This window comes from Lates calcarifer, linkage group LG20 (assembly GCF_001640805.2).
Source record: "Lates calcarifer isolate ASB-BC8 linkage group LG20, TLL_Latcal_v3, whole genome shotgun sequence".
Taxonomy (NCBI): Eukaryota; Metazoa; Chordata; class Actinopteri; family Centropomidae; genus Lates; species Lates calcarifer.
In genome coordinates this window covers 19,075,324-19,552,158 of record NC_066852.1, presented here as the reverse complement: position 1 = coordinate 19,552,158, position 476,835 = coordinate 19,075,324, and the positions used below count along the sequence as shown (strand labels likewise).

The 476,835-nt window shown below is 40.4% G+C and overlaps 26 protein-coding genes, 2 long non-coding RNA genes and 2 other non-coding genes across 101 annotated transcripts; 17 read left to right on the top strand and 13 right to left on the bottom strand.

The window, feature by feature from the left end:
- The first annotated feature begins 8,451 nt into the window (after window positions 1-8,451).
- On the top strand, window positions 8,452-47,452 carry LOC108894027 (actin-binding LIM protein 3). 4 transcript variants are annotated; one of them, XM_051078761.1, is made up of 22 exons: window positions 8,452-9,044; window positions 12,166-12,330; window positions 22,550-22,733; window positions 25,181-25,293; window positions 26,402-26,528; window positions 26,944-27,037; window positions 27,517-27,604; window positions 31,890-31,948; window positions 32,696-32,776; window positions 33,338-33,499; window positions 33,659-33,688; window positions 34,612-34,723; window positions 35,025-35,129; window positions 36,771-36,821; window positions 39,277-39,393; window positions 39,655-39,719; window positions 40,103-40,244; window positions 43,202-43,231; window positions 45,476-45,534; window positions 45,934-46,000; window positions 46,190-46,905; window positions 47,333-47,452. In XM_051078761.1, exons 1-21 carry the CDS (start codon window positions 9,026-9,028, stop codon window positions 46,222-46,224), a joined length of 1,905 nt encoding a protein of 634 aa, XP_050934718.1. In that variant the 5' UTR covers window positions 8,452-9,025; the 3' UTR covers window positions 46,225-46,905; window positions 47,333-47,452. The 4 variants fall into 4 exon arrangements, with proteins under 4 accessions (XP_050934718.1, XP_050934717.1, XP_050934720.1 ...); XM_051078760.1 differs by having other exon boundaries at window positions 39,256-39,393; XM_051078763.1 differs by lacking the exon at window positions 35,025-35,129.
- Window positions 47,453-49,612: 2,160 nt separating this feature from the next.
- Window positions 49,613-64,869, top strand: afap1l1b (actin filament associated protein 1-like 1b). Of its 4 annotated transcripts, none has more exons than XM_018692138.2 (19): window positions 49,613-49,795; window positions 55,821-55,949; window positions 57,157-57,237; window positions 57,657-57,742; window positions 57,835-57,952; window positions 58,046-58,135; window positions 58,297-58,508; window positions 58,910-59,089; window positions 59,226-59,318; window positions 59,889-59,991; window positions 61,461-61,616; window positions 61,914-62,128; window positions 62,327-62,472; window positions 62,580-62,661; window positions 62,914-63,022; window positions 63,182-63,349; window positions 63,439-63,605; window positions 63,792-63,917; window positions 64,003-64,869. In XM_018692138.2, exons 1-19 carry the CDS (start codon window positions 49,774-49,776, stop codon window positions 64,027-64,029), a joined length of 2,310 nt encoding a protein of 769 aa, XP_018547654.1. In that variant the 5' UTR covers window positions 49,613-49,773; the 3' UTR covers window positions 64,030-64,869. The 4 variants fall into 4 exon arrangements, with proteins under 4 accessions (XP_018547654.1, XP_050934358.1, XP_050934359.1 ...); XM_051078401.1 differs by having other exon boundaries at window positions 49,617-49,795; window positions 55,804-55,949; XM_051078402.1 differs by lacking the exon at window positions 49,613-49,795 and adding an exon at window positions 49,839-50,356.
- A 1,159-nt stretch (window positions 64,870-66,028) lies between these two features.
- fgf13b (fibroblast growth factor 13b) lies at window positions 66,029-85,246 on the bottom strand. 3 transcript variants are annotated; one of them, XM_018692142.2, is made up of 5 exons: window positions 85,013-85,246; window positions 74,140-74,250; window positions 71,323-71,426; window positions 69,795-69,993; window positions 66,029-67,346 (listed from the first exon to the last, which is right to left on the bottom strand). In XM_018692142.2, the coding sequence occupies exons 1-5, from the start codon at window positions 85,059-85,061 to the stop codon at window positions 67,207-67,209; spliced, it is 603 nt and encodes a 200-aa protein (XP_018547658.1). In that variant the 5' UTR covers window positions 85,062-85,246; the 3' UTR covers window positions 66,029-67,206. The 3 variants fall into 3 exon arrangements, with proteins under 3 accessions (XP_018547658.1, XP_018547659.1, XP_018547657.1); XM_018692143.2 differs by lacking the exon at window positions 85,013-85,246 and adding an exon at window positions 79,014-79,116; XM_018692141.2 differs by lacking the exon at window positions 85,013-85,246 and adding an exon at window positions 74,812-75,735.
- Window positions 85,247-90,756: 5,510 nt separating this feature from the next.
- Window positions 90,757-95,701, top strand: f9b (coagulation factor IXb). The gene is made up of 8 exons (XM_018692146.2): window positions 90,757-91,075; window positions 91,630-91,802; window positions 91,904-91,928; window positions 92,027-92,140; window positions 92,300-92,431; window positions 93,340-93,743; window positions 94,214-94,358; window positions 94,996-95,701. Exons 1-8 carry the CDS (start codon window positions 90,988-90,990, stop codon window positions 95,550-95,552), a joined length of 1,638 nt encoding a protein of 545 aa, XP_018547662.1. The 5' UTR covers window positions 90,757-90,987; the 3' UTR covers window positions 95,553-95,701.
- Window positions 95,702-95,845: 144 nt separating this feature from the next.
- On the bottom strand, window positions 95,846-113,107 carry LOC108893790 (proto-oncogene DBL). The gene is made up of 26 exons (XM_018692144.2): window positions 112,748-113,107; window positions 110,399-110,533; window positions 109,995-110,111; window positions 109,638-109,787; window positions 109,420-109,544; window positions 109,120-109,234; window positions 108,930-109,049; window positions 108,649-108,840; window positions 108,240-108,431; window positions 107,979-108,159; window positions 107,580-107,668; window positions 106,850-106,950; window positions 106,669-106,735; window positions 105,986-106,101; window positions 105,789-105,858; window positions 105,586-105,678; window positions 105,335-105,427; window positions 104,779-104,904; window positions 103,805-104,020; window positions 103,455-103,547; window positions 103,211-103,289; window positions 102,970-103,015; window positions 100,689-100,861; window positions 100,188-100,300; window positions 99,243-99,355; window positions 95,846-99,129 (listed from the first exon to the last, which is right to left on the bottom strand). Exons 1-26 carry the CDS (start codon window positions 112,796-112,798, stop codon window positions 99,048-99,050), a joined length of 3,048 nt encoding a protein of 1,015 aa, XP_018547660.1. The 5' UTR covers window positions 112,799-113,107; the 3' UTR covers window positions 95,846-99,047.
- Window positions 113,108-116,762: 3,655 nt separating this feature from the next.
- On the top strand, window positions 116,763-123,597 carry arr3a (arrestin 3a, retinal (X-arrestin)). Its single transcript, XM_018692647.2, has 18 exons — window positions 116,763-116,839; window positions 118,614-118,645; window positions 119,543-119,573; window positions 119,713-119,773; window positions 119,874-119,918; window positions 120,044-120,234; window positions 120,684-120,743; window positions 120,859-120,935; window positions 121,090-121,225; window positions 121,348-121,432; window positions 121,530-121,602; window positions 121,705-121,842; window positions 122,105-122,188; window positions 122,295-122,318; window positions 122,427-122,476; window positions 122,622-122,641; window positions 122,783-122,813; window positions 123,087-123,597. Exons 2-16 carry the CDS (start codon window positions 118,638-118,640, stop codon window positions 122,624-122,626), a joined length of 1,068 nt encoding a protein of 355 aa, XP_018548163.1. The 5' UTR covers window positions 116,763-116,839; window positions 118,614-118,637; the 3' UTR covers window positions 122,627-122,641; window positions 122,783-122,813; window positions 123,087-123,597.
- A 491-nt stretch (window positions 123,598-124,088) lies between these two features.
- Window positions 124,089-126,522, top strand: znrd2 (zinc ribbon domain containing 2). The gene is made up of 4 exons (XM_018692530.2): window positions 124,089-124,162; window positions 124,604-124,755; window positions 124,852-124,936; window positions 125,098-126,522. Exons 1-4 carry the CDS (start codon window positions 124,147-124,149, stop codon window positions 125,529-125,531), a joined length of 687 nt encoding a protein of 228 aa, XP_018548046.1. The 5' UTR covers window positions 124,089-124,146; the 3' UTR covers window positions 125,532-126,522.
- A 240-nt stretch (window positions 126,523-126,762) lies between these two features.
- Window positions 126,763-130,103, top strand: fam89b (family with sequence similarity 89 member B). Its single transcript, XM_018692531.2, has 2 exons — window positions 126,763-127,509; window positions 128,341-130,103. The coding sequence occupies exons 1-2, from the start codon at window positions 127,225-127,227 to the stop codon at window positions 128,623-128,625; spliced, it is 570 nt and encodes a 189-aa protein (XP_018548047.1). The 5' UTR covers window positions 126,763-127,224; the 3' UTR covers window positions 128,626-130,103.
- Window positions 130,104-131,323: 1,220 nt separating this feature from the next.
- ehbp1l1b (EH domain binding protein 1-like 1b) lies at window positions 131,324-158,687 on the top strand. 50 transcript variants are annotated; one of them, XM_051078593.1, is made up of 35 exons: window positions 131,324-132,334; window positions 135,242-135,299; window positions 135,387-135,482; window positions 136,516-136,569; window positions 136,679-136,857; window positions 137,209-137,327; window positions 137,462-137,551; window positions 138,475-139,200; window positions 140,380-140,445; window positions 140,561-140,698; window positions 140,933-141,169; window positions 141,375-141,531; window positions 142,489-142,833; window positions 142,985-144,238; window positions 144,988-145,251; window positions 145,405-145,929; window positions 146,229-146,336; window positions 147,510-148,290; window positions 148,510-148,532; window positions 148,611-148,665; window positions 148,885-148,907; window positions 149,535-150,758; window positions 152,022-152,882; window positions 153,411-153,645; window positions 153,742-153,890; window positions 154,042-154,090; window positions 154,471-154,795; window positions 155,594-155,664; window positions 155,771-155,819; window positions 155,922-155,974; window positions 156,401-156,521; window positions 156,706-156,805; window positions 156,910-156,983; window positions 157,206-157,320; window positions 157,517-158,687. In XM_051078593.1, exons 1-35 carry the CDS (start codon window positions 132,231-132,233, stop codon window positions 157,602-157,604), a joined length of 8,916 nt encoding a protein of 2,971 aa, XP_050934550.1. In that variant the 5' UTR covers window positions 131,324-132,230; the 3' UTR covers window positions 157,605-158,687. The 50 variants fall into 50 exon arrangements, with proteins under 50 accessions (XP_050934550.1, XP_050934554.1, XP_050934544.1 ...); XM_051078605.1 differs by lacking the exons at window positions 148,510-148,532; window positions 148,611-148,665 and adding an exon at window positions 149,316-149,370 and having other exon boundaries at window positions 131,325-132,334; window positions 149,590-149,612; window positions 149,913-150,758; XM_051078601.1 differs by lacking the exons at window positions 148,510-148,532; window positions 148,611-148,665 and adding an exon at window positions 149,316-149,370 and having other exon boundaries at window positions 131,325-132,334; window positions 149,590-149,612; window positions 149,826-150,758.
- A 390-nt stretch (window positions 158,688-159,077) lies between these two features.
- Window positions 159,078-159,149, top strand: trnae-cuc (transfer RNA glutamic acid (anticodon CUC)). The gene has a single exon. It is a non-coding gene; the product is annotated as a tRNA-Glu (tRNA).
- A 1,896-nt stretch (window positions 159,150-161,045) lies between these two features.
- Window positions 161,046-163,451, top strand: LOC108893236 (CAAX prenyl protease 2). 2 transcript variants are annotated; one of them, XM_018691120.2, is made up of 7 exons: window positions 161,046-161,160; window positions 161,514-161,597; window positions 162,232-162,310; window positions 162,430-162,597; window positions 162,778-162,849; window positions 162,983-163,045; window positions 163,128-163,451. In XM_018691120.2, the coding sequence occupies exons 2-7, from the start codon at window positions 161,538-161,540 to the stop codon at window positions 163,346-163,348; spliced, it is 663 nt and encodes a 220-aa protein (XP_018546636.1). In that variant the 5' UTR covers window positions 161,046-161,160; window positions 161,514-161,537; the 3' UTR covers window positions 163,349-163,451. The 2 variants fall into 2 exon arrangements, with proteins under 2 accessions (XP_018546636.1, XP_018546635.1); XM_018691119.2 differs by having other exon boundaries at window positions 161,046-161,187.
- An 8,496-nt stretch (window positions 163,452-171,947) lies between these two features.
- Window positions 171,948-176,563, top strand: LOC108893202 (endosialin). Its single transcript, XM_018691063.2, has 2 exons — window positions 171,948-173,086; window positions 174,610-176,563. Exons 1-2 carry the CDS (start codon window positions 172,651-172,653, stop codon window positions 176,337-176,339), a joined length of 2,166 nt encoding a protein of 721 aa, XP_018546579.1. The 5' UTR covers window positions 171,948-172,650; the 3' UTR covers window positions 176,340-176,563.
- A 1,105-nt stretch (window positions 176,564-177,668) lies between these two features.
- On the top strand, window positions 177,669-188,804 carry dpp3 (dipeptidyl-peptidase 3). Of its 3 annotated transcripts, none has more exons than XM_018691060.2 (19): window positions 177,669-177,930; window positions 179,642-179,800; window positions 179,924-180,068; window positions 180,205-180,294; window positions 180,593-180,730; window positions 181,111-181,185; window positions 181,455-181,545; window positions 181,806-181,936; window positions 182,280-182,410; window positions 183,076-183,134; window positions 184,187-184,381; window positions 184,477-184,589; window positions 184,689-184,781; window positions 185,187-185,249; window positions 185,354-185,478; window positions 186,272-186,392; window positions 187,072-187,251; window positions 187,534-187,696; window positions 187,864-188,804. In XM_018691060.2, the coding sequence occupies exons 1-19, from the start codon at window positions 177,743-177,745 to the stop codon at window positions 188,004-188,006; spliced, it is 2,403 nt and encodes an 800-aa protein (XP_018546576.1). In that variant the 5' UTR covers window positions 177,669-177,742; the 3' UTR covers window positions 188,007-188,804. The 3 variants fall into 3 exon arrangements, with proteins under 3 accessions (XP_018546576.1, XP_018546577.1, XP_018546578.1); XM_018691061.2 differs by lacking the exon at window positions 177,669-177,930 and adding an exon at window positions 178,122-178,225; XM_018691062.2 differs by lacking the exon at window positions 177,669-177,930 and adding an exon at window positions 178,159-178,214.
- On the bottom strand, window positions 177,822-177,903 carry trnas-gcu (transfer RNA serine (anticodon GCU)). Its single transcript has one exon. It is a non-coding gene; the product is annotated as a tRNA-Ser (tRNA).
- A 143-nt stretch (window positions 188,805-188,947) lies between the features above and the next one.
- Window positions 188,948-192,929, bottom strand: LOC108893205 (ras and Rab interactor 2). 2 transcript variants are annotated; one of them, XM_018691067.2, is made up of 6 exons: window positions 192,749-192,929; window positions 191,997-192,200; window positions 191,752-191,872; window positions 191,377-191,449; window positions 191,082-191,173; window positions 188,948-190,849 (listed from the first exon to the last, which is right to left on the bottom strand). In XM_018691067.2, exons 2-6 carry the CDS (start codon window positions 192,198-192,200, stop codon window positions 189,474-189,476), a joined length of 1,866 nt encoding a protein of 621 aa, XP_018546583.1. In that variant the 5' UTR covers window positions 192,749-192,929; the 3' UTR covers window positions 188,948-189,473. The 2 variants fall into 2 exon arrangements, with proteins under 2 accessions (XP_018546583.1, XP_018546584.1); XM_018691068.2 differs by having other exon boundaries at window positions 191,758-191,872.
- Window positions 192,930-193,233: 304 nt separating this feature from the next.
- Window positions 193,234-206,623, top strand: LOC108893208 (RNA-binding protein 4). 6 transcript variants are annotated; one of them, XR_007815314.1, is made up of 11 exons: window positions 193,234-193,342; window positions 193,979-194,158; window positions 194,465-194,649; window positions 194,833-195,015; window positions 195,110-195,219; window positions 195,349-195,630; window positions 195,717-195,922; window positions 196,182-199,892; window positions 201,146-201,286; window positions 205,363-205,419; window positions 206,536-206,623. XR_007815314.1 is itself a non-coding variant. In XM_018691074.2 (9 exons), exons 2-9 carry the CDS (start codon window positions 193,998-194,000, stop codon window positions 199,764-199,766), a joined length of 1,518 nt encoding a protein of 505 aa, XP_018546590.1. In that variant the 5' UTR covers window positions 193,234-193,342; window positions 193,979-193,997; the 3' UTR covers window positions 199,767-200,611. The 6 variants fall into 6 exon arrangements, 3 of the variants coding, with proteins under 3 accessions (XP_018546590.1, XP_018546589.1, XP_018546587.1); XR_001962617.2 differs by lacking the exon at window positions 206,536-206,623 and having other exon boundaries at window positions 205,363-205,509; XR_001962618.2 differs by lacking the exons at window positions 201,146-201,286; window positions 206,536-206,623 and having other exon boundaries at window positions 205,363-205,485.
- LOC108893207 (phosphatidylinositol-binding clathrin assembly protein) lies at window positions 202,026-228,283 on the bottom strand. Of its 2 annotated transcripts, XM_018691069.2 has the most exons (19): window positions 226,872-228,283; window positions 218,580-218,722; window positions 216,653-216,728; window positions 216,109-216,211; window positions 215,575-215,668; window positions 215,364-215,475; window positions 214,763-214,869; window positions 213,344-213,385; window positions 211,399-211,484; window positions 210,130-210,232; window positions 209,427-209,560; window positions 209,072-209,169; window positions 208,764-208,877; window positions 208,609-208,639; window positions 208,337-208,478; window positions 207,195-207,218; window positions 206,757-206,813; window positions 206,511-206,630; window positions 202,026-205,405 (listed from the first exon to the last, which is right to left on the bottom strand). In XM_018691069.2, exons 1-19 carry the CDS (start codon window positions 226,999-227,001, stop codon window positions 205,391-205,393), a joined length of 1,731 nt encoding a protein of 576 aa, XP_018546585.1. In that variant the 5' UTR covers window positions 227,002-228,283; the 3' UTR covers window positions 202,026-205,390. The 2 variants fall into 2 exon arrangements, with proteins under 2 accessions (XP_018546585.1, XP_018546586.1); XM_018691070.2 differs by lacking the exon at window positions 213,344-213,385 and having other exon boundaries at window positions 226,872-228,280.
- A 2,951-nt stretch (window positions 228,284-231,234) lies between these two features.
- rab38c (RAB38c, member of RAS oncogene family) lies at window positions 231,235-235,558 on the bottom strand. The gene is made up of 4 exons (XM_018691081.2): window positions 235,366-235,558; window positions 234,529-234,659; window positions 233,395-233,532; window positions 231,235-232,012 (listed from the first exon to the last, which is right to left on the bottom strand). Exons 1-4 carry the CDS (start codon window positions 235,556-235,558, stop codon window positions 231,851-231,853), a joined length of 624 nt encoding a protein of 207 aa, XP_018546597.1. The 3' UTR covers window positions 231,235-231,850.
- LOC108893211 (ras-related protein Rab-39B) lies at window positions 235,480-240,830 on the top strand. Of its 2 annotated transcripts, none has more exons than XM_018691079.2 (5): window positions 235,480-235,619; window positions 236,869-237,253; window positions 238,298-238,531; window positions 239,052-239,322; window positions 239,733-240,830. In XM_018691079.2, exons 3-5 carry the CDS (start codon window positions 238,317-238,319, stop codon window positions 239,886-239,888), a joined length of 642 nt encoding a protein of 213 aa, XP_018546595.1. In that variant the 5' UTR covers window positions 235,480-235,619; window positions 236,869-237,253; window positions 238,298-238,316; the 3' UTR covers window positions 239,889-240,830. The 2 variants fall into 2 exon arrangements, with proteins under 2 accessions (XP_018546595.1, XP_018546594.1); XM_018691078.2 differs by lacking the exon at window positions 235,480-235,619 and adding an exon at window positions 236,270-236,387.
- A 19,866-nt stretch (window positions 240,831-260,696) lies between these two features.
- Window positions 260,697-264,726, bottom strand: LOC127143714 (uncharacterized). The gene is made up of 4 exons (XR_007815315.1): window positions 264,435-264,726; window positions 262,396-262,840; window positions 261,572-262,023; window positions 260,697-261,137 (listed from the first exon to the last, which is right to left on the bottom strand). It is a non-coding gene; the product is annotated as an uncharacterized LOC127143714 (long non-coding RNA).
- Window positions 264,727-266,487: 1,761 nt separating this feature from the next.
- On the bottom strand, window positions 266,488-282,735 carry slc7a3a (solute carrier family 7 member 3a). 2 transcript variants are annotated; one of them, XM_018691065.2, is made up of 12 exons: window positions 282,584-282,735; window positions 273,695-274,320; window positions 273,428-273,589; window positions 272,671-272,854; window positions 272,458-272,573; window positions 271,554-271,776; window positions 271,306-271,445; window positions 270,855-270,957; window positions 270,249-270,478; window positions 269,965-270,131; window positions 269,589-269,697; window positions 266,488-269,491 (listed from the first exon to the last, which is right to left on the bottom strand). In XM_018691065.2, the coding sequence occupies exons 2-12, from the start codon at window positions 274,059-274,061 to the stop codon at window positions 269,337-269,339; spliced, it is 1,956 nt and encodes a 651-aa protein (XP_018546581.1). In that variant the 5' UTR covers window positions 274,062-274,320; window positions 282,584-282,735; the 3' UTR covers window positions 266,488-269,336. The 2 variants fall into 2 exon arrangements, with proteins under 2 accessions (XP_018546581.1, XP_018546582.1); XM_018691066.2 differs by lacking the exon at window positions 282,584-282,735 and adding an exon at window positions 281,577-281,718.
- A 5,117-nt stretch (window positions 282,736-287,852) lies between these two features.
- Window positions 287,853-294,461, bottom strand: snx12 (sorting nexin 12). Its single transcript, XM_051078833.1, has 5 exons — window positions 294,077-294,461; window positions 292,081-292,176; window positions 291,693-291,817; window positions 290,579-291,308; window positions 287,853-288,740 (listed from the first exon to the last, which is right to left on the bottom strand). The coding sequence occupies exons 1-4, from the start codon at window positions 294,239-294,241 to the stop codon at window positions 291,206-291,208; spliced, it is 489 nt and encodes a 162-aa protein (XP_050934790.1). The 5' UTR covers window positions 294,242-294,461; the 3' UTR covers window positions 287,853-288,740; window positions 290,579-291,205.
- Window positions 294,462-294,562: 101 nt separating this feature from the next.
- LOC108893209 (cytokine receptor common subunit gamma) lies at window positions 294,563-301,085 on the bottom strand. The gene is made up of 8 exons (XM_018691075.2): window positions 300,935-301,085; window positions 300,255-300,345; window positions 299,333-299,502; window positions 298,994-299,127; window positions 298,729-298,894; window positions 298,043-298,148; window positions 297,573-297,633; window positions 294,563-296,849 (listed from the first exon to the last, which is right to left on the bottom strand). The coding sequence occupies exons 1-8, from the start codon at window positions 300,996-300,998 to the stop codon at window positions 296,586-296,588; spliced, it is 1,056 nt and encodes a 351-aa protein (XP_018546591.1). The 5' UTR covers window positions 300,999-301,085; the 3' UTR covers window positions 294,563-296,585.
- Window positions 301,086-303,417: 2,332 nt separating this feature from the next.
- On the bottom strand, window positions 303,418-305,739 carry LOC108893180 (cytokine receptor common subunit gamma). The gene is given in 6 exon segments (XM_051078834.1): window positions 303,418-304,083; window positions 304,199-304,332; window positions 304,538-304,550; window positions 304,552-304,693; window positions 305,002-305,092; window positions 305,492-305,739. Coding segments are annotated over 6 exon segments (624 nt in total). The 5' UTR covers window positions 305,556-305,739; the 3' UTR covers window positions 303,418-303,903.
- Window positions 305,740-306,174: 435 nt separating this feature from the next.
- Window positions 306,175-318,398, top strand: LOC108893203 (sodium/hydrogen exchanger 6). The gene is made up of 16 exons (XM_018691064.2): window positions 306,175-306,635; window positions 307,209-307,408; window positions 307,520-307,597; window positions 307,863-307,939; window positions 308,049-308,161; window positions 308,295-308,400; window positions 310,023-310,164; window positions 310,438-310,543; window positions 311,117-311,205; window positions 312,686-312,799; window positions 313,193-313,304; window positions 313,925-314,078; window positions 314,186-314,216; window positions 314,363-314,451; window positions 314,791-314,896; window positions 315,074-318,398. Exons 1-16 carry the CDS (start codon window positions 306,359-306,361, stop codon window positions 315,386-315,388), a joined length of 2,109 nt encoding a protein of 702 aa, XP_018546580.1. The 5' UTR covers window positions 306,175-306,358; the 3' UTR covers window positions 315,389-318,398.
- A 438-nt stretch (window positions 318,399-318,836) lies between these two features.
- LOC108893210 (four and a half LIM domains protein 1) lies at window positions 318,837-332,981 on the top strand. Its single transcript, XM_018691076.2, has 6 exons — window positions 318,837-318,977; window positions 330,347-330,526; window positions 330,615-330,789; window positions 331,076-331,245; window positions 331,440-331,626; window positions 332,038-332,981. Exons 2-6 carry the CDS (start codon window positions 330,371-330,373, stop codon window positions 332,187-332,189), a joined length of 840 nt encoding a protein of 279 aa, XP_018546592.1. The 5' UTR covers window positions 318,837-318,977; window positions 330,347-330,370; the 3' UTR covers window positions 332,190-332,981.
- LOC108893214 (uncharacterized) lies at window positions 318,986-330,335 on the bottom strand. The gene is made up of 3 exons (XR_007815316.1): window positions 323,189-330,335; window positions 320,041-320,088; window positions 318,986-319,515 (listed from the first exon to the last, which is right to left on the bottom strand). It is a non-coding gene; the product is annotated as an uncharacterized LOC108893214 (long non-coding RNA).
- Window positions 332,982-351,528: 18,547 nt separating the features above from the next.
- On the bottom strand, window positions 351,529-361,954 carry adad2 (adenosine deaminase domain containing 2). Its single transcript, XM_018690994.2, has 11 exons — window positions 361,812-361,954; window positions 360,803-360,971; window positions 359,731-359,857; window positions 359,057-359,177; window positions 358,522-358,650; window positions 357,404-357,554; window positions 355,637-355,807; window positions 354,882-355,096; window positions 354,022-354,256; window positions 352,251-352,383; window positions 351,529-352,086 (listed from the first exon to the last, which is right to left on the bottom strand). Exons 2-11 carry the CDS (start codon window positions 360,955-360,957, stop codon window positions 351,976-351,978), a joined length of 1,548 nt encoding a protein of 515 aa, XP_018546510.1. The 5' UTR covers window positions 360,958-360,971; window positions 361,812-361,954; the 3' UTR covers window positions 351,529-351,975.
- A 41,013-nt stretch (window positions 361,955-402,967) lies between these two features.
- On the top strand, window positions 402,968-434,831 carry cpeb4b (cytoplasmic polyadenylation element binding protein 4b). Of its 3 annotated transcripts, XM_018691844.2 has the most exons (11): window positions 402,968-403,490; window positions 404,325-405,562; window positions 416,206-416,296; window positions 420,481-420,531; window positions 424,725-424,748; window positions 425,985-426,155; window positions 426,326-426,415; window positions 426,805-426,923; window positions 427,079-427,193; window positions 428,770-428,951; window positions 430,122-434,831. In XM_018691844.2, the coding sequence occupies exons 2-11, from the start codon at window positions 404,372-404,374 to the stop codon at window positions 430,347-430,349; spliced, it is 2,262 nt and encodes a 753-aa protein (XP_018547360.1). In that variant the 5' UTR covers window positions 402,968-403,490; window positions 404,325-404,371; the 3' UTR covers window positions 430,350-434,831. The 3 variants fall into 3 exon arrangements, with proteins under 3 accessions (XP_018547360.1, XP_018547362.1, XP_018547361.1); XM_018691845.2 differs by lacking the exon at window positions 424,725-424,748 and having other exon boundaries at window positions 402,970-403,490; XM_018691846.2 differs by lacking the exons at window positions 420,481-420,531; window positions 424,725-424,748 and having other exon boundaries at window positions 402,969-403,490.
- A 3,117-nt stretch (window positions 434,832-437,948) lies between these two features.
- On the top strand, window positions 437,949-476,279 carry nsg2 (neuronal vesicle trafficking associated 2). Its single transcript, XM_018692505.2, has 5 exons — window positions 437,949-438,296; window positions 438,679-438,856; window positions 450,381-450,491; window positions 471,657-471,767; window positions 474,747-476,279. Exons 2-5 carry the CDS (start codon window positions 438,728-438,730, stop codon window positions 474,942-474,944), a joined length of 549 nt encoding a protein of 182 aa, XP_018548021.1. The 5' UTR covers window positions 437,949-438,296; window positions 438,679-438,727; the 3' UTR covers window positions 474,945-476,279.
- Window positions 476,280-476,835: the final 556 nt, after the last annotated feature.

Below are 476,835 nucleotides of genomic sequence, written 5' to 3'. Positions count from 1 at the left end.
TTACAGCATAGATTTTTTTTTTTAATCACTCTGATTTGTGTCTGAGATGTTTTCATCACCAAAACATGTAACGGGTGAGAACAAACTTTCCGCAGAATCACATCTCATGCATACTGCTCAGGCATCTGTAGCAGAATGATACTATAGTGATTATTCATCTCATTTGCAGTGAGGAACTATTCACAAGGAAAAAACACATTACCCCCCCGAGCTGGGTTTTTGGCGTAGCTTTTTTGTCCCTCTAAGAGAGGCCCACTCTGGTCACTGTATCCTGTATATAATGTGCATCTGAACCACTGTGACCATCCTGTGCTTCTCTTTGCTGCTACAACTCATCTCACACACCTCATCCTTCCTGTACCAAGATGTGACAATGGCTATGGAATCCACAAAAAGGCATTTTCTGGTGACCTTAACCCACATAAAATCATATTCACTTAGGAGTAGTAAAGTTATGATATGTGCAGCATTCTCAAATTAACTGCAAGATTAACCAGTACTTTGAACATTAGCCTTAGTTATTAACCTTAGTATATGATTATATAACTATTTTCTGTATGATGGCTACTTTTACTTTTTCAAAGCAGGACTTTTACTTGTAATGGAGTATTTTTACAGTGTGGTATTCACACTTTCACTGAAGTAAACAACGTGAATGCATCCCTCACTGCTGTGTAGAGAAGCTGTCTTTTGTTATTATTCGGACAATGCTTTGTGGCACATGAAATGGAAAATAGGTGCAAAAGTTCTACAAGTAATCCATCAAAATACTGTCATGTCCCTCACGCAATCATTTTTTCACTATCCTCTATGCCACTTTCCTCCCTCTCTTTTCATTCTTTCTCTCTCTTGTTTATGTATTTTTACAGCCCTGGTGTCAACTCTGCCTGGCAGAGACAGCTGTTTTGACAGATGTGATGAACAGAGAGGTCAAACAATGTGGCAAGAAAAATTTAGGGTCACGAAGGCAGAACACATTTGATGGAGAAAATGGACCTTATTTTGATCACTTTCAGCTGTTGTACAAAACATATGTTTTGTATGCCACCTCTGCGTGAGTTCACTTATGTGTGTGTGTGTGTGTGTGTGTGTGTGTGTGTGTGTGTGGGTGTTGACAGGTAAGGAGAGGGAAAAATGAAAGGTCTGCCTCTTACAGATCGGAGGCGAGGAATAGGAGCAGAAAGATAAACACTCTTTCTGCTAGTCAGCACCTTCTCTCTCTCTCATCATTGCTGCTGTCACTCTTCCTCTTCCCATCACTCACTCTCTCTCATTTTCTCTCCTCTTCCTGACACTCTCCCTGCTTTCCCTCATCACTCCCTCCCCTTTCATCCCCTCTGCCTTCTTGTTCGCACCTCCCCCTCTGCCTCCTCTCTCATCACTCTCTCGCTCTCTGTTTCCTTTCTTTCATTCTCTCCCCTCATGTAACTCTTGTACTCTGCTGCTCATCTTTCATCTGTCCTCATTTCCCTCTCTCGCCGTACGCTTTTACCTAAGTCCTTTTTTCCCACTTGAGTCATTTGTCACCCCTTTTGAAGTACCATTTACAAACAATCCTCGGCAGCTTTTACCTCTTCTGGATCGCCCTGTGCATCAAGTGTTGTTGAATTACACCATTCAGCATTTCAAGAGCTTTAGAAGAGGCTGTTTTACCCCAAGATTAATTCACTCTGTGAATTTTTTTTTCCACAATTGCCTTCTGTCTTTTAGATTTTTTTAAAATAAGCAGCATTAACTTAGAGCTGATATAGCTATATTTATTAGGATTTCAGGTGAGGAAACTCACACATTCATTCAATGTACGTCACATACACTCATCACTCACCATGTTCATTTCCTGTGGAAAGAAGCCCATTGAAATTCAGAACAGTATGCTACTTTGCCATAAAAGGAGATTGAGTATAACACTTGAATAAAGTTGCAGAAGACAGATTAGAATGAAACAGCAGAGGCCAAGATGCCCCCTGATGACAGCACGGCTAAGGTTTCAAATGCCTGTGGTCATGCGTTAAGAAACTATGTTGACTGTGGGATCGCCCATGTTGAAGTCTGACATTTCACCTGATTTCCTCCATTGTTCCCATCATAATCACTATGACCATTAGATGGCTTGGTCACTTGAAAATAAATACGTTGTTGTCGAGCATTTGCTCAAAAACGACTGATGTTGCAATTTTTTCTTGGTGGGAAAGTCTCATCTGTTTTCAAAGGTTATATGCTCAGCGAGTCTCATCATGAATGGGGAAATCATCACGGAAGGTAAAATTAGTGCAGTACCCCCTTAACTGACATGCCAATCTTACAAACACACACCAACTGCCATTTTGCAAACTTCCTCAATTTTCTATTCTCTTACTTTAAACATTTATTTACATATTTCCCCACCGTAGTTTACGCTAAAGTGTTAGCATTCAACACTGAGGACACTTGGATTAATTTGGTGTCCATGTATGTTGTTTTCAGTTCCACTCATCCTCTTCTTTTCTCAGTCAATGAATGGTTGGTCTATCAAAAATATCAAGGGCATGAATTGCCATCTTCAAATATCTTGTTTTGTCAGACCAAAAGCCGAGAAAAGTAAATCCTCACATTGCAGAAGGTGGAACTGGTGATTATGTGGAGTTTTTTCCTGCTGAAAGACCCACACTATTTTGATACATAATGAATTATCGAAATTCATATAGAATCTGTAACCCTTTAACAGGTTTAAATATGTCCCTTTATGGTGTTAAGTCAAGTTAAAACCTGGATCAGGTGGTGTTTAACTTTACTGTATCTTTAAACTCAACTGATAGAATCTGAATGTTCCACGTAAACAAACACATTTTCAAGTGTTATTTGACCCAAGTCATTTTCCGTGTTTGTCTCGCCTTCTCTGCGGTGGACAGTGGAGAGAGAAGAGACGTCATTTACAGTACTGTTCCGCTATTTTACTGCACCCAGAGGCTCAGAGAATTCCTGTCTGTCCAAACACAGCTGCTCCAGCTACTTTGGATAAGAACCAAAGCTGTGAAAAACTGGCTCCACACCCAGGTATGAATGATGTGAGAGAGGGAAGCGGCAGTTAGCCAACTTAAGCCAAGAGGGATGTCGAAGCTTACGTGTCTAAGCTGCTGCAAAAGCAATGCTGATATACTTTAACAAGGTATTTTGAGGTGTAAGAAATACAGCTCTCAGCTATCATGAGTTGAATCATTTGTGTCCTGTGCCTTGAATATTCCTCACATTGTTATCAAAGTCAAAAATGGCTGACTGACATTATTTGATCTTCCAAGTGAAAAATGACACCATCAGTAGAGTGGAATAACACAGAACAACATGTATCTTGGCTGAGAGATGGTTGTGATAATACCTATCTGACATGATGAGAAACACACACTAAGCAGAAGCCCAGAGGTCATTTTACCATGACACGTCATGGGAGAGATGTTACAAACTACACTCCTGGAAGAATGTCTCCTCATTGTTTGTCTGAAGATTTGTAGACACAAGGTGTGGTTTATTTTCTATATAAAGAAAGAAAATTAGTATGTTTTGATTTATCTGTCGTACTTTGATTTCCCGCGGCTATAAATCTACAGTTTTTTTTGTGTGTGTGTGTGTGTGTGTGTGTGGGCGGGGGGGGGTCGTGTGACCTTTGACCTATAGAGTCGCAATTATCAACAATAAATCTGACTGTAAAGAACAGGACCCTGACAGAGAACCCACTCATGACCCTTGAATCGTAGGAAATGGAGGCAGATCAGTAATTATACTCACACACACACACACGAGTGACTTCACCTTCACCTTGTCTCATTTCCTGACCGACAAACACACACAACTTGTACCAAGACCTCTGATATTTTGCTTGGACTGAATTTTTGTATCCAAATGGGAGGAGAGTCTCCACAGTCTGACTGTATGTACAGACTTGTGTCTCCATAACGTGATGAATAGACACACACACACACACTGGCAGTAACCACTCTTATTGCGAAGACAAACTCAAAGAAGCCTCTGTAGCATCATTTGTGGAGAACAATGCGTTCATGTCAGTGATAGGACTTTAATGGACCTTAAAATGGACCTTAATTGTTTGGATATGTTTTTTTTCTTCTCTGAATTAGCCTCAAATGCTGATTGCTGACATTTGTTTTAGCCTGAGAAGTTTGGTAGAAAAATTTCTCAAACTATCAATGTATAAATTAATAAATCCTAATGAGTCCTTTTCACTATATGTACATTTCTACAGAGTTAAAGGTGCTCCATGGTTATGAAAACATTGCTCTAATCAATATTCTCATACAAGCTAAGGATCAAATGACTGTGTTCAGAGTGACATGTTGAGAATTATGTTTGTTAACAACTTCACTGTGTCACTTTTATCAGCAGATAAATGTCAGTGTTTGTTTCTGCTGCCCCCAAGTGGCAATAATTTCACTTGATACTGATTTAACCATTATTCATATTATCTATCATTAAATATATTGTTTTTACACCGTGTTATACAATATGCAAATAAAGCCATGGTCAAGGTGACTGGCAGAGTCACTGCAGTGGTATTTATAGGCTTGTGTTGTGCCAGATTTCCTATAACGCCTGCACTTCCTGTCCAAGAGGATGTAGCCACTTGTTCCCCTCTCAGGCACCACACCGTGTGTGTTTGTTTTATCAGTTGGGATTTTTTTCTACTTGCCACCCCACCACTTCCACCCTCACCCCCACCCACCTACCATAAGCTCTTTTACTGTTACAAACCAAACAGTTTAAGTGTTTGCACTGGAACAGCAGTGTCCTCTTCATGATGGTGTCCCACTCTATTTGTGCCAAAAACAGCCCAACTTATTTATTTTCAACATCTTACCTGGCAGTGCACGATATACGACATGGCACAAAGACAGGTGGAGGCTCCCCACCTGATAATACAACGTATGAACATCTCAAACTTAATGTACAAGTACTTTACAGACATGACAAAAATTCTCCACAGTATTTCTCTTTCTGTCTTCACCCAGTCACCATCAGAGGAGGAGGTGTATTATGTGGTTGCTGACACCTTTTCTTCCTCATTTTCGAGACACCATGTTGTGTTCACATGCATGCACATAAACCAAATTTGGTCAGCAGTTTGCTTGTTTTCATACTATCTTTAGTAATATCTGACTATTTCAACTTCCCCATCAGCTGCATCTGGTCTGACCAGCACTAATGTCACTTCATCTTTCACAGGCAACAGACATCCTCTGTGTTTCCTCTTTTAGAATAATACAACAATGCTTTAATACAAAGGCCTTTATACTGTAGAAAATCAGTGACCTATTAAACTTAATGATAGAGAAAATTGCTCCAGTTTGTGCCCCATTCTTCTGCACTGCAAACTTCAGGCCCTAATTCAAAACCCCCATTTAAAATGCGGCTTAAAATAACGTTGTAAATGTTCAGAGAAATGCAACACAACACAAACACGGTTCAGTAAAACACGCAGTGCAGTTGCCAGACAATGTTCTTTTGAAGGAACTCTACATTGTGTCCCAAATGCTGTTAAATAGGCAGTCTGACTTGACAATGGGTCATTAATCACACCTGAAAGTCCCCACAGACACACAAACTGGATGTTATACTCCGGGTGACGTATTGTTTTTCTGACCTCAGTCGATTTCCAATTCAAGCCATGAGCCTGAGCTTTGACTCTGTCATTTTGATGAGACAGAATGGCAACAGAAAAACTGCTGTGATCAGAGGTAGAGATTTCAAGTGGAACTTTACAATAAAAAGAGATCAAACCCATCACACACTGCACAGGCCAGACTTTGGCAAATTCTGTTCTGGAAAGTTTTGCAGCTTTATTTTTCTCTAATGAAGTGTTTTCTTTCCATTTTGGAGCAAAGTTCTTTTTAAATGTTTCTTTTCTTGTGCAGAAACATCAGCTGGTTACAAAGTATTAGGAAGCCTCAGTAGTTGGTTTGCCAGTTATTGCAGGAAGTATCCTGCACATTGTTTTCAGTTACAGGGAAGTGAGCCAGGACAGACTGAAATGTAACTGTATAAACATGTTTGTGGTGCAGGGCTGTTATATGCAAGCAAGAACAACTCCTACTAAACCAAACAAAAATAAGTATAATGAGAAAACTAAAATCTGTGTGCCTTTAATTCTGGTGGTTCATTCATTTCTTATGCTAGTGATGCCACTACATCAGCCACAGTACATTTCATAGAGTCCAGACAGACAGTAATCAGGTATTACTTTCAGTCAGAGTCTCCTTATCTAGTTACCATTTTGACATTTAACTAACTTGACATAGTATTTTACTTCCACACACTCAGAGTCTGTCTACTAACGTCACACTGCTTCCACAGATATTGTCTACACATACACTGCCACCTTTTGGTGTGTCTTTGTAGTTGCAGCTACAACTGACACTGCTTCATTTTATTATTATCTGTTCAGTCATTTTATACTTATTTATCCATCGACCTACAACTTATGTACTCCAGAGTGTGTGATGTAAATGTAAAACCTAGTGAATCTGAAGAGATTAAAATATACAGTTTTAAAGCAGCACACACTGTGTCAGTTAAAAGAACCACACTTCACGACATTTTTGCTGCAAATTAAAAGCAAAACACAGTAAGTTTTCAGTGACTAACAACATGACAGTGTGCTGGCTCTGCTTTGACTCTTTCCACAGAAGACATTTTGAAATGTCATGGTAGGTGTAACATTGGTAGGTGTCAAACACAGGTGTAAATAATACAATTAACGAATTTCAGCCACTTGAGTTTCAAGGTGCTGCTGTTATTCATGTTGGTTCACTGTCACAATGTAGAGGTTTACTGAGACACCTGAACACAACAGAGCCGTCGTTAGTGTTACCAATAACACCTGTGCCTTCTCTGCTGTAACAAATGAAAATCTCTGCAGTTTCACCTGCAGTCCTTCATACTGCACATGAATAGTGCAACAGTTTAAGTTCCCATCATCAAGCACTGTAGTTGCATATTATGTCATAGCTGATGTGCTGTGACTGATTATATGAAACAGCATGATGCACTGTTTAGCAGCCAACACCTGCCTCTTCAGTTTTATGTTCTTTCAGATTTAAGTTCTCCATTCAGTAGTTTTGATCGTTTAATTTTAATTGAGCGCTCTAAATGACTCTATTGGAGTCATGTTTTCAATTTGCTTTATTCAGACACATGTTTTGAGCGGTGATTGTTGTAACTGCTCGATGACACAATCCTATTATTAGACCACAGAGGAAACTGTATATCTTTTAATAGAATATGCGTCACCATGACTCATGTAATTGTTTTAATATGAAAGTGATGTCATTACAGTTAAAGCCAAAATTGACTGTCACAATAATATCAATATTTAGACCTCTTTATCCTGTTAAACTACCTGCAGGATTGTCATGGTAATATTACACATATAGTCTACATAAAGCCATGTAGATAAAAACCCTCATGAATAACAGATTAGATGTATAAGGAACATCAATCCATCCAAACACTTGTCTGTAAATCAAACAGTGTCTAAGATCCAGATTTGGGCTTCACTGACAGTAACGAAGCTGATTTATCAGCAGGGCAGCGCTGGCAATTACCTCAGGGCTTTGGACCCCAGGGGCCCCCAGAGAGCTCTGGTTCACTGCTTGTCAATCAGTGCATGGTAATTTAACTGCACATTTGTAGAGGAATCTGCACCACTCAAGTACAACACCTTCATTATTGTAGCTGTATTGTGTTCATATGGTGCATATCCCTTAAAACAAATACCACAGACTAACTGATTCACAGAAAAACTGGTCGCAGGTGCAGCACAGGAGCACTGTTGGGCTTTTGTGAAAGAAACCTGCAGGAAAAAAAGGGTACAAATCATAAAGAATAGATGGGAGGTCAATAAGGGCCAGACAACTGGGTAATACAATGGGTAACACAACTGCTAAATGACTCACTGATACTCCTCTGTGTGGTGATGTCTTCTAAATCGTCATCTTATGCAGCTGCAAGTCTTTTGCTTAAATTAAACTTGTGCAAAACAAAAAAATCTGTATGAAACCAGACATGATCAGTGGAAGTGATGATAGCTGTTTGTGTTGAAATGGCACAATCACATTTAATTCTAGGGCTGATCTTTCCTCTGTAACCCCCCTGTAGGATTATTATATGATTATTACAGTGACGCACTGTGAGATTAAAAAAAAAGAAACAGGTGGGATTAAAGTGGCCCACAATAAAGCCACAATTAACCGACTACTGAGAGCCATTGACACACTTTTCCTGATATTACGGGAATATTACTTTCTTACCACAGAGTACCAGATTATAAACACAGCAGATCTCATATAAAATCCCAATAGAACAGCAATTAAAACCCTGTATGGAGTCATAATACAGCTGTACATAGAGGGCTGCTTTTTTTTTTTTTCTTTTTTTTTTTAGTTCAGACGCTGTTCGGCGCTCTCGCACCGTGAAGGCAGTACCGTCCTGCCCGGCGAGAGAAAGCTCTGACAGCTTACGAGTCAGTGAAAAGCCTCCAGAAACTCAGCATCCTGCATTTCAGTCCTCACACCCGGAGCGCACGGGCATGCAGGGAGCGCACTGACTCGTTCAGGGGGAGGGGGGTGGAGGTGTGGAAGGGAATGGACTCCCACACTGCACCGAACCAGAGGACTGCCGCTGGGAGGATGAGGAGGATGAGGAAGACTGCGCCGTCAGTTTCGTTTTAATTCCTGCAACCGGCTGCCTTTACGCAGGGTGGAGAGGTTCAGTCATCCGCCGCCCCTGGCAGTGTAATCCGCTTGTCGGGAGGAGCAGGGAAAGCCCCTGTCCAGACTGAGACAGAGGCGAGGGGGAGAGAGAGAGAGAGAGAGAGAGAGAGAGAGAGAGAGTTTTAAGTCGGACCGGGATAGAGAGAGTTGACAGGAGCGTTTGGTCATAAGTCAAGCTTCTGTCCTGCTGCTGCTGCTGCTGGGAAAAATAAATTAAGTGACTGACAGAGACTCTGAGGAGGATCACTCAAACTGCTCCACTTCACACCATGAGTGGACCGACAAATGGTAAGCAGTGTGTGTGTGTGTGTGTGTCACAACTAAGGTGTACACGTGTAGGCATTGTGATTGTGTGTGTGTGTGTGTGTGTGTGTTGAGGATGGTGGGAATGTGTGGGTGTTCATATGAGTGTGTGTGTAATCGACAAGGCAGTGTCCTGGGAGGGTTTAACCTGAAGTAGACATAAACAGGCCTTCACTGAGGTTATTGATCACCAGCTCGCTAATTGACACTGTATTTCATCATGTCATTAGACAGCTCCCTGTCAATGTAGGTTAGAAACAGAGGTTGGTGGGAGTGTGTCGATAGCTGTCGATCAGTATATGCATGATTATCTCTTTGTGTCACCTGCTCTGATAACTGTGAGCAGTGTGTATGGATTGATGGAGATTTCTCTGATAGCAACCAGGAATTCCTCCACTGAAGAGATTCTCAGTCACGTGACAGTCAATTTCATTTTAAGTAACAAATATGTTATATTGCACCTCCAGTATTTTGTTGGGGCTTTTGTGTCAGAAATCAGCACCTATTACGATCAATACCAGTCAAGTAAAACAGTCAGAAAAGCTTGTGACAGCTACTCAGATATTTTGGAGAGAAGAGAGGAAGCTTACTGTTCTTTGATAGCTGGAGGACAAAAGAGCACATCCTTGGTTGACACCGTGCAGGGCACATATTAAAATACCCCAACGTCTAAACACAGAGCCGCATAAAGCAGGATTTTATTAATGTGAAGCCACTAAATCCCAAAATTTATTTTCTAAAAAGTGCATCGGCAGACTGTGCCTTCCAGTCTAAGCCATCGTGCAGCTCCTCCCAGCAGCAGTTCAGTTATATTCCTCCCAACAAAGTGAGATATCTGATGGGGGCTACGCTGCTGCACAATTACGACCATGTCGGTGTAGTAGAGGGGCCCTCTCTGAGCGGCCGTCACCTCAGAAATCTCCCAAAGAAAAGAAAGGGATTATCTTTTGGCTGACTGGCTCGATCGACACCAAAGGAGAGCTTATTGGTTTGTTTACCCGCAAGGTCAAAGGTCAGAATAAATATGTGATGCTGTCAAACAGTGCAGAATAGATGGCTCATTTGACTTTGAGGCTGTTTAATGGAGAATTGTCAGGAGGTGAGATCGAGTTAATTTTTTTGTGAAAATCATGCATGGCAAAAAAAAAAAAAAAAAAGCATCCAAGATGATGACTGATGCAAAGATGGAGTCAAATTGATTGTTTCTGTTCTTATCAGCAGATGTTTTGATGTTGTGGATTAGTGGTTCCCAACCTGGGGGTCCAGGACCTGAAGGGTCCCCAGACAGTTCATTTTCTTTGCATTTTTCATGTGGGCTGCTGGTAAAGTTTACCTCACTACAACGTTTCCAAATGAAAAGGGGTCATAACCTAGAGTGGTGACTCCAGGGGAGGGTCAGCAAGGAGAGGGGTCACTGGGGTCAGAACCACTCATTGGATCAAGAGTAACTGGATGTTGAAAGCAGAAGAAATATAGAGCCACTAGAATTTCAAAAGACAGCGGTTAAAGGTTGTGTGTGCACATGACATTACCTGGCTTCTGGGCAGTTACACACACAACACACACGCAGCACACAACATATATAAACACACACACACACACACACACACATACTGTACATGTATGCTCACACATTGCATGTTTTCACCTTCATCAGTTGCACAAACTGACTATAAATAACAAACAAACACAAAAATATTACAATCAGACTCCATCTCTCTCTCTCTCACACACACACACACACAGGTGGCTCAGATCTTTCTCTGTCTGTGGTTCCAGTCCTTGTGCCGCCATCTGGCCACAGAACCAATGCCAGCTTCTGTGGCGCGCACACACTCACACACACAGACACACACACACATGATACAATTTGTTAGGAAACATTTCTGTCCTAGTTTTACCTTTTTTTATTCTGAAAACATTTATAGATCCACAACTCTCTCTGTCTCTGTCTCTCTCCTGCTGTCATCAGCTTAACCTGCCAGCATGCTTTGTTTGCTGCGATTGCATAATACTCTGGGATACTGCAGCATTAAGCGTAATGTCATTTAATTGAGTAGAATACAGTAGAGTGTTTGCTCAGTTTGTTTTTGCACAGTGTGGAGTGCAGCCAACTGTTGCAGCAAATCAAAATCAATAACATCAGTCAATGAAATCTATTCCCTCCCATTTCTCCTTTGTCTTGTTGTACCACCATGACTGTATGTGTGTGTGAGTGTGTGTGTCAGACAGCGTAAAGAAAGGGCTTGTTTCACTAAGAGGGATTTGACCAGTTTCATAAGTGAGGATGAAAGAGTTGTAATCCCTGAACGGCCTCACTGCACCCTTTTCTGTCCTGGCAGAGTGTGTCTTTGTCGTCTGTCATGTTCTGCATTTATGTATCAAGATTCAAAACTTTATTGACATATGTCAGAACAAGAGAGAAGTAATGTGTAAGCTGTACCGTTGCAACAATACACTGAGTACATTTAGATGTGTAATATCGTACATAAGTAATTGTATATTTCCTGAATTTTGGAAGATACTCCCTGAGCAGTTTGAAATGTCAGTCAGTATACATGCCTGTCTCTCTCTACTCCTGCCTGTCTTCCTCTCAAGCCACTCTCTTGTAATGAATGGTTGTAAGTCCCGCTGATCTCCCTGGCAGAGTGACAGACTTTCCAGGAGCCACTACTCGATACAAAGTCAACCACTAAGCCGTCTTCACCTCCTCTAAACCTTCAGAGTGTGAATGCGATTATATTTGTGTGCACGTGTGTGTCGGCCTTCTTTTCTGTCATTGGTTGCTTACTTTTCGAGGGGGACAAGAAAAACCACTTTACTGACACATGAAAAATAAGTCAATTTGTGGATATGATTTGTTTCGACTTAATATATAAAACAAACCTGAGCACTTTTCATTTCAATATTCATTATGCACTGAAGCTTGTGTTTGGCTGTCACGTTTCTTCACCAAAACACTCATCTTATCTCTTATCTTTTTGAGGCAGTTGTTCCACTTTTTAAATTTAAAAAAAAAAAAACTTTGATCAGATGTTAAGGAAAGGCCTCAAAATGACGATAAGTGACATGTTTTTGATCCTCTCCTCTTCTCTCCTCCCAACAGTTCAGTACCAGTCAGGTCTTTATGGAGGAAACAACAACAGCAGCTCTCCTGTCTCCAGCCGAGGAAACTCTCCCATCGTGTGTGAGCGCTGTGGGGAGGTTTGTCGCGGGGAGGTGGTGCGTGTCAAGAAAACACACTTCCATGTTCACTGCTTCACCTGCCAAGGTAAAAAAAAAACAAACAAAAAACTTCAACACACCTACTCACACACAAATACGCTTCCATACACTCGCATCCGCTTCCACTCCCACACTCACACTCACTCACAATGTTTCATATTCATCTCTTTTTCAGTCTTGGACTGATGCACTGGGTTTCCGTGTGTGGATTCCACCCACTTCAATTTACATAATTAAATATTAAATAATTAGCAGTACTCAGACAACAAGGAGCCAGCACAATTGTATCAGTGATAGCTTCTGTCTTCACTAAAATAGAAACTGACTTTGCCAGGATCAAAGCCAATCACAAGGTGTATTACAAAAAAAGGCATTCAGTGACACAGAAGCATCGGTAATTGGCCACCGCTTGTCACCAGAAACAAAAGCGACATGGTATATCTCAGAGTGGGGAGAGCTTTGATCCTTTAAACATTAGAGACACTGGAGTTTTGTCTAGATATCCCAGCACAAGACGTTTTGACTGGCAGCTAGATTTTGTCCTTGTCCTGTACTGTGCTTATCTTCTGATGACCAGGTGTGTGCTGGTATAATTTGGGGGCACCTGAGTGACAGGCCAGACTTACCTTAGTAGTTATCTATCAGCTAGTATGGATAATTCCAATGTCTCCATGTAAAAACCCAGATGGCAAGTACGGCTGGGGGATAAACAACAAAAAAATTAACCTTTTGATTTACATCCCAATATACAGTATATCGATATCAACTGAAAAACATTATTGTGATAAGATTTCTTTCCATATTGCCCACCCCTACTGGCAGGTAAGGTTTCAGTCTCTTAGTGCCCAGGCTTTAGTGGTATAGACCTTTTTACAGCAGACATTTTAACTTGCATAAGGAAGCACAGGTGTCAGTGACTGTGAACTAGCATGCATACTCCCAATATCCTGAAACAAAAGCGTTAAAATGGAATTCAGCCTTCCTTCACTTTATTATTTACACTTGTGTTTTTCCTACTGAGACGTCTTCTCTGAAAAAAAGGCCTACTTAGGAATGTGGGAATACAAAGCAAACACAGAAACAAGAACATACACTCGGCTGGAGAGGTGAGCGAGCCTCGTGTAGCTCTACAGCGCCTCATACACATCAGCAGTGAGTGCAGTAGTAAAGTTTTGTCCCATCGTGTCTAATGTGGCAAAAAATAAAAATCAACAACAACAACAAAGAAAAAAGCAGAAATAAAATACCAGCTAGCTAGCAGTGTTCAGATATGCAGCTTTCTTGGTAAGCAACACAGTTACCATGTAACCCCTCCCTCACAGTTATTCATTTTTCATATTCATGTCTGTGTGGTTATGTGTAGTGTTTGCGACAGTGGGTCTTTGCATGTTCGAGCTCCACCGACCAGTGAGCAGGTGAGCGCAGAGCACACAAACAGAGGTCTGGAGTCAGCAGCTAGCTTAGCAGAGCAGTCAGCAGCTTTTCAGCCCGTCGTCAGACTCCAACCAGCTAACCTCCTTTCACAGGCCGAGGCCCGCGCGGTCCCAAAGCGTGCTGCGAGACAACACAGTTTTCTCCGTTTGATCTGCCAGTAACATTGCCTGAATGCACTCAGCCACAAAGCACCAAAGAGGAGGGTTTTCTTTTTCTTTCTTTTTTGTCCCCCATGAAACAGCTTGTTTTATCTGATGCCGCATTGCTCATTGCAGATCTTAAAAATAGCCTGAGCTCAAATAACTGCTTTGATTGTTTGTTTGGTTGAATAATTGATTGTCTAATTGACTGATTGTTTGCTCAATGGAAGCACTCATTCCCCTCCTGACGGGGACCCGAGCCAGATTTATTGACGGAAGTGTTCTCTCTTTGATATTAAAGTATTTATTATTATGGACAATTGATCTTGCAGAGTAAGCTTAATGACTTTCAGCTAATGGACCATGGGCTGAGTAGACATCAGCTGATGAAGTGGACAAGAATCAAATCATCAGCTTTTAGTACACAGGCACTTCTTTTTTTCACTCTCTCTCTCTCTTTTCTGCTCATTATCTTTTCCTCTCCGTCAGTCTCGCTCTCTGTCGCTCTCTTGTCTCACATTCTTTGTTTGTAGCTGTGAATGTCAGAGACGTACAATGTGTCTTTGTTTGGTAAACAGCATAATCTCCTGTTAGTGTGTCTATTTGGGATTGAAGAGGGTTTTATTGGAACAAGGAGAGAGAGAGAGAAAGGAGAGAAGAGGAGTGAGAAATAGAACGAGATAAACAGATGAGTGAGATAGATGAGTGTGTGTGTGTGGCTCATTTAGGCAGTATGATGTGATATTTTTGGATAGAGCCATACTTGATACATAAACTTTTATCTCATGATTTAAAATACCTTTTAAAAGTATAGACCTTGGAGCTTAAACTATTCAATGACAGTTAATCATATGGTTATTTTTAACCATGCTCGGTTGGTCAATCACCTTGGTCCAGACCATATCATGTCATTTGCACAGACATTCATGGTCCCCAGAGGATGAGTCCATATTGACTTTGTAGTTCCACTGACTTGAGGCTGACAGCTGTGGTTTGGAGGGAAATGTCACGACGTCTTTGTTTTCTCTCAGAGCGATAAGAACAAAGTGCAGACGTTTTCAACAAGGCTGATCGCTCAGAAGACAGAGGGAAGATGCAACTGTGCAAATTATATCTCTCTGCTTTTATAAAAATCTCTCATAAAATATGGAACACGTTCATAAATTTGCTCTTGTTTTTTGGATTATTATCTCCATGTCCTGCCGGGTTTGCAGATATGTAGTCATAACTCTTCAGTTTGATGGGACAAATGCTAATACTTAACTATTAAAAATCCCATTTACTATCAGTGTTAACAATGTAGCCCGAATCCACAGTATGTCACAAAATTGTATCAGTGTAATCCCTCAGTAAGACTCGAGACTGGTTCACCCCCCCCTTGAGCCGTCCATCCGTCCCAATCACACTCATGCAAATGCAGTAGAAGCTACACAGCGAGGAAATCCATCTCATGTTGATGATGCGAATAAATGAGGGGAGACAGTGACAGGACAGCAGACGTGTGCTGGATGGACGGATCGATCGCCTCATTGATACCTCCCCTGGGTCCCCCCTCACCCCACCGTCTCTCCCTCCACATCCTCATCCCTTCACTTTGCTGTCTGCTCCCCTTTTCTCTTCAAATGTGATGCTTTCTCTCTGTTCGGCTCCCTCTAATCTCTCCCTGGACTCCCATCTTGGCTTTCTTCTCTTTTCTCCATGTCTCCTCTCAGCCTTGTGTCTAAAATAATCCTCCCTCCCCCCAGCCCACCCCCCACCTCTTTTTTTTGCCAGAAAACTGAGTCATGTACATCATCTGTGACCTTAACGGCATCTCTTTCGCTAAGAACCATTTCAAAAAATAAGATAAATACCAAATCATTTGATTCTCACTATGCATCAAAACATTTCATGTGCCATTTTGACAGAAAAGGAACTCTGTCTATTATACTATTCAAATCCCCTTTTTGAAAACTTTATGGGATCATTCTCAGCTAAAAAGTATCTCCTCAAATGTAGTAGCAGACTAATTTATTCGGGTGGATCACACAACTGCAGGTGCTTCACCTTCTCAACAGAATTTAAAGTAGTATTGTGTGATTCTTCCCACATAGGAAAGCTCACTGCAAAGCCTGACCCATTTGAAACAAGTTAGTGATTCAGAAGAGAAAATGTAGCTGGAGAACTAGTATATTCTATCAGTATTAGTGTACGCTCAGCCATTCAGACAGTCACGGATGGCCTGGCTCTTTCTTCAGAAGAGGCTTCAAGGACAAACTGTGAAGCACTAACCGCTGTATCAGCTCAGCTGTGCTGCACTCTTTTCTTTTGTGTGTGTCTTTGCACAGTGGGCCAGTGTTCCGGTGCTCTTTTGCGTTTCTGTGCACGCGCATATGTTTTCTGGAATGCATCTAAGATGAGACAGTCAACATGTTGTATCACGCCTCCAGGAGTTGTTGTTTCATGAATCTATCTTCATCTGTATCACTTTTTCTTAAATCCGTCTTTCCTCTACCTCTTGTCTTTCGTTCCCTCGACCCTTCGCCTCAGCTGCCGGCAGTGAACAAAGAAATCATTATCTGCTGTCTTTCTGCCAATTGTGTGTGTTTATGCGTGTGCATGTGTCCGGACCCCAAGCACTTCAATCTAATAGGCTACAAATCACAGTTAACAGATGCAGGAGAAGAGTATTTAAATACTTCGCTGCTTCTGATGAACTGCAGCTGAACCTGCCCCCCCGATGTGCAGAAGGGAGGGAAAAGTAGCAAAATGGTGAAGAATAAAATTGATGGAGCAGAGAGAGAAGAAGGGAGTAGAGACTGGGATAAAAGAGAGAAGAAAGACCGTGATTTTATTTATTGATTTGTATTTATTTTATTTATTTGTGCCCTGAAATGTATTTTCTGTTTCCTTTCTCTGCAAGCCTCCTCTTACTCTTCCCTGCTTCTCAGCCTACAGTAGAAAGTTAGATCAAGTAAAATATTGCCCAGACTGCCATGGTGTAGTATGTTGTGAGTAAGATTCTTCATGTCTTGGATTTGACATGTGTTTTTATTCCCTGTCAAAAGTCTGTCCCTCCCATACACCTCGGTCTTGACAGCCTCTCTGGCATCGCAGCGCTCTTATTTCTTTATCGTCCATCAGATTCATAGATCTCTTTACAGACATTGTGACTGCAGGAGAAGCACAGATGGGACCAATAACATTAACGGCGCCAGAAACTATAGCAATGCAAAGCAGCATTTAATGTTATTAGTTACATCCGCCAAGGAGGTTGCATTTTCATCCATGTCCGTTTGTTTATTTGTCAGCAGAATTACACAAAAAGTACTGAACCGATTTGCACCAAACCTGGCTGAGGGATGGAGCATGGGCCAAGGAAGGATCCATTAAATTTTAGTGAAGATCAGTCAAAAGAGTGGATAAAGGAATTTTTAAAATCACTTTCCTTAATGTTGTGTGAGGCAGTTTTCGACATTTTCATCAATTTTTCAGGAAATATGGATTTTGCAGGGTTTTGTGTTACAAGAGCCAGACAGATGTGTAGGATTGTTTGGCCTTTGTGGAGGTATATGCTGTATTCACTGCTGTCCTAGTTGCACCTGTGTTTGAGAAGCCAGAAAGCTCTATTCAGCTTAAGTTTTATTTTACATTTTCTCCCTTGCAGCAGCTCTGCACCCACACTTTGCAAACTTCTAACCCAAAACAAAAAATCTAACTAAAGAGGCATCATCCTCCTGTGACTCTGATATGATCATTTGTTTGGGGGTCCTCCTTGTTTACACTAATATTCACTTCATAATAAGCTGCTATTAAAACATTGAAATTAGAAATTTCTCTGTCCTTAAATTTTGTCATATCATGTGAACATGATGATTATTTTCTGTGAATTTTATTATGGTTTGTCCTTTCCGTCTGAAGAGAATAAGTCATATAAGTCAGAGGTCCCTGCACTTGCTTCAAGGATTCCTGGGGTCATTGTAGCTGTCATAAAAGACCACTGTCTCACTGGAGTCTGGCTGTACTACACAGTGAGACAGAGTGGAGCCTGGATGACTCTCCAGATGGTTGTAGATGGTCATAAAAATGCTGTTATTTTCTCTACTACTGGATCAACTGTGCACCAGAAACGATCATCTGTCAGGAGGTTGAATTCACTTAAATACAAGAAAATTAAACACCCTGGTGATCTCTGATGATCTTGTGACCAGACTTGTAGTCGATCAATTACTACTACTTACAAAGACTAAATCATTGTGTGTCATTTGCTGTATCTGAACTGCTCGGTTTCATTTAGTGGCCGAGACTCTGCTGGCTGCACGGGAATTTTCCAGTTTCTGACGATTCAGCACACAGACTTAATTTAGAAAACCTTCAGAGTTTGGGACAACAGGTGGGGTCAGGGACGGTCAGGGTGAGGTCATGCAGGGTCACAAGGTCTTGCTTGACAGGGTACGACATGGAAGCAACTGACAGGTCTTTGACCTATTTTAACATTGTGCTTCAAACAGCAAGTTCAAGTGACTGCGGGAAGATTCGTCCCGACTGACCATGAAAGACTAAAATGTCATGTGACAGAGAGGGAATAATGGATGGTAGCAGGATGACACATGCTCATTTATTGTCTGGGAGTTCTCTGCTGTGGCATTTTCTGCTTCTATTGTAATGACACTGTAAATCTGTAACATTAAATATTCAGTGTAATGAAATTCTTTTGGGTTAGAGACAGTCTTGTACTCTTTGCATTCAGTGTCATTCTTGACAGGTCAAATGGTTTTTGGAGGAATTTTGAGCTGATCTTAAGACTTCATGTTCATACATATATTATGGGTCTGTCTGCATATACTGCATAATCCACTAGACAATTTGGGCCTGTGAACAAACAGGCCTTTCTGTGGCTGTGCATGTAGGAATAACCCCAGACATTTTGAGACAAATCGCCCTCCATTTACTCTCTGGTCCACAGAAACAAGCCTCTCCACAGTTCTTGCTGAGCTTTGCTCACTGTTTGTCTTTATCAGGAGCAAAGTTTCAGTTCTGAGACCTTAAATAGGTTATTGTCAGTGTAATACAGCCACGAAGCTTGACTTCAACACATCAGCATGCTAACAGGGCTCATTTTTACCATATTAACAATCAATAATTTAGTGTATTAGCATGCTAACACTTGCTAATTAGCACTGATGGGAATGTAAATACTTTTTCAGGTATTTAGTCATAAACCAAAGCATTGGTCTGGTGAATGAGATGAATGTCTGAAATCTTATTGAGATATTTTAATCTGGATGAAGGTGGTGGACTAACAGACCAACCATTGTCATCCCTGGAGCCAAGCAGCTAGTTTGGCTAATAAGATCAGACCAATAAAAACACCAGTAAAAAGTATGAAAGCTCACTTGGGAGAAGCAAAATATAACAAAACTGTATTCAAATATTACTTCATGGTCTTGCTTATTAAAATAACAATATACATAAAATAAATATGTCCTAGCTACAAATTAAAGCAGTATCAACTAGTGCAGCCTCATGCATGGATCATGGTCTGTGAGGACAGTTTTAATAATTTGGCCTGTGATCTGAAATCCAAATACCCCAGAGGGAGGGAGGGAGGCCAAGTCTGAACAGCTCCCTCTCTTTGCTGTTTTCCTCCACATCTTAATAGTTTTCCACTCAGACAGTGATGAATGTGCGAATGCTATTAGCAGGGTGAGAAAGGACGAGGAAGACCCGGCCACCATCCTTAAGTGTGAGTGTGACTGTTTGAGATGGAGGGAGACAGAGACAGTAAAGAAGAGTAAATCTTTATATAATAGGTGGGTTTGCATAGATCATCATGTCATAGCTGACTGAAAACCTAATTATCGTGAATCCTCACTCTTCACTTTTGAATCCCGCTGGATAATTAAAAAGTGAATGGTTGACTTGTTAGGCAGAGGAATTGTTTACCCAAATACAATGTGTGTGTTTGTGTGTGTGTGTGTGTGCACTGATATACTGTATGTGAGTACGGCACATACACAAGAGAGCCTGTGTGTTACTGTAGCTGTTTCTCCTCCACTGTGAACAGCTTAAGTCTCAGGCAGACTGATAAAGGTCAGGCTGGCATTTTAAAGTTGTGCAGCAGCAGCTTTGCCAGGACAAGAATACCATATCAAAGACAGAGGAGACAGAAAAACAAAAATACAACACAGTGTTTCTCATGTTTGAGATGATGTCCTAGTTTTCTTTCCTACATGAAAAAACGGACTTAAAAGGTGCTGTTTGTAAGTTTTTGCTATCGCTATGTAGCCAACATTTGTATTAGCAGCGGTTTACTTATCAAGAGATTCAACCATTGTTGCCTCTACAAGACAAGAGGTTGAATATGTTTTCTGGGCAGTGACACAATATCGCTAAATGGTATTTACTAAACAGGCTGAGGCTAGCTGTCTTGTAGTACCACTGGGGCTAGCTGCTAACCAGCCTGGGGCTAGCAGGTTAGCATGAAAACTTCAGTAGAAGAGAAGAAGCAGATAAAGAAGCAAAACCAAGCGTTGCTTTCCACCACTGGAGACAGCTCTTGGTGAGTAAAGGAATGAAGTTTGATGCTGAATTCACAGCATTTCTTTTAGACTGGTATTTACTCAGTTGTTAATGCTAAAATAAACAAAAACTTAGCACCTTCAAGTATCTTCAAACCCAATGAAAACATTTTCCATGTGTAATTAGCAAAAACAGAGAGAAAGAAAGGAGAGAAAAACACAAGTCTGGTTTGAATTTTTAATAGCTGTGTTAGAACAATTACAAAATCATTCTATCACCATGAGATATATCAAGAATTAAAGGACGTGTCTCAGCAACACATAGAAAACCTTTCTGTGTTTGCCACTGCCTCTTATTAAATTAGATGTAGGACTGCTTATTTATATCTTGCACTTTACTGTAGCCGCATTTTAATTTTTATACTTCTGTTTTATATCTAATTTTATTTTAGTTCATTTTAACTACAGTTTATTTTGCTCTTTCATTTTTATATGTGTTGTTTTCATATGGTCTTTGCCTTTTATGTATTATGTAAAACACATTGAATTGCCATGCTGTTGAAAGGTAATATACAAATGTTGCCTCAATATAACAAAGTGCCTGGACTGTTTATAATTATGCGGCATTACACTCAGCATTTCAGTGATAAAACATGCAGTGAACAGTGATACCACGTGAAAATCTATGTAACATTACAGTGATATACTTTTTAGAGGGAACTGAAAGTTATCATGACGCAATTCAAAGATTTTCTAAATGAAAATCAAATGATTATTGTGTTTGGCTTCAGGTTTATCACGGAAGCTTTGAAAAGGAATACAGCTCATTAAAATTTTGCTCAGTAATGTCTTTATGGCTTCAGGTTGGCTCCAACAGACAAATAAATTAGGCAGCTTGACTGCTTGTCTTGCTCTACTGTATCCCTCTTTCTCCTTCTCTCTCTCTGTCTGAGCGACTTAACACACCGGCTTGGATCAGATCAGATCCATTCACTCCACTGGGTTTAAAGCCATTAGCTTAATTAGAGACCAGACATTCAGTTCACTGTCAGATATCTTGATCCATTTGGCTGCCTACAGTACATACAGGTTGCCACTCTGCATACTGCAGTTTGTACCTCCACTGACTGAGCCTAGACACTACAGGTTATATCATAGTAACAGATATGTGTTGACTTCTGTGGAGCTGAGTGGGTAAAACATGGTACTGACAGTGACAGAATCAGTGATTTGATTGATTTTAGTGACTTGTATAATAAAAATCTTTACAGTGGTGGCATTATACAAGGATTCTCCTTGGTTGTGGTCACGAAATGGCACATGCTGCTATAAACATTGTAAAGCCCAACAGATGGGAGACAAGAGTACGCTCCTGCTTCCCTGATAACTGAAGCACATCATCGTTCAGCCCCTTTTAAAGTGTGTAACCAACCAGTTCAGCAGAGGCCTCCTCACCCTGAGCACAGCTGGACCAGAAGCAATCATTTGGCTGAAAGACTTTGCATTTGCTAAATAAAAACCATACATCATGCTGTCAGCATACATAGTTAACACAGTGTGTATATTTGTGTGTGCTCATGAGTCTCTTTGCCAGGACATGCATCTATTAAACAGCACTGCCTGCATAGATACACATGGGAGTGTTTATTGCGTGTAAACATATTCACAAAAGATAATGGAAAGATAATTGCTGGCTGACAAATTTACAAAATCAAGTTTACATGCAGACACACATAATCTATATATTTATATGTTTTAGTAGCCACAGTCAACCATAACATAATGTATAAATTAACAGATTAGATGGTTACTGGTTTAATCCCCAAAACCAGATTATAGTATTAACCCTTTAGAGGTCAGACAGGACAACAGCTTGCACCCTCACGCACACCATATTTTCTATTAGCTACCCTCAATCCAGAAGGCGAATCCTCAGGATTAGTGGAATAATATGGGTGTTTGTGTCAAGATAGCAGGCTCACACACAGCACCAGCAACTGGGCAAATATCATACATAGTGATCATATATATTGGTTTAGTTATATGGATGAAATGGCTCAGACAAAAACATTACTCTTTACCACAGACTGTTTGTGGTAAAGAACTTGACTTATATTCAGTATAATTTTCTCTGTCTGTATTTCTAAAGAATGAATAAGTCAACTTGTTTATTTTCTCTCCATCTGTTTAGTTTGTGGCTGTGACTTGGTGCACTCGGGTTTCTTCCACCACTCTGGAGAGTACATCTGCACCGAGGACTACCAGCGGCTCTACGGGACCCAGTGTGACAGCTGTGACCAGTACATCACTGGAGAGGTGGTATCTGCCTTGGGGAGGACGTACCACCCACACTGCTTCGTCTGCAGCATCTGCAGGTAAGTGGAAAAAGCTGCAGCTGAACCTAATTTCATCCTGTGAATCTGTAATTTATAGAGATATATATGATAATAATATCAAAATACAATGTGCAAAAACTGTATGTAATAGTAGGTGTGAGGGGATGAGGACACAAAACTCCTGTGTCATGTGTTTTCTTTCATTGATCTTTACAGACCAAAACAGACTATCAGCATATTGAAGACCGGTGTCACGGCTGCAGAGTCTTGACAGTGTTAAGTAACACTGTAGGTGGTGTTTTTATTGAAATATTGACAGTCAAACTTGGTACAGCTAATTAAAAATGAGAAATCGCAGTTTACTGAAGTCATGTCTTTACCAGGTTTATTGCAAAAGCCTTTACTAAAAATAAAAAAACAAAGAATTTGTAAAATAAGAAACAAATCAAATCAGCAAAATACAGTATTTGTTCATGCACAGACACATTCTGTGATCAGCCAGGTTTTGAAGATAACAGCAAATGCAGCGCCTTAGTTTGGAGACGTAATTTAAATGAATTTAAATGAATTGGTGTCATTATCTCAGCAGTTAAAAGGGAACTCCACTGATTCAGTATTCCACTTGAAAATCTGGGGAGCTTGTGAGACAAATTTAAAAGAAGGAATGATCAAAGCCGAAGCAGCTGTCCTAAGTTTTGTTGCCCCTGGATTCCACTTCCCACGATGCAACTTGTGTGTTTCAAACTTCACAACCCCCAGGCCACCAATGTTACCTGTAATAGTAGTATAATGGTTTTGTTGCTCATTTAGTCACTCATACAGGAAGGTGAATCAGATGGAGCAGGAAGTTGATGAGATGATAGATATTTTTAAACACTTCATATGGAAGATATGCTTCATTTCTTTTAATCACTTTAATCATTATATATCATTATATATATGTTCGCTTAAGGCTGACTACAGTCAATATGTGAAAGGCTAATGGTCAGTTTTAGATGAAGAGATGGATCATTAGGTTTTAGTTTGCTTATGGTGAGTGTTTTTGGAAAGTGTGTGTGTGTGTATGTGTGTGTGCACCTACTCTACTAATAGGAACACACTGTACTGAGATTGCGAATGAAGCTTATTCGTCTTTAAAATGACTGAGTCAGCATGTTGCAATAAAACTGTGTCTAACAAATGACTTTTTTTGTCAAAATATTGACCCAACTCCCACAACAACCTTGGCTGAGTCCAAAACTCAGCCAACAGAAATATACTGCACACAGCATAACAGAGAGCAGTATACTGATACAATTCATCTCTCATTGTAACCATAGTGGGAGATTTTAATATTGATTATTTCAACCCTGTCTCCCAGAAATTAGGTTTATATACTACTAATATGTTTGGACCAATATGTTTTGGGGGAAACATAACTGCTGCCTGAATTATACTGAGTGCAAACAAAGTTTTTTTTCAGGGAACAAAGTGCTACTTTCTTGTACTACATGGTGGATGGAATACATACAAAGTGCAGGACTTTTAAGTTAATCGTTTTTCTTTTGCTGTGAGCAGGTTATGTAGGAAATATAGTTTACAGATACATTTAGTATTTGTATCTTGTGCCACAACATGCTCATTTAAAAACTTCATTGATGTGTTGATAAAAAAACCTAATTTGGACGTATTTGGTGTTCAAAATCAGACAGAGACAGGGTTAATAATTTGGAGCAGAAGTTTTGTTTTTTAAGTAACACTATAAAACAAAGACCAAGTTAGATACCAGCTTGTTTGAGTTTTTGTCACCATGACACCCAGTGTGAGGAGCATCAGACTATTTGACATGTAACTTGATTTTCTTGCATCTAAACAAATTTGAGAAGAAGATCTTAATGTGACGATATAGCCTGCAATATTTGTAACAAGACATCACAATATCAGGTTTTGGGGAAATTGTTGCACAGTGGTGGAACTGAGGGATCAGGGTGACGCTTCCTCTACTGTTACATTGTTTGGGACTATGATCCCATATCTCACTGGATACTGAAACACCAATTTAAACTATAATGCATTTTTCAGAGGGAAATTTGAGAAAGAAAATAATAATTTGTGAGATTTGCTGTGGGAGTAAGGCGCACACCTTGTTCGCTTTGAATGCACAAAGGAGAACAAAATTAATTTTCCCCATTTTAAACGTATTGCTATTGGTTTGTAAAATATTAGATTTCACTGCTGTGAGAAGCACAAATGCCATCCATTCAGATCCATAATGTTAGTGTAGCTATAAGAATATAAGATGTAAAAATATCTGCAAACTGTCTGCACAGATAGATGCTGTATCACGGGGGAGTGAATGGTGAAATACATGTTTTTGTGTTTTGGGTGAGGTGACCCTTGAACTGCATTATGCAAAAAGTTGAATCTCTGCTCTGACTTTACTGAAATGTTCTCTCTGTGTGTGTGTGTGTGTGTGTGTGTGTGTGTGTGTGTGTGTGTGCTCTCAGGAGTCCGTTCCCAATTGGCGACAGGGTGACCTTCTGTGGGAAGAAGTGTGTGTGTCAGCAGTGCTCACACTCTCTGAGCAGCGACAAGCCCGTCAAGGTTCATGGACCAAGCTGTAAGAAAACAAACACACACACACACACACACACACACACACACACACACACACACACATCCACCCTTTACTGTGCACCACACAAAGATATGCACACACATGCAAACCATACCATAGTTACACCGGACAAACTGTTTTGTGTCACGGTTAATCCATGATGAGCTGTGTAGTTATTCATACTCACTTGCGCTCTATAGCTTAAAGAGGCATTTCCAGGAAATAGACGTAGCCATAGACATAGACACAAACAGGAACAGCATAATCCCATTTCAAAGGTGAGAATCCATCTGCATCTGATGGTTTTCATCAGTAAATAGAAATCAGCATTAAAAGATAAGTCTGGTGTTACTCTGTGCTTTTCAGGAGTGGGACAGTGTGTTCCGGATTGAGTCAAAATAAAATGCAGCGCACATCTTCATGTTAATGAAGTAACGTCACTCAGTGTAGGGTGGTGGCTCTGATGAATTAGATATATCAGAGTTGGCTGCACAGATAAAACTTGTTAGGTAGGATAAATTCATTCAGTTTCTGTTCACAATAAGAAAAATGTGAAATGTTAGTTTTTCTGCTACATCAGAGCTCTGCAGTTACCTAAAAATAATTCACACTCTCTGGCCAATCAGAACCAGGAAATGTCCGTGGCCATGGGTTTGATGTAGCTGACTGATATTTGATTATAATTACCCACTTCTTTGTGATTCATCTAGCATGTAAGTTGGTGTTGTTCCCCTACAGGTGAAAAAACAACACCAAAAGAGTTGCTACTGTCCACCTGCTGAACACTGCAAAACATAGCCACCTTCCCTGCAGCTATACAACCCCACACACATAAAACACACACATACACACAGAAGGTGGCCTGCTGCTCCAGGTAGTCTTGTGGCCTGGTTCTGGTAGCTCCATCTGGTGAAGAAGTGTGACAGGAGAGAGGGATGAGGAGGAGAGGCGAAGGAGAGGAGAAGTGATGAGAGGTTGGCAGAGCAGAGAGGCGAGGACAGAGAGGAAGGATGATGAGTGAAAAAAATGTCGAAGCTGCTCTTGTCTTTGTCTTGCAGTGCTTTCTCCTCACTGCATTTCCTGTTTCTCCTCTCCTCCCCTCTTCTCCCAGACTGTGCAGGCTGTGGTGAGGAGATCAAACAGGGTCAGTCTCTGCTGGCTCTGGAGAGACAGTGGCACGTCAGTTGTTTTAAATGCCGAACGTGTGGCTGTGCTCTCACCGGAGAGTACATCAGCAAGTAGGTGGCTTGATCTCCCCCATCTGTGCAGTTTCTATGTATTTTTGAGTGAATATCAAAGATTTCCTCAACATATCCACATCCTGTGTTTTGAAAAGCTACTTCACTAGCTTGTGTGTTGGCTGTTAAATCTGAAGCTACATTAATAAAGACAAATAAAGTTGCTTAAAATGTGGAAAAGTAGGATTTCTCTGTACATCAGCAAAGTTCTACTTGAAAGACAATAACCAACACGTCAGCCTATCAATCAACTAAAGGACATCCACAGTATTTGTTGAGCTGGAGTCTAGTGTTTTTGCTCCAGTTAATCCATAGATTCAGACACTAAAAAACAACATGTTGACAAATGATGGTGGAACAGTTGCAAGAAGCCAGGAGGTAAAACTGAGACCTGTTTTCTTTCTGTCCCCGGCAGGGATGGGATACCTTACTGTGAGGCTGACTACCACACTCAGTTTGGGATCAGGTGCGAGAGCTGTAACAGGTACATCAGCGGCAGAGTACTTGAGGTGAGTGCATTTGTCATATAGCTTCATATGTGTGTGTGTGCGCGAGTGTGTCTATGGTTAGCACAGATGGGAACAGGAGGGAGGGTATGTGTGATTGTTATCTGTCTGAAAGAAAGTGTGGGTTTATGGACATGTCTGAAAGAATGTGTGTCTGTCTATAAAAAGCTGCAAAAGCAGCTGTCCCTCCTCAAATGACTGAAGTGTTGACTGGTGACGAAGCAGCTTTTGGAAAACCAACAAAGCGACACTCTCCCATCTCCTCTACTCTATTCATTCGTTTTCTGCCCATTTCTTATCACGCCTCTCCCCATTCTTCACTCCTCATTGTTTTTCTCTACGTCTTATCACCACTCTGTTCTCGTTTCCTCATTTGTGTCATCTGCTTTTGCTTCTCTCTGCCTTATTTATTCCTTTCCTCTCCTCTTTCCTTTCCCCTTTCCTCTCCTTTCTCCTCTCTCCTGTCCTTTCCTCTCCTCCAGGCTGGAGGGAAGCACTACCACCCCAGCTGTGCCAGGTGTGCCCGCTGTCACATGATGTTCCTGGAAGGAGAGGAAATGTACCTTACAGGTGAGAGAAAAGAAAGAGAGCCAGACGAATGATACACTATATATAAAACCAATAGAATAGATTTTCAGTTTTGTGAATAGATGTCTGTGTCCGTACAAAGGTGCTCCTTCATTTGTACAGCTAACAGGCATAAAAATAGACTTGTGGCATCTATTGAATTAGCTGTTCCCTGCAAGTATCCAGATGGCCTAAGTGTTTCTTCTGCATCTGTGGAAGTGTGTGTGTAAGTGTGTATTTGAGTGTGTGTATGTGACCAAAAGAGAAGGCAGAAAGAGTCAGAGAGAAGTAGGATAGAGCCACCTGATAAATGGCTGCTTTTAACAAAGTACCGTTATATAGGTTATCGATCTCACATACAACACTCGTTACTACACTCAAACACACACGTACACACACACACACCTTCCCCCCATCTGATGTTGTCTTGATACACACAAAGGTTGGAGTCAATTACCTCTCAACCTTCGCCTCTGCTGCTGTGTCCATTATTCTGCACTGCCACTGACAGAATTAATCTGAATGAAACCAGCCAACCACCAGAGGTTTAAATTGTTTTCTGTTTTACTAATTAGACTATAGTAATTAAAGTTAATAAGTTCAAACGTGGATTCAAATAGAGGCTGATGTGAGGACACCAGTAAACCTGCTTGACTGTGTGGGACAAACTTAAATTACCCAACAAATGTCCCACAAATTAGATTCATAATCATCTATTTTGCATTAGCAGTTACATTTGGGAGAACGTTTACTGTGGTATCAGCCATAATGTTTACATAGAACTGCATGTAATATGCAAAACTATTTTTAAATGGAAATATTGTGAGCCAGCACAATGAAATAGCATGTGTGAAAACAGTACATGAAGATTTGGGTGGTAGATGGTGCATAGACATTTGCCTTTAACCTCTTTACATCCTGTCTCATGTCAGTATTAGTTAGCACTAAAATTACATTATTTAACCAAAACCACTGTCCCTCCTTGACCTTAATCTTATCCACAGTTTAGTTTAAAGACATATACTGCGGCCTATATTGTACAAATAACCAGTTGAAACCCTGGTGTGAGGAAAAATGAGCACCACTTCCTGATAACATGATGTTAATGCAAAGTAGAACATATTAAGTATAAACACATGCTGTGGGAGATATGGCCACACCTGATAATAATTCTAAACTGTATGTATGTTCTTTTAAAATGAAAGAAATTCAAATAGCACCACCCAGTAAAGCACAGTACCATGAACTTTAGTTGTAAAAAGACATTTTGTTTACCACTGATAACTTGGTCCGACTGGGCTGAATCCAGATTAAATGTGGAGCTACTGTACCGTCACATGTGGCTGACACACACAGTGTCCCAGAGTCGCCACACAGGTTGACACCTCCTGTTTCACCTCATTGACATTCTGCTGCTCTCCCGCTCACAGCCACCAGTAAAACTAAGCATTTGCATATTGTACTTGAAGTCTCTGTGTGCACATGTGAGCATGTTTTAATCTATGCCTGTAAATACATGAAAGCGTCATTCTCTGAGTATATGCTTGCATGCATGTTTGCATATTTGTGTTTCTGCATGCGAATGCAGGTGTGTGTGCAGGTGTTTGTGTGTATATGTGTGTGTGCTGAGCTCCAGTGAGCTGCCCCAAGGTTACATTCCCTCCTTTTGATGACTTCAGACATGTAGGAGGGCTGAGCAATCACCCTCATGAGACACACTCAATTATGGCGCGCACGCACGCACGTACACGCACATGCACGCACATATACAGACAACACATGCACACACACCCTTGCAATCAATCTCATGATGCATGTCTGGAATAAGAAGTGGTTTGTGTGTGTCTGTGTGTTTGTGTGTTCGTGTTGGAGTTGGGGGTCGAAAACTATTTTATGAACTATCCATGGATGCTTCATCTCAATATCAGCTCTTGAAATGAATAGATCAATGATATGATTATTGTCTCCTCAATTGTTCAAAAGTCTGACAGCTTTTTTCCTGTGGGTAATTTATCCTCAAGTTCACTGACTTCAAATAATGGTATCTCTTCTACTATATTCTCAATCATTTTGACATGAGTCGGTCATAGTAGGTGTTGTCTTATAAAAACATTAAAATTCTAATTTTAGGCAGTAACCAGCAAGCAAGCAAACATATCTTTTTTTCTTAGGACATAATTTAGGTGACAAGTAGTTTTCTGAACTGTTGCTAAATTTTCTGTCATTTGACTTACAGTTTGATTTACTGATTTCAGGCATATTCAGATGTACATGTCGGCAAACCTCTTGAGAAAAAGCTCCAAACTCTGTGGGTTGAAACTTTCAGACATGTTGAATTCATGACCACAGCTGACTGATAAGTTGTGCCAATAGAAGACTTTTTTTGGCACAAACTTAATTGCAATTATTACTCTTCAATGACTTCCTCCCCCTTACCTCTTCTCTTATTCTCTCAATAAATACTCAATTTAAAATTTTAAAAAAGGAAGGTCAGCAGACACACAGAACATATCTGAAATGTAACACTAGCCTGGTGTTTCTGCTGTTTCCCATGGCAGCATGATTCAGCAAAAAGCAAAAATGCCTGAGGCCATTTAAATAACTACAGCTTTAAAGCATTAGAATTTCAAATAGCATAAGCACAAATGTCAATATTGTCTCCCTAAATTTACACCGGCTGCTTTCATCCCTTGTTTTGAATATCAGTGGTCAAGATAAGAGAGGCCAGTTTGGTTAATTGATTAACCTCATTTTGCATAAAGTTAAGATGAAGAGATAAATGGAGCTGAGAAGGACTCAGGACTTACATTTAAAGTATTAGTTTGTGACAAATTTCTCTCAGCTAATTTTCTGAGAAGTGATTAGAGCTCTGTGTTCTGGATTGAATCTCTTTCTTCTGCACCATTTAGATTCTCCTCATCCAGGAGATAAATGATCCAGAATCCAAGGCCATACATCTGTTCAGCACCAGAGTTGAGGAGTGTGGGTGGGATGGGGGTGCACTGAATCACCACGCATGGTTTCTGTCTACAGTATTGATTTTGTGCGTGGGTGTGTGTGAGAGTGTGTGTGGTTGTTGCGTGTGCGTATCCTACATCTTTTCGCCTCTGTGTATCTGTGCCTGAATGTGTGTGTGCTTGCATATTTTATGTGGGAATGCAGGTCAGATTTATGGTGTTGATAACGGTTGTATATTAGAGCCATGATCAGCCTGCAACACCCCGAGGCCCCAGAAAATGATAGAGTCTGTGTGTGTGTGTGCGTATGTGTGTGTATGTTCAGGGCGGATATATTAGCTTCATTATCACTATCAGATTCATGTAACATCCTGACATTAGTGGTTTATTGTTATGAATAAGATCAGCTGTAATAGCCTTCATTCATTCTGTCCCCTTCTGCTCTGTGGTAGTTTCCTCCTCCTCTCGTCCTTTCATTTCCTTTAATTCATTCTTTTTATCTCTTCCTTCTTTTCTTTCTCTTCTCTCTAACACATCCTTTACTCCTCTTTTGACCTCTCTTGTTCATTTCACTTCAGTTTTGCAGTTTGTCCGTGACTGCTGAAGCACAATGTTGCTTAAGCAGTGGTTCTGTTTTTCATGTTTGTGCACAGACTATGCTACAAATGTGCATTACTAAATTACAAGATAAAAGATGATATAGTAAGTGAAGGAAACTAATATTGTGCTTGTACAGTATGTATACTCTATTCAAGTACTGTCTTTCCTTTCTCTGTCTTGCTCTCTGTCTCTCTCTTCCACGATGACCCATGATTTAAAGCTAGATTTTTCATTTGATTCATTCACATCATTCAGCATAAAGAAAAGAAGCTCTTGCTCTCTCTCTTGGCAACAGATGAAAGGATCATCAAAGTCAGGATACATTCTCTGGTGACCGCAAATGTCTGTACAAAATTTTGTGGCAATCCAGCCAATAGTTGTTGAGATATTTCGGTCTGGACTAACTGACATCGCCATCCCTAGAGCCACGCTGCTAGCATGGCTAAATATTCTCTTTCTTTCTGTCTTCCTCTTTGTTTATATGTGTGGGGAGAGCAGAAGACTTTTATCCTCTGTCCTCAGACCAGACAAACTGCCTCCACAGGGCCTCAGACCTGCCTCCTGTGTGTATGTGTGTTGTTGATTGATGTTGATGCACTTGAGAAAGGCTGATCTACTCTTCATAGGATCCCATAAAACTGTATGGCTGCTGCCTACACACAATAAACAAAATCAGCTGTGCTAAAATTGTGTGTGTGTGTGTGTGTGTGTGTGTGTGTGTGTGTATACAGGTTCAGAGGTTTGGCACCCCATGTGTAAAGAAGCAGCTCGGCTGGAGAGAAAACTGAGGGTGAGCGATACTCAAAATACCTACAACCCCCTGCCCCCGATCTCTGCTTCTGTTTCTGTCCTCTGTGTTTCTCTTCATCTCTCAGATGTCTGATATTTCTCATTCTGGGTTTACAAGCTACAAACACTAAAACACATACTCAAAATATATGTAGGACTGTTTAAAAAATGCCTGTCAAATCCTTTTTTTAATCTACATCCAGCTGCAAAATCTTCCTGAGCTTACTCCACTTTAGGCCCAGCCAGTTGTGCCAACTCATTTCAAGAAGTTTAATACTGTTGTCTATCAAACTTAATTATTGCTCTTAATGCTTATACTTAATGTTTAGATACTTGTTCAATAAGCTGATATATCTTGTGCAGATAACCTGGACATTTTGTTAAATTTAGTTAAGCAAACATGTAGTTTTATTGTCAAGAGTTGACTCTTTTTCCAGTTTATAGTTTCCAATTTAAATTTTAGTTGCACATTAATTCAACACATGTATTATATATTGTAAAATCTCTGAAGTGATTCCACAACTTAAATTCACAAGTTAACAGAACTTTCTCACTTTGTAATGAATCAAAGCTAAAGATAAGTTATCAGGACTCATTCACAAATTGAAGTACAAATAAATGTAACACTGTGGATAATATTTTTATTATCTTTATAATTTCTTAAGTAAGTAGTAAAACTAGCTGTTGTATCTCAGCTGACTTTACTTTGACCTCAGGCTCACTCTGACTCTGACATTTGTCCCACCAGCTGAGACGGACCTCTGAGACGGCATCCATTTCTCCTCCGGGCTCCTCTCCTCTCTTCGGCTCCCCTCACCGGATTATCTGTGTGAGTAACTGTGGTCACCGTGGTAACGACAACACTGCTATAGTTACGCCCTCAGCTGTCATTGTCACAGCCGTCAATCAGATGTAAGCAACACAGACAGAGGCAGCTCAGAGTCCCTGAAAGATCATTCTGTCTGCGCTATCTGTGTCTGAGCAGACTTTCTCATCTGTTTGTCTGTTAGTCTGTTTGTCTCACCACCCATCTGTCTCCCTACTTCACTGTTAACACCGGAGTGTCTACAGTGCTTTAAAGCCTAATATGAGTCAGTTGTAATAATAATACATTTTAAGTCCTTGCAAATTGCAAATTGCAACCTCACCTCACTGCATCCTGCATGAAGTTACAAGATTTTTAGATGAAAAAAAGAAGGGACACAATAAAGTCAGTCATGAGTTTGTACCTGTATTTTTTTGTTTGTCACCCTTGGCCTGTGTATGTGCGTTTTTGCAGTCTTCTATCATCATTCTGTCTTGCTATTTATGCTCACTTTTCTATTTATGACTCAATTTCCATCCATTTGCTCTCTCTCTCTCTCCGTTTGCCCATATCCCTCTCTCACAGTCTAAGGCTGACGGTGATGTTTTGGACTATAAGCAGCTGGCGGCTCTGCCCAGGGTCAAAGCCATATACGACATCCAGCGGCCTGACATCATCCCTTATCAGGCCGACCACACGCACACACATCTCTCAGAAGACGGTCTGGAGCGATACAGCTGTGGACAGGTACACACACATATACACAGATGCACAATCAATACGAAAGTAACAGCAGTAGGTGATTCTGGGCCTTATTTAAAAAAACAGATAAATATAAAGCTGACTATAATTAGCACCCATAATAATCAATAATTACAAATATTGTTTATTCTCCCTCTTATCCAGTCATTGGGGTCCTTATCACCATACTCTCATGTAAGTAATTTTACCTCTCTATCTAATGACTCAGGAGGTATTTTACTCTACTTGGAAAAGATAATGAATGCTGCTGTATTAAAGGTAACAAGTAATATGTTATGCAAAGAGCAAGGAAGGGTGAAGATGTGAACTGGGAAGATGGGACTTACAAGTCAGTAATGTAAAACATACTCCTGTATTTAACCAATCAATCATTAGCAGTTAACATTTTACATAATTCTTCATGAACAGTGAAGCTGACTGTGATGGATCAGCTGTCTTTTGCAGGGATCAGCACTGACACCAAGCTAAGCAGATAGGATATGGGCCAGACATGACAGATCCATATTAAAAATACTTTTTTCATCGCTGTCCTTAGAAATTTCAGTGTTTCAGCACTATTATTTGCAGGCATTCACTCATACCGAGCCACCAACTCACTTTCTAGCGCCACATTAATCCCTGGCCTCATGTTACCTTGTAGTGCATAAAAATGATTTAAGTGAGCTCTGCGCAGTGAGCACTGGTGTTGCATCAGCACTCGGTATCGGCAGATAAACTGAGTTGAGGTATTGGGATATTCGTGGGGTCACTATACTTCGTAGGTCCAAATTGGTAGACCCCACAAGTTGGAATGGTTGGTTTAGGCTGTAAGACTTTAGGCATTCAGTTGTGCAGGTTAAGGGTAAGGCAAGGGGGTTGGGAATGCATTACATTAATGGTCCCCACAAAGATAGGTGTACAAGACTGTGGGTTTGTGTATGAATGTAGGTGTATGTGCTCTGAGAGGACTGCCACCTCAAGCACAATATAGAATATTAAACTGTTCTCAAAGAGATTAAAATTGTGTTTTTGAAGGAGCCTTGTGAAGTGATCTAATGCACTAAGTAAATGAAAAAACATCACTCTGAGACAGGCTCTCGTTCTCTCTCCTTCCCCAGGATGTTTTGGATGCCGTGGAGTTGAGAACAAGGCGTTCCTCCAGCTCTGCCTTCACTGACTCTCCTGCACACAGTCGTCACGGAGGTTCCCCACTGCATTATTATCTCCCCGGTAATGCGCCCACTCAACCAAAGACACTCACTCACACACACAGTTCATACATAGAAAATATGAGGTCCCTAACTGGCAATATGCCCTAGCTCTGTGAGTGGGTGCAGAACAGTGTCATATCCCAGAATTTCCAGCAGCACCCCAGAAAGACACCCAAACACACACAGCCACATACATGTAATTCATCAGTGCACAAGGTTTGTCTGTCATCAGCCCGTCTGTCTTTCTCTTTGGGGTATGTGGGCCATTTTGTGCCTCATGCTTTGGTTTCTCTCACTGTGATTGGCTGCGCTGGCTGCAGGCAGTGAGAGTGGCAGGAGTTCACCCTATTACAGTCAGCCAGAGCCCAGGTGTGCCACACCCACCACCGCCACCTTGCAAGCCCCCAAGCATTTCCATGTGCCAGGTAGGCCGTCATCCGTAAAGCTGGTTCTAACTGGTACTAACGTCTGATCAAAGCCAACCCATCCTCCAAATTTTTACTTATACTGCACCTTGTAGGTTGCCATCTTAGAAACACCTAAGAATCTAGACTCCTAACCAAGACCATAACCCACATCCTGACCCCAGATCCACACTAGCTGCTTATACCACTCCTGAACTACAGTGAACATTCAGCCTGATTGTGGTAATTTAAAATATTTATTATCATAATTTTATAGGCTGAGACAGTCAGTTAGTTGTAAGAAAATTAATCAGCAACAATCTTGATAATTAATTCACTGTCATTTTTCAGATGCCAAAACTTTTGCTCGTTCCCAGTTATTAAATGTGAGAATTTGCTGCTTTTCTTCATTTTATATCATTGTAAATGAAATATCCTTGCCTTTTAAATTGAATATATGTATATTTATATTATATATATTTATAGCCTTATAGTCTATGAATATAATAACTGAGAGATTCATTGATTATGAAAATGTCTTTTGACTTATTTTAATGAGGTCTTAACATTCATAAAAATGTACAATAGTTATCCTCTCATCAGTGTTCTCTAGTGGGGAATCTGTCTGATTTATCTTACTGATCTGGAGCTTTCGCATAACATATGAGCACTTTAATCTCACAGCTAATACTAGTTCATTTTATTTAAGCATTCCATCCACCCTCCACTTTATCAAGTTAATGCTTCTCTCCTCCCTGAATGTTTCACTCTGTCTTTGTTCCCTTTGCTTTAAAAGACCCTTACTTACTTACTTTTCACTGCAAACTGTGCATTTGGTTCCGCTCCATCATTCCCTCCTCCTGCCTTCAGTCCATTTCTCACTGCTCGTTCCCTCTCTCCGTTTTTTCTGAGGCTGTTATTCCTTGCCAGCCCTGCAACAGCACTCCCCTCATGCTTTTCAATGCTGAGCGAAGTGTATTTGGTGGAAGCTTTTATCCAGAGTGCCTTACAGTATCATGAGTGTGTACAGATTTAGCGTGGTTGGCCCACTGGGAGTCAAACCTTCAACTTCATAGGATTGGTGGCACGCTCTGTGCAGTATTAGGAAATATTTTATACTGTTTTTTGGTTTTGTTTTGTTTTATTTGTTGTTGTTTTATTGGAGATTATAACTTACATCTTTTTTAATTTTCTGAAATATGTTGTTGTGGTGCTTTTACGGCACTCATAGCTAAATGATTGTACAGAATACTCCACCAAATGAGAGCTACAAGGCGCCACATGCTCCTGTCATTTCTAAGTTTCCCCCTTTATCTTATCCTTTGCCTCTCCACCCTTCAACTGCTCTCCTCCCTCCTCTTTATTTCTGTGCCATCTGCTGCTCTTTCCTGTAATAAGCCTGTGAATCAGTATTAATCAGCCTCTCTGCACGTCAGTCAGGTTGTCTGGATGCACGGCACTGCCTCCACTATAGCAGTTTATCACCTGTGCTGCCGGCTTTATGGTAAAGAAAACTATAAATGTATACAACTACAGTAATTTGGTGGGATGGGATGAATAAGGAAATCCAGTTTTCTCCCATCTCCTCTCCTCTTCTCTCAGTCTCCTTCCCTGTTTCTTTCATCTTCCTGCCACTAACTCTCTTTTTGTTTCTGCTCTCAGCTTCTGAAGAAACCAACATCTACAGGAAACCTCCCATCTATAAGAGACAAGGTTAGTCAACCCTGCACAATGTTGTGCTTTAGCTTTTGACAGGCTGTCTACCTGTCAGCCAGTTGGTTGCTGCATACGTTGTCTGTGCATCCTTAGTATGAAACATGCTCCTGCTTGTCTGACTTAATCAATCAGTCACAGACAAGCTCTGAGCTAAAGCTGAATTATGGTCTCTTTTTGTCAAACATCTGGTGCTTATGATGACTCTCAGCCCTTCTCTCCAACTTCCGTGAAAAAGGAGGGAGAGAAGAAGGGGAAAGCATTTTTCACCACAGGCCTGGATAGGTTTGATTGCGGGCTCTGCCTACTCTTGCAGAGTTTATGGAGAGCCACTGCTCTCCTCTAATGGAGGATAAGATTGGTCATCAAAATAAAATTAATCGTCCAGGAAGTTTGATTCTCTGAAATCTCTGTGGTTTTTTGTGTGTTGTTAATATGTCACAGTGGGAAAATGTAATGAGCATTGTTACCCTTTCTGATTTTTTGAAGATGAAATGATTAATGGATTATTTGAAAACCTCTAAACTCTACAGTCAACTTGACCCTTTAACTGATAAGGGTGGCACTAATATTAAATGCTGGGTCAGCATCAATGCTGTCCTTATTCAACAGATGGATTATCACTTCCATATTAACACAGTTTCTTTGTGTCTTTTGTGTCATTATAAAGCTCACTGTTTCTCCTGCATTATCAGTTATGTTCTTTCAGTCACAGTGGGCCACCTTCTCAGTTTTTATTGCCACAATAATCCCTGGCTTGGTATTACACTATAAAAAAAATCATTTGAATGAGTCCCACACAGAGGCATTTTAAATGTGGAAAAACAACAAACAACTCTGACTGTGACATTTACAACACATTACGTCCCTCGTGATCTGTTGGGTGCTAAATGCATGAATAATGAGTTACTGTAAGCAGACTTGGCTTAAACTAAACTAAACTAAACTAAACTAAAGATGTATGGACTACAGATGTGCAGGTTGATAGTTTTGGCCACATCAGTTGCAAGATTACAGATTCAGTCAGTGATTCAAGAGGTGAAGTAAAACTGAGAGAAGCAGTGGCAAAAACACTCTAAGCATGTAGGCAGTACATCAGTGTTTGGATGACAGGTCCCACAGAGTTACAGTTCCTCAGAAACACCTCTGGATGATTTACGCTGCATTACAAAGTGCTGACAAACCTCTCCCCATTCAGTCTGAGGAGGCAATCCGTGATCTGAGTTGTGTGGACGAATTTAACTTTACAGCATGAATCACTTATAGAGCAGTTTTCATATTAAGGCAAAGAACTATAATAAGGTAAATATACTGTATATCTGCTATCATAGTCAGTTTTATATAGTTATCATAGTTTTCCAAGCTCCTCCAGGAGGTGTTTGGTTACATTACCATAAGAGGCAACTGAGAACAATAGTGGGAGTTGTTGCAGACCAAGAATTTCAGATGAATGGTTTTGCCATATTTTAACAGCTGCACTTGCATGAATTATCTGATGCTTATGCTGATTGTCTGATTCCAGAGAAATCCATATTTAGTATTTAGTGTTAGTGTTTTTCTTGTGGTGCATTTTATCGGGGTGTTTGAGGTTATCTCGGCCAGACACGTGTTTATGCAGTGCACCTTATCTGCATGTTGCACATGAAACAATGATGAATGTATTTCTCTGTGTTAAACACAGGCTTGACTTTTTAAAAGTGATCTCATAATCTTGTCTCAAAAAAAATATATATATATTTTGTGTCCAGTGTAAGTTGATTGTCCAAAGTCACATTGATGCATCCACAGTCACATTATGACCTTTTCTATATGTCACCAACTCTCCTTCTCTCATCTTTCCTGTCACTCTTTTCACACTGTCTAATGAAAGCCAAAATGCCCTCCAAGAATTTTTTATAGCATATTCAGTTTTTATTCTTTGTATTCACTTTTTTAAACATATTTCACACTACTAACTACCTTCCTAGCAGTTCGCTCGATAACCTCACTTCCTTACTGGAAGTTGTGTATCATATCCCATTACATTTTCTCTGACCTCCTTTCCGTTCTCTGTTTCCTTGTTTTTGATGCGTCTCCTCTCCTCCTCCCTTCCTCCCCCCGCTGTGCCCTCCTCTCTCTGTAAGTAAATTCATTACTTTGTCCGTCTTGTTTCGCCTGCGCACAGAAAGACACAAAATCTCTCACACTCAATGTTGGCCAAATAGGGAAACATTTAAGAGACTCAACAAGAAACAAATCACACCATTTTTTTTATCCAAGGAGAACATGTTTTAGCATCCTCCCATCCCTCCCTCAATGTAGACTTCTCAGAGCCTTGTTGTTATTTCAAGCATGAAACTCAGCTCTAAAAATCATTGGATAAGGTTCTGTCATCACAAATGAAATGCTGGAAATGTGTCTTCAATAAAAATGCATTATACAATTTCTCTTTCAGACATCTCTGCCTCTCCAACAGCCAATAAGAGTAAGACCAATGAGAATCTCGTCAATTCCAGTCGCCTCTCCTCCTCCAACTGTAACAACATTTATCACCCAGACTCCAACTACTACCCATATACTGGCTCTCCAAAAGGTACTGTTCCCTCTCTTTCTCAAAGACACATAGCTGCACATACAAGTGCTTGTATTAACACCATACTATGCAAACACCTATATGTATATACTATATATGTTTTACCCTAAAGAATAAAAGAAGCCATATAGAATTTCAATCCATCATTTTAAAAGTGCAAACATTGCTTTGATGTTGACTTTTCCCTTCTTCTCACCTGCTCTACTTTACATCCTACTCCTCTTTGCCTTTTTCTCCCTCCATCTCTCTCTCTCTCTCTAGTCTCCAGAGTGAGGAGGTTTTCATCTGGAGGAGAGGAGGATGGATGGAATCACAATATAAACAAGGTAAGAAAGGAAGACATCCTCCTGCTTCTGCTTTTTATATTTTAAGTGTGTGTGTATGCGCGTTAATATTTAATGTGCTAGTTAATTAAATGTTTTTTTCCCCAACCTCACCCACTGGACATAACACAAGTGAAGCTGCTATGCTCTTCTGTCCTTCTTCTTCTTTCACTACATATTCATTCCTCCATCTGTTGAAACAACAACCATCGCCTTTCCATGTCCCCTCCTGCATTATTCTGGCACCATATATCAACCTATGCATCTATTCCATTCAGCCAACTCTTATTGCTCCATCTATCTGTCCCTTTGACCCTCTCCTTTAACCCAACCTTCTACTCCTACCCACTGCTTTTCTTTCCTTCTCCCTCCTTCCCTCTCTGCAGGGAATTGGCAGGTTGATCCTGAAGGAGGAGATGAAGGCCCGGTCAGGTTGTCACGACAATGACCAGTGGGGGAGCAGACGCAGTTCCCGTTGTAGCAGCAAGGAGGCGCTGAATAATCTAGGATATGGTTCCCTCAATGGCTGTAAGTCTGTCTGTGTGTGTATTATGTCAGTAAGGGTTTATTTGTGTTGATTTACTCCATTTACAACACTAACCCTACTGTGTGGGACAGGGTCTTCTCTTGTTGTCTGTATTAGAGCTACACTGATAAAACCCTTATCAAGAGTGGTTGTTTATGTTTTTTTGCCAGCTAATATATTGTCATTATACTTTTTAAAATCAAATTTCTCTTCAGTGTTGGCCTCAAAAATCCAGTATTCATATACATCAGACTTTTTCTTGTTAAATAACAGATGGCTGTTGAAGCCCAGAGATCTCTAGGGATGACAACGCTGGTCTGTAAGTCAGTCAAAATGATAATTTAATAGCTTCATTTGTGATACAGAGCTGACTCTCAAGTTATAGATATCAGAGTTTCCCATTTGCGCATGATAGCACAGACTTAAGTCTGTACATTCAGATACAAATTATGATAAAATATTTTCCCAAAAGATAAAACAACTGTGACTGATCTCTGCAAACTGGTTTTCAATCTTTACTGAAGTGAACTGAAAACAATGTCCTTGGAAAGTAGGCATCTGTTTACAGAAGTAGATTCTGCTTTAAAAAATGACTGGCAGTAATGTCAAGTTTATATGAAACACTGACACAGTCCTGGTTGTATTAGCGTTGTGACCATGCTTTAGATTCAAGGCTGGACCAAGGATTAGGTTTCATTTGGGTTAATGATGGTGATTGGTCCATGGGGGTGAAGGTTAGAGGTTGTGATATCATTATAGCCATAGGAGGACTGCGTGTATCTAGTTGTGATGCTGAGCAAGCCGTAGCAGGGGGAGTTTCCCTTCTGTATTAACTCTCCCATTGATCCCACTCCTCATTGCATTCAGCCAGACAAAGATGGAGAGACTCGAAGAGAGAGAGGGAGTGATAGTGTGTTTAGGTGGAGGTCAAAAGAGAGGGTTTTATAACAGGAGAGATGGAGGGAGAGAGAACAAGATAGAGAGTGAATTAGAAATAAAAGAGAGAGAGGGAGTGAGAAGCTAAAGCAATTTGGAGCTGTTCAGAGAAGATGTATGACATGAAGCCAAGAGGTAAATCAGGGTCAGAGAGCGGTGGAGAAAGAGGGAAATGAGCTGTGTGCACAGGGAGCTCAGACACAGAGAGGTGTGGATATTGTGGGTGTTCAGTGCTGCATAATCACTGTGGGTTTATAGTGTCTGCTGTTATTATACTGATTAGAAAAATCTTGAGACGTGTGCTCATCTTTTCTTCAGGGGAGGCTAATTCCAAAATGGGATGTCCTCAATTTGATTGAAGCGAAATGAACTCCAACAAAATAACCAATGCTCGGTGACCCCATTCACCTTAAGCAGCATGTGTCTAGGGATGGCAGTGTCAGTCTTTCAGTCAGTACACCACTTTGAACTCATCTAGCTAAACAACTACTGGGTGAATAACTGAAATTTGTTAAGGGCATTTGTGGTTTCCAGAGGATGAATCCTACAGACGCTTCTGTGATCCTCTGACTTTTCCTACTATGAGGTTTACATTTGTGGTTTTAACTGTAATATCTCAACAACTGTTAGGTAGATTGCTATAAAATTTGGTACACACATTAATTTGCCCTGCAGGATGGATTGTAAGAAATTTAGGGACCCTCTGACTTTTCGCCTGGCACCATCATCAGGCCAAAATTTCAGGTTGTAACTAATGCAAAACGAATGACATTCCCATCAGCCTCAGTTGTTCTTTGTGTTTTATGCTAATTAGCAAATGTTAGCGTAAGTGTTAATTTAAGATGGTTACAACATTATACAAATTATACTTGCTTAACATCTGTATGTTAGAGCATTGTAGCTTGCTGAGGTTAAAATTCATCTAAAGTACAGCCTCACAGAGCTGCTAGTGTAGCTGCAGACATGTTGTTACTTCATCTATGATGACTAAATAAACTGCAGTGGCACTGAGTAGAGCATATAACTCCATCAAGGCCAAACAATCCTTCACATCTGTCTAGCTTATATAGGAAAAATGAAAGGAAAAAGGAAGCAGTCTGATAACTTAATCATGTATTGGTCATATCCACCACTTCAAGCGGATTTGCACCAGAATTTAACAGGTTCCTCCCTGAACCATGCCCCATCCCTCCAACATGTTTGGTGCAAAGTTTAGTAGTTTTTGCATAACAACAACAACAAACCAACAAACAGACACAGGTGAAAACATAACATCCTTAGCAGAGGTAAAAATGCAAAATCCGTATCTTATTCCTGGATCCCAGCACCTACAAAGTTAGTGATTATATTTAATCAAATTGAGAAACTGAGAAAAATAACCAAGTAGATTTCAAGCTGCTTCACAGTCTATTAAAATGACAAAGTATAGTGGGTGGGTGCCATAAACATATACATTTTTAACATGAGTGGCCCTAGTATAAACCCTGATTCTGCATGGCTGTACCCATGCTGCTTCATATTTTATATGATGTGTAGGTCCTGATAGTGATTATGTCTGCATGTTGATGCTGTTATGGGGCATATCCTCACACAGCTGATGTTTTATAGATGTCCCACAACAGCTGGCCTTCTTTATTTCCCTTCCACTGAAAACTAACTCTACTCTCTCATTTCAGTTTACTGTTTGCTCTCATATTTTTACCATGTAAATTAAACAGCCCCATATTTCCCTCAGAGGTTGGTAGAGACCAAAAATGGAGCTAAAAGAGAATAAAATTGGACTTAGATCCATGAGGTGGCCAGACACATGACTTGATGTTAATGATAATGTTGCAGAATATGTGTGCTGGATGTAAACTATGAATGAGCAACCATTCTTTAATATGTTTTTTATAAGGCAGTCCTTGATATAAATGATTAGGAGAGAGTTTTTTGACTTAAAATATATTGTCCTGTGTGTTGTTTCTTTTTTCTGTTTCCCTCCATCTCACCCCATGCCACCTTTCTGTCTCTCTGTCCTCAGCTCCCAGGTCCGTCTACAGCACAGACAGCGGTGAGTAGTTTATCAGTGTGTTTTGATCTCTGAGGTCATCTCGACACAGCAGGCCGCCTTCCCTCTAATCCCCTTCATCCTGTAGGTTCTGCTGCGACAGCGGCAGAGCTTTAAGTGGGAGATTGTTATCAACACACACCTCTTTTCTTTTGGGTTACATGAGGGAAGATGAATGGTGTTGTAGCTTCAGCCCATATTTATCAGCTTTTCTATGGCAGCAGCACTGATCTAGGATCACTGACCTGAACCCCTCAGCCATCTGTTTCACACCCTACAGTTACACTTTATGTGATTTTTTTATTGTAAAAACAGATTTATTTTTTGCAATCACATTATCCTCCTTTTGCTTTAAAAATTTTGTAATGCCTCTCCTGTGGATTTTAGCCCATTAACATCCCAACTTGGCCTCCATTTTAATTTTGAGTATCATGAAGTTATATTCTTGCAGAAATAAAATAAAACTGATGATGACAAATTGTCCAAATTGCTCTTACACCTTAATTCAAATGGCAGCAGTGAACATTCAGCAGCACTTGTACTACAAAGACATTAATAAATGAGATGCTTATGCTAGTAGTTTTCACACTATTTGGCACCACTTTGATGAAACAACTATATTTCTGATACACACACCATGACTAATCTATGAGACTGTATCTCATTTCTTGTCGGAAGAGAAAGAGCAGTAGACGACAAACTCATTATTGTTCAGCAGCTCATACACGCCGCACAGTAGCTCTACACACTGGCCAATATTCTGCAGCATCATGGTATTTCGTCCCGGTTCCTTGACATTGCTGTGTAATTTAATTCCTTTCAACAGCACAGTGAATAAGGGAGAGAGACTGAATGAGAAGATAGACAGAGCAAGAAAGCAGAAAAGAGAGGGGGGAGAAAAAAGAAGAGGGAGGTGCAAACGTGAATGAATGATGAAGCCAAGGAACAAGAAGCAAGAAATGCAGGTAGTGAAGAAGAGGCAAGTCAAAGTAGAGGGACAGCAGAATGACATGTGAACGTTGGTGTGACTCCACTGCCCTCTGCTGCTTCAGTTGTAGCAGTGCACACCACAAATAAACATGCCCTCAAGAGGATGCTGGCGGTTACCAGTGGTTACGAGAGAGATGCAAACGTGTGGTGTTTGCATGTGTAGCATGTTTCTGTGAGTAGTTACACTGTAGTGTGTGTTTCATTAAGGGTGAAAAATGAATAGCCTGAGGTTGAAATAGCACATCCAAACAACTGAATGTGAAGTAGGTTAAAAGTCATCCCAGACTACAGGTGTGGTGTTTGTGTAGACACTGATTACATGTTTCTAAAGTGAGCCTAAATTTGCTGATATCACAGGGTGATCAGAGGCACATTTCTTCCTCAGGAGTCTGTCAGGTGGGTGTTTGGAAAGCAGTGAAAGCCTGTGGGTTTAAAATGCAGTTACAGTATGTGGCAGGTGAACTGCTGTCCTGTATTTTTTCACCAAATAGGAGAAACTCAAAGCGACCTTCTCAGAAACTGGATGAAAGAGATAGGATTAGATGTTTGATGCATTGCATGGGTGCTGGTGGCACTGAGAAGTGTTGCGTTTAACTGCAGCAATTCGTTTGAGTGTGTGAGGTCAAGCAAAGTTTCCCTGACAGAATAAAGATTAAATTATTTTATTTTATTTATTTATTTATTTGTTTGTTTATTTATTTATTTATTTTGTGTATGGTTTCTGTTCAGGGAGATGCACAGACATGGAAACTGTCAATATGCCACTGTTCCATATAATAAAATATAGGTAAATAAAAAATAATAATAATAACACCATTAACATTATACAGATACAAATATGGACATATATGCATACATATGTATTTACTCATTTCCAATCATTTGTACATGTTCTTGAACAAAAGTTGCCTTTAAAGTAGAAATTATTTCTTCCTTTTCCCCTCATAACCCTGCCCTCATTCCTTCTGTGCACAGAGAGGAGTCTGATAGAGGTAGATAAGACTAGATAGAATTGAATTCAGTGTGTGGAAATTTGCTTAGAGATTCTGCTACTTGTAATATGTAAAAATATTAAAAATATTTCCAAGGTCGTGAATCACAGCCTTTTCTCAGACAAATGTAAAATTACAAATCCCCTAAAAAAAAACTAGACTATACAGAGGCACTGGGCTCCGACACACAAACTGAGTGTGTTTGTGTAAGTTTGCACAATTCCTGCACTTATTTATGGTAATGTGTTTGTATTTGTTCTTGCAGACTTGTACATTGCCAAATCTGCCTCATTGCCAGGCTATGGCAGAAATGGACTAAACAGGGTAAGCAATCATGATAACAGTTGTGTGTGTTAGTGTGTGAGTGTGAGAGTGTGTGTGTGGGTGGGTGGTGGGTGGAGGGGGAGTAGGCAAGAGAACAAGACAAGCATGGCCATTCACCAAACTATAAGCAATGGCAAAGGCCTTCATTTGCCACTGAACCTTTGAAACTCATTTTTATCAGTTGACTTCCTGAGGCCAGCTGAGATGGTAACTGACAACTGACATGATATGATATTAGTCAGTGTGATTGATTATTTGACAGAATATGTCATTGATCTAACCTTTTATGGATAAAGTATTTAAAGATTTCTGTCTACTGTGACTGTGTTCTACTTTTCCTGATGAAATACACCTTCTTGATCCATGTTTACCAAACTGCTCTTGTTGTTGTTGTGGCAGCCTGGGAGTGCGGGTGCAGATTATTACCAGTATGACAGCAGTAATGCAGTTAATTGGCAGATCAGAGGTAAGCCTATTGTTCAGCTTAAATCTGCTTATCCCCATTTCTTCTAGTTTTCTCCTGATTTTCTTCCCCTCCTCACATGTTATTCAGTGTTATTCAGAGTGTGTATGATGGTATGATGGAATAGCAGTAGTAAGTGAATCTACCAGTTGAAATAGCTCATTCCTGTATTTCTCCTCTCTTTTCTTTCAGAATACAAGGTAAGATGCTTTTCCCAAAGCTGGTGAGCCATAACTGAGCCAAGAGGAGAAGGTCCGGATCAGTGGATAATAGATAAGAATGAAGTGTTTCCTGTTTAAAGTTCACACTGAACAGTGAATCCATCTCACTCAGTAACACCCACTTGACTCTGTGAAATTTTGTGAAGTTGACTGAGTCACTTTATCGACATTGGAAAAGACAAAGGTTAATTGTACACACAGGGTTTGTGTGATTGGTGAGGGGTATTCAATAGGCTTTTATCTTTGAGCGTTCTGTCTCATCATGAATGTTCAAAAAGTGTTGGGAGCAGTTTTCAACCCCACTCTTCATCACTTAAGCTAGAAACTCTTTTTCTCTTTATTAAGAAGAAAGAGGAAAACGAGAGCAATAAGAAAAACACTTCTCTTCCTGTATGGAGGCTTTATTTTATATTTGCAGTAACAATGAAAGAGAAAGACTTAATCTGTCTTTTTCAGTGTGTGTGTGTGTGTGTGTATACACAGCATCAGTAAAAGGCCCCTGAGGGAGCATCTGATCACAGTTTGATTTATAGCCTCTGTACTGTGGCAATCCAGTTATAAAAATTTATACTGATACATTAGTACTACTCTTTCTGTCTTTGTTAGATCTACCCATATGAAGCCCTAATGGTGTCAGTCAGAGGCCAGCAGCGTCTCCCGAGTGACGTAGACCGAGCCAGGCTGGAGGTAAACTGCTACACAACTTACATCTACTACAAACTCTACTTCAATCACCGCTCTTCCTGAGCACATCAAGATACTGGAATATAATGAAAACACAGATAGAAAACAACAACACTAAAAGCCTAATGTGGCACCTGCGGGTTGTAATGTTCAGTGCAGTCCACAGGACAAAGATGCGGGACACAGTCAACACAATGCAAACTTTTTGACCATTCAAAGAGTCTTATCAGAGGAATTTAAAGATGTGAAGAAAAGAAGAAAGGTGACCAAAGTCTGTAGGAATCATCCTGAGCACCAGAATATTCACATCACATTTCATACTCAGTGACTTGAATGTTTCCTGCTAATGTGAACCTTTCCTTTAAGCTGTGTGAATTATACAAAAGTAACAGTTTTCTGACTTTCTGACCAGCTTTGTGTCTCCTCACAGCGTCACCTCTCACCAGAGGAGTTCTACAGAGTCTTTGGCATGTCCATGTCCGCCTTTGACCGTCTCGCTCAGTGGAAAAAGAACGAACTTAAGAAACAGGTCCGACTCTTTTGAGAAAATGAAGTCACCACGACCGTCTGACCCAATGTAGGTCCACTGCCAACAGTGTGCTTTAAATAGCAGCCTCCATGAAGGCCTGCTGACCCTAGACTGACTTTGTGTCTCAGTGGATGAAAAAAAAGTCTCTCTTCTCTTGAAGTGGCGAGAGCAGGCCTCCTGCTCTTTTAAATTGTGTGTACTTAGACCTCTTAAGCAATATGTATGAAGTCAGCCAACTGGCCAAAATGGATAAATTAGCGGAAGGAGAACTGGATGGAGAGAATGAAGACTTCCAGAGACAGCAGATAAGCCACACTGGGGCTGAAGCAGACTGATAAGCTCGTGAGCAGGATGAGGATTTGGTTGCTTCTCCGTCTCCTACCAGCAGATGGCAGTGTGTTAACATGAGCACTGGGGTGGCAGTCTGACTTCACCAGGTAGACTGTAAGCAGAGGCACTGAGGGCTCCCACTCTGTGACGGAGTCAGTGTGGAACATAGGCTGCTTTGAAGATAGACATGTTGTTAAAGGCTAAAATGATCCAGTTTAAGTCACAAACACAGACACTATCCACAGTGGTTACAGAGCATGATGTACACATGGTGTTTTATATTGTGCTAACACTGAAAACCAAAGGTTTTCGTCTTCTTTTTTTTTACCACTGGCATGTGTTTAATATGGGTACTATCAGTGTTTAGAGTTCATTTCTATGACAGGAGGAAGTGGTTTTTGAAACATGATGTGATTGTAAGATTTAATGCCAATGAACTGTATCAATGCGCAGAGCTTAGAGATGTTAGTTCAGTTTAGAAATCAGGTTTTAGTACTTTACATCCTTTAAAATAAGCTATTTGTCTTTTACTTATTTTATTTAAAGATGTTACTTTTTGTCAGTTCAAGGTTTCAGCTGATGGATTACAATTAAATCAGACTTAATCATGTTTGTGGAGTTTGTGTGTAATTACAGCAAATGACTCACAGAGGATTTCCATGGATAATGAGAAGCCCTCTGAGTAAAGAGGGGATAAACAATTGTGACGTAGGTGGGAGGAAACAGGCGAGAGGTGAGGGAAGAAAGGAAGGAAGGATGGAGAAAAAGAGGAAGTAACAAGGGAGGGAATGTGTGAGGGTATAAATGAGGAAAGATGTTAAGTGTTCACAAAGAAAACTGAAAAAGTTTGACAGGTCTCACAACAGGAAGGTGTAAAGAAAAGATTTGTGCTTGTGATTTAACAGGTGTGAGAGATACCACCTCAGCTGAAAAGGATTTAATAGAAACAGAAAGTGCTGGATGGGTTTGGTCTGGTGGGCTGCAGGAGTGCATAGTTGCCTACAGTGTGTGTGTGTGTGTGTATGTGTGTCACACATTTACCACTTTTGGTCAGTCTCAAGTCTACAACTTATTTTTGATTTACTGGACTAACATTTATAATTTACAGCCCTGTGCCTGTCATTACAACTTCTAAATAAATGATTTAAACATCACTATTTTATTGTTTATTGTTCTCGTTATTATCTTTTCAATGATTGTGCATGTAGATGGTTGGGACTGTGAACAGACTGATTTGTTTCTGGGTTTAGGGGTCATTGGCTCAGCAGGTTTTTAAAAAGATTCAAGTAGTTTTTCCAAGAAATGTTGAACTTAATTCAATACAATACAAATTTTACTTTTAACAGTCCTACCTATGTTCAGCACAGATTTGTTTTTGTCATGGAAAATCTGGGAAACAGATAAATTATTTTGGAAAGTCAGAAAAGTGAAAAAGTGTCAAAAAGTGATATTTTCAAGTCCTCAGGAGGCAAAATCATCCTGTAAATCACCAGAAAAAAATGTAACGATTAAAGTCAAGTCTGAAAAAAGAAACATGATTCTGTGTGGCAGAAATATGTTTTTTTTTCTCTCTCTCTCTTCTGTTAATCATCTTGAGACCACAGTTTCACCACAAGTTTATTCCACCACTAGCTGTAACATAATGAAAACACAAATGAACAACATAGTGCGGTTGCCAGGGGTTACGTGTCCTCAAATGGGACTCGTATGGCCTCAACATGTGTCTTTTTAGAAGTCCCAGGATGAAAATGTGTGGTAAACCAAATATCTGATAGCCCTGTCGGGCACTAGGACCCAGTGGAAACCTGGATGATGATCCAGCGGCGGCTGCCGAGTCAAACTATAAACTGTAGCGGCCACTCTGACTCAGTTACCCGCACTCAGAGTGACAGAGCCTCGCTGTGTCTGCGGCGAACACGCCTCACGTGTTAACAAACGTTAACTTTTGAATGAAACTACCAAAGGATTATTGCTGAAAATAGGCAGGGTGAGCCACTGTAGCGATATCAGACATGGACTCCAAACGTCAAAGTGGTGAGTCTCTTTATCTCAAATGTTCATATTTATCCTCGACAGAAAAGTACAGTAACCGTTATAACTTTGAGAAGAAGCCGTTATGTATAGATATGCTCACAAATGCGCTACACGAGCTAACAAGATAGAATACGCTAATTTTATCCATCACTGTATTTGTATAAAACACGACAGAGAAAAGGACAGTGATATTTAAAGTAAAAAAAAAACACAGTGGTTTTATTTTATTTGAGTTGTCGTTAATTAAATGTGAAGGAAACGGCAGTTCAGTTGGTTTAAACATGACTAGACCTCTAAACAAGGTAGTCTCCCGGTGGACTCCTGGAGTAACGGTGGAGTGATGTCATACACGTACACGCCGGTTGGTGCGCTGTGATTGGATGGAGGAGGAGGTATCCTCACACACTCAGGTAGAGTGATGCAATCTGATACCAACAGAGAAGTGCCCTGTTGGAAGCAGCGCTGCTGGAAGTGAAGCAGCAGCAGCAGCTGAATGGACTCTCTGTCTCATCGCCTTCAGGCAACTTATTGGAAACAGGAAGCGGCATTATGTGACACCAGGTGATGAAGCAGTGGCTTTAACTGCGAATCTGGCAAACGAGAGGATCACAAGTGATTATGTTAAAGGAAACAGTAAGAGGAAATTAGAGGAGAAGCATTCATTCATGCTTCATTAAAACAGCCCATCACGTTGCCTACAGGTAATTGGTCTAATAAGCCCATTACCTCGGCATGGTATGAATTTCCATCAAAAATGATGCCAATTCCCGTAAATAGAAGGATAAATTAAGGTAACAGAAATAGCTCATCCTAATATTAGAAACAAAGTCCAGTCAGAACAACTGAGACAGATCAAAGCCTAAGCATTAATGCAGCACCTATTTGGTGGTGTCATCTCCTATACAGCTATGTAATAATAATCATTTTTTGAGTTTTTATATGACTGCCCTGTGGATGTATTGTTAGAGCATCTGCTCAATACCAGTGTGACATTAGTACATCAGATCATATCATGTTTGGCAATGGGCGTTTTTCAGAGCAGATATTTTGACTTTTCATAGTAGGAAAAACACAGGTGTTAGCAATAACATTAAGGATGGCTGTTTAATTCAAGTGTCCCAGCACCAGACATGTCAAAATGGTTTAAGTTAAAATAAAAAAAAAAAAAGCCCATGAAAAACACACAGCTTATAGTATAACCCAAGTGTTTGTGGCCAAACACTTGTGCAGCTGTGCAGTCTAGAGGAAAGTATGTCCTGTGAAAAAGGGTAATTGATAATGGAGTTCTGGGCCAATATCACAACTGCTGCAACAAATGGGAGAAATTAAAGTTGTTCAATATGGCAGAGATAGGACAAGAAAAAAGTTTTCATATGATCTCCAGTGGAATATTTTTATTTATTTATTTTTTTTTTATTTCATCTCTTTCACTATGCCTGGATGCTTGCAGTTGATATTACCAAAGGTTGTAATAATGTACCTTTTTACTCTCACATACAGGCATATCATCTCTGTCTGTTAAACAACTGTCACAAGCCTTGACCTTGACCATGGTTCGCCTCATTTCCTCTTCCCTTTTCCTTCACCTCCACCAGTGACTCCCACCTACCCCCTCTTTCCATCCTCTGTCAGAGTCAGAAAGTCCAGAACACTTTCTCGATTAAATCTTTAGTTATATTTCACACATAGCAGGTTTCCACTGTTTTGGTCTCTGTCATACAGCTTTAAGTAGACTTTCTGTGACAGATTTCTAGAGCAGCAGGTCTATACATGTCACGCCTGTTGACATGTCGTAGGTGGAAACTAAGCTGATGTGGTGATAACACCCTCCTACCAAACAGGAAAATCACTGTATCATGTTTTATCCAGCTGAAGGTTATGTTATCATCATCACCACCATATCACTCCCAGGAAGCTACTATCATAAAAAGCAGCATCTGTGTAATTGTATTTGTGTGCAGGGGTATGCTTGAGAGAAGGGGATGATGATGACAGTGCAGTAACAAAGTGTTTGTCTGGTGATTTCAGTTTTTGTTTTGATGATTGTTTCATTAGTCAGTAAGTCAATCAAAGTTGGAAGGCATTTTTTTTTTTTTACAAAGCTGGACAGAGTCAGGCTAGCTGTTCACCTATCTCCAGTCCTTATGCTAGGCTATGCTAACTATCACTTGGCTCCAACTTTATTTTTACAGTACAGACATGAGAGGAGGATCATCCCTCTCACTTAACTCTCAGCAAGAAAGTAGATAACCACATTTTCCCAAAAGTCAAACTGATCTTTGTCAGACCTGAGAGTGATACCAATCTTATCATCTGACTCTTGCCAAGAGAACAAACAAGTCTCACTTTTCCTTTAACTGGAAGGAGAGGGATTCTTTTTTAATACCAGCGTGCATCACGATTTTCTTTGTTGAGCTAATTACACCAAGATCACTATAGTGGCTGAATGGCTCCATACCTGTGGCTGCGTACCTGGTGAAACCACAGCACCCCAGCAGTAGGGGTTTGAAATTGAACTGTGCAACATGCTGTGCCACAGTGTCTGAGCCAATGTCATGCCTCTTTGTTTCTTGTGTCTCCTCACCATTTACTATCTGAGGAAAGTGATAAGATACTGAAAGAATGTGAAAAAGAGAAAATTCCACGACTTCTTTCCCCCAGCTGTTTCTTTTTAAAGCTCTTGCCAGCTTGCTTGGTTCGAAGGGGACTTTTTAAAGCGCCTTGCCTGAATGCTAACCCCGGGTGAGCGGTGACACCATCTACTGTTGTCACGAAAATATGAATTAGGGGATGCTGAATTTCTGAAGCAGACTTTTGTCTTGGAGGGAGCTGCCGGGGGGCCGCCAAGGCTTGAACCCTGACCTCTGTCTGAAGAGGACGGGTGTCTGGAGAAGGGATGGAGGGAGGCAAGTCGAGGGAAAGGAGTTAAAAGGAAAAGATCAGAGAGGGAGGAGGGTGGGAGGGAAAGAAAGAAAGGAGTGGAGGGGGAGAATGCGAGATCTGGAGGGACCTCAGCCTCTGGGAGTGTGGGGGAGGCAGGAAGAGGATGCCTGCTTTACTGAAAAATAGCAGTTTCATACACTTTTGAGGCTTGAAATTCTCTTAACATGAAAAAGGCATGAAAAGCTCATGTTTGTGTCGTGTCGAGTACATCTTGAATGTTCCTGTTCTGGATAATCATGTGTCTCGGAGATCATAATTCATGGAAATAACAAGCAATTCAATTTAATGCACTCATATATTTCCTCTCAGTCCTGAAATCTTGGGAAAGTGCAAAACAAGGAGGGATAGTTTGGATGGGAGAGGCAAGTCAAGGAGGAGGTTATGGATGTAATGGATGGGAGTGAAAGCCTCAGATTAGGAGGAGTGAAGTATCTTTTCTCTGTCACCCTGCTGCCCGTATAAGCATTATGTGGTGAGATAAACAGCAGCGGCACTGAGTAGTAGTTGTTTTGTTCTGAGCTTCAACCAAACACACTAAATCAGTTCAAATGAGAGTCGCATGGCTTAGGTCTCATGACTGACCTTCTTCAGGAAGCCTGTCTGCGGAAACACACAAAAATGTATGTCAAAGCGCACACAGAGACACATACACACTCACAACGCATTTTCCAAAGTATGCTTGTGACTATATGTTTGCAATGTACTGGATGGGTGAGTACAAATTAATAGTTTCTGTGTAAGGAAATGTCCAGCTGTGAAAAAAAAGGAGTCGAAGAGGGAATGTGTGCCGCGTGTGTGTGTCTGTGTGTGTCTGTGTTTGTGTGTGTGTGTGTGGGGTGAGGGGGGGTTACAAAGATCCCTCTGTGGGTGAGACCGACCACAAGCCTCCAGAACAGCTGATTCTCAGCCTCTGAACCCTCTGGTCCCCCCAGAGAATGAGAGAGAGAGACATGGCGAATGTATCCATGCCCTTGACTGTGTAAAGTTAGACTTCAAGAAACAGAAAATAGACCAAAGGGAAAAACTCCTCCAGCTCACTACTGGCTTTGTTAACACTGATCGATTGAATCCTGGTTGTTTTTGGCCTGAATTGCTGAGTGAAGTAAACAGATCTGTGAATGAACATTTAAATAGTAGTGACAAAAAATAGGGAGGCAAAAGTGTGAACAAGGGGCGTTTAGGATGACAGAGGATGTTGGGACAAAGGGAGAAACAGCATGATGGAGAGAAGTGGAAAAAGGGAGAGGGGAAAGTGGGAGGAAGAGCGAGAGCAAGAGGTGGATGGAGGCGAGAGCTGAGATCAGGAAGGAGTGGGGAGAAGCTTCTGTCGACAGCTAAGACAGGAAACCACAGCTGCTGGCTGAGAAATGGTGCGCTCACACACACATACACACACGTGCACACACACATACACACAGCTGCTGGAGACATATCCTTTAACCCTGAATGCCCATGGATCGAGACGATGCAGCTGTGTTTGCGCCACGCCCCTTGCAGACTCTGTGTGTGTGTGCGTGTGTTAGTTCCTGTTTTGTTTTTTTGTTGGATTTTTTGACATTGTATTGTTTGCTCTGGTCTTGCGGACCATTGTGGTCGTCTAATTTTGGCCCCTGTGGAGACAATAGAGTATTGTCAGACTGCAAGGGCGGTGGAAGAGGCTTATGGGAGAGTGAGGGCTTTCTTTCACTGTCTCTGTCTTTACTCTGTGTGAGAGAGAGAGGGGGACTACTTTCATGTTTTTTCATTAATGTAACCCTTGCACCAGTTCTTTCTCACAATTTGCAGGTTATTTATTTCATAATTCAGCAGGTTAAACGAGTTCATTCAGTCATAATTTTGCAAACATGCCACTAGAAACATTAATTTTAACACCTCACCAGTTGCCACAGAGGGTTTAGTCAATTTTAGCTGTGGCATATTAGAATAATTCTTCCAACTAAAAATAAAAATGAAGAAGGGCAAGTGAAGTGAGGTCAGAAGCTACTTTTTTTAAATTTTCCAATTATTCTTGGAGAGGATTTATAGAGGAAGTGTATAACTTTTGTCAGTGGACAGCACAGTATGTTTTACAAATTCAACCCATTTGTAAGTTTCAGCCGTGTCCTTGGAACTTCCTGTGAACTTTGTCTTTTGTATTTTGAGCGAAACGACATTCTAAAATTTGACTATTTCATTGCCAATAATGATGAGGGATGGAAAAAGCTACTCAAAGAACGTGTAGGCTGTCATGGGACAGTAAAACTTTCCATTGAAACCCATGCTGAAATTAAATTATTTTAGAATTAGCAGCTATTAAACTGATCCCTTCCACCTGTTCAATAATACTTTATTATATCAGTAGGGGCCAATATTCAGTATTACACCCAGTGTAAAAGCAAAATTTTAACCATATCCTTATATCTCTATTGGAATGACAGATTTCCTTCTTTACTTTGGCTCCATTTCCTTCAGGGAAGGAAACACGCTGCCCCCTCCTCTTCACCTTCTTTTCTCTCTGACTCTCTTCCCCTCCCCTTCTCCTCTTCTCGTTGTCGGCTCTGAGCAGGCAGGATGTGTGAGAGTGTGTCAGGGCCTTTGGAACAATGTCAAGGTCAACAAAATGCACACACACACAGACTCACAGGATGTGAGTTGAATAAGAAAACAATTATTTTTAAAAGAAAGCTTGAAATGTCCAAACTGAACGTAGGATTTGATCTGTGGTGGCGGTGCAGCGACAAGAACAGAAAAGTCACAACTTACAAAAAGGCTGACTCTGAAGCGGACATAATGAATAGGCTGATATGTTAGGCTGGATGCTCTCTTCCCTCTCAGCTGTTGCAACAGGCGGTGAGTTCCAAACTGACTTCATGCCCCTCTTTAACTGCCAATTTTGCTCACACTTGTCTGAATGGCCTTACATGCATGTGTGTGTTAAATTGGTACTTGATGCACTCGGTGTAATAGCAGAAGCATTTTAACCATGTAAGAGTCTTCACTATGGGTGTACCCATAATGACCTGATGGTGCTCAGCGCTGGAGAGTATTTTAGTGTAGTTCTGCAAACCCAAATAATAAGTTGTCAGTTTTTTGTGGTTTCCAGTGGTGATGGAGCGACTTGTGAATGAGTTGGGTTCTCTGCTGAAGATGCTGGACCATGAGATGGTCAGTCCTGCCACTGCTGACAAGATGGCCTCCATACGTAACATCCTGGACTCACTGCAGCTGTCAGGTACAACACTATTATTTCATTTCTTTGTATAATAAACTGAGTTTTGTGCCTGTTGTGCCCCTGAAGATGTGCTTTTGCAGATGGTCTAGCTTCACAAAAGAATAGCACTCACATATTTGTTTATGTTGCCAACTACACTGGACCCAAAGCATGAAATTACTTTTGTCAAACAAATTTTTGTTGTCATTTCACTGAGTCTGAGTTGGGGTCTCTTCACATCAGTAAGTTACAGGCAGCTTTTAATTTCAAGCTTCTGTAGGTTGGTCACAGCAAAGGTACACTATCTACAAACAAACAGTATCTATAAACAAACAAAAGTTAAAAATCTTCTTTGACTTTTGTTTATCCAAAGGAATTTGACTGACCGGGCTTGAAGTTTTTCAGCTGCATCCTGCCTCACATTAATTCAGTGTGACACTTGTAGCAGTTCAGCCAAAGCATTTCAGAGTTGTGTAATTGAGTTGCATGTTTATAGATTATGTAAGGATAAATAGAGTATTTATTTTTCACTTCGTCCGTGTCTTTTTGCAGTGGGGCAACCTTCCTATTATTGCCTAACCAGACTGCAACTGCACACAACACTGCATAAGACGCCGTGCAGTAATTGTAGTTGTAGTTAGACTCATGAAACAAAATGCAGTCTCCATGCCACCAAATCTTACCGAGGTGTTTACAGAAGATCCTGGTTTATCTGGGAGAATACAGGATGTCAGAGAGGATAAAAGGATTTATGTAAGAGGATAATTAAATGTAAAGTTTAAAGAGGATAAGGAGAGGAGGTCAGACATAGGAGAGACGCAAAACATCCTGATGGTTCACAACAAATGGCTGCCCTGCCCATTCTCACTCTTCAGGGTTTTTAAAAAATACATTAGTAAAACTCACATCAGTTCAGTTTTTACAGCCAAAAACTTCAGGGATTTATTTCTCTCAACACTTTCAGAAAGTCCAGGAGGTTTGGCAAACTTTCTCACGCATTTTATGACTTCCTTTATCTTTTTTTTCTGCTGCAAAGATTTACAATCTGCACTCTCTTGCTGTCTGTCTGATGCAGATAGTTCAGTGCTGATACTCAGTGAGCACTTAGTGTCTGTTTGCCGCGTCTCTGTGCACTGTGGTAATCCTGACTCTCCTGACCTTAGCATAGACCACAATCTTAGCTCTAACTCTGATCCTATTTCTAACCCCTAATTTATCTTTTCCACAGTCAATGGATCAGACGTCTACATGAACAGCTGTCTCTATGGCAACGGCACGAGCTTTGTAGAGTCTCTGTTTGAGGATTTTGGTGAGTAGACCCTCAAGACTGACACATAAGACTCAAGTCTTAAATGAGAAAAGGCCGATATTGTGTATTTACAATTATCATAATACACAATCTAGATAATGAGCTCATAAACATCTGTTTATTTATTATTTAATATTTATTTATTTGATATGATACATAACTGTCAGCCATGTTAGAGGCATGGCTCGAGCGAACATAGGCAATTTCAGATCATTTGGAGTACACCTTCCAGTCACATCTGCAAGGAAATTACCATGGCATAGAAATATATAGCTACGGGTGGAATAAAAATCTCTACATTAAGGCACAATACACATATTTGAACACATTTCTCAGGAAATAGGCCCACTTATTCTGTCAGATTTTATATAAAGCACATTTACGCTTTGAATAACATTAATCCTTTGTTGCTCCACTAGACTGTGATTTGCACATGCTCAGTGCATCTCCAGTGGAGCAGAAAGAGCACAAAGAGGAGGAGGAGAAGACTCAACCTAATAAATCTGTGAGTCACCCACAGTATCTATCTAAATGTCCACCTTCCTTTATTATCCTTATGACTAAAATTCCCATTTACCCTTCACCTTGGTTCTTCAGACACCTACTGACACACCCCCTCCTCTGCCAACCACCCCTCTTCCTGATGACTACTATGAAGAGGCTGTTCCTCTGGATCCTGGATCCACCCCTCAGTACTTTACCACCAATATGAACAGTTAGTACTGAAAACGCACTCATGAGTAATTGGAAACTACTGAGTTATCAGAAGTTTGTCTTTGTGATGTATCTTGACTCTTCTCTCCTGTAGCTTCCAGGAACTCAGTGGAGGATGCTTACTATGAAGATGCAGACAATAACTACCCCACGACAAGGATTAATGGTCCTCCCAAAAACTCCTGTGAGTCTACCCTCTCTTGCCTATACCAGCAATTCAAGTTTACGGCTAAAAACACAGGCGTGTTCTGATCATGATGTTTGTGGAATACATGATTGAACAGAATCAGAAACTGCCTGTGGATGTTTAGTGAATTAATCACACATTTTGTTTGTGGTGTTCAGACAATGACTCAGATGCTCTCAGCAGTTCCTATGAGTCTTACGAAGAAGAGGATGAAGAGGCAAAAGGGCGGGACCAGCCTCAGAGATGGACGGCTGAGGAGAGCCCGGATGGACCTGTTAGAGACTGCCGCATCTGTGCCTTCTTGCTGCGAAAGAAACGGTTTGGCCAGTGGGCTAAACAGCTAGTCGTCGTGCGAGACAATAAACTGCAGGTAAATAGACAAGAACTGTTTATTGGTGTTAAATTCTAATGTATATGTTGATTATGTAGAGTTAAACATTGGAGATCCACCTGCTAATTAAATGAGGGCCCATGATACCTCCAAGGGATTCAACAGTTTGGTCAATCAGACCACTGAACACATATTATTACATGCAATAACTTTCTATCTCATCACCAATCTCAACAAGAGTAAGCTAATCATTAACTCTTAGTGAGCTACAGTATAGACAGCTACACTGTCAAAGGGAATTGGCCCTCTTTATGCTAGTGAGTATAATGGCGCAGCTTTCATTTAGTTTCAGGTTTCAGTTTTTCACCTGGTATGGCAGCCTTAACATACTTTATTTCTCTGTCTTTTTGTACCTCAATCTCTCTGTCTCTCTTTTACAGTGTTATAAGAGCATCAAAGAGAGCACCCCCCACACAGAGCTCCCGCTGAATCTGTGCAACGTCATCTACGTTCCGAAGGAGGGCAAGAAGAAGAGACATGAGCTGCGTTTCTCGTTGCCCGGAGGCGAAGCTCTGGTCCTGGCTGTTCAGAGTAAAGAGCAGGCCCAGCGATGGCTCAAGGTACCTTTATTTATTATACATGAGAGGGCTGGTGCTGAGACAGACAAGAGTGGAGGGAAGGACACAGGGGAATATGGCTGAGGGAAGAACACAAGGTTGTGTCTGAAAGTCAAGGTTTTTCCTTTTCTGGGTCCAGGTGGTGCAAGATGTTGGCAGCCAGTGTAGCAACACTGAAGGACCGGATGGATCTACTTCTCCCATTATACAGAGGAAGCTGGAGCTTGACAAGGTGTGTGTTTCTGCATAGTGTCAGTTTAATCTACCTTTTATGTATCCTTTTTTGGTCTGTTTATGTCATAAAATCTGCCCATAAAACAGTCACAAATTTCTTTAACTTTCTGTCTAAATGAAGGCTCTCTGTGCTAGTTTAACTATTGCCTCTCACTTTGTCTGAGTTTTCCTTTACTGTAACATCCATTTCTGAATCTACATTATATCCTAGTTTTTATTTAATTTTACCGTTGCTGACATCATTTCTTTCAGCCCACGCATGACACAACTGTTCCTTTGGCTTCTAGTTTACCAGCAGTGAGTGAGGTGACATTATTGCGGTTGCTGAGCTGGCTAGTTTTCAAAGAGCTCCATACCCTCAACAAAGTTTTGGCACACAGCTGCAGAGCCAACGAGCTGAATGCATGGTGACATGGCAGTTACACCCCATGTTGGCAGAAAAGTTTTAGAAATACATAATCATGTATCAATGTGTCTTTATTTTTTGTTTCTGGAGTTCCTCTCCTCTTCTTTCCTCATATTTTATGAGAAGGAGGAGTAAGTAAGCTTTCTACTTTTTCTTTGCCAGGTGCTGCAGTCTGAACGACAGGCATCAGACTCAGACAGCGGGCCAACAGCAGACAGTCAGTCCACCACACATGTGCCAGGACGGGACACCACTGACTCACTCAGTAGGTTTAACTTTGTAAAGTTTTTGTTTACTCTTTCATCTTGGCTGTTTTATTGAAGCGATACAGCTCTTACAGTATCCGTGATTATCGCATAAGACAGACAACATTATATAGCTGATTAAATCAGTGCTCATAATTATGTTATGTTATGATATTTGGGTCTTGATGTTGAACCTTGGTGTAAGGTGGATTTTATGATTATAAATTAAACAGTATTTACTTTAATTTTGATATTAAAATATTCAAAGATTTTACCAGGATACCTCTAGAGTAAGCACAGAGACACGCTACATTACTCAGACTTATCAGCCTCCTTAAAACTGTTTTAAAATCACAGCTGGAGCATCTCTGTGTTCTCTAAACTTAACCTTAACCTGCACATAAAACCATAAAACAAACCCTCAAACGGTCCTTAGAGGAAGAAAAGACTAAAATGTCCTCACTTTTCAAAAAGTTCCTCACTCTCAGGGTCAAAGCCTTTCTGTTATTGGGAGGACGCTCGTTGACATAATACATTCTCTAACCCCAACCTTAACCATCACAACTAAATCCCTAACCCCTAACGCTAACTGCTACCTAAACTAAATTATACCCTCAACCCTAAAACCAAGTCTTAACCTTTAAACAGCCCCTTGAAAGCCAAAATGTCCTAACTGTGATGCTTCTGAACTAAACTTAGTCCACAGAAACATAGAAAGACATGTATACACACACACACGTATGCACATACACACCCTTTCAAGCATGTGATCAAAAGCACAGATGCTATTTTTGTTTATCTACCCACAAAATCAGGAAGGATAAACCAAGGGATCCATGATGTTGGGTCAGAATATAGGTCAAACACAGTCATATTGTTTCAGTAATGCTACAACCTGTTTACTGACCAAGGGACTCTGAACCTAAAGAGACATGAGAGAGAGGGAGAGACAGGAAGTGAGGCGCAGTGCAGATATGACATCCTTCCTGTCCGCTTCCTGTGATTGTCTCCCACTGACATCATAGGAAGCGAGCTTGGGCAGAGCGCTGCAGCACCTGGTACATTCAACACGACCACACAAACACACTCCAGGGTTTTGCAGAATAAATAAAAGACATCTCTGAAATAAAATTCAATATTGTTATTGGATTCTGAGTCCTGACTTTGTGGAGTTTCTTTCACAAAAATGTGTTGTTTTATTTTTTTTTTACATGAATGCTCCTCGACTAAGACCTTTTATTCTCCTCCAGTTTTCATTATGTTTTTGCTTTAGTGTAGTTAAAGGAGAAAGTATTATTGACACTGCTGACGTAGCACAAATATGACTATACACTTTAGTGATGAAGCAACATTATCTCTTTTTATTGGTAGTGCAGCATGTGAGGTTCTGCTCTCGGCTGCTGTATATTAAGCACTCCTCAATGACCACACTGTCTGCTCCAGCACTGTCTGCTCCAGCACAGTCTGACCGAGGTGCGTTTGATTTCAGACCGGGGGAAGCGCGGAGCGTTCTCAGAGCTGACGGGGTCGATGAGCCGAGCAGCCGGGAGGAAAATCAATCGGATCATCACTTTCTCCAAGAGGAAACCTCCTTTGCCAGGAGAGCCTCCATCATCTTCTGGTCACCATGACAACCCACGCTGTGGTGAGGACACACCCTGATCAAGGAACTATTTGATTGATTGGCTGGTTGGTTAGTTGGTGGATTTTGCACTTAAGTGACAGGGTAGACCATTTGCAATGGTTACTAATGCCTGTTACACAGCTTAGGTGTATCCATACCCTTATAACTTTATTTTAAGTTCTAGTGGAGATCCCTGTTGGACAGTGTGGAAAGTATTTCTATGTAATATTTCAGCGTCATAGGGGGAAATTTACAGTGAAAATAAAAACTAAGTCAACTTAGCTGCCATTTTTGACTAAGTCACTTGAATATGAACAGGCTACCTCAGTGTGTGTCTGAGCGGCTCCTGGAAAGAGCGTTGGTGTGTGGTGCGAGGAGGAAGCCTATACCTGCAGAAGGACCCTGGAGACCAGCGGCCTCCAGTCATTGTGGTGCCACTGAAAGGGGCAGAGGTGGTGCCGGGAGGCCTCGGCCCCAAACATCCCTTCTCCTTCCACATCCTGCAGGGAGGCAACGAGCTGGCAGCTTTAGAGGTACTGTATTCTGCTATCACAAGATCCTGGACAGCTTAAACTGTTTGAGGAAATTTAATGCAGGCAGATTTTGTTTTTCACAAAGACAGAATACTAACATGTGTACAGGGATAATACACCTGCATTTTTGGAAGCCAAGTAGCTAAAATGTAGGAGGGCTTATGTGTGTGTGTGTGTTTGTGTATGTGTATCCATCAGGCCAGCTGCTCTGAGGATCTTGGCCGCTGGCTCGGTGTGTTGTTTGCAGAAACCGGGAGCGCCACTCTCCCTGAAGAGCTGCATTACGACTACATCGACGTGGACACGCTCACAGACATTCGGCATGCTGCCAGACACTCCTTCCTGTGAGTCACTTCCTACAGTATATGTCTGTGTGTTTCTGCAAGTATTTATCTAGAGTTTTCTGTCTCTTATTATAGCTTTTATCCTGAAATGTCTCTGCCTCTTTCAGGTGGGCCACCACAACTGCTGCCTCCTCCAGCAGTGCCTCGACAGACTCCAGAACTTATGATGAGGTCTATGAAAGTGTTGCGGTGAGGAAACATCATCTGAATCAGTGATAACTTAAGATTTAGATTTAGTAGCATGCTGTGTTGAGATTCACTTGTACCCCAGTGTTCAGGATAGTAGATCAGTTAAATCTTTACCATTAAACATATCAATTTCACTGAATGACATCAATGACACACACACACACACACACACACACATATATATATATATATAAGAGCAAAATGTAGATTCTGTAAATGTTACAAAAGTGTTTGATTTTCCTGTATCATTAGGATGGGGATGTTGACAGCAGAGTGGGCCAGGTGAGACGCCATGCCTCCTTCTCCAGCAGGGACTCTGAAAAAACTGAACAGCAGGCCACCATTAAGAGACATGCCTCCAGTGAGTCTTATTTTATAATTCATTAGACTGGCTACATGAAAATTACATGGTGGAGACTCTAGCTGAATGACTGGCGTTCTTGCTCATCATTAAGCTGCAGCAGCATTGATCTGTCTGTATTTGTGTTCTGGTTTGTTTTTGGGGGGGGTTTTGTGTCAGATGTAAATCAATATGGGCGATATGGGAAGACACGAGCAGAAGAGGATGCCCGGCGGTACCTGACTCAGAAAGAGGAGCTGGAGAAGCAAAAGGAAGAGCTCAGAAATGCACTGATTTCCCTCCGCAGGGAAAAGAAGGAGGTGAAGGAGAAGATGAAGAGTGGCACAGGTCAGGGACAAATCGCACGACACACGCACAGCACTGTTTAGACTTCAGCTTTGTAGCAGTACTAACTATGAGTGTGTGTGTGTGTGCAGGTCATGATATGGAACAGCGGTTAGCCGAGCTGGAGACACTATGTAAACAGAAGGAGGAGGACCGGGTGGAGCTGGAGCTCCGACTGACAGAGGTCAAAGAAAACCTGAAGAAGTCATTGGCTAGAGGAGCACTGGGTCCCCCCACTGACACCAAGATCAGTCTCAAGGTAGGAAACTAAACCAAAGAGACTGATGCATCTTAAGGCAGAGATGTGTCCCATCACTGTATTTCTATTTCAAATTTCAGTATATTGCTCAATTTCAGATGTTCACTAATTTGCCTAAGTAAAATCTATCTGACTTTTGTGTTTGTGTGTGTGTGTTTGTCCATGTGTATGTCTTTGTGTATGTAGGCACAGGGCAGTAAAGTTGAAAAGGTTTACAATGAGACTGTGCCAGTGAACTCAGCATCTGAACTTCGCAAACGCCCTCCATCTCTTTACGCCTCCTCCAAGGGGAACGTCATGCAGAAGGCAAAGGTAAAATGTGTGTGTGTGTGTATGTGTGTGAGATGAGCACAGAGAGAAATGTTTTCCTCACTTAATGCTGTCTCATGGTTTCCAGGAGTGGGAGTCAAAGAAGGGGACCTAGACTGAACAGGAGTGGCACAACAGATGGATTGATGGGGAGAAAAAACTGAGCTGTGATGGGAGGATGTGTGAAGTAAGAAAGAAAGATAAAGAGCAATAAAATGTGGCACTGAGAGGAGGAGGAAGAAGAGGTGGAGGGGGAGGACAGACTCTGACACATTCTTCCCCCCTCTTATCAAAAGAAGAGGAATCTTTGCAAGTACAGGCAGTGTAGTGCTGTCTCTACCACTGTAAATATGACAGACTTGACTGATGTACCAGTACAGTATTAATGTGGATTACTATGAACATAAAATGTATATGTTTGTGTGAGTTTGCATGTGTGTTTACATTTGCACAGGGCTGCAGAAAGTGCATAGCAAAGGGAGAGTGTGGTTCATCAATACTGTGAGTTCAGTTAGAGACAAGACTTCCTATCGACATCCACTGATTTTTATTCCCTTTACATGATATATGATGTCACTAAAATGAAAAGTAAAGACATTATTGTTACCTTAAATTATCATTATTTGTGAGAGAAGCATCTCACATCTTGTGATGTGTATTTAAACCATTAGGAAGATATATTAAGTATGACACTGTTCCTGAAACCAGTGGGTAAATGTTTATTATTGCAATGTGAAACTTGGTTTTTAACCATTATATATGTATTTTTTCATATTTGTATTTTGCACTTTATCTTGTTGTGTTTTGTAAGTACAAAAATGTCTTGTAAATTAGCCTTTGCACCCCTCTTAGCAGAATCATTTGAGGATAAATGCCCAGGTCTGCTCTCCCTGCTCATCACCAAGATATGAACAATCACATACATGTTGGAGTAAATGATTACTTTATCAAGAAACTTTGTCTTCTGTACAGTTTAATTGCATGTTTTGTTTAAATACTTCTTAAATTCACTACAGTGGAGCATCAAACTGCTACTAGGATAGATTTACTGTGAGAAACCAACAGTGGCATCACAATTCTGACCCATCATCCCCATCTAGTGGCAAAATTAAGTAGCACTTGGTGAAACTTGGTGTTGCTGTGTCCAAATCCTGTTCTATTGTAGGTCATGTGTAAGCAATCATCATACTTAAGCAGTTTGTACACAGAAGAAATTATTATATAATGGTTCCAAAAATTCTAACACTTAATTTTTGTCCTCTGGGGTTTTCCTGCAACACCATTACCACCCACAATTAGTTTCAATTTCTTCCAGCTGCGAACAGCTCCCCCATTTCCTTTGTGTAGTGCAGTATGAGAGCATATTGGGTATCAACAGCCCATTCAAAAATCAAGTGCTTATTAAAATTGTGCTCAGTGCACTTTCCAGTGTAAACACATACTAAGCTGAAATTATAGAAAGCACACACGTTCTCCTACATTGCTCTGTATAGATTGAAAAAAAAAAGTATTTCATCCACCAAAACTAAATGGGAAGATCTCTGTCTGTCTGTATTTCGATTTTCTCAACGACCGCTGATACGAACGACTTCAAACTTTGTGGGCGTATCGCTGAGGACCCAAAGAAGTGCACTGTCGACTGTGAAATATTTTGGTTCAGCAGTTCTCGAGAAAGCTTCAAACGTAGCTTTTCTATGTGTTAGCCTGCTTGGCGTAAATAGAATTGCGGAACTAGCTAATTATGAAGGCGGTGCAGCACCCGGACGATTTACAACATGCACGTGTCAGTGCGCGGAAGAAAGCCGGAAATTAGCTGCGACTGTACTTTGAAGGCATGTTTCTACGCCTTTACTCTGGATTAAAACACGCCAAGCGCTAACCCCCCTGCCGACAGGCACAATTTGGAGGAGCACTGCACTAGTAACTCAACAGAAACAGTGTCTGCGTAACACTAGAGGTGAGTTTGAAAATATGTTTTTTACTATGTGAGTAAAATCTGGACAGTTTTCTACCTTTTGATGTTGGTTTAATCTCCAATATTGTAGACTCAAAGCATTTTGACATAAAAATAATTTTAAAAAATATTACATAAACAGAACAAAACAGGACAGCTGTTTGACTTCTTTAGAAAGAGTTTATTTAGTGCATTTCTAGTTTGTCCACAGCAGGAACCAAAATATTAAGTTAATCTGTGCTCCCATTGGTTCACCAAAGTTCTGGTCCAACACCATTGGTCCACTCATGTTCTGGTGCAATACTATTGGTCCAGTAGTGTTCTAACACCCTCACATTGGTTCACTAGTGTTGTGGTATGACACTATTGGCTCACTAGTGTTCTCTTTTGGTCAGGAACACATACAGACCAGAAAAAGGACCTTCAGCATGCTGCTACTGAGCAGAGGTCCACAAGCTTCCATGCAACAACAAACAAACAAACAAACAGCAAGGGACAACAACAACAAACGGAAAGATAAACAACAGCATTGCTTGTAAGAAGTAAGCATGGAAGCATATACAGTAAACCTTATTTTAACCTGCTAAAGCCCTCAGGAGGTTTGTCTGATATACAACAGATCTTAAAAAGTTAAAATCCCCCCCCTCCCCAGACACATGCGTGCGCACACACTCACTCTCACTTGCCCACACACACAACACTCCTACTGCAAGCACAGCATGTACTTGACCACTCACACACACACGCACACACAGGCGCACCTGCATGCAAACAAATGATCAGTCCTCATAAGTGTACAAGGAATACGTTCGTCATTTTTAAAAATATGACTTAACCCCATGAGCTCTGTGTAAACATAGCATACGGTAGAATAGATAAAGACTTTCTTTCCTCCTTTGTCGCTCTGTAACTTTCTTGCCACTCCCCTTTTCATAGCAATAACTTAGCTAGTTAATACTTGGACTCTTTGGTTGTCTGTAACAGTCTGTTGATAGGACTGTGTGACTGACTGACGCTCACTATCCCTCCTTTCTTTCTCTCCCTCCCTTGTTCTATCTGGGTATGATATAGTAGGAAGAGTAGTCAAGGGAAGAGATTCACAGGTCCAGGATTGATTGTCCTTGATTTATTTACATCACAGTCAGTCACAGTGGGCTCCGTAAAGTGGAAGAACACATTCCTGTCCTCCTTCATTTTCGCATCGTCTCTTCCTACCCCCTCGTCATCTTGATGTCTGGGCATGTCGGCCTGAGATCTGCGTGTGTGTGCATGTATGTGTGTGTGCTTGTGTGTTTGTGTGTGTGTGTGTGTGTGTGTGTGTGTGTGTGGGGCGGGGGGCTAGGATAAGTCATTGTTGCTGGGTGTCTTCCCTCCGCCGTTAAGTAGGGCCGAAGCGCTGCGACTCTTGGTCGGCGTGCCGCTGCCTGACCGTGAGAGTTCAGTCAGGTCATGGAGAGAGGGCTCCCTGTACATGGCCACTGCACAAACACACACACACACAAGACAAGAATCATTAATTCAGGTATTGGTACTGGGCTTAATGAATCACTCAGGTTTGGTATGCACAGCTTTGTTCAGTGAGTTCGGTACATTTAGTTCTCCTGCATGTAAATAACTGAAGGTTTGCTTTATGTAATTTATTCTGGTTTGACTATCAGAGGGGAATTCCTACAAAGCTAAGTTTGCAGTTATGTTATAATGCTCCATAACAGATCAGTGATGATTCCTAGCCATTAATGAGCATATAATTAATGAACAATGATAAACAAGTCATCATTTCAACAAAGTATCAGTTTGTTTTTCTCTTTAACCTGCAATAGCTGATTTGAATGGCCACTCGGAGGCAGCGAAAACAAGCTTGATGCACTCAGTAAATACAACATTAGCATTCATTTGGAGTTGTTTGTTTCTAATATCCACTCTCTGTTTAGCTCCATTTTACTCTCCACTAATTCCTGGGGAAATATCTGGCTCTTAAGCTGCTAAATGCTTCACTATGTTCACCAGCTGGTTGCTAGACTGCCATTTGGTGCTTGGCAGGTGACATACAGTGAGTTTTTAGAGGCTTTTCACTGAAAACAGCTGGAACAACATTGGCTGGAAGTGGTGAGAGTAAACTATGAATCAGTAAAACCAAAACAATGAGCGAAAAGGCGCTCAAATGCTCTGTGAAAGCTGAGAGGAACTGCACAGTCAGGTGGTAATTCTCTGTGGGCTCATCAATATGAGCGACCCCTTTCACATACAAGTGGTCATGTCATCTGTTGTCAACATAGAAATATTGATTATAGTGTAGATTTACATTGTGCATTTACATTTAATGAGTGCTTTCTTGCATGTACAGCATGTCTTTAGAATGTGCTTTCATCTCTTGTCTGTAACTCTGTACTGGTGCCGTCTGAACCAGGTCTCCTGTGGATAAAACCACTTAAAATCTGTTTATATTAATCTGTAAATGATGAGCTCAGGAAGCAGAAAGTCAGTGGGTAATGGGCTGCAAGTTAGTGCACCAAGCTGGGTGTTTTCCTAAATTTCCTAAGATTCTTTTCTGCTGGTAATCTGAATTTTGAGCAATAACCAATAAAACATCTGCATCTAATTCAAACATATGATATGGTTGTGTATATAGCATGTTGAATATAAGAACAGCAAAGACATTGTCTCATAATCCCACAGTATACAGTAGAATGATTTCATTTGGGCAAAAAAAGCTAGTATAGGCTCTGTTAGTCTCTTACAACAAAGTCCTACATTAACACATATAGTAACATGTCATTTGGTTATTTCACTAGAGAGAACTCAGTGTTTGTTTTTGTCTGATTTTTCTGTCAGAGATCAGAGTCGAGTCGTCGTCTGATCATAATGCTGTGCTGTTTGCTCATGTTGCCAGGGAGACACCACCACTGTCACTTACATCTGATCAGACCACACCCACAGAGTCCTGATGGAGCAGATTAGTTTTTGAATGTTCATCTCATTAAATAATAATTAAGGATGTTTTTCCTACAGTTGACGTTGATTGTTTGTTATTTAGTCATGAATATTTAAAGATCTCCATGTTTTAAAGACCCTGAGAACCCTGGGATATTTCACATAACATTTTAATTATCTCTGCTTTTGTCTGTGCTCTTTTCACTGGTTTGGGGCAGGGCCCAGTTGGAAAAAATGAGATGTCACATATTTTCTTGAACCAATCAGAGTAATATGCGAGTCATATTGGATCAAAATGGGTTCTCTCTGCTCATTTTACCAGGTCGCTGTCAATCAAATCAGATCAAGCCATATCCTGACTTCATGGGCCTTAAAGGAAGGCTCCATTTATTGATCACATCAAAGTGTGTCGGCAGGTCTTGGGGAATGCTACTTCTTCTGGGAAAGAAAGTAACATGAAGCCTTTTGTGCTGAGAAATCTGATAAACGACCGCAGTGTCAGTTGGGCCTAGACTACAAGAAATCTGTGGTTTGACATATGAAATACTCTGCTTTGAATCATAATTTGTCTGATTTTTTTTCCACCAAAAACTGTTCAACAAATTGCTTCTCCCTCATAGAAAGCCCAGAGTGTTTCATTTCAAATGTTCAATAGATGCACGATAGCTTGTCATTTGTGACAAGATATCGTGACATTTGTGTAAATTGCATACTGGACTACTAGTTGTGGGCTACTAGTCCGCCCTCAGCAGATGAGTGCGAACACAGCCATCACATGTCAAACCTCTGCACAATGACGCTCAAACATTCAACAGCAAAACAGCAAATAAGCAAAACAGATTTGTGAGTGGAGGAGGACTTAAATGTTATAGAGGAGTTGTCTGAGCAAGTATTTTAATTTGTGTATGTGAAATTTTTCAGACAAAAAGTCCACTTAAGTTTAACAGCTACTACACGAAGTGGTAAAGTTGAGGTCATTTATCTGCCAGTCCTACCTTTGAGCGGTTTCGGTATGAAGTGTGCAGCGGCCTTGTTCTTCTTTACGTGGTTGCCCTTCATGATTCCGCCTTCCTTGTTGAGTCCCAGGTACCAGGCCCTGCCTGAGGCCTGCTGCCGGTACAGCATGGAGGAGTACGTGACGTAGTAGTTCTCGAACACCGACTCCTTGAACTTACACTCCGGGGTAAAATGTTCCTGAGGGGGAAAATGTGACAGTTATTAGAACGAATGGTAAAATAAAGAGGACAAGGGGGCGATTAAGTAGAAATGGAAAGGTGGGGGTGGAGGGAGAGAGTCACAGAAGGTATGAGTTTGTAATGGCAACTCCATTAAAAAGTGTTCATCATTCCTCCATATCGCCTTCAGTGTATTCATCCATCAGCTGGTCTGCTCTTTGAATCATTATCTCGGCCAGGCTTTAGTCTCCAAGAACAAACTGCACCAACTTAGGACAGCTGACATTTGCATTTCCTTATTCCTGCGTCTCCATAGCAACCAGCTACTCCCTTGAATACCAACCAGCCCACTGAGAGAAAGATGGTGCCCAGGTTGCCGGGGGAAACGGAAAGATACAGAAAGAATGATTTTTCTCTCTATCATCCATTAATTAATCTTGTATGAATTTTGATTAAGTTTTGTTTCTGTATGGTCTTCCAGCAGATTTAGTAAGAACACACCAACAAACACTGTTTGTGTGGATGAATCTATAAATATATTTTTGTGTTTCTCTTCTGCATTTAATATCAGGTGAGAAGATGAAACAAGCGATATCAGCGTTATGACTGAGGCGAAGGCGAGCCAAAGCATCCAGGACTGGACATGATGGGCCTTGATATAGTGGTGCTGGTATACGTGCCTGCGCAGGCGTAGCAGCACGGCTCTTATTACATCGAGGTGTGTGTCATTTTTCTATTTCCCCTTTCATGCTTCGGTCTCACAGGCCTTGTTTAGATTGCTAGAGGTGCGTCTTGTGTTTGTTGATTCTTTTTTGTTATTGCATCCACACCGCCTACCATCACCACTCAAGAGCTAAAGTGAGGCACTTAATGCACTGCACTGCAGCCAACAATGCCTTCTGACCTGTCTGAGAAAATATATGCACAGTGGGGATGTATGTGTATATCGAGTTGGGAAAGGCATTAAAAAAAATAAATTCAGGGGCCTTGTGTAAGTGGACACAAACGTAATCTTTCTATCAAAGAATGACTGAAGGGAGATAAACAAAAGGAGGCTGGAGGATGATCTGAAATCAATCCTTAGAAGCCACAATATCAGTAGACAGAGAAGGGAGGCTCAGACACTGGATTATAACACCGGATGGCAGCTGACTCATAAGGCAACACTGTAGTTAAAGTATTGATGTAATGATAGGTTAGAAATGAGACTGGTCACACTGTAAGCTGCGGCTTTATTACTCAGCCCCAGCAAAGGAAGAGATTTTAGTCCCTAATGGTCTGTGATGATGACAATGATGATGATTGTGTGTGTGTGTGTGTGTGTGTGTGTGAGTGTGTGGTGACCTACAGAGGTGTAGAGAAAGCCTTCGTTGTTCATTGCCAAGTAGAGTTTGGTCTGGACGCCCTGGATGGCCACCACACGGAGTCCCACTGGGATCAGGTTGAACACAGCTGTGTATTCACATCCACACCCACACAAATACACACACGTACACAATAAACACACAAACACACACACACACAGCAAACAAATCAGCACTCAGACAGCGGACACAGGGAAACAGAGAGAAAATTCCTCATCAGTATCACTGTTGCGTCCGGTATGGTGACACCTCCATTTTGCCACAGCAGTGCTATTTTACAAGGTCGGCCTGGTGCTAAGGCGACTGGGTAACACTAATGACTGAGCGCCTGGTATAGCCCGGTAAGCGTGGGATGAACAGGGTAAGAACTGTCAAAACGCAGACAGCAAAGCAGGGGTTGGTAAATATTTGGTAGTGAAAGGACAAATTTCAACAGAAAAGCCACAGAATCTGAGTTTACAGATATTTCAACTATTATACGGATCATAATATTCTTACATTCTATTCTTATATTCTAAGGGCTACAACTAACAGTTATTCTCTGAACTAACAATTCTTTCTATTAACATGTTGAGCATTTAGCCTAGAAGGTCTTGAAAATGTCTAAAACCCAAAGATATTCAGTTTACAGTGATGATATAAATCTGCATTTAAGTGACATTTTGCTTGGTAAATGACCTGAGCAATGATCAAAATTGTTCTTGATTCATTTTCAGTCAGTCCACTAACCAACAAACTGATCAACTAGCTGTTCATTTCAGCACTAATCCTATTTTTGAACATTTACAGTAAAGGGGACATTCCCATTCCAAGGCTTATTTACACTGCAAAGGTTCAAAGGACTTTGACAATGGTTGTTTGTGAATTTTTAAGGCAAGATCCATGAGCATAAGCTACTTAAAGCGATGTCAAGCTGTTTTGGCTCCAGACTCTTGATATGTTACCAAAGGCGTAGGTTTGGTTTTAGATGTAGGTGTGGGCACAAACAGTCAGAAGTGCTTTAAAAACATGTATTAATATGCTAACCTTACTTAAAATCACATTTAGGCTGCAGGTACAGCTTCTGACTCTCAGAGAGTCAGCCTGTATGTAGCCTGAGAGGAAAAACCTGAAGGTTATTTTTCTCCCTCCTTTATCACTTTTCTCTTATCTGTGTTTTAACCGCTAGACAGTAAGGAGATATTGAGATTTAAGTGAGTAAATCAAACTGAAACAATAAAAGGCATTTTGGAAAAGTGAGGAAGCCAAGTCCCCCTCACCCTGATCCCCAGTGGAAATATACGCCACTGTGCGTTTCAGTGAATTTAACATTAAAGCACAGACTGTCAGATTTAATTTAAGGGTATTTTCAAGTTTGATGAATGAGCAAATAATGCATCTACAGAAAAAGCATATGAATACATTTAAAGCTTCATCATATGGACATTTTTAGTAGTCAAAAATAACATTTAAAAAATACAATACAATCTATTGCAATCTTTGCTTTTAATGTTGTTTTCCCACAGTGGTTTAGAGACAAGCAAAAAAGTTATTTATATGTTTCTACAGTAAAAGCTCTGTGGCAGGGACATAATTATTTCTGGCAGTTTGATGAGTCAGGCCCTTGTTTAATTATAATCATTTACCCAACCATGTTCGTTATAATGACTGTGGTTATATGGAGACGTGGATTACATGGATTATCCATTCAAACCCAGTCTCACTGTGTATTTCACGTGGGTAGGAGTTAACATGATGTATACACCATTTAATCATCTAATTAAAGAACACGCTTCCTCTGCAGCCAGCGTCTTTCTCTTTGGACACAACAGTTGGTGGCCTGAGAAGTAGCAGAGATTAATGCGTGATGCTGGCAACAACAACTGTGCAGGAGAAAGAGAGTGATTGCCGTCTGAGCCACAACAACAGAATTGAATTAGCCGTATCAATCACACATTGTAGCCCGTGTGTGTTTGTGTCTGTGTGTGTGTCAGAGACCAAGATAGAGCAGGCAAAAGAGAATTTGTTCATCGGCGCAGGTCAACCTATTTCAGTGATTTGAACATTGCACCGCACGTCCTGTGGATATCTAATTGATTTCTTTAACTAGGAAACCCTTAACAGATGGATTGCTGGAAGAAAAGCGTGCACCATCTTACTAATTAAATGAACGCTTCGTGTTTTGTCGAGGGAGTGTCTCAGTTAAAATTCCCACATTAGATTCAGATTTCCACTGGGTATAGTTAGTCATTCAATTTGGATTTAACTGGTTTTTGATCACTCCAGAGTGGGTATGTGGGAATTAACTTCAAACTAATTCAGACCTTGCTAGATATTGAACCCTCAATATGTTGTGGTGTTAGTAATACCTGGTAGTAGTGGTATCAGACTACACTACAAGAGAAGAATGTAATATGATAATTCAACCTGTTGAAGTGCTGCTTCATCAGTATCAGATTCAGAACACTGTAAAGCTGATTATAAAGCTGAGATGGCTGATTATCGACAATTAGTCGATAGAAAATTTATCTGGAATTATTCTGATATCTATGAATTGATGTTTTCTTTGTTAGAAATCATAGTTAATTGAATATCTTTGGGTTTTTGGACCACTGGTCAGATAAAAAGCAATATCAAAGTTTACTTTGGCCCCTGGGCCATCATTTTGTCAAATTACACAAAAAAAGAAATGGCATTGATTAATCAGGAATGAAAATAACTGTTAATAGCAACACATGTTGATTTTTGAAAGGTGGCAAATGAAGGGAATGAAGGGTGAGATGGCCACTTGCCTTTTCTTTATTTCCAAAGTGTGGGCTTACCGTAGGTGCTGTCTTCATCCTTGGTTCCATCAATGGTGCCATCAGGCTGCATCTGCAGCTGGAAGCCCTGGCGACTGGAAAGCCTGGTCACAATGCCCTTTAACTGGGGCTCTGAGTGGAGAGGAGAGGAGAGGAATCACATTAACTGCATTCATTCCTCATTATTGTCATGTGATCACATGTATCAAATCCAGCAGTCTCCGGGAAGCAGGAAGTGTCAGAAGAGAGAGAGAGAGGCTGTTTATATTTCCAACCACTAGGCCTGGAGGGCCCAATATCAATCCCTCACCCCCGGTACAAAGTGGCGCACACAAAAACAATGAAATAATAATTGACAGATGTTATATGATAGTTGGAGCAGCTCAGGCTTAAATGTGAATCTTGTTTCTCTGAGATGTTCATCAGTTACCACAGATACACGCTGCTACAACACTTTGCTGCAGGACAATACAAAGTTATTTACATGTGATGTTGGTGGTGTCATGAAACAGGATTAATTCTTGAGTCACAACTAGAAGGAAACTATCCACAGGGTGACAAATGATGAAGTGATGAGCGACCAGAGAAAATGGTGTTTGTTGCTGGTGATGATGGTGATGATGATGGTGAAGATGGTTGTGGTGCTGGTGTAGCCCGAGGCTCTCAGACTTTTCCTCTCCCCCACCCTCAGACCTGGAGGTCGCCTTCTCTTCCGTTTCTTCCTCGATCCAAACAATTTGACACGCGAGAACACATTAAGCTTGCTCGGCTTCTCGTTTGCGCCTTTGCTGTTGCTCGGGCTGCCGCTGCCGCGGCAAGCGTTCGCCTTCTCCCGCTCCCTCGCCTGCCGCTTCTGGCGGATCAGGGAGCTGGCGATAGCCGCTGCCCGGGACATGTTCCCCCGGTGGAGTGAAACAAGGCTGTGCGTCCCGGTTGGAGGGGAGAGTTCGCGGATAAGGCGATGGGGGGGTGTGTGGGGCTCGGGGAGGGGGTCTACACCACCCACGGCTCAGTTCGCATCGCACACCGGCCGCTGCAGTCTCGCAGATATCCGTGATTTTAAAAAGCGTCCAGAATCCTCCATCGGCGCGTCCGGGCGCTTCATGGAAGTCGTTAAAACAAATCCACTGATGTGCCAGTGAGTGCGCGTTAACGACGCCGCCTCACATCCCTCCCCCCCCGAGGGGTCTGAGTGGCAAAAGCTGTCTGGTCCCCCCCCCCTGAGGGTGATTCTCCTGGCTGTCCCGAGAGAGCGCGGGGGAAGAAGAGGGCGTGCGTGAGGAAGCCAAGTCCAAGGGTCCAAGTGGCGAATCAACAGCTTATGAGCTGGTGCGAACGACACCGGCGGTTGTTGTTGATGATCACTGCAGCTGCTGCTTCCCCCTCTTCTTCTGCTTCTGCCGCTCTGCGCCGCTCCCCCGGCGATGCTCCGCTCCTCGACGCTGTCCGTGACAGAAATGCAGCAACCGGAATGTTTGTCAATGAAACGGCTCCGGGCTGGCTCAGTGGCGAAGGGATCATGATGCACCCGTGCCGTTCATAAAACTGCTGCAGCCCTGCCCGCCCCGAGGAAGACGAACGAGGAGGGGTGGTGGAGGGTGGGTGTGCATGGGTGTACGTGTTATATGTGTGTGTCCGTGTAGGGGGGTGGGGGGGTCGGTTGAAGTTGGGGTGTGTGGTTGTGGGGATGGGGTGAGGGGTTCTCTCTCATCAGGCACCTGTAGCCCTGAACCCCACGTGGCATGATATTTACATGTTACACTGAATGGTGATGTGCGATAGGCAGGGAGATTGGGGGGGGGTGGATGGAGGTAGGGAGGGGTGGGGTGGGGTGATATAGGAGGAGAAGTGAGGAGAATGAACAGCAAAATAAGAGAGAGAGAGAGAGAAGAGACAGGTGAATGAATGAGAGGAGGAATAATGGAAAAGGAGGGGGGGGGGGGGGGGGGGAAGCAGAAAATTAGATATAAGCTATAGTGTGTGTGTGTATGTGTGTGTGTGTGTGTGTGAGAGAGAGAGAGAGAGGGAGGGGAGAGAGGGAGACCCTTGCAGAAAACCTACAAATGGATTGGGAAAAGAGAATGATGAATGAAGGAGAGGAGGAAAAAATGAGCAGGCAAAAGAATGAGAGACATACAAGTGATTGGAAAAAAGGGCGAGGGAGCGAGAGAGGAAAGGCAGAGACTGGAGACAGAGAAAAATTTGGTCGAGACAGGGAAAGGAAATATTGTACGAGGAGGCGTGAGGAAAATGAGGAAAGGTAAAATAAGTGAAGAGGGGAAATATTGCAAGAGAGAGAGAGACCTGGTGAGTGTGTGTGTGTGAGAAAGTGGAGAAAGACAAGGGAGGGAGAAAGGAGGGGCTCTCATCTTATTTTGGTGCAGAGGTTCACCACTGCTGAAAGGCTGCAGCGTGCAAGAAGGGGGTGAATAACAGAGACAGCACTTCAGTCTGGATGAGCTGTGTCGTTTTCTAGATGTTCCCTTTGCATTAGCACCAGAGCAAGATGCACACACACACACACACACACACATACACACACACTCTGAGAAGCAGCAATCAGCCACTTCATGCATGTCGCCTGGCCACAGGCAGACCCCACAGGAAAACAGATGCACAGCTGTCAGCGCCAAAGTGCAGCTGCAACGGCGCATGGCAACTGCAACTCCCCAACCGGTAACAGAGGAAGAGGGCGGTGGACAGAGAGCCAGCTGGACTCACAGCCGAGGTCAACCTGTGGCACCTGGCGCCAACCGGCGGGCAGAGCCGACGCACGCTGTTCACCAGTGGAAAAGGTAGTGAAAATCGATGGCTGTGGAGCAAGAGGATGCGGCGAGCAGTAAATTACATGACGGAAGAGGGAGGCAAACTCAGCCGTAACCCACTGAGAGAATATAAAACCAGTGGGTGGAGGAGAAAGTGATGGACTGTGGACAAAGACTGAGGTCAGGACCTAGTCGCTGAAGCGGAGGCTTTAACCTGTCCTTGACTGGAGTTGGAAGTTGCACCCGTGGCCTTCTGGTTAGGTAAGACCCTTGTAAATGTACAGATAAATATAGTTATAGATGTGACTGTGCAGCTCAACCCACATGCTATACATTCCCTGAGAGGCGACAACACTTCAGCCATAAAGGATTTCATAACCAATCTGTGATGTCATCCAAAACATCAAAAATATGAACACAAACATGTATGACCAGTGTAAAGACATGACTGAAAGCATGGTCCAGTCCTTCATCTTTCATTTATGAGATCCCTGCTTTTAAACCCACACCACGTGCTCCTGAAAGCAAGAGCCACACAAGCAAGAGCTAACAAAATACAAGGTAACAATCCAAGCTGCAGGGCGACACAGACTGTGACAAACATTAATACCGCTACCAATTTTCACCTTTTGTGTTAAATCACAACCATAACAAATGTAGATGTTCCAGAAAACAAGATCAATGAGTTAATCAATAGAAAGACCATTAAAAGAAATAAGCAGCCAAACAACACAGGGAAGAACAGATTTGTTTCCTGGATTTAAAATACACCCTGAATCATCTAAAGTCAAATGTGTAAATATGATAAAGCATCTTATTAATGTATTAAATCTGTTGCATCTACAGCAGTCTTTTCTGTTTAAAAACCTGTAAACTCCTCCAGGGTTTGCTTGGAGCTCTGCAGCGCCTCCTGCAGGCACTTTAAGAGTTTGACAGCAGATCTTAGAGAAGAGCGAGTTAATGTTGGCAGAGAAGAACTACACTACATTTACAGCCTTTATTGTATGTGTGTGATTCTCAGTCTGACCAGGAATGCCAGTTGGAGTATAATCAGCCTCGCAGCAATAGAAACCCAGCAGCATGCGGTTGTATTCATAACAGGAAACAAACCGGCGAGGCCTTTAGACGAAAGACTGTATCCATTAAAGAACGATGGGATTGATGTATTTGGGTTTACCTTATCTTTTTTTGCGATATTTTGGTTCTGGCCAAAAAAATTAGAAGTACAAAAAAGTCACTTTGGTTGATCTTTTGGTAGAGGAGACGATGTAAGAAACCGCCCCTGCAGGCCGACATGGATTTTGACAGTAAAAGGATTAGTCAGAGCGCAAAGTGCTGAGAATTTTGATTCAAGGTCTCTGAGGGCGTTTCTGTCAACTTGTATTAAACCAATTAAACATTTTATTCATGCTTCCAAAATGAGACCGGGATGTTGTGTTGGGTTAAGTCCTTTTGATATTTAAGAAATTAGGGATTCCTCCTATCAATAATCTGCCCTGTGGGCGTCGAGGACAACCGATGCAGATCAGGATCAAGACTCAGTGGCTCCAGGAGAATAACAGCCAGATCCTGAACTTCAAAGTAATTACAACAAATACCCAGAGACTTCTTGTAAAATTATAGTGAGTAAACGCGAATTAAAGCGTAGGTCCCAGAAATAATCTGATGAAACTGTTGTTGTTCAGGCACTTCTTTACAGAGGCGGCTCAGCACAGGGGCGCGTCCGGCGCTGTTTTCAGCACCACGGACAGCGCTGCAAGTTTTACCCGAGTTAAAACGCGTTTTACTCAAATAACAACAAAATGATCAAATATTTTAAAACACAAATTTTTAAAATTGAGAAATTAAACAATTTGAGAACATTTTAATATCGAAAGCTAATTAACTGCGTCTATAAAATCGACTAAACATCAAGACAGAATTCCAGTTATTTCCCCTCTGAGACTACGAAGCGTCTGTTGACCTTTATGTAACTTAACTATATGTTTATCCCTTCTGTTCCCAAAGCACATTATACACAGAGTGCCGGGTAGTGTTGATATTCCAACAGCTTCCTTTAAGAATTTTATAACAGGATTACCACAGGCCGAGTCAAATCTCGTTATTTGAGTTGGTTTCTTCCGGTCCTACCTGAGGTCGATCGGCGAAGAGGGAAACTCATGCTGCGCCCGTGGAGCTCCGGAGCCTTGTGCTCATGGCTTTTCGCACTTTCTCGTTGTGCGCTGCTCGACGAAAAGAGGAGGAATTACCGAAGTTCAGACCAGTGAATTCTCCACGGCATTGGATCCATTAAGGCCGCGCACATGGCGTTGACGGGAGATCATTACAGAACATTAGAGGCCATTAAGCCGTTGGAACCGGTCATTAATGATTCATCTCGAGGCCCCGCTGATCTGGCACAATAAGAGAGGGAGGGAGCCAGCAGGCCGTTCCCAAATCCAAGGATCTATCAGGAAGCAGTTTGTGTATGTGCGTTTGTGAGTGTAGAGTGAAATAGAACTGTAAATGGGACACTAGTGGGGAAACACACAGACAGACACAGGCTTACTGTATTTGCAAGGGCTTCCTCTTGACCCCTCAGTAACCCCTAACTTTACCCAGGCACACTCCATGTAGCCATAAACTTTATCCAACCTAAACATAACAGACATAAACTCAGTGTATCACTGCAACTTGGGATTAATTTCATTATCTCTCAGTTATTTCCATGATCAAATGATTAATCACTTAGTCTATGGAATGTGAGGACAAAGGTGAAAAATGGCCACACAATCTCCTAAAGCCCAACATGGTGTTATCAGATTTAATGTTTTCCACTACCAGCTCTGCACAATCTAAATTCAACCAACTATAATTCCAAGTGATAATAAAAATAGACAAATAAAGGCAGCAGTTTCTTTACAACTGTGAAGCTGGAGCCAAGGAATGTTCAATATTTCTTCTTGAATAATGAGTGAATTGATCAATCATTCATCAACCTAGGTGCTGATTATTTTTCTGTTGACTGACTCGTTGATGAATTGACTAATCAGCTCTAACACAGTTATAAGAATGATGATAGTCAGACCTCAGTAAAAGCTGAAACATGCTGTGAATTGGTATTAAACTCAATACGTCTTTCTTGTGTTAAGCTGCATTATGCGATTGTGATTCACTGCACTCACTGCCTCAGGCACAGAAAAGGACTAAAAGGCCATTACATGTAAAACATGGGAGAACTAAGAGGAGAAAGCAAATCCGCAGCAGCGCTGGCTGAAAGAGATCAGGTTACTTGCCTAACAAAGGAAAAGACCACTGCAAAAATAAACAGTTTTAACATGCATCACAGTTCAGTTCACAACACAGCAATCAATAACGTTGGCCATCACAACTTCTTTTTGGTTCCTTTTCTAATTCAGCCCTTGTTACAAAGTCATCATGTGCAGCTAAACATTGCTCAAACCTGTAAAACTTTATTAAATTCCTGTAGAGATTCAAAATGTCCCAAAGACACCAAATATCTCTGGATATCCCTAGAATATATATATACAAAGTAAAAACCTGCAAAATGTCCTTGATGTAAAGGATCTTTAAAATAGAGACAAACACACACAAAATGCACACAAATGCACAAAAATACACACACCTAATGGCTTTGCACTACATCTCTCTGTGGGCTCTCCTCAATGTACACCATCACAGCACATTATATAGTAACCACACTCAATGCTGCCAGTCCAGAATTACACACAGACTCTACACAGCCACCCATAACTCTATATTATCAGCCCATTACATTGTTGTGATGTTCCAGTACTTCCTCTGAAGCAGGTCATGAAAACACAACAGCATCCATATCACTGAAGTGATAGAGAGAGTATTGCAGATTCCAGAGTGTCTCTTGCTGCATATACTGCAGTTCAGGAGCCTATAAAAGCAGTTGAAGGCACAGAAGCAGGATGTTGCTGGAGAACATACACACTCAGCAACTTGAAAAGTAAAGTTAATAGAGGAAGAAACATCAAAGTTATCAGAGAAAAAACATTTCAGAAATAAATGTGCGTCCCATTCTGGTTTCCCAAACCTCTGTGAAATTACAAAAGCAATCTTTCCAGAGAAACAGTTTTCTTATTGTTTTTGCCAACCTAATTGTAACATTGTGCTACGACTTCCTGTAATCAGAGAATAACTCCATTAGATCAAGCAGATGGTTGACTGAGTCGCTGTGTGTGTGTGTGTGTGTGTGTGTGTGTGTGTGTGTGTGTGTGTGAGACATTTCTTTCTTTAGTCGCCCCCCCCCCCATTTGTCTCATCTGAACTGAAATCCAATTCTAGCTTTGAACAAACACTTAATGCCTCCCAAAATAGTTATAAACCCTTGGCTTGAAATAGCAAACCACAAAGATGCCAGCAGGTACGTTCTGGCAGAGGTTCCCAGGCCAGCAGCCCGGGCAGGTAGCCAGTATCCAATCACTGTAATTCAAAAAACCTCTGCAGCTGTTATGTTTTCCCTCAGGTTTTTTTTTGAGTATTACCTGTCAATCACTACCAGTGATTCAAATCAGCAACCACTAGATGGCAGTATATTATCAGATAATTGCCACCACCTCCCTGTAGAAAAGGGAGGTGGTGGCAAAGGGGAGAGTGTGTTTGCATCTGTATCTCTAAGGTTAAAGTTTCTTGTCTTAATCGAGACAGCCCTTACTGAATACGTAGTACTATCTTATTAAAAGTCCGCACCACTCTGATTGTCCTGACTTAATACTAATAACAGACTTGTTTTACTGCCCCACATATATACGAATATTTACATTGTAGAAAATCATAGCAATGGAAATAATGTGAAGTGCTACAGAAGAAAACAAGGATTACATTTGAAAACTCTTATCAGACTCAGATGTACTGTTGCATATGGCAAGCTAGGTTCAGCTAGGACAAATATAACACATTTGTCATGAAATTTTCCATTTTTAATCACATCACACAGTTATTGTACTCAGCGAAGAGTCACTGTGTTCTCCTTTACAAGATTACGAGGACTAGCTAGAGTGAGTGAAACTGCTTTCAATGTAATAACATAAATTCTTGGAGGGAAATAATGAATTAGCAGGTGGAAATATTCTGGAAAGTTTTTCTGTCAGTTATAGGCAGTAATGGAAAACACAATCTTGCTACTGAGCCATAATTATGATATCTTTTGTCATATTTCTATAAGTCATTATCATGATGAACAAAACACTAGAAGACAACACTGACCACTAGAGACAAGCTGCTAACATGGCTACAGAAACTTGAGTGACTGATTTTTCTCTCTGAGTATTAGAGGTGGGCTTCCATATTTTTTCAAAGGTGTTGAATAAATGTAAACTAACAAGGTAATTGTATCTGTAAGTGCTTGAAGTGCATTATTGTTGGACTATATGCTGACAGCATTACATCAGTGAAGTGCCTCGTATGGGATGGGCCTTAATTGCTGTGCAATGGTGACCTCTGCTGCTACTGCTGTGCCACAACCAGAGTTAATTAACAATAGTCTATGGCGAATCCACTCCTGCTGCTTGTTATGAGCACACACACAGGCACACACATATTACAAATACTTATAATCCGCATTTATAGGCCCAGCCTCTATAAGAACAAGATGTTAATGAGTTCTTGTTCTACCCAAAATTAATCCTTAAATCCACTGTTATACAGAACAGGACAAGGTATATATAACCCTGCTTGTCTCGCCACCTGAGAGGAAGACAGTCACATTTCTGAAGACGTTTTAGTGAAAAAGAACAAGAGACTTGGCTTTTTTTTTTATTATTGGTCTTTTTTTCCCACGAAATGCTTTAACTATGCATATTTTGGAAAGCGCTGAAAACAAAAATTTGATTTATAGTTGTCCACTCAAATCATTTCAGAGTGATGCCTGTTTAGCTCAAACTCACAATACACTGGGCAAAGAAGAAAGTAATGCAGCGCACTAGTCCTTCAACAAATACTTCTTTACTTAAAATGTCTGGTTTATTGAGACAACTGTGATCTGTTTGGAGGCTGTGCTATGGTGGTGAAGTTGCACTGGGCTGTAATAGACTGAGGGGTCTAATATCTGGTTAACCTCATTTACGTGGTGGATGATCTGTAAACACAGCAACTATATCCTGTTGAATCAGCACTTGTGCCACAGTGTTAACTTCAGTAACAAATCATAAGGCGGCATTTATTACAGGACTCCTGTATTGGACTCCATTACAGTGTACAGGGGTTATTATTGTTCTGGTCTCCCAGTGGATTTATCCTCTTATAAATCAACCCTTCTTGTTTATTGGCTTGGTTTTATTGCTTTTTCTGTTTATTGATGTGTTTGCTTTGTATCCTTTAAAGGTGTTTTATGAGTAAAGGTTACCATAAATAAGGTTTATTACTATTCTGCCACCAGTGGTTGGTTTTAGTTGAACTGTATTTTGCTTCAACTAATACTGGTGCAGCTCTAAGAGATAATACTCAACAAGTTGCACATTTTTCATTCACTGCTCTCATGTGGTGCATGGTGCATGAAGATAAAGTGTGCCGGTCAAACCTTTACCACCTCCACCAAGTGGGAAACCTTTTCTGCTATATTTCAAATTGTTACAAGTCTAGGTTATTTTTTCTGATTTACAGTATTTCCACTCAGATTTCTTTAGTCGTAAACTGGAAATGTGCATAAAAACAGGTGGAACTGCCTTTACTTCCTTTTGCATTTGTCTCTTACTTAAGCTAGCAGCTTCACCGTGGTCAACATTATTTAGGTCCTCCGTTTCTGTAAGCAAATATTGACATGTGTTTAGACTATCTACTCCTCATTTGCTTTTGTTAAAGCACCACCCACTGGTGCTCGTTTTATTATTGTTGTCTGATGTGATTTGGTTAACTAAGTTTTTCTGTGATAAGCATACTGCTAAGCCATTGCCAAGAAGAGGTCACGAAACACGTACGTTTGCTAAACCAGCTGGTTAATTTCCTCTCGTAAAAAAGTACAGCTTGAAAACACCTCTGCTAAAGCTAAATCTCACTTTTTTGTCACTTGTCGCTGTTTGTTTTCTAGGATTTGGCTCATTGTTGCCCCTTGTAGAGACTAGGAGGAAAACACCAACCTGACGTTTGGGGGAACTGCAGTGGATGCAGCGGCCACAGGAGGCAACAGTGAACCAATTTCACACTCACGTGACGTAAAGGTGAGATTCATGCTTTAGCAGAAGTGTTTTCATTGAGTATTTTTCACTTTTACAAGAGAAAAGACTTCGAGGATGAAGGCTGGTTGGTTTGGAAAATGTACATCAGTTTAACCATAACACCTCCCTTAAAGAGCAGCCACTGGGTCTGGGGGCTAATGCTAAGCTAGCATTAACTTAACATTAATAATTTATTTAGCTGTCCTGTTGTACGGGTCTCACCCCTTCATTTTCATGCATATCCTCTTTTTTTATGAATGAATACAGATCACATGTAGACTACACACTATCTATGCATGATCGCGCTAAGCTCGCGGGCAACTCCCTTTTTTGTCTCCATGGCAATAGTTTCCATTACGGTGTATCGCGCGCGTCGATTTTATTGCTGTCCAGAGGGGAGGAAATGATTTTTGTGTGTGTGTGTGTGTGTGTGTGTGTGTGTGTGTGTGTGTGTGTGCGCTGCTGAAATTAGATCAGAGAGCCAGAACCGCTTTGTGTGTGGGGAGAAATAATAACCTCTTTAAAAGATTTACGAGACCCGACATATACTGGATGTTTCATTTTGAACACCATGCAAGGTTTATGGATCTCTACATTTGTAACGAAGCTGAAAGAAGCTAAAAAAAAAGCTGAAAGAGTCCCGTACAGAGATGTGTAATTTTTAATGTGCTTACATTAACATTTTGTATAAATACATTTTTCTGGAGGGCTCTCTAATGTCCACGTTTTGAAACATATGTCCAACAATATTTGAAAGTAGTCTAGTTTCCCTGCCCTGTATTCTGGACTGTGCGGACAATGGGAATAAGTGACCAGCATGCTGATGTCAGCATCATCGCAAAAGCTTTACCATATATTCCCTCTTCTGTGCTCATATAAAAGAAGAAGAAGAAAACAAAGAAGGCGTGAGATTACATCTTTTCTTGTATCAGACTCATCATCACTCACCTTTGGCGGCATGGTCTTTATCCTCTTTGCTTTTCGTTTTTCCGCTCATGGAGCTCCGCCGCTGCTGCTGGTTGTTGAAATCAAACTTCAGCTGAGAGATGCAGGCTTAACGACTTTACTTTTTCATTCTCTTCTGGTGTTTTTTTCCCCGTCCATACACAGTAGCAGCAGTCCAACTCTCTCCCTCTTTTCCCTGCCCCTCTCTCTGTCCCTCCCTCTGCCTCTCTCTCTCTCTCTCTCTCTCTCTCTCCTCAGCCCGACTCTTATTTGAGAGCCCGTTGTGCGGCCAGATGTCACCTTATAGCAGCAGGAGCGCTCACACACGTACGCGCGCAAAAAAAGCACACTCAGAGACAAAGAAAGCTTGTAAACTGTAAACTCATTCTGTTAGTCTCCAGTCAGACACCCTGCAGATTATCAGAAGAAAAAATACCGCATAAAAAACCGTCTTTGTGAAGGGGTTAGAAGCTGCAGGCTAATTAATCGTTCATCTAAATAATTTAGATACAAGAACAAATTTTCTGTTGCCAGTTTGTGGAAAATCCTCCTTCAGCAAGACATTTTTTTTAGCTAGCCCTCTACACTTCAAATGAAAATCATTTTATTAACAACTTAACATTGAAAACTATAGACTTAATGGTCTGTTGTATTAATGTTTCAGAAGATTTCTAATCGCAGGTGACTGACTAACATTTGCTGATGACTTAAGGCTATAACATCAGGTTTAATGGCTTATTGGACAGTTAGAAAGGTGTGAGTGTTTATTAATGACCTACCAACTTATCAACAACATTATGGCTTATTAGAAAGTGATAAAGATGTGACCTCCATATCTGCAGATGTGGTATAGATATTAGCAGATCATTAATAAAGAGAGGTGGCTCTGATTTGTCAGTAAACCATGCATTCTTCAGTTACAAATTAAATCATTAATAAATGGTTCTTCCTGTGATTGTTCCAATCTGCAGTCATAGATGTTAAGGAGATGTAAATGACTGGTATTTGGTCCAGATCTCCTGCAGCTCTTTTCAGGAAGGTTGGTGAGCAACTGAGGAGGATTTTCCACAACCTGGCAATGCAGAAGTTGTTCTTACTAATATAATGGATCTATAAAGAATGATTCAATTGACCATTAGTAAATCCATTATTACAGTTTGTATAAGTAAAAGTGATTTTCCCTGGGGAGGGGCACAGTCGGATGCACATTTTATACTTTAAGAAGGTCACTATATTCACAAGGTTGTCTTCAAGCCAATACATGCAGATCCACCTGCAAACTCAGCAGTTTAACACTATGCAAATGTGTCAGCTCATCGATCATTTAATCAATTTGTGCTGGAAAATGGCTTTTTTTTACTGAGGCAGGAGTAGGATACACTTACATTTTATCCTGTGACAGTCTGCTGAACAGTGTGGCCTCCCTGGTGTGTCAGTGTGCGGTAGATCATCTGAAGTCTGATTCAACATTTATATAAAATAGCTCCATGCGTCACTATCTTTTCAAAAGACTAACATCCTGCAGTTCTCTTTCATTATTGACTCTGTCATCTCAATCAGTTTCAATCCAGCCTGACAATCCTGCAGGAACAACAATAATTTCCTGCGACTCTGTGTCTGAGACAAACTTAGCGGCAGTTCTCTCCTTTCCTCTCCTCTTCTCTCCTCTCCTGCACCACTGTTTGGTTCAAGTCTATTTGACAGGACAGTCCTAAAGGCTTCAGTTTTGTTGGTGCTCAGTGTGAAGAAGTTGGGTCAGAGATAAATTTAGTTTCCTCTGTTAACCTACATCAAGCGGCTATGTGGCACAACAGGACTGGTCTGCAGGAAGTAGCCCCAGTTTTGTTTGTTTTTGCCTCAGACTGTCAGGAATTCATTTCAGGAGACCTAGTTTTTTGGAACTTTTTTAAGCAGCAATTGAAGTTTAAGATATTTATTGTAGATGACCCTAGGTCGACTGTTAGGACCAGTATTTCTGCAAGCAAAAGGTCCAAATAGAGAGTTATCCTATGGACCATTTCTCTGTGTTCTATTTTTTCACTCTGGATATAAATGTGTGACAACGGCTTTATGTGACTGAAGTATCTGATGTAATTTGTCTCTTTTGCAAAAGAGATCTTGATCTCAATGAGACTTACTGAAAAAATAAAGCTTAAGTAATTAACTTTGCCTCACAAAGTCCCAATGACAGTTCTCATTCAGGCTCTGTACATGTATTATATTTGAGAAATAAAGTGATAAAGATAAATATTGTGAGTGTAAGAAACCTAGTATTGGTTGGTCTGCACTGCGTTTTGGTATTGCATCTGTTACCTCTTTTATGTAACCAATGTAATGGCCATAACATCTTTAAATGCACCCAGCAAGTAACCAAGAAGGTTGATACATAGATTTCAGCTGAAGATAAACTGATTCACACTTGTATTGACTGATACCTTCCTTAGTCTGCAGACTTAGTGATTTATTGCCACAGCCCAGGCTCTTTAAACAAATAAAAAGCATCAGGTGTCACATAATAAGAACAACTCTAGCACTGTCATAGGGCAGATGACAGGGGAAACATTACACAGAATGAGGAATAATGCTGAAAAAATGTATTTATTTGAAAATGAATAAGTAAAGATTCAATGTAAAAATTAAATTTGAAACAAACAATTACCCTATTTAAAATATGGATAGAATGAAATAAAATAGTAAATTTAAAAATAAATAGAATAGTTTAATGAAGTAATAAATATACATTTTGGAAGAATATTCAACCAGAGCTATTTAAAAAAGAAGAAAATCTAACTCTTCATTAAGGCCTGCCACTGCTTTTTATTGAGGATTTCTGTTCCCTAAGTGAGGCTTAGTCACTGTAGCATATACATTCATGCTGTTGGTAAATCCCACTCCTAAAATCTTTTATGTTGTCTCATATGACGAGCTCGTCTGACTCTTGTATAACAGGCTTGTGACGTCAAGTCAAAGTGGCTTTTTGACTCCAGCTACTAAGTGAGCCAAAAGCAGGCCTTCTGCCAGGCCCTCCCCTGGAGGATTACTGATCTGGGACCAGCTGCTCTATCAGAACAAAAAGTGCCACATACAGCATAACAGCACCTGTTTCCATCAGCAGAGCCCAGCCTGATAAAAATGCATCCGGAAGTGAAGAATTAGTGCGAACAGACAGGGCCTGCACTGGCAACATCACTGTAAAATGAACGCAGTGGTATATTTTTTTCATTCAGTTATATTGTCAAATAGCATGAAACTATCAGTTTTGATCCTTTTTGCAGAAACAGATATGGAGGGTTAATCAAATCACATCAAGCCACATAATAACAGATTAAGTCTCACAAATAGAGGTGTTTAATTAAACTGCTCCAGAAAAACGTTCATGTCATGAGCTAATTATCCTTCATATGGCAAATGTCTGGCAGTGGTCATCTCCACATTACACCTCTGACACAGCAGACACATTGTACCTGGAGTGAATTTAGAAAAATCTCAGGTATATAAATCATATTATGCTATGTAACTTGCCTCTGCATTGACACTGACCTCATGAGTCACTCACTGGTGGCAAAACAGCTGGATTTAAACAGCTGATCACATATACTGGGAAGGAACGCTGGCATCTATGTATTGATTGATGAGAGCATGACGCGAAAAAATAGATTATCAACTTGATCCCAGACCCGTAACCAGAGCCTCAAGTCTTCATAACTGCACCTTCTCTGCACTGAGACCAAAGGGAGCACTGTGAGTCCCGGCTCACTGAGAAATAAACCTCCGCAGTGATACTCCATGATGCTTAAAATTGACAGCCATGTGAACAGGATAAAAATAAAACCGAGACACAAGAAATATTGATGTCAAACGTCGCCTGCAGCACTGGCATAAATGAAGATACACAATGCCGCACACAATAATGACTGAGAAATGAACAGCTTCATCTTATTTATTTTGAGTGTCAGAACTTATTTCCCATTAGAATCAGATCTCACTTGTTGTTTGTAGAAAATTAGCTCATTAGCTACGTCACAGGTGTTTTTATGCCTGTTTTTACCATATATTCTTTCCTCATCACCAGCTTTCAGCCTGTTGACAGTAAATATCCGGTTACATAAATGCTGCTGTAATCAACTTACAGGCAAAAAAAAAAACAATACATGAGATACTTAGATTTAATAACCAGTCATATGACAATACAGCCTGGATGGGATTCTGTACACAGGAGACGAGCTCTCCCGCCCAGCAAGCCTTTTCCTGGTTTTAACCCGCTTTGCTCTGTGCATGTACATCCAACATGCCTGACATCAGTGACCCCCCACCCCCTCCTCCTACACTGCTGCTGTTCACAGCCCTGGGAGCTGTCCCAGGACACTAATCAGCAGGAGGTGATTTAATCATAATTGTTACCAAAGGGGCAGAGAACTTGCTAATTGTTATCTTCCCCTTGCAATTTCTTCCAGCTGTAGAATCTATAGTTTACAGGGGAGGGGATGAATTTAATGGCTTGCTTAATTTCCACTAAAAAGACAGATACAATCGTCCCTCACCCCCATTTAAATCATCCTCAGCCAATAAATCTCCACAAGGCTGTTGTTGCCAAGGAGCTGCTGGCTCAAGGCCAGCTGACTTGGCTGTCAGTCACAGTGATTTGTCCACAGCCACGCCCTGTGTAACTCACACTCTAATCAGGCAGCCTTCAATACTCAGGATGGAGCTCAGAGTCTAAGTGTTTGGGTTTTTTTTACTAGGATGTGTAAATTAAAGGACCACCTGAGGAGTTTTGATTGTATTCTCAGTCTCTTTTTCCACTGACTTTACCTGCACAGATTTACAATAATAGCTGTGTCACTAAAATGCTGATTAGACCTAGCCCTGTCTTCATGTGTGTGTGTGTTTTTCTGTGTGTTTTTTTCTGATGCGCAGTGTGCATTTTTGGAAAGCAACAACATTTGGTCCTCTGGTCTTCAGAGGGCTATGTGAGGACTTGGTTACAGGGTTAAACCAATTTGGCTGAAAAGCTGCTGCTGTCCCCACAAGTGATGGTTATGAATTACAGCATGATGGGAAATGTTAATTTGATAAAGAATAGTCAAAAAGTCACTTAACTTATTCAGTGATGTTGATTATATAAATATCTGTGTAAAGTTTGCTAAGATTACGTAACATTAGTAATTATACCGGACTAAAAATACTGAGAGCATTGAGTTAAGCATCATTTTATTGCTCACTTTCTGTTTATATCAGGAAGAATATGCTCTTTATTCTTAGTTACATAATCTCTTTGACACTTTAAGGTCAGAATGTGACACAGATCCAGGCTATGTAGGGTAAAGTTTGGGCTAGCCATGTAGCTGAGATGGTTGTGGTTAAGGTTAGGGGCTATTGAATGTATAATGTGAATGAGGGTACTCACAAAAGTAGAAATACAAGTGTGTGTGTGTTTCTCTTCACCCCATTTGAAACACTCACGTAAGCCATGCTGAAAAAGCTGCTTATCGGACAAGACTCATCATGATAAACAACATGATTAACAGCTGGTAATGTCAACAAACACATGCACACGCACACACACACACAGACACACACACCCACTACGATGTCCAGAACTGTCTCTCTTTCTCATCAACAGTCAATATTTGCTGCTGTTGCTCAATTTCAATCTGACGTGACTGAATAAAATCATCTGCTTTTCAAACTTCACTTTACATCACTTTATACTTCTCTCTCTCTCTCTCTATCTCTCTATCGTACACACACATTCAGTATCTCTCACACACTTTTCACCTATCCTTACCCTTTTTCACTCTCAAACGTATGCACACACAGATGTGAACACACACAAACACATGCGCGCACACACTCTCTGGCCTCCCAGGTGAGTAAACAGAGAGTTGCTGTACTTTGGAGCGGGGGATCAGTCTTTAATACCGAGTTGAGGCTTTGGCTCTGCTGTCTAAAGCAGACGGACGACTGACATAGACAAGATGGCCAGAGTTTGTTTGCTGGCTCTCATTGCTGGTTTAGCGCTGACAGCGTGTGGACTGCCAGCTGAAATCACAGAGGAGAACACAGGTAAACAACAGGGGAGCAGGTATGGATTAAGGAGGCTGGAGGCAGGCAGAGGTCTGGTGGTTAGGCAGCTGATTATCAGGCCTGATCTCTGACCCCGAGTCTTGAAGTAATACGCAGCTAAAAATATTTAATATCGTCTCAGTAGCTATTGAAGGTGGTTGTAATATAACCCAGTTCCAGTTGTTGTAAAAATTGACCTGGTAGGACACTGCAGCTGCGTAAAAGGGGACAGAGTGACATGGAGGCGATGCATTTAACTGTATTTTGAATGTCTTCTGATTCAAGGTTCATCAACATTTCGAATAATTAAACTTATATGTTGCTCTCTAATGGTTTTTGCAGGTTTCTGTTCATTTATACTGTAGCTTCTTACAGTAGCTACAGAGTTTGTGTTCATTAATTTTTTGTCTGCTTTTCATATGTCGTGTGTTTGGCTCTTTTACAACTACTGATGTTAATAACGTTAATAACTCTGAAAATCCCTGGTATAGCCTTTGTTATTAGGTGTACCACTGAAGAATAAAAAATAATGTCCTCTTTATCCTCTTTTACAGGAGCTGTGTTTGTGTCTCAGCAGGCGGCACACACGGTGCTGCATCGTCAGCGCAGGTACAACAGCGGCCACCTTGAAGAAATGGTTCAGAAAGACAACCTGGAGCGGGAGTGTATAGAGGAAATCTGCACAATGGAGGAGGCCAGGGAGGTGTTTGAAAACGATGAGAAAACTGTAGGTTACATTCACACAAATATTCCATTACCACACAGTATACTATAATCAAGTGTGAATAATGGCTGAACTCTGATTTGTCATTCGTGTTTCTCTTTCAGATAGAATTCTGGGCTGGCTACATTGGTGAGACGAGTGAAAGATGAGTGCTCACAGTTGCTCAGTATTTAAAGCACACAATCGCCTCTTAACCTGTGTGTGCGTGTTTTTATAATTGTGTGTAGATGGTGACCAGTGTAAGCCACCCCCCTGCCAGAATGGAGGTGTGTGTAAAGATGGAATTAACTCTTATACTTGTTGGTGCAAACCCGACTTCGGTGGCAAGAACTGTGAGATCGGTGAGATCTTTACTTTCCTTTTGAAAAAATATACAGTATATACAAAATATAATTATGTGTGTGTGTGTGTGTGTGTGTGTGTGTGTGTGTGTGTGTGTAAACTATGGTATCAGTGTGGGTGCTGAGATAATTAAAAAAAGAGATTAATTCTGTTTCCAGAGGTGGCCAAGCAGTGTTCAGTCAACAATGGCGGATGCTCCCATTTCTGTGTGATGCAGGCAGAGCAACCTCTGTGTCACTGTGCAGCTGGTTACAAACTTGCCTCAGACAAGAGGAGCTGTGAACCATCAGGTAAAATAAAAGTGATATGCAACATACACCAATCAGCAAAGCTTGCTATATAATTAGAAATTTATTTTTAGAATATAAAAATATAGGTTATATTTTTATTTTGTAGTTCTCAACATAGCCCTAACTGCTTTCTAAACACTTCAATGTACTAGAAGAGGAAACCAGAGTATACGGCTGACCTGCACAAATGAAAACAATCCAAGAACACTGGAACCTCACTGTACAAAATTTCAATACTTATTTACACCCACAGTTGAGACGGTGGTGACTAAATTAAATCCTAGTGTCAGCTGCTGTACATAAACTTCCTCACCCGCAGAGAGCCCGGCCACAAACCAGACCTTAAGAGTGATATACAAGCTGGCTCATAAACAGCAATACGACAGAAAGCTGGAATCATCTCTCATCCCTTTGGTATCCATTAAGGGATTGCCGACTGGCTCATAAACTGTGTGTTGCTGTTTATAGCTGTCAAATAAAGTATAGTATTTACGGTTATTGCTGACAGCTTGAATACTGATTGAGAACCACGCAGAAAACCAGCATATAAAGCAAGTGATACTTGAGCAGCCGCTTGAACTTAAACAAAGGCAACTGCCCAAATACAACAAATTCTAAGCCAAAACCTACCAACTTTGTATAAATCACTCAGTCAGCTGGTGATTTCCACACCGTGCAGGCCAAACATTAAGATTTGAGTTTTCACTCCTCTAAACTCTTGAAATATCTTCATGTCCACCATGTTTTTCTATGATTCCTTACACGCATGTTAATTAAATGACAAATAAGCATCTTTGCCTATGATGCTCCGAATCCAGAGTGTTTATTGAAAAACTATTTAAAAAACTAACCGTGTAATATTCTCTGATGTCTAGGAAAACAAAAATATGTTATCTGTCTCTTTGCAGGACCATTCAGTTGTGGTCGTGTGGATGTGACCCCCGCCACCAGGTCTATCTTCAACCCACGGTCAACAAACACGATAAAAGCCACTGAAAGGAACCTCAGTTTCAGCACCGTTCTGCAGGATGACTACTATGATGACAATGTAACGCAGCTATACGACTACTACGACCTCCCTGTGAATGATTCTGACCCGCTCAACATCTCCGTGCCCTCTGTGATAGACGTACGTTCAGCGAAGTCAGATCCCACTGAGGTTACCATGAACAGCAATGAAATGACCACAAAGGAGAAGCAGCTACACTCTGGAGCTTTCTCCCCCACACTCCCCACCATCACAGCACAAGACCAAACTGACCAGAGGATTGTGGGAGGTGATGAGGCCATTCCTGGAGAGATACCGTGGCAGGTACAGTAGTGTGGGATGCAAAATGGGGACGTATGTACATTTCTGCTTAAGAACGCCTTTTTCTTTTCAAACTTCACAGCCAGTTGGTTTGTAGTTTTAGGATTTTCTAAAGTCTAGATTTACTCCACATGTGAGCTTGATAAGAGGTCTGGTTATATAAGATTACATCTAACACGGACATCAAGAAACAACGGACCTTGGTGATAAGTTACATGCCATATTCAGCACCAGATCAGCCCTTATGAAGACATGAAATAGGATGTCTTTTAGAATATATACCTAGACCTGAGAAAAAGACTCATTAGATGGACACATTTGTGTTATATCACTTTAGTAAATGCTGTTGAAGAATAAAAATGCTTCTGTATGAACTGAACATGTGGAGTAGAGCGGTGAAAATGCGGACATGTACCAGCTGAGGTGCATTTCAGAAGGTAAAGTAGTATTTGAGTTCCTGTGTGTGTTTGCAGGTGACCCTCATGTCTCACTCAGAGTCCCTTGGGAGAGCGGAACCCTTCTGTGGAGGATCTCTGCTCAGTGAATTATGGGTCATCACTGCTGCCCACTGTCTGGTGGAGGCTGAAATCCCTAAACGAGGTTTCTTCGTCAGAGTGGGTAAGAAAAAACAAATGAGATCTATATGCTCACATCCTGAATATCTGATCTGTGTCTCTAGGAAACAGAAAACCTGCTCCTTATCAGTTTGTCTTAAAGGGCCATGCCAGTTATTTGCATGTTTTTATCCTACTTTTCAAAAACATAATGTCCTTTCTATCCTCCGAACAGTTCACATATGAAAAAATAACTTGTAGATACTAAGCACTTGCGTGAGATCGGAAAGCCAACACTGAACATTTACTCTGCTGTTATCAAAGCTTTTTATCATCCTGTGGTAATGCAGTTGCCAGCAGAGACTGTTTGATAACCTCTTCTCTCTTCTGGTGCATTGAGTGAAGTTCTGTTGTTGAGAAATTTGAGTCAGCTGCCCCAAGGCAATACTTTCATTAGCAATACCAGAAGACAAATAATGAGTAAAACCTGGATGGAATTTAAAGGATCATGTCTTTTAACAATTGACTGTCATATTTAAGTCCATGAAAATGCTATAAAGCAGTTCATAACTAACAAAAAGTGGTTAGGATCTGATTATTTCACAATGTAAAGTTGTTTACTTCTTATTTCAGAGGCTGCTAGACCCAACATACTGCCTGGCATAGAAAACTATACAATATAAATTAATGTATGCTTCCAGGTGAACATGATGTGAGCCAAGATGAGGGTCCAGAGCGAAACCATGTGGTGGCAGAGCAGCATATCCATAGCAATTACGATTATAGCAAGTCACCGTATAACCATGATATTGCACTGCTGAAGCTCGCCAGTCCAGTGGAACTGTCCAGCAAACGGCGTCCCATCTGCCTGGGCCCCAAAGACTTCACAGAGACCATACTGAGGGAGTCCGGCACCTCCCTGGTGAGCGGCTGGGGACGGCTGAAGTTCCAGGGACTCGAGGCCAACAAGCTCCAGAAGCTGGAGGTTCCCTACGTGGACCGCACCCAGTGTAAACAGAGCAGCCGGGACCACATCACGCGCTTCATGTTCTGTGCCGGCTTCCGAAGTGAAGCAAAGGATTCGTGCCAGGGGGACAGCGGGGGCCCGCATGCCACCAATTACAAAGGCACTTGGTTCCTGACGGGTGTTGTCAGCTGGGGGGAGGAGTGTGCCAAGGACGGGAAGTATGGCATCTACACTCGAGTCTCTCGGTACTACCCGTGGATCAGTCAGACGACAGGGATTCAAATTAACTGACAAATATAGAGTCAAACAAAGAGAGCAAACGGTCAGTCAAGAAAACAAATGATTTGCCTTGTTCAGCCACTGAGAAAATGAAAGGTTTTCTTCTACTGAGTCAACTGTTAATGTTAATTTTGACTTTCCAATAAAATAGAATCAAAGTATCCAAGTATTTGCATGTTTCTGTTCAAATAACACAAAGTAACACCTTTAAACTCTTCAACATTTGATCTTCTCAGGTTGAAGTTGTGCAGAGCTTCACTAACAATTACATGATGTCAGCGCACACACTGTGGGGTGATGTCACTGGGGCAGGAATTGATATGAAAAGTGTTGTAACCGTAAGCTGATGATGTACTTACTGAGACCATGCATCATCTCTCCTGTTCTGCTCTTCTATCAACAATAATGTACAGTAAACAAACAGCATATATTTAGTGATATATCAGTCTGCAGAATAGGTGAGTTTGAGGATTTCACCACTTAAAGTTTGGCAGGCCTCTTTGACAGCAAACATTTTTACGTGTCATAGCCAAACAAGCACAGGTGACATTAACTCAGTAAATGATGTACCTGTTCCAGTATCAGTGAACCATGTCAAGCAATATGTCTTTATCATGGAAATAAAGCTAATTTTGACTGCACCATATTTATGATAAAGTTGTAGCTGTAACATGAGCAACAAAACTAATAGCACAGTTAGAGAGATGTCAATCAAGCACAGTCTGCACAACATAGTTCTGAGAGGAAGTCTCATCAGGTAACATCAGTGTAAGTGGACCACAGGTGTGCAGGTGCTTTAACTTTATGACGCTCTTGTCACGACAGTTTCGGACTCCAGGTTTTCCGTGTGTTTCTCTGTGTTCGCCCTCATGTCTTTCTTCGTGTCTCCTCATCCTTTCAGAGTGTGTGTGTGTGTGTGTTGAGGGTGTGGCCAGCTCATCAGGCACCTGACTCATCTCCACACCTGTGTCTCATCTGCCAATCAGCTCCTGCATAAAGACCCCGGCTCTCCTCATTCTTAGCCAGTTGTTCTGTGTTGTGTGGTGTACTGACTTGCAACTGCTCAGCAGTATGTTTGCGCTAAGTTAATTCTACAGTGAAGCTTTTGCACTTTACCTAATTTCTTGTGTCTCAGAAATTATCGTGTGTTTGTGCAGCTGCCCTGCCACCTCCTCCTTTCTCACCTGCGTTTATTGTTCCTCTTCCTCATCATCCCCTCATTCCGCAGCCTTATCCATCAAAACCCATTACCTTTTCACAACCCCTCTGTGTCTGCCTCTAGGTTCAAAGCTAAACCTGACCTGTAACCGCTCTGTCAGTAAACCTGCTAGAAACTTAACTACACTGTGTAGGAGAGACAACACATCAGTCAGGTTGATTCAAATTAAATAATCCTGTGCTTATATTTTGGAAAATAATCATATACACTATGCATTATAATACAGGCTTTCACGATGATTCAAAATATCAAAAAGTGCAAAATGAGCAGAAGCAGCAAACACCAGTTTCAGGTACTGTGGAAAAGACATACTATAGCCTGACTGGTCGGATGTTAGAGTATAGCCAATGTTAGGTGGATTTCAAATAAATTCAACATGACGACATGTTACTCATTATTCAGTATCATTGGACACACCTTATTTAGACAGTCCACCACTCACTATCAAGTGACTACAGCTGAGAATGAATCTTGTGTTAAATTTTGGGGATTTACGTTACCAGCAGGATTAGATTTAAATAGTCCAGCGATGCAGTAAATTAATGAACCTTTTGTCACTTGATAGCTGAGTGTTGTCTGACTGTCCAGTCAAGTGTTGACATTTAGATGACTGTTGACCACAGTTATGTTAAACATCTAAAATTTAGATTTTTACATATTTACAGTTAACTGTATTTGACTCCAAAAGTTGTCCGTAACTGAAGTAATTACAGAGATTAACCCTCAGCACATGTAGTGGTAAAGCGGCAGTGTTTTCATAGCCACTTTTTACACTTCACTGTCGCTTAACAGACTTTTACAATGTAGTTCAGTTGGCAATTGTCATTCTATACTTCTGTGATTACACTTAGTTAACACTGAACATAGTTTCCCTGTTGGTGTAAAATAGCAGTACAGGCAGAAATAAAGCAGTAGGCATGTGCAGTGATTTGTCCATGCAGAGCAGCAAACAAACAAAAACAGATCTCTCCTCATCTCAGTGGTCAACAGTGGTAATTACAGCTGCAGCAGAGAATGATTAGATTTATCTCATGGGCACCAATCAGTTTAACACAAATAATACATTACCACCATCAACAGCAGCAAAACTAAATTAACTAATTTTTGAAATAGCTGCAAAGTTTGCTACACTGGCTGAAAACTACTGAATTATAACAACCAGCTGTGGCGACAGTGAATGTGTGAGATCTTCCCACTCTACATTTATCCTGCAAGATGTTTTTTCACAAGAAACATTTTCACTCGTCATAGCAAGAGAAGCACATGTGCAGCTAATAATTATCAATGACTCGGCTCCGTTGAAATTTCCCACTGAGCTATCATGCACAAGACCAAGACAAAACGAAGTGGAACAAAGCCATAATTAGTATTACTAACTTCACCAGTGCTTTTTTTTTTTTTCTTTGTGCTATGACATGTTTAAATGCCAGGTGTGAAAAAGATTTATAGAGGGTATACAGTAAATGGCAAAACAAACCCACTATGCCTGTAAGACCTGTAATAACTCAACTTGGTCTCTCCAAGTTTGTTTCTGTAATATTATCATCTCGTTTTGTTTCACGTGAACACACCTGGCAGATGCTGAATGCTTGCCTTTGCCACAAAGAGGTTGAGTAACCGTGACAATTTATGTCTACAGTAATATCACATGCAAACCCTCTAGCGACGTAGCTGGCTGCTATAGGCCAGACAGACGATTCAAATTCAAAACAATGACACCATATGGTAAAGCTGTTATGCCTAAAGAACAGTGTTACAGTAGACAAAAAGAAGCCACAATGATTAGCTGAGCTGTTTGGCACATGAACAGTAATGATATGTTGGTAGGCATATTCATGAATTCTATGGTATTTCATAAGAAAATAGAAATGATCAAACTTGAAGTCTTAAACAAAAGTCCATTCAAAGCCCTGGTTCAACGTCTTCAGTCCAGATAATATACTGTATTAACACTGGAAAAAATAGATAAAGAAAATGAAGGCTCTGGTATTGGGAGGTCCTATTTGCATTGTTACAGTCTTCTGAGGTCCACTCTGTTATTTACAACCATTTTGAGGTGAACAGTGTCACAGTAGTTTGAAGAGAAAAGTTTGTGGTTGATGTTGTGCTTCAATCTCGCCATGAACGTCTCAGCAGAGTCAGATGCCCCCTTTTGGTCAGGAGGTTGATGGAACATTTGAGTTTGTGTGTGTGTGGAGGAGTATTTAGAGAGAGAGTGAGCCAAATAAGCGACAAAAACAGAAGGAGAATGGACACAGGCGCCATCTATCCTCAGTTCTGATTGGCTCTCAGCAGGTCTCTCCCAGAATCCTGTGCAGGTCTTCAGGCAGAACACGCCCCTCTTCACCACGACTTATGTTCCTCACCATCCTGTAGTGATGCAACACAACACACGTCACCATTTCAACATATCGCCACTTCTCCATTGTTGTTTGCATCTGAATTTTAAAGTCATCACTTCTAAAACACTTGGTGTACATTACCACATTCCCGACGAGTCCTCGTGGAGCAGCTGGATGACATCACCACAGTTAAAAATGATGTCATCAGTGCTGGCCATGCTGCTCTCTACCATGACTCTGTACCTGCCCGCCACCTGGAACAGACAAGAGACAAGTAAAACTCAAGAGAATAGTGCATTTCAGTACTTTACATCTAGAGATAGACAGATACATATAAAGAGTGCAGGGCCGGTCAGGATGTGTAAAAGCCCCTTAAGATCCACGTACTGCCACGCTTACCGGTACATGGTCATTAGTGCTATTCATTGTCAAAAAGGCAGGTATTATCTAATATGAGCCCACTAAGAGAATACGAGAGAGAAGAGGGATGGACACAAAAAACGCAAGAAAGCTGGCATGCAGCAGGATGTCGAGGGACTGTTGTTGGAGACGTGATAGACTAAAAGTATTTCAGTTTAGTTTCTATTTGTGATTGGCCACTGAGCTGTTGTAGTGCCATGTTTGAGTGTTATTGCCCCTCTGTGTATTTTGGGTACTGCAGGACACTCTAACGTGTATTAGTATTAATATTGAATGGAAATAAACAAATATTAAGCTGCAGGCTACTCAAGTGTTTTTACTTTTACTATATATGTTGTATCAAAACAGTAGAAGAAATAAATGATAGATGATATAAGTATCTAAATCAAAATGCAAAACAATACTTAACATGAACATGAACAGGAACCAGATGCTGTGTAACTTAACCAAATTGTCTCTCCAAAGTCTGCAAGCAGCAGGAATGAGGAGTAATATCCACAGGCCAACAAGCAGTGAGTCTGCTGTCTGACTCTGGTACATCAACAAATCCTGGTGAGCCCCAAAGCTCCCGAGCGGTCTCTCTGGCACTGCAGGGGGACTTCCTTTGACATAAAAACAAATGATCTCTCCAGTACTACCTGTACAATGACAGGAACAGAATCTCACCAGCGGAGCAGGCTGATCCTCCTCCTCTGAGTCTGATATGTTGGAGAGGTCTGTAGCGCCCCAGTCCTCCAGGCCTTCGCAGATCGCCACTGAGTGAGCAGGGACAGGCCAACCTGCAGGTGACAGACAGCTGAGACAACTGAAAACTGTAACGCTATGCTATGCTATTCACTTATTTTATTCTAATCTGTGTATCCGCTGTAAAAAAAAAAAAAAAAAAAATGACCAGCATGACAGAGATGTTTTTTTAGTTCATCCAGGGTGCTCATTAAAGCTACTTAATTCTTTCTTTCATCCTTTCTTCTTTCAGGAAATGAAATTGACTCTAATCAGTACTTTACATTTCTTGGCGCTTTAACTGATAATCAGTTGTAGCAAATAACACACAGACAAGACAAAAATACTATGCCATAACTGGTGGAAAAAGTAACATTAGTATTTTCAGTATTTTAGTGTTTGTGTGTATGTTCTGCTATGTTTGAAACCATCTCAGACACTCACTGCGTCGAGGCGAGTGAACCACGGGGTCTGAGTGGGCGGGACTAGTGTGTACTGACTCCTCCCCCCGGAACCTGTGGGTGTGGCTTGTTGCCGAGGAGCTGTTAGGAACAGGGAGACACGCTGAGCAGCCTCCCACCGACGCTCCGCCCCACGACACACACATCTCTGATGCACTAAACATCACCATGGGAACAAGATACGACCACAACAAACAAAACGAACAACAACAACAACAACAACATTCACGGTGTCACAAAACGAGCTCATCCACATTCTGTAAATTAACACAGCATCCCATTAAGGTCACAGTCACATATATTTCAGCGTCTGATATCAAAGGATGTTTGAGTTTATGACACAAATCAGTTTTATCAGAGATCGCTGCAATATATGGAAATGTTATTTTGAGTTTACAGTATTTTACACACATACCAGGCCTTAACTAAACAGCATTTGTAAATAATCCAGCTTTAAGTAGGAGACAGGTGGAGTATAGGGCCAAAATATAGAAAGAAAATGTGTTTTATCACAGGAAAATACAGTATTTGAAAGTCACTTTGTGTGAATACAATAAGGCCTGCTCATCTGCTACATAAAGTAGAAACTTACAAATGCTATGTGACCTTTTGTGAACTATATTATTTATAAAAATCATTCAAAAAGTGACAAGCATTCACAGCATCTCATCCTCCTTCTGTTAGTGACAGTCTCTGGTCATGATTATCCCATGCTCAGATACTTTGACAGCTGAACTGAGAGTCATTGTGAATGTATGTACTTAAAGATTAAGGCATTATTTTATATTGTCAACAAATCCCATGAAAAGGCCCAAACCAACCCTGTGTTAGTCTTTCAGTGCTGTCTGGCTTCCATAACCTCAAGCATCTTTGTTCCTCCTGAAAATGTAAATCTTGTAAAAGTGTCACAAATATACAGTTTAATTTGAAAATAAAGCTTATGTCATTTTCTGAAACAGTTGAGCACTGGAGTTTTTGGCAAATGTTTGTCAGATAGGAGGAAAGTATTTCATTTGTTGGGGACTATTTTCAGTGGCGGACTAATACACATTTAATGTGCTAGTATTTGCAACAGTAAGATGGTGTATGTGGGAATGACTAAAAATATGCTATAGTGGTTGCGGTAGTAAAGGAACATGTCACCCAGTGCAACAGTGGGTCTTTGTTTTGGACAGTGGAGGTCTATCAAGCTTTGGCTACACAGACCGTACTTTTAAGTAGAAATCATTGTTTGGTTTTGGTCTTTTCATGAAATTTGTTGACAATAAGAAACATATATCATCAGACATCTTGAGGAAATGCAGCATGTTCTTAAACTGTGCCAATATTGTTAACTTTTAAAATGACAGTGAGTCAACAACTTGTAAAGCTAAAAACACTCAGTCTCTCAAATTCATACCATGCTAGCATGCTATCAGTAAATACAACATTGGTATCTCCCACAACAACTCCACAAGCACACTCACATTAGCACAATTTAAGTCTCCATTATTGACAATATCCAAGAGAACCAGCACTTTCAATGACTAACAAGCATCTAAGCAACAACTGTCTTGCACTTTGGCAGTTATGTCTTAAGAAACATCTGACATGCTAGCCTTAACCCTAACCCTAACCCAGGATCAATAACATAACTGTCAACACACTTAAAGACTGTTTAAGCAGCCTGATGATATGCTAACACAGTGGTTCTCAATCATGGGACAATCATGGGACTGTAACACACAGGGGAAATCAGTGGAATGTAGATAACTAGCGAGTGCAATTAAAAACCTGCAGCAGACATATAAACTGAGAATAAGTGCACTGGAGCAAAAGGTTTTTGCAGTAAATTCAGTGTGAAGCGCTCTCCATGGTGCTGAAATTCAGCATGGACAGCATTACAGCCATCTGCAGGACTTGGCAGTGTAGTCATGTATACCAGTTCTCAAGGGTAGTGACAAAGATGATAATACACACACACACATACACTGCACGCACAGAAACTCATTCAATAACTTTATCTTCCTGTGAACAGATAATCATGATGCTTTGTGATACAATGGTATATGTACATGAGATCGGTTCATTTCAGAAAGTGAATTTCCATGGTCTTTCTTGACACTAGTTGAGAAAGACCATCCCCTTCCTTTCCTTTTCCTTAGCTTTAAATCAATTTCTGAATTGAAAATGAATTACAAGTGAGCCGGCCCATTCTCACCACCACACACCAGGTCACAGACTGACACAGAGGATGATAGAGGAGGTCATGCAGAGAGGTTCACCTGTCAGAGAGGGGGTTGTCTGAAAGTGGTAGAGGAGGAGCCTCATCTGGGAAAAAAGAGATGGGACAGTTGACGCAGAGGCATGGCTTAAGAAAGAGACAAATAAATAGCTATGTGTCTATAGTTCTGTATTCACATAAGCAAATGAGAGCTCAATCCAAACTTTAAAAGAACAGACATTTCAACAGCAGCATGAAAGAAGCAACTGAATCATAATAACAGTCATAACAACAATAGAAACCTTGACCCAGTTTCTGCTGGTTGGTGAGAATTTTTCTAATCTCCATCAGCCAAGCAACTTTGACCTCCAGTGTGGGAGCCTAGACAGACAACCACACACACACACACACACACACACACACAAAGCACAGCACAGACCAGGGAGGTGTTTGAGTGAAAGAGCTAAAGTTTCAGACACTGAAAATTGTCTGTAATTATAAAATAGATAGAATAAAAAAAAAAAAAGAAATCAGAAGATCAAATACCTGAACTATGTACACTACTTCTCTGCCACTGTACCAGATCTCGAATTTCTTCACATCTCCTTTCACATTTTCTGTAATTCCCACTGCACTCATCTACAGAGAGAAAAGTCATTAATGTCACTATAACCTGTCATTATTCTGTTCTGATTCTGTTATTTTGATTAAGGTTATGCAATTAGTGGTCCCTCAAACCGCAGCTTCCAAAACGACCAGTTAAATCAGCTGAATCAAGAATTAGAAAACACAGTGTAAGCATCATAAATGGAGGATTTATTGTTTGGCTCTTGAATTGGGTTGCATTGGATGTAGCTCGGTGTACCTAATAAAGTGAGTGTATTATATATTGTTACTCTGAGGCAGGATTTGAAGCTGTAGAAGGGCGTCCTGTCGTGGTTGTCCTCGTCTCTGCGTTTGCAGAAGAGCAGGGCGTGGTCATAGAGGAAGAGATGTCTCTGCATGGGTTTGAACCTGGCCAGCTCTTTCATTCGCACCGCTGCCCTCTTATGGCTGATCCACACGCTGAAGGCTCCCTGCATCACCACTCGGCCCAGTTGGCTGAGGTCACCCTGGGAGAGACACAGACAGGTGGGCAAAAAAGATGAACTTTTTTTGCACCTACAAGCAAAAAAATGTGAAAAGTAGAGCTGCACAAAACAAATTATATTGACCACACTTCAACCATCAACAGGAATAGGAAACTATTTGTGATTTGCTATACAGTTACACAAGAAATTAAAGAATAAAATGAGCCCCAAAATGACTATTATGTAACTATATACTAATATAACTACTTTAGCTGCACTTTTCAAGATACAGAAGAAGAATTTTATAACTGTCTCCCAATTAGTAATATTTGATTATTTGCTGATTGTGAATATATAGCAGCCCTGCGATGGACTGGCAATCTGTCCAGAGTGTACGCCACCTCTCGCCCAATGTCAGCTGGGATTGGCTCAAGCCCCACTGTGACCCTTAAAGGATGTAAAGGAGTAAATGTTCCTTGAGTTCAGCGTCATCTCAGTAATCACTACATAAACGAAAGTGAATGGAAAATGTAAGATGGCAGATTAAATGAGAAAAACAGAACTGGGATAAATGAAAAACAAGTGAAACCATGAAAAGACACATATTTACAACTCTTACACCCCACTGTCTACTCTGACAATGCAGTCACTACTTGTACTGTAGTCAGCGCAGAGCAGACGCAGTGATGAGAGCTTTGATCGGACCATTTTATATTAAAGAATAATGATGTATCATTAATCTGGCATCCAGTGACATAACTGCCTGCTCAGTCTTTTTTATTGATTTGACCGGCTGGTACCTGATATCCAGTGATGGCTATCTGATGCATGGAGTCGTTGACAGACTTGAGCAGTTCCAGCATAGAGTCCAGAGCCTCCTGGAGTTCGCAGCAGTATCGCTCCTCCATACAGTGTTTCAGCAGCTCCTGAGCAGGGGACAGAGATACAGGTTGACAGGTCAATGTTTTTCATCTTATCTAATCTAGCTCTGACTTGACATCCGCCTGCATGAATGCGTAAAAAGTTTAAATCATTGTCTGCCTGTCTGTAACTCGACAAATCAGTTTTGTCTGGATAAATGGCGTCTCTGTGTCTGTTTTAAAGATCTCTTCTTATTATTTGTCTGAATCACAGTCTTGTCCTTGTCAAAACTAAACTAATTTCTGTGCAGACTGACTGACCACAACTTCCTTCTTCCCCCAGTTCCTTGGGTCAAGAGGAGTTCAATGGATATGAGACAGACAGAAACTGAGTAATTTAGCAGAAACAAAAAAAAAATTGAAAACATTCATGTCATTGTTTGAGATGCTTTTCAACAGGAGTGTCTCATCGCTGACTGGCTAGGATGTACGGCACCTTGAGGAGCAGCTGGTACTTAGTGAGGCGTTGGACTGGTTTCAGGAGGTAAGAGTCCAGACCCAGCTTGTGGTCCAGCTTCCTCTGGCACTCCTGCCGAGAGAGAGAGCGAGAGAGACACATCATTGACAGATTCTGCTTCCTGATATGCACAAGGCATATCTGGAAATTCATAAATGACTCTGCTCTAAAAATGAGAAAAACAATATTTGATCATGTTTGATTATGCCAAATATACACTACTTAACTACCTGAAAGAAGGCCGAATCAGAGCACTGTCTCCATAGCAACTCAGAGCGAGGCTTGTTTTGGCAGTAACGCTCGTACACCTGGAACTTCTCTTTCTGTGCACGTGCACACACACACACACACACACAAATGTGCACTCAGATATGTTATGTCGTATCACTTCCCATTAAGTCCTTTTGTTATGTTTTGTTTCATGTTTTCTCACCCGCTGTAAGAAGCGAGCCCCCACCCTCTCTGGTGTCTCCAGGCAACTCTGCAGATCGTGAAGGAAGATCCTGAATTGGGAATCCGAGAGGAAAATGAGAGGAAATTGGATTGGTGTGAAAAGAGTGGGGGGGCAAGGACGACTCTTGGATGACATCTTGTGAGCTCAGTGTGTGTGTGTGTGTGTGTGTGGCTTGCCTGCTATGGAACTGGTAAATCTCTGGCATGTTGCCGAACAGAACGTCCTTCTGGCTACGTAGAGCTGAGGGAAGAAGATTAGACGTGGATGGGTCCTCCATTTCTGCCCTGTAGCCCTGATGAGAGTAGTGGAGAGGAGAGGAGAGGAGAGGAGAGGAGTGGAGAGGAGAGGAGTGGAGAAAGGAAGAAATAATAACAGCAAGAGAAACAAGAGGACAACAAGTGAAAAAAACAAAGAAAAACAAGAAATAAATAACATGTTTTCATTTCTTTCATCAGTCAATCTCTCTCTTGGAAACTGTTTGTTTTCAATAAGAGAATCCATCCATCCATTATCTATACAGCTTATCCTTAAGGGTCACGGGGGGCCAGAGCCAATTTCAACTGACATTGGGTAAGACGGTTACACTCTGGACAGATCATCAGTCTATTGCAGGGCTTACATGTAGAGACAAAAAACCATTAACACTCACACCTTCGGGCAATTTAGAGTCACAAAATAATCTAACCTGCATGTCTTTGGACTGTGGGAGAACTCCCAAAGGAACAGGGACTCAGTAAGAGCAGTGGGAGTGTTATTACTAACCAAGATATCTTCCTCCCTCTCTCCCAGTATGCCCTGCTGCAGTGCACTGTAAACTGACAAAAGAAATATGCCATAAAATAATCTAAAACAAACTCACCAGAAGGACAGAGAGCAGCTCGTCCACATAGATCCTCTCTGTGGCAATCAGTTCCTTCATAACATGGCTACAAAGAGTGAGAATGAGAGAGGAATCGACAAAAACTGAATGCAAAGTTAAAGAAAAGACAGGGTCAAGCTTTAGGTCGGGGATCAGGTGAGGGAGGTGAAGGACCACATACCGTGTGACCTGCTCTGGATTGTCTTCCACCTCTGAATCCGTTTCCGGGCTGGGTCCATACAGACAGCTGCGGTTGCCTTGGTAATCATGCATCACCTCGATCTGACAAACCCCATATGAAACAAGTCTCTTTTCTGCAGCAATTTCTGATATAATTTATAACCCACCACCACATCACACTGCTTTACTCATTAACACAATATACAGACTTTAGCTGGCATAGATGGCAGGATTGGTCTCTTGGTCCAGACTAAAATATCTTGACATTTATTAGATGGACTACTCTGACATTTAGTACAGACATTCATGGTCCCCAGAGGATGGATCCTATTGACTTTTCTTCTTTCACTACCATAAGGTTGACTTTTGAGTTCTTTGTTAAAACATTTCAACAACTATTAGATGGATTGCTCTGACATTAGGTACACGTATTCATTGTCCCCAGGAGATGAATTGTAACAAATATGATCTCCTTACTTCTCACCTAGCATCATTGTCACATAAAAACATTATTTTGTCGCATAATTTGTTTTTTGACCAAACACCTGCAAAAATATTTGTATGATGTCCATACTGTGCTTAGTGCTAATTTTAGCAAATGTTTCCATGCTATCATGCTAAAACACCATTGTGAATATACTAAACCTTGTAACTGCTAAACATCAACATGGTAGCACTATCACTGTTAGTATGTTAGCACGTAGTCGAAGGAAAAATTAGCACATACACACCTTACGTTGGCTGTTGTTCCTCCTCGCTGTTCTCTTGCCAGGAAGCAGGTCAAAGGAAAACTTGGAGTTGAGGACATTTAAGTCTACAACTGCAGAGAGTTTGACAAAGGGAGAGAAAATGCAGAGAGACTGTAAATGAGATATACAGTGAGGTACAAAGCAGAGTGCGTCAAATGCCATTGGAGCGTATCTGATTACCATGGAGACAATACTACACTCCAGATGATGAGGGATGAGACCATTTTTCAAATATAAAAAAATACCACAAAAGTGATTTTTTTTTTCTTCTGGAAAACAACAAATGAAGCTGCACTGGAAACTGATTCTGACTTATTTTCATAAGAAAATCCAAGGGTTCAGTGTGAGAAAAAGGGGCCTTTTACTGTAAGTGGTTCGTACCATGTTTGGGGGAGAAGAGGGGTGACTTGCAGCGCTGCATGGTCTGGTCAGGTTCTGGCCTTGGGGCCACCAGCTGGATAGGTCTGACCTGCACATCCGCCAGCCTCCTCAGACACTGCTCTCTGTTTCTGATCATGGACTGCATCGAGTTCAGCTTCTCTGTTACCATGGAGATTTGGGACTAGAAAGAAGAAGAGCAGTTGTTAGATTGAGGTTGCGCTGTGGGTCATCTGTGTGTTTGTGTCAGTGGCGGCCGCCTACCTGTAGCTGTGGGGTGAGTATGGCTTCAAACTCCAGGCTCAGAGTGTCCTGGCTGTTTTTCAGTGCAGTTGGCGCCCTCTCCTGGTGACAGCTCAGGTACTGCAGCGCCTCCTGAGCTCCCTCTCTGGTCTGGAACTTGTCGACCATCTGACTTGCTAGCATATAGGCTCCCTCATCACACCAACGAAGTGCCTGCACATACAAAAACAAAAGATAAAACACTAGTAAACACTCATGTACATGACTGACATTTGTCCTTGGAGGATTTTTGACTAAAATAAATCAAGGTGATGCTCAGGCAAAGAGGGGCAGTGAAACAAGAATACACAAAAATCAATGATTTTGTGGATTGTTATTTCATGTCTGTGAGTGTGTGTGCTTGCTTGTTTGTTATAAAGCATTTCTTTACCTGTTCGAGACGGAGCAGGAGGTCTCGTGCCCGAGCGAGAGAGCCCCGCTTGGTGCGTATGGCAGTGGTGATGACGTCACAGAGATGCCGCAGCTCGTTGCACCGCTGGACAATGAGAGCCAGGGCGTAGTGGTGGTTGGCAGCCAACTGGTGACCGTGCAGGATCACCACCTGAGCACGAGCCATCTCCTCCTGATCCACAGAGACACAAACACACATCAAGGTTTGTTCTGCTTTCTTTCAAACACTCTGAGCCATGTGCCTGTGCCATTGTTCGTGACCTGAGCTTGTTTGTCCAGAATCTCTAGGTCCTTCAGTAATTGTTCTGTTTGAACCAACGTGGTTCCCACAGGGGCGATCCCCTTCTCCTGGGCAGAGAGCCGCTCCAGCACCTCCTCCATCTACACACACACAAAGTTAGCATCACAGCTGCAACAGTCAAAACTGATATGATTTTCAGTCATCACACACCTGCTGGAAACTCATTTCATAGTGCAGCAGCTGGAGGTACTGCTGCAGCTTCAGGTGATGTTTCTCGAAGAAGCCATCAAACGCCTCCTCCATGTCTCTGAGCTGAGCCAGGAGCCTAAAACACACATACACACATGACACACAGACTTCCAAACAAGCTGCCTGGTAAAGTAAAGGTTCAGTAATATGTACATAATACGTCTTGTAAATCCTCTCATCTATATATTCTTTCAAATTCAAAAACCTTGTAGTGTCTGAACTATCATAGTCATGTTGTACTTCACAATCACTGTGCTGTACCTCTGAACAGTGTCCATATCTGCCTGTATTTCCCTCTCCTCCTCTATGTCTCTCTTAGAGGCCTTGACTGTTTCCAGGTTGGACAGCAGCAGGCGTCCTTCTTTCAGCACGTTCCGGATGTCGTCCTGAAGCAACACAGACAAAAGGAAGATGAAGCCATCAAACAACTCAAAGCCGGCGCAAAGGCAGAGAAAACAGAGAGACAGAAGAGCCACTACCTTCATCTGTCGGTATCGGTGCGTGTGTGAGTGCAGCAGGAACTCGATGGCATTAGCTTCATCTGGTAGCTCAGTCTCAGACAGCTCTGATCCAAAGCCCTGCAGCAGCTGGGCGATCTCCTTCACCGTCACTGCAAAGGTCTCAATGGACTGCAGACACACATACATTCAGTCAAATCATTACACACAAGAAAAACAAATGAGCCCGGCAAGAAGAGCTGGGTGATGATCTCCAATACATATCCATTCATTTTCGGTTCCAAAGACCATGGCTTGAACCTAGCTTTATGTTCTTTGTATTCAACAGCAACCTGCCGTGCTCTAGTGGATTGACATTAGAGCATCAGGGGTGCGTACCGAGCGCAGGACGATCCAGTCACTGTGGCAATACTCCACTTTTGCAGTGAAGTCTGATGTCAGGTGGTTTTCGTCAATGTAGCGCAGAAGGTCGCCAACTGAACGCAGCATTACCACCTATGTAGACAGAGAAATTACAATTAGTGTTTTTGGAGAACATTAAGATGTTAAAGTGAAGTTGACCTTTGACCTTTTGGATATAAAACGTCATCACTTCATCGTTTTTTTCCTTTTAAACTTTTGTGTAAAATTTTGTGATAACTGCTGAATGAATTCTTGAGTTATGGCCCAAAACGTGTGTTCACAGTTCATAGTGACCTTGACCTTTGACCTTCAACCACCAAAATCTAATCAGTTCAGAAGAGAAGAGAAATAAAGTACAGGAAACTTGTGTCCTCTCTCACCGGCATCTTTAACAGGAAGTCATCCTGGCTGAAGCGAAACCCCAGGTCGGTGCTTGAAGACGGACTTGGGGCGGAGCTTAACAGGCTGGTGGGGCGGAGCACCAGGACCAAATGTAGATTGCCTGGAAATGAGGTCTAAAAGGAGGAAGTCTATTATTTTATTTGTTTACTCAACACTGTAATATCATTAGATACTGTAAGGACTGGAACAGGAGGAAAAGGAGTGTTAGGCCAAAGGACGAGAGAAGAGGTAACAGTGTGTAAGATCCCCTGTAGACATGTTTAATACATTGTTCTGAGTGGATGGGCCCTTTAAAAATTTATAAACTGTAACCACAACCCACCCATTTTACTAACGCAGACAACAGCATCACACAAACTCACCCAATATTGATTTTCAAAAGTTTTACAAGGCCTTTTTCACAGCAGACATTTTGAATTAGAGGAGCAACTAAAGATACTAAAAATATTAACAATGGCTCTTTTCCATTCAAGTGTCCCAGTAAACCATGACAGAGTGACAGTGAGCCAGCATGCACAACACCAGCACCACTAACACCACATATCCAATACACCTGTGCTTTTCCTTTTGTGACATGTCTGTGAAAAAGGTCTATTCATGCTCTCAATTTACAAGCAGCTAATTGCTTGGAGCCAGTGTAATTAACTACCACTGGGATGTTTTTCATTGCTTTCACCAGAAGTCACGAGGTGTGAATCATTCTTGTTCAGCGATCCAAACCACACACGGCTCTGACTTTTGATCTGATTATGTGAAATAGATTAAATGATTTTGTGGAGTCATTGATCATATCAGCCTGACTGTGAGGATTTATCCCTGGATTACAGCAGATGTGTACAGACAGACGGTCAGTCCGAAGTGTTGACAGCTGAGTGATGTTAGTCGTGTGGGCTAGCAAACAGCCACACAGCATCAGCATCTCTCTGTGTCAATCTGAGAAGTCTTTTCGGTCTCTACAGCACTTCAGCAGATCTGACAGTCAGCTCCTCTCACTGAGTCGGCTCTCTTGTCGCTCCTCACTCCTTCTTTATCATCTGTCTTCCCTCTGCTTGCCCTCACATTATAACACAGACTATAGTTTATCTTCTGCAAACACAAAGCTGCCATCATTCACAGTTGCAGACATTACAGGGTCAGCTGAAGCGTGAATTAGTCATTTTTCTGTGTGTCTTCGTGGCTCCATTTTTATTTATTACTGCAGCAGATAATTTCCCATATGTACATGCTTTGAACTGGAGATGCAGCAGATGTATTGGTGAAATACACAGCTGCGTTTGGTCAAAACTCAAATCTGTATTTTCTCTTGAAGCACAGATTAAAAGCCATTACTCCCAGTCTGGACAAGTAACTACCACAAGATTGATGATCAGTGAGCAGTTACCAATCAATCACCACTCTCTCCTCACTTGCTTGACATGTTTTCCTCCTGTACACATGGCATTTTCTCATCAAATCTTTTAGCCTGATGAGTTATAAACCCTGAGGGAGACTTTGCACTTCATATAAACCTCTCCCTCTGCTGTCTACTGTCACTTTTTCACTCTCCTCTAAGGCTGAGAAGTTTGTTATCCACTTGCAGTATCAAACCTGTAGGTATTTTAGCACAGATGGGATTTTTCACGAACAGCGTCAAACAGCTTTCTGTGTTGTGGTGTTGTTATCATCACAACTGCTGGTTGTTAGACCTTTAAACCAGACTCAGCTGACCTGAGGCCAAACACGTGCACCTTTCCACAGCAGCCTTTTGCACAAAAATAATAATGTGCATGATAAATATTCCTCCGATTCGTCATAATGAGCCTCTACTTTTACTCATAAAGCAGCCATGATGGATGTTGTTGCAGTGTTTTGCAGCACATCTGCATTTCACCGTTTAGATTTGTGGGTGTTTGAGACATAATCCCAAATCTGTTACATAAAGCTGCACAACTTGAACACACTCCACAGAAACAGACTGCAGTGCCAGAGCTTATACAGCCTCTTGCTGTTCAGTACCTGCAGTTGCAGTCCAAACAAACACACATAGCTGCACACACACACACACACACACACACACACACACACGCAAGAACACGTTTGTCATTGGCCTGTCCTGGTCCCCTACACAGACTCTTAACAATGAACTGCTATCTGAATCTGACCAGCCCCCTCACCGACAGGCATGTTATCTATTTGCACTGCACTGACAGCACTCCCCAACCTCTGTGTCGCAGTACTGAAGTGTCTTAAGAACAGCTCGTCTACCTCTCCTCATCTCTCTCTGCTGCAGTATCCTCGCCGCCCCGTTAGAAGCCTCCCACCTCCCCACCTTCCCCGGCGGAGCTTACCGCGGCCCGGCGCAGACGGGGGAACCCCCGCAGCGGGTTGGACTCGGCCATGACTCTTTCTCTTTTTTTTGGCGTTTCTCCCCACTGTTCTCTCTCGCCTAATGTTCTTCCCTGAGTCCGGGAAGTCTGCAGCGGGACGCGGTGTCGGGAGCGAGCAGCCGCAGCAATGGCACGGTAACCTACACTGCAGTGTCCGGGCGGGCCGAGCGGCGCGCTGAGTGCGCACCTCAGCAGATGCACTCCTTCTGCTCCGGACCGGGATGATGGCGGGGTGCGTGTCGCCCACCTGACGTCAAAACCAAAATAAGTTGGCCGCTTCAAAGCACAAAAATGTTATCACTGGTGAAGTTACCAGACTACCAGTCTATTGTTTCCCAGCAAGAATTAAGGACGATTATGAAATATGAAAAGTTGTCTACACGTTCCTGAACTTGAAAATGACCTTTTTACCTTTGTTGTTTAATTTAGAGAGTAACACCACGAAACACTGACACTCACGCAATAAAAAAGGGAGATAGAGAGAGAGAGAGAGAGTTAAATCATCACTTGATCCACTAGATGGCGCTTGAACCTCAGGAGATTGTGAGGCGCCACCTCTGGTTCACCTTTTGGCAGGGTCAGATTAATCACCTACCACCCTCTGTGTCTCCAAGTTCCCATTAAATACAGAGAAAGCAGATTATGAAAAAGCTTCCTAGTTGTGCTTGCAGGCCAGCACACTGGTGCTGGATTACTTTGGATCAGGTTTTCTGTGCATAAATCAGCTTGTGGTTATTTTGATTAAGCACAGCCACGGAAGCACAAACAAAACTATTTAATTTAATAAAATACGATTTTGACTTTTAGGCCATTCTACAGTTCAAGAACATTAGTCAAATATGGAGGACCCACTTAGTTGATATTACCTTAGATACTTCCATTGTGTTCATTTAAAACACAGTGAACCTGGGCTTTTGGCACCCCCAGAGGTCTGGAGTCATGGGTCAGTTGCCCACCTCAGCCTTGGCAGGCTGAGTGTCTCCACTGCAGAAATTATTCTTTGCAGCTTTTGTGATTAATTCACAGAGGTCACAAAAAGAAACAGAGAAAATACGTCTTTTCAGTGATTGTATATGGGCTCATTTCACCTGTACATTAACTCACATTGTCTCATCCCAGTTCATCTAATGTCTTGATTATGTGTATTTTTACTCTCAATCTCTCGCTCTATCTATACCTCATCATCTCGTTGATGCCCGACATCTCATCTCATTCTGTCCATATCTGATGAATATTTGATTATGCTGGTTTCGCCCTTTGGCTGACACTCCTCATCTGGCACTCCACATCATTATTAGTGTGTTTGGCCTCAAGTGCTCGGCCTGAAAAAGGCTGTGCTGTCCACAGTGCCTTCGCTCCATTGGCCCTAAATAAAACCTCTCAGCACCTGGGAACAATGCCAACTTGGGCTTTAGTAACCAGGTGCTAAAATGAGATTTGTTTCACTCTATAAATATTTCTTGTTTTTTTCCAAACCAGAGGCGTGTCTGTTACCTATTCATGTCAAACCATGTTTTCAAAAGAGGGGTTCATTTTGTATCGAGAATTAAAAGTTTGGGTTAAAATGAACACAAGAAACAGATATGGCTTGATGCTGGAATTATTTTAATAGTAAATCCAAGTAACTCATTTCACTGAATTCAAATGGTCCCTCAGGTACTTGCCACCTGTCTTCATTATTTTTGTATAATACCAGAGCAACCCAACCAATGCAGAGTTTCCCCAGTGTGTGGATCATGCACATGAAGTACACAGAGAGTGTGTGTCTGGCTCTCTGCCTTGAGATAAGGTATTTAGATAAAATACAGTCCAGTGTCTCTCATTATCTGTGCTCAGCCAACTTTATTGTCTCTGTCTCTAACATCAAATCAAATTAATATTGTCAGTGCAGTGCTTTTTAAATCTTATATCAGTGATTCCAAAAACCTGAATATTTGCCATTTTTTCCTCTTTCCCTGTCTTTGTATGCCAATAAGCTCGACCGTTTGTGCCTCAGTCATGTGTTCAATGGGGAGATCCTCCTCAGAGAGAATCACACTGTCACGTTGTGTTTAGGTAGGCGATTGAAAGGCTGAGAGAGAGCCAGGGAAGCCAAACAGCTTCTTGGAAACTGCACTGCAGACGAAACAGTGATTAGTATGGAGGCAATGTGACCTGTTCCAATAAAACCTGAGCCTGCTATTTCTGTTTTATTTTACCTTGCCCACATCACAAATAGGTGTGGTTAGGCACAATGTTGAGGAGGCAAGAAAGTTTATATAACCATGGAAATGTTTGTCTGCCTTGCTAAATAATGTACTCTGAGCTTTATTTTCCCATTGCATCAGTCAAATTAAAACAGCCTGATCAATGATGAAGCTGATAAATCTTTCACGTAACACTTTACCTGCACAGCCCCAGTGCTTTGATTTGAGCAAACTACGTAATACCTCACTTAAGCCAAGGTCATCACAACACAGTAACCCTTGCCTTGTGGGGCGTCCTGGTGGCCTAGAGGTCGCCGCTGTTGTTGGCTAGATTTCAGCTAAGGCTTTTTGTCACGTTATATGGACTGTTTATAATAACATACAATATATTTTTATTTTATCAGATTTTCTTTTTAAAAACATCATCTAGTTGCCTTCCTTGGTCAGTTAAACCACACAGGCTGCTCCTCTATGGTAGTAAGTACATGTTTCCCCTTCATTTATACCCCGGAAAATTGAATAATAAAGTTTTTATAGTGCTATTTTAAGGCTAGCACTACAGCGCAAACAATGATTCTATCAGGGAGACTACATTACCCCCCAATATCAAAACATTCAACTGTCTGAATCAGTATACTGTCAGCAATCCCCATAAACTGGCCCTCATACTCCATGTCTTCAAAGTTAAATAAAAACTTCTCTATGTGTCTGTTTTAGCATTTAACAAGAAAAGACACCATGTGTGACTGTACCAGTGTATCAGATGAAACACAGCTTGTCGGCTTTAGTGTCTTTGTCAACTTTCCTGTGTTAACCAGGATTTAAAGTTGAGTTGTCCGGATTTGAACTTTGAGCTTGTTATGATGGACCTGTCAAAGGATTCACGGGGGTCTCAAAGGTCAAAAGATTCTGCTTAATCTCTGGCACATCACTGAGACACTGTTGATTAAGACAGCTTACTCTGACATTGCCGTCACTGCTCCCATCATCTACACTGAAACAGGACCGAGAGCCTTTAATCTGCTGAGGTCAGACAGAGTGGAATACTGAGAAAGTACACCTGTTAGTTTATACAATACTTTTATTTTACCCCATAATGCCAAAAAACTGTTTATTTTAAATCGCCTATCAGATTTGTTGGTTCCTTGAAAAAATGTAGTGCAAATGGTAGCTTTTGTTTACTGTGGTCTCTTTGACCCAATAGACATACTTGCCTAATCTCTTTGGCAGGAGAAATGTGTCTTAAGTTTAAGATTGATTATCGATAATTAATGAGAAAAGATTCTTAATATGCTTGTCCTCAATTAAGGACACAGCAGGAATGCTTGTTTAGAACAGGTGCAGCTTTCAGATGAATTGGGCTAATAATAGCAGTTCTAAAGGCTATTATTAAACACAAGTCAACCAACACATCCAGCAACAACCCTTATGTCATGATTCATCCAGACCTTTTTGATTAAAAATAATCACAATGATTCCTCTCAGAGAAATGAGCCCTGATTTTGAAAAGGCCTTGAACCCGATTTATTCTCCTGTCTGAATTAACGGAGGCTTGATTGTTTGGTTTGTGTTGGTGCAGAGGGGGATTATCAGCCTACTAGTACCATAGCCATGTGGAGACTATGTAGTTTGTCTGTCCCTGTGATTTAGCCGGCCAGTATTTTTAAACTCTTTGTAGTCCAAAAAAGCCATCCGCTGATTGCTTAACTGGATTATGGAGCAGGCAACGACAGCAATAATGAACCGGTTAAACCCCAGTGATGTGCAGAGAGAGGCTGCAGGTATAAAAAGGGAGATCAACTGTTGTAGACCGCACTCTCAACTTACCCTGACACAATCTACCAAGATCCCAGACAACTGAGGAGAGGTAAGACCTCTTTATGGATGGATGAATGAATGGATGGATGGATGGATGGATGATGCCAAAACTGAAGAAAGCTCCTGCCTGCATTTTCAACTGGAGTCTAAGATGCATGACTTTACGTTTTGAATAGTTTACACTGATGAGGAAAAACTATGGGCTCATACTTAGATTACACATGATGATGGTGGTTCAGGGTCACTGGTTTTAACTGAAAATCACTGAGTTATTTTACACCTTGGACTTAAGTAGGTTTGTTGATCACGGTCACCATAATTGTATCATGCTGTAGAGTATTTACAGGCTATAAGCCTACAAAGTCTCTAAAATAGTTAAAATAAAAAATTCTTTATATGAGAAAGAGTTATGATGCAGATTGTTGTAAAATTAATATACCAGCCTGGTTACACTATCTCTGTTGATGGTCTGCACATTAAGGCAGCATAAAATATTCAGGTGGTTTTACAGTAGAATGTTTTGCTTCTCTGATAAATATCAGCTCTGATTCAAAAGAACAAGTGCAGGCACACAATAGATTAGTAATTTAAACCAATCATAAGTAGTTTTTCCCTGTGGGAAATACTGTATGAAGATAAACTGGCTTAGTTCAAAGAGAGCTGTGATATAAAGTCTCCAAAGGCACCTGCAGACAACAGCCAACATCAGCTGTGGTAAACAGAACAGTTATGATGACAGAACATATTGTTATATGAATTGAATATTTAATAACTGTTAGCCAGTCAGAAGTGAGGGAAACAGCTGTGACACAGTTGGTTTGAACTGGAGGTTCCTGCTCAACCAAACAGGTCGCCATTCTCCTCCATGTATTTACCCACTACAGCAATCGCTGTGCATAATACTGCAACTTTTTGAAGTTAAAAAAAAAATGCTGGGCACATCTGTATTCACTCTCTAATTCCCTTTCCACCAGAAAGAAAAGCCAGTAATTGTTCCATAAAATGATCGCAGTACTAGGAGGCTAATTTGTAGGCTTACAGTGTTACATTAACTCCTTAAATACCTAGAAACTAATCATAATGCAGACACTCTTTTATAAGGCAGTCAATGCTCTCAACAGGACTGTCGGTGTGTGTTACGGAAAGGAAACAATTCAGTTTTGGTTAAAATATCAATTTTACCAAGTTTATTGTGAAGGACTACACATGAAAATAAATAAGACCAAACAGTCTCAGGACAGTAGGGGATGCCTGAAAGTAAATTAAGAAATGAGTAAATACCACTAATGGCACTGGATTTTGAAATCTTTAATGAACACCAGTGAAACAAATTCTTGCAACTCTTTCTGTTGTAATCCTCATTACAGGGCTATAGAGGGCTACTGGTAGGACTTAGTGTCTCATCAAATCCAGGGATACTACTGCAAGTTGCTGAATGGGTTTTATCTATTTAACTGTCCTTGAATAGTCCACTCAAGCAACAGCTTTGGCACTGCTGTTACGTTTGAGGGGAACACTTTGTGACATAATCGTGAGTGCCGTGTAAATCTGTCCAGGAGTTCGGTGCAAGGCTTGAGTCTGTTGGATGGGGCCCAGTTAGCAGAATCAGAATAACAGATAACAGCTTTGGATCAGGAGTCCTGACACCGATGGTGTAATCTTATCACAAAGGATTAACCTTCTCTACCCTCAAAACAAAACATCAATCCGGCTGCCAGAACGCTGACAGTTGGAGAGGGATCAATGTCCTAATCCCAACATCTGACTGATGCTGTGGCCTGCTATTGACCTGAGGTTACGTCTTTTTTCTCTTCTCCCAACAGACCACTTCCAAAGATCTTACAGAGATGGCAAAGTAAGTGTTGTTCTCCTTTTGTTATTTTCCCTAAGGTTGTTCTCTCACTTAAACCTTCCCAGCTTCAAACTGAAATATCAAAACTTGAGAAAAGATCAAGACCGGTCTTCCTGTTTTTGTTGTTGTTGTTGTGCAGCTGTTCTCACTGCAACATCCCAAAAATTGCAATCAAAAGTGTATACCGACAGGAGGATTGTTGAAAAGAACTGAAAAGAGCTAAAAAAAAAAAAAAAAAAAAAAAAAAAAAACTGACTTGAAAACCTTTACTAGCTTGGTGCTGCAGACTTTGACCGGGGTCAGCCAACTACTGAAAGAGTGACAAGTAGTTTAGTAAGTATTTATTTAAGGTTTGTTACGGCATAGTCAGTTGATGCGTCAGTTCAAATGTGGACTCCGACAGTAGCACAGGTAATGAGCTATTTGGGATCACACTGGTAATCAGCTATTTGGGAACCCTGTCACACCATTTGTAGCTCCCTCACCCGGGCCAGCCTTTCAATCCGGGCAGGATGAGGTTAAGCTGCTCCACACTTAGCTATTCCTAACTGGATAAAAGAGAATAAGGGATTACTGGGCCTTCTGCTGTTTGCCAAGAGTCATACTTTACCTTCAGAGTCTATAACTAATCATTAGTTTATCTGGTTAATCCACACAGCAGCTCTGTCATTTACATTCACAAGCCACTTACTGTATTTGCACCATTAAAAACAACCAGTTCTGCAACTAAATTCAATTCATTTTCATATGTAAATCCTACTGTCGTCATTTCTAATTAAGAGAAGTGACGTCTGTTGTAGTGAAGGAGGAAGACATGGGGAAGGGTGGAAACAAACAAAGAAGAGTTGATGGATTAAAAACAAAGTCTTAAAGTGGTGTTTCTCTTCCATTTTCTCACAGGGTTTTCAAGAAGACCAGTGGAAACGGAGGGGTAAGTCTACATTTGGTGATTTGTATTGAGTTCTTCTCTCACTTTTAATAGTGTGTTTTTTCTTTTAAAAATTTTCCATCAATGGAAAGTGAGTGAAACTGTTAACACTCAGCTGTTTTCCCTTCCTTCTGTCTCTCAGCTGACGCTCTACCTGGGGAAGAGAGACTACGTGGACCATGTGTCCTCAGTGGACAAAGTTGGTATGTTCCTTCTTCAGTGTGTGCATGTGTTTGTGTGTGTGTGTGGAGCTGCTTGAGTGTGCTAATTGTAACATTATCTGTGATACGCCTGCCTCTGCAGATGGTGTTGTAAAGCTGGACCCAGCAGATTTTGGAGACAGAAAAGGTAACATCATCAAAACTCCATTTTTTAATCCCCCCCAAAAATACTAAATCTTCCCAAATCAAAGTCACACACAGGTGCAAGATACAAATAAAAAATAAAAAAAATCTACTGTTGTGCGTTGACAGTGTTTGTGCAGCTGGCATGTGCCTTCCGCTATGGTAGTGACGACCTGGATGTGATGGGCCTGTGCTTCAGGAAGGACATCTGGATCCAGCATGTCCAGATCTACCCTGAGAACCACAAGCCCACTCTGAGCGCCATGCACGAGACCCTGCTGAAGAAGGCTGGGGACAACGCTCACCCTTTCACTTTTGAGGTGTGTAACAGCTTGTCCAGTTACAAGTGTAGAGTTAAAGAGCTCAGCTTGTTCTACCACTTGTTCCACTTCTTGTGTTCAGGTTAAAAATTAAATGTTTAATAGTCATAACAAGTATCAACTATTTAGCGTCATGGCTGATTTCTTAGGTTGTTTGTCTGATATATTCCTGATCAAAAATTAATTAAATAGCCTTGATAATAATAATCATAGATCATTCTTTCAAAATAAAACATAACAACCCCAAATTCAATTGAAAACTTTACATTTTTTTTAATTCAGAGGAATTTTATCACCTAAAAAATTGCCACCTTTGGTTAGAAAAGGTTGATAAACAAGTCTGAAGTCTCATATTATATTTCCAAGCTGTGAAAATATGCTTCATTTTGAAAGTAAATGAATAAAAATAACATATTTGTTTAGTCATAAATGTTTGTCTTTTTCTTCAGATTCCCAACAACCTGCCATGCTCAGTCTCTCTGCAGCCTGGCCCTGATGACAAGGGGAAGGTAAAGCTCTTCTCCTTCATAATAAAATCACATGCATCCCATAACCTCAGTGCATAGGCAGGTGTATCGATTGTTGCCACCGGCCATTGTTACAGGTTTTATTTCTGCTTTGCAGGCTTGTGGTGTCGACTTTGAGGTCAAAACCTACCTTGCCAAGGAAAAGAGCAACCCTGATGAGAAGATTGAGAAGAAGTGAGCGCACTTTCATTTCATCATCTCTTTGTATTCATTCATCTTTTACATGTTTTATGTCACTGTTCTGCTGCACTGACTTTTTCCCTGCTCTATCCTTTATTCTCCTTCACCCACCTCTTCTTTCTCCTCCGTGTCTCATTCTGTCTGACAGGGACACTGCTCGCCTCGTCATTCGTAAAATCCAGTACGCTCCCTCTCAGGTGGGCGCCGGGCCCAAGGCTGAAATCTGCAAGAGCTTCATGATGTCTGACAAGCCTGTTCATCTAGAGGCTTCAATGGAGAAAGATGTACAGTAGCTGATTTTTTTTTAAACTAACATATACCACATTTCTGTGCTATCCTTTTTTTAATGTTTCCAGTTATTCTAACTATACCACCGTTAACTGGTTGTCCTCTGATTTGACCACAGCTCTACTTCCATGGTGAAGCAATCCCAATCAAAATCAAAATCAAAAATGAGAGCAACAAAACAGTCAAGAAAATCAAGATCACTGGTGGGTATCTTTGATAATAGGACATAACATGGTTGGTAGTGAGAGAACAACACAAATATTTTTGACTCACCCTGTCTTCACTCGTCTCCTTTCACAGTGGACCAGACCACAGACATTGTCCTCTACTCAGCAGACAAATACACCAAGACTGTTTTTAACCAGGAGTTTGGGTACGTGGACAGAACACTGAAAGCAAATATCAAACACCAATTATCAAAGACACTGTGACAGAGAATGTGTTTATAGATTTGTTTGTGTTTCATCCTCCGCAGAGAGACAGTGGATTCCAACAGCACCTACGAAAACACTGTGTCCATCACCCCCCTGCTGTCTGAAAACAAGGAGAAACGAGGCCTGGCGCTGGATGGACGGCTGAAGGACGAGGACACTAACTTGGCCTCCACCACCATGTAAGTACGCAGACGCATCAGACAGAATTAAAGGAGGATTTACATGTAATTAGTTTAATTTACTGCTGGGAAGTTTGGACGATCAGGGATATTGACCAAAGCAGCTCGTCTGTGACCGACAAACTTTTTTCCACTTTGTAGTTTTACATTTACAGTAGCTTTTCTTGCGTGTCACTCTATGTCTGTGATGCCATGTAGTGGTACACTCGACTAAATTAAACCTTCTAATCCCTCAAATCCTTGTAATTCGTCTCCTCCACAGGCTGCGGCAGGGTGTCGAGAAAGAGGTGTTGGGAATCCTGGTTTCCTACAAGATTAAAATTAACCTCATGGTGGCAGGAGGAGGGTAAGTGTCTGTTTAGACATTTATGGCACAAGAAAACAAAATCAACGATTAAATGTGGTGAAATTAATCAAAACAAACTCATGATGTCCCTCTTCTCCTCGTGTAGCCTGCTGGGTGGCCTCACTGCCAGGTGAGCACTATCCATCCATTACGTATTATATCACAGCCCATACAGCCAATGAGCAGTGACCTCCAAATATCTGCATGATTTTGACTGGTTGGTTTGTTTCCTCTGCAGTGATGTCACAGTGGAGCTGCCAGTCATGCTCATGCACCCCAAGCCTGAAGGTATTTTATAAGACACACATATAAACGTCTGATTTGTCTGTGACCAGTGAACATCACAGTTCATGTGTTGGCTGTTCTAATGATTTTACCCTCTCATCCTGTTATTTTCTTCCTTTCACATCAACCTCCCTTCCAAACTGAGCAGAGTAAAGACTGCACATCAGTGTAAGTACCAAATCACTTTTAGTTTTGGGGCTATCACCTATAAACTGTAAACATATTTAATCTATTTTTTACATTTCTTTTGGGCATTTTTGTAACTCAACATTCTGCCTTTTTAATGTTATTATGTTCTTCTTGTTGCAGTGTTGTGAAAGAAAACTTCCCTATAGAAAAGGTGAGGTTCATACATCAATAATAATAATAATAATAATAAAAACAAAACAATAATTCATGAAAATTTCCACATTATTAAAATGAGTAGTTGAGCATTATTTTATATCATTTAAAGATTATAGGTAAATGAAGTTAACCAATCATCCATGAGATATTTTAATGTATAATGTTGGATCTCAGTGGATGTGTTACACAGCATCAATGTGGAAACACTTTCAGGTGATAGTTGGGTTAACTTTGTGTAAACTTCCCTTCATGTTTGCTTTTTTTTCAGAGAGGATGTTACCGTGGAAGTTGAAAAGAAACCCACATTAAGAGAGGAAGAAAACAAGGGGAAATGACACAAACAAAGAAGAAGAAGAAGAAGGTGTCTGTCCTAATGAAATCAAATAACTATAAGTGAGCAACTGAAGAGAACGAACACACCAAGGATAATCACACAGATGTAACATCAGCCCCCTCACAGATGTTTTTGTGGTTTAATTGCTGTCTTTTAGCTATAGACAAAGTAACTGAATTGCAAAATAGTATCCAGCATTTAGCAACCAAACACTTCTGTTGAAACACACACATACATGTGCAGAGTAAAAGTCTATGAGTGGGGGAAGGTTAGGAAACGAGTTTGAAGCCCATAAAAGCCAGAGTGCTTTGAATTAAGGTGATACACCGGTCTATTGTTTTTTTCTTTCTGTGAAATGTAACAGTTTCTGTTTTTGACTGGCTAAGGCAAATAACCCAAAATACAATAAAACAATACATTGAATAAAATACTTCTAAAAACAGAATTGTTGTGATGCATTGGTTTTTCCCCTGTCTCAACGTATAACATGCTTTTGGAGTCTTCTGATTTGTTTTTTAAAACAAAATGAATGAACATCGTACTGATAGGAAAACTTTTAGCACAACACCAGTGTCAGTGCTATTGTCATAGACTTTTTGGTATAACCTCCGACTACATCTCACAAGATAAAATATAAAATTTTGTAATATTTTGTGATTATATCATAAGTACAGTCAAACAGAGTAGTTTATGTATTATGTCAATGCCAAAAAAAATGCCTCGGAAACAGAGACACTGGAGAGGAAACTCAACCACAGTTTAGTTATTCACTTTTAGATTTTTTTAAGGGGTAACTAACTCCAGCAGTTGTCCCTATTCCAGCAGAGTAGGTGTTGGTATTTCACTTCAACGTTGGCTGCTGTAGATGATGTTTTATGCTCAGTTTTCCGCCAGCAGAGGGCCACAGCGACTCTGCTGAAAAGTTTCTCTCTGACCAGCGACGAAGACGACGGCGCCTGACGTCATCGCGCACAACGTGTAGCACTGAAGCATCATGGCTTTGAATGGAGGTTTGTGAACTTATAACCAAGCTAACTTTGACATTTCTCCCACCTACTTACTGTGCTGTTAAAGTGCATTTTAGCGCGCATATAAACGGCGATTCTCGAGTGTTATTTTATTTTTTTCTCAGATTTGCCGTCGCCAGCATATACATGTCGTTAGCTAGACGTTAGCCCGGCTGCTTTGCTAGCTTATCTTTTCGTAGCAGAGTACTGCGGCGATGCTAATCACTTTTTAAAAACAACACTACTTTAACCAAGTAATTATCTACAAAAATCAGTTATAATATTTACGGAGTAAAACGTCGACACATACACACACGTTACAACAGCGCTACAAACTGTTTACAAGTTGTATCACAGCAAAAACGGAGTTTTATGATGGTTATAGAGCAGCAAAGAGTCTGTGTAGGTGTTGAATTAAATTAGCACTTTTTTTACTGACTCCAGATGACGAGGACTTTGCGTGGGAGCCTCCAACAGAGGCAGAGATGAAGGTGATCCAGGCTCGCAGGGAGCGACAAGACAAAATCAGCAAGCTGATGGGAGACTACCTGCTCAAAGGATACAAGATGCTGGGGGAGTGCTGTGATGTGTGTGGGGTGAGGAGTGTGAACTTATGTTTTGTTTGTGAAGGTGGCAGTGTGTTGATCATGAAGAAAAGCTGTAATGGTATAACATTTACTTTGTGTTTGCAGACCATTCTTCTCCAGGACAGACAGCAGAAAAACTACTGTGTTTCATGTCAGGAGCTGGACTCTGATATTGACAAGGACAACCCTGGTATACACAACTCACACATACACGTTTACTGCATGAACTAGATGTCTTCTCTCGGGCCACATGTCTCCCTCCCTCCATCACTGCTCCTCTCACTTTGTGCTTTTTGTAAACTTAATTTGCTTGTTCCCATCTCCCTACCTGCCTCTCTCTGCTCCTCTCAGCTCTAAATGCGCAGGCGGCGTTGTCCCAGGTGAGAGAAAGGCAGCTCGCAGCCCAGTCCCCTGCACCGTCCCAGGCACCTGAACTCAACGGAGGCCCTAGCAGCAGCAGTCAGGCAAGTGTGTCGGTTCCCAGGCCAGAGCACTGTGAGGGTGCTGCCGCAGGAGGAAGAGCCCCCCCACTTCCCCCTCCTGTCCCCTCTCCTTCACCTCCTGCCTCCACCACAACCCTGGCACCAGCTCGTCCACCAGTTTGTCCACAGAGCACTGCCCTCCGACCTGTGTTGCAAGAAGCTGAGGACGCTGTTCTAACCAAACTTCGCTGGGCCACCACCCAGCTACAGAGCTCGGCCTCCCTGGAGGCAAGCATCCAGCTCTGCAGCCTCATTGCCAGCTGTGCCAACTCACTGCGCAGCCTCAAAGAGCTCAGCCAGTAACCATCATGCACTGGTTGAAACCATGGCATAACGCTGTTTCTACTTGCCTCTGTCTTGGAATACTGACTCTGGTTTGCTGCTTTGCAGCATCTCCCTCTGACTGAAACCACGCATAGAGCTGAATTCAGAATTGGTCAGAAAATGCACTTGAAATGAGATTAGTGTCAAAAGTTCACAGGTTACTCTTGAGTTAATGTATACCACTGACAGATATATCATGTTACAGGGTTTCTCAATGTTCATTTGACTGTTTTGTCAAATTGTAAGTTATAATTTAATTATAGAAAACTGAACCTTTGTCAAAACATATTAACTGTTGGTATTAATTTTAAACCATCTTGCCATTAAAAAAAGATTAAATTGGGCTTAATCTATATTTTACAGAAAAATAATGCTAACATAAATCCATAGCTGGTTGGCTCTGGTTAATCTGAGATGACCACATTTCCCAGAGATGTGGGACATGTTTTTTCCTGATTGGTTGTCCTATAGTATCCCAAACATGGTGTAGGTTTACAAATCACAAAGTTCAAACAAAAAGAGTCTCTGTGATGATATACAACATACTATTAGAATGTAAGTCAACAGTTAAAATGTAAAGCGTGTTGGTGTGTCGACAAACACGCCAGTCCTCTACGTGGGCCCTGCTTCTTCGACATTCAGATAGATTTCTGGTGTCTCTGACCCCCCTGGTGGTTTAAAGCTTGTCCTTGTGCGCCGGCAGTTGTTAGGTTTTTATTGTAAATATATTTGATGCATGATGGTGGTGATAGTCGGTTTATTCAGCGATTGCTCAGATGACACAGGGCAACATTCAGGAGTCGGACTCATTGTTCCTCGTTCATTAAAAATAAACATTCTAGAGCAAATGAACTGTGCACTGTACATCAGTAGACAGCACTTCATATTAGAAAAAGTGAGCTTCAGTATTGTTCAAGGCAGTCAAGAGTTTTCTAATTATGTACCTGAATAAAGCTTTGCCTGTTCAGGAGTGCTGCAATTCGTTTCTTTGCACAAGAGGGCGCCAAATGCAAAAAGCAGTGTCAAAAGTTTGTTAATTGGAAAGTTCTGTGTTTAAACAAGTACAATTTAAAGTACTAATAAACATATATGAATTGGATTTCTGTTTAGAATATGTGAATTTCAGTAAAAATTACCAGCCACGTTTTTACCACTGGTGCAGTGCAGTGCAGTTTTCTTTAATGTTGGTACATGAATCTACCAGTCTGCCTATGTATGGGCTTTGTTTAGACTTAGTTTTGGACAGCCTGAGCTCATGAGAAATCCACTTGAATTAGTCAAACCACTGTCTGTCTCCCTCTGCCAAACACGGACTGTAGCGGGGCGGGGCGCGGTCCCTGCCGGGCGGAGCCGGGGACTGACGGTGAAATCTCCCATACAAAGGAGAGGAAACAAAACAAAGCCAGGAAGCATGACATTAACCCGGCATTCACTGCTATTACCGTGGCTTGGTCGCATCCAGAAAACAGGAACGCATTCACTCGCTTTTTCCTTGTGAGAAGCGTTTTTTTCCCGAGACACCTCTGCAGCCGAGAGAGAGGAAAACAGCACCTAAAAGTGATGGTGAGGCAGCATAGCGCATTAACATATGTGCATTTGAGAGTGACCACGCTCTCCTGAGAGACCAGTGCAGAAACAGTGGCGCCGAGTCCACTATCCGTGCATTGTCGTGATGAACGGGAGTAGTCGGGGCTGCGCGGTGGACTGTCCGGCGGTGGGCGGTGTCTTCTCGGTGGAGGGGCTGCCGCCGCTGCCCAAAGGCCTGAGCGGCATCCTGAACTCCAGCGGCGGATCGTGGCGGGACATCGAGAAGGTGCACAGCAAGAGAGCGCGCATCCAGGCCGACATCAGCCGGGGCGGCGGCAGCGGTTGCATCGGCGGCGGCGGCGACGCGCCGCGCGGTCACGGCAAGCCGGGCGGACTGGACGCTGCTCTGGCTCTGCTGCGGAAAGAGATGGTGAGGCTCAGGACGAAAACTTGTAGAACTTCTTTTATCACGTTTTTACTAATTTGTACTTAAGCATTTAGATTTTGATATGAGAAGGAAATAATCTTACATCTCATCAGTGGATAGAGTTTGCTCAGTTGTCATGGAGACTGTACCAAAGTACCAAAACAATAATGTATACACACACTGTTTCAAAGTGAAAGTAATGCATTCAAAAACCTACAAAGTAACAACAGAAAGGGGTCCCTGTGACTGACTGATGTTATGAGTCTATTAGATTACCAATACTGATGCATTAGTGTGTAGGCAGGATTGTGCTGTTGTTTCTGGTTGAGAAGCAACAGACTACATTGTTTACAGTTAGGACTTTTATTGAAGTGGTTTCCAACCTGGATGTCATAAGGCAGGCTAAATCTGAGGAGCTGTGATTAGATTAAATGGAGAGAGGGAGTGAAATGTTGGATATTTTTACTTCTTTGCCTCAGTTATTTAGATTAAATTGTGTGAAAAGTTTAGAGGGAAAATGTTTCTTTGGTGGAACTGCAGTTATACACATCTGACAGACATTGATTTTATAGGAGAAACTAAACAGGTTGGAAACCAGCTGTTTAATCTTTAGTAATGTGCTGTGTTTTATAAGCGTATCATCTGTAATGGTGCAGGGTAAAAAAAAAAAATAGTAAAGTGTCTCAAAACTGCATGAGGATTGCTCATTTGTTAAGATTATTTTGTCAGTCTGCTATTTCCAAGGACAAAAATGAACTTTCTCATCACATTTCCATCTCGGTTTCCTTACGTGTTCTATCCTCTCAAGATATGTTATGTTTTTGTGTGTAACAGGTCGGTCTGCGTCAGCTCGACATGTCTCTGCTGTGCCAGCTGTGGTCTCTCCACGAAGCCATCCAGGAATACAAGGGCTCCTCGCTTCTGTCTGAGGCCTCGCTCAGTGCTGATAATGGATACTCTGAGGAGGAGGAGGAGGAGGAGGATGAAGTAGAGGAGGAAGACGAGGAGGAGACAAGAGGTCTCTCGCAGTCTCCTCCATCCTCCTCATCCTTGCCTCTGCCTCCACCCAGCTGCAACTCCAGGGACCAGTGGATCAAAGACTCCTTCCATATTCCCTGATGAACATACAGACATACAGTACGTTCTGTGCACTCTGCACTGTGGAGACTCCTTGACTATATTTTCTCAAAGTGGGTGTCTCTTACTGGCCTTTAGGCCCCATGTGCACTGGCTTTTACGCTATGCATCTCTTATCTGGGTAAAATGTCCAGTACTTAATCTTATCCACACACATTTTTTTACACTTTGCAGAATCTGTGCCTGTTTGCATCTATCTGACTCTGGCTTTTTGACATCTCATTGATGTAATTGGAAATTTCTGTAGCTTATAAAATAAGCAGTGACACGTGTGGCCTTTCCATTATTTACACTGGACCAAGTTTTTGCTCCACTACATCTTGATATCAGGTTTGACTCCAACTTAAAGGTTTCTTGGTTACACTGAGTAGGAATCTGATAACAGTAGTTATCAAGAAACATAAGGTGAACTATATGGGACCCAGTCACTTTATATGAATGTAATGTATGCATATATATTTTTACTGTTACACATGTGCACACTACATGTCATGTGAAAGCATATGTTTTTTTTCTACACAGGATCCAAAATTTAGCGAGGTAAGATTTATTGTATTTCTGCACGACACTGGATGGTGATGTTTAGCACAGAAACAGTTCAATCCCTCACACATGCACAGATAATCCTTTATATTCACAGTTTTTGTGGCTTAACATGCACTTCCTGGATATTAAATTAGCAATTTGTTGTGTATTGAGGTCACCTAAAAGAGAAAACATGAGGAGAGATACAAGTAAGCTCTTTTCTCTTAATTGCATCATCTACATGCTGTTACATGCTACTTCCTTAGCTTTGGAAATGAGCTGGGTGGTGTATTTCTAATAATTATAATGACATCAGTGGATACAGGTGTGGCATAAAATGAGGTTAATTTCACTTTTGATGTTTTTGTGATGATTTCAGGTTTTCAGACCTGATGTTCTGTAAGAGGAGTACAATCAGTTCTCCTGTCAAACAGTATTCTTCACCATTTAGTGTCTTGACTCAAGAGTGGACAGCAGCTTTGTCAATCAATAATGTGTGATCTGTCAATCTATGAGCCTTTGATACGGTAAACACATTTTTCTTTTCCACAGATGAAGCGAATATTCTTTTGAAAATGATATTTAGCTTGTTATTCTGCCAAACCAGACATTTATTAATCTCCTAAGTCTGACATTTGCTGTTGATTTCCCCATTAAGATAAGAATTCATTCTGATGGGATTCTGCTCTGAAGTCTTGTATCCAGGCATAATAAAGCTGTCTCATAAGTTGGGCTTTTTTTTTTTATTTAGCATTTCTGTCCCTAGATTGTGTTTAAATCAGAGCAAATCTGATGCTGTATCTTTTTGTCACATATAGTATAGGCACAGGATTATCACATTCTTTAATGCAAAATAAATGGGCACAGTATTGAATAGTAAATTACTTTTTTTGAACCTAAATATTAGCTACTAAATAAAACTACACTTGATACCACATGTATGCACGGTGTGTATTCCTGCATTTGAATTAAAGGCAATCAGGGGATGCTATTGCAAAATATGACCAACAGGGGGACACACTGCCCCTGTCTCTAACACAGAGCTGCTCCACTCCTGCAGGCCTCCTCCTCTGAGGTCATGCTGAAAGCAGCAGAGTGGGGAAAACCATTTGCTGTGGAGAGAGCAGGAGTGACGTTTGAGTAGAAAATCTCCTGCTGTTCTCTATTTATAATCAACATGTGTCGCGGATATAGTTAGAATATATCTGTCTGTCTCTGTCAGTTTAGCAGTAGATCTGTGTGTGATCCATGCATCACAATGCATCAGCTACAGTAAAAGCAAATGTGTGTTTTTTTTTAACTGACACTTTCTATCTATCTCTTTGTTTTCACTTGTCTCTCTTTGCTTTTCCATGTCTCTTGATATGTTTTGGTCTCCATCCACTTTGTCCATAACAGATGGGCAGTAAGCCTAGTTATTGCTGTTATTATCACACCCCACAGTTACAGTAAGTACTGTTAGTGCGCTTCAGTGAGTGATTATTAAAATAAACAGACATCAGTCAGGAGGGCAGTGCGGTGGATGTCAGCTGGGAAAGCTGGGGAGGACAATAAGGTGTTAGTGGTGAGGTTTCCTCTGGATAACAATGAATGGCGAGATCAGTTTGGTGAGGAAATACCCCAAAGCTGAGAATGTTCAAGCACAATTCAACCAAGGACAGAAGGACAGTAATGGTATTTTTATATTAACTATTCACGGGTGGGTGTCAGATTAAAAGCATAAAATTGGGTGTAAACCAGCAGGTGCAGTGGTCAGGTCTGATCGCAAGGAGGAAAGGAAGCTGTAGACAGATCAGCGAGGCGGAGGGCGTCTCTTAGGTGTGTATGTGCGCATGTTTGGGGAGGGAGTGTACTCAGCTGAAAACCCTGGACCCACGGTGTAATATTAGCCCAACTCTGAGTCATGAGAGAGTTGCTGCCCCTGCTGCTGCCCCACACTCCTCCACCCCAGCTGCCTCTGTCCATCCATCCATCCCAGTTCACCCACCCTAAAAATACACTCCTGCTCTCACTGAGGAAAATCCCTGTGCCTTGACCTGGCTTGAACACACACACACACACACACACATATATATATACAGAGAGTGGAGCTGGTTGGCCTACTCTCCATGGAAACTATTCCTCTGTAATTAAGTGGATGAAACACACTTCTCTGGAGAGCACTGGAGTGACGCAGTCGAGACTCAGGAAGTGACTTGAGTTAAAACTATGAGCTCAAAAATTGTATTTTAATACACAGACATGCGTAGAGCTTGAACGCCCCGCAGGCTGCAGCAGATAAGAGTTTGCAGAGGTGATTAAGTGAAACAGTCACTGTCAGATAAGGCTGTTCCAGTGACATAGACAGTCAGGATCAAAGTCTACAGGTAAGACCGAAGACTGTTACCTCAGTACCTTCACACACTGTTCTCGTTGGTGATCAAGATAAAGAACTTTGCATACTGCTGCATCACCAGTAGACACTCTTTGCATATCCTGTCTCACTCCCCTGCCTGTCTCTCTCTGTCACCGGCTGCTGTCACTGAAGGGCAGAGGGAGGGTGAACTAGAGAGAACTGGTGGAGACCTATATTACAACAACCCCCAGGCTTCACTAAACTGCGCCTGTCTCCATGTGGATTACTGCCAGAGAGAGAGAGAAGGAGAGAAGTTGTCAATGAGAGCTCCTGCAGTTGTTTGGTTAAAACTTCAGCTTCGTATGAGGCGTTCACGGGCTGCGTGAAAGATACAGAGCAGGGCGGAATCGGTTCCTCTTTGCTGATGGCCTAATTGCCAGTTGAGTTTCTTTTCGTTACATGGCGACATCCCCCTCTCTCTCTGTTTTTAATCTGTTCATGATTCAACTTTCTGCAAATGAGCGCAAGTCTCAGCTTGTGTGAGGTTCATCATCATCAGCTGCGGCAGCAAGAGAAGAAGAAGAGGAGGAGGAGGAGGAGGAAGACCTTTTAAGGAACAGAAGAAGCGGACAAAGTTGGATTGTTGTCGCGCGCTGGACTGTGCCATTTCCTTCTTTTTTTAAATAAATCCTGTTTGTTAAGTTTTATTTTTCACCAGGGGGAAGTTATGACTTCGGTATGGAAAAGACTGCAGCGAGTTGGTAAAAAGGCTTCAAAGTTTCAGTTTACTGCGTCTTACCAGGAGCTCGTTTTGGAGTGCACCAAGAAATGGTGAGTTTGGAGACATTATTACCTTCAGAATTCCTTCCCTCCCCGTCCCATGTTAAAGCTTCTCACTGTTTAAAATGTAAATAACCACCCGAGGGCCTGCTCAGTATGTTAAGAGTCGATTATGGACTTGTCGGTTCTCATGTTGTCGGTCTTTTCCGCTACGCTGACAGGGATGAGGGCGCCCCTCATGTACGTACATGTGCTAAGCTGATCCGGACTGATTGTAGGTTCGATTCCCGGCCCCGCCTATCGACCACGGCCGTGTGTGTCAGTAAATACTCCATCATATTTGTTCTTTAAAGACTCCTGTTTTACCACAACAGCCATAACAAGTCAGCTTAGTCACATTTGTGCAGGGACGTCATCTCTGTAAACAATAATATTGACAGACATTAACAGTCTGTAGTCTTATTAGTGTCCTTGTTTGCCAGTCATTCCCCATCCAGTTTGAATATAAGCACCCAGACCAAGACCCCATCTTGTGCAATTTCCTGTCACACAAAATATTTGGGATGTGGCCAGGTGATGCAGCATGGACCATTGTTCAGCAATGGCATTTATTGACACAGCATAAAACAGATCTATACTTATGCTGCCTCTCTTATGATATCAATATCTGGATTATTTAAAATCTTTGAAAATCTCCCATATATTACAATATTCTCTGCTGATGTATTATGGAAAAGTTTCTCTTGTATCTTTAAACTTTAACCCACACACCAGGCTGGCCCTAGCTGCATCTTCTTATCTGTCCAGATTACATTGAAGGATGGAATAATTGTGTAAGAGGCTTGTCAGCAGCACAATAAGAAACATTGGTCTTTCGGTGGTGACTGAAGGCACTGATCAATAAAGTGTCAGAGTTTGATCGACAGCAGAGAAGCTTCTGCTGTTTGGACACAGAGAAGGGAAGGAGAACTTAGAGAGATTTAGAAAGAGCGACAACTCCCATTTAACAGTGTGATGAAATCAGGGTTTATAAGCCTTTACCGGTGTGCTGTCCAAACAGGGAGGCAGAAGTCAGGAACCACAGAGAGAGGGAGGAGTGAGGAAGGGAGGAAATGAGGAAACTCTGGAGACTAATCCAAAGTTCCAGTCATATTACTTCAGGCATGTGTTGTTTTTCAAAATGAAAACAGCTCAATGCTCTGACGTGTTTAATCTCTGATGGAGGTTACCAGCACTTAAATATCACACCAAACATCAGAGGCAGGAAATGAACCCTTTGTCCACAACGTCAGGGGTCGAAAAGATCTCACAAGTCACATGTTTGTGTACAAGTGTTTGCAGGGTTGTTCTAATTTGGTGCTATGATTCGAGACCACTGGCTTTCAAACACGTTGTGCAGACAAACTACTGAGATGCATTTTAGATATTGTGTGAGATCATTTGCAGTTAGTAAAAGTGCAACTGTCATGGGGCATTCCTTATACAATATATAATGCCTCATATTTATCACAGACAGGATGTCAGTAGAGGACCAAGGCTTTCTGAAAGATATTCTCCATCACACGGGGTTTTTTGGATAATGGAAACAGAAATACAGAGGGGGGGCAAAGATAAGAAGGCACGGCAGTTTGTGCATGATACCAGTCAAAAATGATAAAGTGACGCTGACACTGACGAGTCAAGTGGCACCAAGATAGTAGAATTAGTAATGGCACCATTTTAATGTAACATCAGGAGTGCATCATGTGATAAAAACATTAGGTTAGTGAGTAAGTCAGTTCATTTTACAGCCTGTGAATTTGTATCACAAACATATCAGCATAGAGGAGGGTAATGTTTACCACTCATCTAGTCAGCTGTGGGAAAACAAAAAAAAAACAATTGTCTGCTGAACCACCATGTACAGTAATTACATGTTACTAAACTGTGTTACGCCACTAATGTTTGCCTGTGTAAAACAAGTCACAACCCTCCACCACTGCCCATTGTTACTGTGCTAGCTGCATGTTTTTGTGTCTTTGTGTTTCGGATTATATTTTCTTGTCAACAAGTCTTTGATGTCTCCTATTTTTGCAGTTCTTTTCTTCTCCCGCCCTCTTCTCTCCCCTTCATTACCCCCGCTCTGCTGCTGTCAGTCTATTTCTGATACCACTCCTGACCCCCTAACACACACACCACATAAACACATATACACACACAGCCATCTTTGCTGCACTTGAACACTGATACACTGAAACTTGAGGCTTAGATTTAACATCTATACACTTTTGGTATTAATATCATGAAGAGTGTCCAATAGTTGTTTAAGTAGTAGATAATATATTAGGAGTTAGAAGTGAGGTTTGAAAAGAATTGTGTGTTATTATTGCGTGTAGGTATATTATTTTAGGTCTATGTGTGAATGTGTGTTTGTTTGTGGGTGAGTGTGTTTGCTGGTAAAGGGGGTTCCTTCTTCCTGTCAAGAGGCCCGCCTTGCATTCAGGTCGAGTCAGGTCACATGACTAGCTTCCTGTTTCACTTCCTGTGCTGCAGAGGACTGACAACATACAATAGAAACATATTTATATGTGTTATCAACACAAACACATATACAAATGGACAGGTACATAACGTACTTACACTCTGGTTGCATATGGTACACAGACAAGTTATTATAGCTTTTGGAAATACACACAGATACAGTAGACAAATGACCATCTGTGCAGCCACATATTTGAACGTGCACACACAGTGGTGCCATGTCTTTGACTCGGAGGCATTATTATCCAGCAGTGACGGTCATAAGACCTTCTGTTAGACCTTGTGTTGTCCATTTACATAATGTTCACTTTGTTTGGAGACATTATCTGATGAATTTCAAAACTTCCTAAAATGTTGTGAAAACGGTGTGTGTAATGACCATAACTGTCATGAGGAAAGGTGGCATTTGTTTTGATCTGTGTTTGTGTGTTTCTGCAGGCAACCGGACAAGCTGAGGGTGGTGTGGACCAGGAGGAACAGACGCATGTGTTCCAAGGTGAAACTACTGAGACAGCACAAACAGACGCACACACACACATACACACACACATGGAGTCTTGTTAATGTGTTGTTGGTTGTGCAGCTCCACAGTTGGCAGCCTGGAATCAAGAACCCTTACAGGGGCATGGTGGTGTGGCCTGTCCCAGAGAACATCGACATCTCTGTTACACTCTTCAAGGTACCAAAATCACAACACACTCTTTACACTGTACGCACACAAACAAATGTCAAATGAATGAAAAACACCTCTGTTTTGTCATTCAATCCTCTATTTAAACAGGTTGAGATCATGCTCTCTTAAGAGGAACCAGAACAGAAGCTCGTTCTGCTTAGTCTTTTAAAACCTGTAGTGAAATGAGAGATATCAGTTATAAAATCATCTCATTTGTAGCGATCATCTGAAACCAGTTCTCCCAGTTTGAACATGTGGTTCAGTTCATTTTAAAAGTTCCTGTGCCTTGACATTTTAAGTGCTGTGTTTATACGAGACCAGAGGGCAGAGGTAATGAGGCAGTGTTTGCAGCAGAGGCTCATAACAGTACGAGTACAGTGTGACTTTCCTCTGTCAGTTGAGGGGGACCATTTCACCTTTTCACAAATGATTCACAAACAATATTTGTTTCTACACAAAACAGTCAGTTTTGACTGAAGTTTGCTTGTCAAGTTTTCCATGTGGGTCTTGAAAGCAAGCCTTGTGTCCAGCCAGATTCCCAAGAACATAATATACTCAAAGAGAACCCCATAGAGTATGGATGGAGACAATATGCCGTACAATTTTAAGTGACCTAGAGAATACCTTACATTTTGTTTTGTCATAATTTAAAACAAGCTTATGTTTGATGAGAGATACCTGAAATGTATCAAAAGTGGACTGTTGATTTGCAATTTTCAGATGAATAAAATGGAATATCATCTGCATAAAAATGAACATTACATTTTGTAGTGGCACAGACGATATAGAAGATGTATGTGAACAATAAGAGGACCAAGAACTGATGCTAACAGTTCATCTAGTCCTAACAAGGATTGCTTTTCTAGAAAAATATTACGATCAACAGAATCAAATGCTTTAGATAGGTCTATAGTAAAGATAAACAAAAACAGTTATAAAATGTACACAAGTGACATAAACTGTTCATGTTATACATCCAGATGAGTGAACTCACACAATTACAAAGAAACAAATTCTATTTTTGTTCTCACATCTCCAGGAGGCCAACGCTGAGGAGTTTGAGGACAAAGATTGGACCTTTGTCATCGAGGGTGTGAGTAAAGCTCCTGTTTTAAGATCAATATGTAAATGTGACAAATTGATGTGATTCAGAATCCTGTACATATAATGGTTGCACTGTTGTGCTTGTTGGTGGTGTTCAGGAGAACAAGGGGCATCGCAAGGTTTTGGCATCAGCTGACATCAACCTGAAGCGGTTTGCCAGTCCCATGCCAACCCAGACTGACCTGACGCTGAAGTTGAAGCCGCTGTCTGTCAAAGTGGTGGAGGCCACGCTCAAGCTCTCGCTGTCGTGTGTCTTCATTCGGGAGGGAAAAGCCACGTGAGTCTTTTCCTTCTGCCACTACTTGTTACATCAGTGCGGCCATGACAGTTTTTGTTGTTGTGAAAGTCTGTTTTCAGATATAACAAGATGTTTTTTATGATGTTCATGTGTTAATTGATAGTTGCTACATACATTTATCCCCTAAAGATGAGATGACACCATTGTCACGTTGACTGTTTATCTCAGACAGTTGTGCTTCAATGACGCATACTTAAAAGTTAACATAAAATACTGAGGTGAAATGATTCTTCTGTATTTGTGTATAGCAGTGGTTGTACACTGAAGTATACCTCAACTATTTAAAATGCTTGAAACTATCTTTGTCGTGAAACTATCTTTGCTCCTCAGTGATGAAGACATGCAGAGTCTGGCTAGCCTGATGAGCGTCAAACCCGCAGATATCGGCAACTTGGATGACTTCAATGAGAGCGATGAAGAAGAGGACAAGAAGTCTGTCACTGCTACAGGTGGGCAGACAAACACCAACACCGTTCCTTCCATTCTGAGCTTCTCTGTGAATTATTTCTACTCACTTCAACTGTGACATTTCTTGTTCCTCTACTCTCTTTTTCCTCTCTTATTCCTTCTCTGGCTGCTGCAGTAGTTCCACATACTCTTATTCGCCCAAATCGCCCTGCTCCCCCTCCACCTGACAAGCAAAACTCCACTGGACCCGCTTTTCCAGCCTCAGGTAGCTCCCTCCTGCTCATACTTGCTCCTGTCATTTATTTCGTTTCCTCTCTCCTTTTGTCTGTTACTGAGAGGCTCAGCTTATGTTGCCGTATTTCACATACTCGTGTCATTTGTTCTATAGTCCTTCCCACATGACTGGACTGCTTCCTCTAACTAAGTTCTTTGCATACCACATATTTCTCATCTAGACATTAAAAGTTATTGGGAATCATGTGATGATAGGCTAATGCCACCTTGTATTTTAACGTATTGAAGATTGTTTGGAAGCATGAAAAGGCCCAGCTGCAACATGACACTAGAGGTATTGTTGTGCCGACAGAGACATTACTGTAACAACATGAAAAACATTAAGTTTAGCAGCAGCTCATACGACCATAACTGTGACATTTGACTGTTTGTCTCTGATGTTTCTTTTTTTAGAGTGCATTAAATTCCATGATCATGGTCCTTTTTAAACGTTATTGCTACATTTAATGCATAGTGTTGTGGTGTCTCTTTTAGCTGATACAGTTGTGTACAGTTCTGTGGTGAAATGTTAATATTCTAAAAATACACAGAAAGAGGCAAAAAACTCTTGGCATTTTTTACATTATGTATGTGCCCCAGCTCTGGAAGAAGTTTGCAAATGATTTGCATGGTACAAAATGTAAAAATACTGCAGTTCAATGAGAATATTTCAACCATGTTGAAACCCCCTCATTGAAAAAGTGTAATTCCATCACAGTTCATCACATTTCCATATTTTGTTTTTGGTATCACTCAAACAAGTGAGTCATGTGATTAACAGTGGATCCAGTAATCCAATTTTCAGCATCATTTCATTCTCATTCTCAATTCATGACATTTTTCTCTGTGTTTTCCATTTTTCTCTCTGCAAAAAAATCTACTGTCCATCCATCCATCCTTCCTTCTATTCATCAGCTGGTGGACGTGATGGCCGCCCTCCCCTACCTATCGCCCCCCGCCCCTCGCCCCGCCGCTCCCGACACCCCTTCTCCACCGCCCCTGTCCAATCAGAGATCCAGCCTTCCCCCGGCCCCTCCCCTCAGCCCTCACCCAGGTCTAAGCATAAAAAAACGACCAACCCTGTTCCTCCGGAGCCCCCTGCTTTATCTGACCCACAGCCCCCAAGCTCCCAGGTCCCAGCAGCACCTCCCTCTGATGTGTCTCCTGTGACTCCTCCATCACCTGAACCTTCTTCCCTCCACCCTCCATCTTTCTCTAAATCTGTATCTACTTTACCCTCTGCCCCAGTGGTACTTTCTTCTGTAGTGCCCTCTGTTCCCTCGAATCCTTTCTTATCCAGTTACTATGAAGGTCCTGCACAGTTAAATACACCCTCCAACCCATTCCTTAATTCTACAAGTGCACCTACACCTGCCATTACTTCTTTAACTCCCATCCTTCCCTCCAATCCATCCCCAGCAACCGAAGCTATCATAACATCAGCTCCTCAAAACACCTCTCTCACCACGTCTCTGACCCATAAGCCCATCTCCGCCACCTCCCAGCCTCTTCACTCCAAATCATGCTCACCCCTAAAGCTCACCCCGTCTTCTGAGCCCTCGTCCACTCACCCTCCACTCACCCGGACCCTCTCTCAGCCCCCCTCACTTCCCAGAATCTTCCAGTCAGGCGCAGCAAAAGGTATCAACAGGCTGGCTGGCAGACAGGCACGCTGCATGCTTTCCACTAACTGATTCCTCATGTGTGATGGTCTGATTTGACCTCGCTTCCACATTATTTAGTTTCATGTCCATTACAAAGTCCTAACACAGTATGTACTGGGGGTTCACTAATATGACATCTGCTTGCTTCTTTGCCTTTAAGAAGTGTTTGATGCTACAGTTGTGTTTTCAGCGGTTGCAGTCTGCTGCCAAGAAGAAGAAGACTGTCACTATAATGGCCCTTTTACTATCTTCCAAATTCAAAGGCCACTCAGTCCACTTAGATTGTCATAGTTTAATTAAATCCAACTTTCTTGTTAATTAAATCAGTGTACTCACAAGTCCAGGGCGCTTAGAAAAGGTTAAATGAGGGTTTGTTTGAAGATTAAGATCACACCATCAGGGAGATGAATCTTATCCAAAAGTTAGACCAATCCATCGCTAAGATGATGTTCTACTCCTCTTATTATAATGTTACATGATAAAGCACGTTATCACATTTTATTACATATAATAAAACACTGTCCAGGTTTACAGACTTCTCTGTATTTTATTAGAACCATATTGTTCTTAAACCTCTTTATAAATGCACATTAAGACTGCCATGGAGCACTATCAAATGCATAAAATACATATATGAGCACATAAACATGCAGTAACAAATACAAACATAACTTGAGCAAAATCCACTGACAATGAACTACTCAATAAATACAGTGTATGATAACATTAACAACTTATTCAGTACAGTTATGAACAGTAACTTTTTTTAGACCAACTATTCAAAACACTCTGAGGAGATGAGATTGAAATCCAAACCAAACTTTTTGAAATTATTGAACATTAAGAAAATTAAATATTGAATTCAGTCCTCTTAATGATATTATAGTAATAGCATTTTGATTACTTTGACAACACTAATTACTGGACTGCTACAGCATGTCAAATCAAACCTAACTGAGGTGCTTTCAGTTGTCGCTGCTGAGAAACTGTCATGGTCACATGTTTGCTCCTGACATAAACAGATCACTTCTCTGGTGTTTTAAAATTAGTAAACTGCATGGTATGTTCCCCTTTCACTTTTTGCCTCTCACTGATTAGATATTACTTGTTCTTCATTCCTGTCCATTATTTCTCTCTCCACACCTCCTCTCCTCAGTTCCTGTTTCATATCAACGGCGCCCCCCAGAGGTTCAAACTGTAGATGATCCCACTTCAGTTTCTGGTCTGTTTCTGCTTTGACTGTCAAGACTACAAATGCTAATCAGCTGATACTCTTTTCAGATCTTTAAAAATCTTTTTTTTCCTCTCTTGTCCTCTTCTCTTGTTTTCTCTGCCAGTTCGTTCCCACATTTTCAAACCTCAGATCGTTAAGTCAATCGCCCGCCCCTCCTCTCCCTCACCTTTTGCCGCTGATGTCTCTCCTCTGGCTTCAACACCCCCTGTCCCTAAATCTCACCCCTCTAGCTCAGAGTCAGGTAACCAGCTAAGTGTACTTTACTTTCACTTCCCATTTCTCTTCTTGTTTCCATATTTATAATCATCTCAACACCTGCTTTTAAACCTCCTCTCACTCCTAGACTTTTCTATTTCTCTGTTTCTCCTTACTGTTTTCATTTCACAACCTTTCGCTCCTCATTTCCTAAAAGTCCTCTTCATGTAAGCTTTCATTTTCCACCTCTGGCCTCCACTTTTATCTTGAAAATGTCCAGGTGCTCCCGGGGCTTGGCCGATGTCTGACTCTGCTCCGATCGTGGGCGACATCACCCCCATCCCTCTCCTGAGCAGTCCGGATCTCGATGCTCTCTGCGACCCCGTGGCTCCGACCCTCCCTGCCTCCCTCCCACGCTCCTCGTCCCCTCGCTCCTCTTCCCTCTCCACCTCTGTTATATTCTCCTCTCCTCACTCTCAGCTCTCTGTCTCTCCTTCTGCTCCTCCTGCTCAGTCAGGTACACCAGCCAACGAATCAAACATTGCATCTGTCAGCGTTTTGCTCTCCTTTAGTGATTTCAGAGACAGTCATGTTCCTTCACCTGTGTAAATGTGTCATGTGGAAACAGTTCTTGTACAAAACAACCGCACTTTCCCTCCATTCTTGCAAATATGTCTCCCAGTGTGTGATTTCTTATCTGACCTTGCTTTTTGTCTTCATAGCCTTCCCCCTCGCTCAAGCAGACAAGGAAACAACTCCGAGCCCTCTGAGCCGAGGTGAGGAAGTGGCCAACGTCAGAACATCCAACCAGCCGATCAGAGCAGCCCAGGACTCAAAGGCAGCCATTACAGAAAACAAAGCTGAACCAGGAAGGATCAGGTGAGGTCATGAGATGATATTGTCCTGAGTGTGTGATTTCAGATTGCTTGGTTTGGCTTCTTAAAGATGCATTTAACCTCAAACTGCTGTGTGAGGAGAAAATGTGTCAATAGACCAAAGAGCTAAAGAGACGTCTTAAAGACAGGTGGCAGCCTCAGGAGACAAAGCATTGATGTTTAAACTGGAATATGGTCCAGAAAAGACAATGAGTTTTTACAAAGCCAGAAGACTTGGATTCTTTTTATTGCACAGGTTTCTGCACAGGCGGAGATGTGCTACTTGCTTGACACTGCATGATTGAGGACTGACACGAGGACTGATACCACTCTAACAAAATTTACGCAACAGTAGCTAATTATCATTATAGCTCGGTCATTATTCCTTTAGCTGTAGATTTCCCCAGCCAACTCAGCAGTCCTCATACTATGGATAATATTGTTCTTCAGACATCAATGCACTGATGGTGCTTCACAGCAAGAAGAAAGCTTGGAGGATATTTATTCCTCCTCCAGTCGCTTTTTCCTTTTGGCATAAAAGAGAATGCAACAGTTCACAGTAACATCATAAGGACTCTGTAGCATTGACCACTTATCACACACATTATGGTCTGAATGATCCCCAGATAACCCACTTTACCCACACATTTGCTGATGTGTGGTTGAGTAACTGTTTATTCGTGTTTGTGATCCAGTATCGTGAGACACGGCTCACAGCTGCTTTGGTGCTTGATATTTGTGGCTTCCTTGATGCTAACACGTGCTAACAGTCGCAGAGTGCTTTGTACCCTGCCTCGTGTTGCACTGACCTTCCGGTACATAGTAGTCGAATAATCACCAGGTCTGTAGTTTGCTCTGCAGCCCACCCCCTCACTCATCACCTCCTGCACGCCGCTGCAAGCCTTGTGAACTCTTACCCCCTTGTCGCTCGAGCCTGACCGCCAATATTTCTGTCCCCTAGTCCCGCCCAGTCCCACTCAGAGCTGATCATAGCCCCACCCCCTCCATGGCCCTTCTCCTGCTGTGAGAGTTCCACCCCCCAGCAGTCCACCACTGTTGTGGCGGCCTTTATCACTCCTAAACAGCCAAACAGTCAGATGGAGATTGATTTGAATAAGCCAGTCAGTGAGATGCAGAGTGTTGCTAGCACCTCTAAGGCCGAAAAGGCGCCACTGGCAAAGCCTGAGCCTGAGCCTGACTTTGACAGCATCATCTTTGAGTCGTTTAACCAGAGACAGGAATCAGGGGGCTTGTTTCTGGAGGAGGATGACTCTAAGCGGGATACTATCAAAAGGTGTCCTCCGGGGTGAGTATTTATATTCACAGTTAAAATCCAGATCCAGATAATAAACAGCCTAAGGTTACAGAATGTGAACTGATGGTGCTGATAGTGGTAAAACACACACACACACACACAGAGTCTTGGGATTAAGGAATATTGTTTATCTGTTCTGCAGTCTTGAACAAAAAACCATTGAAAAGACCTGTGGAGAAAAGCAGTTAGAGCGAGCAGCGGTGCAGAAGGAGGAGGTGATGAAGGCAGAGCAGGAGAAGCAGAACGAACTGAAAAGACAAGAAGAGGAGAGGAGGAGGAAGGAGGAAGAGCAGAAAGCAGCACTCGTGAAGCAAAAGCAGGAAGAGAGGAGAAAACATGAGGAAGAGAAGAAGAGGCTTTTAGAAGAGGAGAAGAAGAGGCTCTTGCAGGAGGAGGAGGAAGTTAAGAAGGAGAAGGAGAGAAGGAAGCGAGAGGAAGAGAGACTCCTGAAGGAGAAGAGAGATAAACAGGAAAAGCTGAGGGAGGAAGAGGAGAAGAAGAAGCAGGAGGAGGAGGAGAGGAAGAAAAGAGAGCAGGAGAGGAGGCTCTTGGAGGATGAGAAGGAGAAACTTCAGAGGGAGGCGGAGAGGATGCTTGAGAGAGAGAGATTCATGAGGACGATGAAGGAGGAGGAGGAGAAAAGGATGGAGGAGAGGAGAGTGCTTGAGGAGCAAAAAAAGAAGAGGGTAGAAGAGAACAAAAGGCTCCTGGAGGCGGAGGAGAGGAGGAAGACGGAGGAGAAACGCTTGAGGGAGGAAAAAGAGATGGAGCAACAGAAAATGAGAGAAGAGGAAGAGAGAAGAAAGAAGAAGGAGGAGAGAAAGAAAAAGGAGGCAGAAGAGGAGAGGAGGAGGAGAGAGGAGGAGGAGAAGAGAGTCAAAGAAGCAGCAGAGAGACGAAAGAGGGAAGTGGAAGAGAAGGAGAGACTACTTAAAGAGGAGAAGGAGAGGAAGGAGAAAGAGAAGGAGAGATTATTAAAGGAGGAGAGAGAAAAGATGGAGCGGGAGAAAAAAGAAAAGAGAGAGGAGAAAAGACTTGAAGAGGAGGAGGAGAGGAGAAAGAAAGAGGAGAAAGAGAAGGCAGAGAGGAGAATGAGGGAGGAAGAAGAAAGGAGAAAGAAAGATGAGGAACAGAAAAGGAAACATCAGCAAGAGAAAGAAGAGATGGAAAGACGAAAGAGGAAGGAGGAGGAAGAGAAGAGGAGGAATGAGGTACGAGCAGCTCTGGTCTGCAGTCCGGAGGCCAACAGGTCAGACGAGGACAAACAGAGGATGAGAACTCTGGCTACACCTGAGCAGCTGCCCTCACTAACTCTCAGCCAATCACAGCCAAGAGAGTTGACGACTCAGTCAATTAACAAACCAAGCCCCGCCTCCATAAACTCCTACAAAGACCGGTGAGTTACAGCACTGAAATAAAAAGTCATGACTTCACATTTTATACCGGAAACGACTGTCACCTGCTTCCTTTATCATATCAGTGTTATTCTTAAAAAAAAACTGGCAAATCACTTAAAATATTCTTTTTTCACTTTTTCTTGTGCAGAATCACTGACTGTTTTGTTTTATCTCTCTGTTTTCCTGTGGTGATTATGTTGTGATTCTCTGCTCCTGTAAAATGCCATAGATTATCTGTGTGGTAGGGGTGGGCAGATCGATTCCCAGAGCATTGGTACAACTGATGCTAAGTCTTGTTTTGGGTATCGATGCTAGATTGATAGCAAAAAAAAGGACCAATTTTAAGCTCATTAACTCTTTTGTGCTGCACCATTTGTTTCTTTGCTGCTGATGTGTGTGCATGCATTAGCTCATAGAGATCACACAATAAACATTTGTTATTTACCATTAAACGCCGTCTTGTGTTTTAACATGCACGTGATTGACAGAGACCTGTCAAAATGAACACCCAATTGCCAGTTATTCAGTAGTGATGAAATGTATTAATGATGCATTCACCTTACAAATCATGACACATTTCTGAGTTGCTCCTAATGATATGAAGTATTGGTATCAGATTTTGTGGTATCACCCACCCCTACTATTTGGTTTTTCCCTTATTTCATTGTGCCTTTCTTCTTGCTGCTGAACTCGTTTTCACTGTTCTTCCACCTGTCCTCCTTTCTCTCTTTCTTTCACCTTACTGCAGTCTGGGGCAACCCTCTCTCACAAAGGAAGGCTCATTGTCAAACATTGTTGCCCCCGAAAAGAAAATATCTGCCACATGTACTCCACCTGGTATCCGTTCAGATCCTGATAAACCAATCACATTAGAGATCTTGACCCTGGCGCCACCTCCAAAGAGGCTGTGTGATGCAGAGATTCCTCTGTGGGAAGTGCTAGAAGGGAGAAGTGGGAAAGGTACACCTGAAAAAATCTCTGCCGAGGAGGGTAAAAAACCTTTGTGCAGAGGGTAAGAATGGACGAGGGGAGGTCTGTCTGTCTGCTTTCTCTGTGTGATTGCCTGTGGCTGCCTCACTGATAGTCTGGCTTCTTATTGTTGTAGTAAGTAGCACGTGTAAATTTGTAATGGCTGCATCTTTCGTGTGTTTTTCTTCTCTCCCAGCTCACACAGAGAAGATGCTGCTGAGGTGGACGCTCCCGTCAAGCAGGAGCAGCAGCCAATCACAGCCAAAGACTCAGAAACCGATCACATAGTGCCACCTCCTGCTCAACCTGGTGCACCATCAGTTAAAGAGGAGCCCAAAGAGCCAGAGGGACCCAGGACAGAACTGGTGACCTCACTCAAGGTTTCCCCCAAACCAGCCGGCAAGCTGGCCCTGGAGCCACTGCTTCCCTCAAAAAAAACAGAACCAGAACCAGAACCAGAGCTGCGGCCGGAACCGGTTCTCCAACCATCAGGGAAACCACAACAGGGGGGAGCAGATGAGGAGAAACCGGCAGACCGCACGGCTGGTGGCGAGGAGGGTTCTGTCAACAATAAGGAGCCAGTGTGCGAGGCGGAAAAGCAGCTGTGGGCAGCTGTGGAGGAGACCACAGCAGAGACAGGAGCCGAGAGAGGGATGGAAAGTAGTGAGAGCACTGAGGAGAAGGATGAGAAGGAGCGGGAGGAGGAGGGTGTAGTAGGGGGGTGAGTCAGTGACGGCTCCTTGCAGCCTTTGCAGCATGGCGTGACATGTCTGTTCTTCACTCGCAAACCACCACATATCTGAACACACGCTCACACACACCTTCACACGTACTGACTAACATTCCTCTGCAGTGCTGCAGCCTAACCAGTGCTTACTCAGCAACTGTGATTAACCCCATCTGATGCTCTTATCACCATCTCAACCTTTGTCTATGCTGTTAGATTGAAAACTTAAATGGAAGTGATTTCCAGGAGTAAAATGTATGTGTGTGTGTGTGTCTGTGTGTTTGTGTGTGCAGTAGTGCCCACGAATGTGCACACACAGAGGCAGATGTGTGTGTTGCAGAGCAGCAGCAGGAGGCGCCTGCTGGCTTCATGTCAGCTGTAGTTGGGGTGTTGTATAGAGGGTGAGTCTCTCTGCCTGTCTGTGTGGTCAAATTATTTGATCAGCTGTGTCGCAGATTAATTTTGTAGATTAAGCCTAGATGTAGTAGCTACACATTGCCCGCAGGTATAACTTCGGTAATTTAATAATGTGTCAAATACTTAAAATATCCCTCTAAATGTTGAACAAAACCTACAGTGAACAACAAAACAAGGCTTTATTGCTTTCAGATATCACTTCAAAAGTGGGATAAAATGTATTTTAGTCATTAGTTATTACATTCTTATTCTTTGTAGTTGTTAAATATACATTACAAGAATTACATACAATTTTGACATGTAATCATTGTTGCATTAGTTTTTAAAAATGTAAAAGTTAAAGTTAAAATTTGCTTCCTCATGTGTTAAAATTGGACAAGCAATGTTGTAGTATGGTTGTCTATTAGTCAAATTATTTCTCATACATTTTATCACACTGTCAACCTGGTTAGAGAGATACTTTAATACATTTGATACATTTTTGAGCTATTATTTTATTTGCATGATAGTTACTGTGGTATTTAGCTTTCTATATTCTTGTATTATACAGTACATAGAGTGTGATTGTTCAGAAGTGCTTAAGACTGACAGACATCTTTTGTGCAGTGTTGAAACAGTTTGGTGTTTATTAACCTCAACGTCTATAAAAACTATATCTATTCATCATCTACCAGTACTTAGATTACATCATAGGATTGGTGCCGGAAGTTGATAGGCGTTTCTTTTTAGCTGTTTGCAAATAACATGGTGTTAATTTTCCCTTTGTCATAGAGAATTTATCTTGTCTTTATCAGTTGGCTGTGTATCTTTCTCGGAGCTAATCTGAGCTCTCACATGCATGGCACCAGAAGGTTTTTTATCTGCTCTTAATGATGCCACAGGTGATGTAAATATCTGTGAGCTTTAGTGCACTGCGTAGAAAAGAAAAGTGTAGGGTGGTTCTCGTTTTAACCAACAACAAATGTTTCTGCTGTTGTGTGCTTTCGCACGGCACTCTGGACACGCACCAAAACAAAGTCTGAGAGGGAACTACTTCATCAAGCATGCCTGTCTGGGTTTCTTTTGCACTGTTCAGAGCCTGCTTGGTTTTTATGCAGGTCATTTTTAGGGCGAGCTCTGTCTCAGAGTTTTTCTGTCCCACATGTCTGTCCCTTTAGCTATGAGACAGTGGCCTCCATCCTGCACACAACTGGACCCGCTGATCCAGGTCATCCACTCCCCTCTGCAGAACAATCATGCCTCCTTTTGAGTAATGAAGATCAGCTGTGTTTACAAGAAGTAGATGCAGAGATGCTGTATTCCTTTGAGCCAGATGATGATGATTCACTAATTGCTGCTGGTGTGGGCATTTCGCCACCCACGGCCTTCTCTGACACAACAGGAAATCAGAAGATTAGTGAGGAGAAGGTTTCCAACACTGAATTATCTCAGAAACCAGAGTGCTTACCTTTAATGGAGACACGTGGGCTAAGCCTAGTGGCAAGTCTGCGACTGGCAGCCAGTGAGCAGGAGAAAGAGCGAGAGCAGGAGAGGGAGAGAAGGGAGAAAGAAAGGATAGAAAATATGAAGAGGGAAGAGAGGGAAAGGAAAGAGAGAGAGGAGGCAGAGAGGAAAGAGAGAGAAAGGTTGGAGAAAGAAGAGGCAGAGAGGAAAGAGAAAGAAAGGCTGGAGAGGAAAGAGAGAGAGAGGACAGAGAGAGAGAAGTTGGAGAGGGAAGAGGCAGAGAGGAAAAAGAAAGAGAGGTTGGAGAGGGAAGAGGCAGAGAGGAAAGAGAGAGAGAGGTTAGGGAGGGAAGAGGCAGAGAGGAAAGAGAAAGAGAGGTTAGGGAGAGAAGAGGCAGAGAGGAAAGAGAGAGAAGAGGCAGAGAGGAAAGAGAGAGAGAGGTTAGAGAGGGAAGAGGCAGAGAGGAAAGAGAGAGAGAGGCTGGAGAGAGAAGAGGTGGAGAGGAAAGAGAAAGAGAGGCTGGAGAAAGAAGAGGCAGAGAGGAAAGAGAAAGAAAGGCTTGAGAGGAAAGAGAGAGAGAGGCTAGAGAGTGAAGAGGCAGAGAGGAAAGAGAGAGAGAGGTTAGGGAGGGAAGAGGTGGAGAGGAAAGAGAAAGAGAGGCTGGAGAGGGAAGAGGCAGAGAGGAAAGAGAAAGAGAGGCTGGAGAGAGAAGAGGCGGAGAGGAAAGAGAAAGAAAGGTTAGAGAGGGAAGAGGCAGAGAGGAAAGAGAGAAAGAGGCTGGAGAGAGAAGAGGCAGAGAGGAAAGAGAGAGAGAGGTTAGAGAGGGAAGAGGCAGAGAGGAAAGAGAGAGAGAGGCTGGAGAGAGAAGAGGTGGAGAGGAAAGAGAAAGAGAGGCTGGAGAAAGAAGAGGCAGAGAGGAAAGAGAAAGAAAGGCTTGAGAGGAAAGAGAGAGAGAGGCTAGAGAGTGAAGAGGCAGAGAGGAAAGAGAGAGAGAGGTTAGGGAGGGAAGAGGTGGAGAGGAAAGAGAAAGAGAGGCTGGAGAGGGAAGAGGCAGAGAGGAAAGAGAAAGAGAGGCTGGAGAGAGAAGAGGCGGAGAGGAAAGAGAAAGAAAGGTTAGAGAGGGAAGAGGCAGAGAGGAAAGAGAGAAAGAGGCTGGAGAGAGAAGAGGCAGAGAGGAAAGAGAGAGAGAGGCTGGAGAGAGAAGAGGTGGAGAGGAAAGAGAGGCTGGAGAGGGAAGAGGCAGAGAGGAAAGAGAAAGAGAGGTTAGAGAGGGAAGAGGCAGAGAGGAAAGAGAAAGAAAGGCTGGAGAGGAAAGAGAGAGAGAGGACAGAGAGAGAGAAGTTGGAGAGGGAAGAGGCAGAGAGGAAAAAGAAAGAGAGGTTGGAGAGGGAAGAGGCAGAGAGGAAAGAGAGAGAGAGGTTAGGGAGGGAAGAGGCAGAGAGGAAAGAGAAAGAGAGGTTAGGGAGAGAAGAGGCAGAGAGGAAAGAGAGAGAAGAGGCAGAGAGGAAAGAGAGAGAGAGGTTAGAGAGGGAAGAGGCAGAGAGGAAAGAGAGAGAGAGGCTGGAGAGAGAAGAGGTGGAGAGGAAAGAGAAAGAGAGGCTGGAGAAAGAAGAGGCAGAGAGGAAAGAGAAAGAAAGGCTTGAGAGGAAAGAGAGAGAGAGGCTAGAGAGTGAAGAGGCAGAGAGGAAAGAGAGAGAGAGGTTAGGGAGGGAAGAGGTGGAGAGGAAAGAGAAAGAGAGGCTGGAGAGGGAAGAGGCAGAGAGGAAAGAGAAAGAGAGGCTGGAGAGAGAAGAGGCGGAGAGGAAAGAGAAAGAAAGGTTAGAGAGGGAAGAGGCAGAGAGGAAAGAGAGAGAAGAGGTGGAGAGGAAAGAGAAAGAGAGGCTGGAGAGGGAAGAGGCGGAGAGGAAAGAGAAAGAAAGGTTAGGGAGGGAAGAGGCAGAGAGGAAAGAGAGAAAGAGGCTGGAGAGAGAAGAGGCAGAGAGGAAAGAGAGAGAGAGGCTGGAGAGAGAAGAGGTGGAGAGGAAAGAGAGGCTGGAGAGGGAAGAGGCAGAGAGGAAAGAGAAAGAGAGGTTAGAGAGGGAAGAGGCAGAGAGGAAAGAGAAAGAGAGGCTAGAGAGGCTGGAGAGGGAAAAGGCAGAGAGGAAAGAGAAAGAGAGGCTGGAGAGAGAAGAGGCAAAGAAGAAAGAGAAAGAGAGGCTGGAGAGAGAAGAGGTGGAGAGGAAAGAGAAAGAGAGGTTGGAGAGGGAAAAGGAGGAAAGAGAGAGGTTGAAAAAGGAGAAAGAAGAGATGGAGAGGAAGAAGAGGGAAAAGGAAGAAGAGAGGAAGAAGTTGGAAAAAGAGATGGAAGAACTTGAGAACAAGCAAAGGGAGGAGAGGGAAAAGGCAGAGGGAAAAAGGGAGCAGCAGAGGGCAGATGAGGAAAAAAAGAAGAAAGAGGAAGAAAGAGCAAAAAACAAGATGGAAAGTGAGAAGAACAAAAAGAGAGCAGAGGGCAGGGCATTTGAAAGGCAGCGCAGACAAGAGATCATTTCTGACTCTCCATCAGTGCAAAGCAACCAGAAAGTTGTAAATATCCAATCAGCTGACTGGCCGCCACTCAGTGAGGCAGAATTGGATGATATTGCATTTGATGAGAGACTACAGGGGGATGAAGAGGAGTCAGAAAGCAAATCTGATCCCAAATCCGTGAATACGATCAACCCCAATACTGCAATCAAACTGGTTTCGACCAGTCCAACTGATTCTGTCTCTGCAGCCAGACCAACAAATAAACCCATCTCCAGATCAGACAAACCCGATGACTCTGGTCTGAGATCAGTCAAAAAACCCAAATCCAACCTTAAATCTGGTGCCATCCCAGTGTGGTTGAGAGAGGAGGAGGATGAGGAGGTGGAGTATGAGAGAGGACATGAGGATCTCGGCTCCATCTGGCTGGCAGAGCTGTACATGGAAGGGGAAGCAGGGTGAGTAAGGGGGGTGAGAGGGATACATAGCAGCAGGGAGAGAGGTGAGTAACCTGGAAAGGAGTTGGCTATATGAGAGAGATCTGCCTGTTGCCTCATGTAGATTAGAGGACTGTGCCTGTGGCTTTGTGTATGCTTCCCCCAGTAACCAAGACTTTAACTCTTTCTATCTGCAGGGAAGTAATAATCACTAAACATTACTGCCCCTCACTTATAAAGGGTTTGGCCTTTTCCTGCAGGTCTTTCTCAGGAAAGAGTTGTGTGTTAGCATGTGAGTCATGTATACCCCCTCCCCAAACAACATCATTACCTTGTTTGTGAATGAAACTGGAATTTCCTCTTATGTCTGGCCTTGATGATACTTACCCTTTTATTGCTTCTTCTCAGAGTCATAACTCTGGACACACAGACATATTACACATATTTTTAGATTCAGTATGACTTACTGATAATATCATTATCTCCAGTGTTCATTGTGAATAAACATCCAGAAATCTGCTTAGAAATCATACAAACAAGACTATCCCTAAAACTCCAGAACTTGCTAGAGAATCATCATGTTATTAACTTTTCTTCAGAATCAAAGTAATCCAGTGATAGTATAGATAGAATCTGTCCTGTGTTGCTGTTGGTAAAAAGTGGCCACATTAAGCTCTCCTATGTGATTGTCACTGTCTATCTGACTGACATCAAAGACAGTTTATTGTTTTTATTCAGTACTCACTATAGCTAAGTAGCATGAATTGATTTGATCACTGGATATTGCAGTTCAGTGGAGGCTGGAGCATGTTTAGAACTGGTGTTTGGCTTTGGTTAAGTCACATATTTCTTTGCCTCTAACATTTGTAGTTCGGTATAATCTCACATAGCCAGACCTCTCTCCCATCAGACTTGTGGAAGTCTGGGGAAAATCTTATCCAAACAATAGGAATGTCAAGACCTTTGGAAAGTTTGAGACAGCCGTGAGATTAGTTTGGATTGGGCAAAGCACTTCTGGATAGTTTTTTAGAGTTTCCTTGTTTAATGAGCACCATCACCATGCTTTACTCTTCTGTTCTTCCTAAATTGGTTTGAAGAGTGGCACTGTGCCTTTTTTTAAACAATTTTTGTGCTTGGATTTCTTCCGACCTTTGTGAGCTCAACAGAATGGAGCTCTGGCTGCGTGAGATAAATTATGTTGTTTTGCCAGAGAGGAATGGAGCATGACAAGGACACGGTTTCAGTACTTTTGCTGGTCAGTGAAATCTTCTTTTCTGTCTTTAGCCCAGGCCACCCATCCCCTGCTGTAGCCCAGAAGCCCTCCTCACTGCCCTTCAGTGAACAAACCCTTTACCAGAGCTCAGCTGCCAGTCAGCCAAATAAGCCAGAACCTCCTGACTCCCAAACCAATCAGGCTCATCCTGGGCCTGTTTTGGTGTCCAAGCAAGAGGAAAGAATCAGTCCAACGACTGCTCCCAAGGCACAAAAACAGCCAATGAAAGGACAGAGAGATGATAACACAACAAATGGTCAAAGCCTGGAGGTAGCTGCCAATGAGGAGGGAGAACTTGTTCAGTCGTCTGTGGTACCATGGCCCCTTCCCCCAAGCGCAAACACTACTAGCTTACACTCTGACTTAAAACACCCCAAGATACACACTGACACACACATCAGCAAGATACATGATGACACAAAAATTGCCAAAATAGACACAGATTCATGCAAGACTCTTGAAATGAGGGATGACCAAGACATGAACCATTTCTCCAAGAGCTGCAATTCAAATAAGCACATACTCCCTACCGAGACTGACAGCACACAAATGGACAACCATCACACAGAGACACACACCCCTGATCACAACAATCTCACCAAAGACCAGCAGCTCCAAGAGGAGGAGAAGTTCTTACTGGCTAAAATTCATCTGATGACAGTCGACACATCACCTGTCTCCAGCCCTCACGGCATGAAACGCCTTGTCCCTACCCCTGGTGATATTGATCTTGATGCCCTGGAGCACACAAGCCAATCAGAAAACACAGCTGAACTTACTGATCACAAGCAGCACCCAGTTATTCCCTGCTTTGACGAACTGCAGGAAATATCACTAAATGAAACAGAGAAGCCGCACAGAGAGGACAATGTGTAAGTCAGCATGAGGTGTCAACCTGTGCTGCTCTTTAAAATGACATTGCCCCTTGTACGTGTTTTGGTGTGTGATATGCAGAGCTGTAGCTTGAGACTTGAACTTGAGTCACTTGAGTCAACAATTTTACAACTGAAGATCTATTTATTGATCATGTGGAGCACTACTCAGCATGGGGATGCTGTATAGTTTTTGGTACATTTTTGAATTGCTGCCACAAAGGCTGGTTGGTCCTGAGGTGATTAACATTTTCCAAACAGCATAGACCTGTGTTGAATCAGATGCTTCAGAGCTATGTACCCATTCTCTTGAATGGTGTATGTTCCTCGCATGCCTTCTAACAGCAAGTCAGTGCTGAGATCTGCTCTATTATCCTTGTCACGTTAGCAAGCTTGCATGTCTCACAAATCTATGAATCACTGATGACAACGCTGATAAAAGGCTGCTTGGATATCCTTTCCTCTACTAAACAAAGTCTGTTTGACTATTCACCCATCTTGCCTTTTTTTTGTCTTGTCTCCCTTTAGGCTAAAACACAAACCGGCTGACGTCCCTGATGGTGGAGGGAAGAAACCGCCATCACAGCTTGGAGACACGTCCAGCACACGTACCAGTGACATACACATCACTCCTCCCCATCACTGTGAGATGATGACATCTCGGCTTCCTACGTTACCAGAGGAGGAAACTGCTGACATTAAGACCCCTGAGCCAGGTCAAACAGTCAGAGAGGAAGCTGACGGGAAGGACGACACAGCTGAGGTAAATATTCAGAACCACCTGACATGCTTTTTAAATAACAAACATGCAACCAAAACCGTACTTATTTCTCTTTATCCCTCACTCCTCCTCCACCAGGGGCTGGTGAACTCCAGCCAGTCGCTGCTCCAGTGGTGTCAAGACATCACCAGTGGGTACCGGGGGGTAAAGGTCACAAACTTCAGCACGTCCTGGAGAAACGGCCTGGCCTTCTGTGCCATCCTGCATCACTTCCATCCAGACAAAATGTACATCATTTCCAATTTGTTTACTAGTTTTGTAGCTGATTGCACTCAAAGATGGTTAAGGATGTCAGAGCTCAGAGTCTAAACTATTAATGAAAATGTTGTAAACTGTTGTATTTTCTCATTGTACCCTACCCTGCTTTTGTCCCATTAGAGAGTTTGACCAGTTAGACCCTCATGACATCAAGATCAACAACAAAAAGGTAAGGATGAGGCTCAGAATGATCACATTTATTTTGAGCTTTTCACTGTTCCATCGGTAGTGTTAGTAGTTTACTATTTAACATAAATAGCTTTTGAGATCCAGAATATACAAGAATAGTCTCCTTTATATGTTTGGTAATGGTAATTTTTACCAGATGGTATTTTATGATTAAAACAGTGTTAAGCTGGATGTCAGTCAACAAGAGTGTGGGTTTATGCCCTTTAAAGACTTAAACCTATGCATGATATAAAATCATATTCAGTTTCATTGATAGAGATTAAAATTTTTCCTGGTGGTTTTTTGAGGACTGTTGTCATTGTCATTGTTGTAACTTCTATTCTTCGCTGATGATGTCCTTCTATTTTTTGACAATATCAGGCATTCGATGGTTTTGAAGCTCTGGGCATCTCTCGTCTGTTGGAGCCGTCCGACATGGTTCTTCTGTCCGTCCCTGACAGGCTCATCGTCATGACCTACCTCAGCCAGATCCGCTCACACTTCACCAACCAGGAGCTGAGTGTACTGCAGATAGAGCGCAACAGCAGCCAGTCCAGCTACGGCCTCGCCCCTTCTGGTCCTGCCCCCACCAACGTTGATGCCGCCGCTTTCTGCATGGCCAGACTGAATGAGGGAGTGAGTCTAGAGGAAGGAGGAAGCAGTACGTTGGTCGTCCCGCCACCAAGGGCCAAACGGCTGGTTAAAGGTATCAGCCTGTCATCATTCATCCCATTTGTCTTCAAGGTCAATCATAACGAATTGTACAGTCAAAATCACAAGGTATTCAATCCTTCTACATGAGACATGCTGGATACCACAGAAATGTGAAGTGGAAAAATAATAAAATGGAGCAAGACAGAATCAAGTCAGGGCAGCAGAAAAGAAAAAAGGGAAAACATTAGTGTGTCTCCAGGGAACTTAGGAATGTGAGGTAGCAGAGTTGGAGCTCAACAGACAAGAACGAAAGATAAACATATCATTAAATCAAGTTTACAGCACCACAATTAAGATTCTGGTAGGTTTCCCAGGGTTTCCAAAGATAACAAAAAAGTCATGCTGAATTCAGTGGAAATAGTGTATAAAATGATGCCTATCTAGAGGTTTCCTTTTGATGGAATAGTGCAGTCGTAAACCTGGCATTTTGGATGTTTGTATTTTTCCTAGTTTGAGAGTCATGAAGTGAATTGTTATCATTTCAAAGCCACTGAAAAGCCCTCTCAATCAACTATGAATGATGGATTCTTACATGAACACATCACACAATCTGATCACACCACACCCACTCACACCAGTCAAAACAGGAGTAGTGTTTATGTTTTTAATTTCCCCAATTTTGACTTTAATTGTTGCTTAGTTGGTCTTTAAATTTTAATGGTACAGATTAAAATCAAATAATAAATCCTTTGAACTAAGTTTCCAGAAGCTTTAATGGTGACTTTGGAAATTTTAATCAGGTTCAAGAGGTTAAATCCAACATCTGATTGTTGTTCTCATTTGTATTTAGCTGATGAGTCAATAACTCCAGTCCTACCTCCGAGGTCGGTTACCAAGGCAGTCAAATCTGGACTGACTCAGGTGACACTTTCTCTGTCTTAATAATGATATTGTAATATTGGTAATATTGGCTTCTAAAGCAGAATGTAAGGGTTCTCCTTATTGATGTCAGCTTCATGATCTACAGGAAGAAGACACAACAACAAACTCTGCAAGAGAAAACACTAATAACACAGGTGGGTATACGATGTTTCAACCTAACATTTTGAATAAGATTATAATACCTCAAACTTCCTTCCCTTCTTTTTTTACATTGTTATTTGTTCTTGTCTGTGCAGAGTCACAGACTGCAGCTGAGACAGAGCCTCCCAAGCAAGAAGCAGAATCAATGGTCAGTTATGTGTCACTGTCTCTACATTTTAGCTTCCCTGCTTCTTTTCTTTATCTTTCACTCTAAGATCAAATCAAATGAATATCATTAATGTGAGCAATGGGAGCAAGAAAGACAGAATCATATTTTTCTTATTACAAAAGTTGTTCAATTCATCATGAGTAAAGCATTTCCAGGAACCTGAACATTCTGTGCACACAGATTGTATTTTTCCATCCTTTGTGTCTCTCTCTAATCTTTTGACCCTCTTCTTCTGCTTGTTTTCTCCTTTCCCTCCTCCCTTTCTGCTTTCCATCTCCCTCTTTCCTTTGATCTCCTGTCCCCTTTTTCTTCTCTTTGTGGCCATCTGTCACTGCATGTATGTTCATGCATGCTTACGTGTGTGTGTTTGCATGTGTGTGTGTGCATGATGGGGCTTGTGGTCAGTGTCTGCAGGACACCAGTCAGTATGTGCTGAGCGAGCTGGCGGCGTTGGAGACGGAACAGAAGCACATTGACAGCAGAGCCGCTGTGGTGGAGCGACGACTGCGAAGCCTCATGGAAACAGGTGAGTCACACACACAAGGCAATAATTATCTTCATTTTTGAGACACCAAAAAGTAATTGATTTTGAAGTTTTGATTAAGGTGTATTAAGGCTGTATTTGGAACATTTGGTGGTGGTGTAGTCCCCCCCCCCCAACAGCCCGTACAGTTGTATCCAAACAGTCCTTTCTTTTTCTGCTTATACAGGAAGTGACCGTGATGAAGAAGAGAGACTGATCCAGGAGTGGTTCACACTGGTGAACAAGAAGAACGCTCTGATACGCAGACAGGACCACCTGGAACTACTGTAAGACCTCTCTCACACACACCAGCAGTATACACATGTACATACATATACTGTATACACTATTCACTTCTTTTTATTTTCCTTATTATTGACTGCATATACAGGCAAGAGGAGCAGGATCTGGAGAGGAGGTTTGAGCTTCTGACCAGAGAACTACGGGTCATGATGGCTATAGAAGGTTAGTAACCAGCAGTGGTGGAAGAATGGTATAAAGATACAGTATTACAGTATATAATTATGTTGTAATGTTGTAGCTGGACGAGGTGGAGCTAATGTAAACTATTTTATAAACTGTTACGTGGTGTAAAAATCTTGATCTCCAAAGTAACTAGTAACTATAGTAACTGTCCTTTCAATACTGTACGTTATTATTATGTGAACCATTATGTTTGTCCTGCAGACTGGCAGAAGTCGTCCACCCATCAGCAGAGGGAGCAGCTGCTCCTCCAAGAGCTGGTGTCGTTGGTCAACCAACGGGACGAGATCATCAGAGACATTGACGCCAAGGAGAGAGGGTGAGTGTCTGTGGAGTCAGAAATTGCCATGTTTCAAATTAAACCTTCACGTTAATGCTTGTAATGATGACCTGCTGATACATGATGTATGATGCTGATGTGGTAAGTTCACTGTAGTTCAATGACATGTCTTATTTTTATTCCTCATTTCCCACCGTTATATGGATTATATTGTCATTTGTGTTTGTACGTGAAGGGCACTGGAGGAGGATGAGCGACTGGAGCGCGGTCTAGAGATGAGGAGGAGAAAATACAGCAACAAAGATAAATGTGTCCTACAGTGAGAAGAGAGGATGAGCACAAACAGCTTTTACTACTGAGCCTCTGAAGTTGCGAAAGATGATATTTTTGTATCTTTATCTTCATAATCTATGTGTGCAGGATAAAAGCATATCTTTCAAGACTTTTGGGGCTCATATTTTCCTGTTAAGTTTTTTTAAGTGCCTCTATTTTCATGGAGAGAAACTGTGTCTTCTTTGACAGTGTTTAATTATTTTCAGTCTGTCTTAATGTAGTAGTATTATTTAGATTTTATTCACCTATTTTTATTTATTTAAATGACGTGTCAGATTGTTGTCCATCTATTGCACAGATAGAGTTTTGTGTGTTTTTTTCTTCTGTGAGTTAATTCAGTATTTTGTTTTGGGGGGGGGGGGTCAGAAGATCAGTCCCCTTTGTCATGACAAGAGCTTGTCAAAATAAATGCAGAAATGTGCCATATCCTTGTAAACTTAATAGTTTACAGTTGCTTATGATATGCAGACATTTAAAAAGTCCTGATCTATTTCTGGTGATATTTCTCTTTCAGACATTTCCACCCTGAAAAATATCTGTTAACATGCAAAGACATTTCAGGTATAAAAACTGCATGTGATAAATCATGAGCTGGACTCAATCCCTCACTGTTGTTTGTACAGGGTACATGTTTTCAATTGTAGGATGATCCCAACATCATATTTTGATAAAGCCTGAGAGCATTTCCACTTACTGCAATATCATACTTGTTTGTTTTTGTTTTGTTTTTTTTTTTTAGATGTTAGAGATTTAAAGTGTTGTCCATATTAAGGATGCTTAATGTGGTCTCCAGCTTTAAATATTTATTTTAAGTCACACTCTGAGTGCCTTAAATCAACCATAGTGTGTATGGTTGTGATGCCTGCTTCGTGCGCAGAAATGAAGCTGTTTCCTCGTTTCTGCATTATTTGACTACTGTGTGCATGCTTTTTGAGGTGTGCTGATAAAGTGGTACTCTGCTTCACATCACTACTGTATGCCTGTCACACTGTATGATGTTGCTGTCTGTATTTATGTTGATGAATGATGTTGATAATTATTGAAGAAAAATAAATATTGGTTGGTTGCTTAAATTTGCTACGAATGAAGTCTGTGTCTTTTTGGCAAGGTACACCATGGAGCTTTGGACACAAATACAAAGTCTAATACAATGTCCATGTAATAAACACACCCTTTGTGGTAAATTCAAACATCAAATTACCAAATATGAAACGTTTTTGATGTTGCATAATGCTTAAAAATCAACATATTGCAGCAGTTTGTGAGCTCAGTCCAACACTTGCCCAAGACTAATTCAAATGGTCAGCTCACCCAAAACAAGCAACAACGTCATTCCCCCAACAAACCACGAACAGATACGATTTTGGAAATATCAGCTTCGAATTTGACAAGCACGTAAAACTATCGGAGCCTCCCCTTTCGTCTCTGAATTTTACGACATCGTCGGGGCCTTTGAACACATCTCCCTGGTGGTCTAGTGGCTAGGATTCGGCGCTCTCACCGCCGCGGCCCGGGTTCGATTCCCGGTCAGGGAATAAGTGTTTTACTTCAAACGCCACTGAGCCTCTCGTTTAATCAACACTCTATTCGTGTGGTGCAGTGATGAGTCCTAACCCCGAAATAAGTTAACATTTTAGCATTTATTAATTTTTAACAGGTCTCTCATCCCAGAGTCAGTGGGTCTGTGGTTAACAAAGCTCAAAGCATTTTGTGTATCACAAACGTCTGTTGTTCATGGAACTTATTTTCTGTACTAATCCACAACCTGATGAAAAAATTCCATTGGCTTTTTGTCGAGGGAACCAGTGTGATGCTAACTTCCAGGTGGGCCTACAAAAGTACATCATTCCTGCACCACTCTGGTGGTTATTGTACATCTATGGTGTCATTTTACAGGTGATCTTCTTGTGTCCACCTCTTGCACTGTAGCTTATTTGCTATACACTTATAGCTGTATGCAAAAGTTTGGCCGACTCTGGACATATTGCATACATTGTGTTGATTTTTTTTTATTTTTGAAGGGTACATGAGTAAATACAACCCCTGCAGCAAACAGAAAACAGCTCAGCGTCATTCCATTTTTGATTAAGGAGTTTTCACTCACTCTTCTTTGCAGATCACTTCAAGTTCTGAGATATTTTAGGCTGCTTTGCACACACATGTTTAAGATCTGTCCACATAGTTCATGGTGCAGTTTGAAGTCTGTTTTGGATCATTACATTGTTAACTGACTGCAGGACATTTGCGTTCAGAATTTAAAATCCATTCTTCCCGTCAACCTAGTAGGGCGGTCCAAACATTTGCACATGCCAGTGGTTGTATTTACTTCTTTTCACTTCAGAAATCAAGAAAATACGTAATTTGCAGTGTGTGTGTGTGTGTGTTTGTGCACTCCTAGTAGAGAGTATTAGAGCTAATCAGCTTCCCTCTAATCTGAATTGACAGACTGGTCTGAGCCAATCCAAAGCATGATCAACGTGAGCTGCTGTTATTAGCCATAGCTCACCTGAGGAACCTCCTGAAACTCTGATTTCAAATCATGCTGGAACCAGAACATGGTCTCATAAGGCAGGTGGAGCATGCCCATACCAGGTGCTGGGCGTGTGTGCTGAGCTGCCTCCTGCTCGCCTGCACGTACGTCGGCAGTTTGTACGTCTGGAGAAGCAGCTTACCCAGGTATACAATTCACCAGCAGCTGTGTGACAGTGCTGGTCGACTGGGCTATTAAAACTGCTTTCTGTATGTGTGTGTGTGTGTGTGTGTGCAGGGACCATCCTAGTGTGATAAAACATCGCTGTGCCAGTGTGCTGCTGGTCTCTGCACTGTCACCTGCAGCAGTGAAGGCGTGGATACACTGGGCTGATATCAGGGTGAGTACACAGGAACAAAAATTCAGCATCTGCCTCACAGTATGTCGTTTCACTTCTCCAGTTTCACACTTAATGATCTGAGCTGCAGGGATGAGCCCAGTTTGTGTTACAGTAGGAATCAGTGGTGGAATATAACTAAGTACATTTACTCAAGTACCGTGCTTAAGTACAGATTTGAGACACTTAATTTAATTCAACTAACAGAATAGAGCAACAAAGTACAACATGGACAATCAGGCTGATAATAGATTGTAAATATATATGAAGAATATAAAGAACGCCAGATGCTGCCAAACACTATATACACTGTGTATTACTGTATGTCATGATTTCTATCTCAGCCTATTTTTGCCGTCCTGCCCGTGTCTCCTGCCGCCCTCCAGATGTCCTCGGACTTTTCTCCTTGACTCAGTCACCTGACTCCCCACACTCACCTGCTCACCTCTCTCTCATTCCCCAGTCAGCCAGTCCTGACTCCCACACCCACCTCACCTGTTTCCCATTCTCTAATCAGCACATAGTGCATATATACCGGCCGTCTTTCCCCTGTCATTAGCCAGAGTGTTGTGTCATTCTTGTTTTGTGTGTTGCTGTGTTTCTTGCTATCCTGTGACCTGTTTTATAGCTGTTTTCTTTCCTCAGTTATCACCATCTACTCTGACAAAATGACTGAAGTGTCAGTGCATGGTGTCTGTCTGCACAGGTGTAATTAATGACATTTAACACAGCAGGGTTTGGTGTTTTGCTTGCTGGCTCACTGGAAAGCCTTAATGAGATCCTTAGACTGCATTACCTTTAGCTAGGTGTACCAAATAACTGGGAGCTTAGTGTAGACAAACTAATTTCCATGTCCAGTATAATGTATGTGTGATCTATACCAAAAGATTATTAAAAATTCAACAGTATTAGCACAGCAGAGCTAGAGACATTAAATGTAGCTCAGTTAATCATGCTCACATTGTAAACAGTCACACTCTTCTACCATTAGGGTAAAGGCTCTGTTCATAAAGGTACATTTTGCTCTTCCAGGTCGATGTGTCTGTGTGGGAGTTGATGGGACTTCGTAGGGAGGGTTTTGTTCCTGCACTCATTTTGCCACTGCTGCTAACCATGGTGAGTCAAAGTCTCCACCCAGACCAAACCTTCAAGAAAAAGATTGTTTTTATTGCTACCAGGCACTTGTAACAAATGTTTTCCTTGTTAACATGCCAAGAATTCGACTCTACACAACCTGAGCCCTTGCTTTTTGAAGCTCATGACATATCTTGGCTCATTTTACTCCACAGAGTTGTTGTTGTTGATATACGTCAGGATCTAAAGAAAAAACAAACAGAATAAAAAACATGACTTTAACAGTTTTTACTGCCATATTTTCTTTCACCTGACAGACCTTAAGTCAACCTGAGAAGCTATAGGGTAAAATTACTTGGATGAATGTGGTCAGAAAGGAAGATGCCGCTGCTAAACCGTTTTATGCAGCTTCAAACGGTGCCCTGTGGATCCCGTTTCCCTCTCAGAGCATTTTATTTATGCTGCACCCAGGCAGTTTTGACATTTCAGGGATACAATTCCCATTTCATTACAGCACTTTACAACCTCCCTTAAATCTCTGCATTTTGCAGTGATATCCCATAAGTATGTTTAAACCATACACGTGTGCCCTGTTGTTTTTAGACCCTCCTCTTAAATCCCTTTTTATATACTTCCACTGGATGTTATAAACAACTTCCTTTATTGTAAACATCAGGTTTTTTATCTTGGTCCCCTGATTCATTCTGCAATGGACAACCCTGATGGCTTCACTGTGGAGCTGCAGTCTGCACTGGGTGAGTTAATATGTACACACACTAAAATTTTATGTTGAATCAAGCGGAAGTTGTGGAGTTTTACATGTGTGCTTATTTGATGTATATGTCATAATAAAGCCTTGACTTAATTCTCCCAGATGTTCAGTCGTGGAGGTTGTGTATAGAGGATGTAGTGTGGCTCAGGAACCAGGTGGTGGCGCCAGTGACGGAGGAGCTGGTGTTCAGAGGAGCCATGCTGCCCATGCTGGTGCCCTGCACAGGACCCACAGCTGCCATCTTTACAGCCCCACTGTTCTTTGGTGTTGGTATGGCAACCAGATTTTCAGGCTGTAAACAATTTATGTTTACAGTCTGTTTTTAGCTCTTTTAAGCAATTATAAAATACATGAATTAACTTTATACATGTGTCTTTGGAATGATTTAAACTTCTTTTTGTAAACTTTATTTTAACCACAATTTAAAGCTTTTGTACTGTGTTATCCCAGCTCATTTTCACCATATCATAGAGCAACGGCAACTTCACAAGGATAGTATGAGAGTCATTCTTCTGGTGGCAGGTCAGTTGGTTTACAAACCTCTCTTCAAGTAATGCAAATGGAAATAATGTGCAGTGTTACCATCAATCATATTGGTTTTTTAGAGGAAGATCATAAATGTGACTTATTTGTTCTTTATGCTGTTCTGTTGCAGGAATGCAGTTCTTGTACACAACTGTGTTTGGTGCCTATACTGCCTTCATATTCATGAGAACTGGTGAGATGTGGAGTTTACAGAACATTTACTTGCTGTTCACCCACAGTGCACGCCCCATTAAATCTCCTGTCTCTTTCTATAGGTCACGTTGTGGGTCCGGTTTTGTGCCATTCTTTCTGTAACAGCCAGGGCCTCCCTGACATCAGCTCTGCCCTCCAACACCCTCAAAGCACAGCTCTGCTCTTCTCATATCTGATGGGAGCCCTGCTGTTCCTGGTGCTGCTCTTCCCACTGACTGACCCCTTCTTCTACGGTGCCATTCCCATCTGCAGCTTGGCTCCCACTCCTGCGTCTGTATGCTAGATTAAATTAAATGAAATACACTCCTGCTCTTAAAACTGTGGCTTTTTTATATTCTGTATTTCATTTTGTATTAGGTTTTCAAATAAAGTATTTTTATAAAGAGTGTGAGCGTCTGTGCATGAAAAGAGAAACGATTCTAGCAGTTCAGACATTTCCTGCATGGTTGAAAATATTTCCTACTGTATTGAAACTCAACACCAGTACAACTTTCCCTGGCTGAGAAGGAGAAAGAGCTGTGTGTCAGAGAAAAACAGATGAACTGTGAGAGCGAATGAGTGAAAATGGAAGGTGGTGGAGGAGACAGCAGCAGAGAGAGACACATGCAGACAGAGAGAGACAGACAGACACACAGATGCTGTGGCCAACAAACACACAAAAGGAACCAAAGTGGAGAGAGACAGCCATGTCAAGTCACATCGTGAGGACAAATAAGGCCATGAAAATCAGACTTCTACTGAGGATAGTGAGAGAAAATGGTTACAGCCAGAGACAACAAGAGCCTTGCCAACAGAGAAGAGAGAAGAGAAGAGTGCACTAAAGGAGGAAAGGAAAAAGGGGAAAATATTAAAGGAGAAAAAAAGGGGGAGGATGGGGGAAACGTTAGTGTCTCCAAGGAAATTGAGAATTTGGGGGAGTAGAAATGAGGGGAGAAGGGGAGAGGAGAGGAGAGGTTGTTCAGGGTCAGTGGAAGTGGTGAAGGGTTAGAACTGAGAGGTGAAAGGTTGTTCCGGTTAAGATTTATGAGACACATTGACAAGTTATTTATAAAAATTAAATTCATATATACTTCTGCAGATGCTCACAAAACTAGATCATATTTCACTGCATTTGGTTCACCAAGACATTATGCATATTTCTGTGTCTGGTCTTGGTATTTTAGTATTTTGTCTGCTCTGAAACTCTCTCTGGTCACGAGATAAATAAATTTTAATTTCCAGCTGTATCTTAAATAGCTGGAATTTTTGGGGAAATACACATATTTGCTTTCTTGCTCAGAGTACGATGAGATTCTAGATAGCACTCTCATGTCTGTCTGCTAGTTTGCAGCTTAGCTTAGCATAAAGTCTGGAAACAGGGGAAACAGCTTGTCAGGCCCTGTCCAAAGGCAACAAAAATCTGTCTACACATTATATGTTGTTTATTTGATACAGACAAAAATCAAAACATAGAAACAATGATGTGCCAGACTTTTTTTGGACAACAGCAGAGACTCTGAGAAGTGTCTATTAGGAACTTTAGTAGGAGTAGGAACACCATTCAAATAGAGGTACAGCCTCCCTCTACTCTCAAAAGAGCCTAATTTTTCTCACAGCAGGATGTTACCATGATTGCATCACATAATTTCGGCACATTTGTCAGCTGCACACTCATGCTGCCAACCTCCAAGTCTGCCACGTACACTGAACTCATTGTCATGGTCATGGGACCAGTTTGAGAAGACATTTGCCTTGTGACATGGTGCATTATCATGCTGGAAGTATCCATTAGGAGACAGTAAACTGTGGTCATTAAATGGATGCACATGGTGAGCAACAATACTAAGATGGGCTGTAGCGTTCAAATGATGACTGATTGGTATTAAGGGGCCCAAAGCGTGCCAAGGCCACATTCCTTACACCATTACACCACCTCCACCAGCCTGGACTGTTGACACAAGGCAGGTTGGGTCCATAGATTCATGCTGTTGATGCCAAACTCTAACTCCACCACCTGCATACCTCAGCAGGAATCAATACTCATCAGAGCAGCCTACGTTTTTTTTTCCATCCTTCAACTGTCCCACTTTGCAGACTCATATTTCTGTTCTTGGCTGACAGGAGTGGGACCTGACGTGGTCCTCAGCTGTTGTAGCCTATCCGCCATTCTCCTCTGACCTCTCTCATCAACAAGGCATTTCCATCTGCAGACCTGCTGCTCACTGGATGCTTTTAGTTTTTTGCACCAGTAAACTCTAGAGAGTGTTGTGTGTGAAAATCCCAGAAGATCAGCAGTTTTTAGAAATACTCAAACCAGCCTGTCTGGCACCAACAATCACGCCACGTTTAGAGTCACTGAGATCACATATTTTTCTCATTTTGATGGTTGTTGTTGCTGAAGCTCCCGTGCGGTATCTGCACTGCTGCCACGTGATTGGTCGATAGGATAATTGCATGAGTAAGCAGGCATGCAGGTGTTCTTCATGAAATGTGTTATCAAATATAATGTGATATACTGTAACATATTAATTAGTGAGATTTAGTGAGCCAGGACAGCTGTTTTCCCCTGTTTTCCAGTCAAGCGAATGGGTGCTGGCAGTAGTTTCATTTTTACCGTAAAGACATGGGAGTATCAATCCTTCTGTCTGACAAGACATCAAAAGAACATATTTCCCAGAGCTATTTGTTTAACTTGAACTTTATCTATCTACAAGTATGGTCTGGAGTTTTCTGTGTGTCTGAGCAGTGAGTGTGCAACAGCACTGACTCCCCATTACTTTCAGTACCAACTAACATCTGGTGACAAACTCAAATTTATCGTCAGCTCAGCTCTGCAAAAAGGATAGGTTTAGAGGGATTAAGGGACATATTTTTCAAATCTTTATTTATTCAAGGAGAGACTGCTGATTTCTCATCACACTCCCTTTCTGCTTCGCTTTCATATATTTCAACTCAGTCATACTTGGATCCTTGCCAGCGCAACAAAGACCTCAGCTTCTGGCCGCTGAAAGTTTGGGGATTTGGGGGGGGCTTTGCTGCTCTGGATCAACTTGACAGCAGTTTTTGCAAGAAGCAACTGTATTACCTATTTACCTCCTTGGTGTTATTTCCCTGAGAATTACACTGAGATTTAAAAAAAATCCCAACAGCCTCCGATTTGGCCGCTGCTTTCTGAGACTTTAAGGTGGCCGCTGCCTGCCTCACAGTTGGGAATGTGAAATGAAGACAGCAGAACAATAGGGAGAAGAGAAAGAGAGGCTGTAATTTGACTTCCCTGCACGTGACTGGTCTGCAGAAGTTTTTAGCTGCGTGGTGAGGGAATAATTAACCTTCCTTTGCTGATGCTGAGTCAGGCAGTTCACTGTTTCTTGAGTGAAAATTGAGACCAGGTCACATGAGGGATGTGGATATGGGGTAGAGAATGAGTAGTTTAAATAGGAGAGGACCAGGTAGAATGAGAGGAAATGGTGCAGGTCCAACACACATCAGATGCCTTTCTGTCTCTGTTACTCTGTTGAGGCCTTTGTGTCCTGTCCCTTTCTTGCAGATCCTTTCTTCTCACTGCTAATGCATTTACCATTACACGTGCACACACACACACACAAATACACAAATGGCTCCCTCTTTGGAGAAATATGAGTGTATCATGAAAGACACTACAAAGAAGTGTAAGATGTCTGTGTGCAACTGTGTGTGTATGTGCATGGCTGTGTCTATGGAAAAGCTGAGCCTATCATCTGGTAAAGGAATAATCTGTCAGGAATTATCCTCTCCCACCGCTGTCCCTCTCTCCATCTCTCTTTCTGCCTCTCAGCACTTTCTTAAACCTTAACTACCAGAGTTTCTGTTTGTCTGAGGTTTGTTTATCCATGTGCGATTCTTTGAGCCGATCCAGTCGATCATACGTTATTGTCACTCGAGCCTTTGCTAGTCATGTTGCTTTTTTTTTTTTTTAATTTTCTCCAAGCCTTAAAAATGTTTTTGGACAGCTCAGGCTTAGTCACTGAAGTTTCCATCTGCGGCCATGTTTGTTTTAAACTTGTCATATGACTCCTTACTGGAAATTCAGTAGCAGCTGTTCACACAACGGCATTCGTCTTCTCCTTTTCCATTTTTTACCCGATTAAAGAATGTCATGCAAGCACTCTTGCTAATGAGGATCCCTTACATCTTGTTTTTCAGGTATGAAAGTGAATGAAGAAACTCATCACACTTCCCAAATCCTTACACATGCACAGAGGGCTGCTGTTCCACAATCTGATAATCTGTATTTGTACTGGGCAGCTCCCAGGTGTGAGCATGCGTGAAAAGGAGCATCAAAGTAGAAGAAAATGGCCGAGGAGCAATGCTCAGCAACCTATAAGATGGTCAAATAGAGGCTGACAGATCTAACTTGCAAACAGAAATCTTAGCTATTTAGGCGTAGCTGTGATGCATGGTTACCAACAAGCTTACATCTACTTCTAAAAGTGTCCAAACATTTTTAGTTGATGGCTTCAGTAACTGTAGACTTCAACTGGCAGGGGTTTATTCTCTCTGGATTGAACAATTGGACAGCGACCCCAGTCTGCTCAGATGTTTGCGGTGAAGATTTGTTGACAGTCTGGGTGTGGAAGGAGGGCATTCATGTCTGCTATGAAAAACGAAACATATGGACCTTGTAGAAGAAGTGGATAAAAGTATCGTCTTTTTCCTCCACTCCACAGAAATCACCAGGAATGCCTACACTCCATTATTTAACCACAAGGCCGCAGCTAATTGCTTCAGTGTGTGTGTGTGTGTGTGTGCGTGTGTGTGTGTGTGTGTGTGTGTGTGTGACATAAGACACCAGTGGTTGGGAAAAATGAACAACTGACGTGTCCTGCTGTATTCGATATGGCAGAAATGGTTCAATGGGCCCGGAGAGTGTGAGTCTGTACTCAACTGACCCAAGACAACAAGGAAATGACAGTGTAGTTTCCTTGACATCAGTGGGGAAGTTTGGTGACCTCGGGGACCTGCAGGAGTCCTACTTATTAAAGAGAAGACAAAAAAGCTTTCTTTCAATTATAAGCAGAGATGATGCTTGTAAAATGAATTACTCTCCAGACTGTTTGTGCTTTAGTGAGTTAGCCTATTTATATCCACAAACTCACATGAAACACAATTAAAGAACAGAAATATATTTAACTTATATGAAACTGTGAAGTATTGTGTTACATGTATATTTTGTGGAATATATGAAATAGCACAGTTAACTGCAGTTAACTTTTTTAAATACTGTAAACATATTTCCATGTATTTTCCACACATTTGTTTAAGTTACAAAAACATTTGAGGCTTGCTATATCTGCTGCATTTAGTAACAAATCTATGCACAAAAATTATAATAAACACAAGGCTAAGGTGCAAAAAAAAACACCAAGTAAAGAGTTTTATTGCAGTCTGATCTGTGGGGTGTCAAGGGCACCTCGGTAGTTGCAGTGTCAGGGAGGCGCAGGCGCTTCTCTTTCAGTTTCCCCACCCAGATTTGTCTTGTTGGTCTGATGATCAAACAATGACCTTCTTGGTCCAGTGTATTTCACCTTAAAGTTTTTAGTCCTTCCTCAGGGCAAATGTTTGATAAATCAGGATGAAGGTTAAGTTTCTGAAAGCCTGGTTTTGTCATTAAATACCCACAGTGGTCCTGAGTGTGCAGAACCTTTTCTCCACAGTATCCTGACATGTGAGACATATACTTTCCATATATTAAAAAAAAAAAAAAAAAAAAAAAAAAAAAAAAACAGTAGCACCACTTCATTTGAGTCTGAAATATGTCAGCAACTACTATGTGGATTGTCATAACATTTTGTACAGACATTCATGTCACCCAGAGGATCAAATCTACTGACTTTGGTAATCTGCTGACTTTTCCACATGACACTGATGTTGTTGGTTTTTGGTAAAATATCTTAACATTCTTTGGATGCCAAGAGGATGAATTCTCTAATGACTTTGATGATCCCTTGAGTTTTCATCCAGCGCAGTAGGTCAAAGTTCTCAGTTATCCAGTGAAAGATCTCAGCATTCACAAGATACTGCACAAATTTTGGCATTCATGGTCCCCAGGGGATACATCCTATTGACTTTGGAGATCCATCTTTTAGTGTTTTGTCTGACAAGTAACTTTGCCCAACCAACTGTCCAACATTCAACCAACATCATACAAACACTGACGAGGCAAGGTTTGTTTTTTTGTTCTCTTTTTCCATCCTTCTCTGCCTCTTTTCTTGTGTACATACGAGTAAAACACTGAATACTATCCAGGAAAAACTGTCTGTATGTTCACTGTTATCCCCATATTTCAATGATTATTGCATTACTGCCCCTGTCTCTATGATGGCTGGCTTCTTACTCATTCGTAAACATGTAAACACTTGGTTTCCAACATAGTAGGTCAACACAGTGTACGAACCAACTCTAACTAACTTTTTTTTAAACACAACCCAGCCGTTAGTCTTATTAAATACATGTCACATGTTCTTTCAGTGAAGGAAAAGTGCCTAAAGTGTGTTATCAATACAGCTAATAATGGTTTAGGGACCACCAAAGAGCATCAAATCAAGAACAGCTATTGGGCAGCTGAAAAATAGAATTAGTGGTTGAAATGAAATGGAGAGGCTTTAGAGCTGGAAGGTACAGTTCAGCTGCTTGGAAGCTAGAAGTTGTGAATGTATCAGAGCCAATAATGATATGTGGCAAGTGGTGAGGAGTCAAGGAGGTAGAAAGTAGTCTGTGACCTAGGAGGTGGGGAATATAAAATCAAGAAATCTGTATGTTCCATTAGAGGTCTTTGGGTTGGGAGATAGAGCAGTTTGGAGGTACTGTAAGTAGATTGATGTGAAAAGGGGGAATTGGGAGCGCAGGACTATGGAAAGGAGAAGTTTTGTCTGTTCTATCAATTACATTTCTGGAATGTGTCCCTGGAGGCGTGGCTGTCTGAGCGGGAGGAGGGGTTAACCAGGCTGAATGATAGAATAAACAGACCCAGAGTGGGAGGTTTGGGACAAACGCTATGATTCTTGGGGAGAGATTGCTGACTTGGGAGCCCAAATAATGAGACTCAAAGAGAAGAAGGGGAGAGAGGTAACAAGAAGATAAGAAAAGGGAAGGAGAGCAAGAGGATGCAAGGGGAGGGTGGGGGGGGGCAAGAGGGATGAAAGAATAATAAGGGAGAAGGGAGAATGGAGGTAGTCCAAGAAATAGAAAAGCAAAGGAAAACAGGAGGAGGATGAGGGATGTGGAGGAGGAGGAGAAGAAGGAGGGGGAACAAGACCAAAAGGCTCTTTAGGTTCTCCAGGATCCTGAGGTTTTATGTTTGTTCTCCCTCTGGTTCTGATAGTTGTTACATAACTGGAAAAGACTGCTGAATAGTTAGACTGTATACATTCTATCTGCCAAAAACAACACGCCACAGCCAGCCGACTCATCTGCTGTACACAGAGAGAACACGGGATTGGATGCACGCGGGCTGTGGCTAATAACTGATTCAACTGCACATCCAGCATGACTTTTCCATCTCATCATCGTGTATTAAGAGAAAACTCTGCTGTCATTTTAAGGTTGCATTGAACAGCCGCCCCACACCAGACCTAGAGGAAAGTTGCAGCATACATTGATGACATTAAGCTGCCACAGTGTTGTGGCAGGTCACACTTTCCACAGAGAGAGAGAGAAAAAAAAAACATGATGATAATTGATGTGAAGTTTTATTGTTTGCCCAGGCACTTTTCCACTTGTGTTGCTTCGGTTGTTCAACAGTTCAGCTTGTTTGCGTGTGGTAGACCTTAATTTACAATCTCTCGCCCCTGGTCGTTTGTCCCCGGCAGCTTTAAATCTGTAACATTCCTGTCAGGGCTTGAACCCCTCAAATCACAGTAATTGGCTTCATTTAATATGCTTTGGCTTTGCTCGCTGTATAGTTACAAGGAAAATGAAAAAGACAGTATTTTTCTTTGGAAAATCCAAACTCAGCCTTTGACTTTGCACCAGATGTACCATTCACGGCAGGCAGATCATGTGACGGCAGCGGAGGTACCCCTGGTCTACACCCCTGCTCCCCAGCTACTGAGAGGTCAGGCTGATGCACATCTGGCATTTCCTGTTTCCTCTCCTCCACATGCCCCCGAGTGGTAACCACACACACACACACACACACAATAAAAGACACTTATGCATACACTTAAGACATCTGTGCCCATACAAAGTTATTGTATAACAGCGTAAAAATTAACACACACACACACACATTTATGCATGGTCCAACAGGTATTCTCGTTCCATAGTCAAATGTTTCCATTGGCCTGTAAAAACTTCCAGCTGGTATAGACTTGGTAGAAAGACAGGAAAAGAGAGAAGAAAGGGGGATGGTGACAGAAAAAAAGAGAAAACTGAGAGAAGAGTGATATGCAGACAGAGATGAGGAAAGAATGATATAAAGATAAAGAGAAGCAAAAACAAAGAGGGTCTGACAGAGAACAAGAGAAACAGACAGAGGAGACAGGAGATGGAGGAGAAAAAGGAGAGGAGGAGGACAAGGGGGGAGACAATCTTTGCATCTCACAGGGCTGACAAACACTTTCCACTCCTGTGGATGCTGTGCAGCATGCAACACTTGAAGACTGTGTGTGTGCATGTGTGTGTGTGTGTGTGTGTGTGTGTGTGCCTGAAGCCATAGGCAAGATGGGGGGACAGAATGGTGCCGTATGGTTTTCATAACTCTCTGAGGGTTTTCAGTCCTACCCCACCACCCCAACCCCAACCCCAACCCGTCAACCCCTCCAGCCTTCCCTTATACACTCACATACTTAACCAGCCCCCTCTTCCAAAAACACACAATTCTTTTTCCTCTACGTAGCCCACCCCCCCTCCACCTCCTCTCCACCCTCCCCCATCTTTCTCTCTTTCTGAGGTTCAGTCCAGTAGAGCCAACTTTGCAGAGGCAAGAAAGCCCCGGCAGGATCAGATACAGGAGAGGAGTTTTTGTCACTGAAATTCATTCATATTCATTATGGACTCTATTTAACTCTTCTGGATTAAACTAAAGGGCAGAACACTCCATTCAAATATTTTTAACTCTGGACTCTACTGGTACTTCACTGGACTTTATTTTGGACTGTAATTAGGCTCATCTGGACTTTTTAAGGGCTTCCACTGGACTGTATTAGTTTTGATTAGTTTTATATGGTATCTGGTGAAATCTGTTTCACCGTGACGGCAGTGCTGGCAGTTTGCTGATGAATGGAGTTTGACCGATTCTGCACTGTAGGGCTGTTTGTCTATTGGCTTGGGCGATTCAAGGTAAATTAAGGTAATCAGATGTCGGTTTTGGACTAATCTGTCTTAGATTACTTTGAATAAAGGGTCAGTTAGACCAGATTATTTATTAAAATACACAAGCAGGATAGAAAAAAGTCAGGGGTGGCAAGTTGCAGTTTGTTAATTTAACTGAAGTGAGTGAATTTGGGTCAGGTTTGTTTGGATAGGAGGTCAGAAAAGATACTTAACTTCCTTTATTAGCTTATTTATTTTGTAAGTTTGTAAGTAAGGTTGGGATACCCATTTGAATGTTGGCCTAGTTTAAACCTCATGTCTTGGTGGAGGATGCAAAAGACCATCAGGAGCAGTAGCAGCTGCCGCAGCATGAGTCTCCTGTGTATCCTGTGGTTGCTGACGGTCTGTCTGGCTCCTGGAAGCCAAGGCCAGAGGCTGAGGGAGACAGAGGGGGAGCAGCCAGCAGCCAAGGCTCAGCTGGCGGAGAAAGATGCTCTCTGCCACCAGGAGGGATGCTACACCGTCTTCCTCCAGAAGAGAACCTTCAGGGAGGCTGGGCGGAGCTGCCGGGAGCGAGGTGGGACCCTGGCGACGATGCACACCCACGAGACAGCGGGTGTGGTCCATGAGCTGCTGTCGGCCATCGAGCCACAGGGGACCAGGTTAAGGCTTCGCCTCTGGATCGGGCTGCACAGACCACCACGCCAGTGTTCATCCACCCGACCACTCAGAGGATTCGTCTGGGTCACAGGCAAAGTCTTACCTTTTTGTCTTTTGACCTTACTGTTCATTATATTGACCTTCATCACCATATAAGAGATTTTATTGGATATTAATGAGTGAGCTGAGAATAATGGCCCCAAAATAGAGAAAAAATACTTCTTAGAATTAAAGCATTTAAGTCTCCCAAGTTTCTGACTGTGATCTAATGGAAAATCTGTGGTCAAGCATAATTGAGGCTAAATCTGGTCAGAAATTTATTAGTTAGCTAATTACCTTCTTAACTAAATTGGTAGTGTCTAGCCAAAAATGTAAAAAACTAAATTCATCAATGCTACATGTAGACCCATTTAACTAAATAGATATTAGTTAAACACAGTTCAACCAGTGACACAATATACCTTTTCAGTTTTTACAACTTTTTTCAGCTTTTAACATCTCTACACTGTCAGATTATGGTATTAAACCATTGTGCTACTCTTCAGCCATAACTTCTCTGTCAGACTTTGGTACCCGGGCCAACCTCCAGAGTTCTGCACTGGCTGGTTATTACATTAACTACTTTTGTTTCACAGAGACAGGGCTGGCGCGACAGGGGAAGTTCAACCCCCTTTTGACCTCACAGCTACCCCTCAACCTGATTTAGTCATTACACAATCCTTGCCCATTTAAAACCAGATGGGTTTTTTATCACTCCAAGTGTCTGCCTCTGTCTTCAGTTCAAAAAGACACTACATTTTTAAGTTTTGTGGCCAACTTACTTGTTTTTTCCCTTCTGTCATGATTTACAGGATTGATGTACCCAACCTACAAAAAGCATATTTTCTCACTTACCCCAGTACAATGAACATGAATGGAAGTTTGTTTTTGGTGTTCACAGCTTTGAAAAATCACATTAAACATTTTCAACAGTGGTGAGTCTTTCAATGAAATAATGCCATTATGACCTTGGAAAATCCATTGTGGGTTTTATGGATCAATAATGATAGAAATCAGTTCAATTTGTTGCAAAAAGTGTAATACTTCCAATGTAGCAATATACAATGCTACAATGGTAGTTCAGCATCAGACTTCATTCCTTTACTTGCCAAGAGCTGTCTCCAGTGGTTTAAAGCAATGACAATGTTTTGCTTCAAGTTTTATCTTTACTTCTTTTCCTCTACCAAAGTTAGCATGCTAACCAGCTAGTCTCAGCTCGCCCATCTCATCACTCTCAATTGCGACTCATGGTAGCATCCAGACTGCCCTAAAGAAGTAGCACTGCTCAGAGAGCGTATTCTAACCTCTTGGGTTGTAAACTCAGTGAGTGATAGCTGAAGCTCCTGGCAAGTGACCATCACCACCACCTGCTCCAAGCAAGAAACCATGTTTGGCAGCAGAGAAAACTTACAAATAGCTCCTTTAAGGATTAAAACTTTATATGTGCCATAGCTCTGAGAAACCAAATTACATACCAGAAGAGAAATTGCAGACGGCTTAAAAATAAATGAAGAGAACTAAAAAGTGGGAGTTCTTACTTTTGGTGACCTGGTCTTTGTCTTTATTTACCAACAGGAGACCAGGATGGCCAGTTCACCAATTGGCTCCGCGAAGACAGCCCTGGGACTTGTGCGGCCCCTCGGTGTGTGGCCATGACTGTCCACACTTCAGAGAACGGGCGTGAGAGCAGTGACAATTTTCGGTGGCTCGATGGCTCCTGCGCACTGCCACTGGATGGATACGTTTGCCAATACAACTACAAAGGAATGTGCCCACCACTGGAGGACGAGGGTAGCGGTCCAGCTATTTACACCACCCCATTTCACCTTGTCAGCACCCTGCTGACCCACGTGCCCTATGGGTCTGTCGCTGCTCTACCATGTCCTGCAGACAGCTCGGACCCAGATGCTCTTGCTGAGCAGACTGTGCTGTGCATGGAGAGAGATGACGAGACAGTGGGCTGGTCCAGGGATGCCCCACTCTGCTCTTCCAGTGCGGCTCCAAAGAACCAGGACTGGTGTAGCGGGGACCATGGATGTGAGCAGTACTGCCAGAACACAGACACAGACTACTACTGTTACTGCTCTGAGGGCTTTACGATAGATGAAGATGGGTACAGCTGCAAGCCTGACCCCCTCAGCCAAACCGACTCCCCTGAATTATCCTCGGACTCTGCCGGTCCCACCGACCAGCCCCACATCAAGGAGGTCTGTGTGGAGATGGGGTGCGAGTACGACTGCGTGGAGACATCTCGGGGCATCCGCTGCACATGTCCCCCAGGCTACCAGATGGGTCCAGACGGCCGCAGATGTTCTGATGTAGACGAGTGTCAACAGCAACCCTGCCCGCAACTTTGCGTCAACATCCCCGGCACCTTCCACTGCACCTGCCACTCCGGGTACCAGCCGGATGATGAGGGCGAGTGTGTGGACATCGATGAGTGCCTTGATGAGGGCACCTGTGAGGGCACTTGTGAAAACACTGTGGGGTCCTTTGCTTGCCTGTGTAACCCCGGGTATGAGCTGGGCAGTGAAGGAGAGTGTCTAGACATAGATGAGTGTGTGGGGGAGTCGCCCTGCCAGCAGCAGTGTCTGAATTACATGGGTGGGTACCAGTGTTTCTGTGACAATGGCTATGACCTGCAGTCAGATGGACTTACCTGCCAGCCTTCGCCAGATGATGAAGAATATTCCACTCTGACCCCTGACCCCAGCGACTCCGCTCACATACCTGATATGGACCCTAACCGTGATATTCCCTGGTCCACTTCGTTCACCCCTGACCCAAATTTTGAAGCTGACACCAACTTTGACGATAACTGGCTTACAGAAGCACCTGAAGCTCCTGACACAGCTCAGGGGTCAGACAATCACCTGAACCAATGGGATGCCCTCTCACCTAAGCGATATCAGACAGCCCCATCCCCAACACAAAAATACAACACAGGCAACGAAATTGATAATGAGGCTGAGACGGGAGGAGGTAGAGAAACTAGTGACAGGGCAGGAGCTGAGACTACAAAAGGGTCAGCCACTGGGACTGGGGAGATGGATAGTACAGAGGATGTCAGCGACATGGCGGAGGTAGGAGGTGGATCTGATGCAGGTAAACGGAAACACGACAAGAGCTGGCTGCTGGTGGCTCTGCTGGTGCCGCTGTGTGTGTTCCTCGTAGTGATGCTGGCTCTGGGGATTGTCTACTGCACCAGCTGTGCTGTGGACAAGAGCCTGAGCTTCTCAGACTGCTATCGCTGGATACTCCCTGCGACGCCTCCTGACAGGAGGGACGGCAAAACCCAAGCATGAACCCTAAACACGCGCACACACACAGATGTGTTGAACGCCCAGATGTCTCTTATCATTTGTCTTGTGGTGCAAAACTGGTCGCTGAAACTACCCCCTTAGTGCAGCTGACTGGCTCTCCCCCTCATCAAGGAAAACTTAATGCTTTCTGTTGCACACCCTTTGTAAATAATTCACTCTCTCTCATCATGTTTTTAAATTTCAATAAAAACAATAAACTGATGAAATACTGTGTGGTTTGTAAGCCTATCTAAGTTGTAAAAGAAAATAGTCTCTAACCAAGGCGATGAACAAATGAAAGTGTGTGTGGAAACTGGAAAGAATGTGTGGTTATTGGTTTTATGGCTCCATGTGTGTAACAACAAATTAAAGACTTTGGTGATTTTCTGAGCCAAAATTTCACTTTCAATAAGAATTAAAAAGGGGGAGATGGAAGAAGAGAACAAACGCACCTCAAATTTTGTCAGTGTGTCATTTGGATAACTTTAGATCTTAAAAGTTCTGGTCTGTAGTGATTCATTTTCCACTTTGCATGCAGTAATCGCAGTGACTTTGTATTTGAAACACTGACAACAAGGCACTGAGGTCACATTCATTTGGGTTCCTACTCATATTGACATTCTGGACAATGAGAAATTGGATAAACCAACCAAACAAGCTGTAAAAATAAATAAATAAAACATATAGATAGTGAAGAGAACAGATTTACATTAAACTCAAAGTAGAGTGTGTGGAGGTAATAATGACTAGATTATTAGACTGCAGAGTAAAGAGGCAAAAGCTTCAACCCTGACAATTAAGTCAATATAGGATTTAATCAGTATTATTGATCAGACACACAGGATCATGAAAAGAGAATAATGCAGTAGTGTTTACCAGCACCACAAACTGCAGCCTCTGAATCTTCTGGGACATTTTGACGGTTATTTGCTGTTTTTTTTTAATAATCAAATATCATTTACTATTCTTGCATGAACCCAATTTACAGCATATCAGCAAGGGTGGGCTGCATAACACTTACCTTTCTGTATGATGCAGTACAGTTCAACAGCACCGCAAACTGTTTAACAATTTAAGCAACACCTCTCTGGCACAATTTCAACAAAATCTGAATATTGAGATCTTTGTGAAAGTAGGATTTAATGCAGGACTGTTGTATTGGACTGCATTACTTTCACCAAGGTGCCCCTAATGAACTGTTTACTGAATGTACTTGGACGCTGTAGGGGTTGACTACCTCCAGAAGATGGCAGAAACGCAACACAAAGGATGCCAGGTGCCATTAAACCCCATAGAGGAAGAAGGGGGAGGAGACAGTTCATGTGCAGGGGAACTAAAAGTTGTCATCTGTTGGCAACGCCACGTTTCTTGGCGTGCGACCATAGTATTACATCTGTAATTCATTTATGTTTTATTATATATGTAAGACCAGTGTGTATCGAAATTGGACGATGTTAAGATGTGTCCGGTTGTGGAAAAGATTTCCGACGAGGATGGGATTCGAACCCACGCGTGCAGAGCACAATGGATTAGCAGTCCATCGCCTTAACCACTCGGCCACCTCGTCATGTGGTCGACTGAAGAGAAGTTTTTGGTAATTATCCATGCGTACCAGAACATTTTCATTATAAATCTGTTGTGTATTGAGTTACAGTCGGCGGCACCCGTATCAGAGATCATGTTTTTCACGTTTACTTCTGGTCAGAAACTCCGGGGTAAGTGTAACGAACAGTCCGGCGAAGCTGCTTCGTGATTGGTTCAAGTCTAAATCAACGATAATATAGAGGCTGTGATTGGTTGAGGGGCGGGTCTAACGTTGAATGAATACAGGAAGTGGACAGCGTGAGACTGCAATTTGACGTTCGCCGGAGCTGTATGGTAAAAATACGGTAACAAGCTGCTGAGTTAATTTCCACCTTTGTACCTTTCGAAATGCATTAAATAGTAGCTCATCACGCACAGAAGTGGGTCGCATCGTATATGGCGCCTAATGTTTTGCTTACATAAGTTGTGGCACTGTGTTTAAATGCTGCAAACACTCTGCAGCCGGCTTAGCACGCACGCTAGGAGCTAACGTTAACGTTGAGTTAGCTGTTTGCACTCGCCTGAGGTCTAAACGTTTTTCCAGTATTTACTTTAATATGTGGTTTTAGTGCTGCCCTGATGTTAGAAGATTGTAGATTTTAAAGGGGCGTACAAACGCAGTGCTTTCGGCATATAAGTGGTTCTCTTAAACTTTTTTTTCCATTTATTGGTTTTAATGGAAAGTGAAACAGAAAACTGTGTTAACTGACTGGTTCCTCTTGAACCTCTTATGGGAGGTCAAGGTTCAGGGATTAGCAACGTTTATTTCTACTGGATAGATGTAATTTGAATACCTTTGCCTGCGTCCCAAGCGTAACTTTAACTGCGAACTTTCTCATTATACTGTAACAGTATCTTTAAAATATCACCACTACAATCACTGCAGTTTCCTCTTCTGCTTCTTCAAAGCTATAATGTATCTTTAAATGTCAAAATCATAAGAAACAGCAGAGTTTATTAATGAATCAGTATTAGTGCTTGAACTATTATTAGGAGATCAGTCAATGGACACAAACTGATTTGTCAACAGTTTTGATTTTCAGATAATGTTGAGATTAAGTTTTGGTCCTATTTCTTGGTTCATGTTGTTCTTTACTGAGTATGTTCTGGGTTTCAGGCTATTACTAGGCTTCTGGAAAATTTTTGATGGTTACTTGCTACTTTTGATAGACTGAATAATTCATAATTATCTCTTCTTTTTTTCTTTTCTGGTATACACCCCATTTGCAGTAAATCAGTGGTAGGTTTAGCAATAGAAACTCTTCTCTGTGTTATGCAATACAATTCAGCAGCATCACAAACTGCTGAACAGTTGAATCAAAAAACAGTTCAAACAAAAACTGAACATGAAGGTAGGATGTTTTGCATGACTGTTGTATTAGACAGCATAGGTTTAAGTCTACTGTGTGTGTTGTACATGTGTGTGTTTGTACAGTGCACAGGCTGCCTCACCTGCCCAAAGCCTCAGGCAGGTGTGCAAATACCTCTAGAGCTCATGGTGTTACAAAACAAAAAACCAGAGGGATTGTTGGTTCTGACTTGCAGTGTCTTTTTTTTTTTTTAATCTTTTCCTCTTATACTCTATCTCATTTCTATTTTTGTTCTCTCCTTTCTCTAATTTCTACATCTTCTACCTTTCTTTCTCATCCCTTTTACACTTCCCTACTTCATTTCTTCCTCATCTTCTTCTCTCTTTCTCTTCTCCCTGTCTCTTACTTCAGTTCCTTATCATCAGTGTTGAACCTCAGACTAAACATGGTGGACTCCCAGTACTACCTCCCAAATGACATTGGCGTCTCTGCACTTGACTGTGGTGAGGCCTTCCGTTTGCTCTCACCTCAGGAGAAGATGTATGCCCACTACCTGTCACGCGCCGCCTGGTATGTTACTAACCTCACACAAGCTGACACGACTGAAGTCAAAGACAACATCAAAATTCATGAGTTCAGTTTATTGAAGAACTGAAACCCTGCTGACTAAAAAAAAAACATTGTCTGTCTTAGGTATGGCGGTCTTGCTGTGCTGCTGCAGACGTCCCCTGAGTCGGCAAACATCTTTGTCTTGTTGCAGCGAATCTTCAGGAAGCAGACACCATCACAGCTGGCACAGGTCGCCACAGCAGCTGGACTCAGCTCTGAGGACTACCAGGTACACAGCCTTACAGTCTGTGGCTGTTTCTGCTGTCTTAGCACACCCTAATACACCCAAATACAGACAACAATGTTTATTATGTCACACATTTGATTTAAAAAAAGGACCATATTTTTTCTTGTTTGTTATTTAGGCCTTCTTGGTGTATGCAGCAGGTCTGTATGCCAACATGGGAAACTACAAGTCTTTCGGAGACACTAAGTTCATCCCAAACCTGCCTAAGGTAAGAGGGCCTGTAAAATCCACTTAACAGTTTTACATAGAGTGGACACAATAGGCACTTGCACATTTTAATGCTGTCTGATGCTACAACACAGCCATTAAACATCTCAAGAATTTCCTCAGAGCTGAATCAGCACTTCTCTAATGCAGAGTCAACAAAAGCTGGTCACTTTAAGCTTCAGTGTTCTGAATACACTGTCAAGTGAGAGTATTTTAAGATGCTTCTGATGTGTAATGCTCCGTCATTGCTGTTAGCGATATATTTTTAAGCTCTCTGTATCTGTGGTATGTCCCCTCAGGACAAGCTGGAAGCTCTGGTGAGGGCCAGCCAGGCATTTCAGGAGCAGTCTGCTGAGATGGAGGCTCTGTGGGACAGCTGCTCGTGTCTTCTCTACTCCCTGGAAGACAGACAGAAACAGCTGGGGCTAGGCGACAAGGTGGGAGTTCAATGCAAGGTTCAAGCCAGCTTGGATCACTCCTCCTTTGCCTGTTAATATTTAATGAAAGAGCCATCGGGTTATAGGGCTTGTATTAGTGGCTTTTAAGCAGGCATGTCTGTTTTAATCCAAATGTCCTCAGGATTTCTTCCTCCTCTCTTCCTCCCCTTTTCTCATTTTTGAGACGTTACTCATGTCTGACATTGAATGTTTTTAAGTAGCAGATCCAGGCGGATGTCTGGCTGCCAGAAACTCTGCTGTGCCCTTTAGGAAGCCACTGAACCCCAAACTTCCAAGAGGCATTACAGATGACACGCCACTGTGACCCCTACGAGAAAATACATGGCTCATGAAAGTATTTTTGCTTTTCTTTTCTTAAGGGAATCACCACGTACTTCTCAGGAAACTGCTGTCTGGAGGATGCTGAGCTGGCTCAGAAATTCCTTGACTCAAAAGTGAGCTGAATTCACTCCCAAAACAAATATTCTTACTTCCATCATTCTGGTCCGTATCTCCCATGACCTTTCTCTTCTCAGTCCTTGACTGTGACATGTAATCTTCCCCCTTATTATACTGCATTTTTTGTTTCTCAAATTCCTCTCTTATCTCTTTCCCCCTTTTTGATGCCTCATCCTGTCTCCATGTTTTTTTTCTTGCTCCTTCATCTATATTTCAGTCTTAATTTGGCTTGTTCTCAGCTGTTTTTTTGTGGTTTGTCTTGTAGAAACTGTCTGCTTACAACACCCGTCTGTTCAAGAGGGACGATGGAGGGAAAGCCTGTTACGAGGTGCGCTTGGCTTCAGCTGTGCAGAAAGGTCAGAAGTGAAGAAAATTGAGTTTTACAGAGAATCAGAGCAATATTTATAAACATCTACAACACTCACCAACCATGTTGCACTTGTGAATAAGAGTGTATAAACAGCATGTGAACATACGTCATATGGCATAACTCCACGTTACGTTAAAGACATTCCAGCTTACTGAATGTAGAGACATTTGCTCATGTAATTTAAGTTGTTAATGATGCTTCATGGTGATGCTGAGAAAAAAATTAACGTAAGCTACTGCTTTGCAGATTGTGCAGTGGACGGGGAATGCGAGTCATGCTGCGGCAGCTTCAGCTTTGAAGACAAAGAGTTCACTGTGAAGAGAGGAGACTATGCTCCTCTCATGGAGAAAGTCTGCCATTACCTCCAACAAGCACAGGTGAGAACGCAAGGAATATGATGGGTCATGTTTAGTCTGCAGTCACCCAGATGTTTAGCAGCACTACAGGAACAAAAATCTCTTAAATATGAAATTGATAGAGCAAGATTATGGTAAGAGTGGTAGAACAGAGTGAAAAACGTTTAGACCTCAGTGGTAGAACAGAGTGATATGAGAATTCAGCTTGAAACACTCTGGCAAAACAGTAATGGAAAGAGGAAGTTAGAATACAAAGATGGTCATTTGTTTAGGATTGAATGAATAAGGTGCTAACCCACAAATAACCTTCCACCCACCATTCCACTTTCAAAATTCTCGTTTTGTTTCCAAAATATTGACACAGGCCTACGCTGCCAATGAGAACCAGAGAAAGATGCTTGAAGAGTACAGACGCAGCTTCACCCTTGGCTCAGTTGAAGCCCATAAAGAGGGATCGCGCTACTGGATCAAAGACAAAGGACCAATTGTTGAGAGGTGAGACTGCAGAACTGCAGTAACATCTGCTGAACCTGTTGACTGTCCACTATGAAAGTTACTCCATCATTCAATACCAGCTAAATTCTAAACATATTTTGGAAATCAAACTGCAGAACTCATAACTTGAAAGACCTGTTGATCTCCTTATGTGTGATGTTAACCTCTAGTGTATGATTTAAAAAAAAAAAAAAAAAAACTAATCTATTGTTGTTCTTCCTCTGTGTCAAACTGTGTGCAGCTAGAAGATCTGTTTACTCACTTATTTAATTACATGTTGCATGATTGCACTCTATTTAAATATTTAAGATTTGATTTTTAGGCTGTGACTTTTCTAGCACTTTTGGTTTAAGCATTTATTAATGTTGATGAAATCACCAGGTAAATGCAGATAGACAACAGACAACTAGAAAAAAGCAAACATATGCAATTTAAAAAAAAAAAAAAAAAAGATGAATTCATGTCTTTGTTCACAGCATGTTTCACTTCCTCATAGATCTAAATCACTGATATCCATTGTTTGTTCACTTCCTTATCAAGTTAATTCTGACTTTTGCACTGGCTGTTGAATACTACTCTGTTGCATTAATCATCAAAACCTTTCTTACTCTGCTCTTTACTCCTCATTACCCCTTCACTCCCTCTTCCCTCTCTCCTCCTCTCAGTTATATAGGTTTCATAGAGAGCTACAGAGACCCATTTGGCTCCAGGGGAGAGTTTGAAGGTAACTACCATGGTGATCAAGACTAGTTATAGACTGTGCCTCTCCAGGTTGTATTGCTGTGATACAGAGCTGAAGGCTATTGGGGAAAATTCATATTATAGTTGACATACTACCACAATTACTTAACTAGATATACAGTGGCTTCAGAAAGTGTTCAGACCACTTCATGTGTTGTAGATTTAATTGTAAGTGGATAAAACAGCCATTTTTGCCGATCAGTCTATGCTCAATAACCTATAACGACAAAATGAAAACATGTTTGCAAATTTATTAGAAATCAAAAACTAAAATGTATTGAGACCCTTAATTCAGCACTTTATGGAAGCCCTTTTGGCAGCAGTCACAGCTTTTAGTCTCCTTGGGTAAGTCCCTACAAACTTTGCACAGCTGGATCTAGGCAGTTTATCCTATTCTTCCTGGCAGCTCCTCGCAAACTCAATCAGATTGGATGAGAAGCGTCTGTGACCTGCCATCTTCAGGTCTCTCCACAGATGTTCTATGAGGTTTAAGTCTGGGCTTTGGCCGGGCCACTCAAGGACAGCCAGAGACTCGTCTCTAAGTCACTCCAGCGTTGTCTTGGCTGTTTGCTTTGGGTCATTGTCGTGCTGAAAGGTGAAGCATCAGCTCAGTCAGGGTTAGGTTTTCTTCAAGGACCTAGGTCTTTGTGAAGGGGTCTGAGTATTCTCTGAAGACTCAGTATGGAGCTATTTATGCTAGAGGAATATCTCATACAGACATACTGTAAACAAGGCTCTTCAATACTTGAGATGACCCAGAACTGCACTATTTTAATACTCAGCTATCAATCCAGGCGAAGGTCCATGGTCAACACGTTATTGTTAATGTAACTTTACTTACCCTCTAAGAAAGGGGCTCCTGTTTGTTTGAGTCAAGACAGGCGGTGTACATGTTCATAATACTGTCCTCCTCTATTATTTATCTAATGGACAGTACAGTTTCTCTTTGAGATTATTCATTGATGTGGTGTTTTTTTTGTTTTTGTTTTTTTGCTGCCAAATTACTTAACTCTGATCTCATGGTGTCACATTCAGGTTTCGTTGCCGTGGTGAACAAGGCGATGAGCGAGCGTTTCGCCAAGCTGGTAAGCTCAGCAGAAGTCTTGCTTCCTGAGCTTCCTTGGCCCAGGGAGTTTGAGAAGGACACTTTCCTGAAGCCTGACTTCACCTCGTTGGATGTTCTCACCTTTGCTGGGAGCGGAATACCAGCTGGCATCAACATCCCCAACTGTACGTTCACTGACAGTGTTGACTAGCATCAAGTTTACATTAGCGTGTTTTACACTATTACACTTGAAAAACTGTTTGTGTGTTTTTGTGTGTAGACGATGACATCAGACAGTCAGAGGGCTTTAAAAACGTGTCACTAGGCAACGTGCTGGCTGTAGCCTATGCTACACAAAAAGAGAAACTCACTTTCCTGGAGGAGGATGATAAGGTAACACATGCAGCCTCCAGATTTTTTTTTCTTTCTGCCACCTCTCACACACTCCCATAATGATACATTCTCCTTTGTGTTTGTGTGTTTTTGCTTTAGGATTTGTTTATCAAGTGGAAGGGCCCATCGTTCGAGGTGCAGGTTGGACTTCATGAGCTGTTGGGCCATGGAAGCGGCAAACTGTTTGTCCAGGTCAGTTAAATGTATTGTAGTACATATTTTAATAGCAGCTCTTCATTGTATAGTAATATTGTGTTTACACTTCTTTGTGTAATATGTTATGTCTGCCTGCCAAAGTCCACTGACCCTGGTCACATGGCCATTTAAGTGAAGTGATATCAGGTCACATGAATGCTGAATGCTGCATACACAAGCAGTTAGCTGTGACTGACCACAATAATGTTGAGTTTGAAAGTATTAGTTTATTTGACATGATGTTGCCCTTGACCTCCCATGGTATGTTCAGGAAAGACATTTGAGCGGTTGATGCTGAAGGATTTATTGATTACTCCCTGTTAAAAGTTTAATTTAAAAGTGATACTGGGTTAAAGAGTCATCAGTGAAGATGCAAAGTGTGTCCTCCCCCTTAAATTACAGGATGACAAGGGCAAGTTCAACTTTGACCAGAGCAAGGTGATCAACCCAGAGACTGGCGAGCCGGTGAGTTTGTTGCTCCTCAGACCAGAAATAATACCAACTTTTGACTCTGCATCCAGCTGGTGAACAAGAGACACAGTGGCTAAAGGTGTGAATGTATCTTTCAGGTGTCCAGTTGGTATCGGGGCAGCGAGACGTGGGACAGTAAATTCTCCACGATTGCTTCCACTTACGAAGAATGCCGCGCTGAGTGCGTCGGACTCTATCTGTGTCTCAACAAGCAAGTGCTCAGGTATGTCATGTATCGCTTATAACCTATACTCATTCTGCATCTCTGTGAGTGTGACACAGATGTACATTATAATAACTGACTGACTTTTGAGGGGCTTGGTTACAAGAGTTCAAAATTAGGCTGAAACAAAAGACTGCATAATGGAGGCTGACATCAGCCACTGAGGAGCACATGGCTCCTCCATCACTCTGTTACAGAATGAGGACAAAGAGGATTTTTGTTTTCCCAGGCATCATGAACCCATTTATGTTTGGGGGTTTTGCCAGCAGACAGAGCTGTTGATGCTTATGCTGTTTTTGAACAATGACGTTCAGTTACTCACATCTGATCTATTTTAATGCTCTGAGTAATATGTCTCTTGGTAAATCGTGTGTTATTTATGATAGAAGATTTTGGCACTGAGACACTGTTGATGTAATTTGCTGTTGGATGTAATTTTCTGAATGCTCTGGGGTGCAAGATGAGTCAATGGAAAAAATTAGAGGTGTATATATATATATATATATATATATATAGACTAAAGAAACATGGAGTTCAAAATACAAGCTTTACATATTAAATACTGCTTTAAAATGCACTACCAGAATCTATTATAGTCCAAACAAGTTGCTCTAACCCCCAAATCTTCTACATTAATTGAACAAACAAATGATGCATTTCATTGTGTTATTTGGGCCCATTTTAAAATGAAAATGATTGGACTGAAGATGTTATTATTCCTGGCTAAGTCCATTCTCTTTATTGTTGCTTTTGCCTGTGTGTGTGTGTGTGTGTGTGTGTGTGTGTGTTCCAGTATTTTTGGCCATGAAGGCCAGGATGCAGAGGATGTGGTGTACGTCAACTGGCTCAGTATGGTCAGAGCTGGACTGTTGGGCCTGGAGTTCTACACACCTGAGAGCAAGAGCTGGAGACAGGTAATCTGTCCGCTCACATCTCTTCTCTTCAAACTATGCTCACTGTCCCACTCTTTACTTGGCCTGGACCTTTATTTATCCAACTTGTAACAACTACACTACAAATACAAAGTAGCAGCTTAAGAGTAAAGACATTTTTGGCTATGTGTGAGCAGTAAGACACATTTATCAAGTGACTTCTTAAGTGTAAAAGCCATTTTTAAGAGCATCTCTCAAGTGATCACCATTGATCACACTTATACTCAGTGAAGGAACAGCCAATCGGATTGATCCTACATCTTCTCTATTGTACATTCAAATTTTTTTTGTGTGAAATCTTTAATTTTCTGGGATATTAATTTTCAAGGAATATTAACAATAAGACAATGTGTTTATAATGTATGTAGGGCAATTTGATTAATACAGGCCCTGGCTTGCACCATGTAATTATGAATCATAAGTTTAATTTATATAGAATCTCAGAGATGTATAGTGTCTGGCGAATAGTGTTTACAAGATAAGTCAACACCCAGACCATTAACCACGTGTTTCTTACAACCTGACTGTCTCAGCTCAATGTGTCTGTGTTACTTTATAGTTCAGCTTATGCTAAGTCTGCCTCAGTGTAAACATGACTGTCAGGAGGTGTATACAGTGTATGTCATACGTGTGTGTGTATGTGTGCGTCTGTCTGTCTCAGGCTCACATGCAGGCTCGCTTTGTGATCCTGCGTGTTCTGCTGGAGGCTGGGGAGGGCCTGGTGGGCCTGGAGGAAGTGACGGGAAAGGATGGCATGCCCGATGCTCGAATCACACTGGACCGGAGCAAGATCCACACTGTGGGCAAGAACGCCATCCACAGGTTCCTTTGTAAACTGCAGGTATATCTATACTTTTCCAGTTGTACAGACAGCAGAAAAAGAAATATGTTGGCTTTAAAAAAAATGATATATAGCTGTTTTTCAGTCTTCTCTTATAGTGGGTAGGGACTGTTGGTTAGGCTTGTGAGCTTGGGCTTTGGGAATCTGTGACACTTTTTACTATTTTCTAATGTTTTATAGATCAAACAATTATAGTTTAATCAAGAACATCTGCAAATTAATCAATAATTAGAATAGTTGTTAGTTGCAGTCTTACTTAATTTATAAAAATCTTTGTTGTAGGTCTTCAAGTCGACAGCAGATGTGGATGGAGGCAGGGCTCTCTATGACGGATACTCCACTGTCAGTGACAGTGGCGCTTACAATTTCTTGCGTCTCCGGGAGACGGTGCTGCTGAGGAAGGAAGTTCGAAAAATGTTTGTCCAGGCCAACACCAGAGTCAGTGGTATGTACCTTTATCTGTTGTTACAGGGGTTCTCTAATGTTCGTTAACACAGATTCAATTTTACTGTTCAAAATTTTGTATTTAGAAATTGACATTGCACATGTGTAGGGTCTATCGTAGCCTCTTGAGTTAATTATTCAGTTTGTGTCTGACACTGTGGTTTCCAGGGGACAGTGTAGAGCTGGTGGAGTACGAAGGCACCGTGGCAGGTTTGATTTCCTCCTTCACTGAGCGCTTCCAAGATGACGCAGAGCAGCTGGAGGCCGACCTTCTGGAGCTGAGCAAGAGAGACGCCCCTTGCTGGTGTTGATGGGACATCTGCTCCTTGGGCCTTCAAAAATACCAGCTGGAATCAGATTAAAGCATATGTGAGAGCAAAGTGATACTTACTGGATGTTAAAACACACAAAACTGCAGAGTGATTCAAATCCTTTTAGAGGGCACTTCTGAAGAGACTAAATTAAAGTTTCATACTTCAAATAAAGCCATAGGACAAGAACAAAAATGCCAAAGACACCAGCCACAGTTTTTCTAGCCACGACTCAGAATCTTAAAGCATCAGGTCTGTCTTTGATAACTGGATCAAATACAAATAAATGAGCTGATATTAGTAGTCACTCTTTTAGATGCACTTAGAAAACACGTTTTTTAAAAATGAGAAGTGTCGACAACTGTCCATAAAACCAACGCTGCCTGACAGTTAAAATGCTTCCTGGGTATAAAGGCTGTAGGCAGTTTTTGCATTTTAATCATGGCAAGGTCAAAAATTGGCTTCACAGATCTTCACAAAATAATCATTACGAAATCTTTTGTCAGTACTTGAAATTTTACTCAACTTATAGCTAAAAATGATTCCATCTTCACAGCTTGACCATTGAGTTAGATGATTCTACAGCCTTGGTGTTTGTGATTATTTCAATGCTTAAGACAGGTTGATGTTAATTGTAAGGTAAAATAATACTTAATGCTAATTTTTGCCAGGTTTGGTATAAAGAAGTAATGGATTATTTGACTGTAGAAAATATTGCTGTGTCCGGAAGGCCTAAAAATACTCTGTACTTAAGAAATATGGTGTTAAATCTGCACAAATAAAATTTGTTTGATAAGATTTTAATGGTATTTTTTCTACCAAAACCATAGAACAGTCTGTTATTTAATTTTTATGAAATTTACTCACAATCTTTCAGTATTAACAAATAGATAACAAATAGCACAGATAGGATGAAGGTGATTCAATTTAATATCTTCCCCCAAAAGAAAAAAGCCATGTGTCTACTCCAACCCATTCACATTGCTGCAAGACACTCTTGCGTACCTTTGACATCTGGTGCTGAACATTCACATCATCCTCATATTTATCCATTGTTTTACAGCTGTTGTTCTGTTTCGATTTTCAGAAGAAAAAATGCCTTAGTTACAATTGGTAGCCAACCAAATATTACTGTATATTTCTATTTTTACCTTTGATGCAAATAAATAAAGGTAGCTAAGGATTAACTGTGATGGACTACCTATCAAGAGAGTTACAAGTCCTTCAGAAAACCCTAGGTACAAAATCTGACAAAATATTTATTGAATGCTTGAAAAATTGGCTGTCAATAGAGCATGAAAGAGAGTGTGCACAGGGTGTAGTTAAAACATGAGAAACCAGCATGGGCTTGGAAATGTTGATTTTGTACTGAAAAACATTCCCATCAACGTAGCTACACCAACTCTACACAGTGCTTCACGATATCACATTATGCAATTCAGTGACAGTCTTATATGTTTTTCTTCGCTAAAGGCTCGTACTGTTGTCCAGTTGGTGGGGTAAGTGAGGTGGAGTCTCTAGTGCCCCCTCAAGACTGCTGAAGGAACTGCAGCTGTCTGTGTCATTAAGAGAAGCAGCATTCATCTGTAAAATCAGACCCTTTTCCTCTTCTTCCTCTTCCCCCTTTTCGTGCAGCTCCTCATTTGTTCCACTGTCCTCATCCTCATTTTCATCTGCACCTGCTCCCTCCTCCTCTGCGTCTCTCTCTGATCTCTGCTGATCTGGTCTTGAAGGGGTAGCAGGTGTGTGATAAGCCTGCTCGTCCTGCTGAGAGAGGGGTGAAGAGGTGAAGGGAGAAAGCGAGAAGGGGACATTTGAAGAGGGAGATGGGGACTGGCAAGGTGAAAGAGAGGGCGAAGCACTCAGTGAGTCTTGTGGAGAGTGGGAAAAGGGGACCTTGGGAGAAACAGATGGGGACTGATAAGGGGAGAGAGAGGGAGAAGCGCAGGGAGAGCTGTGAGGAGAGAGGGACCGAGACACCTTGGGGAAAAGGGGAGGCGCCATGGGAGAAACAGCTGGGGAGAGGTAAGGAGAGAGTGAGGGATAATGGGAGCAGTTGATCAGAGAGGGCTGCATGTAGTCTGAATCATCTGGGAGATGCACCATTGCTGTTGGTGGCTGAGCTGTAGCCTCCGCTCCCTCGACTCCGGCTCGCATTTGGCCTGGTTCTATCTGTGTTTGGCCCTGCTCCTGCATCTCAAGCTGGGAGTGAGGAGTTGTGGCTGGAGGTGGCTCTTGGGCCTCACTGAAGGAGGCCAAAGGCTCCAGAGAGTCCTGAGCTGTGGGATCACTCACTGTGGGAGTGGCTTGACCTGGGCTCTCACCCTGTAAAAGGTCTGGGCCTTTACTGGGTTGGGCCGGTCTGTGTCCCTGTTTCTGGACTTTACATTTCCCCTTAGTTTTGGGCATTAGAGGCGGTGGAGGTGGCGGAGCAAGAGGGGGTGACAACAGGGTCGATGTCTCTGTGGAAACCCGGACCTTGAGGCTGCGTTTGAACATGCGGCGTCTGGACAAAGTGTTCTGAGACTGCAGGAAAAGGGGGTTGATGAAACAGAGAGCGCCCAGGCCGGAGCCGCAGTCCAGCTCTCTGGGGCTGCGCGTCGTGATTGGACAAAACTCATGGAACAGAGTGGGGTTAGAGCCTGATTGTTTGGTAGTAGTGTTTGATTCAGGTATTGTCTTGGGCTGGGAGTCCGAGTCTGGCTGGGGAGCTGATTCAGGGCCCGTCTGTAGAGGAGCGGCGGGCGGGGCTGAGGTTACAGTGTCTGGGTTCTTCTCCTTGTCCTTCTGGGGCTTAGGTGGCTCTCGTGGCCCACGAACATTTAGGTGGGAACTCCAAAATTCTAGAAAACAATGAAGATGTTTTTTTTTTTATTGTACTGAAAGTTTTTAACATGTTAAAAGCACCCACCACATTTTACATTATGCAGTTTGTTTAACCTGAAGCAGCTGGGAGGTAATAAATTTATGTATAGTATGTCTGCGCCTTGTGTAAATAAATCCTTTAAGGCCCAGGTATTTGAGGTTGAGGTTACAAAATCTGGTGTAAGGAAACAAGGAGTTGCGTTAACCAACCTACTCCCATGTGCGAGATGGACTCAAGTTCTTTGTGGGATGTTGCCTTCGCAATGGCTTCGGGAAGCTCCAGAGGGAACGGTAATACATCTCTGACACACGCACAAAAACAATATATAATAAAAACACTAATATTTGTTCTTGCAGATCAATAAATTTCAACAATGATCAATGTAGAAAAAGAGAAAAAACAACCATTAAACAAGAGATGTATAGAAAGAAATCTGAAAGAGATTATTGAAAAAAGAGATCACAGAGGAGGCACAATTGAGAATGAGCAAGACAAAAGTTTTACCTGCTGACACAGTAGAAGGAAATTAGTCTTGGGAGATCTGGGAAGCTGATGGCTGAAGTCTCCAGAGACAGAGCTGGGGAGTTTTTGAAGAGGGAGATGGATAATTAGTAAGAACAGTGTGGTTACAGTGTGGCCATGCAATTCCAATCATTTTAGTATAAATACAGTTTCAGAGACCTGCTATTGTATATATGCATGTGTGCAGTTGTAAAGCATACATGAGTAGTGTTCACCGGACTTGAATAAGTCTTGTACAAAATAAATGATCTGTTTTCAACTTTGTGTCTATTGATAGTTACACTGCTGTGATTATAAATCTCTGTTCATACACAGAAATCACATATTGAAAATCATTAGGGTTCAGACGTATCAGACCCTTACTGCTGTGTTCCTCCCTGATGCCAAACTGCTGAACGAAGGATGGCACGCTGTCATCTGCCAAACGGACACACAGCACGTTTCTCTGGGATGTGCGAGATTTTCGCACCAGGAATGTCTGCAGGATAACGTTATTGATTACTGAGTGCACGAGTGAGTGTGTAGGACATGCAGAGAGAAGGCAAGAGACAGATGGCGTGCTTGTGATTTTCTTTAAAGAGCACTGAACGTGTGTATCTGACCCCAGGAGGCTCCCTCTGCAGTATGTGCAGTGCAGTGGCTGGGTTGATTGACAGCTGAAGCCAGACAGGAACTGTGAGCAGGAGGCGGTCCAGTACGCTGATGCTTCTCAGAGACCCACGTTCCCTTTGATGCCCCACGAACTTGCGCGCTGATGGCTGGGTGGGCTCCGGGAAATCATACAGAGGTTCCTCTTGCTGTGCCATCTACACACAAACACACACAACAAAAATACACACATTGTTATTAATTGTCCTGCAACTGATGGTGCACCCCTTTGTGTACTACAGGTGGTAATTATATGTCTCTGTGGTCACATTCAGAACAGGAAGGTGGGTGGGATTGCTGCAGACACACACCTGAGACATAAATCTGTCTGGACTAGGACAGCAAGTCCAGACTTGGTAAAGTGTAGCAGCTCAGACAGAGATTAAATGCTATAAGAAACACACTTTTAAAATACAAACACATGCAGGATGCACAAACGCCATAGAATAAACAAATATGAAAAAATAAATATTGATTTAAGGGTATTATTATTGATATATCTAATATATCTTCCACGCTATTAAAGCTGCCGCCTGACTGCGGCCAACACGTCAACATCTGTCTGGATCCGCAGTGTGCATTCCTGTAAAATTTGTACATTTCCTCTTCAAACTATGCTGCACACACACACAGTCTTCCTGTAGCGCAATCTCACAACGTGTTACATCAAATCGTTTGTACCGAGCGATTCTCATTTTAACATTACCTCTATCCCCTCTATTCTCCTTTTTTCATCCCCTCCGGCTCCACTTTATGATGGCATGTTCCTTATTCCTCCATGATCCAAGTTTACTACTGTGAAAAGTCAACTTCTCCTTCACTTCGGCCTGTCATAACGTGTGTTGCCAGGTCTGGAGACGTCTTTCCTCTTTGGCTCCTCCTCCTGCTCTCACCTGGAAACAAATATGTCACAGTCCTGTAAATCACGACTTGGAGCTAGACTAAATTATTTTAAAGTAGGTTGACCAGCACCAGGTTTAATTGAAGTGTAATAGCATTAATACGATGGGCGTTATTATTATAGGTAATAGTAGTAGTTGTTAATCTATTGCTACTGCAGTGGCCTTGTGTTTTAACAGTAAATGAACTAACAATGCAACAATAGGAATAACAGAGATGTACAACCCATAACCTCTAAATTTTCTAAAAGGATAGGCATACATTTTGTGATTTTGTGAGCCTGGGTCGACAATCAGCGGTGCAAAAATGGTGAAAGTGCGCCCCCATGGCCGCCGCTGCTCCGCCTCAAACCGGAGCCGGATGTGAGGTTTGAAATACAACAGCTCCCGGACCGCGTTGGGTAAGAAGGCTGTGTACTGTGTTGGTGTAATTAATGTCTTTCCCTCCTTTTTCTTAGGCAAAACCGAAAACGTGGCTGGTTTCGTTTGCATACTTTGTGATAGCTCCTACGAGTGATGAGCACGTAGCATAAATAAACGCTTTCACTCACTACGATAAAACCACTTCGTTAGCGTTAGCTTCTTAGCTAGCGGTAGCTACATCGTTGCTGCCGTTTAACAAGATGGCCAGTAGTATCAGTAGTTTTTAGCTGACTGTTGGTCGTGTAACTGAGCTTACGTGTTCTTAAACAGACAAGTTTTGGCTACTGTTCACGTGTCGTTGGTCGGATATTAGCTAATTTAGCAGACTGCCTTTCACTTCACTGAATCAAATTTCGCCGCGAAAGTTAGCGGTTTAATTAGCTTAGCTAATAACACTCGACTAGCTAGCGTCAGTGCGCTTCTTACCAGGTGGCAGTGTTATAACTCGTTATAAATAATAACTTCATTATATAGTATCACTCCAGCTGAATAAAACCAGCCATGGTTAGCTAGTCGTTATTTTGCCTACACATAAATTATCATTAGAACTACATAGATTTACAAATTAATTCGCGTTAAATAAAGTATCAAACCTAACCGATACTCTCTTGCAGATGCCTGGTTGATACAGAGATGAGTGGTGACAACGTTAAGTTGTTTGTGGGGAACCTTCCTTTGGATGCAACTCACGACGAGCTGAACAAGTTGTTTGCTCCGTATGGAGAGATCAACACCTGCTCCTTGCTCAGACAGTATGCCTTTGTTACCCTGAAGGGAGAAGGGGCAGCAGACAGGTATTTAACTGGCCATTACCACTGATATGTTGAATGAATTGTTGTTCTTATATATCTGAGGAATAATGTCAAATGAAGGGTAAAATTTTATACACAAAGTAAGAACAAAACCGTAACTTCCATTTAAATATAAAATCACTTGTGAAAGCAAAGAATGACTGACAGCATTTGGTTGGCATCTTTTTCATTTGTCCCATTCTATAAATTGTTTTATTCATTTTTAACCTCACTTAAAATGTCTGCAGTATTACTGTTAGGATATTCTACTTTTCACATGACGACGATAACAAATTCTTGTTCTTACAGGGCCATTCGGCATCTCGATGGCAAAGAGTACAGAGGCAGGCCCCTGGTGGTTGAGGAATCCCGTGCACGCCCACCCAACTCCACCAAAGTATTTGTGGGGAACCTCAGTGCAACATGTTCAGCAGATGACCTGCATGGACTGTTCTCAACCTTTGGAAGAGTTTTAGACTGTGACAAAGTCAAAGGTGCGTTAGAGAGCCGATCGCCAATCGTCGAAAAATTTAAGCCCGCATTTAGATTTTGTTGAATCTGGTTCTGTAAGTGATTGAAATGAGCCGTTCTGCTTGAGTGTATTAATATTGGACTTATTTTAATTTAAAATAGTCTCGTGCTAACATTAATCTTGCTGCTCCCTTTGTCTTCTACAGCCAGATTATGCTCAAATGTTGGCTATGCCTTTGTACATATGGAGAGGAAGGAGGATGCCATGGCAGCTATTGATGCACTCAATGGGACCATGTTCAAGGGCCGTCAGTTGGCTGTAGAGCTGTCCAAAGCCCAACCTTTGATCAACCAGATTGTAACTCCTGGAAATTCAACTAACGCAGCCGGTAATGTAACAGCAGGCGATATTTTGCAAGTGTTTTGTGTGTAGCTAAATAATTAAAATGTTCTCATCGTGTTTGATGCTCCATCTCAATGCAGGTGGCAGAGAGGGTCTTCTTCCCCGACCACCTCCATCACTAGAGCATCACCAAAGTCAAGCAGCTGTGCTCGCAGCAGCTGCTGCAGCTGCTGCAGGACTACCCATACAAGTAGGTTAATTCTTCACTATCATAAGAAACCTCAAACTAATGATCTCTGAAAACAGTTGTTGAAAATATATTACATCTCATGATTTTACGAATCATCACTTATGTAAGTGGACTTTCTTGTCTCTGCAGGTTCAACAAAGTGTCCATAACTCATTCTACAATACCACATCCTTTGACCCCACCTATGCTGCTCTGAAGGGCATTACAAGTGCTAAAGGTGCAGATGGGGTGATATACGGTGCTCTTGCGAGCCAGGTGTATGGATCTGTTGCTGACCAGGTGTACCAGGATATGGCCAATCACAACCCTGGACCCAGCGCCGCCGAAGAGGAAGTGGAGCCACCAGGCGGACCAGATCCAACAACGCTTTTCGAGGCTGCAAGAGCCAAGTTCTTTCAGGAGGGACAAAAGGTCTTTTAACATTTATTTGAGTTAAAACATATAATCCTCCCCTCCTCCTTTTGTGTTGCTAATGATGATGTATATTTACTGATAAGGTTCTGGCAGAGCAGCAGGCAGGAAGAAAGACAGCGTCTTCAGATAATGAGCGGGACCGCAGCCCAATCAGAGGGAATCGAGCTCCACTCCTCCCCGATCCTGTTCCAGGTTCCTTCGCTCAGATACGACCCAAACGACGCGCCCTGCTGCCAACACCACCTGGAGGACCTGAGGACCCCGCAGCTGCCACCGCTACTCCTGAAGGGTCAGATCATGTAGCTAGGAACACGTCAACACATTTTAATACAAGATGGAGGCAAAAGAAAAATAACTACATTAAACCTGCTTCCTTTTATAATAACAACGGTAGTTCATTCACATAGCATAAAATCTTACATTTACAACACAACCTTCTGAAAACAAACAATGAAAACTTGACCATTAATTCATGTCTGATGGGATTTTTCAACTAACTTTGTTTTGTTTCTACTCTACTTTCTCTTCAATTGTAACCTGCACTCCAGGTCTTACACAGAGTACTACCAGCAAATGCATCAATACCAACAGTATCAACAGTACCAACAACAATACCAGTACCTCCAGTATGCCTACACCAATCCTCCTCCACCACCTCCTCCACCTCCACCGGCCACCACACAGGCACAGACCTCCACCACAACCCCTGCACCCCCAGGGACATACTCAGCACCCCCAACATATGCCGCATCAGGAGCCTACGGAGCCCCAGGAACTTACGGCGCCTCAGGGAGTTACGACGCCTCATCGGGGAGTTACGACACCTCATCTGGAAGCTACGACGCCTTGGCAGGCTATGACGCATCTGCAGGCTACGGAGCATATGATTCATCAGGAGCTTACGCAGCAGCGGGAAGCTACTCCGCATCCACACCGTATGAGCAGACACCCGCACACGGGCAACCCATGCCCCAGCGCCATGATTACCCTTACCACACGCCAGAACCCCCTTATCGATAGACCCATCCCCCACACACTCCTTCCACACTGCAGATTTGTGTGTGTGTTTGTGTGTGTGCATGTGTGTTTACATAAGGGACCGTTTAAAGAGGAATATCAGAGAGGGAGCAAGGTTGTAATTTGAATGTGCTTTAATTCTAAAACATCCTCCCCTTTTGTACATTTGAACCTAGTCTGTAACTAGCAGTTGGTGGCTTTGAAGTGGGTGATTATACGAGTTAACAAGTGGACACAGGTGGAAATTAGTGGGACAGATAATACTGGAATATTGTCAAGTATTCAGTTTCCTGTTAGAGGTTATAGAGGTACAGCTGGTTCCTTGTTGAATGTTAATGAAGCTTAAATCTTTCTTTGGACTTAAGTTTGACTCAGTGGCCAGGGTTAGATTTCATAGAATCTCTCTGTTTGGTGGTGGATCAAGGCCTCTTATGTACTCTACAGAAGAAATCTGCAGGAAAAATGGAGGTTCCGTTACAATGTTGTTTAATGTGCAGTCCAGAGTTTATGACACTAAATTTTTAACTGCATCATCACACAGTGGGCACAAAACTAAAAATACTTCTCAGTATCTAAATAACAAATACTTAAGTTATATCTGTTTGAATAGAAGAACTGATATCATGGCAACATGACAAAATTATCCATCTTGCATTCTTGACCTGTTAGCAGGATATGAAAAACTTGTCTTCCTCCTGTCAAAACTTAGTAGTTTAGTAGTAGTTGGAGATTCAGGTCTGTACAGGCACATGTTCCTTTATGGCGACCAAGTCAAACCTACATTTTCAAGGCCACAAATATGTGTTGGTGTAGGAGACCTCTGTGTGGAGTATGTAACAGGCCTTCATTTGAACTTTGTCACGTTGACTCTTTTGCGTTGAGCCAGGCTGTTCATCCAGACATTTAACTGCAGACATTTTCGTGCAGCATCAGACAGATTTTGTTGCCTTTTCTATACTGAAGAACCCCCACCTGGTAAAGATTGAGAATGTGTGTTAATTGACCAGATTGTCTTATTATATGTTTCAGGCGGGTTTCTCAGAGCTGACAGGTTTTAAAGCTCATGAAGCAGTTCACACTCACAGCAGGGGTGTATCATTTTTTGACCGTCTCAACTTTTGGGCCATTGAAATCTTGGATGTGGCAAAAATCACAGTAACAGTATAGACTAGTTGGAATTGTAGGTCGATCAGATTAAATTGCAGACCAGTTAACTCTGTATCATTGAGTGATTTTGTGGTTGCCTGCTGGCATGAAAGGTTTTCTTGTTGTTTTGAGGGTGTGAAGAGTGGCTCGAACGCAAATTTCTAGTCCTCACAGGTCATCCTGATTAATTGGAAGGGTTTAAGTTAGACAGATATTACCAGTTTGTGACTGTGGATGCCATAAGTTTCATAGTTCATTGGAGGAATAGCCAAGAATTTTTGAAATGACATTGATAGCAACAGGGAAAAATACTGAGTGGATGTTTTCAGCAGTTAAATTGAAGTATGTGATTTGAATGCTCTCTCGGAGCTGTTTGCCATAATTTACCTTCCTTATTTGTTCTTGTTAAGCCCAGGCTCAGTGTTCATCTCGAAGTGAAACACAAGTACCAATCTGAGAAGTTAAATATATCCTGTCAGAGTTTAGTCAAAGGTCAGTGTTTGCTTCTAAAACGAAAGAAACCTTTAAGTAATTTTGCAATCATTTGCATCTTTTGTTGTATTTCAGTTTTGTTTTGAGTTGTTGTCAGAGCATCCTGTGCGAAAAGCAATGTGAACACATCCTCATCTTTCTCTAACTTAAATACTCAGTTGTACCTAAGACCCCAGCCTGAAGAAGAGCAGCTGTGTTTTTGTTGGTTTTGTATGTACATATTTGAATTTATAAAAGCAGCAAATATTGTTTGGCCAATGATGTTCAAAGAATCTGAGCTTTATAGATACTTAAATTTCCAATTGGTTTTTGACATTTTTGTATCATTAAGTTTTGCTCCAGTCTTACCAGCTGCTGTGGTGCTTCAGCTTACATTGGAAACCACTGGTGATTTAGAGTGAAAGTTGAGCTAGTTTTCATACCAGAAAAATGTACAATTTGGTACTTGTGTAAATACTTGACACCTTATTTTAAACTGAAAAAGTAATGTCAACCAACATTTGGTAAGAATATTGACTGTTAATATTAAGATGAAGTGATTGTGTTTCTTCCCGAACAGTTGACAGATAGTGAGTGGATGAGATGAAGTAGGACTGTTGTGTTGTGGTGCCAGTCTGTTAAAAATGGCAACCCTTTTGTGTGGCTGAAAAAAGGATTACCGTCATGCTTGTAGCATGTAGTGAGTGGATTTGAGCCGCTGTGGCATAGGAGTGTATAAACTAAAAGGCACTGTAAAATCAGATATTGCGTACGAGTTGAGGTGCAGATTCTAGAAATTATAGGGGTAAAAAGTGAGAAACTATTTGAGCTGAGAGCGGGTACAAGTGTTATCTTTTCGAAATGCAGTGCAGTAGCGTGTCGCTGATGTGCATATAGCATAAGGTTATTCGCTGAGTGGATATGAGGTGACAGTTTTGGTGCTGCAGGTGAACATGAAGGTTGTTTTGGATTTAGTAGAAGGCCGCTGATTTTTTTTTTCTTTTTTCTTCTTTTTCTTTTTTTCCCCGAGCAGCAGTGAAAAGGGCCGGTGACCTTTTCCCTTTTCCCTCTTCTGATCTCAACAGAGACACAGTTAATTTTGACAAGTGGCTAGGATCACTGGCTTTCTCTGCATTCATATCACAACTAGACAGCTCTTCGACTCCACACTTATATCTAGATGTATTTTAACTTGGGTTCATTGCATTTTACTCATGTAAAGCAGACCACACGTGCAAATGATACTAATGCACACCTGATTCCAACTGAATTTTATGACTTTCAGTAGTTGTTCCGTTCGTGATTGTACCACACACCAGTTACTCATCCTATTTCTTATTCTCCGCCTGAATTGGTGGTGCTGTGTTAGGTTTAAGTGACACATAGCCTCTTCTACATTTTCACATTATTCCACCTTCTCCATGTGAACTGTTAGTTGCATGCCTTGTTGTTGCTGCTGCTCCAGCCACCTTCTTCCTCTTGCTGATTATTGCAGCTAGAGTGGGAGGGAGCCAAACTGAGCCCTTGCCCTGGACGTACGCCACACGCAGCTGTAGCGTGGGATGGGGAAAACAGCAGCGTTAGGCCTGAAACTGCTATGGACGATGGGGTGTCCCCCCGCTAAGGTAAACACTCAGACCACACACTCCTGCCCCTCCCCGAAACACGCGTATACACTCACAAACACACTCACACGCACATACAGGTACACCTTTGGCCATACTTCCTATTCCTCACCTGTCTTAGGGATTTTTGGAAATGGATCTCCCATCCTTTTTTGATGGGAGGTAACTTTTTTCCCTGCTTTTGATTTTCTTGATCATATCCCTACATTTCCCCCCCTCCCAAGCATACTCTGCTCATACATTCCAGCTCCCAACATACCAACTGCTCACACACACTATCTTTTAAGGACACATACACCACCTTTTTGTCTAAATCTGAACCCTTTCTGAAGCAGGCGCGTTGTTCTTAGTACATCCTGCATCTAACAGCCTGTTGCTCAAGAGTAACAGGCGATCGCAGCCAGAGCTGGACGTGGGACATTTAGGTAGGACGCGTTGTTTTAGTTTTTGTAAATGTGCCCCTGGGGCCACTTTGGGGTTAAGTGCCTTGCTTAAGAGCACATCTGTAGGCCCTCCATTTCAGAGTTGAATAACCTGGCTCAGGATCGGTTGCTGGTTCAACGCTCGTCTCCCCCTCTCCCCCAAAAACAGCGATTTTTGATGCCACATTCAACTTGTATGAATGACAATGAACACAAATACTATCATTTTGTTTTAAATTACATTTTTGTCTATGTTCTTTGAAATGTTTAATTATCAATAAATGAATTTCAACTGAACTTTATCTTTCCTGTGTGAATATCTAAAGGACCAAGCTAATGATGAATCACCGTTATCATTACTTTTCATGTGTTTGTGGAGGAGGCATCAAATAACTATTAGAGCTCAGCATCAGATGACGTTTTATTCAGTTTTCTTCCAAAAACATCAACCTATGCTTTTCAAATAAAAACCAGTAATTTGATAACAATCCAAACCTGTTGATAATTCAATCACTTTGATATAGAAAAAAAGAAAATGAGAAGAAATTGAAGGTACTGAATTTCACTCCCTGCTAACAAGACTTTTTCATGGTCATTGCTGAGTTTCATTGACTCAACAACAAGCAGTTTTACAGATGGATACTAGAATAATGAATGAGTGAGGTGAATACAGTATACACAATGCTGAGAGTATACTGAGGTATTACGATGAGCAGGCCTATGTACGTAAATGGACAAAGGGTGGAGCGTGAAACTGCATAGACATCATGCGCCTGTCACTGGCATGAAAATGCAGTTTCTGCTCTGGTAACATGTACGTCTGGTTTCCAGCCACCAGATTAGTCCATGAAGTAGCTTCAGTGATGAATACAAAGGATCCCTGTTGAGTATCTGCAGACACTTGAGTGAGTAGATGACGGTCTCTGGAGTCTTCCATTATGGAAAATACAAGACTACAAGCAAACCACTGTTGTAAGTACCTCTTGACTTAAGTTCACCTCATGTGTCACTCTTTTTTTGTCACTTTAGAGAGCAGGTATTGTGTGCACTGACTATTTACGTATACACTGGGGTGGTAATATTTTAGAAATCCTGTTTTTTTTTTTTGTATTGTATCACTGGACTTGTATGGAGTGACAAGGGCAATTAAATGTAAGAGAAAATTTGCTTCCTGTAATAGACACGTCCATTGAAGCAGCTTTTCTAAAACTGCTAATTCTAAATCCAACCCCAGATTAAATATTATAATTATTAGTTTGCCTCAAAGTGATTATGCAGTGTTTCTCACATTGATTTAGCTGGGTAGAGAAAATGTAAAGATATATTCATTAAACTATGGCTACAAAAAAAAAATAGTGTACATCTTCAATCTCAAACAATGGGGTTGAAAACAATGTAACTGATCTGAAAACCCCTTGTCCAGGTCAGTACACATTATGGCCTGATTTTGCTGAAATTGTCTCAAAATAAAGTTGAAGCCTCTAGTGAGTCCAAGCCTGGTTTCAGGAAACCAGTCTGTGCTTTACAGAATGACTGTGAACTAATAAGTCCAGTTGATGGCAACAGACAGGACAAGACTTGGCAAACACGTTAAAAACACCACACAATGTGGACCAGACCAAACACATATTACAGTACTTTGACTTTCAATCACAACCTCCCATGATGCTGCTGGCGTAGTATGAAAAAGGAGCAAGCATTCAAACACACGTATTGAAAATAGCAACGCTTTAATAAAGAGCGATTTTACAAGACTGCAATGTCTAGCTAGCTAGGTGATAACTGGTATTGACATCCATGGTGTTTTACAAAGATGCCGTTATGGTAACTGGGTTTGAAGTTTGATGGGTTACTTGCAAGTTGCATTTCTGCATGCGAGGCAGCCTTCAAACAGTTACAGACCCTACATTGTAAAACAGTTGATTATGAATGTCAATGAATGTTCATGTCAAGAGGTAAGTAAAAAATCTCATGGAGAAATTTCCGTAACATTTTCCAAACACACCGGTAAGTGAGAATTCACACAATGGTCATGCTTTTACCGGGCACACAAGCCAATAAAAAGACGACACTTAATCATGCAAAAAAAGGACAGTTTCTTTGTCTCTAAAAATAAAAGAACGAAAAAATCCTTTTGAGTTCTGATATCATCCATCCGTTGTGACCTTGAATAAGAAGAAGCTGCGCTTTGATGATGACTTTGGTGCAAAAAAATGTTCCTGTTTTCGAAGAGGACAGACCCTGTCCTGTCCACTTCCTTGATGAAGACACTCTTGGTATAGACCAGTTGTGATAGTTACCCCTGAACCCACCCCCTGAACCCACCCCCTTCCTCCTCAAGATGGACACAAACATCACAAACATCAACCCCACCCACCCCCACCCATCCCTGGATGATGACACCTTCAAAATACAACCATTCAAACACAGATACAGCAATAAATTGTCCCACGTACGGTAACGTCATCCAATGGGGCTTCAATCACTTTACAGAGAGAGCACGTCTAAAAACACATGAACGGCATTACCTATATACAGAGGACACAGTAACAGTCAGAGGTTGGCCCAGGATGGATCGAGCTGCGTCGTGGGAATGAAGTGCACAATGAAAAGAGCATTCAGCTGACAGAGAAAGACAAACCACCGGAACAAGGAATAATGGGGAAGAGTGAAACAACAATTTTCCAAAGGAGATATCCAAATGTCAGCTGGCCTGTTATGTGGGAACCTCAGGGAATATCTGTTTGCTTGGAGATGATTCCTAACACAGAAGTCTCTCTCCGCTGGTAGTAGAGTCGTAGCTGCAGGTACAGGGGGAGACTGATTTTTCACGAAGCCAGCAGTTACAGTTCAAAGATGAATCATGACGACGTGATTCTGTTAGAAACCACCACCCTGCACAGCTCCAGCTGTCAAGAGATGTTCGCCTTAAATTCACTTTGAGATTCCAGGACAGACGACTCAGGGCTTTTTTTGTTTGTTTTTTTTTTGTTTGTTTTTTTTTTGCGTTTTTCAGCAGATGAGTGATCCTCGAGCCGCCTTAAATTGACATTGTATTGTACAGACTGAGACACGGTCACAATAACACTCACTGCTAAGTTAGTACACGCTACCGGCTCGCCAGAGACCTTTCATCTCTAACAGAGGAACATGACCCTGTTTATCTCTATGGGAAGGCATGTGCACACAAACACACGTACAGTACATGTACATAGAACAGACACAATCAATAGAAAACGACTTCATCCCCAATCGATTATTGCCCCTTTCAACTGTACATCCCAGCAATGATTTTAGGTTTTTGTGCAGCAGAGCATTGTCCCCTCTTTGAAGGTTTGTGCTGTATATATATTCATATATATATATATATCTATATATTGTCTGTGGGTCCGACTTGACCTTGGATCTGCCAGAAAAGCCACATTAACATTTAACGTCTCATTAAAGCCTCTCCGCCTCTGGCTGACTGAATTAATCTGTATGTCGTCACTGCAGGCATTACTAGGGTCATGATCGACAGCCATTACGCTCAGTTGCTTTCCGACGGTCTGGTCCTCATTTGACTCCTCCGACTGACCTTTATCTATCCTGTCCACAAATGTTAACACTGCATTAATGAGCCTATCTCTGTGTTAGCAATATCTTTTATGCCCTCCAAGTGGAGGTGAGACATCTGCTGCGGTAATTACCCTTATCCAGTTTTTCTAGAGTGTAAAGGACTTCACAAGAGACTAATTTTGGACAGGACTAATGCTCAGGACAGGGAGGACATCGAACAGTTGGGGGTTAGACCAGCCTCCTTACTAATATCCAGTCACGACTCTAATTTGGCTCTCAGTGCATTTTTCACTACTTTAAGAGCAGTACGGGTGAAACGCAACACATTAAAAGGGAAAAACAAAACATTCTGTACAGAAACCTAATGTGGACACACAAGAGGTACAACACTACAGCAGGAAACAGCTTCTAAACAGGTTACAGATGGGTGGAGAAGACAGTGACAAGGTTGCATGATATTGCACAGCTGTAGAGGAGGAAAAAAAAGAACAAAATACAGTGTACAGTGTGTACAGCACGTCCCCAAGTAGCAAAGTTAGTGTACGAGGTTTGTTTTACATCCAAATGCGATGCCCGGGTGTGGCTCAGTGCTTTCATCAGTTAGTTCCAGTGCAGTAACACATTGGTACCTGGCAACACAGTAATGACATCAGGTACCAAAAGAGAAACACATACAGTACATACCCTACACAGCTATGTCCATCCACACACACACATACCGCACACAAGCGTGCCCGCAAATTATCGTTCCACACCGGATTCTCGATGTGAAGTTGGCAATTAAGAACAAATGGAGCTCATAAAAACACTCAAACAGTAATGTTGATGCAGCACACTGAAATGTAGAAAAAGGGACACGCACACACGCATTCAAATCGATCACTTCTGACATCAGGTGATGGATGATGCGCAACCGGGAACCAATCTGAACACGATGCTAAAAATCACCTACACAGACGTACGCCCTTGGCAAAGTTCACATAGAGTAAAGTGCCAGCAAACGATCCAATCAGAGAAAGAGACGTGCGTCCTCCCGAGTTTGATTCAGTCGTGGATGGAGAGGGAAGTGAGTAAGTTTTTGTACAGGAAACTGTCTCGGATGAAGAGGTCAGGAAGCCTCTGCGCTTCCATAGAGTTGTCAGTCTTTGTAGCGTCATCACAGGTCATATTCGCCGTCTAAACTGGCAAATCAAACAGAACATGAGTGGGACTGATGCAGAGCCTCTGGCGCCCCGGCATTATAGATTCAAAGACAGAGAGATCAGTAGCCGCATGGAGAGAGGAGAGGAGATTAGAGGGTCAGGCGACACAGAAACAGACATCAGCATTTCATCCTTTATCCGTCTTCTGGTCCTCTCTCCTTCTTCCTCTCCCCTCCCTTTCTCCTCTCTGTCCTGGTCTTTTCTTCTTCCTGCACTGGATTTGGTTCTGGATTTGTTTTTCTTTGACTCTTTCTCTTCATCTCTTTCCTCTCGCCTTCTCTCTTTCAGCTTTGCTGCCATGGTTACATCATCATCCCTACATGAAGTGCATCTGCAGAGGACGGGGTGAGAATGGAGAGTAATTTAGTTCAACAAAACACCTCATCAAGTGTTCAGGCATCTATTGACAAGCATATTACCTGCCGCAGTGCCAAGAAAAACTGCTTCTCTGGGGCGTGAGTGCTCAGTAAGCAATTATATTTCTCTGTTATGTTTTGAATAATTGGTCAAAATACACTTGATTGTTTATTCTACTGAGAGTCTTGTAGCTGTACCAACGGTGATTATTCACAGTAGAAAAACACTTTTTTTTTTCCACACTGGTCAATTTTGAATTATTCTGACGACATGATTCATTCCAGGGTCCACCAGCTTGAGCATTGCTTATCGATCATCAAGCTAACTATGAATGAATGCAACGGTTATTCTGGAGGACTTGCAAACATGAAGCACAGATGTGTTTGTGTTGAAGGAAAATTCCTGCCTTGTGGTTGTTCTTGAGCATTTGTATTTTATATTAATTTAGGATGTCCAATGCATCTCAGTCATTTTTAGATTACATTAATTAATTTGTTAGAAAGTTTCCCAGAAAAGCATTCAATGACCCAGAGATAATCTGCTATAACCCTCTTTATTTCCTATGAAGCGTATCTACATTTACTGGGCGATAAACTGATTTCCTGAAAAAATAGATTGGTCAAGAGCGTGTTCAAGTCAAACAGGAAGCTTGAGGTCTGTTTCTGTGATAACAATGTCTCATGTCAAATACATATAAATATATATTTTTCTACTGTTAAACTCTTGTAGCTGTTCTGTTAAAAAGTGTAGTACTAGATCAATTAAAATAAGACACTCGTGTGGGATTAAGAAAACTAAACAAAACCCACCAACAGCTGGCATGGCTCAATCTGAAGATAACAAAGTCCACCTGCCAGCATCTCTAAAGTTCACTAATTAACAGTGTGTATCTCATTTGTTTAATCAGTGCAAAAAAACCTTACAGTGTATTCAACAGACAGACACTAGAGTGATATTAATCTTTTTATCTAACTAGTGGCAAGACAGCAAATGAGCATTTTTCCATAATGTCAAACTATTCCCTCAACTATGTGGCACATAAACTCATTTGTGTGTGTGTGTGTGTTTGTTTGTTTTACCTGTGTCCCCGGGATGGGTCCAAAGGGATTGGTAGGTCTCAGGACAGGCTGGTTGTACATGACAGGCTGTGGGGGCATCATGGGAACGCCCCCCATCTGATGACTCATCTGAGGAGGGAGCTGGTGAGGCGACAGGTACGTACAGGTGGAGAGAGGTGGGGGAATAAACGGCATAATGTGGGTTTAAATTAGACCAATGCCAGCAGTGTATTAATGAAAGATTTAGACCAGAGGGTTGTTCTTTACCATTCCATACACAGGCACTTGGGGTGTCGTCATAGGAAAAGCCACTGGTGCTGGAGCCTTTAGAGACAAACACGGTAAATCACCATCTTGCCTTAAATAACGGTTACAAACCTAATCCTGATACTGTCGGCCTCATGTCTAGCCTGTCAAAGATCACTCCCAAATAAAGACAGAAATGTTTTTACTTTCTTAAACATTTGCATTTGTTTGCTTCGAGCACAACACCTAATCCTGAGCAACAAAAAAAGGGTGCAACATTTAATACAGCTGAACTGAGGTAGTAGATTGACAGCTCGTAATAACCACCGGGGATGAAACAGCAATGCCAAGGCAGCACAATAAGCGAGGGTGTTAAAAAAAGCAAAGCAAGGAAACAGGATGAAATCAGGTGCAAAAAGAAGGGTGAGGGTGAGGTGAAGTGAATAAAAAGGTACTCACATAGCCAGTATAGATCATCCCATTCTGTGGATAGTTACAAAAAAGGGAGAGAAGAAGTAATAGTTTTTAATGCAGATCTGTATAAACCAATAAAAGCTGTGCTCGTGGCTATTCTCCAAATAGGCAGAGATAAACCAGACCTTCAGCCCATTCCTCATGTTCCAATTGCCTCTGCTTTCTATTCAAGTCGTGACACCGGCTTTCTGAGCCATTTGCTGAATAAATGAGCGGTTTGAGTCGAGAGGTCAATCAGTCGAAAATTAAAAGATGGAACCAGATTGAATGGAAGAGACGTGTAGATAATTAGAGTGGAGCACAAAGGACAGGGGCACATTTGGGAGCTCCTTCAAAAGCCCCGACTGCAGCTCAGAGTTACATTTGGCTAACAGGTATATTTGATGAATCTCAATCCAGAATGAGACGTGGTGTCATTTTTAGAAACTGACTTCACTGACAAAACGATAGATTACATTTCTGCCAGAGCATCTTTAGGTTTTGGAGTCTTGGTCTGACAAAACAAGCAGTTTCAATATGACATTTTTCACTATTTTTTTTACGTGAGTAATCACTTAATCGAAAAATTAACTGTAAGAGTAATCTGCAGTCGTACATGACAAGGCAAGGGCAGAAAAACCAGCTTATAAGGAGTACAGGTGGCATATGAGGTGGCGAGTATGACGCTGAATCTCCACCAGCTGATAGCCAAACAGAGGAAGGTAGTGGAGACGCTGTGGGAAACTTAAACTGTCATTTTTCACTGCTTTTATGAATTGGCAGAGACACTACAGTAGCTTTTCCATTTGGATCCTGCTGCAACAAGCCTGTGTGAAATATCTCAGGTTTATAATTTACGCTGTTTACGCTGCTGTCTTGTGGAATTTTCTGAGCTGCGCAGAGCCGTTGATTCAAGTCAGCATAAGCTGCACGATCAGGTGATACTGACGTCAATTGGCTTGCTCTTGACTACCAGGAGAAGTAGTTAGCTGTCAGTCAAGTCTGTACATGCCTGTGCCCGTCTGATTAACCAATATTGGTGAAAACACTTGTGGAGGAGGATGTACACATGTACCTGTAGACACTCTGACCCATTAAAAACACAAAACCTGAATGTGATGTACATGTGAATATAGCTTTTAATTTACCATCTGAGGGACGGGCATGGGTGCAGGTGCCATGGGATGGGTGGTGTGAGTCCAGTTGGTGCTGGTGCACATGGTCTTTGACTGCCAGCCGCTCCCTCCTGTTGGCTTCTTCTCTACCAGCTGACTCCACTGGAGCTCCGGCCTGACGCACGCGGACAAAATAAGAAATTGAAAATCATGACTCATTATGTGAGATTGAACGGTGATAAAACCGAATAGACAGCAGTCTTTTGCTCTGGGCTCAGTTTAAGATGTCAGGAAAACCCACTCACTTTTTAGCTGGCGTCCCTCCAAACTGCAGGTCTGAGAGGAGGAAAAACACAAACATGACAACAGCTGAAAGGAAGGAAGACACAGAACGGGAAAAGTAACAGGAAAGAAAAACGGAAGTGATGACTGGATATGTGGGGAGACACTGTATACTCACTACCAACTAGGTTGGCTAATGATGAATCCAAATCATTGGGCAGCATTTTCCCAGAGTGCAATGGGGCTCCTGGGCTGTGAATTTGAGTTGGTGGGGCTGGCTTCAGCAGGTCACCTGACATCCAACGGTTACCATGGTAACACAGAGGAGAAAAGAGGGGAATTGAGTCGAGCACGAAGCAACTGGGCTTCACCGTCACAGCTCATCCAGCTCTGAGCTGTGAGTGTGTGTGAGTGAGCATTTATTTGCACGCTTCATTGTATGTTTGTATGATTATATGTGTGTTTGGTTGAGTATGTGAGTCCTACCTCCCCAGGCATTGTTATTGTTGGGCACAGTGTGTGTGGTCTGGATGGGGGTGAAGTTTGGCTGCAGGGTGAACAGCTCACTGGTCAGGTTTGGCACACTGCAGGAAGGAAAATGGAGAGGAGAGCGCAGTTGTGTTTCTCATTTTATTTTTATGTAACCAGAAAAGTCAGTTTAAAAATTTTTTGATTTACACTGACAGACAGGCAAAAGGTCTGGGATAAAGGATAGGGTTTGCAGACAAAACAGAAAACAAGACAAACTGTAACAAAAACAAACTCTTCACTTTCTACAAAAAGACTTTTCCTCAGTTGCATTTTTCTCAGCTTTTACACTGCGTTGGGACTACAGACTCACTGGTTGTTGACGGGTACGATGGGTGAGTTGGAGAAGAGATCTGTGGCTCCTCCGCTGCTGTTGGCACTGCCCACTGACTGGGTGCTGGGTGACACATTGGGTGTCTGAATGTCAATCACCTTATGACCGTCCTCCTGCATGGAAAACATCAAGAGAAAATGATTGAGCTTCATGAAGAATGTTAACCTCCTCTGGAAAAACTAAAAACTGATAATAATTATCTCTCATATTAAGTAGCATAGACATAAATATTTCCATTCTCTGTGCCTTTTCAAGAAAAATGGACTGCCCTTCATGCTTCTTTATTCGCCTGAAAAATTCACTGCAGAAGGTATTTAGATTGAGTTCATTTCTATTCTCAGGGCAGCTCTGTACACTGTGGGCCAGCAGCCAGAGACAGACGTTGTATTTCACTGTACTGCAGGATTAATGCACTTGTTCATTCAACTTCAACAACAGCGAGGAGGATGAAAAGGGACTTAAGGTACTATTGTGTTCATACAGGCTACAGAAATTTCAATGTGTTTCCTCACATACAAGTAGTTGATTTGTAAAAATGCACTGTATGTGTACTGGGAATAATCATATCGTAGATTTATTCTGGACAGCATTGTTATGTGGTGTTAGCTGTCTACAGCTAGCTACTTTACATGTGTACGGATGTTATGACATTTTTAAATGTTAAAAAATGCAAATGTCTCGCCTTGTGTTGCTGCAGCCTGTTGTCCTCTGTCTTGTCGTCCATACGGCTGAGAGAGATCCCAGTGCTGGAGAGAGAGGACACTGCACTGGACAAGGTGCTGGATCTTAAGGTGACACACACACACATACAGAAACATGTTTTTGCAAAGCCTGCAGAATTTATACAGTCACTATATTGCTTTTGTTTTGTTTGTTGTTGCTCTCTGAGTTGCACTGTATTGTGCTTTGTAACCTTAACCTTGACTTTTACAAAACTAAGTCACACTTTGTGAGGCTGTAACGCTTGTTGTAAAAAAAAAAATCCAAACTCATTGATTAATCAAATTAATGGAGAGTTTTGGACTTAATAACTGCACTACATAAAAAGTCAAGCAATCTTGTAAATCCCTGAAAAACATGAAAGTCTGCATCAAAGTGAAATGTAATCTTTCCAATAGTTGTTGAGACACTTTACACAAATCCACAAATGTGAACCTCGTGGTGGCTGTGGAGGAACAGTCAGGGCATCACCAAAGTCACAGTGATTCTGGGGACCTCTGGGGACCATGAATGTTTGTACAAAATTTAAATGTAATCCATCTGATAGTCATTAAGGCCTTGCTCACACTGCCAGCCCAAATCTGTTGATGTTGTTGACATATCCAGACTGTATCTACATTGATTTTAGAAAGTCAGGACAACAACAAAAAACACATGAAATAGGAATCGCATTTCAAACCACATTTTGAGGTGATGTGATGGATCTCAACAAATGAGTCTCAATCCGAATGCAAGAATGAATCTACATCATTACTGCAGCAACCCATGCAGACAGGCTGGTGATGTCTGGACACATAAATCTGATCTGATCACTTGTAAATAAAGTCTCTCCGAAAGATCTGATTTGAGAAACAAATCTGATTTGGAGAGATTTCAGTCTGGACTTTTGAGCCACACCAGCAGCACGGCTCTAGGGACGGCAGTGACGGTCCGTCGGTCCCCAGCTTTGCTTCAAATAAAATGTGTCAACAGATATAAGATGCCATGACATTTTAAGCAGCCATTCATGGTCCCCAGGCGATGAAGCCTCATAACTTTGGTGATCCCTGACTTAACCGGTAGCCCCACCATGAGATGAACCTTTTTTATTTTAAGTGAAATGTCTTGACTCTAAGAGCAGTAGTAGTGGCAGAAGTAGTACTATAGTAATATTAATATGAAGAGCATATGGAAAAGTAGTAGTAGTAAGTATGCAGCAAATTTAAGGAACTTCTTTCTAATTTGAATATACCTGCTGGCTGTGGAGAGGTCCTTGAGCTTCCTGCCCTCCAGAGAGGCTAGATGCTGCTCCAGAGCCTCCAGGAGAGAGCTGGGAGCCTGAGGAAGGGGGGTTAAAGGGGTGGGAAGGTGGGGGGGTAATATTAGAACCACAGCTGAGCAGACAAAGTGGGACACACTGCTTTCTCTCACTCCCCTCTCGTCACCTCCTCATTTTTTTTTTTATCTCACACGCTTAGATACGCGCACACACACACAAAGCAGCAGCAGAATTAGGACATCACCTTCAGATTTGTTATCTACTCTACGACAGCTCTTCGTACTTTTTTTTTTTTTTTTTTTTTTTTTTTGCATTTGGTTTCATCAGGTTTGGTTGACCAGCATGCACACATCAGCCTTGGATCATGCAAGTGAGTCCACAGCAGGACTGACAGGTCAGGACAGATTAGAGCATCATCGCTGCGGGGCTCCAGAGGAGAAACACAACAAACACATCTCTGAACCATCTAACGAGCCCATGCAGACGCCAGCGGTGCACAAACGCTCTCATAACACACACCTACACACGCATACACATAAAGAAAATCACAATCCAAAAATTACGAGTTAACCCGTGGATTCCACTTAAGGTTAAGAGTCGCATTAATGGGGCATTTATTTTGATTTAGTTTGAAGATTAGGAAGCAACTAAACAAAGGAGCATCATTTTTTCCCCCACTGGAAGCCAAGGAAGTTAACTCAGTGAAATGTAAACGTCTGGTGAAAAACCAGGTTATACACATTGGGCAGCTGGCCAGCACTCTTTCTTGGAAAACAAAAAGGATGGATGGGTTCATTTTGACAACATGTGATACCACGGTTTTCACCCAGAGCTTCACATTTCAGCGCCAGAGAACACAATGCAAACACAACAAGCAAAGAAAAGATTTCTCATATACTTATTTTAAGGGGGAAAGAGAGTAAAATGCGAATTCTGGATATCCTTCTTCAGAGAAATCTAGAATATGCTAAAAGTTTAAAAGTAAAACAGACACATATCTAGAGCTCAGTATAGGCATGGGTCACTATGTTGTTGAATAAGGGCATATAAGGTCTTCATAAGCACTACAAACATGAAAGGTAATTTAAAAAGTCAGCCCTTCTCCTTTTTTTTAGCCTGATTTGTGATATTGTAAACATCCAATTATGTGTCCACTAAAAAGGATAAGTGGCATTTAAGGCCTTTAGCATGATATGCAGTACTTATGATGGCATTATGTACACCTATCCAAGTCATATTTGCAGAAACCTATTTAATAAAAACCATTCGCTGCTCTCCCCACAGCTAATGCAAAGGGACATAATCTTTTCAGGGAAAGTGATTTGAACACTGCTTATATGGGCAAAAACCTATTCCATGAAGCTGCGCTGACTTATTTGTATGATAAGCCTTTGAATCAAGAGACAAGCCTTGATATTTACACTGGGAAAATGCCAGACAGACTGCTGGAAAAATTCAGACAGATGCTAAGCCCCAGTCATGGACATCTAAAATAGAAATATGCAAAAAAGAGGCTAAAAACTTTAGTCAGCTGCATAAATGCTGCTTTCAGAATCTTAAAATCTTACCTTGGAGCAAAATTTGTTCTGCAGAAAATTCAGATAGGAGAAAAAAACCATAAAATTCCTGGACTAATGCTTAAAGATTGTGAAAAAAATGCTTCAAGGCTGTTTGCAGGTCTTCATTTACTGTTTCCTCTCTATTCTAGACTGTTCAGACTGAAAAGGAGAAAAAGCGGAGGAGTCAAGGAGAGTGAAGAAGAGAGGAAGAGGACGGGGCAGCTGCAGTGTGGGCAGGTCTGTAGGGTGAGTAGGGAACGGGAGCGTTTAGAACGAAGCATTATGAGATTGACTTGACGGATTTATATACTGGGTGACTGACTGGTTGATTGACTGATTGAGATGAGATGTAGACTGACCTGTGTGAGATCGGGGCTGTCGCCCTGATCTATCCCAACTCGCTGTGTCACAAAAAAGGAGGGAGGGGTAAGGGAGGGAGGAGGGAGGCAAAATAAAAATAAACCCAATGTAATAACAAAACAAGGAGTAAACCAAAAAAACCCAACAGACCACAGAGTAAAAAAGGGAAGAGGCATGTAAAGGAGAAAGAGGAGGAGGAGGAGGAGGAGGGAGAAAGAAGAATCAAACCCAAGCATTCATTACTTCATGCAGTGGCTGAAAAGGAAAACAAATAAAAGACAACAGAGGAGGAGGGGAGGAGGGCACATGCACACGCATACAAACACCTATATATACAGTATACTGTATGTACATACACTTATAAGTACACGCACGCGCACACACACTGAGATCTGGAGACTGGTTTGAAATGAATGCTGAGCACACCGACTGATTGAACAGGCAGGGCAGAGAGGGCAGACAACAGGTCACATGACTGTGCGAGGTAAGAAACATCCAAAAGGAAGACACTCAACTAATGTTGACTTTGAACAGAAAGAGAAGGGAGGGACACAGATGACACACAAACAGACAAACACACATTTTGTTAGACAGGTAAAATGAATGGGTCCTTAAAGTCAACGTTAGTCTGTTGTTATGTTTTTTTTTCTTTGGATCGAGTGGCTGCACCCCAAACCTTCTTCCAAATGGGAACGAAACCAAGCAGTGAGAAAGCCTTTGAAGATGGCGCACGGGATAAAGCTACGCAGTGGATAAAACTGTTGGTATTCACTGTGAAGCCTAGCAAGTACTGCAACTGTTAGGATAACAGCAACAGGATAACAGCCATTATAAAGAAAAACATGTTTTTTTTTAAGAAAAGGGAGGAAATAAAATAAGAGGAAGAGGAGACAGAGATAGTGGTAGAAGAGCTTGCTTGGGCATGCAGTGCAGGCATGTGAACAGGCAGCACGCGAAGGGATCCCTCAACTGGAAGCTCTACATGAGTGGCTCTCTGAGTGGCTAAAACTCAGCCATTAATCACTGTCTCGGAGTAACCCCCTCCCCAGGTCAGGGCAAAGAGAAGGACAGAAACAGGAGAAAATCTAGAGGCAAAAAAAAGACTGGAAGATTAGGGAGAAAATGCCCCCTGGAAACTGATCCACGGTCAGATTTCGGTTGGGAAAATATCAACCGTAAATCAGATTCCAAGGTTAACAGAAGTCTGGAGCAAATCTCAACAGGTTAAAGTGCATTTTTTGGTTGTGGGTTAAAGTAAAAAATTAGAAAATAACGTCTAGATATTGATATATGTAAAACAAGAGGAGAGGAGACCGTTGAGTTTTGCTCCAGACAGATATTCCCGCCCTCTCTGGTGGTGTTTAACTGTGCTTCCTCCTCCGGCGTAGAGGAGGACCAGCAGGACGAACAGACATTACCTCTGCCACTTTGAGAAACTCGGACAGTTTGGTCATCCTGTTGAGGAAGGTCTTGTAGATCTCCAAAGCTTCTTTGCACTGGTTCTTCTTCATGTCAAAGTATTTCTCTGTGTATCAGAAGACCAGAATCAGAGAGAGAGAAGCATGTATTTTACTTGTTCACTGGCAACAAGTACTTCATTGTTACATATTTTAGTGCAAAGACATGTCAAATGATAATGTTAAAAAGCATATACAGTCAAAAAACTGCTAAAAACATCAACCTGATATTGATTTGTCCTGATACTCCTGGCCATCTGGTGATATAAATTCTACATTGACTCCCAGTTACTATATAGATCAGGTCAATTAAGTAATGAATCATTTAATGAACTTCACAGAAAAGAGCCTGATGGTCTGTTCCCCCTCGCTGGCTTAATAATTAATTCGAGGAAAAGAGGTGATTTTTATAGTCTTTAATTGAACTTTGAGAGACAGTAGAAGGAAAAATTGATTCCCGCCTAAAGAAGGATTGAGTGGAGTCACAGCCTTGTTCCTCGACACCTTGTTCCAGGAACATTACTCCATAAATACATCATGGCCTCAAAAGAGACGACCTTACCCAGCATGTTGATGACCCCTTCATTGTAAGCAGCGAACAACCGTATGGAGTCTTTAAAGAGCAACATGAAAGCTGTGTTGATCACTCCATTGGTCAGCTCGTTGGAGTTAGGCTGGAGGGAATCCAGAAAGAAAGCAACAAAATGCCGTTTGAGATCAGATCGAGCTGCAGCCTTTTAGAAACAGGGTTTGTGCATTTAAGTTTTGTTTACCTGGAAATCCAGCAGTGCATCCAGCTGGTTCTGAATGACAGGCAGAGTCTTAATCAGCTTCTCTGTGTTCATGGTGCGCATCACGCCGTCAGCCCTGGTAACGCACAAGAATTCAAAATGCACATACACACAGGACTTAACAAGCTTTTAAAACCAACAAGGTGAAAATAATAAAAATAAATAAAAAATAAATACAGAATTAGAGAAATAATCTAATTTTAAAGCAAGACTATGTAAACTTTGGAAGGAATAATAACACAGTTTGATACACACAGAGATTCTGCCACTATAGCATTTGCCATTATCCCATAACTTGCTGCCATGTTGGCTGCTGTTCAGAAAAAGTTACATAGGCTCACTTAAAAAATACTACATTTATCTGTTAACATACTTGAAGTAGTGTGTAAAATTAGAAATACAGGTGGTCCAACTGATGGAAAATAACATTAACATCCTTTTCTGTTAAAATTACCCATGATGCTCCTACGTACTCATATATGTGACATGTGTGTCAGTAGTGTGTGTGCTCGTTACCCTCGCTTCATCTTGGTGAAGTCCACCGCTGCTAGTCTGTACGACATGGCTTTTTCATTCAGGTAGCGGCTGTAGCGTCTGATGAAAGTTGACATGTTATACCCTGGGGAGGAGCAGGGGGTGAGGCACTGCAGTTAGTGACGGATCACTTTGGCCTACTTTCAAATCAGATTAAGAAACCATAATCCTTTTCATATGAAGTGTAATAACTTCTGTGTGAGCAATCTGCTTTTCCCACTGTGTCAAACTGTCCCCTTGCACCATATTACCTTGAGATGTATTTATTTATTCATTTTCACATCTGAATATATTTAATCGCAAAGTTGCTGAAGATGTTTTTCCCCATTTTCAGCAGCTTCTTGTACCAAACAAAGAACGCATTTATCTGTCGCTTTGCAATCTTGGGCGGTAGCTTTCCTTTGAAATAGGCTTTGAAATAGGCTTATTGATAGTGTTACAGAGCTGGGGAGAGTCCGACATAAAGTCATTTTGTTAGACGTACAGCACTGCTGAGTTTACAAACAGCCAAATGGCATTAAATCACCTTGTAGTGCAGCCTTATCTAGAAAGTTGTTGAGGTTGAAGAGCGTGTTTCTGGAGGCAAGGTACTGCATCAATCTCTGATGGAAAAAGAAGAGAAGAGAGGGAAGAGTTAGTGTCTTATCTGTTACTGCTCCCTGACAATATCAAGGTAACGTCCACACTGGCAGTGTGTGTGCCACACGAAGTGAAGAGTTCATTTGTAGAGTTGGAGCTTTACTAGCGTCCTTTTCTGTTAATGCAGCAGCCGAAGAACGGCAGTTTTGTTTGTATGTTTTGCAATGACAGTGCTTCACTGAAACCACAAAAATCTTTTTCTGTCTTTGCCCTAACCTGTCAGTGTTCATCTGTAACATCGTCTGTATTTTTGTTTGGTTGCCATGTTGCAACAGGTCAACCAGCACACATGCACTTTGTTTTAATATCAAGTGCTGACTTTCCTGTTCAGCTTTAAATGCCCAAGCATTAAAAAAAAAAAAAAACCCTAGCCAACAAAGCTACAGAATGCCCCCTCTATCAATTCAACAAGCCATTGGCTTAGAGTAGTCAATGATCCCCTCCCAGCTTCCTGTTTTAAAAGGAAATACATCACATTAAGGAAACAAAAGATGCCAAGTCATGGTGCTTTAAAGTACATAGTTTTTTCTGATGGGGTGAAAAATGCCAGATCAGGCACAAAGCCAGTTTCAGCATCCCTGACAAATTTTCAAACCACCATGTCACTACTCGTGTCACTAAAAGCTTTGTTGTACGCACACTTTGAGAGGGTCGTCATGCCCGCGGTAATCGCCGCCACAGCCTCTCTTTCTAGTCCGAGACGCTCATCGTTTAACATGTTTGATGTTTTGGATGTTGCTCTTGTAGTGTGAGCGGTGGAGTGAGGCAATTTGTCACACTGGCCATTGAAATGTCAGCGGGATACTTCATCAGTCCTTGTTGGACACATGGAAGATAGGGCTTCAAAGGAACTCACTGCAAGAGTTGGAGAGAAATTGCTACAACCTGGTGAGCGAAATGTCAGCCTCTGGACAGATCGATAACTCGAGCTAGGCGACTGGCAAACGTCCACATCAGTATCTCTCTCTCTCTCTCTCTCTCTCTCTCTCTCTCATGTTTGTGTGTGATTCTCAGAGAGCATTAGATGTCTTTGTTTCATCTTCTCATTAACTCCATTTCAAGAGTGTATCCAAGTGTATTCAAGAACATCCATTAATAGATAAATTGTTCAGTTTATAAAACAATTAAAGGACAAAAAATACTGAAGAAATTCCCATCACATGTTCCCAGGAGACAAGGTCTTCAAAATGCCTGTGTTATCTGATCAGTCAACCAAAACCCAAAGACATTCAGTTTACAATTAAATGAAACAGAAAAGAAAGAAACAAACCCTCAAATTTAAGAGGCTAGTCGAAGTAAATGTTGGCACTTTGTCTTGATAAACGACTCACAGATTATCTATTGTAGTCATTTGGTGGATAAACTAATATTTTTTTAAATTTGAGGGTAAGGTTCCTGGTGCTTTATAATTGTGTTCACTCATCCAAGATAAACTAGAACACCCAGATTTAGAGAGCAAAATCACTGCTATTTTTCATTTTATTTGTCTTAAATAAGTACTGTAGATTATTGGCCTTTCAGATTTTTCCATTAGTAAATGTGTGACAGCAAAAAACCTGAGCTACTCTTGCCTCACTGAGTTATGACTTTAACTCACATTTATGGCTCATGTGAGTGGAAAACCTGAGTAAGCAGGCTTGTAATTATTTCTCATACTTTTATTCCTTTACTAATATCAAAAAACACTGCTAAAAATGGTTTAAAGAGCTTATTGTTATTTTGATATCAATAGATTGAACTTGCTAGTTCCAGATAACCAAACAAACTATTTACTCATGACTCTGGGCTCCCATGCATCGATGTATTCGGCTCACCTCGTTGCCGTACATCATGAGGTGGTGTGTGGTGATGAGCGCTTTGAAAACCACTATCCAGCTGTTGCTGGCTGTACGCTCCAGCAGTGTGTCTGCCAGGTGGGGGATGCTGACGTTCATCTCATTGGTGCAGTGGATCAGGTCTGGAGGACAGAAAAAAAAGACAGCATGCAAAATTAGGTTAGAGATCATTTGTGAAGCTGCAGGTTTTACTACTGTGTCCTTAAACTCAAACTCAGCCTGTTCACTAATGATAAGTCACTGTGAATAAAAGCACCAGCCACATGCCAAAGTTATAATTTATAACCTTAGGGAGCTCACAGGTTTAATCAATGCATGAAGTCATATCGACCGGTGCATTAATTTTGACTCACTCAATATCAGCACACAAATCAATGAACAAATGATCATTTAATGGCAGAGACTGTATAGACAGATGAATCAGAACCAGGGCTACTGTATCAGAAAATCCATTCCTTGGCTGTAATTCAACAGTGCGGCTTACCTACGCCACCAAAATGTCAACAAAATATCAGCTCAGAAGATGGAAAGTTACATTACAAGGTCAATTCTATTCCAGCACAATCAACCCGAGGGATGCATAATTTTTTTTTAAAGAAACCCTCAAATAAATAAACTGAGGATGAATAATGAATTATAATTTTCATCCAGAGTGTTTTTGTGAGCAGTGATGGACTAAAAAACTGGCCTGACCCTAACGTTTACCCTCTGAGACAGTCGCTTCTGGAGTGTAAATTGCAAGTTCAAAGCAAATGTGGAACACATTTGAAAAGGAAAACAGCTCAGTGGTCTGCTGTGTGTCTGATTTAAAAGGTCCAACAAATGACAGGCTGAGTGTGTGTGTGTATGTGTGTGTTTATAATAAAAAACTACCAAGTGAACACAGAAACAGGATAATTTCTTTTAAAGACAGAGAAATAAGTTTCTAACAATAAAACAACAAAAAATAAGGTTCAGAATGCAGCAGTAAATGTATAACTGGCACAGACTGTACGAACAATGCCCTAAATTCCTTAAGGATTTTGACTAAAGATCAAAATGTGAAGTATGTTCGGCATCTGTTTAATCTCAAAGATTTACTGAGTCCTAGAACCAAGCTTTAAATGGCGCAAACGTGCTTCTTATGTGTCCTGTTGAATATACTGTATTGTATACTGCACATTCTGCAAATCCATAAATGTGAATTATTCAGCTGTGACTCAGAAAGTAAAAGTACAGCCAGTTTAACCACCAGTTATATTCATCTCACTATCTTTCCCTAATTTAAACCTGAGCCAGGAACAGGATCCCAGCTAACGTATCTTGTGTAGTGGAGGAACATTGGAACAAAGTGATAGATAGCAAATTTCAAATCTGATCAGATCTGATGAAAAAAATAAGTAAATAATGTAAAAATCAAGATGAGAAGCAGTTTTACTTGAATTCGACAACAGATGGTAAAGAACAGCACAGCAGCGAACAAAAGCTACTTACAATGACAAGTGAAGGAGCTAAAATAAAAAAGGCTCTGTTGCAGCCAGAGGAGCCACTGGGAGAGTGAGAGGAAGTGAACTTGTATTCAAAGACTGAAAGAGAGAATTTCTGTGCAGAGTTACTGAAAGAAAACTTCTTTCTAAGGCAAATCTTCGGTCTGTTTCTTCCACAGGATCAGAGGTTATCAGGGTTTATTTGAAAGCTGTGTGATGTTTTCTGTGCCCGCCGACATGCTGGATACAGAAAAGTCCCAGCTGATACCACGGTTAAATGTTTAATGAATGTCAAAGGCACCCGAAGCACCGGCAAGTCACCGCAGCTAATGTTTTCAATCCTGTTCATCTTTACTTTGTGTTATTTTTGACTGTGACAACCTCGGTGGCAACAACACAGCCAGTAATAACTGTAACAATATTGATTATAGTCTTCATCAACTTATCCGGCTTTGACTGCCGTGAATCATCGCTGCAGTCAGACTGTCAGACTCTCACTCTACAGCATTAACCTCATGACTTTTAGTCCCCTGATTTTAGGCCAAATATAAGTCAAAGTTCTGTGTATGTCCAATATCCAGAAGTGGGAAGTGAAATGTGTAACACCTGAGCACTGTAGATCTTTGACTATACATAAAACTGGCCACAACCCTGGCATCTCTGCTCTATATTTCTATTTTTATCCTGAGAAATTTGTATTTTTCCAAGTCCCTCCTAATTAAATGTCAGGGCATTCAAATCACAACCGTGCATGGTAATGGTGGCGTTCAGTCATGCTTTACACATCATTAATGGTTTGTTTATGAATTTCCCTCCGGTTCGATAATTAATGGGACCATATTGATTCCAACTAATGAATTTTTCCTGTCAAAAGTGGGCACACGCTAGTAAGGTAAACATGCCACATATTTATTTATTTATTTTTGTCATGCTAGCGTCATGGCTTTATGGATGACAGGGTTGATGGTGATCCTTTTAATGTTTGCTCTAGTGCCACCAGAGGTAAACTGGCTAGCCTCACGACTGCTGTAATATTTTATTTATTGTCTGTTTAATTGCTCACCAATATGAAATAGTGTTTATCTTGGTATCTTGATAGCATGCTGATGATAGCATTTAGCACCACTTTGCATAAGCCTCACAGAGCTGTTAGCATAGCCTGTTGTAAGTGGCTACAATTGACATTTTTATAACAATATATCAAATGACAATAGTTAAAAATGTGGTAATTTGAAAAGGGCTCCCTTGTAGCAGTAAACTGAGTGAACAGAGGTGTAGAAACTGATTTACAGTGTGCATCTGCATTCACAGAGCTTTATAGCAGGTTTCAGTGCTTTTCAGTTTCAACTTTACTATTTTGATTCACTCTCGCTGTTCTCATAGTAATGTCTTCAGTCTCAGCAAGCGGCTGTTTTGTTTGTTTGTTTGTTTGTTTGTTTTTTAAAGCAAAAAAAGCTCTGAAAACCGCACTGTACATTACCTACCTAGCACCACATGGCAGTAAGCAACTAGCTGATTAACATAGTGGAACATTTAGCTGCTAAAAATCCACGTTTCCCTCAGGAATTGGGCGAGACCAAATACAGAGCTAAATGAGAGTGAATATTGGACTTATATTCATCAGGCTGCCAGAAACACAACTCCAAATGAACAATAATGTTGCAGTGTAACTGCTGGGTGTTTAATTAAGCTACTGTTTGGCAATGATATGTTGGTGTTTTCCCAGAAAATCAGTTATTGCAGGTTCAAAGATTTACTATTAGCTGAGTAATTGTAAAGCACTTATGCTTCTGCTGAATACAGTTGCACCTACATAACAGAGCCTCTTCAGTCGTGCTGTGTTCACCTCTACGTACTCCTCTGGGTGATAATACATCAGTGAGGATTTATTCTTTGAAATGTGAATGTGTAGATAGCCAGGGGGATGTAATGAAGTATTGACTGTATGATTGCCAACTGGGATTATTGATAAGCTGCAGTACACTTCATGCAATAACACAATTACAAATGTGCTTTAGGGTATCAGTGTGCAAACATTAATACAAAATATGAGATGACAACATGGTGTCACAAAGTTAAATTCAAGACATTTGTAGTGCTAGTTAGTATACAGTATATTAGTGTTGTAAAGCATGTGTGACTGGAGGGATTTCTCCTCTAAAGAGACTCACTATAAAATGCAATAAAAACTTTATTCAAGATCTTTTAAGACCTTGGCTTTAGATAAAGGCTGTAATTTTCAGGACCTGAAACAGAATTGCAAATTTAGGTCATTACACAGTAGATGTGGGAGTAAATGTGTGGGGGTTGTTCATTTATGCTCATTCATTTTGCGCATTCCTGTCATGGCAGACCGCCTCTGAGTCATTTTAACTTCTTCTCAGTGTCTTATTTTATTTAATTTGACGGAAAGGCCATAAATGTAGCTGCCAGGGAGCAAAAGGCTCGTGATTATTATCAACACATTTTGTTGATTTTGCAAACATCTACAGTATGTCGCTACTGCAGTTAGGACACGCAACCAAAGTAATCACGTAAAAACACAACAGACTGTGCTTTCCGGGCAGAAGGTCATTTTTGGCCTGATTACTATTCTACATCTGATAAATCTGGCTTCTACTGCCACCCTCTACTATCTCAGCCATGCAGAATATTGCCTAGTGAAAGTGAAATCCCATTACTCTGTGTGTCATGCTCATCATTTGCTATGGGTAGTAAATAATCAACACTGGACGTTTATGTCACCAACCAGTCTGTCAAGGTCATGACACTATGGGAAAAAAATAAAACATGTCAATGAGACCTGGGGTTTGCTCACCCTGACCAGCTTCAAAAACCAACTCTGCATTTGATTTATCATGTGCTTTATTTGGAGAAAAAAAGCACAGCTATTCATCTTTTCTTTCCACTGTGCTGTGCAAGGATGGATCAATAACAGCCTTAGTATATTTTAAAGGTAATTGAAATGTTGTCTGTATTTATCAAACCTCTCAGATTAGGTAAACCATTCCAGAATCACTGCATTCTTTCTTTCCGATCTAAACAGAAACTCCAGAAAATCTGGATTAACACCAGTGAATATGAATGTAAATCCCACTGATGGGCAACTTTGCCATTAACCCCTGTTTCATTATCTGTGTTTGTTTAATCTCATAGAGAGTTTGTGATGTGAAACTGGAACCCGAAGTTCTGTTCCAGCGGTGAGAAGATCTCATTTAAAATACCACTGACAATTGTTGTTATGCTAATAACTAACAGATTGATAGTTAGATAAGGACTGTAGCTAAAATCTTTGTTTATCTGATATTTATGGTTTTAGCAACATTTAGCAAACACTGTTTCCCCTAATCCCCAGACCTCGGCAGGCTAAACATCACGGCTCGACAGATGAGACGAGTCCACAAACGTTGGTTTAGACACAACAGTGAGGAGGTTTTTAGACAGAGGAGCTAACAGCTAAAACTTTGTGAAAAATGACTTCATAAGGGAGCCTTGGCAAATTTTATGGAGATGGATGAAACAAAGTCACAATGACATTAAGTGCTCGTCCTGCTGCAGTAGTAAATTTTCACGGGAGTTTTTTCTGACTTCCGAAGTCATGACGTCACCTTCAGGCTAGCCTCTGTTCCACTAGCTTCTGTGGCTCAGTCACTCACTGAACATTTCTTTAATCTGTCTCTCTGCAGAAATGGAGGGTGTTCTTGAGGTATATTTTCCATATTCTGTGACAAATCAGCCTCCATTACAGTCATTAATATTAGACATCAAAACCATTATGATTTTAACAGTTGATCAATTACTTTGTGAGCACAGAGAAAACTACAGCTCCCATGAAACTTTATAACCACATGAACATTTTTTCTTATCTCTAATCTCTTTTACTTGTAATTTTCAATGTTTTATTTGTAAAAAAAATTCTACACCACATGCTTCTCTGTCCTCCAAACCATGACCCTTCAACTCTAGACTCTTCTCTTCTGTCGAGCCTTGGTCTCACGGACAACAGTGCTTATTAAATGCAAGATAAACAAGGATATTAGATTAGTATCCAAAAAAATGACCGTCCTTGTGTCAGCATACGAAACGAGCCACACCACATATTGAAGAGAAAGACTCTTTTTTTTTTTTTTTTTTTTTTGGTTATTAGCATCATTACAAATGTCAGTGGGATTTTGAGTAAGGTTTTCTTACCTCTGGAACAGAAGTCCTGCTTTCACTTTACTCTGTCACCCACATTGATTTTGTTCAGTTTGCTGGAGTAAATCGTGCTGAGGGTTTTTACAAAACCTTTTATTACCTCAAAGTACCTGCCACTTTATGACACTATTTAAACAGGCAAGTTGAATAAGAAAAGACTTAAATCAATTGGTGGTGTGGGTGAGTTGCACAAAGAGAGCATTGGTCACACGAACCTGAACCCTCAGACCTGACATTGACCCACAGTCTTGTACAGCTGACTCATCAGGAGTTCCTGAGGGCTGTAGAGTTCATTGCCTTTTCTTTGCATTTTTTATTCACTTCCTCAACCAAGGTCCTCCCAGACAGTCAAGGGATTGGAGCCACTGTCCTGATTACAAACAAACTTTCTCCCCGTGCCCTTCCCTAACCTTAAAATTGCAGTGTCTACTCTGCGTAAATGCCAGAGAGAGAACTGCATATGTCATATCATGTCCTGGGTAGCGAGGAGAGGCCCTTGAACAGGAAACGGAGAGTGTTTTATTGTGGAAGCTAGCTGTGTCTATTAGAACAGCTGCATCTGAATAGCTCAAGTACAAAACACTCATTCAACAAAAAATTCAATGCAAGCTTCCAAGGGGGGGGGGGTGAATTGAGCCAACTACAGTTTCTACTTTGGTAGGGAGCTTTTTTATTCCACAAATGATCAGAGTAAGAGCTGGGTCAGAACAGAAAATGCCTCATGTAACCACCTCCAACCAACAATAAACGGACCAGCTCTGAGAGAAACATCATTGTCCTTGAGAGCGGCGGTATAAACCGTTTTATCACCAATCCGACAGATGAGAATTTGTCATGTAAATGCACCAGTTCTATTTTCAGAATATCTGCTTTCACCCTTGAGTTGAGTGACATTCACTAGTTTCTCACTCAGGGCAGGTGAGGAAGGTGGGCGACCTTCTACTATTTAATAACTGCAGGGGTAATATGGTCTTAAAAAACACAGCTTTGGGAGTAATAAACCAACAATAGTGCTAACGTCTTGACACACTTTATCTTATTATCATTAGGCCATCTGTCTCTAGCACTCATAACAGTACTTTATTTGGAATCATCAATTGGCTTGAGTTTCCTCAGAAATTAAGTCAACAGTCAGTGTACTCTAGAAATCCTCCAGTTTCTGTCTGCACCAGGGGTTTCCAGCCAACATGTAAAACACAAGCCTCACAGATGGCTACAGCAGTAATACCACTGAAAACCTTAATCATTAGCCTTTAATGGTGGTTACCATCAAGATAAGGAGATTTGTGTGAAATCAAAGTAGCAATGATTACCCAATGCTGCAATTCAAGAGTCACTGAATGGCTTTTTTTCCTCATAAATGCACACACAAACTTGCCTCTGAACCTTTTTAGAACACCCCCCACTGGGTATTTTCTGCTTTAGTGGCCCTTTTTTTTTAATGTCCGGCAAAGTGATACAGCCCCTGATTTAGACGTATTGTGTTGAAGCGCCCAGTGGCACATCTTGCGAGGGAGCTCAGAATTCCCAGTGTCACCTCTGCTGTGGACATAACCGACTAATCCGCTGCCAAACTTGCCGGCTGACTGGCTGGGGCGTGTAGCTAGATGACTGACTCTCAGGCTGTTTGGCTACCTGCCTCACTGTTTTCTCTCAGACTGATTTATCCATGTTTCCTCTTGATTAGCCATCTTGCTATTTGCCTGCCTGTCTGTGTGTCTGTCTGAGCCTGACTTGCCCGTGAGCCTGACTGGCAGTACCATTGATTACCCTGTGCTCTCTATTGATCATGTCAAGTAATTATAGTGAGGCAGAAAAGCCACCTAACCTAATAATCGCTGGTAAAATCTACATGTGAGGAATCCTCCTCTCTGTGTACATAATTGCTGCAGGTAATTAGCACAATGTGGAGATAGGGAATCTGTACTGACACCAAAAAAAAAAAAAAAAAGCTTCATTGTAACACCCACCAGCAGAGCTACAGTACACACTCACTGACTCCCTGCCTCCAGCACCTCAGGACTGACAGCACCAACACATTCATTAATGATAATAATGCAGCAGAGGACATGACAGTGAACTTGAAAACAGAAAATGGGGAGAAAATGTTGGTGATGCTGCACAAATATAACGCACATTCTGTATGGAAGCGTCTCCAGAGGATAATAGTGCTGCTGCTGATAGTGGCGTTAATAATGGATAGGCCTACAGTGTAAAGCGGCTGGTTGCAATATGATTAGCCTTTACCAGAGTGGCCTATTTCCCCTGAATGACATGCACAGATAGTGCCTGGCTGTTTGCCCCCTCGCCTTATATTAAAATTTACTGCTTGCATTAATGGACACATACATTGTAGTGTATGCTTTGCTGCGTAAATCACATTGTAATCTAAGGGAATGTAATGGTGCCTAATTAAAGAGGCTGCAAACACAACCGGGCCGGATGAGAGAGTGAGAGAGAGAGTGAGAGAGGAGGGGGGTGATGTGGGGGGGAAGCATAATAGATGCTGTTTATACAAGCTATCCTTTGTGAGGAAAGATGCTGGTAGCTTTGATGCATGCATGCAAGGCTATCTATAGCGTAAGCAGTGATGGTATGCTTAACCTACAGTCAAGGTGTTTCTTCTTGGGTCCGCTGACTTCATGCGTCGTGGCCTTGCAGACGGCTTTGCTGATGGCAGACCCGGTCATGCTGTGCTGCGCGGCGGCGATCCGGTCCGTCAAAGACTGTCCCGACATGTTACGGAGAAGGAGGAGGAGGTGGTGGTGGTGGTGGTGGTGGTGGTTGTGGAGGTGGTGGCGGCGGATGAGGAGGCAGGCGGAGTGATGGTCGAGTCCGGGTGGGGGGAACCGGGGAGGGCGATCAAAATGTCTTTAGCGGCAGGGAGGAGGGTAGTGCCCTCTGCGAGAATCGGCCGTCTGAGCAGGAGGAGGAGGAGGAGGAGGAGGAGGTGGTGGTGGTGGAGGACAGCAGCAGCGTACACCGACGAGGATCCGGTGGGAGAATTCATGCGGCGGCCAAATTAAACATAAGACGGTCACATCCAGGGAAGCATTTAAAATTCAGTCGAAGGCATCAGGATGATCCAGCTGCAGAAATCAAATATGAACCTAAATTTTATTTTATTTTTTTTTAAAGCTGATCAATGAAAAAAAAAAATCAATGACCGACCTGCATCAAAAGCAGCTTAGTATAATAATATAAGACAATGTACAGTAAGCTGTAATGTATCCCTGAAATAGCCGCTGACAAGGGTGAGACGCCGGCGGGATGCGCCTGGACGAGAGCTGAATCCGAAATAATCGAAAGACTACCGGTGATTATAATCAAATCTATGCGGCATCCCCTATATCTAAAACTCATTCATCAAAGACGATATAAAACAGCATTGTCCTTTCCCCTTTTCTCCTCCTCTTCACCCGGTTTCTCCCGTGAATCTATGCAGATATCCGACCGTAAGCACCTCTCTGATCCGCACAGCACCCCGCGCTGGCTGCATCTAACCTCAGCCTCTCTTGATTTTTTTTTTTTTCTGATCCCCCCCCCCCTGTCTTTTTAATCTTCTCACAAAAAGGGTGTACTTTCTGTGCTCGGGTTGCCGATAGGACCAATTCCGATTTTTTTTCATCAGTCAAACTTGTGTGTAAAATGGCAGTACATGAATCAGGTGACTGAGAAAGGAGGGCGATTGGGCCACTTCTCGGGTCCGGGGAGGGCATCTTAAAGCAGAAGGCTGCCCCGGGTTTTCAAGGCAAATGCAAAGGAGGGAAAAAAGGCATCAGCTGGTTCATCATCACCTTAGTGCATATGGAGGGCTCCAGAGTGTGATGTGCAAACTCTCGCTGATTACCTGCTGTCCAATGAAATGTAGACACATAGGGAGGAAAATCCATGTCTGTGATATTTGTGTGATGCTTCAACGTGTTTCAACGTGATTCCTTTACTGTCTGACTGAAAACGTCTCTGTAGTGACCCTGTAGTGGTCTGTTTTATACAGACTTTTTATGCTTTTACTACGGTAATATTATGTTTTTCTTAATTACATTACAACCTATCGATCGCAGTTTGAGTGTGACCCCACAGTTACGGTATTTTATTATAGTGCCATAATAAAATCCCAGCAACCACAGCCTTTATCATTCCTGTGAAAGCCCTCCTTCAGTGACATTTCTCATAACCTTAAAATAATTTCCCAGGAATGTTCTGCTTTGATTCATTTAGTTCCAACAACATTCCCAGTATGTGTCTAAATGACATTTCATGGTTAAGTAAACACCATCAGGGAGCGTTTAGTGATGGCTCCTGCTTTATTATAAAGCCCAAGGATGAGGATGTACCTGTGTTATTTAAAGAATTTTCTAGACACCACATCTGTTACTACAGGGCTGTAATGGCATAAAAAGGATCATTTCTGAGAAACAGTATGGAAATGTCATTTGGAAACCATTTGAAAACATTGTCTTAAACACAAGAAGTATGCACACAACTACAACAAATAGTCCCTGCTGGGTCTGTAGCTGCAGCTTTGATACTCAGCAGTGTAGTAACAGTGATTTCACTGCTCTTAAGTTGGCATTTTTTGAAACATGTATGCAGTATCCCTTTGATGGAAGTTGCTTCTTCAGCATATCTTACAGTATGAGATATTGCTGTCTGGGGCTAATGATTTATTTTTCAGTATAGACCAATATGAGCATATTATTTATAAAATGCCAAAAAAAAATGCTGAAATTTGGCCATCACCATTTCCTAAAGCCCAAAGTGATATTTTCAAATGTCTTATTTTGTCTGACAGACGCTCCAAAACCCAGAGATATTCAGTTTACAATGATATAAAACAGAGAAAAGCAGCAAATAATCACAAGTGAGAAGCTGGAGCCGGGGAATGTGAGGCATTCTTGCTGGAGAAAAATGACTGAAACGATTAGCGGATTATAAAAATGATTGCAGATTAATTGATTAACTGTTTCAGCCGTTATGCTCTCTTTGTGAATCAAATCAGTGTCAAGGCTGATTTCAGTATTTTTAGGGTGAAATGTGTTGATTTGAGCTGAGAGGATGCAACATGTCTTTTGATTCGTGCAGAGAACCAGATTGGATGCTGCTGAGGATGTAGGGTGCAGTATGTATATATACGCCACCACAAATACATTTTTTATTGCATGTAAGTCTGGTCCACAGAGAGCGCAGTTACAAATGTGTTGCATTACAAGGCTGAGCTATTACACATCAAAGGGAGTGGAGTAAAATATAAAGCACATGCCTAATTTGAAAACATGGAATATCAAATAACACTTGAGGCAGACTCAACCAACAAAGACTGTTCTGTGGTCGCTGTGCAGAAAGGAGAAGCACATATCATGTTTTTGACTGGCAAGAATTTGATTTTAAGGTCAAAGAAAATGCCTCACGCCAACAATAGAACCAGGAGCTGGACAGTGAGGCAGGTTTGCTGTAACAGAAATGACGATCATACATACATAATGCTCTATCATGAAAAGACATGTAGTACTGGAAGAACCACAGGCTTCTTAAGGTGGTTCACACTTCACCACTACTATTCCTAATTAAAGAAATCCCAATTTCCTAATAGCCTTTAGGTTTTTATCAACTAATTACATAGTCAGTTTAATGGACATATCTGCTAAATTGTCTCTCCTCCATTATCTCCACAACATTTATGTTTATTTCTGTCTGCCAAGGATTCTTGCATGTTTTTCTCTGTAGCACTCAAGAACAGATTTTCCAGTTCATCACTTCATGATCCAGTGTTTACATATTAACAGGACGCTGCACATTAATGTTACTTAAAAGAATTCCTCTTGCATCATATTAGTGATGAAACAAGGCTGTGTAGATGAATCGTATGACCTTCGTAAAGAAAGACTAGTTAACTGTCTGACACAAGTACACACACAGTCATTAAGTCATTACACATTTCCTGCTCATTTTAAACCCAGCAGAACGAGTCAAACCTTGTTGCCAAGAACAGGAACGCACCACATGATTCAAATCAAGATAATAATCACAATTCGACAGTTTGACCACAGATTCAAAGATGGGGGCACATTCGTAAAGTAAGTAAAAATGTGTCAAGACTTAAATCTGAAGCTTTGATTCTTGTATCTTTTGGTCATTATTTTGCATCACTTTGGGAATGTTTTGTGTCTTTGTAATCGATCTGCATCTCTTAGCTGTAATTTGTTAACTTTTCTTGTTGGAAAGTCAATCCAGTTCAATATTAACAAGCCAGCTTTCTATCGCTTTACTCAGGTAGAGGGACACCATTGGGGGCCAATTAGTTTGATGAGGGAAAAAAATGACAACTTTTTTCTGGTGGTTTCAACTCCTTATCACCATCCTCATCAGACAAGAGTTTACTCAGTTGTTGCCATGTGACCACGTGATAACAGATGTTCATGCTGTATATGCGAGACCATAACGCCTGTCTCTGGTCTTTTGGCAGCAGATGTGAGCAGCCAGATAGATCTTTCTCTGATGCTTCAACTTCTCCACCAGATCCAGTTTAAAGGTCAGGAAAAAGCTGGTCAGTGCACTTTAAGATAAGATTTCTTTCAAACTGTTTTCAAGGTCAAGAATGATCCGACAATTCTGAACAAATCGCAGTGTAATCCTGCACGTTGAAGCAGTAAACTGAATCTGCAGAGGTAATTTGATAAATCTGTGACAATGAGTCACAATCACATGTGGCAACTGCATGGACAGCGACACTGTCTTGTATGTAACCTCATGGTTCAGCTTTCGGTTCAGTTTCACCTTCTGATGATGGCCAGTGTCCATCTCTGTTCAGGTGTCACTGAATAAAACACCAGGCCTTCTCTGTTTACAGTATGGAAGCTGCTAATTGTTATTTATCCTTTGATAGTTGTCCCAGAAACAAGATTTAAGATTCAGGTTTTGATTAAACTTAAAAAATACATCTCGGGCCTTTGACAGCTTTTAAACTCAAATAAATTTCAAGGAGCTTTAATATAAATGCACTTACAATAAGGTCCACAATATGCAAGAGTTATTTTCAGAATTGAGTTTTACACGTGTCCACCTTTTTAATGATTTCATTTCTCTCTCTTCATATTCTCTGACTTAACAGAGATGGTGTGAAGGTAGGTGAGAGTTTTCTGTCTGTGTCCACACTGCAGACAAAAACTGCCAAATTATGTAAGAGTTAGATAAACAGTATCACTGGGCGCTGTCAGTTCAGCTAAATGCCAGTGTCACAGTGTCAGATATATTCAAAGCAAGAGAAGAGAAGCATGCAGAAACTGTACATATTAAATACTGTATATACCAACTTTTCTTGTGCAACCTTTAGATATTTTAGTAACTTTAAGAGAAAGAAATAAGACATATTCATGTACATATTCCATGGCAGAATCAACCACAGGTTTGTCCATAGCTGTGAAATATAACTTGTAATCTGTGACTGAAATATAAAAAATAAAAAGTTGACATGTAAGTCTGACACATATATTACCTTAAATTTAAAAAACAAAACATGAAAGACTTTTTAAAGAATCTTCAGTAACCACGTCTGAAACTTATTGGTTGTTTGTGATTGGGAAGGAGTCACCACTTCACACACGTAGAGCAGTTGAGGTGATCTTTTGCGGTGTTAGTGTATCCGGACAGGACGAGGGAGCCGGGGTCCCGCTCTACCACGGGGCTCTCCTCGTTGTTCAGGATGTGCTCTACCAAGCAGCGTGTTGCCTCCTCAATATTAGTGTTTTCCTGTAACGGAGAAGGAAAAAAAAAACACATTCATGAAGAAATGAGATCATATGTATTTGAAAGGCAGTGTTGGTTGGTTGGTCCATCGTTTTTGGGTCCAAACTGAAATACATCATTGCTCCGAGGCTGAATCCTACCAACTTTGGGGGTCCCCTGACTTTTCATGTAGCACCACCGTGAGGCTGAAATTTGCTTCACATGTTCAAGGACAAATTCTAATAGCTTTGGTAATCTCTGTGAGCTGACAGGAATGATGGCCAAAATGAGCAAATTTAAAACTCTTGTGGGCGAATACAAAACTCTTCATTTAAAGCAAGACAAAGTAGCTTTGGCTGAACAGAAGTTGCTGTGGAAACAAGGTGATTTACTGTCTTTTCAATCAGTTACTTGCTAAATTATTGAAATGATTGATTATTTCTCTGTTATGTTTTGTGTAACAGAAGTACAGCAGAATCAAAAATGACAACTATGACTAAAGCTGGTTAACCACCACAAGCTACTGGTCATACGAGACCAAGTGAGGCTGTTGCACCAAAGTTAGAAGGGTGTGATTTGCTGCTTAAGAATGAACATTTTCTAAGAGGTGTATTGTTTTATTTCCTCTTCCAAAACTCTTGTTTTAATACCATCATAGCAAAAATGCCAAATGCCCTATTGTTGTTTCTTGCGACTCTTAATCTTTTGCTTTCCTTTGAGGATCCCATGACAGCCAGGTAAACAGGAAGGTGTTTGCAGTGTAATAATGTCACAATACATGATATGTGGGTGCAGAGGTTTAAATACGTGCACCCCCAGAAGCCACAAATGTAACTCTGATCACTGTCAGAATCAGTGATTTTGATTTCATTCTCTGATGTCACGCACAGTTATAAACACTGAGTTATTCTTTGTGTGCTGATCTGTCTGTTGAGCTTTCGTGTTCACCAACTTCACTACTATCTCTGACTTGCACTCTGCTGTGTAACTCATTAGACAGGCTCTGAATGAGGAGCACTAATTCACACCAGACTGCAGACATTCCTCTATTCGTCTCGGCAAATAATGTTCTCCGACTCTTAGTGTCTGCACTGAAACGCCTCATGGGAATTTTCAGAATAATTTCTTTTTACAGTGGGCTTCTGCTGTAATAACTTGCCTGCCAATGTTTTAGTGTGCAAAATATGTATTTAACCTGCCTCAAGTCAAGATCCTCTCCATTGCAATAGCATTCATTTCATGTGCGGTTAAATCATACAAGGCGTGTAACCTTTGCATAGTAAAGTGCAGTCAAATGATCTGTGGAAAATAATACTATAGCATCAGTCTAACTGAATTTCTTTCCCTCTGATTTTCAAAAAGGTGCAGTTACTGCCTCCACATGTCCTGCGTCTCCTCTCTCGTACCTTCGCCGAGGTCTCAAACCACCCGACGAAGCCATTTTCCCTGCAGAAGGAGTCGAGTTTGGGCTGCTGGGAACCCAGCTGGTCCGACTTGTTGGCCAAGAGTACAGCTGGGACTGGCCTCCCATGGTTCAGAGTCACCTTAGGAAAGAAGAAAGGAAGGTTACACGGCGCCCGAACAAACTGCTACTGACTACCATTATCTAACGCAACTTTTTAGGCAAAGGTAACTGAGAATGAGAATTTAATGTTAAAAAGACCCTTGTTGTCTTTCGGTGTGTATAGTCCTCTAAACAGAAGGGTGACAGTATGCTCAAAAAGAACTGGTGTTTGCAACATGCAACACAACCACATCAGAAGTGTTTATCACTGTTCTGAATGGCCACATTGGAACAGGTCATGAGAAATCATCCATCATAGAGAAAGGCTAGAGGCAATGATAGTTCAAACTGCTCTCAGATGGTCTTTCAATACCCTCAACTAAGCAATACTTTACCATTGGCAAAAAATATACAGTATCTGTCGAGCATCTGAAACTGTGCTTTTTGCTAATTATGCTAGCTTGTACTGCTACAATGACTTTCTGCTTATATGGCTGATCACTCCTGACAGAACAACTGATTTACACAATACTATAATTATAATTGGTTAAGACATTTCTTAAGTTTTAATGATGATCACTAGTCTCAAACTAGCTTGTACTAGAAAAGGACTTTACTTCTTAGTGATGGATTTATGAAAAGCTGGTTCAACTTAGTTCAGCAGGTGACTCAAACAAGCAGCTGACATTGAAATACCTTAATTAATTAATTAATACCTTAATTAGAAAAGTAAGGACATTAAGATGTAGTGTAAATGATGCATACACCGCTGCCCTCAATGTCAGTGCTCATGCAGAATCTTTTTGTTGTGCTTTCTGTTTCAGCAGAACTTTATCTTATTAAACCATGACACTGACTTTACCCTTACATTAAATGTAACCTTGATGTCAATTGTTGTAGTGTGTGTGTCTCCCACCAGTTGCAGATACAACTTTAGAAAAGACAGGAGAGAGAGAGGAAGCCTCAGTTTAAGCCTCTCTATCACACGTAGACCACAGATGGGTTGACTGTGGAGCTCAGAGAGCTGTTGTCTGACCTTGGAGTCCAGGTCATCCTTCCACTTCAGCACGGCGTCGAACGTGGAGGCCCTCGTCACGTCAAACACCACTAGCGCTCCCACCGCCTCCCGGTAATAGACACGAGTCATGTTCCCATACCGCTCCTGTCCTGGGACGCATGGACAGCCATCAGACACGTACACATATCTATGTAAAAGACACCTTTCATGTCCATTAAATTAAATCAACTCACAGCACGGTGCATTAGTGACGAATATAGGAGTATGAGTTTGTGTGTGCGTATGTGTTTATTCTACAGTAACTGCCATCATGTGACTGATATTATGAGCATGGGATCACTTGAGTCACAGCCAGGCACAAGATTCACATTCCTCATCCAGGCAACAAATGACAGGGAGGGACCCATGCAACCAGTGGACAGACACAAACTTTCACTGGGAATTTACATCACTCACTGAAACAATCTCCATCTTATTAAGTTTCCATTGCATCTGGTGTATGTTTATGTCATAAATGTAAAAAAAAAGTGTCATCTTAGGACAGAGGTTGCTTGATCAGATGGGGATGTGGCACTGTACAGCAAATATTTTTAATGTTTATGTGTTTTTTACTTGTACTTACTTTTCCACTCTCCAACTCATTTACACAGCTTATTTCCTGAAGTAGCTTCAACACCTACCAGGTTTTAACTTCTGAAGGTGAAACAAAAGGTTTTTGTTTCCAAGTACACACGCTCACATTCAAACGCAAATCCTTGTTTTGGATCTGCACGCAGAGCAGCAGCTGTAACAATCACCTGATGTATAAGAAACCTGTAAACCGGGATCTATGAGGTTCGATGAAGTTTGACAGACCTGCTATGTCCCACAGCTGTAGCCGGATCACAGTGTCATTATCCCACTGCAGCACTTTCAGGGCGAAGTCCACCCCGATGGTGGCTCGGTAGTGCTGGGAGAAGATCTGATGGACGTACCGCTTGATGATGGACGTTTTTCCGACCCCCAAGTCCCCGATGACCAGGACTTTGAACAAAAGCTCCTGCTGCATGGCTGCAGCTCTGCAGCGAGAAAAAAACCCTCCGCAATAGATTTATGGAAACTTTAAGAAGGTATCACAACAGAGCAGAAAACTAGCTAGTAAAGTAATGAACAGTGCAAAAAAAGTAGGACATTTTTTTCTTCTAAGGCTAAATGCTATGATCCAGTATCATTGAGATCTGCGAAAGAAGCGGTCGAAATCGCTGCACACATCTCAGTCTGAATCAGTTGACTTGACAGGCGACTCTCAGCTCCTGTAGGGAACTTCAGTATAGCTGTTTATAACTGGCGGTGCGTTCGCGGACTCCTCGTAAACAACAGTTGTTTCTTCATTGGAGTATTATTAAATATGCATCAATATATAATCGGCATTTTACTGCAAAAGTTGTTAGAGGCTGTAATAATTTAAACAACTTTAAATATAGTTGGCGTTAGATTATAAAGGATGGGAATTACAAGTCACCTGTAATGTCTAACCCTTAAAAGCACAAATAACCATATTTCAATCATCATAATTAAAGCTGGTCAGTATTTTTAGATATATAATCTCATAACTGATAAATACGGTGGCCCTGAAGGCGAAAGCAAAACGCCATTTCAGGTTATGGAAAGATTCTTGATTGTGATTGGACAGACGACAACCGTTTGCGTTATGACGTCAGTGAGATGCAAGGCAAGAAGTAGCTACGGAGCGTGTCATCACAGGTAGCTCTTATTAAGTACCAAAAGTTGTTGTTTTAGGAAGGAAATTGCGCGAAAATGACCGACAGACGCCGTCCAAAAGTGGCTGGATTCGGATAGACCTAATGCTCGTGTGTGCACTGGCCACTTTGTCAAAGGTAGCGTGTCTTATGTGGTTATATGTATGTAGCTAACTGTTTCCCTGGGCTACTTTGTAACGTTAAAGTCATTGTTTTTGTCAGACAGAAGCAGCCTCTTCAATCTATTGCATATATGTTCGTTTCACTGTGAATTGTACTGGCAACACGGCAAAACAAGATGGCCGTAATCTTTGTTACCTTATAAACCTAACCCCGATGTTAACCTTCTGCTAGTCTTACGCAGAATCTCATCATTATCTTATCCTAAATACCTTCTCGCAAATGTGGTGAATATCTTCTATCTATTTGTATCTGTTTTACCGTTTTATATAGAATATGTTCTTGTATTTTATTTCTTCATTTTAAGTTTGAAATTTAGGAATTGCAAAATACTGAGACAACTGATTCTGAGTCTTTCATCTTTCGGATAAATTATGTAGAAGAAGTTATTATGTTCATGCGCGCTCATATTGTAACAACAGCTATTTTGTTCCCACAGCCTCTGAAGGCAGCAGCCCGAGGATTGCTACTGCGCCGCTGTGTGTACAGTTACGGCTATGGTGCTGATGAGGGCGAGGAGGACGGGATGTGAGATGCTGCTGTTGTGTCCTGCTGCCATTTCATCAGCGGATCATCACGGAAATATTAACTGTCTCACTCAAAATTAACCGGCAGCTGTCGCTTTACACACTCAACAGGCTGTTTTTGTCATTTTAAAACGGGCAAAGCAGTGACGGTGGACGAGAGGCCCGCTTAATAACACGGTGTTATTGGCGGGCTATTCCTGTAAGCAACAATACAACCAGTGCTAGTCTGGAAGATCATTTCTGGAAGTCGTTGATATGGGGCTTGTTTTTCACACATACTAAGCTCTTAACTTTAAGGTAAGTCATCATCTACTGATTTCATTTAATTACTGTCCTGAATATCGATCATTAAAGAATACTCATAGTTGGCATTTGACTAAGAGGGCTGGGCCTCATTATTTCTTGTAAAGTTCTTGTCATATCTTGTCATGGCTGTCACTGGAGGCCCTCTAGAAGTCAGTGGCAAATATCTCATATCAACTAGCAGTCATGTTTAGCAGCTATCTCCTTATTTATCTTATTTCTGGCTAGCTTCAAGGCCTCATTGTGTGCTATTGCTGTATAACAACCAGTCTACTATCCACATGGGGGATGACTACGCCAATGTTTATTGAGTTGGAGAGGAGTGGCCTCCCCCCCTCCTCCCTCCTTCCCCTCAAATTAGATCACCCAACTGTAAATCACATGGACACTGCTGAGATGATTTAAGCATATTATTCTCTCCTCATGATAATCCATGAATTAATCCATGTGGTCAGTGCAGTCTGTGGATTAATATTAATATGATTATAAAACTGTGAATCTATGTAAACACATCCTCTGTTTCTAAAGAGGAGGGTGTTGTTTTATTGTTATCACTGTTTGTACACACTTTTAAGTGTGGAATCTACACTGTTTCATTTATTGCTATTTGCTGTCATTTTCTTCCTTCATCTTCATGTTAAGACATAAGATAGATGTGTGACTTCTTGCCATTTCATATGTGGAAAAAGTTCTGCAAATGAAACCTTGCTTCATATGTTTTCACATTTACACTGCACTGATATTGTTACTGTGCAAAACTGCACTAAAGACTTAAATTTCATGTTTTATCAAGAGCATTTCTACAGTGGTGTTTGGGAGAGAGCACACACAGTGCAATTTATTAACATTTCAACTATAATATTAGTAAGTAAAGTTCAATTTTCAGCTTATAGAGCTGGAACAATTAATGGATTTGTCGATCAACAAAAAAAGCCACAATTTTAATTGTTTTACTTTGTCAAATATGAAAGTAAAAAAGCCATTTGAAGCCCTGATATGGATGACAGTGACTGAGAGATGAATTCTGTTTTGCCACAGATTTTCATTTTCATGAGACATGGAGACGATATGGCTTTATCAGTTTCGCCTGATCGTCATCGGGGATTCCACAGTCGGTAAGTCGTGTCTGATCCGGAGGTTCACAGAGGGCCGCTTCGCACAGGTGTCGGATCCCACCGTGGGGGTGGACTTCTTCTCCCGTCTGGTGGAAATAGAGCCAGGCAAGAGGATCAAACTTCAAATCTGGGACACTGCAGGACAGGAGAGGTTCAGGTAAACACGGGACTCTGAATGGCATCACAACCGATAAGCAGAACTCACACAGCTCTCTGCTGCTCTTCATTTTATTTAGTTTTAATTTATGTTTGATTTCAAATCTAAAATCCACATCGTTTACCTCTTACAAATGCATACTGCCCTCCACGCTACTAAAATGTCAGTACACATCAGTGAACCACACTGTCGCACTGGGTGACATGTTCCTTCATAATGATGAACATGGGCACTGTAGATTATTTTGAGTGCGTTATTAATGGGCTATGGGTAAGAACCAAAGACAGGGTAGAGAAGTAGAAAAGTTGGAAAGTATTTAGAGATTAATTAACAGATTAATAGTTTTGGTCCTTTTGTGAGATTTGTTGACAATAATGCAAATGTAGAATATTGCCAACTTAAATCTTTACTATATTTAATATGTTTAAATATCGCCCAGTGCAAGTTTGTCTCACTGATCAGCTGGTTGTTGTCTTTGGTCCTACTGTGGGATTTGTAGTATATCTATGTATCTTTCCAGGTCTATCACCAGAGCCTACTACCGCAATTCAGTGGGCGGACTCTTACTCTTCGACATCACAAACCGCAGATCCTTCCAGAACGTCCACAACTGGCTGGAGGAGGCCCAGAGCCATGTCCAGCCGCACAGCATCGTCTTCCTGCTGGTCGGTCACAAGTGTGACCTGGAGGCCCAGCGGCAGGTGACCCTGCAGGAGGCAGAGAAGCTGGCAGGAGCCTACGGGATGCGCTATGTGGAGACATCAGCACGAGACGCCATCAACGTTGAGAAGGTGTGGATGTTAATCATTGACTGAATCATACTTTTTTGGAACGTAATGCAATAGTTACTTAATAAAACTTTAACACTGTTGGGTAATGGAGCCTACCTTTTACCAAACAAAAACTTTTGTAGGGCAGCAATGATTATTGTCATTAATAGTTAATCTGCTGCTTACTTTCTCAGTTAATCGTTTGGTTTATAAAATGTCCAAAAATAGTGAAAAATGCCCATCGAAAGTGGAAAATCTTGACATTTGAGAAGCTATAAACAGAAAATTCTTGGTATTTTTGCTTTAAATACTTGATTTTAACAATTAAGTGACAATTAAAATGGTTTGTTGATTAATTTGTCATTTCAGCTCTATATTTTTTGTAATTATAAGTCATCCGCTTCTGATTTTGCTTCTGGTATTTACCTCAGGCCTTCGTGGATTTGACGAGAGACATCTTTGACCTAGTGCGGAGCGGGGACATCAAGATCCAGGATGGCTGGGAGGGCGTCAAGAGTGGATTTGTTCCCAACACCGTCCATTCCTCTGAGGAGGTCACCAAGGGCAGCCGGCAGTGCTACTGCTGATTTACCTGGCCACAGCATGTGGGGTTGACAGGTGGTAAACGCTTCAATGGACTCCATCTGTGGGAGATCTCTCGCTAGCCATGGCTGCACTCAGGCCAGTTTTTTGGGACTCATAATACTTCCTTGCTGAGTGAACACACTTTACCTACTACACACAAGACATTGTTTTGTCTTTCAGGTGCCTGTTAATGACTCTGTCCAAACTTAGGACCCTTTATTGATGTTCCTAACAGGCGTAGAAGCACAAGAAGCATCCTAACCCCCCTCACTATTCTGTGTGCATGTGTGTGTGATTGTATTAACCCTCAGCTCTTACCAACACTTAAGCTTTACTCCACTTTCAATCTTTCCTGACGTGTACAGTCATACTCCAGTGGCCGGTTATGCTCTTGCTGCACATCTATAAATGACTGAGACTTTCAGCGTAGCGTGTTTATGTTCTTTTTAATTCAAATCTGAAACAGTGAAGCCAAGACTGAGCCATGCCTTTTTCTTTTCATGCATAGTACTCTGAATATACTGCAACCTTGTACAGACTATATCCAGTGAGAGAGGTGGGACAGAAAGAGATCTTCACTGATTGTACTGCACTACAAATCCAAGTGGCTTAATACATAAAGAGAGTGAAGGATGATGAAAGTTAAATCAAATTGAACCAAAGTTTGAGATATTGTTGTGTTTGTCTGAATGCTGGAGAAAGTTTGCACTGTGAAAATGTTCAATGGTACATTTGCTGTCTGCTGAAGGGAAAGCTACTGTAGCTGCTTACTGATAGCCATTATGGGTAGATCATAGCAAGGATTTTTTATCAATATGGTAAGTACCCAGTTCATGTTTACTACTCTGTGTTGGTTTACTGGTGAAAACAGGTAAGATATAACCTTAAAGCCTTTTGTATGGAACCCCAGTGTGTTCAATATTGAATAAATATAAAAGAAACAACCATACTAATAAATTGTGTAAATTACATACATTAATCAATAATTTGTGAAATAATGAATGCTGGTGTTTGTGACTCTTTAGACACGTTCTTGAGAACATGATGATTCAAACTAAGTCAGCAAATGCTATCAAATTTAGCCAGTTAGCATCTGCTAGCTAGAGCAACCAGAGAAAACTGTGTCTTTGGGGAGCATCTTTAAAATCAAAATGCAGCTGATGTAACACTGAATTAACTAGCTAACACTAGCTGTTGCTGTTAACAATGTCACTTCATTTTGAAGCTGAATAATAAACTAAATACAGCCCCATACCTAGCTCCAGTTTGTGTATCTCGTGTATCAGCATCAGTTTCTTGGCATTCTGAAAAACCTTGGTTGTTTAAAAACACCTACCATTGTTCTGAAGGTATTTCTAGATTCCTCAAAGACTCTAACAATCTGTATGAAAAAATATTCAGTACACTCAGTGATAAAAGAAGAATCAGTTTCCCAAGGTTTGTCTCTAAGTCAAAATCAAAACACTGATGGTGGCCTGGAACTAGCTGGATAATTAACTTGGGAAACGTATTAAAAATCATTTTAGAGGCATCAGTCGTTACCTATGTGACCCGAATGTATGCTAATATATGAGTCCCGCATGCGCAATGTAAGCATGGATGGCAGAATGGAAACATGGATGTATTATTCTTTATATACAGTCTATTGTATTATTAGATGAGCTGGATACCTGATCGAAAGAGGCGCCCATTGAGGTCCTATCAGAGTTGCCCACCCGGCGTATACATTTCGGCCAATCAACGTTTGCTGATGCCAGCTGACGTATGTCGTCATTGGTCACGACGTGTCTTTTCATTGGCCATGACTTCCTGGGCGGGGCGAAGAGAGGCGGACAAACGAAGTCGGAAAACAGATTTAAACCAGGTTCGAACCACTGCTTCTGTTTGTCAGTACTGTTAGAAAATGTCGTTACCGAAGAGGCCTGGATGTTAAAACAAACCCTGGAGCTGCTTTTTTTGTTGAACACGAGTGAGACTGCGTGCCGAACACACCTGCGGCGCGAAGGTAAGGCAAACAGTTAGCGGGCTAGCGTTAGCAGTAAAGTCATTCGAGAGCATTAGCATTAACGTTATTCGCGAGCGTTAACATTAGCAACGAGCATTAGCATTAGCATTACCTTGCAATGATATCTTTTAATTCCATTATCAGTCGTTTGTATCGCGTGGGTAAGAGTGTGTTTGTGTTTCTGTGACTAAAGCGTCTCTGACATGGGTTGTGGAGGATGGTAACTGTTGAGTAGTTGTCTGCTTACAACTCCGTTTGCATCTCTTTACAATTACTTTGCAGACATTTTACTGCTTCTTTGTTGTTTTGTGCTCCATCTTGGTCAGTATAAGTCATTTTATGGCGGATTATCATGTCGATGTGATCACTTTGTGTGTATTTGTGATGGTATTGCAACGTTTTGCGTCTTTGTAGTTTTGTATCTATTCCTGACCATTTAACGTTTCTTTGTGGCCATTTTGTGTTTCACTGTAGCAGTTAAGCACCTCACTGTGATCCTTTTGCGACTCGCTTTTTTTTTTTTTTTTAAATCTCTTTGGTTTTGTTTGTCTTTGTAGCTTTGTGGTAGTAACCTGTCCATAGCCATCCATTGATCCCCTGTTGTGTATATCATTGAATAGAAGTTTCTTTGTGGTGACTCGATACTTTATTAAACTCAGCTTTGTGTTAAATACAAGCTTGACAACTAGATTTTAACTCTGTGCTCCTCCACAAGTTTTAAGCCTCAAGAGTAGGTCACAATGTTTGAGCTGAGATTACTGATAGAAATCATTATACAAAACTTTGAAAAAATGTACTCTCTCCCTGAGATCAATTAAGTCATATTCTAGCAACATAATTATTTTTTTCATCTCAAAAAGTCAGTGTGTGATTGTCAAGGTTCTAGTGTTTACAGTGTTGTATTCTTCTGTACTGTTTTAGTGTTGAACTATTCTTTATTAATGGTTATTTGTTTTTTAAGTGCTGTACTTGTGTTTTCCAGGTTTAGTCGTTCAGCTGCTGCAGCCTGGACAGAAACACCAGCTCTCACCTTACAAGCCAAATAGGTATGTGTCCTAAATATTTACCCAGTCTGAAAAGATGTGTTGTGAGCTGATTTATTAATGTTAATAATAGGTATGTGCATGAATAATCAATTAGTCTATTAATCGACACGCTAAACATAGGTGACATCTATTTTTAACAATTGACAAATTTTTAATCGGGTGGAGGTGGGAAGAGATTTATGATTGACTTCATAGAGATGTGGAACTTATGGTTCTGTTTCTGAAGAGTGCTGCATTGCCGCTGTATCTCGCTCTGTATGCAAGCTGGAACAGATGTCAGCAATAAAAAGAAGCGAATTATGGCATTGTGCTGGTGGGGTGGGGGGTGGTGGGTTGCTTAAAGGTTTTCGTAGGAGTTATTCTTTTAGTAGTTTCACATACATAATTTGTTCAATAGTGGCCTGCATCTCCCTGATTACTGGAGATCTAGATGTCTGGTGACAAAAATCCTCATCTGGTTTAAGATTAGAATTATAACGTTATATAAAGTGAGAGAGATGTGACTTGAAACATTCAGAAAGTAGTCGGGTGAAAATGTTTTAATGTTCAGCCATCCGGCCGACAGCTGGCACTTAAAGAAAACACTGTGGATTTATAGTCCCGAAACACTCATGTGACAGCAAACGACAGGAACAAATAACAAATAGCTTTGGAGACTGAAACGATATCAGACGATTTGCAACTACAGCTCTGAAAAAGAATCTGATGGAAGCCAAGAAAGTAGCAGTAACAACTGATGCAGGGACAGCTTTTATGTCTTGCTTAATTCTTGGACCCTCTAATATTTTTTTTGGTCACTGTCACCATTACATCAACGGTGACTGGAACATTTCGAGTTCTGTGCTTTAGACTCGCACACTGCCGAGAACATTGCTGCTAGCCTGAGGTCCATTGTTGATGAGTGTACACCACATGGCAAAAAACATGACTCGACATGACAGCATATTATTATTTTGGTTTGGGTGGAGGCTGCATGTTAACAATGACATCACAGCTGTAATGTTGAATATTTATCTGTGTTTTTATGGTTAAACTGTTGATGAGGAATAGGTAGTAGTGTATTGATCATTTTCCTCTGTATGTTTCCCTTTTTATTTCACCACTTCATCCATGACCGCAGAGACGTAGTCCACAATTGCAGGGGCATCGTCCACGATCACACAGAGTCTTCGTACAGTGAAGAACTTCTTTCAGACCAGGACAGAGGCCTCCAGGTAATTCACAATCAGCTTTACATCACCTTCCAACACAGAGCACTGACATTACATTATATACAGCTCTGGAAAAAATTAAGAGACCACTGCAAAATGATCAGTTTTTCTGATTTTACTATTTATAGGTATGTGTTTGAGTAAAATAAACATTTTTGTTTCATTCTTTAAACTAATGATAACATTTCTCCCAAATTCCAAATAAAAATATTGTCATTTATAGCATTTATTTGCAGAAAAGGACAAATGATCAAAATAACAAAAAAGATGCAGTGTTTTCAGACCTCAAATAACACAAAGAAAACAAGTTCATATTTATTTTGAAACATGACAATACTATTGTTTTAACTTAGGAAGAGTTCGGAAATCAATATTTGGTGGAATAACCCTGATTTTTAATCACAGCTTTCATGCAGCCTTTCACATTGCAACCTTATGCCACTCCTGGCGCAAAAAATTCAAGCAGCTCAGCTATGTTTGATGGCTTGTGACCATCCATCTTCCTCTTGATCACATTCCAGAGGTTTTCAATGGAGTTCAGGTCTGGAGATTGGGCTGGCCATGACAGGGTCTTGATCTGGTGGTCCTTCATCCACACCTTGACTGACCTAGCTGTGTGGCATGGACCATTGTCCTGCTGGAAAAACCAGTCCTCAGAGTTGGGGAACATTGTCAGAGCAGGGGGAGCAAGTTTTCTTCAAGGATAATCCTGTATGTGGTTTGATTCATGTTTCCTTCACAAAGACAAATCTGCCCAATTCCAGCCTTGCTGAAGCACCCCCAGATCCTCCACCAAATTTCACAGTGGGTGCGAGAGACTGTGGCTTGTAGGCCTCTCCAGGTCTCTGTCTAACCATTAGACCACCAGGTGTTGGGCAAAGCTGAAAATTGGACTCATCAGAGAAGATGACCTTACTCCAGTCCTCTATGGTCCAATCCTTATGGTCTTTTGCAAACCTCAGCCTGGCTCTTCTTTGCTTCTCATTGATGAAGGGCTTTTTTCTAGCTTTACACAACTTGAACCCTGTCCCTAGGAGCCTGTTTCGAACCGTTCTCGCCGTTCACTTCACCCCAGCTGCCGTTTGATATTCTTTTTGTAGATCACTTGATGTCATCCTGAGGTTGCTGAGTGACATTTGAATGAGTTGATGGTTATCCCGGTCAGTGGAGTCGTTTTCGCCCTCTGCCAGCCTGTAGCTTTGTTGTCCCCAAAGTCTGCTGCTTCACCTTGTTCTTATGAACCGCCATCTTACAAATTTTAAGGATGGAAGCAACCTGACGCTCACTGTATCTCTCTGCCAGTAAAGCCAGAATTGAACCCTTCTTTTGCTCACTCAAAACTTTTCTTTTCAACTCTTTTGGCATGGTCACTAGTTATTTTTTTTTATTTCAATTACTTTTGAGGTACTACTAGCACTGCTTTTGCCATCCAGCTGGTCCTATTGCAAGAGGATAGTGATGACCACAACAGTGGTTTTTATACTTTTCTTTGTTAAACAAGATTTGGTTCAGGTGATCACCTAACCAATACCTCATTAAGTAGAATGATGTGTGCTTGTGTTGGAATTCAACAGACACTAGAATGGAATGGCTGTCAAACATGTAGAGATGCTGATTTCAGAAAAATTTGAAGTGGTCTCTTTTTTCCAGAGCTGTATCTTCAGTAAAAGTAGAAGTCTGAATGGTTTGGTCACAAAAAGACATCACTCACACTTTTAATACTTCAATACCCAGAAACTCTCTGTGCTTTTATTTTGATGTTGAAAGTCACATATTTATATTTAATGTTTGTTGTGTTTTTCTCCATAGGATTCAAACTTAAATCGCAGAGAGAAGAGACAGACATGAAGACATTTCCAGAAGGTCAGTGTTAGTTTTCAGTCTGACTCTGTCATTATCTCAGCTGCAGTTTGACACTTTAAAACCCTTTGTCTGGAACAAATAGCAGCAAATTAAAGCTGTTGTAATTTCTCTGTTTTAATCCATGTTAATTAGTATATGAGCAGAAAACATAAATCCTTAGTTTAGAGTAAAAGCTTTTATATAAAAACTTTAAATATTAAGTATAAAGCCTATAAAAAAATGAATGTAAAACCTTTATAAATATGTGTAAAAATAAACATAAGACATTTAAAAACCTAATAAAACAGGTTAAATAAGGTTTAAACTTTTAATCAATATAAATTTCAGTCTTTAAAATATATATATATATATATATATATATATATATATATATATATATATATATATATATATATATATATATATATATATGTGTGTGTGTGTGTGTGTGTGTGTGTGTGTGTGTATGTATCTAAAACCTTTAAAAATGGGTCTAAGAATTAAGCACGAAACCCGTAAAAAATCAATTTTGAACCATAAAAAATTCTAAATAATATGTATCAAATTCATAAAAAGTTAAGTAATCAATGAGCCTAAAAAGCCTTAAAAACATTTTGTAAAAAATTTTAAACTAAAGGATAGTAAGAAAAAAAATGTTATGAGCACATTTTCCAAAGATGAACATGTCTACTAAGCATCTTTGTGATCATTTGACTGCTTGTGGTACAATTATTAATTAAATAATTGCATCATAAGAACTTGAATGTTCTCACAGGTGTTTAATAAAGACATATTAGTATTTGGAAAATATGCCCATAACTACATTATAGATGGTAGAAGAGTTTCAATTCAACAACAGGAAACCAACACTGTTTAAAGCAGTTAGATGGTGCTGGTCTTTTTTTTTTTTTTTAATCTAATTAACAGCTTCATAACACTTTTGACTGTTGTTTCTTTCATCCACTTCAGGTCTTCAGCTGCTGTCGTCTTATCTTCCTGCAGAGGCAAGAATACGTGTTAACCACAGAAACTCAGTAAATCTATGACATCATAATTTTTCACAGCATTTTATATTACAGCATTTTTTAAATGATATTTTAATGATTTTTTATGATGTTTTTTGACACCTTACTATACTATGACATTCTGCTTAAGACAAAGGAACTATCTTAAAGCAGCAAGCTTACCTATGTTTTCTATAGACACACACACACATCTCTACACAATGTTTATGGGTTAAGTTAGATTTTGTGTTTGTCATTTCATTCTGATATTTTGCTTTTTCGAACAGTGCAATATCAGTACTCAAATCCAATCTATTACATAGTCCTGTTAATACTGTTCATATTGTTTTAATGTTGATATATACTTATATGTTGTTTTATATCTTGTGTTGTATATATAACGCCCTTTACTATTTTTGCTGTTGCAACACTGAATTTCCCAGCTGTGGGACTATCTTACTCAAATAAATACTTCTGAACACTGAATATTTTGTCTGTTTAGTATTGTATGAAAGTGAATATTTTTAACCACTTGTAGTCGGAGGTTAGGGTTAGGGTTATGGCTCTTAGCCAGAGATTAGAGTTTTTAGCCTCAACTATACATTTTAAGTGCAAGCTGCAAGTAGAGAATATTTGGCAATTCTGCATTATAAAATGAATTTTGTGACATTAATTCGAAAACAGTAAAGAAACAACTCAAAAATTGACGCCATACTATACTATGACATTTTTTGACCGTTTTTGACTCTGTATTATACTGACATTTTTTGACTGTTTTTGATGCCTTACTATATTATGAAATTTTTTATGATTTTTGATGCCTTACTATACTGTGACATTTTTTTCATGGTTTTTGATGCCTTACTATACTATGAAATTTTTTATGATTTTTGATGGCTTACTATACTATGACATTTTTTGACTGTTTTTGATGGCTTACTATACTATGACATTTTTTTCATGGTTTTTGGTGCCATACTATACTGTGACATTTTTTTCATGGTTTTTGACGCCATACTATACTATGACATTTTTTTCATGGTTTTTGACTCCATACTATACTATGCAATTTTTTCATGGTTTTTGATGCCTCACTATACTGTGACATTTTTTCATGGTTTTTGATGCCATACTATACTATGACATTTTTTGACTGTTTTTGACTCCATATTCTACTATGCCATTTTTTCATGGTTTTTGACGCCTCACTATACTGTGACATTTTTTAACTGTTTTTGATGGCTTACTATACTATGACATTTTTTTCATGGTTTTTGGTGCCATACTATACTGTGACATTTTTTTCATGGTTTTTGACGCCTCACTATACTGTGACATTTTCTCATGATTTTTGGCGCCATACAATATTATGACATTTTTTCATGGTTTTTGACGCCATACTATACTATGACATTTTTTGACCGTTTTTGACTCCATATTCTACTATGACATTTTTTTCATGGTTTTTGATGCCATACTATACTATGCCATTTTTTCATGGTTTTTGACGCCATACTATACTATGACATTTTTTGACTGTTTTTGACTCCTTATTCTACTGTGACATTTTTTTCATGGTTTTTGATGCCTTACTATACTATGCCATTTTTTCATGGTTTTTGATGCCATACTATACTATGCCATTTTTTCATGGTTTTTGACGCTTCACTATACTGTGACATTTTTTTCATGGTTTTTGACGCCATACTATACTATGACATTTTTTCATGGTTTTTGATGCCATACTATACTATGCCATTTTTTCATGGTTTTTGACGCCTCACTATACTGTGACATTTTTTTCATGGTTTTTGATGCCTTACTATATTATGAAATTTTTTATGATTTTTGATGCCTTACTATACTGTGACATTTTTTTCATGGTTTTTGATGCCTTACTATACTATGAAATTTTTTATGATTTTTGATGCCTTACTATACTGTGACATTTTTTTCATGGTTTTTGACACTATACTATGCCATTTTTTCATGGTTTTTGACGCCATACTATACTATGACATTTTTTGACTGTTTTTGACTCCATATTCTACTATGCCATTTTTTCATGGTTTTTGACGCCTCACTATACTGTGACATTTTTTAACTGTTTTTGATGGCTTACTATACTATGACATTTTTTTCATGGTTTTTGGTGCCATACTATACTGTGACATTTTTTTCATGGTTTTTGACGCCTCACTATACTGTGACATTTTCTCATGATTTTTGGCGCCATACAATATTATGACATTTTTTCATGGTTTTTGACGCCATACTATACTATGACATTTTTTGACCGTTTTTGACTCCATATTCTACTATGACATTTTTTTCATGGTTTTTGATGCCATACTATACTATGCCATTTTTTCATGGTTTTTGACGCCATACTATACTATGACATTTTTTGACTGTTTTTGACTCCTTATTCTACTGTGACATTTTTTTCATGGTTTTTGATGCCTTACTATACTATGCCATTTTTTCATGGTTTTTGATGCCATACTATACTATGCCATTTTTTCATGGTTTTTGACGCTTCACTATACTGTGACATTTTTTTCATGGTTTTTGACGCCATACTATACTATGACATTTTTTCATGGTTTTTGATGCCATACTATACTATGCCATTTTTTCATGGTTTTTGACGCCTCACTATACTGTGACATTTTTTTCATGGTTTTTGATGCCTTACTATATTATGAAATTTTTTATGATTTTTGATGCCTTACTATACTGTGACATTTTTTTCATGGTTTTTGATGCCTTACTATACTATGAAATTTTTTATGATTTTTGATGGCTTACTATACTATGACATTTTTTTCATGGTTTTTGACGCCATACTATACTATGCCATTTTTTCATGGTTTTTGACGCCATACTATACTATGACATTTTTTGACTGTTTTTGACTCCATATTCTACTATGACATTTTTTTCATGGTTTTTGATGCCATACTATACTATGCAATTTTTTCATGGTTTTTGATGCCTCACTATACTGTGACATTTTTTGACTGTTTTTGACTCCTTATTCTACTATGACATTTTTGTCATGGTTTTTGATGCCTTACTATACTATGCCATTTTTTCATGGTTTTTGATGCCATACTATACTATGCCATTTTTTCATGGTTTTTGACGCTTCACTATACTGTGACATTTTTTTCATGGTTTTTGACGCCATACTATACTATGACATTTTTTCATGGTTTTTGATGCCATACTATACTATGCCATTTTTTCATGGTTTTTGACGCCTCACTATACTGTGACATTTTTTTCATGGTTTTTGACGCCTCACTATACTGTGACATTTTTTCATGGTTTTTGACGCCATACTATACTATGACATTTTTTGACCGTTTTTGACTCTGTATTATACTGACATTTTTTTCATGGTTTTTGATGCCTTACTATACTGTGACATTTTTTTCATGGTTTTTGACACCATACTATACTATGACATTTTTTGACCGTTTTTGACTCTGTATTATACTGACATTTTTTTCATGGTTTTTGATGCCTTACTATACTGTGACATTTTTTTCATGGTTTTTGACACCATACTATACTATGACATTTTTTTCATGGTTTTTGACACCATATTCTACTATGACATTTTTTCATGGTTTTTGATGCCTTACTATATTGTGACATTTTTTTCATGGTTTTTGATGTCTTACTATACTATGACATTTTTTTTTTTGGCCATTTTTGACACCATACTATACTATGACATTTTTTTGGCCATTTTTGACACCATACTATACTATGACATTTTTTCATGGTTTTTGATGCCTTACTATACTATGACATTTTTTGACTGTTTTTGACTCCATATTCTACTATGACATTTTTTTCATGGTTTTTGATGCCTTACTATACTATGACATTTTTTCATGGTTTTTGATGCCATACTATACTATGCCATTTTTTCATGGTTTTTGACGCCTTACTATACTGTGACATTTTTTATGATTTTTGATGTCTTACTATACTGTGACATTTTTTCATGGTTTTTGATGTCTTACTATACTATGACATTTTTTAACCGTTTGACTCCATATTCTTCGATGACATTTTTTTGGCCATTTTTGACACCATACTATACTATGACATTTTTTGACCGTTTTTGATGCCTTACTGTACTGTGACATTTTTTTCATGGTTTTTGATGTCTTACTATACTATGACATTTTTTAACCGTTTGACTCCATATTCTTCTATGACATTTTTTTGGCCATTTTTGACACCATACTATACTATGACATTTTTTCATGGTTTTTGATGCCTTACTATACTGTGACATTTTTTCATGATTTTTGACACCATACTATACTATGCCATTTTTTGACTGTTTTTGACTCCATATTCTACTATGACATTTTTTTCATGGTTTTTGATGCCTTACTATACTATGCCATTTTTTCATGGTTTTTGACGCCTCACTATACTGTGACATTTTTTGACTGTTTTTGATGGCTTACTATACTATGACATTTTTTTCATGGTTTTTGGTGCCATACTATACTGTGACATTTTTTTCATGGTTTTTGACGCCTCACTATACTGTGACATTTTCTCATGATTTTTGGCGCCATACAATATTATGACATTTTTTCATGGTTTTTGACGCCATACTATACTATGACATTTTTTGACCGTTTTTGACTCCATATTCTACTATGACATTTTTTTCATGGTTTTTGATGCCATACTATACTATGCAATTTTTTCATGGTTTTTGATGCCTCACTATACTGTGACATTTTTTGACCGTTATTGATGCCTCACTATACTGTGACATTTTTTGACTGTTTTTGACTCCATATTCTACTATGACATTTTTTTCATGGTTTTTGATGCCTTACTATACTATGCCATTTTTTCATGGTTTTTGACGCCTCACTATACTGTGACATTTTTTGACTGTTTTTGATGGCTTACTATACTATGACATTTTTTTCATGGTTTTTGGTGCCATACTATACTGTGACATTTTTTTCATGGTTTTTGACGCTTCACTATACTGTGACATTTTTTCATGGTTTTTGACGCCATACTATACTATGACATTTTTTGACCGTTTTTGACTCCATATTCTACTATGACATTTTTTTCATGGTTTTTGATGCCATACTATACTATGCAATTTTTTCATGGTTTTTGATGCCTCACTATACTGTGACATTTTTTTCATGGTTTTTGATGCCATACTATACTATGCCATTTTTTCATGGTTTTTGATGCCTCACTATACTGTGACATTTTTTTCATGGTTTTTGACACTATACTATGCCATTTTTTCATGGTTTTTGACGCCATACTATACTATGACATTTTTTGACTGTTTTTGACTCCATATTCTACTATGAAATTTTTTTCATGGTTTTTGATGCCTTACTATACTATGCCATTTTTTCATGGTTTTTGATGCCATACTATACTATGCCATTTTTTCATGGTTTTTGACGCTTCACTATACTGTGACATTTTTTTCATGGTTTTTGACGCCATACTATACTATGCCATTTTTTCATGGTTTTTGACGCCATACTATACTATGACATTTTTTTGGCCATTTTTGACACCATACTATACTATGCCATTTTTTCATGGTTTTTGACGCCATACTATACTATGACATTTTTTCATGGTTTTTGATGCCATACTATACTATGCCATTTTTTCATGGTTTTTGACGCCTCACTATACTGTGACATTTTTTTCATGGTTTTTGATGCCTTACTATATTATGAAATTTTTTATGATTTTTGATGGCTTACTATACTGTGACATTTTTTTCATGGTTTTTTGACGCCATACTATACTATGACATTTTTTGACTGTTTTTGATGGCTTACTATACTATGACATTTTTTTCATGGTTTTTGGTGCCATACTATACTGTGACATTTTTTTCATGGTTTTTGACGCCTCACTATACTGTGACATTTTTTCATGGTTTTTGACGCCATACTATACTATGACATTTTTTGACCGTTTTTGACTCTGTATTATACTGACATTTTTTTCATGGTTTTTGATGCCTTACTATACTGTGACATTTTTTTCATGGTTTTTGATGCCTTACTATACTATGAAATTTTTTATGATTTTTGATGGCTTACTATACTGTGACATTTTTTTCATGGTTTTTGACGCCATACTATACTATGCCATTTTTTCATGGTTTTTGACGCCATACTATACTATGACATTTTTTGACTGTTTTTGATGGCTTACTATACTATGACATTTTTTTCATGGTTTTTGGTGCCATACTATACTGTGACATTTTTTTCATGGTTTTTGACGCCTCACTATACTGTGACATTTTTTCATGGTTTTTGACGCCATACTATACTATGACATTTTTTGACCGTTTTTGACTCTGTATTATACTGACATTTTTTTCATGGTTTTTCATGCCTTACTATACTGTGACATTTTTTTCATGGTTTTTGACACCATACTATACTATGACATTTTTTTCATGGTTTTTGACACCATATTCTACTATGACATTTTTTCATGGTTTTTGATGCCTTACTATATTGTGACATTTTTTTCATGGTTTTTGACGCCTCACTATACTGTGACATTTTTTTCATGGTTTTTGATGCCTTACTATATTATGAAATTTTTCATGGTTTTTGATGCCTTACTATACTATGACATTTTTTTCATGGTTTTTGACGCCATACTATACTATGCCATTTTTTCATGGTTTTTGACGCCATACTATACTATGACATTTTTTGACTGTTTTTGATGGCTTACTATACTATGACATTTTTTTCATGGTTTTTGACGCCTCACTATACTGTGACATTTTTTCATGGTTTTTGACGCCATACTATACTATGACATTTTTTGACCGTTTTTGACTCTGTATTATACTGACATTTTTTTCATGGTTTTTGATGCCTTACTATACTGTGACATTTTTTTCATGGTTTTTGACACCATACTATACTATGACATTTTTTTCATGGTTTTTGACACCATATTCTACTATGACATTTTTTCATGGTTTTTGATGCCTTACTATATTGTGACATTTTTTTCATGGTTTTTGATGTCTTACTATACTATGACATTTTTTTTTTGGCCATTTTTGACACCATACTATACTATGACATTTTTTTGGCCATTTTTGACACCATACTATACTATGACATTTTTTCATGGTTTTTGATGCCTTACTATACTATGACATTTTTTGACTGTTTTTGACTCCATATTCTACTATGACATTTTTTTCATGGTTTTTGATGCCTTACTATACTATGACATTTTTTCATGGTTTTTGATGCCATACTATACTATGCCATTTTTTCATGGTTTTTGACGCCTCACTATACTGTGACATTTTTTATGATTTTTGATGTCTTACTATACTGTGACATTTTTTCATGGTTTTTGATGTCTTACTATACTATGACATTTTTTAACCGTTTGACTCCATATTCTTCGATGACATTTTTTTGGCCATTTTTGACACCATACTATACTATGACATTTTTTGACCGTTTTTGATGCCTTACTGTACTGTGACATTTTTTTCATGGTTTTTGATGTCTTACTATACTATGACATTTTTTAACCGTTTGACTCCATATTCTTCTATGACATTTTTTTGGCCATTTTTGACACCATACTATACTATGACATTTTTTCATGGTTTTTGATGCCTTACTATACTGTGACATTTTTTCATGATTTTTGACACCATACTATACTATGCCATTTTTTGACTGTTTTTGACTCCATATTCTACTATGACATTTTTTTCATGGTTTTTGATGCCTTACTATACTATGCAATTTTTTCATGGTTTTTGATGCCTCACTATACTGTGACATTTTTTTCATGGTTTTTGATGCCATACTATACTATGCCATTTTTTCATGGTTTTTGATGCCTCACTATACTGTGACATTTTTTTCATGGTTTTTGACACTATACTATGCCATTTTTTCATGGTTTTTGACGCCATACTATACTATGACATTTTTTGACTGTTTTTGACTCCATATTCTACTATGAAATTTTTTTCATGGTTTTTGATGCCTTACTATACTATGCCATTTTTTCATGGTTTTTGACGCTTCACTATACTGTGACATTTTTTTCATGGTTTTTGACGCCATACTATACTATGCCATTTTTTCATGGTTTTTGACGCCATACTATACTATGACATTTTTTCATGGTTTTTGATGCCATACTATACTATGCCATTTTTTCATGGTTTTTGACGCCTCACTATACTGTGACATTTTTTTCATGGTTTTTGATGCCTTACTATATTATGAAATTTTTTATGATTTTTGATGCCTTACTATACTGTGACATTTTTTTCATGGTTTTTGATGTCTTACTATACTATGACATTTTTTTTTTTGGCCATTTTTGACACCATACTATACTATGACATTTTTTTGGCCATTTTTGACACCATACTATACTATGACATTTTTTCATGGTTTTTGATGCCTTATTATACTATGACATTTTTTGACCGTTTTTGACTCTGTATTATACTGACATTTTTTTCATGGTTTTTGATGCCTTACTATACTGTGACATTTTTTTCATGGTTTTTGACACCATACTATACTATGACATTTTTTTCATGGTTTTTGACACCATATTCTATGACATTTTTTCATGGTTTTTGATGCCTTACTATATTGTGACATTTTTTTCATGGTTTTTGATGCCTTACTATACTATGACATTTTTTTTTTGGCCATTTTTGACACCATACTATACTATGACATTTTTTTGGCCATTTTTGACACCATACTATACTATGACATTTTTTCATGGTTTTTGATGCCTCACTATACTGTGACATTTTTTCATGGTTTTTGACGCCATACTATACTATGACATTTTTTGACCGTTTTTGACTCTGTATTATACTGACATTTTTTTCATGGTTTTTGATGCCTTACTATACTATGACATTTTTTCATGGTTTTTGATGCCATACTATACTATGCCATTTTTTCATGGTTTTTGACGCCTCACTATACTGTGACATTTTTTATGATTTTTGATGTCTTACTATACTGTGACATTTTTTCATGGTTTTTGATGTCTTACTATACTATGACATTTTTTAACCGTTTGACTCCATATTCTTCGATGACATTTTTTTGGCCATTTTTGACACCATACTATACTATGACATTTTTTGACCATTTTTGATGCCTTACTATACTGTGACATTTTTTTCATGGTTTTTGATGCCTTACTATACTATGACATTTTTTTCATGGTTTTTGACACCATACTATACTATGCCATTTTTTCATGGTTTTTGACGCCATACTATACTATGACATTTTTTGACTCCATATTCTACTATGACATTTTTTTCATGGTTTTTGACGCCATACTATACTATGACATTTTTTCATGGTTTTTGATGCCATACTATACTATGCCATTTTTTTCATGGTTTTTGATGCCTTACTATATTATGAAATTTTTTATGATTTTTGATGCCTTACTATACTGTGACATTTTTTTCATGGTTTTTGATGCCTTACTATACTATGACATTTTTTTCATGGTTTTTGACGCCATACTATACTATGACATTTTTTGACTGTTTTTGATGGCTTACTATACTATGACATTTTTTTCATGGTTTTTGGTGCCATACTATACTGTGACATTTTTTTCATGGTTTTTGACGCCTCACTATACTGTGACATTTTCTCATGATTTTTGATACCTCACTATACTGTGACATTTTTTTCATGGTTTTTGACGCCATACTATACTATGACATTTTTTTCATGGTTTTTGACACCATATTCTACTATGACATTTTTTCATGGTTTTTGATGCCTTACTATACTGTGACATTTTTTTCATGGTTTTTGATGCCTTACTATACTATGAAATTTTTTATGATTTTTGATGCCTTACTATACTGTGACATTTTTTTATGGTTTTTGATGCCTTACTATACTATGACATTTTTTTCATGGTTTTTGACGCCATACTATACTATGACATTTTTTGACTGTTTTTGACTCCATATTCTACTATGACATTTTTTTCATGGTTTTTGACGCCATACTATACTATGACATTTTTTCATGGTTTTTGATGCCATACTATACTATGCCATTTTTTCATGGTTTTTGACGCCTCACTATACTGTGACATTTTTTTCATGGTTTTTGATGCCTTACTATATTATGAAATTTTTTATGATTTTTGATGCCTTACTATACTGTGACATTTTTTTCATGGTTTTTGATGCCTTACTATACTATGAAATTTTTTATGATTTTTGATGGCTTACTATACTGTGACATTTTTTTCATGGTTTTTGACGCCTCACTATACTATGACATTTTTTGACTGTTTTTGATGGCTTACTATACTATGACATTTTTTTCATGGTTTTTGGTGCCATACTATACTGTGACATTTTTTTCATGGTTTTTGACGCCTCACTATACTGTGACATTTTCTCATGATTTTTGATGCCTCACTATACTGTGACATTTTTTTCATGGTTTTTGACACCATATTCTACTATGACATTTTTTCATGGTTTTTGATGCCTTACTATACTGTGACATTTTTTTCATGGTTTTTGATGTCTTACTATACTATGACATTTTTTAACCGTTTGACTCCATATTCTTCTATGACATTTTTTTCATGGTTTTTGATGCCATACTATACTATGACATTTTTTCATGGTTTTTGACGCCTCACTATACTGTGACATTTTTTTCATGGTTTTTGATGCCTTACTATACTATGAAATTTTTTATGATTTTTGATGCCTTACTATACTGTGACATTTTTTTATGGTTTTTGATGCCTTACTATACTATGACATTTTTTTCATGGTTTTTGACGCCATACTATACTATGACATTTTTTTCATGGTTTTTGACGCCATACTATACTATGACATTTTTTGACCATTTTTGACTCCATATTCTACTATGAAATTTTTTATGATTTTTGATGCCTTACTATACTGTGACATTTTCTCATGATTTTTGGCGCCATACAATATTATGACATTTTTTCATGGTTTTTGACGCCATACTATACTATGACATTTTTTGACCGTTTTTGACTCTGTATTATACTGACATTTTTTGACTGTTTTTGATGGCTTACTATACTGTGACATTTTTTTGACCGTTTTTGACTCCATATTTTACTATGCCATTTTTTCATGATTTTTGATGCCTTACTATACTATGACATTTTTTGACCATTTGACTCCATATTATACTATGACATTTTTTGACAATTTTTACACCATACTATACTATGACATTTTTTCATGGTTTTTGGCACCATACTATACTATGACATTTTTTTCATGGTTTTTGACGCCATACTATATTATGACATTTTTTTCATGGTTTTTGACGCCATACTATACTATGACATTTTTTGACCATTTTTGACTCCATATTCTACTATGAAATTTTTTATGATTTTTGATGCCTTACTATACTGTGACATTTTCTCATGATTTTTGGCGCCATACAATATTATGACATTTTTTCATGGTTTTTGACGCCATACTATACTATGACATTTTTTGACCGTTTTTGACTCTGTATTATACTGACATTTTTTGACTGTTTTTGATGGCTTACTATACTGTGACATTTTTTTGACCGTTTTTGACTCCATATTTTACTATGCCATTTTTTCATGATTTTTGATGCCTTACTATACTATGACATTTTTTGACCATTTGACTCCATATTATACTATGACATTTTTTGACAATTTTTACACCATACTATACTATGACATTTTTTCATGGTTTTTGGCACCATACTATACTATGACATTTTTTCATGGTTTTTGGCACCATACTATACTATGACATTTTTTGACCATTTTTGACTCTGTATTATACTAACATTTTTTCATGGTTTCTGATGCCATACTATACTATGACATTTTTTCATGTTTTTTTTTGACCGTTTTTGACTCTTTATTATACTGACATTTTTTGACCGTTTTTGATGCCTTACTATACTGTGACATTTTTTTCATGGTTTTTGACGCCATACTATACTATGACATTTTTTTGGCCATTTTTGACACCATACTATACTATGACATTTTGTCATGTTTTTGGCGCCATACAATACTATGACATTTTTTGACCGTTTTTGATGCCTTACTATACTGTGACATTTTTTTCATGGTTTTTGATGCCATACTATACTATGACATTTTTTCATGGTTTTTGACTCCATATTCTACTATGACATTTTTTTCATGATTTTTGATGCCTTACTATACTATGACATTTTTTGACTGTTTTTGACGCCATACCATACTATGACATTTTTTGACTGTTTGACTCCATATTCTACTATGACATTTTTTTGGCCATGTTTGACACCATACTATACTATGACATTTTTTTCATTGTTTTTTGACGCCATACAATACTACGACATTTTTTTATGGTTGTTGGCGCCATACTATACTATGACATTTTTTCATGGTTTTTGATGCTATACAATACTATGACATTTTTTTGACCGTCTTTGACTCCATATTATACTATGACATTTTTTGACCATTTTTGATGCCATACTATGACATTTTTTCATGTTTTTTTGGCGCCATACTATAATATGACATTTTTTGACTGTTTTTGACTCCGTATTATACTATGACATTTTTTCATGGTTTTTGGCGCCATACTATGACATTTTTTCATGGTTTTTGATGCCTTACTATACTATGACATTTTTTGACCATTTGACTCCACATTATACTATGACATTTTTTGACAGTTTTTACACCATACTATACTATGACATTTTTTTCATGGTTTTTGGCACCATACTATACTATGATATTTTTTCATGGTTTTTGGCACCATACTATACTATGACATTTTTTGACCGTTTTTGACTCTGTATTATACTGACATTTTTTCATGGTTTTTGATGCCTTACTATACTGTGACCGTTGTTGACTCCATATTATACTATGGCATTTTTTGATGGTTTTTGGCGCCATACTATACTATGACATTTTTTCATGGTTTTTGATGCCATACTATACTATGACATTTTTTGACCATATTTGACGCCTTACTACACTATGACATTTTTTGACCGTTTTCATGCCTCACTATACTATGAATTTTTTTTGACGTCTTACTATACTATGACATTTTTTGACCATTTTTAATGCCTTACTACACTATTACATTTTTGATATTTTTTACATTTTTGACGTCTAACTATAACAAGATATTTTAATTTCTATTTTAGATTACTATTATTTCTGCATAGCTTTTATATGATTAGTTTTACTCTTACCTCTAGTATTACATTACTTTTAGCATTACATAAAACTTTTCTTATTACATTTTACCTCAAAATTTACAGATTCAATGCAATTCAGTTCAAATCAATTTTATTTGTATAGCGCAGATAACTTTTACTGTTGAAACTACATCCAGTAACAGATTACTTTGACTATTACATCTTACTTCTGATATTGCTCATTACTTTTACATTACTTATACATTATTTTTATATTGCAGACTACTTCTAACATCTTAATCGTATACTGAAAACTCAACATGAACGGTTTAATGTCAGTGCTCTGTGTTGAACAGTTGATGTAAAGCTGTTTGTGAATTACCTGGAAGCCTCTGTCCTGGTCTCAAAGAACTTCATTGTATGAAGACTCTCTGTGATCGTGGACTACGTCTCTGTGATCGTGGACAATGTCTCTGAGATTATGGACAAAGTCTCTGTGATCATGGACAATGTCATTGAGATCGTGGACGATGTCTCTGAGATCCTAGACGCTGTCTCTGTGATCATTGACAATGTCTCCATGATCGCGGGCAATGCCGTCAAATCGGTGACCCCCGTCTCCGCCGATTCTATCGCAAGGTCTCTACGAAGCATGGGACAATGTCTCTGATCATGGACAACGTCTCTCTCATCTTTGACAAGGTCTCTGCGATCATGGACAATGTCTCTGATCGTGGACGATGTCTCCCTCATCCTCAACAATGTCTCTCCGATCATGGACCATGTCTCAGCGATCGCGGACTACATAGTGGACGAAGTGGTGACACCTGGAGGAAATCAAAGAGAAACATATGAAGGAAAATGATCAATACACTACTACCTATTCCTCATCAACAGTTTAACCATGAAAACACAGAGAAATATTCAACATTGCAGCTGAATCACAACATGTACCTCTAGTATTATATTACTGTTACCATTACATAGTACTTTTCTCATTACATATTACTTCTAAATTACAGATAACTTTTACAGTTGCAAACTACATTCAGCAACAGATTACTTTGACTATTACATCTTACTTCTGATATTGCTCATTACTTTTACATTACTTTTATTAATAAGGATTATTTATACATTATTTTTATATTGCAGACTACTTCTATTTTAACATCTTTCTCATATACTGAAAACTCAACATGAACGGTTTAATGTCAGTGCTCTGTGTTGAACAGTTGATGTAAAGCTGTTTGTGAATTACCTCGAGGCCTCTGTACTGGTCTCAAAGAACTTCATTGTATGAAGACTGAAGACTCTCTGTGATCGTGGACTACGTCTCTGTGATCGTGGACAATGTCTCTGAGATTATGGACAAAGTCTCTGTGATCATGGACAATGTCTTTGTGATCGTGGACGATGTCTCTGAGATCCTAGACGCTGTCTCTGTGATCATTGACAATGTCTCCATGATCGCGGGCAATGCCGTCAAATCGGTGACCCCCGTCTCCGCCGATTCTATCGCAAGGTCTCTACGAAGCATGGGACAATGTCTCTGATCATGGACAACGTCTCTCTCATCTTTGACAAGGTCTCTGCGATCATGGACAATGTCTCTGATCGTGGACGATGTCTCCCTCATCCTCAACAATGTCTCTCCGATCATGGACCATGTCTCAGCGATCGCGGACTACATAGTGGACAAAGTGGTGACACCTGGAGGAAATCAAAGAGAAACATATGAAGGAAAATGATCAATACACTACTACCTATTCCTCATCAACAGTTCAACCATGAAAACACAGAGAAATATTCAACATTGCAGCTGAATCACAACATGTACCTCTAGTATTATATTACTGTTACCATTACATAGTACTTTTCTCATTACATATTACTTCTAAATTACAGATAACTTTTACAGTTGCAAACTACATTCAGCAACAGATTACTTTGACTATTACATCTTACTTCTGATGTTGTTCATTACTTTTACATTACTTCAATTAATAAGGATTATTTATACATTATTTTTTTAATGTCAGTGCTCTGTGTTGAACAGTTGATGTAAAGCTGTTTGTGAATTACCTGGAGGCCTCTGTACTGGTCTCAAAGAACTTCACTGTATGAAGACTCTCTGTGATCGTGGACTACGTCTCTGTGATCGTGGACAATGTCTCTGAGATTATGGACAAAGTCTCTGTGATCATGGACAATGTCTTTGTGATCGTGGACGATGTCTCTGAGATCCTAGATGCTGTCTCTGTGATCATTGACAATGTCTCCATGATCGCGGGCAATGCCGTCAAATCGGTGACCCCCGTCTCCGCCGATTCTATCGCAAGGTCTCTACGAAGCATGGGACAATGTCTCTGATCATGGACAACGTCTCTCTCATCTTTGACAAGGTCTCTGCGATCATGGACAATGTCTCTGATCGTGGACGATGTCTCCCTCATCCTCAACAATGTCTCTCCGATCATGGACCATGTCTCAGCAATCGCGGACTACGTGGTGGACGAAGTGGTGACACCTGGAGGAAATCAAAGAGAAACATACAAAGGAAAATGATCAATATACTACTACCTATTCCTCATCAACAGTTTAACCATGAAAACACAGTTAAATATTCATAATTACAGCTGACCCAGAACATTTGATGGTTCTACATGACTTAATATGACTTTTACCCCTACTACACTATAACTTTTTTTTTTTTTTACATTTTTTAAGCCTTACTATACTGTGGCATTTTTTGACATTTCTGACCACATGCTATATTGTGATATCTGATATCTCACTATAACCCTTACTACAACTCTTAAGTCTGTATCATGCTTGAAGGTGGTCAGTCTCTGTTTGCACAGTATTGAGCAGTACTTTGACTATTGTATGTATAATATATATAATTATATATAATATAATATTTTTTTTATTCATACTGCTTTTATTTTTTATGTTCTATTTGAGGAAAGGTGTTCAGTTAGAAGGTCACACACAGCTTCACTTAGAAGTTAGAAACTCACTGAAATATTTCTCTGTATGGGATTTATATTTTGTGACTTTCATTTAAATAAAAGACTTTCCAGTTAGATCATGGAAGTTTTCTTAAAAAATTGTGCTAAAATCTCATCTCGTCTTGTTCTCTTGAACCCAAAATCATGTATTGTCTCGTCTCGTGAGCGGAGTGGATTGTCACACCCCTAATAGATATTGGTCATTATAGCTGAACCAGAACATTCTCCAAACATTAGAGAAGTGTTTCAGAAAGTGGGCTGTTTACTGTCACATATGACATAAGACAAGAAAAAGCATCACATCCTTAAGAACCAACAACAAAGTAACTAAAATGTTTTAGGCTCAAACTTGTGGAGGAGCACAGAGAAAAATTTAGATTTCAAGCTTGAATTTAACATAGAACTGAGTTCAATCAAGTATTAAGACACCACAAACAAATCCCACTAATATATACAACTGTGGGTCAATAGATAACTATGGACAAGTTACTGCAACAAATCTATGAAGACAAACAAAAACGACAGACAAAAAAACTTGACAAAAGAAATGACCTCAAAGAAATGTAAAATTATCAGGAATGGACACAATAAGACCACAAATAGACACAACATGATCACACATACATGATAATCAGACAAACAGACTACTAAACAGCTACCTTGTCTGTGGTGTAAGGCAGCTGATATGGAGCTGCCTTACACCACATGTTCATTTGGTCAGCCAAGTACAGACGCAATATAATTCAAAATGACCACAAACAGACACAAAATGATGACAATGACATGATAGACGCTATAAACTGAATAAAAATGGCCAGGATGGAACACAAAGTTACAAAGAGTAGCAAAATGTCGGGAGAATGAATGTAAGCTATTACAACAGGGATTTAAACACTATCAAGAGCTCGATGTATTTTCACCCTTCCAAGTTGAGTGTCCACAACTCATTACAGGGACGCCTCAGTCACGGAAACACAAACACACTCTTACCCACGCGATAAAAACGACTGAAAAGGAAATTATGTCTTTAAAAGAGAAGGCTAATGCTAACGCTCGCCGCGAACGCAAATGCTAACGCTAGCCGCTAGCTAGTTCGCTACTTAGCCTTACCTTTGCACCGCAGGTGTATTCAGTGTCCAGTCTCATTCGTGTTCGACAGAAAAACAGCTCCAAGGCTTGTTTTAACATCCAGACTTCTTCGGGAATCAAGTTTTCTCACAGTACTGACAAACCGAAGCAACGGGTCAAAGGTTGGCTTTAATCTGTTATCCCATTTTGTTACACCGCCTCTCTACGCTCCGCCTAGAAGTTCATGACCGATGATGACACATCACGTGGCCAATGACAACACACGCAAGCTAACGGCAACGGCAGCAAAGGCCAATTGGCCAGCTGACTCTGTTCCGCCTGGCAACCGTCCTGATTGCTCTTCTAATGCATCCACGGGGAAAGTAGGATAACGATAAGGCCTGGATCATGGCTATACTATAAAAACTGGAGCAGCCTTGCAGCCAGTTTTTCCCAGTGGTGACTCAAGGTACTGCAACCAGAAAGAGCAGAGTGAATGAAGTGTCTTAATTTGTTGTTTGTGAATATGAAAGATTCTTGACCACAGAAAATTAGGAATATTTGAGCCTGAAAACTGCACAGGTTTCAGTTCAGACTGACAGCATTTATTCTGACTAATTCATTTAACAGTGAGTGAGTATTTATTTAACTGTGCAGAGAAAGTGTCTTTTGCAAGTGCCTTTTTGCAGGAAAAACACTATAAGCATACACTGCAAGTTTCCTGTCCATAGATACAACTGTGTGTTTATCTTGTAAATATTAACATCTAAACTGTAAGGTGGGCAGGAAACACATTGATATCACATTACAGAACTTGTGAATAATTTATCTGAAACTAAATCCTGAAGTTAACCATTCAATGTTGTGACATCAGGTGTCATCAATAATAAATGCCTGGAAACATTAATAAAGATTTGTACTCTTTGTACCATTAAACTGACACTAATTTGTTAACAGTAAAAGGTCATGGCGGAAATTTAAAAATTATGTAATACTGTGTGTAAACACTAGAGGGCAGCCCTACTGTATGGAGAAGGGATGGGAGCAGGCAAAGCTATTTCAACACATCATGTTTTGTGTTTTTAGGCATTGAAATTCTGGCCTGTTAATACTAAAGCTATTAAAAACCTTTTCAAATAAAATCTAAAACCACAAACATTGACAACATAAAGAGAGAAGGGTTCTAGATAGAAATAAACGTAAGACTTTTTCTCAACCGCTTTGGCATAATTGTTGAATTTAAATCTTCTAAACACACTGTGTGCAATTCTCAAACTCATTAACAATATACATAGCAGAAGTGGGTATTTCATATGTAGGTACCCCAGTCACTTAATATATACCTATCAGACATCAGAGAGAGACAACAGGCCTCTCATACAGGATGTATGTGGTCATTTTGTCACAGATGGGGAGGACAGAGACAACATGTTTTTAGAAATATATTTTTGTGTGTGTTTTACTGTGAGGTCAAATATCACAGTTTTAATATATCATTACCAGATAGGCAGATTCTGTCAGGCTGACACAGCTCCTTTGACATTTGACTGCCTTGACTTAAATAGTAACAAAGGCAAATGTCATTTTGGAGGCAAAGGGGCAAGTTATTAACTCTTGACATCTTAAATGTTTTGCGTGAGTAAAGGCCTTTTACTGTCTTATGAAGTGTTGCACTATTCAGCACTATATTGTTGTGATTGCTCTTCATGTTTAGAGAAATGCAACAGGAAAGTGGACTTAAGAAACTGAGGAAAATGGACAGTGTTTTGTATTTTTAGGTATTAAAATAATTATGGCCTATTTCAACCTAAAACTGTTTAAAAAAATATCTAAAACTACTAATAATGACATAGATAGGATGTGGAGGAATTTAAGGATTTGTTATAAGTTCCTATAACAGCTGATGGGTAGACATGTTGTTACTTATGTAGATGACATTTTTAAGATGATTAAGTGAGTCCCCGGTGACTCATTGCAAAACCGGTAAAGGTAGCCTTAACTAAAGCCTCTGGTATGCAGCTCACACTGAGGAAATGTCTCCATTCTTACTTTAAAAAAAAAACAGAAGAGGTAGATAAAACACAGAGGCCTTCGATCTGCTATAAGCATGAATTGTGTTTTATTTAAAAAAAAAAAACATTGAAAATACAGCTCATTTTATACATGACAGCCATATGTACAGGATATAAAACAGAAAGACAAAAATAGATCACTGCTGTTGATGAGACAGCATCAAGAGGGGGAATGATCATGTTGATTATTGAAAGGCACAAGGGCTGCCTGTGAGTCACAGCCACATCACATGACATTTTAATGCTAAATTAGCTCTTCCTGTGGTCCAGCACTGACAGACAAGAGAATTTATGAGCCTTACACTTGAATCTGCAGTGAAAGTCTTGAGTCTCACATAATGTTTGACTCATGTCTGTAAGAGCAGCTCTTGAAATACTTGAGACTGAGACGCAGCTGAACTTTTGTTTTACCAGCCCCGGTGCCTTTCTCAGGCAGGACGATGGTTCTTTTAGGCACCAGATTATAGATTCACTTCATCTAATAACACTGACTGAATCCAAATCTTCCCTCACCCTGTTTCTCCACAAACATTTTGGGAGTGAAGGCTTTGAGGGGGCATTTTTAAAATCTTCAATATTGCCTCCATCGGGACCCATTTTATCTGAAAATAAAAAAAAGGGACTAGGATTTGTACAGTTTGGATTTCAGCAGCTTCCAGAGTCAAATGAAATGCCTTCAAGTGTAATTTACAAAAACAACCTCTTACCAAATTGTACTTAAGGTCATATTTTAAAGAATGTATGATTGTATAATTTACAGCATTATACAAATAAAGATATAGTTTTAAACAAATACTGTACACTCTACAGTAACGCACTTTACTAGAACAACAACAAAAAATGCTATTAACAATAAGTTAACATATTGACTCCAGAGGATTGGGGATAAAAACATTTAAAATTACACAATTTAGAGACCAACTTTAAGTGGTCATAATTTGATCTGGAAAGCTCAGTTTCCAATAACATGTTCATTTGGTCAGAAGGGAAAAAGAAATTTGAAAGTTAAATCATTTGGTGACATTAGCAACAAAGAAAAAAAAAAAGCTGTGGAAGAAATGAGAGACCAAAAAGACTCAAACCCAAAAATCTGTACAATTAACGATTAAAATACATTAACATCTAAAAAGCATATTAATTGAGACTGATATTAAAAGGCAAAACAAAAATGCAACCTATCCCAAACAAACAATACTATAAACATTTAAATATTAACGGTTCTATCCCGAAAAAGTAAATACAGTTGTAAAAATAAAAGTGATGGGGGCTCAACAGACTAAGCCGCCAAGAACAAGTTTCAATTGAAACTAAACAAGAACCTTTGTGAAAAAACAAGTCTTTTCACAAGGAAGTAAAAATAAAAACAGGTAATGATATTTTAGTGGTGTTGAAAGACAGACCCTTGTTCAGAAACACAGCCCCAGCTCCCAGACACCAAAGTGAAGTGGACAAATGTCAGTTAGAAACTAATCATTGTGTATTATCTGAATTTTTCTAAAACAGCCTGTTGCTTGACCCATCAGAGGAGAACTTGATGCAATTAATGTGATTTCTAAATCCATCTAAAATCCATCCTCAGAATTTGAAACAGATTTGTTACTTCCAGATTTCATTACATATCTGCATCTAACGTCATGGATTATTTAAATTTCATACATACCTTCTATGTTCAACAATGTTGGAATAACGGATGGGGGTTTACACTAGTAAATAGCAGAAAGCACAGCAGAGAGTAAATTTTCTTTTGCTGCATTTACTTCATTGGATTTCTAGGCCCTTTGGCTCAAGACATAGTCTGTCGTCTTTTTGCCTGTTAAAAGCCTCATTAAAATCCTGTTAGTTACCTGGTTATGGTTGAAACAAAGGCCACAAATACCATTTCAACAGAGTCCACATACAGAGGATACAGATACAGAGGCATAACATGGATACTTAATGATAAGCGACTCATTTCATACCATGGCTGCTGTCTGGGAGCAGGGAGTGTCCGAGGGCGATAGTGTGTTTAAAACTCATTCAATCTGTAAAAGAGTACTTCAGCCTCAGACACTGAACCGTGCAGCTGCTGACGACGTCAACATCGACTGTGTGCTACTGACCTAACTGCCCTGTAAACCACACAGCTTCAGTGCTACCCTGTTTACACTCAAACAAACAGGCTGGTGCAATAAACAAGGACAAATAAACTAGACAGGTCACCTCCATTTTAAGTTGTTTACAGGAAGCAGGTGATTTTCACCTGTGCCACCGCTGTGCTGACTGTCCTTATGAAAATCATGTTTCGTAAACAGCTTGATGTCTAGCTCATTGATCCACGCGTCTTGACAATCGTAAACTCACTGGTTTAAATCATAATTTTTAGTAATGTACACAGCAGTACTTACTGACCTCTAGTGGCTTGGTGGCTGCTCACACAGCCACAGCGCAATAATAACGGAGAGGAAGCTAAGACGAAAAATAGCTTACGTGTAACATTTTTCCAGCTAACGGCTTCAGATAATGAAAAAGAGAACTTCATGAGGAGTCCCTCATGAACTTCATGAAGTACTCCTGTTAGTTCGATCCATTCAAAGCATGTGTTATAGGCAGGTAAGTATCTCAGGTAGGCTAAGCCTAAGTACAGACAAACAGACAGATTAAAACAGACACATGGGTGAGAAAATGGCTCTGTCACAGTGTCTAGCCATCAAGTTAATCAGCCTCCAAATCAGAGGTAAGATGTGTGTGTGGCGCTCTCTTGCCTCTCCTCCCTTTAAACCCAGGGCTGTGTTCCAGGCTGCCTACACTGCAGCATTTGGCTTCTAGTTTGACCAGACTGCCAAAATGAGTGTAGATGCTCTGCAACATTTTCCCAGGTCTAAGTCAGTCTGTATCAGGGGCTGCTGCCGGCCTCCACGTCACTGTCATCAGGGGCGCCCTTGTAAATTGGGCTCTTGGTCTGCAGTGCGGGTTCGTATTTGCGTGGGGATGACCTGTTGGCAGCTTCACTGCTGTTCTTAATACCATAACCGAAGTAGATGGCGAAACCTGGAGGGAAGCAGAGAGGAAACAGGAAGTTAGGAAACAGTTACATGAACGTGGAACACTAGATATGAGAGCAGAATTAGTGATGTTTACAACGTACCAATAACCATCCAAACGGTGAAGCGGCACCATGTGCCCAGGTCCAGCTGCATCATGAGGTAGATGTTGACAAAAACACTGAAGAGGGGCAGCCAGGGAAGAAGAGGGACCTTGAGAGAACAGAGACAAAGTCAGTGTAACTGTTTCAAAAACTGACCAGGTTCTGCTCTGAGTAGCAGAGAGAGAGAGGAAGATGTTCCAAAATGACATTGCAAATAAGAAGTGGATATCTCAGCCTCTCAGCTGCCAAGACAGTCTCAGAGTTGCTGATGTAACAGTGTAGTTTTTCCAAAACAAAGAACTTAAAAGACAAAGACAAAACAGAGAAGTTGCTTCTCTGCAACACAGCGGCTGCATTCTCAGGGTTTAATAGTTACCTTGAAGGTGAGAGCCTCTTTGCTCTCTGGCTGCCTCCAGATGATGACGACACAGATGCTACAGAGCAGAGTCAAAATGACACAGGGCACCAAAACGGCAGCGTGCCCGTCCAGCAGCTCTGGCAGATAATTGGCCAGGATAGTGCACAGTATGGTGATGAGAACAGCTGCAAGGAGAGGTGGAGATGAAGTCTATTTGTATGTACAGATCTTATTCTCACATTCATCAGCTGAAAGGAGTCAGCAGCGAGTTCTATCTTTAGCCTCCTCCATGACATACTTACAAATAATAGCGGTGGTAGCGTAGACAATGTTCCCAGATGTCTGCGTTGGGATCTTTCCACTTGGGCAGAAGAGTAGCTTGGCGGTGAAGGTCTCTCGGAGCGGCGTCTCCTCCATCTCCATGCCATACTCGTCACCGCTGTCCCCTCCGCTTACAGCCACCTTCTCCCCTTCCACCAGCTCCACCAGTTTCTCTGTCTGGCTGGACGAATTCAGGGTGCCTGGCTGGTACCTATGGAAGGAAGGAAGTGTGTCAAGGAGTAAGAAAAAGGGGGATTGTTTACTGTGGCTTAGCTGGAAAATCACCTCTATAACTAGAAACACTGGCTGTATACAAATAAGAGCTTTCATAAAATGTAGAAACATTCTTGTGCAACATTTTTTTTTGCCCAGTTTAGCCCAATACTAATAAGAATGAGCCATTAGAGAGGCAGTGTGTAAAGCCTCTGTGACCCTTGTGTTTTAGCTGTATACACATTATGATATAACCATACTTTCAAACTGGTACTTGGAAATGGCCTTGGCACAGCAGCTGCTTGGGGGTAATTACCACATGATTACAACTTGAGAAGACTGTGAGACTGCTAGCAGAGAATTAAGGTGCTTACCTGAGGATAAGGACACAGATGGCCACTAAAGAGTACGCCAGCAGAGTTCCAATAGACATGAGGTCAACTAGAGCTGCCAGGTCAAACAGGAAGGCCATGAGAGCTGGAGGGAGAGGTAAAACCAGATTTTTTATTTTTTTTAGAAATTAGGGACAAAGTCACGCTGTAATGGTTGAGACTGCCCACAATGTAACACTGTGGTATCTGTTTTTGCTGATTTTTCTACAGGGTAATTTGTTATTGATCCTGAACAGACAGAAGACAGGAGACAGAGCCCTGACCCTGGCAAACTACAAACAACCACTCTCGACAGACTTGAGAGCATGGGATAGACGCAACAACAACAAAAAAAGCAGTGAGCTAACATGACATGAAAGATACACAGATAAACACACACACAAAAAAGAAAGAGAAATCATGAAAAATAATCAGGTAGAGACAGTGAGCTTACCTGCAACAATGCCAGAAGCGATGGTAGCCAGGAGAGGGGTCTTAGTGCGATCGTTCATCCTGGACAGAACTCGGAACAGCAGCCCATCTTCTGCCATGGCGTAGATAACTCGAGGCATGGGAAACATAGAGCCTAGGAGACTGTGAGAAGATCAACAGTTAGCAAAATATCTAAATCTTTAGTGTTAAAAGAGATTCATAGTTATGTAGAGGAACACATCATTACAAGTGAACTGTTTTCTTCCTTACCTGGTGGACAGAGCACAGAGAGAGCCCACAGCCACAATGTATCTGGCGGGAGCCCAGCCGACATGGCTGAAGGCCTCAGGCAGAGGACTCTGGATGTCCAGCTCATAGTACGGCATCATCAGGGTGAGAGCAGCAGACACGCCGAAGTAGGCGAAAAAACAGATCAGCAGCGAGGCCACGATACCAATAGGAATGGACCGCATGGGGTTCTTTGCTTCTTCACCTGAGGACAAAACAAAAAGACGATTTGTTGATGTGAAATGGTCAAATGATGAAAGGGAGATGCTAATTTATGCTTGTCCCAAGATCGTAAATTGGATAAACGCAATGCAGTCTTCAAAGCACCTGAAAAAAAAGACTTGAGGGTGTTGGCAGATGATGACATCTCTCTAATTACATTCTAAGTTAAGTAACACAGCCTTTCAATACGGGTGACAGGGACTGCATCAGCCCAGGACTGTTCGAATATGATGTGGAGATATCCCAGATGTACTCATGTAATATTGAATAAAGACTCATCATCAAAAGCAGTTTACACTCTTGTGTGTGACATCTAAACATTCGTGCTTATGTGACCTTAGGGGTACTTAGTCAACAGGAGCAAATTCCCACATCAAAACTGCAAGTCTTTGTGGAAACTGGGTGTCTTGTTTCTCATATGTTGCTTCATCAGAAACAAGACACCCTGTAACATACAATAAATAAATAAACTGTAAAACACACCTGAGAATGATTTTCTGCATGTGTGTGTGATTTATAATTGCCTAAAGGGCCATGATCCAGTACCTGCACTGAGACATTGTTTGTAATGATGATCTGCATAGGTGTCAGTTTTTTGTTCATAACAAAACAACAAAGAGCAGGAAGCTACATTGTTTCTCATGGAAATATTAAAATCACTCACTTGTTGTAGCGATGCAGTCAAAGCCCACAAACGCATAGAAGCAGGTGGCGGCACCAGACAGGACTCCACCGAGGCCAAACGGAGCAAAACCACCCACGCCGAACTCTTTCTCAAGTCTGAGTGGCAGAAGAAGATGCACACAGTTTGTTTAACAGCCGTGAATAATGATCAAGCGCAGAGGAAACTGTAAAACTTTCAAGTTTAAATACTGACTGAAACGGCCTGCTGCTGTTGGTGCTATTTTTGTAGCCGATGTAGTTATCCTCTTTCAGGGACCAGTTGGCCGCGTCCCCCTTGACGAAGCCCGAGATGATGACAAACCCCAGAACCACCAGGTTGATGCCTGTGAAGATCTTATTCACAAGCGCCGACTCGCTCACACCAAAGGCCAGAAGTCCTGAGGGCAGAAAGTACAGGAAGAGAGGAGAGGAACAGGAAGAGAGAGGGATGTAACGGAGAAAGAGAGAATTCATATTTCAGCACCAATAACAGCATGTCCTGCTATGTGGGTGGATGTTTTCGTACTTCATCACTTCCAAGATGCCATCAGTCAGCAACACCAAGCTACCAATTATTTCTCTCCAACACTGCCTCTGGCATGGCACACTAGCTGTGATATTAGTGTGACAACTGTTCGGGCTGTTATGCAATGCTGTTAAATGCAGTGCTAACAATGGCTATGTTTGCTGGGACTTTTTTTTGACAATTATCAAACTGATGCCCCAGTTTGACATAAGAGAAGAAGTTAATTTAGGCAGTTTCAGTGGGTTGCTTTTAAAACTACTTCATTCATAACAATCAAATCTGTGGCTCCCGAACTTTTTTGCTTGTGACCCATTAATGTGAAGCAAATTTTTTTAAGAGGTAAAACTTTCTATTTCACAACTTAACCTGTAACCCCCGAGATGATCCTGACCCCAGGTTGGGAGCCACTGAGAATAATGACAGAGGATGAGAAGGGCAAACTCACCAGTGAGCAGGAGAACCAGGATGAGGGCAAACAGGTCAGGGTACTTTGCCAGCACCCCACCTGGCACCTCCATTGTCATGGAGGCTTTAAAGAAGTCAGAGATCTTTTGCTCGACCAGGCTGTCAAAGGTTGAGCTCCATGCCCTGGCCACACTGGCGGTACCTAAAAGAGAAGACAGAAATTGAGATTAGTCGACCGTGCGATGAAAGGAAATGACACAGCATAAAAATCACTTCAACAACTCCACTGCAACTTTATAAAGCTCACCTATCACATAGGAGAGGATGAGGTTCCAGCCTGTGATGAAGGCCCAGATTTCTCCAACTGTCACATAGCTGTAAAGGTATGCAGAACCTGTCTTGGGGACCCGGGCTCCAAATTCGGCGTAGCACAGGCCGGCCAACATGGAGGACAGAGCAGCAATGAGGAAGCACAGGACAATGGCGGGTCCTGCCTTTTCTCGGGCAACCTCACCAGCGAGGACATAAACACCGGCGCCAAGCGTAGAGCCCACCCCCAAGGCGATTAGGTCCAGGGTGGACAGGCATCGGGCAAATCGGGTCTCTTCGCCGGAGCACTGTAATGCCCGGCGGCGCAGCAGGGTTTTGCCAAAGTTGGACAGCTTGCTGGCCATATTTGCTGTGACCAAGCGTGGGTGCTGAAGCAGGCTATGTGTTTTAAATCCCTCTAGTGTGGGTGTGTGTGTGTGACTGACACTGCTTAAACAGAGCACAAGTGAGCAGACTGAGACTAGAAGTCCTTTGGGCAGATGGGGTGGGTAAACCAAGTACTTGTTTACTATTGGTCCTTTGGTGTAGGTGTGTTCGCTTAGGTTTACTCAAGCAGTCAGAACAGGAAGTAGCAGGTCTGTGGTCACAGCAGCAGATTAGGACCTGTGAAGAAACACAGTAACAAAACAAGAGCTCAAAACAGGGAACTATTCAGTAATTGCCAAAGCTTACATTTCTCAGGGCTCTGTGTTTGGCACTGCAGTCGGATTATTCCATCAATTCTTTCCAACACTGAACATTTTCCAAGAAAGGTGTTCAAACTGCAGGGAAACTGTGGCAGGGTTAAAAAACAAAAAACAAAACAAAACAAAAAACACTCAAATGCTCACAGAATAGGTCAACTCTAGGACGTGTTCTCTGGCTGTACAAATAAACTTGACAACTCTGTGGCATAAGTTGTCGAGTTTATTTGTGTGGTCTGATATCACATACAGTGTCTCAGCAGGTTTTAGATACATTTCAAGTAAACACAGGTAGCATCAGAGCTGTTGGAAACTTTCTTGGAATATTCTTCTCTTCAGCAAAAAAGGAGAGAAGAAAGAGTCTGTCAGCAGGTTTGGATAGACATTTAAAAAAAAGATGCATTTCACTACATGAGAACCTGTATAAATACCAGTTACGCAACTTCCAGGAATTCATACCTCAACCTCTTACAGCTTAGTAACACATCATGAGAAGCAGTGGGTCACAGAGAGACCGTGTGAAGACAAAAGAAACCTACCAATATCCTACTAGGCTTGAATCTAATCTTAATTTCACCTTCACAAATAAACCTGCCATAGTATACACCCCTATAAAAACAAAAGAACACCTAGCCTAATTCCTCACCACTCCTTCACTGCGAGAAAAGACGATCTACTGCTTGTGTTGTGTTTTCTTTAGCAGACAGAGGCTGACAGAGAGAAGCCTGGGAAAGCCAGAGGCTGTGAGGAGACGATATGGTTGCAGGCTAATATCAGCAGGGGGAGAGGAGGACAGCGTGAACCACCCACTCGATAAGGTGAACCAGCTGCACTAGGAGAAGGTTGATAAACAGATAAAATACACTGTATATAAAACCTGACCCTTACTCTATACAACAACTACATGAAAATGTCAAATTACTAACTGTAGCTACAATTTAATCATTACTGTTGCTTAAGTGATTGTGACACATTCATTATCGATGAGACAAAGCCGCAAGTATAAAGAATAACACACAGACAAAACCATCCTCAAGGACAACAGCCACACGATTTACGTCAGTAACAAGCTTGTCAAGTTTGGGAAAAGGGTGAATGATAATGGTTACATCAGTTTCTGCACAGCATGTGTGCACAGTTCATAACAGGCCAAGGACACTTAGCAAAGCAAACCTGACCTGACAGATACAGTGTTTTTCTATTTGACTTTGGAGGTGGTGAGACTCCTGGATGCATCAGGCTTTACGTAAACCTCTCACAGCAAATGACTTACAATTTAAGGGCAGTAAGATGAGTACTTGTATCGACTGTAATGGGCAAAAGGTTAAAGTAAAAGGTATTTTCTGGCCATGCACAAAATGTAGACACACCAAAACAACACAAACACACCTCACAGAAAAATGTTGGGCATAAAACATCGGCCAGTCATCAAAGTTATTTTGCGCAACAGGCTCTACAATATTAAACTACATTACTTCGGGCCATTTAATATTTCAAAGTTTTGATTTGTAGAGGTAAATATGGAACGCTTTAATCTGTAAAAGTTGTTACATAAGTTTTTTTTACTCCAAGCTGTGGGGTATGTGCAGAGAGAAATCCTGGTGCTTAAACTGGTTAGGCCAGTGGATTTAATTCACCCTGGTCAAATGCTAAACCGAGATTTTGATAGATTGTGCTGTTATGCAGCCGCCCCTGCTAAGATTAACGCATGTGACTATATATTTCTTTATGTACTGTAAACCTAGTTCTCATCATGCTGTATGTCATTGACATGCCTCTTTGAAGAGATGATTAAAACATCACTAAATAAAAGTTGACTTCATAATTTTTGGACTGTCAGTTGTCTGTGAAGAGCTACAGCGCAACACTGAGACCAGAGCTTTGCACATCAAGTGTGTTTGTGAATGAGTGAGTGTGAATGTCCTATGCAACATTTGTCTTGGTAAAAATGGTCTGTGGCTTTGTGAGTTTGATTAATTCACTGTTTGAATTGAAAAGTAAAGCAATGATTATCAATGACCGTGTGCAAACAATGCCTTATGAATTAAATGTTGCAGTTCATTGGTATTTGAAGTAATACACTTGTGGGTATATGTAACTCCTGGCAATGCCATGCCTCTAATGTCAAGGGTGAAGCATGCATATCTAATCTGCAAATGCTACACTAGTTTTATGAGTATTACTACAACTACCACTGTCATGTAAACATTAACAGTGTTAAATGACAATGGTTAACTTACAAGTGTGAATCATAAAGTAACTCCACTGTCCTGCAAGGTTGGAAATGAGAATCAGCTCTTTACAAATGATTTAACTCTGTTCTTAAGGATCGGAAACATACAACATGGTTATTCTAACGATTTGGAGCAATTTATAGAAGAAAAAAAAATTCAACATGACAGTACCCAGAATTTATCTCAACATGAAGTTGTACTCCTCTTGAAATTTAATGGTAAGGCTCAGCTTTGCAAATTTTCCAACACGACGCTCGAAGCGAGGACCTCAGGTGGTGGGCAGAGCAGCGTCGAAGGCAAAGATGCCGTGTGCGTGAGGCTATTAATGCAACGACACCTGATTCCTTGGTGTGAATGCTGAGAAGGCAGACGGACATTTCAGGGCTATCAGTCACTTCACCGGTCAGGCAGCAAAGAGACGAAGTGAAATACTAACCCAGGCCAAGCCGACTGTGCGGCACAGTGTGGATGTGTGACTGTGGCTGTCTACCTAGATCAGAGGTTGAGGGAAAAACGTCCTTTCACACTCATTAAATGTGTGAAACTAAAGATGTGGGGGCGATGAGTGTCACCCGCACGACTACTCTTGCTTTTCACAGGGTCTATTTTCTGTTGTGGTGTTTTTACCTTGACACATAACACAACAGTTTTGCTTTTTGTTTCTACTGCGCTTTTCGAGAAGTTACAAGAATTAAATTTCATCCCTGCTCAGGAGGTGACACCAATTCAAGTTACAGGTAACTTTTCAGATGGTGGAGCAAAGACAGAGCTAGAATCAGGTTAAGGAAACAAAAATACTGGATGAAAAACTGCAGGAAAACTGGATATACCGCACAACAAAAACAGTGCAAGGAAAAACCAAGATTATTAAACAAATAAGGATAATCAAAGACTACAACATGGAAAATACAAAGGAGTCTGACAACTGTTTTGGGTTGCTAACCACCTCTGAAGTTTCATTTTTGGGATGATACCGTGAAAATACAAAGAAGCACCATGACCTCAAGAAGTTCACAAGTTCTGTTTATACAAAGCTTGAGGTCACAGAGTATAGAGTGAGCCAATTTTAAAAAAGGAAGAAAAAGGCCTTTCAGCTGTAGATTATGTTATGGTCTAATTTTGGTCTGTTCTTTTTCATAGCACGCAGGATACAAGCTCTCACAATGTTTCAGTACAGTAACAATATTCTATTAATACCATAAAAACAACACAACCTATTTAATCAAAGCACTTCTAGTCCTACTTTTTCAAAAGAGAATATCCTGCCTAGTACAGTTAAGTGTTGAGAGAAAAAGACAAACACTGTCAAACAATGAAATAAAAACAACACAGAGAGCACCCGACAACCGCAATAACAAACATTCAGCCCTCTGAAGACTGATGGGAAACTGGTACATGGTGGAAATGCTCCCACTCCCCGCTTGGTGTGACATTCCAGTAGCATTTTCCACTTGCACACCAGGAAATGAGATCTAAGGGTGTCAATGTTGTGTCAATAAACATTTATTACTAAACTACTGTGCCCAGCTGGCTGTGATCTCAGCAGGTGTTCGCCCAACACAGCACATACCTTCACTAAGCAGGACAAAAGTGCAACTGCAACTGTGCAACCTGTAAAACACTGAGAGGACTTTGCATTTGGGGAAGTTCATTCTCAACCAAATATGAAGAGGCATGAGCATTTGTTAGGAAATGTCTGTGGGAATTTTCCTTTCAAAATATGATTTTCTTTCATGTCTGCTGTCTAGGTTGTGGCACAGTTCCCACCTTAAGGTTACAATAATGCACACCTGATTGCTGTGTGACCTCACTTTAGGGTGGTCTCATTAAAGCAGTGCTAGCACCACCTTAATGTCAGTCGATGTCTCCGTCACGTCAACTACCTGCTAATCTTTTCCTTGTGGTTTTCACGAGGGTGCCAGTTTTGTATGGAGGTGTGGCCCACAATATGTGCCGTCTGCAAACTCCACTGCGTAACTGCACACACACACACACCCACATGAAAAGATGAGCACGCTACCTGCAGCCATTTTCTGTTCCTGTTATTGTAAAGTGAATACACGACACTCAGAGGGGAGAGTTGCTTTCTGTTTTGTGGTCTCTCAGTTTACTTCCTTCAGCAACAACACAACCAGAGTATATTCAATTTTTTATGCATGGGGCTAACTAAAGGGCTCTTTATCTACGACCAACAACTTGGGCCGACAGTGCTCCGGTAACAACAGGCTTCAGGGATAATGGTCCTGTCACTTGACTTAGCGTTGCTGCAACTGCTGCCATGGACTCTAAGAGGATTATTTGGAGAAGTAACAAACCTGCTAACCTCATTATAGCTTGTTGGCGCTCCTAGTTCTGTACATATTACAACACATGGCTTTGTTTTGACTGCCACTGTTGTCAACAACAACAAAAATGCAACTCTGTTGTTAAATGACCAGACAGGCAACATTATTTCTGCTAATAGGACAGTGGTACTGTCAGTTATCTAATTATCCATCGCTAAACGGAAATAGAAAAATCCTCCACAAATCTGCTTAAAAATATGAATCTCTACATCTTACAGTCCTGATATTAGTCTCAAATTTATCAAAATAAGATGAAGAAATGTTTGTAGGTGCTGATTTTTTTTAATCTTATGCAGACTAAACCTTGGTTTCAAGAGTAACAACTGAAACTCTTCATTTAAAAAGGGCCATTCAGAATGACCACAACTGTACGAATATATTCAAATATTTACCTGAGTTGAAGTGGAAATTTGTTTCTGTTGTATGTTATTGTTTGAAGGTGCATGGAACATACTGTTTAAAGTTTAGATTCACTGAGAGTCTCTATCTGCCTTTCCCCACTATTGATAATATCCTAGTGATAACGCAACTGTATCGTCATTTGTGAGGCCAGCAGCTGAACAAAGTGAACATCACGTACAGTTCCCTGTATGAGGCTAAACAGCTATTGAAAGGTGGAAATCTGACCTTGTATAATCCTGAAAGGAACACCATATCATGGCTGGAGTCAGAGAACCATTCTTCAGGCATCACAAACACAATGGTTTTCCATGTGTTTGAAGTTGTGTACAGTATTTTTGTTAGTTAGAAATATATGTTTGTATGTTTTATGTATGCTGCAATTTCGCACAAAAGGGCATATGGGGTTTTGTTAATGTATACATGTGTGTGAACTCATGTGCGAGTGCATGTGAACAGACCGACCACTGAGACCGAACCGAACGACCCTTTAAGTCACCTGGCTGGATGCCACTGCTCCTGCCAAAAAACTGCTCTCGCTGTGAAATGGAATGTGACAAACTAAGAATCTGTTCGCTTTCCCATGACCAACGCCAACGCTATTGTAACACTAATGGTATCAGCCACAGGAACAGAAGTATACATTATGAGAAAAGGATAACCGGTCAGCTGGACACGTATGTGCACCAAGATAAGGTTAATATTCATCAACTTAAGTAGGTTTCCTTGTAATTTTTCTTCCTCAAGTGTAATTATACTCTGACTAATTAGAAACTAGGCTACCACATAAACTTCTCGCATAAATCTATTCACGATAGACACTAAATAAATCTCAACAATAAGAAAATATTGTTGGTTGTTGCAATAATCATGTCAAGCCCAATCTGATGATGGCTGATGCCAAAATGTACCTTGCCAATATCAGACGTTCACGCTCAGATGCAGGCTGGTGATTTTAAGGGTGTGGTTCACACATTCTTCCTGTGTGAATGCATACGCACCAAATTTCTGGTTAACTTCATTTTTCAACCACATCTCCAGAAATAACACAGAAATGATCAGCAATCCCTCTCAGTAATCCCAAGAGGTGGGAAAGTTCAAGAGGACGTTACAGTATAACAGACGTCCTTGTACGTATAAAACATTATGTTGTTATGGCAGAATCACCCAGTTGGTGATGGCTGATGCAAAAATGTACGAAGAACGTATCAATTAAAAACAGTCTGTACTATTAAACTCAACCAACATCTACCATCAAGCTTTTCCACATTTATACTGCTCCCAGATTATTAAGCACACCTAGCTCAAAGTGACACAATTAAACACAACAGTCCTGCAGTAAATCTTACCTAGTCAGAGGTCAGTTTTTGTTGAACTTGGAGGTTTCTAATATTTATCCTCAGTAATCAAAACAGGGTGGACTAAACATTAGAAATACGTCTCAGCATAGCTCTGGACTTATTATCATTACAGCTTAATCTACTGCTTATTTTCTGGAGTACTTGTTTGACAACAAAATATTGAAAAGTAGGTAGTGTCTTCATAAATCTTGTTTTGTTGAAAAGGATCAAATCTTCACATTTAAAAAGGCTGCTTAATTAATTGTAATTCTTTGTACCAGAGAACCTGGCAACTGAGTGAGCATGTTCGTCATTCCCATCTGAGTACATTATTAATAATCTTTTGTGTTTAAATGTATGCAAAATTTTAAATACTACTGAAAATCTGAGGCTGTTGCTCTTGTAAACTTTTCGATGATAAAAGCACTAATTTATAGCTGCAGCAGTGACAGTGATAGAAAAAGCTCTCATTTAGGGTTTTGTCTTTGTCAGTCTAAGCTGGAATTATTCCCTTGCAAGGCAAGATTTAGGAAAGTAACTAACGTGGCATGTGGCTTCTTGGTTAGTCCAACAACCTCTCTACTCCACCCAGCAGATTTGAATCAAAATGAAAACCTTGTGTCCCTATTATCCCTCCTTATACACCGCCATAACAATTTTACTACATTTAATTGCGGACTGGTTTTTAAACGGCTGATGCAACTTAAGCACGGTTAACACCCTGAATGCACACACCATGCTAGTGAATATTACCGGAAGGATGACTCACTTTGACGGCAGTCGCGGACATCAGATATCAAAATTGGTGTGAAAATTATATTAATCGACAGTTTAAAAATAAACAATCGCCTTACTTACAAACAGTGTCAATAATACTGGGAGATGTTCAGCTGTCCATCTGTCAAGGACTACAACACCAGCTAGCTACGTGGCTGCGATCGGCTATCGCGTGTTGCTAATGTTGCCTTCAGATGTTTCGGAAACATCGTAATTACCTATTATGTGTACATACTTGACGTAACCAGGTTGTATTTCTGGTGCTCGTATTTTGCACAGTGTTAGCAGACGGTGGTGACTGAACTTAAACATAATGTTGCATCAGAATTTAGTTCTGTAGCTTTAAAAATACACACACATATACTTTTATATCCGTTATCCTATCGCTGCGGGTTTTATTGCATCAGTCTTTGCAGCTGCAAAGCAGTCAGGTGTCCGTTTGAGCCAAATAAAAGCATAATAGGCAATAAATAAATGGATTTTGCAACAAGATCTGTTTTGATTAAGGATAATGTATGGAGTTGTTAGAAATTCTGTATTTTCGGGGGGCTTTGAAAGCAGCATTACGGTCATTCCCCACGCCTTGGTAGCTTTTCTTGTGCTAGCCGCCGAGCACCAAAACAATGAATGAATAACTCCGACGATAACACGGAAAACTGCCGAGTCGTGTGTTTAAAAAATAGAAAACAGTTTAAACGTTTTTTCCACAATGGCCACCTCTCATTAAGTTACGTTTCTCCTCCGTTTTCCGTGTACGCGGTCGACTACATCAGCTGATTCCCCGCTCAAATGACAAATTAAGCCGCCTCACGAAACGTCAAACTACACCGAATAAAACAAAAATGGGCAGGACTGAATCTTTCATATTTTATTCTCAAACATAAAGTACCGAGTATAGATGAGGGACGTTGTGTTGTTTATTTAAAAAAATGCGCCAATACAACTGATAACACACGAGGAGGGATTGCATCAGTCCACTTCTAACACCGGGTGAGTAAACGTTACAACCGGAAAAGCTGCCCTTACAACACTTACTTAGATAAAGAAAATGTTTTGTTGTAGCAATGAAACATGAAAAGTGAAATTACCTTTACAGTCTTCTGATTGATAATAGCGAAAGGAGACAGACGAGAAGACAGGAAAGCTGTTGCCGTGGGCGCTGACGAAATATCCCACTCGACCGTGCGTGTGTGCGGTGTTTTATGAGACGCGAGGGGCGGGATGTGTATAAACAAACTGACGCATGAGGAGGAGGAGCCTCCAAGTCATGAATGGAAGGATAAAGAGTCAGAGTCTTTAGGTTTCTGATAAGGCTGTAGTACAGAAATAGATCTAAAAGAGCGCTTGAAAGACAAAGGAAAACAACAAACATAAAACGTGAGAGAACGTTAACAAGCACCAAAAGAGAAAGAACGCGTGTCATGTGTGTGCGCGTGCTTTCCCGTAGTAGACATGCCCAAATATGGACAGTCACGTCAGCTTTCCACTCCCTCTCCTCTGGTTTGGACGCTATGTATAGACCCTGGCTCCAGACTTCTACACTATATCCGCCGGTGCTTTGTCTCACAGATTAAAGAACAGGAGGGAAAAACTAAACGTTTTCTTTCGTGTATATGCACCCAGTGACCTGAGATGGCCGTAGGGTCAAACAGGGTGATTTTCAACATTTTATTATTTTGTCAGACACTGACTCATCCTGCAAAACGGAGTTTCGGGTCTACTTATATACAAAGAATCACATTTTTATATTATTGTTATTATTATTATTATATATTTTTTAACTAATTTGTTTTTTCAATTTTTTTTAACTAATTTGTTTTTTCAATTGAATTGAATTGAATTGAATTAATTTGTTTTGTTTGTAAAATCTTCATTAGTAAAGCAACAAGTAACTGTAGCACTCATATTAAAGTAGTGGAGTAAAAAGTGCAATATTTCCCACCAAAATGCAGTGGAGTAGAAGTATACATTAGCATAAAATGAAAACACTCAAGTAACCTCAAAGTTGTACTTTAGTACGGTACTTGAGTAAAAGTACTCAGTTACATTCTACTACCACAATCTGGCCTGTGCATGATGAAACTCCGTGACGTCATGCATATTAATGAGGGGGTGACACAAATCACAAAACTCATTTTAAAATGATGCCTTCTGATGCAACACCGACACATCATGGCATCAGAGTTAATAATAAATGCAGTACCTCACAGTGTCAACGAAAAGTCACTGCTGAATATAACCTGACCCATACTGCAACCTTTTTATTTCAGAGACTAAACATAGAGATAGATTGATCCTGTATCTGCAGTATTGTTTTAAAAAACTTTTACAGTTTGTATGGCTTATTTATGCAAGAACATATACAATTTTATTTGGGGAAAAAACATTTTATTTGTGTTGCTTGGAATATTAAAGATGGGAAATTAATAATAATCTAATATATATATAATATCTAAATACATATTTATGAATGGACACTGAAATAGAGACAGACTTCTGGAGATTTCTTAAACTTGAGAACATTCTTATGTCAAGAGCTTCTCAAATTTTCAGTTTTTGCAGTTAAACAAATACAGGCCCAGGATACATCTGGTTCTGGTCAGGTTGGCTCTACAGCTGAACTGTGGAAACCTGCTCTTTCGGTGGCCTGAGTTTTTAAAACTCCCCTTAATAAGTCATTTTCCCCTTTAACCTCCCCTTAAGTAGCTTTAAGGTTGTTTTTAAACCACGGTGTCTGACTGTATATATTCTGTATCAGCTTGTCCAAACTCTGATGCTGTATGATATTTATAGTGAAATATTCAAAACCACATTTTTCATGGCCGCTTCATTTTATCAAGCATTACTTGAGTGTATCATTTCACACACGTTAACCATGATTCAGCCTGACATATCTGGCGTCTTTGGAAACATTGGGATGTTTTCTAAAATTTTGGTTGTGTTGTTTTGAACAGAGGATTGGTCACACTGCATGAGTTTGTCCTGACTAACCCACTGACAGGCTGCTGCTACAAAAAAAGAAAAAACATAACATTCAAGGTAGGTGTTGAAACAAGAAGAGCAGACTTTGAGAATATCAGAAGGTGACATAAACATACCATAGAATCAATACATTCATATTACTATAACTCTGCAGTGATGAATTGTTAACTTTTGTGGATTATCAGACACACATGTAGAGATCAGGGTTGTAGATCGAGGTCACATAACTGCTGTTGAAACATTTATACAGATGGAAAACATGGGTTTGTCCACGGTCTGAAAAGGATGTATGTCTGGGCGTGTCAATACCAGACTTGCTAACACAGCACAGGGAGTGTCTCTATTGGTTTTTCCCTAGTGTTGCCCTGCAGGTTTTGTTTTGTTTTGTACTGATTGTTGCAGAGGTGTACAAGGCAGCAGGTGCACAGTATGTAGATATAATATTATTAACTAGCACAGTTATGCAGTGATACCTCAGTGTATTGCAATGGTATGGGACATGGAAATGAGTGGAAACCCTAATAACATTCCACATTTCTTTCTTTCTTGTCTGTGATTACAACACAAAGATTCTGTGTATGCAAGCCAAGCCACCCCAGACACTTTGAAATGCTGTCTTTCTTTACTGCTCAGTTGTTAATAGTTATTGTGAATTGTTTCTCCTCTTCTTTTTGTGTAAAGAAGGTTTGGATATTTGTATTTTTATTGGTTATCTCCCTGGGAAAGATTGAGTGTATTGTTCTGTGTGCCTCTGACAATAACCAGAGAGGTAACTTTAAATAAAAATGGATCTGTAAATTGCATTTTCTCTCTCTCCAGCCATCGCTCTCTGTCTGATGGTACTATAGTAGCCACTCGTCTCACCTTTTGTCCTTGCCCAGTCACACTGCTTTGGGTTGCTCTTTCAATTTACTTCCACTTTATCAAGCTAACCCAACTGGGTGTCTCTGCAAACACAACAAGCGTCACGGCTACACACTGGGCTTCACTGTTAGAACCACTAACAAAACAGCACCTAATCTCTGCCTTGGCCCACTGTGCCCATCCTGTCTGCCCACTTTCATTACTCAGGACAAGGCCAACACATCAAAGCTCACTAGTTCTGTAGGTCACGGTCTTCACCGATGAGGAAGGTCACAGTTGGTGTATGTATCCCAGGGCTCCTGCATTTTCTAATTTCATCATTCATTCTGTTCCTGTTCTGCTGAATTCTGAGTTATGTGGCTGTGCTCCACTTAACTGATTCAAACAGCAGTTGAGCATCAAAACATTATTATCTTGCAGTTTACCAGAGGATTAGTGTTCATGCTGTGCTGTAATTTAAGATGTAGTATTAAATGTATAGAGCAGAACAGTAACAATTTCCCTAACTTGTTTCTAATTTCTAATGTAATTGATAAAAAAAACACATTCCTTTTGTACTTCTCTCTAGTCATACATACAGATATATTGCATGCTTGTGTCATTCTGGAGGAGGGATCCCTCCTCAGTTTCTCACTTGTTCTCATCTGAATCTAGGGTGTGAGGATAAAGGCTTTTATATGCTGTACAGATTGTGAAGCCTGTGTGAAAAAAACTGTGATTTTGGGAGTGTATAAATAAACAACTAGCTCTAAATATCTTCTAACCCTGTGTAGTTCAGTGTAACACCGGCTGTGCACTGTATGAACCTACTGATTATAATTCCTCTTCTTTTTCCAATTACAGTTATGTCTAATTTGGACCTGCAGGTCAAGGTCTACATCACAAGATCACCATTCTGGGACAACTTTAATCCAACTGTGGCCAGAATTCCCCTTCCCCGGTTAATCCCTGCATTTCCTGAAGGTGAACGACAACAAGTAAAAGATTAGAGGACTTTAAGATTCATGTTTGGTGAAACAAAAAGACCCAGTGTTGCTACTTACTAAACCAAAACCTGTACTTACTGTGATGCTTTCTTTCTGACTAATAGGCTGTTTTTTTAATTTGCTGCACTAGGACTGAGCTGTGGTTAAATCTTTTTGTTTATAAGATTAAGACACTGTATTTACACACTACAGATGCTTAGTTTTGCTTGATATTTTTACACGTGTCACAGATAAATATCATTAATAAACACACTCCTGCAGAAAGGTGGAGTTTGTCAGGTGTTACCTATTGTTCTGGTAGTCAAAACAGTTAAACACAGTACTGAAATTTTTTATTTTCTTAGGGGCTGTGTATGACAGGTGAAGAGGGGGTCAGAAATGACAATGGGTTATTTTTCTTTTGGTTGAAGCAGAACTTTTCATTTATTTGTTTCTATTGTAATCTACTTTCTATTGTAATATAGCCTTCCTTTGCATTATACATCAACTGAAAATAAGTTACTTTCATCAATTCATCGTTTTCTCTATAAAATGCCTAAAAGAAGAAAAAAATGCACATTAGAAATTCATTATGCACTAATCTGTGTGTTATAAATCACTTCATATGTGGTGAAAAATGCTGTTCTCAGACCTGAAGCAGATAGCTTCAGATTGCTTGTTTTATTTAACCAACAGGCCAAAACCCAAAGATATTTAGTTAGCAATCATATGTGAAAAAGAGAAGCACTAAATACTCACAATTTAAAAAGCTAAAAATAGAAAAATATTTGGTGTATTTGCTTAAAAATGTCTGAAAAGATTAGCCAATTATCAAAATAATTCCCAAATAATTTTCTGCTGATTAATTAATAAATCAGTAGATGCAGCTAAACTACATTAAAGCACATAAAGTACTTTACACTGCTGGGCACTTTCGCTATAACAAATCATTATATTTTATAAACCAGTCATACATAGTCTGCAAATCTTAATCTGCGAAACACCTAAAGCAAGATAGATCATAAATGTAGTGGAGTATAATATGTGGACTACAATTATAAACTCAAGTTACATTCAGGTTCTTCAAATTTATACAAATTAATATTACTGGAGTAAATGTACTGTACCCTGTAAGTCAAATGTAAGTCAGGTGGTGAGTTCAAAGAGCATTAAAACATCAATAATGCAGGGAAGAGAGCTTTTCACATTCAGCCCCTCTTACCACAAGAGTCATTTTCATACAGTCCCTTTCTAACCAGGCCACAAGTAAAAACTATGGTTTGACTGTTTTAAACAAAAACAATAAAGTCTTCACATACAAGGTGTTAATATTCATGTTTTCAACTTTTTTTTTTCTTTTACATGTCATTGTTAAATTAGGTCACCTGCCAATCTGCAGCCATTCATTCAGCTCCTGTGACTCTCTTTGATCCGTCTCACTTCCTCTCAGTGTGACGCACTAATCGCTAACTATAAGCTGAGTTCTAGTGATTTTTAGCTTCCAATTTCTCCTCTCAGTACTGAAAAGAGACATGCAGACATGACACAGCAGGCAGCAGGAAATTTAATTGGGAGGACAGAAGTAACAAGGAAGTTCCTCGTCACCCATATAGTGGAACTGCGATGATAACATGTATTAATACACTTCACAATAATATTGATAAAAAGAATAAAACAGCTGAAAATAAGCGCAGAATAATCCTTATTTTAGATCGATAAACCAGATGCTGATTACGCCTTTAAACAATGAAATATTGTTCATATAATGAACCTCTTGTCACAGTGCTTAGATATGGTTATTTTACCTAACTTAACATTGCCAATAGCTGATTTGACAACACACAGCCAAGATGTAGACAAGATGACGTAACTAAGACAGCAGAGTTAAAACAATTAATCATGAAACCATCCTGACTTAGAGTATGTCCAGAACATAAAACTCGGGGCGGAAAATAAACTGACTGGAATGACATGTCACTGTGTTTTTCATGATGCTACATGTTGCTTGACTTTGGGAGGTTATCATCAAAATCACATCTCGGCTAGCAAAAGAAAACATGAATCAAAGCAGGAAATTACCCTCTTTTTCTTAACCTGGATCAAATCAATTAAAAAGACATTCAGAAAACCATCGCTGTAAAAATAAAAAGAAAATTCTAGCTATGATATAATGACAAAAGGATATATGGAACGTTTTCTCTTTCGCTGATTACTGAATCAAAAATAATGTACATATAGCAATGTGGAATGACTGAAATGAAGACACAACATCAAATGTTTTATACATTGGATCTCTTTTAAGTTTTGTCCAGGAGCAATAGTTGTGTTTTTTCCTACACCGTTGATACTTATCAGTTCTGACATTTCCACCAGCTTTATAATGACGTGATGTAGAAATAAATGTACACGGGGCAGGTGCAGCAGTCTGTATTGTCTTTGCAACAGGAGAGAGAGAAAGAGACAGACAGTAAACATGAGAAATAATAATATTCAAACATATTCTACAGCTGTAAGTGGATTTGAAAAGTGCTGACTGCTGTAATGGCACATTATGACAGTAAGAGAAATGACAGTAGGTCCAAACAGTACAACACAGCCCCCTCTCCCTCTCTTTCATAATTTCTGACCACCTTCCAAATTAAATACATGTTTTAAGCTAATGAATACTTTCTATATCTGTGTAGGAATCCTGTTTTTAAGGCAGTTGCTTGGGCCTTACAGTTTACATACAGTCAAAAACACTTAACAGTGTTGCAACACTGTTGTCTACATGTATTCTTGTTTTCCATAGCGGAAAACAAACATGCAGACAGATTTTCTTAAGTAGCAGACATTTTTTTTTTAATGTCATCAATTCCCAGAATGAAACTGGACATGCTGACTCCTGCTCTCTGTTGGTGTCAGGAGGTGAGAATGCAAGCATTACTCAAGACAAACTACTCTCTGCCTCTATTAATGTGTTGTGTTTAGACTGACAACACTGTGAGGACTGAAATATTAATTAACTCGTAGTTGATCAGGCAGGCAGGCAGGCTACAAAAAAAAGTTAGGAGGGCAGCTCTGATTTGAGCTGAATGTGGTACATTAACACAGGTCTGCATGCAGTATATTTTGACATGGGTATCAGAGCTGAACAGACATTTCCTGAGCTGAGGGGCTGCTGTGCATCAAACTTCACCAGTAAAGCGTCATGCATTGCAGATGTTTGCATCACTAATGTGTTAGGTCAATTTCATGTTTTTTTTTTTTTTTTGCCATGATTCTCTTCCTGTGTTTCAAAACTTACAAGTGACCAATAGTGGAATACAATGTTTTTTCTTAATTGCTTTTTTATGTACAGACATTACATTCAACTGATGTAGTTCATTAGACATAAACTGTGTCTAATGAACTGTAGACAGAGTTGAATTGGTTGACTCAGACACAAGAGACAGGTGTAACTTGAACATAAAAAATCCAGGATATCAAGATTTACTTCATGGTAAAACTGACTGGCTTTGTTTTTCCAGACACAGATTTTTTTTAAAAATCTATGTTTGAAAAAAACTGAATTGAAGTGAAAATAAGAGATCTGAATCAACAAGACTGGAGAGCATGACAGTGATCTGAGGCATGTGAAATAACTGGTCAGCAAGACTAACACACACATATTGCAAAGAAAGCGTGCAAGTTTGCCATGCAGCCGGTGATTAGTGCGGTTGATGATGACAGTGTATCAGAATTAGTTTGGAAAGAAAATGTTTCAAGAAGAGCTCTAGTCACGGGTGACATACAGTAATTATTCTCTGTTAAACAATAGTTCACATAACTCAAAACACTAGTGGTGGTTTGTCTTTCCACTGGTCTGATGCTGGTGGACTGAGAAACTTCTGTGAGCCAGTTTCTGAGGAACAGCTGACAAACTCTAATACACGCATTACCAATTAAAACTGTAAATGAGATTTTGTGTTAATTAGCATTCTGTACATGCTGGATAATGGCTTATATGAAACTGGCTTGCAGAATGTTCTTCCCTTTGCAACACACCATGATGACAACATTTTTGGGGGATATAACTGGTTGTTTTGTGTGACAACCAGGGACTATGTGTGTGGCATATACAAGGTAAAATAACAGATTGCTGTCAGATCTCTGTGATGATTTACTTATGACATTAGCGTTGTTTTACTTAAGTATTTGTGAACTATCGCCTTTGGTCTTTACAGTGCCCATGCAACCACCTTTAACTTCCTGAAAGCTCTTAAGAGACAGGATGAAATAAAGCAAACTTACTTCATTCATACCTAAAAAAACAACAACAAAAAACAAAGAGAACAAAACAAGATCAGAACTCTCATTTACAGTCTGCATGCATCCCTATGGTACACATTAGTGCCAACACACAAATTTAGACATTATTCTACTTTATTCACATTATATTACAGTGATGAATATATGACACTCATCGGGGAGAGACTGAATGTATCGTACATTACTTTCATTCCTGAAAATTGTGATTAAGAGCCAAATCTTCACGATACAATCACAACTATGGAGGGGTGCTTTCCTTATTGTACAGTTATAAAACAAATGCACAAGGGGAGAGAGGAGTCACAGAGTTTGTCTGAATTGTATCATTATAATCAACATGTCCTGATGTATAGTAGAAGAACATACTCTAACTCCAAGATAAAGTGAATATGACTTTACAATGGTATACACAGAGAGAAGAGAAGAGAAGAGAAAAAAAGACAGATAAAGCAGAAAGACAGAGTGAGAGCGAGAGAGAGCGAGCGAGCGAGCGAGAGAGAGAGAGAGAGAGAGATAGATTAAGAGAAGTTGTGTGGGAAGAGAAAGGCAAGTCAGTCCGCTCTACAACCCAGAGTTTAACCCCCACATGCCCATCTCCCTCAGTAAACCCTAGTGTCGTACTTTTCCAGGAATGTAGTTACGGTCAATGCTTTCCTCTTGCAGAAACATGTGAAGACAGCGCTCGTTCTGGGCCAAGGGGTGACCTGCAATTCTACAGAAACATAACACACACACAGACAACAGACAAGGAGAAATGCACTTGTGGATTAGTTGGTTGATGACGCAGTGCTGCTTTTCCTGTCTCAGATTAGGTTACGCCTTGTGTAGTTTTAGACATTATTTGGCAACGTGTGACTCATACTGAATATATGAATTTCTGTTTAACAACACATTTTTTTTTCTGGCTTTAACCATCCCAAAGAGCCCAGTGATAGATTAATACAAAAGTGTTCTTGTTGTAATTCCTTATTCAGCAGTCTATTATAATTTCAAACTCATACTTTCAACATTAACACACTTGTGTGTGAGAAATATGTTGGTTTGATTTAGACAAAAAAAACACAAAGAATGTAGTTTAAATTTTGAGCTGGCTGACCTGTTGATGAACTGCTCCAGGCCTGATCGCCGCTCCTCAATGAAGGACTCCTCAAAAAGGCCCTCATCTCCGCGGAATGGCAACTGTCTCTTCAGGGCTTTGCCCGGCAAAGGTGGTACTACAATCTGAAGGTGTCAGAGGTCAACACAAATAACAGGAAGGATGAAAAATCTCTGGCACAATCTGAAATTTTCATTGGTTTAATTTGAGCCCCAGTTCCATGGTAGTGGAGGTCAGGTTTCATTTGATTCTCTACATTAACGCATAAGACAAAACCTGCAGTACTTACGACAGGTGAGACGCTATGTGCGGATTATGTTTTATCCACCTGTAACTCTGACATTATCACTTATAAATAGCCTGAGGCATACCATCATTGCCCACTCACCTTACTGTCTCTTTCCAGCTCATTCTTTAACCACTCAAAGTCACTGTATCTTCTTCTCACGCAGGAATCCTTCAGTTTGAAAATGGGAAGGTTTGTCTGCACAGAGAAGAAGAAAAATATAAAACAGAACAGCCCTCGATTTATACTAAATTCAATCATTTGCACATGGTTCCTCTTGGAAGGTGAGAACAGGATGTGCTGAACAACTGTCAAAACTATCAAGCCTCACTGACAGTGTTGGAGGTATTGTGGAAGTGCCTCAAAAGACAAAGGTGTTATGTGACAAAAACAAATGTCTCATATCACCATAATTTGACTTTCATTAATTTCATCAAAAAGTGTGAAATGACAAATTCCCAATGTGTCATCTTTGAAATCAACAGCTCAAAACCCAAAGATATTCAATTTTACAATGATACAATAAAACAGAACTGCATTTTTGCTGTACTAAAGATGTAAGTGACATCCATTCATTTTCTATGAATCACCTTATGGAGTAATTTTCTTAGCAATAGTTTTGTCTGGCCAGAAATGATGTGAGAATATTTCTAGTATCTTTACTGTGTCACATGCTTAACTGAAATGTTATAAAGATGCCAAGCCAGCAAATCTGTTTCACAGAAAGCTGAAATGTTAGCAGGTTAATTGAAAAGGCAGGTCATAACTGTATTGAAAGTGTGTATTAATTGACATTAACTTATGAATTATTTATTAGTGTTTTAGTGACTCTAGAATGGGTGATTCTTCTACGTATAAACAGTCTAAACAGTAGGCAGGATGTGATGAGTGTCTGTTAACTAGACTGATCTGACTTTGTTCAAGATTGTCTGTACTCGTGATGCAGTGCTGTTTGGACACGCACGTTAATAAATACTACCTTGAACTAGTCGACTCTACCTCTGATACAAGAAACTATCACACAAGTCAATACCCCTGTCCGAGTCCATGAATGTGTTGAAAAAATAAAAAAGGCCACTCAAGTAGTGAAAACAGTGACTTGGTTACATTAATGATGGACAAACTCTCCCAGGACACAGCCCCAAACAACACAAAATGAGCGTCTGGTCAGCGAATCAGTTGCAATTACGCAATTACAGTTTTAGCATCAGCTTCCTGAAAATGTCTTCAAAGTTTGCTGTGTCAGTGATTTTCTGTATCTCTCACTCCTAGAACCTAAACTGCCAGTCTGCTGAACGAGGAAGTTTAACTTATCACTCTTTTTTACTATAACCACAACTGTTATTATTCGTGCGGTTATTATTACTATGTGTAAAAACCAAATTTTAGGTAACAAACTTTAGAGCATGTCATTTCTCTCATTTCCATGAAACCACCCTGTTATCGTTACTCATTTAGCTACGTAGCATTAACGTTACTCTTTCCATGTTTTTACCGATGAACAGTTGTAACGTCTGTTTTATATTGATGCTATCGACAAACACTCTTGGTGTTTAACATCTAGATAAGGAGATCATGTTGAGTTTGTCCTTATTTTACTGACTATGAAAGTCTAGGTGGAAGTAGCAGTTAGCTTCACGGTGTCTGTTGGGATTCCCTAATTTTCCCAACGTCGTGATTTTTAATTCCGTTTCACTGGGCTTAGCTCGCTACACAGCAGTTAATTTAAAACCACATTAAAGTATAACGTTAACCCCACACTCTAAAATTGTTAAAATGCTTTCTTCCTGTGAGGTGGAAGACGTTGGCGTGTTCACGAAACTTCTACGTTCCAGCCTTGCTAACGCTACAGCAAGCAACCTCCAAAATCCACAATGTAGGCCGCTGTGAATCCCCAATCCTCGAGTTTTACTGGCGCGCCGCCTTGGGCTGCTCCTGCCGCCTGACGTCAACGTCACAGCCCGGGTCCGTGTGTTGACATCAGCACAGCGGATAAACATGCTAACGCTAGCAACAACACTGTAATTACCAGTTAGCTTAGCGAAAAAAAAGCTAATGCTGCAACAAGGTGTTTTGGCTTTGCGGTTCCGACTCTTACCCGCATGCGAACTTCGTAAGTTGTGTAACGGCTCCGTCCAACTCCAATGATTTGTGGATCATAAACGTCTATTTCCAGAAAATTGCTTGGGGGGCCGTAAGCATCCGTCAGGTCCTGGGGCTTGGAATTCAACCGGCGAGTGTCGGCCACCGCAGACTCTGTCATTTTGTCGGGTTGTTATCTTTGGACGACCAACGGGGAATTAGCGTCAAATCAACTAAATGCACGGCAGTATCTTAAATCTCATCTGAAGGCATCAATTGATTGCGTTAGCCGATCGGTTCAGCTAGGGAAGTAGCCGACTTGTATCGCTCTTCTTGCGGGGGCCAGCCGCCCTGCGCCCTACCCTTCTTGAATCTGAAAAATGCGTTGACTCAGTTCCGTGCTGTGCGGGACACTCTGCGCTCCCTCTAACGGACACTGGGATAACTAGACCGGGAACAACGAATTAAAATTAGTGGTTGCAGTTTTACAATTCACTTGATGGAGCTTTTAGACAGGTAAGTTTATTCTTTAATAAAGAGACGAAGAAAAATACAGCAAGTACTTCATAGAGTCCGACTGTAGGAAACAAAACACTAAAAACAAAAGTAGGTTACAAAAATGTCCTACCAGATTTTAAAAAGTACATTGAAAGATATTAAGATAGGTAACATTCAAAATTAGAGGAAAATAACACACAAATGATGTGGCTGGGATGCAACTATTGTGATATTTTTGTTGATACCAACATGATCACCTGGACGTTGTGATGTGGTGTCACTCTCCATTGAGGCACATGTTATTACAGGGTTTTACATTTTACTAATGCATAAAAACACATTCTAGAAAGGTTGGGAGACCTAAATAAGAGCACACTCACTGGTTGCCAGGTTGTGAAAAACTTTGTCTGTTACTTATCTTTTCTATTTGGTAATGATGCAGATATTAATATAGTAGGTTTCTCACTTTGCAGTAAAGCCCAGGTCAGTTATAAATGTCTACCCAAAGCAAACCACATTAACATTAAGTTATTTTGTCAAAAATAATGGAATGCTATATTTTGCCATCATCCAATTCTGAATGAAACCAGCACTCAGTTTAATATCAGTAACTATAAATTATTCAGTATAACTTAAGCCATTTTTTTCTGAATGTGTCGCCCTCTTACAAGTTGGAATAAACTTTCAATCAGCCACTGAATTGATTTCCTGAAATAGTCAAACTTAAAAATATATATATATAACTTAATCTAGCATTGGGCAGAGCTAGAGTCTGTAAAGCTGCTATCATGTATGTGGTGCAGTATACAGTATAAACCAGTCTTGCAATGTGCTTGATTAGATAATGTCTTACAAAAGGTTAAATATATGAAAAGTGCACACATATATCACCATACATCAGCACTAAACTCAGATTGGGGAGAGGAACTTAAAAGTTGCATATAAGAAAAATAACTTGATATTATGCAAAAAAAAAAAGAAAAAAAAGTAAGAGGTCAGCAATTTTACGATTTTATCATATGAGTATATCATATAAGTGGTGTGAAGAAAGAAATCTTGCTATGCTTATGGCTTTTCAGTGAGTAATTTTAGTGTGGCCTTTCATCAAGACCATAGCTGCTCTGTTGAAGTTAGATATCCTGTTCCCTTCACAACACAGTGAAGCCGGGTTTTGGGCTGAAGTCAGTTTTTAAGAATCACTTTAGATATTATTTTATTCATGAGCAGTTAAGTCCAAACCATAAATATTAACTTTGAGGTACAAAATATAAATATGTTTACTTATCACATGTAAATATTTCATAAGTCAGTCAGCAAAAGAGCTTCATGCACCTGAATCGAACATCTTCAATTAATATTTTATGTCAGTAAAAAATGACGCAATGAAGGTCACACGTGTGAAATATTTGTCTCTCATATTAAACTCTAAGTTTTAGGAATAACTGATACTTACTTGTTCTTGAGCTGACATTTATACCAGTCGGATGACATTTGATAAGGGAGTAGAGGAAGAAGAACTTCATAAATAACTTAAAAACAAGTTATTCTCTCAGTGTAGTGAAATCAATAGACCACTGATAAAGTGAAAACTCTAAGGTGGAGTAAAAGATAGAATGTCAGTGCCCCAAAGTGGTGCTTAACAAATATTTAAAGTATTTATTCCCTAGGTAAAACATATTTTCATGAATGTTATTTTATTGATGAAAAATGTTTCAGATTATTATTATATTATTATTTATATGCAGTAAAAGAAAATCTAAGAAGAAAATCAGGCATCTTAAAGAGATTTTGAATAGCTAAGAGTTTTCTCTTTCTTTTTTTTCTGTAACTGCTGCATCTGGTGGTTGTTATCCTTTAACTCTAACAGCTTCTATTTAATTGATTGCTTTTAACTGCCTCAATCTGGTCTCTCCTCATGAGGGGAACTATGAGACCATACATCATTTATTCTTTATCTGATTCTCGCAGTCATAAGAATTTCTGGATTGTAAAGTTTCAACAAACCCAATCCTGACTGAGATACCCCCCTAAGCAGAGACCTGCTCCTCGTCCTGAGGCGAGACAAGAACATCAGAGGTGGAGGAGGAGCAGGGGGTAAACAGGTTGTCTGAGTCGGACACGGGAATGGAGACAGAGCAGTCGGTTTGGTCGGTGGTGACGGAGAGGGTGGAGCCGTCAGAGCTCTCACTGTCAGACTGGGAGACATAGCAGTATTCGCGGACGGGGCAGGCGTGCTCATTGTAGTTAGCCTTGAAATTTCCTTTCAGGCCTTTGGAGAATCGAAGCCAGTCCTTTAAGAAAGACAAAAACATGTATGAATTGTTTTGCTATCACCTCACATGATGGAAAAGACTGTTCCAGGGCCTTACACCTTACATACTTATATTTACAGGCTTTGTTATAAGTCTACAAAGCTCACATTTTTTTAAAACTATGCTGGTGGCATGGCACTGGCAATGGCTTTGTCAGTTTGTTGCTCTTTGGTCAAGACTGAAATATCTCAACTACAGAATGGATTTCCGATGAAATTTTGCAGACGGCACTGACAAGTGAAGGATTGCCATGTCATTTATTCCAGACAGCTCTATCCTCCTCTGGTTGAATTGTAATCACCTTTCAGGCACCGCCAGAGTCAAAAAGATAAAATAAGATAATTCTTTATTAGTCCCACAGTGGGGGGAATTCCCATTCTTGCATTAGCAAACAGGGACAGCAAAAGAAAGAAAGGCATCAATATGCAAGTAATAAATACTAGTAAATACAGAACAAGATCTAAAAAATATAAACAGGACTATATACAAAGTAAGAGTAATTAGTAATTAGCAAATGCTAGCATGCTGACATGCTGAACTAAAATGGTGAACCTGGCAAGCCTTATATATGCTTACAAGTACAGTCTCACATGGCTAAGAGTATGGCTGTAGACCTTTAGTCTTGTCATTTAATTCTACCTGTGACTGCTGTGCATTGTGTATAGGGAAGCAGAGGCCACAGAGTTGCTGGATACTACTAACCTCAATGTCGTAAAGGACCGGGGATGGCTTGGGCACCACAGGGATGGGGATGATTCTGATCCTGTATGAGAGGTAGGCACAGTCCACATTACTTTTGTTCCCTGTAACTCTCCAGCCTTGTTTTTGAGTTATGTTAGGTTATGGAGGAAGTTGATTAATCTTGTCTGCATGCCCCTGTACTTAATCTCACACTCAGTATAAATCGTCATCACTGGTGTCTTGTGGGTATATAACCTCCGCAAATTCTACTTTCTGGGTTGTGGTAAAAAGGTAGAAAATATTTTATCTCTAACATGTCAAATAACCGACAGTGGATTAAAAAAATATGAGTGTTACTCTTATCACCACTTACAATACTTAATATTACAATACTTACTGTTAATAACCAAACAAAATTAAAGAAACACTGACGAAATAAGTAACGGACACATGCTCTACACTGTAACACTATGACATATGGGCCAACCCACCTTTCATGGTGCAGCAACATTATGACCAGTAGGAGGAGGGTGACAATACCCACTGCATACAGAAATGGAGTCCACTTAAACACTGACACGTCTGGATGATTGATAACTGTGAGGGGGGAGGGAGAGAGAGAGGTGGATATCAGTTACTACATAATCTTGTACCTTAAGTGTTTTGAGCACATGTAATGCAGTCGATGCAGAGTGAGACTGATATTTGGTGTTTAACCCTGTGTGCTTTGGAGAAAAAGAAATTCATAGCAGCCATTAGGCTTGCTTGGTCAAATAACAATTACTGATTTAAAGGGAAATAAATAAGAATTTACCACTGGCCATCATATACTGCTCATGGGCTAGTTTTTGTGGCTTAAGATAACTATTACTGGCTCCTCAATTATATTTCCAATTATATATGCCAACCTGTGCTTCATACCTCTACCAACACTTGACATCATTGTCAAAATGCCCATTTCCATTCACCAAAAGACTTTCTGAAGACTGCACAGAAAACAAGTCACATCTAGTCTGGTTTGATCAATCTAGCTTGTAATTATTGTATCGTCCAGTCTGTTGGTCATCTGCAGCTGTACAATGGAGACTTGTTGCAATGGGTAATGTTGCAGTTCATATTTGTTGCCAGTAGAAGTCAGTGATGACTTGATTCTTTAAGAATATCTAGGCAATTTTACCTGTGGTGTTGTTGTATCCCCAGACCGCAGGCTCACTCCAGTCACTCCATAATTCAGACTGTCCACAGTTGTTTGCCAGTCTACTTCGCACTTGCAGCTCATATTGGGCAGTGCTGGAGGGCAAGTTGATGCAGAAATTCTGATCCCCAGTTCCAATTTGAGAAGTCTATAAAAAATAGTTGAGAGTTGAGAAAGCCAAAGAGTGGGAGGCAAATGAAGCAAAGAATGATAAAGACAGATAAGACTATTCACTCAGATTGCCTACCATCCACTTTTTATTGTTGATCCTGTAGCGAACCTCACTCTCCACACAGTTTGTAAAACTTTGGTTCCAGTAAAACCACAGGTTAAAGTCAGATCCATTTTGGACAGTCACGCTGGTTGGTGGATACAACAAGACTGGAGATGAGACAGACCAATCAGTGACAGCGAATACAGTACACAATGTGATGTCAAGGTAACAGGGCAGACGTGCAAATCTACATGTATTTTTATATTTTTACAGCCTGTTTTATGTCAAAATACAAGAATTGTTTTCCTTTCCTGGAGGAAAAAGATTGAAATTATAGTTATCAGTGTTATGTTCCCCAGTAATTAAACATACCTCTGTTTTTCAGTTCATGCCTCTGATGAAGAGTCTTGTTTCCATGCACCAGTCTAGTGTAAAATGTGGTGAATCTTTTGTTGTTGTTATAGGGCTGGATACATCCAATGTTAGTGCTGCTCTCTGACATATAGGTGGTGCAGTTACTGATTTCTTTGTCATGGTGGAACCTGTGTAGAAAACACAGTTTAGTCATTCAAACACAAAGCAAAGCAAAGTATGCAGCCTTATCGGCTGTAAATGTAGCAAAGAATCACTTAATAATCAGGTCGTCTGCAGTGGGAATATTGGACGTTGGGAGCTGTTTAATAAAATTTCCAATGAGCCGTGTGAAGAATAAGAAATATTTATTTTACTTTATCTTACTTATTGACGGTTAAGTCTCAAATGTCACGTTTAATCTTATGTGCTCTGAGCAAGAATGGCTGATCAGAGACAAGGATTCAGACTGCACATTTTAACAAAAACCTTTTACCATTTTACCATGCCATGCATCCTGCAAAAAAATGTGATTTGAATTTTTTAAATGCTAATTTTATTTGTTTAAAATTATTGATGCTTGCTAGAACTTCCCTATATTGAATTACACATAGTGATTCAGCTAATGTATCATGAGCAACAATATGCTGTACACTGACTCCAAAACGTGTCTCAGAAGGTGATCACCTGTGATTCTTTACTGCATTTATCTAGAATCTACTTAACTTAAAATACCTCTGGATCTCTTAAAGTTAAGAGCATTTTAGGTCAAAAGAAGTTAATAAATAGCCTTCACTGTTAAGTTTGTGAGTAAAAGTGAAGGATTTTTACTTTGATCCTTCACTCATGTCCAAAATGTTACTTTTAGCAATTTGATAAACTCAGATAACACTAAAAATGTTGTTTTATGTTTGGGGCTTTGTTAAGGCAAGAAATTACAAACCAGCTATAGAAGGTGTAGTTGACCTGTGGAGTCCCCTGCTTATTCCAGGAACACTTCACATGTTCCTGATGTACCACCACACACTCCACATCTGTCAGAGACACACAAGGGTTGAGAATGACAGAGCAGTTTCACACAGATAATAAAGTAAAGGTCATTACGCGGCAGTAGACAAATGGCAGTCCACTCTCTCATGAGGAAATGGCTGACGTCATGACGTCAAGGGGAATTTATACATGATTGAGGAAGCACGGTGTGACATTAAACTGACAATTTAATTCATTTTGATAATATAAGTGTTACTGACTTTTTACAATATTAAAGCCTAATCATATTTAATGGCAGATGTGCTGTTCCCCACTTTCTACTTATGGATTTATGTTTAGGAAAGTTATCAAAAACATAGTTGAAATCACTCATATGACATATGTTCACAGTAAAAAGTTTTGTTTATGACGGATTAATAACTAATATTATTACTGTAGAGGCAAATTAACAAATAAAGAAGCCTCACATCGTGATAGTCAAATGGAAAACAGTGTGATGTGATCTGCCAAAAGCCCCTGAGCAAACCAAATAACCGCTCACACACATCCAAATAAGGCTAAAACTGTTATTATTGATATCATAAGTTGCCTATAATTTAAAAATTTGAATTCATAGTCTTCAAATGTTCTTACCAGGCGGCTCTTTGGCAAACACATGTCCAATTAGAAAAAGAAGCAGAAACAGTCTAGTCGGCATCGTGACACACAGAAACAGGATGCTCACAGCATCGGCGCACTTCTACTTCTACATGAGAGTATTAATGTGTGGCGTATTTCGTTTCTGCCTTTGCTGCTTGACTTTTTGTGGTTTTGTTTCCTGCCAGCGGAAACTGTTGATATTTTTTGGAGATCAAGATGACTTGTCTGCAGTTAGACCTTATGTTGTGTGGCTTTAATGTCAAATAACTCAAAATTTGTAAAACATTTAAAATATTAAATATTGGTGAAACTTCAGACTACATTTATATGGTCATCATTTGTAATAAAAGTAATCTTTTCAACAAATGTATAACCAGTTTGTTAACTTCCAAAAATAGTGTATACTTTTATAGAAAACAAAGTGGATACCTTTATGCAGCTAGGTGCATTTGGTCTATTGCTGACGTACAGCAGAGCACAGGCAGTTTAAACAACATAAAACTCATTATGTTTCATATGCAAACACACACAAGCAAAATGTAATGTGCCAAAAAGTTAGTGGACATTTGGTAACTGCTTTGTGCAGTCACAGAAGGCAGACTCATACAACTTTGAATATTTATAATTTGTGCCATTTTTGGTCAATTGTTCTGTTTTTTTTCCAGGAGCTATTAAGTGTGTCTAATATAAATCTGCTTTCCTGCCAGTAAAGGACCTGATTTATAAAATTGTAAGCATATGCTATATACATGGATAGTTCCTACCCTGCACTTGCTAAACATGATAAATACATGTAAAATAAGACAATCTGGATTGTAAAGGTTTGAGATATCCACCCTTCCCTCAGATGCCTCCTAAACAGAAACCTGCTGCTCCTCAGATGAGACTAAAACAGTGGAGGTGGAAGAGGAGTAGACAGATACTGAGGCAGAGGCAGAAATGTCTCAGATGTGGAGGAGGGGCAGAATTGCTGCCATTACACCAACATTATATATCGACTGATAATGCCTCAGGGCCACGTATGTATACAGCTGTGTGTCTTTTTAAACTATATCAAATCAATTCAGTTTGCCACTGGTGGACTCCAGTCAAGTTCTAGACACATCTCAAGGACAATTAAAGCAAACAGGATGCACCTGACCCAATTTGGAGCACTATGGCAAAGGGTCTGAATACTTTTGTAAATGAGATTTTGGTTTTTGATTTTTAATAAATTTGCAAACATTTAAAAAGAAAAAAAAGTTTAAAAAATATGTTTTCACCTTGTCATTATGGGCGACAGTGTAGACCGACGGACAAAAGTGTCAGATTTTGACTGCAAAACATGAAAGGAGTCTGAATACATTCTAAAGCCACTGCATGTGTTGCATAATGTGGTTTGTGCATGACAAAAAGGTCATGTGATTCTTGATATGTGTGTCACATCTATGTCTCTTTCTCAAAAGTTGAGTTTTGTGGGTTGTGTTTCCTGTCAGAGGAAACTGTTTCAAGAAATAACGATTGAGAAAGTATACCTGCATCTCAAGTGCAACCTTTCATGTATGTGCTGCGGTATGTTATACATGTAGACCAACACACAGACAATTTGTGAATTCAACTGCATGGAAGAATTACTTCAAACGACATGCTTACAACTCATAAACACATCAAAATCAAACATAAAGTGGTGATCTAACCCCTCTCTGTCAGTGGCAAAATGTGGCACAAAATCACAACAGCAGTGTGAATCTGAGCTTGTAATATGTCCCAAAACACAAATAAATTTGCAAGTGATATATTACCGGTGTTACCAAACAACTAAGTACACTATCAAAATTTCAACAAGAACAAGCACTCAGCCCACACATCTGTGATTAATATTTAACTTGGCATTTGATCTCTGACGTCTGAGGTAACAATCTGCTCATCTCGGCTCATTTCCAGTTAACTGGATGGCAGATTGTCTGCAAAATGCTCAGGCATATATTCATCAGTTGTGACAGATGACATGGTCAAATTAAATACTAAAATTATTCAGAATATGCTAGAATAATGTCCCCCAGACCTTTAGGAAGACAAAGAAACTGAGACTGAGACTATGGAAAATACTGATATTGCATCAAATGTGAATGAAAGCATCATGGTGCTAAATGCTACCCTCAGATGTACTAGCTGTACAATGGTATGTGACATACTTCTGTGGAACTGTTAAGATGAGAAATCAAGTTATAAATCAATACAGTGACCATGTGCCATGAGCCTCAGTTACTTCATGACCGACCATTTTTTGTAGTTGAGGATAGAGGTTAGAGATTTTTATTTTATTTGTTTTTATTTTTTATGTGTATGCTGCTAGTTATAGTTCCTAGAAAGAACAAAAATTGGAATTGGCAAAAATGTAAATTGAAATTCAGATCAGACTGTTGTGGAAACTAAAAATCCATCCTTGTTTGGTGCAGATGAGAGTTGGTATTCAAATACCAGTTCACACAATATGCTTATTTTTTATAGATCTTTATTGATTTCAAGCAAGAGACACAGTCTCTCCTCAGGCCTTCCAGCATAAGGATAAAACATCCTCCTTAAACCTCTTAGAAAGACATATACTGTTGCTGTGCAGGTGTATATTTTCAACATTCTCAGAGCACAAGTGCACAAGACGGAGGTTTCAACCCCATCCAGCCTAAATTCCATTATAGTGAGATTCTTTGTATTTAGTCTCACAACAACTTACATTGCTATTATGTGAGCTACATGCAACGTGGATCAAAAATACAAAATCATACAGCTACCATGTGAGTTATACAGGACTCATCTGTTCATGATCACACTGAAGGACACACGATTATGAGAGGAATTTCCCTGACAAGACTCGATCTGATAATTATAATATCATCCAGCTAGATGCTCCTCTGTAGTAATGTTTCTGAAAACTGGCCACAAATTGGTTCAGTGCCTAGAGGTCAGTGATTCTTTCAGAATATCTAGGCAATTTTACCCATGCTGTTGTTGGATCCCCAGACTGCAGGCTCACTCCAGTCACTCCAGAATTCAGACTGTCCACAGTTGTTTGCCAGTCTACTTCGCACTTGCAGCTCATATTGGGCAGTGCTGGAGGGCAAGATGATGCAAAAATTCTGATCCCCAGTTCCAATTTGAGAAGTCTATGGAAAATAATATGGGGTTGAAAAAGCCAAAGGGTGGGAAGGGAGGTAAAAAAAAGGAAAATGAAGCAAAGAATGATAAAGACAGATAAGACTATTCACTCAGATTGCCTACCATCCACTTTTTATTGTTGATCCTGTAGCGAACCTCACTCTCCACACAGTTTGTAAAACTTTGGTTCCAGTAAAACCACAGGTTAAAGTCAGATCCATTTTGGACAGTCACGCTGGTTGGTGGATACAACAAGACTGGAGATGAGACAGACCAATCAGTGACAGCGAATACAGTACACAATGTGATGTCAAGGTAACAGGGCAGACGTGCAAATCTACATGTATTTTTATATTTTTACAGCCTGTTTTATGTCAAAATACAAGAATTGTTTTCCTTTCCTGGAGGAAAAAGATTGAAATTATAGTTATCAGTGTTATGTTCCCCAGTAATTAAACATACCTCTGTTTTTCAGTTCAAGTCTTGTTTCCATGCACCAGTCTAGTGTAAAATGTGGTGAATCTTTTGTTGTTGTTATAGGGCTGGATACATCCAATGTTAGTGCTGCTCTCTGACACATAGGTGGTGCAGTTACTGATTTCTTTGTCATGGTGGAACCTGTGTAGAAAACACAGTTTAGTCATTCAAACACAAAGCAAAGCAAAGTATGCAGCCTTATCGGCTGTAAATGTAGCAGAGAATCACTTAATATTCAGGTCGTCTGCAGTGGGAATATTGGAAGTGGGGCAGGATTAGCTGTACATTTTCTGTTATGACAAGTAATCTCAGTAATTTAATTTTTTATCAAACTTATAAGAGTTACACAAGAGTTGCTGTTTTGAAGAGCAAGACAAATTACTTTTAGCAATTTGATAAATTTAGATGACATTTAAAAAATGAGGTTATATTTAGTTAAGGCTACAAACCAGCTGTAGAAGGTGTCGTTGACCTCTGGAATCCCCTGCTTATTCCAGGAACACTTCACATATTCCTGATGTACCACAACACACTCCACATCTGTCAGAGACACACAAGGGTTGAGAGCAACAGTACAGTTTCATGAAAACAATAAATCAAGGGTCATTAGGGTTACATATAGATATAGTAAGTGCCAATATGAAGGCAACTGGACTTGATTTAGACAGTTAAAAGTCTTTCGGATGAGAGGCAAACCATCTTCAAGAAGTCCTGACCTGGATGACCGAGAATCTTTGCACTCATGTACAGTGTATAAACCTAAAGAAATGTAGGGTTAGATTGATGGCAGTCTGCTCTCTCGTTCTTGCTCTCTCTCTCACACACACACGCACACACACACAACTGAATAACTGCTAATACACAGCCAAAAAGGCATATTATGTACAATAAGTTGCCTATAATTTAAAATCCTAATTGTTAGTCTCTAAATGTTCTTACCAGGTGCCTCTTCAGCAAACACATGTCCAGTCAGACAGAGAAGCAGAAACACTGCAGTAAGCATCATGGCACACAGAGACAGGATGCTCACAACATCAGCGCAGGTTTTCTTCTAGATGAGAGCACCTGTTACAAGTGGTGCATATAAACCAAGAGGCTCAAAGGCTTACAGAATGATGAAATAGACTGAAGGCCAGGTTGATGGCTTCTGTAAGGACACAAGTTTCAAAAACATTGTGCAAGTCTGATCCACAGTTACTGGCAGTGCAATGTTTGAGGTCATTGCTACCGAAGGAGGTCTGACCACTTAAGGGTTCACCCACTTCTTCCAACAGCACTATGAATGTATACTCAATAAAGATATGAAAAAATATAATTGTGTGTTACAAGCTTCTGCACAATTATGTCTGTTTGTGCTTCTGACTTAGATGAAGATGATATCACATTTTATGACTTTTATGATTACTGCAGAAAACTAGATAATTCCACATACTTTTATTTCCATTGTTTCAGTTCCTACTTAGTTAGTTTTATTGTACCAATTTTATTGTGTTTAACTCTAATTTGTATGACTGTTTGTCCGCCAGTGTGTGCGTTTATATTTTGTCTTTGTACATGATTTCATTGCACAATCATGCTTGTGTAATGACAACAAACCTCAACCTTCAAACCCTCCAGTACCAAGAATTGTCGCTGTTGGTCGCAGGCCAACTACTGACCATGGAGTGACTTTTATTTTGAAAAGCCGGAAGTCGTCGTGTTTTGATAACGGCTGCGGAAGAGGCTGTCATTTGCTCTCGGTTCGTCCCCCACAACAAAACCAATAGGAATTAAACGACAAATGTAACCGTTTCACAGAAAGTCACAATGGGGATCACACTGAGACGCTTTCTTGGTGTTCAACCGTCGAAAGCGCTCCTGCTGTTGCCTTTTCTGTTGACATTCGTGCTCGTCGGGAGCCAAGGCGAGGGCAATGCGATGGACAACGTCGCAACTGAGAGGATGGCTGAGGAGAGCCACCGTCAGGACAGTGCCAATCTTCTCATATTCATAATGCTCTTAACACTCACCATTTTAACTATATGGTTGTTCAAACACCGACGATTTAGGTTCCTGCACGAAACAGGACTCGCCATGATCTATGGTAGGAGCACCAACGTTAGCTATGTGTAATGTCAGTCAGTTAATTTAACTTAGCGTTAATGCTAGCTGGCTATGATGGTATTAGCTCCTCAAACTTGATCTGTAAGCGCACTTGACAGCTTATTCTTAGGTTTCATTGCATATGGGGGAGACTGTAATAGAGATGTTCGCGTTCAAAGGAGTGTTATTTATCCAATATTATATTATTTATAAGTAGTAATTGCGTTAGGATTGTGGAATTGTGGTTCATATAGTTTATTGTTGACAGCTGAAATGACTGCAGAATATTAGACAGAAATAAAAAGCAACTAATTTTTCTTTTTAAATAGCCAGGTACCTGCACCGTCATTCATTTTAAGTATGCAGTGATAAGCCGCTTTGATGAATCAGAATACTTGGCCCAATTATTATTTGTTTTTTTTTTAAGACCCCAATCTAATTAAAGCACACCCAGATAATTCAAGGCAGGCAGGTGTTTTAAATAGAACCTCACCCTATTTTGCTGCACAAGAGATATTTATTTGAGATCCTTGGATCCTTCACTCCGTCTTTCCTCGTCTTCTTCTCCCTGAAGGCCTGTTGGTGGGTGTGATCCTGCGGTTCGGTGTCCACGTGCCCCAGAGCATGAGTGACTTGGTCCTCAGCTGTGCTGTCAACGCCAGTCCTGCCACTCTGCTAGTCAACGTCAGCGGCCGATTCTACGAGTACACCCTGAAGGGGGAAGTCAGCCGAAGCAAAGGTCACCAAGTGCAGGATGATGAGATGCTGAGAAAGGCAAGGGAATGAACACATGACTGTTTGCATAGACAAACAAAAAAACATGCACTCTGAATTTAGTTGGTGTAAATAGGTGTATAACTTCTTATAACTTACCACTGTCTTCAGGTGACCTTTGACCCAGAAGTGTTTTTCAACATTTTGCTGCCTCCCATCATCTTCCACGCTGGTTACAGTCTGAAAAGGGTAAGAGGGTGAAAAGGATTCATTGTATACTGTGTGGAAATGAATAGTCAGATGAAAATATAGATTCAGGATTCTGTATAATTTGATTCAAATTAAGTTGTTGTTATTCCCTAGAGAACATTGCCATGTAGCACAATGAAAAGTTGCACTATTTTGCATGTGATTCTTCATACATTTGATTTGATTTGATCTATATTGTCCTGCTGTAAAACCAGTACCAGGAAGCCTCAGTTTTAATAAACCTGTGTGTTTGTTTCTGTTTCAGAGACATTTTTTCAGAAACATTGGCTCCATCCTGGCCTATGCTTTCATGGGAACAGTTATATCATGCTTTGTTATTGGGTAAGTCATTTGGTCATCTCTGAAATACTCAGAAATTGTGATATTTTCTCATCTGACAGGTTTATTCCAGTATTTCTTGTGACTTGTGCACATCCTTGTTTCCTCCTAGGTTGATCATGTATGGCTTTGTGTCCTTCATGAAAGTTGTGGGTCAGTTAGGGGGAGATTTTTACTTTACTGACTGCCTCTTCTTTGGGGCCATCGTGTCCGCAACAGACCCAGGTAGGTGGCGTTAGCTTAGCTTTCAGTATCCATATATTTGGTAACAATGCAGCTTGGCACTTTATCTTTCTGCTTGAGGACTTTCCTCGCTTCTGTCGTCCTGTACAACTCCATGTTCTCCTCTGTATTTCAGTGACAGTGCTTGCTATCTTCAATGAGCTCAAGGTAGATGTGGACCTGTATGCTTTACTCTTTGGGGAAAGTGTCCTCAATGATGCTGTGGCCATCGTCCTCTCTTCGTAAGCACTGATTACATGCTAAAGAAATATACACACACAGCCCATGCAGCCTCAGTAATTCCCACTACTCACTTCCTCGGTTTTCAAGTCAGACTCAAAACTATGTGTACATTGTAAGAGTTATTAGTTGCTGTAATCATTCCCCCTGTTCATATTGGCCGTGGAAAGATCCCTTCCTATCATGTCTCTGAAAGAAGTGATGGGGGACAAAATACATATGTGCAAAAACATATTCTTAAGTTCAGTTGAAGCTCACAGGAGGCTCCAGCAGTCTGAGGTAGAGAGATTGTGGGTGTTTTTGCAAAGTTACTAACTTTTTTGTGCAAAATTAAAATTTTAAGGAATTGTTTCCTCCGTTGCTGCAGCTGTTGGATAGTAAAACAAAGAGGGAATATTGTACTAAAAAGACTGAAACTGTAGAAGTTACCTGCTTGTTTTGTCTGACTCTGACTGTTTAAGCTCAATATTAGCTTCAATTAAAATAATTTATTACACAGGGCTGTGGATTTCATCCTCTATCACTGAAATTAGTATCACATTAGGAAGGAATCCTTTCATGGCCAGTCTGTACCTGTACCTGCACTGTGATGACTGTGGCAAATTCAGCTGTTGTACTCCACACATGAATGGACACTAATCATACTAACATAAATCCCTGTCATTTCACTGCTTGCCTTCCTTCACCCACCCGTGTCATTCATCGCCTGCCTGTACGTATGTATGCAGTGTTCTCCTCCGATTGGAGAAACAGGGTAGGCAGGGGGCTGGACCTGTGCGCTCCCCAGGAGACGATGGCCCAGTCATGCCCGAGGGGGCGGAGGAATGGCTGGGAGAAAACCAGACATTGGCTCCCCGGTGGGTGGGCGGGCTGTTTGCATGGTTGTGGTGGCAGAGTTATAGTGTTACAGTATACCTGATCATCTAAACTGAGTCAGTGTGATACAGATCATTTATTTAGAGTGTAGCCTTAAACCACCACCCATTAGGATGGTCACTGCCCTCCCCTACACCCCCACCCCCAGCCACTGCAGCCCTTTTATATCCACTCCTTGTATAATTTTTCATTTTTCTCTACATTCTACAGAACAAGCAAATGACCTTATACATTTTTATTAAAGTTTTGGTAATCTGTGTGTCTTTTACTGCTGGTGATTTGCTTGGTTGGTCTAGAGGTAATTTGGGTGCCACTCCTCATAAAGTGGTAGCATCTGAATTGGTTGTTTCTTTACTTATTTGCTCTTTTACTGGGCATTAGCCAAATAGAGTTGAGAGATCCAAGATCCAATCAGAACTGGGCATGCAAGACCCTAACCACCTCCCTTTTTCTGACTGTAAAACCCAACTCCAGTCCATGTGTGTTAAGACTTTGTTACTATTTTTAAGGGGAAACCAAAATCCTCAAAGTTTACACAGTTTTTACAAAATCAGAATTGGATTTGGGTTGCTGCAGATTTTATTTGATGCTCGTCTTAACATCTACTAAAAATTTACGTTTCCGTCTTTATCTGAGCATGTGTGTAGCACTTGACCAGTTTCCCTTCCTGTATTCTCGGTAATGGTCTGTTTCCTTTTTTCATGTAAATGGTTTTAGTTCTTTGTACTCTTTTCTGTCTGTCCTTTAGCTCCATTGTGGCGTACCAGCCCGCAGGAGATAACAGCCACAGTTTTGAGGCCATGGCCATGTTGAAGTCCTTCGGCATCTTCCTGGGCGTTTTCAGTGGCTCTTTTGCTCTTGGAGTGGCCACCGGTGTCATGACCGCTCTCATATCCTTTCACCTCTTTCTTATTGTTGCATAATGTACATTTATATTCACAGGTTTGCATATGCATCATTAGACTAACACTACAGGGATTAACATAGTTGCCCTACTTCTAACTCAAGACAACTACAGCTGTTCTGGAGCAAATTAGTGACTGTTTTTCAGCTAATTCACATTCATTTATACACGTATGTGTTTCTGTTGTCACATGAGTGCTGCAGGTGCACTGTGGATGTGCCTCGTTCTTGTTTAGTCCTTGACTTTCAGTGTTTATCACGTTACCAAGTTCACAAAGCTGAGGGACTTCCCCTTGCTGGAGACAGCTCTTTTTTTCCTCATGTCCTGGAGCACCTTCCTGTTGGCTGAGGCCTGCGGCTTCACAGGTACACCTACACCCAGGGCTGCTGCATGCAACAGAGATAAAGATGTTAATTATTTCTAATGATATTTTGGTCATTTGATTATTGTTTACTATTGTCTAGTCTGAAGACAATTTAGTCTAGTTTTACTTAATTATGATTTTTAAAAGATTTAGTCTTATTTCTACTTTATGAAACCATTTATCAAACAACTGGGTATTTTTAGTTGTCTCAGGTTTTCTTCTCAAGAAGTTTCAGCTATCACCTAAAAGTGATGACTTTTTTATCAACGGAGACAGAGAGATGATTCAAACCAGGACACTTGAAACCATCTGAAACACACCCCTAACCTATGTGATGTTGATCTAATAGAAATTTAGTCCAGAGGTGTTAATCTCCAAAACTACAAGATAAGCCAAGTTTTACATGGTAAAACTGACTGACTTTTTCTGTGATGGTGTGATTAGAAAGACTAAAATGTATTTATCATCATTTACAAAATTAATGCTTATTTTTAAATGCTTCTGACCACCTCCACCACAGTATAATTTCATGTGTTTTCAGTGACACTGAAGTGTAATCTTTGTGTTTATTCAGGTGTAGTAGCTGTGCTGTTCTGTGGGATCACTCAGGCTCACTACACCTATAACAATCTCTCCCCTGAATCCCAGGACAGGACCAAACAGGTGAAATGCAGTCACAGTGTCTTTAAACAGCTTTAATCATTGCTCTGATACACATTTTGACCAACACTGCTACTACCAGCTCTACTACTACGATTATTCTAGCTTATTTGTGTTTATGTAGCAAAAAATCTGGTTTACAAAGTGCAGTCGTTGCAGAATTGAAGAAAAACAGAGAGAAATACCTCAAAAGGAGATTCTCAGAAAAGAGGATGTTGAAGTTACACAACGTTCTGAGACATCCACTAGTTGATGTCATTTTTACATTGAAGCACCAAGCTGATTGACCTGACGGCTGCAGGTCTTTCCTAGAAATAGCTCTGGATACAACTAAACATAGATGTTTTTGATAATAACATCGTAATGTGTCACCACAACACAGGCAAAATGTTTGTGGACATGAGTATATGGCACAGCACTGTGTTTCTAATGGGTTTGATAGGATCTGAAGAAGAAACCTGTGGTCATCTGTGTCAACAGCAGCAGCGAGATTGAGGAAAACAAACACATACTTGTCTCTGAATATCTAACTCCAAGATAAAAACTGTGAATAATTCACTTTGAATGCCTTTCATAGCTTAGAACCAGACTGAAATGTTTCTTTATTAGGATCATTTGTGTTGAAATACTCAACAAGCTGGCTGCACACTATGTTCTTAGTTGTATTCAGGACTTCAGCTGAAGATTTTAAGAGTAATTTAACTTAAGCAAGTAAATTAAGAGCAGCTGCTGACAAAGTTTGCATATATTTCTTCTGGTGGCTCTGTGCAATGGTGGCTTTTATGGCCATAACTGTATTTTTAAAGAATGGAAATAAACTCATCACAAGTTTCATTTGGGCAGAGTTTACATGAGATTAGTTACATCTATGTCTATCTGTGGGTGAGAGTAGCAGTTGACAATTTGGGCAAATGTGGGTTTGTGCCTGCTTATCTAGTTTACTATTCAAATGTGACAGTCCAACATTGCAAATACATTACTGTTCATGTGAACATCCACTAGACATTTTTCAAAAAAACTATACACTTGTATATCTAGACAGTAAATTGAAATATAGCCGAGCAATACTAATGTTGATAAATACAGTTTACAAGCTCTGTAAACATATTCTTTCCATGTTGGAAACTGTTATTAAGAGAGAACTAAAAATGATGCACACAGTTATAAGTCAGGTATTCTGGGTGCCTCCCCATTTTTAGTTTTGTATTTATGGTATAAATGTTGAAATTAACAACGTAGTTACTCAAAATGAAAAATGTATAATACGTTTTTCTCTGTCAACTTGATAAAACTGACAGTATTTGTCACAAATGCCTGCCTCCGTGAGTCATCTAATGAACAAAGTGAATGCATTCAGCATTTACAAGAAACATTTCCACATAACTTTACATCAGAAGCAACAAGAATGGAACATGAATTATTCACTTTCAGTTTTCAGCCTGTTTGTTTTCAGTTGTGTGTGTGTTTGTCTCTTCCCCACCAGTTGTTTGAACTACTGAACTTCCTGGCAGAGAACTTCATCTTCTCCTACATGGGTCTGACTCTCTTCTCCTTCCAGTCACATGTCTTTAACCCTTTGTTCATCATTGGAGCCTTTGTATCCTTTACTCTGCCTGCCCTTAACGCTCCACACAAACAAATCACAGCCTTTCTGCTGCTCCAGAGATGAGTGACTATCAAACAGTGTTGTTCCTCTTAAACATTAGTTCTTCTTTAGGCTAGTTAATGTTTTGATGGTGCTGCTGTTTTACCATAACTTGATTCACTTGCTAAACCTTTAAAGCATATTTTATCCATCTACAGGGAGCTTAAGAAATATAGAACAAGCAGAATGAAATAGAAAACACATTTAAAACAATGATTAGTCAACCGCGAGATAGAATTTCCGAACTGCCGTCTGCCCACGATTATTTTCCACTCAACCCCATCTGCATCTGTACTGTATTATTGTTACACTGCATTACATCCTTGACCTTCTTGCGCGGTGTAGGTGGCAGTGTTTCTGGGCAGAGCAGCAAACATTTACCCTTTATCCTTTCTACTCAACCTGGGCCGCAAGAACAAGATCGGGTCCAACTTTCAGCACGTCATGATGTTTGCAGGTAAATTAAGTCTCTGGGGTTGCATATTTTCTACACAGTAACGATGAGAAACGTTTCTCGAGCTTGGCCCCAAACTACTACTCACCCGGGACCTGGTTCCATTAAAATAAATTGTCAGTGGGAGTTTAAAAACATTGGCCATTAGCCTAGAAAATATTGTGCTAAGACAGTCTTTTTCTAGACCAACAACACTCAGTTTTGCAATGAATAAGTCATCTGACATTTTCTATTGAAACAGGTTAATTATAGGAATCCCCCTCATGTCTCTGCTCATAATTGTTTCTTTGTGTTTAAACCCACAAGGTTATTTCCTTTAATTGTGCAGAAAATTTAAACTGTTTTCTTGAAATATGTTTAAAAAACTTCAGATTTTTTTTTTTTTAGATACGACTCATCAGTATTCTTACATGGTATGGTAGATTCTTACACAACCAGCACAGAGAGGAAAAAACATCCAAACCTGCAGACCATGCAAGATATGCTTGTTAGCACCAACAGTAATTAGGAAAAACTGACCTTTTGCGAGTTGATGATGAATACAAAATTGCACACAGTCTTCTAGTCAAAGATGCATACACTCTCTCAGTCTCCCGTCCTCTCCTGTCCTCCGTCTTCTCCAGGTCTGCGCGGGGCAATGACCTTTGCTCTTTCCATCCGAGACACAGCGACGTATGCTCGTCAGATGATGTTTTCAACCACCCTCCTGATTGTCTTCTTCACCGTCTGGATCTGTGGAGGGGGCACCATGCCCATGCTGTCCTTTATGAGCATACTGTAAGGCGCTGCATCTGTTTGTATGCCTTTATCTCTTTGTCTGTGTTTCATCCCTTCTGATGGATGTTTTTCTGTTAAAATCACTGTGGCTAACTTTTCTCTCTCAGGGTGGGTGTGGACTCTGACCAGGAAAACTCTGTAAGTAATCATTACAGAGTAAGATCTCTTGTTCTAACAGTTGTTTAAAATATTTTTTGGTTGCACTGTTAAGTTGCTAGCTGTACATCAAATAGAAAAGATTAAGTAATGAAATGGCAGATAAGTTTAAATGTTGCGTTTAACAGAGTTCTGCGGTGCTGGATGGGTCACAGCGGAGGAACACCAAACACGAGAGCGCCTGGCCCTTCAGGATCTGGTACAACTTTGACCACAAGTATCCTTTGAGCCGTGGTTCCTCAGAACTGCAGATGCTGAATTCAGCTTCGAACACCAGAGGGTGCTCTTTACAAACTTAAATACAAAGTGGCAACTTGATCTTCCTGTACAGGAGTGCTACTGATGGAGCCACTTACTTAATATTTCAAAAAACATATATAGTACTTTATTGTTTTATAGTTCCCAAAGGTGTTTCTTTTTTTTAATTACAAACTCTTAAAATGTTGCTGCAAAGGTCTCTTAGTAAGCCATGAACAGTTTGGCAACTATTTAGATAGTTGAATTGAAAGTAAGTCTGTTGAAATTGTTTAGTCCTTGACAGAAGCTTGTTCTCCAGCTATCTGAAACCCCTCCTGACCCACAGCGGTCCTCCTCTCACTGCTACTCTGCCTGCTTGTTGTGGACCACTGGCACGATGCCTCACCAGCCCACAGGCCTATGAGGTTTGGACATAAGCGTTATTTAAATACAGAATAAGTGTCTTTACTATATATAAAGATTACCCATATAGTGGTGTCACTCATGATTATTTAAAGTCACAGATTCTTCTCTCCCTTTCCTGTGATTCATCTTCATCTCCTCCTCCCCTACTTTTCTCTTCTCTCTTCTCCACTCACCAGAATGAAGGCCAGCTCCACGATGACGACTCTGACTTCATCCTAAATGACGCCAACGTGAGCTCAATGTACGCTGACGTCACTGTCAGCACCGACGCGTCCGGATCCCGCACCATCAACCGCAAGCACTCCTCCACCGCCAGTACCGGGGGCGATGATGGCCTGGATCACGAGCTCGCCCTGGCGGAGCACGAAGTGGCGATCAGGGGCACTCGACTGGTCCTGCCGATGGACGACCCAGTGGAGCTCCCGACCACCGTCACTCTGCCCCCACCGCCCTCCCCGCCACGCTCCGACCCTCGCAGGCACAGACTGTAAGAAGGCTTGCACTGTCAGGATGCAGTTTGTTTCAAAAATCACAAATCATCTACACTGATTTCACAAGAAAACAATCTGTTAGCTGATTTGTTTGGATTTTTGATTGAAACATCAAACTGTTTTTGTCCCATGTTGGTGCGGCCACCTCTCTTTCAAACATTTTTAAAATCATCTCAGCTTTGTAACAAACTTGAGGCGTGCTTGATTTATCTCACCATTGAGGTGGATTACTTTAATCTTGAATGTGAATGCACTGTATGTAAGGTAAGGTACTGTAAATCGAGAGCACCTCAAGTTTATTGGCTGCCTAAAAATCATGTGAGATGCACATCTAGCCAACAGTTGAGAAGGCTAAACAAAATGAGGCGGTAATATTTGCTCCAAAGTTTGTACTACTGTGGCGATATATGCCAGTGCTGTTATCTATGCTCTGTAAAAGCCCCAAACACTCTCGCTGGGCGCAGCCATCCCCAAAACAGTTTTATATGCAGTTTACTCTTTTCTCTGTGGTGACTCCTGACAAAAGGTGTCCTGTATTTGTCTAGCTTGTGTCAAGTATTTGTATGATGATCTACATTATCTAACATTAGGGCACAGTTACCCAGAAACTTGGTACCACTAATTAACATTCATTGCTGTTAAGGAGCATTTAGACTACAGTTACATTACTAATCTCACTAATGGATCTGGCTGACCTCCTGCTCAGTTGGATGAGAACGTTCAAAGAGGTAAAAGCAGGGATTTTGATCGGCTAAGGAGGAAGCAACTAGACAAGGACATTGACATCTGTGATAGAAGCAATGCTGGGTTTTTAATTTTAAAACAAATATTTTCCACAACAAGGCTGTGTGTAAATTAGAGCTGCAGCAGTTAGCTGATTAATCAATTAGCTGACTGACAGAAATTTAATTGGCAACTATTCTGACATTTCAGTCATTTGTTATTAGGTATCTCGTATGATGTCATTTTTCAAGCAAAAATGCCAAATATTCTCTGGGATCAGTCTCTCAAATGTGAGGATTTTCTGCTTTTCTTTATGATAGTTAATTGAATGTCTTTGAGTTTTGGACTGTTTGGACATTAACCTGAGCTTTGTAAATTGCATTTTCTCTTTTTTTTTTTTTTTACAGCACAGTATTCTCATAGACTAAACAATTAATCGATTATTAGAGAAAACAATTGACAGATTAATTAAAATAATCTTTGGTTGCAGCCCTAAGTTACTGTCCGGCCAAAAAAAAAAAAAAAAACAGCTATAAAACTCAAACTGCTTCTACAACAGTGTCCAGGAGCATCTGTTACCTAAAATTTTAGCACTGCCTCTCTCTCTTCTCCTCTTGATCAGTCTTTTCACTTATTGATTTATTTATTTAACACAAAATGATTTATTTATATAATGATTTATTTTGTTTATTTATTTATTTATTGTTTTGTAGTGTGACATTAATGATCATCTTGCCCTGTTATTAATAGGACTGCTTGGTGGTGAAAGGCTGTTGTTATGAACCTTGTCCCTAAAAAGCACTATGACTCTTCCCACTGACAGTACATTGTACAGCAGGGAAGTCATGAGGGAGGTGGATATTCATTCCAGGAGTTTGTCGTCTTCTACAGTGTGTGCATGTTAAAAAAATATCTCCTTCCTGTACTGTAGCAAATGCTTCTACTTTATACTTGGAAACTAGAGCTTCCCTGTGTGTGCAAGTGAGTGAGTGAGTGTGTGTGTGTGTGTGTGTGTGTGTGTGTGTGTGTGTGTGTGTATGTGTGTGTGTGTGTGTGTGTGTCTCTCTGATCTGGCCAAATCTACTGGTGTGGTTATTAGGGCTAATGTCTGTTTCTGGGTTTTCTGTCGCAATCTGGTTCAATCATCTTTCTTACGAGAAAAAAACAAAGTTAACTGCCGTGTCTTTGTGATGTTGTATCATCAAAAATGACTCTGAGGGCTGGCTGAACTGTTTTGAATTAAAGTGCCTATTCAGATATTCAATTACCTAATGTAGATTTGTATATATTTGATTTGCTAATGTGCAGTAAGATGATCTTTTTGGTTTTTATATGACACTAAAACCCTTTGATGTTAAATATTGTACTCTAAGTATAATTAGGCCATTAGGTGCCAGCCTGCATTTTATTATTTGTTTTTGGTGCAAACTAAAATATCGTACTTACATTAATGGGAAATAACTCTAATATTTTGCCAGATATAATCATTTTGTGAAGTGTACTAAAATGTATATTTTGGCTTTTTACAATTAGGAACTGAATCTGAGGGTAAAGGGAAAGACAGTAGCACACTGGAGGATGTCACCGACTTTTTACTGGTACATCGTTTATCTGTTTTGCACCTTTTTTGGCGACTGAGCTCGTCTGCTCTGTTCCCACCTCAGTGAGAGATATTTCACACCGAGGCATCTTTTTCTAGATCCTTGTTTGTCCTGTTTTCTGCTGAGCAGGCCCATTTCACACACTAAGACTGATCTTTATCACTGACTTAGAAATTAATTCCTGGTTGTTTTAACTGTCAAGCGGCACAAGTGTTGTCATTTTAATCCTCAAAGCGGTATTCTTAACGAGGTTTGAGTTTCTGTATAATCATCCAGAGATAAGGACATGAGTAAATTAGCATTTTTCTTTCAGTCTAGTACCTGTTTTCATTTGTTGTTCTAATGTGTTTGAACCATAAAAAGTGTAAACTTTGTTTACATGGAAATTTTAAAGAAACAGTTGTAATCTAACAATAGCAGCCACAACTAAAACTAAAAATATGAAAATGTTTGACTGTGTTTCTACTGTTTGTAGAAACTGTTCATGACAGTTGTATTTGTACACCTGCAGTAGGTCTATGTGTGAATGTTTTTAAAATGTGAACTTATGTTGACGGAGAAAAAAATAATCTCAGATTTAATAGATTTTCCCTGTGTAGTCCTGGAGTTATTAACAGTGTCTCCTCAGTCAGGTATCTGATCCGCTGAGTGTACTGAAGATAAATAAAAACAGCTCTTGAAACTGACACGTCTTTGCTCTTTTAAATTGTGTGTTTTTTTTTATCCTAATTTGCTCTTCTCAAGCCCCATTCCATGAGGCTACTAAATACTCATTTGTCATGGATAACCTCAATGACAACTGAGCACACTCCATCTGATGATCAAGACTGAAAAGCTCAGGATGAAGCTTAGTGATTTCCAAAGTCATTTTCTGCTTGTTTACTTTTTCCAAAATTATGTTGGCAACAACTAGTATGTACTGGTAAGATAACATTATTACAAACAAGCGAGTATAAAGAGACCTTGCTTAGCATACTCACACAATTGTTCTCAAAAGCTGTTGTGAGTTAACGTCACATTTAATATGGACTTTTATTTTGAAAATTTTGTAATTTTGTAAATTCACCGCACTTCTTTCCGGGCGTCGATTTCGTTCTGTTTTGAAAGTAAACGACTCTACTTCCGGTCTGACCCTGGTTGGTTGTGTCTAACTTGACGAAGCCTCGGACCGCAGTATTTATAGCGTGTGAGGGTCTCGTTAAAGCGGAGTTCCGCTGCCTCCAAAGAGCCGCTCATCTACCGCTGCGGACATCACTCTGATCCCGGTAAGCTGGCTGATGATTTATTCCTCTGCAGTCTGACCAAACCTATTTCTTTTAGTACACGTTTTTAGATCTTGTAGGTGTGTTGTGCAGTTTGCACTTTGAGCACGTAGGACATATCACGCCTGATGAGATTATCCCCAAACTCCGAGCTGCTGTTTTATCTTTTATTAATCCACTGTACAGATATGGCGGTATAGAGTTATTGATCCTTATGAAAAGGCAGCTCAGAGTTGATCACCTATGTATTATAGCTCACTAACAAACTATACAGTAGCATGTTACTCTGTTCTTCTCTGACACATCCTGAGATTTCATACACACTTCATTTGCAAAGCAACATTTTGATATCCGGAGAGGAAACAAGCTTTAAAGTTGTCTGGGGCGTTGGCTGTGTGTCTGTCTCTGTAAGTGTGTGTGTATATATGTGTGTGTGTGTGTGTAAGAGGTACAGTTACATGCTGACTTGTGGAAGCCTTGGCTGCTCCTGAAATCTGTTTCCAGTTAGGAAGTCTCCTTTTTTCACCCAATGATGGAACTGCTGAAGCAAAAAAATGCATCACAGAGGTCAATTAAAATTCCTGTACTGCTATTTTTCATTGTCCTGTGTACGTGTGTGTGTGCACACATCCATGTAAGTGATGCATATGGTGTCAGTGTTGGATCTACCAGCCACTCTGCAAGCAGTTGTGAAGTAAATTCAAGATCCATACATGTGATTGATCCCTCTCTTCAAAGTTCAGGGTGTGTGGAGTTTTGAATCTTCAAGTCACTGTGATGATTCATAAATTGCTAAAGAAAGGGTCATTTATCTGTCAAATGACTCAAGACAAAAAGGGGAAGGATAAATCATGAAGGAAACATGATGTTGGAAGTTGTGAAATAATGCCTTCATGAGCGTTGCAACATCTTAATATAAAACCTTTGGATATAGGCTCAAGAGCGCTGCAGATGAATTAGATGAATATTATTGAAGTCATATGGAAGTACTTGTAGCATTACAGTAAATTCTAACAGCACACACCAACACACAGTAAGTAAACCAAGACCCATATGTGTGACTGACCTTTTGCCGAGGGCCGCGGGGAGTTTTCAGTGGAGTCGAAGCTGGTGCCTGCATGTTAAAGAAATTACCATGAGCTCAGCCCCATAAAATACATCACAGGCTCATAAAACTTAATGCAATTTGTCTGACTTCACGTCATGGTAACTCCCTGTTGTGTTTTGCCTGTTGTGATTTTAACAGGACAGATTATAAACGGGATACTCGCACTCTGTGTTTTTCTTTTCATTGATCCCCAATGGTAAACTCATACTATTTAAGTAGTTTTTAAATAGAGATTTTAATGGACTTCTGCACTTTTAGCGTTCTGACATGAAGGTGAAACAGCCTCTCACTGTTTTATCTTTGACCTGCAGCCATTAAAACCCATTGTGATGTATGCGGATGTTCTGACATTAATCAGTGGTTGTGAAATTAATGGAAACAAAAAGCTTTTGTGTTGCTTTGTATTACGTGAAAACAAAGTAAAGCTAGATAGCTAAGCATCATGAATGTCTTTGAGCAAACAGGGAGCAGCTGTCTGACCAATTAAATAGTCACATGTTACAGGTATGTTTGGATTTAAAGAACAATTTGGGAGATTTTCTCAGCCACTTCTTGCCAAGAGCTACATGACAGAATCAATACTACCAATGTATGTTTGTTAAAGCAACAATATCCAACTTTTTTTTAATAATGTTTTCTAGTTGAACTATTATCCAAAACGTATCTTAATGTGGAGAAGCTTCTGGTCTTCTACTCTTCTTGCTCCAAGGCTTCAAGGGAGCAGAGTGGTTTACTTTCCAATCTCAAACACTAGCTGAATATGAAGCCATAGCCACGAGACAGTTAGCTTAGCTTAACATAAAGATTAGGGACAGGGGGAAACAGTTAGCCCGCTTAAAAACAGTGCTAAAGGTCACTATTTTATATACATTTTATATACCATAACTTGTTTCTTTAGTCTGTGCAAAAATTGTAGTAGTAGTAAAACAGAAGTAGTAGTAAAATAGTGTGTAAAAGCGTACAATAGATTACATGAGGGACTATTTCTTGGCCGGGAGCAGTGACTCCCTGGAGTCTTGTCGTCACTATGCAATCAGTGACGATCGGTAAAGCCTCAACTTGTAATGTGAGTTTGTAGAGGTGCTAGTAGACTAATTTTTTGTCATCTTGGGACTGAGCCAGGCTAGCTGTTTCACTATTTCTAGTTTAAATGTTAGGCTCAGCTAAGCATCTCCTGGCTGTAGCTTCATATTTAACAGACAGATGTGTTCCCAAAATGTCAAATTGACCCTTTAAGCTTATAAATAGCCACAGATGGGCGAAAGATTAATGAAAAATCTGAATAAATGAGCAGAGAAACTTAACACACAGAGATTAAACAGTGTAAAATTTATGGTACAGAGCATAGAAGCTGTTCTTGAAGCTGCTTACCAAGACACGTAATGTTGTTTTTTCCTTTAATTTGTCACCCATCTGTGAGTTCATTCAGCCCTGTGGTTTAACTGTTAAACTAATGGTAAATGATCTAATGTTTGGTCCTGTGAAGGGAAAATTTTGGTTAATATTTATATTTCAATACAGAAAGTGTTACGTTTGGCATTAAGTTTAGAAATGGTTCTGTTCGAGTCAGTGTTTGGTGAGAATCTGGAGGAATGGTTAGAAAGCTGAGATTTGCAGGGATTTTGTTGGTTGGAGATTTATGAGGGGAGATTGGAAGAGTTTGGAAGGAAACAGACCCCTGAGACAGAGCCGAGGGCTTCAGTGTCCCAAAAGATTAACATTACATTTTATCGTTAGCTTTGGACCTTCAGAAATTCTTCAGCAGGACTGACTGGTCTGACATGGGGAGGGTTTGCACACACATACACATAAAATGTCATGGATATTCATGGAAATGGAAATTGGTCATACACTGCTGCTGCTGAAGGTTTTTTAGTTTTGTCAGCTGCTCTGTTCTGAAAGGCATCTCAGTTACTGACCTGAGAGCTGAGGGAGGAAAAGGAGAGAACAGCAGATTGTGCAGAAAACTGTGCGTGTAACTCAAGACAAAGTGAGTTAGGTTTGAGTACAGCTAACCAGCAGCTTCTGGTAAAACCATCATGTCTGCCCTGTCGTAGTGGGACATGCTGGGTTTCTTTGACCTCACTCTACACGACGTAGATCTGTTGTATCGGCTTTATTCCAGTGTCTGGAATGTGGCTCACCAGAGCCAAATAAAACAATTATCTTTCTCTGTAGGCTGATGTGGAGTAAAAATGTTTAGTTGAACTCGCTGCTCGGTTTCAGATACTGATATTTATTTTTGAGATTTAAAAAGTGATTGGATTTGAGGGTGGGAACGCTCTCACAGTGATGTTGTTGCAGTTGGGCCATGATCAGTGTTCCCTCTAAGCTGCGCGCCTGCGCAATCGCGCACTCCTCCCGTTTTCTCCGCGCACAGCAAAACTATGTAGCGCATAAAATTACCGTGTGCATGTCTGATGTTGCTCACAGTGGTCCAAGGAAGTCTCAGGGAGTTTGTGTGTATGCTCAGACACATGAAAAATTAGGGGTGACACTGGCCATGATAAGACGATACTGTGACATTTTCATATCAACAATGGATTAAATGACTGCATGTAATGTGAAAGGTGTTGCTCATTTCAAACCCACAGATAATTATTAGTTGGCTCTACAGTTAACCTCTGCTCTGTAGAGCTTTTTACTGTCTTTCAGCACATGTTTTGGTTTTATGGACCATAGCTGCTAGGTTGTGAGTAGCTGGTGAACATAGTGAAGCATTAAGCAGCTAAAGAGCTAGATGTTTCTCTCAGGGGGTGGTTGAGACCAAAAACAGAGCTCAAAGAAGAGTAAATATTTAGTTGGATGAATACACAACTCAAAATGAATGTTTATATTGTTCAGTGTCTGTTAAATAGGCAAATGGGCTAAAATGTGCTTAAAGCAGGTTTAAGCAGTATGGTTTTCTATTAAGTTATTTTGTAAATCAAGTTAAAGTCTGTCTTGACTCAAGTTTTTCATATCATGAGTCTGTGAGAATATCTGACACACCCAGAGAAAGCCTGAACTTCTTCTTTCTGTCTGAGGCACAGTTGTGTAGAAATATGCTTTAAATAAAAATAACCACCCAATTAGTTTGTGGACATTTCGGCAGCTTCATACTCACTGGTCTTGGTGATGCAATGCATTCTGGTCTCTTGAGGCTTCTGTTGGTTGAGACATTGATGTGACTGTTTCACTTCTTCAGTGGATGTCTTTTTTGTGAGATCATTGCAGTTGTGAGTTGAGTAAAAAGCTCTTGCTGCTTCATCCTGAGAGACAGAAAATTGTGAAATTTACTGTAGAAAACTTAATATTTTCGCACTTTTAAACAAATTTTAAGGTGCAAAATGCAGTTAATATCTTAGAGCTGAAACAATCATCAATTCAATCAAAAATAATCTGCATGGAATTTGTTAATCAAAAAGTCAAAAACTGTAAGTGTCTTCTGGTCTCAGCTTCCCAAATTCTGATATTTGCTAGGACAATGTCACCTTGGGTTCTGGAGTTTTATGGGTATTTTTCACTATTCTCTTACATTTTATACAACAATCAAGTAATTAATTGAGAAAATTATTGACGAATCAATAATCAATAATGAAAATAATTGTTAACTGCAGCCATAATTTCATTTTTGTGTAACTTTTGTTAGATAAAGCAAACAGGACAGTAGTGTCATACAAGTATATTGCTGATGATTTGAGTGTATTTTCCCTTTAAATAGTATCCCTTAAAGCAGATGGATGTCTTAATACAATCATGTTAAGTCCGTTACTAAGTTACAAAAACAAACCTTCAGACTTCCTCAATTTAAAAGGTCATTTCTCTCCCAGCCAACATCATGGCGTCAATAATGACTTACCTTGACACTGAAACAATGAGTGACCCTTTACACTGAGGAGGTGAATCCATTTAAAAGCCATTATTCCTTATTTATTCCAAACTTTAAAACTACATTACACACACAGTGGTGGGAAATGTAAATAAAGAGAAGTTGAAGAGCATTAAAAGAGCTCAGATGTGAATCACAGCTCAGGATCAAGATGAAAATGAGATGAAGATTTTTCACTGCTCCAACCTGAATCTGTTTTTAAGCTACCAGGTAGTCCCATTTTACTGGCTGCCGTACCAAATTAGTGATTTCGGAGTCACCTGCAGCACACTGAATGTAACAGAAGTTCAGCCAGAGTTTAGGTTGATGTGGATCTGTAGGCATTAATGAGATTTTCATGTAAAACGCATTGATAGCCAAGTACATTAAAGAATTCACTGAGTGTGTGTGTGTGTGTGTCTGTGTGTGGATGGTGCCAACTTCACCGTCATGATGGAGACTTCCTGTTTCTCAGTTTTCCACTACATTCTTCAGCGATAAGCTCATGCCAACACACACACACACACACACACACACACACACACACACACACACACACACACACACACACACACACACACACACACACACAGACATACACAGATGGTTGGTGCAGACACTCTAAAATGGTACACACTATTTCAGTTTGTCTGGTCATGTTTGCCCTGGCTGATTTCTTCCCTCTCTCTGTCTCTTTATTTTTCTCTCTCTCTCATCTCTTGCATGTGTTTTAAACGTGTGTGTGACTCTCCTCCCGTACACAGGACATGATGTCACCTCTCTGTGCTCTACTTTCGCAGCACAGATCTCCCAACAGCAACGTGGTGTGGCAGGTTTCGAGTTTGTAACTGTTACAGTCGAGTGGCTGAAACGTTTAACAGAGGTGGGGAAGAGATAAACAAACTCAGGGTGAGCAAAAATGACAGAGAGAAAAGCAGGAGATGAAGGGATTGAGAGGAAATTTCAAGCTAAATCACTGGTAGTTTGGAAAGCTTTTAAATAAAGTGGCTGCAGACTTAACCCAAGGCCATGAATAGACAAAACCCAACCATAAACTGATCCTAACAAGTCTTGCCTATGAATCCAGAGCCTGATATAACTTATTCCTCTCTGCCATAGCCTTCTACTGCCGTCAAAAACTATTAAAACTGTTATACTGGGTGATATGTTGCTTCACTACCATGAACATGGATGCTGCAGTCATTACATGTGACTGTAAAAAGTCCTCAACAAATGCACCTTTTACTCCTGTCTGAGTTGAAGTGATAAAAAAAGACAAAAGGGGAAAAATGTCAGCCTTATCTTTTCTCCAAAACCACTACATGCTGTACCACAACCCTTACATCAACCAAGGAACAAGTGTAAACCATAAGATTTAATGTTTTTCCCTGTGGGGTGCAGATTTTTGCCTCTAAATGAGAGCCCCGTCCCCATAATGTGACTTTACGAACAGATTTACAACCCCACAATGTGATTAATACGAGTGCGCACACAGAGTTTTCCTTGGCTGCAGCACTGCCCTCAACCCTGCCTCCAGCTTTGACAATGTGACGCAGCTTCATTTCGAGTTAAACTGTTTCCACGGTGATCAAACACCAGAGTTTTGTATTGGCAGTCTGCAGAGAGGAAAATTATGTATACGTGCTGCCGGGCCATGACTAAGCAAGAATATTTACTGCAGAAAAACACAGAAAAGACATGCAGCAACAACTGTCCCCAGAACCGTCTGACGTCAGTGAAGTCTGATTTATTCCCCTCGTCCTAACCTGTGTGGATATTGGCTCACTTCCTGTCGGCCATTGTTTGGCTCCAATCAGATAACATTTTCACAATGTTGATAGATTGCTGCCTGCCCTACAGAACTTCATTTAACTCTGGCCTTGGGCATATCTACAGAAAGAACAGAACATTATGTATCAATCAATTAGTGAGAGGCAGAAAGTGCCAGAGCAAGAGGGAGGTGTAGATAGACTGAAAACAGATTCTAACAGGTAAATACCAGATGAGTGTCGTCGTTGGTTGGCCAGATTCTCTATCCTCCAGTGAAGATGAGTGGCCTCACCCAGTGAACAAATAAACCAGCTGCTGTTTTTTTTTTGTTAATAAGTAATGAATTAGCAGGTCATTGAAAGGAAGATGTATGTCCACTCTGCATGATGTCGGCCTCAGTTTGCAGTGTTATTGTCTGCTGGGGAGACAAGAGCACAAAAGAAGTTATTTAATCAACTTTATTAACTGTAGCACCTTTAACCTCAGCCACATAAATCTGTCAAACAGCAGCCTGACTCTGGGATAACAGACAAAAATATGCGCACACTGCTTAAGCCTAAGTTTAAATCTGTCTTTTATTACAGTATGTTATAATGTCAGCTACTGCTATGAATTTCTTTCCCCTTTGACCACATAGAAAAAATGTAAATAAAATGTTGTTGTCTTTGCATATTTTTTTGACTTAGCAAGTTTAATTACATACACTTAAAACAATCAAATAAAAAGACATTTAAAGCTCATCATCCTCAGTTTTTAACAAAAAATAAACATTTTCAATGAACTTTTAAACAGATGCTTTTTAAATTTGTTTAGTCACTGCTGTCGACTCAGTTCAAAGCAAATCACAGCAAATAAAGTCAGCAAGTCAAATGGGAAAAATAAACACAAAAGAGCCGATGAGTTGCACTATATAATTCAAAAACACATTATTTAACTACAGAATATTTAGGCTGCAAATGGTATATAAGGAGATGACTAAATTTCAGTTAATCCAATACTTTGGTTTATGACCACAACTTAAACATTCCTGTCATCCTGAACTGTATTTATGTTTCATGCAAAGTAGAAAATGTCAAATTTGCTGACATGCTAAACTAAGAAGGTGAACATTTACCTAAAATTGCTGCACAAAGCCACTAGTATGGCTGCAGACTTGTTAAATCATTTGTGCAGAGCTGAAAATAATGAGCTCTAAGGAGATTAAGTATTAACAGTCAGAGACCAAAGGGGGGCACTACTGAGATCAATATAAAGGTCATAACTCTCTTCACTGTGTCACCATCCTCCCAGATCACAGACTCAGGCCTTAACCTCAACAAACGAAAACATTTTTTTTTTAACTTAAAGACCTTTGAATAATGATTTGTAGATTTAAACAAGGAAGGTCCAGGGGAGGGGTTTTCAAACAAGAACAACATGAAGGACAAGTTCTTGACAAAAAGATCACATTACAGAACCTGACAGCCAACTACTACCTGTGTACACCTCTTACTAAAAAAGACCATGGGCAGATTTTGAGACAATGGGCCCCCTGGCACAGACAAGGAAAGGGCCCCCTTCCACACAGGAGCAAGACCCCTGGATTGAAAGAGATGTCAATTATTATTGTTTTGTGTCTCTTTGTAGTTGTTTTGTCTCTCTTTGGGTTGTTACATGTCTCTTTGTGGTTGTTCTGTGTCTCTTTGTGGTCATTTTATGTCTCTTTGTAGTTGTTTTGTGTCTCTTTGTGGTTATTTTGTGTTTGTTTCAGCAATATTTTTCAAGTGAAACCCCCTTCCCCCGTCGGGCACCTGTGCCTGTGCTGGTAGGCGCATTCAGTAATTAATCCATGATAAAGATCTATGATTTCGATTCCTAAAGCATCAGAACTGGTTATCAATGGGGAAAACAAAAGAAAAAAAAAATCATATCTGTCAGACCTTGCCTATAAAAACGAAATCCCTGATCCATCCCTTACTTTTTCTGAGAGCTTAAGGAAAATCACAAGAAAAGGGAGGATTTGAATGTTTGTGATCACAGCCCAAACTCGTGGTAACTTCGGTCCAGAGCCAAAAGCAGAACTTCCTCATGAATCTGTGCGGACATGCCACTCCAACCAGGAGGCCAACGTCAACGTTATAGCTTGTGGCTTTGGTGGTTTTCTAGGGAGTGGTCCATGTATGAGGTGGTGTGTGTGTGCGTGCAGAGGTTCTGTCAAAGACTTGTCGACGTTCCAGATCTCACCACATTAGTCATACCAGGCATTCCTTCATGTGTTCACCTCATTGTGCAGACACACACACACACACACACATACACACACCCCCTCTGCTCTCTCACAGCAGTTTGGGAGAATTCCTCATGGTCAGCCAGCGTGAACTTGATGTGGGAAATAACTCAGAGAACAGACTTCATCCATCTCTTCCTCTACATTTCTGTGTTTGTGCATCGTGTTGTGTATTATTTACCATCTGAAATCCTGACCCTGTAATCACAGCTCTGTGCTCAGAGCTATGGTGATCAACATGGTGATTTCAGTGCTATGTTTGGGAAGTTTATGTGTGATGTATTTTCGGGAAAGTGATTTTTGGACTCTGTGGTGTGAGGAATCAGTTATATAAGGATGCTGAAGACAAAGCTATAACTGAATTATTGAGCACAGTCCTCTGTCCTGTTCTGGAACTTAATTTAAATTGAACAGTAAAGTAAAACTACCAATAACACACTATAAAAATCTTCCAATAAAAGTAGAAGTTGTGCATTCAAAACCTTAGTTAAGCACAGATTTAGGCAAAATGTATCAAATGTAAGAGTGCTAATTATGCAGAATTTCAGGCCCTTGTATCATATTGTTGGATCTCCAATGCTAATGCTAGTATATTACTGGGTAAGCAGTGTTTTAATGTTGTAGTTGGTCGAGGTGGAGCTTGAAAATTTTAATCTATCTATAAAATACAATAAATGTATCAGATTAAAAGGTTATATATTTCCTCTGAAATGTACTTTATTGCATAGAAGTATTTAAAAAAAATAAAATACTTTAGTAAACTACAAGTACATCAAAGTGTAGTTATTCAATAACTGTACTTAATTATAATCCACCACTAGACTTGGACTTGGGTTGACAGACTCAAAACTTGGGACTTGGTCACCTTTGAAATTGTTTGCAGGAGTTAAAGTTGTACCTGATTATCATTTTACTGAGTATGCATAGTATATGTAGGCAGATGCTGCAGGAAAATAACAGAAAAAATAGTTGTATTAAAGCTCATTGTTGTTTTTTTTTATTTGTTTTTTAGTGATTTTCAGTGGAAAATATATACATATATTTTTTTAGGAACAAATTAGTACAAACTGGTCTTTACTTTAAACAGCTCTTATGTCCAAACGCCTCTAGTAGTTGACGTGTTTCATGCTTCAAAGAGACTCTCCCCTGCCGTTTACAGTAAAAAACATCCTTTTATTGTGGGTACACAAGAGCCTGGACAGAAAAACTGACGTGTCCTTAAACAACAAATTACAATAAATGGTTAAACTCCAGAGTGTGTGGAATGCAAACAGCATTTTAAATATTATCTTTAGGACTGAGTTATAGTTGTGACTGTCACCTGTTTAATACTCAAAATAAATACAGATAAACTCCTTTGTCTCAGACCTGCATTCATGAAAAGGAATTTTAGGACAAACCTGAGATTAAGTGACTTAACTACTAAGTCAGTCGGCTTACATCAATCTTGAAATAATATCTTCTATAATTAAAGGATTCAGATGTGTGTTGTTTTTGCTTCTCAAACAGCCATCAAACTGTGCAAGTTATCAGTTTTATGAGCTGTTTTATCAGGAAGAGATAAGATGTGAAGGTGGGGGGAGAACATATCACGCTCTGACATGAAAGCTATGCACATGTGCAAACACAGAAGTGGACGCACACAGAGACACAGATATGTGCAATAGGTGGTTGCTGTGCTTTTACATAAAACATATTTCAGTGTCAGAGCAAGTAATATGAGGCATCTTATCATCATCAGCAGCAGTAAATATCACAGTACTCATTCCTCTGAGACCGTTTTCTCTCTCTTCAGTCACATTAAGTGCACCAACAATGCCCCCATGTGGTGGTTTTAGGTCACGTCCTTAATTTGAAATATTTAAATACATGTGAAATTCAGTTCAGGTTAGTCATTGCCACTGAGAGCAGAAAACAGTGAAACAGAAACAGGAGAGTCAGCTGCAGCAGCTGAGGCGATCACAGAAAACAGACAGTTTTGATAATCGACAAAGATTAAACAGAGGCTCAGCTGCTTTTACAGAAAAGAAATATCAGTGTCAGAGAAAGTGAAGAAAAGCAGCTAATCAGTGACCTACAGCAGCAAATATCTCATCACTTGGACGGATTTATCTGAAACTTTTCCTTTCTTATCAGTCACACTAAATGTACGACCCTGTGTGGTGCTTATCTGTAGCTTTCTGCAGCGTTACAAAGAGGTCAAATTCAGCCATTTATCAAGTTAAAATGCCAACCACTGCTGGTCTGAGCTCAATAAATGTGAGGTAGAAAGTGAATATTGAGTTTTGGTTGCTACCTTGGGGAAATTATCATGAGCATTTTATGTTTTTGAGATTCAATGATTGATGAATAATTTTACCTTCCCTCCTCTGCTGTAGGTTTGAGTCTCGCTGGGTGTGACGATGGCAGAGAGCTCACACTGTTTCTACTGCCGGGAAGACCTCGGGGGGAAGAGGTTTGTTCGCAGCGAGGGCAGGCCGGTGTGCGTCCGCTGCCACACAAAGTTCTGCGCCAACTCCTGCGCCGAGTGCCACCGACCAATCTCTGTGGAGACAAAAGTGAGATGAGATGCAGTTTAACAGTGCTGCCCTTTCATTTCTCTCTCCACCCGCCTCTTATGAAAACCTGTCTCTCTTCCTCCATCAGGAGCTCAGCCATAAGGGCCGGTACTGGCATGAGGAGTGTTTCCGTTGCGCCAAGTGTTACAAGCCTCTGGCCAAGGAGCCCTTCAGCACCAAGGATGACCGCATCATGTGTGGGAAGTGCTGCTCCAGAGAGGATGCTCCTCGGTGCCACTGCTGCTATAAACCCATACTGGCTGGTGAGACTGATGACCTGATGAATCCTGACTTTGAAACTTTAATTAAAAAGCACTGCACTGGAGGGAGACTGGCCCCGTGGTCAATTCCATTAGGTGGCTGAAACAAAACACCTATGAGTTACCACAGTGGAAACCCAGTTGGAATTTAAAATCTACCCACCACACCCCCCAAAAAACAGTTAGCCATCACAATATTTAAGTACATGCATAATAGACATCTGCAAGTTGTACTTATTCCTTACTTGCTTCTGCAAAGCAGTACCAACTCTTGTCTTGTCTCCTGTAGGCACCGAGAGTGTGGAGTACAAAGGCAACTCGTGGCACGACGAATGTTTCACCTGTTTCAACTGTAAACGGCCAATAGGGTCGCAGAGTTTCCTCTCCAAAGGAAATGATGTTTACTGCAGCCCCTGCTATGACAAGAAGTTTGCCAAACACTGCATCAGCTGCAAGAAGGTAAAAACTTTTCTTATTATTAGGAAACAGGCAAGACCTTTTGCTATTATTCTTTCATAAGCAAATTTATAATTTACAGATGATCACTTAAATTCTTTAAGATTACTATATATCTGTGTTGCATGGGAAATTGTATCAATTAAAAAGAGGATTTTGATATAAACACTTAACTCTTCTCTCCTCTCTGTCTCCAGCCTATAACCTCTGGAGGAGTGAACTACCAGGACCAGCCATGGCACAGCCACTGTTTTGTGTGCAGCTCCTGCTCAAAGCCTCTGGCAGGGTCGAGTTTCACCAAACACCAGGACCAGGTCTTCTGTGTCGACTGTTACAAGAGCTCTGTGGCTAAGAAATGCAGCGGCTGCCAAAACCCCATCACAGGTAAACTTCAATCAACACTTAGGGTTAGATGATGAGACTACAATCCCCAGAGATCTTTGGCATGGCCAGCTGCTGTAGCCTTATATTTAACAGTTATGAAAGGGGCATCACTAACTAGCTTCTTATCCATCTACTGAACTTTTGCTGTAATGAGTGATGGCTGTGTCCAAATTCAGGAGCTGGAACCTCTGAATGAAGGTCTCCAAGTCCAGGTTTAACCTGTGGCTCCTCTCGAAATGAGACAGTCCAGCCTCAAAGACCAAACCTAATTTGCCTGATAAATAGGGCATAGGTCACATGATATTTCCTGGCACACCTGAATGGAAGGTCACAGCCCTCGAAACTGGAGTATGTTTATGTTTTTCATGTTAATATCAGATTTTTAAAAAGTAACCTCTCGTCTCCTCGCAGGTTTTGGTAAAGGAGTGAACGTTGTGAACTATGAGGGCAGCTCCTGGCATGAGTACTGCTTCAACTGTAAGAGATGCTCCCTCAGTCTGTCCAACAAGCCTTTCATTACCAAGGGAAGAGACATCCTCTGCACCGACTGTGGCAACAAGTAGTGACGGAGAGCCCGGTCATGGTCTAAAAGCAGTTTATGCAGTCATTAAGTTTTTGTTTGTTTGTTTTATTTTTGCATTAGGGCCCGAGTCTTCATTTCAATATTGTGTTTACTCATTATGTGACGGAACATTGAGACCAAAATGTAATTTGTGTCCGCTGTTGAAAGTTTTCTCTGATGCTGCATGCTAACACTTCAACATACACTGCGACAGAGGTGACTGGCTTTGTGCTAAAACTTTGAGAAGCCTGAAAGGTAAATAGTCTGGCGTTTCCTGTAATGTGATGCTACGTGTGAATCTACAGGTCAGATTTTTATTGAGCAGATTGTTGTGCTTACAGTGTATGCTCAGGTGTTAGCATAATGTTAGAGGTTAGTTTGTGTTTTTTTTTTTTAAATTCAGGAATCAATGCTTGTATGTTGCTGTTAGATGACACATGCATTTGAAATAAATATATAAACTGGGATCATTTTAATTGTAATTTTTCATTTTCTTTTAGCACAAAAATACTGCTTATATTAGTGACTTAACTGTCTTGTTTTTCTATGTTTGAAATGTGATATTTTCCTATGACCAAAAAAAGTGTTTGTTTTTTTAAATAATCAAAATGATATCTGTTTCTAACTGCTAATTGCGAAGGAATTACGATGCTTTTTGTATTTTTCAAGTTAATAAACTTTTATGCACTTTTCTGAACCATTTTCAAGATAAAAATAAATATCAGATTGGAATATATGCAGACTGCATGCCTTGATGTGTTGCTTAAATGAAATAAATGTTCTATGAAACTAAGCGTTACATTGTTTTTATTGATTTTACATAGATTTAAATGATTCGTGTTAATAGGAACAGGGTCCATGGAAATGGGAAATTTATTGTTTAAATTATATTTCCTTGTATAAAAGGAAGTGTGAAGCAACAAACTCTCTTTGAAGGCTGTTTATAGAAAACAATAAAGAATAAAAAAATATATATAACTTTTGGAAAGATTGATGGCAATTCTTTATGTTCCCTACTTTGCACAGACAGTTACATTACACACACAGGGACATTTACCATCCTTCTAAAGGTCAGTACACTGTTTGTGTTGTGAGCTTTGAAAATTGATTTAGCTTTACATGACATTGTGCAGGCGGTGTTTACAGAAAGCAGTGCATGTTTGTCAAAAGTAATTACCTTTCAGCTTGTGCCTTTATGTGCAAGTCAGGTAATTTTTTTTCAAACTTTAATTTGATTGACTGGTAAGATGATATTCAATATGTACATACCCATTTTCTCTCTCCCTCTCTCTCCATCTTTCTCTGTCTCTCACCTGCACACAGCTGAATACACACTTAATTACACAGGAGGACCAATCACAGCGGTAACACACTTGTCTCCTCTCCACACAGTCGTACCATCTTTGTTTGCAGAGACCGGTTTGTTCTTAGGCTCCATCGCAGAGCTTGTTGGATTATCCTTTGCGGTATTAAATATTGCTGCAATTGAGATTCTGGGCCAGGATTTACCTTTACACTTCAACTTTGCTTTTTGGATTATTTTATTTATGCAGGTAAGGACCGCTTAAGTTTTTTTAAGGCTTGAGCAGAGTTTTTATGAAAACTTGATAGTTGCACTTGAAAATATCAATTGAATCATTTTTATCAAGTGCTCAGAGCTTCTTACTGAAAAATACTGAAAAGATAAAACCTTTTTCAAATTTCAGGATGATTCTCCTTCAAAAATTCCTGCATGTATTTGCCTCTGTGTCTCTGCTGAGCAACCCTGCCTCTACTGTGGACCAAGGTAGGTCTCAAAGTTTAAATGGTTATAATGATTATAGTTTGGTGATTGAGTCCCTGTACTTCAATGTGACTGGAGGAGCGAGTCATGATGATTATTATAATATTTCATACATAACTGACACTGGCAAAGGTTAAGACCTCCCTATCTAGCTTATTTCTCATTTTAAACTGAGTGTTCATTATCTTCTAGATTTTACATCCTGCATGGCTGAACCCACAGTTCAGTGAGAGATCCACTGTGTTGGCTGTAAACAATATCGACAACAAACACAGTTTACAGTAGTTAAACACTATATGCCTACGTAAGGACATATATGGTCTGTCTAACCTACGGATGGAAGGTCAAAAGGTTGAAGCTAATATAAGGAGCTAAGACAGCTGTAATATGTATGTGTGTTGTGTCTCATTATATTTCAATCTCTTCCACAGGCTAAAATTTTCCCTGCGAAATGATCAAGTCAACATTTTATAAAAAGAAAATACAGGAAATAAATATGCCTGTGAAATTACGAAAAAAATATTTTTAATTAGTTCTTCAATTTAATGCTGCTAAAAATTCTCAATGTATACATCCAACAGGAAACTAATAAACAATTTTGTCACATACACAAAGCTTTGTATTTTTCTCTGATTTATGTGGTCAGATAAAATGTGCAGGAGGAGGATGTCATGCTGGGCATTTGTTGCCATTGTCTGAAATAGAGACAAATTACAGCCTAAATGTTCAGTCATTAGTGATAAAAGTAATCATATACAAATAAATAATAGCAGTACTTTAAATAAAGTGGTATAAACGAAGGTTTGCTAAATGCTGACATTAATAACTTTAAACTGCAGATTTTTCCATCCAGTTATGCCAGGTTTGTAAAAATCAACAGTAATATGTCTTTTGTTAGCCTACATGACTTGAAATTTTGGATTAATTAATTATTGTTTAAAATCTTCTCTTCTTTTAGCCCTCTCTCTTCTCTAAGCTGCTCTATAGATCGACTCCTATGTGCTGCATGTTAATGATTGACTGTACATTGTGTGTTTCTGTGGTTAGTCTCTCAGCTCAGTTTATGGGGGAAGGTGCTGAACTTAAACTTTGGGTGCAACCACTGGAGATTAAAGCCTCATGTCTCCATCCCCGCCCTGCAGGAACTCACTGTTTGCCTCAGTCTGAAGTTTGAGGTACTGGTAGCTTAATTTACTCTTAGAGTAACAATTAGGCAAATTTAATGAGACTGCACAGTTCAAGTTATTATGAGTCATGTTTTGTATAATATTTCATCAACAATATGTAGGTCCAGGCCTCCTCACCATGGACCGCCTTCATGTACCGTCATCCTGAGGTTCAGTATGCTGAGCTGGGCTTAGGGTGGAAGTGGGGTCGTTTAGTGATTTGGCTGTTTGGGACAGAGTGGAAAGCCCCTCAGATCGACTTTCGTCCGTCACAGTGGTACTCGCTGTGCCTGACCTGGTCACATACAAAAGACAGACCTACTCTCTATGTCAATGGCAACCCAGTGGAGCTAATGGCAGGTGGGCTTTGTTTTGTATTAAAACATCTGATTATGTTATGCTTGTATGCTTGATATAAAACTAAATCTGAAACTGACACTGATAAAATTGCCCCTTTTCATACTTGAACTTAATAATCCATGATGTTTACTTTCACTGCCCTTGAGATGTGTCTACAACTCGACTGGAGTCCACCTGTGGCAAACTGAATTGACTGCACATAAGTTTAGAAAGACAAGGTGTTAAAATGTGTTCAGCAGCATTTACTTGGCAATGACGACTCGATTGTCTTTTGTTTCTACATTGTGTTCTTTTGGCTGTGGGGCTGACAACTAAAAGATTTTGTTTTTTCAAGTTGTGTGGTGATTCCAGTGTGGATTTGACCATCCTGTGTATCACACTATCCTCTTTTCTCCTCTCCTAGGGCACATTATCGACACTTCTCCCTCCTCTTCCTCCTCATGCCGCAAACTGGCTCCCAATGGAACACTCACTCTGGGTGCAGCACACTTCTTGAGTGGCGGGAATATCGAGATCATTCCATTTACCTGTGGTCTGGGAAAATTATCTGTGTTTCGGCTGTGGGGGCGAGAGCACAGCAAAGAGGAAGTGACATCACTTAAGTGCACTGAAGGGGACCTTGTTAAGTGGGAGTGGGACAACTGGGACACTCAGAGGGATACTCCGCCTCCTGATTCCAGCCTGCAGTGTGGTGAGGCAACAGAAAATGTCCTTTACATTTATTAGATTATATTTTCTCTGAATATCTCTACTGAAGTCAAATACTTTATTAAAGCTGCATTTAGTACAGCAACTGCAAATTCGACAAGTTGAATATTTTCTCCCTTCTCTCCCTCCCACAGTGTTTATATGTTCGCTTTTATGCAGTAAATGGTCTGTCAGTTTCATCAAGCATTTTACAGCTGTTTCCTGACTTACTGGTAGCCACAGTGGCTGCCTTTTGTTAACGTCCTCAGATCAAATATTGACCATCTGTCTTTTTGTCAGATAAGTAAATACAGAAGCCATTCTGTGATCAATAACATTAAGATCAGAAGCATTAATCATACAGCTGTCAGATGTTGTTATTTTCTCTCTGCAGCTGAAGGTAATTTTCACCTTAAAACTAATGGTAATCCTCAGTCTTAAGTAAACCTAAGCCTCTTGGTTTGATTGAAAATCTTGCTCATAACAGAAGGTCAAAACTGCCATCATTTTCAACACTTCAATATGACTTTTTTTTTTTTTTTTTTTTTTTTTTTTTTTTTTTTTTTTTTTACAAAATAACTTATTAAAATAAGTGATCATATACTACCTGAGTTAAACAAGTCTTAATTATTATGTTTCAAGTATTGTAATTGTAGTGGTGAGTAATTATAAAATGATCATAAATGTCTGTAAGAGATTAATATCTACACGTCATTAAAGAAAAGATATAGTCTAAGGACTGATGGTTTAACTCAAACAGTATATATCGGACACATCTGAATACAGAGCTCAATATTATGAAATATCCTTCATAATAATAATGATAAAATGTCAGCAGTTGATCTTAATAAAACATGGTAAAAGTGGCTCAACAATGTAATTATTTCAGTATCAACATTAATTTATTGCACCCGTAAGTTCTGCTTTTCCAACTTTGTTTTAAAGCAGAGCCCATTCCTGTTATTATCATATTTAATACTTCCTATCTTTTGTATGTCATAATGCATTTGTTAATAATGAAAACCATTAAAATAGAAAAGAGACAAAATCGCTTTAGCAAAAAGTTAATCAGTTACGCTAAAGATACTGACTTGTACTTGGCAGTTATCAGTTTTATGTCTATTGTATTATTGCATCTCAATGCACTTGTACTTCTCTTTACATTTTCATACTTTATAGTGTCTCATATTCTCTTTGGCAGAATGGTCATTTTACGAAGTGAGACTGGTGTTTGCCATCATCTGTTATGATGGGAACACCAACGAGCTCTACATAGCAAGAGAGATCGCACATCACTGGGTAAAAGAAACAAATCAACTAAATACTAAATACTGTTTTACTGTTTAATACTGTTTAAATGTAATCAACCACCACGTCTGCTAAATGGTAACAATGTAGGAAAATATGGACAGTTTTTGACAATGCAATAAAGCCTAAAAACTGAATAATAAAACAGGTTTGAATACATGTATATTTAATCATTTATTTATTAATAAAATGTTGGGTTAGATTGCATTATACTACACAGGTGTTTTTACTTGCAGCTTGAAGAGGTGCTGCCAGACAGAATCTATTTAAACAGAGTGTCTGTGTTTGAAGTAAACAGGTAGGAGATCTTAAAGTTTACAACACTGACTGACGTGACTCAGAGTATATTCTGTAATAATATACCATGAATTTCACTTTGTGTTGCATCAGTTAATCCAGATTTTACAGTACATGACAGGGAGAGGGAACCAGTGGGTCATAAACACACCGAGTTTCTCTGATCTCTTATGCAGATCCAGTACAGATGACAGCCTCGTAGAAACATCACATGAAGACAGGATGGTAAGCAAGCACATTAGTTAATTTATTAGTCTGGCTCTAAGATACTATATAATATATCAGCTTATATTAATGTTGCAGTTACAGCTGTGTCATTATGTATGTTGGCCAATTAGTAACAAGAAAGTGCAGCACAGATATGTTAAAGTTATGTTTGAGGTAGTTTAGAAACTGTGCCTATGTCACAATGTGTTTTCCCCAGAGAATGCTGCTCAGTACATATCTGCATTACAAATCTTTACCAATCAAATTTAAAGGATCCTTATCAAAATGTTTGCTTATGTTATTTATGCGAAAAAAATGCATTGGTCAGTATAATTCAGGTTTAAGGCATCATATATAATCTCTCTGGCTAAAGTCTATGTTTAAAATACAAAACAACAACAAAAACTAATTAAATAAAAATAATATTTTATGTGTTATGCACATGTAAATGTAACCTTTCTTTTACTCCTCAGGTGCGGTGGGCACCCAATATCAACGGGTAACATGGTTCAGGTTTACTGTTTCACTTAATAACATGGTCACCTCTAGATACATTTCTAGCTAAAAGATCCTCTCATTACAACACATGTACAGTATATGCATTTCCCCAGTACTTCACATCATTCTTTCTGAGAAGGAAAAATCACTCTTTGTTTGAACTGCTCACAACCCAGGTCCAAACTAAGGTCATAGCAAACAGACTTTGCCTCATTTTAAGAAGCCACAAGCCAAAATGCCTGAACCCCAACTTTTCCAGAGGACAGTAAAACACTTTATCTCTCTGTAGGTTTAACTGTCTGGTTTATGCAAGTGTTATTCCTGCGATGGATGTAGCAGCTGTACAGAATGAGATGTATGTGACCCTTAGCCGTCCCTACCATGTCTACCATGACCCCAGCGGTCTGCTACAGCTGCTGCCTGATGAAAACAGCATACACACGAGACCTGTTGGTAGGAAACAGTTTGTGTTTGGGTAAACTTTATAGGAAATTCTAGTTCTAGCTCTCATAGTCTTTTCTATCTCTAGAAAGCTTCTCCGCTGTCACCCCTAGTCCTCCTGACACAGTGACAACATCATCTCCAGTCACAACCAACACATGTGCAACCACACCATCATCCTCTACTACCTCCCCTGCCACTACACTTAAAACCACAGCCACCAGCACCACCACATATCCTTCTACTAGTGCTGCCAGCGCCATCACCAACGCTACAACAAGCCCTACAAATATGACTGGTCAGTTTGATCATTTATAGTCACAAAAATGTTATGTGATGATGCCTTGAGGGAAAAAAAATTATTTGTTTTGTCTCCATCTTCTTCACAGAGCTGTACTTTGAGGTGAAGATGAACGTGTCCATAACAGGAGACTGTGAACCAGAAGAGATTCTTTCCACCTGGGTAAGTATGTGGAAAGCCGCCAACCAGTCAAGTTGCATAAAATATGGTCATACTCCCCCTGTATGTTCCCATGTTTTTGCATTGAAAAATGGCCAGACAAGAGTTTTTACAAAGCATTATGATGTCACAGTGAAGATAAAAATAATTAAAGAAAAAAAAGCCAAAAACATGTTTTGTGAGGTCACAGCAACCTCAACCTTTGACCTTTAACCACCAAACTCTAATCAATTCATCCTTGAGGCCAAGTGATTTTGGCCTCATTTGTGCCAAATTTGAAGAAATTCCCTCCAGGTGCTCCCGAGATATCATGTTCACAAGAATGGGAGAAAGAGGTGGACAACCCAAAAACATCATGTTTCTGGTCACCGACACAAGGCATAAAAAGACCTCTAAAAAGTTCAAATGGTTGGAGAATAGTCAAAATACTTGGCTAAACGAGAAAAAAGGTTGAAATAGTTGTTAAAAGTAATGCATCAACAGTTGGAACAGTTAAATGATTGATAAACACCCTTCCACTTCATGTGGTACTAATCCTACAAATCGGACCAGAGCAACCTAAACATTATGAAAAACTACTGTAACCATATCCCGTTTTATTTATTTAATAGTGTTACGAAACATCCAGTTTAACATGGGACATGAAGGGTGCTGGAAGATATGTCAAGACAACTGGGTTGTGAACCACTGTACTGGTCTTTTAGTATCTTCAGACACATCTCTCTGAGTTTTCTGACTCTTCACAGCTCAACTCTAGTCTACCTGATGACATGATGATGGTGCTCGACCTCCAGTTGCTCCCCAAAACTCAAAGGTACAGTAGCTGCCAGACGATCAGTTACACATCTACTTCCAGAAATGTCACACTAATCTGACACATGTGAAAAACTCGAGTTTCTGATCTGACTTTCAGATATTATTCTAACCTGCAGTCAAACCTCACAACCTCTGGTGGAGTAAGTAATCATGAGAAGCTTTCAGATTCAACAAGTCACAAATTAAACTCTCATCTTTTTAAAAATTTGAGACAATTTTGAGATTATTACCAGCACCGTGAGAGCGGTGAGGGCGAAGTACAAGAATATTTGACCAATTTTGTGTTTAATAAACTCTCCTGAGAGCTGTGTCAATATCTTCACTCTTTTTTATCCCCAGGTGTTTGTGCACAGACTTTCAAGGTAGGGATCATGCAGCTCTGCACAATTTGAAGAATAATGAAAATGATAATGATAATAATGAAACAGTGCCAGTATAACAGGCTGGAAAATCTTTGCTGTCCAAAAGTGTCATACTTCAAAAACATTTCAATATACTGCATGTGCTTTGTATGCACTTCCACTATATTAAAAGTAACTCATATGAACTGTGTTACTGTCTGCAGAGAGAGCTGTATTTTCCAGGTTCAGGTCATGATGTCACTGTCAGACACACAGGAAATGGAAGAGCAGATACGACACCTACTGCAAATGCCTTATAACAACGGCTCCATCACTATAGCAACTGAAAACATAACGATAAGCCGCATATGTGAGTGAGGTTCACGTTTGGCAAAATTTATATGGTATAAAAAATGTCTTCTTCTATCTTAGCCTGTCTTTGTCTCTTTCTCCACCTGTGTTACTGTCTCTGCTTCAGTGATATTACAGTGTAATGCAGAAACCCACCAGACGATGAAAGGCCTGTTTGAGTGGCCAGCTACTTCAGGAGGCAAAAATGCAACTCAACCGTGCCCAAAAAATCCTCACCGCCACGCCACCAGACACTGGTGAGAGCTCTGACACGCTCACTGATTTTTAAAACCTGCTCAATCAGTGTTTCAGGCAAATAATGCACATATACTGTAAATATGTTCACAAAACTTTCCTCAGCCAAAACTAGTAATATACCTGACTGGGATGTCTTTGGTATGTGGGAGAAAACCAAATAAAATAAAAGTAGCACAATCCAGGGTGTTAGTATAAACAATATGTATACATTATAATGAGAGCTGAAATGACTAAAACTATCCTGATAATAGTCGTGGCTGTTTCCATTTGCATTTACTGGTGAGTTATACCGAGCTACAGTCAAATATGCTGCTTTTCTCTGTTTGATGTCATTATAAATAGAATATTTTTTAAACCCTAAGACAGTTGCACAAAAGAAGCAATCAAAAGACATCTTTTCTTCTTTTAAGTCAACAAGTTTCAAAGTTACTTCTTTAAACTGACAGGTGCTGATAAGGTCTAGATTCAAACTATAGTTCACACATTGAGTATATGGCCTCTACAATATGCTCACACCTGCCTGATTGTTGACATGTAGTGCTTCCTGTTATCACTGAACTCATGACCTGCAGATAATTCTTCATATAGCCATGTTGAAAAAAAAGAGTACATGTATAGCTGGTTTACTCTGTCAACACAAATTTAACACATGAATAAATATGGGCCTGTTGAGTATTGATCACATCCTTGGGCATATGTTTACATGGCTGTCCCACTGTGTTCGGGACTCTTTCTGTTTGTTGACTAACTGTGACAATGATTATTGATGGCTGATTCACGAGCTGTGGAAGTCCGTGCTGTAAAAGCATTAATCAGGAGGTTGGTGTCACTAATGAGTGGAGTTAACAGAGAATTGATTCCCAGATCAAACACCTCACAGCTGTTCAAAGTTACATACAATGTCTCTATCTACTCAACATAACTTTTAAGAAACTGAGTTGACAGATTTTTTTCTTTCCAAGTCAGACTTGGAAAAGCACACAGAGCAAAAACTTCATATACAAGTAGAAATGACAAAAGATGTAGCTATACAGAAGGTAGACAGAAACTTTAAAAATCAGGGATAAAAGACTCACGGCTTGTAAATTAAACATGTCATTTACACCTTCTCCCCACCTGTTTGTGTAACAGTAAACTGTGCCTCAGTACCCACTGGATGGCCCCAGACCAGGAAGACTGTCCTCCAGTGGTGGAAACCATCCCTGATCTGGACCATGTCAAAGTCACTGCTAGTCTGTTATAAACTTTTCACTTTATCTGTCTGCCTTATGTTGTAATTGTCAGTTTAGAAATAATTGCATGATTCAGCCACAAATTTATGGGTCAAAATCTAATGTTGAAGATAAAAAAAAAAGCCTAAACAATGACAAATCCAGTTGGATGACAGTATGAGTCTAAATGCAAGATCTGTACTGTAACAAAACCAGAAGTATTATTTCATAAGTTGTATCATTTACCTCCAGACAATGCACTGGACGTGGTGGAGATGATTGAGGGATTACTACGCAACCACTCCACTCTCAACTACCAGGAGCTGGTCACAGTCCTCAGCAAGCTGGAGGACATTGTTAACCTCAGTGTAGTCACACCAAACCTGGGCCAAGCTCTAATCAACATCATCTCTGACATACTGGAGTCTGACAGCGACCTGCTGCCTTTTACTAACACGTGAGGATGGGGAAAAAAATGAATCAAAAATCCAACCAGAGAAAGAATTTTTCTGTTCAACATCTGTTTACTAACCGGCTCTCTGTCTTCAACTACAGCATCGTAAATCTCACAGAGGCAGTGGGAGACAGGATGGTGGGTTACGAGGGCTCCTCCACTTTGGTTGCTCCAGCTATTGCTATCTCAGTTGTGGATGTCGTCCCTGGACAGTTTAACAGTTTGACTTTTGGAGTGTCGTCTGACCGCACAGGCACAAAACCTGAGGTTGGTAGATTAACAACAACTGACAAATGTCATCAAACTGACAGAGACCACAAAAAGGCATCATGTTTTGAATCCTCTGGCCACTGAAAATAAGCCACTTATTACGTAACTTATTATCTATACAAATATATTAATCAGTTAGAGCTTTATTAGAGAAAACAGATTTATAAGTGATATTAAAATTTACAAAAGACAGTATGACAGTAAGAGAATTACGAAAGTTCTCTTCTTGTTGCAGATTTTCATCAACAAGTATCCCTTCAACAGCACAGTGGCTTTCATCTCCTTGCCGTCTGCCCTGCAGCACAGCTTCCCAGAAAACAACCTGAACCAGAGCCCACCAAGAGTCCAGTTTCAGTTCTACGGCATACCACTGCTCTTCAAGGTTCTATTTTGTATCACACTTCAAACACACTTCATTATAAACACCATCATGCTTACTATCCCCACTAAACAAACTGATTAGATGCACATTAGTCAAGTAAATTACTCACATGCATTTTGTTGTTATTTTCAGAGCAGCCAACAGGGTCAGACCCTCAACACCTTTGTGGTGTCAGCCAGTGTGACCAATGCCAGCACTCCAATCAAAGACCTGGATGAAGACATCAAAGTCACGCTCCACCATCTTACACCCAATACAGTAGGATCCAATGTGGCTAATCACTGAAGGATATAAATCTGCTGCAGAGTTATAGCTGCTTACAGTGCTGCCAGTTCAATATATGAATGAGTTATCGATTCCTTTGATAAACTAATGCATTTCATTTTCATCTCTGTTAAAGCTCTCCAAGGACGTACAGTGTGTGTACTGGAACTTCAATAAAAACAGTAGGTCCTGATTTAAATCACTTCCCTCACATCTTTACAAAAGCAGGATGAACTGTGTGATACTAAATGTCTGTGTCATCCTTTAGACGGACAGGGAGGCTGGGATGACTATGGCTGCAGAAAATACAACAGCAGCTTTGACTACACAACCTGCCTGTGTGATCATCTCACACACTTTGGAGTTCTTCTGGTACAATCTGTATATTTCCTGTTTTACTGTTTCATATAAAGCATGACTTGGCCTCAGAGATACTGAAGCACATTTAAAAGTTTTAGTAACTGTATGGGCACCGGTAGCAGCAGTACATGATGTAGTTGTAACAGCCAAGTGGCTTAAGAGAGGCTCACCAGCAGAGGGTGCTCAAGGCATAATAAATAAAAATGAACTAGCAAGGTTGGACACAAACTCATTATTTTTAACTAGACCAAATGAAATTTTAATTATGCATATTCCAAAACTGCAAAAATATGAGCCACAAATCACACTGTTACTGAAATGGACATTTAAAAATAAGGGTGGAAATTATTTCCCATATTTTTGGTACTGACAAAACTAAATCCAGTGGAAACACCAAAACCAACAACGTGTTAGTCTGTCTCTCAGTACGTTCTGACTTCCCAGCCCCGCCTGTGGCTCTCATTCCTCAGCCAACTGGTTCCTACTGAGAATGTAAATCTCTACAAATGAATCATAAACAGACAAAAAGAGGACTGTAGTTTTCAAAACACTTCTCAAAAAAGCAGCAAATCCTCTGATTTAAGAGCCTGGAGATAGAGATTCTAATTGATTATCAACAATTATTTTTCTGTTGATAGACTAACTCATTAATGAAACTGCACGAAACATGTTGGGAACAGGAGCCATGTTGTGCCTATGGGGAAGATGCCTCTCAGTATCTTTTTAATGCATCATTTAACCTATTTAACCAAATGAATAATCCACAACTACAAGCTTTTTAAAGTTGAAATGTGGAGACTATGTCCAATAAACTACCCCTCTCACTGTGGAAACTTACCAGCAGAGCTGTCTGCTGCAGTTATTGCTACTGCTATTCAACAGTGTAACTAATGCATTTTTAGGGACTTTATGGTGTATGTGGAATTGGCTCTAAGTAAACTATACTTTACAGTATGTTCATGTGCAACAGTGAGGCTCACTGCTGTGTTTTTAGTAGTTTTTTGGACAACAAAGCGCAATTAAGGGGAGGAGAAATTACTTTTATTACTGTATGTGATTTACAATGTGTGTTATTGTTGTGTAGCTCATGTGTGGCTCATGGGGAAATAAACACACACGCTCATGGTAACATATCTGTGTGTGTTTGTTTGTAGGATGTCTCTAGGACTCAGGTGGACCCAGCTAATGGGCAGATCCTGACCATTATCAGCTATGTCGGCTGTGGAGTCTCATCGCTGTTCTTGGGAGTAACTGTTCTCACTTACACAGTTTTCGAGTGAGAGTCCAACCACCAAGTTGTTATTTTATAAATGTTTTCTACTTGTCATATGCTGACTGTGTTTACATGCCATCTGTTGCTAGCTCTTAAAGGTCATGTCAACGCTAATGCAGATACATTTAAACACTGTTTCTGTGTCTAACGGTTCCCTGCCTGTACAGAAGTACCAAACAATCTGTGCATATTTTTGTAGATACACCACCATTCTCGCGCTAGCTCTGCGTGCACTGGAAAAATAATATCCTTTTTACTTGAGCTATAAAAAAATATAGTAAATTTTATGTGAAATCTAGCAAGACACTACTGTACCTGATAGAAAATGTTGTCCAGTCTGACTATTAATGCCCTCCTAAATCAAATGACAATGTTAAAACAAGATGAAAATGGAAAAGTGTTCGCAGTGATGAACCTACAGAGAATCATGCACTCTCATAGAGGCACTTTCATCTGCAGCAGCAGCTGTTACCTACGTACTCAACACCAAACAGCAGACAGACAAAGTTAGCAACTAGCTGGTGAACACAAAATCAGTTATTGCAGATTTAATGATGTGGTACATGTAACACTTACAGAATCTCTTTATGCTCACTGCGTTTTACCTTTCATTTTCCTGCCATGTGTTTCAGAAAGCTTCGTCGGGACTACCCCTCTCAGATCCTCATCAACCTCTCCCTGGCACTGCTGGGCTTGAACCTGGTGTTCCTGGTCAACTCCTGGTTGTCCTCCTGGGGTCTGTATGCCCTTTGTGTCGCTGCCGCATCCACGCTGCACTACTTCCTCCTGGCCACGTTCACCTGGATGGGATTAGAGGCCGTTAACATGTACTTCGCCCTCGTTAAAGTCTTCAACGTCTATGTGCCTTCGTACATCCTCAAGTTCTGTGCTCTGGGGTGGGGTGAGTCATGTGTTCAGTTGACTGACTTAAAGTTAGTTGCTGGAAAATACAGTGTCACATTTAAACACTTGAGAGGCACATGAAAAACATTCAAGAAAGAGAATTATAATTTCCGAGGCTGTGACTCAAGTGTTTAAACTCTTCCTCCAGGGCTTCCTCTGATTATCTGCATCCTCGTGCTCATCATGAACAGGGAGGCCTACGGCAGTCACCTCTACACAGATGCTAGCTTAGAGTCACTAGACAACTCTGACAACTTGTGAGTTTAGTTGCTGTTACACAGTGTGATTATATGACACACCACTTGAGCACATTTGGTGAGTTGCAGGTTTGATAAAATACAGATGTTTGAGCTTCACCATGAACCATGCACTTTGCGGAAATATAATTTGTAAGGTATATCTGCTGAGAAGGGAAAGTGTCTCTGTGCTCACTTTAAATCTGAGTTTAAGATGTGTACCAGACAATTTTGTGACATTACAACTAGTCTGGAAGCCAATCATGATCCAATATGTTCTGAAAACTTAAACCCTCCAGTCCACTTAGACTGGCTTTACAGTGAAGTGTCCAGCAGTTACACTCTGGAAACAAATATATGTACACTCCTATATCATGGCTTTAACATTTATCATGAACTTTTTGTGGCAAAATCACATCAGATACAAATTATTGTTTCAAGCTGAGTAATAAGTCTTAAAACATGTCTGAACAAGTCACAGGCAACTACATTCACTGTTTTTCAACATTGTACATGATTATAAATTTTATTCAGATTTATTTTAAGGTTACTTTGTCTGGCATCTAAAGCAAATACACACTAATAGCTGAAAGCAGTTAACCTACATAAAACACCTGAAATATATCAATATATCTTCAATATATCTTGTTTTTTGCTATTAGGTCATTATTACATTAGATAAACTAAGGTATAATGTTAATCATAATCATAATTATGACTGCTTTTGGCAAATGAAGTTTAAAAAGAGTTCTACATCATCTCTACTTTATAAATAATTGGTTCTCCCACTCAATCTGTGTTTCCTCAGCTGCTGGCTACAGGACAATGTAACATTTTATGTGTCTGTGGTTGCCTATGCCGCCCTGGTTTTTCTCTTCAATATTGCGGTAAAAACTTATTTTCTTTAAAGTTCATACATAAGTTCCACCAAAACTTCCATTTGAGGACACTTCATTATCTTGCATCTCCTGTTTTTATTCCATTCTTCTTCTGAATTTTCTTTTAGGTTTTTGTGGTAGTTTTGATCCAGATTCGCCACATGCGAGTCAACAGTCCGGCTGGAACCCGCAGTGGATTGATGCATGACCTGAAGGGAGTTGCCAGTCTAACCTTGTTACTTGGTCTAACATGGACGGTTGGCTTCTTTACCTTTGGGCCAGCAAGAGTAGTTCTGCTGTACCTATTCTCTGGACTCAACACCCTGCAAGGTTGTTATTTCTTTTCAGTACAGGACTTATTACTGAAATGGATGATACATGTCTAAAAATGTAAGCATAAAGAGAACAGTTGATTTCATAAGTGGCATGTATGACTGATTTCAGGGTTTGGCTCAAGTGTTTTCAGTTATTCTGGCTGATTAGGCTTCTGCTCAGGTTGAAGGTGAGCAGAGCAGGGGAGATGCAAATCAAACACAGTCTGCACACACACGCACATCTATGAGAAAAGCTCTTATCATCCAAAATAAATGAAATTATGTAAGTGGGTGTACTATTGTTGTGCAGGGCTTTTAAGATAATTAGCAATTACCAATTTTCGTGTACTTTTTTTCTTAAGTACAAATAAAATTCACAAGCGATCCGGACTTGTCGCATGAGTCATTTGCAGACAACCTGCCTTTCTCAAAAACACTTGACTGAACAATTTTAACGCTTTAATCTGAACAAATCTGGAGTTTCAAAATGTCAGTCCAAAAAGTAGTTTATTTACTCACCATATCATCTTCACTGTGGCTTTAATGAGTGGTTTGTCAAAGTTTTACAATTTCTCTTTAGAATTTCTAATTTTATTGTATTGAGTATTTTGGCTGCTTATACTGTACAGTGGAAATTCCCTGACACCAACAGCTGCCACAGGGTCTTTATGCAGGTCTCTCTCTGCATCCAACAGCATAAAGACTAATATTATCTCATCAGTCTCCAAGAATGTTGCCTCCCCTTGACTGCCTCCCATTTAAATCACATCTTTTCTTTTAAGAGAAAGGGAATGTCAAACCGCCAACTCTTTATTCATGTCATGGTATGGCAGCTGTATTACTTTTGAATTGTTTCTGGTCTTCTAATACAACTACGACACAGCTTCACTGCTTAATTTCTTTTATTTTCATCTGTTCTGCATTGGTTTGCTGTAGCATCATCTTAAATCTCCCCTACTACGTTCATTCTTGCACGTGACCCATTGTGAGTGTTGCTTTGTGTATTTATTGAGTAGAGGTTTGTTAACCACACATGCAGTTTTCCTTAACATCCTACTTCACGTTCACAGTTCAAAAGACAACAAAAGATAAAAAAAAGGAAGAAATCAAACAGAGGCTGAATGATGCAACTGTTTCACAACTACTCTCACCTCAGCTGGCCTCCATTATATTACTTTGTTTTATCCGAGTGACGCAACACCGCCGCTTTACCGCTCAGAGTGAAATGCCTTGCTCAAGGACAAATCAAGAATATGTGCGAAGGGAAAAGAAAGAAAGACCTAATCTACTCCACAGAGGCTCATGACCTCACCTTTCTTGATATTTCAGGATTTTTCATCTTCCTCTTCCACTGTCTGATGAAGGAGAATGTCAGGAAACAGTGGAGGATTCACCTCTGCTTCGGACGTTTCCGACTTGAGGAGCACTCTGGTATGACAGCCATGTCACATCATCTATTAGCCTGTAAATTTAACTCTAAATCTGGCTTTACATTGGTTTGTACTGTTGGGCTCCACTTGTGAGCTTTTTTATGAACAATAAAAGCAAATAGGGAAACTCTGGGCTTGACTTCTGTTACCTATGTTTTGTTGTTGTCGTCCAGAGTGGAGCAACTCAGTCTCAGCAGGAGTTGTGGGCAAACCCAAATTAAACCCCCCATCGGTGCCGTCGGTTCACTCTGTCAAGTCCAGCTCCACAGAAAGCACATCGGCTTCCTCCGATTCCAGCCAGAGAGACACGTCCTGCAAGAGACCAAACCTGGGTGAGGGAACAAAGCACAGTTAATCCAAAGCATCACACATCACTACAAAATTTATAACTATCAGTCTGTCAGTGATTTTAGTGTACTTTTCAAAATGATGAGAAAAGAGTGTTTTGAGAAATAATAAATGAGGGTTTTGGCTTCAATTCTAATCTTTAATGAGTTCTAAAACCATTTTTACTGACATATTCTTCATTTCATTGGTCTTTCTTCTTTTGACATTATACTCTTTACTAATTCCTTAATCCTCATCTATTGTAAGACATTTAAGGTTGCAATTAAAAGGTATAATTCATCTTTTTGAGTCTTACGCAATGATGATCACAGACTTAGTCAGACATCACAGTCCTTCAACTGCCAGGATCACAGTGAATGTCACTGCATACATTAATGAGACTACACTGGCGTTATAAAATTACACAAAATCCTTTGTAATTTAACACAACTAAAACTGTTTAATGTAACTGTTTCTTCTTAAATGTATTCTTCAGCTGATGGCTAAATCTAAGTTTAACCCAGAGCTCCCAGGCATACACGAGAGAATAAGAAAATATGTTTTTCACACCTCGAAATTGTTCACAGATGCTTAATTACCTTGCAGGCCTTTTTGTGAATTCCTTGGCTCTCCCGCGTGCCCAGAGAAACCCCTCGGGTTCAGGAGCCATGCCTTCCCAGAGGGCGATGAACCCGTCACCTGGCTGGAGGAATCACTTGCTCGACCAGCAAGAATAAAGATAAAACACACAGAGGAAAGCACATATTTGCATATTTGCATTTACATGTAGACATGAAAAGCCTGGGAAACTCAAACAGCAGCCCTACTACAGAAATATGTAATCAGTAGAGATGAATTTAACTACCATTGTATTCCAGCTTCATTAGATAATTTTATAATACAATTCTGTTTTTGTTTTTGCTAAATATTGTAAAAGAGCCTGTAATTATGAAGACATGAGTGGTTGCATCAGTTCCAAGGAGGAGTTGGTTGCCAAGCAACTGGTGAGTGGAGCCATGGTGACAATGAACCACGGTACCCACCGTTTGTGTGGAAAAATAATAAAATTTTAAATTCAAGATGACGCAAGTCTCCTAGTGTTCCTTCTTTACCTCCTTTTCTGCCTGCATACTTCAGATTAAAACCAAATAATTATTCATACAATACAATAATTCCTCAATTACTTAATGACATGATTACTAAACCATCTTTGAATGTGACTTGATATCTTGTGTTGGATTGGGAGATCGTCTTTGTGAGAAGGTCCAAAATTAGTCATTTCTCTAATTTAGGTGCTTTCTGTTGTTCATTTTCTGGGCTCCACACATAAGTTATCAAACTACTGCAGTCCTGGGTCACCATACACTCACTGGCCCCTTTATTAGATACACTAATACTTCTATTGCAATCCAGCAAAACAGTTTTACCATAAACTGTCATTTTGCAAATCTTATGAATGTTCAGTTTTTGTTGACACAATAAGAAAGGTGATAATTCTACTCTATGTTGTCATTGAGGGTGTGATGTTGCTGATGTCCTTACTGTATATTGTCTATCTCACTATCACAATGTAATGCAATTTTTAGATATTGATCATTCGATCAACAGTCATCAGTCGATACATTTTCAAGTCATAGTTTTATGGGTTGTTTCAGATTAACTAATATATAGTCAATTAGGCAAATATGTAAAACTTTTCAATATTACTATAAAATATTGCATGAAATGGCCATATAGACAAAAAGAAACATTATATGTGTAATTTTAAACACTTTCTATTCACAATTTTTAATTTTACACCAGCAACATCTTATGGAGTGCTGTCACCTAGAGTTACATCTGATTCACTGACACAGATACTATTAAATATGGGAACAGGGGTTATTATTTAAAAAAACACACGAAGGGATTCAAAGACCACAGAGAGAAGTGGAATATTTGAGGTTCGTAACGCGTTTGGTTCTTCAGCAGCTGATGTGACTTCCTGACCTCGGACACACTGGGCTTACTGTAGGTACAACTGTTAACACTCAGAATAAATATGAGTAAAATCTCATGTTTAAAATCATATGATAGTGAAGGACAAAATACAAAGTAACTACCTGTGCATGATGGCCTCTGTCTACCAATGACTGGTTGCAAAATTTGTTCAGTATATCCAAAACAACTTGCTTTGTTTTTAATTAGTACAAGCTTTTGGCTACAGAACAACAGAGCGACAATGTTGCTCAGTCCAACTTGACAGGGCAGTGAAAATGTTCCCTTTAAGCTTTAGCCTTTAAGCAACATGTTTCCACCCACAACTCATTCAAACTGACGACTTCCCAGCAGTGCACAACAGTAGGGTCTGGTTTATTTTTCTCAAACACCTACACAAACTGAAAACACCAATGTTAGGAATAAAACAAAACTAAAATTACTGTTAACGGTAATCAGTGCACAGAACAACAGTAAACAAAATCTCAAGAGGAACTTGAATAAACTTCTACATGGCCGGTTTCTTGAAAAACATTTAAGCAGTAAAGAAATCCACAAGCTTTTTCGAATTCCACGGACCCGCTTGGATTCTCAGAAACTGTTCTTTGACCAATTCTTTGACTGTCTGGTAGACGGCAGCTTCAACCTATAAACAACAAACCAATTATAACATCATTCCTTAAAATCTGTCTAAAGATTCCATTGAAGCAAAGTTACAATACACTAACTACACCTGATAGCTTTACAGTGCCACAGTTCTCAGAATGAGCACTGAGCATTAATGCAATGAGGTGGGAAGCTGACACACACCTTGACACTGTGGTAGGTGGGAAGTTCCAGCAGATAGCTATGCCCACCCAGCTGTGCAACTCGGAGGAAATAACTGTAGAGGGCTCTCTTGCAAAGTCTGCTGGAGAAGCCAGGCCCACTCACAGAGGGAGAGCTAGAGAATAAGAAAATGTACAATGACTAATACTTCATCAACAGTGTTCATATATATCATATATATACACATTACATACATTATCATACCTGTATTAATGGCAGTTTATTGTGTGGCTGATAGACTGACCACCTACAACATTAAAACCACTGCCAGATGAAGTGAATAACACTGATCATCTCATTACGATATAATATTCTGCTGGGAAACCTTGGGTCCTGGGATTCATCTGGATGTTTCTTTGACACGTACCACCCACCTAAACATTGTTTTAGACCAAGCCCCCTCCCATCCCCCCCAACACACACAGACACAGACACACACACTGGTGTCTGGTCATTTTAGTAACTTGTTCTTAACAACCTCTAGTGCTATTTTGGGAGGATGTGGTCTCTGCTTCAGGGGCTTAACTACAGTGGATATAAAAATGTGCTTGGCCAGACATTCTTCTACACTGTAAAACTAAAATGTTAAGTGTGGTCTGGCTGAGTGAGAGAAGGCAGGGCTTCCCAACCACCTTTCCTGGGGGAAACCCTGGAGAGGAACCCTGGGGAGTGGAGCAGTGGTGAGACTGCCAGTGTTGTAAATAAAAACATGACGGTGGTACTGACTGTGACCGTAATAACAGAGGCTGGCATTGACAGATGGCTGTTTGGGGTGACCGATATCTAATCATCTTAAGGTCTGCTCCAAGACCACTTCACTGTCGACAGACCATGATATCTCCTTATCCCACTAAAAACTTCCTATATTTATTTTTTTTTTATTCCTAACACATTTTCCACATAATGGATTCTTCTTAGCAGATTTCAAGACATGTGGGTGCGAGCCAAGGTTTTCAGGAAACTATTGATCGCTTCAGAGCTGAAACCCATAGCTAAAAGAAGCCAGGAAAAATTGGCATGCCGCTTCTACATCACTTAATTACAGAAGTCTCATGTGGCACAAGCTGCATCTCCTTTCATTTTCACGCTTTAATGTGTTTTTTTTTTCAGTAGGTGTTCTTGCTATCCTTTCACTTCCTCTTCACCTCCCCCTGCACACTTTACATCCTGTATTCTTGCCCCGAAATTAATTCTCTTCTATTTCAGGGGGCTGTTTTTCTTTTTCTATTTTTATTTTATTGTTTGGAACATGCTGCAGGCCTCAAGCCGACCCTTTAACCCATGGTGTCGCCTAAAATGAACAGTTCAGGCTGCAGCACAGAATGCTGAAATACGCAGCAACACAGTGAACACCAAGCAGGATCTCAAATCTATTTTTGGCTGTAATCTCTGCTCAAGGACAACACAGCCTCCAGTGAGAGGCGTGCCTGTGTCACACTCTAGCTACTGGACATTAGCAGTTGTCTGCGGCTCCAAAGCCAAGAGATGGCAGGAGCCCCAGGCCTCACTGAGGCTGTCAAGCAAACAAAGTGCATCAGACTCTGCCAGCAGTTCTGCTCTCTCTCTCTGGAACTGGCTGCAGCAGTGTGACTGAGGTAAGCTACAGTCAGGTAAAGACTGTGCAAGAAGAGTGTAGGGCATAATGACCCACATTTTTTAGGAAAGTTTCTTTACAACTTAAAGATTACTGAAATTTAATTCAGAAAATTTGGTAGAAGACAGACTTCTTGTGTAACGCATCAGTACGTCTTACCCATCAACGATGAAGCCCTTGCTACTATCCAGAACTTCAATGTCCTTGTCACCGAGACACCAGTTGATGCTGAGGTCGTCGTGCTGCGAGGAGGTCACAACAGGGCCCACATAGTTGCCACAGACAAGGAAGATGTTGTGCTTTTTGTAGGACGGCGGCAGGAAGTCCTCCCATCCGTCACCCAGTCGCTTGTTGGTGATATCAGACACTTCCTCATCAATGTGCTTCTGGCCTCCTAAATAAACAACCTCAACAACCTCAGTGTGTTCTCTTAAATCTTTCAGGAAAACACAGGTGAAAGAAATAAACCCATGTAAAGTTCCTTTAAGTGCCCATTACTTTTACAGCTAGTAAATCTTTACTAATGTCATAAACATCTCACTTCCCGTTTATGACAGCATTAGAAATTTTACCACTTGGATATAAAATACCAAGGTGTTAACAAAGTAACTATAAAATCTTGGGAGACACTTGTTCACCGTCTCACTGAGAGTCAAATGTAAAGATTGATATCATTCTCCTGTCTGTATAATTGATATGAAGCTATAGCCAGCAGCCAGTGAGCTTAGCTTAGCATAAAAACTGGAAATGGGTAAGCAGTTAGCCTGCCTCAATCCAAAGATAGAGCCCACCTACCATCACCTCTAAAGCTCACTGACTAACATGTTATATCTGGTTTGTTCAATCCATTAAAAAACAGAATGCAAAAATAAGTGAGTTATTTGCCAGAATATTTCTTGGCTGGGAGCAGGAAGCTGCTGGCTTCATATTTAGTGTACAAATATCGATTTTCTCATATAACTCTTGGCAAGAGAGTAAATATTCCCAAAATGTTGACCAATTACTTTGAGGTTCTTTACCTAGCACCATGCTGGTGATGTAGAGAGGCTGAATGAAGTGGCTCAGTAGTGCACCCTGAACGCCGGTCACAGTCCAGCGACACAACTTGTCACTACCAGACATGCAGCAGACTCTGGCGCCCCAGAGACTCGGGTCAAGGTAAGCTACAGGGACCAGCAGGCCCTTAGTGTGATACTGCAGCTTCATAACGGTCCAACTGTTGCTCGCGGGGCCCCTGACCAGGACATTACATTTTATTTTACTATTAACACAGTACTATATTATTAGCACAGCACACTTGAGAAATGTAAACCATAGCTATTAAAATCTGAATTAACTCAAAAACAGATAATTAAATTTCCAGTTCCATATGTACGCTCAAGGTCCACTTCATTAGGTACACCTGTACAATTTAATGCAATACAACAGCCCTGCCTTAACATCTATATTTCAGAAGTTTATTGTTGTAGTATTTATTATGGAGGTCATAGTTCAAGATGGTGTTGTATAGGACAATATTATACTGAAAGGTGTTTCAGTTTTTTTTATCCTTTCCATTTTCATAAATGAATAGATAAAGCAGTCCAGCAGACCACCACCACTGATTCCTAACACCTCAGTGCTAAAACATATAATTAAATTAACACCTCATCATAGAAGTAGACTTTATGGCAGAGCAGTTGTATTAGATTGCTAGACTGTAGGTATACCAAATAAAGTGGCCACTGAATGCATATTAAAACAGTAAAAACAACGTAGTAACAGATTGATGTACTTGAAGTAGAAGTTCTTAGCCGCTCCTTCAGGACACTGATTGGTGTAGAGATGCAGGTTGATCTTGGGTTTGAGTTGGAGCTGATGGCTGTCTGCGCTACTCTCGAAAATACAGTTCTCCCTGGCATTTGGATCAGCGTCAAAGAACAGCAGAAGCTGTTTGTACAGAAACCTGAATGCAAGCCAGAAAAAAAAACCATTCTCAATTTCAGCCACACGCCAGCATCTTCAGTGCAACAGAAGCACCATCAATGGTACATGAAAGTCAGCGAGCCAATCCAGGCTGCCTACTCAAAGAGGTAACAAAAAGGCATGTCAAGACTTAATCCTTAATATGAGAAAAGTTAAGGATTTTTACATTTTATCTGTATTTAAAGTTAAGATTTTGTAAATTAGAAACTGAGGGATTTCCCATTCCAGCAATTCCAAAATTCAATGTGTAACCTCAGCCCACACCTCAAGTATTTGGACAGTTACACATTTTTTTTTCTTCAGGCTCTGTGCTTCAACACATTGAAATACAGTAATAGATACTGAATCAAAGTGTCAAATCTCAGCTTTAAATTTGAGTGGGTTTACGTCAATATAGAAAGTACTGTGTGGGAGGATATAGCCCTTTTAACACATATTGCCCATTCTGGACACTAAATGGTTCTGGGGCAGCTGTGTGTCATTTCAACATTAGTTCATGCACAAAACTCAAGAGTTAAGGGAGAGTTTAGAGTTGCCATTTAGACTGAGGTGGAGGTGTCTCCCAATATGAGGGGTAAAAAGGTGACCGTGCAAGTGAAGAAGATAATAATGAGGCTTAAAAAAAAAAAAAGCAAAAATATATCAGAGAAATATCAAAGGTAGTTGATTTGCCAACAAGCATGAACAGAAAAAATAATTTGTATGGTGAAGAAAAAACCCTTAACAACTGCAAGAATGCTCCCTGGGATGTAGGCGTACATGTTTTCTCATCAACAATCAAGAGAACACTTCATGACCATGACCTCAGAGGATTCACAACAAACTGTAAACACCTGGTAAACATAAAGGTCAAGATGCAGTTCACTTAAACATACAAAAAGAAACCAGCAGAGTTTTGAACAAAGTTCTGGGGACTGATGATACAAAAATCAACCTCTATCAAAATGATGGAGAGAGAAGAGTGTGGAGGGTGGTGGCTCTGTAATGGCTTATACATGTATGGTTGCAGAAGTATACAAATTCAGCCAAATGCATCATTGGACAACATTTCATCATTCAGCAGGACGACAATCCTGAATATACAGCCAAAGAGCTTTTCAGGATGAAGAGGTTAAATATCCTCAACTGGCCAAGACAATCACCTGATCTTAATCCAACTGAGCTGCATTCCACCTACTGAGGACCAAACTTAAGGCAGAGAGACACCACAACAAGCAGATGAAGGCCAAGGAAGATACAAAGCTACTGGTGATGCCTATGGATTCAATATTTCAGGCAGTCATATGATGATTGTGTCTGAATTACATTTGAACACACCTAAACTTTGGGCACTTTGTGTTAAAAGTGCTATTTATTTATTTATATTTATCTCCCACACTGTACTTTCTAGATTAATGAAAAGCTGAGACTTTGCACTTTAATGTCATATGCATTATTTTATTTCAGATTGAATGTCCTGAAGTACAGAGCCTGAAGAAGAAAAAATGTGTAACTACTTACAGTAAGGACTGTATAAACATTGTTGAGATTTGAATGAGGTGATTACTGATTAAGAAGTCATGTTAGTAGTTTGTACCTTAAAAGAGCCCGTCTGGCAATGACGATGGCATGGCAGTCATGAACCATTGTCCCATTGTAGCAAAGCCACTTACTGCAGCTTGAACGGCCAGCTCCCAATGCCACCACCGTATAATGCTCACAAGGACAACCTGCTGTATCCAACACTTCTGTTGAGGAGATAAAATTCATTCAAATATGGTTTAGTTAATACCAAGTGCTTGGGATGAGACATGGAGACTGACACATCAAGGGCATTTAACTATGAAGTGAGTCACAGTATCAAGTGATGACGCATGTTTAACAATATATTTTAAAAGGCATGTACAGAATAAAGAGGTTAGAAGGAGGCAAGAGTGAAAAGCCATTCATACGCCATCTTCATCAGTCTCCATTCAAACCTGCTTGTGACTAAGGACTCACAGGTCACAATCAATCAAATAGGTCTTCTTGAATAAGAAAAGAAAGAAATACCAGCTCTCCAGCATCAAAATGTTAAAATCGTGGCTAGAACTGATAAGTATTTAGTTTGATAGATGCATTGATGCAAGTATCCTGACATGAAGAGAAATATATATGGTTATCACTTAAAATACTAAATGCTAATTAACATCTTCCTCTTAACTCTTTTCTCTAATTTCTTTTGATGCAGCTTTATGCCACATTTTATGTCAGTCCTTTATCTGCATAGATCTGCTTCTTCCACTGTTCATTTAAAGAAATATCCCATTAATATTGAGTAAAATATATAAACCCACAAAAAACACTATCTTTAAATGGCTGCACCATCAGATGAAACAAAAAATTTTAGCTGTCACACATGTGATTTCGTAAACATTCCCTTACACCGTGAAATGTTTTTCACGCTTGGAAACCTTCATGAGCTACACTAGAATTTAAAATGAGCACATCCAGCCATTTAACATGCTACTGCAATAATTACCTGTCACTGGTACAGGCCCAGTTTATAAATTTCTACACACTTAATTAAAAATTCTTTGTTATCTTTAGTAATGTATAGATACAGCAATCAATGATTTAAAAAACATATTAAAAGGAAATAAAAAATAAGGAAAATAAGCTGGTAAACAATATATAAACTATTTTACTGACCCTTGGTGAACAGGAGACACTTACCCCTTATTAAGACAAATGCTGCCATGTGACTCTTGCAGCCTTGGAAATCCGGAGACATCTTCAGGAGGCTGTCAAACTTCACACTACTTATTGCTGCCATGTGGTTCTTGTGCCACTCAGTTCGCCAGACTGGAAGAAAGATTAAAAAAATAAAACCATAAGACAGCTAGCAGCAGTGGGGGAGCTTATTCCAGATCTGCGTGACCAGGACAGAGAGGAGCCTTGACTGAAATGGCTAATCACAGGGTCCCTAACTAGGATACCAACAGCCCAGAGGACAAGAGCACAGGGTTTGACTTGGTAGGAGGGGAGCAGCTCTTCACTGCCCTGTAGGCTACAGTAGCACCAGAGAGTTGAACTTGGATGCAAGCTACAACAGGTATTGAAAAGAAGGTGAGCAGTGTGGCGAAACTTGGGAAACACCAGACAGAAAGCAATGGTCAAACAGACTGGGAGCCCAAATCTGTTTTTCGGTATTTCTAGACTAGAATTAGATATTGAATATTGATATCCTACAGTGTGACCACTTCTGTACCTTCAGTCTTTGTGCTCGTGTCCTTGGTCTGGTCCAGGAGGAGCTCTTCATCCAAGATGCTTTCAGCAGGTGACATACCAGAGAGAGAGAGGACAGCTGGTTCATCATCTGAGTCCTCATCCTTAAAAAACAAAAAAACAAAAAACAGAACCATCCTAGTAAAGACTGAGACTGTTGTTTTCTCCTCTTATCAACCTTGAACATATTTCTCTTGTGTTGATTTAAGAAAGCATGTTGTTGTCAAGACATTGTAAGCATATATAAACACACTGTAGGAGAGTTAATGAGACACGAAAGACCATGTACTGTTTGACATAAATACACTACTGAGAATCTATGTTCTGTTGTTCACATCTTAAATGACAAGGTGGGTGGCTGCAGATGGTTTTGAACCCCTCCACTTAGCTGGATAATGGTATCAAACACTGCTGCTACTTGCCAGTGAAGTAATCTGCTGTTAATTATCACAGATGTTGAGATTTCACTTTGATATCACATTTTCAAAAAAGGCTTAATACCACCTTCTATTCCTGCATCATTCCAGCTTGTCTGTGAAGGACATCTTCCATGTAAAGCACAGAAATACATATCAAACTGCATATAAGTTTAAACAATAACCTAATACATTTCACATTTGGCCTTTGTTATGCAACAGCATCTTTGCATTTATTTACCTCATCTCCCAACAGAATGTCACCAGAATCAAGTTTGTCTTTGAGTTTGGAGATGGATCGGCCACCTCCTTCAGGAAGCAAAGCCTCTTTTGCCCGGTCATGATCTCCAGAAGCATGTACATTTTTCCTAAGAGTGTAACATAAACGGTTACCACTAGAAAACAAGCGACTGATCACTCAAAATTTCTGTAAAGGAACATTTGCACATTTCAAAGTAACACAACAAAACAGTTAAATAACATGTAAAAGGGGGCTGTTAATATGTTCAACTTATGGATGACCAGTTCCATGCAGGGAAGCAGGATTTGCGTTTTAAGGTGAGATTCAAGAGTAAGGCATCATTACAGGGCTCAGCAGGCTAATTAACCATTTTCTCTTCCTGCATGTTTTAGTCGAGGCATGAATGACTCACAAATGAGATCACACTGCTTCATTTACATTTCAGGTGCTCAGCTGAAAACTTCTGAAAGATTTTGGGGGATATTTTGGTCTTTAATTAAAGGTAGTGTTTTGATTGCCAATAGACAGAGACATTAAAAAAAGGGCTACAAAGGCTCAGAGCACATTCAAACCAAGAACATGACAAGTGCCACAACCAAATGAGCCACTAGGTTATCCACTGTCCTGAAACTATGGGTGCTTTCGTTAATGAGCTCCAGTAACTGTCAGTGTGTGCGCCCAATTTGGACTGGACACGCTTAACTGCAGGCTCCTCACCTGCCCACTCTGAATCCTCAGTAACAGGCAGCCATGGCACAATAAAAACCTGCTGTTGTTAAAGAAGTGGTTACCACTTGGTTTTATTGACCTAAGTTTTATAGTGCACTCCTGATAATTTCCTTTTAAGTGAAACAGATTATGTTTAAGTTTGTCCAAGTGTAAGACTGAGAATAATGGTCCATCTGTCATGTTTACAGATAGGATTAATATGTCCCACTCTGAACTAATTCTGTTAATTATGAGACCAGGAGGGTTCCCGAGGACACATAAAAAGTCCAATTTCTCCTGCAGGCAAATGCACAATTGCCGACAATGCTGTTTTGCTCTAGTGTTACTGCAAACTTTTCATTACCTCAGCTCTGAATCACAGCTATAAACTGGTACATCATCTGACAGGTGGACTCGAGGAGGACGGTGGAGGTGCAAGCCTGGCTCAAAGTCTGACAGAGATTGAAAGCTAGCACCACCTCTTCTTGGACTGTATTTGAATGCTTCTTGATCCTCCATGCTTTTCAACCAACCTGTAGAGAAATTAAATAAAGGTAGCATGAGAGTTACAGCTTTTAACTGCCAGAAATTATAATTTTTGTTTTAATTTAAAAGCCACTTGCCCTAAATTTGCGCACCATTTCAGTTTCAGGGACTGATGATGTCTGGTAATGCCTATCTTTGTTAACAGATATATCACAATACATTCAGGTAACTTAAAATAAACATCAAATGGTACATAATTGTAATGCTTTTGCATATAATGCTAACGAAGCTTGTTGCAACCAAACTTATCTAAAGACAACCCTCCGCTTTTTTTATTTGAATCATTAAAGAATTGAGCACATTTACTATTTCTACTATACTACTATTGTCAATCTTAAGTCAAATGATATCTTGAGAAAAACAACCGAAAGATTAAGCAATGGTCAAATTAACCATTAACTGTGGACATTTCACCTACAGCAACTTTTTGTCGTTTTGGTCGCCGTAGGCTAATGTATGCTAATCACCTAACACCTGCGAACACCTGCTTAAATGCTTTGTGTCGAATAATTATATTAAAAAGTTACAACGTTTTAAGCCAAGTATGTGTAACAAGACTGTTAACAACACGTCACCTTCTCCTCTTTCCTTTTCACAACTAACAACAACAACAACTAAAAAGTTATGTTTTCTCATGCTATATTATGCTAATGCTACATTATGCTAATATTCGCTAATGCTGCGTTGCTTAGCTAACGATGGCCTGTGTGTGTACAAACAAACCACAGCGTCAACACTGTCACCACAAAAAACAAACGCAGTTTCACGCCGACTTTGTTTGAGTTGAACTAAAATAAACCACTGTCACATGTTTCTTGAACCTTTACCTCCACTCTTTCTGCGGTCCTTAATACTGGAGAACAAGAAGTAGCTCTGAGGTCGCGGTTGCCTCCGACTGTCTGAACCCCCGCTGAACCCAGAGCCGTAGAGAGGAAGTGTTGTGTCGAAACTCGCATTGGAGACGGGGGAGGGAAGGAAACTACATTTTGAGCGATAACGTGGTCTTGCAAATTAGTTTGAATGGCTGATGTTAATAATAGAAACTTGCAACTTACTGTTTCTGTTTTTACATTAATAACGTGCACAATTGCCAAACGCACCAGATCAATTCAGCCATAGTGTGATTGATGTGAGTCTCATTCCTAAGTTATTTGCATGAATATGCAGCCATAAAACAGCCTCCACTCTTCTGGGAGGGCTTTCTGCAACATTTTGGAACCTGGATGCAGGGAATTGCTCCCAGTAAACAACAAGAGGGTGGTGATAATGGACAAGGCCCAGCTTCTGTAGTTCATCCTAAAGGTTTTAGATGGGAACAAGGTCACATAATGCTCTAAAGTGCCAAGTTAAGAGTAAAAGAAAATATTGGCCAGTATATTTAGAAATATAGAAATAAGGATTAAATAATGGGCAGATTGACTGAAAAGGAGATTCAGAGAAATTTATGACTTCCAAGAGATCATACAATACCTATTATTATTATTGCTGTCTTGTTTGCAACCCTGATAAATGCCAAAAAAGAAGAGAAAGAAGAAAATAATACATTTTGATAAATATGGGCCCTGGGCTCTGTCCAGGTCAGTCCAGTCCAACCACCCCAAACTAGGGAAACCATCTTGTAATGGACTTGGCTTTGTGCACAGGGTAAATTGAAACATATATTACACTGGGCCTCCCCTGACCATTGGATTATTTTCTATGATATCACTGTATGCTGCAGCATTGAGATTTCCCTCAGCTGGGACTAAGAGGCCCAGCTTAAACCGTGAAAAACAACCCCAGACTACATGTAAACAAAAATATCCTTTTGACCATTTAATGCTGTGTTGCATACCCTCAGCCTCACCTTTAACGATGCCATGTTACATGTTCCACATACATGGCAGTTATAATGGGTTGTCGAAAGATGGCTGTACGTGTAGAATGTAGTAAATATGATAGTTTCAGATCTCTCTGTTTACACTGTGGTATCTGTGTTGGTGTCACCATGTTGGTGGAATTTAGATTGAATCAGGGAATCAGTGAGGAAACGAAAAGGGCAGATCTGTCATGTTTTATGTATAGATGCAGTAAATAAGCAAATAGGTACAGAATGGTTTGATGATTTCTATGAATTTTAAATCTGCAGTGCTACACACACACACGTACACACTCATTCATACCAATATAAACCAAACACCAAAAGCATATAATGGAAAGCTCCCATGATGATATGAGTATTCAGTTGTTGAAATTAAACCTCTCTCTTTCTCTCTCTCTCTCTCTCTCTCACACTCTCTCACACACACACACACGTCTTAAGCCACCTTACTGTGGGTGATTATTTGCAGCAGAGGAATGTTCCCCTGATCATTGTGAAACTCAAGGCTGAACTCTATTTCGCTTCCCCTCACCTCAAAAGAAAGCCTTCAGATCTGTCTTTCCTGAGCCAAATGAGACTGTCTTTTGAGTGTGTGTGTGTGTGTGTGTGTGTGTGTGTGTGTGTGTGTGTCTCAGTGTGTCTGTGTTTCACATGAGACTGTGAAATGTTAAGTCACTCCCATCTCAGGAGAGCCTGCTGAGGCGCAATGGAAACTCTCCCACGTGTCATCTTCATTTTAAATACCACCTATTCCCTTCCCGGCTCCCCTCTCTTTGTCTCTTTCTATTCCCCATTCTCTCCCCAGCTATGTCTTCCTTTCTCTCCCTTCTATTTTTTTTTCTTTCACACCCACACACTTGCTCGCAGGCTGAGAAATTTCCCTGTTTATTTTTTAATGGAAAATAATGAAACAGTGGTGGCATACAGAACACCACAGAGCTCAGTTAAACATGTTTTTTTTCTTCCTGCTCGGGGACGCTGTTTCCCAAATACATTGTCACAGCTTTTTCTGTTGGAATATGGACAAGCACAAGTGTGAAACACTGAGCCCATTGACAATTTTCCTAAACATATGTCCTTGTGTGCATGTGTGTATGTGAGAGAGAGTGTGCATGTGTGTGTGTCTAAGTGTGAAAAAAAACACCACTATGCATTGTCAGGGATAACACTATGATGTACTAATTTATGGTAATTAACACTGGAAATGAAAACTTAAATTTCAACCAGTTAGATTTTTCCCTCTGATGACAGTTTCCCACTGATGTTCACCAAGTGTAGCTACTGCAGTATGCTCAATAGTGTGTGTTACAATACATCCAAAAAGAAATACCTGATGCAACATTAGCACCATTTGCATATTTTGTTTGCAATAACAATAACAATACCAACAATAAGGTGAGCTCCATATTTGAAATGTATATGTTGAGAAAATGACTGAAACTCATTTCATTTTTGGGCAATATGAGTTTTTCTTCTGGATGCTAAAACTATATGCATTCATTAAATTATTCATATTAGTTCTCTCTACTCATCATCCTTATGTTATTCCTTATATTTCTGACTCTTGTACAGTGTGGGGTTGCTATATTGACGTTATTAAAGTGCTCAGTTTATGATGAAACAGTAAGATGATCATTTATGATGATTAGTGGCTATATTTGCCATTAATTACCATATTTATTGGCTGATACTCATTATAACTTACTTTTGTGGTCTTCTGTTTGACCGAGTATGATCTATATATATAGAACTTGATGAGGCTTATTAATACTGAAACTGTAAATGTACCAGCAGTAAGCAAGACAGTATGCAATTCAGTTTTATATTTAATCATTTATGGCACAAGTAACTGCACAGGAAGGTCATGAATTTTTGAAACTCGAGTTCAAATTTTGAGGATGGTGAACATTTTAAAAGCATGAAAAAGCCTTTTAGAGATCTACTACTGTATAATGTATTGCTTTTCATAGGAAGTTAAAATCTCTAGTTCACTCACATCTCTGTAATGCAACACGAGCAGCTGCGTTTGATTCAGTCTGTTCGTTTTATTCTGTTGGGAGCTGTTTGGTGCAAGAGTGACATCAGTCTGGGTGATTGTGCACTCCAATAAAAAGAAAAAAAGAAAAAAGAAAAGAAAACTTTGACATACTTGCAGTGCATAGCTCTTATTCACGCTTAACTGTATGAGACTTGCTGGTGAATAAAATATGAAATTTGGAAAATCCAAAACTGATTTCCAACTGGGTCACTGCCTCCATGCACAACTGAACAGGGATAATTGGACATTCATATTTTTTTTTTCCTAGATTAATTTGACAGGCCTTTCCCCAGGCTCGCCACTAGAGGGTAAAAGTCCTTTGCTCAGTCACTCTCTCAGTTTTTTCTGATATTCACACATGACCTACAAATCGGCAGCATCAGACAGAGGAGACAACAGAAGGATAAGGAGAGGGGTTCCTCTCCAATTTGTCTGTTTATTCTTCATTAGATTAGAGATATAAAAAGCTGTAGCAGTTGCACTGGCTAATTTTACCAATCAAACACTATACTGAGCTAGGATATGAAACACTGCATTTTAACAAATATTATGGCAACAAGAAGCAACACTATGGCTGATGCAATGATCAATACAGTCAATAGGCCATTTCACATATCAAAAGGCAAAAGGCAATTATATGAAGTTGTTACTCAAAAACACTTCATTCAAGATTAGCAACAACTGCAAAGAACCTACTAATTAGCTGGATGGGAACAAACAGGATTATTTTAGCCTGATAACAGCAGGTTAGCCTGAATTAGTAAAGCCACACCAGAGGAGCAGGTCCCAGGTCAAAATGTGTCCAGTAGTTTGGTTTATTTATTTACTATATTTATATTTATTATTTATTATTTACTATTATTATTACTAAATACAGATCTGAAAAACAATCAACTTCAGCTGTAGTTTGTATTCGGTATTATTCAGCAAATGTTAGCAAAACCAAAGATGGTGAACATTTTACCTTCAACTGGCTTCATAGTTTTGTCATTGTGAGCATGTTAGCATGCTAACTTTGGCATTTAGCTCAAAGCACTACTTTGCCTCTGCACAGACTTGTAGACTGGCATACACACTGTTTTGTTTAAACACATTTCTATGGAACTGCCCACTGTTAACCACTTATACTTATTATTTCATAACTTCCTCTTCAAAAATGTATTGTCACACTTAACTGGCAAATGTATATGAAGGTTGGAGGGTGAGTTGGTAGAGTAATGGCAGAAAATTTAATTTGCCTCACACTCATAAAACACCTCCATTTTTAGGTAAAGAGATTAAAATCACATCACATATGAGAGGTTATCAGTAGCTTAACGTAATGCTGTGCCTCTGATATTTTAACAGACAAGTATAAGCCAACAGCATGTAAGACTATCAAATGAAAAAGAACAATTTCTGAACAATGTATATGGATCATCTGTCTGTAACTGTGTGAATAAAAAACTAGACAGGTGGCTGTGTGCACACACAACATAACACCTGTGTTCTCTTTTAATCTCAGGAAATGCAGTGGATTGTAGAGAGACAGAGATCAAGCTCTTTCACCGGAGCATGAAGAAAGAGACTGGTGTCGATTCTGTTTTTTGATGTGCTGCCATCCAACTGTGCCCGGCAGAATCTCAAAAAGCTACTGATATTAGGGTGCACATAGCTAGCAGAGAGAGATCACTAACACATACTGAGCTGGCATCTAAATCTAATCTAGAAAGAGGGAGACAGAGTCAGAGCAAAAATTGATTATGCACTTATTTTCATTGTCCCTCCACGCCTTTTTTTTCTTCTTCTCAGCAGACAGAAACTGAAGGGTTGGGAGTTAATAAAAAGCTGTATGTGCTTTATATAGTAAAGGACCAATGCTGCTCAGCACCCTTTCTTTCTTTATCTCCTATACAGTCTCCCTCTGACTCTCTGTAGCTGCTGCTTCATGCATCTTTAAAAGATGAGAGGGTGGCTCCACTTTCTCACGCCATGTATGACAAGGAGGGAGAAAGCACGAGACAGATGAAGGAGAAACAGTGGGTGGCGGCATGCCCAACCCACGTACCGTATACACTCATACTGTACTACTGTATATTTATATAAAACTTAATCACCCTTTGTCTTTTTTTCCCTGTGTCGTGAGTTACTCCCCACAACACAGAAATTTCGTGCCGCTCTCGGTGAATCTCATCAGGATAATTATTCGCGCACAGGCATCCGAGGCATGAGCATCTGCCTCTCCTTCTGTTGACCTCCCCCTGCCTCCCCCTCATTTTTTTCTTTTCCATCCTCTCCTCCTTTCCTCTCCTCTCCAACTCACCTTTCACTTCCTTTCCCATCCTCCTTCTTCAAACTCATCTCCTCTCCTTATGCCCAAACCATTTCTTTGTTAACTAGAGCATCTCCTCCATTATTTGCCACTTTGCGGTCTTTGCAAATTGCAAACATATTATGCACACTGTACACTCAAAGGGGAGAGGAGTTAGTGCAGGAGGGGAGTAAAGGAGAGATGAAAGGTAACCGGGAGAAAAGAGCAGAACTGCAGGGAAGTTCAGAGAAAATATGTCTCGTGGATAATATTCACATATTTGATCGGTGATACCAAAAATGTTGCAGTTAGGGACACATTCAAACCTTTCTTGCATGTGTACAGCCTGTTTTTCTTAAGTATTAAGAAACACATACTCTTACAGACATGAGAGAGTAAAAATGGATCCGGGATATGCAGTAGCCCCATGTGCAGTAAACTATATGATCTGTGCATTAGCAGAGCATCCGCTTGTATCATATTACCCATAATCACTGCTTGGTGAAACCTCTTATCTCCAAAATGTAATATTTTTTTTACGAACAATGAAGAAAAGATTCAATTTTTTTCCTTGATGACAAAACATTTTTGACATTAACAGAAAGTAGGCTCTGAAAGAGATTCATAAACTTAAGAGACTAGACATTTCCTATAGTATCTCTCAGCTAAAGAGAAAACATGGAAAGTGGAGTTATGAGGTTCACACACAACAGAAATGATGGCCACTGATGTGCAACTCTCTATATGTGCCTTTAAATGCCTTAATGGATTTGGTATTGCTGTAAAGGTGTGTAGACTTCCTATCACACCATCACAATACCTTCCTCACAGCATACGGTCAACAGATGCTGACCTTTTATTATCACATTTGAGATGATACTGTAGATGTGTCTGTGTTGGCAGGACCAATACATTCCTGACCAGAGACACTGCCAGGATTCCAGGAGTCATATTAACTGGTGAAGTGATTCCTGAGATAAAAACCAACCCACTCCTCTCTAAGATGGTCTGTCTACACTCCTGAAGAAACGATGAAGAACGTGACATCCAAGACAACAGATGCTTGGTCAGTCGTCTGTATCACTTATTGCATTCTGTTGCCAGTGTGAGCTTAGCATGGTTGTTTTAAGATCTGTTGACACTGCACAAAGCAGGATAAGTAAAAGTCAACATGGCCATCCTGCTGTCAAGCTGGCGCAATTACAGAGATTTGCTGACAATTTAAAGAGTGTGTTTTTTTTCTTTTCTCAACGTGAATCTGTGTGCTTCCGGATGGTACCCTGAGAGTGTGCCTTGCAGTTTTTAGCCATGCTAGCAGGCAATGGCCCAAGTGATGGCAATGCTGGTCTGCCACTTCAAACTGAAATATCTCATCAACCACCAAATGGAGTGGCACAAAATTTGGTTCAGACATCCATGGTCTCTAGATCATCCATCTTTGGTGATCCTCTGACTTTTCCTCTAGCCCTACCATGGGGTTCACATTTGTGGTTTTGAATTAAAATGTCTGGATGCCTACCCATCATCTGACATTTAGCTCAAATGACCACTGTGCCTAAGTCTACAGCCTTGACAGAGCTGCTAGCATGGCTGTCGACTGTAGTCTTGTTTTGTGTTTATCCCTGAAAGCCCTGTCTCCTCGTGTATCTCTAAGGCCCTATAACAGCCAGTTATTTCAGGCCCGTTCTAAAGTATCACTGTCTTCACCTTCCATACTCGCTATATGTCCTTGTTATACCCAGTTGCATCTGTTGGCACATTTCTCTGGCACATGTTGTGCTATAAATAGCAAAATGGCATCTGCAGTGAATTTGTTTCCCTGTTAAAGCGCTTTGGAACAATTATAGTGTACTGTACACTGGGCTTGGATGTAGACTACAACTTGAATGACAGATTTAGTTCTGAAAGGATTAGTTGATTGAGAGGAAATGTATCGACAACAGTTTTGGTAGTCATTAATCAAGGGAATATGCCAAATGTTCACTGGTTGCACCTTCTGAAATGTGATTCACAAAGGTCTCTGTTTTTCTATGACTATATATTGCATATATGAATAAATATGGAATTTTGCATTGTTGGTCCAACAAAACAAGAAATCTGTAGATGTCAGCCTGAGCTCTGGGCAGTTATGATGGGCATTTCTCACTGTTCATAATCAACTAATAATCATTAACTGCATGCTGCATCAATGGCCTAGATTTTTTTTTTTTTTCTTCCCTGTACGTAGATTTATGTCATGCGTGAACACTGAATAAAAAGGTTTTCTCAACTAAGGCTCATCTTTGTCTCAAAGACATTATAATCAGAAGAAAGAGAGCGCAAGGGAGAGAGAGACATATGAGACTTAGTTAATAGAAGACTCAGCTAATCAAACATCTAATTATATGCCCATAAAATGAAAAGGATGAAAGATAACATTTCAGAATGGGGGGAATATTTCACGCACATGCAGAACAGATTCACATTACACTCTGGGTGAAATGTGGGGGGATGGGAACTCCTGCTCGTGGCCTCAGCAGGGGATATGCAAAATGCATATTCAGATGGAAAGAATGCGTACAGTATGGCATACTGTCCGCATATATATAGAGAGGCTTTTCAAGGGCATGCACTGCACTGCACTGCACTGCACGCAATCCAACTCAAGCATATTTTGTATTTATTTTTAAATCTAAATGCCCTGAAAACAGATTCTAATGTAGATATGAGTCATGCAAGTGTATGAAACTGAGGCAGTACAGAATGGTTGCTATAGGGGTTTCTGAATTTGTACAGCACACAAAAAGAGCAGTTGGTGGAAGTGAGGCTTGGAGAGAGGGGCATCTATAAGACATCGCCCTGCTTCAGACGGATCAATTAAACATCAATGGCCAGCGGGGCACGATTCAGACTGCACTGAACCTACTGTAGATGAATTCCAGAAAAATTCTAATATTCAACCAAGACACATCCACATCCAAAAATAGGGCTGTGTCGATTAAACATGAATGAATACGTGATTGTTTGATGAGTTGTGCATGCGTGTGTGGACTGGGTCTATCCCCAGAGCGGTTCTGTTCTGTTCCTCTCCAAGGTGACGCCAGTTACCATGGCAGCAACATCAGCTCTGAATCTCCCCCTCTTCCTCTTCCTCACTGTCTTTCTCTCTCTTTCTCTTTCCCCCTCCTTGTCCTTTTTTTCCTCCTCTCTTTTCTCTCTCTCACTGTTGCCTCCATCACACACCACAGTAAGCAGGCCACCAGCCATCATTTACATGACACAGTTGGTCCTCGGCCAAGGCTCTCTCATCTCTGGCAGGCATGAGTTATATGGAAATTATGGAAATGTTACACATATCGCCACAATGCCATCCCACAATCCCTGGATAAATATGGGAGTCAATTCCCTTATCTCCAATCTTCATTTGACTTTTTTTTACTAGCAGTCCTTCATGTCTTGGCTCTAGGAGCGACACCAGCATTTCTATGCAACACCAGACCCACAGTATTTCAAATAGCTTGTAGCCTCCCTGGCTGTACATTAATTCACCACTCAGTGGAGTTTTTGGTCTGGTTCTGTGAAGCGGGACGGCGTTTTGCATATTCTCTCGGCGATCTTCGCCATCCCTTGTCCATTTGTCCTCTCTTTTCCATTTAGTTGAATGACATACATCAAAATGAAGACAAAAAGAAGTGAAGGGAGAGAGCAGATAGAGTGGTGTAATGTAGAGGAGTGATTTCCATTCCCACTAGAAATCAATACACTGAGATCTAACATCTTGGGGACGTGTGTGTGTGTACTTTATGTGTGTGTGTGTGTGTGTGTGTGTGTGTGTGTGGGTATATGTGTGTAAATGCATGTGGGTATATGTGTGTAAATGCATGTGGATATGTGCACTTGCATATCTATTATCAGATATGTGTATGTAAATAAATGTCTTTTTGCATTTGAGTGTGTTTGTGTGTGTGCATGTGTGTGTGCGTGTACGTGCATGTGCATGCCTAAAGAGAACCACTGCTAGAGGGTAATCAATACTGACTGTAAATGATGGCTATAATGGGACCATGCCTGTGGTGGGACATTGCAGTGGTGATGTGGGTGGAGCCTGTGTGACTGTGTGTGGAGTGGAGACAGTGCTGGTATTTGATCCTAAGTGTGTGTGTATGACACAGAGGGAGTGTGTCCTCCAATGCAGGACAAACAGAGAGGGTGTGGTAGATGGCCAGGCTGAGTCCCAGCCTTGGTCCTGGGTGTACAATAACAGTAATTTAATTGAGCTGGCGAGGCCTGGCCAGTGGGATTCACTGCCTGTGGGTAAGCGTGTGTGCGTGTGTGTGTGTGTGTGTGCGTGCGTGCGTGTGCGTGTTTTAGTCATTAGGCAACCTGATCCTCCTGGTTCTCTCCTCAGGTCTGAATAAATAAGTGATCAAGGTCTATTCCACACTGTGTGTGTGTGTGTGTGTGTTTATGTTCTGAATGTGTGTTTTTACTTTAATACAACTTCCAACCCTTTGTCCTTTCCTCTCCTTCCTTCTTTCCTTTTCTTTTCTCCTAACTACCTTTTCTCTTCACTCTCCTTTTATACGTCTTTATTATACACCTATCTAATTATATTTTCTCTCTGAATTCCTTTGTTCTAAAAGTTCTAACTTTCCGTCTTTCTGTTCTGTTTTTACTTTTTAAGTATTTTTCTAGGAACTACTGAGGACTTCAAACTAAGAATTTCATCATCCAGCGTGTGCTGTTGTTTCTGTGTACAAGACGATAGCTTTAAATCTTTAATCTGTAGTTATATTTTCACACAATTACAATATCCAGTAAAAGGGTCAGTTTACCCAAATTACAGAAATATATAGCAGATCATTTTGATGTAAATAAGATTTTTTTTCTTGTGGCTCTTAAAGCCATAAAAATGACCCACAATAAATTCACTGAACAGAACTATTTTGTTACTGGGACTATTTTTTCTACATGAAACTGCATTACATGTGTGGCTTGAAACAGCATTTCTATGCTGATACCATCACAGATAAATGAGGACGTCCTTTCTATTTTTGTCATTAAACTGCAGTTTACCTAAAAGAAAGCCACATAAAAGACTTGTTTTCTCATCCTTCTCATTCTCATTAAGATCCTCTCCTCAACTCCTCCATGCCTCTTTCCCCACTCTGCTGAGCCAGTCCTTGGCAGCCGACTGTCCGTTGCAGGCCAAGCACAAACAAATGGCAGCCTCCCTCGGTGGACATGGCCCGATCACGCACCCATGAGCAAGTAGAGGCACATACAGTTCTGTGGATGTGGTCTGCCTGCACATATCTGATATGAGCAATCGCCCATGCATGTGTGTGTGTGCGGTGGATTCACGGCCACACACAGAGAGAGACGGAAATACCATATGGACACAAACACATGCCCCCCTGCCCAACCCTGTGGCTTTATCTTAGCGTTAATCCTTGGTTTAATATGAATCCAGACCTAAGCTTTGCCTATTTCCCCAAAGGAGATACTACCATGGCCTGGTTTTACTGGGACAAAGTCATTTAGCCTACACACACACACACACACACACACACACACACACACACATATTCAGGGTGGGATCAGGCTGTATTGATGCCAACAAGTCCCAGATTGGGCGCTCATGGTGACAATGTAATGAGTGGAGACCAATATGTTGCCTGCCTTTCTGCCTCCCTGTTTTCTCTCTGCCTCCTTGAGTGTCGGGATCCCTTTTTTCCTCCTTCATTCCCTGCCTTGGAGCGTCTGACAAACTCCCACTGTGCCTACTTATGTGTCTCCCTCTACTGTCATATATTGTCACATCTGACATGCTGCTATTCTGCGAAAGCCTACATATCAAGAGTATCTATTCCTCCCGCAACAACAACACGTCAAAAGCACTGTGACGGACATCCTTTATTTGTGCCATGTATCTGCATTCACAAGCTCAGAGTTTGAATAATGATCTGGCTCAGAAAACTGTCAACTCTGGGGTTAATTATTATACCACATGTCACTGCTTTTGGCCCAATTTCAAAACTGGAGATGAATTTTGCAACAGGGTGCAATCAACTCATATTCACACACTAAGTCACATTCAACTTGTTCAAATTAACTGTCACAGAAATGTTGAGTTGTGCTAAAGTCAGAATTCTCAAACATTTCTCTGTAGGCACCTAATTTCTGAGTTGAGGAAATTTCTGAGTTTATGCGCACGTTGCTTTGATGTTTACGTAACTAATATTTTGAATGTCAAAACACCCAGTTTGAATGTCTTTTGGTGAGACCGTATGAACTGATGTCTATTTCCATATCTGCTTCCATTGTTGATCGTACAGTTTTCAATATATTTTACTAATCTGGGGCATGAAGCAACATTTTCTAATTAACCAGCACTCATTATTACTATACGTTCATTTGACATAATTGAAACTACTCACTTCAAACTGTGAAACAAACACACCTGTTCCTACCTCTTAATGAAAGAATAATCAAGTAACTGATTAGCTGCACAAGCTCTTGATAGAAACAACTCAACTCACCCCCCCCCAACTCAGCTTTTGAAAAGATTGTTAAATACAAAGACTGATTCACACATACAGCAGCACCACATTTCTATCGTTGGCTTCATAGTAATTAACAAGATTAAAGTCTACCACCACACTAAGGGCTCTGGTAGGCTGTGCTTAACTACCAACTTCACTCTCTGTTCAATATTACTAATAAACGTGCAGTGATGAACGTAATTGAATTGGCATTGAAGGTGTACACGTGGGATAACTTTGAATATGTAAATGAGGAGGTCAGGAAACAGTATTTGCATGAGAATAGCATCTGTTGCTCATGTAAAACAGCCTCACGTTCCCTCTGTGGTCGTGCAGACCGATCACTGGAGCTAATAACTCTCACAGGATGGCTGCCATGTTGTTACAGATCCACCATCTTGTCGCAAAAAAACACTGACGGCATTAATTGGTATACTCCAAAAGCGTTGAATGTATGTTTGAAAGACCACATCAGAGCACTGTTTTCCCTTGCTCAGTGGTCCACACTCTGCACTCTGTACCTCAGGCTATGCATATTTGTGCTCTGGCTTTGGAGATTTCGACATAAGCAGTTTCCCAGTGCTGCCACTGCCAATAAATGCCAGCTCTGTACAGCTCAACATGTAATGTTTTTCTTTCTTTCTTCTTTTGGTCTTGAATGTACCAAGGAGATGTTCAGTTAATACAGTTATTTTTTTAGGCAATGAGCTGCACTGATACCTGTGTATTTATTTCCTGATGTGCGTTTTCTGATATGATTTTCAAACACCGCCCATATTGCCACATTATCACTTTTGTATCATATTTGGCCTTGTCTGACGCTCCTTTTTAAAAGAGGTGACTCACAGACTTCTGCCTTTATATCTCATTAAATTTCAGTTTTCAGTTACTGCAGAATTAAAATAATGTTCATGTTCTTTTGTCTTGTACCACCTCTGGACCTTCCTGTTTCCGTGTATTAGATTTATGTATGACATTATAGATTTTAGTCTATCACATAAGAAGCAGCTTTCTCTATTTCTGATTTGCTTTATCCCACCAACTTCTCATGGGTGCTGTTTTGTGTTTGTTGCAGAGCAATAAATGAATTCCCCCTTAAGTTTGATCAATAATCTCATTATCTCATTACATTGTACAGTAGTTATGAAACATTATATACTTCACAGGTTACACATGAAAAGAAGTTTCTAAAATCTAGAGCGCACATCCAGAACTTTTTTAATAATAAAACCAATATTCCTGTATGAAAATGTATCTTCCACTCTATTTCCAAAGCGCTCCCTTTCACCCACCGTTTAATTGAGCTATTCTTCATTGTAATTACTGTGACACAATGGCCTTGCGGTGATTTCTTCCAGTGTTTCATTACTTGAGATCAATGGGGCTTGAGTGACAGATTTGGCCTCGAGACTTCTTTGTCAGTTGTGTTTATAATTATTATATTAAATAATAACACATTTTAATCCAGAGTGACGTCTGCAGTATTGAGTCCAACCTCTTAACTTGTCAACTCTACAAATGCTTTGACTTTCAACTTATTAGGGCACCCAGTATTATTACTGTTAGACTGGCACACCATTTTGCACAATTGAAAATAGCTGTGGGTGCTGAGCTCAGAAAGATATAAAAGTGCAGCCTCACAAACATTTTTCTTTAGATTTCCCCTACCCTGTTCTTTCTTACTCACTCACTTATGAACCTGAATCAAGAGTCTAAGAACAAAAAAGATTAAACCAGCCACACCTTTCTTCACCAATTCCTGTACTGTGTCTCCTCTTTCTCCTCTCTCCCTCTCACTTTGTTTCACTTGTTTCATAAATCTGTCCGATGTGGCTTTCACATGGAGGCAGATTATTGCTTTCCAACTAATACCAGAGACATTTCATGCTCAAGTATGAAAAGGGATTTAAGGACAGAAATCTGATCTACTGTAGTGCACAATGATGAAATATCAGTGTAATATCTATCGAGAAGCTTGGGAAACCTCAATAGAAACCCTGTCCCAGATATGATGGAGCATTTCTAATCCTATTTGGTCTTCTACCCTCGTGTCCTGCATCCTATCCTTTCCTTTCCTTTCCTTTCCTTTCCTTTCCTTTCCTTTCCTTTCCTTTCGCTTCTCCTTTCCTTTCCCTCTGCACGATCCAGGCTACCACAGCAGATTGTGGCTGCATGGGAGGCTGCAGTATAGCAGGTGTAATCTTAGGGCAGTGCATCTCTCATCTGCAGATCTCCCTCTGCAGCCTCTCCTGTGCTATTTATGGCACATGTGCATATGCAGAGGCACGGCTGAGAACGAGGCAGGGATTGGGAGAGCCTTGAGGGGGAGGAGGGTTGAGAAGTGCAGGGTTGCCTTCATCGGAAAAGCACCCGGTCTATAATCTGCCTGCGCCCTGCTGTTGAAGGCTCAAATTTTGGTGGGGTCAGGGCTGCACTGGATCTGATCTGAGGTGATTGTCGAACATGTGTGGGCCGGATTTTCATCAGCTATGCACTAGATCAGATAATGTGAATCAAGTTGAAAGAGCTCAGGCTGTGGCTAGTCTTAAACAACCCAGTCCAAACAGGGTCAGACAACATTCCTCTGCACCACCAGTACGACTGTCTACTGCCTAGCATGCCACATTATCTTCACAGCTCCAGCCAGCCATGCGTGTGCCTTCACCAACCTCAGAATGGGAACAGCACTATCAGCACTTTGTCTCCATGCAGTTGTTGTGGTGGCGGCAGCAGTGGTGGTGGTGGTGTGTGTGTGTTTGTGCGTGTGTGTGTATGGGAGGTTGATTGTGGGTCGACATGTTAACAAAACACTGTGAATCCCCCTCTCTCTGCTGCTCTATCTTCGTCTCCACTCCTCTGCTGCCCTGTGACTCACTTTGTTTGTGTCCAGCCAGCAGTCCTGAGAGTGAAAAGCTTCATCAGCTGAATTACTGGAAGTTAGCTGTCTCAATCAATTAGGTCTTGCTGGCTTGGACACATGGCTAGAGCTGTAGAGCTGCACTTCCCTTACATCTCCTTTTACTATCCTGCCATCTTGTCGTCCTTCATTTAGTCTCCTCTCCTCCCCTCTCCTTCTAGCACTTCTCCTTTGCTACACCATACACCCCCTCCCCACTGGTAAGCTGTTAATCCACATACATATGCAGAAAATTACATTATCCATACAGAGCACACGTCAGCCTTTACCCGCTCTTCCTGCACTGTAAGAGAGTTGTTTCGAGGACGAACCCTATAGGTAAATTTCCCTTCATTTATCAAAACGAACTGTGGGCCTAACGCATGATGGAAGAAGGGTAGATAGAGGGAAGGAGCAGAGGAGCAGAGGGAGAAAAGGGTAGGGGGATGAGGAGACCCTGAGGTTCTGAGATAAGCAGTGATCCCTTTCTTTCATTCTTCACATCCTCTAAAAGTGCTCAGAGGATGCTCACAAGGGCAGTGTCATCCACAGTATAGTACACAGACGCAGCTACACATCCTGTCATGTGGTCAGCTTGAATGTACAGTATACAGACTAACTAGTGTGCTGCTTTCTGACTTAAAGGTTTTCCTGTACATTGTAAAGATTGCATCGTAATTAGTACAAACTGTGTAGAGTAGCTTGTGTGCCAGTGTAAACTGTGTTTACAATTATGACCTATTGTCAATACAAAAATGATGGGGTGATTCAGTGAACTGATTAGTGTACATGGGCACAATTTTTCCATTTTTTTCATGACAGCATGAATTTCAAACTAATGCATTTTAACTGGAAACATGTTTTTTGGATGAGGTGCTACATTCATAAACAGTAGCACAATCAAAAGGAGGCTGTTCGAGGTGGATGGCAGGCGAACAAAGCACACGACCATGACAAAAAACACTTTGGTTAATGAAAGATTGTGACCTTGGTTAAATTTAAATGAACACATATCTGAAGTCATTATGAACTTTTTGAATGAGAGACTGCAAGGTACAGAAGCTAGTGGAACAGAGGCTTTGGTCCAGAATGTACAACACTGGAACAAACGTCAGAAAATTATCATGAGCGACCTATAAAGCATCACAAAGTGTGCACCTTAACATTATCCCTGATTTTATTGAGTCTCACGCACCTCAGATGTTTGATGTCCTACATTTCTCAAAGATAAAAATAAACTGGGACTTTTTGTTCCCTTCCATTTGTAATGCTTAGTCACGTTGATTCAAATCGTTGTACCTTGGCAATCCACCGCTCTTCCTCATGATACCTTAAGCTCCTGTCACAAATAAGCTGGCACCACTAAATATAGTATTTCACACTGTCACCATGCAGGTGATGACAGTGTTACTGTATGTTCCCTAATGATTTGCATTTTAGGTTTGTTTGAGTGACAATTTCACAACTGGAATTTATTTTTGCAATATGCCACGGTGCCTCTGTCCCCATGTTTTTAACATGGCTGTGAAATTCCTCACCACACCTGGCTGGTGGAGTGGAGATAAAACATTATAACATTTGGCTTGTTTAGGAGAATAATAATTAGGTTGTCAAATAGTGTTTGCAGATGGTCACTTGGCTTGTTTCCACGACGACGCTGTCATTCCCGAGTTAACTGAGTCAGCCGAGCATTTTAACGCAGAGAGAGAGAGAGAGAGAGAGAGAGAGAGAGAGAGAGAGAGAGAGAGAGAGAGAGAGAGAGAGAGAAAGGAGGATGTATGTTTATTATGCACTGAGATGACTTTGACTTGAGAGCTTCACAGAGAAGTGAAAGCTAGTCATGTGATCAGTGTCATATGAGTGTTTCTGGCCAACAAAGAGTAGATATGCGTGTGTGTGTGTGTGTGTGTGTGTGTGTGTGTGTGTGTGTGTGCGCGCGCGCAGCTGAGGTCAAAGTTTAATCTGGGCGATGTGGTTTTTCTGTGTGTTTGTGAGCCACATGTGCCTGTTTACAGTGCTCTATATGTGTTGTGTTTATAGCACTGTGCAGTGTATGTTGTGTGTCATAATGTGATCAGATGCTCCGTGTCTTCAAGCCTGTAGCAAAGCAGATGTGCCCCAGAGAGAGAGAGAGAAGAAGAAGAAGAAGAAGGGAGAGAGAGAGAGAGAGAGGGTCACATGGATAAGGTCACATGGGCTCACCATGTGCTGCTGCTTGAGGCCTGGTAAACTGGCTTCACACAACAATCCTCTCACTGTTTGCGTGTGTGTGTGTCAGTGTGCGATTGTGCTGATAAAAACAGTACAATATGTGTGATTCAGTGTGTCTTGTTTGTGTGACTGGTAGTTTTGCTATTTCTCTGACAATGAGGATTGAGTGCAAAAGGGGCATTATGTATCATTTTGACTGAAATTTAATCTTGTTGTAGGAATGTTCTTGATAAGGTCTTTGTGGTGATCAGAAAAAATATATTTGGAACCATAATAATAATCTCATTAGGAAAACACAACCCATACATTCAAGTGAAAGCCTAAAAAGACACATTTGGAAAGAAAATGAGTGTCAGGCAGAACAATTTCAGGTTCAAGAGGGATTTAGTATCATTGCTCCTGACAGCAAAATTATTGTAAAGTAGATTGTCCTCCCAAGAAAAATGGCAGCATCAGTTCAAATTGAACAGATTCAAACCCCGCCCTCCTCAAAAAAAAAGACATATCTACGTTTATGAGACAAAGCCCAATGGCAATTGTCATAATTAAGACTCTCATCTGTTGGGAGCAAAGCAGGACGCAGAGTTATGTTGTTATAGAGCCACAAAGTCTTCTTGTTTTATACTGACGTTGTTTTCTTTTAAGCATGACCTGAAATTGCAGTTGCGTCTCTACACAGGTGTAAAGCAGTATCTCAGGGAGGCAGAAAAGACTCAGCTTGACCAAACAGTTGCTGTTCATCTTCTTCCAGTGCACTACTGACAGCAAAGTCACTCTCTGTGTGATCAGGGTGAGTGCAAGAAGACCTGCTGCATTCATGGTACATCACATGCAGTATATCATGGAGGAAGACAATGGATGGCCTACTGGGCATATTAGGTGAAACTAGATGCAAAATGAGCACAAAGCCATGTAAAAAGACTACAGAGAGACAACAACAACCACAATAAGACTCATTAGAAGTAGAAAAATGACTATAGAGATTGAAAACTACAACAAATGACGTGGTCACTCAATCTGTGGGGGCCAGTTGTCTCATAATCTGCCTATGAGGAAGACAGACCATTCCTCTTTCGCCAAGTTTGACAAACGTCTAAGACATGCCAAGTATTGTCATGGTTACTGACATTCCTGAAAAAAGTATTTGTTCATGAGGTTCAATGTATAGACTGATATGTTTCTTGACCATGGTGTGGTCATGATCACTCTGACATAATGACCAATTAAAAGGCATAAATGTTGGGAAGTCTGATCCCAGCTTTAAAGAGAAAAGGGTGAGTGAACGTTAGTGAAAAGAATGAGGAACAAACTGTCAGTTTCCTGTAAAATAAGTGAAGTGACAGCTCTGTGTCTTTTGCACTCAACTCTTGTAAGTTAAAATGATTTTGAAATAGCTTCAAATAACGATTTCTTTGGACAAAATGGATATATCTTGAAGCTTTTACAATTCTTTATTTGTGTCAGTGGCACTTTGCCCTTCTGCCCGTTTCTCTGTCTGTCTATCTGGCAGTACATCTATTTGCTCTTGCTCTCAATCGACAATGTCCAGAGAGGAGAGGGGGAGGAAACATCACTGTGGAGAGATGAGGGAGGTGGGCAGACAGTCAGAGGCCAAGAGGGACAGAGCGGGAGAGGAGGAGGCAGGAGGAGGGAAGGTCATAGTTGTCTCAAAAGGATGCTGCTGTGAACAACAAAATCTCTGAATCACGTTATACAGTGTATGGTAGGGGCTTAGAGATAACACACACAGACTCTGATTTGTAGAAGGTATATTCTAAATCATTACACCAGGGTTCTGTTACTGCACTGATTATTCAGGAAGTGTTCCTCTTTCATCACAAAAAGAGTTAAAATAACCAATGACATTTTGCTTAGTAGTGTAATTCATTAACTATTTGTACTGACCTTCCTTTAAGCTCTATTTTGGTCTCCACCATTAAATGCTTCATTGTGTTCACCCGTGTTTATGTCGTTTGGTGCTGGGTCAGTAATATACTGCAGCTATTTTTGTTGTTGCTAAAAACAGCTCTCTACTGCATCTGGAAACAACACAGAGGAGCGCAATGAGAGTGCAACAAAATAATAAAGTAATGGGCAGTAAAACCAACACAAAGATGCTAAAATGATATAAAGATCTGAGTATAGCTGCTGGAAACCACAAAGATGGGTGATAAATGTCTGTGGGTTTGTCATTACAAGCAGCACCTTTCACACAGAAGCAATCTTGTGTGCCTTTGTTAATATAACAACACTGATTGGAGCAGCTTTAAAGTAGCTTGAACTGGATTTTACCACCTACACCCACTGTATTATTATACATGTTAACACTTGCAGTAACTGGCTGACGTCAAACCAGCAGAAATCTGAATAAAACTGTATACATTGTAACAAAATTACTAATGCAACATCAAATGTTAAAAATAATACATGATAATGGTTTAATTTGCGTTAGCCCAAATATCACCTTGTTTATTTCCACATTGGAGACTCTGGAGTTAATATGAATCTGAGATCATTACTCTTACAAAATTTCCTCCATCAGTGCAACCATTGTTTTCAGTCTATATTTAGCATTTGATTAAGTTTCATTTTCAAACAGATAGCTCCATTATGGGAACGACATCACAACTTTTTGGAATAAGTCAGCTGTAGCCAAAATGACCAGTCTTTACCAGGCAGGAGCCACCATTACATTTACTGACAGTTGAACTACAGTAGTGATATTTTTTCCGTTTCAGGTCTCCCAGGTCACAGGGGCATAATGTTAGATGAAACCGAGAATCAGAAATGTGTCATTACTTAGGCTACGTTGCTGTTTTTTTCTTCTTATTTTTAAAGAAAGAACACATCAAACCAAACTTCCAAACCTCCAAACAACTAGTTTAACAGGTGGCATGTAGCTGCCAGGTTTAGAATCACTCAGGATGCATATTTGTGTGTGCATGTGTGTGTGTGTATGTTTGTGTGTCTTTGTTGTTTCCCTCAGCTGCTCTGTGGTGTCCTAATAGGGCAGGAATAACAACGGGAGATCATAAACAGCAGCTGTGCCTGGTCAGACCACACAGTGCTCTCTACCAGCAAGATGATCTTATGAAACGCTCTCTCTGAGATGACAGAGTGCAGCAGGGGAAGAGACAGAGAGTGATGAAAGCCATGGGAGTGTGCTTCATGTATGTGTTTTACAGGTATTTTAGGAAGTTTTTAGCCATGCTAGTGACAGAGCCCGGTGTCTGTTGGTTGGTGGATCAACTTAAATATTTGATGGATTATCATAAAATTTGGTTCAGACAGTTGTGGTCCCCAGAGGATGAATCCTAATGACTTTGATGATCCCCTGACTCTTCCTCTGGTACCACCACAAAGTTGACATTTTTGGTTGAGAGTGAATTCCCTCAGGATTAATTGTGATAACTTTGGTGAATCCCATCTTGTCTCCTAGAAATCATGTTTACGTTCAGCTGAGCTGCAAAAGCAAATATGTTTTGTAGGAAACAAAATTGATCAGTTGATCAAACATTGCACATTACTAATTGAAAAAGTAATTACGCTGGTTTACTGATTAGCAAAAATAACTAGTTACATTACTCATTACAATAATTTTCCCTTGTGTTTTGTGCTTTTAATCAATTCCAAAGCTTCCGCATCACCTTGTCAAATCTACTGATATTTTGAAATTACTCATGGACATGAGTAATCATCTCCTTGGTGATGAAACCTGAGAAGATGTGAAAAAGGAAATGAGGCTGAAACATTGCTCTATTAAATTTCTCTGGAGCTATTAGTACTGTATGTGGATCTTTTGGTGCACCTTCTCAGTGCTATCTCTAACTTAGATGTTTTTGAGTTCTGCAAAATGCCAAGGGATTGTGGTTTTTAATTTTTTCCTAATCTGCCTTTTAAAACTGGCAAATATCTTTACTCATCCCATGGGAGGAATCAGAAGAGATGATAAAAACTTGCCTTATCACCCTGCTGGTACTGGCAATAAAAACGCTGGCACAGGCAGTAAAAATATGTTCAGTATTTGTTTTGTTTAATCTTTGAGCATATTTTAATAAGCCTGGCTGGAAAAGACAATCGCAGTGGAGTCCTACCAGACCAAAAAAAAAAAAAAAAGATACTTTAAAAAAAGGACAATTAGGGCTTGGAAGTGTTATTGGAAAGCAAAGGGGAGGAAGAAAAGGGAAGATTCAGCTGATAGGATGGGATTAACTGTTCAAACCAGGCTGATCATCAATGCAGATCTGGACATGCAGCATTAGCATTCGTTGCTATGACAACAGTAACCAGAGATACTGACACTGGTGTTCTATCACATGATGAGGTCATCCATTATCCTGGGGAATCAGGTCACCTGTTACAGCCATGCAGCCCCTGTGTGAACTGGTACACCAAACTGGGAAACTGAAACCAGACCACAGTGTCTAAATGGTCTCATCATATAAAGCCACAAATCTCAGACCCTCGAACAACCTTAACTACGTGTTTATTATAGCAACCATGATGATGAAGGTCCTCTAACGGTAAGGAAGAGCTTATTTTAACCCAAAGTGTGATCTTTTCCTAAACCTAACCAAGTAGTTTATGTGCCTAAATCTAACCAAACCATAACTGTTCCACAATTAATCAAAGACAAACAACCTTTACGTCTCATTTAAGTTGGAGGATTTGTTGAATTCTAGTTGGGGGTTTTAAAGGAATTTCAAAGTACTCCACCAGACTCTTGACCCTATAAGGTTTAAAAGTTAAGAGGGTTTTCTAACATGTATAATTCATGTTAGCAGGTTGAAGTTTATGAAACTTTGATGGATTAAGCTGCTTCTTGAGACAGACGTTATACCCCTAAAATAAGCAGCGTTAGTTCCTATAAGTTTAATAAATATGCTCTCTTTTGTGAATGTTATTCTATCATCATATCTGTATCAGTTAAAAGAAAGTTAAAAGACAAAAATAACAGAGAGAGCAAAATTATTTCTCACTGAATATGAAAGCACAAACAACATAATGAGGAACTACAACAATACTACAACTACAACAGCATTGTTTGATGCTGCAGCTCATGACAACAGTGCTGACATGTTTTTAGGAGATAATCTTTTTACATCATTCAGTTGCCCGACCTACATATATGGTGATCTGTGTGTCCCTTGAGATGTCTGTGCTGGTGTGAATGGGGTTAACAACATGACTGAGCCACTGTGAAGTGAGATTAGGAAACTAATGCATAATGCCAGCAGGGAAGGTGTGAGCTGGGTCCACTGCCGTCTTTGTTCAGTTTGTCTCTTTCAGCTTTCAGGGAAATGAAAGGTGGCTTTATAATACACTATTAGGGCAAAGGAAAATAGATCCAATCATTAGAGGCTGATGTTGACAAAGGAGCGTGTCAGGCAGCACAGCAGTGTCCCAGATATCAGCGCGGGGTTAAGTACAGGTGTTGTTCCTGAGAACAATGAGTATGTTATGGAACCAGGTAATTAAAGAAAGCACTGTGTTGACACCAGGGTCAGAAGAAGTGACTGGGAGAAAAATTACACAGAGAGTTCATGACAGGGGTGTGACCTCAGCTCTGATAATGGGGGAAATTATATATCTCCAAATGAGAACTTGTTTTGCATTTGTTTTGTTTCATAGTCATACGTGACTAATAAAAGTGTCCACTGTGATCCACTTTAGTTTATGGAGTCTGTGAGCATTCATGTAGTTATTGGGATGCTGAAACAAGTTAAATGAAAATGTTTTGATTGGAAACTGACAGCTAAAGTGCCCCAGAGCAGAAGAAATTGTTGGCACCATGCAGGGATGGAAGATGGACTGCTCAGGGGCAGTGAAGGGAAATGGCACCATGCTCTTCTCCAAGGCCTGCTTAGATTTCCCAGCTGCAGGAAAAAAAATGTAGGACATTGTATATATATTATTATTTAATTAAGTTTTATATTCTTGCTTTCTTTCCAAGAGAGGGAGAGAGCTGAAACTCCCACTAAAATTACAAATTTTGTCACAAGCCTACTTTTTTTTAAATGGTTAAACACTGTGCACTGTGCACTGTCCTCTTTAGAGCTATTAAATTCAGCAGTTAGTGGTTTACTTTGTCTGTCATTGTCTGGTTTCTTTATATTATATTATATTATATTTTTATACAGTTTCTTTTGTGAAAAGTAAATGGTAAATGGACTGGGCTTATAAAATGCTTATATACGCTTTTCTGATCATATCAATCACCCAAGGTGCTTTACACTACAGGTGCCATTTACCCATTCATACACACATTCATACAGCATTTGTTCTATACAGCAAGTGCTCTAACACACACACCCATATACACTCCGACGATACATTGGGGGCAGTTTGGGGCTCAGTATTTTACCCCAGGATACTTCGGCATATGGACTGAAGAAGCCGGGGATCGAACTACTGACCTTCCGATTAGTGGACGACCTGCTCTACCTCCTGAGCCACAGCAGCTCCAAAAGTAAAAAAATATCCATAGAAATCAGAAGGTAAATATAGACATAAATACATTTATACCAGCCCCCTTGTACCTTCCCTTTATGTTGTTGTTTCCTGATGTTTTCTACCTCTCCTCTCCACTCATTACCAGATGTGACCTATCACATGTCCCATCTGTCTAATGCACGTCATATCTCCAAAAGTGCCATTTCCCCAACAGAAGTCCAGGCTTTCGCTCCCTCACTCAAACGCACACCTCACACACACATACAAAATTTGCTGCTGATTACCTCCTTACTATCTACTGTATCTCAGCTCTGTGACAGTTAGCTTCTTCAGGCTATACACAGAATGTGCCCCGATCACTACATGCCCATTCATCACTGTGATGCTTTACAGTGATAGTGAAGCAGCATCATTGTGACCTGTGCGTATAACATGGTGCAGCACAGTGGGCTTTCATATTTAGCAAGTTTTCCACCTAGCTGCTGTTTTCGCTGTGAAGCTGACTTCATTATTTATTTATACACTAAACTCAACCCTAGATTAGGACTGACCTACTTATCTTTTCGGCTACCAAAGCTTGGCATTTCCCCTCACTATCTTTCCTCACTGTTTCTGCAACTCCTTCCTCCATCCCTCCATCCCTCCATCCCTCAGCTCCCTGTCTCCTCTCCTATACTCCCCCCTTTTCCTCTCCTCTCCTCCTCGAACATGCAGGGATGTTGCGCAGTTGCCTCTGTTGCTATGGCGAGGCTGCGGGTGCGAAAATGGAGGACCGTGTCTCCAAGACCACCACAGATGACAGAAGAGGGGAAGGCTGGGATAATAGTGACGACGATGAAGAGTGGGGGGAGGAACACAGAGGTGAAATTGGGACAGGGCAAGGGAGAGACAGCAGGAGGTGAAGAGCACAACAGAAAAAGGAAGAAAGGTGAAAGAGAGGGGGGAAGTGAGGAAGGTGTGTGAAGCAGGTCTGTGACTGTGTAGGTTAAAGATGACACTTCTACTGTCTACTGCTCCTGAAAAAATCAGTGGGAGAAATGACAACTGCTGACAAGGTGCCCTTGAGCAAAGCATTCAACCGTGGTGAATGTGATGGTGCATCAGCATCAATGTGAATCAGGATGACGCCGAAAAAGACAATGAATACTCCACAAATTGTCCTTGGATGACTAATGTAAAAAGATTGTTGTACTGCCATATAGCTTATGCTAAACTCCCACACTTTGGACAGCACACATTATACAGTACATACTGGATAAGCATGTTAAACGGGAGGAGGAAGAGGGTAAGGAGGGAGTGTCACACATACTGGTCCTGTTTCTCTTGATGATTCATCAGTGTCATCAAATTCGTCTCCATGGACTCGCACGGCCTCAGAAATAACCCCCACGTCACTCCCTTCATGTTGTCATGGTAATCTCATCATCTTATTTTTGATACTCGTGGCAGTCAGCGGCATCGGGACACCAGAAAAAGACGAGAAGAGAAGAGGGGACAGAGAGAGAGAGAGTTGGGGGAAAGATAAGAGCGGGTGTGACAGAGAAATGCATGTTTGAGTCAAAGATATCACGTACACTGCTGCACTGCAGGAGTGTCAACTGTACAGAAAATGTCAGTGGGAAATTCAGGGGAAGCAAGTCTCACAGACACACAGCATCAGATGTTTTGAGTCAGTGACTTGTGCATGCATGGGTAACTCAGTCATAACCTTGATACTATAGTGCTGCAAACAAAATGGCATCTCTGTAAGGAGTGACAGAGCAGTTTCTCTTTCACAGAAAAGCTTGAGAGTGTAGTTCTTGCTCTTATATGGCCCTCATGCTCTTCTTTCCTTTTTTTTATGCCTTCAGGTGTGTATATTAAATTAGTATGTCTATCTCTGTGTGTGTGTGAGGTCTGTTGTGTAGTTTTTAGGGGCTTCTGAGGCATTTCTGTCTATGTGGGACAAAAATCTCCTATGGGGCCTTTTTAGATGACCACACACACACACACACACACACACACACACACACACACACACACACACACACAAACACACAGGCAGTCACATTCACACACACACACACACACACACACACACACACACACACACACACACACACACACAGGCAGTCACATTCACACACACACACACACACACACACAAATGGATATGAACTGAAGTGGAACAGCAAGGTCACAGTTTTTTTCTGGGTGCCATGACACCCTTCCCAGAAGATGATAAAATGCAGAGAAAGAGGGAGAGGGAGAGAAAGGCATGTGAGGGGGGATATTTCTTCATAAATGATGAGTTCTCCTTGACCCCAATTATAACAGTGGGATCAGGTGATTATCATTTTTCTGTAAAAAGGAAAAAAAAAAAAACTGAGATGTCTGCTCTGCTGTGAGGGTTGCAGCCACAAGAGGAATATTAACTGACTGAATAATAGCAAAGGACACAGTGAAAAAAAAAAAAAAAATTCTTTCACACTGGTGCAACAACAGTCTTTTTCAAGTGTTGCACTTGGTCGCAAATCGTAAGTGAAAATTAAACTGTAAATATTGGATTTAAATGTGATTTAATAACCACAAAAAACTCTTGAATGTGTAGCTGAGTTTATAGATTTAAAGATTCTAAGAATTATATATATATATATATATATATATATATATATATATATATATATATATAGAGAGAGAGAGAGAGAGAGAGAGTCTTAAATTTATGTCATATTTGTAGCTTTGTAGCTAAAACAGTACTATTAATATAAAACCTGCTGGAAAGCCCTGGAGGCTGCAATGGCCATTCTACTCTGTAATATGCTGGCAAAATGTTGGTTGTAACAAACCACATCCTGACTGTTTTGGTACTTTTAGAGCCTTTTAAGTAGTAGTTAGTCTTTGAGGCAATGCCACAGGAAGGGCCATAAGGTCATTAAAATAAAAATATCTTTTTCTATCAAGAGCATGGAAATCTACACATTAGATTGTGATATGTGTTACATAGGAAACTATTGGCTGACAGAAATACCAGAAGAAAGGTAAAAGGGGTCACTCAAAACAAACAGGCTTCATCATCTGGGGACCATGAATATCTGCAGCAAATTCCATGGCAATCTGGTCATTCATTTTTGAGGTACCTAACATTTCCCAAGGTGTTGCTTGGGGGGAAATCTGACCTGATAATTTTCTAGAATTTAAGATTTTGGCCAGTAGTTTCAACTCTATTGCCCATTGGAGCAACTGGTGAATAACTGAATGACAGGATGGCTGACAACATAAACTACAATTGCACTGTAACGCATAATCATACTGCACTACTGCTCCTCTACACCTCCTTTACAGACACTTCTTCTGACATGTAATTATCCCTTAATCTGCCACATCAAAATGATGATCACAAAGAGAAGAAACTAAAACATGGTGAGAGTGTCGCTGACTACACTGCTGATGGAGACTAGATGGACATGAAAATATGCCAAATTAACAGCTTAAATCCTGCTCAGCTGGCCAGCTCTGTTATACAAACACACAAACATCCCTTCATCATACCAACCCTTCCCCCCACATGGATGCAGATAAACTGCTGTCTTATGACCTTTGCTCCACTAAACGCTCCTTACAGATTACAGTTCAGGGTGTTGCATTGTGCTTTTGGCTTTTATGCACCTATTTGTAAGCTAAATAGTTGCGAGTCCACACTTTCTTGTTCTGTCTTTATTTGCTATGTCTGCTTAGACTTTAATTGGAGGTGTGTCACTGAGAAGTCACTGAGTTTAACAGCAGCTTTAACAGCAACATCCTAAGTGTGATAAACTAATTGGCTAACTGCACATGTGTGATTCTGATCTAAATGAATAGATAAGTAATACATTTTACAACTATATTCATCTTTTCATCTTGAACTTTACTTTCCTGTAAAACCCATAACATTCTACAGCCATGCCAGGAGCTCTATGAGGCTTACTTAGGCCTTTAAGTAAAATGCTAACCATGCTAACATGCTGATGTTTAGTAGGTAAGGTAGCAGATAGTTTAACTTGTTAGATTTGCTAATAAGCACTGTTCATAAAGTACAGCTGAGACTGATGAGAATATCACTAGTTTCATATTTTGGATATTTGGTCACAAAGTCAGAGAGATTTCTCCTCTGGGGAATATGAAGGTCTTGAAACTAATTTCATGACAGCCCAACCAAATTTTTGAAGGTTAATTGAGATACCGTATGCATCATGCTCATTTCACTAAATAGTAAATGATATGTCTGTTTGCAGCATCAACCTGGATGCCAGACTCAAATTGATATTAATAAAAGGTATATGTCACCTCAGCCCTCGTACAACCTGCACTTGTAAGAAGCATGTTTTTCATATATTTCATATATATATATATATATATACAACATGCCCCTGACTAAGATTTACATGCCCCTGAGTAGTTTTTAGGTGAAAAATCTAGACCTGAAATTTTGACCTTTTTTTCACTCCAAACGATGACCCGCCACCTGTCGCAGACATCAAAAATTGTGGTGTCAACTTTGTCAAAGAATTCACTCAAAACCTGTCCAAATCCACTTCAAATAACATAAAACATGCCCCTGAGTAGTTTTTAGGTGAAAAATCTAGACCTGAAATTTTGACCTTTTTTCACTCCAAACGATGACCCGCCGCCTATCGCAGACATCAAAAATTGTGGTGTCAACTTTGTCAAAGAATTCTGAGCCTTTGCATATGTATTTCTCGCAGCGACGGCAGACGTTGTACGTTTCACAGTCCTTCTTTGAGGGATAGACCTGACACCTCTTCCTCTTACTTGCGGGGATGGGCTTGACCGGGGCCGTGGAAGCAGGGGCCTGGGCCCGGGACATGACACTATGATATTAATGACATTAACATTTAGCTAAGAGCGCTGCTGTGCCTGAGTATAGCCTCCTCACAGAGCTGTTAGCATGGCAGCATCATGTTTGTGAAAGTGGTAAGCAGAAAGGTAAAATTAAACAGGCACAATGTACCACCTCTGCAAGTTTCAAGTGTATCACACTGTATGGTTAACTGAGAGGAAGGATCGAGGTAGGTTTCTGCCTTTTCACATAATCCTGGTCTCTACGTCCCTCTCTCTCCCACGATGTATCTGTGTCTGCATGCATGTGTGTGTGCTGGTGGTGGTTAAATGGCTGCCTACAACTTGGCAGAGCGCTGTTTAGACCTTGCTATGCATCTCAATGACTGCAGGCACACTGCAGAATGAGTCAAGCACTGTCAACGTTGGCAGAGCATTCAGACTCATCACTGGCTCTGGGTTTGAGTTTCTGAAGGGTAAGGTGTGTGTGCGCAAGCGCTGTGTGTGATTGGATCTATGTGTGTGAATAGAATAGAAAAAAAGAGTGAGAGAGGGATGAAGAGAAATCACCTCATATGAATGACAGGCTTTTAATATACAGTGTGTTTAATCAGGTCAGAAACACTGGAGCCTTCTGTGTTTTGCAAACAGTGAACGCCCTGACTGAAATAAAGGCAAAGATACCGTGTTACTGTGACCTCTATGTTATTCTGTTCCTGTGTTGTTCTGGTGACCTGCATTCCCAGTGTCATTATGGGTAATTACCTGACCTATATATTAAAAAAAGCGGCACGATTACCCACGCAGGTTATTATAGACCGAGGTGTGACAGTAAGCAGCATGGACAGCCAAAATGTGTATGTGTTTGTGTCTGTGGGCGGATGAGTGAGTCCATGCATGTGTGAGCAGACAGTTTTCTCTGTAGTTTATGCATGACTCGGATAAACTCATGCCACGACTGTCTCACTGTGCTCTGCTAAAGCTCTTCAAATGCTTACTGCCTGTGCACACAGAATGATATGTAACCCTTCATGCATTCACAACTGCGAACTGTCAGGTCACGTTGCATCTCTGCTTGGGGTTGCAGATCATGTAGCAAACAGCCAGTGTTGTACCAGTGTTTGTTACTCCCTGTGGAATACCTTTAACAACTTGAATCGTAAACCTCAGGAGAATCTGAGGCGATCAATTTTCTATTAATAAAACTTTAAAGCTACACTAGGCAAGATTTTTAGTGTAAACCACAGCTAAAATGAAAACTGCTGCATACTGCTGCACACACAATATCCTCATTCATTCGACATGATAATTTCAAGGCTACTCTCATTTTGTAGTATGTGTTGCTGTCCGACAATAAGCTCCATCAGGCATCGCTCCAGTATTGCTCAATTCAAAGGCAGATTTCCTCCTCTGAGGTGCTGTGAAATCATTATTCAGTAGAAATTCCCTCAATATTACAGCATCATCAGCCGTCATTGGTGTAGCTATGCACACTGTCTGATCAATTCCAACTGTGAGTTAGACACCTGGATTAATTACCTGTACTGGTATTCCAAGATGGTGCTCATTCATTCTGGTGAAAGTAGCTCACCCAGTGTACATACCAAAAAAAAAAAAAAAAAAAAAAAAAAAGTCTCTTCCCGGTTTGCTTCCTCGTTCCTGCACATGCACATTAGTGCCTCTTAACCTGAAGCTGCCAGATGGCATTAAGCCCATTTTAAGTTGAAAACACTGAACCTTCCTGGTTTAAAAATTCATAATATGAAAGAGATAATTGACTTTATTTACAGTTCAAAGTGTCAAAGTGTAAACATTTTTACAGAGAGGAGAAAATGTATTTTGGACTGCAGGCTATTTTTTTTCATCTCCTGCAGTCTCAGTTACTCACAAAGACAAACTGGCAGCTCTTTGAGTAAATCAAGCCAAAATGAGAGCGAGGGATTTGACTCAGTGTCACAAAAGCTACAACAAAGACCAAGCATACAATATAATCTCACGATCAAACCCAGTGACTCAAATGTGCCAACCTGGTCCCGTTCCCCCAGCGCAGGATCCATGCTCATTTTCTGAGAAAAGACAAGCAAAATACAGACGAGAAAAGCAGAAAGCATGATTCAGATGAATATAGAATAGAGGTGAAGACAAGCTGACTACTGCATGGCTGACATCGAGGTGGCTGTGGTTGACTTGGCAACCAAATCTCTGTGGGGTTGTTGGGATAGAAACAGGCTGATGATTATTAAGATTTTTTCAACTTGTGAGTCTATTTGTCTGTATGCCTGTAATTATACAATATGTTTGTGTGTTTGTATTTCTGCAAAGTTCGTAGTCACAAAAATATATTTTTCTGAGCAGAGGAGCTGATTCATTGAAATGTTAAAACTGCAATTTGTGAACATAGTAAAAATGAAATTGTTTCAGTGCAGCTCAGCAAATAAGCAATTACACATATGCTGCTGGACTTATGGGGACCTCACCTGAACAAACACCTGTGTTTCTGCAAGTTTTTCCCTGTGTAACAGAGTTTGCTGCATATTATCGTCATGACTCAGTGGATGCAAATCCCTACTTGTTATTTCACTTAAAGCCTGAAGGACACTGTAGCATGACAGCAATGCAGCTATCCATTTTAGTTCCTGTGCCGCCTCCTCCTCCTCCACCTCCACCTCTCCTCCTCCTCCTCCTCTTTCACCCCCGCCTGCTAATCGTCTGTGTTTTCTCTCTTCCCATCCTCCTCAACACTGTCATCCTCCTCCTCCTCCTCCTCTCACTCTCTTTCTCTCTCTCCCTTGACTCATCATCCTTGTCCTCCCTTCCCTTCTCTCGCCCTTCTCCTTTTGTTTGAGATATAGGACCTTGGGGATTCAAGGCTGCAGTAAAACAAGTCTGATGCATTCAATGTGTCCTAATGAAAGTCCTTGACCAAAATTTTTGGCAATATAACAGAAACACACCTTTGCAATGAAGTACAGAAGAGCATATAGGATCCTTTGTTACTCAAAAACGTAATTGGTCAGTGCTGAAGAGTTACTGAGCCATCTGTCAGAGTTAAATAACATTCATAATTCGAACGTTTTTAGAGCTTGCCACTAAGCTAGGTGTGTGTGTGTGTGTGTGTGTGTGTGTGTGTGTGTGTGTACATGTGGGGGTGGTAGGGGTGGACCTCTCTGATGTCAGGGAGAGAGTGTGATGAGGCCATGTCTGTGTCTGTGAGGTTGTAAATGTTTGATGGGGTTTGATCCTACCATCTGTCCACTACTGCCAGCTAAGAGAGAGAGTGTGCAGAGAGACTGGGTTAACACAGGCACACACAGATACAGATAATGATTAAAAGAAATGAAATGAAATGATGTTAGCATGTCATTGTGTGAGCAGTTTTACAGAGGACTGAGAGAAGAGACACAAAATGCACCTATCATATTCTCACTTTACACCGCAGTAGACTGCCATTATAATGTACACGTCTAATTTAGTCACATCAGCTCACTTCTACAAACCATATAAGTCTGCATAGCTACAGTACCTTACCTTACTCTTATTAACAATTTGACACTCCTCAAAGCTTAAATTAATGTGTAAAAGAATCTATATTAATTAAACAAATATAATGAATGAAATTAATGCATATATTAATACGAAATAAGAAAGCCCAGTTCTTAAATCCCTCAACTCTACAACAGTGTAATTCAATATTTTCAATGGTGAACATCACCCATGTGTGATAGCTTACAGTATATGACTAATATTGCAAATATAGTATTGCACTCTGTAAGCAACAGAGTGGCCAAAAGGCACAATTATTGGCAATAACTATAGTGTATGCAATGAATATTAGCAGAAGCTAATGTGGCATGCTAATATAGTAGTGGGTTCTTTAGTACACACACGTACACACATACACGATGGTGAAAGTGACAGGTTTTACTGGGTCCTTTCGTTGTTTGATGTGTGTAAAGCACTTTGTACTACTGGTTACTGCCATACAAATAGACTTTTATTATGATTATGATCATTATTATTGTCAATATTACAAGAGGAAAAAATAAGAAATAACACAGTGATGTTTGCTGCCCATGTATCAGCTTTAAAGCCTTTTTTCTGAGAGCAGCATTGCAGATGATCAATGAATATGCTAATCTCTTGGTTGGAGATACTATATGATGAAGAAATATGCACAAACGCACAAAAGGCTACTCTGTTTGCATGCATGCAGAAAACCAGTCACGTTGCTGTGTGCCTCCCATGACCCCAGAGGCTGGTGACAGGCTGAGCTTCCAGCCAGTGCGATTTTAACAGATTGATCATCCATGTGTTATACTCCAATCAATGGCTCTAACTACCAATGGGCCAGATTGTGAACTCTTTATACTGAGGTCAATAAACACAACAGATCCTGGGGGGTTGGGTTGGGTTGGTGTGGTGTAGGGGGATCAATCTCTTTACTAAAGGCCCCTGCCTCGCACTGTCGCTCACTGGAAAGGTCACAAAGTCTTTCTGCTTGATAATAATGCTAACGCAGCTCGTACAGCAATCATCACCAGTCCAGACATCAAATAGGATTAATGAAATCCTGTAAACTCCTGTGACCTCCTGTGCAATCTGTGACCTTCCTTTTATAGCCCTTCCTCAGATCAGTTTGAAAACATCTTGAGATTTTGTCTGAGATCAGCATTTTGATAGCAGATTAAGAAATCACATGGTGTATAACGTTATGTAACTTTGCCCTTACATGCAGAAACCGGCGAAGCATAAGCAACCAACTGCTCTTTTGATGCAATCTAAGGCACTCAGCAATCACACAGCTAAAATAAATTATCAGTTGATCAACCTCTCTAATAGGCAACCAGGCTGCAGTACTGACAGGCCTCCAAACGTGCCGGTTTGTTTTTCTGAACCAAGTCTGAGAGAAAGCTGAGGTATAGGAGAGTGCAACTTCAGTACAATATGAGTGAGGGCGATAACCTCAGTTAGCTTTTGGCTGGCAGAGCTTTGTAAGGTCCAATGGGACCACAGTGAGGAGAGAAACATTTGGAAGAGTAATTAACATAGAACAATCTGGCTCTCAGAATATAAATCTTTGACGGGGTGGACTCACATATTTCTTCCAAGGCTCCTAACTCCCACTGATGCCTAATATAGAAGACCACTCCAAATGAACCTGATAAAGCCCATCACATTCAATTTCTCAGCGAGCTCACAATAATAACACCACAATACGCATTTGTGAATTTTCAGCATTGACATAATAGATGGTGCATTGTACAAATGATAAAACTGATATATAGTATGTACTGAGGAATTTCCTAGTGGACATTTTTTTTTTTTTTCCATTGTGGAATTTTTGAGGGCAGTATAGGCTATAGTGGATAAATGTATACACTCAAGCTGTATCTGAAATCACACCCTGTTTGCTGTATAGTGAGCCACATTTACTGTCCTCCATTTTATGTGTTCCACACTGGAACAAAAAAAGTAGTGAGATGTATAGGCTACTACTTTCTGCTAACAATCCCAAAATCCAAGCCTCTGTGTCCTGAGATTACTATTGCGCTTCTCTATAGCTATCACTGATGATGCAAAATGACAATGATTAATAAGTGTATGAAATCAGAATTTACTGTACAGAAATGTACAGTAAAAGTAACACTCAAATACAATAACAGATTGTCAGTGTAGTGCACTATAAAGTAAATACAGTGTGATTTGATGGACACAGTCTGTTTTTGGAAAGTCGTGTTACTGTTGAGGCTTTTGAATACACTGCATACTACAAACAAAATTGTGTTCCACTTGGTTAGTAGCACAAGTGTCAGAGGCAGACATCTTAAAATCAAGCACTGAAACTATCTACATGGGGAAGAGTAGGTGAGGGAATATGCAGAGATTATACGACAAGAGGGCCAAGTGCATGCTCTTGGTGTGCACAAAACACACCCCATCAATATCGACATGTGATGACTTTGATGGATCAAAGCAAAGCAAGGTGAATTTGTTTCACTTTCTTTACACGGATGTGACATAAGCTACTCAGCCTGTAGGAATATTTACCAGAAATTCCTTATTTCTCAGCTCACAGTTGATGAACCTAAGATTGGGGAGGAGGGGGGGATTACAGAGTTGCTGGAGGGAGTAACGTGCAGTCATGTCTGGAAACCTCCGGGCTGGTAGGCACAGTGTGCACATCACAGTACATCCTTGGAGGTACAGCTGTGTAGACTGATAAGAGACACTTGGAGCTCCACCTCAAAGTCTAACTTTACCTTTGTCTGTGTCCCTGTCTCAACCACACACAGACAGACAGACAGACAAAGAGACAGACAGACACACACACACAGGCCAAAGAAGACTAGCCTGATGTCTTGATAAACAAATTAGCCTAACACAAACACACATTATTTTACTTTTTTACAAGCACACCCCCCACATACATACAAAAACGCAAACATATATGAGTGACTTTCAGGGCTTTAAGGAGGACTTTCCATTATTGATGAGGCCACATGTTCTGTACCTTTATTGGGGCATGGGGTGGCTCAGGTCCGCTTGACTCAGCATTCCTCTGTCCATTGCTCTTTCTTTTAGCCTCTGTCAGCACTGCGAGTGTGTGTGTGTGTGTGTGTGTGTGTGTGTGTGTGTATGTATGTGTGTGTGCTTGTGTGTATGTGTATAGCCACACAGGAAAGAGAAAACAAGCAAGATGGACACATGCAGACAGACTTTACAGGAGGCACAGCTCAAGTCAGAGTACAACTAGCAGGTCAGTGAACAGCAAACAGACTTTTTGATCCTGTTTTTTGTCGGTCAACAACAATTTCCAGAGGCTTTCATGGAACATCAGGTTTCAGTAAGAGCACCCCTGAGACCTGAGGAACAAGGGCTTTCCTCATATGAGAGGCAGAGATACCAATATGTCCACCGACTACTGCCTCAATACTGTTGTGTTTTGAGTGAGAGGAGTAGCTGCAAATCATTGATATGAGAATAAGCTTCATTCTGCTATAAGTACCATCAATGGGTCATTTGGAGCCATTTTGACTCGTCTGCAGGATTGGAGGATGGTGTGAAGTGTGCTCATAATTATGGTTTAAATGGTAGGACAACGATCGGGCATAAGAGCTACAATAAGTCCTGTTCGATTAAAAAAGTGACATAACTGTCAAAAAAACAAAAACAGTGGCAAAATGGCTGTGAAGCAATGATTGTTGGCAGTTAGATTTGGATGAAATCCAATATTAACACAAATAGTGTAAAGTGAACCAATTAAAAATGAACTATACACTTCTTTCTTCACTAACTAATGAGCTGCTGCCAATATGAAAAATATTTCCAACCTAGGCTTAATTTCCATTTTTCTGGACAAGAGGTCACAATTCACTATTCAGGCACGGGTGTGCTTTGAGCTAAATACCACTGCTGCATGCTACGATGCTCACAATGTCAGTGCTAACATGCAGATGTTAAGCAGGTATAATATTTACCACATGCTAACATTTGCTGATGACAAAACGCAAAGTACATTACTCATCATATGATGGTTGCATTATATTATAAGTCAGGTGATCGACAGAATTATTGCAATTCATATTAGATTCTTCCAGAGGAAGACAGAAATATTGTATGTGTATCAATTTTCATCAGAATCCATCCGTAGTTATTATATTTCAGTCTAGACCAAAGTGGCAGATCCACTGACAATGCCATCCATGGAGCCATGCTGCTATCATGCCTATAAAATCATTCTGGGAAACTACTTATTCCAGAAAAGGAAATTGTTAACTGTAACACAGCTAGTTCGCACATTGAGAAGGCATGATTACACCATGATATCATATATTCTGGATTATATTAAAATGCCATATTACAACACTTTCTGAGAAAATGACTCATAGAGATTTGACTTGATCTGTGACTTGAACATCACATTACAAAAAAAACAGCTGATAATTATCAAAACGCCACACATCCATCCAACAGCTGTTGTCCTTGCTTCTTTCATCCTGTCACCCAGCCAAACTCGTCAGCCGTGGAAAAGTGCCCAGAAGGTAAATGAAACCACTCCTTCTTTAGAGGCTCAGCTCCTCAATTGATTTCACACACACATCTGTGCACATTCCTTGATTACATACACACACACATACACATGTGACCCATTGGCAAATCAATACTTGTTTCCAATGTTTTTCTCATGTTGATTCATAAGAAAGATAAAGATGCAAATTGATGAAAATAAGCATAAGCCGAATCACTTTTATATGTCATGAACAGTGAATGAATGAACAAGTAGCTCAAATTTGACATTGCCATGGCAACAACAAGTTCACACATTGCAGACTGCCATGTATAGTACACGAATCACTTGAGCTACAGGGATGTGGTGAAAGATATAAAGATAGGCAAACGCAATTACGCAGAGACAGGGATCAATAACATTTTGGGTAAACCAAGACACCGTTGTGTGCAGTTCTCCCCTCATAGTCACCAGAATGGATAATTTACCAGTATTATTTTCTATGCCACTTGCAGTGATCCTGCTCATTTTGCAAATTTCCTCTCCGACACTGGTGCCTCTCTAAATAAAATTAATTCAATTTTTTGCACTTTGTGAGTTGTTTTTAAAAGTTAATTTTATATTTTCCTTTATGGGAAGTTGCACCATGAGCAGATAGAGCGGAGGACTGAAAAATGAGTCAAACAGCAGATTTCCCAGTTTTGCTGCAGTGCAAAATGTTGAATTTTGAAATATGTGTTAACTCACTTAACCACATATTTGCTCAATATAGTCTGCGCGCACACACACACACATACACATGCACACGGCAACACTCACATCACAGACCCCCAGCTGCTGCTCTGTTGTAATTTATTATCCCTTCTGTACCCAGTGGAGTCATGAAATCAGCCTGGCCTTTATGACACTGACACACACACACACACACACACACACGCACGCACACACACACACGCACGCACGCACACACACACACACACACACACACGCACGCACACACACACACACTGAGTCATCCTGGCTCACTACCCAGCAGAGACCTCTGTGGCTTAATTAGTATAGCGTCCCCAGGGAGAACACAACAGGGCAAAATACACTGGACAGATGAAGGATGTGAAAGGTCTCAGGCTGTCACAATTTTTTTTTTTAAAAATCAAAACACTGAGGAGTTGCTCTCTAATGTAAATATATAGGAAACTGATGGTTTTCAATTCATTTTTAAAATCAATAGTTATGAATGTCACCTTAAGACAGATCAATACCACTATGGTAGAAATACTGGACATGTGACTTCTCTTCTTTCTTCCTCTTTTAGCATTCCTTGTTTGAGGTGATTGTAAAAAAAAAAAAAAATAGTGTTGAAAATGAATTCAAGCCAACTTTAATCCTTGTCTGAGACATTTACAGTAAAACACTTCCATAGATTAGATCAGCTTTGTTTTTGTATTACAATTAGTTTATTTGTTTTTTTGCATCCATGTTTGCTGCTACCCTCTTATTCCTCCATCCTCCTCTCTCATATTTGCTTTTTGCATCAACTAATTCACCCCCCCTTCCCAGAGGTCTTTGTTGTGTCCCAAAGCCACCCAGGAACGCATCCACACTGTTTTGTTAGCAACACGTACTCTCTCTGAATATTTCATAAGACACAAACACAACACTGCAACAGCGAATCAGGAGGCACCGTTACATCGTTCAAAACTGTCCATCTCTCCCCGCAACACAATACATGCAAACATTTACATGATTTACACAAATACAAGTGCTGTCAGGTCAAAACCTTCTATTCTAAACAGACATGTTTTTTTAATAGATCATGATGCATTTTTAAGTTTGCCCAATCACATGAATGGGCTGCAGATTTTCCACAACCATCGCAGTGGCAACATTGATACTCTAAGTTATTGACCATCAACATAGGAATTATGAGCTTAGCATGTGCACCTGTGCACTTAGGCACCTCTGTGCACACATAGAGTGGCACACACACACACACGTACTCTGGGAGGAACTGCACCATAATTATGCCTAAGGTAGAGTCGATTAATTTTTTAATGGATTCAATGTTTTATTCATAGCACCTATCCAGTCTTGGATATGGCAGAGCACACACAAAAACCACTGCCAGAAAGAGAACACATGGTAAAACTGGCTATTAGCTATTTCATACACTTGACAAATTACACACTCAGTATCTTTACACAGTAACATTTTGGGCTGAAATTGTAGGTACAGAAATACAGATTCCGTAAATCATTTCACAGATATGCATGCCGTGGCCCCAGTGCTTTGTTTTAGTGTTGCTCTGGACATGGGGAATTTGATTTTAAAAAACAGACAGAAGGAGGAGAGGGTGTTGTCTCACAAGTGAGGCTAGTCAGACCGGTTATTCTGTCCTAGAAATCCATTTACAGTACAGAGCACTCTGCTTAATCATCCACCCCGCTGTGAGGTGAATACCCTGCCCTGTGCAAGAGATACTGTAAAGCTGGAGCGCGTTTAGGACTATCAAACGTTATTCCTTCCTCGCCCTCCAGTGCATGATGAAGATTTCACGTGAACACTTTTGCTTGTGGAGCAGAACAGAGATTAGAAAATGACGAGAGGAAATGGAGGAATGACAGTGTATAATACAAGTGTTGGGCTGGGGCCGCTGTGTTGTATGGGTCCTGTTGGATATATTACATTGATTAAAAAGCAATGCAGGGAAAATGATTATTTTGTGGAAGATAGCTGCTGGATTATTATATCATTATCATTAGACAATTAAAGGATTATTTATATTATTCCAGAGAAGATAAGAAGACAGAACATTTTGCACTCTAAATTCAGAAAGAGTAATTCGATAACAGAGCTTTGGGCTAATGCTGCTCCATTCTAAAATGTAATCTGTCTCCAATAAAAACCACTTGGGTGCCCTATTATGGTGGGCAAATTTGCTAAAGTTTGAAAAAGTTTACATTTCTCACAGCTGCTGTAATCAGTGCTGAGATTAACGGAATGGTATCTGTCTTGGTAAACAATGGAAATAAGGACAGAGGCAACATCAAACTTTAAATCAGTCTTATTGGAAAGCTTGCATTTTGCATTGCATTGCATTTTTTTTAAATGTTAAATTATCAGTAACTTTTGAGGTGATTTACTACAAATTCTATCTCATGTGTGGATATTTGCACAGCCCGCACCAATGTGCAAACTGAATGTTACAATCAGATATGTGTAATATGTTTTTTTTTTTTTTTTTTTTAAATCGGATTACTTTAAGCTGGTCATTCCCTAACCCTGCCAATACCTGCCATCCACCTCCCTGCTCATCCTTTCTGCACACATTTAATAATGCAGGACACTACAGATTCCCTAATTTATCACTCTTCCCCAGCTGGACTTGAAGTGACAGATTTATTAGATAGCCATTTGCCGCTGCATGTAACACTGCCAGTTGAGGGTCGGCGAGACTGACAGAGTCAAAGCTGTTTGATGACCTCGAAGTGATAATGACCATACAGGAGAGAAGGACACAGAGGAGGACAGAGAAGAGAGATAAAGAGATGTGGGGAATGGTGTAGGCGGGCGACAAAGGAAAAAGGGCTGGATGGTCAAGACTTCTGGCAGAGTAAAGCAGACACAGACACATGTCTTAGCCAGGCTGTGTTGTGATATACTAGAGAAACTGTAGGAGAGATTGAAATTATAATGTTATAAATCAGTCAAACTGTCCAGAGAGAATACTGTGAATGCAGGGAATAGCTGCAATGCTAAGGCTAATTTTAAATACAAGAGAAGGTCGTTCAGATTCACTTATTTGTTTTCTTGCAGAGATTTAGATGATAAGATTTAATCCACTTTCAAGTCTGACCATTGAATATGAAGGTGGAGTTAGCAGGCAGTTAGCATAATTTAGCGTAAAGACTGGAGCCAGGGGGAAAAAGCTAGTCTGGCTTGGACAAAAAAACCAAAAAAACTAGCTAATTATCATTGGTTAGTGCACATGTACGTATATCTATAGGTGTTCTGGTAGGGTGACTTTGACAGAACCAAGCTAACTAATTCCACCTGTTTCCAATCTTCATGCTAAGCTAGTTGTCACTGCTGTAATATATATATATATATATATATATATATATATATATATATATATATATATATATATATATATATGTAGTGATAGATATATGTATCTATGTATCTATAATTTTGAAGGATTGTTTCTATTTTTACTGTATTTTTATAAAGACATAATTATACCATCTCAGCTGTCAATAATATTCTTGGAGCTGTATCAGAGAGGGGTTCATTCAAATGTATGATCATTTTGGAGGTGGCAGTTTGTGGTGTTGCTGAACAGTGCTGCAATATGCAGGAAACAAGTTCAGGATGATTCCTCATTCAGAACCGTCTGGATGTAGTGTTCTCATGTAGAAGGGTATCGCTGAGTAGTTTTTCATCAGTGTCACCACCTCTTTGCGGTTTTGTAGGGAACAAAGTGACATTGTTGAGACTCGAGTGGTCAGCTTCTTCAAATAATTCCTGCTGTGGCTCTTTTGTTTTCCAAGATGCATGCTCTAAACAGGCCATTTCCACTTGCTCATTGATTAAAAAAGATCAAAAAGCCTGAGCCAAGGATGCGCTTTTTCTGAGGCACTGCCATCCTTTCGAGAGAAGAGGGTGGGGTGGGGGGGTTGGGTATGTCAGCTTTCTCACGACCTGAAACCGGCTGCATCGTGAAAGGACAAGGCCGTGGAGGGAGGATTTTTTTTATGATTCCGACCTCAGTGGGCAGTACTTATGGATGACATGGGCGTATTATTGGTGCATGGCTGTTAAATGATGAAAAAATTGGGCGAGCGTGCCGGCCTTCCGTCCAATCACATATCGAGGTGTGGCTCTGCGAGGGAGTGGTCAGGGCGGAGGGGGTGGCGCTGGAAGCGGAAGTGTGTCTCGGCTGATCTCTCGCTGTTATTCGGCCACGGTCGGTTCCAGGAGAGAGGGGCAGCCACAGCAGCGCACGCAAGGAATTGGGCTGGCTCTGCAGGAGAGACACTCAGCGAGAAAAAAGACACCGAAATCAAACGAACAATGAACCCCATCGAGTAAGGCTTGTAAAAGAACCGCGGCCGAATAGATCCCACACATTGCCACGTTTAACAAAGCTCTTTGGTGATACGGTCCAGATCAGAGGCAGCGGATAGAGAGCTGTGTCATTGAGCAGGCAGGACACGTCAGGAGAAGGGAGAGAGAGAGAGAGAAAAAAAGCTGACCGACTGCACTGTACGAGTCAGCTTTCAAATCGCCTCTGAAAAAGCTTTGCCTGTCGTACTCATCTTTTCGAGGACACCACCTTGCTTTCAATCCCAAAGGAAGGATCTCGACAAAGACATCGCCGAGGTCGAAAGGTGGTGATCAGAAGGTGAAAATAAATTTTACTCGCCTGTATCCAGCCGGTCCGGCTAGCTAGCATTCGTGCTAACGGTTAATAGCCAGCTAGCTAACGTTAGCAACGGATAGAAATGTTAGCTGGCCAGCTAACATATCTAGTTTATTTAAGCCGCCTGACTGTCGACTGTTACCACATGTATAAAGGTGTATTAATGTGTAATAACATGACACTACACATTGACCGCATTTCGTTCAGAGGAAACAACTGTTTGACTTCTATCTGATAATTTTGAGGTTGGACTGGCAGCTGTCAAACAAGGTCGAGTGTTTTTCCTCTGAACGTTACAACGGTTTATTGTTAATATACTCAACATTCATTGACATTTTGTGTTACTGTGTTCTCTTTGACGTTATACCGTGTGTACATAATGGTCTGTCAGTTGGTTTCCGTAAGGAAAACGTCTCCAAATGGAGAATGTGTCGGCTCTAGTCGACACAGCGGTGTCTCTAGCTTTACTGGTGGCTGCCAGCAGCTCAGCTGTAGACAAGCTGGCAACGTCACGGGGTTATAATTAGCTAAAGATGTAATGTTAACTGGTTGGCTTTTGTCAACTGCCTGGAGTAATAAGGTTAGATTGTTCATTACAAGAATGAGCTCATTCATGACAGTGTTGTGTGATTATCATATGTCTAGGAATTCTCTGAGGGAGTCAAACAGACCCCATAGAAAAAAAGATCCTTTATGTGACTGGGAAATGTCTGTGTCCACCACCTAGTTGTTTCTAAATCCCTTGATCTACAGTGGAATGAGAGGGGCCGACTGCTAACTCAGTGCATGCCATCCTGTGTGCTCTTCTCTCAATAGGACCAAACGATCACGGGATAACATTTGTGTGTGGGGGGAGAAAACAAATGGGGGATTACGGGTTTGGAGTCCTAGTTCAAAACAACACTGGCAACAAGTCTGCATTCCCGGTCCGAATCCACCCGCATCTGCAGCCCCCACACCACCACCAGAATGTGTCGCAGAGCCCTGCTGCTTTCATAAACAGCACCACAGCCGCAGGGAATGGCACCACGGGAGGCTCTCCCTGGCTCTTCCCTGCCTCTGCCACCCACAACAGCGTGCAAGACGAAATCCTGGGGGGCCCAGAGAAGCCCAAAGCACAGCAGCAACAGGAAATGCAGGAAACGCAAGAAAAGCAGCAGCAGTTGTCCCCTGGGAGTCACCAGGAGGGTGGAAGTGGTGGTGGGATCATTTCAGAACTGGAAAAAGCCCGGTCAGAGGAAGCCAAGACAGACAACGGCACATCTGAAGGAAGTAACGGAAAGGAGAAGCAGCTACGTCTCGAGTCTCCAGTCCTGACAGGCTTTGACTACCAGGAGACATCTGGTCTCGGGGGAACAGGCCCAGTCCAGTCCAGTACAACCTCGTCATCACTTACTGGCTTCAACAACTGGTCGGCTGCCATCCCGCCGGCACCATCAACCATCATCAATGAGGACGTCAGCTTCTTCAACCCGGCGTCTGCCAACAATGGGCCCCTGCTGTTCCAGAACTTCTCACACCACGTCAGTCCAGGATTTGGGGGGAACTTCTCCCCCCAGATCGGACCAGCGGCAGCCTTGTCCCAGCACCACCCTGCTCCCCCGCCACACCCCCACTTCCAACATCCCCACAACCAACACCAGCAGCACCGGCGCTCCCCAGCCTCTCCACACCCTCCACCGCCCTTTCCGCACAGGAATCCGGCTTTCAGCCAGTTGCCGCATTTGTCCAACAGCCTGAACAAGCCCCCGTCCCCCTGGGGTCCAGCCAGCTACCAGAGCCCCTCTCCCTCCCCTGGTTCCTCCACCTCCTGGAGTCCTGGAGGAGGCTATGGTAGTGGTGGCGGTGGCTGGGGAGGGTCTCAGGGCAGAGATTATCGCAGGGGGCTGAACGGCGGGATGACCCCCATCAACTCTATCTCTCCACTGAAGAAGACCTTCCCTAACAACCACGTGGCATCCCAGAAGTATCCTCGAAACAGTCCCGCCGGCTTCAACCCCAAGTCCTGGATGGATGATGGAGTCGGCCGCAGTGATAACATCTTCCCCTTTCAGGTCAGTTTGCCTGTGATGGCCTCATGGTATGATTTAGCAATAATTCTGGCATGCTATTCTTTTCATTAACTTTAACTGTATTTTTTTGTGCCTATGCACTAAAGCGTGTGTGTTCAGTTTGTGTGTTAATGCTTTGTGTGTGAATATTTTTCAGCGGCAGCCACCCGCTGCCTGAATGATTAAACATGAACGTGTCATTTATGTTAGCCATTAATTTTATTACACTATGTGGTATAACTGCTATTTTTAGAGGTGGGGGGAGGGCAAGGATTTACATGATGCATTTGTTACTGTGTTAGCAGAGAAGGCAGTTGCCAGGCTCTGTACTTCCACAGCTGTATGTCCCTGATGATGACTAATGTGGCTCTGTCACTGCAGTGGTGTGTGCCACGTATACGAGCTGGGGGTTGGAGGGGGGCATCGGGGACAGGGAGAGAAAGATGGGGAGAAGGAAGTAGAAGAGGGAGTGGGAGGTCAAAATGGGGAAAACGAGAGAGAGTGTGAGGAAAGCGATCGCGAGAATGGACGATGGAGAATGACAGACACTGAGATATAAAAGGCAAAATTAGATCTCATCATTATGGGATATTCTAGTCAGAAGCAAAAAACAAGGAAATGAAAAATAACAGTGGTAATACTGCAGTTTAATGGACGGAGCTCTATTCCTTAGCCTATCAGTCTATTTTATTCAGTGAAATGGAGCCAAATGATTTTTCAGGATTACTGCTTTATTAATCACCCAGGTCATGGCTGTCAAAGCGTAGCAGCACGCTTTCAAAATGCCAGCCTGCTCATACTGTGATTTTGATGGCATGGTCCACACACGATGAAGATGACTCAAATAATTGCGTTATCACATGCAGAAACCGCCAATTGGATTGATGGAAAGGGGTAAAGGGAGCATGGAGATAAATTCATTTTATTGATCTAGCTCATGATTAATTGTGTCGGTTGTTATAAGGAAGCAGGGGTGAAGAGAGGAAGGCTGCTATAGGCCCAGCAAGGATGACCTGATGAGAGATGAGAGTGCTATGCAGATCTTTTGCTTTCTCATCTTTGGACAGTGTTCCTTCATCTACAGTTTAACTTGTGGTCAGTCATAGGTACTTGGTTGCCATCAATTCCCAATGTCATCCTGGATGGAGTAGATAGTGTTAAATTGTCTGAATGATTGCTTGTCCTTGTTGTTTCAGCTGTCTTTCAATAGCCTAACAACATAACTAATTGGCCTTAGAGACCACTAGTGATGGGCTACTTAATTTCCTGTCCATCCATGGGGCAAGTCATAATCTGTGTTTTCATTCTAGCATTTTCTTCTTGAATGAAGTAAAATTCTCCAAACAAGCAAATTAACTTGATTAAAAGTTTGGAAAGTGATGCTTGCTTTGACCTTTTCAGGTATTTCCTTAACTTGCAATTAATGACTGACAGTGCACTAAAGGCCAAACAATGAGGACTTTGTACTGACATGTCTTGACATGTCTTGTGTATTTATATGCTGAATAAGTAGCAAGGCTTACCTCTGAGCTGCAATTTACCAGTAGATAACAGCCTAATTGTTGTAGGTAGTCATGGGTTGAAGTTCCTATCTGACCTTTTTCCAGATCATTAGGGCTTAATCATCATTAAGATTCTGGAGTCATATTGTGGTAAAGTCAACTTTGACAAGCAGTAATATTTGAGTGAAAATTCATAGCTTAACTTGGCAACAGTAAATAATTGTAGATTTGCATATAAAAGGGTTGTAGATGCCATCAGATAGCACCTAGCTGCATTAGTTACTCTTGTTTAATCAGAACTGTGATTCTGCATCCATTTTGAGCAGTTGCGAGTCCCTCCTGTTAAATCCCCATATTAGATTTAAGCCAAAGCTTGCTTTACTGTAGCTGCAGTATGTTGCTCTTCCTTGTGGTTGAATCAGATCAGCTCAAATAGCTTTGTCCTTCTGCCCTCTTGATACTGCAAGGGCAGATGGAGGTTGGCCGTAGAATGGCCTTACTGTGTGTGTGTGTGTGTGTGTGTGTTTGTGTGTGACTGTGACTGATATTGCAAGTATAACCCATTTACAAAGAGCAAGTGTAACAAGGAATTGATCATTTAGTATGGATTAGAAAACAATATGAAGATTGGTGTTAAGAAATTAATACATACATTAATATTTAACCCGAAACTGACAGGTGTAAGGTGATATTAAACAGCACATTTTGAGAGCCCATGGACAAGTTCCCTGATTTTAGACTACACACGTTTTCTGTGACAACAAGCAAGTGCCTTAGGCGGACTGACTTCCAAACTTTACCAAGACTCCAGAACTGCTCCTCTCTCCTCCCGTATCTATGCATGTATGAGGTAACACAGTTTAGTGCAACTGTAAATGTTTGCTCTGGTTGATATATTTGAGCTGGTGAGTTACTGCCTCTCATGGTGTAGGTCATCTTCTAATGACATCTAAGTTAAAATTAAGCTTTTGAATATTAACTCACAGTGCAACTACTTTATGCATTCACTGCATATGCCCTGGAAATTAGGTTTTGGTCTGACTATGATTTTTCTGCTTGTACATCAAAGATCTGCTTGTAAAGAATAATTAAGCATATTAAATTATGAATCATGTATCACGCATCTTTCTGAACCATAAGCTGACAGTATTGCGGTCCTGCTCCTTCCGTAATTGAATTGAAAAATGTGTCATTTTGGCATGAGCATATCGATCACATTGCAGTGTTGAAGCTGTCACTGTAGCAACCACTGTTAAATTATTACACAGGCAACCAAGTGTCAGGTTTATTCGTCAGAAACCTCCTCCGTGGTTCAGTCTTAAAGACATCTCTGTCATTGTTGTTTTTGACTTTCAGAGTCAGGGCTTGTTTAGTTGTGACATGAAAATTGCCATAGCTGTCTTACCAGCTGGCTTCGGCCATTTCCTTTTCTTTCACTCCCATTTTATTACCACTGGTGAAGAATTGCTCTTGCTGGAACTGCTTTGTTTTACTTTTTAAAAACTGTACTCAAAATGGTGCCTGTCAGTGCTTGTCAAGATCATGCACTGTTCAGATGACTGATGACACATGTTGCCTTACACAAGGCACCCCCCAGGTTTGGTAATTGAAATACCGTAGCTCCTGTAACTCTGCACTAAACAGACCCCTTGAGGAACTGTTGTCACACTTTTCCAGTTTAAGCCTTGTCAAACTGCCTCACATAGTTTCCATTTTAGCACTGACACAACAGATGAAGGATCAGTGGCTTTTGCTTAAGAATTCCTGTTGTTCTGCCTGTGTACCATCCAAGTTACTTAATCACAGTGTCAGTTTCTTTGTGCACTTTTGGACTAGATATGATTGTAACACACAACTCTAAATCAGATACCTGATCCCAATAAAGAAGTATTTCTGTAACATAACATAACAGAAATATGCAACTGGTCAGTTTCTTGCACTGATAATGACGGCTAGCCGCTAAAGCAAAGATCCTTCACTCTGTCCACTTTCATGGGGTTTGGCGTTGCCTTAGGCCATGACAGTGATTTGTGTGTGTATGTGCAAATGTGTAGATGCAATTTGAGGGCAAAGCCATTTGGTGGACAGTTTATCCAAAGTGGAGTACAGCACCATGGCACACAGAGGGAGAACATCTTCCAGTACTGTTGCTGAAGCAGGCAGGGCCTTAGCTGTATTAGAGCAGCTTTAGCATTTGCGATGGGCTCCTAGCCAGACACACTGCGGCTCACTGCTAATACGCTGGTCAGCTGGCAGTTAGCCTTAGACCTGAAATTTGTTCTTTAAAAGCCAGGCAATCTTTTCCTCACCGTCCTTCATTTCTCTCCTTTCTTTGTTTCCCTGTTCCCTAATTCCTCACCTGAGAAATTCAATGTCAGGGGCCTGCTGCTATGTCAGGTGTACTGGAATGATTTGGATTGATAGATTTGGCCAGTGACCAGGTCAAGACCTGCAGGGCCTCAAGGCGAGTAAGCCAGGACAGGATATTGTCTCTGTAAGCTATCTGAGTAACTGTTGGTTACAGCTCCCTCCTCACTGTTTGTGTAGCTTACATACTGCAGAGTTATACAGTGCTGTTATATAAGGGTATGATTAAACTGTCTCTTCAGGCCTGTAGTGGAAACAAATGTTGAACAACAGTTGTCTAACTCAAGCTTTCTGTTCAACTTCTGATTGTCTGAAATACCATCTAATCAGTTGTGACAGGTCTTTAACCAAGTATCAGTTGTTAAAAGTTAAGAAAGGATGCGGTGTTAGTAAGTCAAGTCAAGTCAAGTCAAATTTTATTTATATAGCGCCAATTCACAACAGAAGTTATCTCGAGTGCTGTCACCAGTTCTGTGAATTATGTACCTGAAACGTTATTGTGTGACACAGATAATTTTCAGATTAGATCAGTGTGTGCAGGGTTATACAATGTCTGCCCAGGACCATCACTGTTGTGACTATGCTGCATATATGTTTGGCATTTAATGATTATGTTGAGGCTGACAGGTTTATTTTTAAGGAAGAAGCTTCCTTCATCCCTCCCTTATTCATGATGTGTACATGCAAATCCTCTTGCATGCATGCACATCTACAAACAGGCACTCTGAGCCATTAAGCTGTGGAAGCTGGAGGTTTCAGCTATTACCTCTGGTCCTTGTGACGGTGGCGTTAAACAAGAGAAATGTTTTTTTTTAGACTAATGAGCGGCCCAGGCTGTGCTGGCAAGCACATAACTCTGCTGCTCATACAGCCTCATTGTGCCCTTCTCACACCCTTGACAGACGCTCTTAAACAGCAAGAAAGAAAGCTTGTGTCTATCTATGTGTGCATAAGCACACGTGCCCATGTGTGCATGAGTCCTAATTAGTCCCTGGCCTCTGTCTTCTGCACATGTGTCTTAACAAAGGGAGAAGACAAAGCAGAGTCTATACTATAGCATATACTAAAGGAGTGACTTCAGTCTAATTCTTGGGTGAGTGTGAATACTGCTGGAACCCCTGCCTCTGTCATTCCTGTTGCACCCCAGACTTACACATACACACACCATTCAGCCAGCACTGGGTAGTAGGTTGTTTTTGACAGTTGGGGGTATTTAATGTCATAGCAGGCCTTTGAAATACTTAGACCAGGAAGAAACATAATCACAAGCATCAAAAGCTCAACCTGCTTCCCTTTCCTGCCCTCCTTTCTTCTCTTTTTTACTTTGACTTACCTCACTACTCGCTTTCCCTCGCTCCATCATCCCCTTTCTTTCATCTGCCACTTTCCCCTTCCCCTCTTTGCTTTGGGCTTCCTCTCTCTCTTTCTCTCTCCGTTGTCTCAGGGATGTGATTAGGAGCACAAAAATAAGGGAGAAGGCTGCAGCTTTCCCACCAATGGATATCGAAATAATCTCACACCTCTAAAAGCATGGAAAATCATACTGCACCCATATATTCTCATGTCCTTTACCCTGTTATTTTCCCCACTCTTCCTACTTCTCTCAACTTCCCTATTTTTCATTAACAGGCAGGTGACATGGAAGATTAATGTTGGAGTTAATCACCTGCAGCATGCTGTATTTAATCATTCTTTGCCTCGCTACTTGTCATCAAAATCTGATTGCCCACTCCGTTTTGTGGTGCCTAATAGGAAAGGCTATTACTTGTTACAGGTAAACTAACGTGGCTTTATAAGGTTTGATATTGTTAGTTTTTATGTAGGGTTGTGCAAATGCCCCATACTGTCATCTGTTATTGACGTGTGACAGCTGTTGGTGATGACTAGGGACATGTGAGGTCCTGTTGTGGCTAACAGTGGTTCAGGCGACAGTTCTTCAGAAAAGCAGCCATGTTATAATTTCTACCTGGATCATCCTATGTGGCCCACTGTGCTGTGGAGACAAAGGAAATCCATTTTTGCAAAAAACTAAAATGATAAATTGATTGTTAAGATAGTTACTAATTAATTTTCTATATATGTGGACTGATTGAATGTACTTTATTTTGACCAGAATGTTTGGTGATAAAACAACAATAAATTAACTAAAGCTGGTTTCAGCTTCTGAAATGTAATATTTTCATTTTTTTCCCCCTGAAACTCAGTCTGTTTGGATTTTCTGAACTGGATTTTCAACAAAGCAATTTAAGACACTGCTTTGGGCTTCAGAAAATGGGGATGGACATTTTAAAGAATTTTCTGACATTTTACTGGCTAAATGACCAATCAATCAAATAATCAGTAGATTAATGGATGATAAAAGTAATCATCCTAAAAAGAACCTGTAGGTCATGGTAATTGAATCTAATAAGCGTGATTCAGAGTTTCATGCCTGCCACACGGCTAACACAGGATTATTCCATCATCTGATTTATTTTTATGTGTGCACAGTCTTTGATCCACTGAGCACAGGCTGCCTTTTTTAAAAGTAGTGATTTAAAAATTTATGATGCATTTATACAGCATATAATCCTGCTACATTCTGCTTCCAGTTCAGCACACATTTGTTGATTCAGGGTCAAACATTCAAAAATGGCGACAGGGCTTGGTAGAGGCACTCTGCACATGCTACATGATGCAAATCAATCCATCATGCAGACTTTTTTTATTGGCGGTCATCATGCTTGTTTTTTTCTGTTTACACAGGTACAGTGGGCTTCATTTCACTGCTGCCTTCAAATAATATAGAACATCATGCCATGTCTTCTATGTTTATAACCATGGCCTTGGGTAGTGTAGGCAAGCTCTCATAGATAGTGACATGGACTGCCCTGTAAACTGTGCGTGTCTTGCTTGCAGCTTATCTGTGTGTGTGTTTGTGGCTCTGGATGTGACGAATGACCATGACTGCGCATGCGTGTGTGTGTGTGTGTGTGTGTATATCTGTGTATCTGTGTATCTATCTGTCCACGCCCTGCAATCTGTCAGGGATGAGTACTCTGAGTACTGGTCAGCTGGCCAGTTGTCGAGAGAGAAGGATGCACGAATCTGATGATTAATCACCGTCTGCACCTCTCCAGGCTAATGCTTAGCAACTGCAGAGAGCCAGCCAGGCCTCAAGTCAGCCATACCCAGTCCATCTCAGCCACAAAATGAATTCCTATTCTCCTGAAACAACATAATAGGATTTGCCGTGCGATACTACATCAGCCAAAATGTAATTGCATTAACTGGTACCACAGACTGTACACATGTGACAGATGCCACAAACACCGGAACTTGCTGCTTCTAATACCTATGTATTTATCTTGCATTATGTGTTTGAGTGCTTGCCTATGCTAGGATATGTACTTGCCATAGGAACCAGTCCTCTGCTTGCTTCTGCTTCCCCTGTCTTTGAATGTTTGGTTTATTTGACCTGAAGCAATAGCCAAAAGTCCACATAAGATACACATAAGATACTGAGACGGATATGAGAAAATTGTAGACACAGTCTGGCCTATATCCCTGTGTTGATGTTTGTTTTGAGGGAGAGTGTTCACTGGGTGTGTTCTTCTACCATGTCATCACTGTTTTAGTATGTTCCTTTAGTCAGTGTGGGAAATAATCTAAAAGCCCAAGTGCTGGTGAAATTTTGGCTACAGCTGTGAAGTTTGGCCATTTCACCAGCAAGTGTGCCAGACATCCAACCAAGCTCTTTGGATGATGAGATAGTGAAAGTAGCTTTTGAATTTCGGGGGGCCACTGCAGACACCAGAAAGTAGATGATAAAGTGAGTTGCCTGTCTGCCTGCCTCCCTGCCAGACCCTCTGGTCACATGGTTCACCGTTTTGTTGAACCCTGTAGGATGTGACCCCTGTGGCGTTCACGGCGTAACATGGTATACTATGAGCCCCCCCCAGGTGGTTTTGCTTTTAGACTCTAGACACTGGCCTACAGTTTGCTGCGAGGGTGTGACCTGACCTGGTTGCTGGATAAATACTAGAGGTTAGGCCTAGATGCATTTGTTAGAAAGACAAAGCAGTAGATTGAAAGAGTAACTGACTGTACGGATTACATAGAGGTCGACAGACATGTTTGTAATTCTTGTTGTACAAGGCTTAGCCATTATCAAGTCAGATCAGCAGTAGCTGATCACGCAGTGTTGATGCTAGGCTGCAGTATGACGATTTTTTCAGGAGAGGTGAATGTGACATTAAGTTGCATCCTTCATTCCTCTTGTTTAATGTTTTAGTGTTGTTTTTAATCCGTGAACATCAGCACACAGTTGTCACTTTTCACTTTCTATTTGCTTGAGATGGATATGATTTCAAGTATGCTGCACAATAGACAAATAGCATTTCTCTTTTTCAATTGGATCGCCACGTAAACTGCTGTTACACCTGATTGAATGAATGCACCACTCGCTTTGCAAGACCCTGGTCTTTGCTTTTAACTCATAAACCACACAGCGGCTGTCCACATTTCTCCTAAACCATGCATCAGGTTAAGTTACTGAAAAAATCGCAGAGTGATGCTTCTTGTAACTGTAACAGCTTTTTATTCCTCAAGGTTTGTAAGTGTTCAAGAGGCTGTGAGTCATGCCTTGGTCTAAAAATCTCTCACAGTTCCCTGGTTGGTCAACGCTCAATTCTCAGTGTTAGTCAGTGTTTTCCCAACTTAAATCTTGTAGCAAAAAGGTCATGAGATGTATCCTGGCTTTAATATTTTCCAAACATGTAATTTTATTGTTCAGCAGCCTCTTTGTCTTCTGAGCCCTGTGCTAAATGTAATTAATTTGGTGTTAATTGCTCTTGTGAGTGTTTTAAAAATTACTGTATACACTTAACTGTGTTTACATAAAATGCTTATGACATTATGGCATTTCTTGACAGTATCTCTGCTAGTAATTAACTAATGTTTTTAACAATAAATTATATTTAAGAATGTCATCAGGTTTTCTTTCACAGCTGTGTTCTAAAATGTTTAAGATGATGCAGAAAATAGGGGGAAAATGTTCATTTTAGTTGTGACCAGAGAGATCAGAAAAAAATAATCATGACTAAACGTTTTAGTCATGATACACAATTTACTACAGCTTATTACAGCTCCGTGCAATGTAGGATATCTGGTACATGAATGAGGAATAGAAAGCTCTTTTTTAAGGTATTTCTGCTTTTAAAATGACACGCATTGTAGAATGACTGGAAAAAAACAGGGAAGAGCCAGAGGAAGGAATGAGCAAGTCAAACACGTGAAGATATGGGGCCATAAAGCATTTAGCACCTATGGTAAATGTACACAAGAAGTGTACAAATTTCATACAAATTCTAGCAGTGGTTATTTTGGACAGAAGGAAAGCAGGACAAGTTATTATCAGTGTGTTAACAAGTTGTTGTCAGAAGCTGCATATTTTGTTTGCTTGAGGTGGGGTCAAGACAGAAGCCTTATCAGCATTGCACTGAGGGTATGTGCATGCATGTTTGTGTAGGGGTACATATTTTCGATGTGAGCACATATTTTGTGTATACACTCTAGATGGGTGTGTGTGTTCACACGTGTTTGTATGTGCATACAAACATTTCCAGTATGGCTGGTATGCCAAGGATGCCCTTGTTGTAGGTGACAAAGCTGTCGCTCAAGAACTGGCTCTGCTCCTGCTCAGTTCTACTGCTCATTTTACTGTTAACTTCTATTTTACTTCCTCTTTGAATGAGTGAGTTTATTGCTTAGTTAGTTACAGTACAAGTTAAAGCACTCAAACAAACAATAATCCTGTGAAAAGGGGGATTGTGCATAGACTGAAAAACAGATACAAACCCATGAGGCTATCTTGTCAAACAATATGACACAGAGAAATTCAATACTGACAACAAAAATAAAATTTGCTCAACAAAGGGAAAAAGATTTTTGCTGATCGCCAGTGTCTTACTTAAGTCTTTGTTTGATACCAATGGTTCACACACCTGTGCCACAGAGATGTCTGAGTTATTGTTTGAGCTCCTGTTTGGTGGCATGGCAGAGTTGGGCCAGAGGCTTAGACAATAAAAGAATCAAAAGTGAAATCTTTTTATAAGGTTGATTTGACTTCCTGTTATCTCTGTGTTTTCTTTGCAGAATATATTAGTAATGCACATGAGATTCCAGTGATTCTTTTGTGAAACTAGGGCTCACTCCTGATGTATTTTGTTTATCATTCTCACTATTTAGGTCAATGCCAAAAGTGTGAGAATCTTAAATTAAGAAGCCATTGCATTTATCAAAGCAAGGTCGAAAGAAATGTGCATTAACACAAAGAAATCTGTTATGTCTTGTATGTTTCTCTGAAATGAGCACAAGCAAGAATTAAGTGAAAATTAGTTCTAAATAATGGGGAAGGCGACTGGCTACTCCTTCTTTGAAAAAGTTTTTTTTTATCAATAGCTTATCTTGGCCATGAATGTCCAGGCCACGGTTAGAGTGTGAAGCAGTCAGAATAACAAAAAAAGTAAATTTTCTTTTGTAAATTAAGATGAATGCTGCCTCTTCTCTTTTGTAGGTGTGTGCTCTTTGGTCAGCCTGGATTAACTGAGGCAGTGTTACATTACAAGATGTAGATAAATCACATTGCCATAGTTGCTCCCTTGGACCTTCTTGGTGGCTGACTGTAAAGACCGTTGGCTGCCACAAATTTAAAAAGAAGATCTGTGTAAACTGCATGGCTTTGAATCAAGAAAAGAAAATTAAGTGGTGTTTCTCTTCTTTCTTACCTCTCTATAGGAACGCACCAGGTCATTTGACAGCTTCAACATGAACACACTGGAGAGCTCCCTGATCGACATCATGAGGGCTGAGCAGGACACCCTGAAAGGTGAAAATGTTAGCTGTCAATCAAGAACCTGACACGCTAAGTAGCAACACTACCCTTTCATTTTACATATTGTTGAAAGCAGAGGCAGTGCATAGATGTTAACATCATGATGTGCCATGGACAAAAGAAAACAATGATTTTATTCACTGATGATCCATACGCAATATTTATTTATGGACAGGGAATAACCACGCATGGGTGTGTACCCCACCAGTGTATTCTCCCCCGTTTAGCTGTCTCTTTCTGTATTTTCTACATAATTATCACATAGTTATTAATATCAGGCCTGCACCTACTGTTTGGCAAGCACATGGCGAATGTACAATATTTATCCAAGCTATGTGTCTACTCACATAAAATTAAATTTGAAGCTCCAAAATAATGATTAAGCCTCCAAGAGTCATCTCAAACACTTCTAATAGAGTGTTATGGCAACATATGCTGTAATAAAACTGAAGGTAAATTGACTCTACTCATGCATACAGTAAATGTAAGGATGAAGATAAGTGTGTGGCATGACTGTTTCTCATTGGCCAAGCATCTGGTAGGAGCATTACACGTGAAATAGACCTGGTAACCTCTCACACATTCATGCTTATTCACAATGTAACACCTCAGTTCTTAGCAGAGAAGCTTCACTTCCACAGATTGAAGATCTCAACATTGTGTCTACTTCTGGTGTTATGATCAATAATAAGGAATAAGGAAGGTCAGTCAGTCAGACAGAAGTCAGGGCTGTTCTTTCAAAAGAACAACCTGCTTTTTGAGGAGATGTTGAATGAACACAGAGCTGATGGAGGTGAAGCCCTTGTATTTAAGAGGGTATTTGTGTGAGCGATGGAAGGAACTGAAGTTGTTGGCCATTATTAGTTTCTAATGATCACAGCTGCAGAGCCTCCCCTTTTGCTCCCATTTTGAAAGATGATAACAATTTTCTAAACACAATGACTCAGAGTTGTTTCTGTCCAAATAGTCTGGCACAGCTGTGATGGACTTAAATGCATGTTGCTGTTATCCGTAGTGTGAAGTTGTAGTTGTTTATCTGTTGACATCAGGTCACCAGAATGAAGGTATTTTCACTAAAACAGTTTGCAAAAAGTACTTATAAACTAAGTGCAATTTTGCACCTTTTAAAAGATATTTTGCTTCATTTCTATGTCAGTGTAAATCCCTGTATTCCTGGTCTTTGAAGCTCTTAACCCTATATGGGTATGATAATTACTAACATGTTTTTACACATGTGCAGATACTCTTTATAGTACAGTGTAACACTTACAATTAGCCGAAAAAGAGAATCATCCGTTTGAAAGTGAATTATAACTGACTTTGGTTATTGATTAATAGAGGCCAGCCAATGTCTGCTATTGACTGAATGGTGTTAGGCAACACTAGTCAGTGGAAACCCAGAATTGGGTTATTGAATACAGCAGGTCACCAGTGTTGTTTATTTTTTTTCAAGGATGCAACTGACAGTAATTATAGGTAGATAGTACTTAACTTACAGACAGCTCTGTGGCCAATATTAGGCATTGGTTGAGAGGGGGTAGCTTGTAGGAGTAGTGGTGGTAATGATCATTGTTTGCCAGGAAATGCATGATTGATATATAGATTATACTATGTATCTATATACTATAGAGTAGTTTAAGATGTGAGCCATATTTCTTAGTTGTAGTTTCTCCCCCTAATCCTAGATCGTATCAATGAGTTGAGCACCAGAAACGGATTAGCTTGTGTCTCTGCTGGAACTCAAACCTCAGTGTAAAATATCTCAAAATGGCAGTGACAAGATATTGTTTTCCTTTTCTTATCCACAGTTTTGGGTTTGGAACACTGAAATGTTTATGCACAAAAAGAAAATCAAACACAGCACATATATCATTAGTTGTCTCCAACTCTCAGTAATACATTTGAGTAAATTATTACCTGTTTAATTATATTGCATGTATACATTGCTATTTGTTCTACAGAAAAGGCATCGCCATGTAAAACGTACATACCAGTTTCACTGCCAGAATAACACAAGGAGTGAAAAACCCGAGCTGCAGACAGTTCACTATCACCTCTTATTTATTTCAGCCTCACACCCACTGTGCTCAACCACGTCCAGCTGTGATCTAATGTTCCGCTGTAGTAAATCTTCCCTCAATATTAAGAGAAGAAGACTTAGTTATCTCATTAGCCATGTTTAGGTATCCTAGCTCCAACCAATGCTGGCAGAGATTCCTACTACTGTTAGATCTAAGAGCTTGGCACCAGAAGACAAAACAAGTTGTGTTAAGTGAAAACTGCGAGCTTCTGCTTCATTAGCAATCAAACCATGTAGGGTTTTGAAATAGTTATGAAATTACATATAGTTTAGCAGAAGTAATGTTGCCCTCAACTTCCTAGTTAAATGTGCATTCTCTTTCCATTTTTAGCACAGCTTTGGTACTTGTTTGTCAGTATTTATCTGTGAATCCTCATATTAATTATCATTCTATAATTTGTCAAACATGTAAGACTCTATCACTGCACATTTATCTTTCCTATCTGTCCTCTCATCTGACCTCCCATGTTTCTTCAGCCTCCTCTTCTTCAGATTCGTTCTTGTACAATACCCCATTCTTTACTGCTTCCACATGATGCATCACGCCATATCCCATCCCATATTCCTGGTCCTTTTTTGTCTTGTAGCCCTTGGCCTGCTACAAAATATTATACTAGTTATTCCCTGTTTTCATAATTATAGTCCAGACTAAGCAGTGTAGTGTAGACTTCTTCCCTTTTCCCTCACAGCAAAGTAAAAATAAAAACATAATTACAGCACATTTTCTTTGAGTGCAGACTCTTCTCCAGGCCAACTGACTCTTTGAGCTCTCTCCTGCTCTATGTCACACATGTACATGCATGAACACAAATATAATGAACACGGACAGCATGAATACACAAGCACATTTAGATCCACATAACCAGAGCGCAAATTTCTCATTCCAGCGGAACATATTGAACAAAGTGAGAGCGATGAAGCAAAGGAACAGGCGAGACAAAATGTCTACAGTAGAAGTGGCTTTGAATCGCTTCCAGCATTGTCCTGACTGACAGAAAGGATCCCTCTGTTCAGCCACCACACACACACACACACACACACACACACACACACACACACACACACACACACACACACACACACACACACACACACACCCCACCACACCACTGCGTGCTGTGTGTGCATGCATGTGCTTTAACTGTTACTGTACTGCACAAGTATGCCAGCAACATGCAAATAAGGTTCATGGAGCGGGCACGCACAACCCTGCAGACACACAGGGATGTGGTGTGCTTACGTGCTTGAACACTTGCTCCTCTGAGACTATTCAAGGCTCTTAAAATCCAATATGATGTGTTCTGCTCAAATGGACTTTGATTTTGGATGGCGTTCCTATCAGCACGTATTACGTAGCTAAATTACAGAGGGAGATAAACTCATGAATTCTGCAGTGCAGTCTGGGGGAATTGAGCTTGTGTGTGTAATTTGGTTTTGGTTGGCATCTCTGATTTTATTTTAACAGAGAATTGACAATTATATTTTGATTTGGCTAATTTCCAGATTGTGATGAATGTGTGTGAATGTATGGAAATCTGTTGTAGGGTATAGAAGCTCTCAAAGCTGCAGGTGGTCCGCCCTGGTTTCTGTGGGCTATGAGTCCCAGTTCTGTTCTATGCACCACATCTACTGTGAGTACTGTGAGGCTCAATAGGCGAGGTGTGGGGGAGGGGCCAGCAGATTTCCATGTGACCAAGGCATTGGAATGCACCAATCACAGGGTAGTCCGAACCCATACAACAATGGTTGTACTATTTCAGCTCTTTCATCTCATTATCCCCTCTGCAGCAAGCGGGCCTTGCATAACTTTGAAGCTTGTTTGGCATCATAACATGTATTTGTGTGTGTGTGTGTGTGTGTGCGTGTGTGTGTGTGTGTGTGTGTGTGTGTGTGTGTGTGTGTGTGTGTGTGTGTGAGCGACCAAGATGGGGCCTGGCTCAATGTAAAATGCATGCTATGAGGCTCAGAGAAGGAGAGAGGCACAGATAGGGAAATGGAGGTCGTAGTCTCTAATGAAACTGATGCGGAAACTTATCACATTTAGTCACATGTAGGCCCCATCATGTTAAATGTTTGTGCTTTGTGTCTCCCTGTCCAGGTCGTCTTGGGTTTCCCCATCCAGGCGGGGACAACCCTCTGCCCCTCAATGGTATGTATGATAACCTTATACAGGGTTTTTAAGGGTCCACTAACATTACAAATTAGAGATTAAAATCATAAGTCATAGGGAGTTTGTGTACAAAATGTAATAGATGATTATTTAGAGAATTTTTTTTCAATCAAAGATGATCAGAGATTTTAAAAACATAATTTAATGAAATTTGCTCATTAATCTGAAAATATGACAGGCTAAACAAAAAGTAAAACAACAATAACAAAATCATTTTAAGTCCCTGAACTAAAAACATGCTCCCTCAGGAATATCATGTCAGTTTTTCCCCAGCCAAGTGGACATACACATAGTATGATTCACCCAAAAGTTCTTCTCTATGAAGGTGACTCAAAGTACAGTAGGTTGAGATAGTTAGAGTGATGCTAAATGACCCTGACTTTTGTGTGTGGTGACTTTGGAGCCCTGTGTGTCCCTGCTTGCCCGGGATTGTATCCAGCTACTTTTCTGCGCCCCTCTGCTTTGTAAATGTCAACAACTGCCATTTCCTTACTCACTTGTGGTTTTAACCAATGAGTATCTTCTGTGATGACCTTTCACCTAGTTTTGTAACTTCTGTCAGGTCCCTCCCTTTCATTTGACTGTTGATATTGCTTTGTCCTTTAAACAAATACATGGATGAAGAGAGGAATGAAAGAGGATGAGAACATGGGGAGAGGATGTAGTGATCTTTGATGCCAGGAAATAAGTGGCTGGATTTAGGTGGATAGATAGGGATAGAACATGAAAGAAAAATGGCCCCAGGATGGGGTTTGCGCACCAAAACCTTCTTGTCCTGTGAATAATATTTCTGGTTGTGGTTTAGATTTTAGGTCTTTTTGAGGGTTTTCTGGGGGACATTTTACCCTTTTGATAGATACAGTAGCAAAGCAGACAAGAAATATTGCAACAAAGAAATTCAAATTAGGGATGTTGCACTTACGTGGAATGCATCTTCAACCACTGGGCTGGTTCGTTTCTGAAAGATATGAAGATATATAGCACAGTTAAATTGCCTTTTAAACTGTATAGAAATAACTCTCCCTCTCTCAAATCCCTTGTACGTGCAGCAGTTTCCACAACAGCAGTTTAATATTCATCTACCTCTACCTTGCCCTTGCACACAGTCCTTCCCTTTTTATCATTGTGTAATTGTGTTGTTGTAGCTTTTGCCTTCTGGTCTTGGGCCAGGATGTAAAACAGGAGAGGCCAGTAGTTTCTTCACAAGATTGCTGGGTCACATGGTGAGATCACATGGTCAGGAGCTGTCATCAAGCCCTGAAACAGATGGTGCCAGCGGATAGGCAGCGGATAGAGGTTGCACACCATTTCTCTCTCTTCCTCTCTCCCTCTCTCTCTTTTTGTCTCATAAGCATACACAGATTGCATTCCCCATTCTCTTGATCTCTCTCGCTCACTCTCATTTTCTCTCACCCCCACACAGCTTTTTATCAGCTTGTTTCTCCATCTCCTCCAATCTATTTTCTCTCCCTCACACACGCATCTTTTTATAGCGTTCTCTGCGCTCTTTCAATCTGCTTTCCCCTCTTTCTCTCCCTCTCTTTCTCCCTCCTCTCTCTCTTTCTAGCTCTCTTTGACCCCCCTCCCCCCCAGAGTTAATGTCCATCTGGGTTGGAAAGTCCACTGAGGGAGCCAAGGATTATTGCTTGTGTGTTCTGGACACTTCTTCATCCTCTCCATGTTCTTACGGGTTTAGTTGGGTCGATGCTTCATTCTCTCCAGTGTCCACATTTTAATTCTTGTCACTTCAGCTCAGTGCAAAGAAAAAATATTTCCCAGTAAGTGTATTAAGTAGAATGAGTAAAAAGAGTGTCTTTCTGTGTACACACATCACACTGAACCTGATGGACTTGTTGGATGGGTGTTAGACTTGTTATAAGGAAGAAAAGGAACTGAATTTCTGCATGAATAAAACAAAAAAGACCGCTTTTATTATTCATTGTTTAAAAAATTAAACTCAGTGTATTGTAGTGCTTTGTAAGACTCTCTCAGGACAAGGACAAGTTATCGTCACCACTTTCCAGCAAATTTGTTCTTGAGATTTTTTTTTAACAGATTTTTAAAAATGTGAATCATCAGTCTTTAAGGCAGCATCCAATTAAGACAGCCATACACTGATCTCATTTGTGCTCTTATGAATACTATCTAGATTTAGAAAACGCTATGGTGCTTTCAAAAAGTAAGTGGTTAACACAATTATTTCCCTTGAAATGCCGCCTGTGGTTGCCATGACTACAGGGCGAACACACAGCAGCTACCTGGAAAAGTTGAACAATCATCACTTAAGGCAACAGAGGCAAACTGCCTTGCACGTACTGTATGTGAGGGTGGCAGCCGCCCTCTCTCTGTCTCTCCTTGGTGCCACTGATGCCTTCCTTTGCCACAGGGCTGCTCGTGTTTACACTGCAAACAATGGACGCTGCAACGGTAAACGCTTGCTGTCATAGATCTATTGTGTTTAAAGGTCCAAAGCTTGACGTCAGGAGAGCTGAATTTCTAGCGTATTACGTATGGTGAATTACATATTGCGACATTGCTGCCCACATCCAGGAACACATGATGGCAACTGCTGGAGGTTTTAAGAGTCTAACAATGCCACTGAAAGTTTGGATTATAGTGACTGAATCTGCTGATGTTAGTGCTGCTTGACCTTAATGAAGCATCTAATGCTGTGTATGGTCAGTGTATTGTGTGTTCACTGTTCCTGATTACCTGTAGTGTGCCTCAAGGTTCAGGCTTTGGTTCGTTTATTCTTTCCCTGCTCAATGATACACAGTTGTACTTTTTAGTCAAGCTGAGTGAACTGGATGAGCTGAGCTGCTGTTTAGCCAGTGTTATGTATGCTACCTAGTTATTTCTGCAATTAAATTTGGGCAAAGCTGTCGTCCTTGTGATTGGCCCTGAGCATGTTTCTGTGTGTGCCTCACTGTTTTTTTGCATTTCCTCTGCAGGGGCCTGTACACGTGACCTTGGCTCTCAAATTCAGCACATTGAGCCTGTCCCGAGGAACTTGGGAGTTTGACCAAAGTCTCAGTTGTTATAAGCTTATATGAAGCTGCTCTGGTCTTGCTTAATTTGTGAAGGAGTGTTGCACAAATTAGGAAAATACATAAGTAAAGTGATTCAGAGAAAATTCTACATTAAATGTTCTCATTTCATTTGCCTTGACTTATTAAATTTTTTTAGTAGTAATTACCTCAAGGCCTTTAACACTGAAGGAGTATTTCTGTAGTGGAACTGAGGCATTTAGAAAATGTCATTGGCTATATGGGAACAGGAATAAGTAAAAGCTTTCACAAGTATTGTATACATAAAGGTTACAATACTTTAAAAAAAAGCATCAAAAACTTATTCTGTGTTATTTCCCCTCTCCTTGAGAAGTCTGCTTGCTGTATGTTAGGAATTGAGCTTGCTTGAGCAGGAGCCTCATCACTATTTCTTATAGAGTTAAGGTTACTGTGCTATTTCTGTCAAGGTTACATGGGTTCAGAGTGGCCTGTTTTGACCTGGCCTCAAGTCAGCAAAGTATTCTGAAAACATTCTTATATTTTTTATTTTATTCATTTTGCCTTTCGGTTGCTTTGTCTAATGTTCTTATTCCAGTGTCTGTGTTTTACTTAGGTTTTTATTGCTCTAGGAATAATAGTTATTATTATTTATTATTATTATTATTAATTCATTGCAAGTATTTTACAGAGCTTCCTGTTATTCTGCTCTGTCTTTTGTCTTCTTTGTGTCTTCTGATGGTGTCCTTTATCCCTTTTGATAATGAAGCACGTTGCAACCTTATTTTGTAAGTGCTGTATAAATAGCCAGGTGACAAGTGTCCACCTTGAAACATGCCAAACAACCCTCATCCTTTTTTTTTTTCAATGCAGTGAGATAAAATCATTGTGTTGACATGTTCAAGCTGCAAGTAGTTGGCCCACAGACTGTACCTTGTTAAAAAAGACAGAAACTTAAACTTCACACTCTAGTGTCAGTAAAGCAGCATGTTGACAGTTCCACAGGCTGATTATGATTCACAGCTGATTAATAAAATGGAGGGCAGGGAGCCAGGCAATGGAACATCACTCCATTGTCTTGAACCACCTGGCACTTTTATTGGTATAGTGTATTATGCATCTTTAATAATCATTCTCTCCTTTAATTTGTCCTTATTCCACATGCAGCCAGGAATTATAGCAGGAGACGAGGTAACCTATAATCATGGATATATTATGTCTCGTGTCTCGATATTTTTTGCTGATTTTGTCACGTTAAACTGTGCTGTTATAATTTTATTGGTTATGGTGCATTGGGTTTTTTTTGTTCATATAAGTTTTGCACTGCCCTGCGCTTTGTATCCGTACAGTGAAGTGACATGTTTGTCTTAAGTGTCGAGCCTCGTTTCAAGCTTGTGAAGTGATCTTATACATCTTTCATCCTTAAGTGTTTCTCTCATTGTGCTTGAATCTGCTTGCATTTTCTCATCTTCACACACATTTTTACAAGATTGTTAAAGTCAAACAATAGAAGTTGTTGGTGTCACATTTAGCTGAAAGCTAATGAGGCACACACAAAGCATAGTATGTGATTTATATACACACACTGCAACAGAAAGCCACAGACACATGGCCAGGCACATGGCCGGACACAGATGCTCATCCACACTCACACACACATCACATACTGTAAGCTGAGGCTAACTCCCTGCATAAATCTTTATAAAGCAGCTCAGGGCGGGTTGTATGGGAGCAGGAATAGGCCAGGGAGGGCTTAACCTCTACAACACACACATGCACACGTCCACTGTGAAACAATTTAGACTCGCTCACCGAGAGAATCACTGTGTATGTACAGTTCTCGTTCAGTCCAGTTTCTTTGGATATGACTTTAATACGTACTTTCAAACAGTAATTTCCATGCTCCATAACTGGAATTAAGTCATAACCACTTGACTTTCATGATTATCTCTATATTTGTTTCTCCTGTTACTCCTCCCTTCCTTTTTTTCCCAGACAGCAGCATTTTTATAATGGTTGTAGGCTTTTGAGCGCATTTGCAGATGTTGAAGAGCTAAAGAAATATTTACAGCAATTTCTTCTCACCAGATGGTGTTAACAGAGTCACACAGGGCTCAAGGAAATAGATGAAATGCTGTATGCTTTAATGTAGCAAATTTGCATTACACACTACATACACACAAATTATGTAGCAAATGCTGTCAGATAAAAAAAATCTAAAGAAAGTGCTTCTTCACCTTCCCCCCATTGCTGGTGGTAAAGTGCTAATGTACAGTTGGTTGTCATTGCTGCCCTAGTGTTACCATGACAACACCAACCCCACCACCATCTTTACTCCTAGTTCTTTTTTCAGGAAATAAACCTCTCCTGCTCTCTCTCTCTCTCTCTCTCTCTCTCTCTCTCTCTCTCTCTCTCTCTCTCTCACAGGCCACTCTTCTCTCTTCCCCATGGAGGATGGTTTCCCAGATGATGAGCGTGGAGATCAGGGTCTCGCGGGCCTGGGATCTCCACACTGCTTTCCACACCAGAACGGAGAGCGTGTTGAACGCTACTCGCGCAAGGTCTTTGTCGGAGGACTGCCCCCGGATATAGACGAAGGTACAGCAGTGAAATCACGATCAAAAGCATTTAATTTCTGGGCCATCTTAGTCAATGTCGGTAATAATTTAAACTGGGTATGCTTAAAATCACTCCCGAAACATGATTAGCATCTTGCTGCACATAAAGGATAATCTTTCCTTAAAAGCCTGTGTTCTGCCTTATTTCAGATGAGATAACAGCCAGTTTCCGGCGTTTTGGACACCTGTTTGTGGACTGGCCTCACAAAGCTGAGAGCAAATCCTATTTCCCCCCCAAAGGTAAGTGAAATTATCATCAACAGAGCTTCTTCATAGCGTGTTGTACTGTCTTGTAATAGTCAAACATTACTTACGTGGCTCTGGTGTAAACTGACAGACCATCTTTCTGCGGGAGAAAAAGAAAGACATGTTAGCTGATGTGCTGCCATTATCAATATGTATACATCTGTTCGGACTGTTTTTGTCTTCAGGCAGTTATCTGAAGCATTTGTTAACCATGTCGGGACTGTTTGTCTGTTTGCAAAAGCTTATGGCCTCCTGCTGTGACTACAGAATGTCGTGATCAGACAGTCAGTCACAGTAATCAGAGCACAAAATGCCAACACTATTATTGTCAGCTCTTCGCGTCCCCAGCAGCAGTGTGAATAACCCTGCTGTATTTTGTGTAGGCTATGCCTTCCTGCTGTTCCAGGATGAGAGCTCCGTGCAGGCTTTGATCGATGCCTGCATCGAGGAGGACGGCAAGCTGTACCTCTGTGTGTCCAGCCCCACCATCAAAGACAAGCCGGTCAGTGGAAACCCACATGCACATGCGCACACGTCTGCTCACATCTCTTGCTGTTTCCACTGAAACCCAGTGAAACTTAAGTCAATGACTTATACTTGACTTTTAGTGCTGTTTATTTCTAGAGCTGAAACCTGTAGGCTTTGTGTGTGTGACAGGTCCAGATCCGCCCATGGAACCTGAATGACAGCGATTTTGTGATGGATGGATCTCAGCCCCTGGACCCGAGGAAAACCATCTTTGTGGGAGGTGTCCCTCGTCCGCTCCGTGCAGGTATCCTTCATTTTTTATGTCAGTCTTTTTACATATGTCTTTTTCTCCACCAGGCGCATTAAGAGCAAATCTGTTTAGCATGACAACACTTACATTTGAAGTACATGCTGTGCATACGGGCTGAATCCTGAGTGTTTGTTGTTGACTCATATCAAAGGCCTTTAAAATGTTCTCTATGTTTTATACCTTTGCATATGTTTATACTGTAATCCACAAATAAGCAGTACTAAGTAGCTGTCCCTCACTTCTTATGCTTCATTTCCTCCCAATCTTTGAAGTGCCCACTCTAAGCACACGGTAGGTCAGATGAGCATACATGTTTATTTATAGCACTATCTGTTAACAGTTGCAGTGAGAAGTAAACTAACAGAAGCAGACAGAATGGTTAGTGGCACAGAATAACAAAGATTCAGTTTAAACAGTCACCTGCAGACGTTATTGAGAACAGTGCTGAAGTTACAGAGAGACTTGGGTGTTTTGGTTTTTAGGTGACTGGCCGGATTGTTCCCGGAGACCACTGCAGTAAAATTAAGAGCTATCTTTTGGCTGTTAATACAAGTTTGCCACAAGTGTTCTGCAGCAGTCTGTTCAGGGCCTTTTTCACAGCAGACATATTGACCTGTCACAGTAGAAAAAGCAAAGGAATAACTACTACTTTTTTTAAACTGTGACATGTCAAAATGTCTTGTGTGAAAGTGAAAGTACATGCTGTGCATACGGGCTGAATCCTGAGTGTTTGTTATTGACTCATGTCAAAGGCCTTTAAAATGTTCTCTATGTTTTATACCTTTGCATATGTTTATACTGTAATCCACAAATAAGCAGTACTAAGTTGCTGTCCCTCACTTCTTATGCTTCATATCCTCCCAATCTTTGAAGTGCCCACTCTAAGCAAAAATCTTCTTTCTGTAAGACACTGCAGTGTGATCAGCTTGTGTTCATAATAAACATTAGATTTGCTAGAGGGTAGAGCTAAAGGAGGCGCTGACCTACACTGGTCTAAACAGGAGGTACTCTGTATGAGGCACTGTGCTGTGTAGAATATTAAATTTTCTTTTCACCCTGATACACGTTTTCCGCTCTGCTGGTAGCTGTGCTTTAGACCTCTGTGCTGTAGTTGAGCTTATGACCAAGGTCATAAGGCACTGTGGTGCATTAAATATTTTATGACCCTGTCTAATATTTGGGTCTAAATTTACATGTAAAAAAAAAAAAATTCAACATATTGAAAAAAAAAGCCCTTTCACTTTTTCCATTTTAACAAGCTAAACTGTAAATGAAGTAAAGACTGTGAATAAATTTGTTGGGATTTATTGTAGCCATTTTAGCAGCTGTCCTAAGGGCACTGTCCTCATATTTGCCCCATCAAACAACCCCCATCAGTTTGCCGTATTTGTGTTCACTGGCCACATGGGTATGAGTTTACATGCGAGTATGTGTGTGCACATGATTGTTCAGTTTTGCCAGGATGTTTGTAACTGTGTTCATGTCTTTCTACCTCTGTGCATCAAACTTGTGTTTGTAAGTATTTTGCTCAGCCAATTCTTTGTGTCTGTTTTTCCCCTCTTCTCTGCAGTGGAGCTGGCCATGATCATGGACCGCCTGTATGGTGGCGTTTGCTACGCTGGCATTGACACAGACCCTGAGCTGAAGTACCCCAAAGGAGCGGGGCGGGTTGCCTTCTCTAATCAGCAGAGCTACATTGCTGCTATCAGTGCTCGCTTTGTACAGCTGCAGCATGGAGAAATCGATAAACGGGTGAGTGGAAAGAAAAGAGAGCTCAGTGTTTTTTGGTCTCCCCATCTCGGTCCCCTTCATCTATCTCCTCATACTGCACTTCCTGCTCTGTTTCGGTCAAATGACTTTAAGAATTCTATGTCTCCTCATCCTTATTTATTTTTATTGAACCATTCTTTTTTTCTACAGCACATGGTAGGTCAGATGAGCATACATGTTTATTTAAAGCACTATCTGTTAACAGTTGCAGTGAGATACCAAGACCTTGAATTGAAGCATCTGACTAGAGTAAATCCATATTTAATTGTATTATTCATATGTGTGTTTTTTTTTAACTGTGACATGTCAGAATGTCTTGTGTGAAAAAGCCCTGTGAACTCCACTACTCCTGAATTTCACCGGTGTGTTGTATGTAATGACCTTACAGTCACACACAGAGCACACCTGTATGAATTATACGCATTCGTGAGCTAAGGCTTCAGTGACTTACCACCCACTGCCGTCAGCAGGCAAGGAATTACAATAATATCTGCAGCTCTGTTGCACAGCTTACGGTGGGGCCTGTAATTGACACAAATATTATTCACATTTGCACAATAGACATGAGTGAGCAAGATAACTTGAACAGAAATCCGGTGTGGAGGTAAAATCATAATATAAAATACTGGAATAAAAGTATGCTGCTTTCTCATTTGCATAATTTGAGTGCAAATTTTGTAGACTGGGTGCCTTGGTGACATTCACTTGCTAATAGCAGCTCCCTTCATTACAGTTGAAAAAGCAAGTAAGAGGTGTTTCAGAAATTCAGTATGATCTTGAAAGGTGGTTTGAAATCCACGAATTTCATCATTTTTCCAACTATTTTGAAGTCAGAAACAATCTTATAAAATCTCTACAGGTATGTTGTGGTTATTTTATAAGGACCTCTAAGGAATTGAATTGTTAAAGAATAATATCAGTACTTTTCTATGTTCCAGTCCACTGAATATCAATCATACATTTTTCTTACATTTCTGAAAACAAGACAAATTGATTTTCTACCTCCCAGGCAGCCATCTGTTTCATTTCCTACAAAGTGCGTATGCTGAAAAACATCTTATAAGACATGGAATTCTAAAAGGCTACAGAAACAGAAATTGTAAAGAAAATAACATTGCTGCATTAAATAATTCCCCTCACCTCTGGTTGTAGGTGGAAGTGAAGCCATACGTACTGGATGACCAGTTGTGTGATGAGTGCCAGGGGACTCGCTGCGGCGGCAAGTTTGCACCGTTCTTCTGCGCCAACGTCACCTGTCTGCAGTACTACTGCGAGTACTGCTGGGCGGCCATCCACTCGCGTGCCGGACGAGAGTTTCACAAACCCCTGGTGAAGGAGGGAGGCGACCGACCCCGTCACATCTCCTTCCGCTGGAACTGAGCAGACAGCGATGACGACTAGAGAGGGAGAGGCAACAGGAGGGCAGGTAGTGCAGGAGTCGCAAATCATTGTACAAATAAATGCACTTTTCTGTTGCTGGTTCCTTTTTGCTCTAATTTCACCAAACCTTTTTCTCATTTTTTTAAGTTAATATATATCTATATTTTGAAGAGAAAAGAAAAACTGGAATTATATCCAAATATGTCCAGCAAGGAAAAAAGATGTGTAACATAATTTTATTTATGCGTTTGATTTTTGAAATATTTTTATTAGTTCTCAAAAAAAAAAATTACATATATAGGAAAGTTTGAGGTGTGATATGGTACTCTGCTATTCAATTGGCATATTTTTCTAAACACTGTATTTGATTTTAGTATTGATACAAGAGGCCCCAAAACAAATACTCTTCATTTGACATGTGATTGACTTTTTTTGTAGCAGAGCTGTTGCTTTTTGTTTTGTATCGAGTCTCCAGAGCAAATGCTGTTGAAACAGTATATCATTGGCTGGTTTATTTCTGAGGGGTGCGATTAAGTTTTCAATTGATATGAGAGGCTCCAGAGTAAATGTGAATCGAAAAAGGTGTTGCTTAAGAAGAGTGCACTTATTTCCAATTTTAAAGAGTGCAGATACACTATAAGAGACCCTTAGTTGTCAACCAAAGCCGAATCTTAATTAACTTTGAAGAACAGAGAGGGCCCACTGTAGAAAGAAATGGATTCTTTTTTTTCCCTCCCAGATCAAAAATGTTTGAACCTCTCTTTTTATGATTTCCAAGACCATACAAATATTTTGATGTTACTTGAAAATCACAACAAAAATTTTAGCAACACATATTTGGGTTTTGATCTCCATTTTGACATGCAAAAACTAATACCTCAATCTCAGCTGCTAATGTGCCGAATACAGGTTTAAAAAAAAGAAAGAAAGAAAGCAAGAAAGATATAAAACATTATCACCTGCTGATGTTCTCCTTTCCTTAGAACTGTAATCAAAGGGAAGTGATGCAACAGGCAGAGTGTGATGTGACTGGTACAGTTTTGTACTCACTTGCTTCATCACCTCCTTATTTTTGTAATCAAACCCAGGGTTGTGCTAGGAACAGAGCAGAGCACCGTACAGTATACAGTGTATTAGGGGAATGTATGGCATAGGGAGGCTACAGGAGAGACGGACAGGCTTATTGGTGAAGAGATAAATCCAGCCCCACCCCCCCTCGTCATGTCTGCCTGTGGCCTCTGCTGCTAAGCTAGCAGCTAACAGAGGGTTGGGTCCTCACTCACAGATCAAAACCCACTGTCTTTGTCTGAACACAGTGGAGTTTGGATACAGATCTTTCAGGACTGAGGTTAAGGTATCTCCTCGAGAGAAGGCTGGTGAAAGCGGCCGCCTTTTATTGCAGTTTTCACGGGGCTACGGCCAAATGGGAGTTGCCTGTCTTTGTTCGTTTTTTTTTTTTTAATGCATTTGTGCAATTCTCCCAAGTCTTTAATGAAAAAGTTCTACTTTGCATCCAACAGTCAGCTACATATAATGAAAGAAGCAATTAAAAGTTTATCCGATTTCCTAATCTTCAGCACACATTTGAGTCATGGAGGGATCTGCCCTTATGGCGAACCCTCTATCCTTTCTCCTGCCAAGTTAATCCAACTCAGCATCCAGTGTTTTTGAAGCATAAATGAAGATAGTCTCTGCAGTGTGCTCTACTACTACACACTTGTGACCCACATGCAGTTTAACAACTAGAACGCCAGTCCAGTCTGTTGTACCCAGTGGCTTTTGGGAACCAAAGATGGCTGTGCAGTAGTAGGGTCATACTGTAGCTCATTTCTTGTCAAGGTTTTTATTCTTATTTTCTTTTTCATTTTCTCAAGGACATTTTTCACATATATATATATTTTTCAAAATCTGTCACTTCTACCCAGTTTTACTTAGCTGTCAAGCCCTGATGGACTCCAGCAAACCAAAGATTGGCCTTGAACATGATATATTTATATATATATTTATGTGTATTTGACAGTGCAGTTAAAACCCATTAGACCACCAGTGGAAAAACAACAGGGCTTGCAGACACACAGACACACAGACACACAGACACACACACACACACACACGTACACAAGGCCTCATACTCTCCATAGCTCAAAATGGAGGTGCACACTGGTAGGCACTAGTTCTTTTTATTTCAAAAAAGGTCTGTGTGTTTGGGAAAATTTAACATAAAGTGCACATTCACAAGGCGAAAGTAAAACTAATCCTCACATTTGTTTGACGTTTTAGGTCACTCAGTGGCATCCTACTAGCCGAGCATTTAAATATGTCAGGGAGTTAGTACAGAAACTTGATTATACACACTAGTGAGAATCCTCATATCGGCGTGGTGTAGTTGCACCAGTTTTGCACCCTGGACATTGGTTTTGTGGGTGTGGTGGGTGAGCATTTTAGAAGTTAAAACACTTTGTGAAGAATTTGCTGTTAAATGAGATGAAAAAAAAAAGATTATTTTATACATGGCCTGCTGATTTTTGGTACAGTGTTTTCTAGCTAAATTATTTTGTCATGCACATATAAACATTTATTATGCACTACTTTTCTAAATATTTTTTCTTTTTCCAACAGTCATTTTAGGCACATTTTTCACAAATGGGGAAACTCCTTTTTGCAATACCTCAATTTTTCACATTGTGAAAGGTAGCTTTTGTACTTTTGTTACTGAGAGATCTGCATATATGGAAATGTTCATTTTAAGAAAAAAAGTTGAGTGATTTCAATATATATTATTTTCAATTATGCTTTTTATACATTTCAGTGCTGAGGAATCTTTACAACTAAGTGCGCACTTGTGTTGATGCGACTTCAGATCTGCAGAGGAGAGACCAAAGTGTATCGCTCTCTTGGTCTTAGCTTTTCGTACACTAGATGTTTCCAGTCAATCTGGTCAATAACAGCATGGCGAGAGAAAAAAAAATACAAGTTGTAATTTGAAATTGATGTTAATGTCTCTAAACATGGCTATACTAGTTGGAAATGGTAACTTCTGTCTTGGTTTCCTCTCCGTAGATGGAGTATAACTTATTATAAGGAGAATGCAAAATTTGGTTCATGCTTAATGCTGAATCTCGTATCACAAGAATGGATGTTTGGTGTTTAGATATTTTAATATTTGAAAAAAGTATATATATATTCTTGAACTTGCCAACTAGCACCTATTGTAATCCTTAGCATGCATGACAAAAAAGAGAAAATGACAAGTACATGAATTAGCTATTAAAATTAATTGTTGTGGTGTGCACCAAATGTTTCTCAACTATTAAGTTGTTAAGGACACCCCCCAAAACCCACTCTCACCTCACCCTCCTCCCCACTCCCCTCCACATGTGTTGATCTCCTCGCTTCCCCATTCGCAGACCTCTGCAGGATGCACATGACAGAGAGATAAGACGAGAAACAAGACAGAATCTAACTTTAAAATCGATTTGGCAGTGCATGACTTTGAGCATCCTTATAGAACACTGTTAAAAAGACTTGAGAACTCATCCCCGCTGTCTGTCGAGGTGATCTTATTATAGACCTATCTGGATGAAGGGGAGCTTAAAGACTTGAATGTGGTAAATGTTGCAAGTTAACTTCAAGTTGTTATGTGCAATACTTCTTTTGAACCTTTTTCCAGATAAAGACTCTTTGCAATGTAATTCTTTAATGCCATTTTTAATTGCAGACATTTAATTAAAGAAGATGTTAATATGTTTTTCACAGTCATTTTCTACTGTTATTGTAATCCTTTTCATGCTGGTGTTTGTAAAAAAGAAAAGAAATCAAACTATTTGTACTAATATAAATAATTGAAGTTATTTTTAAAACATTAAAGGTTTTGTGCTCATTTGCTTATTTTGTTTATTTTAAGCTACTGTGATTGATTGCATTGTAATTATTAGGTCAACAATGTATTTAGCTGTTTATTGGTATATTTTTAATTGGAATGTATAATTGATTTTTATAATTTTGATCAGATTTTTGTTATATTTTTGAGGTGAAGCTTTTAATATGTTAAAGTGTCTAGTTTTTACTAATTGCTATATTGTGCTCCACAATATATGGTTCACATTTTCTGAAGGAAAATAAATATTTAAATATTTGTCTGTTAATGATGTTACTTAATGGCAAGATTTCAATAGTTTTTAACTGTGTATGGGAAGGTTGTTGTATTTATTAATAGCATTTTTTACTTAAGATATCACCTTAATTTTTATTGTCATTTCACTTTATAAGTTCCTATTTTTGTATTTTCCTTTCTAATTAAGTTATGTAATACGGATATGTCCATATTTCTAGGAGTTGGTCTGTAGAAGTGCTAGTGAAACGAAAAAGAAAAATCTAATGTTATTTAATTGTTTGCAGCCAACTATTTATAACAGTATGCATAATTTTTAAATATTTGTAATGTGAAATGTTGAATGAAATAAATCTTAACTGTGATGAAAATATGTGCTTGGTGTGCTTATTTATGTAATGTCTTACATGTCCATTCAATGCTGTTATACAGTGGTCTCAACAACTGCTACCTGACCCGCCATGTTTTGTCGTCCTTTTAAGGTGCTATAAGTATGTTTTTGCTTTTGCTGCATAGCCAATGTTAGCATCAGCTGTTTACTTACCAAGAGGTTCAGCCATCATCAAGATGTTAGAATATGCCCCCTGGGCAGCACTACTTCTTCACCCTCCCATGTTACTGAAGGTAGACTGGGGATGGGACGGGTTAGGGCTAGCTGGTTAGCATGCTAACCAGAAGAAAAGAAATGATAGAGATAGAAGCAGAACAAGAGTTAGCATTAGTGTTGCTTTGCATTGCTGGCGACAGCTCTTAGCAAGGAATTAAGTTTGATCCTGAACTTGCAATGTTTCTACTACTACCACTATTGTAAAAAGCTCTTAATGATAGTGATGATTATGTAGTAATAGCAAAAACCTATATATAGCACCTTTAAAAAATATAAGTAGATCAGGTTACCATTGGAGTTTAAAACTGGCTTTGATGCTGGTGTTTGGTGACTGATAATAGAGAAACTTAGGAACAGGCTGGTTCACTGTTGGGTGTGGTCAGAGGTGTACTCTCCTGCAACTGTAAGCACACCCAACAATGATATCATGATGTACTGCCACTCCCTGTAGTACATCACTGCAGCAAGATGAGAAGAAACTACTTTTCAATTCAAATTCATTTGTAAAAGGAATGTGTGTAGCCCGCTGAATGAAGTAAATAAAGCACATGTATCTCTCTTTAATTTCTCCACACCTACTCATAAATCACACATTCACTCACATCACTCACTCTGTGGATCAATAAATGCCAGACATGCTAGCTACCAATCACAGCAAGAGTGCTGACTGGGTATAGTGTAGTTGTTTTCTCAAATTCCAGGAAAAACTGAACAAGCTGACTGACGGCTCAGTAACACCACCAGCTGGCTGCATCTTGCACCTTCAGTGAACATCAGTTTGCTGGCAGCAGAGCTTTTTATATACTCTGTATCAAGTTCTTTATAAACTGATGATAATTTACTGAAGTAAGAAATTGCTGGTGGTATAAAGGACAAGCAAATACATACATACAGGCAAATAAAATATGGCCTACCTTTCCAGGTGAGAGTACCCAGTGGTTCCTATGAAAGAAAGACAGAAGTGAAAAGGTGATTGTCAGGGTATGGTGGCCCTGAAGGTCAAAACTGTGAAATAACTGCCTAAAATAACTCAGCTTTAGTGCTGCTAAGATATTGTACAATGCCAAGATCACAAACTTTCTCATTAGATCAGATTAGGGTGGAGTGAATGATCTTGTCGCACTACAAATTCTCTACTCAACATGGCGCTTCTTTGATCGTGCCAACAAACTAGACAGGAAACTAAGGAAACTAGAGAATGAGAGAAGGTGATAGAGCTGAGAGAGGGAGAGCAGGCACTGCCCACACTTAAATACGCGTGTTTCTAGATCAACTCTATTGGAGTTCTTCAGTAATGAGAATTTATCAGACACACTTGTATCAATGGTTAAATATCAACAGGATCTAAGTCAACATCAAGTAGACTTGCTTTACCTTTAAGACAAAATGAATGAACAAGCTCAGGTGTCCTTGATTTAATTCTGCCCAGACACAAGTATCTCTTCACTTGCCATTACTGAACAGCTAGAAACAGGTGTAGTTTAACTAGGCTAGGCTGTGGTACTAGTTTGGTCAAAAATATGCATAATTAGAAAACAAAAGAATCACATTCTCACCTAAATCACATGTTAAAAATGAAAAACCACACACACATTAAAAACACAGAAAATGTAGTGAATAAATGGATATATTAAGTATTAGTTACTAAATGTTTGTTCCATGTGTGGAAGGGCTGACTGGCAAACAACAAATGGACGCTATCAACAGGATTTATGCAGAGTTGGGCAGGGGAAGGGGGGTTAGGGTTTGGGCAGGGCTTCTTCGCAACTTACATGGGGACCATACCAAAGCAATAACAGACACAATAGTTTTTGTTGTTGTTTCTTGGTTCAGTAACAATATATTTTATGTATGTGATCCTCCACAATTCTACTGTGAATAAGTAATCATAAGTTTTTGTTTTGTTTTTAGGACAGCATATTGTTTAGCACTTAACAATTTCTCTTATACTTTTGCTAATTTAAAGTTTGTACAAAGTGCTAAAACAATAGACTGAAGGGACAAATTTTGTCTGACTTTTTATTTAATTCCATATTCTTATATAAAGACTGACTTTTGTTATTTGTTTTCCTGACATGTTTCGGCTACCAAGCCTACAGTCTTCATCAGTGTTGCTGCTGAAGCTTCCTGTCAGCTGATTTATGGTTGTCCTACCTTTTACCATGTTAATCAGCCAACAGGAAGCTTGGTATAACTGTATGTTCCAGGCTACAAAAACAAACAAACAAAAGACACCCACCCCCCCAAACAAAGAAACAAACAAGGAAAAAGAAGAATATTTTCTGACTTCTGACTTCTTTTTCAATTTGGAGGACTCGTCCTCCTGTTAAGTACCAGCTTCTCTCGAGTCTGCCTGTGTGTCACTAATCGAGCCACCAGACGGCGTTGTAGGAGCAAAAGAACCAGTTACAGTGCAATATATATATTTTACGCTGCTTTTAAGTACCATGGGAAATATTGGATGTCTCGTTTGTTACCCCACAAAATTAGTCAAATTAACAACAGGAACAAGAATTTTGAATTTTACACATCTACCGAGCCATCGGGATGTGACGTTCAGCACGCTGCACAGAGAACTGATACTAAATCAGGAGGTAGATTAATTTTCATTATCGGTTATTAAACATTCTTCTTAATGTAGCTCGTAGGTAAAATTTTAGCTGCCACCCAGAAATTCAAACACCGATTAGCTTAATTCATTGAAATGAAACAGGAGTATAGGAATACAACTTTTACAACGGAGCATGTATTTACATTTTTATGTATTTATTTGCAATCACACTAATTATAATTTCGAGTGCAGCAATTTACGAGGAGCCATGGAAGGCAACATTAATTCGGCTTCCACTTTGGCCAAACAAACGAGATTCTCGAAAGGAGGAAAAAAAAAAAAAAAAAACCAACAACAACAACACAAAACAAAAAACCATTCCCCCTAGTGGCAGCACCAGCGGCTGGGTGTAGCAGCACACGGTGAAGGGGAGGCTGTGCTAGGATTAGAGGGGTTGGGCTGCCCTGCTGGTAGGAAACCTGCCGCCAGACAACCAGTTCGTCTCCGGCGGTGCAGCGTTGCTTTCCCGCAGCATCAGCAGCAGCGACACAGCCGCGCAGCCTCCAGCCTCATCTCCTGCTCCTCATCTGCGCTTCCCTCCGCCTCTTGTCCAGACACAAACACACACACACACACTGCCGCAGCACGGAGGAAACGGACGAACAAGGACGATCCGCTGTGAGTAACTGCTTTTTACTCATTTTGGATGAAAATTTCTGGTGTTGTTTTTGACGAAGGTATGGGTTTTTTTCTGTTTAATCTCCGGTCATTTTTAAACTGAGGTGGGTTTATATTGCAAACAAATGTTTTGTTGGAGTGTTTTGCTCCTCCGATCAGTCACCAGTTAATCGCATGCTCCGAATTTTGATTTGTGTTTCTCAACAAAACAGTAATTAAAAACAGTGGTAAATATTTATAAGGCTATAATAAAAATCCCATCATTATTTAATTTAACACACTAGAATCTTCTCCATCAAATAGCCTGTGGGTGTCTGCCAGGTTTCATTGACCTGAAAGGCTGTGAGGTAAAAACCAATCCTTTTTCCCCTCCTCTATTCAGGAGCAGTCTTCAGGGAAATAAGGGAATATATATCTGAGGTCGGTGAAAGATGGTGAAACTGGGGAGTAATCTTCAAGACAAAGGGGCCAAACCTGTGAGTGTGGAGGACGGCTTTCAGAATGTGCCCCTCATCACTCCACTGGATGTTGGCAGCCTCCAGAGCCAGGCACCTGACAAGGTGAGAGACTACAGCCCAACTGTATCTGTGTGTGTGAAAGAGAGAGTTTTCCTACTTGTTTGTGCATCTGTCAGCTTTTGAAAACCCTCCTCTGTTATTGTTAACTCTGTGTTGTTGACCTGCGCCATTCTCAAACCCTCTCATGCTGAATAACCCCATCACGCCACCCCACCCAACACACACAGAGACACACACACACACACACTCTCTCTCTCTCTCTCTCCTTAATTTACACATTCATTCATCTCTGCTGTCTCCCAGCCGTGTCCTTTGTTTTCCAGCTGAGATTAGGAGACAGATTTGGTGCCAGACAGGCTGTCATTTATCATCCCGACATCCCATAGTAAGTGCACTGCCGCACGTTAATCCAGTTACCATGGTGGCATTGCAACGTGGAGAGCCGACTGGTATTTCTATAGAGAGAGCTGCACTGATTGAACATTATGAAAATTAATGGATTTAGACAATAGGCAAGCTCATTGGCGCTCTTTTCACATATGAAAGCTTTATTATTTATCATCCATTGTGTGACAGCGTCTGGCTTGCTTCATGGCCGCAGTCACAGTTTGGTAATTTGATTTTGCACCTGTATGAATGAGTCTATATTTCTACTCTGAGCTACTGATCAATTATTTATTGTAGAACTCCATGATGAAATGACAAAATTAATCATAACATAATTGCACCAGTTAGTTAGTTCTCATCTTATCATTAGAAGGATTACAGTCATACAACTATATCTGAGCCAATATAGTCAGGCCACAATCTAATAGGACAATTAGTTCAGTTTAAAGAGGAATCAGCTGCTTTACAATGTTACAGAATACAGATCAGTTTTGGGAAGTCCAGCTCACATTCAGACTCTCTCTGACATCTTAGCTTTTAATTATACTTCATTAAAGAGCAAAAAACAAATGAAAATCTTCACTGCTCACATAGAAACAAGTGTAGAGTACTTGATATTATGTTATTAATATTTTGATAACTGATTCATCGCTTAAGCTGTGTATAAAGAAAAAAAAATCTCATTCCAGCTTCTTAAATGTGAGGATTTGCTGCTTTTCACTGTTTAAGATTGTTATCACTTTAAGGAAATTATGCTGGAACATACACTGGTCGGGAAATACAACCAGCCAGGTCAACTGTTGCCTGCCTCTCTCCAGTCTTTATGCTAAGTTAAACTAACTGGATGCTGGTTGTAGCCTAACATTAAAGCATTGTTTGACAGGAACATAGCTTGTAACAGGAGGCGTCTTTGACACTCTCTTAATCACGCCAAAGAACCCTAATGCCAACCAGAGAATGACTACTGATCAGCAAGTGGATAACACATTTGAACTTGGCATTAATCCCGATCTCTCTGTATCTATCAAGTGGGCGTGTCTTGTAGTCAGCATTACTTGTAATGGGCGTGTCTAGTAGTCTTGCAGGCTGCAGATGGATACTATTGTAATATTTATGGTACAGATGTGAGAGCAGTACCAATATTTTCATCAAATTCTCCCAAAATGTCCAACTATTCCTTCAAATATCCCACCCCATGAAACAGCATTTCTCTGCTTGACTAAGTCTGGAGTCATTCCTAGAAAACAAGAAATACAAGACAGCAAGGAAGCAAGGAATGTAATCATGTGGGACCTTTAAAATACAGAAAACCCAGGAGTGCAAAAGCCTAAAAGCCTTTTATATCACTGTGTCAGCCAAGGACCTGTGTTGCCAGCCTTTAAAAACCACAACAGTTTATACCATTTTACAGAAGCAGAGGTCATGTTCCTTGTATGATGGACGCCTACTGTAATTTTGAGTCAAAGCCCTGCCCTCCAAGTGGTTTTATTGTCGCGAGTTCACAGAAAACTCTAAAAATAATTCTGAAAACAGCCGCCCAGCTTGCACCACTGGAGACATAAACACACAGCACAGCCTGAACCCTCATTGTGTATTCTGCTGAGGGAGGCACAGTCCCCTTCTATTTCATATACCTGTTAAGTGGGGAGACTTGTCATTCACCACACTTGCTCACACAAATACAAACACACACACACACACAGCAGAACACACAGGAAGCCATGCTTGCACTTTCATTCACACTGGGGCTTGCATGCATTTTGAAGGAGTGTGTGTGCGTGCACGCGTGTGTGTGTGACAAGTCGTTTCTGTCAGCAGCCACCAGTTCGTGACATGACATTCATAGAGCTGTCAGTCATTTTACACTGATTAAATCAGTCCCACTAGACTCAAGAACATCGCCACATTCTGTAGCCAGAGCTGCCATTGTGCTGAAATTATAGCACACACACATACATATATACAGTGTCACTATGCTGAGTGACTGCTCAAGTGTGTGTTTTTGGTTTTACTGATAACCTGAACAGGTAGACAGACAGAGAGAATAACCAGGATGGAGTATGAGCTCTTGCGATACACCAGTGAGTTATTGCAGTTGACATTTGAAAGGAAAAGAGGTCAGTGAAGAAGGCCTGCTGTTCCGGTGACTTTCACTGAATTTTTACATGCCTCGGGAGACACAGGCACAAAGATTGTTGTTGCTTTCGGATCCACTCGCTGACAGCTGATACACATTCTGGTGTGCTGCTCACTTGCTCACAGGACTGAGAATTTGTTAGCTCAGCCGCTGCATATGCCGGTTTAACGTATCCATGCTTATAGACATTAAGCAATTTTTTTTTGTCCTTTTTATAAATCAGCATGTAAATGCAGATGGGTCCATTTGTTCACAAATGGGACAGTGTAAGAATTGCAAAGGTCAATTTGCCGCACAATCTTTGAATTTGTCTCCAGCTGTAAGGTTGAGAATTTGTCTTCCTGGCAAGTGATGCATGAACGCAACAGAGGCAAAGAGAAATAATGAAATCTGTAATTAAGCATCAGAGCATAGTGGGTGTTGGTGATGGCTGGCACAGATCATTTAATGGAAATTCTACACACAGCACATTTTCCATTGTACTGTATGTGTATGATGACACTCCACTGTCTTTTACAAATAACACATAGCAGTATTTGGATGCCAGTTTTCATTATTAGCTTGTAATCCTGCTTTAAGGTTATATTTCCATTTGATACTACTTACATATAGATGACATTTTTCAGCCATTCAGTGTATGGATTTTTCTTTAATTGCCTCTAAATTCTGTAGTTTTCATTTTAGTGGCTGAGTCCACCCTTCCCGCCATTCAGCTGTCTTAGGTTACTGTCTTCCTACTGCTGATAGTTCACATCAAAAACATCCCAGATGGCAAAACACAGGGTGGGTTTTATTGTGAAGCAGTCATAGGAAACACAGTGTGTTTGTCTCAGAGATTAGTGTTGATTACTTTCTGTAATTACCTTACTGGAATTTGCCATTTCTGTGCTGGCACGAGGGATTCATAGAGAGCAATGCAAGCTTTCTGTGAATCCCTCTCCGACAGCCATATTAGTGCTGTGTTAAGTTAACAACCATTTCCTGCAGCTGCTTCACACTAAAAACGTTCAACTGGTGAAACAGTTGTTGGCTTTAAATTGTGATGCCGTCTCAGGAAATGCATGACGTGAGTTTGTCACTGAGGTTAGTGCTAACAGCAGTGGTTCTTCAAAAGCTCATCTACAAAATAAGACTTGGCCATTTTGAGCATTTTTAAACAGTTCTAACAAAGTAGCTGCCAAAGTTATGCGTTTGCTGCCCACTGAATTCTGGGACCTATAGTATTAAGCTGCACTTGTTGTTAACACGGTAGCCACAGTTGTTGCCAAATCAACGAGGACTTTTTTTTTTTTAAATCACAAAATGTTCATCATATGGTTAAAAAATGAAATTTTTGGAGTAACAATTCACATAAAGAATAAAAACAGATGGTAATAGTTTAATTAGGGTAAGTGGCATTCATGAATATTTAGCATTAAAATTAAAATATTAGTAGTAAATATTACCAGAATTCTATTTTTATTGTCCTCTAGGATGCCAAACAGTATATGTTTACAAAAGAATCTAAAATTTTCATTCTCTTGATAAAAATACAGATGTTATTCCAAATATAGAAAGGCTCACAAAAGGACAGTGCCAACATAAATGAACAACAGTCTCAGGAAAAGCCAGGACTTAAATCTTAAGGATTATAACTTCAAGGACAATGACTGTGTTGTGGGAAGCCATGCCTTTTGTGTGGATCTCTATATTGAAATGCGGTACATAAATAATGTCTTTGTGATGCAAAATCTCTGTAATCTCTCTGAATTTAAGGTTGTTGTTTTTGCTACTGGCCTCCCCCAGAAATAGTTCAGTGTTAATCAGCTTTTATCTGCCTTTTAGGATCTGATCTGAGACCCGTTTCCTTCTCTACGCCTTTTAAAGCTAAAGGGAGGTTTATTGGGTCATGTGACCTGACTAGTACCCCAGATCAGCAGTCTGGTTCTGAGCAGTTTTACAAATACGACCCCAGCTGTTTTCACACTGATCCTGCCTGACCCCCTGACTACAGGGTTACCAAGGGATGTTTGCACGGGTGTGGTTGCAGTGATGGCAAGGTTTGAAGCAAAGTTCGTACACATACAGATGCGCGCGCACACACACGCACACACGCACACACACACACACACACACTTCTGTGGCCTATGGAGGCTGAGGCATTAGAGAGGTATTAGATTTGATTCCATCTGTGTATGGACGCATCACAGCCACCGCTGGGTCACCAATATCTTGATTGGATTGCTGGTAGTTTGAAAAAAATCTATAGATATAAAAAGAAACAACAGTGAATGGTGGAGAGAGGAAGATGAATAGACTGGCTCACAGGAAGACAGGCAGATCTTTTCGCCCTGTTCGTCATTTCTCAGAGAACAAAGCTAAGATACAAAGACCTACTTCAAAGACTACAATAGACTTACAATCATTCTCTTGCCTGTCCACATCTTCACCTTTTCCTTTTTTTCCCCCTCCTCAGTTCCTTTGGAGTAGCTTTTATGTCTCATTCATTCTTTACGGCTGTGTTTTCTTATCCTCATAAATTAGGGAGGAATTCCTGGGAGCAGGATCCTTCAGTCAGCATGTTAAGTCAGTACTGGATTGTTGAATAATTTCTTATGTGTTGTGTCAATGTGAGGCCACGTAACGAGATGAACCATCATCCAAGTTTAATTCGACAAATAAACACAAATTATACACAAACTCTCTGCATTTATCTGACAGAGTAGCTGTGTCTCCTGAGGACAAACGTATTACAGTAATAAAGCAGTAACATAACCCCAAAGGAAAGCCTGTCAACTGATAGAGCCTGTTGGCTACTAAGATGCCAATGTCTGTTTTTGTTTAGTAATTTGTATTTAATAATGAAATCAACATACCATACCCTAGTTCACTCACAATTGTAGTTTAGAATAATTAACAATTATTTTCATTATTGATATAAAATGATATAAATAAACATTTTCGCTGTTAAGTTATTGTTTGGTCTGTAAAATGCCATAAATGCTGAAAAATATTCCTCAAAATATCCTAAAGAGACATCTTCAGATTCCATGTTTTGACTGTCCAACAGTGCAAAATACAAATACATTCAGTTTACAATCACATTAGACAGAGAAATGCAACAATTCTTCACAGCTCAGAAGCTAAAACTGGTTAGGTGCTGTAATTGATTATTTGACTGTTTCAGCCAAAATATGAATGTACAATTTTAGTCAATGTTTTAAAACTCTATGAAAAGACCAAATAATATTCCATATTGCTGCCTGTTGGTTGCACTGCTGGTTTTCATTCCATCTCCTCAGGACTCAGAGCCCTGCTGGTTTTTATTCTAGTAGTGTAAAGAGAGATTGATTTATACCTCTGATACCAGGGGAATGCAAATCACTGCTCTTACTCGCCTGGATGAAGAGAGAACCAGCAGTGCAACAGTGGGTTTTAGGAGTCAGTACAGTGATTAGTAGTAATGGTGTAAAGCTTTTCTTTTTTTTAAGCTGCAATAATCAATATTTCTATGTCGACAACAAAACAAATGACTACACACGTGTATGTAAAAAGCTGTTGCTCATAGTGAACCCATAGAGTATTACCACCCAACCCTGCAGCAGTGCTGAAGGTACCTGTGCTTTTCACCTCAGTGTTCTGGTTATCTGGCTCACAGCTTTCCTGTTCATTATCAGATCTAACAGGCAGCTGTTTTCAGCAAATGTGCTCTACAAAAACCCCCTGCACCCTACCTGCCCAGCACCAAACTGAAAATAAAGTCAGCAGCTAGCAGGTGATAGTGGGGTATTTTGATATTTCTCTCAGGAGATGGTTGAGACCAAAAACAGAGCTGAAAGAGAGTGAAACACTGGTTTTACATTCAGGTGGCCAGAAACATGACTTCAAATGACATAATATTGCTGACTGCTGGGTGTGTAAATAGGCTACCGTTGGCTTTGCCATTATCAAGTTTAAAATGTGATTACAATGATGTGTTCACATCTTATTTTCACTGCCCCCAAGAGGCCATAAAAACAAAGAGTTACTGGAGATTTAAAAAGATAAAGTGTATAATGAGGAGTGTATGAGTATGATTAACTCAACAGAATTGCAAATATAGATAATTAAATCTTCCAATATTGTATTATTTTGTAAGACATGGTATTTGAAAAGCTATATTTGATATTTCTAACCAGATCCACGTAACAACAAGATTGTGATTTCCCATTTTAGAATCATTTCACACATTTGAGCTCTGTGTCTGTAGGGCCTTGTAATTCAAATCAACCAAATATCCAAACACTGAAGGAGGAGTTGATTAAACATTAGTCACCTCTGATTATATCATCACTTCATCCTGTTAGAGCTGATGTTGTACTAGTACAACTGCTGCAAGGATGGATCTCCACTGCTTTCTGAATGGATTTCATTCACTGTTTTATTCACGAGGAAACACTAGAATCAAAGATGTCAAGAAGAATGTCTGCAGCTGCCTTCCACACTGAAACTTCCCCAAAGACCAACTCTCCCGCAGCTCAGTCTTTGGGGATGAAAAATGAAACAGAAATCATAGTGATAACAGGTTTGAGGAATAGCATAGTGGAGAAGACAGGGAAGAATGAAAAGTTCTGACAGCTTTTCCACAGGGAATATCAAATCTAAAAAAAAAAAAAACTGTGATTGGAAACAGACAGATGGAGAGACACAAAGAGAGTGGCTGGCTGAGTTTGACAAGCTAAAATGGTATTTTTCTGAAATGTACTTTTCTTTACTTTTTCATGCGTCACTCATTCATTTGTTCATTCACTCGAATATAAAAGCAAAAACCTAAAAAGCTCTAAAGTGCTGTTTTTAAAAACATATATCAAATCCTGCTGACTTCAAAAACATCCAGCATCCACATTGCATGGCAGCAGTCATTTCACCTCACAGAAATAAACTGTGAAACTTTATTACAGATCTAAAAGTGACACCGTGTCAGTCATGGAGATATTAAAAGGTCACAGTGAATCAAAACATTGACATAAAATATATTCCAGAGTCTATTTGAACATTTGCAAATAGACTCTAGAAATTCCAGCAGTTTGTTATTAACCTGTCTGCTACTGGTGTAGAAATAACTGAAATTTAAATTAGAACAGGGCTACAGCCATGGAAGTATGATAAATTGTGCCATGGATAAAAGTTGAGATGAAAAGTTAGTGCATCACAAAACCTATTACAATTCATGGTAACACAGTTTAATTTGTCTTTTATATTGGCCAGTTACCAATAAAATACTTAAACATAGGTACAGTGGGAGGAAAAAGACTAGAAAAGGAAAAAGAAAAGAGGAATAAAAAATCATTTCATTTTAAAGAACAGGTGTCAACAACACTGATATTCTGTAAGAGTAATAATGGTATAAAATATTTCACAGTCACTGTGTGATACCAAAACTGAACGGGTTTAGTTAGTGATGGGGGCTTTAGGAAAACTCAACAACAGGCACACTCATCAGTGCTGCCATACTGCTGCGTCTTTCCAGGGTAGCAAGCTTAGAATAGAACAGATCTTTCATTTTCAAAACAGTAAAACACAATTTAGCAGCTCTTGGAAAGACAGTAAAATAACCAATAATATAAAAATAAAATAAAATAGAGATAAAATAAAATACAATAGAGATTAACACAACAAAATGAGGTAGTATATACAAAATGATAGCAATGTAAAGTGCAGAGTCAACAGTGAAGTGGAAGTGGAAAATGAGTCAGATGAGAGTTTGAAGAATCTTAGAATAATCAGGGACTTATCAGCCATTTCTGAAGTAGAATTTCTTAATGAGGGACCAAACAGGTTAAACACTGTCCCACTACAAAGGTGATTTAAACTTCCAGCTGTGTTTCTGGAATAAATACAGTGTAGGTATTGTCCCCTATAGTTGTGGATAAAGTAGAATAAACACAAATGCTTTTGGGGCACAGAATGACTTAACAGCTACCACATACCACATAACTGCAACAGCTATGGTTCAAGTCCTGTTTAAGGGACCCCTGTAGCATGTCATACCCTCTCTCTTGCAGCCCTGTTTCTCTGTACACTGCCAAGTTTTACTAGTATCAGATTCATACAGTATAACAACATTTTATTGCAAATTGCAGCCTTTCTTATAAAGTGTTCAGATCCTGAGGGGAACATGAAAAGAAAAGTCAGGGGATAACCAGAGTCATTAAGATTCATCCTCTGGGGACCATGAATGTCTGTACTAAATTTCATGGCAATCCATCCAATAGCTGTTGAGATATTTCAGTGTGAACCAAAGTAATGGACCTACAGAGTGACTGACACGGCCATTCCCAAAGCTACACTGCTACCTTTGCTAATAAATAAACACACATGACCACTTGAAAACACATAAATGGGTTCTCAGGAGAAATTACAAATGAAAAATGAGACGCTACCACGATGGAATAGTAAGTAATCAAGTTGTAATTACATTTTCATTCATGCTGTCATGACTGTTCATGACTGCATCATTTATAGGATGTTTTTATTTTTTTACCTCAAGCTTTGTTAAACAAGATTTTATTGTTCATGAATTAATGGTTTACCAGAGAGTGTTTGGACCTGTCTAACCACAGAAGGAGGCACTTTGTTCAGTAGATTTGGCTGATAGCTAAAGGGCTGTGTAAATGAGACAACGTTGATTGATGGCCAATTCGTTAGGTAATATGAAAATAAAGGAGTGAGAGGTAGAGGAAGGAGAAAGAGTAATGAAGCAACATAAAGTGCTGGTGTGTTTGAACCTAGGGGCCCTGAACACCTCTTTGTGAAATGAGTCAGAGAATGAGAAAGTTGAGGTAAAATTGAGACATTAGTTATGACGACGGACAAGATTGACATGCTGCGCCGAAAGCCATGAGGCTCTGGAGCCTCGGGGGTCCAATCAAATGCACTGTATTCAGTACACCTACTGCGGCCTTCAACTCTTAGATAAGAGCATTCTGGGGCCAACTGACAGCTTTGTTATTCAGATAGTGGAGCCAGTTTGTGTGCACAGCAGTTTCTGGCTTTGTCTCAAAATGACGGAGAGCCGCTCAGAAGCACTGCAATTAGCCACAAGGACACTGAGACATTGTTCTCTTTCTCTCCATTCACCTCTCCCCTGCCTTGTCATTTGTGCACCTTTCTCTGTATCTGGCTCATCCTCTGGCGTGCATTAATATACAGTCAATGCACAAATAGTAGGGACACTCTCTCCTTTTAGTAAGTGCAGTGGTGAGGTGAATTCTGGTAAAAGCTTTTCTTTTGTCCATTTAAGTCAGTACCACAAAAGAAGAGATGGAGCTAATGCAGAGAAGACAAGTTAATGAGAGACTTGTTAGGATTCAGCATTAGAATTTCAAGTGCACATTGTGCAAATGTGGTCTCAAGTCAGTGTTGTGAGGATAACCCATATATTGTGTTTGTTTGGAATAAGGAAAACATATGAAGAAAGAAAAGACTTGTATGCACGTGAGACAACACAGGAATGATCTTGCCTACAGTATCCACCTGATGTCTTAAACTAATGGCCAGCGAGTAGAGTTAGAGGGTAATTCTGCTTTATTAAAACTTGAGTCTTATTTCTGTAGTTTTGACCATTCTTGCCATCAGTAATGATAACAATGTACTGACCAAGTTACTGTAACGGCTGAGAGGAAGGAGACGTGAGTGGTGACACAATCAGACAGGTTTTAAATACAGAGGTCTTTTAACTGTAGTGAGGTAAAAGCATAAAGTAGCATGAAATGGAAATATTCATAGCCGCAGCTACAAAACTAAGATGTGTTGTGTTAAGAACCTTTATCCTTTAAAGAGTCGACACTTTGCTTAAGGGAACCTCAGCTGTAGTTGTTAGATAAATGGAGAAATCTCATGCACTTTCCCCACCTGCTGATTTTAAACTAGTACCGTCCAAACACAACTGTGGAAAGTTGAAAAGTAGACAAATGTGTGAGTTTACGAGCTGCACTCTCTGCTTTCCCTGTCCCCCTCTCCAACAGACTCTTGTATTTTGACCGCAGCTCTAAACCTGTTTGCTTGAGGAGTGTTAGACTGACAGTACTGGGGCAAGCCTGTACTACCCTGACGCTTTTTTTTCCATCTAGCTGCCGGCCCAAAGCACAGTGTTTTCCCTAAAGACTGGAGGTCTTGGATTGTAGGCACCAGACCTTATTAACATACAGTGGAGCTCTAACAGATGCCTGGCATCAGTGTCTCCTGATGGTTCCTGGATGTTCTGGGCTATAGGTGCACAGATTTCATCCTATGCCCAAATCAGGATCACTGCTATTACTCTGTAGCATGACATATTGACAGATTCAGTATCTGTTAGCAACCTATGCTTTCATCTGTCTACTAACACCTTTGGGTATTGAGCTATACACAGTCTCTCTTTTTTAAATTACTTTTTTATGATGTTCTCTGCTTTATTGGAAAATATACCATGGAGCAATGTCTGAGCGCCTGATGTGCCTCTAGTGTCATATCAGGCTCAAGATCTTTTTGGCTATGCACATCTAATTTTAAGAGGAAGCAATAAACACATTTGTATTCAATATTTAAACAATGCACAATGGAATATCTGTAAATATAAAAACTTATGCAGGATGGCTATGTTTCCAAGATAATGCTTTATCCCTGTTCACAACTTATGAGCACACACAGAGATCTCTTAGACTTTGAGATTAGATTCTCTCTTTTAGATTCTCTAAACACCTCTAGACAGTTACAGCCAAGTCTTATTTAGGGCAAGATGGGACTGTGTGTACAGCTTTCTTTTCTTCATGTTAATTCATTTATTTTTTTTTTTTAGGTCTTCTCACACCTTGGCATAGTGTCTTGAGTGCAATGTTCTCAAATATATTTATCATTTATGTACTTCTGCATCTTGTTTTCCTACATCTTTAACATGGCCGCCTTTTAATTTAAATGGTATTAAGACCTTAGTGACTTTTTAAAATTGTGACTCGTCTGCTCCACCAATGCACCGGTCGATCCGCCATTACCTAAAGTATCCCTCAGTATTTAACTGCTTTAACAATTTCTTTCTCCTCTCAGGTGGTGGTGAAAACTCGCACAGAGTACCAGACAGAGAAAAAGAGGCTGAAGGTCCCCAAGGTGGAGGAGTTCACCATCAGCTTTACTGATGGGGTGTCTGAGAGACTTAAGGTAAGAACGAATAAATCTGTGAACATATAACGAATTAAAAAAAACAAAACATGCTGTACTTAATTATCTTGATTATGTGTGAAGAAAAAAAAGGTTGTCCAAGGAGAACATTTATGTGTGTGTGTGTGTACTGAGGTCATTTTTGTCATCATTGCTCTAATTAGAAGCAGGATATTTATTCATCTGACATTTTCTCCCTCAGCTGACCACAATTAAATCAGTGTGACCAGGCTGGGCTGCCAGTTTGGTTTAGAAATACACCTCTTACACCTTGACTCAGTTTGCTCTGTAAATACTCAGCAGGTAGAGATACAAGCAGAGCTGCAAATGAACAAATGGAAGAATTGGTAACAATATGAATATCTCATGCAGACATGAACATCATGCTCTGTCAGTTTCTTCTCTCTATCTCTCTCGCACGCACACGCAAGCACACACTCTTTTCGAGTGATGGAAAGTAACTAAGTCGATTTACTCAACAACTGTACAGGGGTAAAAATTTGAGGTTCTTGTACTTTATGCCATTTTAAGTTAGACTTTATACAACTGGAAATATTCTATTTTTTACTCCATTACATTTATTTGAGCGATAACTTTGCCAGTCACCTTGCAGGTTTTACATTAAAAACTAGGATAAGCTTATAAAATACAACACATTGTTAAAGGTTAAACCACTGGTTCCCATCCTTTTGGCTTGGGACCTATTACAAAAATAAATCTGCTTGGAGCTTTTCGCCACATTTCAGATGTACCGATTTCCCCTCTAAATTTCACAGATGGTTTCATTTAATTAACTGATTGAGGTCCATAGAGCATAAATTATCAAACATTTCACAAAAAAGCAAAGAGGAGATAAAAGTCTGAAAAAATCTACTTTCCTCTCCAAATAATGATCTTATAACCCCTCAGATTTATTTGGTGACCCATAGGAAGGGCCTGAACCCTAGATTGGAAACCACTGAACAAAACTACCTAAATGTATTTAAATAAAGGTGGTGACACACATTATGACTTTGGACCAGTCTTTGAATTTGTTGTCTTGTCTATTTACCTAGTTTATGCTTCTTTCTGACGATCAAAGACTAAAAAAAAATCTGTGGTACTTTGTGGGAACAATCCTTACATGTGGTTTGTGTAGTCTTTGTAGGTTTCAGCTAGTCTTCGCATTTGTTCAAGCTTAAAGTGGATAAACGAACTCCACCTCAACCAGTTACAGTAAAATGCCACTTACACACTGTTGCACAAAAATCAAATAATGTCATATGTAATGATACATGTACAGTCACAGATGCCATTTTAGTACAGAATGAGTAGTTTTACTTTTGATACTTTAAGTGTATTCTGCTGAAAATGCTCAAACTGGATTTTGTATTTTTACATTGTTGTATTGGTGCTTTTACTTGTGCAAAGGAGCTGAGTACTTCCTCTACCATTGCACTCCTCTAGCAAAGGTTAGGACAGGTGACTTCAGCTGTGTGTGTGAATCAGCGAGTTAGCGTTCCAACAACATCTACATCAGCGAGTCGCTGTCTGCTCCATTCTCCTGTCGTTAGGGGAGACCAAAGAGAGCTCATGTTGTCATGGCAGCAAAGAAAACCTCCCTCCATGGCAACCCTGACTGAGACAGGAGGAGAGAGAGTGTGTGCAAGTGTGCAAGCAGAGGTGTGCAAAATGTCTAAGAGAGTGTGTGTGTTTGTGTGTAAGTGTATCAGTGGCCTGAAAGGTCCTTCAAAGCTGAGGAGAGCAGAATTAGATATCGGACACCAAAAGAGGTTATGAAATTGTCAGGACGAGACAGTGTGTTCATGTTCACACACACACACACACACACACACACACACACACACACACACACACACACACACACACAGCTACTGAAGCTGTTTTAAAGCATTGCTGCCAAGGTTAAGTAGAAAACTGCACCTGGGCCTCTACACCTCTCCAAAGTGATGCGATGAGCTTGGTGCCTTGGAGATGGCAGCATCAGTGGACAAGCATGTCACAAATCCTCTCCATAGAGAAAATGTGTATTTTTGACTATGAACTCTACTGAACCCGACTGAGCCCTGGAGTCTCTTATTGATTTCAAACACAGCTATACAAAGGGGAATAAGTGCTTTAGTCTTTCATGAGCTCTATTTGAAATTATACAGGTTAAATGGGGATATGAGTAGGCAATGGAGACAAATCTTCTATGAGTGCATATGTAACAAATCACAATATTGATATACACTCAGCTGTTTATTTTGTGGACTTAGCGAATATTAATGCAGTGTAATACAACAGTGCTGCAATAAATCCTACCTCCATGAAGGTTATAATGTTCAGTTTTTATTGAAACTCTGTTAAATGGGTGTTGATTAAACTTTTATGATCATTTTGGGGGATGTAGTTTGTGGTGCTGTGGAACTAAATAGCATTAATAAAAGAGGATGTGTATTATTTAGCCTACCCTCACTAATTTCAAAGGGGTGGACAAAGTAATAGAAACACCAGTAGTCACAACACCACACGCTGTAGGCCCCACAATGGTCAAGCAGCTGAATCTCACTGTCATGAAGGTAGGATATATTGCATGATTGTTGAGTTAGACACTACTAATTATGAAATAGCACATTTTCTGGAAATGTGCTATGATGGAACTCATCTGCAAATGTATTGTTTTCCAGTGTAGAAGAGGCAGGTCTGTCGACTATTTTCTGTAACTTTCCAAAATCGACAGTCCAACACATTCACACCCACTTCAGCGCCTTCGTTGTCTTGACAGGTGCTATGGAGACTTGTGGATGTGTGACACTCGCATTGGTGGAAACAAACCAAGGCACAGTGCCGATACACACTGCAGCAAATCTGAGTTGTGTTGTTGCTTATCAGAGTTGTCCAAAACATTGCCACAGACTTTACAGTCATGTCTAGTTTGCCACACCACATCAGCTTCTGTTAGGCAGAAATGCATTTCAGTCTGTGCGATTTTGTGCAGTGTTGGTCGGTTTTGGGTGCTTGACTGAACCGCTTGCTTTGCTTGACTGACAGAGCTGATTCTGCGGGCACACGGGCATGTCCACACACATACACACACACACACACACACACACACACACACACACACACACAAACAGTACAGAGCGCAGCATGCTGTGCAGTGCCGAGCAAACATTTCTGGATGAAAAGCTTGCACATCTCTTCTCTCTTCAAAGCTTTGCAGATTGTGTTGATGGATGAAGAGCTCAGAGTGTAAAATGCTCTCTAATCTGCCCTCCCTCACTGCCTTGCTCCTGCTCACCACTCTCCATCCTTTTCTCCACTCTCCTCCCCTGCCTCTGCTTTCTTTCCTCCCCTTGCATGTTTCTGCTTACTGTGTTGCTTTCCCCTTTTTGATTTAAACAGCTTTATTTTTAAAATGCAATTCGGCTTCGTTTAGAAATGACATGTTACATTTCAGACATTTAGCTGCAGCTTTTGTCCACAGTGACGACAAAAAGGTCATGGCAGTGTTTTTGTGTTCTGCAAGGAAAGCGGATAGAGACGGGAGAAGAGAAAAGGCACACTGAGAGAGTTTTGTTTTACAGTTAGAATTTGGTTGGGGTAAGACATAAGACCAGATATATTTGATGATGACTTCTCAATCGAGCTCCTTCCCTCCTGCTCTGTCCTTGTCTATATCATCTCTTCCATCCCTCCCCCATCCCTCTCTATTTCCAATTCTCCCTTTAGACCAGGTTCATATGTCATCGCTTCCTGAGTCCCCGTCCCCTCCCTCTTTCCTCCCTCCTACTCTCGTTCTGTCCCTCGCCGCCTGCCTCGTACCCTGCCCACCCCCCCTCCCTCTCCTTCTCCGTCTTTCTGATTTCTCTCAGCAGACCTAAGCTATAGCGTATTCTCTGTAGTTGTTTTGTTCCATGAACGAACCGAGGAGGGCACATTTCACCCCTTATTAGCAAGCTCAAATAAACCCGGACTGCAATCCCCTGAATTTCACTGCATGTTAAGCAAACCTGGAGAGATCTCAGTTACATGGAGGAGGAGGAAGAGGGAGATGGAGAGGGATGAGATGTAAATAAATACACTGACAAAACTCATATAATATTGTAGGATTTTAGTATAGTTAAGGTGATAAAACATAACAAAAATAACACAGAAATACAGAAAAATATGCCTTGAAAAGGCCTGATTAGACTTCAATCTATTGACATAAATAATATTTGCAAAAAGCTTAGAGATAAGAGAGAGGTGCCCCTAAGAGAAATTAAAAAGTATGTTGATTTATAAAGAGGAATTACTCATTGCTGACATATAATTTTAACTTTAAAAACTGTATTAAATGTTACAGTACAGGCTTGTCCACCCTGCACACTACTTCATTTAATGTTTATCACAGTTAAGTGTAGCTATGTAAAGGTTTAGGCTGTATTTTTACCTAATCACTGAATGTTTACTGAATATTTTGGTTACAATTCTTAATAACCAGTTCAACCCTGCCTCCTAAAAATGATATTTATATATTACTAATATGCTCCAGCAAATGTGTTCAGAAAGAATTTTAATGCCAAACTGCAATGCTTTTTTAACAACATAAAAAAGAAACTAAATGTTCATACTGACTGGATGTATTTATTGTTTTCAGCTAGGGGCAATTAAAGCATTATTAATGTTGTTATGGTAATTTTCAGACCATTGAAACCATTTAGTGTGATCTAAAGATAATGTTTTAGGAGTTTCCTCGTCAGAATTGTTAATGTTATCTGCTATGTAAAGAAAAAAGCTAATATACCTTATTTAGATCTATGGAAACTACAAGAATATATTGGCTATCTGTGATTTACCAGATGTTTTTTGGGGGGCGACTTTTGTTATTCTATTTTTCCTTTCATAAAACAGGGAAGTGACTGAATGATAATTTAGGGGTCTTGAGTGGTTGCTGTCCTGCTGAAAAGTAACGCCAATTCATAAATCATGTTTGAGAACTGGGCTTAAAACTGCATGTGCGGTTGTCCACCTTGATCATTTAATAGCATATGTTATCCCCATATAGCATATGTTGTGCCATTAGATGCCATTAGACTCTTTTTCAAATAATATCAGACAGCTTTTCAGCCTGTCTTTACAGACATGTGCTGATTGTTGGACTGATGATAGCCAGTTGGATAATTTTAACATATTGTCCAAGCCTACTAGAAAATCTCAAATATTGATACTGTACTGGCCTCAGAAACTCAATACTGATATGGTAGCAATAAGAAGGATGAAACTGAGGATAGAGAAAGGTGTTGCGTTGAGTCACTTGCAGTGTTTTGGTTTAAATTCAGCTCATAACCTTTGCTACAAAAGACTTATTCTCTTTCTTTTCCATTTTTCCGTCACGCTCAACTGCAGACTTTCTAATTCAAAGAAAATGGCATAAAGAGTATCTCTGAAAATGAGGACTTGGAAGAGAGGAGAGGATTAGCCTGGCTCACACAGGGCAGGGATGGAGAGATGCAGGTGTAGAGACTGATGAGAGGGAGATTTAATTTGTGTTGTCCTGCTTGGTTTCTGGCTGGCTCACTATACAGAAAACATGGTGTACTTGGCCCGGCTCTCACCCAACACACACTTCAAACCCACATGCACACACACCCACTCCTGCAGGACTGACGCTCTCACACTCCCAAACACAAGCCAACACAAATCTCATCATGCGCACACACACACACGCTTGCATAGACACTGACCGCATGACAGAGCCCTGACTGCCAAGCTGAACACGCTCTATGCCAGCAGAAGTTAGCAGGCCTGTGCAGGTAGCAGTGGGAGAGGCAGCCATCGTCCAGAACAATTATCCCATTATTACCTCCACTTCGCCTTCAGATAAAAGCTTTGCTGCAGTCTGCCGCCTCCACAGAAGGCCTTCACTGTTTGTCAGGTTGCAGGTAATTACTGCTGTGGTTCGAAACCTCACGCAGCCTCCTTTTCCATGTATTGTTCTTCCTTGTTTTGTATGGATGACTAATAGTATACTGATTGTAGGGAGTGTTTATAGCTGACGTCTGCTCTCAGTTAAACACCCACGCTGATGTGTGCGCGCACACACACACGCACACACAGACATTCAAGTGAACAATTGGGGAACAATTGATTTACCTTCAGCACTAGCATTACACTCTGAACCTTGTATGCTGTTAAAAGAGGGAGAACATCAGAGGGAGGGAAAGAAGAGGGTGGATGCTTTTTTTTGCTGATATGGGAACAACTGCATCTATACTCCTCTGCTGCACTTGGAGTACAGCAGGTGTTATGAAAACAGAGATGATTATGTGCTTGTATATGAGCATCAACACCCTCTGTGGTCATCCATTTAAAAAAAAAAAATCTATTTATGACTGTATATTTAAGGCTAACTGTTTTTAGTTTTTACTGACTTTCCCTGAGAATAAGAATATTATGTCCCACTACAACCAAAAGTTGTTGTGTTTCTAGCTATAAGAAGAGACCGATGACCATGATTTATGCTAATCAAGGTACTCTTGTAATAAAGACGGATCAGAATATGGTTCCATCAATACAAATTGGAGAGGGGAGAAAAAAATTGGGAGAAAACAGAGAAATAAATAAGCTACTGAATGTGCACCAGATTCTCTCTAAGGATTTGTTTCTCCTAATTTTCACTTGGATTTCTATATCTGACTTGTGTATTAATAATATATTAAACTTCCCTGATTCTTTCTTAAACAAAAAACCAAAAACAAACAAAAAAAAAAAAAAAAAAAAAAAAACAAGACTAAGAGTCTACAACCATGCCAGCACAGTGGTGCTTTCAGCTAACATCATCATGCTAAATTGTGCACAATAACAATTCTAATATGCTGAGTTATAGCAGGTATAATGGCTATTGTCTTCACTCTTTTAATATAGCATGCTAGCATGCCATCATTTGAAATTTTGACCTGATGAGCTGACCTTTGTTATTACATTTCTACCATCAGCATTCAAGACAATGTAACACTCCATGTCTGTGAGAAATTATAAAAAGCATACACACCACTATATGCTTCCTGTAGGAACATATACTGTAGGAGATGCTTTAGGTGAGTGGACAGCCAACCTAATTCATATCGACTTTTCTTTTTAACAAGCTGACTTGTAGTAATAATCTTGCATTATTATTATTAATATTATCTGCACCTCAGCAGCTGTGGTTTTGCCCAAAAGCAGCTCGAAAGTAATTGGTAACATAGGTGAGAGTTTCTTAACCTGTTCAGAGATTCAGCCTGGCAATCTTTTTGCCCTCACGTTGGCTACTTATAGTTGTTCTCTCTCTCCTCATCCTTCCTGACACCAATCCCCCCCCCCCCCCCCCCCCCCCTCTTTCTCTTTCTCCTTCCAACCTTTCCTCCTTCACCTTCTCTCCCTCTCATCATCTGTCCAGCTCACTCTTCCTTGCCATTTTTCCTCTTTTCACCCTCTTCCTCTTCTTCTCTCTCCCTCTCCATTGTGTCATCACGAGCCAACTATCAGTGGCAGCGTGCTCGTACTCTCTCAACAAAGTCATCGCTGGGAAGCATTTTATAACACCTCCAACAAATACACACACTCACAGTTCCTGTTAAAACTGTGCCAGCTCCTATTGGCTGATATTCACAGACATCTCATTGTTCCAAATTGGCTTCTGATAAAATGAACCAGCCAGATGTGATCCCTAGATCTTACAGTCTTGGCGTGCGCACACAACTTGAAGTAAACGCACACACATTGAGTTGCTGACTGTCGGTGTTAAATTATGAATTGGTTCAGGCTGCAGTGTCCAGTTTAGATCAAAGTTGTATGTGATGGCTGTATTGGCTTTATGTGAGCAACAGCATCAGTTATCAGTGTAAAACAGACAGGCAGAGGATGCGGTCAACAGGCTGAAAATCGAAACACTCGAAACCAGTATACGTCTGGATGGTGCAGCACGCGTGTCTTTACGCTCCACTGAACCACAAACATATTCCTTGTTAGGTCAGCCTGTTGTCCCAAAGGCCCCCAAGCCAACTCAAGTTTGAGTCATTTGTCACTGCAAAGGGGTCCCTTGTGTCGGCTGCAGCTGTGAGACGCGCTGACGGACACTTAGACAGGCTGGACAGACAGACAGACAGACAGGTCGCAGTCATCAGGGCTGGGCAGAAAGGCAGACAGACAGATAATAACAGAGACAGACGCCACCGCTGTGTGAGTGATATTTGGGATGATTTATAAGTCCAGATGGCTTCTGTTCTGCTCCACTTTTTGCCTCAGATTCCATATCAAGCAAGACCTCAAAGGACAGCAGACTTCAATCACTGTCTGCCTATCAATATCAGCAGATGTGAATACATATACATAAATCATCTGTCCTACCCATTCAATGTACAAGGTACACTTGAATGAAATTCTAACTGCATGTCCTCTTTTATCTCAAAGGTCAAGGCATGGAGAAAATCCAATTTGCGATGATAGAAAAAGAATGCTGAATCTATCAAAGACACAAAGATGCAGAGGCGGCTGCATCCAAACTCTATTGTTGGACTTACTAACTCAGTTGTCAGAGGTTGCCAAGACTAAAAAGGATTTCTGAGCCTGATCGATGGCCAAAAAGTCCATGCAATCTGACAGCATTAAATCTGCTGGCACGCATTTACATACGCAGGCCGACTTGTTTAAATATATCAGTCAGTTTTTCAAATCTGCCACGGCCCAGCACAGGAATCATAACAGTTCATGATGTTTTACAAATACATAGTTGGTTGAAAACTGCATGGGAATCATTATCTGCCTTTTATTTTGAAACTTTTTAGCATATTCCAACGAAATTTGGTGGAAAATTAGGTCATCGCCCAAGGATCATTAGTGTCTGATCCAGCAGTTTTTAAAGGATTTCTAAGCACTGCGAGATAGGGCATTTTTAAAAGACTTTGTTCTATTTTGTCATGAGCTATTGTAGTTACTGAAAAAAAAAATCTGGAACATCCTATTGATGCAGACCTGGATCCAAATAAGAGGCAATGTTGTTTTTTTGAATGAAGTACTACATTTGTTAACGTCATTAGGGTCACCAAGAGGTGGTTGGGGTGGGTGGTGGTCATACAAAGTGCACAACTGTCGAAATGTCATCTATTAGAAGAAGCCCTATGCAGATATATTGAATTGGAGGCAGATAAGACTCATTCAAAGAATAATTTCCTGCTGCATCCCAACTGCTGAGGGGTGCATGCTCAGTTCATGGTCAGTCAGTGTCTGTTCATTCTGCCACAAGAGAAATGGAGACACAAGGTATAAGGAGAAGAAAAAGTCAGGCTTTAGTGTTCCCACATAGAAAAACAATAAGGTGAAGACAGAGAGTGAGTGGTCATTGTGCTCCCTGTCCTCAGCCAGCGTCCTTCACTCTGCTGCTGTTGTTCTGACAAGCTGAGCCATGGGAACAATTAGGAGACAGACAGACTGTGGATGACTAGTCTGACCCTCCACTTCTCACTTCTCTGTTGCTTCCTCTCACTGTAACGTCTGTCCTTAACATATGTTACCCATGCTGTATTTGCAGTCCAAACATTAGTGTCTAGATATTTCATTATCATTACTGTTAATCATCTTCTTTTGGCTCCTCACCCATAATTTAAGGCTCTGCTGACACTGATAAACCACATATTCTGAACATTATCTTTACCGTTAGCTGTGTTGACTGACAAATTTGACTCTCTACTTTCAGCTGGCTGTGAAATGGTACAATGACCTTCCAACTATGATCATGGCAGCTTTAGAGCAGCATCTGTTTTACCCCTAAACCTCTTCTTCTCAAGTCAAATCCTCACACTCCCCCGCTCCCCATTGAATCATATCCCTCTCCAAAATCTCCCAATCTACTCTCTCTTAGTACAACAATCCTTTCTATCTGTCTCCTCAGCTTTTATTCCTCATATTTCTTCTCTGAATACGTTTTCTCTCATGACCATTCTGTTGTAACAGCAGGATTGTTAGGTTCCAGTGGTTCCGAGTTTCTACTGTATGAACTTCAAACTTGTCTGATCCAGCACCTGAAGCTTATTAGCTGAGCTTAGTTTTGTTCTCATGGTAAACTGCTCTAGATAAGTGCATTATATAACTACCTATAGAATTATTTAAAAAAAAAAAAAACTCATAGAATTTGGTAAAGTGAGATCACCTGTGTGTAGTCAAGGAAATTCAATTGATCAATTAACTACTGCTGCATCTGGAAGGTCCAACTTTTAGTGTGCTGGTATTGTCCTAGCACCTACCATGTCTCAGTCCAATTAAGAAAGCTGGCAGAAACATATTCTCACAGACTCAAGGCTGCCTAATGTGCACCTTCTAACTACTGATTTTGAGGAGGTGAATACTCTTGCAAAGAAGAAGTACTTTATATTTATTGTTAATTTTCAATTTCAATTTCAATTTTCACTTTTTCATTTTCCCCCTATTGACCAGTGTTAAAAAATGCAAATGTCACAAAACAATAAAAACTTTCAAGTGGGTGAATACTTTTTATGGACAAACTAAGAGTGATTAAGAAACTCATTACACACACACACACACACACACACACACACACACACACACACACACACACACACACACACACACACACACGGCTTTGTACATGGTGAACATATGCTGGAACATAATAAAACACCCAGGAGATGTAGAGCTGGGGAGACATTAGAGTAATGAACCTTGTCTTGTGATGTAAACAAGTGTTTAGAGGTGTGCTAAGTGTGTGTGTGTATGTGTGTGTGTGTGCGCACACATGTTGGAAGGCGGATCCTATCATTAATAATATCTCCTCTTTTGCAACATCTTCATTTAGCAGAGTGGAAACTGATTAGCAAATCTAATCCAGATGTTTAGTGTCTCCATAGAGACTTATTAATGATTCACAATTAGTGTCTATTTGTGTGTGTGTGTGTGTGTGTGCGCGTACTCATAAGTTCCTATTACTGAGGATGCATTTGGATTTGTTGTCATTATTGATTTGTGTTGTTTATTTCCATGGTGCACATGTTTTATAGGTGAGAGTGTACACTAGCTTGGTTTTAGTAACAAGTCCTTGCAGGAGGAGGGGTTTTGCAGGTTTGTGGCACAGATGATGTTTATTCATTATGGTCTTGTTTATTCATTCATGTCTTTGTCTCTTTCACCCTTTTCTGTCACTTTGTGTTTCCCATCTCTGGCATTTTAGGCCCACCTGCTATTTGATTTGGAGTCTATACCCCGAGAGCACAATCTCCTCCGAGCAGTGTCTCCAACCAGTGTGACACTGTGCTCCGAAAAGCTTTGAAGTTTTGTCTCCATAGAGACCTTGCTTAATTGGGATACATTAGCATAATTAGCATCTATCTCCTGCTGAACATGCACTGTCTCACCCGGTACTGAGCTCGTGGATTCTGTGTACATGTGAGAGAAAGACTTTTGATGTTCTTTAATGACACAAAACAGAAGAGGAAGTAAAAATTCACAATGATGCTGTATGCTAATGATGCTTTATGTACACACACACACACACAGCCAGAAAATACCTTTAGTATTCCAATGCAGTCAGAGCCTCTCAATTTACATTTAGCCTCATGTCGCTCTTATAGGAGTATTCCTGAGAAAAGGCCTGTTTTTCACTAAAGCTGGAAACACAATAAATGACTTTCACATAAAAACTGAGACTGCAAAGAGTCTGCTACGGTCTCCTGAAAAATAGGCCAAGTCACCATAGACCGTCAGCATGTTATCTTTTAGCGGGCAGGATTTAAATCTCTCATCTTCCAGCAAAGCATCAGAGCAGCAGGATCCTTCAAGATTACATCAGGAAAGTTTGATTGCTACAACTGGAATTTGACTAATATTGCTGTGATCCTGCGGTTTAAAGATAATTACAATCTCAAAATTGTGAAATGGGATGACTGTAATCTGCATAAATTTGTTGTCGCATGTGTGATGCTTTCACTGGAGGGGGTTAGGATTTTGAAAAGTCCTCCAGCTTGTTTCTGGCTGGAACACCTCCCTTTTTAGCCCGGACACACAATCTGCATGAAGCAGAGCCCTTGCTTTTGTTCCTGTTAGTCAGTACAGTAGCCAGCTTGGTCTGGCTAAAAAGAAAATTCAGCAACTCTCATTGTGCTTTTATGGAGGAGACTGTAGAGGACGTTCAAGTACAAAATGTAGCTCGCTCACCTCTGGATGTGCACAGTCACAGAGAGGTGGGAAATTGCATTGTTTGTACCAGGCAGAATTAAGTATTAATTATAACAGTTAATACCTTCAGCACTTCTGTATTTCTGTTATCTATCTGGATCTATAATAAAATCACCTCACATGCACAGAAAAACAGCATGGGCACTGCATAAGTATCCATGAAGTCTACTCACAATGTGCGTAGCTTGTTGACCTCCCTAAATGAAACCTCCTGCAAAGCGCTGAGGGAGACTTTGCTCTCGTGTGCAGACCTCAGCTGCACTGAGATCAGAGGAAAATCTCATGTTTCCTCAGGTTGACATTTCAACAGTTTATGTTTCCATCTGAGACGCGATGCATCTCGACAGTGGAGTGTTTGTACTTTGTTGCCACAGTACTGTGGCCGCACTTGTCTCAACCGGATAGCCAGTCCTCCAGAGCCCGAATCCCTGCACGCGGTCTCCTTGACATCCCTCTGCCCCGTCTCAGATACTCCGCTCTGAGGTAGCTGGCTCCCTGAACGATCCCTGCTTTGAGAGTTGCCTTTGTTCCACTGGCTAAAAACAAAGAACTCTGTCTGCGCTGAGATGCTTTGGGAGGAAAAGACAGCACGCGCGATTAGCAGTCGCCACTGAAAAAAAGCATCTTGGAAGAAAATCAATGGAAAAAAGTGCTCTTCTCAAACAGCAGAAATTACTCCCTGTGTCGCTCCCTGCTAGAAATATCAATGTAGAAAAAAGTTTTTTTTTTCTCTTGAATCTTGCTAATATCTCAACATGTGTAAAACCCACAGTAACTAACTGTAAGGACATTTATGCTACTTTATAGTACTACACTGTGTTTCAAGGGGAAATAGTGGACTGCATTACATATAACAGCTGCAGTTACATTTCATTTCATTACATTTCGTTACAGTTTCATATTAAGATTTTACATAAACAAAATTCACAGTATAATAAGCCTACTGAGGGCAATGGATTGCTAAAAATGAGACCAGGTGTTTCTAGCCATTTGGTTTGTGACAAAAAAGCAGGGTTAATCTGGGGCCTTGTCACTTTTCAGATGTATATGAGTTGTGAAAAGTTCCACCAAAGACAGATTTCCCCTCTAAACCTCTCATATGGTTTCCTCAAAATAACTGTCCACAGCCCAAAGAGGTAAATTATCCAATGCTCTACTTTATAATGGTAAGGATTAGCTGTAACTGCATTTAACTAGCTCCACCTCAACTAGCTACACCTCGAAAATGCTGCTAATGCACTAATGCATCACTGTAAAGATATATCAGTCACAGAAAGTACTTGTACTTTAATACTTTAAGTACAGGCAGCTGATAATATTTCTGCACTTAAGAGGGATTCTGAATGTAGAATTTTTACTCACAGTGGATGATTTTTCATCTACCACTGAAAAACCACAAGATTTAGATTGAAGCCAAAATGGCCGCTGCTGTCTTATGCCAAACCACTTTAGTTCCTAATTTTCAAACATCACCAAGCAGCGTTGAAACAATAATACACTATTCCATTTATTTTTAGGCAGCATTTACCTAATGCCGTTATCCATGACCTGCACATTAATATTCCATGTACAGTGACAGAGTATGTACAGGCTTGGTGTTTTGCTCAAGGACACATAGGGATCAAACCCGTGACCTTTCAGTTATCGGCTCTAGTTTCCACCCACTTGCCCTAACAGGTGTCCTGTGACCCGCTTCATTAATTTCATCATGGCAAAACTGCCTTAAGAGGATAAAAGAATATTTCATTTACATTTATATGTAGCTCGTTGATCCCTGACTTAAACGCTTATACATGTGACGAATCGGTGAGGGCTTAGTGTCTCGATTAGACACTTCAGCAGGACACATTTTCATCTACACTGTTGAATCTTGAGGCTAGACTGGTTGGTATGTTTCCAGAGGGGCTGAATCCAAGAATATTTTTACTTAAATGTGCATTTTGAAGTTCTGAGCTGAGCCATATAAACAGTTTGATGTCTGACTTAATCGTTTATATTAAAGCTAGAGTAACTTTTTTCTAACATTCTTACTTTAAATAAAATTTCTTGACATGAAGAGGATCTGTTAAAGATTTCTGTGACCCAGACTCACTGAACAGCTTGGCAGCAGCGATAGATAGAGATATTCCCCTCTAAAGTTTTCGAGTGAGCCTTGCCCTTCTAACCAATCAGAGAAGGCCACAGCCAGGGGTCTGAGCTCACAGCTGTCAGTCAATGTATAAACGAGCTCCTGGTCTGCTACTCCTCTCACACAGAGGCTTCAAGCTAGGATTAGCTGCTGGAGGACATCCCTACAGCTGACCTGCAGGCTAGAGAGCTCCTGATTCCTGCATTAGCTGAGACATTGAAGGCGACAAGGATATAGGTGAAATGCTGGGTGAGGGGTAATGGAGCAGGGAGAGGGAGGGGTGGGAGGAGAGGAGTGGTCCAGGACTTGCATATTGTAAGACTGCAACAGTTATATTCATACAGCTTAATCTGTTGTTTAGTCTGTAAATGTAGGAAAATAGTTCAACTCAGTCCAAAACACAAACACAAGCAGTTTACAATGACATGACTCAGCCAATCCACTCAACCTGTATCCTGTTTTTGTTGTTTTGCCAATGTTTGTATCTGCTGTGATAAAACATGGCATAAAGACAAGTTATTTGGAGACAGTCACTCAGGAGCTCAGGTGGTCAGAGAGGTTGTTAGACTATCAGATTATCTAAATCACATTATTTGTGTGTGTACTAGTCATATGCAGTGTCCAAATTGCAGAAGCAGGATGACAAAGGTAAAATATGTCACAATGGACCATTATACATGAAGCATTGTGTTGCTACATGTGTGGAACAGACCCTAGCAAAAATCATAGCATGATCATTTGTATATATTTTTTCAGTAATTTTTTTTTTAAAAAACCCACTAAAATTGTGAAAATGTGGATACTGACATTAGTCTGTGCACTTTTAATGGATATTTACCACCTACAGTTGTAGATGATAATTTCACCTTTCTTTTTGTTTTTTTTGGTTCTTTTTGGCTAAACTGAGAGTTTGTTCACAAATTGACCAATCATCTGAGTTCTCACACTTCTTGTCTCTTTCAACTTATTTTTTCATGATGTAGCTTCTCTCTATGTAGCAATTAACTTAGTGAGAACAACATTTTTATTATAATGACCAAATGTATGAAAATAAGCTCCAAACCCTAATAACCCGCAATTATCTTTTAAGGGAGCTTTCGGCAGTTATTTGTCCTTTACTGTTGGATGTTAAATCGGGTGAACATATACTGGCTTTTGCTGTGATCTGACCTTTAAGCTCTCTAATTTTTTTTTTTTTTTTTTTTTTTTTTAAAGGGGAAGCATATCTCTCTGCTCCAGCTCAACCTGTCATGAAGTTCATTAATTTCATTAATCAACAAAACGCCCCTGAAGGCATTACAGATTATTACAGCCAAGATAAAATGTATTTAATATTAGAACTTTTCACATTTGATATTAATAGGTCTTTTTATGCATGCAGTGTAACTCAGCATATCTTGCATGCGCAGCACAGGGCCTCACTGTAGAAAGAACAAAAGAGCAGAAAATAATCCTTAAAAAACTGGGGGACTGAGCTTCCTTTGTGCTGCTATTGAGGAGATGTCAGAAGGGTAATAGGAAGATGAATGAAAAATAGTTGTTTATGCTTTTAGTGGTGTATTGATTGATGCATCAACTGATATCCCATTGTGCTTGCTGCCCGCCTGCCTGCCTGCCTGCCCCTCTGTCTGTCTGTCTGTCTCTGCCACCTGCTACCAAGAGAGGGAACGAGATTCTCCATCTGCCCCTGGATCTCTATCATTTGCTCTGTCTGCCTCTCTCTCGCTCGCTTTATTGTCTCTGTCACCCCCTCCTTTATTTCTCACTTTGCTCCCTCTGTCACTCTGTTATCTGTTTTTATCAGCGTCATTTTTTTCTCTCGCATCGCTCTCTTGTCACACACCCACCTCTCCCCTTTCTTTCTGTTGCAGATACACACTTACATTTTCTCCTCTTTTCCTCGAGTGAATGTGAGGAGGTGTCTGCTGCGCCCCCCCCCCCCCCCATATGGCCTGTCAAGTTCCAGCAGTGAGGGTGTGGGTGGTGTGATGCAAGCTAACATAGCATGGTGTAAAAAAAAAAAAGGGGGGGGGGGGGTTGGGGGGATTATATGTTGAATGATGGTGAAATAGACTGTAAAAAAGCATATCCATTTAGGAGACTGCTTTTGAACTCTTGATGCACCGTTCAGCAATAAATAATTAAAGGGAAAACATATTTCATGGAAATCATACACATGAATAATTTTTGCTCTGTGATCCAAAGACAGACAGTGTTAGAGCAGGTGGTTTGTGTGTTATGGAAAATGTTGGTAAACATAAACAATAGGTGAACTGTAGATGCTTAATCTGCATTCAGGGATGAGAAAGCTGGGGAGCGGAGTAACAGTCCCACTGGATCTTCTGTAATCTGCTTTGATTGTTTGTCTTTCTCCATAATTCACAATTGTCTATAGCTGCAGCTGCCTGTAGTTTCACTGATAAGACTCAGTGATTCAGTACTTTTTAAGGTCTTGACTTTCCTGCTTCTACTTCTCCTAATTTCTAAGATATTTACTTTTACATAAGTTTAGTGGGTGTTGCTTAATCAATCTTTGAAAATAAAGAACATTTTTATGTTTTGTAATATTGGGTAGACAAATAAAGGAATACAATGTTCTTTAAGAAATTATGATTGTATAAATAGTATATAGGATTATGTTTATAATTATTTAATTTAGATAAAGTTAGTTTGCTGTCTTGCAGAGATATCATTTATGTCTCCATGGACTTAAATATGAAGCTACTGGCTAACATAGCTTAGCATAAATTTTGGAAACAGTGGGAAACAGTCCCACCCAGCACCTTTAAAGCTTTGTTCAATCTTAACGGAAACTACAGTGAAAAAATGACACTTCACCATTTCACAGTAGGTTATGTACCTGACTACTTCTTGGCAGGGATTAGTAATTTCCTGGAGTCTTCACACATTATCTGGCAGCTGGTTCTGGACAAGAATTTGCCCAGGGGTGAGCAGCTCAGCAAGACAGGGAATAAGATTATTTTCCAAAATGTCAAACTTTTCCTTTAAGTTGTGTTTAAGGTGCCACCTCAGGTTGGATTTGGGACATGATCTTTATGTCTCTGTGCTTCTTACTGGCATCTCTTCTATTTTATTTATGATTTTAATGGATTTTTACTTCATTCTATAAAATGAGAATCTTTCATCCTAATGTTAAATAAGTGTTCCAGTTTCATTTGGGAAAACATAAGACATGGAATGCTGCTAAAATGTATGCTTTGCATAAAAGCTTTGCTTAGTAAAGCCATAAATGCAATCAGAATGTTTTTTTTATCTATATGAATAGTAACATGGGGTTTCTATTGGCCCTGGGTGGATTCGGTGAAATGATTAAAACCCAGCGGGCACAGTCACCTGCCATGCAGTCAATCCAATCTTTACTGATGGAGCCAATCCTTGTTAAGGACACGGTGTTCTTTGTCCAAAATGTAGCCGCATGCTGCGTGTGTACCTGCATCCAAGATAAACACAAACGTCTGTCTGTTATCTGTGTCGCACAGCAAACAGGATGGTGGTTGTGTTGGTGGTGATAGTGGTGTAGGATGGTGCATACTGGAGCGCTAATGACACAACAACATCGACTGTATTTGACAGAGAATAGGATGATGCTGATGTGGGTGGGAGAAGCTGCAATGTTGGGAGGTATCAGAGCCTCATACTGACCAGCATAGCTTCATTATATTCTGTTCTGTTCTACTCTGTTCTATGTATTTGCTTATGCTCAGCGTGACCACACCTATGACCACAGCTTCAGTTGATAGCAGGTAAATAAGTTTAAAAGTATTATCTTATCATAGAGGAATATTACATTAGGCCAGTAGTAGTACTGGCAGATAAAACTATGAATCCACTTCAAGCATGGAGTCCTCACCCACGAGCTGTAGCGTTGCCCTGACGACCTCCTAAGGTTTACTGTGGAGTTCAGCCAGATTATGAATAATGGAGAAAGGTCACGATAGATTTTTAATGGATTTATACACCACATGGCTGCAGCTGCATCAACAGGGATTGCAGAGCAATCGTTTCTGTTACAAAGGGTATGTTTTTGCTTTAACTGTTGCTCTGACTCCTGCTGCTGCTGCTGCACTCAATCACTGAACGTTTGGCGATACTCTACATACCAGGGTTAATCCCACTAATCTGTTTCATGTATGTGCAATGTCATGACCTAATTTCAAGCATCATTAAAGAGTGGCCAGACAATATATTTCTGTAGGAAGCAAATTCATTCAATTAATGACTATTTCAGACAAATAATTCAAATGCATACATGGTGAAAAAGTTCCTCCATTTTAGTTGTGCAAAAGAACAAATCTCCTTAGTTATTAGCGACTCTGGTCTTTGTTTCGTGTTTGAGTTGGGTCTCTACATGCACAGACCACTCATCATTCTCTCCACGATACGAGGAGCTTTACAGTAATCCCTCTTCTTAATAAGCCGTTTCATGTATGTCGCTATTCAAATGGGGGGTCAGGATGGGTCTTTATCAGTCATTGCAATGTCTATTGCCGCTCCAAAAGGCGGAACGGCGTGACTTTAAATGTGTCCTTTTAATGTATCGCTGCGTGTGATGCGGGAGATGTAATTTACCAAGAGTGTCAGCGGCAAACCAAGGCTGAGAGTCGTGTCCCCAGGTTGACACCAAGTAAACAGTCATTTAACTTGCGTGTCCCTGTCCACCCCCATAACGCTGATGGAGACTGATGATCACACCCATGTGTAATTGCTCTGACATCTCACTGTGGCAGATCATATAGAGAGCAGTAAATTGAGAATGGCTTTAACGCCCGTCTCTGACTAGTAATGGTGACAGGAAATTAGATATTCATCCATTATGAAACTCACTCACTGGGGTAAATCTGGCTTTTTAATGGCAGGTTGTTGGTTTTTTTTCAGTATGTGGGAAAACATACACACTCACACATGCACCACACACATCCCTACAGTGGCATTCATGACTTGGCAGACAATACCATTTTTAAACACTGCTATCCTTTGCGCTTCATTTGCATAATTCTAATTAAATGCTCACTCAGAAGCACCCAATCAGGTTGTCAAGTAGAAAGTAGGAGGAAACAAATCCTTTTATATGTTAATCTGCTTTACAACGACATTGTCTGGCCTTCCAGGGGAAATAAATATTTCACACCTCAAACTACACAGAGGCATCAATATGCAGAAATAAATGTTTTATTTTCCATCGTTTCAGATTAGCTCTGCTTTTGCCTTCTATTAAGCAATTTTCACACTGCACGTATTTTGATTCTGTACAAATGCTTGTCCAAACAAATACTGATAACATTTCACAGTTCCTTGTTGTGGAAACTGACCAGAACATTTTCAGTTTGTCCCAGTTTTTTAAATTTATATTTTTTATTATATATTTTTTTTAGACCAACTATTGAATGACTTAATTTTTTACACTTGAGCACCTCAGAGATGCTTGCGGTGTTAAAAAATGCAATTTATAAATCTATTGTTGCTCGCTCTCTCTGTGAAAAGGAAGAACTTTTTTCTTTCTTTTTTTCAGCTTCTGGCAGTAAACAGCTGGAAACATTAAGAAAGTAGATGAAGGGCTAATTGACTTCTCTCACTCTCTCACTCGAGTGCATTGACAGAATACGTTGCTTTATTCATGCGGCTGATTTAAAAACACAATTGAAATCAACACCAAAGCAAAACACAGTGCAGACTGTCATTAATGCTATCAGCTATCATAAGACCTTTGCTCAGAGCAGTCGTTTTTATAATATAATAGCAGCAATTTGCTTGGAATCATTCATTTTGACTTCAGAATTTTATTAAGCCAAAATGCAGTAATATGTCCATTTGCTCTTCATGTACTGTACATGTATGCAAAGACATTTAAACTGCTCTGGACAAAAGCATCCGGCAAATGAATGTAATGAATGCATAATAACAGTCCAAACTGATACACTGATTAATTATAGCCTAGCTTTAATTGAAAAGGCTACTGTGGAAACACAGCTTGTTATAATGAAGTCCTCTACATTAAGGCTGCATCACATGACAAAATTTCAACATCTGCATGGCAGGAGGTGATGTCTTTGAGGATTATAGAAAGATTTGCATAACCTGAATCAAGTCTGCAGTAGCTTTGGTGAGCTTTGTTCTTTCACTTCTGCAGGACATTAGTAATTTGATGAGAAGGGAACTTACTGAAAGTTTTTATGCATACTAATTTCACCATAAACCTAATTAGAAGAAGTTTGTAGTAGACCTTTAAAACATTTTGACATGTAACAGTAGAAGCATGGGGCTTTTAATGCAATACCTGGGCGTTTCCTACCATGACAACTCAAAATGTGTGCAGTGAGGCAGGGCTTATAAGACGGAAAAGGTCTTGGTACAGCCTTTATCGTGTAGAGCAGCAACAGAACAAAGACCAATAGTAAACAAGAGCACAGTTAAACAGTGGTGTAATTACTCTCATGTGCTACTGATTTACTGACTCGATGTCTTATATTTATCCAAACCAAGCAGCGCAGTGTCCGTGGAAACAAAGTAGTTTCTAACAGTGTCACCGCCTGAGTCATTCATCACCTAACTCAACAGGAACACCTTGCCTTGAGGAGCCATTGACCTCAGTCAGCCGCATCTTACCATTTATTATGATTACACACACACACACAAAAAGACACTCACTAGTGCACATACTCCATCTTTCTTGCTTACAAACCCTAACCCTGTCTCACAAATATAAACTGTACACTCAAAATACACTTTATGGTTCACTCTCTCTCTCTCTCTCTCTCTCTCTCTCTCTCTCTCACACACACACACACACACACACTGACCAGCGTTTGCCCTCCCCCCCTCTTCAGGTGACGATTCTGATCATCCTGGCCCTGGCCTTCCTTGCCTGCATCGTGTTCCTGGTGGTTTATAAAGCCTTCACCTACGACCATGCCTGCCCAGATGGATTCATTTATAAGGTAAGACCCATAGTTGGCCTTTATTTCATTTTTACAACACATTTGTCCACAGCCCTGATATACTCAGGTGGTGAACAGGGCAGCTGGATTGTGCAGCGGTCACAGGCTATCCTCTTCACAGTTAAATAGGCCTGTAACTAATGATTATGAACATTATGTTCATTACTGATTCATTTGATTTGGTAAGTCTATCCACCGTGTGTGAATTTAAAGGCCCAGCTTCCATTTTTTCCTCTCACTGACCCAGCATCTGCAAGAGTTGGTGTATGCTACAGGTGTCTTTGGAAGAAATGAATCATGTGTGGGATGACGTGAATATGCTGGAAGCTTCTGCCTTCTACTTCCAGGATGGCAGTAGCATATTCAGCTACTTTACTTATTCTGAACAATCTGGAAAGCTCTGAGGCTTAGCAATACCCTGACAGAAACAAAGTCTGGAGTGTTTTATTAAAGGAGGTAAAACAGAACCTAGAATCTGCCTCAAAGCAGACATACTGTGCATATCTCTCACAGGAAGACTTCTGTAGCATACTACTACCTGACACTCTTGCAACAGTCAAAAGATTTTACATTTTCAGTGATGCAAACCAGAGAGAAAGCAGCTGATCCTCTCGTTTGAGAAGCTCAATCAGTGAAAGTTTGACCTTTTTTGATTGGAAAGTGACTTAAATATTTAATCTCCCATTTTGGCAAATATTCACCTCCCTGAAGTCTTTTTACACAAGCCGTTGAATCCTCTGTGCCCTTCAGTCTCTCCTCCTCTACTTTTCCTCCCTATTTAAATCAAGAATCATAGGTGAGTACACCACCTATGATTCTATCCTACGGGAGGGGAAAAAAATAAAATACTCTCGCCTTACTTTTATTAATTTCTGAGGTCATGATACAGGAAGAGGCTAACGAGGCTTATAAGATGAGCAATCATCAATCAGTGATATCAGTGATTTTGTCATGACCAGTATAATCAAGTGTAATTTTCTGCATTTGCTCAATGACACATACGCCAAAGAAAGAGACTCCACTGAGGCTGATCTCATATGTCATTAGCCATGTTGACCATTAGATGAAAATTAGACAAATTAGACTTGCTGCCTGTTTTACAATAATTACCACATTATCGTTGACTCCTGATCCGCATGGTGGAGGTCGTGAAAGACAATGTCTCATACATTGTTCATCCGTTTTACAGTTAACAGATGCAGACAGCCTCTCCTCTTCTCTCCTCTCCTCCCTGGTACTTATAGATTTCCCCTGCACTGCACTTATAAGTTCCACAGTACTTTGTGAGAGGTCACCTTGCAAGTCTGTGTCTCTGGTCAAATCTGGTCTTTTAGGTGGAATAAATCTAGTTTCCGACTCACAACCTCTGCAGGGGCTCAGACTGCAGTCTGCGGAGGTATTATTAGCAGTGTCACATGCATGTTCACCAGGTGCAAAAGTGTCGATAAAAAAAACATGCACGCGCCTGCACGTGAGCTCGCTCACACACAATACAGTACGTGCACTATACAGCCACACACAAGGTTGCAAATGTATACACACTTAAAATACATGATTATACACAGGCACTCCAGGGTCTCCTTTCCGCTCTACATGTTACTACACAGAGCTGTACTCCAGCTTCTGGAATATAAATGGCTTCCTCTTCCTCTTCATTACTCCCACTAATAAAAACTGTAATTTAAAAAAGTGCAGATTATACGTTTGAGGCTGTTTTTTTATGGGGAGGTGAATATGACCTTGACAGTAAACACAGCATTTTTCTTCTGCTCTTATCAAAGCTATTCAAAATCCATCATCTTAATTACTTATGAGACATTTTTGGTCTTAAGTCAATATTTAGCACCAGTGATGAAAATGAATTCTTGTGCTGCTACACGTAGTATTTAACAATACTTCAGTGTGCCACGTCAGGGATATCCAAATTATGTAGAAAATCAGCTCCACTTCTTTTTCAGTTGTCCTTATTAATGGGAACCATGCAAATTGTAACTTAAAGGATAAGATAAAACATAAAAACATAAATAAGTTAACATGTTTAATACGTAAAGACTGAGTTGGCTACCCTCATATAAAGCATTTAATTCAGCCACTTACTTGAAGAAAGTAGTAGATATATGGTATATGTGTATGCATTTATGATTAGTGTTTTTTTCATTTCAGCAAAATGGTACAATGTACAATTAATCATTTTCATATGAGTGCATTTCAAATCTTAAGAGCGCTGATTTTAATTATAACTACACAATCAACTGTTCTAGTAGTATTTTAAGTGGTCAGGGGCATATTACTCAGCTACATTTGATTAACCTTCATTCTGTGCCAAATTTAAAAAAAAAAAAAAAAAAAAAGCCTTGTGTTTTAGCTGGTTTATGCTCTCTTCATGCCAGGTTAAAATAAGTACTTAATTAAGGTAAGAGGACCGGCATTGTTACGGTAACAATAATAAACACGTGATTAAAGTAGTGGAACGGTTATAGTTACAAGAAAAGAGCAGCTATTTCCCATGTTAAAGTCCAATGTTTGGTCGACCCATCCATCCACCCACCCTGACCTCCTACCTGTACAGACTATGTGGTACTAGAATGTCACCTGACTTCCTCCTTTGTTCCCATCATTATTACTACGGCCACTAGGGGGCTTTTTCAATTTAACATGACATTTGACTTTTTTGTGACTAAGCCTTGGAGGATTTGACAGCAACAACATCATTAATTTGAACTGAAACAAGATGAGCTTGTGATTATGCTTGGTACAAACAAATGTGGTTCACAACTACAGCATGTACACCCCACCGATAGAGGTGTTATTTAAGTTATAGAGAATGATGATAGTTTAAATTGCAGTCGCATTTTTGGTCCAAAAATTGCATTTGCCAAAAAGGAGAGACAAAATTTCTACACAGCAGATTTAACAATGAATTAAAAGATGAATGTGAACCTGAAATCTGAACCTTACTATTCTCTTTCTCTGCCACAGCACAAGCGGTGTATCCCAGCCTCCCTGGAGGCCTACTATGCTGCCCAGGACGCCAACTCAAGGGGCCGTTTCTACACAGTGATCAGCCACTACAGCGTGGCCAAGCAGACCACCTCGCACTCTGTCTCCCCCTGGCTTCCCGGAGGTGTCGGGGGGCAGCAGCATGACGCTAAACCCCCGAGCAGCGAGGGCCACTGAGTTAAACGGTTAAAAGATGTTGTAAAACACACACAGACACATGCAGACATGAAGAAACACATAAAGACACGGGCAGGTGTAGATGCAGACACACACACACACACACACGTAGGAGAATATGTATAAATCTAGACAAAAGATACGCACATTAACACAGCAGCTACATATAGCCAATATAGAGTGAAAACATGCATGCAGACATGAGAATACACAAGCACATGCTAGGCCATACTCTGATTTACCTTGTCTGCCCATTTATATGCTCTGTCTATTAGTGAGGAGTGTTTCCCATTGATCTTTCGCTCTCTTGGGAATATCATCATCTCACTCACATAAACAAACACACACACACACACACAGTCTGCTCTCTCGTTACCATGTTTACCCCCTTCCTCTCATTTATTATTTATTGACTGTCATGATATATTTATTTTTTACTGTAATGTATGGATGTTTTGTATGTGATTACGAGGCAACTCTTTGTACAAAAGCACGAGTCAATGCTGAATTTCACGCTTCCTCTTTGTGAGATTTTTTTGTTTTTTTTTTAACTGTGTGTACTGCAGTTACAGTTTATTCATGAACGGTCTCTTTTCTTTCATGCCTTTCTCGTCCAAACTCTGTAACCTCAGGCACATCTGTCAAAACACCACACACACAGATCACGTCATATTTCAACCCAGAATATGTCTTGTATTGCTGTAACAACATTTTTAAAAATGAAATTTCAGCTCTGAGGAAGGTTTAATGCCAATGTCCATATCCACAACACATCCTGAGTTGACTGAATGAATTTTTCCATCATGGCTGTTTGATAGCTCATATTCAGTGACATTTTCAATGTGCTGTGCTATACATTTTAAATCCTTAAATCCCAGTCCCCCCGTGACCCGAGCTGTACATAGAATTGTGCTTTCAAGCTAGATTTTGTGGGTATGCATTGTAGTATTTGTAGTTTTCTTTTTCTTTTTTTTACAGACCCACAATTCCTCCATGCAAGTTACATATTGCTTCAGCTGCCAGTCTTGTAGCGCCATCAAACACAGTGCTGCTGATGGGAAAGGAAATACTGTGCATATCACTGTCTCTTGCAAAAAATCCTACTTTTTGCTGTGTTTCCTTATGTTTATAGATGGGCTTCAACTGCAGCCAAGTTTTGTTTCTGTACATTTTTTTTTTTCATTTTGTAATGTTGGATCTGTTGTCAAGAGCGCTTTTATGAGATATTGTGATGTTGTTAGTTAATATGTAGCGATACCTGGTGTAATTTATCAGTGTGCATCCTTGTCCCTCTTCTCTTGGTTTGAATTCAAAATAAAACAAGCTGTGACCTGTGCTGAGTGCGTCTGTCAGTCCCACTCACCACTGTGTCTCTTTAGCGCTCACACAGCGCCTAATGCTGCCCCGAGGCGGTGCAACATGAATGACAGTGACAATTTCTCATACAGCATGTTATATTATTCAGATGTTCATACTCCTACTCAAATTCATATTACATCAGTTATGTAGTCTGCTGCCTACGTGTGGAACTTTCCAGAGCAATGGATAGCAGATTCGCGAGCTGTAATGATAAGCACCTGTGATTGACAGCAAAAAAAGTAACAGAAAACAATACCGGTGTGTGTAATGGCTACTGAATATATTATTCATCTTCAGAGTCCTCTGTGAATGGCAGATAAGGCCTCAGTTTTTCTTACGTGCAGCCCTAACAACAGTGTCCTCAGTGAGTGACATGAATAGCTGATTTTCCTAATTAGAGGCTTGTATTCTAATGAATCCGTCAGCTGTCTGTGTTTTTTCCCTGCTTTCCAAGACAAAGAGAAAGAGAGAAGAAAAGACAGTAAGAAGAAAAAGACAAAAATAAATTGGACACATATAAAACACATGTACA

Excerpts from the sequence above, each read along its gene's own strand:
- slc7a3a (XM_018691065.2), bottom strand. The coding sequence starts at position 274,061 with ATGGCCAGCAAGCTGTCCAACTTTGGCAAAACCCTGCTGCGCCGCCGG. Across the intron at positions 271,777-272,457 it reads TGACTGCATCGCTACAACAA|GTGAAGAAGCAAAGAACCCC; the intron begins GTGAGTGATTTT and ends TTTTGTCCTCAG. Across the intron at positions 269,698-269,964 it reads AAGAGGCTCTCACCTTCAAG|GTCCCTCTTCTTCCCTGGCT; the intron begins GTAACTATTAAA and ends TGTTCTCTCAAG.
- LOC108893211 (XM_018691079.2), top strand. The coding sequence starts at position 238,317 with ATGGAGACGATATGGCTTTATCAGTTTCGCCTGATCGTCATCGGGGAT. Across the intron at positions 238,532-239,051 it reads GCAGGACAGGAGAGGTTCAG|GTCTATCACCAGAGCCTACT; the intron begins GTAAACACGGGA and ends GTATCTTTCCAG. Across the intron at positions 239,323-239,732 it reads ACGCCATCAACGTTGAGAAG|GCCTTCGTGGATTTGACGAG; the intron begins GTGTGGATGTTA and ends TATTTACCTCAG.
- fam89b (XM_018692531.2), top strand. The coding sequence starts at position 127,225 with ATGAACGGGAGTAGTCGGGGCTGCGCGGTGGACTGTCCGGCGGTGGGC. Across the intron at positions 127,510-128,340 it reads CTCTGCTGCGGAAAGAGATG|GTCGGTCTGCGTCAGCTCGA; the intron begins GTGAGGCTCAGG and ends TGTGTGTAACAG.
- f9b (XM_018692146.2), top strand. The coding sequence starts at position 90,988 with ATGGCCAGAGTTTGTTTGCTGGCTCTCATTGCTGGTTTAGCGCTGACA. Across the intron at positions 91,929-92,026 it reads ATTCTGGGCTGGCTACATTG|ATGGTGACCAGTGTAAGCCA; the intron begins GTGAGACGAGTG and ends AATTGTGTGTAG. Across the intron at positions 92,432-93,339 it reads GAGGAGCTGTGAACCATCAG|GACCATTCAGTTGTGGTCGT; the intron begins GTAAAATAAAAG and ends GTCTCTTTGCAG.
- LOC108893210 (XM_018691076.2), top strand. The coding sequence starts at position 330,371 with ATGGCAGAGAGCTCACACTGTTTCTACTGCCGGGAAGACCTCGGGGGG. Across the intron at positions 330,527-330,614 it reads CAATCTCTGTGGAGACAAAA|GAGCTCAGCCATAAGGGCCG; the intron begins GTGAGATGAGAT and ends TTCCTCCATCAG. Across the intron at positions 331,246-331,439 it reads ACTGCATCAGCTGCAAGAAG|CCTATAACCTCTGGAGGAGT; the intron begins GTAAAAACTTTT and ends CTCTGTCTCCAG.
- afap1l1b (XM_051078400.1), top strand. The coding sequence starts at position 55,522 with ATGTTAGGCTGGATGCTCTCTTCCCTCTCAGCTGTTGCAACAGGCG. Across the intron at positions 57,238-57,656 it reads GTCTCTGTTTGAGGATTTTG|ACTGTGATTTGCACATGCTC; the intron begins GTGAGTAGACCC and ends TTGCTCCACTAG. Across the intron at positions 63,350-63,438 it reads GAAGATGAAGAGTGGCACAG|GTCATGATATGGAACAGCGG; the intron begins GTCAGGGACAAA and ends GTGTGTGTGCAG.
- LOC108893790 (XM_018692144.2), bottom strand. The coding sequence starts at position 112,798 with ATGGCCGAGTCCAACCCGCTGCGGGGGTTCCCCCGTCTGCGCCGGGCC. Across the intron at positions 110,534-112,747 it reads CCCGTCTGCGCCGGGCCGCG|ACCTCATTTCCAGGCAATCT; the intron begins GTAAGCTCCGCC and ends TCCTCCTTTTAG. Across the intron at positions 104,905-105,334 it reads AGTACCAGCTGCTCCTCAAG|GAGCTGCTGAAACACTGTAT; the intron begins GTGCCGTACATC and ends TCCCCTGCTCAG.
- adad2 (XM_018690994.2), bottom strand. The coding sequence starts at position 360,957 with ATGGAGGATCAAGAAGCATTCAAATACAGTCCAAGAAGAGGTGGTGCT. Across the intron at positions 357,555-358,521 it reads AGCATTTGTCTTAATAAGGG|AAGTGTTGGATACAGCAGGT; the intron begins GTAAGTGTCTCC and ends TCTCCTCAACAG. Across the intron at positions 352,384-354,021 it reads AAGGGCTTCATCGTTGATGG|CTCTCCCTCTGTGAGTGGGC; the intron begins GTAAGACGTACT and ends CTTATTCTCTAG.
- LOC108893202 (XM_018691063.2), top strand. The coding sequence starts at position 172,651 with ATGTCTTGGTGGAGGATGCAAAAGACCATCAGGAGCAGTAGCAGCTGC. Across the intron at positions 173,087-174,609 it reads AGGATTCGTCTGGGTCACAG|GAGACCAGGATGGCCAGTTC; the intron begins GCAAAGTCTTAC and ends ATTTACCAACAG.
- snx12 (XM_051078833.1), bottom strand. The coding sequence starts at position 294,241 with ATGACAGAGTCTGCGGTGGCCGACACTCGCCGGTTGAATTCCAAGCCC. Across the intron at positions 292,177-294,076 it reads CTTACGAAGTTCGCATGCGG|ACAAACCTTCCCATTTTCAA; the intron begins GTAAGAGTCGGA and ends TTCTCTGTGCAG. Across the intron at positions 291,818-292,080 it reads AGCTGGAAAGAGACAGTAAG|ATTGTAGTACCACCTTTGCC; the intron begins GTGAGTGGGCAA and ends TGACACCTTCAG.
- LOC108893203 (XM_018691064.2), top strand. The coding sequence starts at position 306,359 with ATGGGGATCACACTGAGACGCTTTCTTGGTGTTCAACCGTCGAAAGCG. Across the intron at positions 310,544-311,116 it reads TGAGGCCTGCGGCTTCACAG|GTGTAGTAGCTGTGCTGTTC; the intron begins GTACACCTACAC and ends GTGTTTATTCAG. Across the intron at positions 311,206-312,685 it reads CCCAGGACAGGACCAAACAG|TTGTTTGAACTACTGAACTT; the intron begins GTGAAATGCAGT and ends CTTCCCCACCAG.
- LOC108893207 (XM_018691069.2), bottom strand. The coding sequence starts at position 227,001 with ATGTCGGGACAGTCTTTGACGGACCGGATCGCCGCCGCGCAGCACAGC. Across the intron at positions 216,212-216,652 it reads AGATAAGGCTGCACTACAAG|GGTATAACATGTCAACTTTC; the intron begins GTGATTTAATGC and ends GCTCCTCCCCAG. Across the intron at positions 209,170-209,426 it reads ATCGTACCCGTCAACAACCA|TGTGCCAAACCTGACCAGTG; the intron begins GTGAGTCTGTAG and ends TCCTTCCTGCAG.
- znrd2 (XM_018692530.2), top strand. Across the intron at positions 124,756-124,851 it reads AGTGCTGTGATGTGTGTGGG|ACCATTCTTCTCCAGGACAG; the intron begins GTGAGGAGTGTG and ends TTGTGTTTGCAG. Across the intron at positions 124,937-125,097 it reads TATTGACAAGGACAACCCTG|CTCTAAATGCGCAGGCGGCG; the intron begins GTATACACAACT and ends TGCTCCTCTCAG.
- nsg2 (XM_018692505.2), top strand. The coding sequence starts at position 438,728 with ATGGTGAAACTGGGGAGTAATCTTCAAGACAAAGGGGCCAAACCTGTG. Across the intron at positions 438,857-450,380 it reads AGAGCCAGGCACCTGACAAG|GTGGTGGTGAAAACTCGCAC; the intron begins GTGAGAGACTAC and ends TTCTCCTCTCAG. Across the intron at positions 471,768-474,746 it reads CAGATGGATTCATTTATAAG|CACAAGCGGTGTATCCCAGC; the intron begins GTAAGACCCATA and ends TCTCTGCCACAG.
- LOC108893236 (XM_018691120.2), top strand. The coding sequence starts at position 161,538 with ATGGGACTTCGTAGGGAGGGTTTTGTTCCTGCACTCATTTTGCCACTG. Across the intron at positions 161,598-162,231 it reads TGCCACTGCTGCTAACCATG|GTTTTTTATCTTGGTCCCCT; the intron begins GTGAGTCAAAGT and ends TGTAAACATCAG. Across the intron at positions 162,311-162,429 it reads GGAGCTGCAGTCTGCACTGG|ATGTTCAGTCGTGGAGGTTG; the intron begins GTGAGTTAATAT and ends TAATTCTCCCAG.
- LOC108894027 (XM_051078760.1), top strand. Across the intron at positions 22,734-25,180 it reads TTCGTCTGCAGCATCTGCAG|GAGTCCGTTCCCAATTGGCG; the intron begins GTAAGTGGAAAA and ends GTGTGCTCTCAG. Across the intron at positions 34,724-35,024 it reads ACTGCATTATTATCTCCCCG|GCAGTGAGAGTGGCAGGAGT; the intron begins GTAATGCGCCCA and ends CGCTGGCTGCAG.
- LOC108893209 (XM_018691075.2), bottom strand. The coding sequence starts at position 300,998 with ATGCCGACTAGACTGTTTCTGCTTCTTTTTCTAATTGGACATGTGTTT. Across the intron at positions 299,503-300,254 it reads AACTACACCTTCTATAGCTG|GTTCCACCATGACAAAGAAA; the intron begins GTTTGTAATTTC and ends TTTTCTACACAG. Across the intron at positions 298,895-298,993 it reads TCAACAATAAAAAGTGGATG|ACTTCTCAAATTGGAACTGG; the intron begins GTAGGCAATCTG and ends TATTTTTTATAG.
- dpp3 (XM_018691060.2), top strand. The coding sequence starts at position 177,743 with ATGTTTTATTATATATGTAAGACCAGTGTGTATCGAAATTGGACGATG. Across the intron at positions 186,393-187,071 it reads AGAGCAAGAGCTGGAGACAG|GCTCACATGCAGGCTCGCTT; the intron begins GTAATCTGTCCG and ends TGTCTGTCTCAG. Across the intron at positions 187,697-187,863 it reads GGCCAACACCAGAGTCAGTG|GGGACAGTGTAGAGCTGGTG; the intron begins GTATGTACCTTT and ends TGTGGTTTCCAG.
- cpeb4b (XM_018691844.2), top strand. The coding sequence starts at position 404,372 with ATGGGGGATTACGGGTTTGGAGTCCTAGTTCAAAACAACACTGGCAAC. Across the intron at positions 405,563-416,205 it reads ATAACATCTTCCCCTTTCAG|GAACGCACCAGGTCATTTGA; the intron begins GTCAGTTTGCCT and ends ACCTCTCTATAG. Across the intron at positions 420,532-424,724 it reads CAACCCTCTGCCCCTCAATG|CCAGGAATTATAGCAGGAGA; the intron begins GTATGTATGATA and ends TTCCACATGCAG.
- ehbp1l1b (XM_051078555.1), top strand. The coding sequence starts at position 132,231 with ATGACTTCGGTATGGAAAAGACTGCAGCGAGTTGGTAAAAAGGCTTCA. Across the intron at positions 150,759-152,021 it reads TACATGGAAGGGGAAGCAGG|CCCAGGCCACCCATCCCCTG; the intron begins GTGAGTAAGGGG and ends TTCTGTCTTTAG. Across the intron at positions 154,091-154,470 it reads TCAAGATCAACAACAAAAAG|GCATTCGATGGTTTTGAAGC; the intron begins GTAAGGATGAGG and ends TGACAATATCAG.
- fgf13b (XM_018692141.2), bottom strand. The coding sequence starts at position 75,013 with ATGTCCCGGGCAGCGGCTATCGCCAGCTCCCTGATCCGCCAGAAGCGG. Across the intron at positions 69,994-71,322 it reads AAGGCTTTCTCTACACCTCT|GAACATTTTACCCCGGAGTG; the intron begins GTAGGTCACCAC and ends TTTCCCCCTCAG. Across the intron at positions 67,347-69,794 it reads CATACCGAAACCGCTCAAAG|TGGCCATGTACAGGGAGCCC; the intron begins GTAGGACTGGCA and ends GTGTTTGTGCAG.
- LOC108893205 (XM_018691067.2), bottom strand. The coding sequence starts at position 192,200 with ATGGCACAGCAAGAGGAACCTCTGTATGATTTCCCGGAGCCCACCCAG. Across the intron at positions 191,450-191,751 it reads GGAGGAACACAGCAGTAAGG|CTCTGTCTCTGGAGACTTCA; the intron begins GTCTGATACGTC and ends AAAACTCCCCAG. Across the intron at positions 191,174-191,376 it reads TCCTTCTACTGTGTCAGCAG|AGATGTATTACCGTTCCCTC; the intron begins GTAAAACTTTTG and ends TGCGTGTGTCAG.
- arr3a (XM_018692647.2), top strand. Across the intron at positions 119,774-119,873 it reads GTCCTCAGTGGACAAAGTTG|ATGGTGTTGTAAAGCTGGAC; the intron begins GTATGTTCCTTC and ends CTGCCTCTGCAG. Across the intron at positions 122,319-122,426 it reads CTGGGTGGCCTCACTGCCAG|TGATGTCACAGTGGAGCTGC; the intron begins GTGAGCACTATC and ends TTTCCTCTGCAG.
- rab38c (XM_018691081.2), bottom strand. The coding sequence starts at position 235,558 with ATGCAGCAGGAGCTTTTGTTCAAAGTCCTGGTCATCGGGGACTTGGGG. Across the intron at positions 234,660-235,365 it reads ACAGCTGTGGGACATAGCAG|GACAGGAGCGGTATGGGAAC; the intron begins GTCTGTCAAACT and ends CATGCGTCCCAG. Across the intron at positions 233,533-234,528 it reads AGGATGACCTGGACTCCAAG|GTGACTCTGAACCATGGGAG; the intron begins GTCAGACAACAG and ends TTCTTTCCTAAG.
- LOC108893208 (XM_018691073.2), top strand. The coding sequence starts at position 193,998 with ATGAGTGGTGACAACGTTAAGTTGTTTGTGGGGAACCTTCCTTTGGAT. Across the intron at positions 195,016-195,109 it reads AAATTCAACTAACGCAGCCG|GTGGCAGAGAGGGTCTTCTT; the intron begins GTAATGTAACAG and ends ATCTCAATGCAG. Across the intron at positions 195,923-196,181 it reads GCCACCGCTACTCCTGAAGG|GTCTTACACAGAGTACTACC; the intron begins GTCAGATCATGT and ends CCTGCACTCCAG.